At 45.3% G+C, this 576,716-nt stretch overlaps 2 protein-coding genes across 2 annotated transcripts; both read left to right on the top strand.

The window, feature by feature from the left end:
• Window positions 1–138,365: 138,365 nt before the first annotated feature.
• LOC126212759 (protein twist-like) lies at window positions 138,366–419,908 on the top strand. The gene is made up of 8 exons (XM_049940166.1): window positions 138,366–139,678; window positions 224,029–224,704; window positions 250,138–250,266; window positions 278,775–279,194; window positions 296,186–296,405; window positions 296,448–296,504; window positions 304,970–305,171; window positions 419,487–419,908. The coding sequence occupies exons 2-7, from the start codon at window positions 224,147–224,149 to the stop codon at window positions 305,149–305,151; spliced, it is 1,566 nt and encodes a 521-aa protein (XP_049796123.1). The 5' UTR covers window positions 138,366–139,678; window positions 224,029–224,146; the 3' UTR covers window positions 305,152–305,171; window positions 419,487–419,908.
• LOC126213234 (uncharacterized) lies at window positions 260,096–262,155 on the top strand. Its single transcript, XM_049940884.1, has 2 exons — window positions 260,096–260,480; window positions 261,213–262,155. Exons 1-2 carry the CDS (start codon window positions 260,185–260,187, stop codon window positions 262,072–262,074), a joined length of 1,158 nt encoding a protein of 385 aa, XP_049796841.1. The 5' UTR covers window positions 260,096–260,184; the 3' UTR covers window positions 262,075–262,155.
• Window positions 419,909–576,716: the final 156,808 nt, after the last annotated feature.

Below are 576,716 nucleotides of genomic sequence, written 5' to 3'. Positions count from 1 at the left end.
CTGGACCCGTGGATTCCCACACGAATGGTCCCCAGAGCGTAATGGAGCCTCTTTCAGCTTGTCTCTGTCTGCAGTACAGGTGTCAAGGAGCAGCTCCCCTGGAAGACCAGGGAGTCGTGCCATCATATCAGCACAATGAATAGGGTATCAGGATTCATCGGACCACGCAAAGCTCTGCCACTGTGCCAATGTCCAGTGCCGACGGTCACGTGTCCATTTCAGTCGTAGTTGCCGATGTCGCGGTGTTAAAATTGGCATACGCGAGGGGTGTTCGCTGCAGAGCTCACTGTTAGGAGTGTTCGGTGCACTGTGTGTTCCGATACACCTGTACTCTGCTTAGCATTAAAGTCTGATGTTATCGCCACCACATTTTGCTGCCTGTCCTGTTATACCAGCCTGCCCAGCCTCTGAGGTCTGACACCTGTGATCAACAGCAGTTTCGCCGTGTGTTGAAGATGCTCACCACAGCACTCCTCAAACACTCCACAAGTTGTGCAGTTTCTGAAATGCTCACGGCGAGCCTGTAGGCTGCTGTGCTAGTATTAATCTTAGTCGTAGGAAAGGGGAATTTTGTTAAAATTCAGTAAAGGCGTGGTTGGGTGATAAAGTCTGGGGCCGCTGGCAGTGTGTGGTAATGGTTGGCAGCCAGAGTAAACATGGCACAGAGCTGCAGCAGGATATTGCACGTACGATTTGTTTGGAGTGAAGCAACAGCGAGACAGGGAACTGCAGCATTGCTTTAAGTTGTTGCGAGGAAGTAGGCCAGAACTGGGAGTGGCGATGTGTAAGTGGCTGACGAATGGGAATTTACCCCTGTCACAGTTTTGGTCTCTCTCTGACACTACGTCAGAAGCGAGGGGAAAATGAATATAAATAGTCGGGCACTTTTAGCTCGAGGCGTGTGCCAGGTCAGTCGAGATTCAGGTCGGACCTGTGCTTGTTTACACTTATAGGGGCCAGTCTGGCAGTTATAAATATTCTGTGTAAACCTGTAGTTTGTTCTATGTACTTGTTCGGGCTGTATTCCACCTCCGGGGACACGACACCGGGGCGGGACAGAATGGCAGCCAGGCACTCGGAGATTGCACGGTCTGCCTGAAGGAGGACAGTGACAGCGATCTGCAGCAGGTCGAGGACGGGCCACATTCGCTTCCCACCTGGCGTACCGGGGTCCCGGCGAGGCGTACACTGCGGGAGGTGCAGCAGTGCTGTGCAGCACCGGGGACAGCGGCGGGTGTTGCCATCCGGCTAGCACCACCGGCAGCAAGTTGCGGCACCGCACCCAGGAGGTCGCGGGTTCGAGCTGGGAGCAGCAGTGGCTGAGGGCCACAGGTGACCAATACGACCACCTTCATCCCACAGTCGGACCGAGCAGGCCAAACGGGGCGGAGGGCGGTGGGGACTGGGGACTGTAACAGTCTCCGGAATCGCGGACAGCTACGCGACGCCAGACGCGACGCCTCGGCGGGCGGCGACTGGGGAGAGTGCGGCCGGCTTCCAGCTGAGCAGTCTCGATGACGGAGCAGCGGCGTCGGCATACCGGGAGTTGCCGAGCCGGCTGGACTTGCGGGACAATGCTGCAGGCGGCGTGCCGACACTGTGCCGCACCCGTCGAAGTACTGTAAATTATGTGAATAAAGGAATACTTCCGAATACCGCTGCATCACTCTACACTGCCCCTCGACACTATCGAACTTGTTCGGCCTCCTGGCGAAATACGGTGTGGTGGGTCCTGGCTTCAGCTCTGCCAACTGGAGTCCCGGGTTTGACCGTTGACACCCCCGCAACGAGGGCATCACGACCTGCCCTCGGTCAAACTCAGATAGATCGTGTGCCTTCGCCGTTCTACGCACGGACAGCATGCTCACTGGTACTAAACGCACCGTGTGTGTGTCTGACTAGCCAGGTGGCACTGCTATCGCCTGGATGGATTTATATTGATAGTAGGGCAGTGGTCATAATGTGATGGCTGATCACTGAGAGAGACAGAGAGAGAGAGAGAGAGAGAGAGAGAGAGAGAGAGAGAGAGAGACAGACAGAGAGAGAGAGAGAGAGAGAGAGAGAGAGAGGGGGGGGCAGAGAGAGAGAGTGTAACTGTATGTACAAACATATAAAACACAGATGTAGTAGATGTAGATGAACAATATTCACTACTGTCTGATCAGTCATTGGTTTGGTGTATAATAATCATCATGCCCAATGGTTAGATATGTAGCAACAATGGTGTGAGGCCTCTGTTATGTTTTTGAACTCATGTAGTCACTCTCCTTTCCACGCTGGTACAGTCCACAAGTACCCAACAGCAGATTTGAGTGACAAGTTTTCAGTTAAATGGTCAGTAGCAGTGACCTTTGAGTCGAGTCTCTGAGTGTACAGAGATGGCGAGTTCAGAAATAACACCATACGACCTGCGGTCTACTTTAAAGTGAGCAAGCAGAGCTTGGTTCTGTTCTCTAGTAGACACAGCGAAACTGTCAGACCGTGTCTGTGTCCTGCTAGCCTTCTTACCAACTGCCAATTCCCAAACAGTCCCCCCCCCCCCTACTGCATTCCTTCATCCTCATTATCTCTCTCCTAGCTGATCTAAATGTGCCTGGAGGACACGAATCTCCCTTTCCAGCTCCTCTAAATCTGTTCCTGCTGCATATTTTGCAGTTACAAGAGATGACCGCAGGGCTACCCGGAGTTCTCCTCAGTAAATTACCTACAGATAAACGATTTGCCAGACCTCCCACAATGCATCCTGCTGCTTTGTTATGACAACTCCCACAGTCTCCGCTCATGGTCAAATAAGGATCATTCCGTGTCAAATGGCCTAAATTTAAACAACGTCCCCACTTGACCCTCTCAAAGTTTGATGAAATTTGTACACAGTGTATGTATGAGTCTTACATGCAGCCATACCAAATTACAGCTTTGATAACTAGCATGATGGGGCCACTAGCTATGCTTTCCTAAAGGCCAGTTTTTCCTTATTGAGACAGATATGAATAAATCATCACTTTTGCTCTACTGTTACTCACAACCTACGCTGAAGCTTGGTGATTCTGCTGACCATTTTAGGTACAACGACCTAGCCGGTGAAAATCTGCTCAGTGTACAGGACAAATGTATCACAGTTTGCTGTCAAAATAGCTCATAAATCTTGTGACATCAAATTTGAATCACCTTTGGCGGCTTGTATCTTATGCCAGAACGACTTTCTGATGCTGAATTTCTCCTCATATGCAGCAAGCCCATATGTCATAAGGCTTTGCAAGTGGTGTCTTCATTACTGAGGTATCCAAGATTAAAATTGATCTAAAAAATTCATTCATCAGTTTTGTGTGATTTTCAAAAGGCTGTATCTCAAAAGGGTCCTCTCATATTTGAGTTTCCTTGCACAGTTGAAAAGAGCTACTTTTGGTTTGGCAGGAAAGGTTTGTTTAGTTTTTGGGACAAACCAAATCAAAGATAATAAAAAAATTCAAAATCATGGTTTGACTGCTATTACGAATCAAGAATGTGTGGCTGGTTGGTTTGTGGGGGTTGAAGGGACCAGACTGCAAAGGCCATTGGTCCAAGAGTGTGTGGCCCTTTTGAATGTGCATGTTTAAAAATTTTTTTTTTCCTAAATGAAAATTGGTTTGTTCACCTTTTGGATTTTAGTTTAACTGTTCATTTAGATTGTTTCTGTGCTATTTTAGAATTCACACAACACTTTTCACAATTTATGAACAAGCAACTTTTTGGGTGAAAATATCCAGCATTTGTACATTTCATAGTTGAAAACAAAGTCAAATGGAGCTACAATGGAAGTTACAACTAAACTGTAGCTTGATGGATGCTGAAGTCAACATTTCAGTGCAGTGAAGCATTGGTTTTGCAGATAATTCTGCATGTCACCTGACAACATTTGCATCTCAAAAAGATCTCAAAGAAATAAAAGAATTTTTAGCACAACAGCAACAACTGCTTAATTGAAGAAGTGAATTATGTCTTGCTGAATATACCCAAGTATGCTTTCATTGCAAAGCATTGCTTTTGGGTGATTACGAACTCCTACAGAAATTCTGTTGTAGTCCTTTCAGACCCCATAAAATATTTTGACGTGTGAAACTAAAGTAATAATATGATATGTATTACATTTACTTCACTGTGAAAAGAATATAAGCTTGAATAATGTGAACAAAGTTTTAATTTTGGCTCTTGAGTCAGATAAAACTATGCAACAGAATTCTGTTAGAATTGGTAATGCTATTCCAGTATGTCCACACAGTCATTTTATGCAGCTAACTTAGGGCACATCTACAGGTTTATTACATTTTATTTTAGCATTTCACCAGTGCACTGTAACTGTGAGTTTTTTTATGTACTACTTGCTGTTACCTGCAGCTGCATTCACATACCAGTAGTTTTGTTATGATGAGTGATGGTAAGTAAGTTGTTGTATGCACTATAACATCAGCTGAAATCATGTGTCTGCCTGCTCAGGGAAGCATAGATTGTGAAATGTGGCCCCGAACTGTCCCAAACCGTGACGATGCTGCACGCACAGCGCAGCTGCTGAATGATGCATTTGGAGGGCTGTGGGGATCTTCACATTTTGTGAAGTTTGTCATTATGCAACAAACTGAATAATTTTTTAACATGATTTATGTTTACTGATGTAGAAAAGATGTTCCATTCTTTACTTTACCCTCTTATGGGGTCAACCCTTCTCTCTCTCTCTCTCTCTCTCTCTCTGTCTCTCTCTCTCTCTCTCTCTCTCTCTCTCTCTCTCTCTCTCTCTATCTATCTCTCTCTCACGCCCCCTCCCCTTTCCCCTTTCCCCTTACCCTTCTAAAGTGGCCTGTTTTCTTCCTCAGCATCCAAGCTATCTCCATACCATCGAAATTGGTTCAGTGGTTTAGTTGTGAAAATGTAACGCACAGAGTTAATTCTGCATTTAATAATATTAGTATGAAGTATGGACTAAACATCTTGAGAAGTTTATAAGCACTGTATTCTGTTACTCCCAGCTGTGCTCGCATATCAGTAAAATGAAATTTGCATATGGCTCTATTGGCCAGGAGACCCTGTTTGGGATGTTCAGCTGCTTGGTGGATGCCTTTTTATTTGACACCACTTCAGCGTCTTGCACATTGATTATGATAAAATTATGGTGAGGGCGACACGCATACCCAGTCTGGACCAACCCGGCTGGGAATGGATCACGGGACCTCGGCACCGAGGGTCAGCAAAGCTAACCGCAAGATGACAACCTGCTGATACACCAGTAATTTTGTTATTTTGAATGATGACGACACTACTAAAATAAAATGTGAACTTTCTAACATTATTATATAGTGTTAAACTGATTAAGAAAGAAAATAAATAATCAGTTGTTCAATGCAGCGCAAATTTAATAATATTTTTATGTGTGATATTGTCAGCTGCCCAAACGTGTTTGTCTGTTACTCATGGCTGTACTTGTGTATCATAATGAAATGCAACCCCACAAAAAGCTTCCCATGTTCTACATGTAAAGGTATGGCATCTATTTCTGTTTGTTGTACAGCATTTAAATGATGGCATCATCATGAGTCTTCAAGCATCTCAGAAGCCATAAGAGACACATGACAGTCAGCTTGTGACTGCTATTAGTATGGCAATATAGATTAAACATGTTGAGAATTGTATATGCATTGTTTCATTACACTGAATGATGTACTATGTACTACTACTATGTCATAGTACATATGACATGTATGCATGTATGACATAGTATGTACTATGTCAAACATATCAAACAATAACAGCATTTTACTAAGTATTGTAAAGTTCACATTCAAAGAGGAAGTAGCTGTTTGAAAGAGTAATTATTGTTCCATATTTCATGTTATGTTCTTCAAACCAGTACATATCTTGTACTACGTTCTTCCTCCACATTCAAGCTATCTCCATACCAGATTTAATGAAAATTGTTTCAGTTGTTTAGTAGTGAAAGCATAACAGACAGAATTACTTTTGTATGTGTAATTTTAGCATGGACTGGGAGGATCAACATTTGTACAGAGAAATTCTTAACAGTTTTTGTTACAAAAGCTCAGTGTGTTTGCCTTAATCAATTCTACAGGTATTAAGATCCTTTCTCGTAACACATGTGGAAATACCAGGACTGTCAATGTTTTATAGCAATATTCTGTTCAATATACCACCACTATATCTTTTTTAAACCTACATAATTTATTTTTATCAATATTATGTGCCAATTTAGTACTGTAAGATCATTGTACAGCTACATATGATGTTTTAAAAAGTCATCAGTTTGATGACTACATGAAAAAATTGAAAATAAATGAAAAACAAAAACATATATTGTTTCTGTAATGACATCAGTCTCTCCGCTCCATGTGCCATGTACATGCCAATATACTGTTGTTGCAGACTCATCACTGATATGAAGAAATGTTTTGTCCTCATTTGTATTACTGAATTGTTGTCCTAGAATGTGTTACCAGTTGCATGTTGTGTACAATAAGGCTTCTGAATGAAACAAAAACGTGGTTTTCAGTATTTCAGAAATTATCAACTGCATTTACCAAATGAAAGCGTTGGTATGTTGATAGGAGACAATAAAAAAAAAAAAATTAAATTTGTGTGTCTGTGTGTGTTTGTGTGTTTTTGTCTCCTATCAACATACCAATGCTTTCATTTGGTAAGTAACAGCATCTTTTTTTTAGATGCAAAATTATATCATTGTACGACACTTAGTCCTGGAGATATGATTTTATAAACTATTTAGAATGATGAAGAAATAGTATTTGCTAGAAATGGCATGCAGTAAAACTTCAACATCAGGCATGAGATTTTATTTTAATTCTTCCTTACTACTTCCACTATTTGCAATCCATTGTGCAAATAGTATCTACATAGAATGAGATTTTCACTCTGCAGCAGAGTGTGCGCTGATATGAAACTTCCTGGCAGATTAAAACTGTGTGCCGGACCGAGACTCGAACTCGGGACCTTTGCCTTTCGCGGGCAAGTGCTCTACCAGCTGAGCTACCCAAGCACGACTCACGTCCCTTCCTCACAGCTTTACTTCTGCCAGTACCTCGTCTGCTACCTTCCAAACTTCAGCGCACACTCTGCTGCAGAGTAAAAACCTCATTCTGGAAACATCCCCCAGGCTGTGGCTAAGCCATGTCTCCACAATATCCTTTCTTTCAGGAGTGCTAGTCCTGCAAGGTTCGCAGAAGAGCTTCTGTAAAGTTTGGAAGGTAGAAGACGAGATACTGGCAGAAGTAAAGCTGTGAGGATGGGACGTGAGTTGTGCTTGGGTAGCTCAGATGGTAGAGCACTTGCCCGCAAAAAGCAAAGGTCCCGAGTTTGAGTCTCGGTCCGGCACACAGTTTTAATCTGCCAGGAAGTTTCAGTATCTAAGTATATCACTGAAATGTACCTGGAAAGTTAAATTACTGTACAACACGTAGTTCAGGAGATGTACGAGGGGTGTTCAAAAAATTCCGAAACATTCATAATTTCATGCCAGCGGTGTGTTGGAGCAAAATGTGTTTGGCATCCCCACAAATGCCTGTAATTAATGTGTAACTGCCAGAAGTTTCACTGTTGTATATCTGTTAGTATCAAATAGAATGTTGAGTCACACAGTTTGTGAATTTCAAGATGGCACAGTTAGAGGAGCATCATGTCTGCATTAAATTTTGTGTGAAACTCAAGAAAATCTTTACAGAGAAATACCAAATGATGCAGGAACTATTGAAAGTCTTGGCTGGTACATTACAAATTTGATTGTTGACAAGTTGAACCATGATGTGCCATGAGTTGTTCAAAATATCTCCCAAAGATTAATCAGCTAACAATTGTACACTTTGTCAACAATGAGCTGAAGGTGCTTTGTCGAAATGGATGAAAACCATGTGTTTCTGGCCTTCACAGATGCTGCTGCTTGTATGGTTGTGGCGTTTCAATTGCTTCAAGTATTCTACCTTTTCATGCTGCATGTCATTTGTGCAGCATATTGTATCAACTGTATAGCAGACTAAGTAATACTTGCATCCTCCAAGGTAAATAAATTATTCTCCACAGTAAAGATAGTTTTTGTTAAGGTACCATCAAGGATACAGGCATTCAAAGAACATGTTCAAAATGGCCCCTTGCCACTTGTTACTCAATAGGGCATTTAGTTAGCAACAGTGGAGTATTACGTTAAGCATCTTCCAGCAGTCCAGAAGGTAACTGAAAAATTAATAGAGGATGCTGCCTTGTAACTTCAGCAAAATAATTACTCAAAGATCCCTCAACTCTAACTTGTGGTTTACATTAGAGGCAACTACACATTTGTAGCAAGAATCATTTCTGAGAAGGCTCAGGGAGGCCTATCTATGAGAACATTTCTTTACTGGAGGAAGTTAGAACGGAAATTAATGAAGAGCCAAGTGAAGTTGGGGAAAAGGGGACGGCAAAAATGCAAAAGGTTTAGCAGAAGAACACCAGCCTGAAGTACTGGTGTGTAGCTCCCCTGATTGTAGCATTCCTGTCCAATATGTGCCAAAAGTGAAGTACACACTGTGACATCTGTTGATATAGAACATTCTTTTTCAGCTTATAAATTAATACTGACTGACTAGGGACATAGCGTTTTCTCTTAAAATAACATACCCATATGTTGAATCTGTGTATTTTACATTATATTTAGTTTTTCTGACTAATACTTTTTAGGCGGTCTACTTTAGATTTTATATAGCATAAATGACGTAGGGGCACCTAACCGGATCGAATCCGTCTGGCGGATTACCGATGAGGGCCGGTGTGCCAGCCAGCCTGGATGTGGTTTTTATGTGGTTTTCCACAGTCCACTAGGTGAATACTGGGCTGGTCCCCATGTCCCGCCTCAGTTACACGCCTCACAGACATTTGAATACGGTTCACGCTGTTTCACGGTTTACGCTAGACGCAGACAGTAGGGGTATGTTGTGGTGACAGGAAGGGCATCCGGCCACCCCGTAGAATTAACCGTGCCAAATCTGACCTTAACCGTGCTGACCCTGTGCAAAATGTGGGACAAAGGCACTCGCAAAACGAGAAGAGGTAGGGGCACCTAAATGCACTTTTTACGGTCTAATAATCTGCTGTCTAGTGACAAGTATTGTGAGATTTACTGGTGCCGGAAGACCCACAGACCAGCCATCAGTGATCTGGTAGGTGGCAACCGATGCAAAGTCTGCAACCACGAGTGGCAGGTCAAGGTGATTCACATGTTGCCACCTCAGTAACAGCAAGCAATAACATCTAACATACGATTGTCACCACACTGTAATGGTCAGTAAATCGAGTGCTTCAGTACTGACACCACGGGTCCTATTGACCGACTGCATTCAGAACTGGAGAACAGTGGTATTTATAGAGGTTGACAGGAGGTAATGACTTGAGGATCTGCTTATCGTCACTGAATGTGGACCACTTCTTTACTTGCTGTCAGCAGTCCTCTTTCCACTGTGTTTGCTTCAGAACTTGTTGCAGGGTCTTAACTACACTGTCAAGTTTCTGAAATGTTTTGTTGCTTCCAAGGTAATGCTTGTTGCTTCACATAACAAGAGCTAACAAGTCTCTTTCACTCTCTCTCTCTCTCTCTCTCTGCCCCTCTCTCTGTTAAAATTTTCCTGAATTTGCAACTTGTGCTTGGTGAATGGTATCTATTAGCAACATGTGGTCATGTACGTGACTGATTACATTTTTAATTGTTTCTTTTGTTGCATAGATGTGTCACCATCCTGCCTGGTGTCACCTGTGACTGTGCCATTGTAGCCTTGAGAAAAATGTAATGTCCTTCCCTTTTCTACTCTGTGGCATAACAATTCATTCTTAGTGTTCCGTAGATCCTATCAGGAAAGAAGACCTGTGAGGATGTGGTACGAGTGTAGGTACACATTCAGAAACATTATCTTATGCTGCATTGGCTATAAACCACCACTGTACTGCTTGATGCTGTTCATGCGTATGGTGTGCAAATTTAATCGACTATGTTAGAGAGGTGGAAGGAGTATATAGAGGGTCTGTACAAGGCCAAGGACAATATTATCGAAATGGAAGAGGATGTAGATGAAGATGAAATGGGAGATACGATACTGCGTGAAGAGTTTGACAGAGCACTGAAAGACCTGAGTCGAAACAAGGCCCCGGGAGTAGACAACATTCCATTACAACTACTGACAGCCTTGGGAGAGACAGTCCTGACAAAACTCTACCGTCTGGTGAGCAAGATGTATGAGACAGGCGAAATTCCCTCAGACTTCAAGAAGAAAGTAATAATTCCAATCCCAAAGAAAGCAGGTGTTGACAGATGTGAAAATTACCAAACTATCAGTTTAATAAGTCACAGCTGCAAAATACTAACGCGAATTCTCTACAGACGAATGGAAAAACTGGTAGAAGCGGACCTCGGGGAAGATCAGTTTGGATTCCGTAGAAATGTTGGAACACGTGAGGCAATACTAACCTTACGACTTATCTTAGAAGAAAGATTAAGGAAAGGCAAACCTACGTTTCTAGCATTTGTAGACTTAGAGAAAGCTTTTGACAATGTTGACTGGAATACTCTCTTTCAAATTCTAAAGGTGGCAGGGGTAAAATACAGGGAGCGAAAGGCTATTTACAATTTGTATAGAAACCAGATGGCAGTTATAAGAGTCGAGGGACATGAAAGGGAAGCAGTGGTTGGGAAGGGAGTAAGACAGGGTTGTAGCCTCTCCCCGATGTTGTTCAATCTGTATATTGAGCAAGCAGTAAAGGAAACAAAAGAAAAATTTGGAGTAGGTATTAAAATCCATGGAGAAGAAATAAAAACTTTGAGGTTCGCCGATGACATTGTAATTCTGTCAGAGACAGCAAAGGACTTGGAAGAGCAGTTGAACGGAATGGACAGTGTCTTGAAAGGAGGATATAAGATGAACATCAACAAAAGCAAAACAAGGATAATGGAATGTAGTCTAATTAAGTCGGGTGATGGTGAGGGAATTAGATTAGGAAATGAGACACTTAAAGTAGTAAAGGAGTTTTGCTATTTAGGGAGTAAAATAACTGATGATGGTCGAAGTAGAGAGGATATAAAATGTAGACTGGCAATGGCAAGGAAAGCGTTTCTCAAGAAGAGAAATTTGTTAACATCGAGTATAGATTTAAGTGTCAGGAAGTCGTTTCTGAAAGTATTTGTATGGAGTGTAGTCATGTATGGAAGTGAAACGTGGACGATAAACAGTTTAGACAAGAAGAGAATAGAAGCTTTCGAAATGTGGTGCTACAGAAGAATGCTGAAGATAAGGTGGGTAGATCACGTAACTAATGAGGAAGTATTGAATAGGATTGGGGAAAAGAGAAGTTTGTGGCACAACTTGACTAGAAGAAGGGATCGGTTGGTAGGACATGTTTTGAGGCATCAAGGGATCACAAATTTAGCATTGGAGGGCACCGTGGAGGGTAAAAATCGTAGAGGGAGACCAAGAGATCAATACACTAAGCAGATTCAGAAGGATGTAGGTTGCAGTAGGTACTGGGAAATGAAGAAGCTTGCACAGGATAGAGTAGCATGGAGAGCTGCATCAAACCAGTCTCTGGACTGAAGACCACAACAACACCATGTTAGAGAGAATCCTGCTATTCATAAAAAAGGCTGCTATGTATTCAGTTATTTATCTCATAGTGGTGGTGAAGTATCTTTGGCTGAGTGGTGCTGCCAAGGTAGTTAATGATGCGCTCATTTTGTATTAATCACTGTTTGTTTATTGACCAGGAATAAACTCGGTGCAGCTTTTGAGGATGAAGGTCGATACTTGAGCATATCTGAAATATCCTTCTGTAACAATACGTAATGGTGGTCACTACGACAAAGTCCACAATTGTCAGTAGTCGTGATGAGCTGAGGAAGCGGATCTTTCGGAGTGGCTGACAGAAAGCCAGCAGCTGTGATGCTGACGAAGGTGTGAGATGGCATTGTCGGACAGGTAGAAGCAGGCATTGTGTTGCGTAGTGTAGGCTTGAGGGTGACTGGCAATCACTCTGGTGCTCGGAGTTGTACTGGCTATTAAGGGACCGAGCAATGACGTAAGTACCATTCAGCGAAGGAATACAGGTATGATGTCACATGTGACTGCACAGATACAAATAGTTGCTGTCAATGTGGTGCTGTTTACTGTCACCTGCAGGCTACGTATCGATGTGGCCTCCACAACCAGATGCTGTGGTGGGTGCAGGGGGCTCGGCAGTAAACAGCTCAGAAACTCTTCTGTCAATAAACGACCTCCCGAGGTAAGGCAGGAGCCATAGCCGGCCCAGGAAGCATATACTACAGGTAGCTTAATGTGTACTTGATTGCATTGACACTTTGCAAAATAAAACGGTTACCTTAACCTGTCCACTACATATTACGAGGGCAGTTCAATAAGTAATGCAACACATTTTTTTTCTCGGCCAATTTTGGTTGAAAAAACCGGAAATTTCTTGTGGAATATTTTCAAACATTCCCGCTTCGTCTCGTATAGTTTCATTGACTTCCGACAGGTGGCAGCGCTGTACGGAGCTGTTAAAATGGCGTCTGTAACGAATGTGCGTTGCAAACAACGGGCAGTGATCGAGTTTCTTTTGACGGAAAACCAGGGCATCTCAGATATTCATAGGCGCTTGCAGAATGTCTACGGTGATCTGGCAGTGGACAAAAGCACGGTGAGTCGTTGGGCAAAGCGTGTGTCATCATCGCCGCAAGGTCAAGCAAGACTGTCTGATCTCCCGCGTGCGGGCCGGTCGTGCACAGCTGTGACTCCTGCAATGGCGGAGCGTGCGAACACACTCGTTCGAGGTGATCGACGGATCACCATCAAACAACTCAGTGCTCAACTTGACATCTCTGTTGGTAGTGCTGTCACAATTGTTCACCAGTTGGGATATTCAAAGGTTTGTTCCCGCTGGGTCCCTCGTTGTCTAACCGAACACCATAAAGGCAAAGGAGAACCATCTGTGCGGAATTGCTTGCTCGTCATGTGGCTGAGGGTGACAATTTCTTGTCAAAGATTGTTACAGGCGATGAAACATGGGTTCATCACTTCGAACCTGAAACAAACTGGCAATCAATGGAGTGGCGCCACACCCACTCCCCTACCAAGAAAAAGTTTAAAGCCATATCCTCAGCCGGTAAAGTCACGGTTACAGTCTTCTGGGACGCTGAAGGGGTTATTCTGTTCGATGTCCTTCCCCACGGTCAAACGATCAACTCTGAAGTGTATTGTGCTACTCTTCAGAAATTGAAGAAACGACTTCAGCGTGTTCGTAGGCACAAAAATCAGAACGAACTTCTCCTTCTTCATGACAACGCAAGACCTCACACAAGTCTTCGCACCCGAGAGGAGCTCACAAAACTTCAGTGGACTGTTCTTCCTCATGCACCCTACAGCCCCGATCTCGCACCGTCGGATTTCCATATGTTTGGCCCAATGAAGGACGCAATCCGTGGGACGCACTACGCGGATGATGTAGAAGTTATTGATGCAGTACGACGTTGGCTCCGACATCGACCAGTGGAATGGTACCGTGCAGGCATACAGGCCCTCATTTCAAGGTGGCGTAAGGCCGTAGCATTGAATGGAGATTACGTTGAAAAATAGTGTTGTGTAGCTAAAAGATTGGGGAATAACCTGGTGTATTTCAATGCTGAATAAAACAACCCCTGTTTCAGAAAAAAAAGTGTTGCATTACTTATTGAACTGCCCTCGTACTATGTACGGTACATTACTGCTTGTCAAGCAGCTATACTGAAGACACTGGTATTTTGCTGTGTAATTAATGAAGTATTCTTTTAAATTTCCTTTTAACTGGTTGGGATTCCCAGTGTCTTGCTTGCTGTTGGATGGGACCATGTTGAAAATCTTCCCACTACAGTACTACAAACAGGGGTTATTTTGAACACAACACTTTTTTTCAGAAAATGGTATTTAATATTAACTGTCGCTCTAGCTTTGATGGGGGTAAATTTCTTTTGCAGATATGTTTTCTGTGCTGCTTCAGGATATGTTCGTGAGCCTCACCTACGAATTTATTTGTTACGTACTTTCCGACTGGTTTTCAAAATGGCAGAATCTTTTTATTGAAATTAACAGCTGAGACAGCTTTACTATTTACAAATAGTGGAAACTTCATGTTGGAATCTCAACAATATAGGGAAAATACAGGGTGAGTCACTAACTATTGCCACCTAGAATAACTCCGAAAGTATGACAGTAGCTGAAACGTTTGTGGGACAAATGTTGCATGGGACAGCGGGGGCCATAATATGACGTTGGTTTTTTGTTGCTAGGCGGGGTCACTCCAGAGATATCAAGGTCAATTTTGTTGTTTTAAATGGGGTGCTATAGTTTGTTACTTATTTTCTGATAGCGGCTATCGAGACGAATCCAATGATGTGTAACAGTAAGGTCTTTGAAGGTCACAAAGGTGGCATGGATGTTCATTTACAGAAGGTGTTCGAAGAGATGACCATTGGTATGAGTGCAGTGCTACAATCTTCTAGTCATGGATTGAGTGGTATTCCTTATCACTGTGACACTTATCGAAGCACATGCTCTGACAATTCTCTCTCGTATATCGTGCAAATAGTAAATATTCGCCGAATACAGCATATCCATCTAACATGCCATTGACATATAAACACCATTCGACAGTTTTGCAATACGACACTAACAGGAACGGTGAGACTAGTATTGTTGAATCAAGTGAATGTAAGTGATGTATTCATTGGAAGAACAAGTCGATATGCTTTTTATTTATGGTGAATGCCAACGAAATTCAGTGAGAGCTAGAGACTTACATGCTGAAAGATATCGTCAACATACTCACCTTACATGTTGTACATGATAAATTGAGAAGAACTGGATCTTTAATGTATCAGAAACATACCCGGCAAAGGAAAGTTACTAATGAGGAAATGGTTCGAAATCCTTGTGTTAGTTCGTGTCAAATGGCAAGGGAATCTGGCATGACTCAGAGTAGTGTTGTTCGTGTCCTGCCTGCATCGCCATAAATACCATCCTTACCCTATCAGTCTCCACCAAGAATTAACTGGTACGGATTGTTTGCGTCGCATTGAATTCTGTCAATGGGCTCAACTTCAGATTCAGAGGGATGACACATTTATTTATTTGATTTTATTTACTGATGAGGCTACATTCACGAACCATGGAAATGTTAATTTGCATAACATGCAATATTGGACAACTTAAAATCCATGTTGGCTGCAGCAAGTAGCACACCAAAAACTGCGGTCAGTGAATGTGTGATGTGGGATTCTGGAGGACAGAATTATAGGCCCCTATTTCATCGAAGAAAATCTTAATGGTAGGAAGTAGACCACATCCCTGCTGTTATTGCAAGAAATACCTTTAGGAACAAGAAACAGAATGTGGTATCAATACTATGGGTGTACGGCACATTTTTCGCCGATGGCTGGAAATTAGTTGCAGAGACAGTTCCCAAATCCTTAGATCGGACATGGAGGAGATCTGTTGTGGCCAACTCATTCGCCAGACTTGACGCCTCTGGATTTTTTCTTGTGGGGATTTGTAAAAGACATTGTTTATAAAGACACTCCAACTACACATGAAGATATACGAGAGAGAATTGTCAGAGCATGTGCTTCGATAAGTGCTGAAGTGGTAAGGAATACCACTCAATACACGATAAGAAGACTGCAGCTCTGCATTGATACCAATGGTCATCACTTCCAACACCTTCTGTAAATGAACGTCCATGCTACCCTTGTGACCTTCGTTGACCTCCAAAGGCCTTAAGGGGCTCCGGAAAGGCTCAAAATCATGAAAAGTTCAATTTTTACTTTTTTGCGTTTTCTGAATCTGCAGACTATTACCTTTTAATAGATATATAATTTATGCAATTCCGAAGACTACAACTATTTTTAAATTTTTTTTGAAATGTGTTCTACATGGGCGTGCCCCACTGTGGCGCTGTTAAACTGCTGTCAAATGGTGTTATTATGCAATATTATGCAATAATGGAGGTGATAAAACCTATTTTCAGAGACTTAGCAGCACCTGAACTGTTGAAAAAGTATATTCACGGAAAAACTCAAAACCCCAATGAAAGTGTAAATAGTGTTATATGGTCGAGAATCCCCAAGACTGTATTTGTTGGAATAGAAACACTTCACTTTGGTGTGTATGATGCTGTTGCGACTTTCAATGATGGCAACATTGTAAGGTGCAAGGTATTTAGAAATATGGGAATGAAGGTAGGTTCTAACATGGTACGAGCGATGCTTGCTTTAGACAAGGAACGCCTTCGGTCTGCAGACAGGGCTGTAAAGAGTCTAGAAATACAAGCAAGAGTAAACAGGAGGAGGAACAAGAGGAAGCTGGAGGAGGAGTTTGCAGAAGATGAAGATAATCCATCCTATGGACCTGGAATGCACTAAAAAGTTAATCCAATCTTTGTCGCTCGATTCCCAAAACTTTTATTTTCTCATACTAATTACATGTTTTCTAAGGATCTTCCAAACATATTTGTTTCAAACTTTCAGTAAATGTTAGACAGTACCTTCTGCATAATTTAACACAGCCTTTTTCCAAAAAACTGTATATTTTTGAATATATAAATAAAAAATTGCAAAAAAATGTTGTGAATTTTCATTACAATTGAAAAAAAATCATCTTTAATAACTGAACAAAAATTTTGTAAAATCCCTGTGTTAAGTTGTAGCCCATATTCCAATAAATAATCTGTAAAAAGTTCAACTTCCTACCTCAAATACTTTGTGAGGAAAGATGTAATTTATAAGCGTTATTTTAACGTTGCAAGTATAGGGCGTTCCGGAGCCCCTTAATGTTACACATCACTGGATTCGTCTTGATAGCTGCTATCAGAAAATAAGTACCAAACTATAGCATCCCATTAAAAAAAAATCGAAGTTCGACCTTCATATCTCTGAAGCGACCCCACCTAGCAACAAGAAACCAATGTCATATTATGGACCCTGTTGTCCCATGCAACTTTTGTCCCACAGACTTAACAGTTAGTAACTCACCCAGTATATCAACAAAAACAATCAATTTTTGAAAATATAAGTAATTGGATAAATAAAAAATCTACTTACCGAGCAGTGGCAGGAGAACGTACATATAAAAAGATATAGTTTGCAAGCTATCAGAACCAGTGACGCCTTCCTCTGGCAGAAGGGTTGAAGGGGAAGGAAGAGGGGTGAAGGAAAAGACTGGTGAGGTTTAGGGAAAGGGGTAGAGTTCAGAAAAGTTGTCCAGAAGTGTCAGTCAGGGGAAACATCCAGTCTGGTAAGTCTCTTCTATGATTAAATTGTTGTTTATGATTCTGTGATACAAAGCTTTCCTTCTGTGGTCTGTACCTAATGGTTCAGAAAAATGCTCGACATTCTGAGTACTGGTTTTACTGCTGAATTACTGCATTAATTTTTTTAGACAACATAGTTGTGTGGAGATAAATAGCGATTAATTTACTTATAATCAATTATTCAAAATGACAGTCACAATCCCATTATTTATTTTGCTGCGAACCGGTTTCAACCTGTGATGGGGTCATCTTCAGCGCAATTCACACCATTTGGCTGCTCGCTGGAGTCGTTACCCTGCCTGTTACCAACCGTGCACAGGCAGGGTGATTCCAGCAAGCAACCAAATGGTGTGAATTGCCCTGAAGATGACCCCATCACAGGTTGAAACTGGTTCGCAGCAAAATAAATAATGTGATTGTGACTGTCATTTTGAATAATTGATTGTGAATTACTGCAGGTTTTTGGGTTGAAAAACATTGTCTGTAGCTGTTTCACTATGTCCTCCAGCTCATATAGGCAATTTTACTGTGGAAAATAATCCCAAGCTCGACAACAACAACTCTGGATGTCCCCATCTGCCAAAAAATTAGCGTAAAGCCTCAAAAAACAAGTAATGATTTTCCAAATATCATCAAGGCTAAGGGTGGGCCAACACCATATTGAATTCCAGCATTACCGATGGAGGGTGCCACGAACTTGTAAGTGATTTTCAGCCAGGTGTCGGATACTTTTGATCACATAGTGTACCTCGCACACTCCAATGAGACATTTGTTGTAGCTTTATATCAGCTTTCAAACACCCTCATCACAGAAGTCAGCCACCTGTGCTTTTCAACAATTCTCTACGCTGGTCTGCAGCTTGTCGCCTGTGTCAAAATGTTGCCTTCGTAGCAAGTGGTTCATGTGAACAGAGATGGAAACCAGAGGGAGTCAAGTCTGGGCTGTATGGTGAGTGATCGAACACTTCCTATCTAAAACGGCTCAGGAGCATCTTCATTATGCCTGCAGAGCGCGGCTGAGAATTCTCTCTAGCAAGAAATTACATGACAGTTATGCTGTGTGGGCGGCACGAAATCAGGCGAAATATCTCAAGGCCACTCATATTTGGCGGGAGACATTATTTTCTACGAGGGTTGTTTTTTAAGTAAGGGCCGTTCGCGCGTATAGTCCCGTAGTTCGCACGGACGCCGCAACAAGCCACCGCGCCACTTGCCGGCATCCTTCCCGTTCACATTGATGCAAGTTTCAGCTCTGTAGCTGACGTGTACGCATCGCTGTGCTACGTTATAATGTTTACGATTATTGAATCGCCCGCCGCGTGTGAGATACGGTCAGTAATACGTTTTTTGACAGCGAGAAGCCTATCAGCTGCAGAAATTCATCGTCAGTTAACAGAAGTTTACGGCTCGAATGCAATGAGTGAAGGTAAAGTGCGTCAATGGGTTAGAGAGTTTAAAAATGGCCGTCAAAACGTCTGTGACGAAGAACGCTCGGGCCGGCCCTCTGTGATCACTGATGATTTGGTGGCTGCAGTCGAAACAAAGATTCGTGAGGACAGAAGATTCACAATTTCCACTCTTTCTTTGGAATTTCCACAAGTTTCAAGATCGGTTTTGGACAAAATTGTGTCTGAAAACCTAAACTTTAAGAAACTGTGTTCGCGGTGGGTACCCAGACTCCTCACAGAGGACCACAAAGGGAAGAGATTTGCCACTTCATTGGACTTTTTGACTCGTTACGAGGAAGAAGGGGATAACATGTTGAGTCAAATTGTCACTGGAGATGAAACATGGGTATCCCATATTACTACCGAAAGCAAGCGACAATCGATGGAATGGCGACACACAACCTCACCCGTCAAGGTCAAAGTCAACCAGACGCTGTCAAAGTGCAAGATTATGGCAACTGTGTTCTGGGACCGGCGCGGTGTTTTGCTAGTGGACTTTATGCCACGAGGAACGACAATCAACTCAGATGCCTACTGTGCAGCTCTAAAGAAGTTCCGCAGAGCAATTCAAAACAAAAGGCGCGGCATGCTGGCAAAAGGAGTTTTGCTCCTGCACGATAACGCTAGGCCTCACACCTCTCAAAAGACTCGGGATTTGATTGATTCTTTTGGCTGGGAAGTTTTGGACCACGCACCATACAACCCCGACCTTGCTCCTAGCGATTTTCACCTTTTCCGGTACCTGAAACACCATCTTGGCGGGCAGCGCTTCAATGACGACGATGAAGTGAAAGCGGCCGTGAACTCTTGGCTGTCGGAGCAGGCGGCCGAATTCTTTGAAGAGGGAATTAAAAACTTAGTTGTACGGTATGACAAGTGCTTAAATAAACAAGGCAACTATGTAGAAAAATAGGTAAAAGTGTGTAGAATCAGAAAATAAAAGTTTTTTTACAAAAGTATTTGTATCTTTTTCAAAAAATAAAAATGGCCCAAATGTAAAAAACAACCCTCGTAGGTATCTTTACACGCACACTTCCCCCTGGTAGTAGGGGTGATCCACAATACTATCGTCCAATATCCTGGACATTGATTTGTTGTAGAATCTTAGAACATATTCTGAGCTCAAACATAACGAGACATCTTGAACAGAATCACCTTTTAAATGCCAAAACAGCATGGACTACGAAAGCATCGATCATGTGAAACCCAACTCGTACTTTTCTCACATAATATACTGAAAGCTTTGGATCAAGCCAACCAGGTGGATACAGTGTTTCTTGATTTCTGAAAAGCATTTGACTCAGTACCACACCTACGTTTACTGTCAAAAGTACGATCATTTGGGGTACGATATCAAGAGAAATTTGTGATGGTTCTGATGACTTCTTGGTAGGAAGAACACAGCATGTTATCTTGGATGGAGAGTCATTGTCATATGTAGTAGTAACTTCGACTGTGCCGCAGGGAAGTGTGTTGGGATCCTTACTATTCATATTATGTATTAATGACCTTGCAAAATGTTCAAATGTATGTGAAATCTTATGGGATGTAACTGCTAAGGTCATCAGTCCCTAAGCTTACACACTACTTAACCTAAATTATCCTAAGGACAAACACATACACTCATGCCCGAGGGAGGACTCGAACCCCCGCCGGGACCAGCCGCACAGTCCATGACTGCAGCGCCCGAGACCGCTCGGCTAATCCCGTGCGGCAATGACCTTGCAGACAATATTAATAGTAAAATCAGGCTCTTTGCGGATGATGCAGTTATGTGTAGTGAAGTACTATCTGAAAGAGGCTGCATAAATATACAGTCACATCTTGATAAGATTTCAACATGACACAGGGATTGACAACTTTCTCTAAACTTTCAGAAATGTAATATTTTGCGCTTCACAAAACGAAAAAACGTGTTGGAATCGGACAACTTATACAAATAACTGGGTGTGACACTTTCTACGGATATGACATGGAATGATGACATAGGTTCAGTCGTGGGTAAAACAGGAGGTAGGCCTCGGCTTATTGGTAGAATACCGTACTGGGGAAGTGCAATCAGTCTAGAAAAGATCGTGCTTACAAATCACCCGTGCGACAGGTTCTAGTATACTGCTCAAGTACCAGACAGGACTAACTGGGGATATTGAACATATAGAAAGCAGCGCAGCACGAATAGTCACAGGTTTAATCCATGGGAGAGTATCACAGAAATATTGAGGGATCTTAATTGGAAGACTCTCGAAGATAGACGTAAACTATCTCAGGAAAGTCTATTAACAAAGCTTCAAGAACGGGATTTAAATGATATAGATGCAAAGAACTGCAAAGTTTCATCGGATTTTCACTGTGGTTCCATTTCGCGACTGATTGTACCTTACGTTCCGAATAGCCCTCGTATTTTCAAAGAAACAAGGGTGACTGCGGTAACAAACCGAGTAAGTTACATTTACATTATTATTTTAGTGTGGACGAGACGCCAGAAACCTCGGGTCCCTCATACCACAATACTTCTCTTAGGAATAATGTTCAGTGTTCTTTCAATCAGATTATCTTTTGATTCTGCAGAGATAAATGTTTTAAAATGATTACAGTGAAAAAAAAGTTTTGTCAAACTGAAAATTTGTATTATCGAGAATAAACTTGACATTTCTTTAATTTTTCGTATTGTTTTTCGGCTTCCTTGAGTCAACTTTCTGGTAATAAGAGTCAAAATGATTGTAAACAGTTGTGTTTGTTTAAATGGGACCCATACATTACTCTCACGAACAAGTGGAGGTAAGGAATAATACAATGAATTTTAACGGAAACAGGGTAGCGATTGCTACGTTCAATTGAGAGGAAATTTTTCACTGACTTTTTTTTGTCATTTGGAGCAAAAGTGGTGGATAGGAGAAGAATAACTTTAAGAAAAGTAATTTTGCATAAAGGCACATTATATGCACTCCATAGTGCCAGGAGACTGGCGCGCCATCTCTCTTCCGTTTACCGTACTCGCCCAGAAGATCGTCCGACAGGTGCTGCCTCTTGCGGCACGGATCTAACTCCAGTTACTGTCTGTCGGCATAGTAACCAACGCTATTACCATCTTGCTGCCTGGGCCAGGGCGCTCTACCATCTGGTGGCCATTCTGCAAACTTTTTAGATGATGGCGTTTTGCGAACGGCGCTCTGGCACGGAGGTGCTGCCGCCTAGTGGCTCACATCGTTGCTCGGCTGCTTATGGCCGGTATGGCGTGCAGTTCCCTTACCGACCGCCTGGCGTGAAGCACGCAGTGACAGCAACTCTTTGTTTCCGATATCTAGACAAGTACCTTCCTCTAGAGTCTAGTTCATGGCCGTTACGAACTCTAAATTATTGGGGTGGGTGGGTGGGGAAGACGACTCAGTACATAGGGTATAGATCACAAGGTGATTTAAATGAGAGATCACCTTTAAAAAGATTGAAAAAATTAGGACCTAAAACCACTTTTTGGAGCAACGTGAATGTCTCAGACCATACATTTCAATGGCAATTGAAGCTCCTACTGCGTGCCAATTGAGATCTGGATTAAAAAGTATTTAGCGATTACCGAGTTTAAAGAAGTTATACAATATTAACAGTTAACTTTATTATTATTACTATTATGTATTGTGACCGAAACAACTGTGGTAACTTTTTCAAACTGAATAGTTTTTCAAACTAAATTCTGCTTGAGTTATTATTCATAGTCATATCAACACAATTCATTAAAACTTAGAAGATCATCTTCTTTGTGAATAATGGGAGTATAAGCGGATTTGATTTACTGGCACGTAAGTAAATCCTGCAGGCCACTAATCCTTTCTGTACAAGACCTTTTAGTGTGTGCAATTAGTTAAGCTTGGATATATCTGTCCAACAGTGCTATTTTTTGCCAACTAAGACTCAAAAAATTGAAACTGCTATTCAAAAATGTATTGGAGTGGGAGAGGGCATATCCCCCTATCTACCTCCCCCCCCCCAGGCCCACCAATGGTGACGCCCATGCTCTAGACAGTGCTATGTTGAGCACAAAGTACTTAAAATCTCAATAATGCACTTGGGCAACAATATTACCAACCTTATCATCCAGCTGTGACCAAATATATTTCATCAATAAGAAGTACTACCACCTTCGTGTTCAGCATGCATTTTTAGTGCATCCTATCCTGACGCATCCACGAACACCAACACCTATCCATTCCTGTCCATCAGTGTGGCTTTTGTCCCAACTTCTGGTTCAATGACTAACCCTTGTACCTTACTCATTTCCTATCCCATCAAATGAACAACTGCCAATTCTCCATTTTGTCTTCCTTGATCTCGACAAAGCATATGACCCTTCGTGGCATTCCAGTCTCTTCTTTCAGCTCCAGAACCATAAATTATACAGTGTATCTGACTCATCACCTCCATTCTCTCTAACTGCAAATCTTACGTCACCATCGACAACACCAATATCCCACTGCAGGTGTGGCCCCAAGATTCTGTTCTGTCATCCCTACACCTCTGATATGCCAAAGCCCCCTCCTCCTCTTCATTTCCTCCAGTATGCCAGTGACATTGCCTTCCTCACCGTCTACCCTACTCTCCAGAAACCCCACTAATCCCTCCAGCTCCATCTCCTGGTGCAACCGGTGGCTCCTCAGAACCAACCTTACCTTATAGGCCAAATCACCCACAGCTTCCACTCTGGCAACTTTTACCTTACCATTTAGAACCATCCTGTCCAGTCAACTAACACGTTAATACACGTTGGACTGACATTAGATCGCCAACCATTATGCAAACCCCAGTTACTAATCATTCAACAGAAAGGCCACAACAGCCTAAAATTACACTGCTGGCCATTAAAATTGCTACACCAATAAGAAATGCAGATGATAAACTGGTATAAACAAATATATTACACTAGAACTAACATGTGATTACATTTTCACGCAATTTGGTTACATAGATCCTCAGAAATCAGGACCCAGAACAACCACCACTGGCTGTAGTAACGGCCTTGATACCCCAGGGCATTGAGTCAAACAGAGCTTGGATGGTGTGTACAGGTACAGCTGCCCATGCAGCTTCAACACGATACCACAGTTCATCGAGAGTAGTGACTGGCGTATTGTGACGAGCCAGTTGCTCGGCCACCATTGACCAGACGTTTTCAGTTGGTGAGAGATCTGGAGAATGTGCTGGCCAAGGCAACAGTCGAACATTTTCTGTATCCAGAAAGGCCCGTACAGGACCTGCAACATGCGGTCGTGTATTGTCCTGCTGAAATGTAGGGTTTCGCAGTGATCGAATGAAGGGTAGAGCCACGGGTCGTAACACATCTGAAAGGTGATGTCCACTGTTCAAAGTGCCGTCAATGCGAACAAGAGGTGACCGACACGTGTAACCAATCGCACCCCATACCATCACGCCGGGCCGGCCGAAGTGGCCGTGCGGTTAAAGGCGCTGCAGTCTGGAACCGCAAGACCGCTACGGTCGCAGGTTCGAATCCTGCCTCGGGCATGGATGTTTGTGATGTCCTTAGGTTAGTTAGGTTTAACTAGTTCTAAGTTCTAGGGGACTAATGACCTCAGCAGTTGCGTCCCATAGTGCTCAGAGCCATTTTGAACCATCACGCCGGGTGATCCGCCAGTATGGCGATGACGAATTCACGCTTCCAATGTGTGTTCACCGCGATGTCGCCAAACACAGATGCGACCATCGCGATGCTGTAAACAGAACCTGGATTCATCCGAAAAAATGACGTTTTGCCATTCGTGCACCCAGGTTCGTCGTCGAGTACACCATCGCAGGCGTTCCTGTCTGTGATGCAGCGTCAAGGGTAACCGCAGCCACGGTCTCCGAGCTGATAGTCCGTGCTGCTGCAAACGTCGTCGAACTGTTCGTGCAGACGGTTGTTGTCTTGCAAACGTCCCCATCTGTTGACTCAGGGATCGAGACGTGGCTGCACGATCCGTTAGAGCCTTGCGGATAAGATGTCCGTCATCTCGACTGCTAGTGATACGAGGCCGTTGGGATCCAGCACGGCGTTCCGTATTACCCTCCTGAAGCCACCGATTCCATATTCTGCTAACAGTCATTGGATCTCGACCAACGCGAGCAGCAATGTCGCGATACGATAAACCGCAATGGCGATAGGCTACAATCCGACCTTTATCAAAGTCGGTAACGTGATGGTACGTATTGCTCCTCGCTACACGAGGCATCACAACAATGTTTCACCAGGCAACTCCGGTCAACTGCTGTTTGTGTGAGAAATCGGTTGGAAACTTTCCTCATGTCAGCACGTTGTAGGTGTCGCCACCGGCGCCAACCTTGTGTGAATGCTCTGAAAAGATAATCATTTGCACATCACAGCATCTTCTTCCTGTCGATTAAATTTCGCCGGCCGCGGTGGTCTCGCGGTTCTAGGCGCGCAGTCCGGAACCGTTCGACTGTTACGGCCGCAGGTTAGAATCCTGCCTCGGGCATGGATGTGTGTGATGTCCTTAGGTTAGTTAGGTTTAAGTAGTTCTAAGTTCTAGGGGACTGATGACCACAGCTGTTAAGTCCCATAGTGCTCAGAGTCATTTGAACCATTTGATTAAATTTCACGTCTGTAGCACGTCATCTTCGGAGTGTAGCAATTTTAATGGCCAGTAGTGTAGTAAAACTGCTAACCGGTCAAACATGGGATCACACCCTCCTACAATGCTCCACACCTATAAACTCCAGATGTGGACCATCCTCTGCTATGCAAATGCACCACGGATTTCTGTTTCTCCTTCTTGCAGTCATGCCCTACACATTCTAGAACGCCTCACACCCTACCTAATCTTTTGGACCCTCCTACTCTCCCCGACTCGAATCCTCTAACAACTTACAAAATTCCCCACTCTATTTTCCCATCTTAAACACCTTCGAACTTCCTATACAATTGCAAACTCGATAGTAAACATCCACTTGTTTCCCCACAGCTCTCTGATCATGACATTCTGTCACACCTCTACCACCAAATTCCCCCATCACCACACCTCCATACATTCCATGTCCTCTCCCATCGAAACTTTCATTGCCTTCCCTTACCGACCATGAAATTCGTCCTGATATACAGTGTGTTAAAAAAAAGTGTCAAATACTTTGTGAGGTGGTAGTCCCAATCCAAACAAGACAAATAAGTCCAGTAAACATAGGTCCAGAAACACATACTTACTGAAATAAACACTTGTCTACAGGAAGAGCACCGCGATGCTTGATTGCGGATACTAGCACAGTCGTTGCACTCATTCTACCTACCATTAGGTGGGCTACAGTCAGTTGCCACGTTGATCACCTCTTGTAAACGCATGTTTATCGCAGAAAGTATGAATTTCCAGACCTATGTTTATTGGACTTGTCTCAGAAAGTATGTCTTTCGGCACACACGTTTATTAGACTTATTTTTCTTGTATCGATGAGAATTATCACAAAGTATTCGACACTTCTTTTTGAACACCCTGCATACCCATCTTGCTAATCTAGAAGAACCCGCCCCTCCTCCCCTTGTTAGTGGTCTTTTCTCACCACTTCCCCCGTCCAAACACTTCAGAACTCTATCTCTCTTCACTCTCTCAAATCCTTCCACCAAATATCCATCCACGCAAAACCCCTTCCTCTGCCCTACCTCAAACGTTATAATCCCGAGATTCCTCCATCTCTGGCTGTCTACATACATTCACCACTACGTTTATCTGTGTGTATATTTTAATCAAACAACGACTAACTTTTTATGTTTTACCTTATGCAGCTCACCAACAATATTTTATAATGTGATAACATTCATTTTTCTAGTGCCTTCTCAAAAATTTACTATGTTTTTGATACAATCTATGGAAAAAAATACGCACCACTAAGGAATTATCCCAATGGGACAGAAATCGGTAGATGCGACGTAAACGTGCAGGCAAACAAATGATTACGATTTCAGAAAAATTGGGTGCTTTACTCAAGAAAAAAGAGCTTCATCTATGTCTACATCTACATCTACATGGATACTCTGCAAATCACATTCAAATGCCTGGCAGAGAGTTCATCGAACCATCTTCACAATTCTCTATTATTCCAATCTCGTATAGCGCGCGGAAAGAATGAACACCTATATCTTTCCGTACGATCTCTGATTTCCCTTATTTTATCGTGGTGATCGTTCCTCCATATGTAGGTCGGTGTCAACAAAATATTTTCGCATTCGGAGGAGAAAACCGAGCGAGGTGGCGCAGTGGTTAGCCCACTGGACTCGCATTCGGGAGGACGACGGTTCAATCCCGCGTCCGGCCATCCTGATTTAGGTTATCCGTGATTTCCCTAAATCGCTCCAGGCCAATGCTGGGATGGTTCCTTTGAAAGGGCACGGCCGACTTCCTTCCCCGTCCTTCCCTAATCCGACGAGACCGATGACCTCGCTATCTGGTCTCCTCCCCAAAACAACCCAACCCCCTCGAAGGAGAAAGTTGGTGATTGGAATTTCGTGAGAAGATTCCGTCGCAACGAAAAACGCCTTTCTTTTAATGATTTCTGTGACACTCTCTCCCATATTTCGCGATAATACAAAACGTGCTCCCTTTCTTTTAACTTTTTCGATGTAGTCCGTCAGTCCTATCTGGTAAGGATCCCACACCGCGCAGCAGTATTCTAGAAGAGGACGGACAAGCGTATTGTACGCAGTCTCCTTAGTAGGTCTGTTACATTTTCTAAGTGTCCTGCCAATAAACCGCAGTCTTTGGTTAGCCTTCCCCACAACATTTTCTGTGTGCTCCTTCCAATTTAAGTTGTTCGTAATTGCAATACCTAGGCATTTAGTTGAATTTACGGCTTTTAGTTTAGACTGATTTATCTTGTAACCGAAGATTAACGAGTTCCTTTCAGCACTCATGTGGATGACGTCAAACTTTTCGTTATTTAGGGTCAACTGCCACTTTTCGCATTAATCTTTTTGCAGTTTGTTTTGATCTTCTGATGACTTTATTCGTCGATAAACGACAGCGTCATCTCCAAACAACCGAAGACGGCTGCTTCATAAATTGAGCAAGTCAATAACGTGTTTGTCCACGTCTGGCCCGTATGCAAGCAGTTATTCAGCTCGGCACTGACTGATAGAGTTGTTGGCTGTCATCCTAAGGGATACCGTGCCAAATGCTGTCCAACTGGCGCGTTGGATCTTAAAAGTACCGACCTAGTTGGAGGGTCCTGCCCATAGTGCTCCAAACGTTCTCAACTGGAGAGAGATCCAGCAACCTTGCTGGCCGGGGCAGGGTTAGGCAAACACGGAGACAGGCAGCAGAAACTCTCGCTGTGTGCGGGCGAGCGTTATCTTGCTGGAATGTAATTCCAGCGCAGCTTGCCATGAAGGGCGTCAAAGCGGGATGTGGAATATCGTCGACGTACCGCTGTGTGGTGTAAGTGTGCTGCGGTTGACAATCAAAGGGGTCCCTCTAGTCTTCACTGAGCAATTCATTGTTTCCGGACGATCCAACATTCCATTAAAAAAGCGAACTGCCTTGTACAAAAGAGCTTCAGACTTCTGCTTGATTTACAAATGAATTAATGTGTTAATTATTTGACGTTCAATATGTAAGGGAGCGAAAGGTTGAAATTATGTTGGAAAATTATTGGAGGTCGCTAAGCACTCTCATTATGAATTACTGAATGATTAGAGCCTGGGTAATTTGTGCTCCATTTTAAGCAGTAGCAAGTTTACCACGCATCTCAATGACCATGAAGTCGTATACTTGAGCTATGCGTCGTATAGTGATGTAATTTTGCAGGTGCATTCGGTGATATATATTATGTGATCAAAAGTATCCGGACACCCCGTTGAAAATGAGTTACAAGTTCGTGGCGCGCTTCATCGGTAATGCTGGGATTCAATATGGTGTCGGCCCACCCTTAGCCTCGATGACAGCTTCCACTCTTTCAGTCAGGTGCTGGAAGGTTTCTTGGGGAATGGCAGCCCATTCTTCACGCAGTGCTGCACTGAGGAGAGGTGTCGATGTCGATCGGTGAGGCCTGGCACGAAGTCGGCGTTCCAAAACATCCCAAAAGTGTTCTCTAGGATTCAGGTCAGGACTCTGGCAGGCCAGTCCATTACAGGGATGTTATTGTCGGGTAACCACTCCGCCACAGGCCGTGCATTATGAAGGTGTGCTCGATCGTGTTGAAAGATGAAATCGCCATCCCCGATTTCCTCTACAAAAGTGGGAGGCAAGAAGGTGCTTAAAACAACAATGTAGGTCTGTGCTGTGATAGTGTCACGCAAAACAACAAGGGGTGCAAGCCCCCTCCATGAAAAGCACAACCACACCATAACACCACCGCCTCCGAATTTTACTGTTGGCACTGCACACTCTTGCATATGACGTTCACCAGGCATTCGCCATAAACTCACCCCGCCATCGGATCGCCACATTGTGTACCTTGATTCGTCACTCCACACAACGTTTTTCCACTGCTCAATCGTCCAATGTTTACGCTTCTTACACCAAGCGAGGCGTCGTTTCGCATTTATCGGTGTGATGTGTGGCTTATGAACAGCAGCTCGACCATAAAATCCAAGTTTTCTCACCTCCCGCCTGTGATAGTACTTTCAGTGGATCCTGATGCAGTTTGAAATTCCTGCGTGATGGTCTGGATAGATGTCTGCCTATTACACATTACGACCCTCTTCAACTGTCGGCGGCCTCTGTCAGTCAACAGACGAGGTCGGTCTGTGCGCTTTTGTGCTGTACGTGTCCCTTCACGTTTCCACTTCACTGTCACATCGGTAACAGTGGACCTAGGGATGTTTAGGAGTGTGGAGATCTCGCGTACAGACGTCTGACACAAGTGACACCCAGTCACCTGACCACGTTCGAAGTCCGTGAGTTCTGCGGAGCGCCCCCTTCTGCTCTCTCTCGATGTCTAATGACTACTGAGGTCTCTGATAATGGAGTACCTGGCAGTAGGTGGCAGCACAATGCACCTAATATGAAAAACGTATGTTTTTGGGGGTGTCCGGATACTTTTGATCACATAGTGTATGTACATACTGTCTGCGAAATACGAGGGCGGTTCAATAAGTAATGCAACACATTTTTTTTCTGAAACAGGGGTTGTTTTATTCAGCATTGAAATACCCCAGGTTATTCCCCAATCTTTTAGCTACACAACACTATTTTTCAACGTAATCTCCATTCAATGCTACGGCCTTACGCCACCTTGAAATGAGGGCCTGTATGCCTGCACGGTACCATTCCACTGGTCGATGTCGGAGCCAACGTCGTACTGCATCAATAACTTCTTCATCCGCGTAGTGCGTCCCACGGATTGCGTCCTTCATTGGGCCAAACATATGGAAATCCGACGGTGCGAGATCGGGGCTGTAGGGTGCATGAGGAAGAACAGTCCACTGAAGTTTTGTGAGCTCCTCTCGGGTGCGAAGACTTGTGTGAGGTCTTGCGTTGTCATGAAGGAGAAGTTCGTTCAGATTTTTGTGCCTACGAACACGCTGAAGTCGTTTCTTCAATTTCTGAAGAGTAGCACAATACTCTTCAGAGTTGATCGTTTGACCATGGGGAAGGACATCGAACAGAATAACCCCTTCAGCGTCCCAGAAGACTGTAACCGTGACTTTACCGGCTGAGGGTATGGCTTTAAACTTTTTCTCGGTAGGGAAGTGGGTGTGGCGCCACTCCATTGATTGACGTTTTGTTTCAGGTTCGAAGTGATGAACCCATGTTTCATCGCCTGTAACAATCTTTGACAAGAAATTGTCACCCTCAGCCACATGACGAGCAAGCAATTCCGCACAGATGGTTCTCCTTTGCTCTTTATGGTGTTCGGTTAGACAACGAGGGACCCAGCGGGAACAAACCTTTGAATATCCCAACTGGTGAACAATTGTGACAGCACTACCAACAGAGATGTCAAGTTGAGCACTGAGTTGTTTGACGGTGATCCGTCGATCATCTCGAACGAGTGTGTTCGCACGCTCCGCCATTGCAGGAGTCACAGCTGTGCACGGCCGGCCCGCACGCGGGAGATCAGACAGTCTCGCTTGACCTTGCGGCGATGATGACACACGCTTTGCCCAACGACTCACCGTGCTTTTGTCCACTGCCAGATCACCGTAGACATTCTGCAAGAGCCTATGAATATCTGAGATGCCCTGGTTTTCCGCCAAAAGAAACTCGATCACTGCTCGTTGTTTGCAACGCACATCCGTTACAGACGCCATTTTAACAGCTCCGTACAGCGCTGCCACCTGTCGGAAGTCAATGAAACTATACGAGACGAAGCGGGAATGTTTGAAAATATTCCACAAGAAATTTCCGGTTTTTTCAACCAAAATTGGCCGAGAAAAAAAATGTGTTGCATTACTTATTGAACTGCCCTCGTATGTTGCGAATAGCGTTTGTGGTAGAGAAGTAATAAATTAAAACGTCAGGCCCGGGTGCTGAAGTTTTACTGCAAGAACGGTGAAATTGTCAGCGATAAACTTTTTTCTTTTACTATTTTTAGGGGATCGACAGCGTCCCTGTCGACAAACTCGTAATAGTTACACGTTGTAAAGGAAACAGATGTGAACAGACTGATACAAGATTACTGAACACCATACGAGGATACAACTTCTGAATACCAGATGGCGTTAAAATAGTGACCGTGGCGCTCAACAGCGCCATTGTATGAAATTACGTATACTTGAAAATGGCGTAAGGCCGAAATTGTACAATCGTACAGAAAATAAAGAAAATGGGACGTGCTCCTAAAATAGTGTGAACACCTCGAACTAATTTATGAGCGTAACATGATGTCATAGGAGCAACTACGTATATGACATAATCTGTTACCAAAAAATCATCCATGAAATACTTGAAAAAGGCCTAAGGCCGAAATTGTACAATCGTACAGCAAATAAAGAAAATGGCAGCTGAAGGCTTCAAGAAATCATTCAAAAAACTTCCCAATAGCATTAGGCCAAGAGAAATCCAACAAAATGTACAATAAAAGTTTACAGAAGGTAAGTACACTCCTGGAAATTGAAATAAGAACACCGTGAATTCATTGTCCCAGGAAGGGGAAACTTTATTGACACATTCCCGGGGTCAGATACATCACATGATCACACTGACAGAACCACAGGCACATAGACACAGGCAACAGAGCATGCACAATGTCGGCACTAGTACAGTGTATATCCACCTTTCGCAGCAATGCAGGCTGCTATTCTCCCATGGAGACGATCGTAGAGATGCTGGATGTAGTCCTGTGGAACGGCTTGCCATGCCATTTCCACCTGGCGCCTCAGTTGGACCAGCGTTCGTGCTGGACGTGCAGACCGCGTGAGACGACGCTTCATCCAGTCCCAAACATGCTCAATGGGGGACAGATCCGGAGATCTTGCTGGCCAGGGTAGTTGACTTACACCTTCTAGAGCACGTTGGGTGGCACGGGATACATGCGGACGTGCATTGTACTGTTGGAACAGCAAGTTCCCTTGCCGGTCTAGGAATGGTAGAACGATGGGTTCGATGACGGTTTGGATGTACCGTGCACTATTCAGTGTCCCCTCGACGATCACCAGTGGTGTACGGCCAGTGTAGGAGATCGCTCCCCACACCACGATGCCGGGTGTTGGCCCTGTGTGCCTCGGTCGTATGCAGTCCTGATTGTGGCGCTCACCTGCACGGCGCCAAACACGCATACGACCATCATCGGCACCAAGGCAGGAGCGACTCTCATCGCTGAAGACGACACGTCTCCATTCGTCCCTCCATTCACGCCTGTCGCGACACCACTGGAGGCGGGCTGCACGATGTTGGGGCGTGAGCGGAAGACGGCCTAACGGTGTGCGGGACCGTAGCCCAGCTTCATGGAGACCGTTGCGAATGGTCCTCGCCGATACCCCAGGAGCAACAGTGTCCCTAATTTGCTGGGAAGTGGCGGTGCGGTCCCCTACAGCACTGCGTAGGATCCTACGGTCTTGGCGTGCATCCGTGCGTCGCTGCGGTCCGGTCCCAGGTCGACGGGCACATGCACCTTCCGCCGACCACTGGCGACAACATCGATGTACTGTGGAGACCTCACGCCCCACGTGTTGAGCAATTCGGCGGTACGTCCACCCGGCCTCCCGCATGCCCACTATACGCCCTCGCTCAAAGTCCGTCAACTGCACATACGGTTCACGTCCACGCTGTCGCGGCATGCTACCAGTGTTAAAGACTGCGATGGAGCTCCGTATGCCACGGCAAACTGGCTGACACTGACGGCGGCGGTGCACAAATGCTGCGCAGCTAGCGCCATTCGACGGCCAACACCGCGGTTCCTGGTGTGTCCGCTGTGCCGTGCGTGTGATCATTGCTTGTACAGCCCTCTCGCAGTGTCCGGAGCAAGTATGGTGGGTCTGACACACCGGTGTCAATGTGTTCTTTTTTTCCATTTCCAGGAGTGTATAAAGTAAAGAGAATTACGTCGTAACATTCACAGCATTTTCATTGCGACTATTGACGAGGGTTCAAGTGTTCGAAGCCAGGTTGCGTTGCGCATGCAACTATCACACTACGTAGTCACATAGTTGCAGTTGGTGGTGTATACACCGAAGAGGCAAAGAAACTGATACATTTACCTAATATCATGTAAGAACCCCGCGGGGACGCAGAAGTACTGCAACACGACGTGGCTTGGACCCGACTAATGTCTGAAGTAGTGCTGGAGGGAACTGACACCAAGAATCCTGCAGCGCTGTCCATAAATCCGTAAGAGTACGAGGGGTGGAGATCTATTCTCAACGCACATTGCAAGGCATCCCACATATAGTAAGTAATGTTCATTTCTGGGAGTTTGGCGGCCAGCGGAAGTGTTTAAACTCAGAAGAGTGTTCCTGGAGCCGCTCTGTAGCAATTGTGGACGTGTGGGGTGTCGCATTGTCCTGCTGGAATTGCCCAGGTCCGTCGGGCAGCACAAATGACATGAATGGATGCAGGTGATCAGACAGAATGCTTAGGTACGTATCACCTGTCTGAGTGTATCTAGACGTATCAGCTGTCCGATATCACTCCAACTGCACACGCTCCACACCATTACACAGCCTCCACCAGCTTGAACAGTTCCCTGCTGACATGCAGGGTCCATGGATTCATGAGGTTGTCTCCATACCTTTACACGTCCATCCGCTCGATAGAATTGGAAACGAGACTCTGTAACGTCCACGCTCGGGCGTACGTTAACTCTTTAAAGCCTGTACTACGGTAAGTTGACGGGCTTCACCTTATAAGAAAGGATTTTAGTAAATATGTTGACCGCGTGTACCTGAATGGAGGCAAAATCAGACTTACACCCACTCAGTAACAACAATGATACGTCAAGCAAGTCTAAAGTGCAACTACACGTTAGGACGGGCAAGAAACATACACAGCATATGCTACCAACTGTTAATAATACGGTCGCCAGCCTAATTAGGCATTAAGTGAGCTTTTTCCTTGTACAAGTGGATGTACGTACAAGCATAACAACACGTTGTAATACTGCATTATATGGTAAATTTTAGAACCAGAAAAATCTACTGAACTAAGATTTTCCTTTTCTGTACTAATTTGGACAAGCTATAAATACACAACATTACACTATAATGATTACTACAAACTGCGTTTTATCTATTGATCCGACTGAAATCGGGCATAGGTTACCCTAGAAATAGCACTTTTGAAACACACATACAATGTCAATTTTAATAAGGGTAAAACACTGATAAATTTAGGTTTTATATTGACTTTAACTTTGCTGGTCAAATCAGTTCAGTACACTTCAGAATTTAAATGAATAGAAAAGAAAAGAGTGGAGGGGGGACCCTGAAACTGTTATACTGTGTTGAAACTATTAACTATTGGAAGCATTTAGCACTCAAGATTTACAATATATGAGTTACCACTCTTTTTGTCTTATTAATTCCTCATTTAACTACCATTATTTTTGTCTCAAATTAATTAAGCTTCATTACTAAACCAATTCCAAAATTATCTTCCAACTTTGTCAGAGCTTTGTTCTTTGCTTATATTTTCATTAACAATAAAGCTCCTTAAAATTCATTCTAGCATAGATAGGTCTGCAGGTAATTCTTATTAACATAAACTTTAAATCTTCATTTCGGGACACTCGGATTGCACAACATGTGGAAAGGACCCTGTCTAGGTTAGTGATGAGGATAATTAATTGATAGGACAAATCTGGTAAAAGTTAAGTTGTTATTGAACAGTCAGGAACAAAATTAACACTGGTCCACACGAATACAATTCTAAAAATTCAACCTCTTCGTGTCGATGCGGCGGTTGGCGGGCGGCGAGATGGCGAGGTGCACAGCACACATACAATCACAGCTATGGCTCTTGGTGTATCGGCACTTTGCTTCTTCTTAGCGTCGCAATCCTTTTCCGTTTAGTGCCCATGGAATATAGCCATGCTGTGTAGTCGTCGGAAACGGCACATCCGAGGCTCAATGAAATCACGTTTTCCAGGAGAGCCTCCTCGATCCAGAGCGTGTTTCTCAGACCGATGCCCAACTCCGACTATTACTGCTGAGCCCGTTATGCCGTGCCGCGCCCGTGTGCATTTTCCCGCGCTCGCCTGCCATCCACCTTTTACCGCTCCCCTACAGACAGGGTATTCACCAAAGGTTTTGCATTACACATATCCTAATACATTGCCTACGTATGGACCAGGCGCACAATTACAATTTTAAACATGTTACACTCCTGGAAATTGAAATAAGAACACCGTGAATTCATTGTCCCAGGAAGGGGAAACTTTATTGACACATTCCTGGGGTCAGATACATCACATGATCACACTGACAGAACCACAGGCACATAGACACAGGCAACAGGGCATGCACAATGTCGGCACTAGTACAGTGTATATCCACCTTTCGCAGCAATGCAGGCTGCTATTCTCCCATGGAGACGATCGTAGAGATGCTGGATGTAGTCCTGTGGAACGGCTTGCCATGCCATTTCCACCTGGCGCCTCAGTTGGACCAGCGTTCGTGCTGGACGTGCAGACCGCGTGAGACGACGCTTCATCCAGTCCCAAACATGCTCAATGGGGGACAGATCCGGAGATCTTGCTGGCCAGGGTAGTTGACTTACACCTTCTAGAGCACGTTGGGTGGCACGGGATACATGCGGACGTGCATTGTACTGTTGGAACAGCAAGTTCCCTTGCCGGTCTAGGAATGGTAGAACGATGGGTTCGATGACGGTTTGGATGTACCGTGCACTATTCAGTGTCCCCTCGACGATCACCAGTGGTGTACGGCCAGTGTAGGAGATCGCTCCCCACACCACGATGCCGGGTGTTGGCCCTGTGTGCCTCGGTCGTATGCAGTCCTGATTGTGGCGCTCACCTGCACGGCGCCAAACACGCATACGACCATCATTGGCACCGAGGCAGAAGCGACTCTCATCGCTGAAGACGACACGTCTCCATTCGTCCCTCCATTCACGCCTGTCGCGACACCACTGGAGGCGGGCTGCACGATGTTGGGGCGTGAGCGGAAGACGGCCTAACGGTGTGCGGGACCGTAGCCCAGCTTCATGGAGACGGTTGCGAATGGTCCTCGCCGATACCCCAGGAGCAACAGTGTCCCTAATTTGCTGGGAAGTGGCGGTGCGGTCCCCTACGGCACTGCGTAGGATCCTACGGTCTTGGCGTGCATCCGTGCGTCGCTGCGGTCCGGTCCCAGGTCGACGGGCACGTGCACCTTCCGCCGACCGGCGACAACATCGATGTACTGTGGAGACCTCACGCCCCGCGTGTTGAGCAATTCGGCGGTACGTCCACCCGGCCTCCCGCATGCCCACTATACGCCCTCGCTCAAAGTCCGTCAACTGCACATACGGTTCACGTCCACGCTGTCGCGGCATGCTACCAGTGTTAAAGACTGCGATGGAGCTCCGTATGCCACGGCAAACTGGCTGACACTGACGGCGGCGGTGCACAAATGCTGCGCAGCTAGCGCCATTCGACGGCCAACACCGCGGTTCCTGGTGTGTCCGCTGTGCCGTGCGTGTGATCATTGCTTGTACAGCCCTCTCGCAGTGTCCGGAGCAAGTATGGTGGGTCTGACACACCGGTGTCAATGTGTTCTGTTTTCCATTTCCAGGAGTGTATAATAGATTCAACATGGGTTACACTTCAATTCTATTACAGCATTGCTTGAAATTTGACATAAATATTAATATTCACATCGAAAGTTGCTTACAGTTTCTTTAACATAATGACAGAAAAAGAAATGAAATCAAAACATTGCTTACACTAATTTATCGAAAATCAGAAGAAAAAATTATTATATGTACAGTTGTTGTTGTTACAACTCGTCCGACCAGACAGTTCAGTGTCGGTGCTGACGGGCCCAGGCGAGGCGTAACGCTTTGTGTCGTGCAGTCATCAAGGGTACACGAGTGGGCCTTCGGCTCCAAAAGCCCTTATCAGTGATGTCGAATGATTCGGACGCTGACACTTGTTGATGACCCACCATTGAAATCTGCAGCAGTTTGTGGAACGGCTGCACTTCGGCTCGGAAAGCCCATACCGATGATTTTTCGTTGAATCGTTCGCACGCTGAGACTTCTTGATGGCCCAGCATTGAAATCTGCAGCAATTTGCCGAAGAGTTGCACTCCTGTCACGTTGAACGATTCTCCTCAGTCGTCGTTGGTCCCGTTCTTGCAGGGTCGCAGCGATCTCTGAGGTATGATGTTTCACCGGATTCCTGATATTCACGAACTCTCGTGAAATGGACGTACAGGAAAATCCCCACTTCATCGCTACCTAGGAGATGCTGTGTCCCATTGCTCGTGCACCGACTATAACACCACGTTCAAAACTCACTTAAATCTTGATAACCTGCCATTGTAGCAGCAGTAACCGGTCTAGCAACTGCGCCAGACACTTGCCTTATATAGGTGTTGCCGACCGCAGCGCCGTGTTCCGCCTGTCTATCTACACTCCTGGAAATGGAAAAAAGAACACACTGACACCGGTGTGTCAGACCCACCATACTTGCTCCGGACACTGCGAGAGGGCTGTACAAGCAATGATCACACGCACGGCACAGCGGACACACCAGGAACCGCGGTGTTGGCCGTCGAATGGCGCTAGCTGCGCAGCATTTGTGCACCGCCGCCGTCAGTGTCAGCCAGTTTGCCGTGGCATACGGAGCTCCATCGCAGTCTTTAACACTGGTAGCATGCCGCGACAGCGTGGACGTGAACCGTATGTGCAGTTGACGGACTTTGAGGGAGGGCGTATAGTGGGCATGCGGGAGGCCGGGTGGACGTACCGCCGAATTGCTCAACACGTGGGGCGTGAGGTCTCCACAGTACATCGATGTTGTCGCCAGTGGTCGGCGGAAGGTGCACGTGCCCGTCGACCTGGGACCGGACCGCAGCGACGCACGGATGCACGCCAAGACCGTAGGATCCTACGCAGTGCCGTAGGGGACCGCACCGCCACTTCCCAGCAAATTAGGGACACTGTTGCTCCTGGGGTATCGGCGAGGACCATTCGCAACCGTCTCCATGAAGCTGGGCTACGGTCCCGCACACCGTTAGGCCGTCTTCCGCTCACGCCCCAACATCGTGCAGCCCGCCTCCAGTGGTGTCGCGACAGGCGTGAATGGAGGGACGAATGGAGACGTGTCGTCTTCAGCGATGAGAGTCGCTTCTGCCTCGGTGCCAATGATGGTCGTATGCGTGTTTGGCGCCGTGCAGGTGAACGCCACAATCAGGACTGCATACGACCGAGGCATACAGGACCAACGCCCGGCATCATGGTGTGGGGAGCGATCTCCTACACTGGCCGTACACCACTGGTGATCGTCGTGGGGACACTGAATAGTGCACGGTACATCCAAACCGTCATCGAACCCATCGTTCTACCATTCCTAGACCGGCAAGGGAACTTGCTGTTCCAACAGGACAATGCACGTCCGCATGTATCCCGTGCCACCCAACGTGCTCTAGAAGGTGTAAGTCAACTACCCTGGCCAGCAAGATCTCCGGATCTGTCCCCCATTGAGCATGTTTGGGACTGGATGAAGCGTCGTCTCACGCGGTCTGCACGTCCAGCACGAACGCTGGTCCAACTGAGGCGCCAGGTGGAAATGGCATGGCAAGCCGTTCCACAGGACTACATCCAGCATCTCTACGATCGTCTCCATGGGAGAATAGCAGCCTGCATTGCTGCGAAAGGTGGATATACACTGTACTAGTGCCGACATTGTGCATGCTCTGTTGCCTGTGTCTATGTGCCTGTGGTTCTGTCAGTGTGATCATGTGATGTATCTGACCCCAGGAATGTGTCAATAAAGTTTCCCCTTCCTGGGACAATGAATTCATGGTGTTCTTATTTCAATTTCCAGGAGTGTATCTCTGTATTTGAATGTGCATGCCTATACCAGTTTCTTTGGCGCTTCAGTGTATAAATATAGTACCTAGAAAACTGGCTACAGTCGCAATAAAAATAAGCTTGAGTGTAGATGTCAAGCGCTAAACAAATAACCTGATCAGTAGATTTCCCTGTCTGTTCCAAATGGAAAGTTTTACAGTTTGTAGATACATCTTTTAGGAACAATATTTTCATTTCTCCACGTAATTTCCATCCCTCTCTACTGCCTTATGCCATCTTGGAACCAGCGCCTGTATACCCGCACGGTAAAATTCTGGACCAACCTGTTGGAGCCACTGTTTGGCAGCGTGCACAATGGAGTCATCATCTTCCAACCTTGTTCCACGAAGAGAGTCTTTCAGTTTCCCAGAGAGATGACAGTCACACGGAGCCAGGTCAGGACTGTAAGGCGGGTGTTTCAGTGTTGTCCGTCCGAGTTTTGTGATCGCTTCCACGGCTTTTTGACTGACATGTGGCCGTACATTGTCGTGCAACAGCAAAACATCCTGTTTTTGCCGGTGTGGTCGGACATGACTCAGTCGAGCTTGAAGTTTCTTCAGTGTCGTCACATATGCATCAGAATTTATGGTCGTTCCACTTGGCACGATGTCCACAAGCAAGAGTCCTTCGGAATCGAAAAACACTGTAGCCATAACTTTTCCAGCAGAAGGTGTGGTTTTGATGCCACTCCACTGGTTGCCACTTCGTCTCTGGTGAAAAATGATGGAGCCACGTTTCATCACCTGTCACAATTCTTCCAAGAAATTCATCTCCACCATTCTCGTACTGTTCCAAAAGTTCGCTGCATACCGTTTTTCTTGTTTCTTTGTGAGCTCCTGTGAACATCCTGCGAACCCACGTGGCACAAACCTTTTTTAACGCCAACACTTTCAGTATTCTGCAAACACTTCCTTCCCCTATCCCAACGTAGCGTCACAATTCGTTCACTGTGATGCGTCTGTCAGCAGTCACCAATTCGTTAACTCTCTGCACATTGTCCGGAGTGTGTGCAGTACGAGTCCTGCCGCTGCGAGGACAATCCTCAATATTGCCGTGCCCGCTTTCATCACGTAACCTGCTTGCCCACCAACTAACTGTACTGCGATAGACAGCAGCATCTCCGTACACCTTTTTCAACCTCTTGTGGATGTTTCCCACTGTCTCGTTTACACAGTACAGGAATTCTATGACAGCACGTTGCTTCTGACGAACGTCAAGTGTAGCAGCCATCTTGAAGACATGCTGTGACGCCACCACTCACAGGAACAGGTTGAACTAAGTTTGAAAACGAGCTGGAAGGATGTATCTACACACTGTAAAACTTTCACACATGCAGAATGAAAACTATATTTTTACAAAAATAGTCAGCATTTCTTTTGGAGTGACCCTCGTATCTCAGTTTATCGTGACGGCGCACGTTTCGGAAACTGTAGGACTCATCAGGTGTTCAAGGAGTGGTGTAGTGAGTGCCGTGGCGAAACCACGTCCAGACGTCGCGGGTTTGGGCGGCCACGCCTCGTTACAGAAGTAGGACGTCGTACGCTGGTCACTCTGGTAAAACAGGACAGGTGGCGAACTGTGGCGGAACTAACATCGGGCTGTAATGCTGGGTAGAGTACAAGTGTGTCTGAATACACAGTGTACCGAACATTCCTAACTATGGGCCTAAACAGCTGAAGACCCAACCGTGTGCCAATGTTAACACCAGACATCGGCAACTACGACTGAAATGGGCACGCGACCATCAGCACTAGACGCTGGCGCAGTGACAGAGCGTTGCACGGCCTGATGAATCCCGATACCTTCTTCATGGTGCCAATGGGGAGAGCACGAGTCCGTCGTCTTTCCTTGACACGTGTACGGCGGGACTGAGACAAGCTAGCGGCGGCTCCATTATGCTCTGGGGGACATTCAAGTGGGCATCCATGGGTCCAGTGCAGATCATTCAAGTCATCATGACGGCCAAGGAGTAACGTACACTGGTTAGACACAAAGTACACTCCATCATGACGATCTTGTTTCCTGAAAGCAGTGCCATTTTTCAATAAGGTAACGCTCCCAGCAGCAGTCCATTTTTCAACTAGATAACGCACCGTGTCATGAGTCCAGGACTGGTTTGAGGAATGCAGTGACGAGTTCCAGTTATGCTCTGGGGGACATTCAAGTGGGCATCCTTCGGTCCAGTGCAGCTCATTCAAGTCATCATGGCGGCCAAGGAGTACCTTACACTGGTTACACACAAAGTACACTCCTTCCCGACGATCATGTTTCCCACCAGCAGTGCCATTATTCAACAGGATAACGCTCCCGACAGCAGTGCCACTTTCAATAAGATAACGCTCCTGGCAGCAGTGCCATTTTTCAATAAGATAACGCTCCCGACAGCAGTGCCATTCTTCAACAAGATAACGCTCCCGACAGCAGTGCCATTTTTAAACAAGATAACGCTCCCGACAGCAGTGCCACTTTTCAATAAAATAACGCTCCTGGCAGCAGTGCCATCTTCAACTAGATAACGCACCATGTCACGAGTCCAGGAGTGGTTTGAGGAACGCAGTGACGAGTTCCAGTTATGCTCTGGGGAACATTCAAGTGGGCATCCTTGGGTCCAGTACAGCACATTCAAGTCATCAGGGCGGCCAAGGAGTACCGTACACTGGTTACACAGAAAGTACACTCCTTCATGACTATCATGTTTCCAGACAGCAGTGCCATTTTTGAACAAGATAACGATCGCGACAGCAGTGCGATATTTCAACAAGATAAAGCTCCTGGCAGCAGTGCCATTTTTCAACAACAATATAACGCTTTGACAGCAGTGCCATTTTACAACAATATAACAATCCTGGGAACAGTGCCATTTTTCAACAGGATAACGCTCCTGAGAGCAGTGCCATTTTTCAACAAGATAACACTCCCGACAGCAGTGCCACTTTTCAACAAGAAAACGCTCCTTGCAGCAGTGCCATTTTTCAATAGGATAACGCTCCCAGCAGCAGTGCCAGTTATCAACTAGGGAACGCACCGTGTTACGAGTCTAGGAGTGGTTTGTGGAATGCAGTGACGAGTTCCAGTTATACTCTGGGGGACATTAAAGTGGTCATCCATGGGTCCAGTGCAGCTGATTCAAGTCATAATGATTGCCAAGGAGCACCGTACACTGGTTACTCACAAAGAACACTCCTTCATGACGATCATGTTTCCCGACAGCAGTGTCATTTTTCAACAAGAAAACGTTCCCGACCGCAGTGCCACTTTTCTGCAAGATAATGCTACCGACAGCAGTGCCATTTTTCAAGAAGATGACGCTCCCGACAGCAGTGCCACTTTTCAACAAGATAACGCTACTGGCAGCAGTGCCAATTTTCAACAAGATAACGTTCCCGACAGCAGCGTCATTTTTCAATTTGATAACACACCCAGCAACAGTGCCATTTTTAGACCAGATAACGCACCATGTCACGACTCCAGGAGTGGTTTGAGCAACGCAGTGACGAGTTCCAGTTATGCTCTGGGGGACATTCAAGTGGGCATCCATGGATCCAGTGCAAGTCATTCAAGTCATAATGATTGCCAAGGAGCACCGTACACTGGTTAGACACAAAGAACACTCCTTCATTTTGAGGGACTGATGACCATAGCTGTTAAGTCCCATAGTGCTCAGAGCCATTTGAAACATTTTTTAACCTTCATGATAATCATGGTTCCCCTCAGCAGTACCATTTTGAACAAGAAAACGTTCCCGACAGACGTGTCATTTTTCAACATCATAACGCTCATGACAGCAGTGCCATTTTCCAACAAGATAACGCTCCCGACAGCAGCGCCACTTTAGAATAAGATAACACTCCTGGCGGAAGAGCCATTTTTCAACAAGATAACGCTCCTGACAGCAGTTCCATTTATCAACAAGATAAAGCTCCCGACAGCAGTGCCACTTTTCAACAAGATAACGCTCCTGCCAGCGGTGCCATTTTTAAACAAGATAACGAACCCAACATCAGTGCTATTTTTCTACAGGATAAAGCTCGTGACAGCAATGTCATTTTTCAACAAGATAACACTCCCGACAGCATTGCTATTTTAAAATAGGATAATGCTACAAGCAGCAGTGCCAGTTTTCAACTAGGGAAAGCACCACGTCACAAGTCGAGGAGTGGTGTGAGGAATACAGTGATGAGTTCCTGTTATGCTCTGGAGGTCATTCAAGTGGGCATCCATGGGTCCAGTGCAGCTCATTCAAGTCATCATGGCGGCCAAGGAGTACTGTACACCGGTTACACACAAAGTACACTCCCTCATGACGATCATGTTTCGCGGCAGCAGTGCCATATTTCAACACGATAACGCTCCCGACAGCAGTGCTATTTTTCAACAAGGGAATGCTCCCGACAGCAGAGTCACTTTTCAGTAAGATAATGGTCCTCGCAGCAGTGCTATTTTCAACAAGATAATGCTCCTGACAGCAGTGCCATTTTTCAACAAGTTACTGCTCCTGGCAGCAGTGCCATTTTTCTACAGGATAACGCTCCCGACAGCTGTGCCACTTTTCAACAAGATAACGCTCCTGGCAGCAGTGCCATTTTTCAACAAGATACCGCTACCGACAGCTGTGCCATTTTTCAACAAGATAACGCTCCCGACAGCTGTGCCACTTTTCAACAAGATAACGCTCCTGGCAGCAGCGTCATTTTTCAACAAGATAACGCTCCCTACAGCAGTGACATTTTTCAACAAGATAACGCTCTGGGCAGCAGCGCCAATTTTCAACAAGATAACGCTCCCGACAGCGGTGACATTTTTCAATTTGATAACACACCCAGCAGCAGTGCCATTTTTCAACCAGATAACGCACAATGTCATGAGTCCAGGAGTGGTTAGAGGAACGTAGTGATGAGTTCCAGTTATGCTCTGGGGGACATTGAAGTGGGCATCCATGGGTCCATTGCAGCTCATTCTAGTCAAAATGACGGCCAAGGAGTACCGTACACTGGTTAGACACAAAGTACACTCCTTCATGATGAGGGAGTGATGACCATAGCTGTTAAGTCCCATAGTGCTCAGAGACATTTGAACCATTTTTGAACCTTCATGATACTTATGTTTCCCCACAGCAGTGCCATTTTTCAACAAGATAATGCTCCCGAAAGACATGTCATTTTTCAACAATATAACGCTTCCGACAGCAGTGCCATTTTCAACAAGGTAACGCCCCTGGCAGCACTACCATTTTTTAACAAGATAGTGCTCCCGACAGCAGCGCCATTTTTCAACAAGATAGCGCTCACAACAGCAGTGCCACTTTTCACCAAGATAACGCTCCTGACAGCAGTGCCATTTTTCAACCTTTATAACACTCCCGACAGCAGTGAAATTTTGCAACAAGAAAAAGCTCCCGGCAGCAGTGACATTTTTCAACAGGATAACGCTCCCGACAGCAGTGCCATTTTTCAACATGATAACGTTCACGATAGCAGTTCCATTTTTCAACAAGGTACTGCTCCCAACAGCTGTGCCACTTTTCAACAAATAACGCTCCTGGCAACAGTGCTATTTTCAACAAGATAACGCACCCGACAGCAGTGCCATTTTTCAATGAGATAACGCTCCTGGCAGCAAAGCCATTTTACAAAAAGATAATGGTCCAAACAGCAGTGCCACTTTTCAACAAGATAACACTCCTGGCAGCAGTGCCATTTTTCAACAAGATACCACTACCGACAGCAGTGCCATTTTTCAACAAGATAACGCGACCGACAGCAGTTCCATTCATCAAAAAGATAAAGCTCCTGACAGCAGTGCCACTTTTCAACAAGATAACGCTCCTGGCAGCTGTGCTATTTTTCAGCAATATAACACTCCCGACAGCAGTGCCATTTTTCAACAGCATAACGCTCCCGACAGCTGTGTCATTTTTCAACAAGATAACCCTCCCTACAGCAGTGCCATGTTTCAACAAGATTACGCTCCCAGCAACAGTGCCAGATTTCAACTAGGGAACGCACCGTGTCACAAGTCCAGGAGTGGTTTGAGGAATATAGTGACGAGTTCCAGTTATGCTCTGGGGGACATTCAAGTGGGCATCCATGGATCCAGTGCAGGTCATTCAAGTCATAATGATGGCCAAGGAGCACCGTACACTGGTTAGACACAATGTACACTCCTTCATGATGAGGGACTGATGACCAAAGCTGTTAAGTCCCATAGTGCTCAGAGCCATTAGAACCATTTTTGAACCTTCATGATAATCATGTTTCCATCATGTTTCCCCACAGACCATATTGAACAAGAAAACGCTCCCGACAGACGTATCATTTTTCAACATCATAACGCTCATGACAGCAGTGCCATTTTTCAACAAGATAACGCTCCCGAAAGCAGCGCCACTTTAGAGCAAGATAAGGCTCCTTGCGGAAGAGCCATTTCTCAAGATAACGCTCCCGACTGCAGTGCCACTTTTCTGCAAGATAATGCTCCCGACAGCAGTGCCAATTTTCAACATGATAACGCTCACGACAGCAGTGCCAATTTGAACAAGGTAACACTCCCGACAGCAGTGCCACTATTCAACAAGATAACGTTCCTGGCAGCAGTGCCATTTACAACAAGATAACGCTCCTGACAGCAGTGCCATTTTTCAATAAGATAACGCTCCTGGCAGCAGTGCCATTTTTCAACAAGATAACGGTCAAGACAGCTGTGCAACTTTTCAACAAGATAACGCTCCTGGCAGCAGTGCCATTTTTCAACAAGATAACGGTCAAGACAGCTGTGCTACTTTTCAACAAGATAACGCTCCTGGCAGCAATTCCATTTATCAACAAGATAAAGCTCTCGACAGCAGTGCCACTTTTCAACAAGATAACGCTCCTGGCAGCAGTGCCATTTTTAAACAAGATAACGAACCCAACAGCAGTGTCATTTTTCAACAAGATAACGCTCCCGAAAGCAGTGCCTATTTAAAATAGGATAACACTACTAGCAGCAGTGCCAGTTTTCAACTAGGGAAAGTACCACGTCACAAGTCGAGGAGTGGTTTGAGGAATGCAGTGACGAGTTCCTGTTATGCTCTGGAGGACATTCAAGTGGGCATTCATGGGTCCAGTGCAGCTCATTCAAGTCATCATGGCGGCCAAGGAGTACAGTACACCGGTTACACACAAAGTACACCTCTCATGACGATCATGTTTCGCGGCAGCAGTGCCATTTTTCAACACGATAACGCTCCCGGCAGCAGTGCCATTTTTAGCAGGATAAGGTTCCCGACAGCAGTGACATTTTTCAACAAGATAACGCTCCGGGCAGCAGCGCCAATTTTCAACAAGATAACGCTCCCGACAGCGGTGTCATTTTTCAATTTGATAACACACCCAGCAGCAGTGCCATTTTTCAACCAGATAACGCACCATGTCACGAGTCCAGGAGTGGTTAGAGGAACGTAGTGACGAGCTCCAGTTATGCTCTGGGGGACATTGAAGTGGGCATCCATGGGTCCAGTGCAGCTCATAGTAGTCAAAATGACGGCCAAGGAGTACCGTAAACTGGTTAGACACAAAGTACACTCCTTCATGATGAGGGAGTGATGACCATAGCTGTTAAGTCCTATAGTGCTCAGAACCATTTGAACCATTTTTGAACCTTCATGATACTTATGTTTCCCCACAGCAGTGCCCTTTTTCAACTAGATAATACTCCCGAAAGACGTGTCATTTTTCAACAATATAACGCTTCCGACAGCAATGCCATTTTCAACAAGGTAACGCCCCTGGCAGCACTACCATTTTTCAAGAAGATAATGCTCCCGACAGCTGCGCCATTTTTCAACAAGATAACACTCACAACAGCAGTGCCACTTTTCACCAAGATAACGCTCCTGACAGCAGTGCCATTTTTCAACCTTTGTAACACTCCCAACAGCAGTGAAATTTTGCAACAAGAAAATGCTCCCGGCAGCAGTGACATTTTTCAACAGGATAAAGCTCCCGACAGCAGTGCCATTTTTCAACATGATAACGTTCACGATAGCAGTGCCACTTTTCAACAAGGTACTGCTCCCAACAGCTGTGCCACTATTCAACAATATATCGCACCTGGCAGCAGTGTCATTTTTCAACAAGAAAACGCTCCCGACAGCAGTGCCATTTATCAACAATATAAAGCTCCCAATAGCAGTGCCACTATTCAACAATATATCGCACCTGGCAGAAGTGTCATTTTTCAACAAGAAAACGCTCCCGACAGCAGTGACATTTTTAAACAAGGTAACGCTCCCAACAGCAGTGCTACTTTTCAACAAGATAATGCTCCGGGCAGCAGCGCCAATTTTCAACAAGATAACGCACCTGACAGCGGTGTCATTTTTCAATTTGATAACACACCCAGCAGCAGTGCCATTTTTCAACCAGATAACGCACCATGTCACGAGTCCAAGAGTGGTTTGAGGAACGCAGTGACGAGTTCCAGTTATGCTATGGGGGACATTGAAGTGGGCATCCATGGGTCCAGTGCAGCTCATTCAAGTCATAATGACGGCCAAGGAGTACCGTACTCTGGTTGGACACAAAGTACACTCCTTCATGATGAGGGACTGATGACCATAGCTGTTAAGTCCCATAGTGCTCAGAGCCATTTGAACCATTTTTGAACCTTCATGATAATTATGTTTCCCCACAGCAGTGCCGTTTTTCAACAAGATAACGCTCCCGAAAGACGTGTCATTTTTCAACAATATAACGCTCCCGACAGCAGTGCCATTTTCAACAAGGTAACGCCCCTGGCAGCACTGCCATATTTCAATAAGATACTGCTCCCGATAGCAGCGCCATTTCTCAACAAGATTACGCTCCCGACAACAGTGCCATTTCTCAACAAGACAACGCTCACAACAGCAGTGCCACTTTTCCACAAGATAACACTCCTGGCAGCAGTGACATTTTTCAACAAGATAACACTCCCGACAGCAGTGCTATTTTTCAACAGGATAACGCTCCCGACAGATGTGCCATTTTTCAACAAGATGACGCGACCGACAGCAGTTCCATTTATCAAAAAGATAAAGCGCCTGACAGCAGTGCCACTTTTCAACAAGATAACGCTCCTGGCAGCAGTGCCATTTTTCAACAAGATAACACTCCCGACAGCAGTGCCATTTTTCAACAGCATAACGCTCCCGACATCTGTGCCATTTAACAACAAGATAACCCTCCCTACAGCAGTTCCATGTTTCAACAAGATTACGTTCCCAGCAACAGTGCCAGTTTTCAATTAGGGAACGCACCGTGTCACAAGTCGAGGAGTGGTTTGAGCAATGCAGTGACGAGTTCCAGTTATGCTCTGGGGGACATTCAAGTGGGCATCCATGGGTCCAGTGCAGCTCATTCAAGTCATCATGGTGGCCAAGGAATACTGTACACAGGTTACACACAAAGTACACTCCCTCATGACGATCATGTTTCACGGCAGCAGTGCTACTTTTCAACAAGATAACGCTCCTGGCAGCAGTGCCAATTTTCAACAACATAACACTTCCGACAGCAATGTCATTTGTCAATTTGATAACACACCCAGCAGTAGTGCTATTTTTCAACCAGATAACGCACCATGTCACGAGTCCAGGAGTGGTTTGAGGAACGCAGTGACAAGTTCCAATTATACTCTAGGGGACACTGAAGTGGGCATCCATAGGTCCAGTACAGCTCATTCAAGTCATAATGACGGCCAAGGAGTACCGTACACTGGTTAGACACAAAGTTCACTCCTTCGTGATGAGGGACTGATGACCATTGCTGTTAAGTCCCATAGTGCTCAGAGCCATTTGATCCATTTTTGAACCTTCATTATAATCATGTTGCCCCACAGCAGTGCCATTTTTCAACACTCCCGACAGAAGTGTCATTTTTCAACATTTCGCTCTCGACAGCTGGAGCCGATTTTCAACAGGGTAACGCTCTTGACAACGGTGCCATTTTTCAACAATATAACGCTCCCGACAGCAGTGCCATTTTTCAACAGGATAACACTCCCGGCAACAGTGCCATTTTCAACAAGGTAACGCCCTTTCAGCAGTGCCATTTTTCAACAAGATAATGCTCCCAACAGCAGCGCACATTTTTCAACAAGGTAACACACCTGACAACAGTGCCAGTTTTCAACAAGATAATGCTCACGAAAGCAGTGCCACTTTTCAACTAGATAACGCTACTGACAGCTGTGCCATTTTTCAACAAGATAACGCTCCCGACAGCAGTGAAATTTTTCAACACGTTAAGGCTCCAGGCTGCAGTGCCATTTTTCAGCAGGATAAGGCTCCCAACAGCAGTGCCATTTTTCAACATGATAACGCTGCCGACAGCAGTGCCATTTTTCAACATGGTAATGCTCCCAACAGCAGTGCCACTTTTCAACAAGATAATGCTCCTGGCAGCAGAGCCATTTTCAACAAGATAACGCTCCCGACAGCAGTGCTATTTTTCAATAAGATACCGCTCCTGGCAGCAGTGCCATTTTTCAACAGGATAACGCTCCCGACAGCTGTGCCACTTTTCAACAAGATAACGCTCGTGGCAGCACTGCCATTTTTCAACAAGATACCGCTACGAACAGCAGTGCCATTTTTCAATAAGATAACGCTTCCGACAGCAGTGCCATTTATCAACAAGATAAAGCTCCTGAGAGCAGTGCCACTTTTCAACAAGATAACGCTCCTGGCAGCAGTGCCATTTTTCAACAAGATAACGCTCCCAACAGCAGTGCCATTTTTCAACAGGATAATGCTCCCGACAGCTGTGCCATTTTTCAACAAGATAACGCTCCCGAAAGCAGTGCCATTTATCAACAATATAAAGCTCCCACTAGCAGAGCCACTTTTCAACAAGATAACTCTCTTGGCAGCAGTGCCATTTTTCCACAAGATAACGCACCTGACAGCAGTGCCATTTTTCATCAGGTTATCACTCCCGACCGCAGTACCATTTTTCAACAAGATAACGCTCCCGACAGCAGTGCCTTTTATCAACAAGATAAAGCTCCTGACAACAGTGCCACTTTTCAACAAGATGACGCTCCTGGCAGCAGTGCTATTTTTCAACAAGATAACGCTCCCATCAGCAGTGCCATTATTCAACAAGATAACGCTCACGACAGCAGTGCCACTTTTCAACAAGATAACGCTCCAGGCAGCAGCGCCAATTTTCAACAAGATAACGCTCCCGACAGCGGTGTCAGTTTTCAATTTGATAACACACCCAGCAGCAGTGCTATTTTTCAACCAGATAACGCACCATGTCACAAGTCCAGGAGTGGTTACAGGAACGCTGTGACGAGTTCCAGTTATGCTCTGGGGGACATTGAAGTGGGCATCCATGGGTCCAGTGCAGCTCATTCAAGTCATAATGACGGCCAAGGAGTACCGTACTCTGGTTGGACACAAAGTACACTCCTTCATGATGAGGGACTGATGACCATAGCTGTTAAGTCCCATAGTGCTCAGAGCCATTTGAACCATTTTTGAACCTTCATGATAATTATGTTTCCCACAGCAGTGCCATTTTTCAACAAGATAATGCCCCCGAAAGATGTGTCATTTTTCAACAATATAACGCTCCCGAAAGTAGTGCCATTTTCAACAAGGTAAGGCCCCTGGCAGCACTGCCATTTTTCAACAAGATAATGCTCCCGACAGCAGCGCCATTTTCAACAAGATAATGCTCCCGACAACAGTGCCAGTTTTCAACAAGGTAACGCTCCCAACAGCAGTGCCACTTTTCAACAAGATAACACTCCTGGCAGCAGTGCCATTTTTCAACAAGATACCGCTACCGACAGCAGTGCCATTTTTCAACAATATAACGCGACCGACAGCAGTTCCATTTATCAAAAAGATAAAGCTCCTGACAGGAGTGCCACTTTTCAACAAGATAACGCTCCTGGCAGCAGTGCCAATTTTCAACAACATAACGCTCCTGACAGCAATGTCATTTGTGAATTTGATAACACTCCCAGCAGCAGTGCTATTTTTCAACCAGATAACGCACCATGTCACGAGTCCAGGAGTGGTTTGAGGAGCGCAGTGACGAGTTCCAATTATACTCTGGGGGACATTCAAGTGGGCATCCATGGGTCCAGTGCACCTCATACAAGCCATAATGATGGCCAAGGAGTACCGTACACTGTTTAGACACAAAGTACACTCCTTCATGAGGAGGGACTGATGACCATTGCTGTTAAGTCCCATAGTGCTCAGAGCCATTTGATCCATTTTTGAACCTTCATGATAATCATGTTTCCCCACAGCAGTGCCATTTTTCAACAAGATAACGCTCCCGACAGAAGTGTCATTTTTCAACATTTCGCTCTCGACAGCTGGAGCCGATTTTCAACAGGGTAACGCTCCTGACAAAGGTGCCATTTTTCAACAAGATAACGCTCCCGACAGCAGTGCCATTTTTCAACAAGATAACGCTCCCAGCAACAGTGCCATTTTCAACAAGGTAACGCCCTTGCAGCAGTGCCATTTTTCAACAATATAACGCTCCCGACAGCAGTGAAATTTTTCAACACAATAACGCTCCCGGCATCATTGCCATTTTTCAGCAGGATAAGACTCCCAACAGCAGTGCCAGTTTTCAACAAGATAATGCTCCTCGCAGCAGTGTTATTTTCAACAAGATAATGTTCCCAACAGCAGTGCCATTTTTCAATAAGATACCGCTCCTGGCAGCAGTGCCATTTTTCAACAAGATAACGCTCCCGACAGCTGTGCCACTTTTCAACAAGATAACGCTCGTGGCAGCAGTGCCATTTTTCAACAAGATACCGCTACCGACAGCAGTGCCATGTTTCAACAAAATAACGCTCCCGACAGCAGTGCCATTTTTCAATAGGATAATGCTCCCAGCAACAGTGCCAGTTTTCAACTGGGAACGCATCATGTTACAAATCCAGGAGTGGTTTGAGGAATGCAGTGACGAGTTCCAGTTATGCTCGGGGGACATTCAAGTGGGCAACCCTGGGTCCAGTGCTGCTCATTCAAGTCATCATGGCGGCCAAGGAGTACCGTACACTGGTTACACACAAAGTACACTCCCTCATGACGATCATGTTTCCCGGCAGCAGTGCCTATTTTCAACAAGATAACGCATCCGACAGCAGTGCAATTTTTCAACGAGATTACGCTCCTGGCAGCAGTGCCATTTGTGAACAAGATAACGCTTCCGACAGCAGTGCAATTTTTCAACAAGATAACGCTCCCAGCAACAGTTCCATTTTTCATCAGGATAAAGCTCCCTACAGCAGTGCTATTTTTCAACAAGATAGCACACCCGACAGCAGTGCCATTTTTCAACAAGATAACGCTCCCGACAGCAGTGCCATTTTTCAACAAGGTGGCACTCCCAAGAGCAGTGCCATTTTTCAACAAGATAACGCTCCCGACAGCAGTGCCACTTTTCAACAAGATAACGCTCCCGGCAGCAGTGCTATTTTTCAACAAGATAACGCTCCTGACAGCAGTGCCATTTTTCAATAAGTTAACGCTCCCAGGAGCAGTGCCATTTGTCAACTAGATAACGCACCGTGTCACGAGTCCAGGAGTGGGTTGAGGAACGCAGTGACGAGTTCCAGTTATGCTTGGGGGGGATATTCAAGTTGTCATCCCTGGGTCAAGTACAGTTCATTCAAGTCATCATGGCGGCCAAGGAGTAACGTACACTGGTTACATACAAAGTACACTCCTTCATGACGATCATGTTTCCCGGCAGCAGTGCCATTTTTTAACAAGGTAACACTGCTGACAGCAGTGCCATTTTTCAATGAGGTAATGCTCCTGGCAGCAGTGCCACTTTTCAACAAGATAACGCTCCTGGCAGCAGTCCCATTTTCAACAAGATAACGCTCCCGACAGCAGTGCCATTTTTCAACAAGATAGCACTCCCAACAGTAGTGCCATTTTTCAACAATATAACGCTCCCGACAGCAGAGCCACTTTTCAACAAGATAACGCTCCCGACAGTAGTGCCACTTTTCTACAACATAACGCTCCCGATAGCTGTGCCATTATTCAACAAGATAACGCTCCCGACAGCAGTGCCACTTTTCAACAAGATAACACTCCCGACAGCAGTGTCATTTTTCAACAAGATAACGCTCCCGACATCAGGTGCCATTTTTCAACAGGATAACGCTCCTGACAGCAGTGCCATTTTTCAACAAGATGACGCTTTTTACAACAGTGCCATTTTTCAACAAGATAACGCTCCCGGCAGCAGTGCCATTTTTCAACAGGATAACGGTCCCGACAGCAGTGCCATTTTTCAACATGATAACGCTCGCGACGGCAGTGCCATTTTTCAACAAGATAACGCTCGCGACAGCAGTACCACTTTTCAACAAGATAACACTCCTGGCAGCAGTGCCATTTTTCAACAAGATATCGCTCCTGGCAGCAGTGCCATTTTTCAACAAGATAAAGCACCCGTCAGCTGTGCCTTTTTTCAACAAGATAACGCTCCCGACAGCAACGTCATTTTGAACAAGATAACGCTCCTGGCGGCAGTGCCATTTTTCAACAAGGTAACGCTCCCGACAGCAGTGCCATTGTTCAACAAGATTACGCTCCCGGCAGCAGCATGGTGAGTTAGCGATTTAGTGCGGCAGGGAGGTATAGAGAGGGGAAAGGGTAGAATCAAAGTGAAAGTGATGGCAGGGTGTGGGGTGGAGAAAGACAGGATGGTGCGGGAGAGAGAGGAAAGATGCAGGGGAGAGACCAAGAGTGTGAGATCGGGATGCGTGGGATCCAGTGGGGGGGGGGGGGGAAGGTAAGTGATATATACAACGAGTAAGAGAGAGAGAGAAGGTGGTGGTGGGGGGAGACAGGGAGAGAGAGAGCAGTTTTCTTAGAGAGTTCGAATAAGTATTTAAAACCTATAGAAATATTGTTTATAATCTAGTTTTGAGTCAAATGTTACAGTGAATTTGTGCTTTCATACAGTTATCTTGATTTCTATCTACATCAACACCGTGACAATTATTGAACTACATGAAGAAAAACATCATTTAGTTACAAGCTACGGCGTGCACGTACTCTATTCAACACGTAAATGTCACAACAGATATTCGGATTTAGGTTTGACATGTGCAATATGCTTGCCATCATTGGCGATGATTTGACGCAGACGAATAGCGAAATTCTGCATGACCCATTGAAGTATCGGAACATCGGTGCCGTCGATGACCTCTTGGATGGCTGTTTTCAGCTCAGCAATAGTTTTGGGGTTACTGGTGTACACACTGTCTTTAACGTAGCCCCACAAAAAGGAGTCGCATGTATTCAGATCCTGAGAATATGGCGGCCAGTCGAGGCCCATGCCAGTGGCCTCTGGGTACCCCAGAGCCAGAATGCGGTCCAAAAACTCCAGGACATCAAACACTCCCCTGCTTCTATGGGGTCGAGTTCCGTCTTGCATAAACCACATCTTGCCGAAATCAGGGTCACTTTGGATAATGGGGATGAAATCGTCTTCCAAAACCTTCACGTACCGTTTGGTAGTCACCGTGTGATCGAGGAATATTGCGCCGATTATCCCGTGACTGGACACTGCACACCACACAGTCACCTGTTGAGGGTGAAGAGACTTCTCGATCGCGAAATGCGGGATCTCAGCCCCCCAAATGCGCCGATGTTGCTTATTGACGAACCCATCCAGTTGAAAGTGGGCTTCGTCGCTTAACTGAACAACAATGCACGTACTGTGACTCTTGAAATTTTCCCGGCGTATCGAATATTCCATAAGATTTCGGGATTGCAGCCGGATCTCATCGACTTCTTTCCACGATATTTCGGCTGCCAACCTTACAGCCATCTTCAGGCGAGTGTTTGACACTGGAGATTGCTAGTGCAAGTCGCTCTATTTGTACTTAAAAGTGCCGCAGGCGCGCATGCGCAAGTTACCGTAGCATGCGCGCCACCTGTCGATTCCAAGGCCCTCTACAATATTACTGCATCTATGGAGCGCCAACGAATGCATGAAAAAAGTAAAACATGCACACAGATGTGTCCAAAACAATAAAAGGAAAATTTCAATATTAAATTTAAAATTACTTGTCGCTCGACATGTCAGAAGCCATAAAAAGTTTTCTTTTGGTTGAAATTAAAGAAACCAACGGGTCCCAGGCCTTATTCAATAACCGAGCGAGGTGGCGCAGTTGTTAGCACACTGGACTCGCATTCGGGAGGACGACGGTTCAATCCCGTCTCCGGCCATCCTGATTTAGGTTTTCCGTGATTTCCCTAAATCGTGTCAGGCAAATGGTTCCTTTGAAAGGGCACGGCCGATTTCCTTCCCAATCCTTCCCTAACCCGAGCTTGCGCTCCGTCTCTAATGACCTCGTTGTCGACGGGACGTTAAACACTAACTATCACCACCACCTTATTCAATAAAAAGCCGCCATCACGATTAATGAGATTTTCCGCTAAACGTATTTCAACGGATTCCTTCATAACTGAATCCCAGAAGGATCTCGATGGGGCCAAGATTTTCGTGGCCGAATAATCCATAGTATGTCCTGTGGAAATACAATGTTCGGCTATGGCTGACTTACTGGGCTGTAAAAGGCGAGTGTGGCGCTCATGTTCAACGCAGCGGTCGTGTACTGTGCGTGTGGTTTGACCAATGTAGGCTTTCCCACACTCGCAAGGTATTTTATAAATTCCAGCCTTCCGTAATCCCAGATCATCCTTGGCTGAGCCCAGAAGAGCACGAGTCTTTGTAGGTGGCCGGAAGATTGCTTTCACACGATGTTTCTTTAAAATTCTGCCTACTTTCGATGAAATGTTCCCGACATATGGGAGAAATGCTCTGGACTTAAACACCTCCTTATCCTCTTGATCTTGTGGGTGGTCACGATTTTTCCTCCTTAAAGCAGTACTGACCTGGTGTGCAGAATATCCATTATGTTGAAATACCGATTTCAAGTGCTCTAATTCGTCTGCAAGGCTGTCTTTATCAGACACGACATGTGCCCTATGCACCAACGTTCGAGGAACACCCGTAGTTTGTGACGGGTGATGACAGCTTGACGCCAGTAGGTACAGATCCGTATGCGTGAAAAGGATGGTTGCCTACCATTTCTGGACGTCATGGTTAAACGCAGGGTGGATGGGTCATTGGGGCATTCTGTCTATCGGAAACCCAGCCGAAATATCGTGGAAAGAAGTCGATGAGATCCGGCTGCAATCCCGAAATCTTATGGAATGCACGTACTAATTCCCATCTTGCCCTGCAGCTAACCGCGCAGTTTGAATGTCGTAAAGCAAACCGTTCAGAAGTTGTGACGCCTTTATTTCATATAGTTCAATAATTGTCACCCTGCACATCTACATGGCTACACTTCAAATCACACTGAAGTGCCTGGCAGAGGGTTGATCGAGCCACCTTCACAATAACTATCTGTTGATTTCTGTACTTATAGATTTGTACACAAATACACATAGTTCTTTGTTTGACCCTTTCATAATCTCTGTTCTGTTTTCACGAGTACATGGATTCGTGACTTCCTGTTAGAAAGGTCACAGTTCATAGTAATACACTCCTGGAAATGGAAAAAAGAACACATTGACACCGGTGTGTCAGACCCACCATACTTGCTCCGGACACTGCGAGAGGGCTGTACAAGCAATGATCACACGCACGGCACAGCGGACACACCAGGAACCGCGGTGTTGGCCGTCGAATGGCGCTAGCTGCGCAGCATTTGTGCACCGCCGCCGTCAGTGTCAGCCAGTTTGCCGTGACATACGGAGCTCCATCGCAGTCTTTAACACCGGTAGCATGCCGCGACAGCGTGGACGTGAACCGTATGTGCAGTTGACGGACTTTGAGCGAGGGCGTATAGTGGGCATGCGGGAGGCCGGGTGGACGTACCACCGAATTGCTCAACACGTGGGGCGTGAGGTCTCCACAGTACATCGATGTTGTCGCCAGTGGTCGGCGGAAGGTGCACGTGCCCGTCGACCTGGGACCGGACCGCAGCGACGCACGGATGCACGCCAAGACCGTAGGATCCTACGCAGTGCCGTAGGGGACCGCACCGCCACTTCCCAGCAAATTAGGGACACTGTTGCTCCTGGGGTATCGGCGAGGACCATTCGCAACGGTCTCCATGAAGCTGGGCTACGGTCCCGCACACCGTTAGGCCGTCTTCCGCTCACGCCCCAACATCGTGCAGCCCGCCTCCAGTGGTGTCGCGACAGGCGTGAATGGAGGGACGAATGGAGACGTGTCGTCTTCAGCGATGAGAGTCGCTTCTGCCTTGGTGCCAATGATGGTCGTATGCGTGTTTGGCGCCGTGCAGGTGAGCGCCACAATCAGGACTGCATACGACCGAGGCACACAGGGCCAACACCCGGCATCATGGTGTGGGGAGCGATCTCCTACACTGGCCGTACACCACTGGTGATCGTCGAGGGGACACTGAATAGTGCACGGTACATCCAAACCGTCATCGAACCCATCGTTCTACCATTCCTAGACCGGCAAGGGAACTTGCTGTTCCAACAGGACAATGCACGTCCGCATGTATCCCGTGCCACCCAACGTGCTCTAGAAGGTGTAAGTCAACTACCCTGGCCAGCAAGATCTCCGGATCTGTCCCCCATTGAGCATGTTTGGGACTGGATGAAGCGTCGTCTCACGCGGTCTGCACGTCCAGCACGAACGCTGGTCCAACTGAGGCGCCAGGTGGAAATGGCATGGCAAGCCGTTCCACAGGACTACATCCAGCATCTCTACGATCGTCTCCATGGGAGAATAGCAGCCTGCATTGCTGCGAAAGGTGGATATACACTGTACTAGTGCCGACATTGTGCATGCTCTGTTGCCTGTGTCTATGTGCCTGTGGTTCTGTCAGTGTGATCATGTGATGTATCTGACCCCAGGAACGTGTCAATAAAGTTTCCCCTTCCTGGGACAATGAATTCACGGTGTTCTTATTTCAATTTCCAGGAGTGTAGATAGAAAGTCATCGAGTAAAACAGAAGTAATATCCGGCGTTCCCCAAGGAAGTGTTATAGGCCCTCTGTTGTTCTTGATCTATATTAACGACATAGGAGACAATCTGAGTAGCCGTCTCAGATTGTTCGCAGATGATGCCGTCATTTACCGTCTTGTAAAGTCATCAGATGATCAAAACGACTTGCAAAATGATTTAGATAAGATATCTATATGGTGCGAAAAGTGGCAATTTACCCTGAATAAGGAAGAGTGTGAAATTATTCACATGAGTACTAAAAGAAATCAGCTAAATTTCGATTACGCGATAAATCACACAAATCTGAGGGCTGTAAATTCAACTAAATACTTAGGGATTACAATTACAAATAACCTAAATTGGAAGGATCACATAGATAATATTGTGGGTAGAGCAAACGAAAGACTGCGATTCATTGGCAGAACACTTATAAGGTCCAACAGGTCTACCAAAGACACTGCTTACACTACGCTTGTACGCCCTATTCTGGAGTATTGCTGTGCGGTGTGGGATCCGCATCAGGTGGGACTGACGGATGACATCGAAAATGTTCAAAGAAGGGCAGCTCGTTTTGTATTATCGCGAAATAGGGGAGATAGTGTCACAGACATGATACGTGAATTGGAGTGGCAATCATTAAAACAAAGGCGTTTTTCGTTGCCATGGGATCTTCTCATGAAATTTTAATCACCAGTTTTCTCCTCAGATTGCGAAAACATTCTGTTGGCACCCACCTACATAGGGAGAAATGATCATCACGATGAAATAAGAGAAATCAGGGCTCGCACAGAAACACTGTAAGTGCTCGTTTTTCCCGCGTGCCGTTCGAGAGTGCAACGGTAGAGAGAAGGTGGTTCATTGAACCCTCTGCCGGGCACTTTATTGTGAATAGCAGAGTAATCACGTAGATGTAGATGTAGATGTAGAATGATTTTCAATTTTATCCTGCAAAAATAGTTTATTTTTATTTTTGCGTTTGCGATAGAGAGTTGGAATATACGAGGCCTGTTCAGAAAGTAAGCTCCGATTGATTGCCAAATTGAAACCACAGTGAACATCAGAAATGTTTTACTTGTAACAATTAGCTACACCTTTCAGCTACTTCTCTACGTAGTCGCCGTTCTGACTTAGACTTTTGTCATAGCGTTGTACAAACTTTTCAATAGCCTCATCATAGAAGGCAGCCGCCAGTGCTTTCCGCCAATTCTCCACGCTGGCCTACACCTCGTTGTCTGTGTCAAAATGTTGTCTTCAAAGACAGCGGTTCATGTGACCAGAGATGGAACTCAGGGGGAGACAATTGCGGACTGTATTGTGGGTAATCTCACATTTCCATTTGAAAACGATGCAGGAGCATCTTCATTGCCCCTGCAGAATGCGGCTGAGAATTGTCTTGAAGAAGAAACAGCACGACAGTTATGTAATGTTAGCTGCATAGCTTCAGGCGAAATTTCTCACCAGGCCCTCGTACTTGGCGGCAGACACTATTTTCTAGACATCTTTACGCACTCACTGCGAGCTCAGAAATGTGAAGAGCGACGTGATGCTAAATGGGGTTATACTAGAGACACTACCCAACACATCTGTGCAAAGCTTTATCGGATTTTCATAGTCGTTTCCATTTCGCGACCGATCGGAGCTTACTTTCTGAACGCCCCTCGTATAAGAGCCCGGACAACGCCGGATTTCTTAACCTTGCTGAGTTTACCTGTAAGCGAGCTCTACTATTACACTTGCGACCGATAATAGCCGTGAGATACAGGGCGCAGCGGGGGTGGAAGTTCGGAAACTTCCGCTTCCGTAGCGTCGCCGAGAACCGCTTGGAAGGAGTTAGACCCTCTGCTGTGTCCTGGGAGACGTCATTAGCCCTCGCGGTCTCTCCCCAAGGCTTAATTAGGTCCCTGCGGTTCCCATTTAAGGGCCTTAATGAAGGGCGGGAGGGCGCAGGGATGGGAGCAAACACGTGTGGAGAGGTGAGGGGAACCCACACGGGGGCAGCCGGCCGTCTGGAGACTTTGTGGCTGCGTATAGTTTAAGACTCTGCTGCTTGTGACTTCACAAACCTGTGGCGGGGGGACTTGTAATGAGAATGGACACCTTCGTTCTTCCGCCCATACATAGCGGAAGTTCGCTGTTGGAATTACGAGAGCGGGCGTTCCTGAAACGCTCGACCGACTTGTTACCTCCTCCCACATACGTCTGGCTAAATGACCATGGCGCGAAAAGTAGCAGACATTAGAGCTCTTCCGGAGGAAAAAAAAAAAAAACTCTTAGATGACTATCAGTTTGACTTTAGGAAAAGGAAAGACGTAAGGCAGGCAGTTATGGAATTCTACATCTACATCTACATTTATCTACATCTACATTTATACTCCGCAAGCCACACAACGGTGTGTGGCGGAGGGCACTTTACGTGCCACTGTCATTACCTCCCTTTCCTGTTCCATTCGCGTATGGTTCGCGGGAAGAACGACTGCCGGAAGCCTCCGTGCGCGCTCGAATCTCTCAAATTTTACATTCGTGATCTCCTCGGGAGGTATAATTAGGGGCAAGCAATATATTCGATACCTCATCCAGAAACGCACCCTCTCGAAACCTGGCGAGCAAGCTACACCGCGTTGCAGAGCGCCTCTCTTACAGAGAGTGCCACGTGAGTTTGCTAAACTTCTCCGTAACGCTATCGCGGTTAGCAAATAACCCTGTGACGAAACGCGCCGCTCTTCTTTGGATCTTCTCTATCTCCTCCGTCAACCCGATCTGGTACGGATCCCACACTGATGAGCAATACTCAAGTATAGGTCGAACGAGTGTTTGCGCTTGGTAATGGAAGCACGACTGAAGAAAAATCAAGACACGCTCACAAATGGTTCAAATGGCTCTGACCACTATGGGACTTAACTACTAAGGTCATCAGTCCCCTAGAACTTAGAACTACTTAAACCTAACTAACCTAAGGACATCACACACATCCATGCCCGAGGCAGGATTCGAACCTGCGACCGTAGCGGTCGCGCGGTTCCAGACTGTAGCGCCTAGAACCGCTTGGCCACACCGGCCGGCGACACGCTCACACCTTTCGTCATATAAATTTACTTTCAAAATCTTTTCTTAAAGAATTTACTTTATTTACTAGCGATTCATCAAGAACATTAACGCACTTATGTGAGCGTGGACGTAGTTGCCAAGGAGCAACTGATGGAAACAAATTAAATTTCAACGACGGGAAATTTTATTCATAAAAGCCTTTTCGTAAACTGATTTAAAATTTATAAGTAAAAAAGCACCCTCGAAATATCAAGTTACAATTTAACAAATGTGAATTTTATTCCTAAAATCATTTTCAAAACAGTTTTAAAATTATAAGCAGAAAAACAGCCTCGAAATATCAAGTTACAATATTCAGAGGCAGAATCAAAAAAAATTTTTGTTACAGTAGGAGTCTTAGGGCTGAGAAGATTGCCGCTCCCTTTCAACACGGCCGTAGTCACGACAGGTCACAACGACCTCTGAAAAGCTACAGGTGTAAATCTGCAACACACCAGATTACTTTAAACTAAAAATTTTAACAACTCACACAAACACTTTAACTGTTCACCCCGTAAGAGGGATGGAAATGGTACAAACACTCACACTAAGAATTTATTTTCCACCAAAAGTGCAATTTGTTTTTTAAAAGGGCTCTTGCCGTGGAAGGGTGGCAAGCTTTATAAAAATGACTGTTTAAATAAAACCCATGAAATTCAGAGCTGCATAAAGTGTACAACATGCTCTACATTTAACACCGAATCCGACAAACATGACAGAGACAGCTACTAACGTACGGCAGACCGACAGACAGACAGACACTAACTGCCCAACAAATGCGGACGAGAGACAGACCAGCAAGCTGGGGACGAGAGACTGACCAACAAGTAGAATTTAACAAGTAACTGAAACAACATATCTGCAGTCAGTTAACTTCTAATAAACTGTGATTTCTCGAGAAGACCTGGCGCAGCATCCCCAACGCTCTCCCGAACCGTCCGCTGCCAGCCGCTTCAACGGACGCAGGAAGGCGCGCCGATCCCCCGCCTCACGGCGTCGCAGCTCGCACCGGCCAGCCCGATGTCGTGGGTCGACTCCTGTTGCTCTCGTGACGGCCGCGAAGCCACTACCCCTCGCTATACGGCGCGGCCCACTGGACTCACGTGGCGACCTCACACGCGCCGACGCTCAAGGCGGACAAGTCACCTCGTGTCCCAGTGCGCGACCGACCAACCGATCGATTCGACCGCCAATGATCATTGCCTGAGCAACTCGAGCAGACTGGCGGCCTAACACATACTGGCACTCCGGACGACAGACAGACACTAACAGACTCACACTGACCGACTGCGGACGACGCAGACGCACATGACGGAGGGTTGGACACTCTGCTGGGGCGCTTCTCCTTCTTACATGGTGTGAAGATGACATGGTGGTTATGATGGTTTTTTACTTGACTTTTGTGCTGGGTTTTTTTTTTTTTTTTGAAAGGAGAGTCAGAGGGATAGCAGAAGAGGTAGGAAAAACGAACGGCCAAATTGACTGGCCAGCGAGATTTTTAAATGAAATTTAATTTAATTGGCTAGCTGGGTGATTACAGCTAAATGACAGATTAAAGGAGAGGAGGAGGAACAGTAAAAGTTAAATGAAAGCGAAAGGCCATTATCATGGCCTCTTCTTCTTCGTGGCGGCGTCGGTGATGGTGCTGGCAGACGATGTTGTGGTGGAGTGGAGGGGGGGGGGGGAAGAGAAAGAAGTGACAGATGGAGAAGTGGAAAGAGGAAGGGCCTGTCATGATTAGGCCAGAATTGGGGAGGGTGTGGGGGTGATGGGGGTGGCGTGTTCGGTGGGGGGGGGGGTTGAATGCCATGGCATGGTGGGGAGATGGATCGATGATATGAGAAAGAGTGGCATGAAATGAGGTGGCTAGTGAATGTGGAGTCATGGGCGGTGGAAGAGAAGGTCAGGCCATCGAGTGGTGGCTAGACGTTGGACTCGGGTGCCCACGGAAAGGATTAAAGGATTGGGAGAGTGTCGGGTTTGTTGGTAAAAGGAAGTGACTGCGGAGAGGATGGGAGTTCGAAGGAGAGGCACCTCGGCCAGGATGTGGAGTTCTTGGGTAGGGAAGTCGAAGGGGAGGCGGAGGGCACGCCAGAGAGCCCGGTGGAGGTGGGTGGGGGCAGCATTGCCCCACACCACCACCGCGTATTCGAGGATGGGGCGAACAAGGGAGGTGTACAATCTGACAGCAAGGTGTGTAGGGAGTGGTTGGATTGATGAGGGGGTAGAGCAGGCATAGCCGCCCTATCGCCTTACGACGAATATGGGGGCGCCAGGTGAGGCGCTGATCCAGGGTAACGCCCAAGTACTTCGCAGCACGAGTCCAAGGGACTGGGGTAGCAAGGACCATCACCTGTGGGAGCCGAATGGGAATGTGGCGTCGGCAGATGATAAGGGCTTGGGTTTTGGAGGGATTAAATGCCAGACGCCTGGTCCTAGCCCAATCGGTTAGGGAATCTGTAGCCTCCTGGAGCCGCTGTTGGAGACCTGCCGGGCTCCGAGAACGAGAGACCGACTGAGGAGCTCATAGCGCCCCTTAAATGCACGTGAGCAGCCAACCTTTCCCGTTTCCCACCAGAGGGAGACACAAAAGCTGCGATTGCCACAGCGGCGCCACCGCCAGAAACGGAGGGCGACTGCTTCACACTACGCGCTGCGGCGCGCTTTTCAAAACAGCAATTTTTACCACGGGTCAAGAAAGAGCATAGGACAACGTAAAATGGAGCAAGATGTCCGAAATCCTGAGAAAAATATGAATAAGCTATAGGGAAAGTCGTGTAATATACAATATTTAAGGAAACGCAGGAGGAACAACACGACTGGAAGAGCAAGAACGACGTGGTCTGCTTAAGAATGTGGTAACTCAGGGATGCAGTCTTTTTCCCGTGTTGATCAATATAAACGTCGAAGAAGCAATGACGGAAATAAAAGAAAGATTGAAATGTGGGATTAAGATTTACGGATAGTGACGATAAGAATCGCTAATGATATTGATACGCTCAGTGACAGGGAAGAAGAATTACAGGATCTGTTGAACGGAATGAACAGTCTAATGAGTACAGAATATCAGGCTCGGATCTATGGGGGGGGGGGGGGGGGAAATTGGGGTATCTGCCCCGGGCGGAAATTTCAGGGGGCGCCAAATTCATATTCTTGAAGAAAATATACAATGGCGTTTTTCGTTGCGACGGAATCTTCTCACGAAATTCCAATCACCAACTATCTCGTCCAAATGCGAAAATATTTTGTTGACACCGACTTACATAGGGAGGAACGATCACCAAGACAAAATAAGGGACATTAGAGCTCGTACGGAAAGATATAGGTGTTCATTCTTCCCGCGCGCTATACGAGATTGGAATAATAGAGAATTCTAAGGTTCGATGAACCCTCTGCCAGGCATTTAAATGTGATTTGCAGAGTATCCATGTAGATGTAGATGTAGAAAAAAACACCTTGTTTCAGATAGCGCCTAGCATGCAGCGCACGCCGGTCTATCGATTATTCACATGGTTTTGATCGCATCTCAGTTTTCTGAACACATTCTAAGTTGATTTCCGAACGAATCATCAACTGATTTTCGAATGCGTGCATTGTTTACGTGATGTCTCTGTCAGGGAAATCCCCTTCGCATCTAGAAATTAAAAAAAATTTCCCCGCGGACAAAAGGGGACGGGGCTATACGAGCTGAGCCGAATAAACCCGAACGGATATATGGCAATCGCTGTTTGTTTATGTGGTTGTTTGGGTGTGGGAATGATCAGCGTTGTTATAATTACTAGCGAAATCCATAGAATCAGACTCCAGATTTGAAATAAACGACTTACAGAAATAAGAGGTAAGAAAGATTACATACTCTCAGTGTACCAAAGAAAATGAAATTTTTACATAAAAATTCTGCCAGTACACTACACTACTAAGGGCCAGTTTTAAAGTCCCCGGTTAGCTGCCACGTAAGTTCTATTCTCCGAATAGCCATGAAAACGCGTCGTACGAACGCGTAATAACGCATAACCGGAGAATGAAAGCGGAATGACTGTACAGCTGATTCTGGCAGGTTTAGTGAAATTAATCGGTGAATAAGTTTTGGCAATGGCAGGAATAGTTACAGAACTACATATGACAAGATTGTTTGTTAGAACGACGAAGGAGAAGCAACGGGGACATCATACAAATTATATGGAAGAATATGACGATTCCAAATTTATATAAAAATTTCGTACTACTTCTTTTCGGTCTCATGCTCGAGAAACTGGAGCGTATCAATGAAATGTGGAACTATTTCCTAACAAAACTTTTTGCTTTTAGGCCTAATAGGCGTTCGATATTGATATTTCGTGAATTGTATCCCGTCGTGCTATTTAGGTAAATGAGGTACATAAAAATGAACTTTTGTGCCGAATTATTCTCGTTTCAGTGTCGTTTGTTATAACTGTAGCAATGTTAGAAAGACCTATAGCGTTTTATCTAACAGACAGTGATAAAATAGACGTAATGGAGGAAGCACACCAGGCATGAGTGCTATTCGTACTGACAGCTTTTTCAGTATTAGACAACATTTTGATTTTTCATATAGCAAAACGTCTGACGAGCTTTGATGAGGCAATAGGTTCTGTTATGCCAGAGCCAAGGTAGCGCCTGAGGGCCGGCAACCCATATTACACCACAGAGGGCAGGGTTGTCTATGTCCAAGGCGTACCAAAAGCACCATGGTAAACACCGGCTATTTACACGCCAGATAATGGAAACAGACATTCCGAGCACTACTTCATGCAGGGGGAGCTCGAGCCACAACCTGACTGGCTGGAGACAGCTATTTAGGGGCAAGAACCAGCCCTGAAGTTCAGTAGTACACTTAGGATGCCGACCTTGTGGACTTCGACCGCTGAAAATTACGTCTTCGTCTCTGAATTGGACTGTTACTACCGTGTGTGTGTTACCACGAACCTTTGTGGAAAATTAGAAGTGAACTTTTGTTTGCCCCAATCAGGAGACTTTTACTGTCTTCGTTATTGTTACCATTCTTTTGTTGTTCAGTCATCAACCTTGTAAACTTACATAAATAAAAGTTCGTGAAAAATTGCGAATTGTCAGTCACAACAGGTTCTTTTGCAGGAAGGAAAGCACGCCGTGTAAAGCTGTAGCTAGATAAGAGAGAAAAAGATGCTGGGACCTAAGGACTGAAGAAATGTGTACTGTCTTGCTTGTCTCTTGTCTTTACTGGTTTTATGTTTCCTATATTTAATTTTATGTCACACAAAAGAGAAAGTTATTACCTAATAGGCAGTAAAGAGTGCAGATTTTCTGAAGAGTTGTTATTCTACCAGTTATTGATAATCCCACACTGTGTTAAATGTGAGACTTTTTAGGGAGGGGGTAGGATGTCAAACCGGCCGACTGAGAGCAGGAGATGCAGCACAGGACATTTTAATTTCCATTGTCCTGAATACAGGTTTGATGGCTTCCATTACAAAATATACTCGTTTGAATTCCAAAGACTGAAATAAGTCACGTGCGACAGAGGAATGGTGGGTGAAGAGGCGTGGCACTGCACTCTTGCACACTTAAGAGCAAGTAACATGTCTTACAGCTCCTTCAACATATGTGCTTTAGATACCGAACTCTTCAGAAAAATGTACGCTACAAAATGAAGATATTCGTGAAAAAATTGATTTCTTAAAAAAAAATTTTGACACCCAATCTCAAACGCTAGATCGGCGGGGGGGGGGGGGGGCACTATCAAGTTTATATCCCGATTCGGAAATATCGTAGATGCGGGTCAAAATATGGATGAGTAAATCGAAGAAAGAAGGAAGAAATGAGAAGTAGCAGAAATGGGAATGGGGAATATGTGGTGATCACGAAGTAGATGGCGTTAAGGAATTCTATTTAGGCAGCAAAATAACCCATGACGAACAGAGGAAGTAGGACATAAAGAGCAAACTAGCACTCGCAAAAAAAGGCAACTAATATCAAACATAAGCCTAAATTTGAGGAAGAAATTTCTGAGAATGTATGGTTCAAATGGCTCTGAGCACTATGGGACTCAACTGCTGAGGTCATTAGTCCCCTAGAACTTAGAACTAGTTAAACCTAACTAACCTAAGGACGTCACAAACATCCATGCCCGAGGCAGGATTCGAACCTGCGACCGTCGCGGTCTTGCGGTTCCAGACTGCAGCGCCTTTAACCGCACGGCCACTTCGGCCGGCGAGAATGTATGTTTGGAGGACAGCATTGTATGCTAGTGAATAAGGGACAAAGGAAAAGCCGGGTCAGAAGAGAATCGGGGCATTTGAGATGTGGTGCTACAGAAGAATGTTGAAAATTAGGTGGACGGGTAAGACATGGAATGAAGAGGTTCTGTGCAGAATCGGAGAGGAAAGGAATGTGTAGAAAACACCGACAGGAAGAAGCGACAGGATGATAAGACATGCGTTACGATATCAGGAAAGCGGATCGGTGTTGGAAGTCAGCAAGAAAGCTGCAGGCTGGTTAGCCTCGATGAGCTGATCGTAGTTATACTGAAAATAAATAATGGGTTTGTTTATGAATAACTTTCTGCTACCAGTCACGATTTTCTTTTATTTATGTTTTACAAAAAAATGGTTCAAATGGCTCTGAGCACTATGGGACTCAACATCTCAGGTCATCAGTCCCCTAGAACTTAGAACTACTTAAACCTAACTAACCTAAGGACGTCACACACATCCATGCCCGAGGCAGGATTCGAACCTGCGACCGTAGTGGTCGCGCGGTTCCAGACTGTAGCGCCTAGAACCGCTGGGCCACTCCGGCCGGCTATGTTTTACACGACGCGTTTCGGGAAATGATTCCCATTTAAAATATGTATTTCTTCCTACTATGCTATTTTTTTCGTATGTTTTCGGTGTGTGAGGTTCGGCTTTCTTTTGCTGACTTTACTGTAATGTATAAAACACGAACAATTTTAGGTAATTATCGTATTTTATACGTAGTTAGTGGCTAAATTTGGAATAACTTGTAGTTCCAGTTTTCCTATGGTTCATTTGCGCAGAGTCTCATACATGTTAAACGTCATTTATAAGTTTCAGTGCACAGTACACATTGAGCATAATCATACACTACTGACCATTAAAATTGCTACACCACGTAGATGACGTGCTACAGATGCGAAATTTAACCGACAGGAAGAAGATGCTGTGATATGCAAATGATTAGCTTTTCAGAGCATTCACACAAGGTTGGCGCCGGTGGCGACACCTACAGCGTGCTGACATGAGGAAAGTTTCCAACCGATTTCTCATACACACACAGCAGTTGACCGGCGTTGCCTGGTGAAACGTTGTTGTGATGCCTCGGGTAAGGAGGAGAAATGCGTACCATCACGTTTCCGACTTTTATAAAGGGCGGATTGTAGCCTATCGCGATTGCGGTTTATCGTATCGCAACATTGCTACTCGCGTTGGTCGAGATCCAATGACTGTTGCCAGAATATGGAATCGGTGTGTTCAGGAGGGTAATACGGAACGGCGTGCTGGATCCCAACGGCCTCGTATCACTAGCAGTCGAGATGACAGGCATCTTATCCGCATGGCTGTAACGGATCGTGCAGCCACGTCTCTATCCCTGAGTCAACAGTTGGTGGACGTTTGCAAGACAACAACCATCTGCACGAACAGTTCGACGACGTTTGTAGCAGCACGGACTATCATCTTGGAGACCGTGGCTGCGGTTACCCTTGACGCTGCATCACAGACAGGAGCGTCTGCGATGGTGTAGTCGACGACGAACCTGGGTGCACGAATGGCAAAACGTAAATTTTTCGGATGAATCCAGGTTCTGTTTACAGCATCGTGATGGTCGCATCCGTGTTTGGCGACATCGCGGTGAACGCACATTGGAAGCGTGTATTCGTTATCGCCATACTGGCGTATCACCCGGCGTGATGGTATGGGGTGCCATTGGTTACACGTCTCGGTCACCTCTTGTTGGCACTCGATCCCCGCGAAACCCTACATTTCAGCAGGATAATGCACGACCGCATGTTGCAGTTCTTGTACGGGCCTTTCTGGATACAGAAAATGTTCGACTGCTGCCCTGGCCAGCACATTCTCCAGATCTCTCACCAATTGAAAACGCCAGGTCAATGGTGGCCGATCAACTGGCTCGTCACAATACGCCCGTCACTACTCTTGATGAACTGTGGTATCGTGTTGAAGATGCATGGGCAGCTGTACCTGTACTCGCCATCCAAGCTCTGTTTGACTCAATGCCCAGGCGTATCGAGGCCGTTATTACGGCCAAAGGTGGTTGTTCTGGGAACTGATTTCTCAGGGTCTATGCACCCAAATTGCGTGAAAATGTAATAACATGTCAGTGCTAGTAGAATATATTTGTCCAATGAATACCTTTTTATCATCTGCATTTCTTCTTGGTGTAGCAATTTTAATGGCCAGAAGTGTATAAACAAACAGTTAGAGAGGCGTTTCCAGAGGTAATGTTAGAGATTCCTCCACAGCTGAAAACATCTTCCTATCTGTTTGTTTATGTAGGTTATGATCGATGTTGACAGTGCACTGGGAGTTGTTAAGTGGCGCTTAACGTGTGTGTGACTAGACACAATTGGCCATAAGAAAACCGTAAGTACAAGTTCTTGCAAATTTAGCCGCTAACTACAAAGGAAAATCGATAGCTAACTAAAATTGCGCATTTTTTTATAGATTGAAGTAAAGTCAACAAAACAAAGCAGAAACTCACACATCGAAAATATTACGAAAAGGTAACATAGCGCAAAGAAATACACACTCGAAAATGGGAATCATTTTCCGAAACGCGTCGTGTAAAACATAAATAAATGAAAATCGTGACTGGGGGCAGAAAGTCATTTATAAGCAAAGACACTTTCAAATAACTTCCGGGAATTCAGCCAGGTAACACTTTCAGCGACCGCCGATATTTCGGCGGGAGAACACCCCGCCATTTTCAAGGCAAACTGCAACGGACAGGCGGCGTACATGCAAATTTAATACCTCGGTTCTCCGACAGAAGCAGGAAAGATAACACACACACACACTGAACACTAGTGCCACCAAAGATGACCAAAGTCAGAGCTATCGATAGTGAGACCATGAATTCGCAGGTGAGGCAGCATTGACTCTGTTCCTCTGTTTTTTGACAAGGGAGAGAGCCGGATTCCAAACAGAGTTTAAACAGAAACCTCCATCCCTGTTAACGAGGTTTCTCGCTAATTTAATCTCAACTGCCTCCCTAATGACACTGTCCCAGTAGCTGGACGTGCATGCCAATATCTCGGTGTTATTATACACTCCTGGAAATGGAAAAAAGAACACATTGACACCGGTGTGTCAGACCCACCATACTTGCTCCGGACACTGCGAGAGGGCTGTACAAGCAATGATCACACGCACGGCACAGCGGACACACCAGGAACCGCGGTGTTGGCCGTCGAATGGCGCTAGCTGCGCAGCATTTGTGCACCGCCGCCGTCAGTGTCAGCCAGTTTGCCGTGGCATACGGAGCTCCATCGCAGTCTTTAACACTGGTAGCATGCCGCGACAGCGTGGACGTGAACCGTATGTGCAGTTGACGGACTTTGAGCGAGGGCGTATAGTGGGCATGCGGGAGGCCGGGTGGACGTACCGCCGAATTGCTCAACACGTGGGGCGTGAGGTCTCCACAGTACATCGATGTTGTCGCCAGTGGTCGGCGGAAGGTGCACGTGCCCGTCGACCTGGGACCGGACCGCAGCGACGCACGGATGCACGCCAAGACCGTAGGATCCTACGCAGTGCCGTAGGGGACCGCACCGCCACTTCCCAGCAAATTAGGGACACTGTTGCTCCTGGGGCATCGGCGAGGACCATTCGCAACCGTCTCCATGAAGCTGTGCTACGGTCCCGCACACCGTTAGGCCATCTTCCGCTCACACCCCAACATCGTGCAGCCCGCCTCCAGTGGTGTCGCGACAGGCGTGAATGGTAGGACGAATGGAGACGTGTCGTCTTCAGCGATGAGAGTCGCTTCTGCCTTGGTGCCAATGATGGTCGTATGCGTGTTTGGCGCCGTGCAGGTGAGCGCCACAATCAGGACTGCATACGACCGAGGCACACAGGGCCAACACCCGGCATCATGGTGTGGGGAGCGATCTCCTACACTGGCCGTACACCACTGGTGATCGTCGAGGGGACACTGAATAGTGCACGGTACATCCAAACCGTCATCGAACCCATCGTTCTACCATTCCTAGACCGGCAAGGGAACTTGCTGTTCCAACAGGACAATGCACGTCCGCATGTATCCCGTGCCACCCAACGTGCTCTAGAAGGTGTAAGTCAACTACCCTGGCCAGCAAGATCTCCGGATCTGTCCCCCATTGAGCATGTTTGGTACTGGATGAAGCGTCGTCTCACGCGGTCTGCACGTCCAGCACGAACGCTGGTCCAACTGAGGCGCCAGGTGGAAATGGCATGGCAAGCCGTTCCACAGGACTACATCCAGCATCTCTACGATCGTCTCCATGGGAGAATAGCAGCCTGCATTGCTGCGAAAGGTGGATATACACTGTACTAGTGCCGACATTGTGCATGCTCTGTTGCCTGTGTCTATGTGCCTGTGGTTCTGTCAGTGTGATCATGTGATGTATCTGACCCCAGCAATGTGTCAATAAAGTTTCCCCTTCCTGGGACAATGAATTCACGGTGTTCTTATTTCAATTTCCAGGAGTGTATAACATGGGGTGACCAGTATCCAAGCAATGTTCGGCAATTGCAGATCTATTTGGCTGCTGTGATCGTGTGTGCCGTTTATGCTCAGTACATCTGTCCTCCACGGTCCTGATAGTTTGACCAATATATGCTATGCCGCAGCTACAAGGAATACGATATACACCCGCCTTACGCAGTCCAAGATAATCCTTAACGGAACTCAAAAGTGCTCTAATTTTAGATGGAGGTCGGAAAACACATTTCACATCGTATTTCCGTAAAATACGACCGATCTTATTGGACGTGTTTCCTACGTAAGGCAAAAAGGCAGTAGACTTAGGTGTTGACTCAGAATTATCATCAATCACCCGATGTGCAGTTGGTCGATAGCGCAACGCACGTTCAATCTGTCTATCACTATAACCATTTTGACGAAATGTAACTTCAAGATGGGTCAGCTCAGCTGGCAAAGTCTCAGCGTCAGAAACGACATGTGCCCTGTTTTCACAGTCGCAGACTTTCAAAAAAACGATTTATAATGGACAAAATCAGATAAATAATGGGGATTTGATGCAATTTTTCTACTGAAACTGGCTGTTATTACCGTTATCTTGCGAGATAATGGTTTACTATGTAACATTATGTGATTGCCTTATCATTTTAAATCATTCACTAATCGAGCAGTCGCTCGGCAACAGCTACAGTTAGCAAATAATGTTGCGAGAATGTAAAAGGTGAACGACCGGTGACGTAATTGTCTATTGTCGAAGCGCCGTCAGAGATGCAGTGAGTTGTTGACTTTGAAAACCGCAGCGCGAAAAACGGGCAGAAGAACACTTTTAGACATTTTTTTTATGTACGAGATATTCTCGATGAACAGTTACTCATTCTTCTCTTGTCTCCTGTAACTTGTGTCGGACGCGCGTGTCTTGCCGCCGTATTATTATCGTTAAAAATAATATTATTTTAGTGTAAAGTAAATGTGCAATACTAAATGTGCAATACTGCGTAGCAGTAGATTAATTTTGCGACGTGTATGTGAAAACGTCAAAGGAATTATTTTCATTACGCGAAGAGAAGTGCCAGTCAAAACGGCATCCATGTTAAATCTTTCATTGCAGTGTAAGTTCATCTATTAATTGCCACAAATTCAGAGTTAAATGGAACTGGTGTATGGACTATTTATTTAATATAGAATCTATGTCTCACTCCTTCACGAAGTTTTTTAATTTTCTTTATGTTTCTGCCAAATAGATAGTTCACAGTCACGAATTCTTTCGTCGAAATCGGACGGAAGTTGCATGCGGCGAAATATTTTCTCCGCGCCATATTCTACTGGTAAATGCATGGTAAACTACGGTCCCTTAGGAAATTCATGTTGAGCTATCCAAAAATAATTATATTTCAATAGGCATTTACTCTCCTCTGCAATGCAACTGCCGACTGATCAGACGATCCAACAAGAAACAGCCGCACGCGGTCGGCGTTCGCAAATATATTTCCACCGCTGATTATACACTCCTGGAAATGGAAAAAAGAACACATTGACACCGGTGTGTCAGACCCACCATACTTGCTCCGGACACTGCGAGAGGGCTGTACAAGCAATGATCACACGCACGGCACAGCGGACACACCAGGAACCGCGGTGTTGGCCGTCGAATGGCGCTAGCTGCGCAGCATTTGTGCACCGCCGCCGTCAGTGTCAGCCAGTTTGCCGTGGCATACGGAGCTCCATCGCAGTCTTTAACACTGGTAGCATGCCGCGACAGCGTGGACGTGAACCGTATGTGCAGTTGACGGACTTTGAGCGAGGGCGTATAGTGGGCATGGGGGAGGCCGGGTGGACGTACCGCCGAATTGCTCAACACGTGGGGCGTGAGGTCTCCACAGTACATCGATGTTGTCGCCAGTGGTCGGCGGAAGGTGCACGTGCCCGTCGACCTGGGACCGGACCGCAGCGACGCACGGATGCACGCCAAGACCGTAGGATCCTACGCAGTGCCGTAGGGGACCGCACCGCCACTTCCCAGCAAATTAGGGACACTGTTGCTCCTGGGGTATCGGCGAGGACTATTCGCAACCGTCTCCATGAAGCTGGGCTACGGTCCCGCACACCGTTAGGCCGTCTTCCGCTCACGCCCCAACATCGTGCAGCCCGCCTCCAGTGGTGTCGCGACAGGCGTGAATGGAGGGACGAATGGAGACGTGTCGTCTTCAGCGATGAGAGTCGCTTCTGCCTTGGTGCCAATGATGGTCGTATGCGTGTTTGGCGCTGTGCAGGTGAGCGCCACAATCAGGACTGCATACGACCGAGGCACACAGGGCCAACACCCGGCATCATGGTGTGGGGAGCGATCTCCTACACTGGCCGTACACCACTGGTGATCGTCGAGGGGACACTGAATAGTGCACGGTACATCCAAACCGTCATCGAACCCATCGTTCTACCATTCCTAGACCGGCAAGGGAACTTGCTGTTCCAACAGGACAATGCACGTCCGCATGTATCCCGTGCCACCCAACGTGCTCTAGAAGGTGTAAGTCAACTACCCTGGCCAGCAAGATCTCCGGATCTGTCCCCCATTGAGCATGTTTGGGACTGGATGAAGCGTCGTCTCACGCGGTCTGCACGTCCAGCACGAACGCTGGTCCAACTGAGGCGCCAGGTGGAAATGGCATGGCAAGCCGTTCCACAGGACTACATCCAGCATCTCTACGATCGTCTCCATGGGAGAATAGCAGCCTGCATTGCTGCGAAAGGTGGATATACACTGTACTAGTGCCGACATTGCGCATGCTCTGTTGCCTGTGTCTATGTGCCTGTGGTTCTGTCAGTGTGATCATGTGATGTATCTGACCCCAGGAATGTGTCAATAAAGTTTCCCCTTCCTGGGACAATGAATTCACGGTGTTCTTATTTCAATTTCCAGGAGTGTATGTTACAGCACAAAAGTAAACATATTGTGTAAGTAGGCTGTTTAGGTTTTTTTATTGGTAACGCCACCTCTGTATGAAAATCACTGGCTGTGCTGTGTGCAGCCTGTGGCTGTTTTGCATTGTTGTAATACTCGCCATTGTAGTGTTAGGCAGCTGGCTGTGAACAGCGCGTAGCGTTGCGCAGTTGGAGGTGAGCCGCCAGCAGTGGTGGATGTGGGGAGAGAGATGGCGGAGTTTTGTAATTTGTCATGAACTGCTATATATATGATGATATCAAGGTAAATACATTGTTTGTTCTCTATTAATATCTTTCATTTGCTAACTATCCCTATCAGTAGTTAGTGCCTTCCATAGTTTGAATCTTTTATTTAGCTGGCAGTAGTGGCGCTCGCTGTATTGCAGTAGCTTGAGTAGCGAAGATTTTTGTGAGGTAAGTGATTTGTGAAAGGTATAGTTTAATGTTAGTCAGGGCCATTCTTTTGTAGGGAATTTTGAAAGTCAGATTGCGTTGCGCTAAAAAATATTGTGCGTCAGTTTAAGCACAGTCCTGTAAAATTGTTCAAAGGGGACGTTTCAATTGTTATAATTAGCGACTACGAACGGGGACATTTATAACTATATGTTTATGTATACACATTACGTAAACATATCGTTATAACTACCTGGGTCGCTCATGATGAAGGTTTTAACTACATACTGCCGTTCCTTTTTTGGTTCTTCATACCAATGCATGTCGTTGCAAGACTGCAGGTTCCGGAGGTATTTTTCAATGCCTGTTCACCGCGTTTTTAAGATTTGAACGACATGAAGATACTTGTAGAAAGCAACCAAAATGAGTCATCGTGCTTTACTTGTATACTGAAAATTGCTGTCTAGCTCTTTCAGCGCCAATCCCGTAGCTACACGACCGGCCGGGCTCCCTTCTAAAAGCGCCAAAGACTTGTCTTCTATGGGCCAGAATATTTTGTTGATTAAAAAGCACAGTGTGTTGTTTTCGCACCTCTGACTATCGATATACGTTGTTTATACTGTTATTTATTAGTTGTACGGATAGATGGCGTGAATGTGTGTCTTGTTTCCGAGGTATTTCGTTCGTTACGAGTAATTGTTTTCACCTGCGGATAGAGTACATTATTGGTATCCTGTGTAAGAGAAATGGCGCGCCCATGGTTTATCCGATGAAGAAATTGAGGATTTGCTCAGTTTTGGAGGCACTGGCGATGCTCTAGACACATTTGGATGATACAGGTGTCTTTCAAGGCGACTGCGGTACTATATGTTCAGGCACAGAACTGTAAAATGGTGGCGGAAACTTTTTTTCATTTGTTCTTACTAGGAGTATCGAATGCATTTTGGTTACACAGTTCGTTTCAGACCAAGAAATTGATAATAACCGATTTCTTTACCAATCTTGCCAACAGCTCTAAACAACCAAAACGGACCTATAAGGTGATTGACACATAGACATTTTCTGCTAGATTTACCACCCTCAAGCAAAAAGTATGCCTCCCCTGTTCGTTAAGTTCGTTCTTCAAAATCAAAGAAAGACAGTGGAAAAGCATCTCGCAAGAAAACACTTTATCAGTGCATGGCGTTGTGTGTGGAACCCTGTCTTAAAATACACTCCTGGAAATTGAAATAAGAACACCGTGAATTCATTGTCCCAGGAAGGGGAAACTTTATTGACACATTCCTGGGGTCAGATACATCACATGATCACACTGACAGAACCACAGGAACATAGACACAGGCAACAGAGCATGCACAATGTCGGCACTAGTACAGTGTATATCCACCTTTCGCAGCAATGCAGGCTGCTATTCTCCCATGGAGACGATCGTAGAGATGCTGGATGTAGTCCTGTGGAACGGCTTGCCATGCCATTTCCACCTGGCGCCTCAGTTGGACCAGCGTTCGTGCTGGACGTGCAGACCGCGTGAGACGACGCTTCATCCAGTCCCAAACATGCTCAATGGGGGACAGATCCGGAGATCTTGCTGGCCAGGGTAGTTGACTTACACCTTCTAGAGCACGTTAGGTGGCACGGGATACATGCGGACGTGCATTGTCCTGTTGGAACAGCAAGTTCCCTTGCCGGTCTAGGAATGGTAGAACGATGGGTTCGATGACGGTTTGGATGTACCGTGCACTATTCAGTGTCCCCTCGACGATCACCAGTGGTGTACGGCCAGTGTAGGAGATCGCTCCCCACACCATGATGCCGGGTGTTGGCCCTGTGTGCCTCGGTCGTATGCAGTCCTGATTGTGGCGCTCACCTGCACGGCGCCAAACACGCATACGACCATCATTGGCACCGAGGCAGAAGCGACTCTCATCGCTGAAGACGACACGTCTCCATTCGTCCCTCCATTCACGCCTGTCGCGACACCACTGGAGGCGGGCTGCACGATGTTGGGGCGTGAGCGGAAGACGGCCTAACGGTGTGCGGGACCGTAGCCCAGCTTCACGGAGACGGTTGCGAATGGTCCTCGCCGATACCCCAGGAGCAACAGTGTCCCTAATTTGCTGGGAAGTGGCGGTGCGGTCCCCTACGGCACTGCGTAGGATCCTACGGTCTCGGCGTGCATCCGTGCGTCGCTGCGGTCCGGTCCCAGGTCGACGGGCACGTGCACCTTCCGCCGACCACTGGCGACAACATCGATGTACTGTGGAGACATCACGCCCCACGTGTTGAGCAATTCGGCGGTACGTCCACCCGGCCTCCCGCATGCCCACTATACGCCCTCGCTCAAAGTCCGTCAACTGCACATACGGTTCACGTCCACGCTGTCGCGGCATGCTACCAGTGTTAAAGACTGCGATGGAGTTCCGTATGCCACGGCAAACTGGCTGACACTGACGGCGGCGGTGCACAAATGCTGCGCAGCTAGCGCCATTCGACGGCCAACACCGCGGGTCCTGGTGCGTCCGCTGTGCCGTGCGTGTGATCATTGCTTGTACAGCCCTCTCGCAGTGTCCGGAGCAAGTATGGTGGGTCTGACACACCGGTGTCAATGTGTTCTTTTTTCCATTTCCAGGAGTGTATGTTGCGAATAGCGTTTGTGGTAGAGAAGTAATAAATTAAAACGTCAGGCCCGGGTGCTGAAGTTTTACTGCAAGAACGGTGAAATTGTCAGCGATAAACTTTTTTCTTTTACTATTTTTAGGGGATCGACAGCGTCCCTGTCGACATAATAGTTACACGTTGTAAAGGACCCAGATATGAACAGACTGATACAAGATTACTGAACACCATACGAGGATACAACTTCTGAATACCAGATGGCCTTAAAATAGAGACCGTGGCGCTCAACAGCGTCATCGCATGAAATTACGTATACTTGAAAATGGCGTAAGGCCGAAATCGTACAATCGTACAGAAAATAAAGAAAATGGGACGTGCTCCTAAAATAGTGTGAACACCTCGAACTAATTTATGAGCGTAACATGATGTCATAGGAGCAACTACGTATATGACATAATCTGTTACCAAAAATCATCCATGAAATACTTGAAAAAGGGCTGAGGCCGAAATTGTACAATCGTACAGGAAATAAAGAAAATGGCAGCTGAAGGCTTCAAGAAATCATTCAAAAAATTTCCAATAGCATTAGGCCAAGAGAAATCCAACAAAATGTACAATAAAAGTTTACAGAAGGTAAGTATAAAGTAAAGAGAATTACGTCGTAACATTCACAGCATTTTCATTGCGACTATTGATGAGGGTGCAAGTGTTCGAAGCCAGGTTGCGTTGCGCATGCAACTATCACACTACGTAGTCACATAGTTGCAGTTGGTGGTATATACACCGAAGAGGCAAAGAAACATACATTTACCTAATATCATGTAAGAACCCCGCGGACACGCAGAAGTGCCGCAACACGACGTGGCATGAACTCGATTAATGTCTGAAGTAGTGAGGGAGGGAACTGACACCATGAATCCTACAGAGCTACCTATAAATCGGTAAGAGTACGAGGGGGTGGAGATCTCTTCTCAACGCACATTGTAAGCCATCCCACATATAGTCAGTAATGTTCATTTCTGGGAGATTGGCGGCCAGCGGAAGTGTTTAAACTCAGAAGAGTGTTCCTGGAGCCGCTCTGTAGCAATTCTGGACGTGTGGGGTGTCGCATTGTCCTGCTGGAATTGCTCAAGTCCGTCGGAATGCACAAATGACATGAATGGCTGCAGGTGATGAGACAGAATGCTTAGGTACATATCACCTGTCTGAGTGTATTGTAGCGGGACTTTGAATTTCGCCGCGCTATACTCGTTCCCGTTCCCTCAGATAAAAAATATCCCGTCGCAGCGGTATGAGCGCTCGACGGCAGAGAAAATACTAAAATTGTAACTTTTTTTGTTTTCTATCCGTTTCTTGTTTGTCTCTTGATAGCCGAAGCTTAAGGCAGACGTGATCTGATGAAGACGTAAAAAAAAATACTTATTAGCTAGTCTTGATCTGATTTTAATGTGTAGACATATTGTGGTAGTTGTTAAGAAATTCGCCGGCCGAAGTGGCCGTGCGGTTAAAGGCGCTGCAGTCTGGAACCGCAAGACCGCTACTGTCGCAGGTTCGAATCCTGCCTCGGGCATGGATGTTTGTGATGTCCTTAGGTTAGTTAGGTTTAACTAGTTCTAAGTTCTAGGGGACTAATGACCTCAACAGTTGAGTCCCATAGTGCTCAGAGCCATTTTGTTAAGAAATTCGGAGGATGGAAGTAGCAAAGTAAATTAAATTGCATACAGTATCAAGATGATTTTAATTGGTATAAATTAGTGATTCCTGGACGATTGCAAGATTTCGGAGCAGACTTTTCACGCCGAAATGAAGGAGATTTTTGAAGACCTGGACGCCGCACGAAAGGAGACAAGTTAACCTGGTAAAGGATGAACTCTTATCTACGCCACTTCCCCCTGTCAGTTACATTTTGTTATTCTCTGTTCTTTTTCAATACTTTTTGTAGTGGAAATTGGTTTAACTTTTGCTCAAAAACGCCACAAGGACCACCCCAACAATAGCTTTTCTGTAATACGAAGTCCGATTTGCTTTTCATTCTTTCCCTTTTTTCACGGTCAGTTACGATTTTAAAACCCCCTTTTTATTCACGATTTCTTCCCACATTTTCAACCTTTTCCTTTTCTTTTCTTCTCATTTTCTTTTTTTTATTAAACACTACAGTATCTAGACGTATCAGCTGTCCCATATCACTCCAACTGCACACTCCCCACACCATTACAGAGCCTCCACCAGCTTGAACAGTCTCCTGCTAACATGCAGGGTCCATGGATTCACGAGATTGTCTCCATACCCGTACACGTCCATCCGTTCGATATTATTTGAAACGGGACTTGTCCGACCAGGCAACATGTTTCCAGTCATCAATACTCCAATGTTGGTGTTGACGGGCCCAGGCGAGGCGTAAGGCTTTGTGTCGTGCAGTCATCAAGCGTACACGGGTGGGCCTTCGGTTCCGAAACCCATACCGATGATGTTCCATTGAATGGTTCGCACGCTGACACTTGTTGGTGGCCCAGCATTGAAATCTGGAGCAATTTGCGGAAGCGTTCCACTTCTGCCGCTTTGAACGACTCTCTTCATTCGTCGTCGGTCCCGTTCTTGCAGGGTCGCAGCGATCTCGGAGGTTTGATGTTTTGCCGGATTCATGATATTTACGATACTCTCTTGAAATGGTCGTACGGGAAAATCCCCACTTCATCGCTACCTGGGAGATGCTGTGTCCCATCACTCGTGGCGACTATAACACCACGTTCTAACTCAAATCTTGATAACCCGCCACTGCAGCACCAGTAAACGATCTAACAATTGCGCCAGACACTTGTATAGGCGTTGCAGTCCCCAGCGCCGTATTCTGCCTGTCTATCTCTGTATTTGAATACGCAAGCCTATACCAGTTTCTTTGGCGCTTCATTGTATAAATATAGTAGCTAAAAAACTGGCTACAGTCGCAATAAAAATAAGCTTGCGTGTAGATGTCAAGCGCTAAACAAATAACCTGATCAGTAGAGTTCCCTGTCTGTTCCAAATGGAAAGTAGCGTCCATAAGTTCTAAAACAGATACACGCATTGCATGGTTTAAATATGTACAGGGAATTACACTCTTAGTGCCGACATGTCAGCACGATGAAACACTACAAGCCTCTACCAGTTCTGAATGATGAGCTGCGTTTTCAGCGATCAGCCAGAACATTACGACCGCCGATCTGCTTCCGATACAAACTTGTCCAGGCGATAGCAGCGTCACGTGGTGAGGAATGACAGCTAGTCGGACACACGCACGGTGCCTGTAGTATCAGAGAGCGCGCTGTCCGTGTCCAGAATGGGGAAGGCACGCAATCTACGAGGGTCACTCCAAAAGAAATGCACACTATTTTTTTTTTAAATCCATCTTTTATTCTACATGTTTGAAAGTTTTACAGTGTGTAGATACATTCTTTAGGAACAATATTTTCATTTCTCCACATAATTTCCATCCCTCTCAACTGCCTTACGCCATCTTGGAGCCAGCGCCTGTGTACCCGCACGGTAAAACTCTGGACCAACCTGTTGGAGCCACTGTTTGGCAGCGTGCACGAGCGAGTCATCATCTTCAAACCTTGTCCCACGAAGAGAGTCCTTCAGTTTCCCAAAGAGATGATAGTCACATGGAGCCAGGTCAGGACTGTAAGGCGGGTGTTTCAGTGTTGTCCGTCCGAGTTTTGCGATCGCTTCCACGGTTTTTTTACTGACATGCGGCCGTGCATTGTCGTGCAACAGCAAAACATCCCGCTTTTGCCGAAGTGGTCGAACGTGACTCAGTCGAGCTCGAAGTTTCTTCAGTGTCGTCAGCTATGCATCAGAAGTTATGGTGGTTCCACTTGGCACGATGTCCACAAGAAAGAGTCCTTCGGAATCGAAAAACGCCGTAGCCATAACTTTTCCAGCAGAAGGTGTGCTTTTGATGCCACTCCACTGATTGCCTCTTCGTCTCTTGTGAAAAATGTTGGAGCCATGTTTCATCACCTGTCACAATTCTTCCAAGAAATTCATCTCCACCATTCTCGAACTGTTCCAAAAGTTCGCTGCATGTCGTTTTTCTTGTTTCTTTATGAGCCATTGTCAACATACTGGGAACCCACCTGGCACAAACCTTTTTTAACGCCAAGACTTTCAGTATTCTGAAAATCCTTCCCCTATCCCAACGTAGCGTGACAATTCGTCCACTCTGATGCGTCTGTCAGCAGTCACCAATTCGTTAACTCTCTGCACATTGTCTGGAGTGTGTGCAGTATGAGGCCTGCCTCTGCGAGGACAGTCCTCAATATTGCCGTGCCCACTTTCGTCGCGTAACCTGCTCGCCCACTGTACTGCGATCGACAGTAGCATCCCTGTACACCTTTTTCAACCTCTCGTGGATGTTTCCCACTGTCTCGTTTTCACAGCACAGGAATTCTGTGACAGCACGTCGCTTCTGACGAACGTCAAGGTAGCAGCCATCTTGAAGACACGCTGTGACGGCGCCACTCGCGGGAACAGGTTGAACCAAGTTTGAAAACAAGCGGGAAGGATGTATCTACGCACTGTAAAACTTTCACACATGCAGAATGAAAACTGTATTTTTACAAAAATAGTGTGCGTTTCTTTTGGAGTGACCCTCGTATCTCAGTTTATCGTGACGGCGCACATTTCGGAAACTGTAGGACTTATCAGGTGTTCAAGGAGTGCTGTGGTGAGTGCCGAGGCGAAACCACGTCCAGACGTCGCGGGTTTGGGCGGCCACACCTCGTTACAGAAGTCGTACGTCGTACGCTGGTCAGACTTGTAAAACAGGACAGGTGGCGAACTGTGGCGGAACTAACATCGGGCTTTAATGCTGGGTAGAGTACAAAAGTGTCTCAATACACAGTGTACCGAACATTCCTAACTATGGGCCTAAACAGCTGATGACCCATGCGTGTGCCAATGTTAAGACCAGACATCGGCAACTACTACTGAAATGGGCACGTGACCATCAGCACTGGACGTCGGCGCAGTGGCAGAGCATTGCACGCTCTGATGAATCCCGATACCTTCTTCATGGTGCCAATGGGGAGAGCACGAGTCTGTCTTTCCTTGACACGTGTACGGTGGGATGGAGACAACCTAGCGGCGGCTCCATTATGCTCTGGGGGACATTCAAGTGGGCATCCATGGGTCCAGTGCAGCTCATTCAAGACATCATGATGGCCAAAGAGTACCGTACACTGGTTAGACACAAAGTACACTCCTTCATGACGATCATGTTTCCCGACAGCAGTGTCATTTTTCAACAAGATAACGCTCCCGACAGCAGTGTCATTTTTCAACAAGATAACGCTCCCGACAGCAGTGCCATTTTTCAACAAGATAACGCTCCCGACAGCAGTGCCATTTTTCAACACGATAACGCTCCCGACAGCAGTGCCATTTTTCAACAAGATAACGCTCCTGGCGGCAGTGCCATTTTTCAACAAGATAACGCTCCCGACAGCAGTGCCATTTTTCAACAAGATAACGCTCCTGGCAGCAGTGCCATTTTTCAACAAGATAACGCTCCCAGCAGCAGTGCCATTTTTCAACTAGATAACGCACCGTGTCACGAGGCCAGGAGTGGTTTGAGGAACGCAGTGACGAGTTCCAGTTGATGTGCTGGCCCCCCACCTCGCCACATCTGAACCCAGTCGAACAAATGTGGGATGTGGTTGAACATGGCGGCAGAGCTCATCATCCCCATCCCCATAATTAGACGACTTGTGAGTGCAGCTGTAGCGCCAACTCCCTCCTGCGACCCACCAAGGCCTCACTGCTTGCACGCCATGACCCATCGCCACTGTCATCCGTACCAGAGGTGGACATACCAGCTGTTAGACAGGTGCTCACAATGTTTCGGCTGGTCATTGTATAAGCCCTATGATGCTGTGGGAATGGGTTGCAGAATTACAGAGGTACACGTACGAGGGGCGTTTGAAAAGTCCGTGAAAAGTCCAAGAGATGGCACCACCGGCGCGTATGGAGGTCTTGTTTTGTAAGTAACATCTTTGGAAAGAACGTACACCAAGTTTCAGCCATATTGGTCTATTTCTTTGTGTTTGGCAGTCGTGTGAATCAAGAAAGTCAAGTGATTGTCAAAAAATGGACGAAAAAGAGTTTCGTGTGGTGATTACTTTATGAAAGGCAAAACAGCCTCAGGAGACTAAAGAGAAACTTGATAAACATTACGGTGACTCTGCACCTTCGATTAGAACAGTTTATAAATGGTTTCTAAATTTTTGGAGTGGTCATATGGGCACAAGTGATGCTGAACGTTCTGGACGCCCTGTGGAGGTTACGACTCCAGAAATCATTGATAAAATCCGTGATATGGTGATGGATGTTAGAAGAGTTAAGGTGTGTGAGATTGCTAGTGCTGTGGGCATCTCGAATGAACTGGTACATAATATTTTGCATAAACAGTTGGACATGAGAAAGCTACCCGCAAGATGGGTTCCGCGATTGCTCACGCTTGACCGAAAACGGAATCGTGTGAAGTGTTGCAAGGATGGTTTGCAGCTGTTCAGGAAGAATCCGCAGGACTTTAAGCGTCGTTTCCTCAGTGTGGATGATACATGGATACATTACTATTCTCCTGAGGCCAAAAACAATCTAAACAATGGGTTACTAAGCGACAATCTGCACTAAAAAAGGTGAAGACCATTCCTTCGGCCGGAAAGGTTATAGCGACTGTCTTTTGTGATTCACAAGGGATAACCCTCATCGACTACCTGGAAAAGGGTAAAGCTTTTACAGGTGCATGTTATTCACCGTTATTGGACCGTTTGAAAACCGAGCTGTAAGAAAAACGCCGGCGATTGGACCGCAGATAATTCCTTTTCCACCACGACAACGCACCAGAACACACCTCAGCAGTTGTGGTCGCATAATTAAAGGAAATAGGATTCCAACTCATTTCACATCTCTCCCTCTTCTCCTTCAGACTACTATTTGTTCCCCAGTTTGAAGAAATGGCTGTCGGGACAAAGATTTTATTCAAACGAGGAGGTGATTGTAGCAACTAATAGCTATTTTGCAGACTTGGACAGTTCCTATTATTCAGAAGCGATCAAAAAATTAGAACAGCGTTGGACGAAGTGTATAAGTCCAAAAGGAGACTATGCCAAAAAATAAAAAAAGGTTTACCCCAAACACATAAGTAGTTTTTATTTTTGCACGGACTTTTCAAACGCCCCTCGTAAAAATAACACTTGCACTTGTTATACATATTGATTACCTCTATATACACTACTGGCCATTAAAATTGCTACACCATGAAGATGACGTGCTACACACGCGAAATTTAACCTACAGGAAGAAAATGCTGTGATATGTAAATGATTAGCTTTTCAGAGCATTCACACAAGATTGGCGCCGGTGGCGATACCTACAACGTGCTGACATGAGGAAAGTTTCCAACCGATTTCTCATACACAAACACCAGTTGACCGGCAGTTGCCTGTTGAAACGTTGTTGTGATGCCTCGTGTAAGGAGGAGAAATGCGTACCATCATGTATCCGACTTTGATAAAGGTCGGATTGTAGCCTATTGCCATTGCGGTTTATCGTATCGCGACATTGCTGCTCGCGTTAGTCGAGATCCAATGACTGTTAGCAGAATATGGAATCGGTGGTTTCAGGAGGGTAATACGGAACGCCGTGCTGGATCCCAACGGCCTCGCATCACTAGCAGTCGAGATGACAGGCATCTTATCCGCATGGCTGCTGGATCCCTGACTCAACAGATGGGGACGTTTGCAAGACAACAACCATCTGCACGAACAGTTCGACGACGTTTGCAGCAGCACGGATTATCAGCTCGGAGACCGTGGCTGCGATTACCCTTGACGCTGCATCACAGACAGGAGCGCCTGCAATGGTGTACTCGACGACGAACCTGGGTGCACGAATGGCAAAACGTTATTTTTTCGGATGAATTCAGCTTCTGTTTACAGCATCATGATGGTCGCATCCGTGTTTGGCGACATCGCGGTGAATGCACATTGGAAGCGTGTATTCGTCATCGCCATACTGGCGTATCACCCGGCGTGATGGTATGGGGTGCTATTGGTTACACGTCTCGGTCACCTCTTGTTCGCACTGACGGCACTTTGAACAGCGGACGTTGCATTTCAGATGTGATACGACCCCTGGCTCTACCCTTCATTCGATCCCTGCGAAACCCTACATTTCAGCAGGATAACGCACGACCGCATGTTGCAGGTCGTGTGCGGGTGTTTCTGGTTACTGAAAATGTTCGACTGCTGACCTAGCCAGCACGTTCTCCAGATCTCTCACCAACTGAAAAGTCTGGTCAATTGTGGCCGAGCAACTGGCTCGTCACAATACGCCAGTCACTACTCTTGATGAACTGTGGTATCGTGTTGAATCTGCATGAGCAGCTGTACTTGTACACGCCATCCAGGCTCTGTTTAACTCAATGCCCAGGCGTATCGAGGCCGTTATTACGGGCAGAGTTGGTTGTTCTGGGTACTGATTTCTCAGCATCTATGCACTCAAATTGCGTGAAAATGTAATCGCATGTCAGTTCTAGTATAATATATTTGTCCAATGAATACCCGCTTATCATCTGCATTTCTTCTTGGTGTAGCAATTTTAATGGCCAGTAGTGTATTTACTTTTTAATGTGTGAAAATGCCATACAACAAATTTATAAATATTATAAAAATGTAAGTATATATATTGTACACTTCCGCCACTGGACAGTTTCAATCAAACTTGGTACACATACCACTTGCTGTCTGGAAAGAAGCGCTGTGGAGGTAGGAATGACCTACTTATCAAAAAGAAATGGGGTGAAAGGGAAATGTAGCCCATGACGTGCGAAAACCGAGACTTTATTCGTCCAGTGTTTGAGGCTGAGAGCGTTCAATGACTTGCAATAAAATTTACACATAATTTCAAACTTTACGAATCTTTTTCTCGCTGGCAGCCTCCACAAAATGATGAAACGAAAAAAGTTTATTCCTTACTACATTGTCACTGTTCACACAGTAAACTGCTCCATCAGGCATGATGTTTTAATTGATTACTCCTTTACTACAACTATAATTTGAAACACTTTTGCAGACAGTATTCAGATACCCCCAGTGCGTGTATCTGCAAAATTATATTATTGTATGACATGTAGATCAGGAGATACAACATCATAAACAATTAGCTGCATGAAAAAGAACCTGCAAAGCAAAATTCGCGAGAGATTCAGGTGAAATATGTGAAATTGCATACATGTGTGAAGTTGCAATTGAATGTTGCTCCTAAACCCCTGAATGAATTTCGACCATTCTTGATATGCATACTACTATCTCAAAAGAAATCCTGTGGGTGTAAGAACGACCACCTACCAATTGGGTTGGAGATAAGGGTAATATTATGGTGATGGAGAGTGAAGGGGGTGGAGGAGATAGAGAGGGGGGGGGGGGGGAGAGAACGAGGTGGAAAGAAAGAGGGGCAAAGGGAAGATGGAGAGAGTGCAGGTGAAGGAAGGTGTGAGAGGAGTCACGTGGTATGTGGAGGGAAGAGGAAGGTGATAGGTTCTAGAAGGCAGGTATTAGTGGGACAGTGTGTAATGAAGAAGGGGGAAAGGGGAGGGAGAAATAAAGAGGTGAAGATAGACTAGGTGATAGATTTAAAAATGCCTTGATTATTTTGATGAAACAGAAGAGATCCAGGCATTCATGTGTGCAACATATGTGACAGAGGCAAAGTTGTGGGTAACACCAAGCTTGGTACACAGATCACTCACTATCTGGAAAGATACATAAAACTGTATTGCGAAAGTAAAAGAGAATGGGGGAAGGTGAGGATGAGGCAGAGAATGGGAGAGATGGGCAGGACATATAGAGAGATGGGAGAGAGATACGAGGGTTGGAACTTAAGTAGTGGCAACTATTTATTCACAACCGATACAAAAGAGTTACATGTTTGCACCTGTTTCTGTCCTTCAAAGTAGTCACCAGCGTTGTGTACAACCCTTTGCCAGCGATGTGGAAGGCGTAGTACACCGTTAGCAGAGCCTGTTCTGTTGATGGTGCGAATGGAGCGGTCTGCTGCCTGTCAAATTGCTGGAACAGTTCTGAAACGAATGCCACGAACTGGTTCCTCCATCTTCGGAATCAAATCAAAGTCACAAGGACTTAAGTCCGGGGAGTACGGTGGACGGTACAGTACTTCCCAGTCCCATAGACCGAACAGAGCAGCCACTGCTTGCGCTGTATGCGCCCGCGCATTGTCGTGCAAAATGATGCGTGGGTTGCGCAGAAAGTGTCGCCGTTTCTTTCGCAAAGCTGGCCGCAGGCGATGCTCCAAAAATGAACAGTAATACTGTGCATTGACGGTCTGCCTTGGAGGAACCTAATGCGTTAGGATAACACCATCATAGTCCTACACGAGAATCACCATAACTTTCACCATACTGGGGCTGTGACGCACTTTGGACTTTCGCGGCGACCCACAATGACACCATTCGTCAGATTGGCGTTTCAGTTTTGGCTCGTACGATGTGGCCCTCGTCTCACCCAGTGTCACGATACGGCGTAAGAAAGCCTCCCTTCGCGCTCATAGCGCTCCAAGTGCGTGTGAGCTGCGTCGTAACGCAGCCATTTCTGCATTTCCGTGAAGTTATGAGGAACCCATCGTGATGCAATTTTTCTCATGCTCAGGCGTTCCTTCAGGATGCGAAGCGCATTCGTATGCGCTAATCCGGTTTCGTGGGCGAGCTCACGAATCGTATGGCGTCGATCACTGTGCACTAACGCGGCAACAGCATGCACGTCTTCTTCAGAGACGCTAGGACGACCTGCTCGATGAATGCCTGCCACAGTTTGCCGACCTTCGTTGGAGGCTTTTACCCAACGTGTCACTGTTCTGAACGGCAAAACCGATTCCCCGCACGCCTCTTGAAGACCTTGATGACACTGTCGTGCTGTACGACCTCTGGCACATTCAATCTTGATCCAGCTCCGATGTTCCTTTTTCGAAAAGATAGTGACACCGTTACGTTAGACCGCTCGCTCACACATCACTGTGTTTCCCTCGATTGTGCGCACACCGGTGACGTGGGACGGGCGAGTTTATTTGCTCGGACGTAAGGTAGGTATGTCAACAACGTGTGCTACCAGCGACAACAGTGGATTCCATTGCATAGTGTCTCCACAGCAGTGTTGTCACTATTTTTCCAACCCTTGTATAAAGGAAAAGGTTGGATAGAGATATAGAGAAAAGACGCAGGGAAGGAGATATGAAAAGAGGCGATGAGGGGGGAAATAGAAAGAAGGAAGAGGAGGTAGGGAGATATAGAAAGAGGGCGGAGGGCGATGGCGAGGGAACACAGAGAGAGGGAGAAGGGAAAGGGAGAAATAGAAACATGGGGAGAGAGAGATTTAGAGCAGCAGGGAGGTATAGAGAGGGGAAAGGGTAGAATCAAAGTGAAAGAGATGGCGGGGTGTGTGGGTGGAGAAAGACAGGAGGGTGTGGGAGAGATAGAGGAAAGATGCAGGGGAGAGACCAAGAGTGAGAGATCGGGATGCGAGGGATCCAGTAGGGGAGGGGGAGGGGGGGGAAGGTAAGTGAGATATACAATGAGCAAGAGAGAGAGAGAGAGAGAGAGAGAGAGAGAGAGAGAGAAGATGGTGGGGTGGGGGGGAGACGGGGAGAGAGAGAGCAGTTTTCTTAGAGAGTTCGAATAAGTATTTAAAACCTATAGAAATATTGTTTATAATCAAGTTTTGAGTGAAATGTTACAGTGAATTTGTGCTTTCATACAGTTATCTTAATTTCTATCTACATCAACAGCGTAACAATTATTGAACTACATGAAGAAAAACATCATTTAGTTACAAGCTACGGCGTGCACATACTCTATTCAACACGTAAATGTCACAACAGATATTCGGATTTAGGTTTGACATGTGCAATATGCTTGCCATCATTGGCGATGATTTGACGGAGACGAATAGCGAAATTCTGCATGACCCATTGAAGTATCGGAACATCGGTGCCGTCGATGACCTCCTGGATGGCTGTTTTCAGCTCAGCAATAGTTTTGGGGTTACTGGCGTACACACTGTCTTTAACGTAGCCCCACAAAAAGGAGTCGCATGTATTCAGATCCTGAGAATATGGCGGCCAGTCGAGGCCCATGCCAGTGGCCTCTGGGTACCCCAGAGCCAGAATGCGGTCCAAAAACTCCAGGACATCAAACACTCCCCTGCTTCTATGGGGTCGAGTTCCGTCTTACATAAACCACATCTTGCCGAAATCAGGGTCACTTTGGATAATGGGGATGAAATCGTCTTCCAAAACCTTCACGTACAGTTCGGTAGTCACCGTGTGATCGAGGAATATTGCGCCGATTATCCCGTGACTGGACACTGCACACCACACAGTCACCTGTTGAGGGTGAAGAGACTTCTCGATCGCGAAATGCGGGATCTCAGCCCCCCAAATGCGCCGATTTTTCTTATTGACGAACCCATCCAGTTGAAAGTGGGCTTCGTCGCTTAACTGAACAACAATGCACGTACTGTGACTCTTGAAATTTTCCCGGCGTATCGAATATTCCATAAGATTTCGGGATTACAGCCGGATCTCATCGACTTCTTACCACGATATTTCGGCTGCCAACCTTACAGCCATCTTCAGGCGAGTGTTTGACACTGGAGATTGCTAGTGCAAGTCGCTCTATTTGTACTTTAAAGTGCCGCAGGCGCGCATGCGCAAGTTACCGTAGCATGCGCGCCACCTGTCGATTGCAAGGCCCTCTACAATATTACCGCATCTATGGAGCGCCAACGAATGCATGAAAAAAGTAAAACATACACACAGATGTGTCCAAAACAATAAAAGGAAAATTTCAATATTAAATTTAAAATTACTTGTCGCTCGACATGTCAGAAGCCATAAAAAGTTTTCTTTTGGTTGAAATTAAAGAAATCAACGGGTGCAAGGCCTTATTCAATAAAAAGCCGCCATCACGATTAATGAGATTTTCCGCTAAACGTATTTCAACGGATTCCTTCACAACTGAATCCCAGAAGGATCTCGATGGGGCCAAGATTTTCGTGGCCGAATAATCCATAGTATGCCCTGTGGAAATATAATGTTCGGCTATGGCCGACTTACTGGGCTGTAAAAGGCGAGTGTGGCGCTCATGTTCAACGCAGCGGTCGTGCACTGTGCGTGTGGTTTGACCAATGTAGGCTTTCCCACACTCGCAAGGTATTTTATAAATTCCAGCCTTCCGTAATCCCAGATCATCCTTGGCTGAGCCCAGAAGAGCACGAGTCTTTGTGGGTGGCCGGAAGATTGCTTTCACACGATGTTTCTTTAAAATTCTGTCTACTTTCGACGAAATGTTCCCGACATATGGGAGAAATGCTCTGGACTTAAACACCTCCTTATCCTCTTGATCTTGTGGGTGGTCACGATTTTTCCTCCTTAAAGCAGTACTGACCTGATGTGCAGAATATCCATTATGTTGAAATACCGATTTTAAGTGCTCTAATTCGTCTGCAAGGCTGTCTTTATCAGACACGACATGTGCCCTATGCACCAACGTTCGAAGAACACCCATAGTTTGTGACGGGTGATGACAGCTTGACGCCTGTAGGTACAGATGCGTATGCGTGAAAAGGATGGTTGCCTACCATTTCTGAACGTCATGGTTAAACGCAGGGTGGATGGGTCATTGGGGCATTCTGTCTATCGGAAACCCAGCCGAAATATCGTGGAAAGAAGTCGATGAGATCCGGCTGCAATCCCGAAATCTTATGGAATGCACGTACTAATTCCCATCTTGCCCTGCAGCTAACCGCGCAGTTTGAATGTCGTAAAGCAAACCGTTCAGAAGTTGTGACGCCTTCATTTCATGTAGTTCAATAATTGTCACCCTGCACATCTACATGGCTACACTTCAAATCACACTGAAGTGCCTGGCAGAGGGTTGATCGAGCCACCTTCACAATAACTATCTGTTGATTTCTGCACTTATAGATTTGTACGCAAATACACATAGTTCTTTGTTTGACCCTTTCATAATCTCTGTTCTGTTTTCACGAGTACATGGATTCGTGACTTCCTGTTAGAAAGGTCACAGTTCATAGTAATAGATAGAAAGTCATCGAGTAAAACAGAAGTAATATCTGGCGTTCCCCAAGGAAGTGTTATAGGCCCTCTATTGTTCCTGATCTATATTAACGACATAGGAGACAATCTGAGTAGCCGTCTTAGATTGTTCGCAGATGATGCCGTCATTTACCGTCTTGTAAAGTCATCAGATGATCAAAACGACTTGCAAAATGATTTAGATGGTGCGAAAAGTGGCAATTTACCCTGAATAAAGAAAAGTGCGAAATTATTCACATGAGTACTAAAAGAAATCAGCAAAATTTCGATTACGCGATAAATCACACAACTCTGAGGGCTGTAAATTCAACTAAATACTTAGGGATTACAATTACAAATAACCTAAATTGGAACGATCACATAGGTAATATTGTGGGTAGAGCAAACGAAAGACTGCGATTCATTGGCAGAACACTTATAAGGTCCAACAGGTCTACCAAAGACACTGCTTACACTACGCTTGTACGCCCTATTCTGGAGTATTGCTGTCCGGTGTGGGATCCGCATCAGGTGGGACTGACGGATGACATCGAAAAAGTACAAAGAGGGGCAGCTCGTTTTGTATTATCGCGAAGTAGGGGAGGTGGTGTCACAGACATGATACGTGAATTGGAGTGGCGGTCATTAAAACAAAGGCGTTTTTCGTTGCCATGGGATCTTCTCATGAAATTTTAATCACCAGTTTTCTCCTCAGATTGCGAAAACATTCTGTTGGCACCCACCTACATAGGGAGAAATGATCATCACGATGAAATAAGAGAAATCAGGGCTCGCACAGAAACACTGTAAGTGCTCGTTTTTCCCGCGTGCCGTTCGAGAGTGCAACGGTAGAGAGAAGGTGGTTCATTGAACCCTCTGCCGGGCACTTTATTGTGAATAGCAGAGTAATCACGTAGATGTAGATGTAGATGTAGAATGATTTTCAATTTTATCCTGCAAAAATAGTTTATTTTTATTTTTGCGTTTGCGATAGAGAGTTGGAATATACGAGGCCTGTTCAGAAAGTAAGCTCCGATTGATTGCCAAATTGAAACCACAGTGAACATCAGAAATGTTTTACTTGTAACAATTAGCTACACCTTTCAGCTACTTCTCTACGTAGTCGCCGTTCTGACTTAGACTTTTGTCATAGCGTTGTACAAACTTTTCAATAGCCTCATCATAGAAGGCAGCCGCCAGTGCTTTCCGCCAATTCTCCACGCTGGCCTACACCTCGTTGTCTGTCTCAAAATGTTGTCTTCAAAGACAGCGGTTCATGTGACCAGAGATGAAACTCAGGGGGAGACAATTGCGGACTGTATTGTGGGTAATCTCAAATTTCCATTTGAAAACGATGCAGGAGCATCTTCATTGCCCCTGCAGAATGCGGCTGAGAATTGTCTTGAAGAAGAAACAGCACGACAGTTATGTAATGTTAGCTGCATAGCTTCAGGCGAAATTTCTCACCAGGCCCTCGTACTTGGCGGCAGACACTATTTTCTAGACATCTTTACGCACTCACTGCGAGCTCAGAAATGAGAAGAGCGACGTGGTGCTAAATGGGGTTATACTAGAGACACTACCCAACACATCTGTGCAAAGCTTTATCGGATTTTCATAGTCGTTTCCATTTCGCGACCGATCGGAGCTTACTTTCTGAACGCCCCTCGTATAAGAGCCCGGACAACGCCGGATTTCTTAATCTTGCTGAGTTTCCCTGTAAGCGAGCTCTACTATTACACTTGCGACCGATAATACCCGTGAGATACAGGGCGCAGCGGGGGTGGAAGTTCGGAAACTTCCGCTTCCGCAGCGTCGCCGAGAACCGCTTGGAAGGAGTTAGACCCTCTGCTGTGTCCTCGGAGACGTCATTAGCCCTCGCGGTCTCTCCCCGGGGCTTAATTAGGTCCCTGCGGTTCCCTTTTAAGGGCCTTAATGAAGGGCGGGAGGGCGCAGGGATGGGAGCAAACACGTGTGGAGAGGTGAGGGGAATCCACACGGGGGCAGCCGGCCGTCTGGAGACTTTGTGGCTGCGTATAGTTTAAGACTCCGCTGCTTGTGACTTCACAAACCTGTGGCGGGGGGACTTGTAATGAGAATGGACACCGTCGTTCTTCCGCCCATACATAGCGGAAGTTCGCTGTTGGAATTACGAGAGCGGGCGTTCCTGAAACGCTCGACCGACTTGTTACCTCCTCCCACATACGTCTGGCTAAATGACCATGGCGCGAAAAGTAGCAGACATTAGAGCTCATCCGGAGGAAAAAAAAAACTGAGGATCTCTTAGATGACTATCAGTTTGACTTTAGGAAAAGGAAAGACGTAAGGCAGGCAGTTATGGAATTCTACATCTACATCTACATTTATCTACATCTACATTTATACTCCGCAAGCCACACAACGGTGTGTGGCGGAGGGCACTTTACGTGCCACTGTCATTACCTCCCTTTCCTGTTCCATTCGCGTATGGTTCGCGGGAAGAACGACTGTCTGAAAGCCTCCGTGCGCGCTCAAATCTCTCAAATTTTACATTCGTGATCTCCTCGGGAGGTATAAGTAGCGGCAAGCAATATATTCGATACCTCATCCAGAAACGCACCCTCTCGAAACCTGGCGAGCAAGCTACACCGCGTTGCAGAGCGCCTCTCTTACAGAGAGTGCCACGTGAGTTTGCTAAACTTCTCCGTAACGCTATCGCGGTTAGCAAATAACCCTGTGACGAAACGCGCCGCTCTTCTTTGGATCTTCTCTATCTCCTCCGTCAACCCGATCTGGTACGGATCCCACACTGATGAGCAATACTCAAGTATAGGTCGAACGAGTGTTTGCGCTTGGTAATGGAAGCACGACTGAAGAAAAATCAAGACACGCTCACAAATGGTTCAAATGGCTCTGAGCACTATGGGACTTAACTGCTGAGGTCATCGGTCCCCTAGAACTTAGAACTACTTAAACCTAACTAACCTAAGGACATCACACACATCCATGCCCGAGGCAGGATTCGAACCTGCGACCGTAGCGGTCGCGCGGTTCCAGACTGTAGCGCCTAGAACCGCTTGGCCACACCGGCCGGCGACACGCTCACACCTTTCGTCATATAAATTTACTTTCAAAATCTTTTCTTAAAGAATTTACTTTATTTACTAGCGATTCATCAAGAACATTAACCCACTTATGTGAGCGTGGACGTAGTTGCCGAAGAGCAACTGATAAATTAAATTTCAACGACGGGAAATTTTATTCATAAAAGCCTTTTCGTAAACTGATTTAAAATTTATAAGTAAAAAAGCACCCTCGAAATATCAAGTTACAATTTAACAAATGTGAATTTTATTCCTAAAATCCTTTTCAAAACAGTTTTAAAATTATAAGCAGAAAAACAGCCTCTAAATATCAAGTTACAATATTCAGAGGCAGAATCAAAAAAATTTTTTGTTACAGTAGGAGTCTTAGGGCTGAGAAGCTTGCCGCTCCCTTTCAACACGGCCGTAGTCACGACAGGTCACAACGACCTCTGAAAAGCTACAGGGGTAAATCTGCAACACACCAGATTACTTTAAACTAAAAATTTTAACAACTCACACAAACACTTTAACTGTTCACCCCGTAAGAGGGATGGAAATGGTACAAACACTCACACTAAGAATTTATTTTCCACCAAAAGTGCAATTTGTTTTTTAAAAGGGCTCTTGCCGTGGAAGGGTGGCAAGCTTTATAAAAATGACTGTTTAAATAAAACCCATGAAATTCAGAGCTGCATAAAGTGTACAACATGCTCTACATTTAACACCGAATCCGACAAACATGACAGAGGCAGCTACTAACGTACGGCAGACCGACAGACAGACAGACACTAACTGCCCAACAAATGCGGACGAGAGACAGAAGAGCAAGCTGGGGACGAGAGACTGACCAACAAGTAGAATTTAACAAGTAACTGAAACAACATATCTGCAGTCAGTTTGCGAGGTGCCGGGGCTAGCAGTGTATTTAACACTAAATTCTAGCATCTACATATGTAAATGATGCTCTAAGCCCCCCCTTTTTTTTAACTCCGACTTTTGCTGTTGCACAAGGATTAAAAGATATACGCGAACTGACTGTAATCAACCCTGCAAGTGGAGTAGAAAAGAGTTTGGCACCTGCAATAATTTAATTTGATAAATAAGTTAAATAAAGGAAGGTTTCATAAACATAGTGAGAAATGATGGGTTGCTCTACCGATTAACAGAATGAAAGTTCTGTCCAAAATAACAATATGATTTATTAAGACTAAACACAAAATAATAAACAAAAACACATGAATTCTAATTTATAATACATCAAATTGGCTCAAATTGGATACACATACAAACACTGTAAAGGTGAAGTTGTCCCTAAACTAGATCGTGAGGTTTAAGACGAAGTGGTATGTGGAGCCAATTCCTTGCCACTCAAATCTCAAGAGAGACACACAGCTAACCCAACAGTAATTGCTCCTACTCAAGACAGAACAAAGTTAGAAAAAGACGGACAGGCGCGCTCTGCTGAGCTCTGATTATCACCTAGGAAAATCCCTATCTGCCGGTGCTGCGGACATACATTACCAAACTGTCTTCTTAACTGCCCGAAACACGATCTGGCGTCCCGCAGGCGAGGGCTGGTTGCTTCGACGTCCTCGACCGAAAGGCGACTGCCGATTCCCCACAAGAGCACCCGTACAGGCCGAACACAGAACATTCCCGCCCCCACGACAGTGGCCGTGGTTAAACGTTCCAATCAGCAACTCGAAAACCGGCGGAAATTCCACTCCATTGCCGGAGCACTACCATTCCACCAATGGAGATTCTTGGCGCCAATTTCTGTGCTGATTTTGCTACGTCACGGCGCTATGCCCTGAGCAAACCAATCACCGTTACTATTTTGCAGAAAGTGCGGGAATTTTCCCGCCACAACTGCCAGGGTACACAAGTCATTCCCACGCCTCGCTGGTAGCCCGCCAGAAAGTGTTTTCGCTAAGTTTCTCCGAAGTAACGGAACCTCTAGCCCAGCCGCTACTTCACACCCCAGCGGGCGTGTCTCTTGACAATGTCGGCGTCTGCAAAACATTCACTCGACTGCCTCACACACGTCGGCTTAACCCGCCTGTCACCGGACCACCCGGGTGACGAGAGACGCTGCGTGGGAAGTCCGCGTGTGAAGGAATAGCAACTTCCCACCGCATGCAATTAGAGAGGAGAATCGTAAGATAGAAATATGAGAGGGGGCTCATGCCACCTCTCAAGTTAACTTCTAATAAACCGCGATTTCTCGAGAAGACCTGTCGCGGCACCCCCAAATCGCTCTCCCGAACCGTCCGCTGCCAGCCGCTTCAACGGACGCAGGAAGGCGCGCCAATCTCCCGCCTCACGGCGTCGCAGCTCGCACCGGCCAGACCGACGTCGTGGGTTGACTCCTGTTGCTCTCGTTTCGACCGCGAAGCCACTACCCCTCGCTATACGGCGCGGCCCACTGGACTCACGTGGCGACCTCACACGCGCCGACGCTCAAGGCGGACAAGTCATCTCGTGTCTCAGTGCGCGACCGACCAACCGACCGATCCAACCGCCAATGACCATTGCCTGAGCAAACTCGAGCAGACTGGCGGCCTAACACATTCTGGCACTCCGGACGACAGACAGACACTAACCGCCTCACCATCTCTGACCAACTGACCACACTCGCTCAGACTGACAGACTGCCCTGGCTGACCAACTGCCTCCGACTGACTGACTGACCAACTCAGACTGACAGACTCACACTGACCGACTGCGGACGACGCAGATGCACATGACGGAGGGTTGGACCCTCTGCTGGGGCGCTTCTCCTTCTTACATGGTGTGAAGATGACATGGTGGTTATGATCGTTTTTTACTTGACTTTTGTGCTGTTGTTTTTTTTTTATAGTTGAAAGGAGAGTCAGAGGGATAGCAGAAGAGGTAGGAAAAACGAACGGCAAATTGACTGGCCAGCGAGATTTTTAAATGAAATTTAATTTAATTGGCTAGCTGGGAATTACAGCTAAATGACAGATTAAAGGAGAGGAGGAGGAACAGTAAAAGTTAAATGAAAGCGAAAGGCCATTATCATGGCCTCTTCTTCTTCGTGGCGGCGTCGGTGATGGTGGTGGCAGACAATGTTGTGGTGGAGTGGAGGGGGGGGGGGAAGAGAAAGAAGTGACAGATGGAGAAGTGGAAAGAGGAAGGGCCTGTCATGATTAGGCCAGCATTGGGGAGGGTGTGGGGGTGATGGGGGTGGCGTGTTCGGGGGGGGGGCTAAATGGCTTGACGTGGTGGGGAGATGGATCGATGATATGAGAAAGAGTAATTGGCATGAAATGAGGTGGCTAGTGAATGTGGAGTCATGGGGGGCGGAAGAGAAGGTCAGGCCATCGAGTGGTGGCTAGACGGTGGACTCGGGTGCCCAGGGAAAGGATTAAAGGATTGGGAGAGTGTCGGGTTTGTTGGTAAAAGGAAGTGACTGCGGAGAGGATGGGGGTTCGAAGGAGAGGCACCTCGGCCAGGATGTGTTTTTGGGTAGGGAAGTCGAAGGGGAGGCGGAGGGCACGCCAGAGAGCCCGGTGGAGGTGGGTGGGGGCAGCATTGCCCCACACCACCACCGCGTATTCGAGGATGGGGCGAACAAGGGAGGTGTACAATCTGACAGCAAGGTGTGTAGGGAGTGAAGAGGTTGGATTGATGAGGGGGCAGAGCAGGCATAGTCGCCCTATCGCCTTACGACGCACATCGTCGATATGGGGGCGCCAGGTGAGGTGCTGATCCAGGTTAACGCCCAAGTACTTCGCAGTACGAGTCCAAGGGACTGGGGTAGCAAGGACCATCACCTGAGGGAGCCGAATGGGAATATGGCGTCGGCAGGTAGTAAGGGCTTGGGTTCTGGAGGGATTAAATGCCAGACGCCAGGTCCTATCCCAATCGGTTAGGGAATCTGTAGCCTCCTGGAGCCGCTGTTGGAGACCTGCCGCGCTCCGAGACCGACTGAGGAGCTCATAGCGCCCCTTAAATGCACGTGAGCAGCCAACCTTTCCCGTTTCCCACCAGAGGGAGACACAAAAGCTGCGATTGCCACAGCGGCGCCACCGCCAGAAACGGAGGGCGACTGTTTTACACTACGCGCTGCGGCGCGCTTTTCAAAACAGCAATTTTTACCACGGGTCAAGAAAGAGCATAGGACAACGTAAAATGGAGCAAGATGTCCGAAATCCTGAGAAAAATATGAATAAGCTATAGGGAAAGTCGTGTAATATACAATATTTAAGGAAACGCAGGAGGAACAACACGACTGGAACAGCAAGAACGACGTGGTCTGCTTAAGAATGTGGTAACTCAGGGATGCAGTCTTTTTCCCGTGTTGATCAATATAAACGAAGAAGCAATGACGGAAATAAAAGAAAGATTGAAATGTGGGATTAAGATTTACGGATAGTGACGATAAGAATCGCTAATGATATTGATACGCTCAGTGACAGGGAAGAAGAATTACAGGATCTGTTGAACGGAATGAACAGTCTAATGAGTACAGAATATCAGGCTCGGATCTATGGGGGGGGGGGGAGGGGAATTGGGGTATCTGCCCCGGGCGGAAATTTCAGGGGGCGCCAAATTCTTGAAGAAAATATACAATGGCGTTTTTCGTTGCGACGGAATCTTCTCACGAAATTCCAATCACCAACTATCTCCTCCAAATGCGAAAATATTTTGTTGACACCGACTTACATAGGGAGGAACGATCACCAAGACAAAATAAGGGACATTAGAGCTCGTACGGAAAGATATAGGTGTTCATTCTTCCCGCGCGCTATACGAGATTGGAATAATAGAGAATTCTAAGGTTCGATGAACCCTCTGCCAGGCATTTAAATGTGATTTGCAGAGTATCCATGTAGATGTAGATGTAGATGTAGAAAAAAACACCTTGTTTCAGATAGCGCCTAGCATGCAGCGCACGCCGGTCTATCGATTATTCACATGGTTTTGATCGCATCTCAGTTTTCTGAACACATTCTAAGTTGATTTCCGAACGAATCATCAACTGATTTTCGAATGCGTGCATTGTTTACGTGATGTCTCTGTCAGGGAAATCCCCTTCGCATCTAGAAATTAAAAAAAATTTCCCCGCGGACAAAAGGGGACGGGACTATACGAGCTGAGCCGAATAAACCCGAACGGATATATGCCAATCGCTGTTTGTTTATGTGGTTGTTTGGGTGTGCGAATGATCAGCGTTGTTATAATTACTAGCGAAATCCATAGAATCAGACTCCAGATTTGAAATAAACGACTTACAGAAATAAGAGGTAAGAAAGATTACATACTCTCAGTGTACCCAAGAAAATGAAATTTTTACATAAAAATTCTGCCAGTACACTACACTACTAAGGGCCAGTTTTAAAGTCCCCGGTTAGCTGCCACGTAAGTTCTATTCTCCGAATAGCCATGAAAACGCGTCGTACGAACGCGTAATAACGCATAACCGGAGAATGAAAGCGGAATGACTGTACAGCTGATTCTGGCAGGTTTAGTGAAATTAATCGGTGAATAAGTTTTGGCAATGGCAGGAATAGTTACAGAACTACATATGACAAGATTGTTTGTTAGAACGACGAAGGAGAAGCAACGGGGACATCATACAAATTATATGGAAGAATATGACGATTCCAAATTTATATAAAAATTTCGTACTACTTCTTTTCGGTCTCATGCTCGAGAAACTGGAGCGTATCAATGAAATGTGGAACTATTTCCTAACAAAACTTTTTGCTTTTAGGCCTAATAGGCGTTCGATATTGATATTTCGTGAATTGTATCCCGTCGTGCTATTTAGGTAAATGAGGTACATAAAAATGAACTTTTGTGCCGAATTATTCTCGTTTCAGTGTCGTTTGTTACAACTGTAGCAATGTTAGAAAGACCTATAGCGTTTTATCTAACAGACAGTGATAAAATAGACGTAATGGAGGAAGCACACCAGGCATGAGTGCTATTCGTACTGACAGCTTTTTCAGTATTAGACAACATTTTGATTTTTCATATAGCAAAACGTCTGACGAGCTTTGATGAGGCAATAGGTTCTGTTATGCCAGAGCCAAGGTAGCGCCTGAGGGCCGGCAACCCATATTACACCACAGAGGACAGGGTTGTCTATGTCCAAGGCGTACCAAATGCACCATGGTAAACACCGGCTATTTACACGCCAGATAATGGAAACAGACATTCCGAGCACTACTTCCTGCAGGGGGAGCTCGAGTCACGGTCTGCAGGAAGTATCACTACGCCAAAACGTGACTGGCTGGAGACAGCTATTTAGGGGCAAGAACCAGCCCTGAAGTTCAGTAGTACACTTCGGTTGCCGACCTCGTGGACTTCGACCGCTGAAAATTACGTCTTCGTCTCTGAATTGGACTGTTACTACCGTGTGTGTGTTACCACGAACCTTTGTGGAAAATTAGAAGTGAACTTTTGTTTGCCCCAATCAGGAGACTTTTACTCTCTTCGTTATTGTTACCATTCTTTTGTTGTTCAGTCATCAACCTTGTAAACTTACATAAATAAAAGTTCGTGAAAAATTGCGAATTGTCAGTCACAACAGGTTCTTTTGCAGGAAGGAAAGCACGCCGTGTAAAGCTGTAGCTAGATAAGAGAGAAAAAGATGCTGGGACCTAAGGACTGAAGAAATGTGTACTGTCTTGCTTGTCTCTTGTCTTTACTGGTTTTATGTTTCCTATATTTAATTTTATGTCACACAAAAGAGAAAGTTATTACCTAATAGGCAGTAAAGAGTGCAGATTTTCTGAAGAGTTGTTATTCTACCAGTTATTGATAATCCCACACTGTATTAAATGTGAGACTTTTTAGGGGGGGTAGGATGTCAGACCGGCCGACTGGGAGCAGGAGATGCAGCACAGGACATTTTAATTTCCATTGTCCTGAATACAGGTTTGATGGCTTCCATTACAAAATATACTCGTTTGAATTCCAAAGACTGAAATAAGTCACGTGCGACAGAAGAATGGTGGGTGAAGAGGCGTGGCACTGCACTCAGGCACACTGAAGAGCAAGTAACATGTCTTACAGCTCCTTCAACAATGTGCTTTAGATATCGAACTCTTCAGAAAAATGTACGCTACAAAATGAAGATATTCGTGAAAAAATTGATTTCTTAAAAAAAAATTTTGACACCCTATCTCAAACGCTAGATGGGCGGGGGGGGGGGGGGGGCACTATCAAGTTTCTATCCCGATTCGGAAATATCGTAGATGCGGGTCAAAATATGGATGAGTAAAGAAGGAAGAAATGAGAAGTAGCAGAAATGGGAATGGGGAATATGTAGTGATCACGAAGTAGATGGCGTTAAGGAATTCTACACTCCTGGAAATTGAAATAAGAACACCGTGAATTCATTGTCCCAGGAAGGGGAAACTTTATTGACACATTCCTGGGGTCAGATACATCACATGATCACACTGACAGAACCACAGGCACATAGACACAGGCAACAGAGCATGCACAATGTCGGCACTAGTACAGTGTATATCCACCTTTCGCAGCAATGCAGGCTGCTATTCTCCCATGGAGACGATCGTAGAGATGCTGGATGTAGTCCTGTGGAACGGCTTGCCATGCCATTTCCACCTGGCGCCTCAGTTGGACCAGCGTTCGTGCTGGACGTGCAGACCGCGTGAGACGACGCTTCATCCAGTCCCAAACATGCTCAATGGGGGACAGATCCGGAGATCTTGCTGGCCAGGGTAGTTGACTTATACCTTCTAGAGCACGTTGGGTGGCACGGGATACATGCGGACGTGCATTGTCCTGTTGGAACAGCAAGTTCCCTTGCCGGTCTAGGAATGGTAGAACGATGGGTTCGATGACGGTTTGGATGTACCGTGCACTATTCAGTGTCCCCTCGACGATCACCAGTGGTGTACGGCCAGTGTAGGAGATCGCTCCCCACACCATGATGCCGGGTGTTGGCCCTGTGTGCCTCGGTCGTATGCAGTCCTGATTGTGGCCCTCACCTGCACGGCGCCAAACACGCATACGACCATCATTGGCACCAAGGCAGAAGCGACTCTCATCGCTGAAGACGACACGTCTCCATTCGTCCCTCCATTCACGCCTGTCGCGACACCACTGGAGGCGGGCTGCACGATGTTGGGGCGCGAGCGTAAGACGGCCTAACGGTGTGGGGGACCGTAGCCCAGCTTCATGGAGACGGTTGCGAATGGTCCTCGCCGATACCCCAGGAGCAACAGTGTCCCTAATTTGCTGGGAAGTGGCGGTGCGGTCCCCTACGGCACTGCGTAGGATCCTACGGTCTTGGCGTGCATCCGTGCGTCGCTGCGGTCCGGTCCCAGGTCGACGGGCACGTGCACCTTCCGCCGACCATTGGCGACAACATCGATGTACTGTGGAGACCTCACGCCCCACGTGTTGAGCAATTCGGCGGTAGGTCCACCCGGCCTCCCGCATGCCCACTATACGCCCTCGCTCAAAGTCCGTCAACTGCACATACGGTTCACGTCCACGCTGTCGCGGCATGCTACCAGTGTTAAAGACTGCGATGGAGCTCCGTATGCCACGGCAAACTGGCTGACACTGACGGCGGCGGTGCACAAATGCTGCGCAGCTAGCGCCATTCGACGGCCAACACCGCGGTTCCTGGTGTGTCCGCTGTGCCGTGCGTGTGATCATTGTTTGTACAGCCCTCTCGCAGTGTCCGGAGCAAGTATGGTGGGTCTGACACACCGGTGTCAATGTGTTCTTTTTTCCATTTCCAGGAGTGTATTTAGGCAGCAAAATAACCCATGACGAACAGAGGAAGTAGGACATAAAGAGCAAACTAGCACTCGCAAAAAAAGGCAACTAATATCAAACATAAGCCTAAATTTGAGGAAGAAATATCTGAGAATGTATGGTTCAAATGGCTCTGAGCACTATGGGACTCAACTGCTGAGGTCATTAGTCCCCTAGAACTTAGAACTAGTTAAACCTAACTAACCTAAGGACGTCACAAACATCCATGCCCGAGGCAGGATTCGAACCTGCGACCGTCGCGGTCTTGCGGTTCCAGACTGCAGCGCCTTTAACCGCACGGCCACTTCGGCCGGCGAGAATGTATGTTTGGAGGACAGCGTTGTATGCTAGTGAATAAGGGACAAAGGAAAAGCCGGGTCAGAAGAGAATCGGGGCATTTGAGATGTGGTGCTACAGAAGAATGTTGAAAATTAGGTGGACGGGTAAGACATGGAATGAAGAGGTTCTGTGCAGAATCGGAGAGGAAAGGAATGTGTAGAAAACACCGACAGGAAGAAGCGACAGGATGATAAGACATGCGTTACGATATCAGGAAAGCGGATCGGTGTTGGAAGTCAGCAAGAAAGCTGCAGGCTGGTTAGCCTCGATGAGCTGATCGTAGTTATACTGAAAATAAATAATGGGTTTGTTTATGAATAACTTTCTGCTACCAGTCACGATTTTCTTTTATTTATGTTTTACAAAAAAATGGTTCAAATGGCTCTGAGCACTATGGGACTCAACATCTGAGGTCATCAGTCCCCTAGAACTTAGAACTACTTAAACCTAACTAACCTAAGGACGTCACACACATCCATGCCCGAGGCAGGATTCGAACCTGCGACCGTAGCGGTCGCGCGGTTCCAGACTGTAGCGCCTAGAACCGCTGGGCCACTCCGGCCGGCTACGTTTTACACGACGCGTTTCGGGAAATGATTCCCATTTAAAATATGTATTTCTTCCTACTATGCTATTTTTTTCGTATGTTTTCGGTGTGTGAGGTTCGGCTTTCTTTTGCTGACTTTACTGCAATGTATAAAACACGAACAATTTTAGGTAATTATCGTATTTTATACGTAGTTAGTGGCTAAATTTGGAATAACTTGTAGTTCCAGTTTTCCTATGGTTCATTTGCGCAGAGTCTCATACATGTTAAACGTCATTTATAAGTTTCAGGTGCACAGTACACATTGAGCATAATCATACACTACTGACCATTAAAATTGCTACACCACGTAGATGACGTGCTACAGATGCGAAATTTAACCGACAGGAAGAAGATCCTGTGATATGCAAATGATTAGCTTTTCAGAGCATTCACACAAGGTTGGCGCCGGTGGCGACACCTACAACGTGCTGACATGAGGAAAGTTTCCAACCGATTTCTCGTGCACACACAGCAGTTGACCGGCGTTGCCTGGTGAAACGTTGTTGTGATGCCTCGGGTAAGGAGGAGAAATGCGTACCATCACGTTTCCGACTTTTATAAAGGGCGGATTGTAGCCTATCGCGATTGCGGTTTATCGTATCGCAACATTGCTACTCACGTTGGTCGAGATCCAATGACTGTTGCCAGAATATGGAATCGGTGTGTTCAGGTGGGTAATACGGAACGGCGTGCTGGATCCCAACGGCCTCGTATCACTAGCAGTCGAGATGACAGGCATCTTATCCGCATGGCTGTAACGGATCGTGCAGCCACGTCTCTATCCCTGAGTCAACAGTTGGTGGACGTTTGCAAGACAACAACCATCTGCACGAACAGTTCGACGACGTTTGTAGCAGCACGGACTATCATCTTGGAGACCGTGGCTGCGGTTACCCTTGACGCTGCATCACAGACAGGAGCGTCTGCGATGGTGTACTCGACGACGAACCTGGGTGCACGAATGGCAAAACGTCATTTTTTCGGATGAATCCAGGTTCTGTTTACAGCATCGGGATGGTCGCATCCGTGTTTGGCGACATCGCGGTGAACGCACATTGGAAGTGTGTATTCGTTATCAAAAAAATGGTTCAAATGGCTCTGAGCACTATGGGACTCAACTGCTGAGGTCATTAGTCCCCTAGAACTTAGAACTAGTTAAACCGAACTAACCTAAGGACATCACAAACATCCATGCCCGAGGCAGGATTCGAACCTGCGACCGTAGCGGTCCTGCGGTTCCAGACTGCAGCGCCTTTAACCGCACGGCCACTTCGGCCGGCTATTCGTTATCGCGATACTGGCGTATCACCCGGCGTGATGGTATGGGGTGCCATTGGTTACACGTCTCGGTCACCTCTTGTTGGCACTGGCGGCACTTTGAACAATGGACGGTACATTTTAGATGTGTTACGACTCGTGGCTCTACCCTTCATTCGATCCCCGCGAAACCCTACATTTCAGCAAGATAATGCACGACCGCATGTTGTAATTCTTGTACGGGCCTTTCTGGATACAGAAAATGTTCGACTGCTGCCCTGGCCAGCACATTCTCCAGATCTCTCACCAATTGAAAACGCCAGGTCAATGGTGGCCGAGCAACTGGCTCGTCACAATACGCCCGTCACTACTCTTGATGAACTGTGATATCGTGTTGAAGCTGCATGGGCAGCTGTACCTGTACTCGCCATCCAAGCTCTGTTTGACTCAATGCCCAGGCGTATCGAGGCCGTTATTACGCCAAAGGTGGTTGTTCTGGGAACTGATTTCTCAGGGTCTATGCACCCAAATTGCGTGAAAATGTAGTAACATGTCAGTGCTAGTATAATATATTTGTCCAATGAATACCTTTTTATCATCTGCATTTCTTCTTGGTGTAGCAATTTTAATGGCCAGAAGTGTATAAACAAACAGTTAGAGAGGCGTTTCCAGAGGTAATGTTAGAGGTTCCTCCACAGATTTGTTTTTGTAATCCATATTGTTGAGATAAATACCTTCTCTACATAAGAATATCTGTGGAAGACTAACATTATCTCTGTCAACTACAGCTGAAAACATCTTTCTATCTGTTTGTTTATGTAGTTTATGATCGATGTTGACAGTGCACTGGGAGTTGTTAAGTGGCGCTTAACGTGTGTGTGACTAGACACAATTGGCCATAATAAAACCGTAAGTACAAGTTCTTGCAAATTTAGCCGCCAACTACAAAGGAAAATCGATAGCTAACTAAAATTGCGCGTTTTTTAATAGATTGCAGTAAAGTCAACAAAACAAAGCAGAAACTCACACATCGAAAATATTACGAAAAGGTAACATAGCGCAAAGAAATACACACTCGAAAATGGGAATCATTTTCCGAAACGCGTCGTGTAAAACATAAAGAAATGAAAATCGTGACTGGGGGCAGAAAGTTATTTATAAGCAAACACACTGTTTTCACAGTCGCAGACTTTCAAAAAAACGATTTATAATGGAAAAAATCAGATAAATAATGGGGATGTGATGCAATTTTTCTACTGAAACTGGCTGTTTTCAATATTTATTACCGTTATCTTGCGAGATAATGCTTTACTATGTAACATTATGTGATTGCCTTATCATTTTAAATCATTCACTAATCGAGCAGTCGCTCGGCAACAGCTACAGTTAGCAAATAATGTTGCGAGAATGTAAAAGGTGAACGACCTGTGACGTAATTGTCTATTGTCGAAGCGCCGTCAGAGATGCAGTGAGTTGTTGACTTTGAAAACCGCAGCGCGAAAAACGGGCAGAAGAACACTTTTAGACATTTTTTTTATGTACGAGATATTCTCGATGAACAGTTACTCATTCTTCTCTTGTCTCCTGTAACTTGTGTCGGACGCGCGTGTCTTGCCGCCGTATTATTATCGTTAAAAATAATATTATTTTAGTGTAAAGTAAATGTGCAATACTAAATGTGCAATACTGCGTAGCAGTAGATTAATTTTGCGACGTGTATGTGAAAACGTCAAAGGAATTATTTTCATTACGCGAAGAGAAGTGCCAGTCAAAACGGCATCCATGTTAAATCTTTCATTGCAGTGTAAGTTCATCTATTAATTGCCACAAATTCAGAGTTAAATGGAACTGGTGTATGGACTATTTATTTAATATAGAATCTATGTCTCACTCCTTCACGAAGTTATTTAATTTTCTTTATGTTTCTGCCAAATAGATAGTTCACAGTCACGAATTCTTTCGTCGAAATCGGACGGAAGTTGCATGCGGCGAAATATTTTCTCCGCGCCATATTCTACTGGTAAATGCATGGTAAACTACGGTCCCTTAGGAAATTCATGTTGAGCTATCCAAAAATAATTATATTTCAATAGGCATTTACTCTCCTCTGCAATGCAACTGCCGACTGATCAGACGATCCAACAAGAAACAGCCGCACGCGGTCGGCGTTCGCAAATATATTTCCACCGCTGATTATATGTTACAGCACAAAAGTAAACATATTGTGTAAGTAGGCTGTTTAGGTTTTTTTATTGGTAACGCCACCTCTGTATGAAAATCACTGGCTGTGCTGTGTGCAGCCTGTGGCTGTTTTGCATTGTTGTAATACTCGCCATTGTAGTGTTAGGCAGCTGGCTGTGAACAGCGCGTAGCGTTGCGCAGTTGGAGGTGAGCCGCCAGCAGTGGTGGATGTGGGGAGAGAGATGGCGGAGTTTTGTAATTTGTTATGAACTGCTATATATATGATGATATCAAGGTAAATACATTGTTTGTTCTCTATTAATATCTTTCATTTGCTAACTATCCCTATCAGTAGTTAGTGCCTTCCATAGTTTGAATCTTTTATTTAGCTGGCAGTAGTGGCGCTCGCTGTATTGCAGTAGCTTGAGTAGCGAAGATTTTTGTGAGGTAAGTGATTTGTGAAAGGTATAGTTTAATGTTAGTCAGGGCCATTCTTTTGTAGGGAATTTTGAAAGTCAGATTGCGTTGCGCTAAAAAATATTGTGCGTCAGTTTAAGCACAGTCCTGTAAAATTGTTCAAAGGGGGCGTTTCAATTGTTATAATTAGCGACTACGAACGGGGACATTTATAACTATATGTTTATGTATACACATTACGTAAACATATCGTTATAACTACCTGGGTCGCTCATGATGAAGGTTTTAACTACATACTGCCGTTCTTTTTTTGGTTCTTCATACGAATGCATGTCGTTGCAAGACTGCAGGTTCCGGAGGTATTTTTCAATGCCTGTTCACCGCGTTTTAAAGATTTGAACGACATGAACATACTTGTAGAAAGCAACCAAAATGAGTCATCGTGCTTTACTTGTATACTGAAAATTGCTGTCTAGCTCTTTCAGCGCCAATCCCGTAGCTACACGACGGGCCGGGCTCCCTTCTAAAAGCGCCAAAGACTTGTCTTCTATGGGCCAGAATATTTTGTTGATTAAAAAGCACAGTGTGTTGTTTTCGCACCTCTGACTATCGATATACGTTGTTTATACTGTTATTTATTAGTTGTACGGATAGATGGCGTGAATGTGTGTCTTGTTTCCGAGGTATTTCTTTCGTTACGAGTAACTGTTTTCACCTGCGGATAGAGTACATTATTGGTATCCTGTGTAAGAGAAATGGCGCGCCCATGGTTTATCCGATGAAGAAATTGAGGATTTGCTCAGCTTTGAAGGCACTGGCGATGCTCTAGACACATTTGGATGATACAGATGTCTTTCAAGGCGACTGCGGTACTATATGTTCAGGCACAGAACTGTAAAATGGTGGCGGAAACTTTTTTTCATTTGCTCTTACTAGGAGTATCGAATGCATTTTGGTTACACAGTTCGTTTCAGACCAAGAAATTGATAATAACCGATTTCTTTACCAATCTTGCCAACAGCTCTAAACAACCAAAACGGACCTATAAGGTGATTGACACATAGACATTTTCTGCTAGATTTACCACCCTCAAGCAAAAAGTATGCCTCCCCTGTTCGTTAAGTTCGTTCTTCAAAATCAAAGAAAGACAGTGGAAAAGCATCTCGCAAGAAAACACTTTATCAGTGCATGGCGTTGTGTGTGGAACCCTGTCTTAAAATACACTCCTGGAAATTGAAATAAGAACACCGTGAATTCATTGTCCCAGGAAGGGGAAACTTTATTGACACATTCCTGGGGTCAGATACATCACATGATCACACTGACAGAACCACAGGAACATAGACACAGGCAACAGAGCATACACAATGTCGGCACTAGTACAGTGTATATCCACCTTTCGCAGCAATGCAGGCTGCTATTCTCCCATGGAGACGATCGTAGAGATGCTGGATGTAGTCCTGTGGAACGGCTTGCCATGCCATTTCCACCTGGCGCCTCAGTTGGACCAGCGTTCGTGCTGGACGTGCAGACCGCGTGAGACGACGCTTCATCCAGTCCCAAACATGCTCAATGGGGGACAGATCCGGAGATCTTGCTGGCCAGGGTAGTTGACTTACACCTTCTAGAGCACGTTGGGTGGCACGGGATACATGCGGACGTGCATTGTCCTGTTGGAACAGCAAGTTCCCTTGCCGGTCTAGGAATGGTAGAACGATGGGTTCGATGACGGTTTGGATGTACCGTGCACTATTCAGTGTCCCCTCGACGATCACCAGTGGTGTACGGCCAGTGTAGGAGATCGCTCCCCACACCATGATGCCGGGTGTTGGCCCTGTGTGCCTCGGTCGTATGCAGTCCTGATTGTGGCGCTCACCTGCACGGCGCCAAACACGCATACGACCATCATTGGCACCGAGGCAGAAGCGACTCTCATCGCTGGAGACGATACGTCTCCATTCGTCCCTCCATTCACGCCTGTCGCGACACCACTGGAGGCGGGCTGCACGATGTTGGGGCGTGAGCGGAAGACGGCCTAACGGTGTGCGGGACCGTAGCCCAGCTTCATGGAGACGGTTGCGAATGGTCCTCGCCGATACCCCAGGAGCAACAGTGTCCCTAATTTGCTGGGAAGTGGCGGTGCGGTCCCCTACGGCACTGCGTAGGATCCTACGGTCTTGGCGTGCATCCGTGCGTCGCTGCGGTCCGGTCCCAGGTCGACGGGCACGTGCACCTTCCGCCGACCACTGGCGACAACATCGATGTACTGTGGAGACCTCACGCCCCACGTGTTGAGCAATTCGGCGGTACGTCCACCCGGCCTCCCGCATGCCCACTATACGCCCTCGCTCAAAGTCCGTCAACTGCACATACGGTTCACGTCCACGCTGTCGCGGCATGCTACCAGTGTTAAAGACTGCGATGGAGCTCCGTATGCCACGGCAAACTGGCTGACACTGACGGCGGCGGTGCACAAATGCTGCGCAGCTAGCGCCATTCGACGGCCAACACCGCGGTTCCTGGTGTGTCCGCTGTGCCGTGTGTGTGATCATTGCTTGTACAGCCCTCTCGCAGTGTCCGGAGCAAGTATGGTGGGTCTGACACACCGGTGTCAATGTGTTCTTTTTTCCATTTCCAGGAGTGTATTTCATGCGAAAACGCATTATAAATCCACGTAGAAAGTGCAGTTAAATACGGTATTCAGCATTGATCATTATGTACTTATGAACTCATTTACTGTAACCTTACGGATGTATGACATATTATGTTTTACGTGAACAATGTCATGTCCAGTATAATAATATAATCTGTCAATGTTATACCAAACAGGATTTTGTTCATGAGTTTCCTTTAATTTACGTCTATGGTCACAATCTTTTTTGTTTAACAGATTACCGGTTTCGGGTTTTAATGACCATCATCAGATCTGTTTCACAAAAACAAAGTCCTAATGCACTGCAGCCATATTTTGTTCATGGTTGCATAAAGAAGAAAACAATTGGGCTTAAAATAGTGTTAATTTTGTGTTTATATGTTCGGCATTCTGCGGGTTATAAATTTTTGAATACGGCTAAAATTGCCTGGATTCATTTTACATTAAAATTTTTTATTTAATAGCTTTCACTGAAACTCCGTGCACAATCGTTCTCTCTGGTTCTAGTGACACGGATATAATGGCAGCATGACAGAATGTGTCTCAGAGCTCCGAATAGCTGGGCCCACGGCTACGACGCGGTGGGTGTGGATTACGACTGCTGATATTTTTAAAAATATCAAGGATCCGATATGTGGATGTTTAAAAAAAGTATCTTAAACGGCCTTCGCTATATCGAAAGAAGAATTGATATATCGACAAAAAAAAACATGACGTACCTGCCTATAAAAATATCGACTTCTCATTGTAAATATACTGCCGGTTTCAGAGCTTTATACTTCAGTATCGATTTTTTTATTAAATTTTCTGTACATGAACAAGCTAGCAGCCTCCCCATCACCCACAGAGCAAGAATTGAAAGGAAAACGATGCACGTTCACGCTTGGCGAAAACCACTTTGATAGGAATGGTAACTACATGTAAGTGTTACTACAGGGTGTTACAAAAAGGTACGGCCAAGCTTTCAGGAAACATTCCTCACACACAAATAAAGAAAAGATGTTATGTGAACATGTGTCCGGAAACGCTTAATTTCCATGTTAGAGCTCATTTTAGTTTCGTCAGAATGTAGTATACTTCCTCGATTCACCGCCAGTTGGCCCAATTGAAGGAAGGTAATGCTGACTTCGGTGCTTGTGTTAACATGCGACTCATTGCTCTACAGTACTAGCATCAAGCACATCAGTACGTAGCATCAACAGGTTAGTGTTCATCACGAACGTGGTTTTGCAGTCAGTGCAATGTTTACAAATGCGGAGTTGGCAGATGCCCATTTGATGTACGGATTAGCACGGGGCAATAGCCGTGGCGCGGTACGTTTGTATCGAGACAGATTTCCAGAACGAAGGTGTCCCGACAGGAAGACGTTCGAAGCAATTGATCGGCGTCCTAGGGAGCACGTAACATTCCAGCCTATGACTCGCGACTGGGGAAGACCTAGAACGACGAGGACACCTGCAATGGACGAGGCAATTCTTCGTGCAGTTGACGATAACCCTAATGTCAGCGTCAGAGAAGTTGCTGCTGTACAAGGTAACGTTGACCACGTCACTGTACGGAGAGTGCTACGGGAGAACCAGTTGTTTCCGTACCATGTACAGCGTGTGCAGCCATTTTCAGCAGCTGACTGGCCTCCACGGTTACACTTCTGCGAATGGTTCATCCGACAATGTGTCGATCCTCATTTGAGTGCGAATGTTCTCTTTACGGATGAGGCTTCATTCCGACGTGATCAAATTGTAAATTTTCACAAGCAACATGTGTGGGCTGACGAGAATCCGCACGCAATTGTGCAATCACGTCATCAACACAGATTTTTTGTGGACGTTTGGGCAGGCATTGTCGGTGATGTCTCGATTGGGCCCCACGTTCTTCCACCTACGCTCAATGGAGCACGTTATCACGATTTCATACGGGATACTCTACCTGTGCTGCTAGAACAAGTGCCTTTACAAGTACGACACCACATGTGGTTCATGTACAATGGAGCTCCTGCACATTTCAGTCGAAGTGTTCGTACGCTTCTCAACAACAGATTCGGTGACCGACGGATTGGTAGAGGCGGACCAATTGCGTGGCCTCCACGCTCTCCTGACCTCAACCCTCTTGACTTTCATTTATGGGGGCATTTGAAAGCTCTTGTCTACGCAACACCGGTACCAAATGTAGAGACTCTTCGTGCTCGTATTGTGGACGGCTGTGATACAATACGCCATTCTCCAGGGCTTCATCAACGCATCAGGGATTCCATGCGGTGGAGGGTGGATGCATGTATCCTCGGTAACGGAGGACATTTTGAACATTTCCTGTAACAAAGTGTTTGAAGACACGCTGGTACGTTCTGTTGCTGTATGTTTCCATTCCACGATTAATGTGATTTGAAGAGAAGTAATAAAATGAGCTCTAACATGGAAATTAAGCGTTTCCGGACACATGTCCACGTAACATTTTCTTTCTTTGTGTGTGAGTAATGTTTCCTGAAAGTTTGGCGTGTCTTTTTGTAACACCCTGTATAAAAGATGTGAGACGGGTTCGTCGTTCGGGTTCCTCACATATCGGATATTCCCGGAAACATTCACGTCGACTTTCCTGAATTGCGTACTGAAGCTTCACGCTGCAGTTTCTGTTGGTAGCAAAGAGCGCCGATTAGGTCAGCATTTCCCCTCACAAGTCTCCGCCTTCATCATTTTCAGCAACTGTTTTTGAAGAATGCCGATGTGAAGAAATAGCATACTACGAGGGCAGTTCAATAAGTAATGCAACACATTTTTTTTCTGAAACAGGGGTTGTTTTATTCAGCATTGAAATAAACCAGGTTATTCCCCAATCTTTTAGCTACACAACACTATTTTTCAACGTAATCTCCATTCAATGCTACGGCCTTACACCACCTTGAAATGAGGGCCTGTATGCCTGCACGGTACCATTCCACTGGTCGATGTCGGAGCGAACGTCGTACTGCATCAATAACTTCTTCATCATCCACGTAGTGCGTCCCACGGATTGCGTCCTTCATTGGGCCAAACATATGGAAATCCGACGGTGCGAGATCGGGGCTGTAGGGTGCATGAGGAAGAACAGTCCACTGAAGTTTTGTGAGCTCCTCTCGGGTGCGAAGACTTGTGTGAGGTCTTGCGTTGTCATGAAGAAGGAGAAGTTCGTTCAGATTTTTGTGCCTACGAACACGCTGAAGTCGTTTCTTCAATTTCTGAAGAGTAGCACAATACACTTCAGAGTTGATCGTTTGACCGTGGGGAAGGACATCGAACAGAATAACCCATTCAGCGTCCCAGAAGACTGTAACCGTGACTTTACCGGCTGAGGGTATGGCTTTAAACTTTTTCTTGGTAGGGGAGTGGGTGTGGCGCCACTCCATTGATTACCGTTTTGTTTCAGGTTCGAAGTGATGAACCCATGTTTCATCGCCTGTAACAATCTTTGACAAGAAATTGTCACCCTCAGCCACATGACGAGCAAGCAATTCCGCACAGATGGTTCTCCTTTGCTCTTTATGGTGTTCGGTTAGACAACGAGGGACCCAGTGGGAACAAACCTTTGAATATCCCAACTGGTGAACAATTGTGACAGCACTACCAACAGAGATGTCAAGTTGAGCACTGAGTTGTTTGACGGTGATCCGTCGATCATCTCGAACGAGTGTGTTCGCACGCTCCGCCATTGCAGGAGTCACAGCTGTGCACGGCCGGCCCGCACACGGGAGATCAGACAGTCTCGCTTGACCTTGCGGCGATGATGACACACGCTTTGCCCAACGACTCACCGTCCTTTTGTCCACTGCCAGATCACCGTAGACATTCTGCAAGCGCCTATGAATATCTGAGATGCCCTGGTTTTCCGCCAAAAGAAACTCGATCACTGCCCGTTGTTTGCAACGCACATCCGTTACAGACGCCATTTTAACAGCTCCGTACAGCGCTGCCACCTGTCGGAAGTCAATGAAACTATACGAGACGAAGCGGGAATGTTTGAAAATATTCCACAAGAAATTTCCGGTTTTTTCAACCAAAATTGGCCGAGAAAAAAAATGTGTTGCATTACTTATTGAACTGCCCTCGTAGTTGCGTTAAATTAAGTTTTTAACTCAACTGGTGCGCTATTTCTTCATATCGGAAGTCTTGTTATTCCATTCACACCGCCCCCCCCCCCTCCATGCCAACCGGACTTCTTCTTTTGTGCCACATGTACTTGCTTCACACAGTCAAAAATGGAAATGAGTGTTTGGCGTCATTGGCCGGGATGCCCATTACGGGGCAGGTCCCGCCGCCTTGGTGCAGGTCTTATTACATTCGACGCTACTTTGGGCGACCTGCGCGCCGGATGGCGATGAAATGATGATGAAGGCAACACAACACCCAGCCAGGAATCGAATCCGGGCCTGTAGGACGGCAATCCATCACGCTGACCCTCAGCTATCAGGGCACACACATATCAAAATAGAAAGGTTGAATGTGATGAAAGCTCAAAGAGTAGTAATACACCTTCATGTAATGAAAGTAAATTATGTTCTACTACAACTTCAAAAGAACAACTTCAAATATTTACGAAAATTTGTGAAAAACATATAATATAAAATACAAGTATTGGCCCACGATATTGCCATTTTGACACCGAAATATCGGTAAACCGCTGTATAATGTCGCCGACACAAATCGATACGTTTCGAAAAATTATCGATATTTCGTAACGGTTTTTTATCAAGAGCCCTAGCAGTAAGGCAGCCCTGTGTCCGGCAGATAGGGCGCTCCCATATACCGCAGCGAGTGTCCCAAGCAGAGCGGGCTGCAGTTCCGTAGAAGCGCCTTACTGGGGCAGCAACCTGCAGCACTTTAGTGTGTGGTGTATAGCTGTAGCGGAAGGCGCCAACCGGATGCCACGGTTTAAGTTATTGCGGGTGCGATTATTCATCAATGTATCTGTCACAGAACACGTAATAAGGTAACGCTTTTTCGTTCACAAGCAGAGTGTTCGTTCTCCCTCACTAAATGCAGATCATTTCTCGCTGCACAGAAATGGAATATAATTTACATGAAATGCTTTACATTAGCTAGTTAAAGAGGACGTAGTAGTTAAAACGGGTTTTATTTCGTTTCCCATCCCACAAACAGTGGAGAAAGGGAGAGACGATCTTGGATCGAAGATAGTATTGTCATTTTCTGGGGATTAAGGACTCGATAGAGACGAAATGAGCTACCGAAGAGAGTGACATCTGTGAGAATACATACAGAGCGCTAGCGACTTTTTTCAAAACAGCGTTATATATATATATATATATATATATATATATATATATATATATATATATATATAAAAGCCGGCCGAAGTGGCCGTGCGGTTAAAGGCGCTGCAATCTGGAACCGCAAGACCGCTACGGTCGCAGGTTCGAATCCCGCCTCGGGCATGGATGTTTGTGATGTCCTTAGGTTAGTTAGGTTTAACTAGTTCTAAGTTCTAGGGGACTGATGACCTCAGCAGTTGAGTCCCATAGTGCTCAGAGCCATATATATAAAAGTAATATTCTTCGATATGGCGAATTCTTGAGAATTCTCTCGTTTTCTTGGATGGAGAAATGAAATGTGCTGTCTCATGTGAGATTATGGACACGAGAAACGTTTCGTTGTAAAATCTGGAGACGGAAAGAGCGTTAAGCACTGAAGAACTTAAGCGAAAATGTAAATAACGAATTTATGCTAATTAACTGGAATGTCGCTTTGATTTTATTAATCAGATTGCGGCGGATGCTATTTTTGTAAAACCTGAATTATAGCTCTCTAATTGTAAACATAAAGTAGTGCAAGAGAGCTTTGTGGGGATTTCAGTTAAGTTGCAATGGATCAGCTTCCCACTGGAGCCACATGGGACACATCATCTGTTTATTTCCAGAAAGAAGCGCAGATGAAGTGAAAAGTGTTTCATATTGTAGCAGTTGACGTAATATTTTCCCTGTATGATTGCAGCAGCGAGAAAGTGTACTAGGTAGATGATTGTAATTAGACTTATTCGCTCACTCTTTAGTATACAGAAAGTGACTCTCGCCTCCCATCGGATAACGCGGTAGTGCAAGAATGTTTTTTTCAGAGAACTGGTAAATATATACAGGACATTTAACAGAATATAGAGGATGCTCCACTGAACAATTTGAGGTAGGGAACCTGGGGTCGGCAAAGCCAGCTTAAGGAGATGGTTCAAATGGCTCTGAGCACTATGGGACTTAACATCTGAGGTCATTAGTCCTCTAGACATAGAACTACTTAAATATAACTAAGCTATCACACACACCCATGCCCGAGGCAGGTTTCGAACCTGCGACCATAGCAGCAGCGCGCTTCCAGACTGAAGCGCCTAGAACCGCTGGGCCACAGCGGCCGGCTCACAACATTTAATTTATATAAAGTGTTTACACGTCCCAACGGGACGAATGAGATGTGTGTATCATCACGGCCTTAAATACGATAAAAAATTGTTAGTTTGCACCATAAAAAAATTTTATAACTCGCAATGTGTTTCACGGCATTTTGACCAGCTATATTGTGACATAGATGGCATAATTACCACTATTTATGTATTTGACTTCTTGGTTACAATGTAATATTTTACCTAAATTAAGAACTTTACATCTCCTGACTCCCTGCGCCAGATGGCGGTTACTGTGTTATAACAAATTCTGTTATATTTAATGTCATGTTATATGTATATTTTTCTTCTTTACTAAAATGGCTCTGTGCACTACGGGACTTAAGATCTTAGGTCATCAGTCCCCTAGAACTTAGAACTACTTAAACCTAACTAACCTAAGGACATCACACACATCCATGCCCGAGGCAGGATTCGAACCTGCGACCGTAGCAGTCCCGCGGTTCCGGACTGCAGCGCCTAGAACCGCAAGACCACCGCGGCCGGCTTCTTCTTTACTAGTCCTGGAATCTGACACCATATAATTTTACCTGTTGATTTTTATTCTTACGTGTTTTTTTAAGTTGTTTGAAAATAACACGCCAGCGTATGTTGGCAAGGTGTGCATTTCCCCCTTTCCTTTTTGCTATGCGTTTTTTAATGAACAATTTTAAAATTGAAATATTCAATTAATGATTTGCAAGTGCAGTTTGGTATTTTGTGGTAATCTCTTGCCAAATAAAGTATTGTTAAGTCTTCAGGTGAGACACGCCACCTAGAGAGCGTTCGTGTCACACTGAGGTCTGCTGTATAGGTGGATATAAACAGCGGCTTCAGTTATTGTGATCGTTTCTCAGTTTTGGTTGGTGATAATAACTTGACACCAGTGCCTATGAGTTTAATGTGTACACCACAGGTATGCTCTTTCCAACAGTTGGTTTATATTCAGGTGTGTTTGTGGTTTTTGTTTTTTATTCACTGGTCGCTATATGAAATTTTTAACTTCCAGCACTTGTAAGTAGGCTGTTTAGGTTTTTTTATTGGTAACGCCACCTCTGTATGAAAATCACTGGCTGTGCTGTGTGCAGTCTGTGGGCAGTTTGCATTGTTGACTGCCATTGTAGTGTTAGGCAGCTGGCTGTGAACAGCGCGTAGCGTTGGGCAGTTGGAGGTGAGCCGCCAGCAGTGGTGGATGTGGGGAGAGAGATGGCGGAGTTTTGTAATTTGTCTTGAACTGCTCTATATATTATGACTAATAAGGTAAATACATTGTTTGTTCTCTATTAATATCTTTCATTTGCTATCCCTATCAGTAGTTAGTGCCTTCCGTAGTTTGAATCTTTTATTTAGCTGGCAGTAGTGGCGCTCGCTGTATTGCAGTAGTTCGAGTAATGAAGATTTTTGTGAGGTAAGTGATTTGTGAAAGGTATAGTTTAATGTTACTCAGGGCCATTCTTTTGCAGGGATCTTTGATAGTCAGATTGCGTTGCGCTAAAAATATTGTGTGTCAGTTTAAGCACAGTCTTGTATAATTGTTGAAAGGGGAAGTTTCACACTGAAGATGATCACGATGTGATTGAAAATCGATTTTGCTATTAATAAACCATCAATATTACGGCCAACGCTGACCTTCCTTTTAATTTAACATATATGGTCGCTGTGCACACAGCACTCCATGGAGTCGCCAGTCAATAAATCCAATCGTTATCTTGAACAGAACTTCTGTTCTGTAGTTATGTAGAGCAACCCTTTCGTCTGTCACGACATTAATTAAATTTTCCACTGTCAAATTAATTTTTATCAAATTAAATTATTGCAGGGTCAATTACAATCAGATCGCGTTTCCTCTTTAATCCATATGCAACTGCAAAGTCGGAGTTAGGAAAGGGGGGGCTTAGAGCATCATTTCCATATGCAAATTTTAGCTGAATTTAGTGCTAAACACACTGCTAGCCCCGGAACCTCGCAAGATCTCTAGTACTGACAATGATGGTAGGCGACATTTCTCATTAATGTATCCTGTTTGGTTATTATTCAAATATACGCACATTTACACTGTCTTTTGCAACACTCGACATAGCTTTCTTAATTGTATAGTAACTTTTCTATCCAACTTCCGAAATATGATACACATGTCCGGCTCTCTGGCACGCACTAGACAGAGTGAGTATTTCATATTCACATCTAAGTAACACGATACTGACATACGTGTCTGGTCCTCCAGAACGCCTGAAATAGAGTGACTTGCGCAGCCGAAGTACTTCGTCTCCCAGGCCCGCCGCGGAGCGGTTCTAGGCGCTACAGTCTGGAACCGGGCGACCGCTACGGTCGCAGGTTCGAACCCTGCCTCGGGCATGGGTGTCTGTGCGATGTCCTTAGGTTAGTTAGGTTTAAGTAGTTCTAAGTTCTAGGGGACTGATGACCTCAGAAGTTAAGTCCCATAGTGTTCAGAGCCATTTGAACCAGGCGCTCCAAAGCTAGCCGAAACTGTCCGAAGCACTTCGGTTGCAATATCGTTACTCTTGTGTTTCTCAAAAATGTTCAAATGTGTGTGAATTCCTAAGGGACCAAACTGCTGAGGTCATCGGTCCCTAGTCTTATACACTATTTAAACTAACTTATGCTAAGAACAACACACACACCCACGCCCGAGGGAGGAATCGAACCTCCTGGGGGAGGGGCCGCGCAGTCCGTGACATGACGCCTCAAACCGCGCGGCCACTCCGCGCGGCCTGTTTCTCGATACTAGTGAAATTTAATAAACAAACACGATAGAGTCATCATACTAAAAACCGGGTTAAATACCATGAAAAGTGTATAAATAATTAATAAGAGAGGTTAGGCGTTTTGGCGCCTAGCACCCGAACTTTCCGACCAATCAGAAGCAAGTTCAGTACAATTGGCGGACTCTCCCACGAGACCGGTACATACTGTACCATCTGTCGCTTGAACCTCACCCCATTTCTGTACCATATGCTACTTCACGTGTATCAAGCTGCATCAAGGCGAGCTTCTAGCAGAGTAAAATACTGGCAGCCACAGCCAGGAATATCACACCTGAATCACGACTTCCTAGTAATCAAGCTCGTCCTCCTTGTTTCCTTGCAGGAAAAAAAAGGTTCAAATTGCTCTGAGCACTATGGGACTTAACATCTGAGGTCATCAGTCCCCTAGAGCTTACAAGGGAACCTCCCCATCGCACCCCCCCCCCCCCCCCCCTCAGATTTAGGTATAAGTTGGCACAGTGGATAGGCCTTGAAAAACTGAACACAGATCAATCGAGAAAACAGGAAGAAGTTGTGTCGAACTATGAAAAAATAAGCAAAATATACAAACTGAGTAGTCCATGCGCAAGATAGGCAACATCAAGGACCGACAGAACACAGGAGCGCTGTGGTCCCGTGGTTAGCGTGAGCAGCTGCGGAACAAGAGGTTCTTGGTTCAAGTCTTCCTTCGAGGAAAAAGTTTAATTTTTTATTTTCAGTCAATTATCAAAGTTCAGGCACTGACACATAATCAACTTCGCTCTCCAAAATTCCAGGACATGTTCAGATTTGCTTGGACATATGCAGGATTTGACGGTATACACACGGAAAAATTTGAAAACGTAAAAAACATATGTTTCGCCTTCCCCACAACGTTATCTATGTGTTCTCTCCTATTTAAGTTGCTCGTAATTGTAATTCCTAGGTATTTAGTCGAATTGACAGTTCTTAGATTTGTGCGATTTATCGTATACCCAAAACTTATCGGATTTCTTTTAGTACCCATGTGGATGACCTCGCACTGTTCTATGTTTAGTGCCAATTGCTACTTTTCGCACCATACAGAAATTCTCTCTAGATCATTTTGTAATTGGAATTGATTGTCTGATAATTTTACTAGACGGTAAATTACAGTGTCATCTGCAATCAATCTAAGGGGGCTGATCAGATCATCACCTAGATCGTTTATGTAAATCAGGAACAGCAGAGGGGCTATGACACTACCTTGCGGAACACCAAATATCACTTCTGTTCTATTCGATGGTTTACCGTCTATCACTACGAACAGTGACCTCTCTGAGAGGAAACCAGGAATCCAGTCACACAACTGAGGCGATACTCCATATGCACGCGATTTGATTAATAGTCGCTTGTGAGGAACGGTATCAAAAGCCTTCTGGAAGAATAAAGAGCTAGCTGCGTTGCACAAGAACGATATTTTCTGAATCCGCGTTGCTTATGTATGAATAAGCCATTTTCTTCAAGGTGATTCAAATGTTCGAGTACATGCTGCAAAAAAATGGTTCAAATGGCTCATACAGTATTTTATATAAAAAAAAGAGGCTCTGGGCACTATGGGGCTTAACTGATGACGTCATCAGTCCTCTAGAACTTAGAACTACGTAAACCTAACTAACCTAAAGACATCACACACATCCATGCGCGAGGCAGGATTCGAACCTGCGACCGTAACGGTCGCGCAGTACATGCTACAAAATCCTGCTGCAAATTGAGGTCAGTGATATGGGTCTGTAATTCAATGGGTTACTCCTATTTCCTTTCTTGAATATTGGTGTGACCTGTGCTACTTTCCAGTCTTTAGGAACAGACCTTTCGTAAAGTGAGCGGTTGTATATGATTGGTAAGAAAGGCGCTATTGTGTCTGCATACTCTGAAAGGAACCTGATTAGTATATCGTCTGGACCGGATGACTTGTCTTTGTTAAGTGATTTGAATTGTTTCGCAACACCTAAGATATCTACTTTCATGTTAGTCATGCTAACAGCTGTTCTGGTTTCGAGTCCTGTAATATTTACTTCATCTTCTTTCGTGAAGGAATTACGGGAAACTGTATTTAGTAACTCCGCTTTAGTGGCACCATCATCGATAACATTTCTATCGCTATCGCGCAGTGACTGTATTGACTGTTTTTTTGCCACTGGTGTACTTTACATACGACCAGAATCTCTTTGGGTTTTCTACCTAAATTTCCAACTTCCATGAAACTTAGCCAGTCTTGGGAATTTTGCGTTCTTCTTATCATTATTTGTTAAGTGATTGTTATTCTCTTATGTAGGTTACTAAATTACAGACTCGACAGTTTTTTACTACGACACTTGGTTACAGATAATTACATTTATACACCATTTTGCACATGGAGAGCCCATTTGTTTTTGCAGCTGTTGCCCTGGCTAACAATGCCATACGGTCATTTAGGTTTCGGATTAGAGCAGAACGACCACGAAAACAAAATGGCAGACGTTGTTGAGTTCGACCGTGGCCGAAAAGGAGAGACAAAGTCAGGGGATGATATTCACTGCTTGTGAACGAACTGAGGCCCGAAGATCCGCAAGAATTTCGGAAAATCGTGAGGATGGACATAGCCTGTTTCGAGGAGCTACTGTCTGTGGTAGAAGATGGCAGTAGCAAGTGTGAAACAGTCACGAGGGAGGTTGTCTCACATTCTCGAAAGTAAGAATGAAATCATATGTTTACACGTTTTGTGATCTTACAAGCCTAGAGTAAGAATAAAATACCGGTAAATGCCGTCTTATGATGCATGCTGGCTGTAACATTACGTTTCCTGGCGACTGGGGAATTTTTTACGGGACTGGCTTTAAGACACAGACTAGCACAGCCCACCATTTCATATGTTGTATATATATCACGCCCATGACTGCCAGTTTCTCTTTTCTGGCGTGCTGAAAAAATGCAAGAGATGCAGTGAAATCAAACATGAACTTTCGTAAGCTAACGCATTACGATACAAGTCGAAAATCACCGTGAAACAGTGTACGCATGTTACTAAGAAAATAACGATTGCCGAATGGCAAAAAAAAAGTTTCTTTCCGCATTTATGAAAACCTACTTACTGAAGAAAATTCGGAAAATCTGCAACACGAAAATATGAAATTAGCCACTAGCCACCTAACAATAAGCAAATAACAAGCAGAACACACTGCCCAGACAGCTGAATGGTCAGCGTGACAGACTGCCGACCGAAGAGGACCGGGTTCGATTCCCGGCCGGGTCGGAGATTGTCTCCGGTCAGGGACTGTCTGTTGTGTTGTCTTCGTCATCATTTCATCCCCATCCGGCACGCAAGTCTCCCAATGTGGCGTCGAATCTAATCAGAGCTGCACCAAGGCGGCCGGATCTGCCCCGCAAGGGGCCTCCCGGCCAATGACGCCAAACTCTCTTCAACCCACCCTCTTGTGCGCATGCGGGAGGTATCGCTGCCTAGTGCACATCCTGAGAAATCAGTACCCAGAACAACCACCTCTGGCCGTAATAACGGCCTTGATACGCCTGGGCATTGAATCAAACAGAGCTTGGATGGCGTGTACAGGTACAGCAGTCGAACATTTTCTGTATCCAGAAAGGCCGGTACAGGACCTGCAACATGCGGTCGTGCATTATCCTGCTGAAATGCAGGGTTTCGCAGGGATCGAATGAAGGTTAGAGCCACGGGTCGTAACACATCTGAAATGTAACGTCCACTGTTCAAAGTGCCGTCAATGTGAACAGGAGGTGACCGAGACGTGTAACCAATGGCACCCCATACCATCACGCCGGGTGATATGCCAGTATGGCGATGACGAATAAGCGCTTCCAAAGTGCGTTCACAGCGATGTCGCCAAACACGGATGCGAACATCGTGATGCTGTAAACAGAGCCTGCATTCGTCCGATAAAATGACTTTTTGCCATTCGTGCACCCAGGTTCGTCGTCGACTACACCATCGCAGGCGCTCCTGTCTGTGATGCAACGTCAAGGCTAACCGCAGCGACGGTCTCCAAGCTGATAGTCCGTGCTGCTGCAGACGTCGTCGAACTGTTCGTGCAGATGGTTGTTGTCTTGCAAACGTCCCCATCTGTTGACTCAGGGATCGAGACGTGGCTGCACGATCCGTTACAGCCATGCGTATAAGATGCCTGTCATCTCGACTGCTAGTGATACGAGGTCGTTGGGATCCAGCACGGCGTTCCGTATTACCCTCCTGAACCCACCGATTCCATATTCTGCTAACAGTCATTGGATCTCGACCAACGCGAGCAGCAGTGTCGCGGTACGATAAACCGCAATCGTGATAGGCTACAATCCGACCTTTATCAAAGTCGGAAACGTGATGGCATGCATTTCTCCTCCTTACACGAGGCATCACAACAACGTTTCACCAGGCAACGCCTGCCAACTGCTGTTTGTGTATGAGAAATCGGTTGGAAACTTTCCTCATGTCAGCACGTTGTAGGTGTGGCCAGCGGCGCCAACCTTGTGTGAATGCCCTGAAAAGCTAATCATTTCCATATCATAATATCTGCTTCCTGTCAGTTAAATTTCGCGTCTGTAGCACGTCACCTTCGTGCTGTAGCAATTTTAATGGCCAGTAGTGTAGAATTAACCATCCCTGTATTGACCAACCAAGCTTAACAGGCGTGTTCGGAACTCCATCTCACAAACTGACATCCGGCACCTGTACAAAAATCATGCACGTTTGCAAGCTTGCGTTCAGAATTCTGGCGGTTGCATCGGCTAATAGTTTAGCACCATTTCACATGTGCATTGGCTTATCCGGCGCGTACTTTAACCTGTTGCCATGCAATGATAAGCACTTAAGTATGTTACCCGGACAAATTTATTCTCGAAATTTCTTCACTCTATATTAACTAATTTTTGGTGGTGTGATTTTTTTGCCGTCAGTGTACTTCCGCAGGCAGCCACAAACATTTTTTCCTATGCAGCCACTGACCATCGTGTCTCCAGAGAGGGATACGTGTAATAACACTTATGGCGATCAGTTACGAAATCTATCTATCTATCTACGAGGGCAGTTCAATAAGTAATGAAACACATTTTTTTCTGAAACAGGGGTTGTTTTATTCAGCATTGAAATACACCAGGTTATTCCCCAATCTTTTAGCTACACAACACTATTTTTCAACGTAATCTCCATTCAATGCTACGGCCTTACGCCACCTTGAAATGAGGGCCTGTATGCCTGCACGGTACCATTCCACTGGTCGATGTCGGAGCCAACGTCGTACTGCATCAATAACTTCTTCATCATCCGCGTAGTGCCTCCCACGGATTGCGTCCTTCATTGGGCCAAACATATGGAAATCCGACGGTGCGAGATCGGGGCTGTAGGGTGCACGAGGAAGAACAGTCCACTGAAGTTTTGTGAGCTCCTCTCGGGTGCGAAGACTTGTGTGAGGTCTTGCGTTGTCACGAAGAAGGAGAAGTTCGTTCAGATTTTTGTGCCTACGAACACGCTGAAGTCGTTTCTTCAATTTCTGAAGAGTAGCACAATACACTTCAGAGTTGATCGTTTGACCGTGGGGAAGGACATCGAACAGAATAACCCCTTCAGCGTCCCAGAAGACTGTAACCGTGACTTTACCGGCTGAGGGTATGGCTTTAAACTTTTTCTTGGTAGGGGAGTGGGTGTGGCGCCACTCCATTGATTGCCGTTTTGTTTCAGGTTCGAAGTGATGAACCCATGTTTCATCGCCTGTAACAATCTTTGACAAGAAATTGTCACCCTCAGCCACATGACGAGCAAGCAATTCCGCACAGATGGTTCTCCTTTGCTCTTTATGGTGTTCGGTTAGACAACGAGGGACCCAGCGGGAACAAACCTTTGAATATCCCAACTGGTGAACAATTGTGACAGCACTACCGACAGAGATGTCAAGTTGAGCACTGAGTTGTTTGACGGTGATCCGTCGATCATCTCGAACGAGTGTGTTCGCACGCTCCGCCATTGCAGGAGTCACAGCTGTGCACGGCCGGCCCGCACGCGGGAGATCAGACAGTCTCGCTTGACCTTGCGGCGATGATGACACACGCTTTGCCCGACGACTCACCGTGCTTTTGTCCACTGCCAGATCACCGTAGACATTCTGCAAGCGCCTATGAATATCTGAGATGCCCTGGTTTTCCGCCAAAAGAAACTCGATCACTGCCCATTGTTTGCAACGCACATCCGTTACAGACGCCATTTTAACAGCTCCGTACAGCGCTGCCACCTGTCGGAAGTCAATGAAACTATACGAGACGAAGCGGGAATTTTTGAAAATATTCCACAAGAAATTTCCGGTTTTTTCAACCAAAACTGGCCGAGAAAAAAAATGTGTTGCATTACTTATTGAACTGCCCTCGTATATCGGAATCCCGCTCCAGCTACTGCCGGGTCTGGGTGGTGACGAGTCCTCTCCATCTGGCTCGGTCCTCCCACCACTTTTCTTCCTCCACTTGCTGCCAGGTCACGCCTCTCCTTTCTACAGATATTCTCACTCCCATTTCCCACCGTGTTCTTGGGCGCCCTGTAGGTCTTTTCCCATCCATCTTTAGTTCTGCCATAATTTTGGGAGTATCTGCCCCTGCATCCTCTTAACATGCCCATACCATCTTAATCTCTTTCTTTCAATTTCTTCTCTCATACTTTTTTATTTGAGGTCCTTTCTAATCTCTACATTCCTTACTCTGTCCATTCTTGTTTTTCCCTTAACTGCTCTGAGAAATTTCATTTCCCCTGCTTCCAGTCTGCTCCAGTCCCTTTCTGTCACTGTCCATGTTTCTCAACCATAGGTGACAATACGGATGTAATAATTCTTATACATAAGGAGTTTTGCTGTTTCTGAAACTTCATTGTTCCAAATCAGATGTTTTATTGTTTGGTAGAAATTGCCTCCTGTAACCTCCTATTAATTTCGTTAGTTATTCTTCCATCCCTAGATATTTCACTCCCTAAATAAGTGAAACTTTCTACCGCTTTGAGGGGTTCTCCATTCAAGGTAATATTTCCGTTGATTCCTTTCTCCCTTCCAAATACCATTACTTCACTCTTATCTTTATTTATTTTTAATCCATACCTTTTCATTATTTCCTTCCACGCATCAAGCTGTAACTGTACATCTACCTCTTTATCACCCCATATTACCATATCATCTGCAAAAATTTACGAAATAATAAAGTATAATAAAGCATGAGATCGCTGAGAAGACAGGTCTACAAATATCGTATGAAAAGACAGAACTGATGATACAGGACAAAACAGACCCAACACAGACATTGCAAACTAAATATGGAATAATTAAGAGAGTTCATAAATTTAAGTATCTAGGGGAATGGATTACATCGACAGGGTTACCAAATGTTTCACTACAGGAAAGAGCAATAAAGATGGAAACGGCGTACCAGCTATGCCGAAATGTATACAATAAAAAGTCGATCTCCATCAATGCCAAGCTCAGGCACTACAATGCGGTAATAAAACCAGGAAGCTTGTATGCGATTGAATGCATCCCACTGAACAGAAAACGTCTGTTGGAGAAATTGGAAATAAAAGAGAGAAAAATACTGAGAAAGATCTTAGGACCTAAAAAGGATGGACAAGATTATAAATTGCGATCCAATAAAGAGTTATACGAGAAAATTGAAAAACTGACAACATCCTTTAAAAAGAGAAGACTGAGTTTCTATAGGCATGTCAAAAGAATGGGACCAGAAAGAACGGCAAAGAAAATCCTGGAATACATGGAAAGCAGAAAGACACAAATTAACTGGCTGAAAGAAGTAAAAGAAGACATTGCAGAAATGAACATTATACCAGAGACAGTTTACAACAGAATGGAATATAGGAATGCCATCAACAAAATACAGGGATTCAAAGACCGAACGCAATCAAAGAAGACGGGAACAACCTGGTCGCAAGAACGTAAAGAAGCCCACTCAGAAAAAATGAAGAAGTACTGGGAAGAACGCAAGAAAAAGCACAAGAAATGACTGATGCTTAGCGTAGTCCAAAGTTGACTGTAACGAATAATAATAATAATAATAATAATAAAGTTTACGTACTTTTTTCCATGTGTCTCGTTCTCATTTGAGTGCACCTTGTAATTACGCGTGAGAAAGCGCCTAGAATGAAATCTCTGTGTCTTACCTCGAAAAGCTGCAGATGATTTTGGTGTCAAATACGTAGATCTATAGCAGAGGCATTGATACATCGGAGTTACGTTTTTTTATATAGATAACGAAATAGATTGCTTTCTGTTCCAAGTGAAATAGCTCATGCTGAGAACTGAGACAACTTTCAACTTGGATATTTTGAAGATTTTTTTTTCAGTATATGCGCTAAGAGATGCTTTTCCAAACATCATAGCATTGGGAATATGTGAAGGGATGATTTCAATAGTGGTACAAGTCCATTACCTCCACTTCTCTGCCTATAATGCTTCTGAAATTAATGAAAGAAAGGTTCATCTCTAGCAACAAGCCATATGCTTGAATATTTCTGGTATCTCAACTGCAAATTTTTCAGCGCTCATTTAACTTTAGGGCACTGTATCTCAAAATGAACAAAAATGGACTTGTACCACTATTGAAATAAGCCCTCCATGTATAGCAATGCCAATGACCGCAACAGCTTGCGAACACAATTCACTCTTATTAAAGATGTTAAATAACTATTTAACGTCAACCATTAGTGAAAGCAATCAAACCTGGCTACCTTTTCGAATGAGCAGGAAATCGCTGCTTAAGTTCATTTCAGTAACATAATCATTGAGTTTTCTTCGTTCAAAGTAAGGAAATTAAAAGTAGGCTAAAATTACAATAAAACACAGCATCTGGAATGGGATTCTTTTATCAACTAGTAATTATAGCCTTTTTTCTCATTTACTGATCAACAACTTATGACATTCAAATAAAATTTGTTCTGTACCTTGTAACAGGACATCCTCTTCTAGCGATATTTTTCCTCAACAGTAGCTGTCGATACCAGTATTATTTCTCGAGTTTTGGACAGGTCAGTATTGTCTCAGTTGCTTTTCTGAAAACTTTCATATAATTTTATACACACTATATTACACTGCTGGAAATTGAAATAATAACACCGTGAATTCATTGTCCCAGGAAGGGGAAACTTTATTGACACATTCCTGGGGTCAGATACATCACATGATCACACTGACAGAACCACAGGCACATAGACACAGGCAACAGAGCATGCACAATGTCGGCACTAGTACAGTGTATATCCACCTTTCGCAGCAATGCAGGCTGCTATTCTCCCATGGAGGCGATCGTAGAGATGCTGGATGTAGTCCTGTGGAACGGCTTGCCATGCCATTTCCACCTGGCGCCTCAGTTGGACCAGCGTTCGTGCCGGACGTGCAGACCGCGTGAGACGACGCTTCATCCAGTCCCAAACATGCTCAATGGGGGACAGATCCGGAGATCTTGCTGGCCAGGGTAGTTGACTTACACCTTCTAGAGCACGTTGGGTGGCACGGGATACATGCGGACGTGCATTGTCCTGTTGGAACAGCAAGTTCCCTTGCCGGTCTAGGAATGGTAGAACGATGGGTTCGATGACGGTTTGGATGTACCGTGCACTATTCAGTGTCCCCTCGACGATCACCAGTGGTGTACGGCCAGTGTAGGAGATCGCTCCCCACACCATGATGCCGGGTGTTGGCCCTGTGTGCCTCGGTCGTATGCAGTCCTGATTGTGGCGCTCACCTGCACGGCGCCAAACACGCATACGACCATCATTGGCACCAAGGCAGAAGCGACTCTCATCGCTGAAGACGACACGTCTCCATTCGTCCCTCCATTCACGCCTGTCGCGACACCACTGGAGGCGGGCTGCACGATGTTGGGGCGTGAGCGGAAGACGGCCTAACGGTGTGCGGGACCGTAGCCCAGCTTCGTGGAGACGGTTGCGAATGGTCCTCGCCGATACCCCAGGAGCAACAGTGTCCCTAATTTGCTGGGAAGTGGCGGTGCGGTCCCCTACGGCACTGCGTAGGATCCTACGGTCTTGGCGTGCATCCGTGCGTCGCTGCGGTCCGGTCCCAGGTCGACGGGCACGTGCACCTTCCGCCGACCACTGGCGACAACATCGATGTACTGTGGCGACCTCACGCCCCACGTGTTGAGCAATTCGGCGGTACGTCCACCAGGTCTCCCGCATGCCCACTATACGCCCTCGCTCAAAGTCCGTCAACTGCACATACGGTTCACGTCCACGCTGTCGCGGCATGCTACCAGTGTTAAAGACTGCGATGGAGCTCCGTATGCCACGGCAAACTGGCTGACACTGACGGCGGCGGTGCACAAATGCTGCGCAGCTAGCGCCATTCGACGGCCAACACCGCGGTTCCTGGTGTGTCCGCTGTGCCGTGCGTGTGATCATTGCTTGTACAGCCCTCTCGCAGTGTCCGGAGCAAGTATGGTGGGTCTGACACACCGGTGTCAATGTGTTTTTTCCATTTCCAGGAGTGTATATTTCAAGGTAAAATTTATGAAGAGAAATTGCTGTATAAAATACTTTAGTTTTGATTATAAAATCGATAAGCACTAGTTCCGAATGAACAGTGACATTTATTGTTTTAGAAACATTTGAAATTACGAATTATTTGCACACCTAAAATTTCTATTATTAATTACGTAATCCTGTACCGTTTACTATATTAATTTCTGGATTCATTTACGAAATAATAATCGAAATGAATAATGTAACGAAAACTAGCAGGAATTCACTTGTTAAGAAAAATTGTAAAGTCTTTGGAATATTGTTATTTCTGCAGAGAGTGTGAGTCGTAAGCTTGCCTCTGATGTGATAGGACGTATTTTTTGCACACAACGTAACTTCAGCTTTGTGAATGTCAAAAGTCAAATTTCTGTATGATATACTAAAATGTGAGAAAATCAATGGAAAATATATTTACGTAAAAGAAACATCTGCAACAACAATGTTTATTTAGTTCAAACCAATCGTGAAGACCTGATGTTAGATTTTCAGTTTCAATAATGAGACCCCTAGACAAGAAGAACTGGAGCCATCTCAACATGGCTTGAAAGTTCATTGTTATCTTCGCTCCTCTCAAATCTTCATAAAAGACTTTAGCTTATTAATTACTTGGACTGAGCATTTTTTAATGTGGACAATAAATGGAAAAAGGAAGGAGGGGGGAAATTACAACCTCTAATTCGCCCCCATTCCCACCATTATCAGCCGCTGGATGAGTATAGTTTGAGTAATTTATTCTCCGTTTAGTAAAAGCTAGTTTTTCACACATCTCAGTTTTTACGACATCATATTTCCTGAGCTGTGTGTCGTACAGTGATACAATTTCGCGAGTACATTTGATGGTAGGGGCCTACATATGGATGAATTGTTCAAAATATATGGAGAGTGAAGTTGGCGGTAAAGAGGTAATAAATCAAAAACGTCGCGCTTGATACTCCTTTTTACTGCGCTGAGAGCGAAAATAGGGCAAGCGATACATTTTTTTCCTATAGGGTATTAATTTGTGGGTAGTATCAGTGAGAAAAAGTTTCGAAAATGTTTGAAAGCATGTGTAACGTTTATTGTAAGTCGATAAGAGGCGTCATTTTCACACACTGCATGAATACTGTCTGTGTTAAATTGCGGGCCGCGAGTTAACGATACCTAAGGACATACACACAGCTTAAACCATAAATGTAAGCTTTTAGAGGAACTCTTTCATATTTAAAAATTTTTGCAAAATGGAGAAACTTAATGAATCAGTTCTCAAACGTGTAAAATATCATCTTGTAATATAACCTTACGTAACTTACTTGAAAATCACTTAAAGCTGTATGCTACTTTTTTTTTTTACATTTTTCAAAGAAATGTTTGCATGTTTCTCGTTCTGCCCAACCCACGAGGATGAATAAGATAAGGCATATTTTGCGAAATTATTGCATTAACGTTGTACTCATTAGGAATACCATCTTAAAACTGACATAAAGCTCTTTGATGAACAGTTTAGACTAAAGAGTATGGAATCTTAAAAAATCGTTAACAATAAGAAAATATTTTTTAAATTTTGTTACTGCGATAGGCCATATGAGGTTCACGTTCCAATTTCAGTTCCTCTTTCTTTGTTCTTTTCTTTTCTTGAAGTGTGCTTTCATCTGTTCACTATGCTTCTTCTTTCTATCTTCAGACCGGTATGTACTAATCTTTATAGCTACCCTACCTTGTAATACATCCATGTTTTCCGAAAGGCTTACAGTTGTTTATATCTTCTGCTTTTACTCGTATATTGTTTACTTCTAAATTCTTTTTTACTTCGTTGACCCAGCTCGTTGTGCACTTCATATCCCACAAATAGTTGAAAATCTTATTCGTTAATCTACTGTCTTTCATTCGAAATAAATTTCCAAAAAACATGAGTCATCTTTTTTCTAATTACGTTTGAAATATTTTCCATATTTTGGTACCTTTAAGCATTACTTCGTAATTTCCAACCTTCTGCTGCTTCTTGTGGTCCTAATAATTTCGCCGGCCGCGGTGGCCGTGCGGTTCTGGCGCTGCAGTCCGGAACCGCGGGGCTGCTACGGTCGCAGGTTCGAGTCCTGCCTCGGGCATGGGTGTGTGTGATGTCCTTAGGTTAGTTAGGTTTAAGTAGTTCTAAGTTCTAGGGGACTTATGACCTAAGATGTTGAGTCCCATAGTGCTCAGAGCCATTTTTAATAATTTCCTTATAATTCGCCTTTCTAGTATTTCTAATTTGTCTAAATTATAGTTTAATAGTAGGCATTCGCTTGCATGTAGGCATTTTGGCTTCACTAATGTGTAATAATGTATTATTTTTGCAGTTTTGGGCAGGCACTTCTTATTATAGAGGTCTTTGGCCATACCATACGCTCTCCCCATTTTATGCAACCTATCCTCTAATGCAGATTTTTCAAAACATTTTTTTGGAATACCTCCCCTAGATATTTGAATTTTTTTACCCTATCTACTTGGCCAATATCTGTTTCCAGGAATTTTGGAGCATCCTTAACATTTGTTAAAAATTTTGCTTTTTACTGCAGAAATTCTTAAACCAGTCCTGCTGGCTATTTCTTGAGGAGATTCGCTCGTGCCACATTTTCGGAAAGTATAGCAAAATCTTCTGCAAGACAGTTGATTTCGATCTTTTTGCTTCCTCTTCCTTAGCTTATAGGCGAGATGTTGAGTTCAATAAGTTTTTCGTTCCAAATTCTTGCCGTTTTCTCCAGGGGACTGTTAAAAAGAATTGGGGATACGCCGTCACCTTGTCGTAGGCCTGCTTTTATTTTGAAAGACTGAAATTTCTCCCATAAATTTTATTTTATAGACCGTATCTTGAAGTGTTTCAGGGCAGCTTTTATCAGTTCAAACTTTACGCCAAATCAAAAACTTACTGCCAGATTAAAACTGTGTTTCTGACCGAAACTCGAACTCAGAATCCTTCTAAAATATTTTAATATTATTTTGAAAAATGTAGAATTCTCTTTCATCCTTAATACCAAGTTACTGTTACTGTTATTGCTATTTTTTTTTTGATCCCATCCCTCGTGCATCCGACCTATTTTCAGGATTGCAAATAAAAAACGTAGGATGCCTAGCAATAAATCCTATAACCCTGTCATGCCCAACCAGACAACTGTCTTTGTCAAATCTGTGCGGTAAGCTATTTCTTTCTGCTAGTTGACAGTTTAATCATCTGGCCATGTGACGTTTTATCGTCAGACTAGAGAATCTGCTCTCTATTGATTACAGGTACGCTACCAGCTCGTCCTCTTGACCAGCAGTCAACACATTTGTAAATTTTCCGTTTTATTTGTCAACTCTGTAGTCACGATTATTCTTAGCTTAGTGAACGTACCATTTCAACGTTCGTTTCACTCCTTAGTTGCTTTTAAAATTTCCATTTCAGAAAATAAAATGTTTGATACTGCCATTTCCATTTATTTAGTATCCCATTGTATCTATCAGTCTTTCTAAGGCATGTTTACACCACCTGTAAAAAATCGGGAAAAAAGAAATATATATTGCTTGAAATTTACTTGCACAAAAAGTGACAGGGCAGAGCTACCATTCTGCCTCGTACCGTTCGTCACCAAGAGCGTATTTTTTAACAACTTTTATGGAGCATATACAGGGTGTTACAAAAAGGTACGGCCAAACTTTCAGGAAACATTCCCCACACACAAAGAAAGAAAATATGTTACGTGGACATGTGTCCGGAAACGCTTGATTTCCATGTTAGAGCTCATTTTATTACTTCTCTTCAAATCGCATTAATCATGGAATGGAAACACACAGCAACAGAAGGTACCAGCGTGTCTTCAAACAATTTGTTACAGGAAATGTTCAAAATGTCCTCCGTTAGCGAGGCAACATGCATCCACCCTCCGTCGCACGGAATCCCTGATGCGCTGATGCAGCCCTGGAGCATGGCGTATTGTATTTAATGATATTCTCTTAAAATTGAATCGAGCTTCACGCTGGGTGCCATTTTAATGAAATTCCTGGAATGAATGATTTGAAATTTCGTAGAAATAAAAAAAGGGAATAATAATTTTATTTCTTGCTTAAAAGTTAATTTGCCTTAGTGCGAACTTTGTTGTAGAACCACTCTCTTCATTACGTGTGGTAATAAAAAAAAAACAAATTTTACTTTCTTAAGGATTACGTACATTTAAAGGAAATTATTACGTGCACTCATATTAATTGGATAGTACTATCTGGATAAGAACTGAGTCTCTTAAATCATTCGGCCTTGGCATACACTTTCCAGAATGCAGTGGGTTTTTCTTTTTGTGAAATATTTTTACTGACTTTTATCCCGGCACTAGCCATAGAACACAAGAATATTTTAATTAACAGAAAATGTCTTAATTATTGCCAAGCCGGCATTTATCACTGATCAAACCTACTACATTACGCATGTGATTTATAGATGACGTAGGCATGCTCATTTACATAAATAATTCACACTTTTAATGAATACTAATATATTTAGCCCAAACAACAAGTCAACTCACATTAATTCGTACGCTTTGATTAAAGGTGGCAAAGTCCCGACAGATACAAAAGAAGTACATCTTAACTCTGCTGGATAACCACGATGCATACACAACCTTTAGTGCCCACAATGCGGGTTAATGAATCAGGCGCGTCTAATGGGCGCGAGCGTAGCTGCACATCGCGTCTGCTAGAGCGATCAAGGATTAACACTTCCTCACTTCTTCCTCACTTCAGCTGCTCTGTCCACAACTGACCCTTCCTCACTCTAGCGGCTCTGTCCACACACTGACCCTTCCTCACTCTAGCGGCTCTGTCCACACAACTAGCTGCTCTGTCCACAACTGACCCTTCCTCACTCTAGCGGCTCTGTCTACACAACGACAGAGAGTCTCCACATGCCAAAGATAAACAACGGCACGACTATTACGATTATTAACATTTCTTTGTAAATCGATTTCTAGCAAATATCGCTGATACCGCAAATACTGACACTTTTACATTCACATAATAAATATAGAAATTTCCTATCCTAATACAGAGAAATGTTACAAAAAAATATAATAAAAATAACAAACATATTTCATACCACATTCAGTAATATTAAGATATATATATATATATATATATATATATATATATATATATATATATATATATATATATATAACTTGCCCAGATCGGCGTATATGTTACAAATAAATTGTGAAAATGCCAGGGAACGTTACATGTATCACAGCCGTCCACAATACGAGCACGAAGAGTCTCTACATTTGGTACCGGGGTTGCGTAGACAAGAGGTTTCAAATGCCCCCATAAATGAAAGTCAAGAGGGTTGAGGTCAGGAGAGCGTGGAGGCCACGGAATTGGTCCGCCTCTACCAATCCGTCGGTCACCGTATCTGTTGTTGAGAAGCGTACGAACACTTCGAGTGAAATGTGCAGGAGCTCCATCGTGCACGAACCACATTTTGTGTCGTACTTGTAAAGGCACTCGTTCTAGCAGCACAGGTAGAGTATTCCGTATGAAATCGTGATAACGTGGTCCATTGAGCGTAGGTGGAAGAACGTGGGGCCCAATCGAGACATCACCAACAATGCTTGCCCAAACGTTCACAGAAAATCTGTATTGATGACGTGATTGCACAATTGCGTGCGGATTCTCGTCAGCCCACACATGTTGATTGTGAAAATTTACAATTTGATCACGTTGGAATGACGAAACTAAAATGAGCTCTAACATGGAAATCAAGCGTTTCCGGACACATGTCCACATAACATCTTTCCTTTATTTGTGTGTGAGGAATGTTTCCTGAAAGTTTGGCCGTACCTTTTTGTAAAACCCTGTATAACTGACAGATTTAAAAGTACTATATAGCTAACGTACAACAATGGGATGCACTATACGATTATATGTCATTTAAGCGCATACATTTAACAATTAAAGGTTTATCCCGCGTTGAAATTCACCAAAAGTTACAAAAACACTACTTGAAACGAACAAAAACCGTTCACTTTCACGTCGCACTACAGAACAAGTTAAAATAGCTGTCGTATCTTTCCTTCCATTCACAGGCATGTCACTACAATATTTTGCAGCATTCTCCTCTGCACAAAACAGCACAATCCCGCTGTGCCATTCACAGACATGTCACTACGATATTTTTTAGCATTCTCCAATGCACGAAACAGCACAATCCCGCTGTGCCATGCCATTCCGTTTTGCCTCGAGTGCCCTTAACAGTTATCGAATGTATTACGACAGCGTTGTAAATGCTCCCGGAAACCGTTACATAAGCAAACTGCGACTGGGACTGTGCACCGTCTTGTAATATAGATTATACATTATACTACAATCAGTTTACAGCAGCTGCCATAAAGAATCACATATAGATTTTGTTTTGTGCAACATTTTGAATCAATATAGATTCTTTAAATAACATTTCTGAATAATGCTTCATTTTTATTCAACCTAAATTAATTTGGCAGTTCTTGTAGGGGCACAGTACCGCTTCCGTCTCTGAATGACAGGTTAGTGTATATGTTGTTAGAGTACAGTAAAAGATGAAGTGGGTATCAGCAATTTTCCTTAACTGCTTACTATAACCCAGAATTTCCTTATGGGTGAAACAAAAATAAATAAACAGTGTCTTGAATAAGGAGAAAATTCTATGCAGGATTTTTTTTTTTTGCGAGCACTGAAAGAAGATTGTTTAATTCCATACAATTTGTGCATTAATTTCCGACTTCGGCACGTCCGCAGGCCCCGGTTAAGAGACGCCAGAGATTATTTCTGGACTGCGAAACCGTTAGTAAAAAAACAGAAGACGGTTCGCACTTCTGGTGAATGGAGCGCTAGGAGTTGAAAGAGACTCATCGCCGCGGCGGAGGGGGAGGAGCTAAGAAAAAAACGAAAGAGCGTTACGCGACTGTTTGGTTGAGAACGAACGGACGCTTGCCTCCCGCGACGATATGAGCCGATGTCTCCGCAGAGCACGGTGGTGGGGGAAGCGGCGAGCTGTATGGCCGACTGGCGCCTCCGCCGGGGAGTGGTGGGGGCAGCGACCGGCCAATAGCAGACGAGCGACGCGGGCCCGCTCTCGTTGCGGGCGGTTGAATGGGGCAGCGCGGAAGCTGCGAGACGCGCGCGAGATGGGGCAATTCCGATGCTCTGGCGCGGGTGGGGGCAGAGGGGAGGGTGTAGGGGATGGAGGCAGGCGTTCGAGACGTCATTGCCGTCAAAAGCCCAGGCAGTGCGGGAAAACCGGCCCAGTTTCGCTGCCGATGACTCTTCCAATCTCGCGAGTTTCTTCGGCAAATTGAACACGACGCTTCGACAATGTGACCACGCGTTTGGCGCGGAAAATTTGTTATTATTATTTTTTTTAATTTTCCTTTGCTCTTTATTAAACGTTCTTCTCATAATACCCTCCCTGCTTCGTCGATTAGCTGTTTTTCGTTTTGCGGACTGCAAAGCAATTCAATTTTTTAATTTTTTTTTGTCAGTGTATATTTTCTTTAGTGCTTATTTTGCGCGGAGCTCAAGTGTAACTGTGTACAGAGATGTGTTTTGCTGGATGCCGTGTTCGATCCCTTCACTAGACTGTCTCTGAAACTGAACATCTGGTCAAACTATTACGACCCCAGTTGTACCTCCAGGTCAAAGAAAGTGTGATGCGAAGGCAACTGTGGTGCTTCGAGAATTATTACAGGGTGATCTTCAAGATGCAACGTAACACCTAGCGTGTGAAGGAACATTGCTCAGTGTGTAAATAGTCTGACATATTCGTGTGTTCCTCAGAGCTACGAGCATCAGCTGTGTGGTTAATAATTCTCTGGACCTGTTTTTCCATTACAATCTGTTGAGCGAATCTTCCAGCGTAGTTCAGCAAAACGCAAGGACTTCAGCATACTCTGGTGAAACGGATCTTTCTGGGTTACGTGCGTGATTTGCTTCCACGGAGGACATCTGTACCGATTTCTAGAGAACGTGCTGTGTTTCTAGAAGGCTGTGACTTACCTAGATATCTATATTTTGCTCTGAACTGTTGACACAACTGCTACGCTACAGTAACAGAATTTTTTTTTGAGGGACAATGAGGACCTGCCAACTAATTGTTCGAAAAAAGTGTCTTTTTTATATTTCCAGCTTTGCGTAGGTTTTCGACGTTTTTTCTCTTCGCCAAGAAGACAGTCAAAGCAAAAAATAATTGTAGTGTATTGTCACGCTAAAGTGTTAACCCTTGACAGTTAGCACAAGTAAAAAGTTTGAATATTTAGTGACCGAACATTGACGCCGATAGTTGATGTTGGTCTGTGAAAATCAACGATCTACATCCGTCGTCTACTGCTCGAACAGTAGCTGATTTTGATGTCTACCTCCTGTTAAGAAAAAGATATTTCAGCTCCGTCACGGAGGACAATACTTTTGCGGTGACACCATTGTTGGAGGAAGGCGACGTGAAGAATCGAGAAATCCCTTGGAAGCGGCTAAAAGACAAAGAACACAGATTTGGCAACTGCAGACAGAAGACAATTTTTTTGGTAAGTAAGAGAAAAGATTATATATTTTGTATTTATTTATTTTTTTTTTTAATTTTTGTTTTGAGTCGTCAGTCTTCTGGCTGGTTACTCTTGTGCCAACCTCTTCATCCCACAGTAGCGTTGGTACCCTATGTCTTCAGTTATTTTTCGGATGTATTCCAGTCTTTCTCTTCTCCGCCAGTTTTTACCTTCGGCACCTCCCTCTACTACCATGGAAGTTATTTCCTGATATCTTAACATATTTTACCTTATCACTATGTCGCTTCGTCTTGTCCATGTCTTCTAACCGTCCGTTTCTTCGCCGATTTTGCGGAGAACCTCCTAATTTCTTGCAAGTCCGCCTAATTGTCGATATCTTTCTGTAGCAGCGCGTGTCAAACTCCTCATGTTCTCTTCTACTCCAGTTTCTGGTTTTCCCACAATCCTTGATTAACTACCATACAGTTGTCCTCCAAATATGCTATAAGAAGTATCTTCCTCAGATTAAGGCCGATGTTGACTGTGCCAGTCCACTTTATGTGTCCTTCTTGGTTCTTATGTAGTGTGTTACTTTGCTGCTAAAGAAGTAGAATCCCTCCATTCGTCCACTTCAACGTTTCCAATTTTGATGTTATGTCCATCGCTAATCTCGTTCTGCCACTCCTCATTAGTTTGTACTTTCTTCGCTTTACTCTCATTCCATTTTCTGTGCACATTAGACACTTTATTGCGTTCAACACGTCCGGTGATTCTCTTTCACTTTCGGTGATGATAGTAATGATATCGTTTCACCCTGAATTTTAATTCCACTCTTGAACATTTCTTTTGTTTCTGTCATCGCTTTTTCAGTGTACAGACACAGTCTCTTACACCCTTCGTTCTTGATCTTGCACACTTAATGTTCCCTCTTGCTTTTTGTACGCATTGTGTATTTCTTGCTTTCCGTACACCTTTATCCTAATTTCCTCAAAATTACGATCATCACCGGTTTACTCTGTCTAACGCTTTTTCTACCTTTACAAATCCTATGAACGAGTCTTGATTTCCCTGTGAAGTCTTGCTTCCGATATCAGTCGCAAATTCAGAACTGCATGTCTGGTGCCCTTAATTTTCCGAAAGCCAAACATCGTCATATAACCTATCCTCACTTTTCCTGTCCTCTGAATATCATTTTTGTCAGAAACACGGACGCATGAGTCTTTAGGCTGATTGTGCGATAGTTCTGTGTTTTTGCGGTTTTTGATACTCTTTCGCTTCATCAGTAACGTGGTTACAATGCTAGACATTATCATTGTTCTGCATCTACGTATTTAATGCGCTTTTGACTGTAAAGTGCGTGAAGGAGGGAAGTTCGCACCAATTTTTTTTATAGCTTTAGTCCTATTCCAGACAAATGTTAGCATATACATCTACGTACCTAATGCGCTTTTGAGTGTAAAGTACGTGGAGGAGGGAACTTGGCAACAATTTTTTTTATGATCAGTTCTATTCCTCATAAATGATAGCTTGTACATCTCTAAGCACGCACGAGTCTCTCTTATCTTTTTGTAATGGCTTCTTTCCGGCGATGGAAGCACAATATTGTGGCAAAGTCTCTTTTCCTCCGGCACGAAATCGGCTTCAGTTCTGCCCGCCGAAGAAATTCGTGAGACAGACAGATCGACACATTGTACTCCACCCGTGACGCTTTTTCGGCTATTCGCCATTCTGTTGTTCACATTATTCTTACATCTACATCTACGTGATTACTCTGCTATTCACAATAATAGGGTTCAATGAACCACCTTCAACCTGTCTCTCTACCGTTCCACTCTCGAACGACACGCGGGAAAAACGAGCACTTAAATTTTTCTGTTCGAGCCCTGATTTCTCTTATTTTATCGTGATGATCATTTCTCTCTATGTAGTTGCGGGCCAACAGAATGTTTTCGCAGTCGGAGGAGAAAACTGGTGATTGAAATTTCGTGAGAGGATCCGTCGCAACGGAAAACGCCTTTGTTTTAATGATTGCCACTCCAATTCATGTATCATGTCTGTGACACTATCTCCCCTATTTCACGATAATACAAAACGAGCCGCCCTTCTTTGTACTTTTTAGATGTCATCCGTTAGTCCCACCTGATGCGGATTCCACACCGCACAGCAATACTCCAGAATAGGGCGGACAAGCGTGGTGTAAGCCGTCTCTTTAGTAGACCTGTTGCACCTTCTAAGTGTTCTGCCAATGAATCGCCGTCTTTGGTTTGCTCTACCCACAATATTATCTATTTGATCGTTCCAATTTAGGTTATTTGTAATTGTAATCCCTAAGTATTTAGTTGATTTTACAGGCTTCAGATTTGTGTGACTTATCGCGTAAACGGAATTTAGCGGATTTCTTTTAGTACTTATGTGAATAACATTTTTCTTTATTCAGGGTCAATTGCCACTTTTCGCACCATACAGATATCTAAATCATTTTGCAAGTTGTTTTGGCCATCTGATGACTTTACAAGAAGGTAAATGACAGAATAATCTGCAAACAATCTAAGACGGCTACTCAGATTGTCCCCCATGTCGTTAATATAGATCAGGAACAATAGAGGGCCTACAACACTTCCTTGGGGAACGCCGGATATTACTTCTGTTTTACTCGATGACTTTCCCTCTATTACCACGAACTGTGCTCTTTCTGACAGGAAATCACGAATCCAGTCGCACAACTGAGGCGATACTTCGTAGACACGCAGTTCGGTTAAAAGACGCTTGTGAGGAACGGTGTCGAATGCCTTCTGGAAGTCTAGAAATATGGAATTAATTTGACATTGCCTGTCAATAGCACTTGTTACTTCATGAGTATAAAGAGCTAGTTGTGTTTCACAAGAACGATATTTTCTGAATCAGTGCTGACTATGTGTCAATAAGTCGTTTTCTTCGAGGTACTTCATAATGTTAGAATACAGTATATGTTGCAAAACCCTACTGGAAATCGACTTTAATGATATAGGCCTTTAATTCAGCGGATTACTCCTACTTCCCTTTTTGGATATTGGTGTGACTTGAGCAATTTTCCATTCTTTAGGTACGGATTTTTTTGTGAGCGAGTGGTTCTATATAATTGCTACATACATCTACATCTACATTTATACTCCGCAAGCCACCCAACGGTGTGTGGCGGAGGGCACTTTACGTGCCACTGTCATTACCTCCCTTTCCTGTTCCAGTCGCGTATGGTTCGCGGGAAGAACGACTGCCGGAAAGCCTCCGTGCGCGCTCGAATCTCTCTAATTTCACATTCGTGATCTCCTCGGGAGGTATAAGTAGGGGGAAGCAATATATTCGATACCTCATCCAGAATCGCACCCTCTCGAAACCTGGCGAGCAAGCTACACCGCGATGCAGAGCGCCTCTCTTGCAGAGTCTGCCACTTGAGTATGCTAAACATCTCCGTAACGGTATCACGCTTACCAAATAACCGTGTGACGAAACGCGCTGCTCTTCTTTGGATCTTCTCTATCTCCTCTGTCAACCCGACCTGGTACGGATCCCACACTGATGAGCAATACTAAAGTATAGGTCGAACGAGTGTTTTGTAAGCCACCTCCTTTGTTGATGGACTACATTTTCTAAGGACTCTCCCAATTAATCTCAACCTGGTACCCGCCTTACCAACAATCAATTTTATATGATCATTCCACTTCAAATCGTTCCGCACGCATACTCCCAGATATTTTACAGAAGTAACTGCTACCAGTGTTTGTTCCGCTATCATATAATCATACAATAAAAGATCCTTCTTTCTATGTATTCGCAATACATTGCATTTGTCTATGTTAAGGGTCAGTTGCCACTCCCTGCACCAAGTGCCTATCCGCTGCAGATCTTCCTGCATTTCGCTACAATTTTCTAATGCTGCAACTTCTCTGTATACTACAGCATCATCCGCGAAAAGCCGCATGGAACTTCCGACACTATTTACTAGGTCATTTATATATATATTGTGAAAAGCAATGGTCCCATAACACTCCCCTGTGGCACGGCAGAGGTTACTTTAACGTCTGTAGACGTCTGTCCATTGATAACAACATGCTGTGTCCTGTTTGCTAAAAACTCTTCAATCCAGCCACACAGCTGGTCTGATATTCCGTAGGCTCTTTCTTTGTTTCTCAGGCGACAGTGCGGAAGTGCATCGAACGCCTTCTGGAGTCAAGGAAAATAGCATCTACCTGGGAGTCTGTATCTAATATTTTCTGGGTCTCATGAACAAATAAAGCGAGTTGGGTCTCACACGATCGCTGTTTCCGGAATCCATGTTGATTCGTACAGAGTAGATTCTGGGTTTTCAGAAATGACATGATTCGCGAGCAAAAAACATGTTCTAAAATTCTACAACAGATCGATATCAAAGATATAGGCCTATAGTTTTGCGCATCTGCTCGACGACCCTTCTTGAAGACTGGGACTACCTGTGCTCTTTTCCAACCATTTGGAACCTTCCGTTCCTCTAGAGACTTGCGGTACACGGCTGTTAGAAGGGGGGCAAGTTCTTCCGCGTACTATGTGTAGAATCGAACTGGTATCCCGTCAGGTCCAGTGGACTTTCCTCTGTTGAGTGATTTCAGTTGCTTTTCTATCCCTTGGACACTTATTTCGATGTCAGCCAGTTTTTCGTTCGTGCGAGGATTTAGAGAAGGAACTGCGGTGCGGTCTTCCTCTGTGAAACAGCTTTCGAAAAAGGTGTTTAGTATTTCAGCTTTACGCGTGACATCCTCTGTTTCAATGCCGTCATCATCCCAGAGCGTCTGGATATGCTGTGTCGATCCACTTACTGATTTAACGTAAGACCAGAACTTCCTAGGATTTTCTGTCAAGTCGGTACATAGAATTTTACTTTCGAATTCATTGAACGCTTCACACGTAGCCCTCCTTACGCTAACTTTGACATCGTTTAGCTTCTGTTTGTCTGAGAGGTTTTGGCTGTGAAGCTCTCTTTGCTTTCGCAGTAGCTATTTTACCAGCATACTCTGAGAGGAACCTGACTGGTATACAATCTGGACCGGACGCCTTGCCTTTATTAAGTGATTTAAGCTGCTTTGCTAAACTGAGGATATTTACTTCTATGTTTCTCATCTTGGCAATTCTTCTTGATTGGAATTCAGAAATACGAGGTGTGGCTAGAAAAAAACCGGACTAGTACTTGTGAAACAATAAAACGAATGCAATAAGGCTGAAAGCCGCGTGGTCTGTCACGTGACTCTCGCTCCGCCTACTGCTCGAGTTTCATCTGCCTCCTGCACTCAGTCTGCCCGTGGCGTCTGTTTTAAGTAGTTGACGTTTTGTCTGTGCGTCGGAAAATGTTGAGTGTACAGAAAGAACAGCGTGTTAACATCAAATTTTGTTTCAAACTAGGAAAATCTGCAAGTGAAACGTTTGTAATGTTACAACAAGTGTACGGCGATGATTGTTTATCGTGAACACAAGTGTTTGAGTGGTTTAAACGATTTAAAGATGGCCGCGAAGACACCAGTGATGACACTCGCACTGGCAGACCATTGTCAGCAAAAACTGATGCAAACATTGAAAAAATCGGTAAACTTGTTCGACAAGATCGCCGTTTAACAATCAGAGCAGTGTGTGACAAGGATGACCGATTTACCGATTTTTTCAATGTTTGCATCAGTTTTTGCTGACAATGGTCTGCCAGTGCGAGTGTCATCACTGGTGTCTTCGCGGCCATCTTTAAATCGTTTAAACCACTCAAACACTTGTGTTCGCGATAAACAATCATCGCCGTACACTTGCTGTAACATTACAAACGTTTCGCTTGCAGATTTTCCTACTTTGAAACAAAATTTGATGTTAACACGCTGTTCTTTCTGTACACTCAACATTTTCCGACGCACAGACAAAACGTCAACTACTTAAAACAGTCGCCACGGGCAGACTGAGTGCAGGAGGCAGATGAAACTCGAGCAGTAGGCGGAGCGAGAGTCACGTGACAGGCCACGCGGCTTTCAGCCTTATTGCATTCGTTTTATTGTTTCACCAGTACTAGTCCGGTTTTTTTCTAGCCACACCTCGTATTTACTACATCATCCTTGGTGAAGGAATTTCAGAAAACCTTGTTTAATAACTGTGCTTTAGTGGCACTGTCATCAGTGACTTCACCGTTGTTATCGCGCAGTGAAGGTATTGATTGCGTGTGCTTAATGTATGACCAGAATCTCTTTGGGTTTTCCGCCGGAGTTCGAGACAGAATTCTTATTTGACTTCTGTGTAATACAAACGATATGGACTAAATTCAAGCGATTTAAACTTCTAAACTTTTTATAATGTACAAGGAAATAATGGCTTAGTTTATTTAGTGTTATAAACCGTTTGTGGCTACGCGTGAGGATACATCGCGCGGTATTGACTTAGAGACTTCGCAGTGCGACGGACTGACATGACAAGGGGCCTGGATTCGATTCCCGCCTGGGTCGGAGATATTCTCGGCTCAGGTACGGGTGTTGTGTTGCCTTCATCCTCATCTCATCCCCATCGACACGCAAGTCGCCCAAGTGGCGTCGACTCAAAACCCTTGCACCAGGCGAAGGGGACGCCCTAACCGCACGGCATTTCGTTTCAGAGACTTCGTGACGAGTGCGTCAGTGAAAAGTCTCACTGTCAGAATTTGCAAAGTGTCGATTTCGCCGCTAGGAGCGAGTTAAGTCATTCCTCTATAAGCAGACTGACGATTTTTTGCCTCTCTGTTGAGTCTGAGGTATACTGAAGTGAGGTCTTTTTTTTTTGGAACGAACGGCTGAGCTGAGTTCCTGTACCTGGCTCATGAGCAAATAGAGATCTCGACTACTGTTCTACATCTACGTGGTTACTCTGCAATTCACACTTAAGTGCCTGGCAGAGGATTCATCGAACCATTTTCATGCTACGTCTCTACCATTCCACTCTCGAATGACGCGTGGGAAAAAGGAACACCTAAATCTTTCCGTTCGAGCTCTGATTTCTCTTATTTTATTATGATGATCATCTCCCCCTACGTAGGTGGATGTCAACAATATATTTTCGCATTCGGAAGAGAAAGTTGCTCATTGAAATATCGTAAATAGATCTCGCCGCAAAGGAAACCGCCTTTGTTTCATTGACTGCCACCCAAACACGCTTATCTTATCAGTGACACTCTCACCCCTATTGCGCGATAACACGAAACGGGCTGCCCTTCTTTGCACTTTTTCGATGTCCTCTGTCAATGCTACCTGGCAAGGATCCCACACAGCGCAGCAATATTCCAGCAGAGGACGGACAAGTGTAATGTAGGCTGTCTCTTTAGTGGGTCTGTCGCATCTTCTAAGTGTTCTGCCAACAAAGCGCATTCTTTGTTTCGCCTTCCCCACAATATTATCTATTTGGTCTTTCCAATTTAAGTTGCTCGTAATTGTAATTCCTAGGTGTTTAGTCGAATTGACAGCCCTTAGATTTGTGCGATTTATCGTATACCCAAAATTTATCGGATTTCTTTTACTACCCATATTGATGACCTCGCACTTTTCTTTGTTTAGTGCCAATTGCCACTTTTCGCACCATACAGAAATTCTCTCTAGATCATTTTGTAATTGGAATTGATCGTCTGATGATTTTGCTAGACGGTAAATTACAGCGTCATCTGCAAACAATCTAAGGGGGCTGCTCAGATTATCACCTAGAGCATTTATGTAAATCAGGAACAGCAGAGGGCCTATGACACTACCTTGCGGAACGCCAGATATCACTTCTGCTATACTCGATCATTTATCGTCTATCACTACGAACTGTGACCTCTCTGAGAGCAAATCACGAATCCACACAACTGAGACGATACTCCATATGCACGCAATCTGATTAATAGTCGCTTGTGAGGAACGGTATAAAAAGCCTTCTGGAAATCTAGCAATATGGAATCGATCTGAGATCCCTTGTCGACAGCACTCATTACTTCATGGGAATAAAGAGCTAGCTGTGTTGCACAAGAACGATATTTACTAAATCCGTGTTGGTTATGTATCAATAAGTCATTTTCTTCAACGTGATTCATAATGTTAGAGTACATGCTCCAAAATCCTACTGCAAATTGAGATCACTGATATAGGTCTGTAATTCAGGGGGTTATTCCCATTTCCTCTCTTGAATATTGGTGTGACCTGTGCTACTTTCCACTCTTTATGAGCAGACCTTTCGTCAAGTGAGCGGTTGTATATGATTGCTGAGAAAGGCGCTATTGTGTCTGCATACTCTGAAAGGAACGTGGTTAGCATAGCATCTGGACCGGAAGACTTGCCTTTCTTAAGTGATTTGAGTTGAGTTGTTTCGCAACACCTAAGATATCTACTTTTATGTCTCTCATGCTAACAACTGTTCTGGTTTCGAATTCTGGAATATTTACTTCGTCTCCTTTCGTGAAGGAATTACGGAAAACTGTGTTTAGTGACTCCGCTTTAGTGGCACCATCATCGATAACATTTCCATCACTATCGCGCAGTCACGGTATTGACTGTTTTTTGCCACTGGTGTACTTTACATACGACCAGAATCTCTCTGGGTTTTCTACCATATTTTGAGACAATATTTCATTGAGGAAACTATTAAAAGCATCTCGCATTGACGTCCGCACTAAATTTCGAGCTTCCGTGAAACCTAGCCAGTCTTGGCGATTTTGCGTTCTTCTTATTATCATTTGTTAAGTTATTGTTATTCTCTTATGTAGGTTACGAAATTACAGACTCGACAGTTTTTTATTACGACAGTCTGTCGTACTGAAGTAGTTTCAGCTCGAGGGGTCTGTAGACGGTGTATTACGTCCAGAGTGTAGACAGAACCCGGCGGGGTCAAGGATTTTCTCTGCCTCGTGATGACTGGGCGTTGTGTGCTGTCCTTAGGTTAGTTAGGTTTAAGTAGTTCTAAGTTCTAGGGGACTGATGACCATAGATGTTAAGTCCCATAGTGCTCCGAGCCATTTTTGTAGACAGAATTTGTACACTGAAGTGTTAAATGTCACGGGATAGCGATACGCACACATACAGATGGCGATAGTATGGCGTACTCGAGTCAGTATATTTGCAGAACTGTCATTTGCACTCAGATGATTCATGTGAAAAGCTTTCCGACGAGATTAGGGCCGCACATTAACAGACACTGAACGCGGAATAGACGCATGGGACATTCCATTTCGGAAATCGTTAGGGAATTCAACATTGCGATATCCACAGTATAAACAGTGTGCCGAGAATACTAAATTCGGGCGTTTCTTCTCACCACGGACAACCAGTGACCGGGGTTTCACTTAACGACCGAGAGCAGCGGCGTTTGCAATACTGCCTGAAATACACTCCTGGAAATTGAAATAAGAACACCGTGAATTCATTGTCCCAGGAAGGGGAAACTTTATTGACACATTCCTGGGGTCAGATACATCACATGATCACACTGACAGAACCACAGGCACATACACACAGGCAACAGAGCATGCACAATGTCGGCACTAGTACAGTGTATATCCACCTTTCGCAGCAATGCAGGCTGCTATTCTCCCATGGAGACGATCGTAGAGATGCTGGATGTAGTCCTGTGGAACGGCTTGCCATGCCATTTCCACCTGGCGCCTCAGTTGGACCAGCGTTCGTGCTGGACGTGCAGACCGCGTGAGACGACGCTTCATCCAGTCCCAAACATGCTCAATGGGGGACAGATCCGGAGATCTTGCTCGCCAGGGTAGTTGACTTACACCTTCTAGAGCACGTTGGGTGGCACGGGATACATGCGGACGTGCATTGTCCTGTTGGAACAGCAAGTTCCCTTGCCGGTCTAGGAATGGTAGAACGATGGGTTCGATGACGGTTTGGATGTACCGTGCACTATTCAGTGTCCCCTCGACGATCACCAGTGGTGTACGGCCAGTGTAGGAGATCGCTCCCCACACCATGATGCCGGGTGTTGGCCCTGTGTGCCTCGGTCGTATGCAGTCCTGATTGTGGCGCTCACCTGCACGGCGCCAAACACGCATACGACCATCATTGGCACCGAGGCAGAAGCGACTCTCATCGCTGAAGACGACACGTCTCCATTCGTCCCTCCATTCACGCCTGTCGCGACACCACTGGAGGCGGGCTGCACGATGTTGGGGCGTGAGCGGAAGACGGCCTAAGGTGTGCGGGACCGTAGCCCAGCTTCATGGAGACGGTTGCGAATGGTCCTCGCCGATACCCCAGGAGCAACAGTGTCCCTAATTTGCTGCGAAGTGGCGGTGCGGTCCCCTACGGCACTGCGTAGGATCCTACGGTCTCGGCGTGCATCCGTGCGTCGCTGCGGTCCGGTCCCAGGTCGACGGGCACGTGCACCTTCCGCCGACCACTGGCGACAACATCGATGTACTGTGGAGACCTCACGCCCCACGTGTTGAGCAATTCGGCGGTACGTCCACCCGGCCTCCCGCATGCCCACTATACGCCCTCGCTCAAAGTCCGTCAACTGCACATACGGTTCACGTCCACGCTGTCGCGGCATGCTACCAGTGTTAAAGACTGCGATGGAGCTCCGTATGCCACGGCAAACTGGCTGACACTGACGGCGGCGGTGCACAAATGCTGCGCAGCTAGCGCCATTCGACGGCCAACACCGCGGTTCCTGGTGTGTCCGCTGTGCCGTGCGTGTGATCATTGCTTGTACAGCCCTCTCGCAGTGTCCGGAGCAAGTATGGTGGGTCTGACACACCGGTGTCAATGTGTTCTTTTTTCCATTTCCAGGAGTGTAACTGCAGAAATCAGCGTGGGACGTACGACAAAGGTGTGTGGTAGGATAGTTGTTTTAATGGTCTGTGGCAGCAGACGACCGACTCGAGTGCCTTTGCTAACAGCACGACATCGCCTCCAGCGCCTCTCCTGGACTCTGTGACCATATCGGTTGGACCCTAGGCGACTGGAAAACCTTGGCCTGGTCACGTGAGTACGGATGTCAGTTAGTAGAGCTGATGGTAGGGTTGGAGTGTGGCGCAGACCTCACGAAGCCATGGACTCGAATTGTCACCAAGGCACTGTCTAATGGTGTGGACAGTGTTTACATCCAATGGACTGTGTCCACTGGTGCAACTGAACCTATCACTGACTGGAAATGGTTGTGTTCGACTACTTGGAGACCATTTGCAGCCATTCATAGAGTTCCCAAACAACGATGTACTGTTATAACGTTGTTGCTTTGATTTGTGGTGTAAGAGGAACTGATAGACAATAATAGCGGGTTAAAAGCTGTGAGCTGTCTGGGGAAGTTAACCTTGCATTACTCCGCAACTGTTTCACCAGGTATCCAGTCTAGCTTACCAAATTCCCAACCAGAGTAACATTAATTATAATCTTTTAATAGTCATACGACAACCGGTGATATATATATACACTCCTGGAAATGGAAAAAAGAACACATTGACACCGGTGTGTCAGACCCACCATACTTGCTCCGGACACTGCGAGAGGGCTGTACAAGCAATGATCACACGCACGGCACAGCGGACACACCAGGACCCGCGGTGTTGGCCGTCGAATGGCGCTAGCTGCGCAGCATTTGTGCACCGCCGCCGTCAGTGTCAGCCAGTTTGCCGTGGCATACGGAGCTCCATCGCAGTCTTTAACACTGGTAGCATGCCGCGACAGCGTGGACGTGAACCGTATGTGCAGTTGACGGACTTTGAGCGAGGGCGTATAGTGGGCATGCGGGAGGCCGGGTGGACGTACCGCCGAATTGCTCAACACGTGGGGCGTGAGGTCTCCACAGTACATCGATGTTGTCGTCAGTGCTCGGCGGAAGGTGCACGTGCCCGTCGACCGGGGACCGGACCGCAGCGACGCACGGATGTACGCCAAGACCGTAGGATCCTACGCAGTGCCGTAGCGGACCGCACCGCCACTTCCCAGCAAATTAGGGACACTGTTGCTCCTGGGGTATCGGCGAGGACCATTCGCAACCGTCTCCATGAAGCTGGGCTACGGTCCCGCACACCGTTAGGCCGTCTTCCGCTCACGCCCCAACATCGTGCAGCCCGCCTCCAGTGGTGTCGCGACAGGCGTGAATGGAGGGACGAATGGAGACGTGTCGTCTTCAGCGATGAGAGTCGCTTCTGCCTTGGTGCCAATTTTGGTCGTATGCGTGTTTGGCGCCGTGCAGCTGAGCGCCACAATCAGGACTGCATACGACCGAGGCACACAGGGCCAACACCCGGCATCATGGTGTGGGGAGCGATCTCCTACACTGGCCGTACACCACTGGTGATCGTCGAGGGGACACTGAATAGTGCACGGTACATCCAAACCGTCATCGAACCCATCGTTCTACCATTCCTAGACCGGCAAGGGAACTTGCTGTTCCAACAGGACAATGCACGTCCGCATGTATCCCGTGCCACCCAACGTGCTCTAGAAGGTGTAAGTCAACTACCCTGGCCAGCAAGATCTCCGGATCTGTCCCCCATTGAGCATATTTGGGACTGGATGAAGCGTCGTCTCACGCGGTCTGCACGTCCAGCACGAACGCTGGTCCAACTGAGGCGCCAGGTGGAAATGGCATGGCGAGCCGTTCCACAGGACTACATCCAGCATCTCTACGATCGTCTCCATGGGAGAATAGCAGCCTGCATTGCTGCGAAAGGTGGATATACACTGTACTAGTGCCGACATTGTGCATGCTCTGTTGCCTGTGTCTATGTGCCTGTGGTTCTGTCAGTGTGATCATGTGATGTATCTGACCCCAGGAATGTGTCAATAAAGTTTCCCATTCCTGGGACAATGAATTCACGGTGTTCTTATTTCAATTTCCAGGAGTGTATATAAAAGAGAATTTAAATAAAAAGAAATAAATCAGTTTATATTTGGAAATTTATTTTAACATTGATCATTGAAATTTCAGCATATTAAACTCGATTCATAACTAAGCTGGTGCCCTATTTAGGATTGTGAAAATGTGAGTTTGTAATCTTACGGAACGCATCAAATATGGAGCCAAGATTGGGAGACTGCATACAACACTGCATTCATAAAATAACACACGAAGAACGTTGAAACATATGCAAGAGGAAATTAACCTCAACCAACCGATTCAATTTTCAGCCAAAGAAGTTACGTTCGTAGCGCAATCCTGCCCGTCATAAATTATTACACACTGGTATACTAAATTCATACTAATTCTGTGTGAAATCTTCCCGAAAAGAATAGCTAAGGGCTACGTTGATTGTTACATTACATGCTTCACGTGGTCAGCTTGGTTTACACAAAGAGTGTAACTCCACAATAATTTTGATAATTTAAATAAATTACATCGAAACGCAATTTACAAAAGAAAAACCTCGAACTGGTTACTATCTCTTACTATTAACCTGATGGGTCAAACAATTGTATAAGCACGTGGTACTGGTCTCACAGAGTACACGTGGGTTGAACATAAAGAAAAGTTGCTATGTTGAAAAATATTGTCAAGACGAGACGTTATAATCACACGAGCATTCGCATTTTAGATTCATGATCTTAGTTAGAGTTACTGATCAACACGTGGTTCCACTTTACTCACAAAGTAGTGACAAAGCAACTACCGGAATATATTCTGAACTGTAGACTCGAACACTGCGTTGCAATTTAAGATAACATTAGATATTTTAGAACTAAACCTGAAAGAAAGGTGATTAAATTTTCAGTTAGGCTGAACTTAAGAAATCCATTGTCCTACGGACTTAGCAGACACGCGCTTAGCCGGAGATCTTACCACTTCAGACGCTCGCCACGGACAGACTGCCGTGGTCCCTTCCTGAGGGTGGCTCACAAACACAAACGGAAGTGGCCAGAGAGGCAGCTTCCTATACCAACATGACAACGGACGGGCAGGACCATACTAAGGATAGAAACCTCTTTGCTTTTAGAAAGCGTAGCTACCTGTTCCGACGTTGGTCCTACTGTTCTCTAGCAGACAGGCTTGTCTGCTACCCTCAAGCATGCAACTAGAAATACATTTGCTCATTCATCCTCTCACACAGAAAGGAAGGGGGATGACAGTATCTTATCACATACAGTATATAAAAGAAAGCGGATGTAGGTTCCGTATGAGACTGTGTGACATGAATTACATATAAACTGTGCTTTAAAGTGTAGTAGTGTGACAGATCGTTCTTGTTTACGTGTAAAAGTAACACGTTCCACTACTCAGTCTCCTCCCAGATAGTCAGAAACGCCGCAGTAAATTTAGAAGAGGAATTTATGCCGTAAATGACAACAGATTTAAGAAATTAAACATGAAAGGAATCCAACAGAGACCTTTCACTGTCGATGCTCGTTCGCGATTGGTTTGAAAAACATCCTGGACCGTTCGAGAGAATGATTTGGCCACCCTAACCGGCCGACATGAATCCCATCCAAAATTTATGGAACCTAATCGAGACGTCCGTTCATACATAACATCCTGCACGGGTAACACTTTCGCAGTTATGGACGGCTTTAGAGGTCCATGACACGTCGAGTTGGCGCACTACTCCGAGCAAAAGGAAGTCCGACACGATATTAGGAGGCATCACCTGACTTCTGTCACCTGGTGTAAGTACACAACTGCCATCCTCTGCACGGCTACTAGCGCTTCCCAACAGGTTGACGCCGCAGTACCACATATCCAAGCGCTTTACGTACACTACTGGCCATTAAAATTGCTAAACCAAGAAGAAATGCAGATGATAAACGGGTGTTCATTGGACAAATATATAATACTAGAATTGACATGTGATTACATTTTCACGCAATTTGGGTGCATAGATCCTGAGAAATCAGTACCCAGAACAACCACCTCTGGCCGTAATAACGGCCTCGATACGCCTGGGCATTGAGCCAAACAGAGTTTGGATGGCGTCTACAGGTACAGCTGCCCATGCAGCATCAACACGATACCACAGTTTATCAAGAGTAGTGACTGGCGTATTGTGACAAGCCACTTGCTCGGCCACTATTGACCAGATGTTTTTAATTGGTCAACGTGCTGGCCAGGGCAGCAGTCAAACATTTTCTGTATCCAGAAAGACCCGTACAGGACCTGCGACAAGCGATCGTGCACTATCCTGCTGAAATGTGGGGTTTCGCAGGGATCGAATGAAGGGTAGAGGCCGCGCGAGATTAGCCGAGCGGTCTGGGGCGCTGCAGTCATGGACTGTGCGGCTGGTCCCGGCAGAGGTTCGAATCCTCCCTCGGGCATGCGTGTGTGCGTTTGTCCTTAGGATAATTTAGCTTAAGTAGCCTGTAAGCTTAGGGACTGATGACCTTAGCAGTTAAGTCTCATAAGATTTCACACAAATTTGAACTTTTTTATTTTTTTCATTTATTTATTTATTTATTTTTTTTATTAAGGGTAGAGCCACGGGTCGTAACACATCTGAAATGTAACGTCCACTGTTCAAAGTGCCGTCAATGCGAACAAGAGGTGACCGAGACGTGTAACCAGTGGCACCCCACACCATCACGCCGGGTGATACGCCAGTATGGCGATGACGAATTCATGCTTCCAATGTGCGTTGACCGCTATATCGCCAAACGCGGATGCGACCATCGTGATGCTGTAAACAGAACCTGGATTCATCCGAAAAAGTGACGTTTTGCCATTCGTGCACCCAGGTTCGTCGTCGAGTACACCATCGCAGGCGTTACTGTCTGTGGTGCAGCGTCGAGGGTAACCGCAGCCGTGGTCCCCGAGCTGATAGACCATGCTGCAGCAAATGTCGTCGAATTGTTCGTGCAGATGGTCGTTGTCTTGCAAACGTCCCCATCTGTTGACTCAGGGATCGAGACGTGGCTGCACGATCCGTTACAGCCGTGCGGATAAGATTCCTGTCATCTCGACTGCTAGTGATACGACTCCGTTGGGATCCAGCACGGCGTTCCGTATTACCCTCCTGAACCCACCGATTCCATATTCTGCTAACAGTCAATGGATCTCGACCAACGCCAGGAGCAATGTCGCGATACGATAAACCGCAATCGCGATAGGCTACAATCCGACCTTTATCAAAGAAACGTGATGGTACGCATTTCTCCTCCTTACACGAGGCATCACAACAACGTTTCACCAGGCAACGCCGGTCAACCGCCGTTTGTGTATGAGAAATCGGTTGGAAACTTTCCTCATGTCACGTTGTATGTGTCGCCGCCGGCGCCAACCTCGTGTAAATGCTCTGAAAAGCTAATCATTTGCATATCACAGCATCTTCTTTTTGTTGGTTAAATTTTGCATCGTAGCACGGTATCGTCGTGGTGTAGCAATTTTAATGGCCAGTAGTGTAATAAGAGCTGCACCAAGGCGGCCGAACCTGCCCCGCAAGGGGCCTCCCGGCCAATGACGCCAAACGCTCGTTTCCATTTGATCTCCATATGTGGAAAGTTTGTGAATGAATATTGCCGTCACGGCATTTCCTCACTTTTTTAAATATGCGTCCACTGTTTGACCCATTTCAAGCAAGAGAGGTCGATAAATACGCAAAACTAAAAACTGAAATAAGTGTGTTGTACGTACTATTAAAGAAAACAATGTTGTGCCGGCCGTAATGGCCGAGCGGTTCTAGGCGCTGCAGTCTGCAACCGCGCGACCGCTACGGTCGCAGGTTCGAATCCTGCCTCGGGCATGGATGTGTGTGATGTCCTTACGTTAGTCAGGTTTAAGTAGTTCTAACTTCTAGCGGACTGATGACCACAGCAGTTAAGTCCCATAGTGCCCAGAGCCATTTAAAACCATTTTTGAAAACCACGTTGTAATCAAACGAACAAACAAAAAGGTTCAAATGGCTCTGAGCACTGTGGGACTTAACATCTGAGGCCATCAGTACCCTAGAACTTAGAACTACTTAAACCTAACTAACATAAGGAAATCACACACATCCATGCCCGAGGCAGGATTCGAACCTGCGACCGTAGCGGTCGCGCGGTTCCAGACTGAAGCGTCTAGAACCGCTCGGCCACACTGGCCGGCGGAACAAACAAAGATAATCTTTCTGACAGGCTTCTAGACTCATCTGCAGTTCGTTTCGATTGTGTGAACGAAAAGCTAACACACAAAAAATTTCCAGCGTAGAGAAGGTGTGAATGAGAGCACAGAAAGAGGGTGCGTGGCAGGTGCAGACCCCCAAACAAACTTTTTTTAAAACGTGTTTCTAGCCAGAATTCGATTATTAAACGTGGCGATGTTGTTGCTAAAGAATCAATCTAATAAATTACTCAAAAAAGAATTCGTATTTTACCGCAATTTTGCCCTACATATGCTCCTTTTTTTCACCAGTCTTCTTAATGGTTTGATTCCTCCCTTGTGCCGACCTCTTCATGTAAGAGTAGCACTTATTCACTTGTTATTTTTTCGCTGTATTAATATCCGTTTTCCAGTACTGTTCTTACCTCTGCAGCTGCCTCTAGTCCCATGGAAGTTGTTGCCTGATGTCTCAACAGATCTCTTACTAGCCTGCCCTTACTTCTCGTCAGTGTTTCTCATATATAGGGTGTTACAAAAAGGTACGACCAAACTTTCAGGAAACATTCCTCACACACAAAGAAAGAAAATATGTTATATGGACATGTGTCCGGAAACGCTTACTTTCCATGTTAGAGCTCATTTTATTACTTCTCTTCAAATCACATTAATCATGGAATGGAAACACACAGCAACAGAACGTACCAGAGTGTCTTCAAACACTTTGTTACAGGAAATGTTCAAAATGTCCTCCGTTAGCGAGGATACGTGCATCCACCCTCCGTCGCATGGATTCCCTGATGCACTGATGCAGGCCTGGAGAAAGGCGTATTGTATCACAGCCGTCCACAATACGAGCACGAAGAGTCTCTACATTTGGTATCAGGGTTGCGTAGGCAAGAACTCTACCAATCCATCGGTCACCGAATCTGTTGTTGAGAAGCGTACGAACACTTCGACTGAAATGTGCAGGAGCTCCATCGTGCATGAACCACATGTTGTGTCGTACTTGTAAAGGCACATGTTCTAGCAGCACAGGTAGAGTATCCCTATGAAATCATGATAACGTGCTCCATTGAGCGTAGGTCGAAGAACATGGGGCTCAATCGAGACGTCACCAACAATGCCTGCCCAAACGTTCACAGAAAGTCTGTGTCGATGACGTGATTGCACAATTGCGTGCGGATTCTCGTCAGCCCACATATGTCGATTGTGAAAATTTACAATTTGATCACGTTGGAATGAAGCCTCGTCCGTAATGAGAACATTTGCACTGAAATGAGGATTGACACATTGCTGGATGAACCATTCGCAGAAGCGTACCCGTGGAGACCAATCAGCTGCTGATAGTGCCTGCACACGCTGTACACGGTACGGAAACAACTGGTTCTCCCGTATCACTCTCCATACAGTGACGTGGTCAACGTTACCTTGTACAGCAGCAACTTCTCTGACGCTGACAATAGGGTTCTCGTCAACTGCACGAAGAATTGCCTCGTCCATTGCAGGTGTCCTCGTCGTTCTAGGTCTTCCCCAGTCGCGAGTCATAGGCTGGAATGTTCCGTGCTCCCTAAGACGCCGATCAATTGCTTCGAACGTCTTCCTGTCGGGACAACTTCGTTCTGGAAATCTGTCTCGATACAAACGTACCGCGCCACGGCTATTACCCCGTGCTAATCCGTACATCAAATGGGCATCTTCCAACTCCGCATTTGTAAACATTGCACTGACTGCAAAACCACGTTCGTGATGAACACTAACCTGTTGATGCTACGTACTGATGTGCTTGATGCTAGTACTGTAGAGCAATGAGTCGCATGTCAACACAAGCACCGAAGTCAACATTACCTTCCTTCAATTGGGCCAACTGGCGGTGAATCGAGGAAGTACAGTACATACTTAGGAAACTAAAATGAGCTCTAACATGGAAATTAAGCGTTTCCGGACACTTGTCCACATAACATGTTTTCTTTATTTGTGTGTGAGGAATATTTCCTGAAAGTTTGGCCGTACCTTTTTGTAACACCCTGTATTTCTTTCATCGGCAACTCTGCAGAGAATCTCCTTATTCCTTACCCTATCAATCCAACTAATTTTAAAAATCACTCTGTACCATCAAATCTTAAAAGCTTCGATTTTCTTCTGTACCGGTTTTTTCACACCCCTTTATTTATTATCAGGCAGCGCTGTGCTCCACGGATAATGTCTGAGAAATTTCTTCCTCAGCTTAAGGCCGGTTTCTGAATCCAGAACAATTCTACTGCACAGGGGTGCTTTTTTATATCCTCCTAGCTTCCTCTGTCATGTCTTATTTTGCTTCCAAATTAGGACAATTGCTTCACATCGTCTACTTCGTGGATCTCAAATTTGATGTTCATTTCTTCTACTCCGCATCACCTCCGCCTTTCTTCATTTTACTCTATGTCCATATTCTGTACTCAGTAGCCTGTTCATTTCATTCTGTATCCCCTGTTATTCTTCCTCGCTCCCACTGAAAACATCGGCGAGTCTTATCGTTTATATTCTTTCACTTTGCATTTTAATCCCTCTCTTTAACCTTTCTTTCATATCCGTCATTGGTTCTTCGATGAACAATAGGAACGAAAGATTACACCCCTGTCTTACACCCTTTTTAATCCGAGCGCTTCGTTCTTGGTCCTCGAGACTTATTTGTTGCTTCTTGCTTCTCATACATCCGACATGTACCCGTCTTTCCTTAAACCGAACTCCCATTTTCCTCAAAATTTCAAACATCTCGCATTATGTTACTCCGTCGAACGCTTTTCTTGTGTCGAAAAAATGCTATGAACTTGTCAATCAATTTTAAGTCTTGCTTCTATTATCAAGCGCAACGTCTGCTCGTTTCTTTCGCCTTCCCTAAAGTCAAATTGATCGTCATCTAACATATCCTGCTTTCTTTTCCATTCTTCCGTATATTATTCTTGCCGGCAGTTTTGATGCATGAGCTCTCAAGCTGGTTCTACGCTTTAGTCTTTCAAAGCTCTCGTACACTCTGACTGTGATTGATTGACTGATTGATTTTAACAGAAGAGCTAAAACAGCTTAGGTCCCATGGCCGGTCATCAGTCCAGTTCTACGCTTTAGTCTTTCAAAGCTCTCGTACACTCTGACTGTGATTGATTGACTGATTGATTTTAACAGAAGAGCTAAAAGAGCTTAGGTCCCATGGCCGGTCATCAGTCCAGTTCTACGCTTTAGTCTTTCAAAGCTCTCGTACACTCTGACTGTGATTGATTGACTGATTGATTTTAACAGAAGAGCTAAAACAGCTTAGGTCCCATGGCCGGTCATCAGTCCAGTCATGGGTTTGATCTCTTTCCTGTTCAATCCCAGGATTGCAGAGCTTCTTTTAAAACATGGCTTGGGCATCATTACCTTACCATGTTTTTGTTTATGGACCTCAGTCCAATATCCTACATGCTGTTTCCTAAGCCAGTTCAGTAGTTCTAATTTGATCATAGGTTCCGGTCCAATAAATGGAGTTGTTGTCCCCATCCTAGCCAATCTATCGGCTTGTTCTTTGCCACAGATCCCCGAGTGGCCACGGACCCACACTAGGTTCACCCTATTGCTTCCCCCTAGCTCCACCAGAGCCCTGTGGCAATCTGCAACAATCTTAGATCTTGTTGCAGGAGCTGCCAATGATTTCAGGGCTGCCTGGCTGAACAGATGTAGATACTACGGTCATTGTAGCACCTACTCATATTCTCCTCCACACATACCCTGATTGCAGTAATTTCAGCTTGGAATACAGAGGCCAGTTTTCCTAGAGAGATGCTGCTCTCCAGCCTTGGCTGAACCCCGTACAACCCTGCCCCAACGCCTCGGTCTGTTTTCGACACATCGGTGAACCAAACGATGCCCCCCGTACGGTGTCGAACTGTTTTCTCCCACTGCTCCCTACTTTATTATGTAAGGCTTGTCGAAGCAGTTGGGCGTTATTATATAGTCGGCAGGCATTTCCCCAGCCATACCTATATTCACCTCACTCACTATGTTAGTGTGTGAGTCTGGATATCCGAATGAGACCCAGTTTTGGCCAGTTTTAAGTCTGTATGCCCCAGCTGCTGCCTCCATCTTAACCCTAAGGTGAAGTGGAGGCATATCCGGCATGGCTTCCATTCCAGCGGTTGGTGTGCTGCTAATTCCGCCTGTTATGGGTAAGCAGGCAAATTTCTGCACCTCAGCAAGCTCTTTAGCAGCAACCCGCTGTTCTACCTTCTTCCACCGCACTAAGGCCCCATAGGAAATCCTAGGTCTAACCACTGTGGTGTATATCCAGTGCATACCCCTGGGGCTTAGGCCCCAGTTTTTGCCACAAGCCCTCCTAGGACTCACTACTACACATCACCTCCGCCTTTCTTCATTCTGTATCCCCTGTTATTCTTCCTCGCTCCCACTGAAAATAACAATGTCATCGGCGAGTCTTATCGTTTATACTTTTCGCCTTGGAGCTGATACTCTTAATATGAGGGGTCCAAGTTAGCTTCTCATCCAAGATTACTCCTAGATATTTCACTGTCCCCTTCACAGGTTCAGTTTGGATTCCGTAGAAATACTGGAACACGTGAGGCAATACTGACCTTACGACTTACCTTAGAAGAAAGATTAAGGAAAGGCAAACCTACGTTTCTAGCATTTGTAGACTTAGAGAAAGCTTTTGACAATGTTGACTGGAATGCTCTCTTTCAAATTCTAAAGGTGGCAGAGGTAAAATACAGGGAGCGAAAGGCTATTTACAATTTGTACAGAAACCAGATGGCAGTTATAAGAGTCGAGGGACATGAAAGGGAAGCAGCGGTTGGGAAGGGAGTAAGACAGGGTTGTAGCCTCTCCCCGATGTTATTCAATCTGTATATTGAGCAAGCAGTAAAGGAAACAAAAGAAAAATTCGGAGTAGGTATTAAAATCCATGGAGAAGAAATAAAAACTTTGAGGTTCGCCGATGACATTGTAATTCTGTCGGAGACAGCAAAGGACTTGGAAGAGCAGTTGAACGGAATGGATGGTGTCTTGAAGGGAGGATATAAGATGAACATCAACAAAAGCAAAACGAGGATAATGGAATGTAGTCGAATTAAGTCGGGTGATGTTGAGGGTATTAGATTAGGAAATGAGACACTTAAAGTAGTAAAGGAGTTTTGCTATTTGGGGAGCAAAATAACCGATGATGGTCGAAGTAGAGAGGATATAAAATGTAGACTGTCAATGGCAAGGAAAGCGTTTCTGAAGAAGAGAAATTTGTTAACATCGAGTATAGATTTAAATTTCAGGAAGTCATTTCTGAAAGTATTTGTATGGAGTGTAGCCATGTATGGAAGTGAAACGTGGACGGTAAATAGTTTGGACAAGAAGAGAATAGAAGCTTTCGAAATGTGGTGCTACAGAAGAATGCTGAAGATTAGATGGGTAGATCACATAACTAATGAGGAGGTACTGAATAGGATTGGGGAGAAGAGGAGTTTGTGGCACAACTTGACCAGAAGAAGGGATCGGTTGGTAGGACATGTTCTGAGGCATCAAGGGATCACCAATTTAGTATTGGAGGGCAACGTGGAGGGTAAAAATCGTAGGGGGAGACCACTAGATGAATACACTAAGCAGATTCAGAAGGATGTAGGTTGCAGTAGGTACTGGGAGATGAAGAAGCTTGCACAGGATAGAGTAGCATGGAGAGCTGCATCAAACCAGTCTCAGGACTGAAGACCACAACAACAACAACCACCTTCACAGGTAGAGTTTCATCTAAGAGCTTTAGATTCCAACTTGCATGCTGAATATGTCTCTTCGTAAATGGCATCACAACAGTCTTCTTAGGATTAACTCTCAGATCCAGTTTGATGCACCATTTTTGCACAATGTCCAACCCTCCTTGTGCCATATCCCTGACTGTGTCATTGAATTTGCCGAGTATTACTATGACAAGGTCATCTGCGTATCCTTGGCAGAAGCATTGTCTAGAATTTAGTTCCTCAATGAGTTCGTTCACCACTAGATTCCACATCTACATCTACATCTACGTGATTACTCTGCAATTCACATTTAAGTGCTTGGCAGAGGGTTCAGCGAACCACAATCATACTATCTCTCGACCATTCCACTCCCGAAAAGCGCGGGAAAAACGAACACCTAAACCTTTCTGTTGGAGCTCTGATTTCTCTTATTTTATTTTGATGATCGTTCCTACCTATGTAGGTTGGGCTCAACAAAATAGTTTCGCATTCGGAAGAGAAAGTTAGTGACTGAAATTTCGTAAATAGATTTCGCCGCGACGAAAAACGTCTTTGCTTTAATGACTTCCATCCCAACTCGCGTATCATATCTGCCACACTCTCTCCCCTATTACGTGGTGATACGAAACGAGCTGCCCTTTTTTGCACCCTTTCGATGTCCTCCGTCAATCCCACCTGATAAGGATCCCACATCGCGCAGCAATATTCTAACAGAGGACGAACGAGTGTAGTGTAAGCTGTCTCTTTAGTGGACTTGTTGCATCTTCCAAGTGTTCTGCCAATGAAACGCAACCTTTGGCTCGCCTTCCCCACAATATTATCTATGTGGTCTTTCCAACTGAAGTTGTTCGTAATTTTAACACCCAGGTACCTAGTTGAATTGAGAGCCTCGAGAATTGTACTATTTATCGACTAATCGGATTCCAACGGATTTCTTTTGGAACTCGTGTGGATCACCTCACACTTTTCCTTATTTAGCGTCAACTGCCACCTGCCACACTGTACAGCAATCTTTTCTAAATCGCTTTGCAACTGATACTGGTCTTCGGATGACCTTACTAGACGGTAAATTACAGCATCATCTGCGAACAACCTAAGAGAACTGCTCAGATTGTCACCCAGGTCATTTATATAGATCAGCAATAGCAGAGGTCCCAGGACGCGTCCCTGGGGAACACCTGATATCACTCCAGTTTTACTCGATGATTTGCCCCCTCCTTGTGGGCAGCTTCTAGTGGTCTTAATTACCATCCTTTCATTCATCATGGTAGCCTCTACCTTCCTTCCACTAAGCATGGCTCTGGTCTACATATATATAGTGGTCCTCAGGTCACGCACCTCCACTACCCTTACCAAGGAATCGAAGGTCGTGTTACTAAAGGCCCCCTCGATATCCAGGAAGATGCAGAGGGCTATTTCTTGGAAGTGAAGTGCTTTTTCCACCTTCCCAACGAGTTGGTAGAGAGCTGTCTCACATGATTTACCTGGTTGATACGCATGTTGGTTCAGATGTAGAGGGACCCAACTTAGCCTCCTCTCCCAACATATACATTAGCCAGTTTTTCCAATGTTTTGAGAATGAAGGAGCACAGACTGACTGGTCTCATATCCTTGGCCTTGGTATGATCAATTCTCCGTGGCTTAGGAATGAAGAGAACTTTCACTACCCTCCAAACATTGGGAATGGTTCCTACTGCTAAGCTAACCCTGAATAGCCTGCATAGGACTCATAAGCTTTCCTCCTGTCTGTTGCACGAGAGCTGGAAAAATTCCATCTGGGCCAGGTGACTTGAACGGCTGGAATGTTCCCACCGCCCACTGGATTTTGTTGAAGTTCACACACTCCTTGGCCGATTCCCAGTCCTCACTTCGAGTGCCTGACAACCTTTGTCTCTCTGGGGTCACATACTGGTCTGTGTTATCCGGCAGAGCATATTGAGGAAAGTGAGTTTTGAGGAGCAATTCCAGCGTCTCATGTGCTGTCTTTGTGTACTCCCCATCCTCCGTCCTCAACGTACCTCCTGGATTAGTTGGTACTCTAGTGAGAATCTTGTGAAGTCTGGCTTGTGCAGCGGTGCCTTCCACTTCCCCACAGAATGCCTTCCAGGATGCCTCCTTTGCTTGTCTTATTGCAAGATTGTAATTGACAAGGGCCTCACGATATTTAGCCCATTGTCCTTTACATCTCGCAGTATTAAACAGTCTCCATACCTATTTACTATTAAAAAGTCTTGATCACGATTTATTTATCAAGGTGACCGGTTTCGACCACTACTGTGGTCATCTTCAGACCATTGAGTAAGAACCTCTTTCTGTTGAAGAATTCAATGTTTTGGAGAATCTAGTAGTGATTCTCCAACAGAAAGAGGTTCCTACTCAATGGTCTGAAGATGACCACAGTAGTGGTCGAAACCGGTCACCTTGATAAATAAATCGTGATCAAGACTGTTTTTAATAGTAAATATTTGTAAGACATTGATCACTGCCTCTCCCATAATGTATTCAAAAGTAATTAAGTCTCCATACCTGTTTTATTTGCGTTTCCAATTTGTCATTTCACCAAGGAACACTCCTATTTGTGCACTTCCTGGTGATTGTGCAGTTGTCCTGATATGAGGTCACTATGGCAGAGATGACAACCTCTGCTACTTCCTCAAATTCTACTGGCTTCCTTATCGTGGTTTTAATTTCCTATAAGCCTAAGTGAAGGTCCCTCCTATATGTCTCCCAGTCTGTTTTCCTGGGATTTCTATAAGTCATGGTCTGTCTGATTCCCATTTCAACCTTGAATTTAATGTACACGTGGTCCGATGAGGATGGCTCCAACACCACATGCCATTGTTTGACATAGCTACCCACCGTCATGGAACCAAATGTTATGTCAATTACTTCTTCCCTTCTGCTATTCTTGAATGTAGGTTCATTGCCCCTATTCAAGACCTCTAAGTTGTTAGCTAAGAGGAATTCGAGAAGGTACTCATCTCTACTGTTGGTGTCCTTGCTGCCCCACACTAGGTTGTGGGCATTGGCGTCGCATGCCACCAGCAGTTGGCAAGTCTCTACCAGTCTCTTCATCTCCAAGGGAGGGGGAGAACTGTCTTCGTAAGGTATGCTGAGGCCAAAATAATTTCCCTCGTGATACCTTCGTCACATTGCTGCATTTGGATGGTCACTAACTCCCTAGAGTAGCTGACTGTGATACTGGACCACCTATGTTTTCCATATCGAGTCCTCGAAGACGGCTTCAATTTACTCATTCCATCTATTCATTCTCTCCTCTGCGTTTAACAGTGCAATTCCTCTTTCACTTTTAATCTTTACTCCTTTGCTTTTAGTATCACAGAAGGTTCCAGAATGAGATTTTCACTCTGCAGCGGAGTGTGCGCTGATATGAAACTTCCTGGCAGATTAAAACTGTGTGCCGGACCGAGACTCGAACTCGGGACCTTTGCCTTTCGCGGGCAAGTACCCAAGCACGACTCACGCCCAGTCCTCACAGGTTTACTTCTCCCAGTACCTCGTCTCTTACCTTCGAAACTTTACAGAAGCTTTCCTGTGAACCTTGCAGAACTAGCGCTCCTGAAAGAAAGGATATTGCGGAGACATGGCTTAGCCACAGCCTGGGGGATGCTTCCAGAATGAGATTTTCACTCTGCAGCGGAGTGTGCGCTGATATGAAACTTCCTGGCAGATTAAAAGTGTGTGCCGGACCGAGACGAGGTACTGGCAGACCACGGGGGCGTGAGTCGTGCTTGGGTACTTGCCCGCGAAAGGCAAGGTCCCGAGTTCGAGTCTCGGTCCGGCACACAGTTTTAATCTGCCAGGAAGTTTCACAGAACGTTGTTTTGAATTTTCTATTTTCAATCTGCCCTTCCGAATTTCATTGCTCTTTCTATTTGTTCACATTCTTCCTTCATTCATTTCGATTTAGCTTCTCTGTACTTCCAATTTATTCCATTGGTAAGTGACTTATATTGCTGTATCCTTGATATTCATTTCGGGTCTCCAGCCGGAAAATAACGTCGTCTTGAAATGACCGTCATATTCAGCTGGGTAAGCCGTCGCACTAACTCTGGGGAGCTCCTTTATACACCGCCTGTAGCTCTGCATCCCAATATTAAGTTCACGGTGGAAGTTTTAAAGGATGGAAAACTTCCGTTTCTAGTAGTCTTGGTCTACAGGAGGGAAAAACGGGTCAAATGGCTCTAAGAAGGGAACCTCCCCATCGCACCCCCCTCAGATTTAGTTATAAGTTGGCACAGTGGATAGGCCTTGAAAAACTGAACACAGATCAATCGAGAAAACAGGAAGGAGTTGTGTGGAACTATGAAAAAAGTTAGGAAAATATATAAACTAGTTCATGCGCAAGATAGGCAACATCAAGGAAAACGTGAGCTCAGGGGTGCCGTGGTCCCGTTCTTAGCGTGAGTAGCTACAGAACGAGAGGTCCTTGGTTCAAGTCTTCCCTCGAGTGAAAATTTTACTTTCTTTATTTTCGCATAGTTATTATCTGTCCGTTCGTTCATTGACGTCTCTGTTCACTGCAGTAAGTTTAGTGTCTGTGTTTCGCGACTGCACCGCAAAACCGTGCGTTTAGTAGATGAAAGGACGTGCCTCTCCGATGGGAACCGAAAACATTTGATCGCAAGGTCATAGGACAACCGATTCCTCCACGGGAAAACACGTCTGATGTATTCTATACGACACTGGTGACGGCATGTGCGTCACATGACAGGAATATGTTGTCGACCCACCTAACTTGTGCACTTGACGAATGGGTAAACAGATTCTTCTACCTTGCCCGATTTAGGTTTTCTTGTGGATGTGGTAATCACTCCCAAAAAAGTGAAGAAAACATAAGAGTTTGTCACATAAACTGAAAATAAAAAATTAAATTTTTCTGTCGAGGAGGACTTGAACCTAGGACCTCTCGTTCCGTTGCTGCTCTTGCAAACCATGGGACCACAGCACTCCTTGCCTGGCAGTGTCCTTGATGTTGCATATCTTCGCATGGACTACTCAGTTTGTATATTTTACTAATTTTTTTCATAGTTCCACATAACTTCTTCCTGTTTTCTCGATTGATCAGTGTTCAGTTTTTCAAGGCCTATCCACTGTGCCAACTTATAATTAAATCTGAGGGGGGTGCGATGGGGAGATTCCCTTGTAAGCACTATGGGACTTAACATCTGAGGTCACCAATCCCCTAGACTTAGAACTATTTAAACCTAACTAGCCTAAGGACATCACACACATCCATGCCCGAGGTAGGATTCGAACCTGCTACCGTAGCGGTCGCTCAATTCCAGACTGTAGCGCCTAGAACCGCTCGTTGAAACCAGCATCTAAGTCACGTGACTCGGGGTAGAAAGCAGAGTTCCCGTCAATCCACGCTGTGTGACAGCGGAGCTGACAGTTACAGCTTCTCTCATTTATAGCTGAAATCAAGCAATGATTTTGACAATTCCACGAACTGTAGTACAGCTCTTACACTCGTAGCAGTGCAGTCAACCTAATTTCTCCGAAATTCCTGATAATAAAGCAGAGGCTATAGTATTTACATGTGGTCCAGTTGAAACGTATTGACAGTTGTTCAACAAGCGACAGAATCACTGTTCTTTAGTGAAGAGTCTTTTTCTTTCACTGTGAATTCTTGTAGTTCACCGCTTCCACAGGACTGGAAGACAAAATAGCAATTTCGAACGCAGCATTAGTTTTCTAACGATTCCACAAGAATACGCGTAAAATGAATTAGTAAGCTTTTGTATGAAACGAAATTCGTTTATGTGCATAATGTCAGGTATTTACACAAAGTAAGGACATACGTTTTCTAACTTTTGCTTAATCCAGCTCAGTTACCGAAACGATATCAACATAGGAAGCATAATATGTTACAAAACATCGATTATACTGGTCTAGTGAGCTAGATATTAACGATACGTCGTCTCAAAATCTTACTCATTCACCAAGTTTTACGTCCAAGGACCAACATCCATCCTAACTAATGGAAATACCTCTGGAAGTATTTTACAGTAATTCACTTATACAATCGAGATTTCTGTCACTTTACTTAATCTGTAGGACACAAAAAAGACTTATCCGAGCATATGTCAAGGACTTTACTTCCGCATCTAGTAAAAAGCACAACAGCAGAACATTTGATAGAAAAAAGGTCATAAATTGTGCACTATAAATGCGTAATAACGTACTCGATTCGTGCCCCATGTGATTTAAATGTTGATTTCAGTTAAATGTCCTCTTGCGCAGTCTATTGTTAGACTGTGTTACGACTGCGAGAGAGATTATCTCTGACTTGTGATACAAAAACTCTGTGGATGTAGTGTACATTACGTGTACTACGGACTTACTTCTGATTTACCAATTGCGGAAAATATGATCGCAGCGGTATTGTAATTAGCGGCTCTGTATGTAATTTGATTATTTATGATAAGGTTTCATCTCATAGAAGAGGACGATGTGCTCTGAAATGTAGCTATGAAGATCATTTCTGAAAAAATGTAGTTTCATGAATGGAAAAGATACATTTAATTCTTTGGTTATTTTAACTTCACCCTTGACTCGTAGGGAAATATGTATGCTGAGAAATCAGTAAAGCCTGCGCCACGGTCGTTAACGCTCTGCTTTGAGAAATTAATTTCTGGACTTTTATCGAAATTGATACACAAGTTGGACACTGATTCCCATGTTGCGGAGTGAGTACCTCGTGACACCGAAGTCGGCTTCCCCACGGCGTACGATTTTGCCTCTGGGTATTTTAATAGTTTACGGAGTCGACGATCACCGGAATTCTGCAAAGCCACATAAATTTTATTCCAGGCGGCTGACTTCGACATCGGGAGGCAGACAGAGTATGATTACGATCTGTAAGTGTCTACTTATTTTGTTTTATACACTTGAGAATTCAAACTGGGAGTGTGGGAGGTATTTGTGTTAAAAATTTTGGGGAAGCGACTTCTCTCGCCAAAAAGTTTCCATTCAAGTAACTACACTATGTGATCAAAAGTATCCGGCCATCTCCAAAAACACACGTTCTTCATATTAGGTGCATTGTGCTGCCACCTACTGCCAGGTACTCCATATCAGCGACCTCAGTAGTCATTAGACATCGTGAGAGAGCAGAATGGGGCGCTCCGCGGAACTCACGGACTTCGAACGTGTTCAGGTGATTGGGTGTCACTTGTGTCATACGTCTGTACGCGAGTTTTCCACACTTCTAGATCCACTGTTTCCGATGCGATAGTGAAGTGGAAGCGTGGAGGGGGTACGTATAGCACAAACGCGTAAAAAAGTATCGAAGTACTTACCTATAAAAATATCGGCTGCACATCATAAAAATACTGTATATTTAACTGTGTTGTTGTGGTCTTCAGTCCTGAGAATGGTTTGATGCAGCTCCCCATGCTACTCTATCCTGTGCAAGCTTCTTCATCTCCCAGTACCTACCGCAACCTACAACCTTCTGAACCTCTTCAGTATATTCATGTCTTGGTCTCCCTCTACGATTTTTACCCTCCACGTTGCCCTCCAATACTAAATTGGTGATCCCTGGGTGCCTCAGAACTTGTCCTACCAACCGATGGCTTCTTCTAGTCAAGTTGTGCCCAAACTTCTCTTCTCCCCAATCCTATTCAATACCTCCTCATTAGTTATATGATCTACCCATCTAATCTTCAGCATTCTTCTGTAGCACCACATTTCGAAAGCTTATATTCTCTTCTTGTCCAAATTAGTTATCGTCCATGTTTCACTTCCATACATGGCTACACTCCATACAAATACTTTCAGAAACGACTTCCTGACACTTAAATCCATTTTCGATGTTAACAAATTTCTCTTCTTCAGAAACGCTTTCCTTGCCATTGCCAGTCTACATTTTATATCCTCTCTACTTCGACCATCATCAGTTATTTTGCTCCCCTGATAGCAAAACTCCTTAACTACTTAAAGTGTCTCATTTCCTAATCTAATTCCCTCAGCATCATCCGACTTAATTCGAGTACATTCCATTATCCTCGTTTTGCTTTTGTTGATGTTCATCTTATACCCTCCTTTCAAGACACTGTCCATTCCGTTCAACTGCTCTTCCAAGTCCTTTGATGTCTATGACAGAATTGCAATGTCATCGGCAAACCTCAAAGTTTTTATTTCTTCTCCATGGATTTTAATACCTACTCCTAATTTTTCTTTTGTTTCCTTCACTGCTTGCTCAATATACAGATTGAATAACATCGGGATTGGCTACAACCCTGTCTCACTCCCTTGCCAACCACTGCTTCGCTTTCATGTCCCTCAACTCTTATAACTGCCATCTGGTTTCTGTACAAATTGAAAATAGCCTTTCGCTCCCTGTATTTTACCCCTGCCAACTTCAGAATTTGAAAGAGAGTATTCCAGTCAACATTGTCAAAAGCTTTCTCTAAGTCTACAAATGCTCTAAAGGTAGGTTTGGCTTTCCTTAATCAAGCTTCTAAGACAAGTCGTAGGGTCAGTATTGCCTCACGTGTTCCAATATTTCTACGGAATCCAAACTGAGCTTCCCCGAGGTCGGCTTCTACCAGTTTTTCCATTCGTCTGTAAAGAATCCGCGTTAGTATTATGCATCCGTGACTTATTAAACTGATTGTTCGGTAATTTCACATCTGTCTATTGTTTAATAATAAATGTACGTCAATAAGCTAGCAGTCCGCGTATCCCCGTTAGAGCGAGAACTGAAGGGAGAACGATGCATGTTAACGCTTGGTGATAACCACTTTGCTAACAAAACTGCATATATGTGACACAATAAAAGGTGTCCGATGTGTGCGTCGTTCCGTTTCGTCACATATCGGATTTGATCGGAACACTTCACATCGAATCCCTGTCTTTTCATTTCTGCAAACGCCACCGACCTAGCAGCTGTACTGTTAAAACTGCGAGGTGAAGCTGAACGTTGCAGTTTGTGTTGGTGGCGCCGAGGGCCGATTACGTTATTTCCCCTCACAGCGTCTCCGCCCACAGCAACGACCAATCTCGTTAATTAGATTTTTGTTCATCATTTTCAGCAACTTCTCACGACTGCCGATGTGAAGACATAGTACGCTAGTTACGTTCAAATTCTTTTACAACGCAACTGGTGTGCTATTTCTCCGCATCGGTAATCTTGTTATTCCTTTCACACTGCAGGTGGTAAAATACAGGGAGCGAAAGGCTATTTACAATTTGTACAGAAAGCAGATGGCAGTTATAAGAGTAGAGGGACATGAAAGGGAAGCAGTGGTTGGGAAGGGAGTGAGACAGGGCTGTAGCCTCTCCCCGATGTTAATCTGTATATTGAGCAAGCAGTGAAGGAAACAAAAGAAAAATTAGGAGCAGGAATTAAAATCCATGTCATTGACAGCACAGGACTTGGAAGGGCAGTTGAACGGAATGGACAGTGTCTTTAAAGGAGGGTATAAGATGAACATCAACAAAAGCAAAACGAGGATAATGGAATGTAGTCGAATTAAGTCGGGTGATGCTGAGGGAATTAGATTAGGAAATGATACACTTAAAGTAGTAAAGGAGTTTTGCTATTTGTGGAGCAAAATAACTGATGATGGTCGAAGTAGAGAGGATATAAAATGTAGACTGGCAATGGCAAGGAAAGCGTTTCTGAAGAAGAGAAATTTGTTAACATCGAGTATAGATTTAAATGTCAGGAAGTCGTTTCTGAAAGTATTTGTATGGAGTGTAGCCATGTATGGAAGTGAAACGTGGACGATAAATAGTTTGGACAAGAAGAGAATAGAAACTTTCGAAATGTCGTGTTACAGAAGAATGCAGAAGATTGGATGGGTAGATCACGTAACTAATGAGGAGGTATTGACTAGGATTGGGGAGGATTTTGTGGCAGAACTTGACAAAAAGAAGGGACCGGTTAGTAGGACATGTTCTGAGGCATCAAGGGATCACAAATTTAGCATTGGAGGGCAGCGTGGAGGGTAAAAATCGTATAGGGAGACCAAGAGATGAATTACTAAGCAGATTCAGAAGGATGTAGGTTGCAGTAAGTACTGAGAGATGAAGAAGCTTGCATAGATTATGGTAGCATGGAGAGCTGCATCAAACCAGTCTCAAGACTGAAGACCACAGCAACAACAACTTCTCTATTCCATCTATATCTGCTTCACACAGTTAAGAGAGGGACTGGTCGTGGTGAAAGGTGAAAAAGTAACAAGACTCCTTCACATAGTGAAAGTAAAATTATGTCCTACTACAATTTCAAAAGAACAATTTCAAATATTACCGAAACGTTGGAAAAAAATGTAATATAAAATAAATATATCGGCACCTTATATTGCCATTTAGATAACGGTGTACCGATATATCGGAAAAGAATAAGTCGCCTTTATTTATCAATACTATTTGGAAAAATATCGATTTATCGATATTTTATCAACAGCCATTACTTCTATCCGTCCAGGAGCTGCAAATGTAAATGCCAACAAGTGCAGGTCATCCACTGAACCGGGTCTCGATATGATAACTATTCCACTGTTAGCAACAGCCATACAACCCGATTTCATGTGTATTACTAAGTGACTAAACCGGAATCCGTTACCATTTGCACGTTATCTACCTAACGACTTTCAGGGGCAAGAAAAACATGATTTTTTTCAGTATTTAGCGCCTTACTAGCCGAATTTAAAACGCTGTGTTGGTCTACCTTTTTTAGAGGTATAAAAAAAAACTCCGTTGGAACAGGCCTCGGAAGACTAAATCGCACCGACCGACCGCCGTGTCATCCTCAGCTGTTAGACGATAGTGGATGCGTATATGGAGAACGTATGGTACCGACCGACCGCCGTGTCATCCTCAGATGTTAGACGACAGTGGATGCGTATATGGAGAGCGTAAGGGACCGACCGACCGCCGTGTCATCCTCAGATGTTAGTGGATGCGTATATGGAGAGCGTGTGGTGCCGACCGACCGCCGTGTCATCCTCAGATGTTAGACGACAGTGGATGTGTATATGGAGAGCGTATGGGACCGACCGACCGCCGTGTCATCCTCAGCTGTTAGACGACAGTAGATGCGTATATGGAGAGTCGTTGTCAGCCTTCGTGAGCGGAGCCGCTACTTCTCAGTCAACTTGCTCCTCAGTTGGCCTCACAAGGGCTGAGTACACTCCGCCTGCCGACAGCGCTCGGCAGACCGGGACGGTCACCCATCGAAGTTGTAGCCGAACCCGACAGCGCTTAACTTCGGTGATCTTCCGGGAACCAGTGGTACCACTGCGGGAAGGCCATTGGATTTTAGAGGTACAATCCGATATTGAAAGTGTGACATAAGAAGACGGGTATTATACTTACTTAATGGGGCCACACCGTGGTTCAGGTCGAAAAAAATCGATTTTCGGTTTTCATCATATTTCCAAAGATCAAAGTTTTATTGAAGTACTCTGAAATGATTTTGCTGAAAAAAATTTTTTTCGAGCATTTAAAGAGCATTTTCCTACCACATGTGTTTGTGTGCCACGTCCAATTTTCTGTCACCCGCTTTTCTGTATGTATTTTAGATCTTTATATCCCTTAAATTGCACTTTAGGGATTTTATTTTACTCCCGAGTGTGTTGGCTATCCTTGGAATGCAACGGTCTGTATTCTTTTGTTTCTGTCGTTTGTAAACAACACGCTTTCAAACACGCGGTTAGTTTTGGTCAAGTGTGATTGCGAGTAGTTGTTATACTTACGTTTGCAGTGCTCTTTTACGTGTGTTTTGTTGTGTTTATTGAAGATGACGAAACGTAAAGGCATTTTCAAGAAACGACAATTTAGTGGAAACAAGTTTAGAAAGCTCTCTGTACAAGAGGTTATGTCGCCTGGCAACCATGTTTCTAATTCTAATTCTTCAACAAGTGCATCATCAAAGAAGCTCTCAGCATTTCAAGAGAGTTACAACGAATTTACTGTAAGTGACAAGAGGTGCAGCAACATTATTATAAATTTGAGAGTATTATCAGATGTAATTTCTAAATTTGTACAATGTAGACAGTGTGGTGAGTCACAGAGAGTGAAAATTTGTGAGAGTGCCAGTGGGAGAAAAGGCCTAGCAATTGCTTTGGATTTAATTTGCACTAAATGCTCAGCTGTGATTTCATTTATGAGTTCTTCAAGACCAGATGCAAGTGGCCCTTATGAAATCAATACTAGATTAGTTTACGCCTTACGATCCATTGGCAAGGGCAGGGATGCAGGGAGAACGTTCTGTTCAGTGATGAACTTACATCAACCACCAAATAAATTTGAAAAACTGACTCCAGTATTAGAGGAAGCTGTATGTGAGGTCAGTGAGGCAAGCAAGAAACTGGCTGCTAGGGAAGCAGTGGAAGAAAATGATGGATGTTCGGATATTGCAGTGGCACTTGATGGAAGTTGGCAGAAAAGAGGACGTACTTCTCTGAATGGAGTAGTGACTGCCACGAGTGTAGACACCGGCAAAGCGTTAGATGTGGAGATAATGTCTAAATATTGCAAATGTTGTAAAGTCAATGAACATAAAGAACACGACTGAGTGGCTAATTTTAGAAGAACAAGTGGTGGTATGGAATTTAATGGAGTACAAGACATATTTCATCACTCCGTAGAAAGAAGAGGTGTACGGTACACCAAATATTTGGGCAAAGGTGACAGTAAGGCATACAATGGTGAACTCTAAGCCATATGGAGGAAGGTGAAAAAGAAGCTGGAAGACCTGCTAGATGCCAAAAAGAGGGTCATCATATGGAGCAGGACAATTTTAATTAACTGTAAGTAACAAATTTCAAAAGTTTTTTCTTTAAAGTCAATTTCCCACAAACTAAAATTTTCAGCACATACGTCCCATTATAACAGAAACTATCATAGATAAATGAATGAAATTTTCAGAGACTCCGCATAACATAAAAAGCCACCTCTGGTACTACATTCATTAATACACTCCTGGAAATTGAAATAAGAACACCGTGAATTCATTGTCCCAGGAAGGGGAAACTTTATTGACACATTCCTGGGGTCAGATACATCACATGATCACACCGACAGAACCACAGGCACAAAGCCACAGGCAACAGAGCATGCACAATGTCGGCACTAGTACAGTGTATATCCACCTTTCGCAGCAATGCAGGTTTCTATTCTCCCATGGAGACGATCGTAGAGATGCCGGATGTAGTCCTGTGGAACGGCTTGCCATGCCATTTCCACCTGGCGCCTCAGTTGGACCAGCGTTCGTGCTGGACGTGCAGACCGCGTGAGACGACGCATCATCCAGTCACAAACATGCTCAATGGGGGACAGATCCGGAGATCTTGCTGGCCAGAGTAGTTGACTTACACCTTCTAGAGCACGTTGGGTGGCACGGGATACATGCGGACGTGCATTGTCCTGTTGGAACAGCAAGTTCCCTTGCCGGTCTAGGAATGGTAGAACGATGGGTTCGATGACGGTTTGGATGTACCGTGCACTATTCAGTGTCCCCTCGACGATCACCAGTGGTGTACGGCCAGTGTAGGAGATCGCTCCCCACACCGTGATGCCGGGTGTTGGCCCTGTGTGCCTCGGTCGTATGCAGTTCTGATTGTGGCGCTCACCTGCACGGCGCCAAACACGCATACGACCATCATTGGCACCAAGGCAGAAGCGACTCTCATCGCTGAAGACGACACGTCTCCATTCGTCCCTCCATTCACGCCTGTCGCGACACCACTGGAGGCGGGCTGCACGATTTTGGGGCGTGAGCGGAAGACGGCCTAACGGTGTGCGGGACCGTAGCCCAGCTTCATGGAGACGGTTGCGAATGGTCCTCGCCGATACCCCAGGAGCAACAGTGTCCCTAATTTGCTGGGAAGTGGCGGTGCGGTCCCCTACGGCACTGCGTAGGATCCTACGGTCTTGGCGTGCATCCGTGCGTCGCTGCGGTCCGGTCCCAGGTCGACGGGCACGTGCACCTTCCGCCGACCACTGGCGACAACATCGATGTACTGTGGAGACCTCACGCCCCACGTGTTGAGCAATTCGGCGGTACGTCCACCCGGCCTCCCGCATGCCCACTATACGCCGTCGCTCAAAGTCCGTCAACTGCACATACGGTTCACGTCCACGCTGTCGCGGCATGCTACCAGTGTTAAAGACTGCGATGGAGCTCCGTATGCCACGGCAAACTGGCTGACACTGACGGCGGCGGTGCACAAATGCTGCGCAGCTAGCGCCATTTGACGGCCAACACCGCGGTTCCTGGTGTGTCCGCTGTGCCGCGCGTGTGATCATTGCTTGTACAGCCCTCTCGCAGTGTCCGGAGCAAGTATGGTGGGTCTGACACACCGGTGTCAATGTGTTCTTTTTTCCATTTCCAGGAGTGTATTCCCCCATTAGAAAGTTCACAAAAAGTTCAGAAAAAACTTAATATTTTTTGTTAATAAATTTAAAAAAGTATTTCTTAATAACTATAAAATGGATAAAGTAGATTTTAGTGTGGTTGACTCTATTAGCATCGTGTAACATACAGTAAAAATATTAAGGTCCTGCATCAAATAGTTTTTTCATAAATGGATCAAATACCTGCCTACATTAACAGGGTCAGACAGGCAGGGTGTCGCCCCCTTAAGAAAGAGAGCACATAACCACTACCAACAAACTTTAAATACAATTTCAGAGCTTTACGAAACTTTTTTTTTTTCTCGGCAACAACCCCCCACAAAATACTGAAGCGGAGGAACCTCATCGCCTACTACATTTTCGCTGTAGATCTAATAGAACTTCAGCATGAGACGTGACGTTTTAATTTATTGCTCCTTTACTACCCACTCTATTCCCGACGTACTTTGCAGACAGTAGGACTATTCACGTCTACCACTGAATATAGAGCAAAATTATATCATACTACGATGCATCATTGTAGGAGATATGAAACACTGACATGCATGAAAAATTAGCTTTCACTTAAAATTGAATGCAAAATTATCTAGGCTATGTTCATACAGTATTCCAAAATAAGACCAATTAGCGACTTCAAACAAAGTTTAAATTTCCAACGTTTTCTAAATTTTGTCTCGTGTAAGTGCCTGACATATATTTAACACTTCCACTCACTAATACCTGTTGTTGTTGTTGTGGTCTTCAGTCCAGAGACTGGTTTGATGCAGCTCTCCATGCTACTCTATCCTGTGCAAGCTTCTTCATCTCCCAGCACTTACTGAAAGCTACATCCTTCTCAATCTGCTTAGTGTATTCATCTCTTGGTCCCACTCTACGCTTTTTTCTCTCCACGCTGCCCTCCAATACTAAATTGGTGATCCCTTGATGCCTGCCAACCGATCCTTTCTTCTAGTCAATTTGTGCCACAAATTTCTGTTCTCTCCAATTCTGTTCAATACCTTCTCATTAGTTATGTGATCTACCCATCTAATCTTCAGCATTCTTCTGTAACATCACATTTCGAAAGCTTCTATTCCCTTCTTGTCTAAACTATTCATCATCCACGTTTCACTTCCATACATGGCTACACTCCATACAAATACTTTCAGAAACGACTTCCTGACACATAAATCTATACTCGATGTTAACAAATTTCTCTTCTTCAGAAACGCTTTCCTTGCCATTGCCAGTCTACATTTTATATCCTCTCTACTTCGACCATAATCAGTTATTTTGATCCCCAGATAGCAAAACTACTTTACTACTTTAAGTGTCTTATTTCCTAATCTAATTCCCTCAGCATCACCCTACTTAATTCGACTACATTCCATCATCCTCGTTTTGCTTTTGTTGATGTTCATCTTATATCCTGCTCTCAAGACCATTCCGTTCAGCTGCTCTTCCAGGTCCTTTACTGTCTCTGACAGAATTACAATGTCATCGCCGAACCTCAAAGTTTTTATTTCTTCTCCATACCTAGGAATTATAATTACGAACAACTTAAGTTGGAGGGAACACATCGAAAATGTTGTGAGGAAGACAAACCAAAGGCTGCGTTTTGTTGTCAGAACTCTTAGAAAATATAACAGGTCTGCTAAAGGGACTGCCTACACTAAGCTTGTCCGTCCTCTTTTGGAATACTGCTGCTCAATGCGGGATCCTCACCAGAAAGGATTAATGGAGAACATCGAGAAAGTTCAAAGATGAGCAGCACGTTTTGTATTATCGAGAAATACGGGAGAAAGTGTTACGAACATGGTACAGAATTTGGCGTGGACAATATTAAAACAAAGACGTATTTTGTTGCTACGGAATCTTCCTCACGAAATTTCAACCACCAACTTTCTCCTCCAAAAAATTCGTTGACGCCGAGCTACATGGGCAAATCGGAGCTCGTGTGACGTGGTAAAATTTGCTGTTTAGAAGATCGCGCCGCAGCGCATAGTGTAAAGCAGTCGGCCTCCGTTTCTGGCGGTGGCGCCGCTGAGGCAATCGCAGCTTTGGTGTCTCCCTCTGGTGGTAAAGGGGAAAGGTTGCCTGTTCACGGGCATTTAAGGGGCGCTGTGAGCTCGGCAGGGGGGGAGTCACCTTCGTGAAGCTCCTGTCTCTTTCCTCTCCACCCTGGCCAGGCTCTACAATGTAGTCCTGTCCACCGGTTACTACCCCGACCTGTGGAAAACCTCCCGTATCCTCATGTTCCTTAAACCCGGCAAACCACCGTCCGCCGTCTCCTCCTACCGCCCCATCAGCCTTACCTCGGTCTTCAGCAAGGTCCTGGAATCTATCCTCACCCGACGCATCCACCAGCATCTCCGCCAGCACCGCCTCCTTCCCGTTACCCAGTGTGGCTTTCGGCCGTCCTTCTCTTCCGACGACCTTCTCCTTCACCTCATCTCCTTTGCGAACAGCTTAATTCCCGTCGCTCTGAAATCTTCCTCTCCCTGGACCTCGAACGTGCCTATGACCGCGTATGGCATTCCGGTCTCCTCTTCAAGCTCCAAACCTTCGCCCTTCCCATTAACTACGTCCGTCTGATCGGCTCCTTTCTCTCCCGCCGTCCTTCCTATGTCACCGTCCATAACACAGATTCCTACAGCTTTTTCCCCTCCGCCGGTGTGCCGCAAGGCTCCGTCCTCTCCCCCCTTCTGTACCTTTTGTACACGGCGGACATGCCGCCGCCGTCAGCCCCCGTCCACCTTCTCCAGTTTGCCGATGACACCGCCTTCCTTGCCCTTGCCCCCACCCTACAGCGCTCCCAACACCTTCTCCAATCCCATCTTGACCGGTTCACCGCTTGGTGCAATCAGTGGTTGCTCAAGGTCAATCCTTCCAAAACCCAGGCGATCATTGTAGGCAAAACCACCCCTTCCTTCCGCCTCCTTGATTTCTGTCTCACCATCTATGGCCGTCCCATCGCCCTCACTCCCACCCTTAAGTACCTTGGCGTCACCCTCGACCGTCGCCTCTCCTGGACTCCCCACCTCCGGACAATCCAAGCCAAGGCACGCTCCCGACTCAGTCTCCTCCTCTCTGGCCGTACGTGGGGTCTGGACCCCTCCACCATCCTCCAAACCTATAAGTCCCTCATCCGCCCTATCCTTTGTTATGCCCATCTGGCTTGGATCTCCGCCCCCCCCTCCCTTTTATAAATCCCTCCAAATCCTTGAACTTCATGCTCTCCGCCTCGCCTATCGCATCCGTCTCCCCTCCCCCACGCGGATCCTGTACAATCTCATCCCCTTCCCCCACCTCCTCCTTTTCCTTGAAAGGATACGGATCCTGTACACCTCCCGTAAACTCGATCCTCCTCACCCGCTCGTCTCCCCCGCCCGCTGCCGCGCCTGTATTCGCACGTCCCACCCGGTCTCCATCTCTCCACCCTCCTTACCCTCTCCCGAGGTGGCTACCGCCAGCTCCCCCTCCCTGATGATGTCCTCCTCCCCTCCATCTACCCCTATCAACTTTGACCCTGCCCCACCCCCCACTTCCGGTGTCCTTTCCTTTAGGCACCCTCCCTCCCTTCTCTTCCCTTCTCTTTCCTTTTCCCACGTCCCCTCCCTCCACCCCTCTTCCCCCGGGCTTCCCGTCCCCCTTCCTCCCTCCCCCCTTTCTCCCCTGCCCGTGGCATCTCTGCTCTCCCCTCTCCCTCTCCCACTCCCCTTCCTCCTCCTCCTCTCTTGGCAGGTCCCCGGACTCGCACACGCATAGTGAACATTCGCGCGCCGGAGATCATCGACATCAGTGTCTCGTGTGCGTGCTTCGTTTTGTGTTTCGTGCAGTTACGACTCCACTGTTCACATGTGCCATCGCCGTTCTCCGTGTTTTGTGCGCCGTGTCCACAAGTGTTAGTGTTTTTATCTTCCAACGTGAACGGCTTCATGTTTATTGTTTTTTTGTATCTGCATTTTTTGCCCGCCGTTTTTTGTGTTGTCTGTATCACCTCTATGGCATGTTCTTGTTCCACTTAAGGCTGAAGAGCAGCGCAATGTGCTGCTGCCAGCTCGCCTGTATAGGTGATGAAAATTACAATAAAGGAAAAAAAAAACTCGGCAGTGGGTCCGTCCAGGTCAGTCTCTCGTCCCCAGCTCGCTATTCTGTCTCTCGTCCGCATTTGTTAGGCAGTTAGTGTCTGTCTGTCGTTCGGAGTGCTGGTATGCCTGCAGCCGGCAAAATTTAAGTCTTTCCACTCCGCCAGTAAGAGAACTCAGCGAGTAGTCGCCCGGTCGGGGCTTAGTTCCTGCATCTGAGTCTGCGCGTTAGGCCGCCAGTCTGCTCCAGTTTGCTCAGGCAATGGGCAATGGCGGTTGGATCGATCGGTTGGTCGGTCGCGCAGTTGAGACACGAGATGACTTGTCCGCCTTGAGCGTCGGCGCATGTGAGGTCGCCACGTGAGTCCAGTGGGCCGCGCCGTATAGCGAGGGGTAGTGGCTTCGCGGCCGACACGAGAGCAGCAGGAGTCAACCCACGACATCGGTCTGGCCGGTGCGAGCTGCGACGCCTTGAGGCGGGAGATCGACGCACCTTCCTGCGTCCGTTGAAGCGGCTGGCAGCGGACGGTTCGGGAGAGCGTTGGGGGTGCTGCGCCAGGTCTTCGTGAGAAATCTCAGAAGGGAACCTCCCCATCGCACCCCCCTCAGATTTAGTTATAAGTCGGCACAGTGGATAGGCCTTGAAAAACTGAACACAGATCAATCGAGAAAACATGAAGAAGTTGTGTGGAACTATGAAAAAAATTAGTAAAATATGCAAACTGAGTAGTCCATGCGCAAGATAGACAACATCTAGGAGAATATGATATCAGGAGAGCCGTGGTCCCGTGGTTAGCGTGAGTAGCTGCAAATCGAGAGGTCCTTGGTTCAAGTCTTCCCTTGACTGAAAATTTTACTTTCTTTATCTTCGCAAAGTTATGATTTGTCCGTTCGTTCATTGACGTCTCTGTTTACTGTAATAAGTTTAGTGTCTGTCTATTGCGACCGCACCGCAAAACCGTGCGATTAGTAGACGAAAGGACGTGCCTCTCCAATGGGAACCGAAAACATTTGATCGCAAGGTCATAGGTCAACCTATTCCTCCACAGGAAAACACGTCTGATATATTATATACGACACTGGTGACGGCATGTGCGTCACATGACAGGAATATGTTGTCGACCCACCTAACTTGTACACTTAACGAATGGGTAAAAAGATTCTTCTACCTTTCCCGATTTAGGTTTTCTTGTGGATGTGATAATCACTCCCAAAAAAGTAATGAAAACATAAGAGTTTGTCACATAAACTGAAAAGAAATAATTAAACTTTTCACTCGAGGGAAGACTTGAACCCAGGACCTCTCGTTCCGTAACTGCTCTTGCTAACCACGGGACCACGGCGCTACTTGACTCCCATTGTCAAAAAAATGGTTCAAATGGCTCTGAGCACTATGGGACTCAACTGCTGAGGTCATTAGTCCCCTAGAACTTGGAACTAGTTAAACCTAACTAACCTAAGGACATCACAAACATCCATGCCCGAGGTAGGATTCGAACCTGCGACCGTAGCGGTCTTGCGGTTCCAGACTGCAGCGCCTTTAACCGCACGGCCACTTCGGCCGGCGTAACTCCCATTGTCCTTGATGTTGCCTATGTTGCACATGGACTACTCAGTTTGTATATTTTACTAATTTTTTTCACAGTTCCACACAACTTCTTCCTGTTTTCTCAATTGATCTGTGTTCAGTTTATCAAGGCCTATCCACTGTGCCAACTTATAACTAAATGTGAGGGGGGTGCGATGGGGAGGTTCCCTTGTCAGTTAAGTGATTGGAGATATGTTGTTTCATTTACTTGTTAACTTCTACTTGTTTTCTTGGTGAGGTCACCAGCCGCTTCGTTTTGGGGTCGTCCCACCATTCTTCTCCGTTTGCCCACCCGCGGGAAGGTGGTTATTTGTGAACTGGGTGGTCCGTTTTTCCCTTGTGGAGTTGGGGAGGGTTGTTCCGTAATCCCCCCGTCAATCTGCCATACGTTAATAGCTGCCTCTGTCCTACGTCTCCTACCATCTTTCAGGAGTGCTAGTTCTGCAAGGTTCGCAGGAGAGCTTCTGTTAAGTTTGGGAGGTAGGAGACGAGGTACTGGCGGAATTAAAGCTGTGAGGACGGGGCGTGAGCCGTGCTTGGGTAGCTCAGTCGGTAGAGCGCTTGCCCGCGAAAGGCAAAGGTCCCGAGTTCGAGTCTCGGTCCGGCACACAGTTTTAATCTGCCAGGAAGTTTCGTATCAGCGCACACTCCGCTGTAGAGTGAAAATTTCATTCTAGATGCCTCTGTCATGTTTGTCGGATTCGGTGTTAACGAATTTATAGAATTAAGATGTAAATGTCGAATTCCTGAAATATGTTCTTATCTTGCCTATCATCTTGCGAGGCGGTATATGTGTAATATAGAGCATTTAGTACACTTTATGTAAGTCCGAATTTCATGGGTTTTATTTAAATGGTCATTTTTATAAAGTTGCCACCCTTCCACCCTAAGAGTCCTTTTAAAAACAAATTGCACTTTCGGTGACAAATAATTTCTTAGTGTGAGTGTTTGTACCATTTCGATCCCTCTTACGGGGTGCATAGTTAATGTGTTTCTGTGAGTTGTTAAAATTTTTAGTTCAAACTAATCTGGTGTGTTGTAGATTTGCACCAGTATATTCAGAGGTCGTTGTGAGCGGTCGTGACTACGGCCGTGTTGAAAGGGAGCGGCAAGGTTCTCAGCCCGAAGGCTCATACTGTCAATATTGTTCTTTCTGCCTCTAAATAAAATTGTAACTTGGTATTTCGAGGGTGCTTTTCTGCCTATAAATTTTAAATTTGTTTTGAAAAGACTTTTATGAATAAAATTCCCATTTGTTGAAGGTAATTTAATTTTCATCAGTTACTCCCTGGCAACTAATTCCACGCTTAAATGTGTTAATAATGTTCTTGATGAATCGCTAGTAAATAAAGTATATTCTTTAAGAAAAGAGTTTGAAAGTAAATTCACGGTTCAGCTCGCACGGAAAGATATAGATGTTAGTTTCTTCCGCGCGCTGTTCGGGAGTAAAAGAATATAGAGAATTATTGTGAGGGTGAGTCGACGAACCCTATGCCAGACACTTAAGTGTGATTTGCAGAGTATCCATGTAGATGTAGACGTTGATGTAAAGTTATTAGAAATTTGAAGCTGTATTAAACATCGTTGTTAGATTCTTTAAGGAATCGGCGGTCTACCGATGTTTAACTATTTCAATCGCATGCTCGTACCTCAGGCCTCCTTTGCCAACGGTTTAGCAGCACTCCGGATGCGTAGTTCAACCTAACAGTGCAAACGACTCACTGTTTATATCTCGTAGCTTCCGCATTGACCATCTGCTACCGTTCAGAATGCGTACACCAGATGTTGATGAGCACAACGGCTGTGCGAGAGAAAAGGAATTCCTTGCAGATAAACCACCTGCTTGCATGGACATCAGGTTTGAGCGAGTATCGGTGAGGGTGTTGTTGTTGTTGTGGTCTTCAGTCCTGAGACTGGTTTGATGCAGCTCTCCATGCTACTCTATCCTGTGCAAGCTTCTTCATCTCCCAGTACCTACTGCAACCTACATTCTTCTGAATCTGATTAGTGTATTCATCTCTTCGTCTCCCTCTACGATTTTTACCCTCCACGCTGCCCTGCAATACTAAATTGGTGATCCCTTGATGCCTCAGAACATGTCCTATCAACCGATCCCTTCTTCTGGTCACGTTGTGCCACAAACTTCTCTTCTCCCCAATCCTATTCAATTCTTCCTCATTAGTTATGTGATCTACCCATTTAATCTTCAGCATTCTTCTGTAGCACCACATTTCGAAAGCTTCTATTCTCTTCTTGTCCAAACTAGTTATCGTCCATGTTTCACTTCCATTCATGGCTACACTCCATACAAATACTTTCAGAAATGAATTCCTGACAAATCTATACTCGATGTTAACAAATTTCGCTTCTTCAGAAACGCTTTCCTTGCCATTGCCAGTCTACATTTTATATCCTCTCTACTTCGACCATCATCAGTTATTTTGATCCCCAGATAGCAAAACTACTTTACTACTTTAAGTGTCTTATTTCCTAATCTAATTCGCTCAGCATCACCCGACTTAATTCGACTACATTCCATCATCCTCGTTTTGCTTTTGTTGATGTTCATCTTATATCCTGCTCTCAAGACACTGTCCATTCCGTTCAACTGCTCTTCCGAGTCCTTTGCTGTCTCTGACAGAATTTACTGCTTGCTCAATATACAGATTGAATAACATCGGGTGTGGTTGGGAGAGTTAAAACCAATAGAGGTTAAAGGCTTTATTGTAGGTACCAACCGACCAATCTACCATTTTATACTTTAACTTCTCTTCCCGATAAACTGATGTTACATTTTTGTGACTGAATAATATCTATACTATGTGATCAAAAATATCCGGACACCTGGCTGAAAATGACTTCTAAGTCCGTGGCGCCCTCCATCGGTCACGCTGGAATTCAGTATGATGTTGGCCCACCCTTACCCTTGATGGCAGCTTCCACTCTAGCAGCAAACGTCCAATCAGGAACTGGAAGGTTTCTTGGGGAATGTCAGACCATTCTTCGCGGAGAGCTGCACTGAGGAGAGGTATCGATGTCGGTCGGTGAGGCCTGGCAAGATGTCGGTGTTCTAAAACATCCCAAAGGTGTTCTGTAGGATTCTGTACAGGTCAGTCCATTACAGGGACGTTATTGTCGTGTAACCACTCTGCCAGAGGCCGTGCATTACGAACAGGTGCTCGATCGTGTTGAAAGATGTCATCGCCATCCCCGAATTGCTCTTCAACAGTGGGAAGCGAGAAGGTGCTTAAAACATCAATGTACGGCTGTGCTGTGATAGTGACGCGCAAAACAACAAGGGGTGCAAGCCCCCTCCATGAAAAACACGACCACGTCATAACACTACTGCCTCCGAATTTTACTGTAGGCACTAAACACGCTGGCCAATGACGTTCACCGGTCATTCGCTATACCCACACCCTGCCATCGGATCGCCACATTGTGTACCGCGACCTCTGCGGTCGCAGTTTCGAATCCTGTCTCGGGCATGGATGTGTGTGATGTCCTTAGGTTAGTTAGGTTTAAGTAGTTCTAAGTTCTAGGGGACTGTTGACCTCAGAAGTTAAGTCCCATAGTGCTCAGAAGCATTTGAACCATTTTTTTGTGTACCGCGATTCGTCATTTCACTGTTCAGTCTTCCAATGTCTACGCTCCTTACACCAAGCGAGGCGTCGTTTAGCATTTACTGGAGGGACGTGTGGCTTATGAGCAGCCGCTCGACCACGAAATCCAAGTTTTCTCACCTCCCGCCTAACAGTCATAGTGCTTGCTGTGGATCCTGATGCAGTTTGGAATTCCTGTGTGATGGTGTGGATAGATGTCTGCCTATTACACATTACGACCCTCTTCAACTGTCGGCGGTCTCTGCCAGTCAACAGACGAGGTCGGCCTGTACGCTTTTGCCCTGTACGTGTCCCTTCACGTTTCCACTTCACTATCACTTCGGAAACAGTGGACCTAGGGATGTTATGGAGTGTGGAAATCTCGCGTACAGGCGTGTGACAGAAGTGACACCCAATCACCTCACGATGTTCGAAGTTTCCGCGGACCGCCGCATTCTGCTCTCTCACGATGTCTAATGACTACTGACGTCGTTGATATGGAGTACCTGGCAGTAGGTGGCAGCACAATGCACCTAATATGAAAAACGTGTGTTTTTGGAGGTGTCCGGATACTTTTGATCACATAGTGTAGTTACTTGAATGGAAACTTTTTGGCGAAGAAGTCGCTTCCCGAAAAATTTTAACACAAATATCACCCACACTCCCAGGTTTAATTTAATGCCTGTTTGAATTCTCAAGTGTATAAAACAAAATTACAGACAGTTACAGTTCGTAATCTGTCTGCCTCTCGATGTTGAAGTCAGCCGCCTGGAATAAAATTTATGTGGCTTTGCAGAATTCCGGCGATCGTCGACACCGCAAATTATTAAAATACTCGGAGGCAAAATCTTACGCCGTGGGGAACCAGTCTTGGGTGCCAAGAAGTACTCACTCTGCAACATGGGAATCAGTGTCCAACTTGTGTATCAATTTCGATAAAAGTCCAGAAATTAATCTCTCAAATCAGAGCGTTAACGACCGTGGCGCAGGCTTTACTGATTTCTCGGGATACAAATTTCCCTACAAGTCAAGGGTGAAGTTAAAATAACCAAAGAATTAAATGTATCTTTTCCATTCATGAAACTACATTTTTTCAGAAATGATCTTCATAGCTACATTTCAGAGCACATCGTCCTCTTCTATGAGATGAAACCTTATCATAAATAATCAAATTACATACAATGTTGCTAATTACAGTTCCGCTGCGATCACATTCTCCGCAATTGGTAAATCAGAAGTAAGTCCATAGTACACGTAATGTTAAACACTGCATCCACAGAGTTTTTGTATCACGAGTCAGAGATAATGTATCTCTCTCGGAGTCGTAACTCAGTCTAGCAATAGACTGCGCAAGAGGACATTTAACTGAAATCAACATTTAAATCACATGACTCGGGGCACGAATCGAGTACGTCATTACGCATTTATGGTGCACAATTTATGACTTATTTTTTTGCAGATCAAATGTTCTGCTATTGTGCTTTATACTAGAGGCAGAAGTAAAAACCTTGACATATGCTCAGGTAAGTCCTTTCTGTATCCTACAGATTAAGTAAAGTGACGGAAATCTCAGCTGAATAAGTGAATTATTGTAAAATACTTCCAGAGGTATTTCCATTAGTTAGGATGGATGTTGGTCCTTGGACGTAAAAGTTCGTGAATGCGTAAGATTTTGAGACGACGTATCGTTAATATCTAGCTCACTAGACCAGTATAATCGATGTTTTGTGACATTATGCTTCCTATGTTGATATCAACATATGTTGGAGAGCTGCATCAAACCAGTCTCTGGACTGAAGACCACAACAACAACAACATGTTGATATCGTTTCGGTATCTGAGCTGGATTAAGCAAAAGTCAGAAAACGTATGTCCTTAGTTTGTGTAAATACCTGACATTATGCACAGAAACGAATTTCGTTTCATACAAAAGCGTACTAAAGCATTTTACGCGTATTCTTGTGGAATCGATAGAAAACTAATGCTGCGTTCGAAATTGCTATTTTGTCTTCCAGTCCTGTGGAAGCGGTGAACTACAAGAATTCACAGTGAAAAAAAATAAGACTATTCACTAAAGAACAGTGGTTCTGTCGCTTGTTAAAGAACTGTCAATACGTTTCAACTGGACCACATGTAAATACTATAGCCACTGCTTTATGATCAGGAATTTCAAAAATGGTTGAAATGGCTCTGGGCACTTCCTTTCATCGAATGTAAGTCTTGCGCCAGGCATGTTTACTCGGGCAACTAGGTGCAACTAAGAACAAAACACTATCTGGCGACTGTCAACTGACAAAACAAAACAACGCTACAGAACGCTTGTGTGGCAATTGGCGGGTCTACAAAGTATTGCACTACCGAAGATGAGACAACTCCGTCAATTAGTTTACCAGTTATGGACTTTTAAACAGTGGATACATTTTTTCGACCCCTCTGTATGTTCAAGAATTCTGCAGCAAACCGATATTAAGGGCATTGGACCGCAATGTTACGGGGCAGTTCTTTTACCCTTTTAATACAGGGTGAGTCACTAACTATTGCCACCAAGAATAACTTCGAAAGTATGACAGGAGCTGAAAAGTTTGTGGGACAAAAGTTGCATGGGACAACGGGGGCCATAATATACGTTGCTTTTTGTTGCTAGGTGGGGTCGTTTCAGAGATACGAAGGTCAACTTTGTTTTTGTAAATGGGATGCTGTGGTCCTTATTTCATGATAGCGGCTATCGAGACGAATCCAATGATGTGTAACAGTAAGGCCTTTGAAGGTTAACGAAGGTGAAAAGGTGGCACGGAAGTCTATTTACAGAAGGCGTTCGAAGTGATGACCACTGGTATCAGTGTACTGCAATTTTCTTGTCATGGATTGAGTGGTATTCCTTGTCACTTCAGAACTTATCGAAGCACATGCTCTGACAATTCTTTTTCCTTTTTTTTTTTTTTTTTTTTTTTTGTCATCAGTCTACTGACTGGTTTGATGCGGCCCGCCACGAATTCCTTTCCTGTGCTAACCTCTTCATCTCAGAGTAGCACTTGCAACCTACGTCCTCATTTACTTGCTTGACGTATTCCAATCTCTGTCTTCCTCTACGGTTTTTGCCCTCTACAGCTCCCTCTAGTACCATGGAAGTCATTCCCTCATGTCTTAGAAGATGTCCTATCATCCTGTCCCTTCTCCTTATCAGTGTTTTCCACATATTCCTTTCCTCTCCGATTCTGCGTAGAACCTCCTCATTCCTTACCTTATCAGTCCACCTAATTTTCAACATTCGTCTGTAGCACCACATCTCAAATGCTTTGATTCTCTTCTGTTCCGGCTTTCCCACAGTCCATGTTTCACTACCATACAATGCTGTACTCCAGACGTACATCCTCAGACATTTTCTTCCTCAAATTAAGGCCGGTATTTGATATTAGTAGACTTGTCTTGGCCAGAAATGCCTTTTTTGCCATAGCGAGTCTGCTTTTGATGTCCTCCTTGCTCCGTCCGTCATTGGTTATTTTACTGCCTAGGTAGCAGGATTCCTTAACTTCATTGACTTCGTGACCATCAATCCTGATGATTAATTTCTCGCTGTTCTCATTTCTACTACTTCTCATTACCTTCGTCTTTCTCCGATTTACTCTCAAACCATATTGTGTACTCATTAGACTGTTCATTCCGTTCAGCAGATCATTCAATTCTTCTTCACTTTCACTCAGGATGGCAATGTCATCAGCGAATCTTATCATTGATATCCTTTCACCTTGTATTTTAATTCCACTCCTGAACCTTTCTTTTATTACCATCATTGCTCCCTCGACGTACAGATTGAAGAGTAGGGGCGAAAGGCTACAGTCTTGTCTCACACCCTTCTTAATACGAGCACTTCGTTCTTGATCGTCCACTCTTATTATTCCCTCTTGGTTGTTGTACATATTGTATATGACCCGTCTCTCCCTATAGCTTACCCCTACTTTTTTTCAGAATCTCGAACAGCTTGCACCATTTTATATTGTCGAACGCTTCTTCCAGGTCGACAAATCCTATGAAAGTGTCTTGATTTTTCTTTAGCCTTGCTTCCATTATTAGCCGTAACGTCAGAATTGCCTCTCTCGTCCCTTTACTTTTCCTAAAGCCAAACTGATCTTCACCTAGCGCATTCTCGATTTTCTTTTCCATTCTTCTGTATATTATTCTTGTAAGCAGCTTCGATGCATGAGCTGTTAAGCTGAATGTGCGATAATTCTCGCACTTGTCAGCTCTTGCCGTCTTCGGAAATGTGTGGATGATGCTTTTCCGAAAGTCAGATGGTATATCGCCAGACTCATATATCTACACACCAACGTGAATAGTCGTTTTGTTGCCACTTCCCCCAATGATTTTAGAAATTCTGATGGAATGTTATCTATCCCTTCTGCCTTATTTGACCGTAAGTCCTCCAAAGCTCTTTTAAATTCCGATTCTAATAGTGGATCCCCTATCTCTTCTAAATCGACTCCTGTTTCTTCTTCTATCACATCAAACAAATCTTCACCCTCATAGAGGCATTCAATGTATTCTTTCCACCTATCTGCTCTCTCCTCTGCATTTAACAGTAGAATTCCCGTTGCACTCTTAATGTTACCACCGTTGCTTTTAATGTCACCAAAGATTGTTTTGACTTTCCTGTATGCTGAGTCTGTCCTTCCGACAATCATATCTTTTTCGATGTCTTCACATTTTTCTTGCAGCCATTTCGTCTTAGCTTCCCTGCACTTCCTATTTATTTCGTTCCTCAGCGACTTGTATTTCTGTATTCCTGATTTTCCCGGAACATGTTTGTACTTCCTCCTTTTATCAATCAACTGAAGTATTTCTTCTGTTACCCATGGTTTCTTCGCAGCTCTCTTCTTTGTACCTATGTTTTCCTTCCCTACTTCTGTGATGGTCCTTTTTAGAGATGTCCATTACTCTTCAACTGTACTGCCTTCTGCGCTGTTCCTTATTGCTGTACCTATAGCGTTAGAGAACTTCAAACGTATCTCGTCATTCCTTAGTACTTCCGTATCCCACTTCTTTGCGTATTGATTCTTCCTGACTAATGTCTTGAACTTCAGCCTACTCTTCATCACTACTATATTGTGATCTGAGTCTATATCTGCTCCTGGGTACGCCTTACAATCCAGTATCTGATTTCGGAATCTCTGTCTGACCATGATGTAATCTAATTGAAATCTTCCCGTATCTCCCGGCCTTTTCCAAGTATACCTCCTCCTCTTGTGATTCTTGAACAGGGTATTCGCTATTAGTAGCTGGAACTTGTTACAGAACTCAATTAGTCTTTCTCCTCTCTCAATCCTTGTCCCAAGCCCATATTCTCCTGTAACCTTTTCTTCTACTCCTTCCCCTACAACTGCATTCCAGTCGCCCATGACTATTAGATTTTCGTCCCCCTTTACATACTGCATTACCTTTTCAATATCCTCATACACTTTCTCTATCTGTGCATCTTCAGCTTGCGACGTCGGCATGTATACCTGAACTATCGTTGTCGGTGTTGGTCTGCTGTCGATTTTGATTAGAACAACCCGGTCACTGAACTGTTCACAGTAACACACCCTCTGCCCTACCTTCCTATTCATAACGAATCCTACACCTGTTATACCATTTTCTGCTGCTGTCGATATTACCCGATTCTCATATGACCAGAAATCCTTGTCTTCCTTCCACTTCACTTCACTGACCCCTACTATATCTAGATTGAGCCTCTGCATTTCCCTTTTCAGATTTTCTAGTTTCCCTACCACGTTCAAGCTTCTGACATTCCACGCCCCGACTCGTAGAACGTTATCCTTTCGTAGATTATTCAATGTTTTTCTCATGGTAACCTCCCCCTTGGCAGTCCCCTCCCGGAGATCCGAATGGGGGACTATTCCGGAATCTTTTGCCAATGGAGAGATCATCATGACACTTCTTCAATTACAGGCCACATGTCCTGTGAATACACGTTACGTGTCTTTAATGCAGTGGTTTCCATTGTCTTCTGCATCCTCATGTCGTTGATCATTGCTGATTCTTCCGCCTTTAGGGGCAATTTCCCACCCCTAGGACAAGAGTGCCCTGAACCTCTATCCGCTCCTCCGCCGTCTTTGACAAGGCCGTTGGCAGAATGAGGCTGACTTCTTATGCCGGAAGTCTTCGGCGTATCCATCTGATGTGCCATTGACACGTGAACACCATTCGACGGTTTCGCAATACAACACTAAAGTGCGCATCATTTACGACGGCAGCCGAGTTTAGGTTCGTTCTGCGCATCTGACGTCACAAAACACAGTCAGCCAATGAACAGAGAACGACGTTGCCAGAGCTCGACTGCAGTGCAGAGCACGGACGAGTGTCTTCAATTTCAGAAACGTTCAGTCATAAATAAAGTAAGTGAACAAAAGCAATGTCTTGATAGCAGACTTTCTTTTATAGAAAGTTTGGAAAAAGCATTCTTTATACCAATTGCTTCATATTCTATTAATTAATGAAACAAGCAATAAGCCTCCTAATTCAGGCGATAGCAAGGAAAGGTGTTTGTATCATTCTCTAACCGCTTTTTCGCAATAAAGAATAGCGGTAATTGTTTATTTCCTATTGTACTTCGACGAAACGTGCGTAATTCATAGTCATACCAACAGTGTTTGTCGGTATTTTGCGTGACTCTTTAAAGTCCTCCGGGAAATATATTGAATGACGAGCTGTGTTAGCGTAATGGTTGAAGTGTATGGCTGCTAAGGGAAAATTTCTGAGTTCAAACCTTGTTCAGTGCTTAATATTTTCTTTATTTAAAAGTAATATCGAAGTGTCTTACTTCATGAATTTTATTCGTTTGAATGCAATTTTTTGAAATTTCTAGTGGCAACTAAAATCGACCATACGGAAGGTATACGCTATGGACTTTTACCCCTGCAAACTCTTCAGAATTTCGTGCAGTGGTTTACTACATTTAATGCTGCAAAATAACTGCATTGAACATCGAAACAAAATTAAGTCATTTATGGGGGGACGGTATCAGTCAAGAAGATGTGTAAAAATCAAATTTTTGGTCCAAATAGTTCTTGTGAAATCGAATGATAAGTGTGTCAAAGCAGTCGGAACACCGTGTGTCTGCACAGGCGAGCAGTGCAGTGATGACAAAATCACGCACAGCGCGGAATGGGGGGAGCACGTGTCTGTAGCGGCGAAAGGGTTAATGCGGACGTGGTGGCTTCACTTCATGAACTGCGCGCTCCCCCCTAAACGTAAGTTTGCGAACTATACTGTACTACGTCGCTGCTTCTCTTGGCGCGTACAACTGGCAACGCAGCAATCTCCCGCGTCTGGGCGGGCATGCGCGATCCGCCAAGATAAAAGAATTGAACTATAATACGAACGGTAAGACTAGTATCGTCGAATCAAGCGAATGTGAATGATGTATTCCTTCAAAGAACAGGTCGAGATGGTTCTCATTTACGGAGAATGCCAACGAAATTCAGCGAGAGCGAGATAGTGGAAAAATTCAGCAGCATGCCATTCCGGGATAAAAGGCAGAGACGTCAGGGAAAGACGTGACTCAGACGGTACGATGATGGCCCATCCTCGTCTCCAAAGCTTCGCCAGCGTAGACGCGTGACGTCATTCACAGACTGTCAGTTTTTTTTGTTCCGAGCTGTGGTCTTGGCGACAGCCCCCCACTACCCCCCCCCCTCCCCACTCTCTCTCTCCTTTCTGTTTCCTTCAGCCAGGAACTGCCGACTCCTTTGCGCGTCGGAGACAGCAGAAAATCTCCGGGAAAGATGCTTACGCGTTGGTTCACGGAAGAAATGCTCCTAGCCACAAAGGAAAGAAAAACGGATAACGTCTGGATACCCATAGCACGTGTACAGATTCACCAGTTACGTGATCAACATGGCTACTGTGACATCTTAACTCTGACTATAGTCTGATTTAAAGTAGTTGTCACTTGAAGTTTGCGCTGCGAAGTTGCGGCGTTGTCACGTCAAGCATTGGCTGGAGGTAGCCGTCTCAGCGCATCGCTACCCCCGGCGATAGAAAGTCGTTTAAAGCCTGTATCTTCTACAAAATGTATGTAAAAAATTTCAAACCCACATATGATGTATATCTCTACAATGTCTCTCAAACTGTCAAATATCTATTCTTAATTTTAATTAGGACAAGAGTTACGTTAATTTGTTTGAAACCATTTGAATTCTCGATTTCGCAAACAGCTTCTAACTTATCACATCATTACTGAAACAGCAAAATATTTTTTTCCATTCATTACCAAAATAATGCACTCGGCAAAGAATCTTTAAAAGTTTTCGTAGAGCATTACGTTTCCCATATATAAATTTCTGAAGACAGCGTTTTTAAGCAACCCTATCAGTACTGAACTCGAAACAAGTATGACGTTTAAAATCTCTATCTCCTATAAATATTATGTAAATACTTTGAAATTTACGTACACTATCGTTCTCAGTGATATCTATAAGCAAATCAAATATCTTTTCTTAATTTTAATTAGGGCTGTTGTTACATTAACTGTTGAAGTGTGAGAAATTTTCGCGTCCGGAAAAGTTTTCTTCTTTAGATTGCAAATCTCGAAAACTATTACACACATTGAATAACATCTTGGTGTGTATACAAAATGAAATAGGATTAAAATTCAGTCTAGCTTACTGTAAGGAGATGACGAGAGGTGACCAAACAGTATTTCTTATTCTCACAACAAGAATAAGAATTAGTCGAAATAAAGTCACAAACACAATATTTGATGGCAGTAAGTACACTACACACTAATCAGACAATGTGAAATCACCGCTTAATTCAGACTCAGAGTCAGTGGAACTATCCGTGTCGCTGCTCGTATTGACAGATATAATCAAGTCTTCGACACTTTGTTGTAAGATACTTTCATTGTCCCATGCGTCCTGTATCACTCCTTTCACATGACGCACTACCTTCTGCCAGTCTTCCGATATCACAATTTCAACTGCCTCTTTCAAAAGGCGTTCCACTTCCACTTTGCAATACGCCGTTTAACCTGAGCCCAAATCAGCTCTATTGCTTTGAAATGGCAATGGTAAGGAGGCAATCTGAGCACTTTATGCCCGTATTTTTTTGCTACTTCATCCACAACGTAAGTCGGGTTCTTTGGCTTGTGTTGGGATACAAGTTCTAATAATTCTGCCCTTGTAAAATTACTGTCGAACTGCACCTTATGTTTCTGTAACCATCTAACAATGTCGTTTTTCCTCGTTGCCTTTGTGGGTGCTTTGTCTTGTATTACTGAATGATAAGGAGCGTTATCCATAACAATGACAGAGTTTCTTGTTAAGTTCTGGAGCACACAGTCTTCAAACCATTTCACAAAAGTATTGTGGTTCATCTCTTCGTGGTAGCGGAGGTCTTATTTGAACTGAATAGCAGCAGACAATTTGGAATGAAACCTCTTGAATTTCCGGCATGTGCTACAATTATTTTTTTTCCTTTGCCGATTGGAGCTGCCATACTACCGCTGATTGTACCGTCTGTCCAGCCTGTTTTTAAACTGTGTCCTGCATTCACCCACGTTTCATCAAGCCAAACGATATCACCAAAACTTGTCCCCACTAATTCTCTAAGAAAGCGGCATTGCCAGGCTGCAATATCTTTGCGTTCCATTAATAACTTTCTGCCAGAGATGGATTTATATCGGAATCCTAACATTTTCACGACTCGTAACAAAGACGATTTGCTACCCTGAAACAGATCAGCCGCTGTAAGGGTAGCATGTAGTTTTTTGAGTGTCAGATACTCCTTCGTCGAATAAAATGCGTGTATTTGATGACGAATGGCATCTTCCTGAAAAAGAGTCAAGTTTTGTGACCCTCTTCTCTAGTTGCCTCTTTTTCCCAGGTGTCTCCAGTTTAGATGATTCACTTGAGCCCTCTTTCGTGAATTTCTCCTTGTAGATTCTTACTACTGATCATTCGCTAACTTGCAGAGCAGCTGCAGTTCGCTCCACCACCCCATTCGAAAGGAACGAGAGGCCCTCCTGCCTCCCTCTCTCTCTCAAAATACTCCCTTAAGGAACACACGTATTCACGCGCCTGACTGCGTATAACGACGCCATGTCCGCCACTTTTTGGACTGCTTCCATCAGACATCGTAAACACGCGAAGCTACAAGTCACTCAAATCTCTCAACTGCACGTCTACAACGGCTCGCTGAGGACTGGCTGGCTGGCAACAATGCCTTGCCTAGTCAGCTCAGCAGAGCGAAGTGGCAACGCAGAGGCAGCCGACAGCGCCGGCTGCCATTGGTTTATTGGTGGCGGGAGCCCTGCAGCCCGTTGCCTGTCAAGTGACAACTACTTTAAATCAGACTATACATTTCGAACCGTATACGAAACAGTCAGTTCTCATTACGCCAAAATTGCACATAAAAAAACCACATGTTAGATCTACGTTTTTCTGTCGAGGATTGATGAAAGAAACATTTATCGGAGTGAAAAAGAACGAACGTACGTTAAAAAAGCTGTACAGGTGGAGTATGAACTACGAATTACGAAAAATTGAAGCTAATATCGTAAAATAAACTTTCGTCACGTAGCTCAAGTGAAGAAACCATATACAGTTAAGAATATACACTCCTGGAAATGGAAAAAAGAACACATTGACACCGGTGTGTCAGACCCACCATACTTGCTCCGGACACTGCGAGAGGGCTGTACAAGCAATGATCACACGCACGGCACAGCGGACACACCAGGAACCGCGGTGTTGGCCGTCAAATGGCGCTAGCTGCGCAGCATTTGTGCACCGCCGCCGTCAGTGTCAGCCAGTTTGCCGTGGCATACGGAGCTCCATCGCAGTCTTTAACACTGGTAGCATGCCGCGACAGCGTGGACGTGAACCGTATGTGCAGTTGACGGACTTTGAGCGAGGGCGTATAGTGGGCATGCGGGAGGCCGGGTGGACGTACCGCCGAATTGCTCAACACGTGGGGCGTGAGGTCTCCGCAGTACATCGATGTTGTCGCCAGTGGTCGGCGGAAGGTGCACGTGCCCGTCGACCTGGGACCGGACCGCAGCGACGCACGGATGCACGCCAAGACCGTAGGATCCTACGCAGTGCCGTAGGGGACCGCACCGCCACTTCCCAGCAAATTAGGGACACTGTTGCTCCCGGGGTATCGGCGAGGACCATTCGCAACCGTCTCCATGAAGCTGGGCTACGGTCCCGCACACCGTTAGGCCGTCTTCCGCTCACGCCCCAACATCGTGCAGCCCGCCTCCAGTGGTGTCGTGACAGGCGTGAATGGAGGGACGAATGGAGACGTGTCGTCTTCAGCGATGAGAGTCGCTTCTGCCTTGGTGCCAATGATGGTCGTATGCGTGTTTGGCGCCGTGCAGGTGAGCGCCACAATCAGGACTGCATACGACCGAGGCACACAGGGCCAACACCCGGCATCATGGTGTGGGGAGCGATCTCCTACACTGGCCGTACACCACTGGTGATCGTCGAGGGGACACTGAATAGTGCACGGTACATCCAAACCGTCATCGAACCCTTCGTTCTACCATTCCTAGACCGGCAAGGGAACTTGCTGTTCCAACAGGACAATGCACGTCCGCATGTATCCCGTGCCACCCAACGTGCTCTAGAAGGTGTAAGTCAACTACCCTGGCGAGCAAGATCTCCGGATCTGTCCCCCATTGAGCATGTTTGGGACTGGATGAAGCGTCGTCTCACGCGGTCTGCACGTCCAGCACGAACGCTGGTCCAACTGAGGCGCCAGGTGGAAATGGCATGGCAAGCCGTTCCACAGGACTACATCCAGCATCTCTACGATCGTCTGCATGGGAGAATAGCAGCCTGCATTGCTGCGAAAGGTGGATATACACTGTAGTAGTGCCGACATTGTGCATGCTCTGTTGCCTGTGTCTATGTGCCTGTGGTTCTGTCAGTGTGATCATGTGATTTATCTGACCCCAGGAATGTGTCAATAAATTTTCCCCTTCCTGGGACAATGAATTCACGGTGTTCTTATTTCAATTTCCAGGAGTGTATGTATCTCTCAGGATGGAATATACAACTGCCCATTGATAATGCAAACGCATAAAGTCGGCATGCAAGAAACGCTGGAACCAAGTGTGCCACATGCTTGGGTATGCAGATGATTAGCACTTCTTCGCAAACTCACACGGTAGGCAGGAGTAGAGGTCTATTTCTGAATGCTTGTTGCTACCGCGATAACACTGTGTGACAGGCTGTGGAGTACAATTCTTCGTCTTTTGACGTAAACGCAGTGGTCCATGTGTAAAAACAGTGTTGACATGCGTCCGGAAACGCACACAACTTTGCTACAGATTCAGAGACAACCTCTCTCAGCAGAATGGTAAGGCAGGGCGCAGACATCATACGTTGTAGCAAAATATCCTAGGCATTCTGTAGTGGAGCTACTTTGCTAAGTGTAATAAGGAATTTTCGATGCAGGGAGTAGTTACTACTACTGGGACAGCACTGCCGTACTTGAGTGACATACTGTGGAGCGCAGTTTTTCTTTTAATCGGTAAGATGTTGCATGAGTATAGAAACGGTGTTCAAATATCGCCACACACGGGACCCACCTGTGCTGCGGCTCTTGAGGCAGACCGTAGTAGTTGTAACTTGAAACTTCCTGGCGGATTAAAACTGTGTGTCGGACCGAGACTCGAACTCGGGATATTTGCCTATCGCAGGCAAGTGCTCTACCAACTGAGCTACCCAAGCACCACTCACGCCCCCTACTCACAGCCTTACTTCCGCCAGTACCTCGTCTCCTACCTTCCGAACTTCACAGAAGCTCTCCTGCGAACCATGCAGGACTAGCACTCCTGAAAGAAAGGATATTGCGGAGACATGGCTGAGCCACAGCCTAGGGGATGTTTCCAGAATGAGATCTCATTCTGTAGTAGTTGTTTTCTGGGTCATCATGTAGTGACCGTTACAACACTTTTCAAACATACTGTAGTAAACGATTTATGAACAGGGCGTGATTAAAAACTTCTGAGTCCGTTTTTTGTTTATTTAGTTTCAGACTAACTGAGAACCACGTCAAGATAACTTTTTATTTCTTCCTTCTGCAAATCTGTTTCATTTTCTCAGAATAAGCTCTTTTCCTCTCATCTGATCATTCCCGTTGTTCTTCTGTTTGTTTTATCTTACTGAAAATCTTCGAATTTCTTAACTTTTCGTCGGACTTTGTCTCTGCTATTCAATTTGCGTTTCTTCTGAGTCCTCTGTGGTCTTGCCACCCCACGCGTTTTCTTTGGCTGTTTTCCTAATTTGGAAGAACGTGTGGATCTTCTTTGTGGTCCGTCTTCCTCTTTCTCTCTAGACATCCACATCTTTTCCTAACCTCATCTATTGTTTTAGGTTAGAATCAGTACGTTTCTTTACTTGGTCGCAAAATCCAATTGCTATCTTTGTTATTGATTGCATGTAATATTTTTCGCAAATTTTTTTCTTTCTTTCACAAAACTTCTAATGCATTTTTGCTAAAAACATTCACTAGCCTTGATCATATAAATGTTTGTTTATTTAGGACATTTGGTTTCGACAGGTTTTGCTGACATCTTTAGGTCTTAAAAAAATTTTTTTGTGACAAACGTCCTCATTTTACAGTGGACCTCACGCCAAACTGCCATGTGGATATAAAAGTCAGCGCATTGTAAAAGACTTTTTATCGGCGTGACAACTTGGCGTGAGGTCCACCGTAAAATGAACACGTTTCACAACAAAAAGATTTTTAAGAGCTGAGGATGACAGCAAAGTCTGTCTAAACCGGTTGTCTTCAGTGAAGAAATATTTATGTGATCTAGGCTGTTGAATGTTTCTAGCAAGTAAAACAGATCGGTCCTTCGGTATTCACAAAATGAGAAAAGTCAAGCCGCGCGGGATTAGCTGAGCGGTCTAGGGCGCTGCAGTCATGGACTGTGCGGCTGGTCCCGGCGGAGGTTCGAGTCCTCCCTCGGGCATGGTTGTGTGTGTGTGTTTGTCCTTAGGATAATTTAGGTTAAGTAGTGTGTAAGCTTAGGGACTGATGACCTTAGCAGTTAAGTCCCATAAGATTTCACACACATTTGAACATTTGAAGAAAAGTCAATCAAACGCATTTTTGCGTCCAAGAAGAATTGGTGTTTCCGACCCATAGGCGACTTCAGGTTTTACAACTGTATTATACTGCCTTAGTTTAACATCTCTGCAAAACGGTGTTTACTGTACAGATTTCATACTTTCATGTCTGTGTTTTCATTCTTCAGTTCTGAGAAGAACTGCTTCTTTAGCGCGTATTATGTTTATATTTTCATCCAGATATTTGAAGTTGTCTGTTTTCTTGCTTTTTAAAATTTGCTGTGAGTTATTTTCGTTTGTCATGACCTCCCCCTGTTCAAAAGATGTTCGCAGACCTGCCTTTTCAGCTGTGTTTTCATATTTTCTAGTCTTTTCTTCGCAAACTCTGAGGTCCCACCAATTATTAGGAGATCGTCTGCAAAGGCCAAACAATTTATCGATTCTTTCGATCTACCCAGCTTTATGTAGTTATTGTTTTTTCTACTGTTTTCCGTTATCTCACAAATTTTTCCAGTACACAACTGAATGGTAGTGGGTCACCGACCCCTTGTCTGACTCCTGATCCCATTTGGAAGGTACTAGAAGTTGTCGCAAGAAATTTAACTTTAGATACCGTTGAGGTGTAGCGACGTATACCGATCCTGCCTTGGAGGCGGTTAAGTGCGAGATGTGTCTTACAAGGGAACCTCCCCATCGCACCCCCCTCAGATGTAGTTATAAGTTGGCACAGTGGACAGGCCTTGAAAAACTGAACACAGGTCAATCGAGAAAACAGGAAGAAGTTTTGTGGAACTATGAAAAAAATTAGTAAAATATACAAGCTGAGTAGTCCATCCGAAGATAGGCAACATCAAGGACACTGGAAGTCAAGCAGCGCTGTGGTCCCGTGGTTAGCGAGAGCAGCTACGGAACGAGAGGTCCTAGTTTCAAGTCTTCCATCGAGTGAAAAGTTTAATTTTTTATTTTCAGTTTATGTGACAAACTCTTATGTTTTCATCACTTTTTTGGGAGTGATTATCACATCCACAAGAAAACCTAAATCGGGCAAGGTAGAAGAGTGTTTTTACCCATTCGCTAAGTGTACAAGTTAGGTGGGCCGACAACATATTCCTCTAATGTGACGCACATGCCGTCACCAGTGTCGTATAGAATATATCAGACGTGTTTTCCTGTGGAAGAATCGGTTGACCTATGACCTTGCGATCAAATGTTTTCGGTTCCCATTGGAGAGGCACGTCTTTTCGTCTACTAATAGCACGGTTTTGCGGTGCGGTCGCAAAACACAGACACTAATCTTATTACAGTGAACAGAGACGTCAATGAACGAACGGACAGATCATAACTTTGCGAAAATAAAGAAGGTAAAATTTTCAGTCGAGGGAGGACTTGAACCAAGGACATCTCGTCCCGCAGCTACTCACGCTAACCACGGGACCACGACGCTCCGGAGCTCCCATGCTCCTTGATGTTCCTTATGTTCGGATGGACTACTCAGTTTGTATATTTTATTAATTTTTTCATAGTTCCACACAACTTCTTCCTGTTTTCGCGATTGATCTGTGTTCAGTTTTTCAAGGCCTGTCCACTGTGCCAACTTATAAGTAAATCTGAGGGTGGTGCGATGGGGAGGTTCCCTTGTCAGACCTGGACAGTGACAGATGGTGACGCGAGACTGGACGCTCACGTAGTTTATGTATCAGCCGATAGAGGACAATATTGGATAGGGGACTGACTTAGTTTCGATTGTGGCCACTAGAGTGCACTAAAGTAACAGAATGATTTTCATAAACTGTTCAAGTATTTTCATGAAGTGTTATTATGTCTTTTTGTGTAGGTAAAATGTTATAAATGTGTTTTAGCAGCATGAATGATGCGTGAGTGTGGTTTAAGGTTAATATGAAGATAATTGTTTAACGTGTTATGTATTGGGATTTAGTGTGGGAACATTTCGAGGAAGTATGGATGTGGACAAAGGGGATTTTTGTAGAATAGATTTGTAAAGTAAGTTTATGGTAAAGGGAAAGTTAATTCAGGTATAAATAACAATAGTAAATAACTTTATGCATAAACAAACCTTCCGCATATTAGATAATTACGTCGGTAAAAAGTGCATTCGTTAGGTTTACTATTTTGCGATTGGTTATTGATGAAAAGCGCAGACTGAAGCGGGAGAATGTTGTGTTTCTATTGGCTGTTGAGTAAACTGACCAATGGTAAAGCAATATTCTTCGCGCGCCTTTCTCTGCTGATAGAATACAGGGTGATTCAAAAAGAATACCACAACTTTAGGAATTTAAAACTCTGCAACGACAAAAGGCAGAGCTAAGCACTATCTGTCGGCGAATTAAGGGAGCTATAAAGTTTCATTTAGTTGTACATTTGTTCGCTTGAGGCGCTGTTGACTAGGCGTCAGCGTCAGTTGATGCTAAGATGGCGACCGCTCAACAGAAAGCTTTTTGTGTTATCGAGTACGGCAGAAGTGAATCGACGACAGTTGTTCAGCGTGCATTTCGAACGAAGTATGGTGTTAAACCTCCTGATAGGTGGTGTATTAAACGTTGGTATAAACAGTTTACAGAGAATGGGTGTTTGTGCAAAGTGAAAAGTTCTGGACGGCCGAGAACGAGTGATGAAAATGTAGCACACATCCAGCAAGCATTTGTTCGCAGCCCAGGAAAATCGACTCGCAGAGCTAGCAGAGAGCTGCAAATTCCACAATCAACTGTATGGAGAGTCCTACGAAAAAGGTTAGTTATGAAACCTTATCGTCTGAAATTGGTTCAAGCACTGTCTGCAGCTGATAAGATTAAAAGAATCGATTTCTGTGATTTTATCCTTGCTCAAATGGAAACAGGTGAATCTTTCGTTTCAAAGATTGTGTTTAGTGATGAAGCAACATTCCACACTAACGGGAAAGTCAACCGTCACAATGTCTGTATATGGGGCACTGAGAATCCGCGGGAAACAACTCAGTATGAACGTGACTCGCCTAAGGTGAACGTTTTCTGTGCCATTTCAGCCAATAAAGTTTTTGGTCCCTTTTTCTTCGAAGGTACTACTGTAACTGGACTACAGTATCTGGAGATGTTAGAGATTTGGCTGTTCCCTCAGCTCGAACAAGAAGCACAAAAATTCATATTTCAGCAGGATGGAGCGCCACCACATTGGCACTTATCTGTCCGTAACTACCTGAACGTCAACTACCCGAGGCGATGGATCGGCCGCCAGGCAGCCCGTGACAGAGCACTTCATCACTGGCCTCCAAGAAGCCCTGATCTTACCCCCTGCGATTTTTTCTTATGGGGGTATGTTAAGGATATGGTGTTTTGGCCACCTCTCCCAGCCACCATTGATGATTTGAAACGAGAAATAACAGCAGCTATCCAAACTGTTACGCCTGATATGATACAGAGAGTGCGGAACGAGTTGGAGTATCGGGTTGATATTGCTCGTGTGTCTGGAGGGGGCCATATTGAACATCTCTGAACTTGTTTTTGAGTGAAAAACAACCTTTTTAAATACTCTTTGTAATGATGTATAACAGAAGGTTATATTATGTTTCTTTCATTAATTACACATTTTTAAAGTTGTGGTATTCTTTTTGAATCACCCTGTATTCTAGAGAGGAGTCGGAGCCTAGCTATAAAACAGTTCGGACGTGTGTAGTAGTAGTTCTGATGGAAATGATAAGTTTGCCGGATCTGGCAGTGTTTCATACATCAAAGTGTGGTAAAGTGACGGCACAATTATTCCGATGGGTGTGTAGAAATTTCGGAATTTTTTAGTGAATTTTGTGACGAGAAAAGACATAAATTCCGCAAGGGGTATTGAGCAGGTTGGTGGCTGAAAACTGTGACTGCATTTGGTACCGCAGACTTAATATTTGGCGAGCATTCTCAATCGAAAACAATCCATATTTTTTGTAGCTGTTACGTTTTCGGGAAATGCAACACCATAAACTTGCTAACGTGAGTGAAAGGGATTGTGAGTGACTGTGTTAAGGCTAGCAGGGGCTTGGCAGTGATACTTGTTCACCCAAGTTTCAGAATATATTAATTAAGGAAAAAATTTCCAACCTTTCATTTCGTGTGAAAACTTTCTCCCGAAACGTAGATTTAGTGTAATTGCAGCCTGGTTCACGTTGAAGTACGATAGGTTTCGCGCTCGGCTTCCCTACTGATGATACGCTGAGATCATGTTCACAGGTAGGTGCAGGGTCGTCGTCGTAAAGGGACGGAAAGAACCGCGCCGCCTCACCGTGTTTTGCACGAGCTTGTTCAATTAAGGTAGAGCACTTTCCCGCGAAAGGCAAAGGTCCCGAGTTCGCGTCTCGGTCCGGAACACAGTTTTAATCTACCAGAAAGTTTCAAGAGAATCTGTGTTTATCCAAATGATAAGCCTTTTTAAAATCAACAAAAGTTACTTCTGTCTTTTCATTTGATTCTGCCACTCACCTAATTATGTAAGATTTAGAATTTGTAGTGGACCGGGTAGGGTTGATTGCTCCTGAATCCAGCTTGATATCCTCCAATTCAATTATCTAGCTGAGGAAGAGCTTTCGATAACATTTTGTATTCTAAGTGTAGCAATGAAGTTCCTCTCTAGATATTGATATCTGTTTCGCCCCTTTTTTTATGACGTGGGGGAATGAACACAACATTCCAGTTTTCTGGAATTGTTTCAGTGTCACAGATCGATGAGGACTGTAATATACAGTCTCTAAAATCTGTAGATGAACTGTATGTAAATGGTAGACGGCTTGGAAAAGTAGTTGTATATGGAAGAAAATACGGGCTTTTGGGGCAATGTGTGTTCTTTATGTTTTCGAGTAATGCTTTCTAGACATACTGGATGACACAGAAAAACGGAAACATTTCCACAATCCAATAAAACTGGAAGTGATGAAGAAAGAAATTGCATTCATAGCAATTGAAACCTTACAACTTTGCCATTTACGAAACACTGACGACAGTTACCATTTTTTTTAAAATTACGGCACCTTTAGATGGCGTCCTCCTGTACGAATACATTCGCGAAATCTGCTGTTGAGTTTCCTCATTGACCGCTGCAACATCTAAGCTGGGATACCGTGAATTGCATCCCGAATTCTCTGTTTTAACTCATCCAGGGTTTTTGGTCGAGTCGTGCAGACTTTGCTCTTGATGTAGCCCCACAAGAAAGAAATCACAAACGGATAAATCTAGCGATCAGGGGGCCAGGTAATGTTACCGAATCGTGCCATCACACGTTGCCAAACAATTCTCGCACAAATGCCGTTGACTGCCAGGCAGTGTGTGATGTTGCTCTGTCCTGTTGAAACCAGGCTTCTTGAAAGTTTGGAAAGCGCAGGTGTAACGAAAGTTCGTAACACCTCCACGTAACGATCCTCACTGACAGTTATTGGGTTTCCCTGTTGATTTGCAAAAAAATACGGTCCGATAATCACATGTGATCAAACACGACACCATACTGTCACTTTACTAGCGTGTAAAGGGCGCTCATGAGCGTCATTAGGATTTTATTAGCCCAGGTAACGGTAGTTCTGTTTATTCACATAAACTATGAGATGAAAATGTGCCTAAAAATGGTTCAAATGGCTCTGAGCACTATGGGACTTAATATCTGTCATCAGTCCCCAAGGACTTAGAACTACTTAAACCTAACTAACCTAAGGACATCACACACATCAATGCCCGAGGCAGGATTCGAACCTGCGACCATAGCGATAGCGCGGGTCCAGACTGAAGCGCCTAGAACCGCTCGGTCACACCGACCGGCAAAATGTGCCTCATCTGACATCCACAGCTTGTTTAGAAATTCATCGTCTTTGTTTATTTTTGTTGTCATTCGTTGACAGAATCCTAATCGTAACCGGTAATCGCTGTCCCTCAACTGTTGCACCATCTGTAGTTTGTACGGATGAAATTTTAAATCAAGATGAACAATTCTGCGAACACTGTCCCAGACATTCCAACCACCGCTGCTTACTCACGAATTGAAAGCCGTCAACTCCGTAAGACAGACTCGCATACAACATCAATGTTCGCTGGAGAGCGAACATTTCTTGGTCGTCCTGTCGGTTTCTTATTGACGGCAGATCCAGTCTCTTCAGCGTTATCAATCCAACATTTTACCGCGTGTTTCGACGGGGACGGCATCACGACGTCCTAGACTCATGCTCATAAATTAGGGATAACGCTGATACATGGTTAAACAACGAACTGGTATGACCCTACCACATACACACGGAATCTTGTATACACCACTTGCAGACAGAGGGGGACGTTTATCCTTAACGGAACGAAGTACTTGTCCTATTTTCTTAGTTGGTCTGAAAATCGGTCGAACATTGTGTTTCCTTAAAATCTTGCCGATTTGATCCGTTACTTTTTTGATGGAGGGTAGAGAAACCGTGTTCTTCCATCGCTGTATCCTATCGTTGTCCTTAAGCCTTGTCCGTGTACATGTGGTAGGGTGTACATTGGAACTACAAAGACAAGTGTGAATACACGGTTGAAGGAACATAAAAGTCTTTGCCGACTAGGGAAAGCAGACAAGTCAGCCGTGGCGGAACATGCACTTCAGTCAGGTGATCACGCAGTGAAATTTTCGAAAACTGAAGTTTTATGTGCTATGACGAACTATTATCCACGGCTATATAGAGGAGCCATCGGAATAAATAAACATGGGGATAATTTTAACAGGAAAGAAGAAGCTACTGTGGGGCAGCGAGTATTTAAAATATTATTGCTGTATAAATGTTTGAAGAATGTAAAATCAGTTCCTATTATTTAGAATGTTATTTATGCTGTCTTTCGCCGTTCTCAACACTGGCTCTCTAATTACACTTTAGCAACCAGAAAGTGATTAGCAAAACGTGAAGCCTGTAATTAGAATTCCTAGTGCCCACTTCATTTAAGAATACAATTATAGCTGCAGCTTATAGCTCTGAGGAATTAGGAGATTGTCCGGGATTTATAATCAAAAACGATATTCCAAAATAGTTGAGTATATTCTGAAAGTCACAGATGAAAAACACAAGTATCCATACAACCTAACTAACAGAGCAGTTCAGAGTCTAATGCGCTGATGCAACTATAAATGTCCGAATTAAATGTTAAAATGAATGCTCCCCATAATTTGATGATAATATTTCATCAAACGCCACGCTAAATAATTGGTAGAATGTCTGTCCCGCGACGACACGTGAAAATACGGCAATACGCAAACTGAAGCTAGATAATGAAAATCATCCCAGAATTAACACTTCACTTGAAAATGATTTCCTGGTTACGCGCATCTCGAGTAACTGAAAACGGCATCTGAGGCTGTTTGTAGCAGTGATACCGACGCGACGCGACGCGACTCCCGACACAGATGGCGTGTTATTCAGCGTCTGGAGAGAACTGGGGCCTTGCTTCCTCGCGCAGCGTTCTTATATATAAAGCCGCGGTGCGGACGGCTAAGGGAACACCTGATCAAATCGGCTCTCCCGACTAGCCGCTGGGCTAGTAATGAACCACATTAAGTTACCGAATAAATCATAGCTTCTCTTGCTGATGGCCGATGAAGCTCTTAATTTAAATGTGCATTCAGCACGCAGGTAAGTATTGATAATAAAATTTTGAAGTGCCTAAGTTAGACATTTTGGGCGAGAGAATTAATTTAATTACAGTGCACGCAGTAGATGAGCTCTGAACTGGCCCTTTGGGGATACGCTATCGCTATAATTTTATAGGTATTCAAATGAAACTTTTCACATCTTTATAGCTATAGCGGATCTCCAACCTATTTAAATATAAACATCCTAGCCTTATTTATTAGCCTACTTAATCTATCTTGCTTCCTTAAGTTTTGAGACGAAAACCAGAAAATCATGAATTTCCACTAAAATCTTAATTTGTGAAATCCAAAGTACTGTTTTTATTAAATTATTATGAAAGATGAATTTAAATATAAATTTTGAAGTCTCTAGCTCTTTTCTGTTGCGCCAATGATTTTTACAGAAAAACGTCCAAATTTCGAAAATGGCTTAAGTTATCGAACTGATATTCAACACACATTAATTTAGTATTACTCCTGACATGCTAGAAATGTTTTAGGTTATTTACTTGATCTTTAAAGTATTGCGCAACATTTATGACGTCAGAGCTAGTTACAGCAGACTGGCTGGCACACAATGGAAAGACTGATGTGAGTTTATAACGGCGTGAGTAGGCTGCTTCCCTACACTACGAAACTCTGCGATATATGGACAGTGGCGCTACAGAATCGATGAGAAGTTTCTATCTTTGACGTACTATGATCGACAGTTATATTTTATCCTTGACAAGGTTTATCTCTTGGAAGGAGAGACAGCATTGGTCGTATTTTTTTGTTTTATGTGATCGCTCGAAGCTTGTTGATACCAGTGCCTACCAATTTAAATTGTATATTACAGCACTGAGGATGGTCACTAAGTGACCAAAAATCGATTTTGCGGTTAATAAAAGAAAAAAATACGACCAATGCTGTCTCTCCTTCCAAGTATACCCATTATCTCGTCGTGGTGCACAGAACACTACATGGAGTCGCCAATCAAGAAGGTTTATCTCTGCTATCACTTGAAATCCAGACCACGCCTACCGAGCGAGGTGGCGCAGTGGTTAGCACACTGGACTCGCATTCGGGAGGACGACGGTTCAATCCCGCGTCCAGCCATCCTGATTTAGGTTTTCCGTGATTTCCCTAAATCGCTCCAGGCAAATGCCGGGATGGTTCTTCTGAAAGGGCACGGCCGACTTCCTTCCCTAATCCTATGAGACCGATGACCTCGCTGTTTGGTCTCCTCCCGCAAAAACCAACCAACCAGACCACGCCCACTTTTCCTGGCATTTAGGCCGTTCTTCGATGTCCGACTCGTCAGTCGGCAAGACTCACCACAACCAGAAGCACCTCCGAAGATGTCCAACGTAGCTTTGGACGAAACGTCAGGGATAGAAGAGTTGCATAGACCACGGCCATACAACAGGGAAGAATTCTCGGCAGTTGAGACTGGAGTTTTGAACCTCGTAGCGGAAGTAAACACTTCGTTCTTGAAACGGTATGAAGTCGACAGCCGTAAAGGTAGTTTGGGGAGTGCCGCAAGGACAGCTGCTGCTTACAATATACAGGATGGTCCATTGATCCTATCTCGAGGCATTCAAGGTGTTCTGTTTTTTATTTTTTTCTGAACGTGAGTTTATAAATGATCTAGTGGATAACAGTGCTGTGTCAGTTGTTGATGTTGATGTGTTCGCAGCTGGGCCAACACCTTGTAGTTAGAGGTGGCTTAAAGGGCACGCGAGACTAACGCAGATGGGCGCGAAGTACTGGAACAGGATACGTAATTAATGCTATGAAGAAAAGAACGGAGCTTCTCATATACTTAGCTTTAATGTCTTCTTGTGAACACAAGTGAGACTCTAATTACAATCACTGTCAGGCTAATGGCGCCTTGCTAGTTCGTAGCCATTAACTTAGCTGAAGGCTATTCTGTCTCTCGGCTAATGAGAGAGAAAGGCTTCGTACGTCTAGTCGCTAGCTCTGTCGTCCGTACAACTGGGGCAGAGTTCGAGTCAGTCTCTCGAGACCTGCCTTGTGGTGGCGCTAGGTTTGTGATCACACAGTGGCGACACGCGGGTCCGACATGTACTACAGGACCACGGCCGATTTAAGCTACCACCTAGGACTTGTGGTGTCTGGCTGTGACACCACATTCCTCCCCCGCAAATCGGCGAACGGTCGTGAGATAAGGCTCCCGCCCGCCGTGGGGAGGACCCCATGTTGACGTATGCGATGAGGTGGGGAGCCTAACAACAGGCGAGGCTGTGCCACCCGCACCCGGCCATTTGGTCCGAGGGGAGCTAGGAAACGCCTGAAAACCTAGTCCAGGGTGCACGTCAACATGCGGTGTATGCGCCCGTAAAGAGACAGGAGGGGCCGAAGGGTCGACGTCCATGTGGTCGGAGAATCCGACGCGCGATGACGACATCTGGTCCGGAGCAGGCAAGAGTTCCATGGCGGAGGACAGCTGGTCACGGGAAGCGAACGGCGGCGCGTGACCCAGGGAGGCGCGTGGCGGCTGCAGCGAAGCGTCCACTGCGGGCGGCGCCGGAGGCGGCTGCGGCGGCTGCGGCGGCTGCGGCGGCGGCGCGACGCCATGAGGCAAAATGGAAGGCAGCGTCGGTAACACCTGGGGATGAGGCGAGCCAGTAGATGGGTCCCCAGGGTGCTGACCTGACGGCTCCATCGCTGAAAGCAGACGGGGAGCGGCAGAACCCGGGCGACGACAGAGGCGCAGCTGATTGAGATGCCGACGCACCTCACCAGAGGCCCCCAAAACCAAATACATCGCGCGGCCGAGGCAGCGAAGAATGCGCCCTGCGAGCCAACGCCGTGAACCGCGATAGGTACGATAGAAGACAACGTCGCCGGGAGCAAAAGCAGGAGTCTGCCGCTGCACAGGAACCTGATGCGGCGGATGCAGCAAAGACATCAAGGTTCGATGAGAACGACCATGGAGCAACTCAGCCGGCGAGCGACCATCGCGGGGCTGAGAGCGATAAGAGGACAAAAAGAGCAATAATGCATCCTCCCGAGAATGCGACTCTTTCAATTTCAACATCTGTGACTTGAAAGTCCAGACCAATCGTTCCGCGGCACCGTTTGACTGAGGCGAAAACGGCGCGGACGTCATATGTTGAATACCATTGGCCTTGCAGAAGGACTGAAATTCTGCGGACATGAATTGTGGGCCATTGTCGGAAACAATAGTCTGCGGAAGACCTTCAATGCAAAAGATAGCAGACAAGGCTTGGATTGTGGCAGAAGACGTCGTGAAAGACATCCGGACAACAAAAGGAAAATTACTGAAAGCATCGACCACAACCAACCAACGAGCATTCCAGAATGGACCAGCAAAATCGATGTGCAAGCGTTGCCAAGGGGAAGTGGCTTTCGGCCATGCAAAGAATTTCCGCGGCGGTGCGGATTGTTGTTCGGCACACGCCACGCTAGAGGAGCACATATTCGTAATCGCAGCATCGATTCCGAACCAAGTACAGTGCTGACGAGCAAGTTGTTTCGTACGCACTATACCCCAATGTCCGTGGTGAAGAAGCTGTAAGACAGAGGACTGTAACGAACGTGGGACCACGACTCGGGACTGATCATTATCAGAACGCAACAACAAAACACCACGTCGTACAAAAAGTCTCTCCTTGTGAGCAAAAAATCGGCGAACCAGCGGATCCTCGATCCGTGACTTGGACAAGGGCCATTGCGTAGCAACAAAACGCAAAACAGTAGCAAGGACAGGGTCAGCAGCTGTGGCCGTAGCTACACGACGAAAATCAATCGGAAACGATGCGACCACGTCATCGGTTTCCGCATCAATGAACATGCAAGCAAGTTCGGAAGAATCGAATGCTTTATCCTGAGCAACAGGCAAACGGGACAACGCATCACCGTTTCCGTGCTTAGCAGTGGACCGATACAAGATATCGTAGCGGTACTGCGAGAGAAAAATAGACCAGCGAATGAATTTCTGCGCCGTACGCGGAGGTACAGGCTTGCTCGGATGAAAAAGCGATGTCAAAGGTTTGTGGTCCGTGATGATGGTAAAGTGACGACCATACAAGAAATCGTGAAACTTAGTAACACCAAACACGAGAGCTAAAGCCTCTTTCTCTATCTATGAATAATTTCTTTGCGCAGATGAGAGCAATTTTGACGCAAAGGCAATAGGGCGATCATGCGATCCATCTTTGTGCGCAAGCACAGCACCGATCCCGAAATCCGATGCATCTACCATCAACAAAAGGGGTTTCTGGGGATCGAATGGCGTAAGGCAAGTATTTGAAAGTAACGCCGATTTCAACTGGCGAAAGGCGCGTTCGCATTCCGTCGTCCAGACGAACGGAACACCTGTACGGCGTAAGCGATGAAGCGGAGCTGAAATGGAAGAAGCATTGCGCAGAAATTTATGATAATAATTTATTTTACCCAGCACACTCTGCAGCTGTTGCAAGTTCTGCGGTGACGGTAAATCCTGTATGGCACGGAGGTGCTCTGAACTCGGATGTATCCCTTGGGCATTGAGTACATGGCCCAGGTAGGGTAAGTCCCGAGCAAAAAACACACATTTGTCCTTCCTCAAGCGAAGACCATTTTGTCGCAAGACCTGAAATAATGTTCGGAGATTTTGCAAATGTTCGGCTTCTGTCTTTCCGGAGATCACAATATCGTCCAGATAGTTCGCAGCAGTAGGGACCGACGCACAAACAGTTTGTAAATATTGCTGAAACAATGCAGGTGCGGACGCACACCCAAAGGGCAGTCTTTTGAAGCGATACAAGCCAAGATGCGTGTTTACCACCAAGACGCGCTGGGATTCTTCGTCCACCGGTATTTGCAAGTACGCATCTGCTAGGTCCAACTTTGAAAAATATGTTCCCGGGCACAGTTTGTCAAAAAGATCTTCCGGGCGGGGCAAAGGAAAAGTAGCAGTCACTAGTTGTGGATTCACAGTTGCTTTGAAGTCCACGCAAAGTCTCAATTTTCCGGAAGGTTTTGGCAAAATTACTAAGGGTGAGGCCCAGAGAGAAGCCTGCACACGTTCAATTACACCTTGAGATTCTAAATCGTTTAATGTTCTTGCGACCTCATCACGCAATGCGTGGGGAACATTGCGCGCTCTGAAAAACTTCGGTTGCGCGTTTGCTTTCAGTTCCAAATGTGCTTCATAGTCCTTAGCGCAACCAAGGCCCGGTACAAAAATGTCTGCAAATTCTTCACATAGACTAGAAACACTGGCGGAAGGCACAGTCTGATTCACTGAGAGGACCTGATTTACGATAGACAAGTTAAACAACTGAAATAAATCCAAACCAAACAAGTTCACCGCCGTAGAAGAACGAAGAACGTAAAATGACACAAGTTTTGTTTGTCCCTTGTATGTTGCAAGAAGGCTGCACTGTCCTAACACAGGTATTTTCTGGCCGGAGTAACTATTGAGCTGAACATTTGCAGCACGCAACGGAGGTTTGCCCAGTTGGTTGTACGTGTCGTGATTGAGCAATGAAACTGCAGCTCCGGTATCGAGCTGGAATGGTATCACTTTGCCTGCAAAGTCTAAGTCGACAAAAAGTTTATTGTCCTGCTGACGACAAAAGCGACTGTTTTGTGCAACTGGAACAGACACTGGGACAGAATCACGTGCGACGTGACGGTACTTCCGTCGACGGCGACACACACTGTTTGTGGAACGAACACTGTCACCGGACGGGGTGGAATGAACTACATGAATATCCATGGGCGAAGGTTCACGAGCCTGAGTGTCCTTGGTTCGATTCCGGCGCGAAGCAAAGGGCCTGGAATTGGTGTGAGTGTCTGATCTGAGCTTTTTCTGGCAAACACTTTGGACATGTCCTTTCTTATGACAGTAAAAGCAAATAGCTTGGCGTGACGGGCAATTTTCACGCGAATATCTAGTTGCACACCGCGGGCATGATTTCACTGCATTAGCTTGCTTACGCGGCGCACGTGTTTGCGAGCTAGGCTGCCGCTGCGCTGACGGGCGCGAGGGCCGCTGAGCGTCCCGTGCAGTGGGCCCGGCGGGCCGGTTAATGTGACACACTGCCGGCGAAGTTGCAAATGAGTCCTGAGCAAAGTCAAGTGTGTCTTGCCTGTCCAATATGTCTATCACTTGTTGAAGGGAGGGATTAACTAGTTTCAAATTCTGTTCCCGTATGCGAACATCAGAAACGTTCTGTGCTATTGCATCACGCACCATAGTATCTGAATACGGAAGTCCACAGTCGCATTCAAACACACACTCCCTAGTAAGTCCTTGCAATGTCGCAACCCACTCCCTATTAGTCTGACCGGCCGTACGTTTTGTACGAAAGAACGTATACCTTTTTGCAACGACATTTACTGTTTCCTTGAAATAGGCATCTAAAGCAGACAAAATTTCTTCATAGGACAGAGTTGCTACGTCGCGCCGGGGAAACAACTTCACTATCACTCGGTAGGTGGACACACTGACACAAGAAAGCAAAAACGGCTGCCGCTCATTACCTTGAATTCTGTAGGCTGCTAGATGAAAGCTGAACTGGCGGGACCACTCCTGCCATGTCTCGTGGGTTGCATCAAAGGGTCTGAATTGAGGTGCAACAGCATGTGGTGGCTGCGGTAGCGAAGCGGCGGCGGCCGCATCGGTGTGCAGCGCACGTTGACTCTGGACGAGCTGTCCAAGAGCATCCAATAACGCTTGCGTCTGCTGATTCTGCAAGCGATAAAATTCGGACAGTACATCTGGAGATTGTGGCGAAGCCATGACACAAAGAATTTAGGGCAAAGTAAAACACAAGAGCCTTTGTAGACTGTGTCGGCAGCTGGGCCAACACCTTGTAGTTAGAGGTGGCTTAAAGGGCACGCGAGACTAACGCAGACGGGCGTGAAGTACTGGAACAGGATACGTAATTAATGCTATGAAGAAAAGAACGGAGCTTCTCATATACTTAGCTTTAATGTCTTCTTGTGAACACAAGTGAGACTCTAATTACAATCACTGTAAGGCTAATGGCGCCTTGCTAGTTCGTAGCCATTAACTTAGCTGAAGGCTATTCTGTCTCTCGGCTAATGAGAGAGAAAGGCTTCGTACGTCTAGTCGCTAGCTCTGTCGTCCGTACAACTGGGGCAGAGTTCGAGTCAGTCTCTCGAGACCTGCCTTGTGGTGGCGCTAGGTTTGTGATCACACAGTGGCGACACGCGGGTCCAACATGTACTACAGGACTGCGGCCGATTTAAGCTACCACCTAGGACGTGTGGTGTCAGGCTGTGACACCACAGATGTTGTGGTCTTCACTTCTAAGACTGGTTCGCTGCAGCTCTCCAGGCTACGCTAACCTGTGTAAACCTCGTCATCTCTGAATAACTACCGCATCCTACGTCCTTCTGGACCAGTTTGCGGTAGCCAAGACTCGCTGTTCCTCTTCCCCCTCCCCCTTTCCCCCACACTATCCCACACTTTCGAATTTTTAAGTCCGCAGCTCGTCGTCAGGTGGCTAGCGTTGTTGCCTCTGGATCACGGGGCCCTGGGTTGGATTCCCGGCCGGGTCGGGGATTTCCTCCGCCAGTGGACTGGGTGTTTGTGTTGTCCTCATCATGTCATAATCATTTCGGGAACTGGCGAGACTGGAAGTGGAAAGACTGGGAGGTGTGCAGGCGCTGATGACCACGATGTTGAGCGCTCCACAAACTATCATCATCATCATCAAATTTACAGTTCCTTGATGCCTCATCATGTGTTCTACCAACTGATAGCTTCTTCTAGTCAGGTCGTACCACAAATTTCCTTTCCGGGTTCGATTGCCGGCGGGGTCAGGGATTTTCACCTGCCTCGAGATAACTGGGTGTTTGTGTTGTCCTCATCATTTCATCATCATTCATGGAAGTGGCGAGATTGGGCTCAGCAAAGGTTGGGAATTTGTACGGGCGCTGATAACCGCGCAGTTGAGCCCCCCACAAACCAAACATCATCATCATCACAAATTTCTCTCCAATTCTGTTCAGTACCTCCTCATTAGTTACAATGTCTACCCATCTAATCTTCAGCGTTCTTCTGCAGTACCACATTTCAAAAGCGTCTATTCTCTTATTTTCTGAATTACTTTTGGTCCACATTTCACTTCGCTGCAACACTACACTCCAGAAAATACCTCGAGAAAAGGCTACCTAACACTTAAATTTTTTTTTGAAGTTAATAAGTTTCTGTTTCTCAGGAATGCTTTCCTTGCTGTAGCCAGCCTGCATACAACCTCTCTATTTCGTCCGTCATCAGTTTTTTCTCAAATACAAACAGGAAATCTCATTTACTACTTTCAGATCTTATTTCGTAACCTAATTCTGTCATGCATCGCTTGATGTCATTCGACTACGTTCCACTACTCTTACTTTACTTTTGATGATGCCAGTCTTTTAAACTCCTTTCACATTATCCATTCTGTTCAACTGCTCTTCGAAATCCTTCGCCGTCTGTGACAGTATTACCATGTCAACGACAAATCTGTAAGTTTTTATTTCTTCCCCATGACTTTAATTCTTTTTCCGAATTTTTCTTTGCTTTCCTGTAAGGCTTGCTCAGTCTACAGATTGAATAACATGGGGAATCGGCTACAACTCTGACTCACTCTCTTCCCAACTACTGCTGCCCTTTTTCATCCTCCTACTCTTACATCTGCAGTTTGGTTCCTGTACAAAATGTGCTCTGAGACAAAAAAAGAAAAAAAAATGAACGAGCTGTCCGAATGCAGTGGAATTCAGTAGATTTTTCTAAGCATTGCTGGTGAATTAAATAAAAAATTCAAATGAGTCTGAGCACTATGGGACTTAACATCTGAGGTCATCAGTCCCTTAGAACTTAGAACTACTTAAACCTAACCAACCTAAGGACATCACACACATCCATTCCCGAGGCAGGATTCGAACCTGCGACCGTAGCGGTAGCGCGGTTCCAGACTGAAGCGCCTTGAACCGCTCGGCCACACCGGCTGGCACGTAAAAGGCGTAGCCGCCCACAACCAAGTATCCATAAGCTTTGATTTTTAAAACGGCTGAAGGCCCACGATTTAAAACACAGCCACAACAAATTTTCAAAAGGCAGAAAGCGCAAGGTTTTATCCTTAAGCAATATTTCAAATGAGGCTGAAGGCCCAAACAAAGTAAGACTTAACAAGTAAGGAATTTAAATTTTAAGACGGCTGAAGGCCCATGATTGAAAAACACAACTACAATGATTTTTCAAAAGGCACAAAGGCCCAAAGCTTTATCCAAAATAAAATATTTTAAATGAGGCTGAAGGCCCAAACAATGGAAGACTTGACAAGTAAGGAACTTTCAATTTTAAAACGGCTGAAGGCCCATTCTTTAAAACCCAACTAAAAGCATACAAATTCAAACCATCGGCTATGAGCCATTAAAATACACAATCAGACACCAATAAGGAAAGGCAGTACAGCCAGCAGAGCTCAGACGTTTACGGGCGTCGGTCTGCACTTGAAATACTAACGTTCGCTTAGGGGAGACAGGTAGTCGGCCCAACTACATCCGCTCCGCCGGCAACCCAACCAAGAGACAGTCAACGGACCCACCGACAAGACGACTTGCTTTCCACCCGACCAGTACACGAGGAACTGCAAAGCCAAAACGCAAAAGGCGTAGCCGCCCACAACCAAGTATGCACAAGCTGTCAAAACTACACACGCGTGTCGGACAGCGACAACACGGAGGGGAAAGCGTGGTGTCACCGCCAGACACCACACTTGCTAGGTGGTAGCCTTTAAATCGGCCGCGGTCCGCTAGTATACGTCGGACCCGCGTGTCGCCACTGTCAGTGATTGCAGACCGAGCGCCGCCACACGGCAGGTCTAGAGAGACTTCCTAGCACTCGCCCCAGTTGTACAGCCGACTTTGCTAGCCATGGCTCACTGACAAATTACGCTCTCATTTGCCAAGACGATAGTTAGCATAGCCTTCAGCTACGTCATTTGCTACGACCTAGCAAGGCGCCATTATCATTTGCTATTCATCTTGTGATGCATGTACCGTCAGACCGATGTTCACCAATTATGGATTAAAGTTAAGTATTCCAACAGCTACGTACTTTATTTGCTAGACTCAAATCCTTTAACTGTTCCAGACCTCACGCCAGCCTGCGTGAGTTAAAACGCGTGCCTTTCGGCTTCACCTCCTAGTGGCTTGGCTGTCTTGCCAAGTCACAACAGAAAGGACGCTGCCTGAATTTTACGTCAGCGCTCAGGGCACGCAACCGGAACGCTAACGGCCACAAGGCATAAAATTCCGCTGGTGCACTTGGACTACAAATAACCAAAATAGAGTCAAACTCCACCGGATGGTGGCGAAACTTTCGCTGTTGCTCACGGGAATACCCCCAACAGCCAACCACGAAAACCAGTGGCGCAATGTGAACTGTCTGGCTTCAGTAATTAAATCACCACTCAACTTTGATGTCCTGGGTCGGTGAGCCACGAACCCGGTAGCAATCGGAACAGGTCCCACACACTCAGACACTGCGTAGAGACCGCCAGCGGGTCCGTCCCACTGCGCCGCGCGGAGATTTCCTGGCCGATCCACACCAGCCGACCGACTCCCACACATCAGCACGGAGACAGTACTAAAATACTTGAGCAGTCTACATCACAAGCTACACGCATTTTCACGAACACTTGGACGAAGGACCAGACACTACTAACGGTAGCGACTGTGCACTAACAAGGACGAATCACGAGTCGGCACACGCAGGGGTGTTATCAAGACGTTAGCGGACAGAGCTAGAAATACACTCCTGGAAATTGAAATAAGAACACCGTGAATTCATTGTCCCAGGAAGGGGAAACTTTATTGACACATTCCTGGGGTCAGATACATCACATGATCACACTGACAGAACCACAGGCACATAGACACAGGCAACAGAGTATGCACAATGTCGGCACTAGTACAGTGTATATCCACCTTTCGCAGCAATGCAGGCTGCTATTCTCCCATGGAGACGATCGTAGAGATGCTGGATGTAGTCCTGTGGAACGGCTTGCCATGTCATTTCCACCTGGCGCCTCAGTTGGACCAGCGTTCGTGCTGGACGTGCAGACCGCGTGAGACGACGCTTCATCCAGTTCCAAACATGCTCAATGGGGGACAGATCCGGAGATCTTGCTGGCCAGGGTAGTTGACTTACACCTTCTAGAGCACGTTGGGTGGCACGGGATACATGCGGACGTGCATTGTCCTGTTGGAACAGCAAGTTCCCTTGCCGGTCTAGGAATGGTAGAACGATGGGTTCGATGACGGTTTGGATGTACCGTGCACTATTCAGTGTCCCCTCGACGATCACCAGTGGTGTACGGCCAGTGTAGGAGATCGCTCCCCACACCATGATGCCGGGTGTTGGCCCTGTGTGCCTCGGTCGTATGCAGTCCTGATTGTGGCGCTCACCTGCACGGCGCCAAACACGCATATGACCATCATTGGCACCAAGGCAGAAGCGACTCTCATCGCTGAAGACGACACGTCTCCATTCGTCCCTCCATTCACGCCTGTCGCGACACCACTGGAGGCGGGCTGCACGATGTTGGGGCGTGAGCGGAAGACGGCCTAACGGTGTGCGGGACCGTAGCCCAGCTTCATGGTGACGGTTGCGAATGGTCCTCGCCGATACCCCAGGAGCAACAGTGTCCCTAATTTGCTGGGAAGTGGCGGTGCGGTCCCCTACGGCACTGCGTAGGATCCTACGGTGTTGGCGTGCATCCGTGCGTCGCTGCGGTCCGGTCCCAGGTCGACGGGCACGTGCACCTTCCGCCGACCACTGGCGACAACATCGATGTACTGTGGAGACCTCACGCCCCACGTGTTGAGCAATTCGGCGGTACGTCCACCCGGCCTCCCGCATGCCCACTATACGCCCTCGCTCAAAGTCCGTCAACTGCACATACGGTTCACGTCCACGCTGTCGCGGCATGCTACCAGTGTTAAAGACTGCGATGGAGCTCCGTATGCCACGGCAAACTGGCTGACACTGACGGCGGCGGTGCACAAATGCTGCGCAGCTAGCGCCATTCGACGGCCAACACCGCGGTTCCTGGTGTGTCCGCTGTGCCGTGCGTGTGATCATTACTTGTACAGCCCTCTCGCAGTGTCCGGAGCAAGTATGGTGGGTCTGACACACCGGTGTCAATGTGTTCTTTTTTCCATTTCCAGGAATATATATATATATATATATATATATATATATATATATATATATATATATATATATGTGTGTGTGTGTGTGTGTGTGTGTGTGTGTGTGTGTACATTTGAATTACAAGAAACAAAATAAAGTTTCATGGCACGAGATTCGATCCGGCGACCCTCGGATTACGAACCCGAGCGCTTACCGCTGCGCCACGACGCTGTAGAAAATTATTAATCGTAGAGAGTATTTCACCGCAACGGTTTCTTTTCACTGTCGATTTTCTCGACAACGGCTGAGAAGCGCTTCTTGGTGCTTTGCCACATTACACCTCTGGCCATGAGCTTTTATTATGCGCAGTATGAATCGAATCTGAATTTCACAATTGGCGGCCTCCCCTTGTAAGTCATAACACATGACAACCGTCAAGTAATAGCAGTCGGCAAAGGTAATACACCAGGGTTTATATAGGTATGTGCTGCTGCTGCCGCTCACGGGCAGTCAAGGTGGTAACTTAGTGACACCAGTAATTGAAATTAACATAACGAGTTGGTAGTACAGTAAAAACAGGATGTCAAATGAGATATGGCACGAACAAGAGCCACACAAGGCTCAGTAGTTTTAAAGAAAAAATACTCTTTTGTTTATCGAGGATGTCCTTAAATCCGTAACTTGAATTTCTTCCGTCTGGAAGCCCTATAGCTTGACGTGTTTGTGGAATAATGTAGACGACAAAACTGATTCATACGTAATTTTCATATTTAATAGTTCTAGATGACTTGCTGTCATAAATTTACAATGTTCTCTCAGTGAAATACCGGGTGATCAAAAAGACAGTATAAATCTGAAAACTTAATAAACCACGTAATAATGTAGAGACATAAAAGTTGACACATATGCTTGGAATGACATGGGGTTTTATTAGAACCAAAAAAAAAAAAAAACCATATTGCTAGACACGTGAAAGATCTCTTGCGCGCGTCGTTTGGTGAGGATCGTGTGCTCAGCCGCCACTTTCGTCACGCTTGGCCTCGCAGGTCCCCAGACCTGAGTCCGTGCGATTATTGGCTTTGGGGTTACCTGAAGTCGCGAGTGTATCGTGATCGACCGACATCTCTAGGGATGCTGAAAGACAACATCCGACACCAACGCCTCATCATAACTCCGGACATGCTTTACAGTGCTGTTCACAACATTATCCCTCGACTACAGCTGTTGTTGAGGAATGATGGCGGACATATTGAGCATTTCCTGTAAAGAACATCATCTTCACTTTGTCTTACTTTGTTATGCTAATTATTGCTATTCTGATCAGATGAAGCGCCATCTGTGGGACATTTTGTGAACTTTTGTATTTTTTTGGTTCTAATAAAACCCCTTGTCATTGCAAGCACGTGTGTCAATTCGTACCGCTCTTTCTACATTATTCCGTAATTTATTCGGTTTCCAAATTTATACTGACTGTTTGATCACCCGGTACAATCCATTTGTACGCAACTTCAGAAAACTTTACCCTTCTCCTTCCTTCCTTCCCTTCATACGCACATGCAAGCCAACCGCACCCCGTTCCAAAGTACATCAGTAAAGATATATTTTTACTAAGATCGAAACATAGAAAAAATCGAAAAAAAATTACAGAAAATGACGTTTACTCAAAAAGCAAAATACACTCCTGGAAATTGAAATAAGAACACCGTGAATTCATTGTCCCAGGAAGGGGAAACTTTATTGACGCATTCCTGGGGTCAGATACATCACATGATCACACTGACAGAACCACAGGCACATAGACACAGGCAACAGAGCATGCACAATGTCGGCACTAGTACAGTGTATATCCACCTTTCGCAGCAATGCAGGCTGCTATTCTCCCATGGAGACGATCGTAGAGATGCTGGATGTAGTCCTGTGGAACGGCTTGCCATGCCATTTCCACCTGGCGCCTCAGTTGGACCAGCGTTCGTGCTGGACGTGCAGACCGCGTGAGACGACGCTTCATCCAGTCCCAAACATGCTCAATGGGGGACAGATCCGGAGATCTTGCTGGCCAGGGTAGTTGACTTACACCTTCTAGAGCACGTTGGGTGGCACGGGATACGTGCGGACGTGCATTGTCCTGTTGGAACAGCAAGTTCCCTTGCCGGTCTAGGAATGGTAGAACGATGGGTTCGATGACGGTTTGGATGTACCGTGCACTATTCAGTGTCCCCTCGACGATCACCAGTGGTGTACGGCCAGTGTAGGAGATCGCTTCCCACACCATGATGCCGGGTGTTGGTCCTGTGTGCCTCGGTCGTATGCAGTCCTGACTGTGGCGCTCACCTGCACGGAGCCAAACACGCATACGACCATCATTGGCACCGAGGCAGAAGCGACTCTCATCGCTGAAGACGACACGTCTCCATTCGTCCCTCCATTCACGCCTGTCGCGACACCACTGGAGGCGGGCTGCACGATGTTGGGGCGTGAGCGGAAGACGGCCTAACGGTGTGCGGGACCGTAGCCCAGCTTCATGGAGACGGTTGCGAATGGTCCTCGCCGATACCCCAGGAGCAACGGTGTCCCTAATTTGCTGGGAAGTGGCGGTGCGGTCCCCTACGGCACTGCGCAGGATCCTACGGTGTTGGCGTGCATCCGTGCGTCGCTGCGGTCCGGTCCCAGGTCGACGGGCACGTGCACCTTCCGCCGACCACTGGCGACAACATCGATGTACTGTGGAGACCTCACGCCCCACGTGTTGAGCAATTCGGCGGTACGTCCACCCGGCCTCCCGCATGCCCACTATACGCCCTCGCTCAAAGTCCGTCAACTGCACATACGGTTCACGTCCACGCTGTCGCGGCATGCTACCAGTGTTAAAGACTGCGATGGAGCTCCGTATGCCACGGCAAACTGGCTGACACTGACGGCGGCGGTGCACAAATGCTGCGCAGCTAGCGCCATTCGACGGCCAACACCGCGATTCCTGGTGTGTCCGCTGTGCCGTGCGTGTGATCATTGCTTGTACAGCCCTCTCGCAGTGTCCGGAGCAAGTATGGTGGGTCTGACACACCGGTGTCAATGTGTTCTTTTTTCCATTTCCAGGAGTGTAGAACAAATATATTCACATAAATTCACATAAACAAAATATATCTTTTTGTAGTATAGTAATTTCATGAAATTCTATTTTTAAATCACAGAGGTTAATTGCGTTAGAACGACATATTATACAGTCGGAGTTTGAAACATTTCAAATAAGATCGGAATAAGGATAAAATCGAAAATTTGAGAATATACATGGTCCAGACGACTTACTGCACGTTATGCAACTCCCTATGGCAGTGGCACCACCTCGCATCTGTGCGTCTGCGGTGCATTCGCCCTGGCTGTGTGTTGTTCGGAAGACACAGCAAAAAATAAATGTTAATATTTTTATTAGAAAATTACTACTCAACATTTGTCAGTTAAAATTTCAAATCTGTAAGAAATGCAGATTGAAATAAAAGTAAAAAGAAGTTTGTGTATTGTGAGCCAAATCAGGGAGTTCACAGTCATAGGGCTAGAACGCTAGACAAAAAAAAAATGGCTCTGAGCACTGTGGGACTTAACATCTGAGGTCATCATTCCCATAGAACTTAGAACTAATTAAACCTAACCTAACCTAAGGACATCACACACATCCATGCCCGAGGCAGGATTAGAACCTGCGTAGCAGTCTCGTGGTCCCGGACTGAAGCGCCTAGAACCGCTCGGCCACCGCGGCCGGCGCTAGACAAACACACACAAGTTTCAGATAGTTGTCTTGTAAAGCTAGGAATCTCTTTTTTTCTTTAGCAGCACTCTTTAGTCTTCAGAGCCGATTTTTTTTTAGAGTGTGCTCCTGCTTTGGGGGACTGACATCTGTGCATTGACGTTCGAGTCCTGTAAGTCTGGAGAAAATCCAAGCTCTGCAGTCTATAACGTTTCCTTCTGAGGAAAACTACACGAGAAGAACTATTGTTGGACCACATCGAATGAGTGATACTGTTCCCCTTTCAATTAAACTGCGTACCTATAGTTTAAATAGTTGACATTTATAACACCACATTCTGTGGGTCACTCTTCATAGGTACTGTGATGGTTCGCAAAGAGTACATCATTATTTAAATTTTCTTTCCAGGTCGCCTCCACAGGCAAAGTACCGACGTTGTGTGCAAGCAGAGGTCATCTGTGCCATTTTCCAGGCTAGAGGACTATTTGTGCGGACTGGAGTTTGTAGGAGGAACCGACTCGCACCAATGCACCTGAAGGTGGAAGACGATTCTGAAGACAACAAACCTGACATCCCAGCGCGGTTTGGCGCGAAACACGACTCAGAGGACTCGTTTCCGGTGGACCAGCAGCACCATCTGGTGGCTGCAGGGTCGCCAGTCGGCGGCACCATGCCGGCTCCTACTGAGGACACCGCCAGTGGAGGAGGGATCACCACCAACCCCAACACCACTGCGGGTACGGTGTTGGCACCCCTGCCGGGTGTCCGCGGGTATTCCCCGCACCACCGTCCCCACCACCACTACCCCCACCACCACCACCACGGCAGCTACTCCGGGCAGCCGGTGCCGCTGTTCGGCGAGCTCCCTCGGGACCCGTGTGCGCCGGGTTCGTCCGCTCAGCGCGCGGTGGACGTCGGCGGTACGGACCTCCACACCGCGACGCTGATGCCGCCTCCACCGCCGCCGCCACTGGGGCACCACTACGGCTTTGGTCCGCACCATCAGCAACACCCTGACCTCCAGCACCAGCACCACAGCCGACCCACTCTGCACCAGCACCACCTGCACCTACACCACGGACAGGTAGGTCGCACCCACTAATTGTCATACGAAGATTTTACTCTTGTTTATACGGGGTGTTACAAAAAGGTACGGCCAATCTTTCAGGGAACATTCCTCACACACAAATAAAGAAAATATGTTATGTGGACATGCGTCCAAAAACGCTTACTTTCCATGTTATAGCTGATTTTAGTTTCGTCAGTATGTACTGTACTTCCTCGATTCACCGCCAGTTGGCCCAGTTGACGAGAATCCGCACGCAATTGTGCAATTACGTCATCAACACAGATTTTCTGTGAACGTTTGGGCAGACATTGTTGGTGATGTCTCGATTGGGCCCCATGTTCTTCCACCTACGCTCAATGGAGCACGTTATCACGATTTCATACGGGATACTCTACCTGTGCTGCTAGAACATGTGCCTTTACAAGTACGACACAACACGTGATTCATGTACGATGGAGCTCCTGCGCATTTCAGTCGAAGTGTTCGTACGCTTCTCAACAACAGATTCGGTGACCGACGGATTGGTAGAGGCGGACCAATTCCGTGGCCTCCACACTCTCCTGACCTCAACCCTCTTGACTTTCATTTATGGGGGCATTTGAAAGCTCTTGTCTACGCAACCCCGGTACCAAATGTAGAGACTCTTCGTGCTCGTATTGTGGACGGCTGTGATACAATACGCCATTCTCCAGGGCTGCATCAGCGCATCAGGGATTCCGTGCGACGGAGGGTGGATGCACGTATCCTCGCTAACGGAGGACATTTTGAACATTTCCTGTAACAAAGTGTTTGAAGTCACGCTGGTACGTTCTGTCGCTGTGTGTTTCCATTCCGTGATTAATGTGATTTGAAGAGAAGTAATAAAATGAGCTCTAACATGGAAAGTAAGCGTTTCCGGACACATATCCACATAACATATTTTCTTTCTTTGTGTATGAGGAATGTTTCCTGAAAGTTTGGCCGTACCTTTTTGTAACACCCTGTATATGTAAGCACTTGGGTTCTCTTTCAGGTGTTTAAATTTATCTGCATTCTAAATACACTACGTGTTGTGTACATAGTTCTGTGTAGTCAGCGCGTACACAACTTTCCGACTAGAGCGCGCCCCGCTAAGCACAACAGCGCAGGCGCAGCGCTCGTCCGTCTCCGCACTACGAGATGGCGCTGCCTTAGAGACAGACCAATTTCTGCTTCCGCCGATACACGTATTAATGTCACGCAGCCAATGAGATTGCTGCTAACGTAGAACCTTTTCTCCTCGCGGGTCACACTCGTGCAGTGATAGCTGAACGCGCGAGATATTGTAACGAGTGTACAGACCTCCGATTAGTGAGTCTGCATTTGTCTGTACCAGTCTGCATTTGTCTGCAATAGTCTGTACGAGTTCTACTGTACCAGTCTGTAGTCAAGTTCCAGTCTGCACCTAATAAGATTACCATATTCCTGTACATGGCCATGAAGATAAGTGTATAGACACTTTTGTCAAGTATCAGAGATATGTGAGAATAAGATTAACGTACCAATACCAAAGGAACTTCAGATTGTCAATTATAAATAGCATCCAGAACCAAGTTACGTAATTTTTATGCTTGTTATTATTGTAATAAATGTGTGTGAAAATTAATCAAGTTCTGTTTAAAGCTGGTCACCGTCAATCTGCTACTCTAAGCGTGCAAGTGGCGTTTCTATCGTCTGACCTAACAGCAGAAGATAAACACGCCACGATAAGACCACGAGACATATTGCTGACACTCGCCTACTTCGTTAGAGCGACAAGGCAAACAATCTGATGGTGTGTGTACTGAAGGTCTTACAGTACGCACACCACACTATGTGATCTGAAGTATCCGGACACCTGGCTGAAAATGACTTACAAGTTCGTGGCGCTGGAATTCAATATGGTGTTGGCCCACCCTTACCCTCAATGACAGCTTCCACACTCGCAGGGATACGTTCAATCAGGTGCTGGAAGGTTTCTTGGAGAATGGCAACCCATTCTTCATGGAGAGCTGCACCGAGGAGAGGTATCGATCTACATCTACATCTACATCCATGCGGTTACTCTGCAATTCACCCTTAAGTGCCTGGCAGAGGGTTCATCGAACCATTTTCATACTACTTCTCTACCATTCCACTCTCCGATGGCGCGTGGGAAATAGGAACACCTAAATCTTTCCGTTCGAGCTCTGATTTCTCTTATTTTATTATGATGATCATTTCTCCTTACGTAGGTCGGTGTCAACTAAATACTTTCGCATTCGGAAGAGAAATTTTGTAAATAGATCTCGCGGCAAAGAAAACCCCCTTCGTTTCAGTGACTGCCACCCCAACTCGCGTACCATATCAGTGACACTCTCAACCCTATTTAGCGATAACACGGAACGAGCTGCCCTTCTTTGCACTTATTCGATGTCCTCCGTCAATCCTACATGGTAAGGATCCCACAACGTGCAGCAGTATTCTGGCAGAGTACGGACAAGTGTAATGTAGGATGTCTGTTTAGTGGGTTTGTAGCATCTTATAAGTGTTCTGCCACCAAAGGGCAGTCTTTGTTTCGCCTTCCCTACAATATTATCTATGTGGTCTTTCCAATTTAAGCTGCTCGTAATTGTAATTCCTAGGTATTTAGTCGAAATGATAACCCTTAGATTTGTGCGATTTATCGTATACCCAACGTGTAGTAACCAAAACCAACTGTGGGAACGCCTTGGGCTGCGGATCGGAGCCGCCAGGCGGGGAAGCTGCCGGCGGTGGAGCACGCACCACCGGGTAAACACAGGACGAGTCGGACGACAGACCAACGACAACTGACAACAACCGACCACGACCGACTCTGAGCGACACAACAAGGAAGAGATACACAACGGAGGCTTGTGGAAACCACAACACCAAACACCAACAGTAAATCCACTCGGAACCAGAGCCAGGCAAATGTCAACAACGAGCAACGACCAGAACGCAGTACCGCCGAGATAGAAACTAAATCCAGAGCGAGTACCAGACTAGGTTTTTTTTTTTTCCTTTATTGTATTTCAATTCCCCATCGGGGCGGGCTGGCAGCAGCATAGGCGCTGCTCTTCAGCCGAAAGACATAGAACAAAACAGTAGAAGACAATTAAAAACAGCAAAGGAGAGAATAAGGTGAACATAGATATAAAAAAGGGGAACATAATGGAAGGCAATAGACAAAAAACGGGGTGACTAAAATGGAGATAAAAAACTGTTTAAAAGTAGCACACACAAAAAGCCACGCACTGCGACGGTTAAAAGAACACAAGGCACAGTATGACTGGAGCATAAATGTAGCGACGGATGGGATAGCACATAACGTAACACTGACGGCGGACCTCAAGGCAGGACCCAATTAAAAGCACACCTCTTGACGCACACGAGAAACAGCACTAAACAACACTGGTGTGGCACACTGATGAACAATACAGAGGATCTGCCAGGCGCTAGGAGATGAGGGAGACCTGAAGAAGGGAGGGAGGGGAAGAGATGGGGGCGGTGAGCGGGGGGAGCGCGGAAGAGGGACAGATAGGGAGGGATGTGGGAAGGAGAGAGGCAAGTATGGGGTGCAGGGTCTCAGGGGAGGGGGGGACGGAGGAAAATCCGCTCTGGGAGAAGGAGGAAAGAGGAAAAGGGGGCCCTGGGGAGAGGGGGGGGGGAACAAGGCCAGGTTATAGTTGGAAGGAAGGGTAGATGTCACGGCGAAGTTCGTCATCCGGGAGGGGGAGGCGTTGGAAATTGCCCCGATGAAGGAGATGGAGGGTGTGGAGGTGGAGAGAGGGAGGGATACAGCGATAGAGGCGCGGCAACGGGCGGGGGGTGGAGAGGAAGGAGGAAACCAGAGGGTGGGGGGGGGGATCAACCCTGCGAACAATGTAAAGGATGCGGAGATGTTGGAGGAACAGGAGGAGGTGGGGGAAGGGGATCAGTTCATACAGGAGCCGTGTGGGGGAAGGAAGGCGGATACGGAAGGCAAGGCGGAGTGCTTGGCGTTCAAGGATTTGGAGGGCCTAGTAAAAGCGGGTGGGGGCGGAGATCCAGGCAACGCTGGCATAACAGAGGATAGGACGGATGAGGGATTTGTAGGTGTGGAGGATGGTAGAAGGATGCAATCCCCATGTCCGGCCAGACAGGAGTTTCAGAAGGCGGAGGCGGGAATGGGCTTTCTGCTGGATGGTCAGGAGATGAGGGGTCCAGGTGAGGTGTCGGTCAAGGGTGAGGCCAAGGTATTTCAGGGTGGGGGTGAGTTGGATAGGAGGACCATAAAGGGTGAGGTAGAAATCATGGAGGCGAAAGGAGCTAGTGGTGCGGCCTATGATGATTGCCTGGGTTTTGGAGGGGTTGAGACGGAGGAACCACTGGTTACACCAAGTGGTGAACTGGTTAAGGTGGGTTTGGAGGGTACGTTGAGACCGTTGAAGGGTAGGATAGAGAGCCAGGAAGGCGGTGTCATCAGCATACTGGAGAAGGTGGACTGGTGGGGGTGGCTTGGGCATATCAGCTGTATACAAGAGATAAAGGAGAGGGGACAGAACCCTGGGGGACGCCAGCCGTGGGATAAAAGATACGGGAGTTGGTGTCGTGGAGGGTGACATAGGAAGGACGGTGCGAGAGGAAGGAAGCGACCAGACGGACAAAATTGATAGGCAGGGCGTAGGTTTGGAGTTTGCCAGACTAGGGCAGAGTGGGTCCCTATATACGAAACCGGAGGGAGCGGCTATTGGCCACTGTCTGCACGTGGCTTAGCGGTGGCGCCCTCGCTGCGCGGAATAGCCGCTGCGGAGGCGGAGCCCTCTATGGGCTGACCACGTCCATTTGTTCTGCCGCGTTTCGACTTCCGAGGCGGTAGTTACTAGACAACATTTATCAGATTTCTTTTAGTACCCATGTGAATAACCTCGCACTTTCCTTTGTTTAGTGCCAATTGCCACTTTTCGCACCATTCTCTCTAGATAATTTTGTAATTGGAATTGATCGTCTGATGATTTTACTAGACGGAAAATTACAGTGTCGTCTGCAAACAATCTAAAGGGCTTCTCAGATTATCACCAAGATAATTTATCAGAATGAGATATTCACTCTGCAGAGGAGTGTGCGCTGATATGAAACTTACTGGCAGATTAAAACTGTGTGCCCGACCGAGACTCGAACTCGGGACCTTTGCCTTTCGCGGGCAAGTGCTCCACCATCTGAGCTACCGAAGCACGACTCACGCCCGGTACTCACAGCTTTACTTCTGCCAGTACCTCGTCTCCTACCTTCCAAACTTTACAGAAGCTCTCCTGCGAACCTAGCAGAAGGTGTTATTGCATTATTCTTATCAATTAGAATCTTAATAATTTTACCATTTTATAATAAAACACCATTCCGAGGTATTCAATTCTATCCTATAAATCAGATTTTATTCTGAATCATAGTAGTTGTTGTATGCTTATTAACATGAATTGGAAAACGACCTGTAGGGTAGGAGACGAGGTACTGGCAGAAGTAAAGCTGTGAGTACCGGGCGTGAGTCGTGCTTCGGTAGCTCAGATGGTAGAGCACTTGCCCGCGAAAGGCAAAGGTCCCGAGTTCGAGTCTCGGTCGGGCACACAGTTTTAATCTGCCAGGAAGTTTCATATCTGCGCACACTCCGCTGCAGAGTGAATATCTCATTCTGGAAACATCCCCCAGGCTGTGGCTAAGCCATGTCTCCGCAATATCCTTTCTTTCAGGAGTGCTAGTTCTTCTAGGCTCGCAGGAGAGCTTCTGTAAAGTTTGGAAGGTAGGAGACGAGGTACTGGCAGATGTAAAGCTGTGAGGGCGGGTCGTGAGTCGTGCTTGGGTAGCTCAGTTGGTAGAGCACTTGCCCGCGAAAGGCAAAGGTCCCGAGTTCGAGTCTCGGTCGGGCACACAGTTTTAATCTGCCAGGAAGTTTCAAGATAATTTATGTAAAGCAAGAACAGCAGAGGGTCTATGACACTACCTTGCGGAACGCCAGATATCACTTCTGTTCTACTCGATGGTTTACTGTCTATCACTATGAACTGTGACCTCTCTGAGAGGAAATCCCGAATCCAGTCACGCAACAGAGACGATACTCCATATTCACGCAATTTGATTAATAGTCGTTTGTGGGGAACGGTATCCAAAGCCTTCTGGAAATCTAGGAATATAGAATTAATCTGAGATCCCTTGTAGACAGCACTCATTACTTAATGGGAATAAAGAGCTAGTTGCGTTGTACAAGAGTCGGTCGGTGAGACCTGGCACGAAGTCAGCGTTCCAAAAGATGTTCTGTAGCATTCACGTCAGAACTCTGTGCAGGCCAGTCCATTACAGGGACGTTATTCTCGTGTAACCACTCCGCCACAGGCCGTGCATTATGAACAGGTGCTCGAACGTGTTGAAAAGTGCAATTGCCATCCCCGAATTGCTCTTGAACATTGGGAAGCAAGAAGGTGCTTAAAACATCAATGTAGGCCTGTGCTGTGATGGTGCCACGCAAAACAACAAGGTGTGCGAGCTCCCTCCACACGACCACATCATAACACCACCACCTCCGAATTTTACTGTTGGCACCACACGCTGGTAGATGACGTCCACCAGGCATTCGCTATACCCACATCCGGCCACTGGATGGCCACATTGTGTACCGTGATTCGTCACTCTACACACGTTTTTCCACTGTTCAGTGGTCCAATGTTTGCGCTCCTTACACCAAGCGAGGCGTCGTTTGGCATTTACCGGCGTCATGTGTGGCTTACGAGCAGCCAATCGACCATGAAATCCGAGTTTTCCCACCTCCTGCCTAACTATCATAGTACCTGCAGTGGATCCTGGTGCAGCTTGGAATTCCTGTGTGATGGTCTGGATAGACGTCTGCCTATTACACATTACGACCCTCTTCCACTGTCGGCAGTCTCTGTCAGCCAACCGACGACGTCGGCCTGTAAGCTTTTGTGCTGTACGAGTCCCTTCACGTTTCCACTTCACTATCACATCGGAAACAGTGGTCCTAGGGACGTTTAGGAGTGTGGAAATCTCGCGTACAGACGTATGACACGAGTGACACCCAATCACCTGACCACGTTCGAAGTCAGTGAGTTCCGCGAAGCGCCCCATTCTGCTCTTTCACGTTGTCTAACGACTACTGAGGTCGCTGATATGCCGTACTTGGCAATAGGTGACAGCACAATCCACCTAATACGAAAAACATGTTTTTGGAGGTGTTCAAAAATGGCTCAAATGGCTCTGAGCACTATGGGACTCAACTGCTGAGGTTATTAGTCCCCTAGAACTTAGAAATAGTTAAACCTAACTAACCTAAGGACATCACAAACATCCATGCCCGAGGCAGGATTCGAACCTGCGACCGTAGCGGTCCTGCGGTTCCAGACTGCAGCGCCTTTAACCGCACGGCCACTTCGGCCGGCACTTTTTGGAGGTGTCCTGATACTTTTGACCACATAGTGTATCTACAGGCATTGTGCCTTACTCACTCCTTCCAGTCATCAATCTTCTAACTGGTTAGATGTGGCCCACAACGAATTCCTCTCCTGTGGCAACTTTTTTTTTTTTATCAAATCTATGTCCTCAGTTATTTGCAGAAGGTATACCAATTTCTGTCTTCCTCTACAATTTTTACCCTCTCCCGCTCGCTCTAGTATCATGGAGGTTATTCCCTGTTGTGTTAACAGCTACCATCCTGTATCTTCTTGTCAGTGCTTTCCATACATTCCTATCCTCACCAATTCTGTGGAGATCCTTCCCGTTCCTTACCTTATCAGTCCACCAAATTTTCAACATTCGTCGATAGCACCACATCTCAATTGCTTCTACACTCCTGGAAATGGAAAAAAGAACACATTGACACCGGTGTGTCAGACCCACCATACTTGCTCCGGACACTGCGAGAGGGCTGTACAAGCAATGATCACACGCACGGCACAGCGGACACACCAGGAACCGCGGTGTTGGCCGTCGAATGGCGCTAGCTGCGCAGCATTTGTGCACCGCCACCGTCAGTGTCAGCCAGTTTGCCGTGGCATACGGAGCTCCATCGCAGTCTTTAACACTGGTAGCATGCCGCGACAGCGTGGACGTGAACCGTATGTGCAGTTGACGGACTTTGAGCGAGGGCGTATAGTGGGCATGCGGGAGGCCGGGTGGACGTACCGCCGAATTGCTCAACACGTGGGGCGTGAGGTCTCCACAGTACATCGATGTTGTCGCCAGTGGTCGGCGGAAGGTGCACGTGCCCGTCGACCTAGGACCGGACCGCAGCGACGCACGGATGCACGCCAAGACCGTAGGATCCTACGCAGTGCCGTAGGGGACCGCACCGCCACTTCCCAGCAAATTAGGGACACTGTTGCTCCTGGGGTATCGGCGAGGACCATTCGCAACCGTCTCCATGAAGCTGGGCTACGGTCCCGCACACCGTTAGGCCGTCTCCCGCTCACGCCCCAACATCGTGCAGCCCGCCTCCAGTGGTGTCGCGACAGGCGTGAATGGAGGGACGAATGGAGACGTGTCGTCTTCAGCGATGAGAGTCGCTTCTGCCTTGGTGCCAATGATGGTCGTATGCGTGTTTGGCGCCGTGCAGGTGAGCGCCACAATCAGGACTGCATACGACCGAGGCACACAGGGCCAACACCCGGCATCATGGTGTGGGGAGCGATCTCCTACACTGGCCGTACACCACTGGTGATCGTCGAGGGGACACTGAATAGTGCACGGTACATCCAAACCGTCATCGAACCCATCGTTCTACCATTCCTAGACCGGCAAGGGAACTTGCTGTTCCAACAGGACAATGCACGTCCACATGTATCCCGTGCCACCCAACGTGCTCTAGAAGGTGTAAGTCAACTACCCTGGCCAGCAAGATCTTCGGATCTGTCCCCCATTGAGCATGTTTGGGACTGGATGAAGCGTCGTCTCACGCGGTCTGCACGTCCAGCACGAACGCTGGTCCAACTGAGGCGGCAGGTGGAAATGGCATGGCAAGCCGTTCCACAGGACTACATCCAGCATCTCTACGATCGTCTCCATGGGAGAATAGCAGCCTGCATTGCTGCGAAAGGTGGATATACACTGTACTAGTGCCGACATTGTGCATGCTCTGTTGCCTGTGTCTATGTGCCTGTGGTTCTGTCAGTGTGATCATGTGATGTATCTGACCCCAGGAATGTGTCAATAAAGTTTCCCCTTCCTGGGACAATGAATTCACGGTGTTCTTATTTCAATTTCCAGGAGTGTATATTCTCGTTTGCAGGTATCTCCACAGTCCCTGTTTCACCACCATGTGCTCCAAACGTACATCCTAAAAAATTTCTTCGTCATATTAAGACCTATGTTTACCAGTAGTAGACTACTTCTGGACAGAAATGCCCTTTTTGCCACCGCTAACCTGAGTTTTATGTCCCACTTGCTCCAACACCGTGGCTTATTTTGCTCCCTTGGTAGCAGAATTCCTTAACTTTGTCTGCTTCGCGATCCCCAATCCTGATGTTAAGTCTCTCGCTGTTCTCATTTTTACTACTTCTCATAACTTTCGTCTTTCTTCGATTTACTTTCGATCTGTATTTTGTACTCATTAGACTGTTCATTACATTCAGCGTAATATGTAATTCTTCTTCACTTGCACTCAGGATAGCAACGTCATCAGCGAATTGCATCACTGCTATCCTTCCGTCTTGAATTTTAATTTCACTCCTGAACGTTTCCTTTATTTCCATCATTGCTTCTTCTATGTACACATTGAACGGTAGGGGCTCCAAATTACATCCCTTTTTAATCCGAGCACTTCATTCTTGGTCTTCCACTCTTATTGTCCCCTCTTTGTTCTTGTACATATTGTCTTTCTCTGTTGCTTACCCCTGTTTTTCTCGGAACTTTGAACATTTTACACCATTTCACATCAAAAGAACGCTTTTTCTATGTAGACAAATCATATGAACGTGTCTTGATTTTACGAGGGTTGCCCAGAAAGTAATACAACGAATTTTTTTCTTCTACAATTCTTTATTGCACATAATGAGACTTACACACACGAAAGTATGGTATTTTATCTACACACCATATATTTCCACGTAATCTCCACCCCGTTCCATGGCCTTCCTGCAGCGCTAAACAAGTGCGTGCAGACCCTGTCGGCACCATTGCTACTGGATTCGTGATTTCCTGTCAGAAAGGTCACAGTTCGTTCGTAGTAATAAACGGAAAGTCGTCGAATAAAACAGAATTTAAACAGACGTAAAATCCCCAAGATTGGCGATCTTTTACAGAAACTGGAAATTTAGCGCGGACTTCAATGCGAGATGCCTATAACAGTTTCCACAACGAAATGTTGTCTCGAAACCAGACAGGAAATCCAAAGATATTCTGGTCGTATGGGAATTATGTTAGCGGCAAGAAACAATCAATGCCTTCTCTACGCGATAGCAATGGAGGAGATACTATCAAAGAAAGTGCTGCCAAAGCACAGTTACTAAACACAGCCTTCCGAAATGCCTTCACAAAAGAAGACGAAGTAAATATTCCAGAATTCGAATCGAGAACAGCTGCCAAGATGAGTAATGTAGAAGTGGCTCTGAGTACTATGGGACTCAACTGCTGTGGTCATTAGCCCCTAGAACTTAGAACTACTTAAACCTAACTAACCGAAGGACATCACACACATCCATGCCCGAGGCAGGATTCGAACCTGCGACCGTAGCAGTCGCACGGTTCCGGACTGCGCGCCTAGAACCGCGAGACCACCGCGGCCGGCTAACGTAGAAGTAAATATCCTCGGAGTAGAGAAGCAACTTAAATCACTTAATAAAAAAAAGTGGTTCAAATGGCTCTGAGGAATATGGGACTAAACTTCTGAGGTCATCAGTCGCCTAGAACATAAGGTTTTGAGATCGATTCCGTATTCCTGGATTTCCGGAAGGCTTTCGACACTCGTAGTGAAATTGCGTACTTGTGGAATATCCTCTCATTGATGTGACTGGATTTGTGATTTCCTGTCAGAGGGGTCACAGTTCGTAGTAATTGACGGAAAGTCAAAAAGTAAGAAGTGATTCCTGGCGTTCCCCAATGTAGTGTTATAGGCCCTTATCTGTACAAACAGATTTGGGAGACAATCTGAGCAGCCATCTTCGGTTGTTTGCAGATGGCCGGCCGTAGTGGCCGTGCAGTTCTAGGCGCTCCGAGCGACCGCTACGGTCGCAGGTTTGAATCCTGCCTCGGGCATGGATGTGTGTGATGTCCTTAGGTTAGTTAGGTTTAATTAGTTCTAAGTTCTAGGCGACTGATGACCTCAGAAGTTAAGTCGCATAGTGCTCAGAGCCATTTGAACCATTTGTTTGCAGATGACGCTGTCGTTTATCGAGTAATAAATACATCAGAAGATCGAAACAAACTGCAAAGCGATTTAGAAAAGATATCTGAATGGTGCGAAAATTGGCTCTTGACCCTAAATAACGAAAAGTGTGAGGTTATCCACACGAGTGCTAAAAGGAACTCGTTAAACTTCAGTTACACGATAAGTCGGTGTAATCTAAAAGCCGTAAATTCAAATAAATACCTAGGTATTACAAACACATAGAAAATGTTGTGGGGAAGGCTGCGTTTTATTGGCAGCACACTTAGAAAATGTAACAGACCTACTAAGGAGAGTGCCTACACCACGCTTGTCCGTCCTCTTTTAGAATAGTGGCGCGCCGTGTGGGATCCTTTGGGTACCGCGGGCCGCGGCATTTGAATCCGCGCCAGACGTCATGGACGTCGAAGACCCATAGAGGTCTCTGAACCAATGCGCTGTAAGCTGTGGCCTCGTGCGCCTCCTGGCCCACTTTTAGTGTGAGGGCCCCACAGTGGAACACGTGGTCCCAGCGGCCAATAGCGGCGTCCCCGAGAGCGTACTTACGCGCCAGCCCCTTGCTCAGCCAGCATGCCCCAAGGTTCTGTCCTTTCCCCTCTCCAGCGCCAGCCTCTCGCTCAGCCAGCATGCCCCAAGGTTCTGTCCCCTCTCCAGCGCCAGCCTCTCGCTCAGCCAGCATGCCCCAAGGTTCTGTCCTTTCCCCTCTCCTCTACCTCCCGTACACTGCTGATATGCCCAAACCTCCCCCACCTGTTCATCTTCTCCAGTTTGCTGATGACACCGCCTTCCTAGCCCTTTATCCTACCCTTCAACGGTCCAAACGTACCCTCCAAAGCCACCTCGACCAATTCACCACTTGGTGCAACCAGTGGTTCCTCCGTATCAATCCCTCCGAGACCCAGGCGATCATTGTAGGCCGCACCACCCGCTCCTTCCACCTCCATGATTTCTACCTCGTCGTTTATGGCCGTCCTATCCTTCTCACTCCTACCCTCAAATACCTTGGCCTCACACTCGACCGCCACCTCACCTGGACTCCCCATCTCCTTACCATCCAACACAAAGCACCCAACCGACTCCGCCTCCTGAAACTCCTGTCCAGCCGGATGTGGGGTCTGCATCCTTCCACCATCCTTCACACCTACAAATCCATGATCCGCCCCATCCTCTGTTATGCCAGCGTAGCTTCGATTTCCGCACCTCCCAGGTTCTATAAAGCCCTCCAAATCCTCGAACGCCACGTACTCCGCCTTGCCTTCCGCATCCGCCTTCCGTCCCCCACGCGCATCCTCTACGACCTCATCCCCTTCTCCCACTTTCTCCTTTTCCTTGAACACATCCGCACACTATATATTGTCCGCAGCCTCGATCCCCCTCACCCCCTGGTGTCTCCCTTCCTCTCCACCTCCCACTCATTGCCGTGCTTTTACCGTTGCGTCCCACCCTCTCTCCATCTCCACACCCTCCATCTCCTTTCCCGACACAACTTCCACCATCTACCCCTCCCGCAGGATGAGCTTCGCCCTGACATCTACCCTTCCTACCAACTCTAACCCCATCTTCCTGCTCCTCCTCAGGGCTCCCTCTTCTCCCCCTCCCTCCTCCGGCTTCCCCCTCCTACTCCCCGTCCCTCTCTTGTGCTCCCCTTCAGTGTCTCTGCACTCCCTCCTGCCCTGTCTTCCCTCTTCATCTCCCGCCCCACGTGTCTCCTGCCTCTCCGTGCACCCGCTGACACCCGTACTCTCTTCATACCGCCGCTTCCCCTGCTGCCCCTTGCTCTCCCCTACTTTTCCATCCTCTCTGACCTTTCCCACGGCAGGTCCCACCTGGCAGTTTTATTCTTCGTCGTGTGTGCTCCAAGCGGGTTTTAAGTGTGTTGTTCTGGAGTGTTTTTAATACTGTGGCCGACTTTTAACCCGTGCATATCCATTCCGTGTCTTCTCTGTGTTTTAAGAATCGCCAACTGTGTTTTTTTTGGTAACTTTCTAGTGCCTTTTTTAACTGTCCCCCCCCTCAACGTCTCCATGTCAGTCTCTTTTTACCTCCATTTTCTCTCATTACTCTGCTTAAGTTCCCCTTTTTCATCGCCTTATGTATGTAACATTTTATTCTTATTTTAAGTTGTCATGTCACTCGGCTGAAGAGCGGCGGATTGTGCCGCTGACAGCCCTTCCCTGCCCACATGGGGCAGGGCAATGAAATCACAATAAAGAAAAAAAAAACAGCTCAGTTTGCCAGTCTAATCTCGCGTACGTCGGTTTACACCTTGCTTCGCGCTAGACAGCTTGTTCTGTCTACGAAGACGTGTTTGTTTCCTTGTGCCTCCATTGTTCAAACTCGTTGTATTCGTTCTGTCCTTCGTGGATCATGTCCGTCCTCTCCTGTTGTGTTGTTGTTCGCAGGCCTTTCCGCAGGTCCCGTCACACTTTCTGTCATTGCTAACCAGCAACCGTCCTTGTCGCAGTTACAGCAATCCTTACCAGATAGGACTGACAGAGTACATCGGAATTCAAAGAAGGTCAGCACGTTTTGTATTATCGCGAAATATCAGACAGAGTGTCACAGAAATGATATAGGATTTGGGGCGGACATCATTAAAAGGAAGGCGTTTTTCGTTGCGACGGAATATTCTCACGAAATTCCAATCACCAACTTTGTCCTCCGAATGCGAAAATAATTTGTTGACACCGATCTACATAGGGAGGAACGATCACCAAGATAGAATAAGGGAAGTCAGAGCTCGTACGAAAAGATAAAAGTGTTCATTCTTTCCGCGCGCTATACGAGATTCGAATAATAGAGAATCGTGAAGGTGGTTCGATGAATCCTCTGCCAGTCACTTAAATGTGATTTGCAGAGTATACATGTAGATGTAGATTAACACTTTCAAGCGTACAGTACAGCCGATCGGGGTAGCCGCGCGGTCTAGTGCGCCTTGCCACGATTCACGCCCCCCCCCCCCCCCCCGCACCCTCCCACCACCACCTCCATCGGAGGTTCGAGTTCTCCCTCCGGCATGGGTGTGTCTGTTGTCCTTAGCGTAAGGTGGTTTAAGTAGTGTGTAAGCCGAAGGATCGATGACGTCAGGTATTTGGTCCCATAGAAACTTACCACCACCATGCAGTACATTTTACGCCGGTTTGACGGTGGTGCATGCCACTTTCATGGTGTTGCAACTTTATGGACATACGTGTACTGGGTGCCCTAAACTACCCCTTACAAACTTCTAGAACTTATAGAGGGATTCAGCAGGCAACCTGTTGAATAGGAACCCATGCCCGAAATCGTACCGATTCCGTTCTACAGCCGTTTGAAAACATGTTTGCTAAGTGGGTTTGCAAAAGGTAGTCATGGCGGGGGGGGGGGGGGGGGGGCTGACGTCGTTTGACGTTTGTCCTATCTCTCTGTCCGCAGCTCGTGGTCGTGCAGTAGCGTTCTCGCTTCCCGCGCCCGGGTTCCCGGGTTCGATTCCTCTACATCTACATCCATATTCCGCAAGCCACCCATGGCGGAGGGTACCTTGAGTACCTCTATCGGCTCTCCCTTCTATTCCAGTCTCGTATTGTTCGTGGAATGAAGGATTGCCGGTATGCTTCTGTGTGTGCTCTAATTTCTCTGACTTTATCCTCACGGTCTCTTCGGGGGATATACGTAGGAGGGAGCAATATACTGCTTGACTCTTCGGTGAAGGTATATTCTCGAAACTTCAACAAAAGCCCGTACCGAGCTACTGAGCGTCTCTCCTGCAGAGTCTTCCACTGGAGTTTATCTATCATCTCCGTAACGCTTTCGCGATTACTAAATGATCCTGTAACGAAGCGCGCTGCTCTCCGTTGGATCTTCTCTATCTCTTCTATCAACCCTATCTGGTACGGATCCCATACTCCTGAGCAGTATTCAAGCAGTGGGCGAACAAGCGTACTGTAACCTACTTCCTTTGTTTTCGGACTGCATTTCCTTTGTATTCTTCCAATGAATCTGTCTGGCATCTGCTTTACCAACGATCAACTTTATATGATCATTCCATTTTAAATCACTCCTAATCCGTAGTCCCAGATAATTTATGGAATTAACTGCTTCCAGTTGCTGACCGGCTATATTGTAGCTAAATGATAAGGGATCTATCTTTCTGTGTATTCGCAGCACATTACACTTGTCTACATTGAGATTCAGTTGCCATTCACAGCACCATGCGTCAATTCGCTGCAGATCCTCCTGCATTTCAGTACAATTTTCCATTGTCCCGGCGGGGTCAGGGATTTTCTCTGCCTCGTGATGACTGGGTGTTGTGTGATGTCCTTAGGGTAGTTAGGTTTAAGTAGTTCTAAGTTCTAGGGGACTGATGACCTCAGGTGTTGAGTCCCATAGTGCTCAGAGCCAGAGCCTACCTCTCTGACCTGGTCCGAGTCTTTCACGTGTCTGTGAGTGTCAGAGCACACGCTTACAAAATACACGGACATAATCCTTCCGAATGGCGAAGCTCATGCAATGGAAGAGCTGCTCGTGGCCATTATCGAGATCGCTGTCCACGAAGTGCGAATCCATCGCATAAATTTTTCGCCACAGTTATGCAACGGCTTCGAGAAAGGTGTACCTTCACTGTCGGCAGGTGTGACTATGGTGTTCCAAGGGGAAGCCGCACGCCCCAAGAAGCTGTACTGCATCACGCTGAAGAGAACCCGTCAACACACGAGCTGTTGGAGGAATTATAACACAAGTGATGTACTCCGTCACTCCTAATAAATTACATGTGAAGGAGGTCGCGTTAGGCCGATACTGCAAAAAATGTTCACATGTGTGTGAATTTGTAAGGGACCAAACTGCTTACGTCATCGGTGCCTAGACTTACGCCGGAGTAGCCGAGCGGTTCGAGGCGCCACAGTCTGGAGCCGCGCGGCCGCTACGGTCGCAGGTTCGAATCCTGCCTCGGGCATGGATGTGTGTGTTGTCCTTAGGTTAGTTAGATTTAAGTAGTTCTAAGTTATAGGGACCTTGCCGTTGGTGGTGAGGCTTGCGTGCCTCAGCGATACAGATGGCCGTACCGTAGGTGCAACCACAACGGAGGGGTATCTGTTGAGAGGCCAGACAAACGTGTGGTTCTTGAAGAGGGGCAGCAGCCTTTTCAGTAGTTGCAGGGGCAACAGTCTGGATGACTGACTGATCTGGCCTTGTAACCATAACCAAAACGGCCTTGCTGTGCTGGTACTGCGAACGGCTGAAAGCAAGGGGAAACTACAGCCGTAATTTTTCCCCAGGGCATTCAGCTTTACTGTACGATTAAATGATGATGGCGTCCTCTTGGGTAAAAGATTCCGGAGGTAAAATAGTCCCCCATTCGGATCTCCGGGCGGGGACTACTCAAGAGGATGTCATTATCAGGAGAAAGAAAACTGGCATTCTACGGATCGGAGCGTGGAATGTCAGATCCCTTAATCGGGCAGGTAGGTTAGAAAATTTAAAAAGGGAAATGGATAGGTTGAAGTTAGATATAGTGGGAATTAGTGAAGTTCGGTGGCAGCAGGAACAAGACTTCTGGTCAGGTGACTACAGGGTTATTAACACAAAGTCAAATAGGGATAATGCAGGCGTAGGTTTAATAATGAATAGGAAAATAGGAATGCGGGTAAGCTACTACAAACAGCATAGTGAACGCATTATTGTGGCCAAGATAGATACGAAGCCCACACCTACTACAGTAGTACAAGTTTATATGCCAACTAGCTCTGCAGATGACGGAGAAATTGAAGAAATGTATGATGAAATAAAAGAAATTATTCAGATAATGAAGGGAGACGAAAATTTAATAGTCATGGGTGACTGGAATTCGAGTGTACGAAAAGGGAGAGAAGGAAACGTAGTAGGTGAATATGGATTGGGGCTAAGAAATGAAAGAGGAAGCCGCCTTGTAGAATTTTGCACAGAGCACAACTTAATCATAGCTAACACTTGGTTTAAGAATCATGATAGAAGGTTGTATACATGGAAGAACCCTGGAGATACTAAAAGGTATCAGATAGATTATATAATGGTAAGACAGAGATTTAGGAACCAGGTTTTAAATTGTAAGACATTTCCAGGGGCGGATGTGGACTCTGACCGCAATCTATTGGTTATGACCTGTAGATTAAAACTGAAGAAACTGCAAAAAGGTGGGAATTTAAGGAGATGGGACCTGGATAAACTGAAAGAACCAGAGGTTGTACAGAGTTTCAGGGAGAGCATAAGGGAACAATTGAGAGGAATGGGGGAAAGAAATACAGTAGAAGAGGAATGGGTAGCTTTGAGGGATGAAGTAGTGAAGGCAGCAGAGGATCGAATAGGTAAAAAGACGAGGGCTAGTAGAAATCCTTGGGTAACAGAAGAAATATTGAATTTAATTGATGAAAGGAGAAAATATAAAAATGCAGTAAATGAAGCAGGCAAAAAGGAATACAAACGTCTCAAAAATGAGATCAACAGGAAGTGCAAAATGGCTAAGCAGGGATGGCTAGAGGACAAATGTAAGGATGTAGAGGCTTGTCTCACTAGGGGTAAGATAGATACTGCCTACATGAAAATTAAAGAGACCTTTGGAGATAAGAGAACCACTTGTATGAACATCAAGAGCTCAGATGGAAACCCAGTTCTAAGCAAAGAAGGGAAAGCAGAAAGGTGGATGGAGTATATAGAGGGTCTATACAGGGGCGATGTACTTGAGGACAATATTATGGAAATGGAAGAGGATGTAGATGAAGATGAAATGGGAGATACGATACTGCGTGAAGAGTTTGACAGAGCACTGAAAGACCTAGGTCGAAACAAGGCCCCCGGAGTAGACAACATTCCATTGGAACTACTGACGGCCTTGGGAGAGCCAGTCCTGACAAAACTCTACCATCTGGTCAGCAAGATGTATGAAACAGGTGAAATACCCTCAGACTTCAAAAAGAATATAATAATTCCTATCCCATAGAAAGCAGGTGTTGACAGATGTGAAAATTACCGGACAATCAGTTTAATAAGCCATAGCTGCAAAATACTAACACGAATTCTTTACAGACGAATGGAAAAACTAGTAGAAGCCGGCCTCGGGGAAGATCAGTTTGGATTCCGTAGTAATACTGGAACACGTGAGGCAATGATGACCTTACGACTTATCTTAGAAGAAAGATTAAGGAAAGGCAAACCTACGTTTCTAGCATTTGTAGACTTAGAGAAAGCTTTTGACAATGTTGACTGGAATACTATCTTTCAAATTCTAAAGGTGGCAGGGGTAAAATACAGGGAGCGAAAGACTATTTACAATTTGTACAGAAACCAGATGGCAGTTATAAGAGTCGAGGGGCATGAAAGGGAAGCAGTGGTTGGGAAGGGAGTGAGACAGGGTTGTAGCCTCTCCCCAACGTTATTCAATCTGTATATTGAGCAAGCAGTAAAGGAAATAAGAGAAAAGTTTGGAGTAGATATTAAAATCCATGGAGAAGAAATAAAAACTTTGAGGTTCACCAATGACATTGTAAATCTGTCTGAGATAGCAAAGGACTTGGAAGAGCAGCTGAACGGAATGTACAGTGTCTTGAAAGGAGGATATATGATGAACATCAACAAAAGCAAAACGAGGATCATGGAATGTAGTCGAATTAAGTCGGGTCATGCTGAGGGAATTAGATTAGGAAATGAGACACTTAAAGTAGTAAAGGAGTTTTGCTATTTGAGGAGCAAAATAACTGATGATGGTCGAAGTAGAGAGGATATAAAATGAAGACTGGCAATGGGAAGGAAAGCGTTTATGAAGAAGAGAAATGTGTTAACATCGAGTATAGACGTAAGCGTCAGGAAGTCGTTTCTGAAAGTATTTGTGTGGAGTGTAGCCATGTATGGAAGTGAAACGTGGACGATAAATAGTTTGGACAAGAAGAGAGTAGAAGCTTTCGAAATGTGGTGCTACAGAAGAATGCTGAAGATTAGATGGGTAGATCACATAACTAAAGAGGAGGTATTGAATAGAATTGGGGAGAAGAGGAGTTTGTGGCACAACTTGACAAGAAGAAGGGACCGGTTGGTAGGACGTGTTCTGAGGCATCAAGGGATCACCAATTTAGCATTGGAGTGCAGCGTGGAGGGTAAAAATCGCAGAGGGAGACAAAGAGATGAATACACTAAGCAGATTCAGAAGGATGTAGGCTGCAGTAGGTACTGGGAGATGAAGAAGCTTGCACAGGATAGAGTAGCATGGAGAGCTGCATCAAACCAGTCTCAGGACTGAAGACCACATCAATGACACTGTTAATTGTGTGTTCACGAGCAGGTGGGATATGCTGCAGGCGACGTCGTGTCTACAATCACAGCTACAGCCATCCACCTTTACATCCGGAAACATCCAGGCAGCTTTTCAGCAAGTCGGAACAGAGGATGTGGTCACACTCTAAAATCAAAAATTCTTTCTTAGCTTTCCATCCTAAGTCTACAACTTTGCTTCCGCCGTTTTCCTCGATGTTCGGGGCTTTATCGTGGAAAAACGTACAAAAAAAATGATTCATAGTATCGTCCATCGCTGGCCACTACATTCTCCCATTTTTCGGATAGCATACGAATCCCGTGGTGGGAGAACTGGGCGTCTTTTGTGGGAATCCTTGAATCGATTCAATGTTGCACTTGTTCTCAGCCATACTGTGCCACTGATCGGAAAAGGTGGTAGTCAGAGATAGCAACGTATGGAGATTACGGCGGGAGGGATAGGACTTCTCATTTCAACATTTGCGTGTGTATTTTAACGGGTTTTGCGACATGTGGTCGAGCACTGACCTGCTGAAAAATTACCTTTACGTGTCAATTGCTGTACTGCGGCCGTTTATGTTTCAGTGCTGTCGATAATGATGTCCTGAGACTGTCTTCGTCTGTTTCAGTAGCTACGAAAACGTTCTGTCTTGCACCGCCATGCCGGTCTTCGACATCAAAATCAGAGTTCTTAAGGGGCTCCGGAACGCCCTATGCTTGCAATGTTAAAATAACGCTTATAAATTACACCTTTCCTCACAAAGTATTTGAGGTAGGAAGTTGAACTTTTTACAGATTATTTATTGGAATATGGGCTACAACTTAACACAGGGATTTTACAAAATTTTAGTTCAGTTGTTAAAGATTTTTTATTTATATATACAAAAATATACAGTTTTTTGGAAAAAGGCTGTGTTAAATTATGCAGAAGGTACTGTGTAACATTTACTGAAAGTTTGAAACAAATATGTTTGGAAGATCCTTAGAAAACATGTAATTAGTATGAGAAAATAAAAGTTTTGGGAATCGAGCGACAAAGATTGGATTAACTTTTTAGTGCATTCCAGGTCCATAGGATGGATTATCTTCATCCTCTGCAAACTCCTCCTCCAGCTTCCTCTTGTTCCTCCTCCTGTTTACTCTTGCTTGTATTTCTAGACTCTTTACAGCCCTGTCTGCAGCCCGAAGGCGTTCCTTGTCTAAAGCAAGCATCGCTCGTACCATGTTAGAACCTATCTTCATTCCCATATTTCTAAATACCTTGCACCTTACAATGTTGCCATCATTGAAAGTCGCAACAGCATCGTACACACCAAAGTGAAGTGTTTCTATTCCAACAAATACAGTCTTGGAGATTTTCGACCATATAACACTATTTACACTTTCATTGGGGTTTTGAGTTTTTCCGTGAATACACTTTTTCAACAGTTCAGGTGCTGCTAAGTCTCTGAAAATAGGTTTTATCACCTCCATTATTGCATGAGGCAGACTATGCTTATGAGTGTACACTTCACCAGTTAGCAATCCTTTGTTATATTTACACCAACTGTCTTCTTCTTTGGGACACAAGCTATGTTGGGGATTTTGATCGTCTTTATTGTTTACAGTAATAACACATACCTTTGGCTTTCCAACATTTCTCCTTCTCTTAAAAGGCTTCAGAGGATTTCTAATAACTTTACTTTTACTCATTATTATACTTCAACAAAACAGAGACTCAAGAAACAGAATTAATTACGAATATTTTCGAGATAACGACAGAGTAAGTAAACATGAAACAATCGACAATCACACCAGCGATATATATTGAACGATCACAGGTTAGCCACAACACATACTTTATCTCACATCACTAAAATGTACCTGATGAACAAGGACGTTAATAATAACACCATTTGACAGCAGTTTAACAGCGCCACAGTGGGTCACGCCCATGTAGAACACATTTCAAAAAAATTTAAAAATAGTTGTAGTCTTCGGAATTGAATAAATTATTAAAAGGTAATAGTCTGCAGATTCAGGAAACGCAAAAAAGTAAAAATTGAACTTTTCATGATTTTGAGCCTTTCCGGAGCCCCTTAAGGCCTTGAAAACATTCTCTGCACGTTCTCCCACTAACAGTCCCATCACCATAGGTCTTACCCAGCATTTTAAGAGCCACAGCCGCAGATTTCTTCATATTAAAGAAGAAAATTAAAACTTCCCGCAAATAGCGAGAAATGCGTACGTAAGTTGACGTACTTAATCGAGAATAACGTTATGATGCCATTACAAATCGACTAATATTTTTATGGCATTATGTTTACAGATGCCTAAGCTTATTGTATTAAACCTGTGACCCACCACCCGAACTCCACTTGTCGCTACTGCCGTCTATTGCAAAACGGCGGAAGCAAAGTTGTAGACCTAATACTTTGTCTATTTTTGAACTCTGCATGGCACAAGTTAAAAAGCGCTTCATCTGTTTCGTACTTTGCATTAATTTTGTAGTTGTGGGAACACTAATTCCATTAATCAAAATATCCACGGGTGTACTGCCGGTCTACAGTGTCCAACGGGCACAATATTTCGGCGATCATACGTGTCGCCATCATCAGGTGAACTGACGGACTGAGCTCCTGTGAACGTGCCGGCACGGAGATCCGTACACTATGGCTGCTCAGTCGCGACGGCGGCCGATTTAAATACCCTCCGCCCGCCGAAATATTGTGCCCGTTGGACACTGTAGACCGGCAGTACACCCGTGGATATTTTGATTATCAAATACGCCGGGAGAAACTCAAGAATCAAATTCCATTAATTTAATTAATGGAATTTGATTCTTGAAACCTATAGCAACAGACATAATTGGAGAATACCAAGGAGGTTTCCAGGCAGGGCGATCAACCACGGACCAGATTTTTGTCCTAAAACAGGTCTGTGAAAAAATGGACGAATACGGACGAGAGTTACATCTCCTGTTTGTAGACTTCAAGAAGGCTTACGACAGTATACATAGACCTAGCCTGATTAGAACTATGACGGAGTTTGGTATACCAAAGAAGTTGGTCAAACTGGTAGAGGTATGCCTAAATGACACAAAACTTAAGGTTAAGGTAGGCAATCAAATGACAGAAAGCTTCCAAGTTGTAACAGGATTACGCCAAGGAGATGGGCTATCACCTGTCCTCTTCAACCTGGCACTTGAGAAGGTAATGCGGGATTTCAACAAAGAAAACATCAAGGGCATTCAAATTGGTAATGAACACATTACATATCTGGCCTATGCAGACGACATTGCACTATTAGCATGCACACAAGAAGATCTGAAGAGAAGTATCCAGACCTCGGAGTTATTGGCAGCTAGGATCGGTCTACAAATTAGCTCTGAAAAGACAGAGTATATGACCATAGGAAGAAAGATCCAGAACTCTCAAGATTTAATTATGAACAACACCAGCTATAAACATGTGGAAGAGTTCAAATACCTTGGATCATTTTTTACAGAAGTAACATCAACTGAAGCAGAGATAAAAGCACGACTGCAGGCGGGAAACAGATACTATCACTCTCTAGACCCTATATTAAAATGTAGAAGTGTCTCGCAACAACTAAAGCTACGGTTGTAAAAGGCATTAATAATGCCAGTAGTACTTTATGGTTCTCAAACCTGGAGCACTCGAAAACAAGACCTTAAGCGACTGATAACATTTGAAAGGAAAGTCCTCAGGAAAATATTTGGACCAGTCAGAGATCAGACTACTGGAGAATGGAGAAGACGCCATAACACTGAAGAGCTGTACAAGGAGCCTAACATCTTGGGAGTGATGAGAAGCAAAAGACTGCAGTGGGCTGGACATGTTGTTAGAATGGAGGCAACAAGATGGCCCAAAATCACAATGGACTGGATCCCGTCAGGCAGCAGACCAGTGGGAAGACCTAGAAAGAGGTGGATCGATGGAGTGAGAGGAGACCTGTTGCAGCTGGGAGTCACGGAAAACTGGAGACAGATAGCAGAAGACAGAGACGGATGGAGAGCTCTAACTGTGGTGGCGCGCGGTCCTCTGGGCCTGATCGCGTGAATGAATGATGATGATGAAAATTAAAAATAGTTCTTATTGCCCGTATAGTGTACTAAACATTTATTTACCTTCACATGTTCCCGCTTCACTGCTTTATAAATCGCTTCACACGTTTCTGGAATTATTTTGGTTGATGTGCAATGTGATATTCCAGTGCTGTGATGTAAACTAGAGTAGCTCTCTCACGTATCAAGAAATCGCAGTGTCAAAATTTGCCTGTCTTCTGCACATGTAGCATTTCTCAAACTTTTCTGTTTTGTGATATGAGAAGCCACTTTACTGAGCAAATACTAAAATACACTTTCATAGATTCTTAAGTAATTTATACCGTGTATCACGACTCGACTTCCTCCACTTGCAGCTCCCGTAACTAATTTTGCTGAATGTTTTTACTTCCACGACGTAATACGTACGGCTTCAGCCGAGTATGTTTCCTTTTTTCCGCTGCTTTTCTTCCAGATACACACACAATGCAACTGTGGTACTAGAAACTGCACCGTATAATAACAAGCTGTCGTCCACCTTCTTGAAATTTCACGAAAAATATGACGACAGTGTAATACTGCTGTTTAGCGCCACGTCAAAGATCTATGTCAAAGAAATTTGACGAATATTTGATCATATTTTTTTGTTAAAGAAATATGATCGTGTAATACCGGCCTTGGACCCGCCAGGTTATCTGAAAGCGCTAATGCGCTGCTTCCTGGACTCGGATAGCCTCGTCGGCCCCGGATCGACTCTGTTCGGCAGATAAACGACGAAGGACCAATGTGCCGGCCAGCCTGGATGTGGTTTTTATGCGGTTTTCCACATCCCACTAGGTGAATACAGGGCTGGTCCCCAAGTCCCGCTTCAGTTACACGACTTGCAGACATTTGATAAACGTTCGCACTATTCCACACTTTACACGAGATGCAGACAGCTTGGGTCCGCCGATTCCGTCCTGGAGGGGGGGGGGGGGGGGTATGGGGTGGCGGCAGGAAGGGCATCCGGCCATCCTCTGCAACTAACTTTGCCAAATTCGATACTGACAACCCAGACCTGGCGGTAGCTGGAGTGGGATCCAGATACAACAACAAAAACTACACCAGCCTTACCAATATGTCAATTGAAAGAAAAAATGGTTCAAATGGCTCTGAGCACTATGGGACTTAACATCTGTGGTCATTAGTCCCCTAGAACTTAGAACTACTTAAACCTAACTAACCTAAGGACATCACACACACCCATTCCCGAGGCAGGATTCGAACCTGCGACCGTAGCGGTCGCGCGGCTCCGGACTGAGCGCCTAGAACCGCTAGACCACCGCGGCCGGCTCAATTGAAAGAAAACAGCCCTCAGTCACTATTTTTTAACGAATTAACCGGGTTTCAACACTGCTAGGAGTGTCTTCCTCAGAATTTAAATCAAAGAAATTTAAATTCTGAGGAAGACACTCCTAGCAGTGTTGAAACCCAGTTAATTCGTAAACAAATAGTGACTGAGGGCTGTTTTCTTTCAATTGTAATTATTCACGGTCTCTGAACGTGCAGCCATGTACAAAATTTTACCAATACGTTTTTAAATGACTGTAGCATGGAAACGGTACATTTCCGGACATCAGTTCCAGCTCAAAATTTTATGTACTCAGCCTCCTCGACTAGTCCTATAGGTTTGTCAGGGGAAATTTAGAGCACGCTGTACACGTGTGGTGTATTACCACTCTGATGTCTGCCTCTTCACCAATACTGGTTCGTCTCCCAATGTCTGTGTATTTGTTGCCCCAGCAGATTGTGCACCAGCCGGGACCAGATGGTGACGAGGCTCACTTTGGCTCAGCGCATCACCAGCCTCAGGAGGTGCTCCATCACCAGCACCAGCAGCAGCCACCAGCCGGAGTTCAGCATTCCGAGGCCCAGGTGAGTGACGTCTGTCTAAGCAGTTGTTTACAGAACCGTGAAGATCCTAGGGGTAGGCAGCGTCAGAAGAAATTTTCATTACATATTGTTAGGCAATTGCTTAATCTCTGCATGAATCCATATCTGACGTCAGTTTTCCTGCCTGTCACAGTTTTCCCACAACGAGTGTTTCCAGTAGACTGGAAAATTAATGAAATTTATGTAATAGGTGGGAGGCAGGTTTGTAACCATTCCTGGTGTTATTCAATGCGTACGAGGTGCGGCTAGAAAAAAACCGGACTGATGCTGGAAAAAACATTTATTTACAATTTCATGTCATCTCCTTCAATGTACTCTCCTCCTCGGTCTCTACACCGCTCCATACGAATTTTCCACTGTTCATAGCAATGCTGCAGATCATTTTCGGTAAGTCCATACATTACTTCCGTCGCTTCTTCTTTTACTGCTGCAACAGTCTCAAATCTAGTTCCTTTCAAAGCTGACTTGACTTTAGGGAAAAGAAAAAAGTCACAGGGGGCCAAATCAGGTGAGTAGGGTGGATGATCTAAGATGGGAATGTTGTGTTTTGCCAAAAACGCCTTCACTGACAACGCACTGTGAGCTGGGGCATTGTCTCGGTGAAGGATCCGTGACTTTTTTCTCCACAAATCGTTCCGTTTTCTCCGTACTCGCTCACGTAGGGTAGCCAGGACGCTAATGCAGTAATACTGATTCACTGTTTGTCCCTCTGGTACCCAATCAATGTGCACAATCCCTTTGATGTCAAAAAAAAAAAAAACAATCATCATTGCCTTGAATTTCGATTTTGACATTCGTGCTTTTTTTTTGTCGTGGAGAACCAGGAGTTTTCCAATGCATCGATTGGCGTTTAGTTTCGGGATCGTAAGTAAAAAACCACGATTCATCGCAAGTAATAACATTTTGTAAGAAGGTGGGATCACTTTCAATGTTTTCCAGGATGTCAGAACAAATCATTCTTCGGCGTTCCTTCTGTTCAATTGTGAGACACTTTGGAACCATTTTTGAACACACTTTGTTCGTGTTGAAACTTTCGCGAAGAATCTGCCTAACACTTTCCTTGTCAACTCCTGTTAACTCAGATACTGCTCTGATTGTTAAACGGCGATCTTGTCGAACAAGTTTACCGATTTTTTCAATGGTTGCATCAGTTTTTGCTGACAATGGTCTGCCAGTGCGAGTGTCATCACTGGTGTCTTCGCGGCCATCTTTAAATCGTTTAAACCACTCACACTTGTGTTCGCGATAAACAATCATCGCCGTACACTTCTTGTAACATTACAAACGTTTCACTTGCAGATTTTCCTAGTTTGAAACAAAATTTGATGTTAAGACGCTGTTCTTTCTGTACACTCAACATTTTCCGACGCACAGACAAAACGTCAACTACTTAAAACAGACGCCACGGGCAGACTGAGTGCAGGAGGCAGATGAAACTCGAGCAGTAGGCGGAGCGAGAGTCACGTGACAGGCCACGCGACTTTCAGCCTTATTGCATTCGTTTTATTGTTTCACCAGTACTAGTCCGGTTTTTTTCTAGCCACACCTCGTACATTGAGCAAGTTGTCAGCGAAACGAAGCAGACATTTGGGAAGGGAACTAAAGATAAGAGAAAGCAAATAAAACTTTTGAGAAATGCCGAAAACATTGTAATTCGGTCAGAGCCAGGAAAGGTACTCGAAGAGTGTTTGAAAGACGTCATAAGATGAACATGAACAAAAATAGAAGACGGGTATTGGAACGTAGTTTGTGTTCAAAAATGGTTCAAATGGCTCTAAGCACTATGGGACTTAACTTCTGAGGTCATCAGTCCCCTAGACTTATAACTACTTAAACCTAACTAACGTAAGGACATCACACACGTCCATGGCAGAGGCAGGATTCGAACCTGCGACCGTAGCAGCAGCGCGGTTCCGGACTGAAGCGCCAAAACAGTGTACATAGTTCCGTGTAGTCAGCGCGTACACAACTTTCCCACTAGAGCGCGCCCCGCTAAGCACAACAGCGCAGGCGCAGCGCTCGTCCGTCTCAGCACTACGAGATGGCGCTGCCTTAGAGACGGACCAAATTCTGCTTCTGCCGATCCGTGTATTAATGTGTAACGCAGCCAATGAGATTGCTGCTAACGTAGAAGCTTTTCTCCTCACGGATCACACTTGCGCAGTGATACCTGAACGCACGAGGTATTATAACGAGTGTACAGACCTCCGATTAGTCAGTCTGCATTAGTCTGCATTTGTCTCTTCCAGTCTATAGTCAAGTTTCAGTCTGCGCCTAATAAGATTTTCATATTCCTGTACATAGCCATGAAGATAAATGAACAGACACTTTGTCAAGTATCAGAGATATGTGAGAATAAGATTAACGTACCAAGACCAAAGGAACTTCAGATTGTCAATTGTAAACAGCATCCAGAATCAAGTTACGCAATATCTATGCTTTTTATTATTTTAATAAGTGTGTGTGAAAATTAATCAAGTTCTGTTTAAAGTTGATCACCATCAATCTGCTACTCTAAGTGTGCAAGTGGCATCCTATCGTCTGACCATCGGCAGAAGATAAACACGCCACGATAAGACGACGAGACATATTGCTGACACTCGCCTACTTCGTTAGAGCGACAAGTCAAATAATCTGATGGTGTGTGTACCGAAGGTCTTACACTATGCACACCACAAACAGCTTTTGTTTTTTTTTTTACTAATCTCATTTTGTTCGTTTTTGTTCGTTGTATCTGCTCGACGCGGACGTCGCAAAACACTCGTTTCAGTTCGTCGTTGATCCAATAACTCAGTTTTTTTTATCACAGAGGGTAGCTAAACCCTCTGACCGAACACGCTCAGCGGATGCGCGAGCAGATGCGCAAAACTATAGGCCTATATCTCTGACGTCGATCTGTTGTAGAATTTTAGAACATGTTTTTTGCTCTCGTATCATGTCGTTTCTGGAAACCCAGAATCTACTCTGTAGGAATCAACATGGATTCCGGAAACAGCGATCGTGTGAGAACCAGCTCGCTTTATTTGTTCATGAGACCCAGAAAATATTAGATACAGGCTCCCAGGTAGATGCCATTCTCCTTGACTTCCGGAAGGCGTTCGATACAGTTCCGCACTGTCGCCTGATAAACAAAGTAAGAGCCTGCGGAATATCAGACCAGCTGTGTGGCTGGATTGAAGAGTTTTTAGCAAACAGAACACAGCATGTTGTTCTCAATGGAGAGACGTCAACACACGTTAAAGTAACCTCTGGCGTGCCACGGGGGAGTGTTATGGGACCATTGCTTTTCACTTAGTGCAGGGAGCAACTGACCCTTAATATAGACAAATGCAATGTATTGCGAATACATAGAATGAAGGATCCTTTATTGTATGATTATATGGTAGCGGAACAAACACTGGTAGCAGTTACTTCTGTAAAATATCTGGGAGTATGCGTACGGAACGATTTGAAGTGGAATGATCGTAGAAAATTAATTGTTGGTAAGGCTGGTGCCAGATTCATTGGAGAGTCCTTAGAAAATTTAGTCCATCAACAAAGGATGTGGCTTACAAAACACTCGTTCGACCTATACTTGAGTATTGCTCATCAGTTTGGGATCCATGCCAGGTCGGGTGGACGGAGGAGATAGAGAAGATCCAAAGAAGAGCGGCGCGTTTCGTCACAGGGTTATTTGGTAACCGTGATAGCGTTACGGAGATGTTTAGCAAACTCGAGTGGCAGACTGCAAGAGAGGCGCTCTGCATCGCGGTGTAGCTTGCTCGCCAGGCTTCGAGAGGATGCGTTTCTGGATGAGGTATCGAATATATTGCTTCCCCCTACTCATGCCTCCCGAGGAGATCACGAATGTAAAATTAGAGAGATTCGAGCGCGCACGGAGGCATTCCGGCTGTCGTTCTTCCCGCGAACCATACGCGACTGGAACAGGAAAGGTAGGTAATGATAGTGGCACGTAAAGTGCCCCCCGCCACACACCGTTGGGTGGCTTGCGGAGTATAAATTTAAATGTAGATGTAGCTACCGTGCCGGCCAACTGCTCGGCCACAGCGGCCGGCTGACATTAGAAAAAAAGATATCGACTCCTAAGGGGGAGATGTAGGGAAGGAAACATCATTTTTACATCAGTGAACATAAACGTCTTAAAAGAATATACTGGATCGCTACTAGAATATCACAGCCCATAGATGCGTGCTCCTCCCTACCCTTCACAGACAATGCGCAGAAGCAATGCTGCGCATGCCTCGTTGTCGTGCGCTGAGGCAAATGGGGGGGGGGGGGGGGGGGGGGGGGGGCGGCATTACAAGCTGTTCCTCCTTGGAGAGGATGACACGTGAGGGCAAGTGACGTAATTGCCTGTAGCCTATAGAATTTCTTTACTCTTTCGAATTATTGTGAGGAGTGGTTTCTCATAAACTGAGGTTAAATGTTCGTGTTCCAGGCCTCTTAATGTGAAATCTTGATGCAACCAGACTGTGAAATGGTACACGCCTACAAATTATAATTGGTAGTACAGCTAAAAGAGCAGCTGTTTTGATTCTATGAATCCCAATTACAGTCACAGATATGCCTCTTCAATTTAAAAGATTGTAATTCCGGGTCAAGTCTATTGTCCGATGCCACTTGTCGGCTCTCAGCAATGTCGTCATACCTAAGACAGAGATGGTACACAGGCACAATTTTTCAAAGCAATTGTTCATATTCGAAAAATAACGAATGTAGCAAACGATAAAATTCAATCACAGTTCATGTGATTAATTACTTAGTCACAAATTATATCGAGAAGAATTGAAGGTAACGAAAAAATACAAAAAGTGAAGACACCTGTCTGAAATAAATTATTATCGTAATTTACGCGAGTAAGAAAAGAACAGACAACCTTTAAACCATTACAGTACAGCGCATGATGAAGTCATAATATTGTGAAATAGTGTTAACTTTTAATTCTAATGGTTAAATCTAATGGTACTAGTACCCTATTATCGAAAATCCACAAAGAGTACTGAGTAACAAATACTGTAATCGGTAACCATAATTGACCTGCCGATTCCAACCATTCCACGGTTCGTTATTTAGACCGTTTTATCAAGTGTGCGGACTAAAGTGTTACAGGATTTTTCCTACATAGGTCAATTCTAGTTACCGATTCCAATATTTGTAACTTTTTTGCGTTAGTTGAGAGAGCAATTACATGTGGAGAAATCCTATTAGCCTACATTTTAATACACATATCTGCTAAAAAAACGATGTAATTAGTTATCGAATAGCTGGAATCTGTAACTAGAATTGACCTGCATAGGATAAAGATATGGAACCTATACCTACAATATTTGTTACTTTTTCGTACTAGTTCTGAGATCAATAAGAAACCTAGAAATCGTACAAAAACATAGTTCACAGATTGACTGAAAAATGTCCAAAATTATGAACCATTGAATATTTAGAATCGGTAACTAGAATTGACCTCTTATATAGGGCAGTCCTAGATACCGATTTCAACCATTCCATGGTTCATTCATTTTTTCTTTTTTTTTCTTTTTTTTTTAGCAGATGCTTGCATTAAAATGTAGGATAATAGAATTTCTGCACTTGTAATTGCTCTCTGAAATAGTGCAAAAAAGCTACACATATTGGAATCAGTATCTAGAATTGACCTATATAGGAGGTAAGTTCTAGTTACCGATTCCAATTTTTGTTGTACACCGCAGTTGTTCCAGACAGCAATTACAAATGTAGAAATGCCATTACATTTCAGTGCATACAACTCCTGCAAAAATAATTTACCGATGAATCATGGAGTGGTTGGAATGGGTAACTGGAATTTACGTATATAGGTCAATTATAGTTATCGATTCCAGTACTTGTTATTTTTTGTGGGTTTTAGTTAGTTACAGGGTGTTTCAAGAATGACCGGTATATTTGAAACGGCAATAAAAACTAAACGAGCAGCGATAGAAATACACCGTTTGTTGCAATATGCTTGGGACAACAGTACATTTTCAGGCGGACAAACTTTCGAAATTACAGTAGTTACAATTTTCAACAACAGATGGCGCTGCAAGTGATGTGAAAGATATAGAAGACAACGCAGTCTGTGGGTGCGCCATTCTGTACGTCGTCTTTCTGCTGTAAGCGTGTGCTGTTCACAACGTGCAAGTGTGCTGTGGACAACATGGTTTATTCCTTAGAACAGAGGATTTTTCTGGTGTTGGAATTCCACCGCCTAGAACACAGTGTTGTTGCATCATGACGAAGTTTGCAACGGAGGTTTAATGTAACCAAAGGACCGAAAAGCGATACAATAAAGGATCTGTTTGAAAAAGTTCAACGGACTGCGAACGTGACGGATGAACGTGCTGGAAAGGTAGGGCGACCGCGTACGGCAACCACAGAGGGCAATGCGCAGCTAGAGCAGCAGGTGATCCGACAGCGGCCTCGGGTTTCCGTTCGCCGTGTTGCAGCTGCGGTCCAAATGATTCCAACGTCCACATATCGTCTCATGCGCCAGAGTTTACACCTCTATCCATACAAAATTCAAACGCGGCAACCCCTCAGCGCCGCTACCATTGCTGCACGAGAGACATTCGCTAACGATATAGTGCACAGGATTGATGACGGCGATATGCATGTGGGCAGCATTTGGTTTACTGACGAAGCTTATTTTTACCTGGACGGCTTCGTCAATAAACAGAACTGGCGCATATGGGGAACCGAAAAGCCCCATGTTGCAGTCCCATCGTCCCTGCATCCTCAAAAAGTACTGGTCTGGGCCGCCATTTCTTCCAAAGGAATCATTGGCCCATTTTTCAGATCCGAAACGATTACTGCATCACGCTATCTGGACATTCTTCGTGAATTTGTGGCGGTACAAACTGCCTTAGACGACACTGCGAACACCTCGTGGTTTATGCAAGATGGTGCCCGGCCACATCGCACGGCCGACGTCTTTAATTTCCTGAATGAATATTTCGATGATCGTGTGATTGCTTTGGGCTATCCGAAACATACAGGAGGCGGCGTGGATTGGCCTCCCTATTCGCCCGACATGAACCCCTGTGACTTCTTTCTGTGGGGACACTTGAAAGACCAGGTGTACCGCCAGAATCCAGAAACAATTGAACAGCTGAAGCAGTACATCTCATCTGCATGCGAAACCATTCCGCCAGACACGTTGTCAAAGGTTTCGGGTAATTTCATTCAGAGACTACGCCATATTATTGCTACGCATGGTGGATATGTGGAAAATATCGTACCATAGTGTTTCCCAGACCGCAGCGCCATCTGTTGTTGAAAATTGTAACTACTGTAATTTCGAAAGTTTGTCTGCCTGAAAATGTACTGTTGTCCCAAGCATATTGCAACAAACGGTGTATTTCTATCGCTGCTCGTTTAGTTTTTATTGCCGTTTCAAATATACCGGTCATTTTTGAAACACCCTGTATGAGAACCCAGTAGCGGTATTGGGAAATCGGTTTACGAAATCCGGTTTTGGGAGCCCCATGTAAACGGCATGAATGTGTTTGTAATTTTATCTTACGCTGCATTCGTTTATCTACGAGTTGCGTTGCTTCCATAGGTTGCCTATAGTAGCGTCTCTACCTTAGGTATGACGTCACTGGTCAAAGCCGACGAAATCAATCGGACACAAGAATTTATCCACAATGCTTTTGGTACGATCGTAAGCGGAGGGAAAGGGCAAACAGTCAAAAGTTGCTGTTGTGCATTTAGAATAACCTAGCTTTTCTCGTGGACAACTCTATACGGCATGCTTACCTGTATTCAATGCACAAAATCCTTACGTCCTGGCAAAAGACGGCAAGAACAAAAATGTTTTTTACAGAAATGTCAGAACTGCGCATTAAATAATTGACAAGAAGGAAAAAATGTAGTTTTAATATATTTTAACTAAGATTCGACATATAGCAATAAGAAACTTCCTGGCAGATTAAAACTGTGTCCCGACCGAGACTCGAACTCGGGACCTTTGCCTTTCGCGGGCAAGTGCTCTACCATCTGAGCTACCGAAGCACGACTCACGTCCGGTACTGACAGCTTTACTTCTGCCAGTATCTCGTCTCCTACCTTCCAAACTTTACAGAAGCTCTCCTGCGAAACTTGCAGGACTAGCACTCCTGAAAGAGAGGATATTGCGGAGACATGGCTTAGCCACAGCCTGGGGGATGTTTCCAGAATGAGATTTTCACTCTGCAGCACTTGTCCGCGAAAGGCAAAGGTTCCGAGTTCGAGTCTCGGTCGGGCACACAGTTTTAATCTGCCAGGAAGTTTCATATCAGCGCACACTTCGCTGCAGAGTGAAAATCTCATTTTGGATATAGCATTAAACTAGAAACAAACATGATGTACATAAATACCAGCACTACATACATTGAAACATACACACAAACATATCTCAAAATGCTCAAATGTGTGTGAAATCTTATGGGACTTAACTGCTAAGGCCATCAGTCCCTAAGCTTACACACTACTTACCCTAAATTATCCTAAGGACAAACATACACACACCCATGCCCGAGGGAGGACTCGAACCTCCACAAATATATCTACACCAGTATATATGTCCAGATATTTATATATCACTAGCTTCCTTACTTAGCATCGCTCATCATAACAAAACTACTGTTATGCGAGCTCGGCCGCGGGTAACAGCTAGACAATTAGTAATGCCTGTTGTGAGTCAGGTTCATGCCGCTCCTCATTTCTGCTTTAATGGCTGTTACTATTTGGATTCCGTAGAAACACTGGAACACGTGAGGCAATACTAACCTTACGACTTATCTTAGAAGAAAGATTAAGGCTGCGTTCACACTGGCGGCCGGGCCGGGCTGACGCGTACTGTCTCGGCTCGTGCCTAGCCAGCTCAGGCCGACGTGTAGGGCATTCACACTGCGCGCCGCGCCGAGCCGGGTCTGCGGAATGGGGGAAAATCCACTTCTCCGATTTTCATGTTCTAAAATTTCTTAGAGGTATATAAGACTGCGCCACATCGTTTTATGAACTCATTTTTTCCTTAAAAGCGTTACTTACGTCGTGAAAAAAGAAAAAGTCTACTTTTCGTTTCGCGTGATTTCTTAGTTTCGTAACGCTTCCCAGCCGATTTTGAAGAAAGTATGCGGCTAAAAAATCTGATTTTTGTACACGTGCTAGTGTAACATCTTAGCTTCGTATTGAATCATTTATCTTTTCGTATTTCTTAACAGTCATTGTTAAATGATGCTATTTGTCAACGTTGTGCACTTGATTTACAGATCTTGTAGTGAAAAAGTTATGTAGCGGGTAGCTTACTGTTAGATCCGTTTTAGACCATACATTGTTGCGTATGAAATGTAGCTAAAAGTACCAAAAAGTTTTTGAAATGATAATGACACTGATATCTGTCTCTGGTCACAAGTAATGCGAGATATTCAGTGGCGTCTGTGCCGCGTCCGCAAGCCACGGAGTTCGAGCGGTTACAGCTTGGTTTAATGTAGTCATATAATGCAGGACAGAAAAAAACTAATTACTAGTGATCAGTGGTGTAAAACTAATCACAAAAACAAACTGGAGATTTGTGATACGTTTACTGCAGAAACTGAAGCGCAATTCTGTAGTCTCGTTGTCTACTTTGACAGAAAAAAAAAATAATGGAGAGTTAATGAAACTACTGTAGATCGACACAGACGTGCGTTTCATTGTTCTTCATTTTTTTTTCCTTCCTTGGCGGGCTGCGCTGCACCGTCAAGGTAATCCCTACTCTTTGGCTAAATGGCTGCTAGTTGCCGAAGGCCAAATAAATAAATTAAAAAAAATCCCCACCCTTCGACAGCTGACAAGCAAGTCACTAGAAAACGCAGCTGCAGTCAACAGTTGCTCGCCTTTGGCTAGTGTGTGCTGTCGTGTAGAACAATGTCTTCACTCTTTTATTGGTATTGTTTTGACTCTGCAGTTACTCGTCGAGTTTTGAAGTACAGAAGAACTAGGAGGTTATGGATTCATCCCATAAATAGCGACAGACATTTAGGAGAGTTTTTTTCTTTACATGAAGAACTTAAAAACTATCCTGAAAAATTTTATTCATATTACAGAATGAATCATAATACATTTCAGTATGTGCTGCAGAACATTCAAGACAAAATTTCGAAACAGAACACAAATTTTCGCAGAAGTATAACAGCAGAAGAAAAATTGTGTATAACGATAAGGTAAGATTCGTTAGTACACACTTTTTGGTTTGCAGTAGAACTTTGTGCAGCATTCACTACCTCCAATTAATTGTAGTCATGATTTTGTATTTTAAATTTCACAAACGCTTACCTCTGAGGGGAAGAGAGTTTATGGGACTCCTGAGAATCATCACTAAGTAATTAGCTTCGTCATTTTGGGTAATGTCTTGCTGTGCCTTCAACGAAGAATCGCAGATACACTCCTTCAGAATTTTCCAACTTTTTCTTCGTTTTTCTTCATGATGCAGCGCTTGGCAGTGGTGATGGTTCATCATGTGGAGCCACTGATGACCTCACAGAATTCTTTTCATTACCTTGTAAGATAGACAGACTGATATGCCCTTTGACTCAGTGGTTCTATTTCCACTGGTAAGGAACTGTGCATAGCTCTTGGAACTTAGGAAAATCATATGACAGAACAAAGCCCGAGTGGAATTGCATTTTAATATACTATTCCCTGGATCACATGACCTTATTTTGCCAAGTTATACAAGTTATTCTCTGTAACTGTCTCTCAGGTCTTTGCATTTCGATTTCATTATTTTAATTGAAAGAATATAGAAGGATGCAAGAAAATGTCTCTTTAATTATTTATTGTTGTATAACTATGAAATGACATTGACTAAGTAAATATCTACTGTGCAAACAAAACTGTAAAAACTTCGCCCAACACCACACTTGAGTAACACATTTTACGATTTTTTTTCTCAGGTATCTGTCCACTGGCATCTCCTTTCATGCACTAGCATCGTCATTCCGATTAGGAGTGTCCACCGTATCAGTGTTGGTGAAAGACGTTTGTATGGCCATATGGGAGTCACTTGCCCCCATTCATTTACCAACGCCAACTGTTTCTCGATTTAAAGAAATTGCCAGTGAAATGCATACGAGATGGGGATTTCCAAACTGTGTTGGATGTATAGACGGGAAGCACATACGTGTCCAATGTCCTAAACTTTCTGGCAGCATGTTTTACAATTACAAACAGTATTATTCGATTGTACTCCAAGCAGTTGCTGATGCAAATTACAAATTTATAGCTGTGGATGTTGGTGCCTACGGTAAACAGTCTGATGCAGGCGTGTTTAAAGAAAGTATGTTATATAAGAAACTTACAAATGGGGAGCTGTTATTACCGCCACCAACAAGACTTGAAGGAATGTGTCAGGAACTACCGTACGTCATTTTGGGAGATGAAGCTTACCCCTTATTAGAGAATTTGATGAGACCTTTTCCTCGCAGAAATTTGGACAACGAGAAGATTCTATACAATGATATGCATTCCAGAGCAAGAAAAGTTGTTGAATGTGCATTTGGTATAATGACCAATAAATGGAGACTACTGAGGAAGGAAATTGAAACATCCGTTGACGTAGCTGATCACATAGTCAAGTGCATTTGTCTACTTCATAATATTGTCATTGACAGAGAAGGATGCAATGTTGAAGCTGAAAAGTTTTGTAACAATGCTGATATGCAGACAGCTGGTGCCACATTCAACAGAAATTCCACATTACGTTCGAAAACTGTCAGGAACACTTTTGTTGAATATTTCGTTAAAAATGCAACTTAAAATAATTGAAAAACCTCTCAAATAAATTTTGGAATTGAAATTACTTTGCTATTTACTGTATTTTTTTGTATCTCATTTCACTGTAAATAAAACAAATAAAATTATAAAGGAAAATAATTTATATTTGTGCGTACTATCTGAAACACACTCCTTGGTTACTTCGTTCCATAATCTGGAAACTGCATCATTACTGTCATAGTAGCCGAAATTCTGATACCAAATTGATGGACACAAGTTAATGTCATGTATATGTTATTCTGCATCCATTAAAGTAAGAACATCGCAAAAAGATGTCACAGACAACAGCTTATATAGTAACGTGCCACAACATGACTTTACAATGCATTGTCATCTGGTAGGGACACATTTCCGTCCCTCAGTGACACTCATATCTGCCTCCGTTTACAAGTAAATGCGAACTATTCAGTGGCGGCAATGCCGCGAACGCTGGCAAGCTATTGTTGTAAATGCATGTAGATTAAATATATGAAATAAAAGTAATTTCGCATGTATCATTATAATAAACGTAATTTTTCCTCACTTATTGTGAAATGTGAGGTAACATCTTAAAATAAAAGACGTGTGCAGTCACACTTGTGATGAAAGCAGAAGGGAGACGTGTGATACGTGTACTGCAGAAGCAGTAGTGCTGCTCCACAGGCTCGCGCCTGCGGTCGGCTCGCGCCGGCAATATTAAACATTCGGAATGTCGTCGGCTCGGCTCCGGGAGGCTCACGCCGTGTCGGCGCGGCCCGGCCGCCAGTCTGAACACCGCAATTCAAAACCATGTGTCTGATAGCAAAGCGGGCGACGGCCCGGCCAGGCTCGGCTCGGCCCGGCCGGCAGTGTGAACGCTGCCTAAGGGAAGGCATACCTACGTTTCTAGCAGTTGTAGACATAGAGAAAGCTTTTGACAGTGTTGACTGGAATACTCTCTTTCGAATTCTAAAGGTGGCAGGGGTAAAATACAAGGAGCGAAAGGCTATTTACAATTTGTACAGAAACCAGATGGCAGTTATAAGAGTCGAGGGGCATGAAAGGGAAGCAGTGGTTGGGAAGGGACTGAGACAGGGTTATAGCCTATCCCCGATGTTATTCAATGTGCATATTGAGCAAGCAGTAAAGGAAACAAAAGAAAAATTCGGAGTAGGTATTAAAATCCATGGAGAAGAAATAAAAACTTTGAGGTTCGCCGATGACATTGTAATTCTGTCAGAGATAGCAAAGGACTTGGAAGAGCAGTTGAATGGAATGGACAGTGTCTTGAAAGGAGGATATAAGATGAACATCAACAACAGCAAAACGAGGATAATGGAATGTAGTCGAATTAAGTCAGGTGATGTTGAGGGAATTAGATTAGGAAATGAGACACTTAAAGTAGTAAAGGAGTTTTGCTATTTGGCGAGCAAAATAACTGATGATGGTCGAAGTAGAGAGGATATAAAATGTAGACTGGCAATGGCAAGGAAAGCGTTTCTGAAGAAGAGAACTTTGTTAACATCGAGTATAGATTTAAATGTCAGGGAGTCGTTTCTGAAAGTGTTTGTACGGAGTGTAGCCATGTATGGAGGTGAAGCATGGACGATAACTAGTTTGGACAAGAAGAGAATAGACGCTTTCGAAATGTGGTGCTACAGAAGAATGCTGAAGATTAGATGCGTACGTCACATAACTAATGAGGAAGTATTGAATAGGATTGGGGAGAAGAGGAGTTCGTGGGACAACTTGACTACAAGAAGGGATCGGTTGGTAGGACATGTTTTGAGGCATCGAGGGATCACCAGTTTAGTATTGGAGGGCAGCGTGGAGGGTAAAAATCGTAGAGGGAGACCAAGAGATGAATACACTAAGCAGATTCAGAAGGATGTAGGTTGCAGTAGGTACTGGGAGATGAACAAGCTTGCACAGGATAGAACAGCATGGAGAACTGCATCAAACCAGTCTCAGGACTGAAGACCACAACATCAACTATTGGGAGTCTACTCTCACACCTACGACTTGTAGCGAATGAAATTCTCGTCTTAAGGCATTTGCCGATAGTAACGGATACTGTAGAAGAGTCGGAGAGACAAGAATGCTGACAGCTGCCTTGTGCGTCTACCTCAACCCCGTTGCATAACACGATTTTGTGTTCGTATCCGTGGCAACGGTTCTGTACCGTCTCAGCTCAATAGGCGGGTTCGCCGACTCCGCTAAAGACGCTACCCATTCGATAAAACGGGATCAACCATTGTTTCGTCATATACCCATGTTACCACTGGGACAATACAATATGCGGTACAATACTGATGTGACTCGTGATACGACAAGCTGCAATCATAAGCCCTTCCGAAGAGGATGTTATTATGGCATATTATTTAAAGGTCAAAGCACTGGATCCGAAGTGATACCAGTCACCGTCGATGGTTTAGTACAGGATACTGAACTCTGTGTAGAGGTGTTGTGTTCGGAAAAAAAAAAAAGCTCATGATGTTGTGGGAAACCCGATGTGTCATCAACTTCGTCCAGATGCTCATTCGGGAGTAACAGGAATTTAGCTGTCAGATCTCTTTTATACCTGTCTCATGTTTTTGTTGTGGTCTTCAGTCCTGAGACTGGTTTGATGCAGCTCTCCATGCTGCTCTGTCCTGTGCAAGCTTCTTCATCTCCCAGCACCTACTGCAGCCTACATCCTTCTGAATCTGCTTAGTGTATTCATCTCTTGGCCTCCCTCTACGATTTTTACCCTCCACGCTGTCCTCCAATACTAAACTGGTGATCCTTCGATGTCTCAGAACATGTCCTACCAACCGATCCCTTCTTCTGGTCAAGTTGTGCTACAAACTCCACTTCTCCCCAATTCTATTCAATACCTCCACATTAGTTATGTGATCTGCCCATCTAATCTTCAGCGTTCTTCTGTAGCACCACATTTCGAAAGCTTCTATTCTCTTCTTGTCTAAACTATTTATCGTCCACGTTTCACTTCCATACTTGGCTACACTCCAAACAAATACTTTCAGAAACGACTTCCTGACATTTAAAGCTATACTCGATGTTAACAAATTTCTCTTTTTCAGAAATGCTTTCCTTGCCATTGCCAGTCTACATTTTTCTACTTCGACCTTCATCAGTTATTTTGTTCCCCAAATAGCAAAACTCCTTTACTACTTTGTCTCATTTCCTAATCTAATTCCCTGAGCATCACCCGACTTAATTCGACTACATTCCATTATCCTCGTTTTGCTTTTCTTGATGTTCATCTTATACCCTCCTTTGAAGACACTGTCCATTCCGTCCTCATAGTTTCCTGAAATCAAGGAGCGTTGACTGAAAATACATCCAGTCACCATTATCAGCTAATGACTCCAGTGTCTTTTCATTTGAGTAAGTTCTTCATTTCCAGCTTTGTCTTGTATTGCCAGCATATGAAAAAGAGAAACACGTGTCACTCCATACTCTGTACAGCAGGTGACAATAGCCTCGAATGTGGAGCATAGCTACCAAGCTCATCGCAAATAACTTTGCAGTATACCTCACGTACGCTATGTGATTAAAAGTGGCACCCCCAAAAATATACGTTTTTCATGTTAGGTGCACTGTGCTGCTAGCTACTGCCAGGTACTCCTTATCAGCGACCTCAGTAGCCATTAGACGTCGTGAGAGAGCAGAATGGGGCGCTCCGCGGAACTCACGGGCTTCGGACGTGGTCAGGTGACTGAGTATCACTTGTGCCATACGTCTGTACGTAAGATTTCCACACTCCTAAACATCCCTAGATCCACAGTTTGCGATGTGATAGTGAAGTGGAAACGTGAAGGGACACGTACAGCGCAAAAGCGTACAGGCCGATCTCGCCTGTTGACTGACAGAGACCGCTGACAGTCGAAGAGGGTCGTATTTAATAGGCAGACATCTATCCAGACCATCACACAGGTATTCCAAACTGCATCAGGATCCACTGCAAGTACTATGACAGACAGGCGGGAGGTGAGAAAACTTGGATTTCATGGTCGAGCGGCTGCTCATAAGCCACACATCACGCCGGTAAATGCCAAACGACGCCTCGCTCGGTGTAAGGAGCGTAAACAACGGTGAAGTCACTGATCACAGTGCCACGAAAGCAGAGTTATTTAACAAGATTTTCCGAAACTCCTTCACCAAAGAAGACGACGTAAATATTGCTGAATTCCAATCAAGAACAACTGACAAGATGAGAAACATAGTAGATATCCTCGGACTAACCAAACAGCTTAAATCACTTAATAAAGGCAGGGCCTCCGGTCCAGATTGTATACCAGTCAGGTTTCTCTCAGAGTATGCTGATAAAGTAGCTCCATATTTAGATCCGTACCTAAAGAATGGAAAATTGCACAAGTCACACGAATATCCAAAAAGGGAGGTAGGAGTAATCCGCTGAATTAGAGGCCTACATCACTACCGTCGATCTGCAGTAGTGTTTGGAACATATACTGTATTCGAACATCCGCGCGGGATTAGCCGAGCGGTCTGGGGCGCTGCAGTCATGGACTGTGCGGCTGGTCCCGGCGGAGGTTCGAGTCCTCCCTCGGGCATGGGTGTGTGTTTTTGTGCTTAGGATACTTTAGGTTAAGTAGTGTGTAAGCTTAGGGACTGATGACCTTACAAGGGAACCTCCCCATCGCACCCCTCTCAGATTTAGTTATAAGTTGGCACGGTGGATAGGCCTTGAAAAACTGAACACAGATCAATCGAGAAAACACGAAGAACTTGTGTGGAACTATGAAAAAAATAAGCAAAATATACAAACTGAGTACTTCATGCGGAAGATAGGCAACATCAAGGAGAGTCTGCTCACAGGAGCGCCGTGGTCCCGTGGTTAGCGTGAGCAGCTGCTGAACGAGAGGTCCTTGGTTCAAGTCTTCCCTCGAGTGAATAGTTTAATTTTTTTATTTTCCGAAAATTTATTATCTGTCGGTCCAAAGTAGCGAACAGTCAACTGCCAGCCAGGGAGCCTCGTTAGCAGGAATACTCTCTCTTCCGTGCTCTGTAGTCGACTGACGTCGTGTGTTTCGACGTTTGTTTAGGTGTAGCGTACCCATACTACGGCGCAGTTACCTCGCATCGGACGGACGGACGAACAGATAATAATTATGTAAAAATAAAAAATTAAAGTTTTTACTGGAGGGAAGACTAGAACCAAGGACCTCTCGCTCCACAGCTACTCACGCTAACCACGGGACCACGGCGCTTCTGGAGCAGACTGTCCATGATGTTGCCTATCTTCCGCATGGACTACTGAGTTTGTATATTTTGCTTATTTTTTTCATAGTTCCACACAACTTCTTCCTATTTTCTCGATTGATCTGTGTTCAATTTTTCAAGGCCTATCCACTGTGCCAACTTACAACTAAATCTGAGGGGGGTGCGATGGGGAGGTTCCCTTGTTAGCAGTTAAATCCCATAAGATTTCACACACATTTTTTTTTCTTTTTTGTATTCGAACAGTATGAAGTACCTCGAAGAAAACGATTTATCGACACATAGCACGGTTTCAGAAAATATCGTTCTTGTGAAAGACAACTAGCTCTTTATACTCATGAAGTAATAAGTGCTATCGAAAGGGGATGTCAAATAGATTCCATATTTTTAGATTTCCAGAAAGCTTTCGACACCGTTCCTCACAAGCGTCTTCTAACCAAACTGCGTGCCTACGGAGTATCGCCTCGGTTGTACGATTGGATTCGTGATTTGCTGTCAGAAAGTTCGTAGTAATAGACGGAAAGTCATCGAGTAAGACAGAAGTAATATCTGGCGTTCCCGAAGGAAGTGTTATAGACAATCTGAGTAGCCGTCTTAGATTGTTTGCAGATGATGCTGTCATTTACCGTCTTGTAAAGTCATCAGATGATCAAAACGACTTGCAAAATGATTTAGATAAGATATCTGTATGGTGCGAAAAGTGGCAATTGACCTTGAATAAAGAAAAGTGTGAAGTTATTCACATGAGTACTAAAAGAAATCAGCTAAATTTCGATTACGCGATAAGTCACACAAATCTGAAGACTGCAAATTCAACTAAATACTTACGGATTACAATTGCAAATAACCTAAATTGGAATGATCACATAGATAATACACCACGCTTGTCCGCCCTATTCTGGAGTACTGCTGTGCGGTGTGGGATTCGTATCAAGTGGGACTGACGGATAACATCGAAAACGTACAAAGAAGGGCAGCTCCTTTTTTGTATTATCGCGAAACAGGGGTATAGTGCCACACAGACATGATACGTGAATTGGAATGGCAATCATTAAAGGCGGTTTTCGTTGCGACGGGATCTTCTCACAAAATTTCAATCACCAGTTTTCTCCTCCGATTGCGAAAACATTCTGTTGGCACGCACCTACATAGGAAGAAATTCTCATCTCGATAAAATAAGAGAAATCAGGGCTCACACAGAAAAATTTAAGTGCTCGTTTTTCCCGCGTGCCGTTCGAGAGTGGAACGGTAGAGAGACAGCTTGAAGGTGGTTCATTGAACCCTCTGCCAGGCACCTTATTGTGAATAGCAGAGTAATCACGTAGATGTAGATGAAGATGTAGAAGATTGAACAGTGGAAAAACGTTGTGCGGAGTGACGAATCGCGGTACACAACGTCGCGATCCGATGGCAGGGTGTGGGTATGACGAATGCCCGGTGAATGTCATCTGCCAGCGTGTGTAGTGCCAACAGTAAAATTCGGAGGCGGTGGTGTTATGGTGTAGTCGTGTTTTTCATGGAGGCGGCTTGCACTCCTTGTTGTTCTGCGTGGTACTATCACACCACAGGCCTACTCTGATGCTTTGGCTCTAACCACTATGGGACTTAACATCTATGGTCATCAGTCCCCTAGAACTTAGAACTACTTAAACCTAACTAACCTAAGGACATCACACAACACCCAGTCATCACGAGGCAGAGAAAATCCCTGACCCCGCCGGGAATCGAACCCGGGAACCCGGGCGCGGGAAGCGAGAACGCTACCGCACGACCACGAGCTCCGGATTACTCTGATGTTTTAAGCACCTTATTTCTTCCCACTGTTGAAGAGCAATTCGGCGATGGCGGTTGCATCTTTCAACACGATCGAGCACCTGTTCATAATACACGGCCTGTGGCACGTCAATAACATCCCTGTAACGGATTGGCCTGCACAGAGACCTGACCTGAATCCTACAGAACAGCTTTGGGATGTTTTGTAACGCCGACTTCGTGCCAGGCCTCACCGACCGACATCGATGCCTCTCCTCAGTGCAGCAGTCCGTGAAGAATGGGCTGCAACTCACCAACGAACCTTCCAGCACCTGACTGAACGTATGCCTGTGAGAGTGGAAGCTGTCATCAAGGCTAAGGGTGGGCCAACACCGTACTGAATTCCAGCATTACCGATGGAGGGTGCCACGAATTTGTAAGCCATTTTCAGCCAGGTGTCCGGATACTTTTGATCACATAGTGTAACTTCCTTCGCGTTTCCATTTCACAGTCAAACCACCAGCAGTCTACGTGGGCAGCTCTAGTTGGTTAGAAATGTCCCTGATGGATCTGTTACTCGCGTGACAACCAAAGACAAGTCCACGTTGGAACTCACTTAGCTCTCCTGTCCAACCAATTTTGCCGTTCCTGCTTCTCCACTTCCAACACAACACTGCGTCACCTCCTTTTATATCCCATGAGGAGGGGCGCCAATTTTCGTAACACGAGTTTGCGCGCGACGCACTTTGTACACATGTATGCGCTAAATCACAGTTTAATTTTATTCAATAAAATTCTTCAGGGTATCAGACCGCATCGTCATAATTTAAAATGCGCCAACGTTTCGGCCAGCGTTGCAGCTAGCCTTCATCAGGGTCTTACGTTAACGTAAGGCCCTGATGAAGGCTAGCTGCAACGCTGGCCGAAACGTTGGCGCATTTTAAATTATGACGATGCGGTCTGATACCCTGAAGAATTTTATTGAAGAAGACAACGGCCGCGGAAGCCTACGCTTACAGTTTATTTTTAGTTTATTTAAGCAATACAAGAAACTTATATTACATCGACCGCCCGGTTAGCCGAGCGGTCTAACGCACGGCTTTCTGGAGTAGGGGAAGCGCCTGGTCCCCGGCACGAATCCGCCTGGTGGACTTGGGTCGAGGTCCGGTGAGCCGGCCAGTCCGTGGATGGTTTTTAGGCGGTTTTCCATCTGCCTCGGCGAATGCGGGCTGGTTCCCTATATTCCGCCTCAGCTACACTATGTCGACCATTGCTGCGCAAACGAGTTCTCCACGTATGCGTACACCACGATTACTCTACCAAGCAAACACAGGGGTTACAGTCGTCTGATGTGAGACGTTCCCTGGGCGGGGGCCGAACCGCACAGTAACCCTGGGTTCGATGTGGGGCGGCGGAGGGGTGAAGTGGACTGCGGTAGTCGTCGTGGGGTTGTGGACCACTGCGGCTGCGTCGGGGACGGAGCCTCTCCGTCGTTTCTAGGTCCCCAGTTAACATACAACATACGTACATACATCGCATATTACTTCACTAATTTACTATTTGATTAAACAAATAAAAAAATCCGTTCCGTGATCCGAGGCATGCTCCCTTTTTAAAAGCAGTTGATTTATCCACTACTGGCTTGCTAGGCCTATCGCAGCTTCACCAGAGCCCCGTTAGCCGTCACGTTTCAGGGTTCCCATAGGGCCTTCCCAGCTACCGTAGCGGTCCTGGGGCACACGAAGTCCCCGCTGTACATTGCCCCTATAGGCACTCCCCTACTTTGTGCCGTTGCCCATCTCCCACGACTTGGACGAGGGGTTGGACTTATGCACTGCTATGCCACTGTGGAAAAATCTATGAAAAGATCCTGGAGAAGAGAATAAGAAGCAGTATTGAAAGCAGACTGCAAGAGGAGCAGTACGGTTTCAGACCGGGAAGATCAACAACGGACCTCATATTTGCGGTAAGGCAACTGCAGGAAAGGCACTATGAGTACGGGAAGGACTTAATCGTGGCCTTTTAAGATATTGAGAAGGCGTATGACAGTATCTGTAGGGACAAGCTCTGGGATGTGCTGAACGCAAAAGGGATAGATGAAGAGATAACACGAAAAGTCAGAAAAATGTATGAGGGAAGTGAGAGTTGTGTGAAAGTGGGGAGGGAACGTACTGCATGGTTCAAGCTGGAAAATGGGCTGCGACAGGGAAGTGCACTTTCGCCTTTATTGTTTATTATTGTTATGGATAAAATCCTACAGCAAGTATCAGATGCAATTGGAGATCATAAAATGAAAGCAGTGCTTTTTGCCGATGACCTGATGTTATGGGGAAATTGCGAGAAGGAGGTGCAAGAGCAGTTAGATGCATGGGAGGCAACGGCAGCACAATATGGAATCCATTTCTCTGCAAAGAAAAATAATTATCACAACAAGGAAGAAGCATAGGCCAAATGTGGATATAACTTGTGGAGGGGAAAAACTACAAGTGGTAGAGAACTTCAAGTACCTGGGAAGCATGATTGAAAGTAAGGGGGGAAACGCAATGGAAATAAATGAAAGGTGCAGAAAAGCAGGGCATTTCTACAAATGCATTAGGGGGCTTATTTGGAGCAAGGAGGTGCCACAGAAATCCAAGGGAATTATATACCGAACCTACTTTGTCCCCATATTGGCATACGGAAGTGAGACATGGGTAATGCACAAAAGCGACAAAAGTAGAATACAGGCTAGTGAAATGAAGTTCCAGAGGAGCAGGTTGAGTGTAACAAGACGAGACAGATTGCGAAATGTGTATGTGAGGGAAAGACTAAAGGAGGAACCAGTACAGGACAGGATAGAAAAATCAAGACTGCAGTGGTATGGACACATGAAGAGAATGGATGAGGGAAGAATTCCAAAGAGGATGTTTGATCTGCAACTGGAGGGGAAGAGGCCCAGAGGAAGACCAAGAGATAGATGGGTGAAGGGAGTGAAGGAATGTGTGACGAGAAGAGGAGAGAACTGGACGAAGGTGGAAGAGGGGGAATGGTGGAAAGACAGAACACGATGGAGAGGCTTGTGTTCCCGACAGACCCAGCCAGTGGCTGGAAACTGTCCAAGATGATGATGATGATGATGATTAAACATATAAGAATCTTTCATATCACTTTATTCCCGCAGCTGACATATCAATCTACACTACTGGCCATTAAAATTGCTACACCACGAAGATGACGTGCTACAGACACGAAATTTAACAGACAGGAAGAAGATGCTGTGATATGCAAATGATTAGCTTTTCAGAACATTCACACTAGGTTGGCGCCGGTGGCGACACCTACAACTTGGTGACATGACGAAAGTATCCAACCGATTTCTCAAAAAAATGGTTCAAATGGCTCTGAGCACTATGGGACTTAACATCTACGGCCATCAGCCGCCTAGAACTTAGAACTACTTAAACCTAACTAACCTAAGGACATCACACAAGACCCAGTCATCACGAGGCAGAGAAAATCCCTGACCCCGCCGGGAATCGAACCCGGGAACCCGGGCGTGGGAAATGAGAACGCTACCGCACGACCACGAGCTGCGGACCCGATTTCTCATACATAAACAGCAGTTGACCGGCGTTGCCTGGTGAAACGTTGTTGTGATGCTTCGTGTGTGGAGGAGAAATGCGTACCATCACGTTTCCGACTTTGATAAAGGTCGGATTGTAGGCTATCGCGATTGCGATTTATCGTATCGCTACATTGCTGCTCGCGTCGGTTGAGATCCAATGACTGTTAGCAGAATATGGAATCGGTGGGTTCAGGATGGTAACACGGAACGCCGTGCTGGATCCCAACGACCTCGTATCACTAGCAGTCGAGATGACAGGCATCTTATCCGCACGGCTGTAACGGATCGTGCAGCCACGTCTCGATCCCTGAGTCAACAAATGGGGACGTTTGCAACACGACAACCATCTGCGCGAACAGTTCGACGACGTCTGCAGCAGCGTGGACGATCAGCTCGGAGACCACGGCTGCGGTTACCCTTGACGCTGCATCACAGACAGGAGCGCCTGTGATGGTGTACTCGTCGACAAACCTGGGTGCACGAATGGCAAAATGTCTTTTTTTCGGATGAATCCAGGTTCTGTTTACAGCATCACGATGGTCGCATCCGTGTTTGGCGACATCGCGGTGAACGCACATTGGAAGCGTGTATTCGTCATCGCCATACTGCTGCATCACCCGGCGTGATGGTGTGGGGTGCCATTGGTTACACGTCTCGGTCACCTCTTGTTCGCATTGACGGCACTTTGAACAGTGGACGTTACATTTCAGATGTGTTACGACCCGTGGCTCCATCCTTCATTCGATCCCTGTGAAACCCTACATTTCAGCAGGATAATGCACGATCGCATGTTGCAGGTCCTCTACGCGCCTTTCTGGTTACAGAAAATGTTCGACTGCTGCCCTGGCCAGCACATTCTCCATATTTCTCACCAATTGAAAACGTCTGGTCAATGGTGGCCCAGCAACTGGCTCGTCACAATACGCCAGTCACTACTCTTGATGAACTGTGGTTCGTGTTGAAGCTGCACGGGCAGCTGTACCTGTACACGCCATCCGAGGTCTGTTTGACTCAATGCCCAGGCGTATCGAGGCCGTTATTATGGCCAGAGGTGGTTGTTCTGGCTACTGATTTCTCGGGATCTATGCACCCAAATTGCTTGAAAATATAATCTCGTATCAGTTCTAGTATAATATATTTGTCAAACGAATACCCAAGTTCTAGGGGACTGATGACCAGAGATGTTAAGTCCCATAGTGCTCAGAGCTATTTGAACCATTTTGTGTCTCGGAGACCAGGACAGGGCCGGCCACGTGTGACGTCAGAAAGAGTGCACCGTTATTTGGCTGCAAGGGCGCGATGGTTCCGCCTTAGTACTGCAGGCAACTGCCATCTGACCTCGCAGCATCCCCTGGACGTGTTGTATCGAGGCAAACTGTGTACAGAAGGCTTCGGCAGAGTGGCCTTTATTGTCTGAAATCTACTGTCCGTTTACCTCTCGCGTGTCTCCACAAATGGGAATGTCTAGGATGGAGCCGTCAATATGCCACCTGGACATTGGAAAGGTGATCCAACGTTCTTTCCACAGATGAGTTCAGATTTGATCTGGAGAGTGATTCTCGACGGATTTGCATCTGGAGGACATGTGGAACACGATTTCGGGACCCAAACATTCTAGAAAGAGACCGATATCGAGGACGACCCCAATGGTGTGGACAGGGATTATCTTGGCCACTCGAACATCTCTTCATGAAACTGTATGGGTGGATCGGCAAGATTAAACTGCTGTCACGTGCCGCGCATGGGATCTCATGCGCGATTGCTGCGAGGTGCTGTGGGCCCAGACTTCGTACTGTTGTTGTTGTGGTCTTCAGTCCTGAGACTGGTTTGATGTAGCTCTCCATGCTACTCTATCCTGTGCAAGCTCTTCCATCTCCCAGTACCTACTGCAACCTACATAATTCTGAATCTGCTTAGTGTATTCATCTCTTGGACTCCCTCTACGATTTTTACCCTCCACGCTGCCCTCCAATACTAAATTGGTGATCCCTTGATGCCTCAGAACATGTCCTACCAACCGATCCCTTCTTCTGGTCAAGTTGTGCAACAAACTTTTCTTCTCCCCAATGCTATTCAATACTTCCTCATTAGTTATGTGATCTACCCATCTAATCTTCAGCATTCTTCTGTAGCACCACATTTCGAAAGCTTCTATTCTCTTCTTGTCCAGACTATTTATCGTCCATGTTTCACTTCCATACATGGCTACACTCCATACAAATACTTTCAGAAATGACTTCCTGACACTTAAATCTATACTCGATGTTAACAAATTTCTCTTCTTCAGAAACGCTTTCCTTCCCATTACCAGTCTACATTTTATATCCTCTCTACTTCGACCATCATCAGTTATTTTGCTCCCCAAATAGCAAAACTCCTTTACTACTTTAAGTGTCTCATTTCCTAATCTAATTCCCTCAGCATCACCCGACTTCGTACTGATTAACGATAATGCTTGACATCGTAGAGCAACACCGGTTAATACTTTATTGGAAGCGGAAAATACTGCACTCACGGTGTGGCCTGCTAGATCTCCCGATTTGACTTCCATAGATCACGCCTGGGATGCCCTAGGGAGACGGGCTGCATCGCGTCGGCATCCAGCAACCACTCTCCAAGACATGCGAGCAGCTCTGCAGGAAGAATGGGCGTTATCGCTTCAGCATGGGACTGATGACAGCATTCACAGCATGCCCCATCGTTGTTAGGCCTATGTTGGTGCCAGAGATGGTCACACCACATACTGAGTTCATTAACCAGTTGTCAGAGGGTGTGAGCAAATCCGAGAAGTTGGAAAAAAACGAAGAACATTTTTGTTTACCGTTATACATATTGAAGTTGATTACGTTCTGTATTATTTACATTGTTTCTACTCTACTGTCACCTGTTTATTCTGTTCTGTGGCAAAATAAACGCAACCTTGCAAAATTTCCGTTCGTTGCTTTAATTTCGGACGCCAGTGTCTATGTGTCCGTGCTATCTGGTGTCATTCCAGGTTGAACCAGTTAAGTTTAAATGGTTCAAATGGCTCTACGCGCTATGCGACTTTTCATCTGAGGTCATCAGTCCCCTACATTTCGAACTACGAGAGTAGTTCAATAAGTAATGCAACACATTTTTTTTCTGAAACAGGGGTTGTTTTATTCAGCATTGAAATACACCAGATTATTCCCCAATCTTTTAGCTACACAACACTATTTTTCAACGTAATCTCCATTCAATGCTACGGCCTTACGCCACCTTGAAATGAGGGCCTGTATGCCTGCACGGTACCATTCCACTGGTCGATGTCGGAGCCAACGTCGTACTGCATCAATAACTTCTTCATCATCCGCGTAGTGCCTCCCACGGATTGCGTCCTTCATTGGGCCAAACATATGGAAATCCGACGGTGCGAGATCGGGGCTGTAGGGTGCATGAGGAAGAAAAGTCCACTGAAGTTTTGTGAGCTCCTCTCGGGTGCGAAGACTTGTGTGAGGTCTTGCGTTGTCATGAAGAAGGAGAAGTTCGTTCTGATTTTTGTGCCTACGAACACGCTGAAGTCGTTTCTTCAATTTCTGAAGAGTAGCACAATACACTTCAGAGTTGATCGTTGGACCGTGGGGAAGGACATCGAACAGAATAACCCCTTCAGCGTCCCAGAAGACTGTAACCGTGACTTTACCGGCTGAGGGTATGGCTTTAAACTTTTTCTTGGTAGGGGAGTGGGTGTGGCGCCACTCCATTGATTGCCGTTTTGTTTCAGATTCGAAGTGATGAACCCATGTTTCATCGCCTGTAACAATCTTTGACAAGAAATTGTCACCCTCAGCCACATGACGAGCAAGCAATTCCCCACAGATGGTTCTCCTTTGCTCTTTATGGTGTTTGGTTAGACAACGAGGGACCCAGCGGGAAAAAACCTTTGAATATCCCAACTGGTGAACAATTGTGACAGCACTACCAACAGAGATGTCAAGTTGAGCACTGAGTTGTTTGACGGTGATCCGTCGATCATCTCGAACGAGTGTGTTCGCACGCTCCGCCATTGCAGGAGTCACAGCTGTGCACGGCCGGCCCGCACGCGGGAGATCAGACAGTCTCGCTTGACCTTGCGGCGATGATGACACACGCTTTGCCCAACGACTCACCGTGCTTTTGTCCACTTCCAGATCACCGTAGACATTCTGCAAGCGCCTATGAATATCTGAGATGCCCTGGTTTTCCGCCAAAAGAAACTCGATCACTGGCCGTTGTTTGCAACGCACATCCGTTAGACGCCATTTTAACAGCTCCGTACAGCGCTGCCACCTGTCGGAAGTCAATGAAACTATACGAGACGAAGCGGGAATGTTTGAAAATATTCCACAAGAAATTTCAGGTTTTGTCAACCAAAATTGGCCGAGAAAAAAAATGTGTTGCATTACTTATTGAACTGCCCTCGTACATAAACCTAACTAAGGACATCACACACATCCATGCCCGAGGCAGGATTCGAACCTGTGACCGTAGTTGCAGCGCGGACCGTCTGTGACGGTCGCTCGGTATCAGCTTTATGGTACAGACGGACTTGGTCTTCGCTCTGAGGAGAGTTCACAGTTAGAACAGTTAGGCACTGTACTGTTGCGAACCTATACGATTCTGGACTTAACCTCCGGGTTGGAAGTCGTCGTTGAGTACGCAGCGTTCAGTAATTGAGAGCACTTCCTCTGCCTATACTTACGTTGACACGTTTCTGAACTCCACCCTTGTGACTGGGAGTTCGCGTTTCTCGTCTGTAGAACACAGAGAGGAGAAGACAGCATTAGAGTATATTAGTCAGAGGAGCGCCTTCTGCCGTCCTAGTGTTTGAAAGAGTCCATTTGTGGCTGCAGTTCTTCCATCGTCGCAGAAGAGTACGAGGACCATCACATCGACGCACCGGACGCAGTACACACGGGTATATAGCAAACTGCTTCGGCTTATTAGGGCTATAAAAGCTAAACAAGTGATCATGTTAGTTTATTTCCACTGAGATTCCACACCACCGTAGATCATCTTTGAAAGTAGTGTCCTCTAGTGTTTGGTACATAGATGATGTCAGTCATTTCGCGTTAGAGATATTAGACTGCATAGTCATAATATTGGGCAGAGTTGGGCAATTGATCAATAATTTTAGTTAGGAAATATATACAATTGTACTTAAAGGGTTGATTTTAATCTATAATAAATATATATTGAACAACAACGTTTATCATTTACTAGTATTAGATGCCTACGTCATTCATTTATTTTTAGATTGTAATTTACATGTAAAAAAGAGCATTAAGAGAACCTAAGCTCTGCTTCAGAGCCAAATTATATATATCAAGAAAAGCGTTTCTGAAGAAGAGAAATTTGTTGACATCGTGTATAGATTTAAGTGTCAGGAAGTCGTTTCTGAAAGTATTTGTATGGAGTGTAGCCATGTATGGAACTGAAACATGGACGATAAATAGTTTGGACAAGAAGAGAATAGAAGCTTTCGAAATGTAGTGCTACAGAAGAATGCTCAAGATTAGATGGGTAGATCACATAACTAATGAGGAGGTATTGAATAGAATTGAGGAGAAGAGGAGTTTGTGGCACAACTTGACAAAAAGAAGGGACCAGTTAGTAGGACATGTTCTGAGGCATCAACGGCTCACAAATTTAGCATTGGAGGGCAGTGTGGAGGGTAAAAATCATAGAGGGAGACCAAGAGATGAATACACTAAGCAGATTCAGAAGGATGTAGGCTGCAGTAGGTACTGGGAGATGAAGAAGCTTGCACAGGATAGGGTAGCATGGAGAGCTGCATCAAACCAGTCTCAGGACTGAAGACCACAACAACAAAAATATAACCGTTTCAGTTTTTGCCCCTCCTGACAAACTAATTTTGCCCCCAATGGGTAAATAACTGTAGGCTGGGAGTCAGAGGAAGTAGGTAATGGTTAGTGAGAATCGCTAACCAGTCAGCTGAGACCATGTGATGAGCTTTGGAAATGAATTTACCTCACAACCTAGTAGGATGAGAGGCCCTCTGCCATGCGCCGTACGGTGTTTTGCAGAGTACGCATGTGGATGTTGACGTAGATGTAGAGGAAGTTAAGTCCAACCATACCAAAAGATCCATCTGTCTCTCCAGCAGGCTCTTCGGTCGACGAGGAAACGGAAGCTCGGGCCTGACTCGCCACCAGCGGACCTCCACCACCCCCACCTCCACGATCACGAACACCACCTGCACGATGAAGATCGTGACCAGCACCACCACGATCATGAGCACGACCACCACCACCAGCACCACGAGCACGAGCACGACCATGAGCAGCAAGCAGAGGGCGTGACGAGCCCTGGGTCCCCCTCTCAAGACCACGGAGTGGACTCCCCTGCTGGACTCCACGCGGCAGACCACGACATCCACCTGCAGCAGCAGGGCGTGGTGGGACTGCATCACCAGCACCACGACCACCACCACCACCACCACCACCACCATCACCAGCACCACCACCACCAGCAAAAGTCCTCGTCGGGTAGCAGGAGGTCCAAGTCGGCCCAGTCTCTGCAGGTAATTCTACGATTCTACAATAAGACCAGGCATTTTCTACTGGTGCCCAGTTCTGTTTTAGCATTCAGAAGGAATGCATTTCTGTTTGTATCGAAAGTAACAGGCACACCTTGTTATTAGAGCAGGTTTAACCAAACCGTCGGTGCAGTTTAATTTATTGCATTGGCCGTTAAGTCTACATTGGATTGCTCCCTTGTGTACAAGGTAACAGCTGCCAGTCTGCGATGTGGTGGAGTTGAACTTCCAGACAGCGATATAAGAGAAGGTATCAAAACCATTTAAAAGAACTGGAATATGTCGTCATGGTTCTGACGTTTATTCGATGGACGTATTCTGTTCCTTATCGTCTAATGGCAGGAAACGAAGATGCAGTTCAGATTACAGAGAGTGATAAAAAGATTGGACACAGTCGTCTACCAAAGTAGACTCAGCCAGAAATTTCTATGGCAGAGCTACACACATCACAAAAAGTTTTGCATCACCTCGGTTCCGAGAGTTCCGCAACCTGTACAAAAAATTGGGATATAGATCAACATCAACATCACTTCCGCCCATTTTATTGCTCGTGAAAACCACACATTGCATTCTGCGCCTCCATACAGCAAGAACTTCAGTTGTGGTGGTCCAGACTGCTGTACACACCAGTACCTCTAATACCCAGTAGCTCGTCCTCTTGCATTGTACAGAAAATTGGGATAGAGATCAACATCAACATCATTTTTTCATGAAAACCACACATTGCATGTTGTACCACCATACAGCAAGAACTTCAGCTGTGGTGGTCCAGACTGCTGTACACACCAGTACCTCTAATACCCAGTAGCTCGTCCTCTTGCATTGTACAGAAAATTGGGATAGAGATCAACATCAACATCATTTTTTCATGAAAACCACACATTGCATGTTGTACCACCATACAGCAAGAACTTCAGCTGTGGTGGTCCAGACTGCTGTACACACCAGTACCTCTAATACCCAGTAGCTCGTCCTCTTGCATTGTACAGAAAATTGGGATAGAGATCAACATCAACATCATTTTTTCATGAAAACCACACATTGCATGTTGTACCACCATACAGCAAGAACTTCAGCTGTGGTGGTCCAGACTGCTGTACACACCAGTACCTCTAATACCCAGTAGCTCGTCCTCTTGCATTGTACAGAAAATTGGGATAGAGATCAACATCAACATCATTTTTTCATGAAAACCACACATTGCATGTTGTACCACCATACAGCAAGAACTTCAGCTGTGGTGGTCCAGACTGCTGTACACACCAGTACCTCTAATACCCAGTAGCTCGTCCTCTTGCATTGTACAGAAAATTGGGATAGAGATCAACATCAACATCATTTTTTCATGAAAACCACACATTGCATGTTGTACCACCATACAGCAAGAACTTCAGTTGTGGTGGTCCAGACTGCTGTACACACCAGTACCTCTAATACCCAATAGCTCGTCCTCTTGCATTGATGCATGCCTGTATTCGTCGTGGCATACTATCCACACGTTCATCAAGGCACTGTTGGTCAAGATTGTTCCACTCCTGAACGGCGATTCTGCGTAGATCGCTCAGAGTGGTTGGTGGGCTGCGTCGTGCATAAACAGCCCTTTTCAATCCATCCCAGGCATGTTCGATAGGTCTGGAGAACATGCTGGCCACTGTAGTCGAGCGATGTCGTTATCCTGAAGGAAGTCATTCACAATATGTGCACGATGGAGGCGCGAATTGTCGTCCTTGAAGATGAATGCCTCGCCAAGATGCTGTCGATATGGTTGCACTATCGTTCAGAAGATGGCATTAACGTATCGTACAGCCGTTACACCGCCTTCCATGACCACCAGCGGCGTACGTCGGCCCCACACAATGCCACCGGAAAACAGCAGGGAACCTCCACCTTGCTGCACTCGCTGGACAGTGTGTCTAAGGCGTTCAGCCTGACCGGGTTGCCTCCAAACACGTCTCCGACGATTGTCTGTTTGAAAGCACGTGCGACACTCATCGGTGAAGAGAACGTGATGCCAATCCTGAGCGGTCCATTCGGCATGTTGTTGGGCCCCTCTGTACCGCGCTGCATGGTGTCGTGGTTGCTAACATGGACCTCGCAGTGGACATCGCGAGTGAAGTGGCGCATCGTTCAGCCTATTGCACTGAGTTTGAGTCGTAACACGACGACCTGTGGCTGCGCGAAAAGCATTATTCAACATGGTAGCGTTGCTGTCAGGGTTCCTCCGAGCCATGATCCGTAGGTAGCGGTCATCCACTACAGTAGTAGCCCTTGGACGGCCTGAGCGAGGCATGTCATCGACAGTTCCTGTCTCTCTGTATCCATGTCCGAACATCTTCGCTTTGGTTCACTTGGAGACGCCTGGACACTTCCCTTGTTGAGAGCCCTTCCTGGCACAAAGTAACAATGCGGACGCGTCGAACCGCGGTATTGACCGTCTAGGCATGGTTGAACTACAGACAACACGAGCCGTGTACCTCCTTCCTGGTGGAATGACTGCAACTGATCAGCTGTCGAACCCCCTCTGTCTAATAGGCGCTGCTCATGAATGGTTGTTTCATATTTGGGCTGGTTTAGTGACATCACTGAAGTCAAAGGGACTACGTCTGTGATGTAATATCCACAGTGAAGGTCTGTCTTCAGGAGTTCTGCAAACTGGGGTGATGCAAAAAAATTTTTGATGTGTGTAGAGATCACTACAGCAGTCGCGCTAGTGCATACGTCCGTTTCTGACATCTGCCCCCAGCTAGAATTGTCGCCAGTAGACAGAACGAAGTGTATGGACTAAAAATGGACTGGTGGACAGAGTTCTCGATCTGAAAGAGAAGAATAAGGAGAAGAAGGAAAACTGAAGACAGAGAGGGAAAGTAAACAGGATATTCTAGGTCACAGAAGAACCTCATTCTGTAAAAATGAATCTGCTCGTAGCTCTTCAGACAAAAATAAAAAAAAGAATGTGCCCAGAGTGTGGATATGATTTTGATGATGACTGGATACAGTACAGTAAATGTGAAAAAATGATGGGCTGGCATGTGGGCTCTGTGGATTATGAAGGGGTTGCATGTCATCTCTGTGACCGTTTCTGGAGAATTCCATGTACCAATACTTGTGTGACTCAATGCCCACTCCGATATGCCTGTGTAAGAGTACACAGTTAAAACATTTTCACCCTTGCCTCTATTTTATGTGGCTTAGGAATGAAAGTCTATTAATTTCAACTATAATGAATATGTAGGAGCTTAAGTGACAGGTTGGTGTATTAGCAGTTGCTGCTGTGGTCATCAGTCCAAAGACTCAGCTCTCCTGTGCACGCATTTCTGCAGCCTATGTCCACTAGGACCTGTTAACTGCACTGATCTTTTGGTCTTCTCAACAATTTTTCCTTCCGCTGCCAGCGGCCTTGGCGCTGTGGTAACACCGGTTCCCGCCAGATCACCGAAGTTAAGCGCTGTCGGGCTGGGCTAGCACTTGGATGGGTGACCATCCGATCTGCCGAGCGCTGTTGGCAAGCCGGGTGCACTCAGCCCTTGTGAGGCGAACTGAGGAGCTACATGAGTGAGAAGCAGCGGCTCCGGTCTCGTAAGCTGACATACGGCCAGGAGAGCGGTGTTCTGACCACATGCCCCCACGTATCTGCATCCAGTGACGCCTGTGGGCTGAGGATGACACGGCGGCCGGTCGGTGCCATTGGGCCTTCCAAGGGCTGTTCGGACGCAGTTTTTTTCACGTTCTTCCATCAACGAATTAGCCACTCCTTGATACATCAGCATGTGTCTACTTGTAACTCTTCCACTGCAATATTACGGACAGTGCTACATCTCTCCTCTCCAAATCCGATTCTCTATTATTATTCCCCAATCGGCAGATCATAAAGACTAGAGCGATTCAGTTTATCGATTTAGTCAAATAATGATCTACGTGTCCCTTTAGTAGCGAATTATGACTTTGAAAATAAGGTCTTTAAGGGGGAATGTAACGGAAAAGCGTAAACATTTATTTAAAAAATCATTACAGTCATATTTATTAATGTACAAATCTAAAATTTTGCATGTGTAAAGCAAAAGAGCTGTGTTGTAAGTGAAAAATACAATGAAATATGCAAGATTTACATTTTGCCAGAAGTTTGAATTTTTTATTTTTTATTGTCTTTTTTTATAAAGAGCCGTAACTCAAATTCTAATCATGCAATTAATCTGAAAATATTACTGTAGGGGCCTGAGAAGTTTACAAGACCACTGAACTGCAGTTATTAATTTATGGTGCAAATTATATCATTAACAGAGTTTTTAATTTTGCGCATCGAAAATGATTTTTTTTTCTACATACAATCATCTAAAAAACAGAATAATTGCAGGATCTCGTATTTTTTAGTTCCAGTGAGACAGCAACACGTTGCTAACAGTTCCTGAAAATTTTATAGCGTTAGCGCATATACTTTTTGAGAAAAGGCTTCTAATAACGTAAAAAATGTAAAACAGACAAAATGATGTTCAAAGATTTTCTTCTCATACTTGTACATGTAAAACGCTTAGCTCAATTTTAAAATCTTCCTTATCCTCCAGGTTTCTCTTCTCCCCTCTTTGAATATGCCTGGTCTGTATTTGCAGGTAAGACTGATCTGTTAGTTTTCTTGATCCTGGTCTCGTCGATGGTGTAAAATGCTGTTGTAAACACACCCAGCCTACATTCTCAGATAAGGACGTAGGGTCAGTTTTGCTTCGAGTGTTCAGAGACTCCTCTGGAACCCAAGCTGATATTACCCAAGATCCCTTCTACAACATTACAATGAACGATTAAAAGACGTCTATTATTTCTCATTAACTACGTAGTCTTACCATAACCTCCTGCTTGATGACAAAAAGAAACCTAGTGTGAATCGAATTCCGTCCGCGAAGTGAACTAAGTATTTTGTGTGCTGAATGTTTAAATTTGGTCGCCAGGACACTGGGCCAAAACGTGTATCCAAAGTAAATAAAGAGGGTTTCCTGCTATAACGATATTTTAGAGAAATTTAAGACCTAGATTTCACTGGACAGACGGTGTTTAGTTCTCAAATTCGCAGTGGCGCCGTTATAGCGTGACAGGCTGCAATCCATAGAGAGCAGATAAAATACACTCCTGGAAATTGAAATAAGAACACCGTGAATTCATTGTCCCAGGAAGGGGAAACTTTATTGACACATTCCTGGGGTCAGATAGATCACATGATCACACTGACAGAACCACAGGCACATAGACACAGACAACAGAGCATGCACAATGTCGGCACTAGTACAGTGTATATCCACCTTTCGCAGCAATGCAGGCTGCTATTCTCCCATGGAGACGATCGTAGAGACGCTGGATGTAGTCCTGTGGAACGGCTTGCCATGCCATTTCCACCTGGCGCCTCAGTTGGACCAGCGTTCGTGCTGGACGTGCAGACCGCGTGAGACGACGCTTCATCCGGTCCCAAACATGCTCAATGGGGGACAGATCCGGAGATCTTGCTGGCACGTTGGGTGGCACGGGATACATGCGGACGTGCATTGTCCTGTTGGAACAGCAAGTTCCCTTGCCGGTCTAGGAATGGTAGAACGATGGGTTCGATGACGGTTTGGATGTACCGTGCACTATTCAGTGCCCCCTCGACGATCACCAGTGGTGTACGGCCAGTGTAGGAGATCGCTCCCCACACCATGATGCCGGGTGTTGGCCCTGTGTGCCTCGGTCGTATGCAGTCCTGATTGTGGCGCTCACCTGCACGGCGCCAAACACGCATACGACCATCATTGGCACCAAGGCAGAAGCGACTCTCATCGCTGAAGACGACACGTCTCCATTCGTCCCTCCATTCACGCCTGTCGCGACACCACTGGAGGCGGGCTGCACGATGTTGGGGCGTGAGCGGAAGACTGCCTAACGGTGTGCGGGACCGTAGCCCAGCTTCATGGAGACGGTTGCGAATGGTCCTCGCCGATACCCCAGGAGCAACAGTGTCCCTAATTTGCTGGGAAGTGGCGGTGCGGTCCCCTACGGCACTGCGTAGGATCCTACGGTCTTGGCGTGCATCCGTGCGTCGCTGCGGTCCGGTCCCAGGTCGACGGGCACGTGCACCTTCCGCCGACCACTGGCGACAACATCGATGTACTGTGGAGACCTCACGCCCCACGTGTTGAGCAATTCGGCGGTACGTCCACCCGGCCTCCCGCATGCCCACTATACGCCCTCGCTCAAAGTCCGTCAACTGCACATACGGTTCACGTCCACGCTGTCGCGGCATGCTACCAGTGTTAAAGACTGCGATGGAGCTCCGTATGCCACGGCAAACTGGCTGACACTGACGGCGGCGGTGCACAAATGCTGCGCAGCTAGCGCCATTCGACGGCCAACACCGCGGTTCCTGGTGTGTCCGCTGTGCCGTGCGTGTGATCATTGCTTGTACAGCCCTCTCGCAGTGTCCGGAGCAAGTATGGTGGGTCTGACACACCGGTGTCAATGTGTTCTTTTTTCCATTTCCAGGAGTGTATGTGTCACAAATCTTTGAAAATGTGCTGCTGCAGTTCTCGTGTTATCTGCTGGGAGGCCAGAGTTCCTACATACATAAAGCAAAGAGTGCGGATATTTCTAATCGAAGTTATCCATCTGGCTCACTTCCTGATACCTGTAATCTTACAAGAAAAACGTACGCCAACTACTACAATATGAATTACTCTCTTGGTACGGCTTTTCAGTTTACTTACTCGGTAAATAGATGCTATATTACGCTTATTTCTGAAACTAAACACGTCATTGGCACCATATTTGTGCCATGTGGTCCGACTTGCTTACATCAACAGCAAAACTCTCTTGTATTGGTTTTCGTTCACCTAGAGGCTGCAAGTAAAATTTTAAAATAAAAGAAACAATCTATAATCTGATTAATGAAAGGAAAGAAATGTTGGCTTGCGTTATAACCTATTCTAACAGTCCAGTTAATTAGCGTATATACGTTATTTACAATCTCGCGAAACTTTTTCAACGCTCAAGGCTCTTTCTTCCTTAAAATCTCACAAGAAAACCCTTCATTGTGTCAATAATCTCACAGATCGTTTTCATTATTACTGTAGAAGGATACATCATATTTCCTTTCTCCATGCAAGAAGCAAGAACATTCGTAAGAGGAATAATCCAAATATCAGAGTTTCAACATACGAGGGGCGTTTGAAAAGTCCGTGCAAAGTCCGAGAGATGGCACCACCGGCGCGTATCGAGGTCATGTTTAGTTAGCAGCATCTTTGGAAAGAACGCACACCGAGTTTCAGCCATATTGGTCTATTTCTTTGTGTTTGGCATTCGTGTGAATCAAGGAAGTCGAGCGATTGTCAAAAAATGGATGAAAAACAATTTCGTGTGGTGATTAAACATTACTTTATGAAATGCAAAATGCCTCAGGAGACTAAAGAGAAGCTTAATAAACACTACGGTGACTCTGCACCTCAGATTAGAACAGTTTATAAGTGGTTTCAAAATTTTCGGAGTGGCCATACGGGCACGTAGGATTAAACATTTAACCGGTTGCACATTCTAGTCAAGAGCGTAGCTGCTCGTAAAATTATGTTGCTAAAACCCAATAGTCAGAATCTGCAGCAGCTGTGCTCGTGTCACAAGTAAAAAGGCTAGAGTGTTATATTTTTCTTTTGACAGGAGCACAGCTGCTTCAGATTCTATTGCTTTTTAGCAATGTAATTTTACGATTTAGCATCATTTATTGTGATGAAGACACCCACTGGCAGGGGCAGAAAAACCTAGGTCAATGTACCTTCCGTTTATGTGCAACTAGTTGGCTCCTTAATACTATGTTGAAACTAGTGTCCTGTTGCTGAATAACAGCCATGTTCAAAACTGAAAATATCAAAGAATAATTACCTTTTCATAATTGTATCTACGCTACTCACTTTAAAAAAAAAGTTCGCTGGCACACTTTAAGTTTTCTTACTTGCTCAAGGATGTCACTCTCATGGAAATTCCATATCCTCTCCATCCCAACAGATGATAATATTCTCGTCTGTCACACATCGTGTGTGTCTCTCTCTTTCCACCATTTGGAGTATGAAAGACGAAGTAAAAACCATTTTTGAGTACTACTTCTTCTTTCCCTAAACGGTTTACTTTCACCTACATCTACATGGATACTCTGCAAATCACATTTAAGTGCCTGGGAGAGGGTTCATCGAACCATCTTCACAATTCTCTATTATTCCAATCTCGTATAGTGCGCGGAAACAACGAACTCCTATATCTTTCCGTACGAGCTCTGATTCCCCTTATTTTTATCAAGGTGATCGTTCCTCCCTACGTGGGTCGGTGTCACCAAAATATTTTCGCATTCGGACAAGAAAGATGGTGATTGAAATTTCGTGAGAAGATTCCGTCGCAACGAAAAACGCCTTTCTTTTAATGATGTCCAGTCCAAATCCTGTATCATTTCAGTGACACTCTCTCGCATATTTCGCGATAATACAAAACGTGCTCCCCTTCTCAGAACATTTTCGATGTACTCCGTCAGTCCTATCTCATAAGGATCCCACACTGCGCAGCAGTATTCTAAAAGTGGACGGACAAGCGTAGTGTAGGCAGTCTCCTTAGTAGATCTGTTGCATTTTCTAAGTGTCCAGCCAATAAAACGCAGTCTTTGGTTAGCCTTCCCCATAACATGTTCTATGTGTTGCTTCCAATTTAAGTTGTTCCTACTTGTAATTCCTTGGTATTTAGTTGAATTTACGGCCTTTAGATTTGACTCATTTATCGTGTAACCGAAGTTTAACGAGTTCCTTTTAGCACTCACGTGGATAACCTCACACTTTTCGTTATTTAGGGTCAACTGCCACTTTTCGCACCATTCCGATACCTTTTCTAAATCATTTTGCAATTTGTTTTGATCTTCTGATGAATTTATTAGTCGAAAAACGGCAGCGTCCTTTGCAAACAACATAAGACGGCTGCTCAGATTGTCTCCCTAACCGTTTGTATAGATAAGGAACAGCAAAGGGCCTATAACACTTCCTTGGGGAACGCCAGAAATCACTTCTGTTTTACTCGATGACTTTCCGTCAGTTACTACGAACTGTGACCTCTCTGACAGGAAATCACAAATCCAGTCACATAACTGAGACGACATTCCATAAGCACGATATTTCACTACGAGCCGCTTGTGTGGTACAGTGTGAAAAGCCTTCCGGAAATCCAGAAATACAGAATCGATCTGAAATCCCTTGTCAATAGCACTCAACACTTCATGTGAATAAGGAGCTCGTTGTTTCACAGGTACGATGTTTTCTAAACCCATGTTGACTGTGTGTCAATAGACAGTTTTCTTCGAGGTAATTCATAATGTTCGATCACAATGTATGTTCAAAAATCTTGCTGAATATCAAAAATGGTTCAAATGGCTCTGAGCACTATGGGACTCAACTGCTGTGGTCATAAGTCCCCTAGAACTTAGAACTACTTAAACCTAACTAACCTAAGGACAGCACACAACACCCAGCCATCACGAGGCAGAGAAAATCCCTGACCCCGCCGGGAATCGAACCCGGGAACCCGGGCCTGGGAAGCGAGAACGCTACCGCACGACCACGAGATGCGGGCATGCTGAATATCGACATTAAAGATATGGACCTGTAATTTAGTGGATTACTCCTATTACCTTTCTTGAATATTGGTGTGACCTGTGGAACTTTCCAGTCTTTGGGTACGGATCTTTCGTCGAGCGAACGGTTTTATATGATTGTTAAGTATGGAGCTAATGCATCAGCATATTCCGAAAGGAACCTGATTGGTATACAGTCTGGACCAGAAGAGTTGCTTTTATTAAGTGATTTGAGTTGCTTCACTACTCCGAGGATATTTACTTCTACGTTACTCATGTTGGCAGCTGTTCTCGATTCGAATTCTGGAATATTTACTTCGTCTTCTTTTGTGAAGGCATTTCGGAAGGCTGTGTTTAGTAACTCTGCTTTGGCTGCACTGTCTTTGATAGTACCTCCATTGCTATCGTGCAGAGAAGGCACTGATTGTTTCTTGCCTCTAACATCCTTCACATACGACCAGAATCTCTTTGGATTTTCTGCCAGGTTTCGCGACAAAGTTTCGTTGTGGAAACTATTCTAAGCATCTAGCACTGACGTCAACGCAAAATTTCGAGCTTCTGTAAAAGATCAGCAATGTTGGGGATTTTCCGTCTGTTTAAATTTACCATGCTTGTTTCGTTGTTTCTGCAATAGTGTTCTAACCCGTTTTGTGTACCAAGGAGGATAAAAAAAATGCGGGCAAGGGAGGATCAGCTCCGCCGTTTGTTAATTTATTTGGTGCAAATCTCTCAATTGCTGCCGATACTACTTCTGTGAATTCAAGGAAATTAATTTGGAAGGAGTGGAATTTGCCCCCCCCCCCCCCCCACAGGAATTCGTCACTCAGTGACTTTTTGTGCCCGCATCTCGTGGTCGTGCGGTAGCGTTCTCGCTTCCCACGCCCGGGTTCCCGGGTTCGATTCCCGGCGGGGTCAGGGATTTTCTCTGCCTCGTGATGGCTGGGTGTTGTGTGATGTCCTTAGGTTAGTTAGGTTTAAGTAGTTCTAAGTTCTAGGGGACTGATGACCATAGATGTTAAGTTCCATAGTGCTCAGAGCCATTTGAACCATTTTGAATTTTTGTCCCCTTTTTTGAAGAGGTATATTTTTCCTTTTGTTTTTGTAGGATTTGGGGATTACAATATTTAATCTCACTACGACAACCCTGTCTTCACTAATGCGTGTATCCGTTTTGATGTTCGTTATTAACTCAGGATTAAAAATGGCTCTGAGCACTATGCGACTTAACTTCTGAGGTCATCAGTCGCCTAGAACTTAGAATTAATTAAACCTAACTAACCTAAGGACAGCACACACATCCATGCGCGAGGCAGGATTCGAACCTGCGACCGTAGCGGTCACTCGATTCCAGACTGTAGCGCCTAGAACCGCTCGGCCACTCCGGCCGGCATTAGCCAAGCGGTCTCAGGCGCTGCAGTCATGGACTGTACGGCTGGTCCCGGCGGAGGTTCGAGTCCTCCCTCGGGCATGGGTGTGTGTGTTTGTCCTTAGGATAATTTAGGTTAAGTAGTGTGTAAGCTTAGGGACTGATGACCTTAGCAGTTAAGTCCCATAAGATTTCACACACATTTGAACATTTGATTCTGCACAGTAATGGCAGCCGACGGGAAATGGCTCTTGAATGGGAACCGCAAACGTTTGATGACAAGGCGACAAGTCAACCGAATCGTCTACCGGAAAACACGTCTGGTGAGTCATACACGGTATTAGTGACAGTACGTGTGTCACATGATAGGAATGTCTTGCCTGGGCACCTACTTTGTACGACTGGTAAGTGAGTGAGATGTGCCTGTTTGACCGATGTACGTATTCGTATGAATGTAGTAAGTAGGCTGTTTAGGTTTTCTTATTGGTAACGCCACGTAGCGCTCTGAATGAAAATCACTGGCTGTGTTGTGTGCAGTCTGTGGCTAGTTTGCATTGTAGTCTGCCATTGTAGTGTTAGGCAGCTGGCTGTGAACAGCGCGTAGCGTTGCGCAGTTGGAGGTGAGCTGCCAGCAGTGGTGGATGTGGGGAGAGAGATGGCGGAGTTTTGAAATTTGTTAAGACTGGGTGTCATGAACTGCTATATATATTATGACTATTAAGGTAAATACATTGTTTGTTCTCTATCAAAATCTTTCATTTGCTAACTATGCCTATCAGTAGTTACTGTCTTCCGTAGTTTGAATCTTCTATTTAGCTGGCAGTAGTGGCGCTCGCTGTATTGCAGTAGTTCGAGTAACGACGATTTTTGTGAGGTAACTGATTTGTGCAAACGTATAGGTTAATGTTAGTCAGGGCCATTCTTTTGTAGGGATTTTTGAAAGTCAGATTGCGTTGCGCTAAAAATATTGTGTGTCAGTTTAAGGACAGTCATGTAAAATTTTTCTAAGGGGACGTTTCATAATGTGAATCAGATTACTCCAAAGAAAATTATGAAAACGTAATAGTAGGTCACATAAGCTCCAATAAATGAACGCAGCAGTTTCAGAATCACACACTTTCTCTGTGCTCTGTCTAAACATTTGTTTTTAACTTTTTTGAAGTTCCGTTCCCTTTTGGAAATCTTGACTCTTGAATGCCTTCGTTGTAACGTAGTTCACACCCGTTTATTTGTTGTTTTCATCTCTGCGAGCCATCTGTGTGGTAATAATAATAATAATAATAATAATAATAACGGCGGGTGGCGAGGGCCTCCCGTCGGGTAGACCGTTCGCCTGGTGCAAGTCTTTCGAGTTGACGCCACTTCGGCGACTTGCGCGTCGATGATGATGAAATGATGATGATGATTAGGACAACACCCATTCCCTCAGCGGAGAAAATCTCCGACCCAGCCGGGCATCGAACCCGGGCCCTTAGGATTGACATTCTGTCACGCTGGCGACTCAGCTACCGGGGGCGGACATCTGTGTGGTATCTCGCCTGCTCTCACTATTCATCACATGTACTTGCGACGGTAACGGAGTCTTACCGCGTGAGTCGTATTCTACACTCAAGAGCGAAAGAAACTGGTACACCTGCCTAACATCGTGCAGGCTTACGCGAGCACGTAGAAGTGCCGCAACACGACGTGGCATGGACTCGACTAATGTCTGAAGTAGTGCTGGAGGGAACTGACACCATGAATCTTACAGGGATGTACATAATTCCGTAAGAGTACGAGGGGGTGGAGGTCTCTTCTGAACAGCACGTTGCAAGGCATCCCAGATATGCTCAATAATGTTCATGTCTGGGGAGTTTGGTGGCCAGCGGAAAAGTTTAAACACAGACGAGTGTTTGTGGAGCCACTCTGTAGCAATTCTGGACGTGTGGGGTATCGCATTGTCCTGCTGGAATTGCCCAAATCTATCAGAATGCACAGTGGACATGAATGGTTGCAGGTGATCAGACACGATGCTTGCATACGTCTCACCTGTCAGTCTTATCTCATTTGCTTTCGACGGTAATGTATTCTTACCACATGGCTTATATTCTCTAAGTAGCGAGTAGTGTGACAACTGCCAAGACTACAGAACTAAACTGTACACTGTCCGAACAGGCCATGAACGTTCAACGGTACCTACCGGCCACCATGTCATCCCCAGCCCACAGACGTCACTGGATGCTGGTACGAAGGGTCATGTGGTCAGCACACCGCTCTCCTGGCCGTACGTCAGTTTACGAGACTGGAGCCTCTACTTCTCACTCAAGCAGCTCATCAGTTTGCCTCACAAGATTGATTGCACCCCGCTTGCCAACAGCGCCCGGCAGACCGGATAGACACCCATCCAAGTGCTAGCCCCGCCCGACAGCGCTTATCTTTGTCCTGCTGGGCTGGCACTTGGATGGGTGAGCATCCAGTCTGCCAAGCGCGAGAGAGTTTCGAACACGGCTGACCATCACCAATTACCCACGACGGCACTGCTATTTTGACTGCTCTTTATTTCACTTCTTGTTGTTGGAACGGTCACTGTTTCTATTTTGCTTTTTTTTCTGTTCAGTGCACCTTCTTCCTGTTTTCATCCTTGATCTGTGTTTTTGACGGACTATATGCTGGGCCATCTTACCTCTGAATCTGAGGGGAATGCGATGGTGTGGCGGTAAAGCAGCCCTTGCAGAGGGCCACCCTCAGAATGATTGTTCAGTATGCTGTTCTTCTTCTTCTTCTTCTTCTTCTCCTTCTTCTTCTACATGATCAGGTCCAGTGGACCGCACGCTGCTACGTTTCCTCCTCCATTGTATTCTGTCCATTGCTGCTACCCGCCATTCATCCACATCTATTAACACTTGGTTTAAATCTTCATGGAGACCATCCCTCCAACACTTCTTCGGTCTCCCTGGGGGTCTCTTTCCTGTAGGTGTGAAACCCAAGAGCTTCCGTGGCCATCTGTGATCTTCCATTCACATGGCCAGCCCACTGGATTCATTTGGCTTTGACAGTTCCTGCTATGTTGGGATGCTGGTATAGTTCCTCATGCTCCTCACCTTGTGTCTGATCCTCCATTCCCTTGTGTCCAAAGATCTTCGGAAGCACTTTCCTCTCAAACATGCGGAGCTTATGTAAGTTCTGTTTCCAGATACTCCATGTTTCACATAGAGCAACAGGCTCGATCAGAGTTTTGTATAGTCGAATCTTGAACTGTCTGGAGAGATATATGGACCGAAGCAATTGTGCTAGGCCGTGGTAAGATCGGTTTCCTGCTTGAATTCTGGCATTGATCTCTGCTTCACATGATGAGTTCTCAGTGAAAAGTGCCCCTAGGTATTTGAATTCGTGCATTCTCTTGTAGGACTGGCCTCCCACCTGCAGTGATTGCAGATGATCAGCGGCCTGACCTTGACCACGCGTCATAACGAGGTACTCTTTCCTGGCTTCGTTTATGTTTAGCCCAAATTTGCTGACAGCCTCCTTTAGTACTCTCGTCATTTGCTCCAACTTCTCTTCAGACGTAGAGAGTAAACAGATGTCGTCTGCATTGGCTAAGTACGCCAGTCTCTTTCCTTCGATTTCAATCCCTTATTTCTCTTGGAAAGTCTCGCGCACGATCTTCTCGAAGGCAAAGTTGAGCTTGTTTGAGTCCTGTCACAATTTCAAATTCCTCATCTTCACCTTTGCACGTGTTTCGCTCAGACAGATTGATAAGTTTCTCTGCCGTGCCAAACTCCCTTCAACAGCTGAGCAGGCTCTTGCGATGTATAGAATCACAGGCCTTCTTAAAATCAACAAATAAAATATGCAAATCTTTACCATATTCACCCAGCGTCTCAGTGAGCTGCCGGAGATTGAAGATGTGATCTACAGTTGACCGCCCTGGCCGGAAACCTCCCTGGTACTCCGCAATCACCGATTCTGCCACTGGCTGAATTCTAAGTATGACGTAATACTGTTCCTGGAGAAGATATTGAAGAGGCACTACGTGTATAGAGGGTGGTCCATTGATCGTGACCGGGCCAAATATCTCACGAAATAAGCATCAAACGAAAAAACTACAAAGAACGAAGTCAAGCTTGAAGAGGGGAAACCAGATGGCGCTATGGTTGGCCCGCTAGATGGCGCTGCCATAGGTCAAACGGATATCAACTGCCGTTTTTTAAATAGGAACCCCCATTTTTATTACATATACCTGTAGTACGTAAAGAAATATGAATGTTTTAGATGGACCACTTTTTCCGCTTTGTGATAGATGGCGCTGTAATAGTCACAAACGTATAAGTACGTGGTATCACGTAACATTCCGCCAGTGCGAACGGTATTTGCTTCGTGATACATTACCCGTGTTAAAATGGACGGTTTACCAACTGCGGAAAAAGTTGATATCGTGTTGATGTATGGCTGTTGTGATCAAAATGCCCAACGGGCGTGTGCTATGTATGCTGCTCGGTATCCTGGACGACATCGTCCAAGTCTCCGGACCGTTCGCCGGATAGTTACGTTATTTAAGGAAACAGGGAGTGTTCAGCAACATGTGAAACGTCAACGACGACCTGCAACAAATGATGAGGCCCAAGTAGGTGCTTTAGCTGCTGTCGCGGCTAATCCGCACATCAGTAGCAGACAAATTGCCGAGGATCGGGAATCTCAAAAACGTCGGTGTTGAGAATGCTACATCAACATCGATTGTACTCGTACCATATTTCTATGCACCAGAAATTGCAGGGCGACGACTTTGAACGTCGTGTACACTTCTGCCACTGGGCACAAGAGAAATTACGGGACGATGACAGATTTTTTGCACGCGTTCTATTTAGCGACGAAGCGTCATTCACCAACAGCGGTAACGTAAACCGGCATAATATGCACTATTGAGCAACGGAAAATCCACGATGGCTGAGACAAGTGGAACATCAGCGACCTTGGGGGGCTAATGTATGGTGCGGCATTATGGGAGGAAGGATAATTGGCCCCCATTTTATCGATGGCAATCTAAATGGTGCAATGTATGCTGATTTCCTACGTAATGTTCTAGCGATGTTACTACAAGATGTTTCACTTCATGACAGAATGGCGATACTTCCAACATGACGGATGTCCGGCACATAGCTCGAGTGCGGTTGAAGCGGTATTGAATAGGATATTTCATGACAGGTGAATTGGTCGCCCGCACGTTCACCGGATCTGACATCCCCGGATTTCTTTCTGTGGGGAAAGTTGGAGAATATTTGCTATCGTGATCCACCGACAACGCCTGACAACATGCGTCAGCGCATTGTCAATGTATGTGCGAACATTACGGAAGGCGAACTACTCGCTGTTGAGAGGAATGTCGTTACACGTATTGCCAAACGCACTGAGATTGACGGACATCATGTTGAGCATTTATTGCATTAATATGATATTTACAGGTAATTATAATGTAACAGCATGCGTTCTCAGAAATGATAAGTTCACAAAGGTACATGTATCACATTGGAACAACCGAAATACAATCTTCAAACGTACCTACGTTTTGTATTTTAATTTAAAAAACCTACTGTTACCAGTTGTTCGTCTAAACTTGTGACTATCACAGCTCCATCTATCACAAAGTAGTGGTCCAACTAAAACATTGGTATTTCTTTACGTACTGCACGAATATGTAATAAAAAATGGCGGTTCCTATTTTAAAAAACGCAGTTGATATGCGTTCGACCTATGGCAGTGCCATCTAGTGGGCCAACAATAGCGCCATCTGGTTTCCCCCTTCAAGCTAGACGAGTTTCGTTCTTTGTAGTTTTATCGTTTGATGCTTATTTCGTGAGATATTTGCCCCGGTCGCGATCAATGGACCACCCTGAACATGCTCACGTCTTCAAAAGCTGTTGCAAAATTGTGCTAAAACGGAGGAGCCAGGGGAGTCCCTCCCTTTACAGAACACCGGTACGGATACGAGATGCTTCTGAAATGTCTTCTACGTGTATTTTTTTGCAGGAGCTGCAGCAGCAGCGAGTGATGGCGAACGTGCGCGAGCGCCAGCGCACGCAGAGCCTGAACGAGGCGTTCGCGGCCCTGCGCAAGATCATCCCCACGCTGCCGTCGGACAAGCTGAGCAAGATCCAGACGCTCAAGCTGGCCGCCAGGTACATCGACTTCCTGTACCAGGTGCTGCAGCAGGCCGAGCACGACAGCGCCGGCGGGGGCGGCGGCGGGGGCGGCAGCGGGGGCGGCGTCGGCGGCGTCGGCGGGGGCGGGCCGGGGCTCGCCTGCCACCACGACGGCCCGCAGCTCTGCGACCCGGCCGTGGATAGCGGTGAGTACTCTCCGCCACGCACCGCAACGGCACAGCCCGTCCGCCCCTTGGGCGACAGCCCCTTGTAATCCGCCGCCCCACACGTCATACCTTTCACATCGGGGCCCACGAGACATACGGGCTCCGCAACGACCTAGTTGCCACGCCCAACATACACTACTGGCCATTAAAATTGCTACATCACGAAGATGACGTGCTACAGACGCGACATTTAACCGACAGCAAGAAGATGCATCATGATGGTCGCATCCGTGTTTGGCGACATCGCGGTGAACGCACATTGGAAGCGTGTATTCGTCATCGCCATACTGGCGTATCACCTGGCGTGATGGTATGGGGAGCCATTGGTTACACGTCTCGGTCACCTCTTGTTCGCATTGACGGCACTTTGAACAGCGGACGTTACATTTCAGATGTGTTACGACCCGTGGCTCTACCCTTCATTCGATCCCTGCGAAACCCTACATTTCAGCAGGATAATGCACGACCGCATGTTGCAGGTCCTGTACGGGCCTTTCTGGATACAGAAAATGTTCGACTGCTGCCCTGGCCAGCACATTCTCCAGATCTCTCATCAACTGAAAGCGTCTGGTCAATGGTGGCCGATCAACTGGCTCGTCACAATACGCCAGTCACTACTCTTGATGAACTGTGGTATCGTGTTGAAGCTGCATGGGCAGCTGTACCTGTACACGCCACCAAAGCTCTGTTTGACCCAATGCCCAGGCGTATCGAGGCCGTTATTGCGGCCAGAGGTGGTTGTTCTGGGTACTGATTTCTCAGGATCTATGCGCCCAAATTGCGTGAAAATGTAATCACATGTCAGTTCTAGTATAATATATTTGTCCAATGAATACCCATTTATCATATGCATTTCTGCTTCGTGTAGCAATTTTAATGGCCCGGTGTATATATACAGGGTGTTACTAAAAGGTACGGCCAAACTTTCAGGAAGCATTCCTCACACACAAATAAAGAAAAGATGTTATGTGGACATGTGTCCGGAAACGCTTAATTTCCATGTTAGAGCTCATTTTAGTTTCGTTCTTGCGCCTACGCTCAATGGAGCACGTTATCACGGTTTCATACGGGATACTCTACCTGTGCTGCTAGAACATGTGCCTTTACAAGTACGACACAACATGTGGTTCATGCACGATGGAGCTCCTGCACATTTCAGTCGAAGTGTTCGTACGCTTCTCGACAACAGATTCGGTAACCGACTGATTGGTAGAGGCGGACCAATTCCGTGGCCTCCACGCTCTCCTGACCTCAGTCCTCTTGACTTTCATTTATGGGGGCATTTGAAAGCTCTTGTCTACGCAACCCCGGTACCAAATGTAAAGACTCTTCGTGCTCGTATTATGGACGGCTGTGAAACAATACGCCATTCTTGAGGGCTGCATTCGCGCATCAGGGATTCCATGCGACGGAGGGTGGATGCATGTATCCTCGCTAACGGAGGCCATTTTGAACATTTCCTGTAACAAAGTGAAGTCACGCTGGTACGTTCTGTTGTTGTGTGTTTCCATTCCATGACTAATGCGATTCGAAGAGAAGTAATAAAATGAGCTCTAACATGGAAAGTAAGTGTTTCCGGACACATGTCCACATAACATATTTTCTTTTTTTGCGTGTGAGGAATGTTTCCTGAAAGTTTGGCCGTACCTTTTTGTAACTATATATATACAGGGTGAGTCACCTAACGTTACCGCTGGATATATTTCGTAAACCACTTCAAATACTGACGAATCGATTCCACAGACCGAACGTGAGGAGAGGGGCTAGTGTAATTGTTTAATACAAACCATTAAAAATGCACGGAAGTATGTTTTTTAACACAAATCTACGTTTTTTTTAATGGAACCACGTTAGTTTTGTTAGCACATCTGAACATATAAACAAATACGTAATCAGTGCCATTTGTTGCATTGTAAAATGTTAATTACATGCGGAGATATTGTAACGTACAGTTGACGCTTGAGTACCACTCCTCCGCTGTTCGATCGTGTGTATCGGAGAGCACCGAATTACGTAGGGACCCAAAGGGAACGGTGATGGACCTTAGGTACAGAAGAGACTGGAACAGCACATTATATATATATATATATATATATATATATATATATATATATATATATATATATATTGACCTGTACCTAATGTCATATTGGAAAGAAAGAAGTTTTTTGGAGGTTAACTGTCGCCGTAAGGTGTTGTGGACGGTGCACCTTCCTGATATTCATCTCGATGTTCTAGTCAACGTATAAACGTGCTAATTATTTTGTCTTTACGTGGGCTGTGCCTGACTTGATGTTATAAGTGTTTGATAACCAATCTTTTAACGCGCCTACGCGCACATTTAAATTTATGGGAAAACTTAGTGTGTTTCCCTGCCTATTGAACTCTAAGTATTGTGCAAAAAACTAAATCATGTGTTTGTTATTGTTCTAGTGCTATTATCTGTCGAGTGTAACACGCGACATTTTCTTGCTGTTTCATCAAGTGTTACAATAAATGCAAATTGCAGTGAACCTATGAGCTATTTCAGTTGTTCCCCTGATTTCCTATCTCCGCATTTGTTAATCTAAACTCATAGTATTTAATTGTTCAAATATTGGATGGAGGTGCGTGCGTTCCACTACAGTTCTTCCCGAGTCAGCGTTTACAACGAACATCATCTGCAAATGCTATCCGTCCGCTCAAGTTACCGCTGTAGTGTAACTTCTGTACTATGGACTCCAGTGTATAATGACCCTGTCGGTATTCCCTCCAGGCCCGCTATGTTAGGTAGCAGTCTCTCCTTACTTTTCAAACCAACATTCCGTAGAAACAATCTCATTAAATAATTCCCCCAGGGATATTATGATGACTGGTTCAAGTGAGAATATCGATTTCTTAGGGGTCACAAATTATAATTTCTTCTAACACTCAGTAAACACTAGCACTTTTGATAACATTCAGTATTTCAGTCTACATGCCACGGTTTGCTACCGATTACTTCCACGACTTAAGGAACGGCCGATCGCTGCACGGACACGCTATAAAAGCATTAAGACGGCTGCCGAGCAGTGCCGAATATTCAAGCTCGCATCAAGATAGTAACTGTTCTCGAAAGAACGGATACCATTGATGACCGTCCAGCATCCTAGAATAAATGATAATTAATTGAAACCCTCAGCTGCCGACAGGTGTTGTTGATATACCTCGATGGGGACAGCTGAAAATATGTGCCCTAACCGGGACACGAATCCAGGACCTCCAGCTTACATGACAGACGCTCTGTCCACCTTTCTTTTTTTCTTCTTCTTCTTTTTTTTTTTTTTTTGATCGATGTGTTTGATCGTTGCGGACGTCACGTGACATCCGGTCAAGTTCGTTTTGTTGACCCTTCCACTCATTTTTTATTACAGAGGCCAACCAGCTCTCTAACCGAACACGCTGAGCTACCGTGCCGGCAGCCCAACTGAGCCACCGAGGACACAGATCAATAGCGCGGCTGCAGGAACTTATCCCTTGCATGCTTTCCATGAGACCCACATTCCCAACTGTCCACAACCTACATACGTAATGTATATGATACTGCGCAAAGAGTTTGACAGAGCACTGAAAGACCTGAGTCGGAACAAGGCCCCGGCAGTAGACAACATTCCATTGGAACTACTGACGACCTTGGGGGAGCCAACCCCGACAAAACTCTACCATCTGGTGAACAAGATGTATGAGACAGGCGAAATACCCTCAGACTCAAGAAGAATATAATAATTACAATCCCAAAGAAAGCAGGTGTTAACAGGTGTGAAAATTACCAAACTATCAGTTTAATAAGTCACAGCTGCAAAATATTAACGCGAATTCTTTACAGACGAATGGAAAAACTGGTAGAAGCCGACCTCGGGGAAGATCAGTTTGGATTCCGTAGAAATGTTGGAACACGTGAGGCAATACTGATCTTACAACTTATCTTAGAAGAAAGATTAAGGAAAGGCAAACTTACGTTTGTAGCATTTGTAGACTTAGAGAAAGCTTTTGACACTGTTGACTGGAATACTTTCTTCCAAATTCTGAAGGTGGCAGGGGCAAAATACAGGGAGAGCGAAAGGCTATTTACAATTTGTACAGAAATCAGATAGCAGTTATAAGAGTCGAGGGGCATGAAAGGGAAGCAGTGGTTGGGAAAGGAGTGAGACAGGGTTGTAGCCTCTCCCTGTACGCCCCTGGTAGCTGAGTGGTCAGGGCGACGGAATGTCCTACCTAACAGTGCGGGTTCGATTCCCGGCTGGGTCGGAGATTTTCTCCGTTCAGGGACTGGGTATCGTGTTCTCCTTATCATCGTCGTTTCATCCTCATCGACACGCAAGTCGCCAAAGTGGCGTCGACTCAAAAGACTTGCACCAGGCGAACGGTTTACCCGACGGGAGGCCCTAGCCACACGACATTATTATTATAGCCTATCCCTGATGTTATTCAATCTGTATATTGAGCAAGCAGTAAAGGAAACAAAAGAAAAATTCGGAGTAGGAATTAAAATCCATGGAGAAGAAATAAAAACTTTGAGGTTTGCCGATGACATTGTAATTCTGTCAGAGACGGCAAAGGGGTTGGAAGAGCAGTTGAACGGAATGGATAATGTCTTGAAAGGAGGATATAAGATTAACATCAACAAAATTAAAACGAGGATAATGGAATGTAGTCGAATTAAGTCGGGTGATGCTGAGGGAATTGGATTAGGAAATGAGACACTTAAAGTAGTAAAGGAGTTTTGCTATTTGGGGAGCAAAATAACTGATGATGGTCGAAGTAGAGAGGATATAAAATGTAGACTGGCAATGGCAAGGAAAGCGTTTCTGAAGAAGAGAAATTTGTTAACATCGAGTATAGATTTAAGTGTCAGGAAGTCGTTTCTGAAAGTATTTGTATGGAGTGTAGCCATGTATGGAAGTGAAACATGGACGATAAATAGTTTTGACAAGAAGAGAACAGAGGTGTTGGAGGGCAGTGTGGAGGGTAGGAATCGTAGAGGGAGACCAAGAGATGAATACACTAAGCAGATTCAGAAGGATGTAGGTTGCAGTAGGTACTGGGAGATGAAGAAGCTTGCACAGGATAGAGTAGCATGGAGAGCTGCATCAAACCAGTCTCTAGACTGAAGACCACAACAAGAGCATCAGTATGACAATGCACGCTTTTTATCAGACAGCAGCGTCTGCGAGGCAATGTTCTGTGGACAATGACACTCCTGAAATGGCCCAGACTGCCCAGAGCCCCAACATGAACGAAGTGAAACACCTTTAGGATGAGTTAGAAAGTCGACTTCGCTCTAGACCTCTGCATCCAACATCATTGTTTTCTCTCGTATCGCCTCTTGAAAAAGAATGAATCGACAGACATTTGGACACTTCACTGAACGTGATCCCAGCAGAATTCAAGGCGTCAGTTTAAAAGGCGGTCGGCGGACACACCACATATAAATGTCATCTAATATGTGTTCAAAATGGTTCAAATGGCTCTAAGCACCATGGGACTTAACATCTGAGGTCATCAGTCCCCTCGACTTAGAACTACTTAAACCTAACTAACCTAAGGACATCACACACATCCATGCCCCAGGCAGGATTCGGACCTGAGTCCGTAGCAGAAGGGCGGGTCTACACTGAAGCGCCTAGAACCGCTCGGTCACAGCGGCCGGAAACTAACATGTGTCCCACTACATCTGATCAGATAATGTACTTCTTGTTTGCGAAGTTTCTAATTTCACCCACCCAACAATTCATTTTCGACGGCACATGCAGGAAACTATGCCCCAAAGACAGGAGGCATGCCAAGGTGGGTTTTTCTATTTAATATGTCACAGAACTGTTGTCCCAACACCGGCGAGTTTTCTCTGGATACAGGATGTTTCCACACCCTGTCCTATAATTCGTTCTCTACAGGATGTCTCGGAAATGAGGCTCCAACATAGTAACACAGTAGACCCAATAGCGCCAAATACACATTGGCTCGAAAGTTCCCGACAACTGCTGCCTGACAATTCCTTATGACTAGGAATCAGTTGCAGGATCACTGCACCCAGCCGACGAAGTTGCTGCTACAGGCTGCCTAACAAGTTGTGACCCATGAGTGGCAGCCCGCATCTCGTGGTCGTGCGGTAGCGTTCTCGCTTCACACGCCCGGGTTCCCGGGTTCGATTCCCGGCGGGGTCAGGGATTTTCTCTGCCTCGTGATGGCTGGGTGTTGTGTGCTGTCCTTAGGTTAGTTAGGTTTAAGTAGTTCTAAGTTCTAGGGGACTTATGACCACAGCAGTTGAGTCCCATAGTGCTCAGAGCCATTTGAACCATTTGAACCATGAGTGGCGAGTTGTCATTATTCTTGCTGCACATAGAGGACAGTCTATGAATTAAAAAAGGAATAGTGCTCCGTAGGCTGTCGCACAAGTGTGGTCCCAAAAGTGCCAATTACACTCTGTCTCAAAAGTTCCTAACTACATCCTGTACAGTATTTCTAGGAAGTGTTGATCATTTGTAAAATGACTACAGCCAGGGTCCCTAACAAGTTGTGACCTGTGTGTGGCATCTTGTCAACGCCCTTGGTGAACACAAAGCATAGCCAGTGCGTTAAAAAAAAAGAATAGTCCCAAAATTTCCAAATACACCCTGCCTCGATGGGCCCTAACTACACACTACCTAAAAAATTCTTCTCTACAGGGTGTGTAGGAAGTATTGCTCATTCATAAGATGTCTACACCCTGACCAGATAGTTTGCTGCTATAGACAGGCACTTCAGTCTGGAACAGCGCTGCTGCTACGGTCGCAGGTTCGAATCCTGCCTCAGGCATGGATGTGTGTGATGTCCTTAGGTTAGTTAGGTTTAAGTAGTTCTAAGTTCTAGGGGACTCGTGACCTCAGATGTGTAGTCTCATAGTGCTTAGAGCCTTCTTGTCTTTTCTATAGCCAGTCTAACAAATCGTGACCTGTTCTGGATGTCAACATTCGTATTCCATCAAAAGCAGAGACAGCTCATTAAAAACAAATAAAATAAAATAAAGTAAAATAAAAAAGTATTCCACAGCGCGACACAGAAGTATGGTCCCAAAAGTGACAATTACACTGTGTCTCGAAAGTTCCTAACTACACCCTGCCTCACAATTCCTACTCTACAGTACTTCTAGGAAGTACAAAAAAAAAAAATGGTTCAAATGGCTCTGAGCACTATGGGACTGGAGGTCATAAGTCCCCTAGAACTTAGAACTACTTAAACCTAACTAACCTAAGGACATCGCACACATCCATGCCAGAGGCAGGATTCGAAACTGTGACCTTAGCAGTAGCGCAGTACCGGATTGAAGCGCCTAGAACAGCTCGGCCACCGCGGCCGGCTGTAGGAAGTACAGATCATCTGTAGCCGGCCGGTGTGGCCGTGCGGTCTAGGCGCTTCAGTCTGGAACCGCGTGACCGCTCCGGTCGCAGGTTCGAATCCTGCCTCGGGCATGGATGTGTGTGATGTCCTTAGGTTAGTTAGGTTTAATTAGTTCTAAGTTCTAGGCGACTGATGACCTCAGAAGTTAAGTCGCATAGTGCTCAGAGCCATTTACAGATCATCTGTAAAATGAGTACACCCTGCGGTTGGCTTTTACATGGTCCCTAAGAAGTTCTGACCTATGTGTGGTAGCACATCAACAATCGTGTTGAAGACAAAGCATAGTAAATACACTTAAAAAAAAAAAAAGAAAGTAAGTGTACCTCGCAGCTCGGTACCAAAGAATAGTCCCAAAGTGCCAAATACATCCCGTCTCAAAGGGGCCTAACTACACCCTGCTTAAAAAATTCTCCACTACAGGGTGTGTAGGAAGTATTGCTCATTTATGATGAAAATGGTTCAAATGGCTCTAAGCACTATGGGACTTAACATCTGAGGTCATCAGTCCCCCACAACTTAGAACTACTTAAACATAACTAACCTAAGGACATCACACACATCCATGCTAGAGGCAGGATTCGAAGCTGTGACCGTAGCAGTTGTGCGGTTCCGGACTGAAGCGTCTAGAGCCGCTCGTCCGCTGCGGCCGGCGCTCATTTATGAGACGACTACACTGAGACCAGATATGTTGCTGCAAAATTCTGTCTAACAAATTGTGACCTATTTCTGGATGTCAACATTCGTGTTGCACGCAAAGCAGAGACTGCTTATTAAAAAATAAAAATAAAAATAAATTAAAAAAGCTTTACTCTACAGTACGATCCATAAGTATAGTACCAAAAGTGCAAACTACACCCTGTCTCGAAAGTTCCTAATTACAGCCTATATAACAATTGCTACTCTACAGTGTGTCTAGGAAGTAGTTGGTCATTAGTGATACGACTACACCCTGCCCACAAAGTCTGCTGCTTACAGGCTGCCCAACAAGCGGCGCCCGCTGGCTGGAGGTGTGTCAACATGTTGTGTTTTGTGCCGCTGTCGGTGCACAGGGGGCGCTGGCGGCGGCAGCTCGGGCAGCAGCAGCGGCGGCGGCGGCAGCGGGGCGTGTTCTCCCGGCGCGCGGCTGGCGCTCATGTCGGCCGGCTCGCCCTGCTCCTACATGGCGCACGAGCGGCTCAGCTACGCGTTCAGTGTCTGGCGGATGGAGGGCGACTGGTCGCAGCACGTGTAGCGCCGCCCCAGGCCAGCCAGGTGGGTGCCGCGCCGCGCGTCCCCACTAGAGATGGGGGATCCACTCCTGAACTGATTCATAGAGTTGAATCTTTCAAAGGAGTGAACAATCAGTGATTCAGAAAAAGAACGGTAGCTCCAAACGTTTCCCCACAGCAGAGAGCAGAGAGAAGAGAGAGAGAGAGAGAGAGAGAGAGAGAGAGAGAGAGAGAGAGAGAGAAGAGAGAGAGACGGAGCATATCAGCGGGGCCTCTGCTGGTCAGAGCACACTGCACGCCACACAACACAGCCAGCGCCGGCCTCTGCCCTGCTTCTGCCTTGGCTGCCTGCATTGTGCAGTGCCCCATTGGATTTTGTGTTTCACATATGCCGTGCCATCTCTGTGCTTCCTCTGTCGCGTGCAGTGTCTGGAGCAGCTTAACTTAGCACCACACTACGCCGGCGATCGTTTCAGTCGCACGTCCTGCCCTCTGGGCAGTTGATGCGAGCAACAGGACAGAGAGCCTCCTAGCGGATAACATAAGAACTACTTGCAACAACCTGCTCGCAAGAGAATGGACGATTTGTCTCGGAGCGGGTGAGTGGTGGCCGCTCACCGCTCCCCCCACCCTCGGAACTCGCCCGCTCAACGCTCATCCCACCGTCTCGACTCTAGCCAGAGCGTTGAGCAAAGCAACTCAGGTGTCACTCTGGTCTCTGCGGTCTTAGCTCACGCAGCAATACAGCTCGTGGCTCGACCTGCTTGACTCAGCGCCTCTGCATCGGAGTTCGTCTATTCTGGATATTGTTCTTCATAGTAATACCGCTATGTATATTACGTTATTATGTTATGTATACATCATTTGATTTTATTTTATTTTTATTTGTTTAAACTGATCAGATTAGGTTCCTGACGACTCCTCTTACTATAGGATTTTTATTACAGACACTCGAATTTACGCTTTAATTACGAGCGAACCGATAAACGTATCGCAAAATGTGATACACAAATATTTTCCTTGTTTTATTCTGCGTAAGGCTATATGCAACACTTCGGTCTTACAGTCAAATTTATATTCTTTTTCTAATTGTAGTACGGATTTTGCGATTTCGGGCGTCTTCGGAAGGAAACGTTCACTTTAAAAATATATGGCTTGGGATGTATTTGTACGAGGTTAATGAAATTTTAATACATTATAGCCAAATACATTGTTAATGTAAATCTCAAGTTACAACATTTTCCGATCACCCAAAAAACCACGATAGTGCAAAATAAATCGATAATCAAAAACTTTGTCATATCGTGGATATTTCAATAAACAATACAAAATTCTTACTCATTATCTGTGTTATTTCAAAATAGGATCAAATAAGATCAAAATACAGGTATAGTACTGGAATAAACCAAGTTTAAAGGGCAATATGCCTTCCATTTATTTTCTATTGTGAATGAGTGGTGAGTCATGAAAAAGACCTAGTTCATTTCAGGGAGTGAGCAGTTCTGATCCGATCTCTGAAAAGAACAGTTTTGCCCATCTCTAGTCCCCACCCAGTCACAGTCTCTTGTCACGGGGGCGAGTCGCGTGGAAACCAGCGATACACACTCCAGACACGCCTGTGTAATGTGGAAAGGGCAACTAGATGGCACGGGAGGCAGGCTCGCCAGTATAAAAGGGGGTGGGGTCATTGTCAGTAGAGAAGCAGTGACATCACAATGGTTCAGTCCAGAGAACTCAGTGACTGAATGTGCCGTGGTCATTAGATCTGACCTGAGAAAGAAATTCTTTAGGGGGATCATACGTAAATTGAAGCTGTAGAGTAGAAGAAATAGACGGAAAGGGAGGGCATCGTTGCAGTTAGCTGCATCGGGATATCAGTGGCGATCAGCAGTAATGTGTACTGGACCGGGTTTCGAACGCGGGACCTCCTCCTTACAGGGGAACCTCCCCATCGCGCCCCCCTCACATTTAGTTATAAGTTGGTACAGTGGATAGGCCTTGAAAAACTGAACACAGATCAATCGAGAAAATAGGAAGAAGTTGTGTGGAACTATGAAAAAAATTAGCAAAATATACAAACTGAGTAGTCCATGTGCAGGATACGTAACATCTAGGGAAGTATCAACCCAAGAGCGCCGTGGTCCCGTGGTTAGCGTGTCCGGCTGCGGAACGAAATGTCCTTGGTTCAAGTCCTCCCTTGAGTGAAAAGTTTAATTTTTTATTTTCAGACGATTATCAGGCAATCACACATAATCAACTTCGCTCTCCAAAATTCCAGGACATGTTCAGATTTGCTTGAACATATGCAGGATTTGACGGTCTACACACGGAAAAATTTGGAAACTTTAAAAACACATGTTTTGACAGAGCACAGGGAAAACTGTGCGACTGTGAAACCGTTGCATTCATTTGTTGCAGTTTATGTGACAAACTCTTATGTTTTCATCACTTTTTTGGGGGTGATTATCACATCCACAAGAAAAAAAAAATCGGGCGAGGTAGAAGAATCTTTTTACCCATTCGCCAAGTGTACAAGTTAGGTGGGCCGACAACATATTCCTGTCATGTGACGCACATGCCGTCACCGGTGTCGTATAGAATAAATCAGACGTGTTTTCCTGTGGAGGAATCGGTTGACCTATGACCCTGCGATCAAATGTTTTCGTTTCCAATTGGAGAGGCACGTCCTTTCGTCTACTAATCGCACGGTTTTGCAGTGCGGTCGCAAAACACAGGCGCTAAACTTATTACAGTGAACAGAGGCGTCAATGAACGAACGGACAGATCATAACTTTGCGAAAATAAAGAAAGTAAACCTTTCACTCGAGGGAAGTCTTGAACCAAGGAACTGTTGTCCACCCACCTAAGTTGTACACTTGGCGAATGGGTAAAAAGATTCTTCTACATTACCCGATTTAGGTTATCTTGCGGATGTGATAAACACTCCCAAAAAAGTGAAAACATAAGAGTTTGTCACATAAACCGAAAAAATAAATTTTCAAGCGAGGGAAGCTGCTCACGCTAACCACGGGACCACGGCACTCCAGAGCTCAGACTACCCTTGACCTTGCCTATCTTGCACGTGGCCTACTCAGTTTGTATATTTTGCTTATATTTTTCCACACAACTTCTTCCTGTTTTCTCGATTGATCTGTGTTCAGTTTTTCAAGGCCTATCCAACTTGCCAACTTATAACTAAATGTGAGGGGGGTGCGATGGGGAGGTTCCCTTGTTAGTAGGCAGGTCTGTTAATCACTGCACCAGCCGGGACGCAGCATTATCACAACTACGCGCACTATCTTGACACGCCTCACAACCAATTCACACTTCGCTCCAGACTCCAGCATCCGACATCACACTGTTTATTTTGAAAAGTATTGTTCCCTGTAAATGCTGTAGATAAAACGAAACAAAACTGTAAACAGATGAAAAACGAAAATTGTAATATGTACGACCTGTTTTAAAACATCACGTAACAGGTGTATAATTTGGTATAATGAAATGAAATGATCGGATGGCATTGTTGGCTGGGAGGCTCCATGCGGGGAAGTTCGGCCGCCGTATTGCAAGTCCTTTTTTTAGTTGACGCCACTTCGGCGACTTGCGAGCCAATGATGATGAAGAACACACAACACCCAGTCATCACGAGGCAGAGAAAATCCCTGACCCCGCCGGGAATCGAACCCGGGACTCCGTGCGCGGGAAGCGAGAACGCTACCGCACGACCACGAGCTGCAGACATTTGGTATAATAAATAAATATATCACAGTATCTTGTCTGGTTTGGGCTCTCGAGGACGAATTAGCTGTCATTTCAGATACCAAATTGAGAGTGCCCTCGTCAGAATTCAAGCCTTGATGACGTAGAGGGTGGACACACTCCATATTGATATCCACTAATGTGTGTGTCTGGATAGTTTTCTCGTAAAAGTAAAGAAAAAGAAATGGAAGAGGTCGCCTTAGCGACTGAACCTCGTGAAAAGCCGAAAGCCAGTTCAGAAGGAAATATGAAGTAAACGTTGTTGTGGAACTTCAGTTTTTGATACATCATTTTAATAAATTGCAGACGATCTTGTCGGTCCATGGTCGTACCTGTATGTACCATGACTGTCCTAAGAAAACTGCTGTGTGATCTGTCGACTAAGAAAGTGTTCACTTGTTCCAAGGATTAGCGCAGCGTTTGTCGAACACCGTGTTGCGACTAGAGATGGGGGATCCGCTCCTGAACTGTTTTATAGAGTTGAATCTTTCAAACGAGTGAACAATCAGTGATTCAGAAAAAGAACGGTAGCTCCAAACGTTTCCCCACAGCAGAGAGCAGAGAGAAGAGAGAGAGAGAGAGAGAGAGAGAGAGAGAGAGAAAGAGAGAGAGACGGAGCATATCAGCGGGGCCTCTGCTGGTCAGAGCACACTGCACGCCACACAACACAGCCAGCGCCGGCCTCTGCCCTGCTTCTGCCTTGGCTGCCTGCATTGTGCAGTGCCCCATTGGATTTTGTGTTTCACATATGCCGTGCCGTCTCTGTGCTTCCTCTGCCGCGTGCAGTCTCTGGCGCAGCTTAACTTAGCATCGCACTCCGTCGGCGATCGTTTCAGTCGCACGTCCTGCCCTCTGGGCAGTTGATGCGAGCAACAGGACAGAGAGCCTCCTAGCGGAGAACATAAGAACTACTTGCAACAACCTGCTCGCAAGAGAACGGACGATTTGTCTCGGAACAGGTGACTGGTGGCCGTTCACCGCTCCCCCCACCCTCGGAACTCGCCCGCTCAACGCTCACCCCACCGTTCTCGACTCTAGCCAGAGCGTTGAGCAAAGCAACTCAGGTGCCACTCTGGTCTCTGGGGTCTTAGCTCACGCAGTAATACAGCTCACCGCTCGACCAGCTTGACTCAGCGCCTCTGCATCGGAGTTCGTCTATTCTGGATATTGTTCTTCGTACTAATATCAATATGTATATTACATAATTATGTTACGTATACATCATTTGTTTTTATTTTATTTTTATTTGTTTAAACTGATCAGATGAGGTTCCTGACGACTCCTCTTACTATAGGATTTTTTATTATGGACACTCGAATTTACACTTTAATTACAAGCGAACCAATAAACGTATCGCAAAATGTGATACACCAATATTTTCCTTGTTTTATTCTGCGTAAGGCTATATACAGCACTTTGGTCTTACAGTCAAATTTATATTTTTTTTCTAATTGTAGTACGGATTTTGCGATTTTGGGCGTCTTCAGAAGGAAATGTTCACTTTAAAAATATATGGCTTGGGATGTATTTGTACGAGGTTAATGAAATTTTAATACATTATAGCCAAATACATTGTTAATGTAAATCTCAAGTTACAACGTTTTCCGATCACCCAAAAAACCACGATAGTGCAAAATAAATCGATAATCAAAAACTTTGTCATATCGTGGAAATTTCAATAAACAATACAAAATTCTTACTCATTATCTGTGTTACTTCAAAATAGGATCAAATAAGATCAAAATACAGGTATAGTACTGGAATAAACCAAGTTTAAAGGGCAATGTGCCTTCCATTTATTTTCTATTGTGAATGAGTGGTGAGTCATGAAAAAGACCTAGTTCATTTCAGGGAGTGAACAGTTCGGATCCGATCTCTGAAAAGAACAGTTTTGCCCATCTCTAGTTGCGACACGCTGGTGTGTCGCGAACATGTGTCAGCTGAATCGCGATATTTGTAATGTCTTGTAATCTTCCACAGATAAAATATGCAGAATTCGACAAATTCTTTCCTCTTCAACATTGTTACGTAATAAATTTGTAAGGTTCGTATCTGATAGTCGTTCGGTAATTTAAAAAGAAAAAACATGTTTATGGACTTTATGCTTTTTTGACATCTAGGGAAAAAAATAAGATGTATTTCCTTTCCTGTTCCACTCGCAAACAGAGCAAGAGAAAAATTGAAACATTCCCTTAGAAAAATTAAAAATGACAGTGCTGGTAAACCTCTTACGTTATTTGATTTTCAAACAGCTGAGCAAAACGGAACGTGCTCAGACATTTCTCTCTTTACTTATTCTGATCAACACCAATGTGTGTGTCTGGATAGTTTTCTCGTAAGCAGCATATTTATCTGCCGTTTTGTTCTGAATTCGGATTTGGCGGATATGATGCACGTGTAAATAATGTTATTGTTTTTGAGGAATTCGAGTGGTCTAGGTGGAGGCAGTATGCTTCTACTTTGAAGCGTATTGTTGAAGGAAGACCTGTTACTGTTAATGAAAAAAATAAACCTGTTATGGTTATACAGCATCGTGGTTTGGTGATATTTGTATCAAACGAGTTTAATATCGGTGACGAAGCTCTTATTTCACGTTTGAATGTTATTCACGCTGACTGTCACATTTTGCATTGTCGTTCTTTGAAGGCGGAACTGGATGCGTCGGATGTGGAAACCCCGGAGGAGGTCGTTTGCATATCGTCGGATGAGGATGATACGGAAGTTTCGCGCTGCACGCCCCAGGCGTTGGATACGCCGACGGACGAATCTCACAAGGGAACCTCCCCATCGCACCCCCTTCAGATTTAGTTATAAGTTGGCAAAGTGGATAGGCCTTGAAAAACTGAACACAGATCAATCGAGAAAACAGGAAGAAGTTGTGTGGAACTATGAAAAAAATAAACAAAATATACGAACTGAGAAGTCCATAAGCAAGATAAGCAACATCCAGGGTTACGTGAGCGCTGGAGCGTCGTGGTCCCGTGGTTAGCGTGAGCAACTGCAGAACGAGAGGTCCTTGGTTCAAGACTTCCCTCGAGTGAAAATTTTATTTTCGCAAAGTTATGATCTTTCCGTTCGTTCATTGACGTCTCTGCTCACTGTAATAAGTTCAGTGTCTGTGTTTTGCGACCGCACCGCAAAACCGTGCGATTAGTAGATGAAAGGACGTGCCTCACCAATGGGAACCGAAAACATTTCATCGTAAGGTCATAGGTTAACCGATTCCTCCACAAGAAAACACGTCTGATATATTCTATACGACACTGGTGACGGCATGTGCGTCACATGACAGGAAAATATTGTCGACCCACTTAACTTGTACACTTGGCGAATGGGTAAAAAGATTCTTCTACCTCGCCCGATTTTTTTTTTCTTGTGGATGTGATAATCACCCCCAAAAAAGTGATGAAAACATAACAGTTTGTCGCATAAACTGCAACAAATGAATGCAACAGTTTCACAATCGTACAGTTTTCCCTGTGCTCTGTCAAAACATATGTTTTTAACGTATTCAAATTTTTCCATGTGTAGACCGTCAAATCCTGCATATGTCCAAGCAAATCTGAACATGTCCTGAAATTTTGGAGAACGAAGTTGATTATGTGTAAGTGCCTAAACTTTGATAATTGTCTGAAAATAAAAAATTAAAATTTTCACCCGAGGGAAGTCTTGAACGTTGGACCTCTCGTTCCGCAGCCGCTCACTCTAACCACGGGACCACGGCGCTCCTGATCTCATATGTTCCTTGACGTTGGCTATATTGCGCATTGACTACTCAGTTTGTATATTTTGCTTATTTTTTCATAGTTCCACACAACTTCTTCCTGTTTTCTCGATTGATCTGTGTTCAGTTTTTCAAGGCCTATCCACTGTGCCAACTTATAACTAAATCTGAGGGGGGTGCGATGGGGAGGTTCCCTTGTCAGTAGACCTTATATTTTTTTTTAGCGCAATGCAATCTGACTTTCAATAATCCCTACAAAAGAATGGCCCTGACTTAGAATAACCTGTACCTTTGCACGAATCACTTACCTCACAAAAATCTTCGTTACTGGAACTACTGCAATACAGCGAGCGCCAGTACTGCCAGCTAAATAAAAGATTGTAACTACTGAAGGCACTAACTACTGATAGGCATAGTTAGCAAATGAAAGATTTTGATAGAGAACAAGCAATGTATTTACCTTAATAGTGTTCAAAAGTCATAATATATACACTCCTGGAAATGGAAAAAAGAGCACATTGACACCGGTGTGTCAGACCCACCATACTTGCTGCGGACACTGCGAGAGGGCTGTACAAGCAATGATCACACGCACGGCACAGCGGACACACCAGGAACCGCGGTGTTGGCCGTCGAATGGCGCTAGCTGTGCAGCATTTGTGCACCGCCGCCGTCAGTGTCAGCCAGTTTGCCGTGGCATACGGAGCTCCATCGCAGTCTTTAACACTGGTAGCATGCCGCGACAGCGTGGACGTGAACCGTATATGCAGTTGACGGACTTTGAGCGAGGGCGTATAGTGGGCATGCGGGAGGCCGGGTGGACGTACCGCCGAATTGCTCAACACGTGGGGCGTGAGGTCTCCACAGTACATCGATGTTGTCGCCAGTGGTCGGCGGAAGGTGCACGTGCCCGTCGACCTGGGACCGGACCGCAGCGACGCACGGATGCACGCCAAGACCGTAGGATCCTACGCAGTGCCGTAGGGGACCGCACCGCCACTTCCCAGCAAATTAGGGACACTGTTGCTCCTGGGGTATCGGCGAGGACCATTCGCAACCGTCTCCATGAAGCTGGGCTACGGTCCCGCACACCGTTAGGCCGTCTTCCGCTCACGCCCCAACATCGTGCAGCCCGCCTCCAGTGGTGTCGCGACAGGCGTGAATGGAGGGACGAATGGAGACGTGTCGTCTTCAGCGATGAGAGTCGCTTCTGCCTCGGTGCCAATGATGGTCGTATGCGTGTTTGGCGCCGTGCAGGTGAGCGCCACAATCAGGACTGCATACGACCGAGGCACACAGGGCCAACACCCGGCATCACGGTGTGGGGAGCGATCTCCTACACTGGCCGTACACCACTGGTGATCGTCGAGGGGACACTGAATAGTGCACGGTACATCCAAACCGTCATCGAACCCATCGTTCTACCATTCCTAGACCGGCGAGGGAACTTGCTGTTCCAACAGGACAATGCACGTCCGCATGTATCCCGTGCCACCCGACGTGCTCTAGAAGGTGTAAGTCAACTACCCTGGCCAGCAAGATCTCCGGATCTGTCCCCCATTGAGCATGTTTGGGACTGGATGAAGCGTCGTCTCACGCGGTCTGCACGTCCAGCACGAACGCTGGTCCAACTGAGGCGCCAGGTGGAAATGGCATGGCAAGCCGTTCCACAGGACTACATCCAGCATCTGTACGATCGTCTCCATGGGAGAATAGCAGCCTGCATTGCTGCGAAAGGTGGATATACACTGTACTAGTGCCGACATTGTGCATGCTCTGTTGCCTGTGTCTATGTGCCTGTGGTTCTGTCAGTGTGATCATGTGATGTATCTGACTCCAGGAATGTGTCAATAAAGTTTCCCCTTCCTGGGACAATGAATTCACGGTGTTCTTGTTTAAATTTCCAGGAGTGTATATATCAGTTCATGACATCCAGTCTTACAAATTTCCTCTTTCTGACGAACACACGTCCAGATCGTCCGCTCTCAAAACTCCGCCATCTCTCTCCACACATCCACCACTGCTGGCGGCTCACCTCCAACTGCACAACACTACGCGCTGTTCACATCCAGATGCCCAACACTACACAAGCGAATATTCCAACAGTGAGTCCAACCAGCCACAGGCTGCACACAGCGCAGTCAGCGATTTTCATACAGAGCGCTACATGGCGTTTTACCAACATAAAAACCTAAGCAGCCTACTTACAAAATGACTATCTATGTGCCTCAGCGTTAGCTATAATTTCCCGTACCTTATCTGGGTGGTCCTTACGTGCAGTGTATGCTGTCGGCAGTAGAATCCTTCCGCTGTCAGATTCAAATGCCGATTCTCCAAAATCCGTCAATCTTTCTCGAAAAGAAAGTCGCCTTAGCTCCAGGGATTCCCCATTTAAGTTGTAAGTAGGCTGTAACTCTTCAGTAACTGACAGACTGCCAGGAGCACCAGACCGAAGATGGAACACCCAGAAGTGGGACTGGTGGGCGCGGACCGCAGACGGAACATCCAGAGCCGCAGTGGACGAAAAACGGAGCGGCAACGCTCCAGCAGGTCGTGGTGAGCGGGCGCGGACCGCAGGGGGAACGCTCGGTACCCCAGACCGTAGATGAAACCCCCAGGAGCGGGGTTGGTGGGCGCGGACCGCAGAGGGAACACCTAGAACCGCAGCGGACGGAAAACGGAGCAGCAACGCTCCAGCAGGTCGCAGGGAATGGGCGCGGACCACAGAGGAAGCGCCTGCAGCCGTGGTGGAGGGGGAAGGCCATAGGCATAAATACTGGACCAGGTCCACTCGAGGAGCAGTCTCAGGTCGCACCTGACGAAGGTTACGAGCTACGTGACCGAAATATCGTGCAAGTACGACGCTGATATCCGGCAGAACACCCGACAACCCAAGATGTCTTGTAAGTAGGCTGTTTAGGGTTTTTTATTGGTAACGCCATGTAGGGCTCTGTATGAAAATCACTGACTGCTGTGTGCAGTCTGAGGCTGGTTTGCATTGTTGTCTGCCATTGTAGTGTTGGGCAGCGGCAGTTGGATGTGAACAGCGCGTAGCGTTGCGCAGTTGGAGGTGAGCCGCCAGCAGTGGTGGATGTGGGGAGAGAGATGGCGGAGTTTTGAGAGCGGATGATCTGGACGTGTGTTCGTCAGAGAGAGTAAATTTGTAAGACTGGATGTCATCAACTGATATATATATTATGACTTTTGAACACTATTAAGGTAAATACATTGTTTGTTCTCCATCAAAATCTTTCATTTGCTAACTATGCCTATCAGTAGTTAGTCCCTTCAGCAGTCAGAACCTTTTATTTAGTCGGCAGTATTGGCGCTCGCTGTATTGCAATAGTTCGAGTAACGAAGATTTTTGTGAGGTATGTGATTCATGAAAGGTATAGGTTATTGTTAGTGAGGGCCATTCTTTTGTAGGGATTATTGAAAGTCAGATTGCGTTGCGCTAAAAATATTGTGTGTCAGTTTAGTGATGATCAGAATAAGTAAAGAGAGAAATGTCTGAGTACGTTCAGTTCTGCTCAGCTGTTTGAAAATCAAATAACGTAAGGGGTTTACCAGCACAGTAATTCACTAATTTTTCTAAGCGGACGTTTCATAAAGTTCCTAAAGCATCCGGTATCAAACCTAGCAGCCAGCTGCCCGCATCTCGTGGTCGTGCGGTAGCGTTCTCGCTTCCCACGCCCGGGTTCCCGGGTTCGATTCCCGGCGGGGTCAGGGATTTTCTCTGCCTCGTGATGGCTGGGTGTTGTGTGCTGTCCTTAGGTTAGTTAGGTTTAAGTAGTTCTAAGTTCTAGGGGACTGATGACCACAGCAGTTGAGTCCCATAGTGCTCAGAGCCATTTGAACCATTTTAGCAGCCAGCCCCTGAACTTCTTCGATATCTTCCTTCGATCCGACCTGGTGCGGTTCCCAAACACTCGAACAGTACTCGACAATAGGTCGCTACAGCATTCTACATCCGTTTTCGGTTACAGGTGAACGTTTCTTTCCCACAATTGTGCCAATAAACCAAAGTCTATCATTCGCCTTCCCTCCCAAAGTTCTCGCTTGCTGGTTCCATTTCATATCGCTTTGCAACGTGACGTCGAGGTATTTAAACAACGTGACTGTGTGAAGTAGGACACTACGCGAATATTTCCCTACTCATCTGCATTATGTTACATGCTTCCATATTCAGTGCTAGCTGCCACTTATCACACAAAGTAGAAACTTTGTGTAAATCGTGTTGTAACGCAGCACCGTCAGCAAACAACCCCAGATTGCTGCCCACCCCCGCCGCCAAATGATTCTTGTATACAGAGAACACCAGCGGTCCTCTCCCACTTCCCTGGGCACTCCTGACCACACCCTTGTCTCTGGTGAACACTCGCCGCCGAGGAATACACACTGGATTCTCTTACTTAAGAACTCTTCGAGACACTGACATACAGGGTTATTACAAATGATTATTACACTTCTGGAAATGGAAAAAAGAACACATTGACACCGATGTGTCAGACCCACCATACTTGCTCCGGACACTGCGAGAGGGCTGTACAAGCAATGATCACACGCACGGCACAGCGGACACACCAGGAACCGCGGTGTTGGCCGTCGAATGGCGCTAGCTGCGCAGCATTTGTGCACCGCCGCCGTCAGTGTCAGCCAGTTTGCCGTGGCATACGGAGCTCCATCGCAGTCTTTAACACTGGTAGCATGCCGCGACAGCGTGGACGTGAACCGTATGTGCAGTTGACGGACTTTGAGCGAGGGCGTATAGTGGGCATGCGGGAGGCCGGGTGGACGTACCGCCGAATTGCTCAACACGTGGGGCGTGAGGTCTCCACAGTACATCGATGTTGTCGCCAGTGGTCGGCGGAAGGTGCACGTGCCCGTCGACCTGGGACCGGACCGCAGCGACGCACGGATGCACGCCAAGACCGTAGGATCCTACGCAGTGCCGTAGGGGACCGCACCGCCACTTCCCAGCAAATTAGGGACACTGTTGCTCCTGGGGTATCGGCGAGGACCATTCGCAACCGTCTCCATGAAGCTGGGCTACGGTCCCGCACACCGTTAGGCCGTCTTCCGCTCACGCCCCAACATCGTGCAGCCCGCCTCCAGTGGTGTCGCGACAGGCGTGAATGGAGGGACGAATGGAGACGTGTCGTCTTCAGCGATGAGAGTCGCTTCTGCCTCGGTGCCAATGATGGTCGTATGCGTGTTTGGCGCCGTGCAGGTGAGCGCCACAATCACGACTGCATACGACCGAGGCACACAGGGCCAGCACCCGGCATCATGGTGTGGGGAGCGATCTCCTACACTGGCCGTACACCACTGGTGATCGTCGAGGGGACACTGAATAGTGCACGGTACATCCAAACCGTCATCGAACCCATCGTTCTACCATTCCTAGACCGGCAAGGGAACTTGCTGTTCCAACAGGACAATGCACGTCCGCATGTATCCCGTGCCACCCAACGTTCTCTAGAAGGTGTAAGTCAACTACCCTGGCCAGCAAGATCTCCGGATCTGTCCCCCATTGAGCATGTTTGGGACTGGATGAAGCGTCGTCTCACGCGGTCTGCACGTCCAGCACGAACGCTGGTCCAACTGAGGCGCCAGGTGGAAATGGCATGGCAAGCCGTTCCACAGGACTACATCCAGCATCTCTACGATCGTCTCCATGGGAGAATAGCAGCCTGCATTGCTGCGAAAGGTGGATATACACTGTACTAGTGCCGACATTGTGCATGCTCTGTTGCCTGTGTCTATGTGCCTGTGGTTCTGTCGGTGTGATCATGTGATGTATCTGACCCCAGGAATGTGTCAATAAAGTTTCCCCTTCCTGGGACAATGAATTCACGGTGTTCTTATTTCAATTTCCAGGAGTGTATTTGAGATATTTTCACAATGCTTTGCACACACATACAAAAACTCAAAAAGTTTTTTTAGGCATTCACAAATGTTCGATATGTGCCCCTTTAGTCATTCGGCAGACATCAAGCCGATAATCAAGTTCCTCCCACACTCGGCGCAGCATGTCCCCATCGATGAGTTCGAAAGCATCGTTGATGCGAGCTCGCAGTTCTGGCACGTTTCTTGGTAGAGGAGGTTTAAACACTGAATCTTCCACATAACCCCACAGGAAGAAATCGCATGGGGTTTAGTCGGGAGAGCGTGGAGGCCATAACACGAATTGCTGATCACGATCTCCACCACGACCGATCCATCGGTTTTCCAATCTCCTGTTTAAGAAATGCCGAACATCACGATGGAAGTGCGGTGGAGCACCATCCTGTTGAAAGATGAAGTCGGCGCTGTCGGTCTCCAGTTGTGGCGTGAGCCAATTTTCCAGCATATCCAGATACACGTGTCCTGTAACGTTTTTTTCGCAGAAGAAAAAGGGGCCGTAAGCTTTAAACCGTGAGATTGCACAAACACGTTAACTTTTGGTGAATTGCGAATTTGCTGCACGAATGCGTGAGGATTCTGTACTGCCCAGATTCGCACATTGTGTCTGTTCACTTCACCATTAAGAAAAAATGTTGCTTCATCACTGAAAACAAGTTTCGCACTGAACGCATCCTCTTCCACGAGCTGTTGCAACCGCGCCGAAAATTCAAAGCGTTTGACTTTGTCATCGGGTGTCAGGGCTTGTAGCAACTGTAAACGGTAAGGCTTCTGCTTTAGCCTTTTCCGTAAGATTTTCCAAACCGTCGGCTGTGGTACGTTTAGCTCCCGGCTTGCTTTATTCGTCGACTTCCGCGGGCTACGCGTGAAACTTGCCCGCACGCGTTCAACCGTTTCTTCGCTCACTGCAAGCCGACCCGTCGATTTCCCCTTACAGAGGCATCCAGAAGCTTTAAACTGCGCATATCATCGCCGAATGGAGTTAGCAGTTGGTGGATCTTTGTTGAACTTCGTCCTGAAGTGTCGTTGCACTGTTATGACTGACTGATGTGAGTGCATTTCAAGCACGACATACGCTTTCTCGGCTCCTGTCGCCATTTTGTCTCACTGCGCTCTCGAGCGCTCTGGCGGCAGAAACCTGAAGTGCGGCTTCAGCCGAACAAAACTTTATGAGTTTTTCTACGTATCTGTAGTGTGTCGTGACCATATGTCAATGAATGGAGCTACAGTGAATTTATGAAATCGCTTCAATCATTTGTAATAGCCCTGTATTTGGAATTTCTTCCAATAGCCTCTTCGTTTTTGTGGCGGACGATCTGGATGTGTGTCCGTCACAAAAACGAAATTTGTAAGACCTTAATAGCCTGCAATGGAGCACCGCGTCAAGTGCTTTCCGGAAATCTAGAAACATGGAATCTGCCTGTTGCCCTTCATCCATTGTTCGCAGTGTATCACGTGACAAAAGGACACGCTGAGTTTCGCACGAGCGATGCTTTCTAGAACAATGCTTCTCAAGAAAGTTTAATACATACGATCTGAGAATGTGTGCAAGAGCTCTGCAGCAAACAGATTCAAAATGGTTCAAATGGCTGTAAGCACTATGGGACTTAACTTCAAGGTCATCATTCCCCTAGAACTTAGAACTACTTAAACCTAACTAACCTAAGGACATCACACACATCCATGCCCGAGGCAGGATTCGAATCTGCGCTTGTAGTAGTCGCGCGGTTCCCGACTGAAGCGCCTAGAACAGCTCGGCCACAGCGGCCGGCACAGGAAACATAAGTTAGGTATCCAGAATGAGATTTTCACTCTGCAGCGGAGTGTGCGCTGATACGGGACTTCCTGGCAGATTAAAACTATGTGCCGGGCCGAGACTCGAACTCGGGACCTTTGCCTTTCGCGGGCAAGTGGTCTACCATCTGAGCTACCCAAGCACGACTCACGCCCCGTCCTCACAGCTTCACTTCTTCCAGTACCTCGTCTCCTACTTTCCAGACTTTACAGAAGCTGTCCTTCGAACCTTGCAGAACTTGCCCGCGAAAGGCAATGGTCCCGAGTTCGAGTCTCGGTCCGGCACACAGTTTTAATCTGCCAAGAAGCTGCGATATTGGCCTGTAATTTTGCGGGTCCGTTCTTTTCCCCTTCTTAGACACTCGAGTCACGTGTGCTTCGGAGTTTATGCTAGGCGATAGATTCACGATAAATGCTATCCAGGTAAGGGGCCATTGCCGTAGAGTACTGTTTGTAAACCCGAACTGGTATTCCATTCGGACCTGGTGGTTTATTTCCTTTCGGGTCTTTTAGCTGTTTCTCTTCGCGAGGGGTACTTATTACTACTGTACGTCTCCCATACGGGATTTTTGGACAACATAGTTGTAGATATGAAGCAGCGATTAGCATGATTAATCAATTATTCAAAAAGCAGTCTTAGTCGATTTTATTATTACTACACCGCCAACCGGTTTCCAGTCGGCGTAGGGGTCATCTTCTGGGCGTTTACATTGTGAAATTATCCGTCAGAAAGCCTCCATTGTACAACGGCTAAAATTTCGTAAATTTAAAATACACTCCTGGAAATGGAAAAAAGAACACATTCACACCGGTGTGTCAGACCCACCATACTTGCTCCGGACACTGCGAGAGGGCTGTACAAGCAATGATCACACGCACGGCACAGCGGACACACCAGGAACCGCGGTGTTGGCCGTCGAATGGCGCTAGCTGCGCAGCATTTGTGCACCGCCGCCGTCAGTGTCAGCCAGTTTGCCGTGGCATACGGAGCTCCATCGCAGTCTTTAACACTGGTAGCATGCCGCGACAGCGTGGACGTGAACCGTATGTGCAGTTGACGGACTTTGAGCGAGGGCGTATAGTGGGCATGCGGGAGGCCGGGTGGACGTACCGCCGAATTGCTCAACACGTGGGGCGTGAGGTCTCCACAGTACATCGATGTTGTCGCCAGTGGTCGGCGGAAGGTGCACGTGCCCGTCGACCTGGGACCGGACCGCAGCGACGCACGGATGCACGCCAAGACCGTAGGATCCTACGCAGTGCCGTAGGGGACCGCACCGCCACTTCCCAGCAAATTAGGGACACTGTTGCTCCTGGGGTATCGGCGAGGACCATTCGCAACCGTCTCCATGAAGCTGGGCTACGGTCCCGCACACCGTTAGGCCGTCTTCCGCTCACGCCCCAACATCGTGCAGCCCGCCTCCAGTGGTGTCGCGACAGGCGTGAATGGAGGGACGAATGGAGACGTCTTCAGCGATGAGACTCGCTTCTGCCTCGGTGCCAATGATGGTCGTATGCGTGTTTGGCGCCGTGCAGGTGAGCGCCACAATCAGGACTGCATACGACCGAGGCACACAGGGCCAACACCCGGCATCATGGTGTGGGGAGCGATCTCCTACACTGGCCGTACACCACTGGTGATCGTCGAGGGGACACTGAATAGTGCACGGTACATCCAAACCGTCATCGAACCCATCGTTCTACCATTCCTAGACCGGCAAGGGAACTTGCTGTTCCAACAGGACAATGCACGTCCGCATGTATCCCGTGCCACCCAACGTGCTCTAGAAGGTGTAAGTCAACTACCCTGGCCAGCAAGATCTCCGGATCTGTCCCCCATTGAGCATGTTTGGGACTGGATGAAGCGTCGTCTCACGCGGTCTGCACGTCCAGCACGAACGCTGGTCCAACTGAGGCGTCAGGTGGAAATGGCATGGCAAGCCGTTCCACAGGACTACATCCAGCATCTCTACGATCGTCTCCATGGGAGAATAGCAGCCTGCATTGCTGCGAAAGGTGGATATACACTGTACTAGTGCCGACATTGTGCATGCTCTGTTGCCTGTGTCTATGTGCCTGTGGTTCTGTCAGTGTGATCATGTGATGTATCTGACCCCAGGAATGTGTCAATAAAGTTTCCCCTTCCTGGGACAATGAATTCACGGTGTTCTTATTTCAATTTCCAGGAGTGTATATCTATTCGTACATTTACGTAGAAAACATTTGAGTCAGTTTACTAACACGGCTAATATGGCAGGACTCCAATGTCCTTGTGGTGAGGACGCAGTTGCCATGGTTTATAAAGCGTATATCAGGCGCCCTCTAGTTGTGTAGCGAGGACGCCGTCGTCATGGTAGCAGCTGGTGTGTTTGTATGGTGTTATCTTTGCCCTTGCCATCTATTCACGTGATCTCAGCACGCTATTTATGCCCATACGAAGGGTCAGTCTCGCATAGTTTCCAGCACAGGCAATCATCATAGGCCGCACCGCTCGCTCCTTTCGCCTCCATGCTCACCCTCCATGGTCGTCCCATCCAGCTCACCCCACCCTGAGATACCTCGGCCTCACCCTCGACCGACACCTCACCTGGACCCCTCATCTCCAGACCTTCCAGCAGAAAGCCCATTCCCGCCTCCGTCTTCTGAAACTCCTGTCTGGCCGGACATGGGGATTGCATCTTTCTACCATCCTTCACACCTACAAATCCCTCATCCGTGCTATCCTCTGTTACGCCAGCGTTGCCCGGATCTCCGCCCCCACCCGCTTTTACGAGGCCCTCCAAATCCCCGAACGCCACGCACTCCGCCTTGCCTTCCGTATCCGCCTTCCTTCCCCCACACGGCTCCTGTATGAACTGATCCCCTTCCCCCACCTCCTCCTGTTCCTCCAACACCTCCGCATCCTTTACATTGTCCGAGGGCTCGCTCCCCCCCACCGTCTGGTTTCCTCCTTCCTCTCCACCACCCGCCCGTTGCTGCACCTCTATCGCTGTATCCCTCCCTCTCTCCACCCCCACACCCTCCACCAGGGCAATTTCGAGCGCCTCCCCCTCCCGGATGCTGAACTTCACCGTGACATCTGCCCTTCCTTCCAACTATAACCTGGCCTTGTTCCCCCCCCCCCCCCACTCCCCATGGCCCCCTTTTTCCTCTCCCCTCCTCCCAGAGCGGATTTTCCTCCCCTGAGACCCTGAACCCCACACTTGCCTCTTTCCCTCCCACATCCCTCCCTACCTGACCCTCTTCAGCGCGCCCCCCGCCCATCTCCCGCCCTCTCTTCCCTTCCCTCCCTTCTTCCAGTCTCCCTCGTCTCCTTTCGCCTGGTAGATCCTCCGTTTTGATCACCATCAGTGTTCCACGTCAGTGTTGTGTTTAGTGCTGTTTCTCCTGTGCGTTGAGAGGTGTGCTTTTAATTGTGTACTGCCTTGAGGTTCGCCATCAGTGTTTGTTATGTGCTACGCCATCCGTCAGTGTCAATACTTTTTATGCTCCGGTCATACTGTGCCTCGTGTTCTTTTAATTGTCGCAGTGTGTGGCTTTTTGTGTGCGCTACTTTTTTACAGCTTTTTATCTCCATTTTACAGTCGCCCTTTTTTTGTCTATTACCTTCCCCCTTTTTTATATCTATGTTCACCATATCCTCTCTGTTGTGTACATAGTTCTGCGTAGTCAGTGCGTACACAACTTTCCCACTAGAGCGCGCCCCGCTAAGCACAACAGCGCAGGTGCAGCGCTCGTCCGTCTCTGCACTACGAGATGGCGCTGCCTTAGAGACGGACCAAATTCTGCTTCCGCCGATCCGCGTATTAATATGTAACGCAGCCAGGGAGATTGCTGCTAACGTAGAACCTTTTCACCTCGCGGATCACACTCGCGGAGTGATACCTGAACGCTCGAGGTATTATAACGAGTGTACAGACTTCCGATTAGTCAGTCTGCATTAGTCTGCATTTGTGTGTACCAGTCTATAGTCAAGTTTCAGTCTGCACCTAATAATATTATCATATTCCTGTACTTAGCCATGAAAATAAATGTATAGGCACTTTCTCAAGTATCAGAGACATGTGAGAATAAGATTAACGTACCAAGACCAAAGGAACTTCAGATTGTCAATTGTAAACAGCATCCAGAATCAAGTTACGTAATATCTATCTTTTTTATTATTTTAATAAACGTTTGTGAAAATTAATCAAGTTCTGTTTAAAGTTGGTCACCGTCAATCTGCTACTCTAAGCGTGCAAGTGGCATTTCTATCGTCTGACCTAACGGCAGAAGATAAACACGCCACGATAAGACCACGAGACATATTGCTGACACTCGTCTACTTTGTTAGAGCGACAAGTCAAACAATCTGATGGTGTGTGTCCCGAAGGTCTTACAGTACACACACCACACTCTCCTTTGTATATTTTTCACTGTCTTCTATTGTCTGTTCTACGTCTCTCGACTGAAGAGCAGCGCATATGCTGCTGCCAGCCCACCCCGATGGAGAATTGAAATACAATAAAGGAAAAAAAGAAAAAAATTCCAGCAGTCGACCAATGGTGTAAACGCCCAGAAGATGACCCCTACGTCGGGTTGAAACCGGTTGGCGGTATAATAATAATTAATGCGATTAAGAGTGTTTTTGAATAATTGATTGGCCCATACGGGAGTGTGCCCGATGGTCCAATGACGGTACGATTGGTCTGCCCCAGAGGAAGCGAGAGGTCAGTTTGTGGTGTAGCGGCGCGGTCACTGCACGCTGCCTGTAGCTTCTGCTAGCCGTGTCGCCCTATCGCGACCGTGTGGGGCGTGTGTGGCGTCTGGTGAGCGTATCCGGTGTCCGGCGGACGGCGCTTATCAGCTGCGCTCCCTGTGGACAGCCGGCGGGCGCGGTGACCACTGCCGCTCTGGGGAGAACCACCGAGTCTGCACTCCCCTGGACTCACACTCGCCTGCCTCCGTCTCTCTGCACGTCCACTAGCCTCAGCGCTTTCAACCACACACACACACACACACACACACACACACACACATACATATATATATATATATCCTGTGGAAGCTTCTTCATCTCCCAGTCCCTACTGCACCCTACAACCTTCTGAATCTGCTTAGTGTATTCATCTCTTGGTCTCCCTCTACGATTTTTACCCTCCACGCTGCCCTCCAATACTAAATTGGTGATCCCTTGATGCCTCGGAACGTGTCCTACCAACCGATCCCTTCTTCTTGACAAGTTGTGCCACAAATTCCTGTTCTCCCCAATTCTATTCAATACCTCCTAATTAGTTACGTGATCTACCCATCTGATCTTCAGCATTCTTCTGTAGCACCACATTTCGAAAGCTTCTATTCTCTTCTTGTCCAAACTGGTTATCGTCCATGTTTCACTTCCATACATGGCTACACTACATACAAATACTTTCAGAAACGACTTACTGACACTTAAATCTATACTCGATGTTAACAAATTTCTCTTCTTCAGAAATGCTTTCATGCCATTGCCAGTCTACATTTTATATCCTCTCTACTTCGACCATCATCAGTTATTTTGCTCCCCAAATAGCAAAACTCCTTCACTACTTTAAGTGTCTCATTTCCTAATCTAATTCCCTCAGCATCACCCGAATTAATTCGACTACATTCCATTATTCCCGTTTTGCTTTTGTTATGTTCATCTTGTACCCACCTTTCAAGACACTGTCCATTCCATTCAACTGCTCTTCCAAGTCTTTTGTTGTCTCTGACAGAATTACAATGTCATCGGCGAAACTCAAAGTTTTTATTTCTTCTCCCTGGATTTTAATACCTACTCCGAACTTTTCTTTTGTTTCCTTTACTGCTTGCTCAATATTCAGATTGAATAACATCGGGGAGAGTCTACAACCCTGTCTCACTCCCTTCCCAACCACTGCTTCCCTTTCATTTCCCTCGACTCTTATAACTGCCATCTGGTTTCTGTACAAATTGTAAATAGCCTTTCGCCCCCTGTACTTTAACCCTGCCACCTTCAGAATTCGAAAGAGAGTATTCCAGTCAACATTGTCAAAAGCTTTCTCTAAGTCTACAAACGCTAGAAACCTACGTTTGCCTTTCCTTAATCTTTCTTCTAAGATAAGTCGTAGGGTCAGTATTGCCTCACGTGTTCCAACATTTCTACGGAATCCAAACTGATCTTCGCCGAGGTCGGCTTCTACCAGTTTTTTCCATTCGTCTGTAAAGAATTCGCTTTAGTATTAGGCAGCAGTGACTTATTAAACTGATAGTTCGGTAATTTTCACATCTATCGACACCTGCATTCTTTGGGATTGGAATTATTATATTGTTCTTGAAGTCTGAGGGAATTTCGCCTGTCTGATACATCTTGCTCACCAGATGGTAGAGTTTTCTCAGGACTGGGTCTCGCAAGGCTCTAAGTAATGGTCAGAAAATGTGTGAAATGCTTGTGGGGATGTTACAGGGCAGGTTGTACTGAGACATAAACGTTAAGAAAGAAATTCGATACGTTGCTGCGGTTCCGAGTTATTTAGCATAGAATTTAGCCAAATGGGGCGTCGCGCGCTCACAGAATGCCGGCCTGTCAGGGGCGGTGTTTGCCCAACGAGTGCTTTGTCTCCTTAGCTGGGACTTGTAGTTACGCGCGCTACGATCTGATTGGCTAACTGCAATGCTAAATAACTCTGAAAAGGCGCAACGTATCGAATTTCTTTCTTAACATTTACGTCCCAGTACAACCTGCCCTGTTACATCCCTACAAGCATTTCACACATTTTCTGACCATTTTATATATATATATATATATATATATATATATATATATATATATATATATATATATATATGTGTGTGTGTGTGTGTGTGTGTGTGTGTGTGTGTGTGTGTGTGTGTGTGTGTGTGTGTGTGTGTGGGTCGAACGCTATATACAGGGTGTTACAAAAAGGTACGGCCAAACTTTCAGGAAACATTCCTCACACACAAAGAAAGAAAATATGTTATGTGGACACGTGTCCGGAAACGCTTACTTTCCATGTTAGAGCTCATTTTATTACTTCTCCTCAAATCACATTAATCATGGAATGGAAACACACAGCAACAGAACGTACCAGCGTGACTTCAAACACTTTGTTACAGGAAATGTTCAAAATGTCCTCCGTTAGCGAGGGTACATGAATCCACCCTCCGTTGCACGGAATCCCTGATGCGCGGATGCAGCCCTGGAGAATGGCGTATTGTATCACAGCCGTCTACAATACGAGCACGAAGAGTCTCTACATTTGGTATCGGGGTTGCGTAGACAAGAGCTTTCAAATGCCCCCATAAATGAAAGTCAAGAGGGTTGAGGTCAGAAGAGCGTGGAGGCCACGGAATTGGTCCGCCTCTACCAATACATCGGTCACCGAATCTGTTGTTGAGAAGCGCACGAACACTTCGACTGAAATGTTCAGGAGCTCCATCGTGCATGAACCACATGTTGTGTCGTACTTGTAAAGGCACATGTTCTAGCAGCACAAGGTAGAATATCCCGTATGAAATCATGGCGGTGAATCGAGGAAGTACAGTACATACTGACGAAACTGAAATGAGCTCTAACATGGAAATTAAGCGTTTTCGGACACATGTCCACATAACATCTTTTCTTTATTTGTGTGTGAGGAATGTTTCCTGAAAGTTTGGCCGTACCTTTTTGTAACACCCTGTATATATATATAGGGTGGTGCGGCCGGCCCGTGTGGCCGAGCGGTTCTAGGCGCTTCAGTGTGGATCCGCGCGACCGCTACGGTCGCAGGTTCGAATCCTGCCTCGGGCATGGACGTGTGTGATGTCCTTAGGTTAGTTACGTTTAAGTAGTTCTAAGTTCTAGGGGACTGATGACCTCAGATGTTAGGTCCCATAGTGCTCAGAGCCATTTGAACCATATATAGGGTGGTGCATTGATAGTGACCGGGCCAAATATCTCAGGAAATAAGCGTCAAAAGAAAACTACAAAGTACGAAACTCATCTAGGTTGAAGGGGGAAACCAGATCGCGCTATGGTTGGCCCGCTAGATGGCGCTGCCATAGGTAAAACGGATATCAACTGTGTTTCTTTTAAGATAGGAACCTCCATTTTTTATTACAAATTCGTATAGTAAGTAAAGAAATATGAATGTTTTAGTTGGACCACTTTTTTCGCTATGTGATAGATGGCGCTGTAATAGTCACAAACGTATGGCTTTCCGGATCAAACCAGCCAGCGATCGTGTGAGACCCAACTCGCGTTATTTGTTCATGAGACCCAGAAAATATTAGATACAGGCTCCCAGGTAGATGCTATTTCTCTTGACTTCCGGAAGGCGTTCGATACAGTTCCGCACTGTCGCCTGATAAACAAAGTAAGAGCCTACGGAATATCAGACCAGCTGTGTGGCTGGATTGAAGATTTTTTAGCAAACAGAACACAGCATGTTGTTATCAATGGAGAGACGTCTACAGACGTTAAAGTAACCTCTGGCGTGCCACAGGGGAGTGTTATGGGACCATTGCTTTTCACAATATATATAAATGACCTAGTAGATAGTGTCGGAAGTTCCGTGCGGCTTTTCGCGGATGATGCTGTAGTATACAGAGAAGTTGCAGCATTAGAAAATTGTAGCGAAATGCAGGAAGATCTGCAGCGGATAGGCACTTGGTGCAGGGAGTGGCAACTGTCCCTTAACATAGACAAATGTAATGTATTGCGAATACATAGAAAGAAGGATCCTTTACTGTATGATTATATGATAGCGGAACAAACACTGGTAGCAGTTACTTCTGTAAAATATCTGGGAGTATGCGTGCGGAACGATTTGAAGTGGAATGATCATATAAAATTAATTGTTGGTAAGGCGGGTACCAGGTTGAGATTCATTGGGAGAGTGCTTAGAAAATGTAGTCCATCAACAAAGGAGGTGGCTTACAAAACACTCGTTCGACCTATACTTGAGTATTGCTCATCAGTGTGGGATCCGTACCAGATCGGGTTGACGGAGGAGATAGAGAAGATCCAAAGAAGAGCGGCGCGTTTCGTCACAGGGTTATTTGGTAACCGTGATAGCGTTACGGAGATGTTTAATAAACTCAAGTGGCAGACTCTGCAAGAGAGGCGCTCTGCATCGCGGTGTAGCTTGCTGTCCAGGATTCGAGAGGGTGCGTTTCTGGATGAGGTATCGAATATATTGCTTCCCCCTACTTATACCTCCCGAGGAGATCACGAGTGTAAAATTAGAGAGATTAGAGCGCGCACGGAGGCTTTCAGACAGTCGTTCTTCCCGCGAACCATACGCGACTGGAACAGGAAAGGGAGGTAATGACAGTGGCACGTAAAGTGCCCTCCGCCGCACACCGTTGGGTGGCTTGCGGAGTATGAATGTAGATGTAGATGTAGCCAGAAGACTGATGACCCCCTGAAAAAAAGTCGAATGTAAGGAACGGTGCAGAGTCTTAAAACCGCGACACTCGTTTTGAAACAGTGGGAATTTATATTCAGCCTCCAGCAGCGGTTCCGCCATCTCGTTACGTATCTGCTCTGACTGCGGAGTGCTTTTCAGGAAGCGGCACTTTGCGATCCCCCCTGAGAGCGCATACTGGCGGTTGTGTGTGTGTGAGGCGGCAAAGGCCAGGGGGCGGAGGCGATAGGCGGTCCCGCTGGAGAGAGGCAGGCCGGCTCTGGACAAGTTCCAGCGCGCTCCCTATCTGGGACTCGCGGTCGCCGCCGCCGCCGCCGCCGCCGTTACGTCTCCAGCGCATTCCAGATTCCAGGAACCCCCCGAGACTGAGCGTGTGATCAGCGCCGGAGATCTCCCACTGCTGAATCAACGGCAGTCCATGTCGCGCAATGCTTGCCGCACCCCGTTTCCGTACAGCCTGGTTCACACTAGGACTGTCGATGTTTTTAAAAATATCGGGAAACCGATATACCGATATTTAAAATGTATCACTATCGGCACTCGATATATCGACGCAAGTATCGATACGTCTATAGTTAGAAAACTATTACGGAAGCAAAGGGAACATTATGTTTGCTGCAAACATAGCCAAAGCCTTGCAGACAAACAAAAATTACGCGAAGCGAAATGTAGTGTAAAGTAAACTTCTGTGTGCTGACTTGGCAGAAAACCGTAAGAAATTTTGGTCTTATGTCAAAGCGGTAGGTGGATCAAAACAAAATGTCCAGACACTCTGTGACCAAAATGGTACTGCAACAGAGGATGACAGACTAAAGGCCGAAATACCAAATGTCTTTTACCAAAGCTGTTTCACAGAGGAAGACTGCACTGTAGTTCCTTCTCTAGATTGTCGCACAGTTGACAAAATGGTAGATATCGAAATAGACGACAGAGGGCTAGAAAAACAAAATCGCTCAAAAGAGGAAAGGCCGCTGGACCTGATGGGATACCAGTTCGATTTTACACAGAGTACTCGAAGGAACTTGCCCCCCTTCTTGCAGCGGTGTACCGTAGGTCTCTAGAAGAGCGTAGCGTTCCAAAGGTTTGGAAAAGGGCACAGGTCATCCCCGTTTTCAAGAAGGGACTTCGAACAGATGTGCAGAACTATAGACTTATATATCTCTAACGTCGATCAGTTGTAGAATTTTGGAACACGTATTACGTTCGAGTATAATCACTTTTCTGGAGACTAGAAATCTACTCTGTAGGAATCAGCACGTGTTTCGAAAAAGACGATCGTGTGAAACCCAGTTCGCGCCATTCGCCCACGAGACTCAGAGGGCCATAGACACGGGTTCCCAGGTAGATGCCGTGTTTCTTGACTTCCGCAAGGCGTTCGATAGAGTTCCCCACAGTCGTTTAATGAACAAAGTAAGAGCATATGGACTATCAGACCAATTGTGTGGTTGGATTGAAGAGTTCCTAGATAACAGGACGCAGCATGGCATTCTCAACGGAGAGAAGTCTTCCGAAGTAAGAGTGATTTCAGGCGTGCCGCAGGGGAGTGCCGTAGGACCGTTGCTATTCACAATATACATAAATGACCTTGTGGATGACATCGGAAGTTCACTGAGGCTTTTTGTGGACGATGCTGTAGTACATCGAGAGGTTGTAACAATGGAAAACTGTACTGAAATGCAGGAGGCTCTGCAACGAATTGACGCATGGTGCAGGGAATGGCAATTGAATCTTAATGTAGACAAGTGTAATGTGCTGCGAATACATAGAAAGAAAGATCCTTTATCATTTAGCAACAATATAGCAGGTCAGCAACTGGAAGCAGTTAATTCCATAAATTAACTGGGAGTACGCATTAGGGCTACCCCCATGAACCATGGACCTTGCCGTTGGTGGGGAGGCTTGCGTGCCTCAGCGATACAGACAGCCGTACCGTAGGTGCAACCACAACGGAGGGGTATCTGTTGAGAGGCCAGAAAAACATGTGGTTCCTGAAGAGGGGCAGCAGCCTTTTCAGTAGTTGCAGGGGCAACAGTCTGGATGATTGACTGATCTGGCCTTGTAACACTAACCAAAACGGCCTTGCTGTGCTGGTACTGCGAACGGCTGAAAGCAAGGGGAAACTACAGCCGTAATTTTTCCCGAGGGCATGCAGCTTTACTGTATGGATAAATGATGATGGCGTCCTCTTGGGTAAAATATTACGGAGGTAAAATAGTCCCCCATTCGGATCTCCGGGCGGGGACTACTCAAGAGGACGTCGTTATCAGGAGAAAGAAAACTGGCGTTCTACGGATCGGAGCGTGGATTGTCAGATCCCTTAATCGGGCAGGTAGGTTAGAAAATTTAAAAAGGGAAATGGATAGGTTGAAGTTAGATATAGTGGGAATTAGTGAAGTTCGGTGGCAGGAGGAACAAGACTTTTGGTCAGGTGAATACAGGGTTATAAATACAAAATCAAATAGGGGTAATGCTGCAGTAGGTTTAATAATGAATAAAAAAATAGGAGTGCGGGTAAGCTACTACCAGCAGCATAGTGAACGCATTATTGTGGCCAAGATAGACACGAAGCCAACGCCTACTACAGTGGTACAAGTTTATATGCCAACTAGCTCTGCACATGATGAAGAAATTGATCAAATGTATGATGAGATAAAGGAAATTATTCAGGTAGTGAAGGGAGACGAAAATTTAATAGTCATGGGTGTCTGGAATTCGAGAGTAGGAAAAGGGAGAGAAGGAAACATAGTGGGTGAATATGGATTGGGGGATAGAAGTGAAAGAGGAAGCCGTCTGGTAGAATTTTGCACAGAGCATAACTTAATCATAGCTAACACTTGGATCAAGAATCATGAAAGAAGGTTGTATATATGGCAGAACCCTGGAGATATTAGAAGGTATCAGATAGATTATATAATGGTAAGACAGAGATTTAGGAACCAGGTTTTAAATTGTAAGACATTTCCAGGGGCACATGTGGATTCTGACCACAATCTATTGGTTATGAACTGTAGATTAAAACTGAAGAAACTGCAAAAAGGTTGGAATTTAAGGAGATGGGACCTGCATAAACTGACTAAACCAGAGGTTACACAGAGTTTCAGGGAGAGCATAAGGGAACAATTGACAAGAATGGGGGAAAGAAATACAGTAGAAGAAGAATGGGTAGCTTTGAGGGATGAAGTAATGAAGGCAGAAAAGGATCAAATAGGTAAAAAGGCGAGGGCTAGTAGAAATCCTTGGGTGACAAAAGAAATATTGAATTTATTTGATGAAAGGAGAAAATATAAAAACGCAGTAATTGAAGCAGGCAAAAAGGAATACAAACGTCTCAAAAAAGAGATCGACAGGAAGTGCAAAATGGCTTAGCAGGGGTGGCTAGAGGACAAATGTAAGGATGTAGAGGCTTATCTCACTAGGGGTAAGATAGATACTGCCTACAGGAAAATTAAGGAGACCTTTGGAGAAAAGCGAGCCACTTCTATGAATATCAAGAGCTCAGATGGAAACCCCGTTCTAAGCAAAGAAGGGAAAGTAGAAAGGTGGAAGGAGTATATAGATGATCTATACAAGGGCTATGTCCTTGAGGACAATATTATGGAAATGGAAGAGAATGTAGATGAAGATGAAATGGGAGATACGATACTGCGTGAAGAGTTTGACAGAGCACTGAAAGACCTGAGTCGAAACAAGGCCCAGGGAGTAGACAACATTCCATTAGAACTACTAACAGCCTTGGGAGAGCCAGCACTGACAAAACTCTACCATCTGGTGAGCAAGATGTATGAGACAGGCGAAATACCCTCAGACTTCAAGAAGAATATAATAATTCCAATCCCAAAGAAAGCAGGTGTTGACAGAGGTGAAAATTACCGCACTATCAGTATAATAAGTCACAGCTGCAAAATGCTAACGCGAATTCTTTACAGACGAATGGAAAAACTGGTAAAAGCCGACCTCGGCGAAGATCAGTTTGGATTCCGCAGAAATATTGGAACACGTGAGGCAAAACTGACTCTACGACTTATCTTAGAAAATAGATTAAGGAAAGGCAAACCTACGTTTCTAGCATTTGTAAACTTAGAGAAAACTTTTGACAATGTTGACTGGAATACTCTCTTTCAAATTCTAAAGGTGGCAGAGGTAAAATACAGGGAGCTAAAGGCTATTTACAATTTGTACAGAAACCAGATGGCAGTTATAAGAGTCGAGGGGCATGAAAGGGAAGCATTGGTTGGGAAGGGAGTGAGACAAGGTTGTAGCCTGTCCCCGATGTTATTCAATCTGTATATTGAGCAAACAGTAAAGGAAACAAAAGAAAAATTCAGAGCAGGTATTAAAGTCCATGGAGAAGAAATAAAAACGTTCAGGTTCGCCGATGACATTGCAATTCTGTCAGAGACAGCAAAGGACTTGGAAAAACAGTTGAACGGAATGGACAGTGTCTTGAAAGGAGGGTATAAGATGAACATCAACGAAAGCAAAATGAGGATAATGGAATGTAGTCTAATTAAGTCGGGTGATGCTGAGGGAATTAGATTAGGAAATGAGACACTTAAAGTAGTAAAGGAGTTTTGCTATTTGGCGAGCAAAATAACTGATGATGGTCGAAGTAGAGAGGATATAAAATGTAGACCGGCAATGGCAGGGAAAGCGTTTCTGAAGAAGAGAAATTTGTTAACATCGAGTATAGATTTAAGTGTCAGGAAGTCGTTTCTGAAAGTATTTTTGTGGAATGTAGCCATGTATGGAAGTGAAACATGGACGATAAATAGTTTGGACAAGAAGAGAATAGAAGCTTTCGAAATGTGGTGCTACAGAAGAATGCTGATTAGGTGGGTAGATCACATAACTAATGAAGAGGTATTGGATAGAATTGGGGAGAAGAGGAGTTTGTGGCACAACTTGACAAGAAGAAGGGACCGGTTGGTAGGACATGATGAATACACTAAGCAGATTCAGAAGGATGTAGGTTGCAGTAGGTACTGGGAGATGAAGAAGCTTGCACAGGATAGAGCAGCATGGAGAGCTGCATCAGACCAGTCTCAGGACTGAAGACAACAACAACAAGAGGCATTAGGAGTGATTTAAAATTGAATGACCATATAAAATTAATCGTCGGTAAAGCAGATGCCAGACTGAGATTGATTGGAAGAATCCTAAGGAAATGCAATCCGAAAACAAAGGAAGTAGGTTACAGTACACTTGTTCGCCCACTTCTGGAATAGTGCTCACTGGTGTGGGATCCGTACCAGATAGGGTTGATAGAAGAGATGGAGAAGATCCAACGGGGAGCAGCGCACTTCGTTACAGGATCATTTAGTAATCGCGAAAGCGTTACGGAGATGGTAGATAAATTTCAGTGGAAGACTCTGCAGGAGAGACGCTCAGTAGCTCGGTACGGGCTTTTGTTGAAGTTTCGAGAACATACCTTCACCCAGGAGTCGAGCAGTATATTGCTCGCTCCTACGTATATCTCGCGAAGAGACCATGAGGATAAAATCAGTGAGATAAGAGTTCATACAGAGGCATACCGACAATCCTTCTTTCCACGAACAATACGAGACTGGAATAGAAGGGAGAACCGATAGAGGTACTCAAGGTACCCTCCGCCACACACCGTCAGGTGGCTTGCCGAGTATGGATGTAGATGTAGATGTAGATATAGGCGATAAAATATCGATGGAGCTGCCTATAAAAATATCGGCTGCAAGTTGTAAATATGCTGCCGGTTTTAGAGCCGCATATTTAAGTATTGATTCGTTATTGCATATTCTATACAGCGACAATCTGGCTGAATGTTTGTCTCCGTCAGAACAAGAACTGAAAGAAACACGATGCACGTTCATGCTTGGCGATAACCACTTTGCTAAAAATGGTAACTGCATCTAAGCGGCGCAACAAAAGGTGCCCGATGGGACCGTCGTTCGGTTTCGTCACATATCGGGTGTGTCCGGAACACTTCGTGCCGATATCTCTCTTTTGTCATTTCTGCCAACGCCAGCGACGTAGTAGCTGTAGTGTCAAAATTGTGTGGCGAAGTTAAACGTTCCAGTTTCTGTTGGTAGCGCCGAGCGCCGATTACGTCATCATTTCCCCTCACACCGTCTCCGCCCACCAGAAAGACTACGCTTGTCATTCAGATTTTTTGTTCTTCATTTTCACCAGCTGTTTTTGAAGAATGCCGATGTGAAGAAATAGCACACTAGATGCGTTAAAAATGGTTTTTTAACGCAGCTGGTGTACCGTCTGTACACATCGGAAATCTTGTTATTCTATTCACACGGCCAATCCCCTCGCCTAGTGTAATCGGACTTCTTTGTGTCACCTTGGTTCACACAATCAAAGATAAAGACTGGACGTGATAAAAAGAAGGTAGACTCCTTCACACAGTGAAAGTAAAGTTATGTTCTCAAAAAATGGTTCAAATGGCTCGGAGCACTATGGGACTCAACATCTTAGGTCATAAGTCCCCTAGAACTTAGAACTACTTAAACCTAACTAACCTAAGGACATCACACACACCCATGCCCGAGGCAGGATTCGAACCTGTGACCGTAGCAGTCCCGCGGTTCCGGACTGCAGCGCCAGAACCGCTAGACCACCGCGGCCGGCGTTATATTCTCCTAGAGTCTCAAAGACCTGAGTCGAAACAAGGCCCTGGGAGTAGAAAACATTCCATTAGAACTACTGACAGCCTTGGGAGAGCCAGTCCTGACAAAACTCTACCATCTGGTGAGCAATATGTATCAGACAGGCGAAATTCCCTCAGACTTCAAGAACAATATAATAATTCCAATCCCAAAGAAAGCAGGTCTTGACAGATGTGAAAATTACCGAAGTATCAGTTTAATAAGTCACGACTGCAAAATACTAACGCGAATTCTTTACAGACGAATGGAAAACTGGTAGAAGACGACCTTGTGGAAGATCAGTTTGGATTCCGTAGAAATGTTGGAACACGTGAGGCAATACTGACCCTACGGCTTATCTTAGAAGCTAGATTAAGAAAAGGCTAACCTACGTTTCTAGCATTTGTACACTTAGAGAAAGCTTTTGACAACATTAACTGGAATGCTCTTTTTCAAATTCTGAAGGTGGCAGGGGTAAAATACAGGGAGCGAAAGGCTATTTACAATTTGTACAGAAACCAGAGGGCAGTTATAAGAGTCGAGGGACATGAAAGGGAAGCAGTGGTTGGGAAGCGAGTGAGACAGGGTTGTAGCCTATCCCCCATGTTATTCAATTTGTATATTAAGCAAGCACTAAAGAAAACAAAACAAAAATTCGGAGCAGGAAATAAAATCCATGCAGAAGAAATAAAAACTTTGAGGATCACCGATGACATTGTAATTCTGTCAGAGACAGCAAAGGACCTGGAAGAGCAGCTGAACGGAATGGACAGTGTCTTAAAAGGAGGATATGAACATCAATAAAAGCAAAACGAGGATAATGGACTGTAGTCGGATTAAATCGGGTGATCCAGAGGGTATTAGATTACGAAATGTAAATGAATTTTGCTATTTGGGGAGCAAAATAACTGATGATGGTCGTAGTAGAGAGGATATAAAATGTAGACTGGCAATGGCAAGGAAAGCGTTTCTGAAGAAGAGAAATTTGTTAACATCGAGTATAGATTTAAGTGTAAGGAAATCGTTTCTGAAAGTATTTGTATGGAGTATGGCCATGTATGGAAGTGAAACATGGATGATAAATAGTTTGGACAAAAAGAGACTAGAAGATTTCGAAATGTGATGTTACAGAAGAATGCTGAAGATTAGATGGGTAGACACATAACTAATGAGGAGGTATTGAATAGAATTGAGGAGAAGAGGAGTTTGTGGCACAACTTGATTAGAAGAAGGGATCCTTTGGTAGGACATGTTCTGAGGCATCAAGGGATTACCAATGTAGGATTGGAGGGCTGAGTGGAGAGTAAAAATCATAGAGAGAGAGAGAGACCAAGAGATGAATACACTAAGCAGATTCAGAGGGATGTAGGTTCAGTAGGTACTAGGAGATTAAGAAGCTTGCACAGGATAGAGTAGCATGGAGAGCTGCATCAGTCGAGTCTCAGGACTGAAGACCACAACAACAACAACGAAGAACGAAATGCTTCGGTAGAAAGGGTGTAAGTCATGGATGTAGTCTTTCGCCCTTACTGTTCGACCTGTACATCGAAGAAGCATTGATGGAAATAAGATGCAGGAGTGGAATTAAAATTCAAGGTGAAAGGATATCAGTGATACGATTCGCTGATGACATTGTTATCTGGAGTGAAAGTGAAGAATTACATGATCTGCTGAATGGTATGAACATTGTAATGAATACAGAATATGGAGCGAGAGTAAATCGAAGAAAGATGACAGCAATGAGAAGTAGCAGAAATGAGAATAGCCAGAAACATCAAGATTGATTGTGATGAAGCAGAGGAAGTTAAGGAATTCTGCTACCTAGGCATCATAATAACCAATGACGGCCGGGCAAGCGGGACATCTAAAGCAGGCTACTACTGGCAAAAAGGGCATTCCTAGCCAAGAGAAGTCTACTAGTATCAAACATAGGCCTGAATTTGAGGAAGAAATTTCTGAGAATAGACGTTTGGGGCACAGCAGTGTATGGTAGTGAAACATGGACTGTAGGAAAATCGGAAGAGAAGAAAAGCGAAGCATTTGAGATGTGGTGCTACCGGCGAATGTTGAAAATTAGGTGAACCGGTAAGGTAAGTAATGAGGAGGTTCTGCGCAGAATCGGAGAGGAAAGGAATATATGGAAAACACTGATAAGGAGAAGGGACAGTATGGGAAGAAATCTGTTATGACATCTACAGCTACATGGTTACTCTGCAATTCACACTTAAGTGCCTGGCAGAGGGTTCATCGAACCATTTTCGTACTACTTCTCTACCATTCCAATCTCGAATGGAGTGTGGGGAAAAAGGAACACCTAAATCTTTCCGTTCGATCTCTGATTTCTCTTATTTTATTATGATGATCATTTCTCACTACGTAGGTGGGTGTCAACAAAAATATTTTCGCATCCGGAAGAGAAAGTAGGTGATTGAAATTTCGTAAATATATCTCGCCGCAAAGAAAACCGCCTTTGTTTCAGTGACTGCCACCCCAACTCGCGTATCATATCAGTGACACTCTCACCCCTATTGCGCGATTACACGAAACGAGCTGCCCTTCTTTGCACTTTTTCGATGTCCTCTGTCAATCCCACCTGGTAAGGATCCCACACCACTCAGCAATATTCCAGCAGAGGAATGTAGGCTGTCTCTTTAGTGGGTTTGTCGCATCTCCTAAGTGTTCTGCCAACAAAGCGCATTGTTTCGCCTTCCCCACAACGTTATCTATGTGTTCTCGCCTATTTAAGTTGCTCGTAATTGTAATTCATAGATATTTAGTCGAATTGACAGCCCTTAGGCCGGCCGTGGTGGCCAAGCGGTTAAAGGCGCTACAGTCTGGAACCGCGCGACCGCTACGGTCGCAGGTTCGAATCCTGCCTCGGGCATTGATGTGTGTGATGTCCTTAGGTTAGTTAGGTTTAAGTAGTTCTAAGTTCTAGGGGACTGATGACCTTAGAAGTTAAGTCCCATAGTGCTCAGAGCCATTTGAACCATTTTTTGAACAGCCCTTAGATTTGTGCGCTTTATCGTATACCCAAAATTTATCGGATTTCTTTTAGTACCCATGTGCATGACCTTCGCAATTTTCTTTGTTTAGTGCCAATTGCCACGTTTCGCACCATACAGAAACTCTCTCTAGATCATTTTGTAATTGGAATTGATCGTCTAATGATTTTACTAGACGGTAAATTACAGCGTCATCTGCAAACAATCTAAGGGGGCTGCTCTGATTACCACCTAGATCATTTATGTAAATCAGGAACAGCAGAGGGCCCATGTCACTACCCTGCGGAGCGACAGATATCACTTCTACTCGATGATTTACCGTCTATGACTACGAACTGTGACCTCTCTGAGAGGAAATCACGAATCCAGTCACACAACTGAGGCGATACTCCATATGCACGCGATTTGATTAATAGTCGCTTGTGAGGAACGGTATCAAAAGCCTTCCGGAAATCTAGGAATATGGAATCGATCTGAGATCCCTTGTCGACATCACTCATTACTTCGTGGGAATAAAGAGCTAGCTGCGTTGCACATGATCGATATTTTCTGAATTCATGTTGGTTATGTATCAATAAGTCATTTTCTTCAAGGTGATTCATAATGTTCGTGTACAGTATATGCTCCAAAATCCTGCTGCACTGATACGGGTCTGTAATTCAGTGGGTTACGCCTATTTCCTTTCTTGAACATTGATGTGACCTGTGCTAATTTCCAGTCTTTAGGAACAGACCTTTCATCAAGTGAGCGGTTGTATACGATTGCTAAGAAAGGTGCTATTGTGTCTGCATACTCTGAAAGGAACCTTCCTGGTGTGTTGGACCGGAAGACTTGCCTTACTGAAGTGGTTTGTTTCGTAATACCTAAGATATCTCCTTTAATGTCACTCATGCTAACAGCTGTTCTGGTTTCGAATTCTGTAATATTTAATTCGTCGTCTTTGGTGAAGGAATCACGGGAAACTGTATTTAGTAACTCCGCTTTAGTGGCACCATCAGAGAATTACTTCCACGGTAGAGGGAGCTGTGGAGGGCAAAAATTTTAGAGGAAGTCGGAGATTGGAATCCAGCCAACAGATTATTGGGAACGCAGGTTGGAAGTGCTACTCTGAGATGAAGAGGTTGGCACAGGAGAGGAATTCGTGGCCAGTCAGGAAACTGATGACACAAAATAATAATAATAATAATAATAATAATCATATGTAGCAAAAATAATACATCAACAACTTGCCATACAGCATAAACTAATAAAACAATACGTTCCCACATACAAGTATGCACCACAAAATGTACTGGAGAATGATGAATACAAATTATACTGGAACAGAACCATTACAACAGATAAAACAACACCACATAACAAACCTGACATCATACTCACCAATAAAAAGAAGAAATTAACACAACTAATCGAAATATCCATACCCAATACAACAAATATACGGAAGAAAACAGGAGAAAAAACTGAAAAATACATCCAACTGGCTGAGGAAGTCAAAGACATGTGGCATCAGGATAAAGTTGACATTATACCATTTATACTATCAACTACAGGAGTCATACCACACAATATCTACCAGTACATCAACGCAATACAGCTACATCCAAACTTATACATACAACTACAGAAATCTGTAATTATTGATACATGTTCAATTACCCGAAAGTTCCTAAATGCAATGTAACATATACCGTACAGTTAAACGGAAGTCACGCTTGCTCAAGGTCCGCGTCACTTTCCATTTTTAACCAGACCTAAGGTCTGAAACAGGAAAGAGCAATAATAATAATACTAAGCTATTCGTACGCTGCTGCCGTTACCTTCGAAATGAAAGTTGACTCCGGCATACCGACCACGACGAAACGGACGAGTGCGCTCTTGTCGCTGTGTCTGCAACCAGTTTCGTGAAAACTGGTTTCACGAGGCGACTTTCGCAACCTCGTGTCCTACTGCAAAGTACCCTTTAGATACGCGTGGCTGGTCTGTGTCGCCGTGTGATACTTCAGGGCAGCTACTGCAGTAGCCAGCCGCCTATCTGCTGTGACGTGGCGTATACAACACACGAGACAGCAGCCAGTGGCCATGTAAGCCAGTGTGTGTGTGTGATGTGCTCTGGGGCAGCCTCGAGGCGTTCCAGACCTCCGCTTCTGTGTGTCGCCCTGCTGTGGGAATGTTTACATCCACGGCCGCCTGCGTGTCCCTGCGCTGCGACGCGTACGTACGCACCTCACGCAACGCGTTGAGCGGTGCCGTGCTCTGGATTACGGCGCGTCTACCGCCACCTCCCCCCCCTTCCCCCCTCCCCGTCATCTGCTAGACGCTACTTCCTCCCCCTCCTCCCCCACTTTTTCTTCCTCTATGTCACCGTTGGCGCTTCTGCAAAATTTCCCTGCGACCCCATCAGTTCCGCTTGCACCACAGACAATTCAGACCGCGCGCAGCTCATTGTATTGAAACCAGCATCTCGATCTGGCGAGTTGTACACTACTGGCCATTAAAATTGCTACACCAAGAAGAAATGCAGATGATAAACGGGTCTCCATTGGACAAATACATTATCCTAGAACTGACATGTGATTACATTTTCACGCAATTTGGGTGCGTAGATCCTGAGAAATCAGTACCCAGAACAACCACCTCTGGCCGTAATAACGACCTTGATACGCCTGGGCATTGAGTCAAATAGAGGTCGGATGGCGTGTACAGGTACAGCTGCCCATGCAGCTTCAACATGATACCACAGTTCATCGAGAGTAGTGACTGGCGTATTGTGACGAACCAGTTGTTCGGCCACCATTGACTAGACGTTTTCAGTTAGAGAGAGATCTGGAGAATGGGCTGGCCAGGGCAGAAGTCGAACATTTTCTGTATCCAGAAAAGTCCGTACACGACCTGCAACATGCGGTCGTGCATTATCCTGCTGAAATGTAGGGTTTTGCAGGGATCGAATGAAGGGTAGAGTCATGGGTGGATTCGTCGTTGAAGCACCATACCGTGGCCCACACGTTCACCGGATCTGACGTCCCCAGATTTCTTTCTGTGGGGAAAGTTGAAGGATTTCTTCACTTAAAACTTCCGGGCTGATAGACCGTGGTCGAAGTATAAAACTGTCTCCTAACGTTTCGTCTCCGACTGCGGGAGACATCATCGGAGGTTGAAGGATATTTGCTACCGTGATCCACCGACAACGCCTGACAACATGCGTCAGCGCATTGTCGATGCATCTGCGAACACTACGGAAGGTGAACTAGCCGCTGTTGAGAGGAATGTCGTTACACGTATTGCCAAATGCATTGAGGTTGACGGACATCATTTTGAGCATTTATTGCATTAATGTGCTATTTACAGGTAATCAGGCTGTAACAACATGCGTTCTTACAAATGATAAGCTCAGAAAGGTACATGTATCACATTGGAAGAGCCGAAATAACATGTTCAAACGTACCTACGTTCTGTATTTTAATTTAAAAAACCTACCTGCTACCAACTGTTCGTCTAAAATTGTGAGCCATATGTTTGTGACTATTACAGCGCCATCTATCACAAAACGAAAAAAGTGGTGCAACTAAAACATTCGTATTTCTTTACGTACTACACGAATATGTAATAAAAATGGGGGTTCCTATTTTAAAAAACGCAGTTGACATCCGTTTGACCTATGGCAGCGCCATCTAGCGGGCCTACCATACCGCCATCTGGTTTCCCCCTTCGAGCTAGACGAGTTTCGAACTTTGTAGTTTTTTTCGTTTGTCGCTTATTTCGTGAGATATTTCGCCCGGTCACGATCAATGGACCACCCTGTATACTACCGGTTACTTGGTGGCTTACCTACAGAGAAGAAAAGCTGTATGCTTTACAAATCATACTGTAGCAATATATCGAAATACCCAGATTGCTGCGACAGCAGCATTATAATACTTGTTTGAATAGAATACGACATCAGCATATACGGTGCAGTATGTTTGTGGCTGCGTGCCGTTTTAAGACTATCGCGGCCCGTTCATGTGGCCAGAGGACGGCCATGAGAGGGAAAGGAGGGGGAGGAGGTAGAGAGAGGGACAAGGGTGGTGCTGGGTGCCGGCTACTGTCACCGCAGGAGTAAACTTTCCCACAGGCTTCTGGAATCTGTCGCCCGCGTTAAAACGACGCGCCGAGGCGGCTGCGTAAGCGGTGGACAGCGCGCATGCGCAGTAGCCAGCAAAAGGCGCGCACGCGCAGTGACGCATAGTAGCGGCTAGGGACACGGAAAAAGTACCAGTACTGTTGGATTCTGTAGAAATGTTGGAACACGTGAGGCAATACTGACCTTACGACTTATCTTAGAAGAAAGATAAAGGAAAGGCAAACCTACATTTCTAGCGTTTGTAGACTTGGAGAAAGCTTTTGACAATGTTGACTGGAGTACTCTCTTTCAAATTCTAAAGGTGGCAGGGGTAAAATACAGGGAGCGCAAGGCTATTTATAATTTGTACAGAAAGCAGATGGCAATTATAAGAGTCGAGGGACATGAAAGGGAAGCAGTGGTTGGGAAGGGAGTGAGACAGGGTTGTAGCCTCTCCCCGATGTTATTCAATCTGTATATAGAGCACGTAGTAAAGGAAACAAAAGAAAAATTTGGTGTAGATATTAAAACGCATGGAGAAGAAATAAAAACTTTGAGGTTTGCTGATGACATTGTAATTCTGTCAGAGACAGCAAAGGACTTGCAAGAGCAGTTGAACGGAATGGAAAGTGTCTTGAAAGGAGGGTATAAGATGAACATCAACAAAAGCAAAACGAGGATAATGGAATGTAGTCGAATTAAGTCGGGTGATGCTGAGGGAATTAGATTAGGAAATGAGACACTTAAAGTAGTAAAGGAGTTTTGCTATTTGGGGAGCAAAATATCTGATGAAGGTCGAAGTAGAGAGGATATAAAATGTAGACTGGCAATGACAAGGAAAGCGTTTCTGAAGAAGAGAAATTTGTCAACATCGAGTATAGATATAAGTGTCAGGAAGTCGTTTCTGAAAGTATTTGTATGGAGTGTAGCCATGTATGGAAGTGAAACATGGACGATAAATAGTTTGGACAAGAAGAGAATAGAAGCTTTCGAAATGTGGTGCTACAGAAGGATGTTGAGGATTAGGTGGGTAGACTACATAACTAATGAGGAGGTATTGAATAGAATTGGGGAGAAGAGGAGCTTGTGGCACAACTAGATTAGAAGAAGGGATCGGTTGGTAGGACATGTTCTGAGACATCGAGGGATCACCAATTTAGTATTGGAGGGCAGCGTGGAGGGTAAAATCGTAGAGGGAGACCAAGAGATGAATACACTAAACAGATACAGAAGTATGCTGCAGTAGGTACTGGGAGATGAAGAGGCTTGCACAGGATAGAGTAGCATGGAGAGCTGCATCAAACCAGTGTCAGGACTGAAGACCAAAACAACAACAACTCTTGAAATCGACTACATTCATCGCGATACGAACACTGTTTTACTCCATACTCTTCAACCTATATTTTTACTCGTATCAATACCTTATGGAAGGTATCGTATCGAAACACCTTTTCGTTCTCGTCAACATTATTCTGACTGGTTCGATGTGGCCCGCTACAAATATTCCTCTCCTGTGTCAGCAACACCCAGCGCTCTGGTAGATATTCTATCGGGTGGCTGCAATTAAAATGCAGCTTCTCACAGAGGTACGGTGTTGGCTGCAATTATCGTATGGTAGCGAAATTTGGTAGATACGCTAATGGATTAGTCGAACCGACTTACCCTCGAAAATAATACAAATGGTTCAAATGGCTCTGAGCACTATGGGACTTAACTTCTGAGGTCATCAGTCGCCTAGACTTAGAACTACTTAAACCTAACTAACCTAAGGACCGAGGCAGGATTCGAACCTGGGACCGTAGCAACTGCGCGGTTCCAGACTGAAGCGCCTAGAACCTCTCGGGCACTCAAAAAGTTTTAGTTCCAAGTTTGGCCACCAGGTGCAAGTCTGGCGTTGTGACTGCAAGGAAAACGTTTAACAGTATTTCCGTATTTAACAGATTACGAACGAGATCTGGATAAAAACATATACATGTACAGGTACACAATGTCTCCGCAGTTCACAATTAAGGGCCTGGCACAGAGTTCATAGAAGCACCTTTAAGCTACTTCTCTACCGTTTCACTCTCCAACAAATAAGGCATAAAGTTGATTTTATTATTTGCTGCCACTGAGACAATTTTGTTCAATTTAAGCATCAGAGACGTCGACAAGGCGCTGTGCAGTGCCAGATTTGCAACTGGTGGCCAAATTTGCAACTATTTTTTTTCCGTCGTAAATCGTCCCACATTAAAGCGTCAGAATAACTACCAAGTTTCGCTGCATACGATAATTAAAGCCCACAATGGACCTACGTGAGCCGGCCGGTGTGGACGAGCGGTTCTAGGCGCTTCAGTGTGGAACCGCGCGACCGCTACGGCCGCAGGTTCGAATCCTGCCTCGGGCATGGCTGTGTGTGTTGTCCTTACGTTAGTTAGGTTTAAGTAGTTCTAAGTTCTAGGGGACTGATGACCTCGGATGTTAAGTCGCATAGTGCTCAGAGCCATTTAAACCATTTTTTTGACCTACGTGGATAGCTGCTCTTTTAACTGTAACCATCCGGTAGCTGAGAACTGCAACTCTAATGATTTACAGACATGTCCTCGGAGGATGGCTTCCGCAGTCGAAGACGAAAAGTCAGGGGAGAGTCTTATGTATGGACCACGGCATCTCAGCCCGGAAGGGTTAAGTGATGACAATAGTTAGTCCTGCTTTTTCTGTGAGGATTATTCCATAGGAATCCCCAAAAAACAGTGGTCATCATTTTACCAGCTGGCAAAATGGTCTTTCCTCCTTCGGTGCTCTTTCACTAGCCTCTGTGCATTGTTTTGAGTGCCGTTTTGACTCTGGTGTCTAATAACGGACCCAGATTTCATCAGCAGTCACAAATCGTTGCAAGAAGTCTTGCGGACTGCGCTTAAACATTGCCAGACATTGTGTTGAAATGCGCCGGATATGCTTCCGGTCGACCCACCTGGCACACAGCTTCTACATAGCAAGTTATCCATGCAGGATATTATGCACACGCTCACTTGAGATCCCTACAGTCTCAGCAATATCACAAATTTTTGTTCGGTCGTCTTCAATAGCCGGATCATGGATTTTGTCAATGGTGCATATGGAGTATCGTTTCAGTTGTGTGACAGGATTCGCGATTTCCTCTCAGAGAGCTCACAGTTGGTAGTGATGGACGGTAAATCATCGAGTAGAACAGAAGTGATATCTGGCGTTCCGCAAGGCACTGTCATAGGCCCTCTGCTGTTCCTGATTTACATAAATCATCTAGGTGATAATCTGAGCAGCCCCCTTAGATTGTTTGCAGATGACGCTATAGTTTACCGTCTAGGTAAACTGTCAGATGATCAATTCCAATTACAAAATGATCTAGAGAGAATTTCTGTATGGTGCGAAAAGTGGCAATTGGCACTAAACGCCGGCCGGGGTGGCCGAGCAGTTCTAGGCGCTGCAGTCTGGAGCCGCACGACCGCTACGGTCGCAGGTTCGAATCCTGCCCTGGGCATGGATGTGTGTGGTGTCCTTAGGTTAGTTAGGTTTAAGTAGCTCTAAGTTCTAGGGGACTGATGACCTCAGATGTTAAGTCCCATAGTGCTCAGAGCCATTTGAACCGTTTTTGGCACTAAATAAAGGAAAGTGCGACCTCATCCACATGGGTACTAAAAGAAATCCGATAAATTTTGGGTATGCGATAAATCGGACAAATCTAAGGGCTGTCAATTCGACTCCATACCTAGGAATTACCGTTACGAGCAACTTAAATAGGAAAGACCACATAGATAATAGTGTGGGGAACGCGAAACAAAGACTGCGCTTTGTTGGCAGAACACTTAGAAGATGCGACAAACCCACTAAAGCCGGCCGTGGTGGCCTAGCGGTTCTACGCACTTTAGTCCGGAACCGCGCGGCTGCTACGGTCGCAGGTTCGAATCCTGCCTCGGGCATGGATGTGTGCGATGTCCTTAGGTTAGTTAGATTTAAGTAGTTCTAAGTTCTAGGGGACTGATGACCTCAGATGTTAAGTCCCATAGTGCTCAGAGCCATTTGAACCGTTTTTGGCACTAAACAAAGGAAAGTGCGACCTCATTCACATGGGTACTAAAAGAAATCCGATAAATTTTGGGTATACGATAAATCGGACAAATCTAAGGGCTGTCAATTCGACTACATACCTAGGAATTACCGTTACGAGCAACTTAAATAGGAAAGACCACATAGATAATAGTGTGGGGAACGCGAAACAAAGACTGCGCTTTGTTGGCAGAACACTTAGAAGATGCGACAAACCCACTAAAGCCGGCCGTGGTGGCCTAGCGGTTCTACGCACTTTAGTCCGGAACCGCGCGGCTGCTACGGTCGCAGGTTCGAATCCTGCCTCGGGCATGGATGTGTGCGATGTCCTTAGGTTAGTTAGGTTTAAGTAGTTCTAAGTTCTAGGGGACTGATGACCTCAGATGTTAAGTCCCATAGTGCTCAGAGCCATTTGAACCGTTTTTGGCACTAAACAAAGGAAAGTGCGACCTCATTCACATGGGTACTAAAAGAAATCCGATAAATTTTGGGTATACGATAAATCGGACAAATCTAAGGGCTGTCAATTCGACTACATACCTAGGAATTACCGTTACGAGCAACTTAAATAGGAAAGACCACATAGATAATAGTGTGGGGAACGCGAAACAAAGACTGCGCTTTGTTGGCAGAACACTTAGAAGATGCGACAAACCCACTAAAGCCGGCCGTGGTGGCCTAGCGGTTCTACGCACTTTAGTCCGGAACCGCGCGGCTGCTACGGTCGCAGGTTCGAATCCTGCCTCGGGCATGGATGTGTGCGATGTCCTTAGGTTAGTTAGGTTTAAGTAGTTATAAGTTCTAGGGGACTGATGACCTCAGATGTTAAGTCCCATAGTGCTCAGAGCCATTTGAACCGTTTTTGGCACTAAACAAAGGGAAGTGCGACATCATTCACATGGGTACTAAAAGAAATCCGATAAATTTTGGGTATACGATAAATCGGACAAATCTAAGGGCTGTCAATTCGACTACATACCTAGGAATTACCGTTACGAGCAACTTAAATAGGAAAGACCACATAGATAATAGTGTGGGGAACGCGAAACAAAGACTGCGCTTTGTTGGCAGAACACTTAGAAGATGCGACAAACCCACTAAAGCCGGCCGTGGTGGCCTAGCGGTTCTACGCACTTTAGTCCGGAACCGCGCGGCTGCTACGGTCGCAGGTTCGAATCCTGCCTCGGGCATGGATGTGTGCGATGTCCTTAGGTTAGTTAGGTTTAAGTAGTTCTAAGTTCTAGGGGACTGATGACCTCAGATGTTAAGTCCCATAGTGCTCAGAGCCATTTGAACCGTTTTTGGCACTAAACAAAGGGAAGTGCGACCTCATTCACATGGGTACTAAAAGAAATCCGATAAATTTTGGGTATGCGATAAATCGGACAATTCTAAGGGCTGTCAATTCGACTACATACCTAGGAATTACCGTTACGAGCAACTTAAATAGGAAAGACCACATAGATAATAGTGTGGGGAACGCGAAACAAAGACTGCGCTTTGTTGGCAGAACACTTAGAAGATGCGACAAACCCACTAAAGCCGGCCGTGGTGGCCTAGCGGTTCTACGCACTTTAGTCCGGAACCGCGCGGCTGCTACGGTCGCAGGTTCGAATCCTGCCTCGGGCATGGATGTGTGCGATGTCCTTAGGTTAGTTAGGTTTAAGTAGTTCTAAGTTCTAGGGGACTGATGACCTCAGATGTTAAGTCCCATAGTGCTCAGAGCCATTTGAACCGTTTTTGGCACTAAACAAAGGGAAGTGCGACCTCATTCACATGGGTACTAAAAGAAATCCGATAAATTTTGGGTATACGATAAATCGGACAAATCTAAGGGCTGTCAATTCGACTACATACCTAGGAATTACGGTTACGAGCAACTTAAATAGGAAAGACCACATAGATAATAGTGTGGGGAACGCGAAACAAAGACTGCGCTTTGTTGGCAGAACACTTAGAAGATGCGACAAACCCACTAAAGCCGGCCGTGGTGGCCTAGCGGTTCTACGCACTTTAGTCCGGAACCGCGCGGCTGCTACGGTCGCAGGTTCGAATCCTGCCTCGGGCATGGATGTGTGCGATGTCCTTAGGTTAGTTAGATTTAAGTAGTTCTAAGTTCTAGGGGACTGATGACCTCAGATGTTAAGTCCCATAGTGCTCAGAGCCATTTGAACCGTTTTTGGCACTAAACAAAGGGAAGTGCGACCTCATTCACATGGGTACTAAAAGAAATCCGATAAATTTTGGGTATACGATAAATCGGACAAATCTAAGGGCTGTCAATTCGACTACATACCTAGGAATTACCGTTACGAGCAACTTAAATAGGAAAGACCACATAGATAATAGTGTGGGGAACGCGAAACAAAGACTGCGCTTTGTTGGCAGAACACTTAGAAGATGCGACAAACCCACTAAAGCCGGCCGTGGTGGCCTAGCGGTTCTACGCACTTTAGTCCGGAACCGCGCGGCTGCTACGGTCGCAGGTTCGAATCCTGCCTCGGGCATGGATGTGTGCGATGTCCTTAGGTTAGTTAGGTTTAAGTAGTTATAAGTTCTAGGGGACTGATGACCTCAGATGTTAAGTCCCATAGTGCTCAGAGCCATTTGAACCGTTTTTGGCACTAAACAAAGGGAAGTGCGACATCATTCACATGGGTACTAAAAGAAATCCGATAAATTTTGGGTATACGATAAATCGGACAAATCTAAGGGCTGTCAATTCGACTACATACCTAGGAATTACCGTTACGAGCAACTTAAATAGGAAAGACCACATAGATAATAGTGTGGGGAACGCGAAACAAAGACTGCGCTTTGTTGGCAGAACACTTAGAAGATGCGACAAACCCACTAAAGCCGGCCGTGGTGGCCTAGCGGTTCTACGCACTTTAGTCCGGAACCGCGCGGCTGCTACGGTCGCAGGTTCGAATCCTGCATCGGGCATGGATGTGTGCGATGTCCTTAGGTTAGTTAGGTTTAAGTAGTTCTAAGTTCTAGGGGACTCATGACCTCAGATGTTAAGTCCCATAGTGCTCAGAACCATTTGAACCATTTGAAACCCGCTAAAGAGACAGCCTACATTGCACTTGTCCGTCCTCTGCTGGAATATTGCTGCGTGGTGTGGGATCCTTACCAGGTAGGATTGTCGGAGGACATCGAAAAAGTGCAAAGAAGGGCAGCTCGTTTCGTGTTGTCGCGCAATAGGGGTGAGAGTGTCACTGATATGATACGCGAGTTGGGGTGGCAGTCACTGAAACAAAGGCGGTTTTCTTTGCGGCGAGATCTATTTACGAAATTTCAATCAGCAACTTTCTCTTCGGGATGCGAAAATATTTTGTTGACACCCACCTACGTAGGGAGAAATGATCATCATAACAAGAGAAATCAGAGCTCGAACGGAAAGATGTAGGTGTTCCTTATTGCCCACACTCCATTCGAGAGTGGAATGGTAGAGAAGTAGTATGAAAATGGTTCGATGAATCCTCTGCCAGGCAATTAAGTGTGAATTGCAGAGTAACCATGTACATGTAGATGTAGTGACATTAATTGGACAGTGGAGTGTGCTTTGTCTTAGATGTACATGTAGATGTAGTGACCTCAATTGGACAGTGGAGTGTGCTTTGTCTTAGATGCCTGTTCGGCCACGTTTAAATTCATGAATCCAAAAGTGAACGGTCTTCAAAAAATGGTTCAAATGGCTCTGAGCACTATGGGACTTAACATCTTAGGTCATCAGTCTCCTAGAACTTAGAACTACTTAAACCTAACTAAGGACATCACACAACACCCAGCCATCACGAGGCAGAGAAAATCCCTGACCCCGCCGGGAATCGAACCCGGGAACCCGGGCGTGGGAAGCGAGAACGCTACCGCACGACCACGAGATGCGGGCTGAACGGTCTTCAATGATGATGTACAGCCTGAGTTAACTTCATTCAGTTCCGTTTCGATTTGTGGCGCATAAAAAAACTTTTCAGATGAAAATGTTTACACTGCGGTGACAAAAATCATGGAGCGTTTCCCAATATCGCGTCGGACATGCTTCAGCGCGGCGTAGTGCAGGAACTTGATGTGACATGGACTGAACAAGTGGTTGCAAGTCACCTGCAGAAATGTTGACCGTCTATAACGGTCCGTAGTTGTGAACATGTGGGCGGTGGAGGATTTTGTGCACGAGCCCGTAAATGTTCGATGGGATTCATGTTGGGTCATCTGGTGGCCAGAAATATTCGCTCGACTTGTGCGGAAGGTTGTTCAAACACGGCCGCCTGTATTAGAGGCCGGAGTCGTCAAGCTGACAACGTCGTGTCGTGTGACGTCAGCAGGCCGGCTAGCGTGACCAGCTAGTCCGAGACTGAAGTTTAGATTTCGTCGAATGCAGGCGACGTGTCAGATATAAATACGGAATCACTTTCTTTTTTTTTGTAGATTAGGTCCCTATAAATAACACAGTAACCTAGAAAAGCTAATTTCTCGCAGTATTACGCCGACTTTATGTCGGAATTACGCATTTTATTCTCGTTTCCTTGCAACGATGAACTTTTCAATAACTCACACGTGCTTCATAGCAGTATATTATGACGTTTCTTACCCGAGATTTGGAGATACAAGTTCAGCAAACAATTTTGTCAGGTGCCTACTAACATTATTTGCAGACTTGCAATTATTTCAGTCTGTTATTTGAAATGTATTATCATGTTCCTTCCTATATAAATGACAAACTAATATAAAAGTTTCTGACAGCTGCAACATATCTTTCACACCTTTATATATGAGGGTGGCATAATAATAATAATTTTTAACGAATGTTTTTTGTGTATTGTTCATTAGTATGTTAGATTTTTTTTTAATCACAGGTCTTCAGAAAAATCTATAGTATAAAAGAATATCTTATTCTCTTTAACACTAACACTCCACTTTCCTACACTGTTTATTCTATCCTGGTAGTCAGCACACAAACACTGAAAATTTGCAATAATGTCCTCATTTAGCATGGCTTCATCCTTCTCTTCATGGTGTGCACGCTTCCTTCTTATTTCTGGGTCACACCTCTCTGGAGGCTGCACCTTACTTAAATACGATGGTAACCCAGGGAATATTTTTGGCACAGCTTCTGGTAAAAGCAATGGCCTTTGAAGAGGAAACTCGTGACAGTTCCCTTCAGAGTCCTCGTAAATTTCCACTCTTGATACATCACATTCTTCAAAATGTTTAATGCAAACAACACTTCTATTTGATGGAGTCCAGTCCTTTCTGGGGATATTTCTTGTCCATCGTTTTCTGTTTTCCTCTTCAGTAGGGAATCTGAACATTGAGAAGTAACCCTCTTCCTTGCTGGATTTGTAGTTGCTATTTCAACCAGGAACACAACATTTTTCTGGCATCTGCAGATAGAATGATGCATTAATTGCTAACATCTTAAATCAAAATACTATTATGTAAGGGATCACAAATTTAGCATTGGAGGGCAGTGTGGAGGGTAAAAATCGTAGAGGGAGACCAAGAGATCAATACACTTTGCAGATTCAGAAGGATGTAGGTTGCAGTAGGTACTGGGAGATGAAGAAGCTTGCACAGGATAGAGTAGCATGGAGAGCTGCATCAAACCAGTCTCAGGACTGAAGACCACAACAACAACACATTATGTAAAAATAGTAAATGAGAATTTGAGGGGAATGGTTTTTTTCTACTGCTTGGACATCACGAAACACAAGTCTACAAATAGAATCAAATGTGTAGAAATATTCGTAATATTAACACAAAATCACTTAGGAGAAGATTCTGATACTAAACTTATGAATTCAAAACTTTGTTTTCAAATTGTATCTAGAATATAGTAGAACTTTTTTTGCAATTGTGTAGACGAAAGTCGTTCACGTAGCACACTTGCACATATACATGTAAAAACACTACAAACTTCACAGGATTGTATACTTACATTGTGTTATATCTTCGACTGTAGTCACGACTAGTTGCCACAATTTTTGCAGAGTCCATTGTAGCATAATTACACTGTAATGTCGGATAAAACAGACACCGCGAAAGTACGTAAACAAATGCTTCCGTTCGCTACTTTATAGCCACAGCCATGCGGTGGGCCTTAACGTAACGTTGCCACATTTCAGTCCTCCGGCCTCTAATACAGGCGGCCGTGGTTCAAATCAAACGCGAACAATGGTCGACCAGTGGCATAGTGCATTGTCATCCACAAAAACTCCATAGTTGAAACTTCCCCCTGGCAGATAAAAACTGTGTGCCGGACCGAGACTCGAACTCGGGACCTTTGCCTTTCGCGGGAAATGCTCTACCAACCGAGCTACCCAAGCACGACTCACGCCCCGTCCTCACAGCTTTAATTCTGCCAGTACCTCGTCTCCTACCTTCCAAACTTTACAGAAGCTGTCCTGTAAACCCGGCAGAACTAGCAGTCCTGAAAGAAAGGATATTTCGTAGACATGACGTAGCCACAACCTGGGAAACAGCCTGTTTCCAAACCGCTATGGAATTCCAGAATGAGATTTTCCCTCTGCAGCGGAGTGTGCGGTGATATGAAACTTGCTGGCAGATTAAAACTGTGTGCCGGACCGAGACCCGAACTGGGGACCTAATCTGCCAGGAAGTTTCATATCAGCGCTCACATGAAAATCTCATTCTGGAAAGATCCTCCAGGCTGTGGCTAGGCAATGTCTCCGCAATATCCTTTCTTTCAGGAGTGCTAGTTCTGTAAGGTTCGCAGGAGAGCTTCTGTAAAGTTTGGAAGGTAGGAGACGAGATACTGGCAGAAGTAAAGCTGTGAGTACCGGGCGTGAGTCGTGCTTGGGTGGCCCAGTTGGTAGAGCACTTGCCCGCGAAAGGCAAAGATCCCGAGTTCGAGTCTCGGTCCGGCACACAGTTTTAATCTGCCAGTAAGTTTCATATCAAATGGCTCTGAGCACTATGGGAACAGCTGTGGTCATCAGTCCCCTAGAACTTAGAACTACTTAAACCTAACTAACCCAAGGACATCACACACATCCATGCCCGAGGCAGGATTCGAACCTGCGACCGTAGCAGCCGCGCGGCTCCGGACTGAGCGCCTAGAACCGCTAGACCACCGCGGCCGGCCAAGTTTCATATCAGCGCACACTCTGCTGCAGAGTGAAAACCTCATTCTGGAATTCCATAGCGGTTTGGAAACGTGAACACCACGAATGGCTGCAAGTGCTCTACAAGTAGCCGGATGTAACCATTTGGAGTGAGTTGTCGGTTCAGCTGGACCGGAGCACCCAGTCCATTGGATGTAAACGCAGCCCTCAATACCAGCTTTGCACAGAGCCTTGTTGACAGCTTGGGTCCATGGCTTCGAGGGTCTGCGCCACATTCACATCCTACCATCACCTTTCACGTCCTCTGTTGGAACGGAAAGTCATCTGCTGCCACCTACATGTGGGGTGTTTACTGCGGAATTGATGGCAATTTCCCGGGCCCTTACCTTTATTAAACAATCCCAACAAAACCGCGTTTTGTTATGTACGGACTCGATGAGTGGCCTTCTTGCTATTGACCGGTGTTTTTCGCGCCATCCCTTGGTCTCTGCCATCCGTGACCATCTCGCTGATATTCACCGTGCTGCTTGTTCCATTGACTTCCTATGGGTCCCTGGCCATGTGGGTATCCCGGGAAATGAGCTCGCTGATCGTTTGGCTGGGGGAGCAGTTACTTACCCCCCGTTTCCTGTAACCCCTCCTGCAGCGGATTTACGGCTTCACATCAAATCCCACTTCGCGCAGTCATGGGCCAATTCTTGGGAGGCTACTCCCCTGTCTAATAAACTTCGTGCAATTAAGGTGACACCAGGCCCATGGCGTTCTTCCTTTCGCCTCTCCCGAAAGGACCACACTGTGTCGTCTCCGCATTGGCCATACCAGGCTGACCCGTGGTTTTCTTTTGCGTGATGAGCCACCCCCGCTATGTGGTTGTGGAGCCTTCCAGTCAGTGGACCACATTTTGGTTGAATGCCCCCTTCTTTTGGCTCTGCGTGCTAAGTACAGACTCCCCCACACTTTACCTTTGATGTTGGCTGACGATTCCCGGATGGTCTCTCTGGTTCTCGGTTTCCTCTGGGAGAGTGGTTTTTATTCTCAGTTTTAAGGTTTTTAATCTCTCTCTGGTGTTGGGGCAGGGCGGTGAGTGTTTGGGTGTCTCCCACTGCAGGCAGTGTTCAGAGATTCCCGATTCACCTCCCTGACCGGAATCCTCTTTTCTTCCCCTTTTACTCTTTTTTTAACCCTTTTTTTAAAGGCTTGGTTAGTCTTTCTATTCCCATACGTACTTTCTGCATTATAGCAGTTGTACCTTTTAAGTCACAGGTGGTCTTGCCTATGCTGCTTCAGCATAGTGTTGGGTTCGTTCTCTTGCCGACTTCCCTCATTTGTTTTTTACCAATGACAACGTGACTGCCCTTTTAAGTTTTTCCCTTTTTCCGTTTTATTGTTCTGACTTTTCTGGGATGTCCCGTCAGCAGAATGGAGTATACACTCCTGGAAATGGAAAAAAGAACACATTGACACCGGTGTGTCAGACCCACCATACTTGCTCCGGACACTGCGAGAGGGCTGTACAAGCAATGATCACACGCACGGCACAGCGGACACACCAGGAACCGCGGTGTTGGCCGTCGAATGACGCTAGCTGCGCAGCATTTGTGCACCGCCGCCGTCAGTGTCAGCCAGTTTGCCGTGGCATACGGAGCTCCATCGCAGTCTTTAACACTGGTAGCATGCCGCGACAGCGTGGACGTGAACCGTATGTGCAGTTGACGGACTTTGAGCGAGGGCGTATAGTGGGCATGCGGGAGGCCGGGTGGACGTACCGCCGAATTGCTCAACACGTGGGGCGTGAGGTCTCCACGGTACATCGATGTTGTCGCTAGTGGTCGGCGGAAGGTGCACGTGCCCGTCGACCTGGGACCGGACCGCAGCGACGCACGGATGCACGCCAAGACCGTAGGATCCTACGCAGTGCCGTAGGGGACCGCACCGCCACTTCCCAGCAAATTAGGGACACTGTTGCTCCTGGGGTATCGGCGAGGACCATTCGCAACCGTCTCCATGAAGCTGGGCTACGGTCCCGCACACCGTTAGGCCGTCTTCCGCTCACGCCCCAACATCGTGCGGCCCGCCTCCAGTGGTGTCGCGACAGGCGTGAATGGAGGGACGAATGGAGACGTGTCGTCTTCAGCGATGAGAGTCGCTTCTGCCTTGGTGCCAATGATGGTCGTATGCGTGTTTGGCGCCGTGCAGGTGAGCGCCACATTCAGGACTGCATACGACCGAGGCACACAGGGCCAACACCCGGCATCATGGTGTGGGGAGCGATCTCCTACACTGGCCGTACACCACTGGTGATCGTCGAGGGGACACTGAATAGTGCACGGTACATCCAAACCGTCATCGAACCCATCGTTCTACCATTCCTAGACCGGCAAGGGAACTTGCTGTTCCAACAGGACAATGCACGTCCGCATGTATCCCGTGCCACCCAACGTGCTCTAGAAGGTGTAAGTCAACTACCCTGGCCAGCAAGATCTCCGGATCTGTCCCCCATTGAGCATGTTTGGGACTGGATGAAGCGTCGTCTCACGCGGTCTGCACGTCCAGCACGAACGCTGGTCCAACTGAGGCGCCAGGTGGAAATGGCATGGCAAGCCGTTCCACAGGACTACATCCAGCCTCTCTACGATCGTCTCCATGGGAGAATAGCAGCCTGCATTGCTGCGAAAGGTGGATATACACTGTACTAGTGCCGACATTGTGCATGCTCTGTTGCCTGTGTCTATGTGCCTGTGGTTCTGTCAGTGTGATCATGTGATGTATCTGACCCCAGGAATGTGTCAATAAAGTTTCCCCTTCCTGGGACAATGAATTCACGGTGTTCTTATTTCAATTTCCAGGAGTGTATTTGAAACAAGGGACTGATGACCTTGCTGTTTGGTCCCTTAAACCTCAAACAACCAACCAACCAGCCTACCATCAGCTCCTACCAACTGACCACGCCATGGTTTCCTAGGGTCAAACTGATATGATGATCCCAGGAGAGGCGTTCCTGGCAATGTCGGGCTCTTATCAAAGGCACTCAGGTCGGTCGTACGCTCCCGTAGCCCATTGACGCCACATTACGCCGCACTGTCCTAACGCATACTTTCGTCGTACGCCCCACGTTGACTTCTACGGCTATTCCACGCAGTGTTGCTTGTCTGTTAGCACTGACAACTCCACAGAAACGCCGCGCTGCTCACGGTCGTTAAGTGAAGGCCGTAGGCCACTGTGTTGTCCGTGGTTGAGAGGTAATGACTGAAATATGGTATTCTCGCCATACTCCTGACACTGTGGGTCTCGGAATATTGAGTTCCGTCAAAAATTTCCGGAATGGTTGTCCCATACGTCTAGCTCTAACAAGGAGACAGCACCACCTTGGCGTCAGGGATTTGTCCGAAATTTTGTGTTGTGAAGGAGGACCTCTAACACCACACGTGCTTAAAATATTAGGACGCACTACCCGGAAAATCCCGAGAAAAATCGATCCAAAGTTTCTTAGGTGCCGTATGAGTATAAAATGCTAGTCCATTGCCGAGCCGCCGATTGGCCTGCATGGTTAGCGCTCGGACCGTTACGCCAGAGGTCTCGGGTTCGGTTCCTTCTCCGGTACTTTCTTCTTTTTTTTCTTCTGTTGCTTGCAAAATTGCAGTGCATTGTTACAGGAGAATCGTGAAATTAATTCCCGGGAAGATTGTATAAAAGTTCATTCTATAATTCACCATCAATTATCGTCAGCAATATTCCGAGACATCATTCAATATTCCCGGTTTGCCTCAAAATTATCAGAAACTCGAGACATTTTCGTAAATGTTAATGGGGCATGTTTTTGTACAGATTTATTGCAAACGCCCTGTGATTGTAAAAAATACGTTTTTATATGTTGCGCAAGATGTCGCAGAAATTATTGCTTTGTTTGTTTTTGCGATAATTACCACTGTGGTTCTTGTTTATAATTATTATATGTATAAAAATTGAATGTTTCACAATCGACTTTGTTATTCTGATTAAAAACCCAATGTTTTTTCCTCATATACTTTACAATGAAAAATGGAAAACCCACCGCTATGAATTGTGTTGTTGCACAAAAATAAAATAATTTTTATTCAATAATGTAACTAATTTGTTAAAGATAATGTAGGTTTGGGAAACTTTCTGAATAATTGGTGGAATAACAAAAGAAAATGAAAAAGAAGGGAAAAAAAGTGTCTTGAGGAGGAATCGAACCCGAGACCTCTGGCGTAAAATTCCGAGCCCTAAACATCTAGGACAGACGGCGTCTCGGCAATGCGCTAACATTTTCTACTCATAAGGCACCTAAGAAACTTTGGATCGATTTTTCGCTGGATTTTCCGGGTAGTGCGTCCTAATATTTTAACCACGTGAGGTGTTAGGGTTCTTCTTTCACCACACAATATTTCGGACAAATCCCCGACCCCACGGACGTGCCGTCTCCTTGTAAGTGCCATTCCGCGTTCAGAATCTGTCAATTCGCGTCCTGCGACCAGAATCACGTCGAAAATCTTTTCACACGAAGCACCTGAATACAAGTAACAGCTCTGCCAACACACTGTCTTTTGATACCTTTTGTACACGATACTACAGCCATTGGCCCTTTTATACACTACTAGCCATTAAACTTGCTACACCACAAAGATGACGTGCTACAGACGGGAAATTTAACCGACAGGAGGAAGATGCTGTGATATGCAAATGATCAGCTCTTCAGAGCATTCACACAAAGTTGGCGCCGGTGGCGACACCTACAACGTGCTGACATGAGGAAAGTTTACAACCGATTTCTCATACACAAACAAAAGTTCTCCGACGTTGCCTGGTGAAACGTTGTTGTGATGCCTCGTGTAAGGAGGAGAAATGCGTACCGTCACGTTTCCGACTTTGATAAAGGTCGGATTGTAGCCTATCGCGATTGCGGTTTATCGTATCGCGACATAGCTGCTCGCGTTGGTCGAGATGCAATGATTGTTAGCATAATATGGAATCAGTGAGTTCAGGAGGGTAATGCGGAACGCCGTGCTGGATCCCAACGGACTCGTATCACTAGCAGTCGAGATGACAGGCATCTTATCCGCACGGCTGTAACGGATCGTGCAGCCACGTCTCGATCCCAGAGTCAACAGATGGGGACGTTTGCAAGACAACAACCATCTGCAACAACAGTTCGACGACGTTTGCAGTAGCACGGACTATCAGCTCGGAGACCATGGCTCCGGTTACCCTCCACGCTGCATCACAGACAGGAGCGCCTGCGATGGTGTACTCGACGACGAACCTGGGTGCACGAATGGCAAAACGTCATTTCTTCGGATCAATCCAGGTTCTGTTTACAACATCGTGATGGTCGCATCCGTGTTTGGCGACATCGCGCTTAACGCACGTTGGAAGCGTGTATTCGTCATCGCCATACTGGCGTATCACCCGGCGTGATAGTATGACGTGCCATTGGTTACACGTCTCGGTCACCTCTTGTTCGCATTGACGGCACTTTGAACAGTGGACGTTACATTTCAGATGTGTTACGACCCGTGGCTCTACCCTTCATTCAATCCCTGCAAAATCCTATCTTTCAGCAGAATAATGCGCGACCGCATGTTGCAGGTCCTGTACGGGCCTTTCTGGATACAGAAAATGTACGACTGCTGCCCTGGCCAGCACATTCTCCAGATCTCTCACCAATTTAAAACGTCTGGTCAATGGTGACCGAGCAACTGGCTCGTCACAATACGCCAGTCACTACTCTTGATGAACTGTGGTATCGTGTTGAAGCTGCACGGGCAGCTGTACCTGTACACGCCATCCAAGCTGTGTTTGGCTCATTGCCCAGGCGTATCAAGGCCGTTATTACGGCCAAAGGTGGTTGTTCTTGGTACTGATTTCTCAGGATCTATGCACCCAAACTGCGTGAAAATGTAATCACATGTCAGTTCTAGTATAAGTTATTTGTCCAGTGAATACCCGTCTATCATGTGCATTTCTTCTTGGTGTAGCAATTTTAATGGCCAGCAGTATATCTGGTGTACGAGACAATACCGCCGCCTGTATATCTGCGTATTGCTGTCCCATGACTTTCACCTCAGCGTAATTACAGCATGAAACTGTCTTTCCTCCATTTTCAGTCGCTGTCGACACACCGCCCAATTGACAGACGGATGTCAACAATCCACTGTACGCTGTACATGGTTGAAATCCTTTTACGATCCTTGGTTTAATCAACCTTACCAACTTTAAAGGGTTAACGGACATGTTCCATTCTTTCATCGAAATTTGCCCGACTTATCAAACCAGCCTTGTACATCAGCAGCGAAGTGTGACGGTGCCACAAGATTGACTTGCCGCATTTTCAGAACGACCTACCGTCCGTGAAACATACAGGGTGTTTCAAAAATGACCGGTATATTTGAAACGGCAATAAAAACTAAACGAGCAGCGATAGAAATACACCGTTTGTTGCAATATGCTTGGGACAACAGTACATTTTCAGGCAGACAAACTTTCGAAATTACAGTATTTCAATTTTCAACAACAGATGGCGCTGCGGTCTGGGAAACTCTATAGTACGATATTTTCCACATATCCACCATGCGTAGCAATAATATGGCGTAGTCTCTGAATGAAATTACCCGACACCTTTGACATCGTGTCTGGCGGAATGGCTTCACATGCAGATGAGATGTACTGCTTCAGCTGTTCAATTGTTTCTGGTTCTGGCGGTACACCTGGTCTTTCAAGTGTCCCCACAGAAAGAAGTCACAGGGGTTCATGTCTGGCGAATAGGGAGGCCAATCCACGCCGCCTCCTGTATGTTTCGGATAGCCCAAAGCAATCACACGATCATCGAAATATTCATTCAGGAAATTAAAGACGTCGGCCGTGCGATGTGGCCGGGCACCATCTTGCATAAACCACGAGGTGTTCGCAGTGTCGTCTAAGGCAGTTTGTACCGCCACAAATTCACGAAGAATGTCCAGATAGCGTGATGCAGTAATCGTTTCGGATCTGAAAAATGGGCCAATGATTCCTTTGGAAGAAATGGCGGCCCAGACCAGTACTTTTTGAGGATGCAGGGACGATGGGACTGCAACATGGGGCTTTTCGGTTCCCCATATGCGCCAGTTCTGTTTATCGACGAAGCCGTCCAGGTAAAAATAAGCTTCGTCAGTAAACCAAATGCTGCCCACACGCATATCGCCGTCATAAATCCTGTGCACTATATCGTTAGCGAATGTCTCTCGTGCAGCAATGGTAGCGGCGCTGAGGGGTTGCCGCGTTTGAATTTTGTACGGATAGAGGTGTAAACTCTGGCGCATGAGACGATACGTGGACGTTGGCGTCATTTGGACCGATCCTGCAACACGGCGAACGGAAACCAGAGGCCGCTGTCGGATCACCTGCTGCACTAGCTGCGCGTTGCCCTCTGTGGTTGCCGTACGCGGTCGCCCTACCTTTCCAGCACGTTCATCCGTCACGTTCCCAGTCCGTTGAAATTTTTCAAACAGGTCCTTTATTGTATCGCTTTTCGGTCCTTTGGTTACATTAAACCTCCGTTGAAAACTTCGTCTTGTTGCAACAACACTGTGTTCTAGGCGGTGGAATTCCAACACCAGAAAAATCCTCTGTTCTAAGGAATAAACCATGTTGTCCACAGCACACTTGCACGTTGTGAACAGCACACGCTTACAGCAGAAAGACGACGTACAGAATAGCGCACCCACAGACTGCGTTGTCTTCTATATCTTTCACATCACTTGCAGCGCCATCTGTTGTTGAAAATTGTAACTACTGTAATTTCGAAAGTTTGTCCGCCTGAAAATGTACTGTTGTCCCAAGCATATTGCAACAAACGGTGTATTTCTATCGCTGCTCGTTTAGTTTTTATTGCCGTTTCAAATATACCGGTCATTTTTGAAACACCCTGTAAGTGAAATTAGATGGGGAAATCAATCGAAAAATTCGCTTTTCAAGTTGATTTGTGGTAAGTAGGACACTGAAGTGAGTGGTGGCTGGTAAATAATGATTTTACGCGACGCGAAATGTTGTGTGAGGAGGGCTATGCGAGAGACGTTCAATGAATTCTAAAGTAAAGTTCTGTGTAGTGACTTGGCAGAAAGTCCTAAGAAATTTTGGTCTTATGTCAAAGTGGTAGGTGGATCAAAACAAAATGTCCAGACACTCTGTGACCAAAATGGTACTGAAACGGAGGATGGCAGACTAAAGGCCGAAATACTAAATGTCTTTTTCCAGAGCTGTTTCACAGAGTAAGACTGCACTGTAGTTCTCCTCTAGATTGTCGCACAGACGACAAAATGGTAGATATCGAAATAGACGACAGAGGGATAGAGAAACAATTAAAATCGCTCAAAAGAGGAAAGGCCGCTGGACCTGATGAGATACGAGTTCGATTTTACACAGAGTACGCGAAGGAACTTGCCCCCCTTCTTGCAGCAGTGTACCGTAGGTCTCTAGAAGAGCGTAGCGTTCCAAAGGATTGGAAAAGGGCACAGGTCATCCCCGTTTTCAAGAAGGGACGTCGAACAGATGTGCACAACTATAGACCTATATGTCTAACGTCGATCAGATGTAGAATTTTGGAACGCGTATTATGTTCCAGTATAATGACTTTTCTGGACACTAGAAATCTACTCAGTAGGAATCAGCATGGCTTTCGAAAAAGACGGTCGTGTGAAACCCAGCTCGCGCTATTCGTCCACGAGACTCAGAGGGCCATAGACACGGGTTCCCAGGTAGATGCCGTGTTTCTTGACTTCCAGAAGGCGTTTGATACAGTTTCCCACAGTCGTTTAATGAACAAAGTAAGAGCATATGGACCATCAGACCAATTGTGCGTGTCCGCAGCTCGTGGTCGTGCGGTAGCGTTCTCGCTTCTCACGCCCGGGTTCCCGGGTTCGATTCCCGGCGGGGTCAGGGATTTTCTCTGCCTTGTGATGACTGGGTGTTGTGTGATGTCATTAGGTTAGTTCGGTTTAAGTAGTTCTAAGTTCTAGGGGACTGATGACCATAGATGTTAAGTCCCATAGTGCTCAGAGCCATTTGAACTATTTTTGAACCAATTGTGTGATTGGATTGAAGAATTCATAGATAACAGAACGCAGCATGTCATTCTTAGTGGAGAGAAGTCTTCCGAAGTAAGAGTGATTTCAGGTGTGCCTCAGGGGAGTGTCGTAGGACCGTTGCTATTCACAACATATATAAATGACCTTGTGGATAACATCGGAAGTTCACTGAGGCTTTTTGCGGATGATGCTGTAGTATATCGAGAGGTTGTAACAATGGAAAATTGTACTTTAGTGTAGGAGGATCTGCAAAGAACTGACGCATGGTGCAGGGAATGGCAACTGTATCTCAACGTAGACAAGTGTAATGTGCTGCGAATACACAGACAGAAAGATCCCTTATCATTTAGCTACAATATAGCAGGTCAGCAACTGGAAGCAGTTAATTCCATAAATTATCTGCGAGTAGGCATTAGGAGTGTTTTAAATGGAATGGCCATATAAAGTTGATCGTCGGTAAAGCAGACGCCAGACTGAGATTCATTGGAAGAATCCTAAGGAAATGCAACCCAATAACAAAGGAAGTAGGTTACAGTACACTTGTTCACCCACTGCTTCGATACTGCTCACCGGTGTGGGATTCGTACTAGGTGGGGTTGATAGAAGAGACAGAGAAGATCCAACGGAGAGCAGCGCGCTTCGTTACAGGATCATTTAGTAATCGCGAAAGCGTTACGGAGATGATAGATAAACTCTGCAGGAGAGACGCTCAGTATCTCGGTGCGGGCTTTTGTTGAAGTTTCGTGAACATAACTTCACCGAGGAGTCAAGCAGTATATTGCTCCCTCCTACGTATATCTCGCGAAAATACCATGAGGATAAAATCAGAGCCGGCAAAGAGACATACCGACATTCTTCCTTTCCACGAACAATACAAGACTGGAATAGAAGGGAGAACCGATAGAGGTACTCAAGGTACCCTCCGCCACACACCGTGAGGTGGCTTGCGGAGTATGGACGTAGATGTTGATTTGCATTCGTGTAAACAGCTCAGGTTTCGTGGGGCGTTTTCGCTTGTGTTGGCGCTTTCTTTCGACCTCGTCAGTTTTCGCTGTTGTAGTTATGACAGAGCGTGTGTGCGAGTATCGAGACAGTGGGATGTGTCTCGGGCGAGCCGTGTGTGAGGCGCTGACGCCTGGACCAGGAGAAGACGACGAGGCAAGGCAACAGCGCCGGGGCTTTTCTGCATCTGCCGTTGTCACTCAACCCGGCGAGGCGCGCGAGCGACGCCCACACATGTGTGGGTGGGGGAGGGGGGGGGGAGGCAAGGCGCCGCTGGGGGCCGCCACCCCGCCCCCCCTCCAGGGCTCCCTCCAGACACACGCACACACACACACACACAGATGGGGCCGCTCTAATAGCTACACTGTTCTGGTCCTCACCCAAGCCGCTACCGCGTTCTGAGGACTGAAACATATCGACTTTTACACGAGCCATAAAAATCTGTACATCTAATGACGGAAATAGGACGGCTGTTCGGTAGGTAATGTCCGATCAGTCGCGAAATGGAAACCATAGTGAAAATAAAAAAAATGTTTCATGTAAGTCTATAGGATTTCATGGCTATTGTCACTGAAGTTAAAATGTTCTGGGTTATTAGGCCGCGTCATGTGTCTTCTAAAATGATCGACGTTTCGACCCCTCTGCTGGGATCTTCTTCAAGATCTTCTGGTGTCCACTACTGCTAGAGTGTTCTAGGCCGCGCCGTGTTTCTTCTAAAATGATCGACGTTTCGACCCCTCTGCTGGGATCTTCGTCAGGATCTTCTGGTGTCCACTACTGCTAGAGTGTTCTAGGCCGCGTCGTGTTTCTTCTAAAATGATCGACGTTTCGACACCTCTGCTGGGATCTTCATCAGGATCTTCTGGTGACCACTACTGCTAGAGTGTTCTAGGCCGCGTCGTGTTTCTTCTAAAATGATCGACGTTTCGACCCCTCTGCTGGGATCTTCCTCAGGATCTTCTGGTGTCCACTACTGTTACAATGTTCTAGGCCACGTCATGTTTCTTCTAAAATGATCGACGTTTCGACCCCTGTGCTGCGATCTTCCTCAGGATCTTCTGGTGTCCACTACTGTTACAATGTTCTAGGCCGCGTCATGTTTCTTCTAAAATGATCGACGTTTCGATCCCTGTGCTGGGATCTTGCTAAGTATCTTCTGGTGTCCACTACTGTTACAATGTTCTAGGCCACGTCATGTTTCTTCTAAAATGATCGACGTTTCGACCCCTCTGCTGGGATCTCCCTCAGGAACTTCTGGTGTCCACTACTGCGAGAGTGTTCTAGCAGTAGTGGACACCAGAAGATCCTGAGGAAGATCCCAGCAGAGGGGTCGAAACGTCGATCATTTTAGAATATACATAACGTGGCCTAATAACCCAGAAGATTTTAACTTGAAAAAATTGTTTATTTGCAACAATTAGTCACACCTTCCAGCTACCTCTCTTAACAGTCGCCGCTCCGACTTAGACATTTCTCGTGGCGTTGTACAAACTTTCCAACACCCTCGTCACAGAAAGTAGCCGCCTGTGCTTTCCGCCAATTCTCTTCGCTGGTCTGCAGCCCGTTGTATCTGCCACAATGTTGTCTTCGTAGCCAGTGGTTCGTGTGAGCAGAAATGAACAACGGAGGGAGCCAGTTAAGACCTGTACTGAAGGTGATCAAACACTTCCCGTCGGAACTTCCTGGCAGATTAGAACTGTGTGTTGCGCCGACACTCGAACTCGGGACCTTTACTTTTCGCGGGCAAGTGCTCTACCATGTGAGCTACCCAAGCACGACTCACGCCCCGTCCTCACAGCTTCACTTCTGCCAGTACCTCGTCCCCTGCCTTCCAGGCTTCACAGAAGCTCTCCTGCTAACCTTGCAGAACTAGCACTTCTGAAATAAAGGTTATTGTAGAGACATGCCTTAGGCACATCCTGGGGGATGATTCCAGAATGAGAAATACTGCAGGAGCGTCTTCATTGCCCCTGCAGAATGCGGCTGAAAATTGTCTTGTAGAAAGAAACGCATAACATTTGAGTTTATATGGGCTGCGTAGCTTCAGGCGAAATCGCTCATTTTCTCTGGCTCGTGATGACTGGGTGTTGTGTGATGTCCTTAGGTTAGTTAGGTTTAAGTAGTTCTAAGTTCTAGGGGACTGATGACCACAGGTGTTAAGTCCCATACTGCTTACAGCCACTTGAACCCAACACATCTGTGCGAACTTCCATCAGATTTTCACTGCGGTTTACCTTTTCGCCTCCAATCGGACATACTTTCCGACTGCGCCTCGTAAAAGTAAGGTTCAGAAGTGGGATTAAATATGGTTCAAATGGCTCTGAGCACTATGGGACTTAACATCTTAGGTCATCAGTCCCCTAGAACTTAGAACTACTTAAACCTAACTAAACTAAGCGCATCACACACAGCCATGCCCGAGGCAGGATTCGAACCTGCGACCGTAGCAGTCGCGCGGTTCCGGACTGACGCGCCTATAACCGCCCGGCCACCACGGCCGGCAGAAGTGGAATTAAAATTCAAGGTGAAAGGTTATCAGTGATGAGATTCGCTGATGACATTGCTCTCCTGAGTGAAGGTGAAGAAGGATTACATGATTTGCTGAATGGAATGAACAGTCTAATGAGTACAAAATATGGATGAGAGTAAACTGAAGAAAGACGAAAGTAATGAGAAGTAGCAGAAGTGACAACAGCGAGAAACTTAACATCAGGATTGTTGGTCTCGAAGTGGATGTTGTTGTTGTGGTCTTCAGTCCAGAGACTTGTTTGATGCAGCTCTCCATGCTACTCGATCCTGTGCATGTTTCTTCATCTCCCAGTACCGACTGCAACCTACATCCTTCTGAATGTGCTTAGTGTATTCATCTCTTGGTCTCCCTCTAAGATTTTTACTCTCCACGCTGCCCTCCAGTACTAAACTGGTGATCCCTTGATACCTCAGAACATGTCCTACCAACCGATCCCTTCTTCTAGTCAAGTTGTGCCAAAAATTTCTCTTCTCCCCAATTCTATTCAATACCTCCTCATTAGTTATCTACCCATCTAATCTTCAGCATTCTTCTATAGCAGCACAATTCGAAATCTTCTATTCTCTTCTCGTCCAAACTATTTATCGTCCATGTTTTACTTCCATACGTGGCTACACTCCAGATACTTTCAGAAACGACTTCCAGACATTTTAATCTATACCCGATGTTCACAAATTTCTCTTCTTCAGAAATGCTTTCCTTGCCATTGCCAGTCTACATTTTACAGGGTGATTCAAAAAGAATACCACAACTTTAAAAATGTGTATTTAATGAAAGAAACATAATATAACCTTCTGTTATACATCATTACAAAGAGTATTTAAAAAGGTTTTTTTTCACTCAAAAACAAGTTCAGAGATGTTCAGTATGGCCCCCTCCAGACACTCGAGCAATATCAACCCGATACTCCAACTCGTTCCACACTCTCTGTAGCATATCAGGCGTAACAGTTTGGATAGCTGCTGTTATTTCTCGTTTCAAATCATCAATGGTGGCTGGGAGAGGTGGCCGAAACACCATATCCTTAACATACCCCCATAAGAAAAAATCGCAGGGGTAAGATCAGGGCTTCTTGGAGGCCAGTGATGAAGTGCTCTGTCACGGGCTGCCTGGCGGCCGATCCATCGCCTCGGGTAGTTGACGTTCAGACGATAAGGTTTCATAACTAACCTTTTTCGTAGGACTCTCCATACAGTTGATTGTGGAATTTGCAGCTCTCTGCTAGCTCTGCGAGTCGATTTTCCTGGGCTGCGAACAAATGCTTGCTGGATGCGTGCTACATTTTCATCACTCGTTCTCGGCCGTCCAGAACTTTTCCCTTTGCACAAACACCCATTCTCTGTAAACTGTTTATACCAACGTTTAATACACCACCTATCAGGAGGTTTAACACCATACTTCGTTCGAAATGCACGCTGAACAACTGTCGTCGATTCACTTCTGCCGTACTCAATAACACAAAAAGCTTTCTGTTGAGCGGTCGCCATCTTAGCATCAACTGACGCTGACGCCTAGTCAACAGCGCCTCAAGCGAACAAATGTACAACTAAATGAAACTTTATAGCTCCCTTAATTCGCCGACAGATAGTGCTTAGCTCTGCCTTTTGTCGTTGCAGAGTTTTAAATTCCTAAAGTTGTGGTATTCTTTTTGAATCACCCTGTATATCCTCTCTACTTCGACCATCATCAGTTATTTTGCTCCCCAAACAGCAAAATTCATTTACTACTTTAAGTGTCTCATTTCCTCATCTAATTCCCTCAGCATCACCTGATTTAATTCGAAGTCGATGCAGTTAAGCAATTCTACTACCCAGGCAGTAAAATAACCAATGACGGACGGAGCAAGGTGGACATCAAAAGCAGACTAGCACTGGCGAAAAGGGCATTCCTGGGCAAGAGAGGTCTATTAGTATCAAACATAGGGCTGAATTTGAGGAAGAAATTTCTGAGAATGTACGTCTGGAGTACAGCATTGTATGGTAGTGAAACATGGACTGCGGGAAAACGGGAAGAGGAGAGTGTCGAAGCATTTGAGATGTAGTACTACAGACGAATGTGGAAAATTAGGTGGACTGATACGGTAAGGAATGAGAAGGTTCTGCGCAGAATCGGAGAGGAAAGGAATATGTGGAAAACACTGATAAGGAGAAGGGACAGGATGATAGGACATCTGCTAAGACATGAGGGAATGACTTCCATGGTACTAGAGGGAGCTGTAGAGGGTAAAAACTGTAGAGGAAGACAGAGATTGGAATACGTCAAGCAAATAATTGAGGACGTAGGTTGCAAGTGCAACTCTAAGGTGAAGAAGTTGGCACAGGAGAGGAATTCGTTGCGAGCCTATCAAACCCGTCATAATAGTGATAAAAAACAAATTCCATGTTGCCAGCAATAAAGCGCGACAATGTTGACCGTTGACAACGCCGGTGGAAAAGATCGCAGCAGTACTTTTTACTGTTGATCGAAAAAGTATTTGCTTGGAATGTGTAATTTAAATATTCTTTGCAGAAAACTGAAAAGGCTGATCTCGTTTAAATGAAAATAAAAATGTTGCTTAACAGCCCAGAAGTCATTCAGTATCACAGCTACGCTTTTGTCAAAAGTACGATCATATGGGGTATCAAGTGAAACTTGTCACTGTATTGAGAAATTTTTGCTATAGAGGACGCACCATGTTTCTTACAAGGGAACATCCCCATCGCAGCCCCCTCAGATTTAGTTATAAGTTGGCACAGTGGATAGGCCTTGAAAAACTGAACACAGATCAATCGAGAAAACAGGAAGAAGTTGTGTGGAACTATCAAAAAATAAACAAAATATACAAACTGAGTAGTCCATGCGCAAGATAGGCAATATTAAGGACATTGTGAGCGCAGGGGCGCCGTGGTCCCGTGGTTAGCGTGAGCAGCTGCGGAACAAGAAGTATTTAGTTCAAATCTTCCCTCAACTGAAAATTTTACTTTCTTTATTTTCGCAAAGTTATGATCTGTCCGTTCATTCATTGACTTTCTGTTCACTGTAATAAGTTTAGCGTCTGTGTTTTGCGACCGCACCGCAAAACCGTGCGATTAGTTGACGAAAGGACGTACTTCTCCAATGGGAACCGAAAACATTTGATCGCAAGGTCGTAGGTCAACCGATTCCTCCACAGGAAAACACATCTGATATATTCTATACGACACTGGTGACAGCATATGCGTTGAATATGTTGTCGACCCACCTAACTAGTACACTTGGCGAATGGGTAAAGATTCTTCTACCTTGCCCGATTTAGGTTTTCTTGTGGATGTGATAATCACTACCAAAAATGTTATGAAAACATAAGAGTTTGTCACATAAACTGAAAATAAAAAGTTAAACTTTTCACTCAAGGGAAGACTTGAACCGAGGACCTCTCGTTCTGCGGCTGCCCACGCTAACCACGGGACCACGGCGCACCTAACCTCACATTCTCCTTAATATTGCCTATCTTGCGCATGGACTACTCAGTTTGTACATTTTGCTTATTTTTTCATGGTTCCACACAACTTCTTTCTGTTTTCTCGATCGATCTGTGTTCAGTTTTTCAAGGCCTATCCACTGTGCCAACTTATAACTAAATCTGAGGGGGGTGCGATGGGAAGGTTCCCTTGTTAGATGGGGAGCCATCGTCAGAAATAGAAGTAATTTCGGGTGTGCCCTAGGGAAGTGTTTTGCGACCCTTGCTGTTCATGTTGGATATGAATGACCTTGCACACAATATTAATAGCAAAATCAGGCTTTTTGCCTATGATGCAGAGATATCTATTATGAAGTACTATCTGAGAGAAGCTGCATAAATATTCATTCAGATCTTGATAAGACTTCAACGTGGTGTAGAGATTGGTAACTTGCGCTAAATGTTCAGAAATGTAAAATTTTGCACTTCACACAATGAAATAACATAATATTCTATGACTGTAATATCAGTGAGTCGCTATTGTAATCGGCCAACTCAGACAAATAAAATGGCTCTGAGCACTATGGGACTTAACATCTATGGTCATCAGTCCCCTAGAACTCAGAACTACTTAAACCTAACTAACCTAAGGACATCACACAACACCCAGTCATCACGAGGCAGAGAAAATCCCTGACCCCGCCGGGAATCGAACCCGAGAACCCGGGCTCAGACAAATACCTGGGTGTAACACTTTGTAGGAATATGACACTGAATGATCACATAGGTTCAGTTGTGGGTAAAGCAGGTGGAAGACTTCGGTTTATTGGTAGAATACTGGGGGAAGTGCAATCAGCCTGCAAAAGAGATTGCGTGCAAATCATTCGTTGCGACCAGTTCTAGAATACTGCTCAAGTGTGTGGGACCCCTACCAGATAGGACTAACAGCGGATACTGAACGTATACGGAGAAGGGCAGCACGAATGTTCACAGGTTTGTTTAATCCGTGGGAGAGATGCTGAAGGAACTGAACTGGAAGACTCTTGAAGATAGACGTAAACGACCCTGAGAATATCTGCTAACGAATTTTGAAGAACCGGCTTTAAATGATGAATCTAGGAATATACTGCAACATCCTACGTGTCGCTCACGTAGGGATCATGAGGATAAGCTTAGTATAATTACTGCACGGACAGAAGTACTCAATCATTCTTCCCGCGCTCCATACGTGAATGGAACGGGAAATAATCCTAATAACTGGTGCAACGGTACGTACCCTCTGCCATGCATCTCGCGATGGTTTGCAGAATATAGATGTAGATGTAGAATGTTATTACTATTTATCTGACCCAAAGAAAAGAGCGTAAGTTATCTAAACCCTTTCTATAGCAAAATTATAATACTTGAATGTCGCAGTCGCCGTAGATTCGCAGAGGTAAAAGCAAAAAATTTGTGGAACTCGAAGATTCTCTTCTGCCATCGTTGCTGTTAAAATCCGTAGGTATCTGTTACTTAAGGTCCTGTTATTCAAGATTTTCGGTAGACAAGCCGGAGACGGCGGTAAGATAGGTGCAATGAAGTGCCCTCCCGGGAATAGCTAATGGTGACTGCTCTTTAAAGACAGTTCCGTTGGAATCGGATATAATTAATTGTAACTTACAGGCTCGAATCGGCAATCAGTCGTCACAGGAGCCAACTGTTAATGCGCGTACGTATAAATTCCTACTCACTCCAACAGTCGTCAGAAACATGACAAGTTTTCTCACCCTTTAATACATGTTGTTTATTTTAGCCTTTCACTATCACGCGTGAACACGAAACAGAGAGAGGTTGCAGTGTGGTTAGCACACTGGACGCGCATTCGGGAGGACGACGGCTCAAACCCACGTCCGGCCATCCTGTTTTAGGTTTTCCCTGAATTTCCTAAATCGGTCCAGGCAAATGCCGGGATGGTTCCTTTGAAAGGCTACGGTCCATTTCCTTTCGCATCCTTGCCACAATCCGCGCTTGTGCTCCAGTCTCTGATGATCTTGATGTCGACGGGACGTTAAACCAAAACTTCTCTCCTTCTTTTGAACATGAGCTTTCATTTTCTTTTTTCCAATTTACGCCGTAACGTCTAAATAAACTTCTAGCCGTAAATAATTCAGTAATTTCTCCACGTGAGACATGAAGTCAAAGAATAACTTCGCGCGCCACATAGTTTATACAATCGGGTACGTTTAAATCAATGTTATTTTCATTGTTACTGCGCGCGAAACGCTGGATGTCTTCCAAATGAATAAAACATCAGTTGCCGCATGTATGAAAAGATCATCACTTGATAACGGCTCGACCGATTTGGATGATTTTTTTGGTTGTTGTGTTCGTAATTATGAGGATAAGGTTTGTATGAAAAAAAAAATGTTGAAAAAACCATCAGAATAGTCGGAAATTACAATGGTATTTTTGTATGAAAATCTCAATGAAAGAAATGTGACGTTCGGTTTGACACTTCTACTGTCAATTGTTTTCATGTTGTTGTTTTGGTCTTCAGTCCTGAGACTGGTTTGATGCAGCTCTCCATGCTACTCTATCCTGTGCAAGCTTTTTCATCTCGCAGTACCTACTGCAACCTACATCCTTCTGAATCTGCTTACTGTATTCGCCTCTTGGTCTCCCTCTACGATTTTTATCCTCCACGCAGCCATCCAAAACCAAATTGATGATCCCTCGATGCCTCAGAAAGTATCCTTTCTTCTAGTCAAGTTGTGCCACAAATTTCTCTTCTTCCCAATTGTGATCAATACCTCCTCATTAGTTATGAGATCTACCCACCTTAACTTCAGCATTCTTGTGTAACACCACATTTCGAAAGCTTCTATTCTCTTCTTGTCTAAACTATTTATCGTCCACGTTTCACTTCCATACATGGCTACACTCCATACAAATACTTTCAGAAACGACTTCCTGACACTTAAATTTATACTCGATTTTAACAAATTTCTCTTATTCAGAAACGTTTCCTTGCCATTGCCAGTCTACATTTTATATCCTCTCTACTTCTACCATCATCAGTTATTTTGCTCCCCAAATAGCAAAACTTCTACTTTAAGCGTCTCATTTCCTAATTTTCATAACAAAAAGAAAAAGTGGCTTAGAGTTTGACAATTCTGCTGTCGCATGTTTTCATAACAACAACAAAATTCCAGACTGAATATTGATACATTACGAAAAAGAATGGAATAATAACGCCGGTCGGAGTGGCCGAGCGGTTCTAGGCGCTTCAGTCTGGAACTGCACGACCGCTACGGTCGCAGGTTCGAATCCTGCCTCTGGCATGGATGTGTGCGATGTCCTTAGGTTAGTTATGTTTAAGTATTTCTAAGTTCGAGGGGACTGATGACCTCAGATGTTAAGTCCAATAGTGCTCAGAGCCATTTGAAATTTTTTTTTTTCAATACGAGGTGTGGCTAGAAAAAAACCGGACTAGTACTGGTGAAACAATAAAACGAATGCAATAAGGCTGAAAGTCGCGTGGCCTGTCACGTGACTCTCGCTCCGCCTACTGCTCGAGTTTCATCTGCCTCCTGCACTCAGTCTGCCCGTGGCGTCTGTTTTAGGTAGTTGACGTTTTGTCTGTGCGTCGGAAAATGTTGAGTACAGAAAGAACAGCGTGTGAACAATAAATTTTGTTTCAAACTAGGAAAATCTGCAAGTGAAACGTTTGTAATGTTACAACAAGTGTACGGCGATGATTGTTTATCGCGAACACAAGTGTTTGAGTGGTTTAAACGATTTAAAGATGGCCGCGAAGACACCAGTGATGACACTCGCACTGGCAGACCATTGTCAGCAAAAACTGATGCAAACATTGAAAAAATCGGTAAACTTGTTCGACACTTTCCTTGTCAATTCCTGTTAACTCAGACACTGCTCTGATTGTTAAACGGCGATCTTGTCGAACAAGTTTACCGATTTTTTCAATGTTTGCATCAGTTTTTGCTGACAATGCGAGTGTCATCACTGGTGTCTTCGCGGCCATCTTTAAATCGTTTAAACCACTCAAACACTTGTGTTCGCGATAAACAATCATCGCCGTACACTCGTTGTAACATTACAAACGTTTCACTTGTAGATTTTCCTAGTTTGAAACAAAATTTGATGTTAACACGCTGTTCTTTCTGTACACTCGACATTTTCCGACGCACAGACAAAACGTCAACTACCTAAAACAGACGCCACGGGCAGACTGAGTGCAGGAGGCAGATGAAACTCGAGCAGTAGGCGGAGCGAGAGTCACGTGACAGGCCACGCGACTTTCAGCCTTATTGCATTCGTTTTATTGTTTCACCAGTACTAGTCCGGTTTTTTTCTAGCCACACCTCGTAATAACGATATTTCAGAGAGTTATCTGTGGTGATGATATCTTTGGTGCATTGCAAAGATTGAATTGACGTCGTTTCGTGGTAATTTGGTGTATTGCAAACATTTAACTGATTGCAGTTCGTGGTTTATTTCCTTCGAAAAAATGTGACCACCGAGGCGTCGAAATGTATGTCGGCGTACGTTCAGCGCAGGGCGACTGCGCGATCGGCGAAGCAATGAAGCTGATATAGAGCGTGGACGGCACTTCGGAGGCAAGTCGAATAACAACGGCGTATTTAATCCTACTGGCTCAATTGCAGCTTAGTCTCAAAATGTTTGGAAGTGTTGCGAATGCGGGCGGCCAATATGTAGTAATTCGGACTGAGGACTTGACGTTCGGGTACGATACAACAGCCAATTCTTCCGTGAATGTATTCATAGATTGATTTAGAAAACACGGCTTACATATTTGAGACATAGACATGTTATAAACACTTCCTGTTAAACCGGCTGCGAGAAAGAACGTGCTAATCATTCAATAATTAAAGAGACAAATTGGTCTGCAGAAAAAAAAGCGTTTATTTTTACAAAACAATACTTTTTCTACTTTTCAACATCAGCTGCAAAATACTAACGCCAATTCTTTACAGACGAATGGAAAAACTGGAAGAAGCCGACCTCGGGGAAGATCAGTTTGGAATCCGTAGAAATGTTGGAACACGTGAGGCAATACTGACCCTACGACTTATCTTAGAAGAAAGATTAAGGAAAGGCAAACCTACGTTTCTAGCATTTGTAGACTTGGGGAAAGCTTTTGACAATGTTGACTAGAATACTCTCTTTCAAATTCTGAAGGTGGCAGAGGTAAAATACAGGGAGCGAAAGGCTATTTACAATTTGTACAGAAACCAGATGGCAGTTATAAGAGTCGAGGGACATGAAAGGGAAGCAGTGGTTGGGAAGGGAGTGAGACAGGGTTGTAGCCTCTCCCCGATGCTATTCAGAAAAGTTCGGAGTAGGTATTAAAATCGATGGAGAAGAAATAAAAACTTTGAGGTTCGCCGATGACATTGTAGTTTTGTCAGATACAGCAAAGGACTTGGAAGAGCAGTTGAACGGAATGGACAGTGTCCTGAAAGGAGGGTATAAGATGAACATCAACAAAAGCAAAACGAGGATAATGGAATGTAGTCGAATTAAGTCGAGTGATGCTACGGGAATTAGATTAGGAAATGAGACACTTAAAGTAGTAAAGGAGTTGTGCTATTTGGGGAGGAAAATAACTGATGATGGTCGAAGTAGAGAGGATATAAAATGTAGACTGGCAATGGCAAGGAATGCCTTTCTGAAGAAGAGAAATTTGTTAACATCGAGTATTGATTTAAGTGTCAGGAAGTCGTTTCTGAAAGTATTTGTATGGAGTGTAGCCATGTATGGAAGTGAAACGTGGACGATAAATAGTTTAGACAAGAAGAGAATAGAAGCTTTGGAAATGTGGTGCTACAGAAGAATGCTGAAGATTAGATGGATAGATCACATAACTAATGAGGAGGTATTGAATAGAATTGGGGAGAAGAGAAGTTTGTGGCACAACTTGACTAGAGGAAGGGATCGGTTGGTAGGACATGTTCTGAGGCATCAAGGGATCACCTATTTAGTACTGGCGGGCAGCATGGAGGGTAAAAATCGTAGAGGGAGTCCAAGAGATGAATACACTGAGCAGATTCAGAAGGATGTAGGTTGCAGTAGGTACTGGGAGATGAAGAAGCTTGCACAGGATAGAGTAGCATGGAGAGCTGCATCAAACCAGTCTTCGGACTGAAGACCACAACAACACTTTTCAACATAATCCCCTTGAACATTTATGCACTTGTTTCAACAGGGCTACAAGCTTTTTTATTCAGGCTGCAAAGAACTCTTTATCAATGAGGCGATTTCCTACAAACTTTTTCACGCCCTCGTTGTCTTGGAACCTCTTCTCACGTAATGCCTGCTTCAGTGTACCAAACAAATCAGGACTGTAAGGGCGATGAAGCAGTATTTCCCAGCCGTTTTGTCGATGGTTTCACGGGTTATTTGAGCAATATGGGGACGTGCGTTGTCTTGCTGGAGAATCACACCTCTCCTCCGAGATCCATGACGTCTCTCTCCCGTGGCTGGCTTCACCTTGTTTAAAAGCAAATCCGAGTAGATAGGTGCAATGAAGTGCCCTCCCGGGAATAGCTAATGGTGACTGCTCTTTAAAGACAGTTCCGTTGGAATCGGATATAATTAATTGTAACTTACAGGCTCGAATCGGCAATCAGTCGTCACAGGAGCCAACTGTTAATGCGCGTACGTATAAATTCCTACTCACTCCAACAGTCGTCAGAAACATGACAAGTTCTCTCACCCTTTAATACATGTTGTTTATTTTAGCCTTTCACTATCACGCGTGAACACGAAACAGAGAGAGGTTGCGGTGTGGTCAGCACACTGGACTCGCATTCGGGAGGACGACGGTTCAAACCCACGTCCGGCCATCCTGTTTTAGGTTTCCCTGAATTTCCTAAATCGGTCCAGGCAAATGCCGGGATGGTTCCTTTGAAAGGCTACGGTCTATTTCCTTTCGCATCCTTGCCACAATCCGCGCTTGTGCTCCAGTATTGGCTGTTCATAGTACGCTGCTCTTCAAGATAACCACAAAAAACCTGGACCTTCAGCATCCCACAACACCGTCAGCATGGCTTTCCCTGCTGATGCCTGGGTTCTGAACTTTTCCCGACAGGTGACTTGGTGTGCTTCCACTCCAAGCTTCGTCTTTTTGATTCTGGCTCATATTAGTGAACCCAAGTTCCATCACAAGTTAAAATTTTGTTGAGAAAGTGCTCACCTTCTCTTTCATAACGTTCCTTTAGCTCCGAGCACACTGTCAACCTTGTTTCCTTGTGTAGCCGCGTCAACTCCTTTGGGACCCATCTGGCACATGTTTCACGGTGCTTCAGCTTGTTACAGATAATGCTATAAACTGTACCAGTACTAACTTGAACCTTATCAGCTACCATTTCCACAGTCACACGGAGGTCAGCGCGAATAATGTCATCAATTGGACTTTCAAGCGAGGGAGTTGAAACTGCAACTGGTCGGCCAGAACGGCGTTCGTCAGTCACTGAGTCACGACCATTTTGGAACTGCTCTGCCCACTTGTAAAAATTTTCACGATTCGTAAAACCTTCACCATAAACTTTAGACGTTCTACAGTATATATTCACTGGTTTCTCGCCTTCAGCAAGTAAAAAGCGAATAACAGAACGTTGTTCAACCAGTGTGGAGGTTTCAAGCGGACTCGCCCTCTTGAAATGTATTTTTGAAGTTATAAACAAAAAAATGTTGATACATCACCTGATCACGGTTCATCCCAGTGATACCAACCTAAAACCATAAAAATACCAAATTTTTCCTACTAACTATTTTGCCATACACCAGTTTATCTCTTCAGTTTTGAATGACCTTCATATTTGGTGAAAATGAGCGATTTTGTTTCGCTTTTCGCAGTCAAAAATGGTTCAAATGGCTCTGACAAGGGGAGGTCGCCAATTGTGAAATTCAGATTCGATTCATACTGTGCATAATAAAAGCTCATGGCCAGAGGTGTAATGTGGCAAAGCACCAAGATGCACTTCTCAGCCGTTGTCGAGAAAATCGACAGTTAAAAGAAACCGTTGCGGTGAAATACTCTCTACGATTAACAATTTTCAACAGCGTAGTGGAGCAGCGGTAAGCGCTCGGATTCATAATGAGAAGGTCGCCGGATCGAATCTCGCACCATGCAATTTTTGTTTTTATTATTAGTTTTTTGTAATTCAAATATATGTATACTATTAATGAATTGCTTATGCATGTTGGTGAAGGCGGATCGCTCTCCAATTGTACCGCCTCCATTTTTCCGTTTGTTTAACAGGTGGTACCAAAGTTTTCACGTCTGCACTGATTTTCGACGATGTTATAAGTTGCGCTAGGGACCGCACCTACCTTCTTTCGAAGTTAGCAGGCAACTACGCTGTTATGCGGCGGCTCGTTTCGGCCCATTCAACATCTGTCCTTCAAGTGTAACGAGCGAGTAACCGAGTTTATATTTCATACCTGCCACAGCAAGTTTGTGTTCGTGGGGTCTCTATTCTAATTCGAACGTTTGACTTACGCTATACGTATTCGTTTCGGAATATCGTTTCTACGTCTTCCGTTAACTATACGTGGTTAACATTATGAAGACAATAAATAACATTTGTGAAATACAACTTTGTTTGCGGAAAACATAATGATGTTCGAAGTAGTCAGTTTTTCCACAACAAACGACTCGCCGGATCGAATCTCGCGTTATGCAACTTTTTTTTTAGTATTTGTTTTTTATAATTCGAATATATATATATATATATATATATATATATATATATATATATATATATATATATATATATATATATATATATTCGAATTATAAAAAACAAATACTAAAAAAAAAGTTGCATAACGCGAGATTCGATCCGGCGACCTTCGGATTACGAACCAGAACGCTTACCGCTGCGCCACGACGCTGTAGAGAATTATTAATCGTAGAGAGTATTTCACCGCAACGGTTTCTTTTAACTGTCGATTTTCTCGACAACGGCTGAGAAGTGCATCTTGGTGCTTTGCCACATTACACTTCTGGCCATGAGCTTTTATTATGCGCAGTATGAATCACATCCGAATTTCACAATTGGCGGCCTCCCCTTGTGAGCACTATGGGACTTAATATCTTAGGTCATCAGTCCCCTAGAACTTAGAACTACTTAAACCTAACTAACCTAAGGACATCGCACACAGCCATGTCCGAGGGAGGATTCGAACCTGCGATCGTAGCAGTCCCACGGTTCCGGACTGAACCGCCTAGAACCGCACGGCCACTGCAGCCGGCGCAGTCATTTTTAACAGAAAACAATACAATTGTGTCTGTGGCTAACTTTATAACGCGACCTTTTTTGTAGGTTAAAACCATGCGAAATACTCTAATTACTGCTTAGCCGAGCGGTCTAGGGCGCTGCGGTCATGGACTGTGCGGCTGGTCCCGGCGGAGGTTCGAGTCCTCCCTTGGGCATGGGTGTGTGTGTGTTTTTTGTCCTTAGGATAATTTAGGTTATGTAGTGTGTAAGCTTAGGGACTGATGACCTTAGCAGTTAAGTCCCATAAGATTTCACACACATTTGAACATTTTTGTAATTACAGCTACTATCCTCACAGATCCAACAGCTGGGAAGACTGTACACTAGTGATTCCAAACGATTTACCAACTCATTTTTACTTCTATTCCCAATCGAGGTTCCGTTAGTAATAACAATAAATGTCAGATAGAGAAGGGGAGGAGGAGGTGCAATATAATAGCACTTCTGTCCGGAACCGCGCGGCTACTACGGTCGCAGGTTCGAATCCTGCCTCGGGCATGGATGTGTGTGATGTCCTTACGTTAGTTAGGTTTAAGTAGTTCTGACTCTAGGGGACTGATGACCTGAGGTGTTAAGTCCCACAGTGCTTAGAGCCATTTTTGGAAAAAGCAGGGGAAGTAAATGCATATAAAGACTGGAAAGGGGGACAGATAAATGAGATAGGAGGAAATATAGACAGAGTGTGAGGTAAGAGATGTACAGGGAGTGGGGGAAGGTGATGGACAGGGATAGGCGGAGGATGGAGGAGGAGGAGGAGGAGGAGGAGGAGGAGGAGGAGGTGATGGACAAAGGAAGGACTGCGGTCGCAAGTTCGAATCCTGCCTCGGGCATGGATGTGTGTGATGTCCTTAGGTTAGTTAGGTTTAAGTAGTTCTAAGTTCTAGGGGACTAATGACCAAAGATGTTAAGTCCCATAGTGCTCAGAGCCATTTTTTTTGACAAAGGAAGGGAGAAGCAGGAGAGGGATAGAGACGGAGAGGGGGAAAGAAGGAAATTAGAACGTATATCCAATTCCCATACACATTTAGCGATTGTGAAGCACTGACAGGTTCTCTAATTGCTATAAATCGGGCTAGCCGCGCTGTCTAACGCGCCGCTTCCCGAGCTGGAAGGCGTGCCGGTTCCCGGCACGAATCCGCCCGGCGGGTTAGTGTCGAGGTGTGGTGTGCCAGCCAGCCCGTAGATGGCTTTTAGGCGGTTTTCCATCTGCCTCGGCGAATGCGGGCCGGTTCCCCTTATTCCGCCTCTGTTACACTATGTCGGCGATTACTGCGCAAACACTGTCTCCAAGTACGCGTACACCGTGATTACTCCACCGCGCAAACATTTGGGGTTACACTCGTGTGGTGTGAGACGTTCCCGTGGGGGGGTCCACTGGGGGGCCGAACCGCACAATAACCCTGGGTTCGGTGTGGGGCGGCGGTGGGGTGGGTGGACTGCTGTGTCCTGTTGTGGGGTTCTGAACCACTACGATGGGACGAACCCTCTCCGTCGTTTCTAGATCTCACACACACAGGTAATGGTGCAGGATGTTCGGCAATACATCTCCGGGCCAGCAGTGTTTACATGGCTGTCAACTGGACGAAAGCGAGCTACTGGGACTCTGAGCAGCTATGCTGCATTTGCGTTCCACAAAGGAGAAAGCTAGCAACGGAATCCAAAAGGGGGCTTCGTGGATGCGTTCTTAACCAAGTACAGTAGAACCTCGCTAATCCATTCCCTAAGAGATCGGGAATATGGCCGAAGAGCAAAAAACGTCGAATTATGAGAGAAGCTCGTTTATTGGCCCATAACATCACAAGATGATACAGTACAACTTTAATTTTCAGCTAGAAATACTGTCTCAAATAATGTTCCATACTGAATCAGGAACAAAACGAAAAGAAAATATTCACACACTATAAAATCTTACATGGCTGTAATGTACGGTAGTGCATACACTGTAAAATACGTTTGTGTGGTACGGACATATATTGTTACTGTGAGCGGAAGTTTAACATCCGTACATACCAAGTGTCACTATCATGCTGCTGCTTCAAATCCAAAGTGTTGTCTTGCTGAAAATTGATTTATTGAGTGTCGAAGTAGACATGTTGTTAAGAAGATTGGTCCAATAATTACGTGGAGACCATGGAACCCTGGTGCAACATCAATGTTGATCCATATACTGCGTCTGCAATAGTGAAAGCTGCTTCTCAATATTCATACAGGGTGTTTCAAAAATGACCGGTATATTTGAAACGGCAATAAATAAACGAGCAGCGATAGAAATACACCGTTTGTTGCAATATGCTTGGGACAACAGTACATTTTCAGGCGGACCAACTTTCGAAATTACAGTAGTTACAATTTTCAACAACAGATGGCGCTGCGGTCTGGGAAACTCTATAGTACGATATTTTCCACATATCCTCCATGCGTAGCAATAATATGGCGTAGTCTCTGAATGAAATTACCCGACACCTTTGACAACGTGTCTGGCGGAATGGCTTCACATGCAGATGAGATGTACTGCTTCAGCTGTTCAATTGTTTCTGGATTCTGGCGGTACACCTCGTCTTTCAAGTGTCCCCACAGAAAGGAGTCACAGGGGTTCATGTCTGGCGAATAGGGAGGCTAATCCACGCCGCCTCCTGTATGTTTCGGATAGCCCAAAGCAATCACACGATCATCGAAATATTCATTCAGGAAATTAAAGACGTCGGCCGTGCGATGTGGCCGGGCACCATCTTGCATAAACCACGAGGTGTTCGCAGTGTCGTCTAAGGCAGTTTGTACCGCCACAAATTCACGAAGAATGTCCAGATAGCGTGATGCAGTAATCGTTTCGGATCTGAAAAATGGGCCAATGATTCCTTTGGAAGAAATGGCGGCCCAGACCAGTACTTTTTGAGGATGCAGGGACGATGGGACTGCAACATGGGGCTTTTCGGTTCCCCATATGCGCCAGTTCTATTTATTGACGAAGCCGTCCAGGTAAAAATAAGCTTCGTCAGTAAACCAAATGCTGCCCACATGCATATCGCCGTCATCAATCCTGTGCACTATATCGTTAGCGAATGTCTCTCGTGCAGCAACGGTAGCGGCGCTGAGGGGTTGCCGCGTTTGAATTTTGTACGGATAGAGGTGTAAACTCTGGCGCACGAGACGATACGTGGACGTTGGCGTCATTTGGACCGCAGCTGCAACACGGCGAACGGAAACCCGAGGCCGCTGTCGGATCACCTGCTGCACTAGCTGCGCGTTGCCCTCTGTGGTTGCCGTACGCGGTCGCCCTACCTTTCCGGCACGTTCATCCGTCACGTTCCCAGTCCGTTGAAATTTTTCAAACAGATCCTTTATTGTATCGCTTTTCGGTCCTTTGGTTACATTAAACCACCGTTGAAAACTTCGTCTTGTTGCAACAACACTGTGTTCTAGGCGGTGGAATTTCAACACCAGAAAAATCCTCTGTTCTAAGGAATAAACCATGTTGTCTACAGCACACTTGCACGTTGTGAACAGCACACGCTTACAGCAGAAAGACGACGTACAGAATGGCGCACCCACAGACTGCGTTGTCTTCTATATCTTTCACATCACTTGCAGCGCCATCTGTTGTTGAAAATTGTAACTACTGTAATTTCGAAAGTTTGTCCGCCTGAAAATGTACTGTTGTCCCAAGCATATTGCAACAAACGGTGTATTTCTATCGCTGCTCGTTTAGTTTTTATTGCCGTTTCAAATATACCGGTCATTTTTGAAACACCCTGTATGTTCATGTAATCAAATGTACCCGGGCACATGCCTGAAAATGACTTAAAAGTTCGTGGCGCCCTCCATCGGTGATGCTGGAATTCAGTTTGGTGTTGGCCCACCCTCAGCCTTGATGACAGCTTCCACTCTCGCAGCCACAGGTTCAATCAGGTGCTGGAAGGTTTCTCGGGGAATGGCAGCCCCATTCTTCACGGAGTGCTGCACTGAGGAGAGGTATCGATGTGGGTCGGTGAGGCCTGGCACGAAGTCGGCGTTCCAAAACACCCCAAAGGTGTTCTGTAGGATTCAGGTCAAGACTCTGTGCAGGCGGGTCCATTACAGGGATGTTATTGTCGTGTAACCACTCCGCCACAGGCCGTGCATTATGAACAGGTGCTCGATCGTGTTGAAAGATGCAATCGCCATCCCCGAATCCAGCTACTTGGGCATCATCATTTGTTGCAGGTCGTGGTTAACGTTTTACACGTGGCTGAACACTTCCTGTTTCCTTAAATGACGTAACTATGCGGCGAACGGTCCGGACACTTGGATGATGTTGTCCAGGATACCGAGCAGCGTACTTAGCACACTCCCGTTGGGCATTTTGATCACAATAGCCATACATAAACACGATATCGACCTTTTCCGCAATTGGTAAACGGTCCATTTTAACACGGGTAATGTATCACGAAGCAAATACCGTCCCCACTGGCGGAATGTTACGTCATACCACGTACTTACACGTTTGTGACTATTACAGTGCCATCTATCACAAACAGAAGAAAGTGGTCCAACTAAAACATTCATATTTCTTTACATACTACACGAATATGTAATTAAAGTGGGGGTTCCTATTTTTAAAAAACGCAGTTGGTATCCGTTTGACCTATGGCAGCGCCATCTAGCGGGCCAACCATAGCGCCATCTGGTTTCCCCCTTCAAGCTAGACGAGTTTCGTTCTTTGTAGTTTTTTCGTTTGATGCTTATTTCGTGAGATGTTTGGCCCGGTAACTATCAATGGACTACTCTGTATAGTGTTCTGCGTCGTGCGAACTGGCTTTCACGGAAGGTTCGGCCTGTGGCCGGTGCTTTAGAAGTCTCCAGTGCTTCGTGTCGGAGCTCTACACGGTGAGGACCGAGCGGCAGTGCTGGGGACTTGACGTGTAGTGTGAGAGTGGCGGGGGGGGGGGGGGGGGGGGGGGGGAGCTGGCAAGTGTGCGGGAGATATATGTGAGCGCTGTCGGCTAGGCAGTTTACGCTTCGTATCGCTGCCAAGCCAGCCGTATAGGGCGGACAGTAGCCGCCTTGTGTGTCGCCGTAGTAGCGTACAGCGCCCACGCACGCACTTACACACACGCGTACACACACACACACACACACACACACACACACACACACACACACACACACACACACACTTGCCATAAGGATGACGCCTATACACTGAGGCGTCTAGTGGCATACACAAGGTGTAAATTCCGCAAGGCGTTCGATACAGTTCCCCACAGTCGTTTAATGAACAAAGTAAGAGCATATGGACTATCAGACCAATTATGTGATTGGATTGAAGAGTTCCTAGATAACAGAACGCAGCATGGAGAGAAGTCTTCCGAAGTAAGAGTAATTTCAGGTGGGCCGCAGGGGTGTGTCGTAGGACCGTTGCTATTCACAATATACATAAATGACCTTGTGGATGACATCGGAAGTTCACTGAGGCTCTTTGCGGATGATGCTGTGGTATATGGAGAGGTTGTAACAATGGAAAATTGTACTTAAATGCAGGAGGATCTGCAGCGAATTGACGCACGGTGCAGGGAATGGCAATTGAATCTCAATGTAGACAAGTGTAATGTGCTGCGAATACATAGAAAGAAAGATCCCTTATCATTTAGGTACAAAATAGCAGGTCAGCAACTGGGAGTACGCATTAGGAGTGATTTAACATGGAATGATCATATAAAGTTAATCGTTGGTAAAGCAGATGGCAGACTGAGATTCATTGGAAGAATGCTAAGGAAATGCAATCCGAAAACAAAGGAAGTAGGTTACAGTACGCTTGTTCGCCCACTGCTTGAATGCTGCTCAGCAGTGTGGGATCCGTACCAGATAGGGTTGATAGAAGAGAGAGAGAAGATCCAACGGGGAGCAGCGCGCTTCGTTACAGGATCATTTAGTAATCGCGAAAGCGTTACGGAGATGATAAACTCAAGTAGAAGACTCTGCAGGAGAGACGCTCAGTAGCTCGGTACGGGGTTTTGTTAAAGTTTCGAGAACATACCTTCGCCGAAGAGTCAAGCAGTATATTGCTCCCTCCTACGTATATCTCGCGAAGAGACCATGAGGATAAAATGAGAGGGATTAGAGCCCACACAGAGGCATACCGACAATCCTCCTTTCCACGAACAATACGAGACTCGAATAGAAGGGAGAACCGATATACTCATGGTACCCTCCGCCACACACCGTCAGGTAGCTTACGGAGTATGGATGTAGATGTAGATGTATCGAGTGTCGAAACAGACAGTTGTTTAAACAGCGATGTATCGGATTTCCAATAATATTAAAAACATCGATAGTCCTACTGCGTTTCATCGAAGAACACAGTGCGTCGCAGTTCAACAGCGGTCCATTATTCCCGCTACCGGCACCACTCCAGATACATGCGTTTGTGTTGCGGTGTTAACGGCATGTTAATGCATGAGACAGTGGTTCTGCAGCCTGTTCGCCGCTAGTCCTTGACCAGTGATACGGGAGTGCTCAGAATGTTGTTCATGGTCCACTACTTGTTCTGGGATGTCAGGCGCAGATGCGAAGGAATTACAGTGTACTTGGTACAGAGCACCGTGTTCCTACCCGGTGGTTGTCGGGCATGGTCGACCGGAATCTTGGCGACATGTATGCCTCCCAAATCTATCCCATGCAATGCAACATTCGTCCACTGTTACGCCAGAATGCCGCTCAAATGTGGATACTACATGATTCCTCCAGCCGGCCAAATTGAGACCCACCACGACCCATTTCAGTCAGGTGCTGATGAAGCTGTCTCACACCAATACGCGCCATCTACGTGGCTTCTGAATGATCAGTCAACATTTGGCGCTGCTCACGCCTCTTATAAAGCCTACCAGGCCCGGTCACAGCACCAAACAAGAATGCACTCTGGTGGCCATTCTGCCTCTCACACAGAATTGCCACTCTATAATCATTTACACTCCCCTGATCCCCTCCTTATATAGCCTACCAAGCCTGGTCACAGCACCAAACAAGAACAACACTAATGCACTCTGGTGGCCGTTCTGCCTCTCACACAGAATTGCTACTCTATAATCATTTACACTCCCCTGATCCCCTCCTTATATAGCCTACCAAGCCTGGTCACAGCACCAAACAAGAACAACACTAATGCACTCTGGTGGCCGTTCTGCCTCTCACACAGAATTGCTAATCATTTACACTCCCCTGATCCCCTCCTTATATAGCCTACCAAGCCTGGTCACAGCACCAAACAAGAACAACACTAATGCACTCTGGTGGCCATTCTGCCTCTCACACAGAATTGCTACGCTATAATCATTTACACTCCCCTGATCCCCTCCTTATATAGCCTACCAAGCCTGATCACAGCACCAAACAAGAACAACACTAATGCACTCTGGTGGCCGTTCTGCCTCTCACACAAAATTGCTACTCTATAATCATTTACACTCCCCTGATCCCCTCCTTATATAGCCTACCAAGCCTGGTCACAGCACCAAACAAGAACAACACTAATGCACTCTGGTGGCCATTCTGCCTCTCACACAGAATTGCTACGCTATAATCATTTACACTCCCCTGATCCCCTCCTTATATAGCCTACCAAGCCTGATCACAGCACCAAACAAGAACAACACTAATGCACTCTGGTGGCCGTTCTGCCTCTCACACAAAATTGCTACTCTATAATCATTTACACTCCCCTGATCCCCTCCTTATATAGCCTACCAAGCCTGATCACAGCACCAAACAAGAACAACACTAATGCACTCGGGTGGCCGTTCTGCCTCTCACACAGAATTGCTACTCTATAATCATTTACACTCCCCTGATCCCCTCCTTATATAGCCTACCAAGCCTGGTCACAGCACCAAACATGAACAACACTAATGCACTCTGGTGGCCTTTCTGCCTCTCACACAGAATTGCTACTCTATAATCATTTTCACTCCCCTGATCCCCTCCTTATATAGCCTACCAAGCCTGGTCACAGCACCAAACAAGAACAACACTAATGCACTCTGGTGGCCGTTCTGCCTCTCACACAAAATTGCTACTCTATAATCATTTACACTCCCCTGATCCCCTCCTTATATAGCCTACCAAGCCTGATCACAGCACCAAACAAGAACAACACTAATGCACTCTGGTGGCCGTTCTGCCTGTCACACAGAATTGCTACTCTATAATCATTTACACTCCCCTGATCCCCTCCTTATATAGCCTACCAAGCCTGGTCACAGCACCAAACATGAACAACACTAATGCACTCTGGTGGCCTTTCTGCCTCTCACACAGAATTGCTACTCTATAATCATTTACACTCCCCTGATCCCCTCCTTATATAGCCTACCAAGCCTGGTCACAGCACCAAACAAGAACAACACTAATGCACTCTGGTGGCCGTTCTGCCTCTCACACAGAATTGCTACTCTATAATCATTTAGACTCCGCTGATCCCCTCCTTATATAGCCTACCAAGCCTGGTCACAGCACCAAACGAGAACAACACTAATGCACTCTGGTGGCCTTTCTGCCTCTCACACAGAATTGCTACTCTATAATCATTTACACTCCCCTAATCCCCTCCTTATATAGCCTACCAAGCCTGGTCACAGCACCAAACAAGAACAACACTAATGCAATCTGGTGGCCGTTCTGCCTCTCACACAGAATTGCTAATCATTTACACTCCCCTGATCCCCTCCTTATATAGCCTACCAAGCCTGGTCACAGCACCAAACAAGAACAACACTAATGCACTCTGGTGTCCATTCTGCCTCTCACACAGAATTGCTACGCTATAATCATTTACACTCCCCTGATCCCCTCCTTATATAGCCTACCAAGCCTGATCACAGCACCAAACAAGAACAACACTAATGCACTCTGGTGGCCGTTCTGCCTCTCACACAAAATTGCTACTCTATAATCATTTACACTCCCCTGATCCCCTCCTTATATAGCCTACCAAGCCTGGTCACAGCACCAAACAAGAACAACACTAATGCACTTGGTGGCCATTCTGCCTCTCACACAGAATTGCTACGCTATTATCATTTTCACTCCCCTGATCCCCTCCTTAAATAGCCTACCAAGCCTGATCACAGCACCAAACAAGAACAACACTAATGCACTCTGGTGGCCGTTCTGCCTCTCACACAAAATTGCTACTCTATAATCATTTACACTCCCCTGATCCCCTCCTTATATAGCCTACCAAGCCTGATCACAGCACCAAACAAGAACAACACTAATGCACTCTGGTGGCCGTTCTGCCTCTCACACAGAATTGCTACTCTATAATCATTTACACTCCCCTGATCCCCTCCTTATATAGCCTACCAAGCCTGGTCACAGCACCAAACAAGAACAACACTAATGCACTCTGGTGGCCGTTCTGCCTCTCACACAGAATTGCTACTCTATAATCATTTACACTCCCCTGATCCCCTCCTTATATAGCCTACCAAGCCTGGTCACAGCACCAAACAAGAACAACACTAATGCAATCTGGTGGCCATTCTGCCTCTCACACAAAATTGCTACTCTATAATCATTTACACTCCCCTGATCCCCTCCTTATATAGCCTACCAAGCCTGGTCACAGCACCAAACAAGAACAACACTAATGCACTCTGGTGGCCGTTCTGCCTCTCACACAGAATTGCTAATCATTTACACTCCCCTGATCCCCTCCTTATATAGCCTACCAAGCCTGGTCACAGCACCAAACATGAACAACACTAATGCACTCTGGTGGCCATTCTGCCTCTCACACAGAATTGCTACGCTATAATCATTTACACTCCCCTGATCCCCTCCTTATATAGCCTACCAAGCCTGATCACAGCACCAAACAAGAACAACACTAATGCACTCTGGTGGCCGTTCTGCCTCTCACACAAAATTGCTACTCTATAATCATTTACACTCCCCTGATCCCCTCCTTATATAGCCTACCAAGCCTGGTCACAGCACCAAACAAGAACAACACTAATGCACTCTGGTGGCCATTCTGCCTCTCACACAGAATTGCTACGCTATAATCATTTACACTCCCCTGATCCCCTCCTTATATAGCCTACCAAGCCTGATCACAGCACCAAACAAGAACAACACTAATGCACTCTGGTGGCCGTTCTGCCTCTCACACAAAATTGCTACTCTATAATCATTTACACTCCCCTGATCCCCTCCTTATATAGCCTACCAAGCCTGATCACAGCACCAAACAAGAACAACACTAATGCAGTCTGGTGGCCGTTCTGCCTCTCACACAGAATTGCTACTCTATAATCATTTACACTCCCCTGATCCCCTCCTTATATAGCCTACCAAGCCTGGTCACAGCACCAAACATGAACAACACTAATGCACTCTGGTGGCCTTTCTGCCTCTCACACAGAATTGCTACTCTATAATCATTTTCACTCCCCTGATCCCCTCCTTATATAGCCTACCAAGCCTGGTCACAGCACCAAACAAGAACAACACTAATGCACTCTGGTGGCCGTTCTGCCTCTCACACAAAATTGCTACTCTATAATCATTTACACTCCCCTGATCCCCTCCTTATATAGCCTACCAAGCCTGATCACAGCACCAAACAAGAACAACACTAATGCACTCTGGTGGCCGTTCTGCCTCTCACACAAAATTGCTACTCTATAATCATTTACACTCCCCTGATCCCCTCCTTATATAGCCTACCAAGCCTGATCACAGCACCAAACAAGAACAACACTAATGCAGTCTGGTGGCCGTTCTGCCTCTCACACAGAATTGCTACTCTATAATCATTTAGACTCCGCTGATCCCCTCCTTATATAGCCTACCAAGCCTGGTCACAGCACCAAACGAGAACAACACTAATGCACTCTGGTGGCCTTTCTGCCTCTCACACAGAATTGCTACTCTATAATCATTTACACTCCCCTAATCCCCTCCTTATATAGCCTACCAAGCCTGGTCACAGCACCAAACAAGAACAACACTAATGCAATCTGGTGGCCGTTCTGCCTCTCACACAGAATTGCTAATCATTTACACTCCCCTGATCCCTCCTTATATAGCCTACCAAGCCTGGTCACAGCACCAAACAAGAACAACACTAATGCACTCTGGTGTCCATTCTCCCTCTCACACAGAATTGCTACGCTATAATCATTTACACTCCCCTGATCCCCTCCTTATATAGCCTACCAAGCCTGATCACAGCACCAAACAAGAACAACACTAATGCACTCTGGTGGCCGTTCTGCCTCTCACACAAAATTGCTACTCTATAATCATTTACACTCCCCTGATCCCCTCCTTATATAGCCTACCAAGCCTGGTCACAGCACCAAACAAGAACAACACTAATGCACTTGGTGGCCATTCTGCCTCTCACACAGAATTGCTACGCTATTATCATTTTCACTCCCCTGATCCCCTCCTTAAATAGCCTACCAAGCCTGATCACAGCACCAAACAAGAACAACACTAATGCACTCTGGTGGCCGTTCTGCCTCTCACACAAAATTGCTACTCTATAATCATTTACACTCCCCTGATCCCCTCCTTATATAGCCTACCAAGCCTGATCACAGCACCAAACAAGAACAACACTAATGCACTCTGGTGGCCGTTCTGCCTCTCACACAGAATTGCTACTCTATAATCATTTACACTCCCCTGATCCCCTCCTTATATAGCCTACCAAGCCTGGTCACAGCACCAAACAAGAACAACACTAATGCACTCTGGTGGCCGTTCTGCCTCTCACACAGAATTGCTACTCTATAATCATTTACACTCCCCTGATCCCCTCCTTATATAGCCTACCAAGCCTGGTCACAGCACCAAACAAGAACAACACTAATGCAATCTGGTGGCCATTCTGCCTCTCACACAAAATTGCTACTCTATAATCATTTACACTCCCCTGATCCCCTCCTTATATAGCCTACCAAGCCTGGTCACAGCACCAAACAAGAACAACACTAATGCACTCTGGTGGCCGTTCTGCCTCTCACACAGAATTGCTAATCATTTACACTCCCCTGATCCCCTCCTTATATAGCCTACCAAGCCTGGTCACAGCACCAAACATGAACAACACTAATGCACTCTGGTGGCCATTCTGCCTCTCACACAGAATTGCTACGCTATAATCATTTACACTCCCCTGATCCCCTCCTTATATAGCCTACCAAGCCTGATCACAGCACCAAACAAGAACAACACTAATGCACTCTGGTGGCCGTTCTGCCTCTCACACAAAATTGCTACTCTATAATCATTTACACTCCCCTGATCCCCTCCTTATATAGCCTACCAAGCCTGGTCACAGCACCAAACAAGAACAACACTAATGCACTCTGGTGGCCATTCTGCCTCTCACACAGAATTGCTACGCTATAATCATTTACACTCCCCTGATCCCCTTCTTATATAGCCTACCAAGCCTGATCACAGCACCAAACAAGAACAACACTAATGCACTCTGGTGGCCGTTCTGCCTCTCACACAAAATTGCTACTCTATAATCATTTACACTCCCCTGATCCCCTCCTTATATAGCCTACCAAGCCTGATCACAGCACCAAACAAGAACAACACTAATGCAGTCTGGTGGCCGTTCTGCCTCTCACACAGAATTGCTACTCTATAATCATTTACACTCCCCTGATCCCCTCCTTATATAGCCTACCAAGCCTGGTCACAGCACCAAACATGAACAACACTAATGCACTCTGGTGGCCTTTCTGCCTCTCACACAGAATTGCTACTCTATAATCATTTTCACTCCCCTGATCCCCTCCTTATATAGCCTACCAAGCCTGGTCACAGCACCAAACAAGAACAACACTAATGCACTCTGGTGGCCGTTCTGCCTCTCACACAAAATTGCTACTCTATAATCATTTACACTCCCCTGATCCCCTCCTTATATAGCCTACCAAGCCTGATCACAGCACCAAACAAGAACAACACTAATGCACTCTGGTGGCCGTTCTGCCTGTCACACAGAATTGCTACTCTATAATCATTTACACTCCCCTGATCCCCTCCTTATATAGCCTACCAAGCCTGGTCACAGCACCAAACATGAACAACACTAATGCACTCTGGTGGCCTTTCTGCCTCTCACACAGAATTGCTACTCTATAATCATTTACACTCCCCTGATCCCCTCCTTATATAGCCTACCAAGCCTGGTCACAGCACCAAACAAGAACAACACTAATGCACTCTGGTGGCCGTTCTGCCTCTCACACAGAATTGCTACTCTATAATCATTTAGACTCCGCTGATCCCCTCCTTATATAGCCTACCAAGCCTGGTCACAGCACCAAACAAGAACAACACTAATGCACTCTGGTGGCCTTTCTGCCTCTCACACAGAATTGCTACTCTATAATCATTTACACTCCCCTAATCCACTCCTTATATAGCCTACCAAGCCTGGTCACAGCACCAAACAAGAACAACACTAATGCAATCTGGTGGCCGTTCTGCCTCTCACACAGAATTGCTAATCATTTACATTCCCCTGATCCCCTCCTTATATAGCCTACCAAGCCTGGTCACAGCACCAAACAAGAACAACACTAATGCACTCTGGTGGCCATTCTGCCTCTCACAGAGAATTGCTACGCTATAATCATTTACACTCCCCTGATCCCCTCCTTATATAGCCTACCAAGCCTGATCACAGCACCAAACAAGAACAACACTAATGCACTCTGGTGGCCGTTCTGCCTCTCACACAAAATTGCTACTCTATAATCATTTACACTCCCCTGATCCCCTCCTTATATAGCCTACCAAGCCTGATCACAGCACCAAACAAGAACAACACTAATGCACTCTGGTGGCCATTCTGCCTCTCACACAGAATTGCTACGCTATTATCATTTTCACTCCCCTGATCCCCTCCTTAAATAGCCTACCAAGCCTGATCACAGCACCAAACAAGAACAACACTAATGCACTCTGGTGGCCGTTCTGCCTCTCACACAAAATTGCTACTCTATAATCATTTACACTCCCCTGATCCCCTCCTTATACAGCCTACCAAGCCTGATCACAGCACCAAACAAGAACAACACTAATGCACTCTGGTGGCCGTTCTGCCTCTCACACAGAATTGCTACTCTATAATCATTTACACTCCCCTGATCCCCTCCTTATATAGCCTACCAAGCCTGGTCACAGCACCAAACATGAACAACACTAATGCACTCTGGTGGCCTTTCTGCCTCTCACACAGAATTGCTACTCTATAATCATTTTCACTCCCCTGATCCCCTCCTTATATAGCCTACCAAGCCTGGTCACAGCACCAAACAAGAACAACACTAATGCACTCTGGTGGCCGTTCTGCCTCTCACACAGAATTGCTACTCTATAATCATTTACACTCCGCTGATCCCCTCCTTATATAGCCTACCAAGCCTGGTCACAGCACCAAACAAGAACAACACTAATGCAATCTTGTGGCCATTCTACCTCTCACACAGAATTACTACTCTATAATCATTTACACTCCCCTGATCCCCTCTTTATATAGCCTACCAAGCCTGGTCACAGCACCAAACAAGAACAACACTAATGCACTCTGGTGGCCGTTCTGCCTCTCGCACAGAATTGCTACTCTATAATCATTTACACTCCCCTGATCCCCTCCTTATATAGCCTACCAAGCCTGGTCACAGCACCAAACAAGAACAACACTAATCCACTCTGGTGACCATTCTGCCTCTCACACAGAATTGCTACTCTATAATCATTTACACTCCCCTGATCCCCTCCTTATATAGCCTACCAAGCCTGGTCACAGCACCAAACAAGAACAACACTAATGCAATCTGGTCGCCGTTCTGCCTCTCACACAGAATTGCTACTCTATAATCATTTACACTGCCCCTGATCCCCTGATGGTGTGTACGTCTACTAAATTATACTTTGACATACGAGATCTATTTTAAAAATTCCGGAACTTTGTTCAAAAAATTTTTCTCCACTTAACTTTTACTCTTTGCGCATACTCTCCTTCGAAAGATCCACCACAATTGATACACGGTTCTCAACGCCGTTTTCACAACCGGAAGCAGTCTTGGTACGCCTCTTGCTGGATTGCACGAAGCGCCGTCTGCGTTTTATCTCGTCTACCGTTACAAAGCTTCGTCCTTTCAGCTGCGTTTTCAACTTCGGAAATTAAAAAGAGTCGGCAGGGTCCAGGTCTGGAGAGTAGCGAGAATGAGGCTGCACAGTGAAAAAAATGGTTCAAATGGCTGTGAGCACAATGGGACTTTCCATGTGAGGTCATTAGTGCCCTAGAACTGAGAACTACTTAAACCTAATTAACCTAAGGACATCACACACATCCGTGCCCGAGGCAGGATTCGAACCTGCGACCGTAGCAGCTGCACGGTTCCAGACTGAAGCGCCTACAGCCGCTCGGCCACAGCGGACGGCGCTGCAGAGTCATTTTTGTGCAATAGTCACGCACCAACAGGGATGTGCGGGTGCGTTATCATGACGCAAATGCCACGATTTGTCTCGCTACATTACAGGCCGCTTCCTTCTTACATTTTCTCAAAGGCGTCGCAACGGTGTCCCGACAGTACCGCTGATTAACAGTTTGTCCCTGAGGCACGAATCCATATTGAGCTAATCTTTCAAAGAAAACTATCAGCATGGGCTTGACATTTGACCTGACCTGACGAGCTTTCTTTGGTCTCGGAAAACCTTTCGCGACCCACTGCGAACACTGAACCATAGTCTCAACATCATAATCGTTGACCCACGTCTCATCACCAGTTACGATTCTCTCAAGGGGCTCCGGAACGCCCTATACTTGCAATGTTAAAATAACGCTTATAAATTACATCTTTCCTCACAAAGTATTTGAGGTAGGAAGTTGAACTTTTTACAGATTATTTATTGGAATATGGGCTACAACTTAACACAGGGATTTTACAAAATTTTAGTTCAGTTGTTAAAGATGATTTTTTTTCAATTGTAATGAAAATTCACAACATTTTTTTGCAATTTTTTATTTATATATTCAAACATATACAGTTTATTGGAAAAAGGTTGTGTTAAATTATGCAGAAGGTACTGTGTAACATTTACTGAAAGTTTGAAACAAATATGTTTGGAAGATCCTTAGAAAACATGTAATTCGTATGAGAAAATAAAAGTTTTGGGAATCGAGCGACAAAGATTGGATTAACTTTTTAGTGCATTCCAGGTCCATAGGATGGATTATCTTCATCCTCTGCAAACTCCTCCTCCAGTTTCCTCTTGTTCCTCCTCCTCTTTACTCTTGCTTGTATTTCTAGACTCTTTACAGCCCTGTCTGCAGCCCGAAGGCGTTCCTTGTCTAAAGCAAGCATCGCTCGTACCATGTTAGAACCTATCTTCATTCCCATATTTCTAAATACCTTTGGCTTTCCAACATTTCTCCTTTTCTTAAAAGCCTTCAGAGGATTTCTAATAACTTTACTTTTACTCATTATTATACTTCAACAAAACAGAGACTCAAGAAACAGAATTAATTACGAATATTTTCGAGATAACGACAGAGTAAATAAACATGAAACAATCGACAATCACACCAGCGATATATATTGAACCATCACAGGTTAGCCACAACACATACTTTATCTCACATCACTAAAATGTATCTGATGAACACGGACGTTAATAATAACACCATTTGACAGCAGTTTAACAGCGCCACAGTGGGTGACGCCCATGTAGAACACATTTCAAAAAAAAAAATTAAAAATAGTTGTAGTCTCCGGAATTGAATAAGTTATATATCTATTAAAAGGTAATAGTCTGCAGATTCAGAAAACGCATAAAAGTAAAAATTGATTTTTTCATGATTTTGAGCCTTTCCGGAGCCCCTTATGGAACATCTCGTTCTGATTTGCGCGGTCCAAAAGCTCTCGACAGATTCCGAGGCGAAGGTCTTTCTGGTCTCGACTCACGAGCCGTGGGACGAACTTGGCGGCAACACGATCGATGCATTCCAGGGTGCTGTGTCAGGATCGTGACACGATCCCACTGAAATGTTACGTGCTTCTGCAATCTCTCGCACAGTCAGTCTTAGATTGGTTCGCAGGATTTCGTTCACATTCCTGACTCAACCGTCGTCGGCAGACGTCGAAGGGCGTCCTGAACGAGGGTCACCTTCAACTTCCGGCCATTTTTTAAACCATGTGAACCATTCACAACACCGCGTACGGATTAAGCACTCATCACCGTGTGTCTCTGTAAAGGTTTTCTCGACTTTCACGCAAAATCTAGTGCAGACGCGTTGCTTCGCTCACCCTGACATGTCGAAATTCGTTGCGACAAAACGCTCTACTCACTACACACACTGAACAATAACTAACAGAGATACAATGCAACTTTCGGCAGATACACATTAAACACAGGGGTGCGCAGGGATGCCAACCGCATTTTGGTCCAGCACACCACTGGCGCGAAATTACGAACGTTCCGCAATTTTTTTGAACAGACCTCATATGACCATGTCTGCTCTTTCTTTGCTAGGCAAACGCTGACGCCCCACAGACACTACCTCCTATACGGGCGCATCAAGTACACTACTGGCCATTAAAATTGCTAAATTAAGAAGAAATGCAGATGCAAAACGGGAATTCATTGGACAAATATATTATACTAGAACTGACATGTGATTACATTTTCACGCAATTTGGGTGCATAGATCCTAAGAAATCAGTACCCAGAACAACATTGAGTCAAACAGAGCTTGGATGGCTTGTACAGCTACAGCTGCCCACGCAGCTTCAACACGATACCACAGTTCATCAAGAGTAGTGACTGGCGTATTGTGACGAGCCAGTTGCTCGGCCACCACTGACCAGACGTTTCCAATTGGTAAGAGATCTGGAGAATGTACTGGCCAGGGCAGCAGTCGAACATTTTCTGTATCCAGAAAGGCCCGTACAGGACCTGCAACGTGCGGTCGTGCATTATCTTGCTGAAATGTAAGGTTTCGCAGGGATCGAATGAAGGGTAGTGCCACGGGTCGCAACACATCTGAAATGTGACGTCCACTGTTCAAAGTGCCGTCATTGCGATCAAGAGGTGACCGAGACGTGTAACCAATGGCACCCCATACCATCACGTCGGGTGATACGCCAGTATGGCGATCACGAATACACGCTTTCAATGTGTGTTCACCGCGATGTCGCCAAACACGGATGCGACCATCATGATGCTGTAAACAGAACCTGGATTCATCCGAAAAAATGACGTTTTGCCATTCGTGCACCCAGGTTCGTCGTCGAGTACACCATCGCAGGCGCTCCTGTCTGCGATGCAGCGTCAAGGGTAACCGCAGCCACAGCCTCCGAGCTGATAGTCCGTGCTGCTGCAAACGTCGTCGAACTGTTGTTGCAGATGGTTGTTGTCTTGCAAACGTCCCCATCTGTTGACTCGGGGATCGAGACGTGGCTGCACGATCCGTTACAGCCGTGCGGATAAGGTGCCTGTCATCTCGACTGCTAGTGATACGAGGCCGTTGGGATCCAGCACGGAGTTCCGTATTACCCTCCTGAACCCACCGATTCCATATTCTGCTAACAGTCATTGGATCTCGACCAACACGAGTAGCAATGTCGCGATACGATAAACCGCAATCGCGATAGACTACAATCCGACCTTTATCAAAGTCGGAAACGTGATGGCACGCATTTCTCCTCCTTACACGAGGCATCACAACAACGTTTCACCGGGGAACGCCGGTCAACTGCTGTTTGTGTATGAGAAATCGGTTGGAAACTTTCATGTCAGCACGTTTTAGGTGTCGCCACCGGCGCCAACCTTGTGTGAATCCTCTGAAAAGCTAATCATTTGCATATCAGAGCATCTTCTTCCTGTCGGTTAAATTTCGCGTCTGTAGCACGTCATCTTTGTGGTGTAGCAATTTTTATGGCCAGTAGTGTATATCTGTCTTTCACTCCCCTCTTTGATCCCTCTCCCCCCTCTCTCTCGCTCTCCCTTTTTCTGTCTCTCTCTCTCTCTCTCTTTTTCTCTGCCTCTCACTATCCATCTGCTCGACTGTCAGCCCTTTGCCTTTCTTAGTTCAAAGGCCGTCGATAACCAACGCTTCTGATCACGCCCAGCAAATTCTGCGGACGTTTCAACGCCGGCTAACTGGAGTGTGTCGATCAAACCAGTCTCAGGACTGAAGACCACAACAACAAACAACAACAACAGTACGTCATCTTCGTGGTGTAGCAATTTCAATGGCCAGTAGTGTAGTTGCATGCAGTTGGTGCCAAAAGACTCGTGCGTGCTTATGACAAGCTCTAGGTTGGAAATATGGGCACACACACATGGCCAGCCACTAGAGGTCGCTGATGACGCACACACAAGGCCCTTTGTCCACTATCGAATCATCGTTGATCCTCTTCGCCGGCTTCTCCGTTTTCCCCCGAACGAGCCTGAGTTTCTCGCGAGCACTAGGTCAGCGGCTGAAGGCTTATCCTTTCCTGCGTCAGGATTTGTAGAAAAATGAGCGGGCGTTTCTGCCGGAGTGACGCATCATCACGATACGGCCCGGCAGCATGCCGCTAGCGTGACGTCAGCGGCTGGCTGGGAAACTAGATCCGCGTCTCTCACATTCCACGCACTCGTAAGTGCGAGATATTTACATTAGCCTCCTTGATATTCAAAACATTATTGAGGCCGCTCGAAATGACAAAATTCGAAGAAGGTTCAGGAAACATATTGTTGCATTCTCGGTACAGACAAGAGCGCGGGGCTGTCGACAACATTCTAAAATAACAGTCGCGGCACTGCATTTCATCTTTGTTCCCCACTGCGACAGCAGCGCGCCAAGCGACCAGCAAGTGATACTTCTCAATACGATATCAGACGAGTGCCAATACTATTGTTTATACAGGAGGATATAAGATGAACATCAACAAAAGCAAAACGAGGATAATGTAAAGTGGTCTAATTAAGTCGGTTGATGTTGAGGGTATTAGATTAGGAAATGAGACACTTAAAGTAGTAAAGGAGTTTTGCTATTTAGGGAGTAAAATAACTGATGATGGTCGAAGTAGAGAGGATATAAAATGTAGACTGGCAATGGCAAGGAAATCGTTTCTGAAGGAGAGAAATTTGTTAACATCGAGTATAGATTTAAGTGTCAGGAAGTCGTTTCTGAAAATATTTGTATGGAGTGTAGCCATGTATGGAAGTGAAACATGGACGATAACCAGTTTGGACAAGAAGAGAATAGAAGCTTTCGAAATGTGGTGCTACAGAAGAATGCTGAAGATAAGGTGGGTAGATCACGTAACTAATGAGGAGGTATTGAATAGGATTGGGGAGAAGTTTGTGGCACAACTTGACTAGAAGAAGGGATCGGTTGGTGGGACAGGTTTTGAGGCATCAAGGGATCACAAATTTAGCATTGGAGGGTAGCGTGGAGGGTAAAAATTGTAGAGGGAGACCAAGAGATGAATACACTAAGCAGATTCAGAAGGATGTAGGTTGAAGTAGGTACTGGGAGATGAAGAAGCTTGCACAGGATAGAGTAGCATGGAGAGCTGCATCAAACCAGTCTCAGGACTGAAGACCACAACAACAACAACAATACTGATCTATAACATAGTGTTTACAATAGATAGCGTATGAAGTGCCACAAAAATCAGCAGTAACTAAAAACTGAATTTGTCATTCTTTAGGTTCTTAAGCTCCCTGAAAGGTATGGAACTGTAGATTAGAGTACTGTTTCTTTGCGGTTCTCTTGTAACGCACACTATGTGATCAAAAGTATCCGGACACCTGGCTGAAAATGTTCGTGGCGCCCTCCATCGGTAATCCTGGAATTCAGTATAGTGTTGGCCCATCCTTAGCCTCTCGCAGGTATACGTTCAATCAGGCCCTGGAAGATTTATTGGGGAATGGCAGCCCATTCTTCACAGCGTGCTGCACTGAGGAGAGATGTCAGTCGGTGAGGCCTGGCACGAAGTCTGCGTTCCGAAACATCCCAAAGAAGGTCTATAGGACTCAGGTCAGGACTCTGTGCAGGCCAGTCCATTACAGGGATGTTATTGTCGTGTAACCACTCCGCCACAGGCCGTGCATTATGAACAGGTGCTCGGTCGAGTTGAAAGATGCACTGCTCTGCGACAGTGGGAAGCAAGAAGGTGCTTAAAACAACAATGTAGGCCTGTGCTGTGATAGTGCCACGCAAAACAACAAGGGGTGCAAGCCCCCTCCATGAAAAACACGACCACACCGTAACACCACCGCCTCCGAATTTCACTGCTGGCACTACACACGCTGGCAGATGACGTTCACCGGGCATTCGCCATACCCACACCCTGCCATCTGATCGCCACATTCTGTACCGTGATTCGTCACTCCACACAACGTTTTTCCACTGTTCAATCGTCCAATGTTTACGCTGTTTACACCGAGCGAAGCGTCGTTTGGCATTTACCGGCGTGATGTGTGGCTTATGAGCAGCCGCTCGACCATGGAATCCAAGTTTTCTCACCTCCCGCCTAACTGTCATAGTACTTGCAGTGCATCCTGATGCAGTTTGGAATTCCTGTGTGATGTTCCGGATAGATGTCTGCCTATTACACATTACGACCCTCTTCAACTGTCGGCGGTCTCTGTGAGTCAACAGACTAGGTCGGCCTGTACACTTTTGTGCTGTACGTGTCCCTTCACGTTTCCACTTCAGTATCACATCGGAAACAGCGGACCTAGGGATGTTTAGGAGTGTGGAAATATCGGGTACAGACGTATAATGCAAGTGATACCCAATCACCTGACCACGTTCGAAGTCCGTGAATTCTGCGGAGCGCCCCATTCTGCTCTCTGACAGTGTGTGATGACTACTGAGGTCGCTGATATGGAGTACCTGGCAGTAGGTGGCAGCACAATGCACCTAATATGAAAGACGTATGTTTTTGGGGGTTGACCGGATACTTTTGATCACAGAGTGTAACTAAAAAATGACATCTCGTTTCTCATTCTTTAGTTTCTTAAGCACCCTGGGAGGTATGAAACTATAGATTGCAGGACTGTTTCTTTACGGTTCTCTTGAAACGAACGTATACTTATCGAAGAATGTCATTCTGCTTCAATAACAAAAAATTGCCAGTAAACAACTGAAGGCCCGACCTTTTACGAAAAGACTTCTTAGATCTGCACAACAATCCAAAGTTTTGTTCGCTACACTTACAGCCAAATCTGCGAATGTGGAACGTAGTAAACTGGTGTGGAAGGTAATACTTATATTATTTAGCGTACCAAATAAGCCACTGGACGTGTAGCTGAAGGAAATACCTCACAAATGTCAGAATAAAACGTCGAAAAATGATTCGCAGCAGGGACGAAACCAATTCCACTGTTGGTGCTACATTTGAGGCGCAAACGGGACGAATTTTCAACATACTCGCGTTCGAAGCAAAAGTAATTACATTTACAAAAGTATTTGTGTGTGAGAAAGTGGAATCGAGTCACCATAAAATATTTTTACGTGTCAACAGAAATGCCTATCGCAATAAGAACAGAGAGCAACAGAAATGTATGCTTCTTGTCCGTGAAGTATGTATTTATATTTTCTTGTTGTCGGCGAAGTAAGCTGCAATTATTCACAAATGCTAAGCTATTTCTTCGTGTACAAGTTGCAAAAAAATGGTTCAAATGGCTCTGAGCACTATGGGACTCAACAGCTGTGGTCATAAGTCCCCTAGAACTTAGAACTACTTAAACCTAACTAACCTAAGGACAGCACACAACACCCAGCCATCACGAGGCAGAGAAAATCCCTGACCCCGCCGGGAATCGAACCCGGGAACGCGGGCGTGGGAAGCGAGAACGCTACCGCACGACCACGAAATGCGGGCGTACAAGTTGCAGCTTATGGCATTGAATCAGTGAAATTCGGCTCTTTTTAGAGTTATTTCAGTATAATTCATGTCCTTTGGTAATTTAGTAATGGGTGTGACGCTAAATAGAACTATTATATCGCTCCAGAATCAAATTTTCACTCTGCAGCGGAGTGTGCGTTCATATGAAACTTCCTGGCGGATTAAAACTGTGTGCCAGACTGAAACACCAACTCGGGATCCCTGTCTTTCATGGGCACGTGCTCTACCGACTGAGCTACCCAAGCATGATTCACGACCCGTCCTCACAGCTTTTCTGAAATTATTTCGTTACTTAATCATAAAAACAAATAAAACATAGCCTTCTACACGTGTGACTGTCTGCTTTCTCACCGCTTGGAGCGCTACTGTCGGTCCAGCAGTCAAACGGTAACAAGTTTCACAGTAGAGAGTGTCGCGATTGTATTTGTTAGACTGTGATGTTGACAGGAAAAAGTTAGTAGAAATTCGTGCGTCTATAAAATGCTAGATGCGCCAACCATACAACTTCTACCATCATACATGGCCTATTCCCAAAGAAAGGTTCGATCGGTCACGAAATGCAAAACACAGTGAAAAAAAAAAAATCATAAAGATTTGTTTGCAGCAGTTAGCTACACCTTCCAGGTATCTCTCTACATAGTCGCCACTATGACGTAGACATTTGTCCTAGTAGTGTACTTTGCAGCTTGCCGTCTGTGCCAAAATGTTGACTCCATAGACAGTGGTTCACGTGAGCAGAGATAAAATCAAAGGGAACCAAGTCTGAGCTGTATGGCGGGCGATCAAATACTTCCCATCAAAAACCCTGCAGGAGCCTCACCAATGGCCCTATAGTGTGCGGCCGAGAACTGTCACGAGGAAGGGAATGCATGACAGGTACATTATGGGGGGTTGTACGAAATCAGGCGAAATCTCTCGGCAGGTGCACATATCATGCGTGATACACTGTTTCCTAGGCATCTTTATGTGTTCACTGTGCGCTCAGAACTAAAAGAGAGACGTGACAGGAGTGGCAGTCGTACGAGAGACATTGCCCAACACACCCATGCTAAGCTATATACACTCCTGGAAATGGAAAAAAGAACACATTGACACCGGTGTGTCAGACCCACCATACTTGCTCCGGACACTGCGAGAGGGCTGTACAAGCAATGATCACACGCACGGCACAGCGGACACACCAGGAACCGCGGTGTTGGCCGTCGAATGGCGCTAGCTGCGCAGCATTTGTGCACCGCCGCCGTCAGTGTCAGCCAGTTTGCCGTGGCATACGGAGCTCCATCGCAGTCTTTAACACTGGTAGCATGCCGCGACAGCGTGGACGTGAACCGTATGTGCAGTTGACGGACTTTGAGCGAGGGCGTATAGTGGGCATGCGGGAGGCCGGGTGGACGTACCGCCGAATTGCTCAACACGTGGGGCGTGAGGTCTGCACAGTACATCGATGTTGTCGCCAGTGGTCGGCGGAAGGTGCACGTGCCCGTCGACCTGGGACCGGACCGCGGCGACGCACGGATGCACGCCAAGACCGTAGGATCCTACGCAGTGCCGTAGGGGACCGCACCGCCACTTCCCAGCAAATTAGGGACACTGTTGCTCCTGGGGTATCGGCGAGGACCATTCGCAACCGTCTCCACGAAGCTGGGCTACGGTCCGCACACCGTTAGGCCGTCTTCCGCTCACGCCCCAACATCGTGCAGCCCGCCTCCAGTGGTGTCGCGACAGGCGTGAATGGAGGGACGAATGGAGACGTGTCGTCTTCAGCGATGAGAGTCGCTTCTGCCTCGGTGCCAATGATGGTCGTATGCGTGTTTGGCGCCGTGCAGGTGAGCGCCACAATCAGGACTGCATACGACCGAGGCACACAGGGCCAACACCCGGCATCATGGTGTGGGGAGCGATCTCCTACACTGGCCGTACACCACTGGTGATCGTCGAGGGGACACTGAATAGTGCACGGTACATCCAAACCGTCATCGAACCCATCGTTCTACCATTCCTAGACCGGCAAGGGAACTTGCTGTTCCAACAGGACAATGCACGTCCGCATGTATCCCGTGCCACCCGACGTGCTCTAGAAGGTGTAAGTGAACTACCCTGGCCAGCAAGATCTCCGGATCTGTCCCCCATTGAGCATGTTTGGGGCTGGATGAAGCGTCGTCTTGCGCGGTCTGCACGTCCAGCACGAACGCTGGTCCAACTGAGGCGCCAGGTGGAAATGGCGTGGCAAGCCGTTCCACAGGACTACATCCAGCATCTCTACGATCGTCTCCATGGGAGAATAGCAGCCTGCATTGCTGCGAAAGGTGGATATACACTGTACTAGTGCCGACATTGTGCATGCTCTGTTGCCTGTGTCTATGTGCCTGTGGTTCTGTCAGTGTGATCATGTGATGTATCTGACCCCAGGAATGTGTCAATAAAGTTTCCCCTTCCTGGGACAATGAATTCACGGTGTTCTTATTTCAATTTCCAGGAGTGTAGTATTTTCACTGTGGTTTCAATTTCGTTTTTGATACTTCTGAATATTTTCCGAACAGCCCTTGTACCTTAGTGAAAGACTAGGTGGAGAACCCGGTCATAAAAAGCTATGCAGTTCAAAGGCTTCTGTTCGTCACTCGTCGGCGAGTCTGGTGTGACTATGGAAGACTGCAAAATGAAAGTTGAAGTTTTAAAATTCGCGCTTAAGAAAAAGATTCAAGCAAAGTATCATACAGACATAGCGTTGTGTGACTGTCGCACAATCTGTGGTGTGGAGGACACAGAAATGAGTTGCCCTGGCGCTAAAAAGAAACTGAAAAAGATTGAATCAAGTAAGTCCCCAGATGGAAACCCACTTCGGTTTTGTATTTTCTGTTTGCAGCATTGGCTCCTTGCTTAGCTTACTTTTATCGCGAACCTCTCCCTCAGTGCAAAGCTCCAGGAGACTGGAAAAACGTCCAGGTTACTGCTGTATAAGGGTAAAATAAAGAACCCGCAGAATTACGGACCAAAATTGTCAATTTGGTTTGCTATAGAATTCTTGAGCATATTCTAAATTCGAACACGAAAAATTTCCTCGAGACAGGAGAGCTTCTGTCCAAAAATCATCACGGATTTAGGAAGCATCGCTCATGCGAAACTCAGCTTGCCCTCTTCTCACACAATAACCTGCGAATCACGGATACAGGTTCAAAAATGGTTCAAATGGCTCTGAGCACTAAGGGACTTAACATTTGTGGTCATCAGTCCCCTAGAACTTAGAACTACTTAAACCTAACTAACCTAAGGACATCACACACATCCATGCCCGAGGCAGGATTCGAACCTGCGACCGTAGCGGTCGCGCGGTTGCAGACTGTAGCGCCTAGAGCCGCTCGGCCACTCCGGCCGGCTACGGATACAGGTCAACAGGTACACTCCATAGTCCGCAGCTCGTGGTCGTGCGGTAGCATTCTTGCTTCCCACGCCCGGGTTCCCGGGTTCGATTCCCGGCGGGGTCAGGGATTTTCTCTGCCTCGTGATGACTGGGTGTTGTGTGATGTCCTTAGGTTAGTTAGGCTTAAGTAGTTCTACTAGGGGATTGATGACCATAGATGTTAAGTCCCATAGTGCTCAGAGCCATTTGAACCATTTTTGAGCCATTTGATTGGTACATTCCATACTCCTAGATTCCCCGAACGCATTTGACACAGTGCCCCACTGGAAACTGTCAACGAAGCCGAGCGTACGGAATAGGTTACTACATATGGCAGTGAGTATAAGTCTTCATAAATAGTAATGGGAAGTAGCAGAAATGAGAACAGCGAGAATCATAACATCAGGATTGATGGTCTACATCTACATCTACATTTATACTCCGCAAGCCATCCAACGGTGTGTGGCGGAGGGCACTTTACGTGCCACTGTCATTACCTCCCTTTCCTGTTCCAGTCGCGTATGGTTCGCGGGAAGAACGACTGTCTGAAAGCCTCCGTGCGCGCTCGAATCTCTCTAATTTTACATTCGTGATCTCCTCGGGAGGTATAAGTAGGGGGAAGCAATATATTCGATACCTCATCCAGAAACGCACCCTCTCGAAACCTGGCGAGCAAGCTACACCGCGATGCAGAGCGCCTCTCTTGCAGAGTCTGCCACTCGAGTTTGCTAAACATCTCCGTAACGCTATCACGGTTACCAAATAACCCTGTGACGAAACGCGCCGCTCTTCTCTGGATCTTCTCTATCTCCTACGTCAACCCGATCTGGTACGGATCCCACACTGATGAGCAATACTCGAGTATAGGTCGAACGAGTGTTTTGTAAGCCACCTCCTTTGTTGATGGACTACATTTTCTAAGGACTCTCCCAATGAATCTCAACCTGGTACCCGCCTTACCAACAATTAATTTTATACGATCATTCCACTTCAAATCGTTCCGCACGCATACTCCCAGATATTTTACAGAAGCAACTGCTACCAGTGTTTGTTCCGCTATCATATAATCATACAATAAAGGATCCTTCTTTCTATGTATTCGCAATACATTACATTTGTCTATGTTAAGGGACAGTTGCCACTCCCTGCACCAAGTGCCTATCCGCTGCAGATCTTCCTGCATTTCGCTACAATTTTCTAATGCTGCAACTTCTCTGTATACTACAGCATCATCCGCGAAAAGCCGCATGGAACTTCCGACACTATCTACTATGTCATTTATATATATTGTGAAAAGCAATGGTCCCATAACACTCCCCTGTGGCACGGCAGAGGTTACTTTAACGTCTGTAGACGTCTCTCCATTGATAACAACATGCTGTGTTCTGTTTGCTAAAAACTCTTCAATCCAGCCACACAGCTGGTCTGATATTCCGTAGGCTCTTACTTTGTTTATCAGGCGACAGTGCGGAACTGTATCGAACGCCTTCCGGAAGTCAAGAAAAATAGCATCTACCTGGGAGCCTGTATGTAATATTTTCTGGGTCTCATGAACAAATAAAGCGAGTTGGGTCTCACACGATCGCTGTTTCTGGAATCCATGTTGATTCCTACATAGTAGATTCTGGGTTTCCAAAAACGACATGATACTCGAGAAAAAAACATGTTCTAAAATTCTACAACAGATTGACGTCAGAGATATAGGTCTATAGTTTTGCGCATCTGCTCGACGACCCTTCTTGAAGACTGGGACTACCTGTGCTCTTTTCCAATCATTTGGAACCCTCCGTTCCTCTAGAGACTTGCGGTACACGGCTGTCAGAAGGGGGGCAAGTTCTTTCGCGTACTCTGTGTAGAATCGAATTGGTATCCCGTCAGGTCCAGTGGACTTTCCTCTGTTGAGTGATTCCAGTTGCTTTTCTATTCCTTGGACACTTATTTCGATGTCAGCCATTTTTCGTTTGTGCGAGGATTTAGAGAAGGAACTGCAGTGCGGTCTTCCTCTGTGAAACAGCTTTGGAAAAAGGTGTTTAGTATTTCAGCTTTACGCGTGTCATCCTCTGTTTCAATGCCATCATCATCCCGGAGTGTCTGGATATGCTGTTTCGAGCCACTTACTGATTTAACGTAAGACCAGAACTTCCTAGGATTTTCTGTCAAGTCGGTATATAGAATTTTACTTCACGAAGTAGATGAAGTTTGGGGAATTCTGCTACCTAGGCAGTAAAATAACCAATGACGGACGGAGCAAGGAGGACATCAAAAGTAGACTAGCACTAGCGAAAAGAGCATTCCTGGCCAAGAGAAGTGCACTAGTGTCATACATAGACCTTAATTTCAGGAAGAAATTTCTGAGAATGTATGTGTGGAGCACAGCATTGTATGTTAGTGAAACATGGACTATGGGAAAACCGAAACAGAAGAGAACTAAAGCAACTGAGATGTGGTGCTACGGACTAATGTTGAAAATGAGGTGGACTCATAAGGTAAGGAATGAGGAGGTTCTGCGCAAAATTGGAGAGGAATGGAATATGTGCGAAACACTGACAAGGACAAAGGACAGGGTGATAGGACATCTGTTAAGACATCGGGGAATGACTTCCTCGGTAGTAGAGGGAGCTGTAGAGGGCAAAAACTGCAGAGACTGTAGAGAAAGGCAGAGACTAGAATACAACCAGCAAATAATTGAGGATGTAGACTGCAAGTGCTATTGCGAGATGAATAGGTTAGCACAGTAGAGAAATTCGTAGCGGGTCGCATCAGCCCCGTCGAAAGACTGACTATTGAGAGACAAGGGTGTCGTCAGGAGTGTCCTAGGGACGTGTCATAGGGTGCTGTTGTTCTCTTTATACACTCCTGGAAATTGAAATAAGAACACCGTGAATTTATTGTCCCAGGAAGGGGAAACTTTATTGACACATTCCTGGGGTCAGATACATCACATGATCCCACTGACAGAACCACAGGCACATAGACACAGGCAACAGAGCATGCACAATGTCGGCACTAGTACAGTGTATATATCCACCTTTCGCAGCAATGCAGGCTGCTATTCTCCCATGGAGACGATCGTAGAGATGCTGGATGTAGTCCTGTGGAACGGCTTGCCATGCCATTTCCACCTGGCGCCTCAGTTGGACCAGCGTTCGTGCTGGACGTGCAGACCGCGTGAGACGACGCTTCATCCAGTCCCAAACATGCTCAATGGGGGACAGATCCGGAGATCTTGCTGGCCAGGGTAGTTGACTTACACCTTCTAGAGCACGTTGGGTGGCACGGGATACATGCGGACGTGCATTGTCCTGTTGGAACAGCAAGTTCCCTTGCCGGTCTAGGAATGGTAGAACGATGGGTTCGATGACGGTTTGGATGTACCGTGCACTATTCAGTGTCCCCTCGACGATCACCAGTGGTGTACGGCCAGTGTAGGAGATCGCTCCCCACACCATGATGCCGGGTGTTGGCCCTGTGTGCCTCGGTCGTATGCAGTCCTGATTGTGGCGCTCACCTGCACGGCGCCAAACACGCATACGACCATCATTGGCACCAAGGCAGACGCGACTCTCATCGCTGAAGACGACACGTCTCCATTCGTCCCCCCATTCACGCCTGTCGCGACACCACTGGAGGCGGGCTGCACGATGTTGGGGCGTGAGCGGAAGACGGCCTAACGGTGTGCGGGACCGTAGCCCAGCTTCATGGAGACGGTTGCGAATGGTCCTCCCCGATACCCCAGGAGCAACAGTGTCCCTAATTTGCTGGGAAGTGGCGGTGCGGTCCCCTACGGCACTGCATAGGATCCCACGGTCTTGGCGTGCATCCGTGCGTCGCTGCGGTCCGGTCCCAGGTCGACGGGCACGTGCACCTTCTGCCGACCACTGGCGACAACATCGATGTACTGTGGAGACCTCACGCCCCACGTTTTGAGCAATTCGGCGGTACGTCCACCCGGCCTCCCGCATGCCCACTATACGCCCTCGCTCAAAGTCCGTCAACTGCACATACGGTTCACGTCCACGCTGTCGCGGCATGCTACCAGTGTTAAAGACTGCGATGGAGCTCCGTATGCCACGGCAAACTGGCTGACACTGACGGCGGCGGTGCACAAATGCTGCGCAGCTAGCGCCATTCGACGGCCAACACCGCGGTTCCTGGTGTGTCCGCTGTGCCGTGCGTGTGATCATTGCTTGTACAGCCCTCTCGCAGTGTCCGGACCAAGTATGGTGGGTCTGACACACCGGTGTCAATGTGTTCTTTTTTCCATTTCCAGGAGTGTATATAAATGATTTGCCGGCACGCTGGGCAGCAATCTGAGGCTGTTTGCTGCTGACGTAGTTATGTAGGAAAGTGACTTTAGCAGGTGTCTGGTAGAATTTCTGTTTGCTGTGTGATGAATGGCATCTCGCTTTAAATGTAAGTTAATGCACAGAAGTAAGAAAAACAATCCTTTAAGGGATTTCAACAAATTGATTCCGTATTTCTAGATTTCCAGGAGGCTTTTAGCATTGTGTCACACAAGCGGCTTGCACTGGAACTGCGTGCTTATGGAATATCGTGTCAGCTGTGTGACTGGATCCGTAATGTCCTGTCAGAGAGGTCACAGTTCGTAGTAATTGATGGAAAGTCATCGAGCAAAAGTGATTTCTAATGTTCCCCAACGTATTATTGTAGGCCTTCTGCTGTTCCGTATTTATATAAACGATTTAGGAGACAATTTGAGCAGCCATCTTAGGTTGTTTGCAGATGTAATTTATCGTCTAGTCAAGTCATCAGAAATGTCCGCCCCCCGGTAGCTGAGTCGTCAGCGCGACAAAATGTTAATCCTGAGGCCCCGAGTTCGATTCCCGGCGGGGGGTCGAAGAATTTCTCCGCTCAGGGACCGGGTGTTGTGTCGTCCTTATCATCATCATTTCATCCCCATCGCCGAAGTGGCGTCAAATCGAAAGACTTGCACTCGGCGAACGATCTACCCGACGGGAGGCCCTAGTTACACGACATTTCCATTTTTTACATCAGAAATAAAGTGCAAAAATTCAGAAAGGTATCTGTATGGTGTGAAAATTGGCAATTGACCCTAAATAATGAAAAGTGTGGGGTCAACCGCATGAGTGCTACAAGGAATCCGTTAAACGTCCGTTACACGATGAATCAGTCAAATGTAAATGCCGTAAATGTAACTAATTACCTAGGAATTACAATTACGAACAACTTAAATTGGAGAAATGGCTCTGAGCACTATCCGACTTAACTTCTGAGGTCATCAGTCGCCTAGAACTTAGAACTAATTAAACCTAACTAACCTAAGGACATCACACACATGCATGCCCGAGGCAGGATTCGAACCTGAGACCGTAGCGGTCGCTCGGCTCCAGACTGTAGGGCCTAGAAGCGCGCGGCCACTCCGGCCAGCTTAAATTGGAAACAAGACAAAAAAATTTGTGGAGAAAGCGTACCAAAGACTGCGATTCACTCGCAGAACATATAGAAGATGCAACAAATCCCCTAAAGAAACTGTCTGCGCTATGCTTGTCCGTCCGCTGCTGTAGTATAGCTATACGGTATGGGATCCGCATGAGACATGAGTGACGGAGGACATCAAAGAAGGGCAAATAATGGAGAGAGTGTCACGAATATGATGCGCAAGTTGGGTTGGGATCATTAAAACAAAGGCCTTTTTCGTTGCGGGGAGAGCTTGTCACGAAATTTCAATCACTAACTTTCTCCTCCGAATGTGAAAATATTCTCTTTATGCACACCTAGATGGGAATAAACAATCATCATAATAAAATAAGAGAAATAGGACCTCGCGCGGAAACAGTGTTCGTCCCCCGCCTGCCCCCCCCCCCCCCTGCGTAGTTCAGGAGTGGAACGGTAGAACCATACAGACAGCGTGAAAGTGATTAGATGAACCCCTTGCCAGGCACTTAAGTGTGAGTTGCGGAGTAGTCATGTAGAAGTAGAAGCAAGTGTTGAAATTACCTTTATTTCTCTGAGTCATACTGACGCTTCTTTGCAGCAGGTCCCAAAACCTACTGGGAACACGGAGAAACGAAGAGAAGTGGCACGCTAAAAACATGTGACATACGCCACAATCAGGCACAGAATGTTTAGTTAATTCTCAGAGCTAAATACGAGGGTCAGTCAAAAAGTAATGCCTCCTATTTTTTTTTCTACGTTTAATTGTCAGGAAATTTAAATGCAATTACATAGGTTGAAAACCACAACATTGAGGATCATTTTGTCATTTTTCAATGTAATCTCCGCCCATCTCTACAGTTTTGGTCCATCTTTGAACAAGGGCATGTATCCCAGCACGGTAAAAATCACAGCTCTGCTTCCTAAGCCATTGACGCACGGATGTTTTGACGGCCTCCTCATCTTCAAAATGAATCCCACGATGAGCTTCTTTTAGTGGCCCGAACAGATGGAAGTCTGATGGTGCCAGGTCAGGGCTGTATGGGGGATGACGCAAAACTTCCCATCCAATTTTGACAATCTCGTCAGAGGTGTGACGACTGGTGTGTGGTCTTGCATTGTCATGCAAAAGAAGAACATCTGCCATTGATTTTGTTGGGCGAACTCGCTGAAGACGTGCTTTAAGTTTTTTGAGGGTTGTGACGTATTGAACAGAATTTATTGTGCATCCCTGCTCCAAAAAATCAACCAGAATCACACCCTCTGTATCCCAGAAAACTGTTGCCATAACTCTCCCTGCCGATCGCACAGTTTTGAATTTTTTCTTCCTCGGCGAGCTTGTGTGACGCCACTCCATTGACTGCCTCTTTGATTCGGGTTCAAAAAAATGCACCCATGTTTCGTCCCCGGTCACAATTTTTTTCAGAAACTCATCTCCCTCCAAACGGAAGCAAGTGTTGGAAGGCTATTGTTTTCCTTGCCTCTTTATTCTGATCGGTTAACATTCTTGGAACCCACCGTGCACAAACTTTTGAGTACCCCAATTGTTTAATAATCGTGATCACACTGCCTTTACTAAGAGAAATAATGCGACACACTTCATCTGCAGTCACCCGACGGTCACCACGAATGATGTCATCAACTTGCTGAATGTTGTGTGGAGTCACTGCACTCACCGGCCTGCCGCTCCGCTTTTCGTCAGTCAACGGTGTTTGCCCTTCAGCTTCCTTACAACGACGAACCCATCGTCTAACAGTGCTGGCATCCACTGTCACAACACCATACACCTTCTTCAGTCTTTCATGAATGCGTATGGGCGTTTCACCTTCTGCATTCAAGAATTCAATCACACAACGCTGTCTCAAACGAACATCGATGTCGGCCATCTTACAAACTTCTGCTGTGCTGCCACCTGTTGACACAGAAAGTTACTACTGCAGTGGATTGCAGAAGAAGGTTTGAGGAATGGCGCCAAATTCAAATTTTTCACTTAATTTCTTTAAGTAGAAAAAAAATGGGAGGCATTACTTTTTGACCGACCCTCGTAAAAAGTTAGAGGTGGCATATAGGCTGCGTAAGGACAACACAGAATTTGCAACGTAGTTCGCCAGAATCGAGACGATTTAAGCTTTAATGTTTCTCTCGTTCCGTATATGCTCGCTAGATCAGGGAAACACCATTGCGAGTGTATGTGTGTGATCACGTGGGTGTGTGGGAGTGTCCCGTTTCCAGACAGCCCGAGGCGGAACTCTTTCATGTCGGCAGTGTTTCTACGTCTTCTGCCCTCTGTTCCGTCTCTGCGTGCTCAAATTTCCCCTCCTCTCGTTTCCCTGCTGTGTCTTCTGTGGAACTGACTTCCCTCACGGCGGTCTACGCTCGCACCGTGCAACCTCGCTTCTCCCCCCCCCCTCTCCACCTCTCACTCTCTCTCTCTCTCTCTCTCTCTCTCACACACACACACACACACATACACACACACACACAGAAGCACACACAGTCTCTCCCAGTCACGGGTTAATCCTCGGCTTTTGAATGGCAATTTCGACAAAACTCCACGTTACAACGTCATAACTCGAAACTGATGAGGCACTACCTGATCAAAAGTTTCTGGACAGCGCTACGTAATGCGAAATTGACCACCAGATGTCACTAGAGGCGGACCAGCCAGTGTAAAAGGCGGCGGAGACAACGGTGTTGTCAGCACAGAAGCATCGACAGCAGGATGGGTTGGACAGGAGAACGTTGACTTTTTGAATCTAAATTTGATTTATTGTTCATTTATAGACCTTCTGCCTTACATTTTATAACACGCCGTTCATTTTACAGTTTATCTTGTAGATTACTAAACGTTTTCCATATTACAAACAGCAATTACTGTTGTCAACAATTACAATGGAAGTAATGGTACATTAAAAGTATATTAGAAATTAAAAGAAAAACACAAAACAGTTTCAAATTTTAGGAAGATATGATAAAAGATCATAGGAAAGACTTGGACAGAAAGAGAGAGAGAGAAATGTTACTCTATCTGAACCAGCGTGGTCTGAAAGCCACGGAACTACTTTGAATCTTGCAGTCCCGGTTCACTGCAGTTCAATTTACACATTAATACAGGGCTATTACCAATGATTGAAGCGATTTCATAAATTCACTGTAGCTCCATTCATTGACATGTGGTCACAACACACTACAGATACGTAGGAAAACTCATAAAGTTTTGTTCGGCTGAAGCCGCACTTCAGTTTTCTGCCGCCAGAGCGCTCGAGAGCGCAGTGAGACAAAATGGCGACAGGAGCCGAGAAAGCGTACGTCGTGCTCGAAATGCACTCACATCACAGTCATAACAGTGCAACGACACTTCAGGACGAAGTTCAACAAAGATCCACCAACTGCTAACTCCATTCGGCGATGGTATGCGCAGTTTAAAGCTTCTGGATGCCTCTGTAAGGGGAAATCGACGGGTCGGCCTGCAGTGAGCGAAGAAACGGTTGAACGCGTGCGGGCAAGTTTCACGCGTAGCCCGCGGAAGTCGACGAATAAAGCGAGCAGGGAGCTAAACGTACCACAGCCGACGGTTTGGAAAATCTTACGGAAAAGGCTAAAGCAGAAGCATTTCTTAAACAGGAGATTGGAAAACCGATGGATCGGTCGTGGTGGAGATTATGATCAACAATTCGTGTCATGGCCTCCACGCTCTCCCGACTTAACCCCATGCGATTTCTTTCTGTGGGGTTATGTGAGAGATTCAGTATTTAAACCTCCTCTACCAAGAAACGTGCCAGAACTGCGAGCTCGCATCAACGATGCTTTCGAACTCACTGATGGGGACATGCTGTGCCGAGTGTGGGAGGAACTTGATTATCGGCTTGATGTCTGCCGAATCAGTAAAGGGGCACATATCGAACATTTGTGAATGCCTAAAAAAACTTTTTGAGTTTTTGTATGTGTGTGCAAAGCATTGTCAAAATATCTCAAATAATAAAGTTATTGTAGAGCTGTGAAATCGCTTCAATCATTTGTAATAACACTGTATTTCTAAACACTGTTTGCAAAAATGGTTCAAATGGCTCTAAGCACTATGGGACTTAACATCTGAGGTCATCAGTCCCCTAGACTTACAACCACTTAATCCTAACTAACCAAAGGACATCACACACATCCACGCCCGAGGCAGGATTCGAACCTGCGACCGTAGCAGCAGCGCGGTTCCGAACTGAAGCGCCTAGAACCGCTCGGCCACAGTGGTCGGCCACTATTTACAGAAACACTATAATTATTACGTGCATTGCGGAAAGCGCAGTGGTGTGTGAGTGTAAGGTATGTTATTTCTTGGGATCATCAATTAACCTTCTGTTCGCATATTGTGTGTCTTGAATTTTACCTGTTACGTTCCTTCTATACTGAGTGTTCAGCCACTGATGTTACATCCCAACAGCAGTATAATGAGCAGGGGTGGATAAGCCTGCTCTTCATATTTACGCTAGAGAAGAAAATATAAAAATGCAGTAAATGAAGCAGGCAAAAAGGAATACAGACGTCTCAAAAATGAGATCGACAGAAAGTGCAAAATGGCTAAGCAGGGATGGCTAGAGGACAAATGTAAGGATGTAGAGGCTTATCTCACTAGGGGTAAGATAGATACTGCCTACAGGAAAATTAAAGAGACCTTTGGAGAAAAGAGAACCACTTGTATGAATATCAAGAAGTCAGATGGAAACCCAGTTCTAAGCAACGAAAGGAAAGCAGAAAGGTGGAAGGAGTATATAGAGGGTCTATACAAGGGCGATGTACTTGAGGACAATATTATGGAAATGGGATGTAGATGAAGATGAAATGGGAGAGACGATACTGCGTGAAGAGTTTGACAGAGCACTGAAAGACCTGAGTCGAAACAAGGGCCCGGGAGTAGACAACATTGCATTAGAACTACTGATGGCCTTGGGAGAGCCAGTCCTGACAAAACTCTACCATCTGGTGAGCAAGATGTATGAGACAGGCGAAATACCCTCAGACTTCAAGAAGAATATAATAATTCCAATCCCAAAGAAAGCAAGTGTTGACAGATGTGAAAATTACCGAACTATTAGTTTAATAAGTCACAGCTGCAAAATACTAACGCGAATTCTTTACAGACGAATGGAAAAACTGGTAGAAGCCGACCTCGGGGAAGATCAGTTTGGATTCCGTAGAAATATTGGAACACGTGAGGCAATACTGACCCGACGACTTATCGTAGAAGAAAGATTAAGGAAAGGCAAACCTACGTTTCTAGCATTTGTAGACTTAGAGAAAGCTTTTGACATTGTTGACTGGAATACCCTGTTTCAAATTGTAAAGGTGGCAGGGGTAAAATACAGGGAGCGAAAGGCTATTTACAATTTGTACAGAAAGCAGATGGCAGTTATAAGAGTCGAGGGGCATGAAAGGGAAGCAGTGGTTGGGAAGGGAGTGAGACAGGGTTGTAGCCTCTCCCCGATGTTATTCAATCTGTATATTGAGCAAGCAGTAAAGGAAACAAAAGAAAAATTCGGAGTAGGTATTAAAATCCATGGAGAAGAAATAAAAACTTTGAGATTCGCCCATGACATTGTAATTCTGTCAGAGACAGCAAAGGACTTGGAAGAGCAGTTGAACGGAATGGACAGTGTCTTGAAAGGAGGGTATAAGATGAACATCAACAAAAACAAAACGAGAATAATGGAATGTAGTCGAATTAAGTCGGGTGATGCTGAGGGAATTAGATTAGGAAATGAGACACTTAAAGTAGTAAAGGAGTTTTGCTATTTGGGGAGCAAAATAACTGATGATGGTCGAAGTAGAGAAGATATAAAATGTAGACTGGCAATGGCAAGGAAAGCGTTTCTGAAGAAGAGAAATTTGTTAACATCGAGTATAGATTTAAGTGTCAGGAAGTCGTTTCAGAAAGTATTTGTATGGAGTGTAGCCATGTATGGAAGTGAAACATGGACGATAAATAGTTTGGACAAGAAGAGAATAGAAGCTTTCGAAATGTGGTGCTACAGAAGAATGTTGAAGATTAGATGGGTAGATCACATAACTAATGATGAAGTATTGAATAGAATTGGGGAGAAGAGGAGTTTGTGGCACAATTTGACAAAAAGAAGGGACCGGTTGGTAGGACATGTTCTGAGGCATCAAGGGATCACAAATTTAGCATTGGAGGGCAGCGTAGAGGGTAAAAATCGTAGAGGGAGACCAAGAGATGAATACATTAAGCAGATTCAGAAGGATGTGGGTTGCAGTAAGTACTGGGAGATGAAGAAGCTTGCACAGGATATGGTAGCATGGAGAGCTGCATCAAACCAGTCTCAGGACTGAAGACCACAACAACAACAACAGAGAAGATTGACAGGGTTGAATGCATACACTGTTTATTTTGATACAGTTTAATTATTCTGGGTGGCTTGTACGGTTGTCTGCGGTGGGTATTGGTGAAAGTGTTCGCTGGTTGAGTGTGTCGCTACTGCTGTCTGTTGTAATCTCCCCCCTCCTTACTAATTCCAGGAGCGAAAATTACAATAAACTTTCTAGTTTACATAGCTTTTCGTGTAGCGTTGGTTGCATTTCTTGTTGTCTAGGTGTCTGAGCCACCCGCTGTGACCGAGCGTTTCTAGGCGCTTCATTCTGGAACCGCGCTGCTGCTATGGTCGCAGGTTCGAATCCTGCCTCGGGCATGGATGTGTGTGATGTCCTTAGGTTAGTTAGGTTCAAGTAGTCCTAAGTATAGGGGACTGATGACCTCAGATGTGAAGTCCCATAGTGCTCAGAGCCATTTGAACCACTATTTTAGGGGTCTGTTTCTTGACGCTGAGATTCTCACGTTTTACGTCTTCATGGTTGAACTGATCTAAATAAATTTGAAGATTGTTGTTGCAGAATTTTTGTTGTTACTTTAATATATATTGTATACTATAGTATACCATACGGTCTTTTGAATTTCCAGATTAACAAAGCCGAAATTACATTGTTCGTCCAAAATATAAAAATACGTCCGATCACGTCAGAGGCATGCTCATTACTCTTTCACTCAGCGGAAATAATAATATTCCAAAGGGTTTACAATTTTTCATGATAAATGAATTTATATTAGGTTCGATTATTATTTCACAAATGAATCCAGAAATAAACATAATAAACAGTACTAGATTGCGTAATTAATAATACAAATTTTAAGCGTGCCAGATAATTCGTAATTTCACGTGTTTCTGAAAAAAACGATCTTAAGTGTACATTCAGAGCTCGGACAAAACGATTGTAACATCGAAAATAAAGTAATTCCTTTTCTTGAATTTTTGCTCGAAATATAACATATTGTCTCCAGCATTAGATTTTCACTCTGCAGCGGAGTGTGCGCTGATATGAAACTTCCTGGCAGATTAAAAATGTGTGCCGGACCGAGACTCGAACTCGGGACCTTCGCCTTTCGCGGGCAAGTGCTCTACCAACCGAGCTACCCAAGCACGACTCACGCCCCGTCCTCACAGCTGTACTTCTGCCAGTATCTCGTCTGCTACTTTCCAAACTTCACAGAAGCTCTCCTGCAACTTCTGTAGACTGTATTAAAACACCACAAAAAATTAATAATTTAAACTAATTATCTGTTTCTATGTACTCAATTTTTTCTGTTAATAGTAGATGCCCTTGCAAAAGCATAAATGTAACTAGATAACGTAAAGTTGCAATAGTTGATAAACTAATTATTGCAGTGTCTCATAAGGAACTACGGTTCACTGAAAGTTATACAATAATTGTAACAAATATTTCTGTTTTCTTCTGTTTCAGAACGGTCCGGCGTATTCGCATCGCAGCTCGCTCCATCTGGTTGCGGACATCCAAAGCGCTTTCCAATCGTACTTACGTGATATCACTTTTATTAGAGGCTATATACATATACATAAATATATTTTTACACAACATTTATTTTTATAAGGAATAATTTGAAAGAGTGTCCTCTGTAGGGACATCTTGCCATAGTATTCATGTGAGAACAGTACTTATGATCAAACGTTTCTGTACTTAATTTCTTGTATCGTATACGGAGATGAGCAACAATTACTTGTAACGCTCTTAGTGTTACTTAGAGAGTAATATACGAGAGAATTCCATGTAGCGAGTAAGACATGATTTATGAACTTGTGATCTGTTATTTCTTCTGTAATTTTGTAGACCATCAGCTGTGTCTGACAATAAAATGTGACGGAATAGTGGTAGCCCTTTCTTGAATTTTTTTTTTTCCAATTGCCTTTCTTCCTCTTCTGTTCCTCTACATCAGGGCTTCACAACATACGTGCTCGCGGAGCAAGCTGTGAGCAGCAAGGCGCGAGCACTGAGCAGCGCGAGCACGCTACCCCCACTACCGGACCAGAGCGGAGAGTGGGGAGATTCACGTGGGGGGCACACAACAGCTGCCGCCAGTCGATGTAAATCCGCGGCCACCTGCAGGGATATCACTCACGAATTATTACTGCGACAAATAAAACAAATAAAGGAGAATGTACACGTGCCACAATTTTATTAGCTTAGTGTATGCCTCTACCATCTGTAGATAATGAAACTAAGAATTCCATGACAATCCTATATTTTCAACACTTTCTTCAACACTACTTAAAATATCACCTCCGGTTGTAGTGTTCTTCATGGCTACTACATCGAGGAGCTCCTCCCTCACCTGAAGATCTCTATTAACACCTCTAATAAATATGGCAAGCTGCGCTGTTCCAGTGATATCAACACTTTCGTCCAGAGCTAGAGAATACGCCATAAAATCTTTACAGATATTTGCAAGCTGGCTCTGGACGTCGTCTGCCATGTCCTGTATGTGACGCATAATGGTCATGTTAGATAATGGCACAATCCGAAACTGTTCAACTTGAGATGGACACAAATGTTCCGCTGCAACTACCAAACATTCTTTTATTAAATCGCCATCAGTTAAGGGGCGCAGGGATTTTGCTAAAAGCAAAGCAATTTTGTAACCCACTCTGAGAGCTGCCTCAGTTGATTTTTCTTCGTCGTCCAGATCTTCTTCAGATAGCTTCCTTTTAAGTTTAATAACTTCCTGTGCACGATCTGGTCAATCACATTTTCCACGTCCGTAGTCTTTCGCGTAGTACGACATATAATGTCGCTGCAAATTAAATTTCGTAAAAGAATTCAGCGTTTTGTGACATCCTAAACATTTTGCAACACCATCTTTTTCTGTAAACAGATACAATTCCCCCCAATGGGGGTTGAACTGCGAAAGCATGGTTGGCGTTACACAACGGCGACTTCACATGATTCTTAACCAGCGAAGTGACTGTTAAGAGCTGATCGTAGTACTTTAAACGTTACACAGTCGGCGCGAATTCAATAGGCACGCTGCGGCCCTATTCAAACGTGCGCGCGCTTTTCCCCTCCCTCCCCTCCCTCCCTACTCCGCGACCTTGCAGCTGCTCGCGAGCACATGCCTGAGCAGACGCGAGTACTCGCGCTCAAAACCGGCCAGTTGTTAAGCCCTGCACTACATAGAGTACCTGCTCAAAAGAATCCAGACATCTATTTAAAAAAGACAAATACCATTTGAAGATGTCTTGAAGGCCCAAAGGCACCGACCGACCGCCATCTCATCCTGAGCCCTTAGACGACACTGAGGGACGTGTCGTCAGCACACCACTCTCCCAGCTGTTGTTACTCTACGTGACAGGAGCCGCTGCTTCTCAGTGAAGTAGCTCCTCAGTTTGCCGCACAAGGGCTGAGTGCACCCAGCTTGGTGACAGTACTGAGCAGACCTGGATGGTCTCCCATCCAAGTGCTAGCCCAGCCCGACAGGGAGTAACTTCGGTGATTTGACGGGAACTGGTGTTACCACTGTGGCAAGCCCGTTGGCCCAGACGCTCATTAGTGGACAGTAATATAGGCTGTGTCGGCCTTTCGCCTTTATGATGGCTTCAGCTATGCTGGCGACACTTTCAGTAAATGTCAGACACTCATTAGTGGACAGTAATATAGGCTGTGTCGGCCTTTCGCCTTTATGATGGCTTCAGCTATGCTGGCGACACTTTCAGTAAATGTCAGACACTCATTAGTGGACAGTAATATAGGCTGTGTCGGCCTTTCGCCTTTATGATGGCTTCAGCTATGCTGGCGACACTTTCAGTACTCATTAGTGGACAGTAATATAGGCTGTGTCGGCCTCTCGCCTTTATGATGGCTTCAGCTATGCTGGCGACACTTTCAGTAAATGTCAGACACTCATTAGTGGACAGTAATATAGGCTGTGTCGGCCTTTCGCCTTTATGATGGCTTCAGCTATGCTGGCGACACTTTCAGTACTCATTAGTGGACAGTAATATAGGCTGTGTCGGCCTCTCGCCTTTATGATGGCTTCAGCTATGCTGGCGACACTTTCAGTAAATGTCAGACACTCATTAGTGGACAGTAATATAGGCTGTGTCGGCCTTTCGCCTTTATGATGGCTTCAGCTATGCTGGCGACACTTTCAGTACTCATTAGTGGACAGTAATATAGGCTGTGTCGGCCTTTCGCCTTTATGATGGCTTCAGCTATGCTGGCGACACTTTCAGTAAATTTCAGACACTCATTAGTGGACAGTAATATAGGCTGTGTCGGCCTTTCGCCTTTATGATGGCTTCAGCTATGCTGGCGACACTTTCAGTACTCATTAGTGGACAGTAATATAGGCTGTGTCGGCCTCTCGCCTTTATGATGGCTTCAGCTATGCTGGCGACACTTTCAGTAAATGTCAGACACTCATTAGTGGACAGTAATATAGGCTGTGTCGGCCTTTCGCCTTTATGATGGCTTCAGCTATGCTGGCGACACTTTCAGTACTCATTAGTGGACAGTAATATAGGCTGTGTCGGCCTCTCGCCTTTATGATGGCTTCAGCTATGCTGGCGACACTTTCAGTAAATGTCAGACACTCATTAGTGGACAGTAATATAGGCTGTGTCGGCCTTTCGCCTTTATGATGGCTTCAGCTATGCTGGCGACACTTTCAGTACTCATTAGTGGACAGTAATATAGGCTGTGTCGGCCTTTCGCCTTTATGATGGCTTCAGCTATGCTGGCGACACTTTCAGTAAATTTCAGACACTCATTAGTGGACAGTAATATAGGCTGTGTCGGCCTTTCGCCTTTATGATGGCTTCAGCTATGCTGGCGACACTTTCAGTACTCATTAGTGGACAGTAATATAGGCTGTGTCGGCCTCTCGCCTTTATGATGGCTTCAGCTATGCTGGCGACACTTTCAGTAAATGTCAGACACTCATTAGTGGACAGTAATATAGGCTGTGTCGGCCTTTCGCCTTTATGATGGCTTCAGCTATGCTGGCGACACTTTCAGTACTCATTAGTGGACAGTAATATAGGCTGTGTCGGCCTCTCGCCTTTATGATGGCTTCAGCTATGCTGGCGACACTTTCAGTAAATGTCAGACACTCATTAGTGGACAGTAATATAGGCTGTGTCGGCCTTTCGCCTTTATGATGGCTTCAGCTATGCTGGCGACACTTTCAGTACTCATTAGTGGACAGTAATATAGGCTGTGTCGGCCTTTCGCCTTTATGATGGCTTCAGCTATGCTGGCGACACTTTCAGTAAATTTCAGACACTCATTAGTGGACAGTAATATAGGCTGTGTCGGCCTTTCGCCTTTATGATGGCTTCAGCTATGCTGGCGACACTTTCAGTACTCATTAGTGGACAGTAATATAGGCTGTGTCGGCCTCTCGCCTTTATGATGGCTTCAGCTATGCTGGCGACACTTTCAGTAAATGTCAGACACTCATTAGTGGACAGTAATATAGGCTGTGTCGGCCTTTCGCCTTTATGATGGCTTCAGCTATGCTGGCGACACTTTCAGTAAATGTCAGACACTCATTAGTGGACAGTAATATAGGCTGTGTCGGCCTTTCGCCTTTATGATGGCTTCAGCTATGCTGGCGACACTTTCAGTAAATTTCAGACACTCATTAGTGGACAGTAATATAGGCTGTGTCGGCCTTTCGCCTTTATGATGGCTTCAGCTATGCTGGCGACACTTTCAGTACTCATTAGTGGACAGTAATATAGGCTGTGTCGGCCTCTCGCCTTTATGATGGCTTCAGCTATGCTGGCGACACTTTCAGTAAATGTCAGACACTCATTAGTGGACAGTAATATAGGCTGTGTCGGCCTTTCGCCTTTATGATGGCTTCAGCTATGCTGGCGACACTTTCAGTAAATGTCAGACACTCATTAGTGGACAGTAATATAGGCTGTGTCGGCCTTTCGCCTTTATGACGGCTTCAGCTATGCTGGGGACACTTTCAGTAAATGTTTGTCGAGGAATGGCAGCCTATTCTTCCTTACAGCCGAAACCAGACAAGGCAGTGATGTTGGACGCTAGGGCTTAAGGCGGAATCCACGTTTCAACTCAACGCAACGGTACTACGATGGAATCAGGTTGGGCCATGTACTGCGCCACCCTTCAGACGCCACTAACGCGTAGGAGATATACTGTATGAACAGGCTCTTAACAGCACTGCAGTACGTAAGCGAAAATCAACTTCGGATAATGTAGCTCACTCTCGTAATACTAGAATAAGTTGTACTGAGAAGACCTTGCCCACACTCAACGACGTACGCAACTGGTCATTAAAATTGTTACACCAAGAAGAAATGCGGATGGTAAACGGGTATTCATTGGACAAATATATTATACTAGAACTGACATGTGATTACATTTTCACGCAATCAGTACGCAAAACAACCACCTCTGGCCGTAATAACGGCCTTGATACGCCGCGGCATTGAGTCAGAGCTTGGATGGCGTGTGCAGGTACAGCTGCCCTTGCAGCTTCAACACGATACCACAGTTCATCAAGAGTAGTGACTGGCGTATTGTGATGAGCCAGTTGCTCGGCCACCATTGACCAGACGTTTTCATTTGGTGAGAGATCTGGAGAATGTGCTGGCCAGGGCAGCAGTCGAACATTTTCTGTATCCAGAAAGGCCCGTACAGGACCTGCAACATGCGGTCGTGCATTATCCTGCTGAAATGTAGGGTCTCGCAGGGATCGAATGAAGGGTAGAGCCACGGGTCGTAACACATCTGAAATGTAACGTCCACTGTTCAAAGTGCCGTCAATGCGAACAAGAGGTGACCGAGACGTGTAACCGATGGCACCCCATACCATCACGCTAGGTGATACGGCAGTATGACGAATACACGCTTCCAATGTGCGTTCACCGCGATGTCACCAAACACGGATGCGACCATCGTGATGCTGTAAACAGAACCTGGATTCATCCGAAAAAATGACGTTTCGCCATTCTTGCACCCAGGTTCGTCGTCGAGTACACCATCGCAGGCGCTCCTGTCTGTGATGCATCGTCAAGGGTAACCGCAACCGTGGTCTCCGAACTGATAGTCCGTGCTGCTGCAAACGTCGTCGAACTGTTCGTGCAGATGGTTGTTGTCTTGCAAACGTCCCCATCTGTTGACTCAGGGATCGAGACGTGGCTGCACGATCCGTTACAGCCATGCTGTCATCTCGCCTGCTAGTGATACGAGGCCGTTGGGATCCAGCACGGCGTTCAGTATTATCCTCCTCAACCCACCGATTCCATATTCTGCTAACAGTCATTGGATCTCGACCAACGCGAGCAGCAATGTCGCGATACGATAAACTGCAATCGCGATAGGCTACAATCCGACCTTTATCAAAGTCGGAAACGTGATGGTACGCATTTCTCCTCCTTACACGAGGTATCACAACAACGTTTCACGAGGCAACGCCGGTCAACTGCTGTTTGTGTATGAGAAATCGGTTGTAAACTTTCGTCATGTCAGCACATTGTAGGTGTCGCCACCGGCTCCAACCTTGTGTGAATGCTCTGAAAAGCTAATCATTTGCATATCACAGCAACTTCTTCCTGTCGAATAAATTTCGCGTGTAGCACGTCATCTTCGTGGTGTAGCAATTTTAATGGCCTGTACTGTATTCTGTGTGACTTAAAATAATCGACTGTACTAACACAACGACGGCACGTAAGATTTGATATTCAGCATATGGCGCTATAAATCACACTACAGCTCGCTATAACATTCCTATGTACAAAAGGGTAGACACAATAACAGTTTACGTGATATAGTAAATCAGTGGTAGCTATCTGGATATTACAAAAACGGATCTGACCATCAGGGTTCACTAGGCTCGAAAGATAAACTATCATCAAAGCTACTATCAGTCCAGAAAAATCCTACGGGGAGTAGGAGAGATATACTTACTTCGCCAATAACAGCAAGCTTTAGCGAAGCTTACTCTGTGTACTTATCATCAAATTAGGAACCAGAAACGACAGATTTCGTTAATAACTGATGAATACGTCATACAGATCCTTTGCCTCTTGTAATTGCTCGTCTTGCAAAGCTTTAGCGAATAATCGTATACGGGGTGTTACAAAAAGGTACGGCCAAACTTTCAGGAAACATTCCTCACACACAAAGAAAGAAAATACGCTATGTGGACATGTTTCCGGAAACGCTTATTTTCCATGTTAGAGCTCATTTTATTACTTCTCTTCAAGTCACATTAATCTTGGAATGGAAACACACAGCAACAGAACGTACCAGCGTGACTTCAAACACTTTGTTGCAGGAAATGTTCAAAGTGTCCTCCGTTAGCGAGGATACGTGCATCCACCCTCCGTCGCACGGAATCCCTGATGCGCTGATGCAGCCCTGGAGAATGGCATATTGTATCACAGCCGTCCACAATACGAGCACGAAGAGTCTCTACATTTGGTACCGGGGTTGCGTAGACAAGAGCTTTCAAATGCCCCCATAAATGAAAGTCAAGCGGGTTGAGGTCAGGAGAGCGTGGAGGCCATGGAATTGGTCCGCCTCTACCAATCCGTCGGTCACCGAATCTGTTGTTGAGAAGCGTACGAACACTTCGACTGAAATGTGCAGGAGTTCCATCGTGAATGAACCACATGTTGTGTCGTACTTGTAAAGGCACATGTTCTAGCAGCATAGCAGCACAGGTAGAGTATCCCGTATGAAATAGTGATAACGTGCTCCATTGAGCGTAGGTGGAAGAACATGGGGCCCAATCGAGACATCACCAACAATGCCTAGCCAAACGTTCACAGAAAATCTGTGTTGATGACGTGATTGCACAATTGCGTGCGAATTCTCGTCAGCCCACACATGTTGATTGTGAAAATTTACAATTTTATCACGTTGGAATGAAGCCTCATTCGTAAAGAGAACATTTGCACTGAAATGAGGATTGACACATTGTTGGATGAACCATTCGCAGAAGTGTACCCGTGGAGGCCAATCAGCTGCTGATAGTGCCTGCACACGCTGTACACGGTACGGAAACAACTGGTTCTCCCGTAGCACTCTCCATACAGTGACGAGGTCAACGTTACCTTGTACAGCAGCAACTTCTCTGACGCTGACATTAGGGTTATCGTCAACTGCACGAAGAATTGCCTCGTCCATTGCAGGTGTCCTCGTCGTTCTAGGTCTTCCCCAGTCGCGAGTCATAGGCTGGAATGTTCCGTGCTCCCTAAGACGCCGATCAATTGCTTCGAACGTCTTCCTGTCGGGACACCTCCGTTCTGGAAATATGTCTCGAATCAAACGTACCGCGCCACGGCTATTGCCCCGTGCTAATCCGTACATCAAATTGGCATCTGCCAACTCCGCATTTGTAAACATTGCACTGACTGCAAAACCACGTTCGTGATGAACACTAACCTGTTGATGCTACGTACTGATGTGCTTGATGCTAGTACTGTAGAGCAATGAGTCGCATGTCAACACAAGCACCGAAGTCAACATTACCTTCCTTCAATTGGGCCAACTGGCGGTGAATCGAGGAAGTACAGTACATACTGACGAAACTAAAATGAGCTCTAACATGGAAATTAAGCGTTTCCGGACACATGTCCACATAACATCTTTTCTTTATTTGTGTGTGCGGAATGTTTCCTGAAAGTTTGGCCGTACGTTTTTGTAACACCCTGTATACAAGGAATCAGTGTAAACGTTACAAAATTTTCACGTACAGTATATTGGAGAAGACGTTCAGAGGGCAAAGATATAATGTAATATTGTTTATCTTCCGTTGTCAATCAACGATAACCTCTCTGTAAGCAGCGTCTTGCTACAACAATATCCTTGACTCTATAAAAATTTTATTGTAATTAACTATTTCGTCAGTCACAGCCTTTCATAATTAAATGGAGTAACTCTTCATTCGTAATTAAGCACTTATTATTATTTTTCTTTTAATTGCAAGTTATTAACTGAAGAAAGCTGCTCCTTCTCTTTAGGATTTAATTTGTCTAAACTTTGATTTTACCAATATGCCGGTCTTTTACTTTATTTGCCACTGTATTTACTTTCACACGCAAAGATATATTCGAGACATTAGTCTACTGTGAAATAAACTTTTCAATATTTTTATTGTAATAGTTTTGGAATTAATGACAAGTTGGGTACTGATTTTTCAGTTTAAGAGAGGTAATTGCTTATTTCTTGCCATTACTTGGTTTACTTCTGACAGTCAGCGATTAACTTTACGAGTGCTTGTTCTCTCTTCAAAATGCTACTAAGAGGAAATGTAATAGAAAAGAAAAAAACAAGAAACCTGATTGTCACCGCTACTTTTCAGCTATATGAACTTTAAATAATCAAACATAGCTCAGCGACTTCAGGCGTTGACTTCCTCGAACCACTAATATTTAAAACTCAAAACCCCGCACTCTATGACCTCTTTTAGAGAGAAATAGCGTGTCCTCTAATAAATGGTTCATGATTTGTCGTTTGGGGACAAGGGGAAAAGCTATCAAATTTCCAGTAAACTTCAGAATGTTTCTCAATAAATAACGATTACGTCGGACACCGTTCTCTTTAATATAGACCACACATTCAGTGCATGCAACGAGATTTCCAGAATTTACTACACACATAAAAAAAAGAATTTGCATCACTCCAGTTCCCAGAACTCCTGAAGATAGACGCTGACTGTGGATATTTTTTCACAGACACAGTCCCTTTGACTGTTTAGAGATGTCACTAAACTCGGCCAAAGATGTAAACAACCATGCATGAGCAGCGCCATTGAAATTGCTACACCACGAAGATGACGTGCTACAGACGCGAAATTTAACAGACAGGAAGAAGATGCTGTGATATGCAAATGATTATCTTTTCAGAGCATTCACACAAGGGTGGCGCCGGTGGCGACACCTACAACGTGCTGACATGAGGAAAGTTTCCAACCGATTTCTCACATACAAACACCAGTTGACCGGCGTTGCCTGGTGAAACCTCTGTTGTGATGCCTCCTGTAAGGAGGAGAAATGCGTACCATCACGTTTCCGACTTTGATAAAGGTCAGATTGTAGCCTATCGCGATTGCAGTTTATCGTATCGCGACATTGCTGCTCGCGTTGGTCGAGATCCAATGACTGTTAGCAGAATATGGAATCGGTGGGCTCAGGAGGGTGATACGGAACGCCGTGCTGGATCCCAACGGCCTGGTATCACTAGCAGTCGAGATGACAGGCATCTTATCCGCATGGCTGTAACGGATCGTGCAGCCACGTCTCGATCCCTGAGTCAACAGATGGGGACGTTTGCAAGACAACAACCATCTCCACAAACAGTTCAAAAAATGGTTCAAATGGCTCTGAGCACTATGGGACTCAACTGCTGTGGTCATAAGTCCCCTAGAACTTAGAACTACTTAAACCTAACTAACCTAAGGACAGCACACAACACCCAGCCATCACGAGGCAGAGAAAATCCCTGACCCCGCCGGGAATCGAACCCGGGAACCCGGGCGTGGGAAGCGAGAACGCTACCGCACGACCACGAGATGCGGGCTCCACAAACAGTTCGACGACGTTTGCAGCAGCATGGACTAAGCTCGGAGACCGTGGCTGCGGTTATCCATGACGCTGCATCACAGACAGGAGCGCCTGCTATGGTGTACTCGACGACGAACCTGGTTGCACGAATGGCAAAACGTCATTTTTTCGGATGAATCTAGGTTCTGTTTACAGCATCGTGATGGTCGCATCCGTGTTTGGCGACATGGCAGTGAACGCACATTGGAAGCGTGTATTCGTCATCGCCATACTGGCGTATCACCCGGCGTGTTGGTATGGGGTGACATTGGTTACACGTCTCGGTCACCTCTTGTTCGCATTGACGGCACTTTGAACAGTGGACGTTACATTTCAGATGTGTTACGCCCCGTGGCTCTACCATTCATTCGATCCCTGCGAAACCCTACATTTCAGCAGGATAATGCACGACCGCATGTTGCAGGTCCTGTACGGGCCTTTCTGGATACAGAAAATGTTCGACTGCTGACCTGGCCAGCACCTTCACCAGATGTGTCACCAATTGAAGACGTCTGGTCAATGGTGGCCAAGCAACTGGCTCGTAACAATACGCCTGTCACTACTCTCGATGAACTGTGGTATCATGTTGAAACTGCATGGGCAGCTGTACCTGTACACGCAATCCAAGCTCTGTTTGACTCAATGCCCACGCGTATCAAGGCCGTTATTACGGCCAGAGGTTTTTGTTCTAAGTACTGATTTCTCAGGGTCTATGCACCAAAATTACGTGAAAATGTAATCACATGTCAGTGCTAGTATAATATATGTGTCCAATGAATACCCGTTTATCATCTGCAATTCTTCTTGGTGTAGCAATTTTAATGGCCAGCAGTGTAGGTGGAACATCGCTCTAGAGGCCACGTCTCAGCATCGATCGAGGACGAGTGTCACACTGGCGGCGAACATTCCCAGCAGGTAGGCTGGCAACGCAAGACAGGTGGTGAGAAGATTTCTGGAGAGCTTCTGATTGAGGTGCTGTAGCAGCGGTCGGCGTAATTGGCCAGACAGGTCGTCCGTGGTGAGACCTTGTTTTGAGGACATGCAACAGGGATCTGGACATTGATCATCAATCTGCCCAAAAGATGTGTGAGATGAGCTGCTACCCTATCTGGGTGACCTTGGAAAAAATAGTGCTATGCTTGTGATGGCGTGAACGCTGAGTGGGGGAGGGGGGGGGGGGTCAGAATAGTGGTGGGATGGGTTACAGATAATTTTGATCAATGCTGTTGACGATGGAGTTTTTTACCTAGACTGATTCCATCCTGTGGAGGGGAGCAAGAGGAGGTGAAAAATAAGGTGAGTATTCCATTTAGATAATAATGTTGGTGTAACCTCACCAGCTGAGTTTTATAAAAGTGTGACTGAAGTGCTCTACCATTCTGTTGGATACAGGATAGAGTACCATATGAACCGAAGCTATGCCATTCTCTGAACAGAACCTGCGAAATTCTGCTGATTTAAACTCAGGGCTGCTATCCACGACAACAGTTTCTAGGAGCCCTTCGGTTGAGGTGATATGAGATAAAGCAAGGATGGTTTTTGTTGAGGGTTCAAATGGTTCAAATGGCTCTGAGCACTATGGGACTCAACTGCTGTGGTTATCAGTCCCCTAGAACTTAGAACTACTTAAACCTAACTAACCTAGGGACATCACACACATCCATGCCCGAGGCAGGATTCGAACCTGCGACCATAGCAGTCGCACGGTTCCGGACTGCGCGCCTAGAACCGCGAGACCACCGCGGCCGGTTTTTGTTGAGGGCTTGAATACATATACGAAATTTACAGAAAACTTCTGCTGGTATCTATGACGATGAACCTAGAGTAGTCCCGAAAGGGACTTGAAAAATCAAGATGAATGCGAGACCACAGGGATGTTACTTCATACCAAGGGAAATACTTGCAGGCTCGTACTGTCTGCTTGCTTTGACACACTGTGTAAGGCACAACCATGTGTTCTAAATCTTCGTCGATGCTCCTCCAGAAGATATGTTGACAGGCTAGTCATTTGGTGAGAACTATACCCCCAATGACCTTCATGAAGTAATATCAGCACATGGGTTGGAGAGCTCAGGGAACTATCACTCTGGTATCGCCATTATCTTCTTGAAGCAAGAAGATGTCATTGAGAGTGCAAAACTCACACTGCAGTAGCAACAAGACTGAACATCCGGATGTTCAACAAACTTACGATCTGCAGGCCAACAATTCTTCATCAGTCTCATGACTTCTCAGAGGACCAGATCCTCCAGTGGCTGGCAGGTGATGACTGGGGTGTCAATGGGTAAGCTGACCACGACTGCTTCAGTTACTGCATTAGAAGATTAAATTTCAGATGCCACATCAAATTTAATATGTTGTCCCACTGGGAGATGTGAGAGGAAATACTCGTTGGCATGTTGTACTGTACACTGATGCAGGATGACATAGTGGTGTCCCAAGGGGAACAGTAACCATCTCTACAGGCATTAGGCAGTCTTACAATATTATCGTGAACATTTGCTTGTGGTAACAGAGTATTATGGTATTTTATCAGGATAAACCGACATCCATACACATAATCTTCAATGCAGAAATGCTATCTAAGGCTTCCTTATCGATTTGTCTCTAATTTTCCTGTGCTTGTGTTAACATCTTGGAAAGAAATACAATCGGCTGTTCAGCTCCATCAACTTTGTGAGACTCCAAGCTGTAGTCAGATGCCTCTACCACTACCATCAGGGTCTTGGAAAAGGTCATATGCCAGGAGGCACATTGTGCAGGGTGGAGCCTATTTGAGGTCTCGAAAAGCCTTGTTCCAAGGGAACAGGTGCCTGTGCAGCAGTTTGACTAATCTGCCACATAAGGACGAATTTTCTGTAGTAGTTCAGTTAACGTAACACTGATTTGAGTTTCTAGACACTGCTAGGAGTGCGGTGTATGCCTGATATCTTGGAGACATGGCCCAGATATTCCACTTTTGGCACAAAGAAACAACATTTATCCTTACTGAATTTCAAACTAGCCCTTTGGAATCCGCCAAACAAGGACTCCACATTGGTTGTTAAGCCCTGTGCATTTTTTCCGATGACATTGCTTCTGTCCAAGTTATTTGCAGTCTGCAGAACATCAAATGTGATGTGTTCCAAGCACCATAGGAATATGGCTGGGTGCTGGCGATGCCGAAGAGCAGACGATTATACCGAAAAAGACCAAATGGCATGTCCAGAATCTTTCTGAGGCTTCATCCAATGGTAGCTGCAAATAAGCATCCTGTCGGTCAATTTTTGCAGAAATTTTACCCCTGGCAGGACACGCCATGTTATCCTCCTCTTTAGGAATAGTGTATGCATCGATGATGGACTGTGAATTGATGGAGATCTCAAACTCCCATAAATTCTTAATGATTCACTTGATCTTTCCATGATCACAGCAGGTGTGGCGCACAAACTCTTTGTAATGGGGCTCTGAATTCCTTCTTCCTGTAGTCAACGCAGTTCAAGATGAAGTTTTGATGAGGAGATCAAAGGGAACATTAAGTGTCTTGAAAAACTTGAGCATCACCGAAGACAGTAAAGAGATGTTTGCTCCAAAGTCAGTGTCGCTAGTTTCTAGATGTGAGAAAACAGTAGAATTTGGAGCAAATATCCAACCCTAAAATATTTGTGGCCTCCATTGCATTGACCATGACGATGCAGACTGACAGATACACTGCCTAGTACTGAACCCAAGTACTGAACTGATTCTCTATCTCGGTGATGTTGTTTCTCTTGTTTTTCAACTGCTTTGAAAAAGGCTGTAGTGTAGAAGAGCTCAGGTGGTGATATGTGTCCTGGTTCACAACACTGGTTGGAGAGTCAGTGTCAATTTGTAAAATCTCTAGGACAGCACTGATGGGCACTTCCAGCGTTTTCATCATATTGGAGACAAGGAGGGTGACCTGGACATGGAGGACATCAAGACCATAGACGCATTCAGCATCGTCCAGATCAGGACCCCATGAGTCCAGTTCAGCACACTCGACAGTCATTCTCATGGGAGATTGGCACACATCAGCTTTGCATCCATTTTTTCCCCACAGGTTGTCCATTTTGCCCTATGGGAGTAGCACTACTGGCGTTGATGCATTACAAAATAATTACTGCATGAAGGTAATTGCTGGATGTGCCATCAATCTGCAGCATCTTTCCCAAGTCAGAGCTTGGTCAGTGAAGCAGGTCAGCTTGGGGGATGGAACTGAGGCAGGATCTGGCGACTTGGATGGATGGCAAACACCTGCCATAGGTTCTGCAGAGCTGCTGAAGACCTTACGGACTGGTGAAACCCCTGGATGAGGGGAAGGTGCGCAGCTAAAGATGGGTCGTTGAGCTTTAAGAGGTCATCTGGTGTGTGCATAAGAACCATTAGCCCTATCCAGTGATTCCATGTCATCCTTTGAGCTAAGGTATAGAAGATTGGAAAGTCCTTGCAGCTGAGGCATCCTCTCGGTGTACGACTTCCCACTTTGTTTATGGTACTTGAAAACCTTATCCTGAGTGGCTGCCTCATGCACTTGGGCATCAAAAATTTTCACCAGCAAGGAGTTTACACTTTCATAAGGTGAAGCCTGAGGCTCGCCCTCAGGATTGAGCTGCTGCGAAAATTCTCCTCCCACACAGGCCAGAATAAAAGCGCGATGCTGGACATCAACTGAAACCACATGGACGATGAAGCGCTGTTCAAGGTAGGTCTAATGGATGGCACATGGCTCTACTGGCTCTACCTTTTTATCGAACGCCTGCAAGTGGATCCCTTTGCCAATGAGTCAAGGCGAGACAATCGTGTGGAGATTTCCAATGTCTACATCTACATCTACATCCATACTCCGCAAGCCACTTGACGGTGCGTGGCGGAGGGTACCTTGAGTACCTCTCTCGGTTCTCCCTTCTATTCCAGTCTCGTATTGTTCGTGGAAAGAAAGATTGTCGGTATGCCTCTGTGTGGGCTCTAATCTCTCTGATTTTATCCTCATGGTCTCTTCGCGAGATATACGTAGGAGGGTGCAACATGCTGCTTGACTCCTCGGTGAAGGTATGTTCTCGAAACTTTAACAAAAGCCCGTACCGAGCTACTGAGCGTCTCTCCTACAAAGTCTTCCACTGCAGTTTATCTATCGTCTCCGTAACGCTTTCGCGATTCCTAAATGATCCTGTAACGAAGCGCGCTGCTCTCCGTTGGATCTTCTCTATCTCTTCTATCAACCCTATCTGGTACGGATCCCACACTGCTGAGCAGTATTCAAGCAGTGGGCGAACAAGCGTACTGTAACCTACTGTTGTGGTTAAGGCAGCCACCTTGTTTAACACCAACTCCTGAACCTATTGTACGTTTTGGAGAAGCAGTAAGACTTGAGCAGTCATGTCTATAGGTGTATACGCACCAGAATGAATAAGAAAAGTTAGTCTGCCAGAAACTTGGACAATACACAAAGACACACTGGAAAATTATGAATTACTGTGCTGGTAAACTTCTACATTATTTGATACAGAGACAGCTGAGTAAAATTGAGCGTACTCAGATATTTTTCTCTTTACTTATTCTGATCATCACTAAAGTAACATACAATATTTTTACCGCAACGCAATCTGACTTTCAATAATCCCTACAAAAGAATGGCGCTGACTAACAATAATCTTTCATGAATCACTTACCTCACAAAAATCTTCGTTACTCGAACTATTGCAATACAGCGAGCGCCAATATCAATTCATGACATCCATCTTTACAAATTTCCTTTTTCTGGAGGACACTTATACACTCCTGGAAATGGAAAAAAGAACACATTGACACCGGTGTGTCAGACCCACCATACTTGCTCCGGACACTGCGAGAGGGCTGCACAAGCAATGATCACACGCACGGCACAGCGGACACACCAGGAACCGCGGTGTTGGCCGTCGAATGGCGCTAGCTGCGCAGCATTTGTGCACCGCCGCCGTCAGTGTCAGCCAGTTTGCCGTGGCATACGGAGCTCCATCGCAGTCTTTAACACTGGTAGCATGCCGCGACAGCGTGGACGTGAACCGTATGTGCAGTTGACGGACTTTGAGCGAGGGCGTATAGTGGGCATGCGGGAGGCCGGGTGGACGTACCGCCGAATTGCTCAACACGTGGGGCGTGAGGTCTCCACAGTAGATCGATGTTGTCGCCAGTGGTCGGCGGAAGGTGCACGTGCCCGTCGACCTGGGACCGGACCGCAGCGACGCACGGATGCACGCCAAGACCGTAGGATCCTACGCAGTGCCGTAGGGGACCGCACCGCCACTTCCCAGCAAATTAGGGACACTGTTGCTCCTGGGGTATCGGCGAGGACCATTCGCAACCGTCTCCATGAAGCTGGGCTACGGTCCCGCACACCGTTAGGCCGTCTTCCGCTCACGCCCCAACATCGTGCAGCCCGCCTCCAGTGGTGTCGCGACAGGCGTGAATGGAGGGACGAATGGAGACGTGTCGTCTTCAGCGATGAGAGTCGCTTCTGCCTTGGTGCCAATGATGGTCGTATGCGTGTTTGGCGCCGTGCAGGTGAGCGCCACAATCAGGACTGCATACGACCGAGGCACAGAGGGCCAACACCCGGCATCGTGGTGTGGGGAGCGATCTCCTACACTGGCCGTACACCACTGGTGATCGTCGAGGGGACACTGAATAGTGCACGGTACATCCAAACCGTCATCGAACCCATCGTTCTACCATTCCTAGACCGGCAAGGGAACTTGCTGTTCCAACAGGACAATGCACGTCCGCATGTATCCCGTGCCACCCAACGTGCTCTAGAAGGTGTAAGTCAACTACCCTGGCCAGCAAGATCTCCGGATCTGTCCCCCATTGAGCATGTTTGGGATTGGATGAAGCGTCGTCTCACGCGATCTGCACGTCCGGCACGAACGCTGGTCCAACTGAGGCGCCAGGTGGAAATGGCATGGCAAGCCGTTCCACAGGACTACATCCAGCATCTCTACGATCGTCTCCATGGGAGAATAGCAGCCTGCATTGCTGCGAAAGGTGGATATACACTGTACTAGTGCCGACATTGTGCATGCTCTGTTGCCGGTGTCTATGTGCCTGTGGTTCTGTCAGTGTGATCATGTGATGTATCTGACCCCAGGAATGTGTCAATAAAGTTTCCCCTTCCTGCGACAATGAATTCACGGTGTTCTTATTTCAATTTCCAGGAGTGTAGTAACCTCTCAAAACTCCGCCATCTCTCTCCCCACATCCACCACTGCTGGCGGCTCACCTCCAACTGCCCTACGCTATGCGCTGTTCACATCCGACTGCCCAGCACTACAGTAGCAAATATTCCAACAATTCAAACCAGCCACAGACTGCACACAGCACAGTCAGCGATATTCGTACAGAGAACTACGTGGCGTTACCAACATAAAAACCTAAACAGCCTACTTACAGCAGACAGTCAATATCATCATTCGTAGAAGGATAAAGTCATGGTATGTTACGGGGCTCCGGAAAGGCTCAAAATCATGAAAAGTTCAATTTTTACTTTTTTGCGTTTTCTGAATCTGCAGACTATTACCTTTTAATAGATATATAAAAATTCCGAAGACTACAACTATTTTTAAATATTTTTTGAAATGTGTTCTACATGGGCGTGACCCACTGTGGCGCTGTTAAACTGCTGTCAAATGGTGTTATTATTAACGTCCGTGTTCATCAGGTACATTTTAGTGATGTGAGGTAAAGTATGTGTTGTGGCTAACCTGTGATGGTTCAATATATATCGCTGGTGTGATTGTCGATTGTTTCATGTTTATTTAGTCTGTCGTTATCTCGAAAATATTCGTAATTAATTCTGTTTCTTGAGTCTCTGTTTTGTTGAAGTATGATAATGAGTAAAAGTAAAGTTATTAGAAATCCTCTGAAAGCTTTTAAGAAAAGGAGAAATGTTGGAAAGCCAAAGGTATGTGTTATTACTGTAAACAATAAAGACGATGAAAATCCCCAACATAGCTTGTGTCCCAAAGAAGAAGACAGTTGGTGTAAATATAACAAAGGATTGCTAACTGGTGAAGTGTACACTCATAAGCATAGTCTGCCTCATGCAATAATGGAGGTGATAAAACCTATTTTCAGAGACTTAGCAGCACCTGAACTGTTGTAAAAGTGTATTCACGGAAAAACTCAAAACCCCAATGAAAGTGTAAATAGTGTTATACGGTCGAGAATCCCCAAGACTGTATTTGTTGGAATAGAAACACTTCACTTTGGTGTGTATGATGCTGTTGCGACTTTCAATGATGGCAACATTGTAAGGTGCAAGGTATTTAGAAATATGGGAATGAAGATGGGTTCTAACATGGTACGAGCGATGCTTGCTTTAGACAAGGAACGCCTTCGGGCTGCAGACAGGGCTGTAAAGAGTCTAGAAATACAAGCAAGAGTAAACAGGAGGAGGAACAAGAGGAAGCTGGAGGAGGAGTTTGCAGAGGATGAAGATAATCCATCCTATGGACCTGGAATGCACTAAAAAGTTAATCCAATCTTTGTCGCTCGATTCCCAAAACTTTTATTTTCTCATACTAATTACATGTTTTCTAAGGATCTTCCAAACATATTTGTTTCAAACTTTCAGTAAATGTTACACAGTACCTTCTGCATAATGTAACACAGTCTTTTTCCAAAAAACTGTATATTTTTGAATATATAAATAAAAAATTGCAAAAAAATGTTGTGAATTTTCATTACAATTGAAAAAAAATCATCTTTAATAACTGAACTAAAATTTTGTAAAATCCCTGTGTTAAGTTGTAGCCCATATTCCAATAAATGATCTGTAAAAAGTTCAACTTCCTACCTCAAATACTTTGTGAGGAAAGATGTAATTTATAAGCGTTATTTTAACATTGCAAGTATAGGGCGTTCCGGAGCCCCTTAAGAAATTTACACATTGTATGTGATTTATTTAAATACACTATTTGTCAATTTAGAATAACTGAATCACTCCTGTGTATATCTTGCGCTCGCAGCAACGAGCATGAATAAAATCCTATATAGACAATATTACCAGTAAGTTTATATATGTATTCCATGGCCTGCGACATCACCTCACCTGAATCCTGTCGACTGTTTCCTACGAGAATATCGATAGTCACTTGTGTATGAGACCCCACTGGATACGGAGATGTAATTAGTTGCCAGAATTGTAACTGCCTGTGATGTGATTCGACATGCACCAGGGATATTCGCCAGGCCGCATGTAAAATCAGTAAGTGGGTCAAAATCATCTGCTCATGCACTCAGTGCCCGTACTGGCACCGAAACATAACAGAGAGATGGACGAAATACTGAATCCGGTCTTCCGAAATTGGTTCACTTCGGAAGGTCGTAACATGATCCCTCCTTTCAACCGTCGTACGAACGTCGAAATGGCAGATATTGGGATAACCGATCGCGGAACACAAAAACTACAATCGCTTAGTAGTGGAAAGGCGTCAGGGACAGGTGACATACGAGGTGCGGCTAGAAAAAAACCGGACTGATGCTGGAAAAAAAAACATTTATTTACAATTATTTACAATTTCATGTTATCTCCTTCAATGGACTCTCCTCCTCGGTCTCTACACCGCTCCATACGAATTTTCCACTGTTCATAGCAATGCTGCCGATCATTTTCGGTAAGTCCATACATTACTTCCGTCGCTTTTTCTTTTACTGCTTCAACAGTCTCAAATCTAGTTCCTTTCAAAGCTGACTTGACTTTAGGGAAAAGAAAAAAGTCACAGGGGGCCAAATCAGGTGAGTAGGGTGGGTGATCTAAGATGGGAATGTTGTGTTTTGCCAAAAACGTCTTCACTGACAACGCACTGTGAGCTGGGGCATTGTCTTGGTGAAGGATCCCTGACTTTTTTCTCCACAAATCGTTCCGTTTTCTCCGTACTCGCTCACGTAGGGTAGCCAGGACGCTAATGTAGTAATGCTGATTCACTGTTTGTCCCTCTGGTACCCAATCAATATGCACAATCCCTTTGATGTCAAAAAAAAAAAAAAAAACAATCATCATTGCCTTGAATTTCGATTTTGACATTCGTGCTTTTTTTTGTCGTGGAGAACCAGGAGTTTTCCAATGCATCGATTGGCGTTTAGTTTCGGGATCGTAAGTAAAAAACCACGATTCATCGCAAGTAATAACATTTTGTAAGAAGGTGGGATCACTTTCAATGTTTTCCAGGATGTCAGAACAAATCATTCTTCGGCGTTCCTTCTGTTCAATTGTGAGACATTTTGGAACCATTATTGAACACACTTTGTTCATGTTGAAACTTTCATGAAGAATCTTCCTAACACTTTCCTTGTCAACTCCTGTTAACTCAGACACTGCTCTGATTGTTAAACGGCGATCTTGTCGAACAAGTTTACCGATTTTTTCAATGTTTGCATCAGTTTTTGCTGACAATGGTCTGCCAGTGCGAGTGTCATCACTGGTGTCTTCGCGGCCATCTTTAAATCGTTTAAACCACTCAAACACTTGTGTTCGCGATAAACAATCATCGCCGTACACTTGTTGTAACATTACAAACGTTTCACTTGCAGATTTTCCTAGTTTGAAACAAAATTTGATGTCAACACGCTGTTCTTTCTGTACACTCAACATTTTCCGACGCACAGACAAAACGTCAACTACTTAAAACAGACGCCACGGGCAGACTGAGTGCAGGAGGCAGATGAAACTCGAGCAGTAGGCGGAGCGAGAGTCACGTGACAGGCCACGCGACTTTCAGCCTTATTGCATTCGTTTTATTGTTTCACCAGTACTAGTCCGGTTTTTTTCTAGCCACACCTTGTACATATAAGACTCTACGAAGATTATGCGACAGAACTTGCTCGCATTCTCGCAGTAGTTTATCATGGAGCACTTGAGCAACGAAGGGTACCTAGCGACTGGAAGACAGCGCAGGTCATTCCCGTTTTTGAGAAGAGCCGTAAGGCAGATTCACACAATTACTGACCTCTACCGTTGACGTCAATCTGTTGTAGAATTATGGTAAATGTTTTATGCTCAAGCATTATGACGTTCTTGGTGAAGGAAAATCTCGTCCATAAAATTCAACATGGATTCCTCAAACAGATATCTTGCGAAACTCAGCTCGCTCTGTTCCTCCGTGAGATCCACAGAGCAGTGGACAACGGCGGTCCGGCTGGTGCCGTCTTCCTTGACCCCAGTAAGGCATCTGACACCGTACCGCACTGACGTTTAGCGGAAAGAATACGATCTTATTGAGCAGATTTGCGACTAAATTCAACATTTCCTTGCAGACAGAACTCAACATGTCGCTCTTAACGGAACAAAATAGACAAATGTAAGTGTGTAAGTAGCCTGTTTAGGTTTTTATATTGGTAACGCCACCGCCACGTAGCGCTCTGTATGAAAATCACTGGCTGTGCTGTGTGCAGTCTGTGGCTGGTTTGCATTGTTGTCTGCCATTGTAGTGTTGGGCAGTTGGATGTGAAGAGCGCGTAGCGTTGCCCAGTTGGAGGTGAGCGGCCAGCAGTGGTGGATGCGGGGAAGTGAGATGGGGGAGTTTCGAGAGCAGATGATCTGGACGTGTGTCCATCACAGACAGTACATTTGTAAGACTGGATGTCATGAACTCCTATATATATTATGACTTTTGAACACTATTAAGGTAAATACATTGTTTGTTCTGTATCAAAATCTTTCATTTGCTAACTATGCCTATCAGTAGTTAGTGCCTTCAGCAGTCAGAACCTTTTATTTAGCTGGCAGTACTGGCGCTCGCTGTATTGCAGTAGTTTGAGTAACGAAGATTTTTGTCAGGTAAGTGATTTGTGAAAAGTATAGGTTAATGGTAGTCTGGGCCATTCTTTTGTAGGGATTATTGAAAGTCAGATTGCGTTGCGCTAAAAAATATTGTGTGTCAGTTTAGTGTTGATCAGAATAAGTAAAAAGAGTAATGTCTGAATATGTTCAGTTTTGCTCAGCTGTTTGAAAGTCAAATAATGTAAGAGGTTTATCAACACAGTAATTCATTAAGTTTTCTAAAGCGACGTATCAAATGTAATTTCCAGAGTACGAAAAGGAATCATGATAGGCCCGATACTATTTACAAAATATATAAATGATATAGTGGAAAGCGTCGGATACTCTCTAAGGCTGTTCGCAGATGATGCAGTTGTCTATGACAAAGTAGCAAGGCCAGAAGACAGTAACGATTTGCAGAAAGACATGCAGTGAATTGACGAACGGTGCAGGCTTTGGCAGTTGAGCCTGAATGTAAATATATGTAGCATATTGCGCATACATGGGAAAAAATCCACTACTGTGTAGGTACACTGTTGATGACAAAATGGCCCTGAGCACTATGGGATTTAACTTCTGAGGTCATCAGTCACCTAGAACTTAGAACTACTTAAACCTAACTAACCTAAGGACATCACACACATCCATGCCCGACGCAGGATTCGAACCTGCGACTGTAGCGGTCGCGCGGTCCCAGACTGTAGCGCCTAGAACCACTCGGCCACTCCGGCCGGCGGTTTGTCATCAACGCCGGCCGGGGTGGCCGAGCGGTTCTAGGCGCTAGAGTCCGGAACCTCGCGACCGCTACGGTCGCAGTTTCGAATGCTGCCTCGGGCATGGATGTGTGTGATGTCCTTAGGTTAGTTAGATTTAAGTAGCTCTAACAAGGGAACCTCCCCATCGCACCCCCCTCAGATTTAGTTATAAGTTGGCACAGTGGATAGTCCTTGAAAAACTGAACGCAGATCAATCGAGAAAACAGGAAGAAGTTGTGTGGAACTATGAAAAAATAAGCAAAATATACAAACTGAGTAGTCCATACGTAACATAGACAACATTAAGTACGATTTGAGCTCAGGAGCGCCGGGGTCCCGTAGTTAGCGTGAGCAGCTGCCGAACCAGAGGTCCTCGGTTCAAGTCTTCCCTGGAGTGAAAAGATTATTTTCGCAAATTTATGATCTGTCCGTTCGTTCATTGACGTCTCTGTTCACTGTAATAAGTTTAGTGTCTGTGTTTTGCGACCGCACCGCAAAACCGTGCGTTTAGTAGATGAAAGGACGTGCCTCTCCAATGGGAACCGAAAACATTTGATCGCAAGGTCATAGGTCAACCGATTCCTCCACAGGAAAACACGTCTGATATATTCTATACGACACTGGTGACGGCATGTGCGTCACATGACAGGAATATGTTGTCGACCCACCTAACTTGTACACTTGGCGAATGGGTAAAAAGATTCTTCTACGTTGCCCGATTTAGGTTTTCTTGTGGATGTGATAATTACTCCCAAAAAAGTGATGAAAACATAAGAGTTTGTCACATAAACTGCAACAAATGAATCCAAAGGTCTCACACTCGCACACTTTTCCCTGTGCTCTGTCAAAACGTATGTTTTTAACGTTTTCAAATTTTTCCGTGTGTAGACCGTCAAATCCTGCATATGCCCAAGCAATTCTGAACATGTCCTGGAATTTTGGAGAGCGAACTTTGATAACTGTCTGAAAATAAAAATTAAACTTTTCACTCCGGGGAAGACTTGAACCAAAGAACTGTCGTTCCGCAGCTGCTCACGCTAACCACGGGACCACGGCGCTCCTGAGCTGAAATCGTACTTAATGTTGTCTATGTTACGTATGGACTACTCTGTTTGTATATTTTGCTTATTTTTTCATAGTTCCACACAATTTCTTCCTGTTTTCTCGATTGATATGTGTTTAGTTTTTCAAGGCCTATCCACTGTGCCAACTTATAACTAAATCTGAGGGGGGTGCGATGGGGAGGTTCCCTTGTAAGTTACTAGGGGACTGATGACCTCAGAAGTTAAGTCCCATAGTGCTCAGAGCCATTTTAACCACTGGAAACGGTATCTGCCGTAAAATATTTAGGCGTAAGTATACTTTTGTCTTGGCAGAAGAGCCAACACCGTGTTAGTAGAGGAGGCCGAAATGTACGCATTTTAGCTCACGCAGGCTGGCGTGAGGAGGGTAGAACTATACTGACGTGAGGTCTGGAACATGACAAGGAATGAGAATTCAGAAAGCGGACGTAATTAGTTTGATCCTTAACTTTAATCTATTAATGATGAACGTCGCTCTTGACGGTACATGAGTCACAATATTATCTGTTCAGAATAGTAAGTGAATATGGCGCCTTGCTACGTCGGAGCAAATGACGTAGCTGAAGGCTATGCTAAACTGTCGTCTCTGCAAATGAGAGCGTATGTAGACAGTGAACCATCGCTAGCAAAGTCGGCTGTACAACTGGGGCGAGTGCTAGGAAGTCTCTCTAGACCTGCCGTGTGGCCGCGCTCGGTCTGCAATCACTGACAGTGGCGACACGCGGGTCCGACGTATACTAACGGACCGCGGCCGATTTAAAGGCTACCACCTAGCAAGTGTGGTGTCTGGCTGTCACACCACATATACAAAGCAACCTTAAGCGGAATGACCGTATAAAATAGTGGGAGATGCCGATGCCAGACTCACATTCATAGGATTACCCTTCAGAAAATGTAACTCATCCACGAAGACTCATAGGAAGATTCATAGGAAGAATCTTCACGAAATGCAGCTCAGCCACGAAGGAAGTGGCTTATAAGGCGCTTGAGTACATCTATATGGGATCCCTACCAGGTACAACAGATAGCAGAGATAGAGAAAATCCAACGAAGACCTGCACGTTTCGTCACGGGACCGTTTAGTCGGCACGAGAGCGTTACGGATATGCTCAACAGACTCCATTGGCAGACGTTACAGGAGAGGAATTGTACATGACGGAGAAATGTACTACTGAAATTTCGAGACAGAGATATGTCTCGCGTAATGACCGCGAGAAGAAAATTCGAGAAATTAGAGCTAATACAGAGGCTTACCAACGACCACTCTTCCCACGCGATATTCGCCTTTGGAACAGGGTTGGAGGTCTCATTTAGTGGTACAAAAAGTACGTTCCGGTACACACCATAAGGTGGGTTGCGGAGTATGATGCACATCTACATCTACATGATTACTCTGCAATTCACATTTAAGTGCTTGGCAGAGGGTTCATCGAACCACAATCATACTATTTCTCTACCATTCCACTCCCGAACTGCACGCGGGAAAAACGAACACCTAAACCTTTCCGTTTGAGCTCTGATTTCTCTTATTTTATTTAGATGATCATTCCTACCTATGTAGGTTGGGCTCAACAAAATATTTTCGCATTCGGAAGAGAAAGTTGGTGACTGAAATTTCGTAAATAGATCTCGCCGCGATGAAAAACGCCTTTGCTTTAATGACTTCCATCCCAACTTGCGTATCATATCTGCCACACTCTCTCCCCTATTACGTGATAATACAAAACGAGCTGCCCTTTTTGCACCCTTTCGATGTCCTCCGTCAATCCCACCCCGTAAGGATCCCACACCGCGCAGCAATATTCTAACAGAGGACGAACGAGTGTAGTGTAAGCTGTCTCTTTAGTGGACTTGTTGCATCTTCCAAGTGTCCTGCCAATGAAACGCAACCTTTGGCTCACCTTCCCCACAATATTATCTATGTGGTCTTTCCAACTGAAGTTGTTCGTAATTTTAACACCCAAGTACTTAGTTGAATTGATAGCCTTGAGAATTGTACTATTTATCGAGTAATCGAATTCCAACGGATTTCTTTTGGAACTCGTGTGGATCACCTCACACTTTTCGTTATTTAGCGTCAACTGCCACCTGCCACACCATACAGCAATCTTTTCTAAATCGCTTTGCAACTGATACTGGTCTTCGGATGACCTTACTAGACGGTAAATTACAGCATCATCTGCGAACAACCTAAGAGAACTGCTCAGATTGTCACCCAGGTCATTTATATAGATCAGGAACAGCAGAGGACCCAGGACGCTTCCCTGGGGAACACCTGATATCACTTCAGTTTTACTCGACGATTTGCCGTCTATTACTACAAACTGCGACCTTCCTGACAGGAAATCACGAATCCAGTCGCACAACTGAGACGATACCCCATAGGCCCGCAGCTTGATTAGAAGTCGCTTGTGAGGAACGGTGTCAAAAGCTTTCCGGAAATCTAGAAATACGGAATCAACTTGAGATTCCCTGTCGATAGCGGCCATTACTTCGTGCGAATGAACTGCTGTGGTCACCAGTCCCCTAGAACTTAGAACTACTTAAACCTAACTAACCTAAGGACATCACACACATCCATGCCCGAGGCAGGATTCGAACCTGCGACCGTAGCGGTCGCGCGGTTACAGACTGTAGCGCCTACAACAGCTCGGCCATTCCGCCTGGCTACAGTTTACATCACTTCTCGTTAACTCCACAAGTCAGAGAGTAAACACCATTTTCGTTTAGCTTCGTAAGGTATATAAATTTCCATTGAGAAAAAAAAACGCTATTTTTGATCTTCAAGCACAAAAAAAAAAAAAAGTGTGTGAAATCTTACGGGACTTAACTGCTAAGGTCATCAGTCCCTAAGCTTGCACACTACTTAACCTAAATCATCCTAAGGACAAACACACACACCCATGCCCGAGGGAGGACTCGAACCTCCGCCGGGACCAGCCGCACAGTCCATGACTTCTTCACGCACAACTCACTGTAAATAAACTGGAATCACCATTCTCCAAAGTAATTAATTCTTTTTTTCTTTTTAGAAGACACAAACATTTTATTTCGTAACAACATCCAAAGATGGTTGCTACAGAAGTATCTCAATGTACATCTGCAAGCAACCGTGGTTCTTACAAAACACCAAATATTGAACCTAGTCACCTAGGACTAAAGTTACAACATTACATTTTCGTTCGCGAAACGTAATTTCATATTTAAAAAAAAAATGAGAAGTCAGGCAGGGCGACGGCGTCCCGCCATTGCTGTTCAACATAGTACTGGACAAAATAGGGAAGGAATGGGAAAAGACACAGAAAGGAGTCCTGTTAGAAAAAGTAAGAGTCGAGTGCCTAGCGATCGTAGACGATTTAGCCACCGTAACGGTACGAGAAACAGAACCAATAAGAGCCATAGAGGAGCTACACGAAATCGCAGCCAAGACCGGACCGATGTCATACGAGAAAACACAGTTCATGAGACCCAGAAATACCCACCACTACGCAGAAAATATGAGGCAATAGACAGAACAGAAAATTTCAAGCACCCAAAAACACTCATCACTACACACAAAAGGTGGGACAATACACAGTGTGGTGTCACCGCCAGACACCACACTTGCTAGGTGGTAGCCTTTAAATCGGCCGCGGTCCGTTAGTATACGTCGGACCCGGGTGTCGCCACTGTCAGTGATTGCAGACCGAGCGCCGCCACACGGCAGGTCTAGACAGACGTCCTAGCACTCGCCCCAGTTGGACAGCCGACTTTGCTAGGAAAGGTTCACTGACAAATACGCTCTCATTTGCCGAGACGATAGCATAGCCTTCAGCTACGTCATGTGCTACGACCTAGCAAGGCGCCATTACCAGTTTATATTGAGATTGTAATTATGTATCATGAAGAGCGATGTTCACCAATTATGGATTAAAGTTAAGTATTCCAGAAGCTATGTACTATTTTTGGCTACTATAATTACTTTACCTTGTTCCAGACCTCACACCAGTCTGTGTGAGTTTAAACGGGTGCATTTCGGCCTCCTCTAGCAACACAGTGTTGGCTCTTCTGCCAACACATCACACAGAACAGAAAATTTCAAGTACCTAGGAGGAACAACACAGACTATACACTCCTGGAAATTGAAATAAGAACACCGTGAATTCATTGTCCCAGGAAGGGGAAACTTTATTGACACATTCCTGGGGTCAGATACATCACATGATCACACTGACAGAACCACAGGCACATAGACACAGGCAACAGAGCATGCACAATGTCGGCACTAGTACAGTGTATATCCACCTTTCGCAGCAATGCAGGCTGCTATTCTCCCATGGAGACGATCGTAGAGATGCTGGATGTAGTCCTGTCGAATGGCAAGATGCCATTTCCACCTGGCGCCTCAGTTGGACCAGCGTTCGTGCTGGACGTGCAGACCGCGTGAGACGACGCTTCATCCAGTCCCAAACACGCTCAATGGGGGACAGATCCGGAGATCTTGCTGGCCATGGTAGTTGACTTACACCTTCTAGAGCACGTTGGGTGGCACGGGATACATGCGGACGTGCATTGTCCTGTTGGAACAGCAAGTTCCCTTGCCGGTCTAGGAATGGTAGAACGATGGGTTCGATGACGGTTTGGATGTACCGTGCACTATTCAGTGTCCCCTCGACGATCACCAGTGGTGTACGGCCAGTGTAGGAGATCGCTCCCCACACCATGATGCCGGGTGTTGGCCCTGTGTGCCTCGGTCGTATGCAGTCCTGATTGTGGCGCTCACCTGCACGGCGCCAAACACGCATACGACCATCATTGGCACCAAGGCAGAAGCGACTCTCATCGCTGAAGACGACACGTCTCCATTCGTCCCTCCATTCACGCCTGTCGCGACACCACTGGAGGCGGGCTGCACGATGTTGGGGCGTGAGCGGAAGACGGCCTAACGGTGTGCGGGACCGTAGCCCAGCTTCATGGAGACGGTTGCGAATGGTCCTCGCCGATACCCCAGGAGCAACAGTGTCCCTAATTTGCTGGGAAGTGGCGGTGCGGTCCCCTACGGCACTGCGTAGGATCCTACGGTCTTGGCGTGCATCCGTGCGTCGCTGCGGTCCGGTCCCAGGTCGACGGGCACGTGCACCTTCCGCCGACCACTGGCGACAACATCGATGTACTGTGGAGACCTCACGCCCCACGTGTTGAGCAATTCGGCGGTACGTCCACCCGGCCTCCCGCATGCCCACTATACGCCCTCGCTCAAAGTCCGTCAACTGCACATACGGTTCACGTCCACGCTGTCGCGGCATGCTACCAGTGTTAAAGACTGCGATGGAGCTCCGTATGCCACGGCAAACTGGCTGACACTGACGGCGGCGGTGCACAAATGGTGCGCAGCTAGCGCCATTCGACGGCCAACACCGCGGTTCCTGGTGTGTCCGCTGTGCCGTGCGTGTGATCATTGCTTGTACAGCCCTCTCGCAGTGTCCGGAGCAAGTGTGGTGGATCTGACACACCGGTGTCAATGTGTTCTTTTTTCCATTTCCAGGACTGTAGGAAGAAACAAGGTATTTAATGAAGACAGAAGAGCGAAACTAGAGAAGGCCTACAAACTGACTCCGAATCACTACAATAAGAAAGCTACGACACTACGAGACGGTGGTGCTACCAGAAGCGTTATACACGGCCCAGACCACAGTACTACAGGGACAGACACGAGTCAGACAGACAGAGAAGACGGAACGAAAAATACTCAGGAAAATATTCGGGGCGACGCAAAAAGACAGGGTATGGAATACGAACACACAGAGAAAATAACAGACCAAATTAGGAAACGAAGCGTACAGTTTTACGGACACCTCAGCAGAATGGCACCACATAGTATAACGAGACATATTTTGGACTGGATTAGCACAACGGAAAACAACAAATGGATGAATGAAGTAAGAAATGACACCACCCAGGAAACAATACAAAATAAAACACTCCTTAGGAACCTGATCAGAAGAAACAAACTACAAGACACGCCACACAACAAACCAACACAATGGACCGAACAGAAATGACAAGAACACAGATAACAGGGAAATGGACACGAAGTTTAGCTAAATGCGCTCTTTGAAGGGCATAACACAAATTCTCTCTCTCTCTATCTCTCTCTCTCTCTCTCTCTCTCTCTCTCTCTCTCTCTCTATATATATATATATATATATATATATATATATATATATATATATATATATATATATATACTCCTGGAAATGGAAAAAAGAACACATTGACACCGGTGTGTCAGACCCACCATACTTGCTCCGGACACTGCGAGAGGGCTGTACAAGCAATGATCACACGCACGGCACAGCGGACACACCAAGAACCGCGGTGTTGGCCGTCGAATGGCGCTAGCTGCGCAGCATTTGTGCACCGCCGCCGTCAGTGTCAGCCAGTTTGCCGTGGCATACGGAGCTCCATCGCAGTCTTTAACACTGGTAGCATGCCGCGACAGCGTGGACGTGAACCGTATGTGCAGTTGACGGACTTTGAGCGAGGGCGTATAGTGGGCATGCGGGAGGCCGGGTGGACGTACCGCCGAATTGCTCAACACGTGGGGCGTGAGGTCTCCACAGTACATCGATGTTGTCGCCAGTGGTCGGCGGAAGGTGCACGTGCCCGTCGACCTGGGACCGAACCGCAGCGACGCACGGATGCACGCCAAGACCGTAGGATCCTACGCAGTGCCGTAGGGGACCGCACCGCCACTTCCCAGCAAATTAGGGACACTGTTGCTCCTGGGGTATCGGCGAGGACCATTCGCAACCGTCTCCATGAAGCTGGGCTACGGTCCCGCACACCGTTAGGCCGTCTTCCGCTCACGCCCCAACATCGTGCAGCCCGCCTCCAGTGGTGTCGCGACAGGCGTGAATGGAGGGACGAATGGAGACGTGTCGTCTTCAGCGATGAGAGTCGCTTCTGCCTTGGTGCCAATGATGGTCGTATGCGTGTTTGGCGCCGTGCAGGTGAGCGCCACAATCAGGACTGCATACGACCGAGGCACACAGGGCCAACACCCGGCATCATGGTGTGGGGAGCGATCTCCTACACTGGCCGTACACCACTGGTGATCGTCGAGGGGACACTGAATAGTGCACGGTACATCCAAACCGTCATCGAACCCATCGTTCTACCATTCCTAGACCGGCCAGGGAACTTGCTCTTCCAACAGGACAATGCACGTCCGCATGTATCCCGTGCCACCCAACGTGCTCTAGAAGGTGTAAGTCAACTACCCTGGCCAGCAAGATCTCCGGATCTGTCCCCCATTGAGCATGTTTGGGACTGGATGAAGCGTCGTCTCACGCGGTCTGCACGTCCAGCACGAACGCTGGTCCAACTGAGGCGCCAGGTGGAAATGGCATGGCAAGCCGTTCCACAGGACTACATCCAGCATCTCTACGATCGTCTCCATGGGAGAATAGCAGCCTGCATTGCTGCGAAAGGTGGATATACACTGTACTAGTGCCGACATTGTGCATGCTCTGTTGCCTGTGTCTATGTGCCTGTGGTTCTGTCAGTGTGATCATGTGATGTATCTGACCCCAGGAATGTGTCAATAAAGTTTCCCCTTCCTGGGACAATGAATTCACGGTGTTCTTATTTCAATTTCCAGGAGTATATATATATATATATATATATATATATATATATATATATATATATATATATATATATATATATATATATATATGAGGTGGAACAATAAAGTAAAGAGACTGATTTTCTTTGCGAGATGTGGCACCCCTGCAGGCTTGCGTAGGCACAATATCTTTGACCTCGGTCTATAAGCTGCTTCTAGTCCAAGGGGCACATCGATGCAACAGCTGAGTCCCGAGTTGTGCTGTAGTAAGTTAACACGTGTTTGTGTCTCTCGTCACGGAAATAGAACCAGATAATATTGCGCAACGGTATGCCGTTTCTTTTTGCGTTAAACTGGGTGAATCAGCGACGACAACTTATGGTAACGTTCAGAAGGCTTTTGGAGAGGAGGTAATGTCAAGAGCTCAAGTTTTTCGTTGGCATAAAATGTTTAGTGAAGGCAGAACGATTGTTGAAGACCGCAGTGGACGACCATCAATCTCACGGACGGATGTCAACTTGGCCAGGGTGCGTGAACTCGTACGATCTGATCGAAGACTATCAGTGAAAATGATTGCAGAAGCACTGAACATCAACCGAGTAACGGTTCCTCTAATAATAACTGAAGATCTTGGTATTAGAAAGATTTGTGCAAAAATGGTCCCCAAAAATCTCACACCACAACAGCGAGAAACAGGGGAAAATGTGGCATCCCATCTGTTAGAGCAAACGGAAAACAATCCAGAATTGTTGAGCTGTGTTATCACTGGCAATGAAAGTTGGTTTTTCTCAGTACGATGCAGAGATAAAACGCCAAAGTTCGCAATGGTGCTCAAAGGGATCACCCAGACCAAAAAAAGCTCGCATGTCAAAGTCAAAAGTGAAATGCATGCTTTCGTGATTCTTTGATTCCAAGGGAATTGTTGATAAAGAGTGGGTGCCTCCTGGACAAACAGTTAACCAATATTACTACAAAGAAATTTTAGAAAGACTTCCTAAAAAGAGTTCTTCATGTCCGTGTCAACATAGCTGATAATTGGATTCTGCATCAGGATAATGCGCCATCCCATACTGCTCTGTCAGTAACGCTATTTTTAACCTCAAAATAAATTTCAGTTCTACCACAGCCACCTTATTCAGCAGATATCGCTCTGTGCGACTCTTTTCTATGTCCAAGAGTCAAAATGGCGGTCAAGGGACACCATTTTCGAACAACACAAGATGTCGAAAAAGCTGTGACGAGGGTCTTGGAGGATATTACAGAAGATGAGTTCCAGAAATGTTACCATCAATGGCAGAATCGCTGGAAAAAGTGTGTGCAGGCAGAAGGGAACTACTTTGAAGGAAGCAACACTAAACTTGACTAAAACGGTGAGCAACATTTTTTTTCATATCGGTCCCATTACTTTATTGTCCCACCTCATATATATATTTCCTAAAAAAAAGTTTGAGGGTACTCTGATATTGGATATAATGCAGCGAAAATTTCTTATAACTGAGGCTTGGGATACCACCCGTCTGGCCGGCCGGAGTGGCCGAGCTGTTCTAGGCGCTACAGTCTGGAACCGCGCGACTGCTACGGTCCCAGGTTCGAATCCTGCCTCGGGCATGGATGTGTGTGATGTCCTTAGGTTAGTTAGGTTTAAGTAGTTCTAAGTTCTAGGGGACTGATGACCTGAGAAGTTAGGTCCCATAGTGCGCAGAGCCATTTGAACCATTTTGAACCACCCGTCTGGTTTTAGCCATGACATCATCAACATCATCATGATCATGGTAGTGGGACCGTATAGACATCGATCGGTAGCTCGGCGTTTGAGAGTACTCACATCCGTTTAGCACTACTATCACCCACTGTTAGCGGGCGAGGGGACTACATACTTGTCGAACTTGCTGCCAGCGATTCAGTTGTTGCCGCAGCTTCGAAATGCTTGAAACAGTCAATGACCCACCAAAAACTGCACTGGTATCGTTCGTATTGCAATTATCGACATGAAAAAATGAAATAAAATAATTTACGTCCGTGAAATGAATCTTCGTCTCTCTTCCAAGTTGTCAACATCGTAAAAAAATTGCTTTGTCGACGAAAAAGTTTAGGGGTACGCACCCCACAGCGTTCCCCAGAAAAACAGCAATATATATATATATATATATATATATATATATATATATATATATATATATACATATATATAGGGTGTTACAAAAAGGTACGGCCAAACTTTCAGGAAACATTCCTCACACACAAATAAAGAAAACATGTTATGTGGACATGTGTCCGGAAACGCTTAATTTCCATGTTAGAGCTCATTTAGGTTCCTTCTTCCACCTACGCTCAATGGAGCACGTTATCATGATTTCATACGGGATACTCTACCTGTGCTGCTAGAACATGTGCATTTACAAGTACGACACAAGATGTGGTTCATGCACGATGGAGCTCCTGCACATTTCAGTCGAAGTGTTCGTACGCTTCTGAACAACAGATTCGGTGACCGACGGATTGGTAGAGGCGGACCAATTCCGTGGCCTCCACGCTCTCCTGACCTCAACCCTCTCGACTTTCATTTATGGGGGCATTTGAAAGCTCTCGTCTACGCAACCCCGGTACCAAATGTAGAGACTCTTCGTGCTCGTATTGTGGACGGCTGTGATACAATACGCCATTCTCCAGGGCTGCATCAGCGCATCAGGGATTCCGTGCGACGGAGGACATTTTGAACATTTCCTGTAACAAAGTGTTTGAAGTCACGCTGGTACGTTCTGCTGCTGTGTGTTTCCATTCCATGATTAACGTGATTTGAAGAGAAGTAATAAAATGAGCTCTAACATGGAAAGTAAGTGTGTCCGGACACATGTCCACATAACATATTTTCTTTCTTTGTGTGTGAGGAATGTTTCCTGAAAGTTTGGCCGTATCTTTTTGTAACACCCTATATATATATATATATATATATATATATATATATATATATATATATATATATATATTGTTGTTGTGGTCTTCAGTCCTGAGACTGGTTTGATGCAGCTCTCCATGCTACCCTATCCTGTGCAAGCTTCTTCATCTCCCAGTACCTACTGCAACCTACATCCTTCTGAATCTGCGTAGTGTATTGATCTCTTGGTCTCCCTCTACGATTTTTACCCTCCACGCTGCCCTCCAATGCTAAATTGGTGATCCCTTGATGCCTCAAAACATGTCCTACCAACCGATCCCTTCTTCTAGTCAAGTTGTGCCACAAACTTCTCTTCTCCCCAATCCTATTCAATAACTCCTCATTAGTTACGTGATCTACCCACCTTATCTTCAGCATTCTTCTGTAGCACCACATTTCGAAAGCTTTTATTCTCTTCTTGTCCAAACTGGTTATCGTCCATGTTTCACTTCCATACATGGCTACACTCCATACAAATACTTTCAGAAACGACTTCCTGACACTTAAATCTATACTCGACGTTAACAAATTTCTCTTCTTCAGAAACGATTTCCTTGCTATTGCCAGTCTACATTTTATATCCTCTCTACTTCGACCATCATCAGTTATTTTACTCCCTAAATAGCAAAACTCCTTTACTACTTTAAGTGTCTCATTTCCTAATCTAATCCCCTCAGCATCACCCGATTTAATTTGACTACATTCCATTATCCTCGTTTTGCTTTTCTTGATGTTCATCTTATATCCTCCTTTCAAGACACTGTCCATTCCGTTCAACTGCTCTTCCAAGTCCTTTGCTGTCTCTGACAGAATTACAATGTCATCGGCGAACCTCAAAGTTTTTACTTCTTCTCCATGAATTTTAATACCTACTCTGAATTTTTCTTTTGTTTCCTTTACTGCTTGCTCAATATACAGATTGAATAACATCGGGGAGAGGCTACAACCCTGTCTCACTCGTTTCCCAACCACTGCTTCCCTTTCATGCCCCTCGACTCTTATAACTGCCATCTGGTTTCTGTACAAATTGTAAATAGCCTTTCGCTCCTTGTATTTTACCCCTGCCACCTTCAGAATTTGAAAGAGAGTATTCCAGTTAACGTTGTCAAAAGCTTTCTCTAAGTCTACAAATGCTAGAAACGTAGGTTTGCCTTTTCTTAATCTTTCTTCTAAGATAAGTCGTAAGGTTAGTATTGCCTCACGTGTTCCAACATTTCTACGGAATCCAAACTGATCTTCCCCGAGGTCCGCTTCTACCAGTTTTTCCATTCGTCTGTAAAGAATTCGCGTTAGTATTTTTCAGCTGTGACTTATTAAACTGATAGTTCGGTAATTTTCACATCTGTCAACACTTGCTTTCTTTGGGATTGGAATTATTATATTCTTCTTGAAGTCTGTGGGTGTTTCGCCTGTCTCATACATCTTGCTCACAAGATGGTGGAGTTTTGTCAGGACTGGCTCTCCCAAGGCTGTCAGTAGATCTAATTGAATGTTGTCTACTTCTGGGGCCTTTTTCGACTTAGGTCTTTCAGTGCTCTGTGAAACTCTTCACGCAGTATCATATCTCCCATTTCATCTTCATCTACATCCTCTTCCATTTCCATAATATTGTCCTCAAGTACATCGCCCTTGTATAAACCCTCTATATACTCCTTCCACCTTTCTGCCTTCCCTTCTTTGCTTAGAACTGGGTTGCCATCTGAGCTCTTGATATTCATACAAGTGGTTCTCTTCTCTCCAAAGGTCTCTTTAATTTTCCTGTAGGCAGTATCTATCTTACCCCTAGTGAGACAAGCCTCTATATCCTTACATTTGTCCTCTAGCCATCCCTGCTTAGCCATTTTGCAATTCCTGTCGATCTCATTTTTGAGACGTTTGTATTCCTTTTTGCCTGCTTCATTTACTGCATTTTTATATTTTCTCCTTTCATCAATTAAATTCCATATTTCTTCTGTTACCCAAGGATTTCTATTAGCCCTCGTCTTTTTACCTACTTGATCCTCCTGCCTTCACTACTTCATCCCTCAGAGCTACCCATTCTTCTTCTACTGTATTTCTTTCCCCCATTCCTGTCAATTGTTCCCTTATGCTCTCCCTGAAACTCTCTACAACCTCTGGTTCTTTCAGTTTATCCAGGTCCCATCTCCTTAAATTCCCACCTTTTTGCAGTTTCTTCAGTTTCAATCTGCAGTTCATAACCAATAGATTGTGGTCAGAATCCACATCTGCCCCTGGAAATGTCTTACAATTTAAAACCTGGTTCCTAAATCTCTGTCTTACCATTATATAATCTATCTGATACCTTTTAGTATCTCCAGGATTCTTCCACGTATACAACCTTCTTTTATGATTCTTGAACCAAGTGTTAGCTAGTGTTAGCTATGATTAAGTTATGCTCTGTGCAAAATTCTACAAGGCGGCTTCCTCTTTCATTTCTTCCCCCCAATCCATATTCACCTACTATGTTTCCTTCTCTCCCTTTTCCTACTGACGAATTCCAGTCACCCATGACTATTAAATTTTCGTCTCCCTTCACTACCTGAATAATTTCTTTTATCTCGTCATACATTTCATCAATTTCTTCATCATCTGCAGAGCTAGTTGGCATATAAACTTGTACTACTGTAGTAGGCATAGGCTTTGTGTCTGTCTTGGCCACAATAATGCGTTCACTATGCTGTTTGTAGTAGCTAACCCGCACTCCTATTTTTTTATTCATTATTAAACCTACTCCTGCATTACCCCTATTTGATTTATAACCCTGTAATCACCTGACCAAAAGTCTTATTCCTCCTGCCACCGAACTTTACTAATTCCCACTATATCTAACTTCAACCTACCTGCCCGATTAAGGGATCTGACATTCCAGGCTCCGATCCGTAGAATATATATATATAGAGAGACAGACAAGGGGAGGGAGGGGTTGAAATCCAAAAGAGAAGAGATACGACCGCCAGCAAAAGTTAATACTGTTGCCACGCGCGTCTATTATTACTTTTTTCTCTTTACGACCAGTGCAGTTGGCAGCGGCTTTTCAAAACAGGGGCCTAACTCTACGCCGAGATACGACTGTGGCGCGAGAGCCAAGGTGCGGAATCAAAGGAATGTCTCGCAGCGCCGGGAGCAAATAAAATGTCCGTTCCCCCCCCCCCCCCCCCCACTCCGCCAAACTCACCAAGCAACACACACACACACACACACACACGGGGACTAACACGGTAGCTGGGAGAAGGAATGTTGCGAACCAGAAAGGCACGGGCTGTGGTGGGGAGGGGCGGTGCTGGAGATAAAATATGACGACCCCCCCATCCTGAGCTCTCGCTACTGTGGCAGCGGTCCAGAGGCGCCGGATTATCCACGGCGCGGCCCGGACAGGTTTGACGGCTACGGCGCCATTTCTCGCGCCGCACCGAAATACGCCCCGTATATCTGCCGCGCGGTACCGCCGGCGGTCATATCTCCGTGTTTACGGCGCTGCCCGATACCTCCGACCTCCCTCGCCGGCGTAAAAATAGCCCCGAATAGGCGGACCGCGCGACGGAAGACGCGTCCAATATCATAAAGGCTTTCGTCGGCGGCGCGGCGCGCTTCGAGACCCCACTGTTATATTCTCGTCGCTGCGGACGTCCTATAGTGGGACCTGGACGAGACATGCGCGGCCCGTCCCAATAGCGGCTGGAGAGCGCTCGCGGACGATCAGTCGCAACGTGATAGTCACCGTATCGGCATTCTTGGCGGCAGAACACCGCGGCACACTTTAGAATTCAAATAATGATTCAATTGTTGTCCATTCAACTTGGATATTTAGGTTAAAGGGCGTTCTGAGGAAGAACTGAATTGACTGGAGGAACAGAAGGCTGATTTAAGGCCAGTTCACACCGCCCGCCACGTCACATCACGTCACGTCCCATCACGTCAAAACATTCTGAAATGCATTTCAAATGGCGGCATCCACAATGACCGTCCCGTCACGTCAAGTCACGTCACGTCACATTACGTCACGTCACACCCCATATCATCAAAATATAGTGCAATGTATTTCAAATGGCAGCATCCACAAAGGGCCGTCCCATCAAGTCAAATCACGTTATGTCATGTCACGTCGCATCACATCAAAACATTCCGCATTGCAGTTCAAATGGTAGTATCCACAATTGCCGTCCCATCACGTCACGTCACGTCACGTCACGTCACGCCATGTCCCATCACATCAAAACATTCTGCAATGCATTTCAAATGGCGGCATCCACAATGACCGTCCCGTCACGTCAAGTCACGTCACGTCACATTACGTCACGTCACACCCCATATCATCAAAACATAGTGCAATGTATTTCAAATGGCAGCATCCACAAAGGGCCGTCCCATCAAGTCAAATCACGTTATGTCATGTCACGTCCCATCACATCAAAACATTCCGCATTGCAGTTCAAATGGTAGTATCCACAATTGCCGTCCCATCACGTCATGTCACGTCACATCACGTCACGCCATGTCCCATCACATCAAAACATTCTGCAATGCATTTCAAATGGCGGCGTCCACAATGACCGTCCCGTCACGTCAAGTCACGTCACGTCACATTACGTCACGTCGCACCCCATATCATCAAAACATACTGCAATGTATTTCAAATGGCAGCATTCACAAAGGGCCGTCCCATCAAGTCAAATCACGTTATGTCATGTCACGTCCCATCACATCAAAACATTCCGCATTGCAGTTCAAATGGTAGTATCCACAATTGCCGTCCCATCACGTCATGTCACGTCACATCACGTCACGCCATGTCCCATCACATCAAAACATTCTGCAATGCATTTCAAATGGCGGCATCCACAATGACCGTCCCGTCCCGTCAAGTCACGTCACGTCACATTACGTCACGTCGCACCCCATATCATCAAAACATACTGCAATGTATTTCAAATGGCAGCATTCACAAAGGGCCGTCCCATCAAGTCAAATCACGTTATGTCATGTCACGTCCCATCACATCAAAACATTCCGCATTGCAGTTCAAATGGTAGTATCCACAATTGCCGTCCCATCACGTCATGTCACGTCACATCACGTCACGCCATGTCCCATCACATCAAAACATTCTGCAATGCATTTCAAATGGCGGCATCCACAATGACCGTCCCGTCACGTCAAGTCACGTCACGTCACATTACGTCACGTCGCACCCCATATCATCAAAACATACTGCAATGTATTTCAAATGGCAGCATTCACAAAGGGCCGTCCCATCAAGTCAAATCACGTTATGTCATGTCACGTCCCATCACATCAAAACATTCCGCATTGCAGTTCAAATGGTAGTATCCACAATTGCCGTCCCATCACGTCACGTCACGTCACGTCACGTCACGCCATGTCCCATCACATCAAAACATTCTGAAATGCATTTCAAATGGCGGCATCCACAATGACTGTCCCATCAAGTCAAGCCACATCACATCACATCCCATCACGTCACATCCCATCATGTCGAAGCATTCTGCAATGCATTTCAAATCCACAATGGCCGTCCTCTGTGAAGTCAAGTCACGTGACATCACTTCACGTCCCATCACGTCAAAACATTCTGCAATGCATTTCAAATGGCGGCATCCAGAATGGCCATCTCATCACATCAAGTCACGTCACATCACGCTATGTCACTTCACATCCAAAAATGGCTCTGAGCACTATGGGACTAAACATCTATGGTCATCAGTCCCCTAGAACTTAGAACCTAACTAACCTAAGGACAGCACACAACACCCAGCCATCACGAGGCAGAGAAAATCCCTGACCCCGCCGGGAATCGAACCCGGGAACCCGAGCGTGGGAAGCGAGAACGCTACCACACGACCACGAGATGCGGGCACTTCACATCCCATCACATCAAAACATTCTGCAATGCATTTCAAATGGCGGCGTCCACAATGGCCATCCCATCAAGTCAAGTCACGTCCTGTCATGTCATGTCACGTCCCATGACATCAAAACATTCTGCAATGCATTTCAAATGGCCGCATCCACAATGGCCAGCCTCTCAAGTCAAGTCATGAGAGGTCACAGATTGTTGTAATTGACAGAAAGTCATCGAGTAAAACAGAAGTGATTTCTGGCGTTCCCCAAGGTAGTGTTATAGGCCCTTTGCTCTTTCGTTATCTATATAAACGATTTGGGAGACAATCTGAGCAGTCGTGTTCGGTTGTTTGCAAATGACGCTGTCGTTTATCGACTAATAAAGTCATCATAAGATCAAAACAAACTTCAAAACGATTTAGAAGAAATATCTGAATGGTGCGAAAAGTGACAGTTGATCTTAAATAACGAAAACTGTGAGGTCATCCACATGAGTGCTAAGAGGAACGCGTTAAACTTCCGTTACATGGTAAATCAGTCTAATCTAAAGGCCGTAAATTCAACTAAATACCTGCGTATTACAATTACGAACAATTTAAATTCGAAAGAACACATAGAAAATGTTGTGGGTAAGGTTAACCAAAGACTGCGTTTTATTGGCAGGAGACTTAGAAAATGTAACAGACCTACTAAGGAGACTGCCTACACTACACTTTTCCGTCCACTTTTAGAATACTGTTGTGCGGTGTGGGATCTTTACCAGGTAGGACTGACTGAGTACATCGAAAAAGTTCAAAGAAAGGCAGCACGTTTTGTATTATCGCGAAATGTGGGAGAGAGAGTCACAGAAATGATACAGCATTTGGGATGGACATCATCAAAAGAAAGGCGTTTTCGTTGCGACGGAATCTTCTCACGCAATTCCAATCACCAACTTTCTCCTCCGATTGCGAAAATATTTTGTTGACGCCGACTTACATAGGGAGGAACGATCACCAAGATAAAATAAGGGCAATCAGAGCTCATACGGAAATATATAGGTGTTCATTCTTTCCGCGCGCTATACGAGATTGGAATAATAGAGACTTGTGAAGGTGGTTCGATGAACCCTCTGTCAGACACTTAAATGTGAATTGCAGATGTAGATGTAGATGTAGATGTCACGTCATGTCATGTTACGTCACGTCACGTCACGTCCCATCACATCAAAACGTTCTGCGACGCATTTCAAATGAAGGCATCTACACTCCTGGAAATTGAAATAAGAACACCGTAAATTCATTGTCCCAGGAAGGGGAAACTTTATTGACACATTCCTGGGGTCAGATACATCACATGATCACACTGACAGAACCACAGGCACATAGACACAGGCAACAGAGCATGCACAATGTCGGCACTAGTACAGTGTATATCCACCTTTCGCAGCAATGCAGGCTGCTATTCTCCCATGGAGACGATCGTAGAGATGCTGGATGTAGTCCTGTGGAACGGCTTGCCATGCCATTTCCACCTGGCGCCTCAGTTGGACCAGCGTTCGTGCTGGACGTGCAGACCGCGTGAGACGACGCTTCATCCAGTCCCAAACATGCTCAATGGGGGACAGATCCGGAGATCTTGCTGGCCAGGGTAGTTGGCTTACACCTTCTAGAGCACGTTGGGTGGCACGGGATACATGCGGACGTGCATTGTCCTGTTGGAACAGCAAGTTCCCTTGCCGGTCTAGGAATGGTAGAACGATGCGTTCGATGACGGTTTGGATGTACCGTGCACTATTCAGTGTCCCCGCGACGATCACCAGTGGTGTACGGCCAGTGTAGGAGATCGCTCCCTACACCATGATGCCGGGTGTTGGCCCTGTGTGCCTCGGTCGTATGCAGTCCTGATTGTGGCGCTCACCTGCACGGCGCCAAACACGCATACGACCATCATTGGCACCAAGGCAGAAGCGACTCTCATCGCTGAAGACGACACGTCTCCATTCGTCCCTCCATTCACGCCTGTCGCGACACCACTGGAGGCGGGCTGCACGATGTTGGGGCGTGAGCGGAAGACGGCCTAACGGTGTGCGGGACCGTAGCCCAGCTTCATGGAGACGGTTGCGAATGGTCCTCGCCGATACCCCAGGAGCAACAGTGTCCCTAATTTGCTGGGAAGTGGCGGTGCGGTCCCCTACGGCACTGCGTAGGATCCTACGGTCTTGGCGTGCATCCGTGCGTCGCTGCGGTGCGGTCCCAGGTCGACGGGCACGTGCACCTTCCGCCGACCACTGGCGACAACATCGCTGTACTGTGGAGACCTCACGCCCCACGTGTTGAGCAATTCGGCGGTACGTCCACCCGGCCTCCCGCATGCCCACTATACGCCCTCGCTCAAAGTCCGTCAGCTGCACATACGGTTCACGTCCACGCTGTCGCGGCATGCTACCAGTGTTAAAGACTGCGATGGAGCTCCGTATGCCACGGCAAACTGGCTGACACTGACGGCGGCGGTGCACAAATGCTGCGCAGCTAGCGCCATTCGACGGCCAACACCGCGGTTCCTGGTGTGTCCGCTGTGCCGTGCGTGTGATCATTGCTTGTACAGCCCTCTCGCAGTGTCCGGAGCAAGTATGGTGGGTCTGACACACCGGCGTCAATGTGTTCATTTTTCCATTTCCAGGAGTGTACAATGGCCGTCCCGTTACGTCAAGTCACGTCACGTCACGTTCGATCACGTCAAAACATTCTGCAACGCATTTCAAACTATGGCATCCACAATGGCCGTTCTGTCACGTCAAGTCACGTCACGTCAGGGCACCGTTGGGATTTCTCTGGAGGGAAGTTTTGACAGCTGACGCCATCTGTCCATTGGCTCACCACGTGACCAACAAGCTCATTTCCTGCCGATACACGGCCACGTTCAGATCTCCAAATTTCATTCTGTCGTGCTTTTCGTGGTTGATACTAGTTTTTTTTTATTTTTATGCTGAAAATTGTTTCACTTCGTTATTTCTTTTGTTAAAACAAATAAGTAATAAATGACGACAGATTAAGTGAATCAGTGAGACAGCAGTCTGAATTGTACGACATGAGCGTGAATTGCTTTCCCTCTGCTTCATTTATAAAGTGGATTTTTGTAGATACCGGTACAATGTATTTTATGTTTTACAATGGAATGGATTGTAAAATTGCTGCATTATGAAGTGAAGAAGGTACTGTGGGTAGCATCAGATTGATTAGTAGGTGAAATTTATTTGTATGTTGTCAGGCATTTGCAAATGCCCTGAAGCCTTCAGACACCGCAATTTGTTTGTTTAAATATGTATTTGTGGCAGTAGCTCTCTGAATTGTCTGTGAAACGGTGGTCAATATTTATTTGGTTTCACTAGATAACCACAGAACAAATAAGGCGCTTGAACTATTAAAAGCCAAATACGACAAAGAAACAAAACCTGTATATCTTGAAGGGAAAGATATTCAGGGAGATTACGACCACTGCAAAAAAAAATTTACACTGGACTAGCAATGGAATAGCAGCTAAAAAATTTTCTTTGCCTCTGCTTACTGACGTACCCACTGAGGTACCCTCATCTGAAAACGTTCTTTTTGTGAAGTTCTCGTTCTCTGCTTGTCTATCCGAGACCCACTGAGCAGATCGACGTCTCTTTCCGTGATCTGCAGCCTTCAACTCTCGTGTAACTTGAAACTTGTACGCATGTATTTTCAACTGTTTTGAAAGGATTTCATGCAGTGAACTTAGTGATAAATTCAGTTGTTGAGCTCGTAGGCGAACCGATTCTCTAGGGCTTACGGTCACATTGTCACACACGACTGCAATGTTTTCTTGTACTCCAACAGAACGCGGTCGTCCTGTTTTCCTATCGTTTGAAACAAAACCCGTTGTCTCAAACTTCCGAATCAACTTCCGAACTGATGATTCGGTTGCAGCAGCATTACCTCACAAACGGCTGCCGTGGGACTTCCACTGTGAGCGGTCTAAGGCGCTGCAGTCATAGACTGTGCGGCTGGTCCCGGCGGAGGTTCGAGTCCTCCCTCGGGCATGGGTGTGTGTGTGTTTGTCCTCAGGATAATTTAGGTTAAGTAGTGTGTAAGCTTAGGGACCGATGACCTTAGCAGTTGAGTCCCATAAGATTTCACACACATTTGAACATTTTTGAACTTCCACTGTTTCTGTAATAGTCAGTTGGATACGTAGCTCAGTTGTCATGGGGCCTATGACGAAAATAAACATCAAAGAAAATGCTCACCACACAAAAGCTATCAGGCTATCAATGGGAAAGACCGCAGGTAACAAACATGAAAAGGAAACTACGGCTGCCAACCGTCATACGACAAAATGGCGCAAAATTCAAATTCGTTCTTTCTTCCCGGACACCCGGTTTATGACGCTATGAATCTGTCACCGATGTGATCCTGATACATCACCTCCATAATCCTGGAGGATTTGCATCTGCCTACAGGTTCATATTGTAATAATTTACTTGCTGTCTCTTGTGTATGACGTGGCACTAAGCCATTTTCTATGGATCGTGCGAGTGTACATTACCGCAAGGTTTGATGGGCTACAGGTTGGTTGAAGAGTAACATGGCTTCCCCGTTCACCGGACTTGGTTTCGCTCTGTATTTCCGGCTGAGGGGCATTTAAAGGTACAGGGTGTTTCAAAAATGACCGGTATATTTGAAACGGCAATAAAAACTAAACGAGCAGCGATAGAAATACACCGTTTGTTGCAATATGCTTGGGACAACAGTACATTTTCAGGCGGACAAACTTTCGAAATTACAGTAGTTATAATTTTCAACAACAGATGGCGCTGCAAGTGATGTGAAAGATATAGAAGACAACGCAGTCTGTGGGTGCGCCATTCTGTACGTCGTCTTTCTGCTGTAAGCGTGTGCTGTTCACAACGTGCAAGTGTGCTGTGGACAACATGGTTTATTCCTTAGAACAGAGGATTTTTCTGGTGTTGGAATTCCACCGCCTAGAACACAGTGTTGTTGCAACAAGACGAAGTTTTCAACGGAGGTTTAATGTAACCAAAGGACCGAAAAGCGATACAATAAAGGATCTGTTTGAAAAATTTCAACGGACTGGGAACGTGACGGATGAACGTGCTGGAAAGGTAGGGCGACCGCGTACGGCAACCACAGAGGGCAACGCGCAGCTAGTGCAGCAGGTGATCCGACAGTGGCCTCGGGTTTCCGTTCGCCGTGTTGCAGCTGCGGTCCAAATGACGGCAACGTCCACGTATCGTCTCGTGCGCCAGAGTTTACACCTCTATCCGTACAAAATTCAAACGCGGCAACCCCTCAGCGCCGCTACCATTGCTGCACGAGAGACATTCGCTAACGATATAGTGCACAGGATTGATGACGGCGATATGCATGTGGGCAGCATTTGGTTTACTGACGAAGCTTATTTTTACCTGGACGGCTTCGTCAATAAACAGAACTGGCGCATATGGGCAACCGAAAAGCCCCATATTGCAGTCCCATCGTCCCTGCATCCTCAAAAAGTACTGGTCTGGGCCGCCATTTCTTCCAAAGGAAACATTGGCCCATTTTTCAGATCCGAAACGATTACTGCATCACGCTATCTGGACATTCTTCGTGAATTTGTGGCGGTACAAACTGCCTTAGACGACACTGCGAACACCTCGTGGTTTATGCAAGATGGTGCCCGGCCACATCGCACGGCCGACGTCTTTAATTTCCTGAATGAATATTTCGATGATCGTGTGATTGCTTTGGGCTATCCGAAACATACAGGAGGCGGCGTGGATTGGCCTCCCTATTCGCCAGACATGAACCCCTGTGACTTCTTTCTGTGTGTACCGCCAGAATGCAGAAACAATTGAACAGCTGAATCAGTACATCTCATCTGCATGTGAAGCCATTCCGCCAGACACGTTGTCAAAGGTTTCGGGTAATTTCATTCAGAGACTACGCCATATTATTGCTACGCATGGTGGATATGTGGAAAATATCGTACTATAGAGTTTCCCAGATCGCAGCGCCATCTGTTGTTGAAAATTGTAACTACTGTAATTTCGAAAGTTTGTCTGCCTGAAAATGTACTGTTGTCCCAAGCATATTGCAACAAACGGTGTATTTCTATCGCTGCTCGTTTAGTTTGTATTGCCGTTTCAAATATACCGGTCATTTTTGAAACACCCTGTATCTGTTGCATGGGGGCTCAATTAAAAAGGGAAAAGGGACTAATATTAATGAATAAATGCAATACTTTTAGTAGCTGTGTGTCCGGTTACGAAGTCTCGTAACCGGCTGGCCCTGACTAGTATTAGCACGCAATCTGACTGCATAAAATAAAAATAAAGAATGACAAGAAATTTCCGTTAACACAATTGATTAATCAAGTCCCCTGCAACTATAAAAGCTACGAAACAACACAGCACAAGTGTGTTCTGTGTGAGGTAGTATGACTCAACGTACATGTATCTGGCTCGTTTCTTCCTCAATACGACAAAATATTTTAAACCCCATTTACAGTGAACTAACTGAAAAACCAGAAATACTATAATTGCACATAGAAACCAGAATTACAAGTCTAATACATGAACACGAGCCAGATGCTTTGTTGTCTGTACCTGTGCCCGCATCTCGTGGTCGTGCGGTAGCGTTCTCGCTTCCCACGCCCGGGTTCCCGGGTTCGATTCCCGGCGGGGTCAGGGATTTTCTCTGCCTCGTGATGGCTGGGTGTTGTGTGCTGTCCTTAGGTTAGTTAGGTTTAAGTAGTTCTAAGTTCTAGGGGACTTATGACCACAGCAGTTGAGTCCCATAGTGCTCAGAGCCATTTGAACCATTTTTTGTCTCTACCTGTGAGCAAGAGGGATTGTTCAAAAAATGGTTCAAATGGCTCTGAGCACTATGCGACTTAACTTCTGAGGTCATCAGTCGCCTAGAACTTAGAACTAATTAAACCTAACTAACCTAAGGACATCACACACATCCATGCCCGAGGCAGGATTCGAACCTGCTACCGTAGCGGTCGCTCGGTTGCAGACTGTAGCGCCTAGAACCGCACGGCCACTACGGCCGGGTAAGAGGGATTGTCATTAAAGAAAACTGTAATACCTTCTCACCTCATTATATACAGACGAAAATATTCCATTACACTAGCATCATAAATCAAAACCCCATCTCCTTTCTCAAATATATTCTGACAATTACAACATCTTCCATCTATACATTACACCAACCGAACAGCGTCTACTCTCTCGCCCAACAGAACAACAACTTCCCTCGACATCCTCTGAACTACTACTGCCCAGTTGAGGCGGCGGAATAATAATCTTTGGCGCAATCTCTGGCGCTGTGACACCTTTCACTGTGCATGACCAACCCATCGACAATGTACAGATACTACATGAGCTTGTCACCAATGCAACCCTAATGTAGGCAGGTGTATCTGGAAGAGTGAGGGTTCTACTGCAAAGAAGGGCTGAAGGTTGCGTCAGGATGCGTGGTAACCACATGCACAGGTGACTGTAGAGTCCAAATGGCTCTGAGCACTATGGGGCTTAACTGCTGAGGTCACCAGTCCCCTAGAACTTAGCACTACTTAAACCTAACTAAGGATGTCACACACATCCATGCCCGAGGCAGGATTCGAACCTGCGACCGTAGCGGTAGCACGGTTCCAGACTGTAGCGCCTAGAACCGCTCGGCCACCCCGGCCGGCACTGTCGAGTCCAATTCTTCCGCACAGGTATCGATATCCTGCTCAACCTGCATGGCTCGCGTTTATCCCATTTTTTGTTGTCATCTTCAATTACGGTACTGCCGCCTCGTTTTCTTATTCCATTTACTGTCGTCACCAACTTCCTGCCTTATTTGCCCGTGAGCGGCATCAGCAGCACGTGTCGATAAGTGCAGTGTCGTACCATCTCTGGAGAGACCGAGAGTGTTTCCGGGTCGTTGTGTGTCTGGCAGTCAGTTGGATCAGCAGTGAAGTCGGGACTCAGCAGCAGTGAAGTCGGGGACGGAGCGCCGGTGAGGCGCCGACAGCTAGTGCTCGCCGACTGCTGGCGACACACACGAAGTGTCCGATGTTTTTTTTTTTTTTTTTTTCTTTATTGAATTTCAATTCCCCCCGAAGGGGGCGGGCTGGCTGCAGCTTACTACGCCGCTCTTCAGCCTACAGAATTTGTGTTAAAAAGATGAAGATAAGAAAAAAAAACAACAGTTGGCGAGAAAATCGGTGACTTAAAGGTAAAATGGCAGAAAATTCTAGAACTTAAAACATAAAACACAGGGTTGATGATACAAGAAGCAGAAAAATAGCAGACAGACAGTTAAAAAACACGGCGACAGTCTGGTTTCTGTTCGCAAAATATAAAATGCACACCCAGCGACAGCATGATTTCTGTTCGCATCACTGTGGAAAGACGCACAACACCGAACACTCACTTAAACACGGCACTAAAAAGTGGGCACAAACATGACATACCACAGCCGAGAGCGGGTGGGGGGGGAAACAGGACAGAAGACGGAGAAATAAAAAAAGGGGGGGAAGGAGAGGAAAAGGGAAGGGTGGGAGGGGGGAAAGAAGCCAGTGGAGAATGAGGACCCATAAGAGGGGTGGGGGGTGCTGAGCAGACGGGCCAGGGAGTGGGGAAGGCAGAGGAGGGGAATGCAAAAGGACTCGGGGGGGGGGAGAAGGGACCTAGGGGGAGGATGGGCGGGGAGAAAACACAGGAGGGAAGGGGGGGAGGAAGAGGGAGCCCAGGGAAATGACGGAGGAAAGGAGGGGGAGTGAGGATCAGAGTTGATAGGAAGGATAAATGGAGGGAGAGAGGGCATCATCCGGGAGGGGGAGTTGACGGAAGCCACCTTGGGAAAGGAGATGGAGGGTGTAGAGATGGAGGGTAGGGGGGACACAACGGTGAAGACGTGGCAGGGGTCGGGGATGGGAGAGGAGAGGAGCAACCAGGGGGTGAGGGGGTTCAAGACGGCGGGAGGTGTAGAGGATGCGGATATGTTCGAGGGTGTCCGATGGAGAGAGATTGGAGGGATGACCGTTGGTTGGTCGTTCGGTTGGTCGTCTCATCGGCCGACGTATATTTGGTCCTTTCACCGTTTCCGAGCCTGGGCAGTTGGCCGGTTGGCGTGGAGCAGCGAGGAAACGGCGCACGCCTGGCCGGGGCGGCTGGCGGTTCTACGCGGTGCTGGAGTGTGTGGCGCTGTTCCCATTGCTACGAGCTCCGTGGCTCACCGACCCCGGACACGAAAGTTGAGTCTTTACTTTACCTACCAGCCACCCCCAACTGTTCACACTGTGTCGTTTGGATTTCGTTGTGCGCCGTTAGGACATTCCCGTGAGCAACAACGTGTGTTTTCAAGTTGTCGAAATTCCAGCCGCCCTCCTGTCGAGTTTAACTTAACTTGATTGTTTTTGAACTGAAGTGCACCAGCGGAATCTTCTGCCTTGTGGCCATTAACGTTCCATATGAAACTTCCTGGCAGATTAAAACTGTGTGCCCGACCGAGACTCGAACTCGGGACCTTCGCCTTTCGCGGGCAAGTGCTCTACCAACTGAGCTACCGAAGCACGACTCACGCCCGGTACTCACAGCTTTACTTCTGCCAGTACCTCGTCTCCTACCTTCCAAACTTTACAGAAGCTCTCCTGCGAACCTTGCAGAACTAGCACTCCTATCAGCGCACACTCCGCTGCAGAGTGAAAATCTCATTCTGGAAACATCCCCCAGGCTGTGGCTAAGCCATGTCTCCGCCATATCCTTTCTTTCAGGAGTGCTAGTTCTGCAAGGTTCGCAGGAGAGCTTCTGTAAAGTTTGGAAGGTAGGAGACGAGGTACTGGCAGAAGTAAAGCTTGCCTTTCGCGGGCAAGTGCTCTACCAGCTGAGCTGAGTCGTGTTTCGGTAGCTCAGTTGGTAGAGCACTTGCCCGCGAAAGGCAAAGGTCCCGTGTTCGAGTCTCGGTCGGGCACACAGTTTTAATCTGCCAGGAAGTTCCATATCAGCGCACACTCCGCTGCAGAGTGAAAATCTCATTCTGGAAACATCCCCCAGGCTGTGGCTAAGCCATGTCTCCGCCATATCCTTTCTTTCAGGAGTGCTAGTTCTGCAAGGTTCGCAGGAGAGCTTCTGTAAAGTTTGGAAGGTAGGAGACGAGGTACTGGCAGAAGTAAAGCTGTGAGTACCGTGCGTGAGTCGTGTTTCGGTAGCTCAGTTGGTAGAGCACTTGCCCGCGAAAGGCGAAGGTCCCGAGTTCGAGTCTCGGTCGGGCACACAGTTTTAATCTGCCAGGAAGTTCCATATCAGCGCACACTCCGCTGCAGAGTGAAAATCTCATTCTGGAAACATCCCCCAGGCTGTGGCTAAGCCATGTCTCCGCCATATCCTTTCTTTCAGGAGTGCTAGTTCTGCAAGGTTCGCAGGAGAGCTTCTGTAAAGTTTGGAAGGTAGGAGACGAGGTACTGGCAGAAGTAAAGCTGTGAGTACCGTGCGTGAGTCGTGTTTCGGTAGCTCAGTTGGTAGAGCACTTGCCCGCGAAAGGCAAAGGTCCCATGTTCGAGTCTCGGTCGGGCACACAGTTTTAATCTGCCAGGAAGTTCCATATCAGCGCACACTCCGCTGCAGAGTGAAAATCTCATTCTGGAAACATCCCCCAGGCTGTGGCTAAGCCATGTCTCCGCCATATCCTTTCTTTCAGGAGTGCTAGTTCTGCAAGGTTCGCAGGAGAGCTTCTGTAAAGTTTGGAAGGTAGGAGACGAGGTACTGGCAGAAGTAAAGCTGTGAGTACCGTGCGTGAGTCGTGTTTCGGTAGCTCAGTTGGTAGAGCACTTGCCCGCGAAAGGCGAAGGTCCCGAGTTCGAGTCTCGGTCGGGCACACAGTTTTAATCTGCCAGGAAGTTCCATATCAGCGCACACTCCGCTGCAGAGTGAAAATCTCATTCTGGAAACATCCCCCAGGCTGTGGCTAAGCCATGTCTCCGCCATATCCTTTCTTTCAGGAGTGCTAGTTCTGCAAGGTTCGCAGGAGAGCTTCTGTAAAGTTTGGAAGGTAGGAGACGAGGCACTGGCAGAAGTAAAGCTGTGAGTACCGTGCGTGAGTCGTGTTTCGGTAGCTCAGTTGGTAGAGCACTTGCCCGCGAAAGGCAAAGGTCCCGTGTTCGAGTCTCGGTCGGGCACACAGTTTTAATCTGCCAGGAAGTTCCATATCAGCGCACACTCCGCTGCAGAGTGAAAATCTCATTCTGGAAACATCCCCCAGGCTGTGGCTAAGCCATGTCTCCGCCATATCCTTTCTTTCAGGAGTGCTAGTTCTGCAAGGTTCGCAGGAGAGCTTCTGTAAAGTTTGGAAGGTAGGAGACGAGGTACTGGCAGAAGTAAAGCTGTGAGTACCGTGCGTGAGTCGTGTTTCGGTAGCTCAGTTGGTAGAGCACTTGCCCGCGAAAGGCGAAGGTCCCGAGTTCGAGTCTCGGTCGGGCACACAGTTTTAATCTGCCAGGAAGTTTCATATCAGCGCACACTCCGCTGCAGAGTGAAAATCTCATTCTGGATTAACGTTCCAGTTAACCTGCCCTGGCTGTTGACGTAAATTCAGGCAGTCTATTTTTCTCGTCGTGTTGTGGCTGTCCAGCACGGTGTGTAGTTTGACAGATGAATGTGCAATTCGTTGTGGGCACCGATACCTTCACCATTGAACTCCCTGTTGTGAGCTGGAGCCGAAGTTATCCTGTCGCTTGGTTCGTTGGCTGTCTGCCGGTTGGGTAGCCGTCGGATTGAGAATTGTTGGGCCGACTGCCTGTCTTGCTGTGACGGTACGTCACATAAATATTGACATTTTTAGCGGTTGTAAATCGTAGTTAACGTATTTTATGAATATAATTAGTGTAAAAGATATAGTTAATGTTATTGAAACAACTGATATGCAGCGATAGCAGCTTTATTTAAGGTCTATGAAAATAAAAAAGGATCAAAGGAGACGCGATTGTACGGCCGAGGAGGAGGGACGTATTTTGTGGTACAGACACACTGTTTTGTTTCGCTATTCGGAAGGCAGTCATTGAGCGGCTACTAATATTTTATGTAAGTTATTCGTATTTCTGCTTAAATAAACTTGTTATTATTATTAGAAAATGAATTTCTTTGTAATAGTTGTCACCTCAAATGCTCGCAGTGGCTTATAATTTTTAATATGCATTTTTTCAGTAATTTACGCTGCGAGAAGCTCATCTTCCGATGCAGCCTCTGGGCGGCCATTACGCGCCGAACTATTAATTTATTTATCAAAGTGTTAACAGTAAATGTACATGCGAGAGATTTCGCTATAAGAACCTTTTTAAATTGCAACAAATAATTAATTTACGTTAAAGTTCATGTTTTTACACTATACAGATTCCATGAGATCAGTAAGTTTTATCTTGGCCGCTCCACGGCAACAATCGAAATTCTCTCAAGCCTTGCTTTGCAATCAATAAATAGAAATTAACAAAATTACATTAAATTCAGTTAACGACAACTATATTTTAGTCATCACGTTCAAAATCTAAAGTTGGTACACGAATAACAGCGGCCCTTCAAGAACCCGTTTCATATTTACTTCTGCACGTAAGTAAAAGTGGTAAGAAAAGACAATATCCCTGAGAGAAAGAATCATGGTGATAAATTAAAAATAAAAATATATAAAATATATATGTAATAAATTTTTTGTGTGTGACGTAACGAATACCAACGGACGTCACATCACCTAAGCGAGCTTTAATGTTAGTATTCCAGGCTGACCCTTGGAAAATTCTGAGCCCCGTTTGATGTGCTGCCTTTCCTTATTTGTCCTTGTCGTTTGTTTATGTATGGCTTCTAGCCGATTTTAAATTAAAGTTGTTTTGCCCTTAAGAGGTCAGATTGTTTGGGCTTTCAGCCTAATTTAGAGAAATGTTTTAAGATGAGGCCTTCTGCCTTTCAAAATTCCAGTTCTTGTTTTGGAGTCTTAAGTGATTGGCCTTCCCGCAGGTTTTAAATTAAAGTTGTTTTGCCCTTGTGGCGTGAGATTGAATGGCGTATTTTGCGCCGGAATTAAGTTCTAAAATTAATGTTCGGCTTGCTCCGTTTTAATGTTTTCTTCACTCTTGTAATGTTTGTCAAATGAATAAAGTAGTATGTTCGAGTGCAACTGACACCCACTCATTTTGGCCTCCTTCCACAAATTAAACTATCTGTCCTGTCCTGTGGGTATAGCAGGGGATCTCAGAACCCGTGTATTAACTTTTCTTCTAGTTTTGCCCAATTGGCATACATGCGATAGCATCCTTACCAGTATCTTCCAAAACGCAGCGCATAAAATCAGTAAATTTCCGCCGCTCTTAAATTGGTTTCTGTCGCTCAAAGAAAGGTAGCGTCTAGCGTTTTGTGTAGTCCCTTGGACTACGGACTATTCCTGTACCGAACAGAAGGATCGTCTACGGTAGAGGGGCAAAGTATGAATATTACACACTTTACCCAGCTAAGGAAAATGGAGCAGATGCTTTAGTTCTCTTTTCCATTAGATGTTCTCTGCTGTGGACCTACAGCGGCTTGTGGGGGCATCATTAGTTTAGGAGCGCTTTCCTAGAGAACCTGGAAAAAAAAGCGTTTTACGATTCTTTTCGCAACAAAAGGTGGATTCCGAGACGGCTATGCACAGAAAATCGAAGACACTAATGCAAAGCAAATGGAAAAAACTTTTACTATGTATCACAAACTTTCTGATCTCGAACAAACTTGAAAATGTTGCTGATACCTTTATAGAAAAAAATTCAAATGCCTCTAAGCACTATGGGACTTAACATTTGAGGTCATCAGTCCCCTAGACTTTATTGTTGTTGTTGTGGTCTTTAGTCCTGAGACTGGTTTGATGCAGCTCTCCATGCTACTCTATCCTGTGCAAGCTTCTTCATCTCCCAGTACCTACTGCAACATACATCCTTCTCAATCTGCTTAGTGTATTCATCTCTTGGTCTCCCCCTACGATTTTTACCCTCCACGATGCCCTACAATACTGAATTGGTGATCCCTTGATGCCTCAGAACATGTCCTACCAACCGATCCCTTCTTCTAGTCAAGTTGTGCCACAAACTCCTCTTCTCCCCAATCCTATTCAGTACCTCCTCATTAGTTATGTGATCTACCCATCTAATCTTCAGCATTCTTCTGTAGCACCACATTTCGAAAGCTTCTATTCTCTTCTTGTCCAAACTACTCGTATTTACCGTCCATGTTTCACATCCATACATGGCTACACTCCATACAAATACTTTCAGAAATGACTTCCTGACACTTAAATCTATACTCCATGTTAACAAATTTCTCTTATTCAGAAACGCTTTCCTTGCCATTGCCAGTCTACATTTCATATCCTTTATACTTCGACCATCATCGGTTATTTTGCTCCCCAAATAACAAAACTCCTTTACTACTTAAGTGTCTCATTTCCTAATCTAATACCCTCAACATCACCCGACTTAATTCGACTACATTCCATTATCCTCGTTTTGCTTTTGTTGATGTTCATCTTATATCCTCCCTTCAAGACACAATCCATTCCGTTCAACTGCTCTTCCAAGTCCTTTGCTGTCTCTGACAGAATTACAATGTCATCGGCGAACCTCAAAGTTTTTATTCCTTCTCCATGGATTTTAATACCTTCTCCGAATTTTTCTTCTGTTTCCTTTACTGCTTGCTCAATATACAGATTGAATAACATCGGGGAGAGGCTACAACCCTGTCTTACTCCCTTCCCAACCGCTGCTTCCCTTTCATGTCCCTCGACTCTTATAACTGCCATCTGGTTTCTGTACAAATTGTAAATAGCCTTTCGCTCCCTGTATTTTACCCCTGTCACCTTTAGAATTTGAAAGAGAGTATTCCAGTCAACATTGTCAAAAGCTTTCTCTAAGTCTACAAATGCTAGAAACGTAGGTTTGCCTTTCTTCTAAGGTAAGTCGTAAGGTCAGTATTGCCTCACGTGTTCCAATATTTCTACGGAATCCAAACTGATCTTCCCCGAGGCCGGCTTCTACTAGTTTTTCCATTCGTCTGTAAAGAATTCGTGTTAGTATTTTGCAGCTGTGACTTATTAAACTGATAGTTCGGAAATTTTCACATCTGTCAACACCTGCTTTCTTTGGTATTGGAATTATTATATTCTTCTTGAAGTCTGAGGGTATTTCTCCTGTCTCATACATCTTGCTCACCAGATGGTAGAGTTTTGTCATGACTGGCTCTCCCAAGGCCATCAGTAGTTCTAATGGAATGTTGTCTACTCCGGGGGCCTTGTTTCGACTCAGGTCTTTCAGTGCTCTGTCAAACTCTTCACGCAGTATCGTATCTCCCATTTCATCTTCATCTACATCCTCTTCCATTTCCATAATATTGTCCTCAAGTACATCGCCCTTGTATAGACCCTCTATATACTCTTTCCACCTTTCTGCTTTCCCTTCTTTGCTTAGAACTGGGTTTCCATCTGAGCTCTTGATGTTCATACAAGTGGTTCTCTTATCTCCAAAGGTCTCTTTAATTTTCCTGTAGGCAGTATCTATCTTACCCCCAGTGAGAAAAGCCTCTACATCCTTACATTTGTCCTCTAGCCGTCCCTGCTTAGCCATTTTGCACTTGCTGTCGATCTCATTTTTGAGACGTTTGTAGTCCTTTTTGCCTGCTTCATTTATTGCATTTTTATATTTTCTCCTTTCATCAATTAAATTCACAATTTCTTCTACTGTATTTCTTTCCCCCATACCTGTCAATTGTTCCCTTATGCTCTCCCTGAAACTCTCTACAACCTCTCGTTCTTTCAGTTTATCCAGGTCCCATCTCCTTAAATTCCCACCTTTTTGCAGTTTCTTCAGTTTTAATCTACAGGTCATAACCAATAGATTGTGGTCAGAGTCCACATCTGCCCCTGGAAATGTCTTACAATTTAAAACCTGGTTCCTAAATCTCTGTCTTACCATTATATAATCTATCTGATACCTTTTCGTATCTCCAGGGTTCTTCCATGTATACAACCTTCTATCATGATTCTTAAACCAAGTGTTACCTATGATTAAGTTATGCTCTGTGCAAAATTCTACCAGACGGCTTCCTCTTTCATTTCTCAGCCCCAATCCATATTCATCTACTACGTTTCCTTCTCTCCCTTTTCCTACACTCGAATTCCAGTCACCCATGACTATTAAATTTTCGTCTCCCTTCACTATCTGAATAATTTCTTTTATTTCATCATACATTTCTTCAATTTATTCGTCATCTGCAGAGCTAGTTGGCATATAAACTTGTACTACTGTAGTAGGTGTGGGCTTCGTATCTATCTTGGCCACAATAATGCGTTCACTATGCTGTTTGTAGTAGCTTACCCGCATTCCTATTTTCCTGTTCATTATTAAACCTACTCCTGCATTACCCCTATTTGACTTTGTGTTGATAACCCTGTAGTCACCTGACCAGAAGTCTTGTTCCTCCTGCCACCTAACTTCACTAATTCCCACTATATCTAACTTTAACCTATCCATTTCCCTTTTTAAATTTTCTAACCTACCTGCCCGATTAAGGGATCTGACATTCCACGCTCCGATCCGTAGAATGCCAGTTTTCTTTCTCCTGATAACGACATCCTCTTGAGTAGTCCCCGCCCGGAGATCCGAATGGGGGACTATTTTACCTCCGGAATATTTTACCCAAGAGGACGCCATCATTTAATCATACAATAAAGCTGCATGCCCTCGGGAAAAATTACGGCCGTAGTTTCCCCTTGCTTTCAGCCGTTTGCAGTACCAGCACAGCAAGGCCGTTTTGGTTATTGTTACAAGGCCAGATCAGTCAATCATCCAGACTGTTGCCCTTGCAACTACTGAAAAGGCTGCTGCCCCTCTTCAGGAACCACACGTTTGTCTGGCCTCTCAACAGATACCCCTCCGTTGTGGTTGCACCTACGGTACGGCTATTTGTATCGCTGAGGCACGCAAGCCTCCCCACCAACGGCAAGGTCCATGGTTCATGGGGGGGCCCCTAGACTTAGAACTACTTAAACCTAACTGAAGACATCACACACATCCATGCCCGAGGCAGGAATCGATCTAACGACCGTAGCAGCAGCACGGTTCCGGACTGAAGCCCCTAGAACCGCTCGGCCAAAGCGGCAGGCTTGCCTTTATCAGTTTCCGAGATACAGAGCTTCAAAGTTACCATACTTATATACGTAAAATACACACGGAAAATCCGGTGTGAGGTGCAAACGTTGTTTATAAAGTGAAGTAGCACGGTGAAATACGCTGTAAAAGTGTGTTCGTTACCACCATAAGGGTTTGGGAACTAAATCTCATTGTTCTGAAACAACTGCTACATTTTTTGTGCTCGTAAAATCTTTTCTCAGGTATAAAATTAGTTTTGCGTTACTTCAGTTCACATACAGTTTGTAATTAAAAGTATACGGACACCTGACTGAAAATAACTCCCAAGTTCGCCGGCCGCTGTGGCCGAGTGGTTCTAGCGCTTCAGTCCGGAACCACGCGGCTGCTTCGGTCCCAGGTTCGAATCCTGCCTCGGGCATGGATGTTGAAACGTCCCCTTTTATGAACAGTTATACACGACTGTGCTTAACCTGACGCACAATATTTTTAGCGCAACGCAATCTGACTTTCAAGATTCCCTACAAAAGAATGGCCCTGACTAACATTAAACTATACCTTTCACAAATCACTTACCTCACAAAAATCTTCGCTGCTCAAGCTACTGCAATACAGCGAGCGCCACTACTGCCAGCTAAATAAAAGATACAAACTATGGAAGGCACTAACTACTGATAGGGATAGTTAGCAAATGAAAGATATTAATAGAGAACAAACAATGTATTTACCTTGATATCATCATATATATAGCAGTTCATGACAAATTACAGAACTCCGCCATCTCTCTCCCCACATCCACCACTGCTGGCGGCTCACCTCCAACTGCGCAACGCTACGCGCTGTTCACAGCCAGCTGCCTAACACTACAATGGCGAGTATTACAACAATGCAAAGCAGCCACAGCCTGCACACAGCACAGCCAGTGATTTTCATACAGAGGTGGCGTTACCAATAAAAAAACCTAAACAGCCTACTTACAATGTGTCTGATATAGTTAGGTTTACATAGTTCTAAGTCTAGGGGACTGATGACCTCAGATATTAAGTACCATAGAGCCATTTCAACCATTTCTTGACTTACAAGTTCGTGGCGCCCTCCATCGGTAATGCTGGAATTCAGTATAGTGTTGGCCCACCATTAGCCTTGATGACAGCTTCCACTCTCGCAGGGATAAGTGCAACCAAGTGCTGGAAGGTTTCTTGGGGAATGGCAGCCCATCCTTCACGGAGTGCTGCACTGAGGAGAGGTGTCGATGTCGGTCGGTGAGGCCTGGCACGAAGTCGGCGTTCCAAAACATCCCAAAGGTGTTGTATAGGATTCAGGTCAGGACTCTGTGCAGGCGACTCCATTACAGAGATGTTATTGTCGTGTAACCACTCCGCCACAGGCCGTGCCTTATGAACAGGTGCTCGATCGTGTTGAAAGATGCTACGACATTCCCGAATTGCTCTTCAACAGTGGGAAGCAAGAAGGTGCTTAAAACATCAATGTAGGCCTGTCCTGTGATAGTGCCAGGCAAAACAACAAGGAGTGCAAGCCCCCTCCATGAAAAACACGCCCACACCATGACACCACCGCCTCCGAATTTTACTGTTGGCACTACACACGCTGGCAGATGACGTTCACCGGACATTTGCCATACCCACACCCTGCCATCGGATAGCCACATTGTGTACCGTGATTCGTCACTCCACACAAAGTTTTTCCACTGTTCAATCGTGCAATGTTTACGCTCATACACCAAGCGAGGCGTCGTTTGGCATTTACCGGCGTGATCTGTGGCTTATGAGGCCGCTCGACCATTAAATCCAAGTTTCCCCACCTCCCGCCTGACTGTCATAGTACTTGCAGAGGATCCTGATGCAGTTTGTAATTCCTGTGTGATGTTATGGATAGATGTCTGCCGATTACACATTTACGACTCTCTTCAACTGTCGACGGTGTCTGTCAGTCAACAGACGAGGTCGGCCTGTACGCTTTTGTGCTGTACGTGTCCCTTCACGTTTCCACTTGAGTATCACATCGGAAACAGTGGACCTAGGGATGTTTAGGAGTGTGGTAATCTCTCGTACAGACGTATGACACCAGTGACACCCAATCACCTGACCAGGTTCAAAGTCCTTGAGATCCTGCTCTCTCACGATGTCTAGTGACTGCTGAGGTCGCTGATATGGAGCACCTGGCAGTAGGTGGCAGCACAATGCACCTAATATGAAAAACCTATGTTTTTGGGAGTGTGCGGATACTTTTGGTCACATAGTTAAATTTCATGCCACCACTTCAGCTGACTCCATCCCAGCATTAAAATTACCATGGAGGTTGAAAGTGATGAGCTGGTTGCATTTTGGGACGTGATGGTCTACAAAAGACCAGATGGTACTCTGGGACATAGTGTTCACGGAAAACCGACGCACACGGATTGGTATCTGCATGTTAAGAGCTGCCATCCGTTATACCAACGCAGTGGCGACCTTAGGACCCTGGTACGCAGAGCATTTGCCATTTTCGATGCGGACAGTTTAACCCAAGAACCTGGACATTTCATGCCTGTTTTTAAGGAAATTGGATACTCTGAGTGGCAGATTCGTCGGGCTATGGAGTTTAGACCATCCCTGAAAGTGCACGAAGGGCCTAGCTTAGATATGTGGCCTTTATTCCTTATGCTCGGGGCATATCGTTTAAGGGGCTCCGGAACGGCCTATACTTGCAATGTTAAAATAACGCTTATAAATTACATCTTTCCTCACAAAGTATTTGAGGTAGGAAGTTGAACTTTTTACAGATTATTTATTGGAATATGGGCTACAACTTAACACAGAGATTTTACAAAATTTTAGTTCAGTTATTAAAGATGATTTTTTTTCAATTGTAATGAAAATTCACAACATTTTTTGCAATTTTTTATTTATATATTCAAAAATATACAGTTTTTTGGAAAAAGGCTGTGTTAAATTATGCAGAAGGTACTGTGTAACATTTACTGAAAGTTTGAAACAAATATGTTTGTAAGATCCTTAGAAAACATGTAATTAGTATGAGAAAATAAAAGTTTTGGGAATCGAGCGACAAAGATTGGATTAACTTTTTAGTGCATTCCAGGTCCATAGGATGGATTATCTTCATCCTCTGCAAACTCCTCCTCCAGCTTCCTCTTGTTCCTCCTCCTGTTTACTCTTGCTTGTATTTCTAGACTCTTTACAGCCCTGTCTGCAGCCCGAAGGCGTTCCTTGTCTAAAGCAAGCATCGCTCGTACCATGTTAGAACCTATCTTCATTCCCATATTTCTAAATACCTTTGGCTTTCCAACATTTCTCCTTTTCTTAAAAGCCTTCAGAGGATTTCTAATAACTTTACTTTTACTCATTATTATACTTCAACAAAACAGAGACTCAAGAAACAGAATTAATTACGAATATTTTCGAGATAACGACAGAGTAAATAAACATGAAACAATCGACAATCACACCAGCGATATATATTGAACCATCACAGGTTAGCCACAACACATACTTTATCTCACATCACTAAAATGTACCTGATGAAGACGGACGTTAATAATAACACCATTTGACAGCAGTTTAACAGCGCCACAGTGGGTCACGCCCATGTAGAACACATTTCAAAAAAATTTTAAAAATAGTTGTAGTCTTCGGAATTGAATAAATTATATATCTATTAAAAGGTAATATTCTGCAGATTCAGAATACGCAAAAAAGTAAAAATTGAACTTTTCATGATTTTGAGCCTTTCCGGAGATCCTTAAGATTGGAAGAATTTTAAGGAGTGTAATTTTTTTCTGTTTTTCGTCTTTCCCTTAATTGCTGTAAATTCGTGTAGGTATGTACCGTCTATTCAACTAAATGAAGGCAGTTTGTTTGTTGCTATACGCGTTTAGCTTCTTCTACTTGGGAAACATCATCGGGGCCTGTAATACATGTGCCCTTATATACACTCAATAAACGTATTATGTGGTAGATATAATACGCTGCTATATTACATTTTGTCGTGTTTTTCTCTTTTTTTTACGTTAGAAGCAACTTTTGAAGCACAAGTTCCGTGTTGTGAATGTATCGTTCGGTGTTGCTCACGATTTCCAGGGCTGTTAACTCATATGTGTGGTCCTGGAGGTGTATTTGTTAGTTTCCATATTCCAACTGGTCGGTTTCTGGCGTTCTTTCACCCACATTTGCCACATCACATACATCACTTGCACTTTCCATTTTGTGATCAACATATGTGTGTTTTCGGCGTGTAGTGTTCCCAATCCCAACTGTTGTTTGTTTGTGCCGTGTTGTGGTTTGATATTTTTCATTTGTTGTGTGTGTGTGTGTGCATGCGTTTGTGCGTGTATTATTCTGATTTTTTAAAAATATGAGTTTATGTGTGTGTGTGTGTGTGTGTGTGTGTGTTTGTGTGTGTGATTTGTCTTCATTTGTTTATTTTTTATTTAAATATGAGTTTATGTGTGTGAGGGCAGGGGGGAGGGGAGAGAGAGAGAGAGAAGAGGGAAAGGAGATTGGAAAATTTTTGAAATTTATGGTAAGGTCTTATGGGACCAAACTGCTGAGGTCATCGGCACCTAAGCATACGCACCACTTAATCTAATTAAACTAACTTACGTCCGCAGCTCGTGGTCGTGCGGTAGCGTTCTCGCTTCCCGCGCCCGGGTTCCCGGGTTTGATTCCCGGCGGGGTCAGGGATTTTCTCTGCCTAGTGATGACTGGGTGTTGTGTGATGTCCTTAGATTAGTTAGGTTTAAGTAGTTCTAAGTTCTAGGGGACTGATGACCATAGCTGTTAAGTCCCATAGTGCTCAGAGCCTAACTAACTTACGCTAAGGACGACACGCACACCTATGGCCGAGAGAGGATTCGAACCTCGGACGTGGGGAGCCGCCCGTACCGTGACAAGGCGCCCGAGACCTCGCAGTTACCCAGGGTGCCGGAAAGGAGATTCATTGGTTGTTTATCCCGGTTCCATTTCGGCTTGTTATTCTTCTGATGGCTAGCATGATCAGAGAATTATTGATCCAGAATGAGATTTTCACTCTGCAGCGGAGTGTGCGCTGATATGAAACTTCCTGGCAGATTAAAACTGTGTGCCCGACCGAGACTCGAACTCGGGACCTTTGCCTTTCGCGGGCAAGTGCTCTACCATCTGAGCTACCGAAGCACGACTCACGCCCGGTCCTCACAGCTTTACTTCTGCCAGTATCTCGTCTCCTACCTTCCAAACTTTACGGAAGCTCTCCTTTGGAAGGTAGGAGACGAGATACTGGCAGAAGTAAAGCTGTGAGTACCGGGCGTGAGTCGTGCTTCGGTAGCTCAGATGGTAGAGCACTTGCCCGCGAAAGGCAAAGGTCCCGAGTTCGAGTCTCGGTCGGGAACGCAGTTTTAATCTGCCAGGAAGTTTCAATTATTGCTTACGTCGATTTGGTCGTTGAGTAACTTCTTTTCGATTGCAGTAGCTCTTTGTATGTACAGGAGCTTTTTGTTGTGAATATTCACTGTCATGTCACATTCCATGTTGGATGGTTCATGTCCTTTTTTTATCAGGTCTTTGGCGAAGGTAGAATGCCGTTTTTCATATTTCCAACTTCTTATATGTTCTTTGTATCTAGTTTTGAAGTTCCTGCTTGTCATCCTCAGATATACTGATTTACATTTTTGACACTCTAGCTGGTATATACCTGCTACTTGGTATTTATATGGTTTGTCTGCTGTTTGTAAATGTGATTGGAGTGTGCTTGTTGTTCTGTAAGCTATGTGTAAACCCTGTTTCTTTAGAATGTTTGCTATCTTGTGTGTTCCTTTGTGTTTGTATGTAAGAGTGTACTATTTTTTTCTGTTATTCGTGTCATGAGTGTTATTGTTTTGTGTTTCAGCGTATGTTGTAGTGTCTGTGGGGTTATTTGGTGTTTGTGTTCCCTGCTTGTTCTGATTTTTCTTTAGTTGTGTTTTAATTTTTTGGCTTAGTTTTTGTACTCTACATAGTTTTCTTTGCTGAGTGGGATGTTATTTAGTCTGTGTAACATGCGTCGTAGGACCGCTAAGTTTTTATGTCCCTGGTGTTGGATGAAGCATGTATAATTATGTCTGTGACTTTCGGCTTTGTGAAGATGTCAAATGTGTGTTTATTGTTGTCTCTCTATAGTGTTATATCCAAGAAATGTAACTTCTTTTGTGTTTCTTTTTCTATGGTGAACTGAATATTTTTATATTTGTTTTTTATATCTGTATGACGTTTATCAATTTTTTCTGTTGGTTCATCTACCATAAAGGTTATGTCGTCCAGATATCTGTAGCAGTAAACAGTTTTGTATCCTTTCTTTGTGATGACTGTATCAAAGGCTGTGTTTTCTATTGGTTGATGAATATGTTTGGCAGTGTTCCTGAAAGTGGGGACCCCATTGGAAGCCCATCTTCTTGTAAGTAAAATTCCTTTTCAAATTGGAAGTAATTTTGGGATGTGATTGCTTTGAAGGTTTTAATAATTTCATTAATATTGTCTGCAGGTATTTTCTTGTCCATTATAATTATCCGGGCTGTTATGCCGTGGTCGGTTGATGAATTCTGAGGTGATTCCCAACGTTTCGTCTCCGACTGCGGGAGACATCTTCAAGGGAGTCCGTATCTCGATGGAAGGTCCGACACACCCACTGGCTCGCTACTGACTGCCGCTAAATTCCGTGTCCGCGCGCTCCCGCGCCGCGGCGTGACGTCACGTGTTTTGTAAACGTCAGTGCAATTGGCCGCTGTCCGTCGCCGTCGATCGCCGTTGCCATCACCCAGTAGTGGACGAGTGGTACACATCTTCGTTAACACCGGCATCCATATACCGTTTAATTTGACGCCCTCCTCCTTTCGGTTGAAATTATTTGGGTGTTTAGCGATTTCGATTGCCTCCCTGTAGAGCCTTTCGTAGTATCCGCTCGTGGCCGCTAGTACTTGCGTCTCCTCGAAACGAATATTGTGGTTCCCTGGCTGGAAAGCATGCTCCGCAACAGCTGATCGTTCCGTTTCTCCTCTTCTACAATTTCCCTTGTGCTCTTCCAAACGTTTAGAAACAGTTCTTTTAGTGGTACCCACATAAACATCACCACAGCTGCATGGGATCCTATACACTCCAGATTTTTCCAATGGTTTGCGAGCGTCCTTGGCAGGCCTAAGGTATTCCTGTATCTTCCTGGTGGGATTGTAAATTACGGTAATATTCCGCTTCGTCAAGATCCTCCCTATTCTTTCCGTGACGTCACGCCGCGGCGCGGGGGCGCGCGGACACGGAATTTAGCGGCAGTCAGTAGCGAGCCAGGGGGTGTGTTGGACCTTCCATCAAGCTACGGACCCCCTTGAAGATGTCTCCCGCAGTCGGAGACGAAACGTTGGGAATCACCTCAGAATTCATCAACCGACCACGGCATAAAAGCCCGGATAATTATAATGGACATGATATTTCCGGCCGTGAAAGTCTACATTTTAGGTATTTTCTTGTATGTCAGTAAGTTTTCTTCAAATGGTTCAAATGGCTCTGAGCACTATGGGACTTAACTTCTGAGGTCATCAGTCCCCTATAACTTAGAACTACTTAAACCTAACTAACCTAAGGACAACACATACATCCATGACCGAGACAGGAATCGAAGTTGCGACTGTAGCGGTCGCGCGGCTCCAGATTGTAGCGCCTAGAACCGCTCGGCCACTCTTCAATTAGTTTTATTGTGTCTCCGGTGGGTATTGAGGTGCACATCTTCTCTATGCCAAACGAGACGAGTGATGCTGTTTGTGGGATGTGTAAGTCTTTTATTTGTGTTATGTTTATCACTGTTCTGCTGATTTTTATTTCATTATGCTGCCGTTCGCCTGAAGACGAAGAACACTTGTAACGCCGAAATAATGAATCGAGTTGATTTTAGGATACGGCAGAAAATCCGAAGAGACTTTCAACACTTATTACGCCGGGAGAGCCTTCGAAGTTACATGTACCTCACTTCATTCCAACTTCACGTTTCGACGATGTTGCAGTTCGAATGGCCGACAGATAAAGAGGACAGTTGGCATCAATGTTGCGGATTTATTGAGGCTGAAGACACTGGATGAGACTGCTCTGCAAGTCGTTACTGCTTTCCCTCTGAAACGAGGAAGAGGCGACTGTGGCTGAGAGACGTTTACACACTACTGGCGACAGCTCTTTCTGCGGCGTACACAACTTTAGAACGCCTCCGCTCCCCTCGAGGTAACTACACAGTATATTCCCACCCGGGGCCCGGGTCGTAATGTGTGGAGAAGCGCCGTGTGTGGGCGGAAGCTAGGCGCGTATATCGGCCGCTGTTTGGCATTCCACACGTCACAACAGAACTCGCTCACACCGACCGATGTGGTGTATAGGTGCGGGCACAGTTCTATCTCTCCCCCTCTCACCAAGCAGCTCCGGTATTCGGGAGGGGATGACCCTAAAATACTCACCTTGTGCCCCAAAACGAAGCAATCAAACGTCATGAAACGTCACAGGTTTACGCTTCATTTAACTAACAAATTAATTTCTACATCATCATCATCATCATCATCATTTAAGACTGATTATGCCTTTCAGCGTTCAGTCTGGAGCATAGCCCCCCTTATAAAATTCCTCCAAGATCCCCTATTCAGTGCTAACATTGGTGCCTCTTCTGATGTTAAGCCTATTACTTCAAAATCATTCTTAACCGAATCCAGGTACCTTCTGCTTGGTCTACGCCGACTCCTCCTACCCTCTACTGCTGAACCCACGAGTCTCTTGGGTAACCTTGCTTCTCCCATGCGTGTAACATGACCCCACCATCTAAGCCTGTTCGCCCTGACTGCTACATCTGTAGAGTTCATTCCCAGTTTTTCTTTGATTTGCTCATTGTGGTCACCCTCCTGCCATTGTTCCCATCTACTAGTACCTGCAATCATCCTAGCTACTTTCATATCCGTAACCTCAGCCTTATTGATAAGGTAACCTGAATCCACCCACCTTTCGCTCCCATACAACAAATTTGGTGGAAAGATTGAACGGTGCACAGATAGTCTTGGTACTGACTTCCTTCTTGCAGAAGAGAGTAGATCGTAGCTGAGCGCTCACTGCATTAGCTTTGCTACACCTCGCTTCCAGTTCTTTCACTATGTTGCCATCCTGTGAGAATATGCATCCTAAGTACTTGAAACCGTCCACCTGTTCTAACTTTGTTGCTCCTATTTGGCACTCAATCCGTTTATATCTCTTTCCCACTGACATTACTTTCGTTTTGGAGATGCTAATCTTTATACCATAGTCCTTGCATTTCTGATCTAGCTCTGAAATATTACTTTGCAAACTTTCAGTCGAATCTGCCATCACATCTAAGTCATCCGCACATGCAAGACTGCTTATTTTGTGTTCACATATCTTAATCTCACCCAGCCAATCTACTGTTTTCAACATATGAAATGGCTCTGAGCACTATGGGACTCAACTGCTGAGGTCATTAGTCCCCTAGAACTTAGAACTAGTTAAACCTAACTAACCTAAGGACATCACACACATCCATGCCCGAGGCAGGATTCGAACCTGCGACCGTAGCGGTCTCGCGGTTCCAGACTGCAGCGCCAGAACCGCGCGGCCACTTCGGCCGGCTTCCAACATATGACCCATAAATAATATGAACAACAGTGGAGACAGGTTGCAGCCTTGTCTCACCCCTGAAACTACTCTAAACCATGAACTCAATTTACCGTCAACTCTAACTGCTGCCTGACTATCCATGTAAAGACCTTCAATTGCTTGCAATTAATTTCTACGTGTTTAATAATTCATTTTACGCCGAGAGCGTCCTTTCAATGTTTCGCCTAGTTAATTAACCTCTGGATTCAAGAATGCTTCCGTGTATATTTTTTCTTCTGTTGGTATCACACCTCCTTTGATCCCGTGATGTATGCGGATCGATAATCGTAATTATGCATGGAATATATAATAATGTGGGTTAGTCAAAGACGGTAGCAGTAGGGTACTTTAGCAGCAACATAACAACGTGAGCAGATTCGGCAGAGAGTTCGTGATTCCAAATATAGTGAGGATTAGCAGGGCAGAGTTTGTGAGGTTGGTTCTCACTGAGGTCCTACACCCACAACCAGTTATTATGAACGATTGGCGGTTGGTCCTGGAACGCGCCATGTTAGGACACTCTGGGGCCGCCGATTGAACGAGACGGACGCAGGGGTGCGGCGCTCGTCATGGATGGTGAGAAAAGTTAAAATGGTTCAAATGGCTCTGAGCACTATGGGACTTAACATCTATGGTCATCAGTCCCCTAGAACTTACAACTACTTAAACCTAACTAACCTAAGGACATCACACAACACCCAGTGATCAGGAGGCAGAGAAAATCCCTGACCCCGCCGGGAATCGAACCCGGGAACCCGGGCGTGGGAAGCGAGAACGCTACCGCACGACCACGAGCTGCTGACGAGAAAAGTTATTCATAATGTAGGTCTTTTGGGGTAACATTGATTATGAAACATGTTCAGGTGTGAATTAATACCGGGAAACGTTCAGCGATATTGCATTTGTAGAAATTTTTCAGATTAATGTTTTTCAACTAGCGGACTTGGGCGTGAGGTGATTGAGGGCATGAACCAACGGTTCTTGTTCTTAGGTCAATAGCAGATAGGTTCATTAATGTTTCATTTGTTGCATAGTTTAGTTCCAGATACAACCAATATAAATTTTCCATGATTCAACGATTTATTTTACTCGTTTCTTTGTTGTCGAACTTGGCCACGTGTTGCCAGTATTCATAACGGTAGTCACTAGATTTGCCTTTCGTTAATCATAGCATGAATAATGTGGAGTCATGAAGCCTGGGCTGGTTTGCTCACGTTGCATAATACGCGGTTTCAACATGAGCTTATCCGCATGGTACTGCATGTGAAGTAACACAAGTAATGTTTGAGAGAGTGAAAGGTGGTATCCTTCCCTTCTCCGCGCGTTAAATAGGTGTGACAATAACTAAATGGTGTTAAGAGGCCACCATTCAGTAACATTCATTTTTACCCATTTTAATCATTGTTGTTGTTGTCTTCAGTCCTGAGACTGGTTTGATGCAGCTCTCCATGCTACTCTATCCCGTGCAAGCTTCTTCACCTCCCAGTACCTACTGCAACCTACATCCTTCTGAATCTGCTTGGTGCATTCATCTCTCGGTCTCCCTCTACGATTTTTACCCTCCACGCTGCCCTCCAATACTAAATTGGTGATCCCTTGATGCCTCAGAACATGTCCTACCAACCGATCCCTTCTTCTAGTCAAGTTGTGCCACAAACTTCTCCCCAATCCTATTCAACACCTCCTCATTAGTTATCTGATCTACCCATCTAATCTTCAGCATTCTTCTGTAGCATCACAATTCGAAAGCTTCTATTCTCTCCTTGTCTAAACTATTTATCATCCATGTTTCACTTCCATACATGGCTACACTCCATACAAATACTTTCAGAAACGACTTCCTGACACTTAAATCTATACTCGATGTTAACAAATTTCTCTTCTTCAGAAACGCTTTCCTTGCCATTGCCAGTCTACCTTTTATATCCTCTCTACTTCGACCATCATCAGTTATCTTGCTCCCCAAATAGCAAAACTCCTTTACTACTTTAAGTGTCTCATTTCCTAATCTAATACCCTCAACATCACCCGACTTAATTAGACTACATTCCATTATCCTCGTTTTGCTTTTGTTGATGTTCATCTTATATCCTCCTTTCAAGACACTATCCATTCCGTTCAAGTGCTCTTGCAAGTCCTTTGCTGTCTCTGACAGAATTACAATGTCATCGGCAAACCTCAAGGTTTTATTTCTTCTCCATGGATTTTAATACCTACTCCGAATTTTTCTTTTGTTTCCTTCACTGCTTGCTCAATATACAGATTGAATAACATCGGGGAGAGGTTACAACCCTGTCTCACTCCCTTCCCAACCGCTGCTTCCCTTTCATGCCCCTCGACTCTTATAACTGCCATCTGGTTTCTGTACAAATTGAAATTAGCCTTTCGCTCCCTATATTTTACCCCTGCCACCTTCAGAATTTGAAAGAGACTATTCCAGTCAACATTGTCAAAAGCTTTCTGTAAGTCTACAAATGCTAGAAACGTAGGTTTGCCTTTCCTTAATCTTTCTTCTAAGATAAGTCGTAGGGTCAGTATTGCCTCACGTGTTCCAATATTTCTACGGAATCCAAACTGATCTTCCCCAAGGTCGCCTTCTACTAGTTTTTACATTCGTCTGTAAAGAATTCGCTTTAGTATTTTGGAGCCGTGACTTATTAAACTGATAGTTCGGTAATTTTCACATCTGTCAACACCTGCTTTCTTTGGGATTGGAATTAGTATATTCTTCTTGAAGTCTGAGGGTATTTCGCCTGTCTCATACATCTTGCTCACCAGATGGTAGAGTTTTGTCAGGACTGGCTCTCCCAAGGCCGTCAGTAGTTCTAATGGAATGTTGTCTACTCCCGGGGCCTTGTTTCGACTTAGGTCTTTCAGTGCTCTGTCAAAGTCTTCAGGCAGTATCATATCTCCCATTTCATCTTCATCTACATCCTCTTCCATTTCCATAATATTGTCTTCAAGTACATCGCCCTTGTATAGACCCTCTATATACACCTTGCATATTTCTGGTTTCCCTTCTTTGCTTAGAACTGGGTTTCCATCTGAGCTCTTGATATTCATACAAGTGGTTCTCTTTTCTCCAAAGGTTTCTTTACTTTTCCTGTAGGCAGTATCTATCTTACCCCTGGTGAGATAAGCCTCTACATCCTTACATTTATCCTCTAGCCATCCCTGCTTAGCCATTTTGCACTTCCTGTCGATCTCATTTTTGAGACTTAGTGGATGTAATTGACAACGAAGTGTTGTCTATGTTTCCGGTACGACGAGATGCAAGAGATAGTGAGTGCTTCAAGAAGGTTTTGTCACTGAGAGTGGTAGTTTTCTTAAATATAATAGACTTCATGTATGTTTTGTCACAGAGAGTAATAGTTTTATTAAATATTATCGGAATAAATCAGAATGATAGTTGAAATTCTCTCTTAGAGTTATTTAGTATCCTTCATCCATACCACTGAGGTAATGACCATATTCTATGAATTTGCAGTCCAGGCATATCCATTGTATGCATTATGCACTTCATGCTGCTAACTGAATCCATAGTATCAAAAAAAAGAGTCTTACACTACCTAAAGTGCACGTATTGTTCCATGGCAATTCACCGTTGTTGCGTTATCCGTTGCTTCATTTTTAAATTAGAATACTATCTTTCCTAGCGGGTTTGATTACCCACATCTCTATTTATCGGGTCTAATTGAAAGAATTAGACACATAGCGGTAGGAATGGGAACCATGGAGTACTGTGTTCGCTTGTATTAAAGGGAGATACTTCTCACATGAAAATTAATAAACCAGGGCTAAACTTTCAGTCATTTGCCATTTTTGTTCTCATTTTTTGACGTGGAAACGGCTATTCATTCGTACGTCGAACTTGCTTGTGTAACAAAATACCATCACATTCGAATGGCCAATAATAACAGTAAAAGACGCACCGCGAAGGATCTATCCGAATGGGACAGAAATCGGTTGATGTGGTGTTCACGCAATATCGTCTCAGAAATGTGACTGGATTCGTGATTTCCTGTCAGAAAGATCAGAGTTCGAACTAACTGAAGGAAACTCACCAAGTAAAAGCAGAAGTGACATCTGGCTTTCCCCATGGTAGTGTTATAGGCCCTCTGCGTTTGTTATGTTTATAAACGATTTAGGAGACAATCTGAGCAGCGCTATTGGATTATTTACAGACGATGCTGTCGTTTATCGTCTGGTAAAGTCATCAGAAAATACAAACAATTTGCAAAACTATTTAGAAAGATATCTGTATGGTGCGAAAATTGGCAATTGACCGTAAATAATGAAAAGCGTGAGGCCATCCAGACGACTGCTAAAAGGAATCCGTTGAACTTCGGTTACACGATGAATCACCGAAACCTAAGGGCCGTACATTAAGCTAGATACATAGGAACTCGACCGGAGTGGCCGAGCGGTTCTAGGCGCTTCAGTCTGGAACTGCGCGATCGCTACGGTCGCAGGTTCGAATCCTGCCTCGGGCATGGATGTGTGGGATGTCCTTAGGTTAGTTAGGTTTAAGTACTTCTAAGTTCTAGGGGACTGATGACCTCAGAAGTTAAGTCCCGTGGTGCTCAGAGCCATTTGAACCATTTTGAACCTAGGAACTTAAGAACTACTTAAACTGGAAAGAACACACAGAGAATGTTGTGGGGAAGGCGAAACATAAACTGCTTTTGATTGGCAGGACACTTAGAAAATGTAATACATCTGCTAAGGAGACAGTCTCCACTACGCTTGTCCGTCCTCTTTTGGAGTACTGCTGCGCAGTGTGGGATCCTTACCAGATAGGATTAACGGAGTGCATCGAGAAAGTTCAAAGAAGAGCAGCACGTTTTGTATTATCACGAAGTAGGGTAGAGAAGGTCACTGATGGGATATGCGATTTGGGGTGGACATCATTAAAACAAAGACGTTTCTCGTTGCGTTGGGGTCTTCTCACGAAATTTCCATCACCAACTTTCTCCTCCGAATCCGGAAATATTTTGTTGACGTCGATCTACAAGGGAGAAACGACCATCATAATAAAGTAAGGGAAATCAGAGCATGCACGGAAAGATATACGTGTTCGTCTTCTCCCGGCACTGTTCGAGATTGGAATAAGAGAGAATAATAGAATTATTTTGAAGGTGGTTCGATGTACCATGCGCCAGGTGCTTGAGTGTGATTCGCAGAGTACCCATGTAGATGTAGATGTACAAACAAATGATTACAAAGCTTCCTGCCAGATTAAAACTGTGTGCCGGACCGAGACTCGAAACCTGAACCTTTGCCTTTCGCGGGCAAGTGCTCTACCAACTGAGCTACCCAAGCACGACTCACGACCTGCCCTCACAGATTTAATTCAGCCAGTACCTCGTCCCCTACCTTACAAACTTCACAGAACCTCTCCTGGGAAACTTGCAGAACTAGCGCTCCTGGAAGAAAGGTCCCGAGTTCGAGTCTCGGTCCGGCACACAGTTTTAATCTGCCAGGAAGTTTCATATCAGCGCACACACTGCTGTTGAGTCAGAATCTCATTCTGGAAATGATTACAGTTTCTGAAAAATTGGATGACAACGCATTGGCCCACCTCTGGCGCTTAAAGAAGCATTTGGCCCCTACGCAAGCAGTTATTCGGTTTGGCCTTGATTGACAGAGATGTTCCATGTCCTCCTAAGGAATATCGTGCCAAATTCCGTTCAACTGGCGCATTAGATAGTCAAAATCCCGAGCTGGCTGGAGGGCCGTTTTCAGTGAACTACAAGCTAGAGAAGCTGGAAACAGATAGGATGGAAGACGTTAGAGATGAATAGAGTGAGTCGCAACACGTGACTGTTGGCTAATGACGCTTTGTTGTGCGGGAATATGTCGTTGTTGGGTGACTGTAATAGTATACTAGGTGACCTGGATAGGATTCGTAGTTTATGTCGTGAATGACAGTTTGTTCTAAATGTAGAAAAATGTAAATTAAACAGATGAGGAGAAACAACCCTGTAATATTCGAATATGGCATTAGTAGTGTACTGTCTGACAAAATCACATGGACCAACTATCTAGACGTAACGCTGAAATGAGATATGAGATGGGAGGAAGACGTGAGGGCGGTAGTAGAAGGCGAATGGTCGACTACGGTTCGCTGGGAGAACTTTTAAAAAAGTGTGGCTGATGTATAAAGGAGCTCGCGTATGAAACACGTTTGCGACCCATTGTTGAGTACTGTTCGAGTGTTTGGGATCTCCAGCACGTCGCCTTAAAGGAAGACGTCGAAGGTATTCAGAGGCGGGCTGCTACATTTGTTCTCGGTAAGTTCGAACAACAAGCAAGTGTTACGGAGATGCTTCGCTATCTCACATGGGATATCCCATGGAGGGAAGGCGTTGTTCCTTTGGGAAAGCTCTGTAGGGGAATTTAGAGAACCCGCACTTGAAGCAGATGGAAGAACTGCTGCCAACATACGGGGTGTTGGAAAAAGTCTCTCCGCAGTGCCGTATGATTGTTCGCCTGCCTGGGTTGCTCCCCTTCAAGTGGACTCTCCCAACATTCCACTGTTCCGTTTATCTCAGCCAGCGTCAGTAGTACCGTTGGTCTGTGTGTCGTCACGTGTTGACGTCAACGTTTAAGTTCAGTTCCTTTGTTCGTTTGTTTCGTTTTTGTCACTGTTAAAAATACTAACCACTGAAGAACGTGTGATTTTAGTCGAACAAGTGTTCAAAGCTGGCTGTAAATACACAGTTTCAGTTCGTCAAACATTTAATTCAGTTTTCCCGGAGACAACACTCCCACATCGCGATACTGTGCGAGGTTTGATTAACAAATTTCGAAGTACGGGTTCAGTGACAGATGCACCGAGAAGTGGTCGTCCTAGCGTTTTGTCTGAGGATAAACTACTCGATACGAGGTGCGGCTAGAAAAAAACCGGACTGATGCTGGAAAAAACATTTATTTACAATTATTTACAATTTCATGTTATCTCCTTCAATGTACTCTCCTCCTCGGTCTCTACACCGCTCCATACGAATTTTCCACTGTTCATAGCAATGCTGCAGATCATTTTCGGTAAGTCCATACACTACTTCCGTCGCTTTTTCTTTTACTGCTTCAACAGTCTCAAATCTAGTTCCTTTCAAAGCTGACTTGACTTTAGGGAAAAGAAAAAAGTCACAGGGGGCCAAATCAGGTGAGTAGGGTGGATGATCTAAGATGGGAATGTTGTGTTTTGCCAAAAACGTCTTCACTGACAACGCACTGTGAGCTGGGGCATTGTCTTGGTGAAGGATCCATGACTTTTTTCTCCACAAATCGTTCCGTTTTCTCCGTACTCGCTCACGTAGGGTAGCCAGGACGCTAATGTAGTAATGCTGATTCACTGTTTGTCCCTCTGGTACCCAATCAATGTGCACAATCCCTTTGATGTCAAAAAAAAACAATCATCATTGCCTTGAATTTCGATTTTGACATTCGTGCTTTTTTTTTGTCGTGGAGAACCAGGTGTTTTCCAATGCATCGATTGGCGTTTAGTTTCGGGATCGTAAGTAAAAAACCACGACTCATCGCAAGTAATAACATTTTGTAAGAAGGTGGGATCACTTTCAATGTTTTCCAGGATGTCAGAACAAATCATTCTTCGGCTTTCCTTCTGTTCAATTGTGAGACACTTTGGAACCATTTTTGAACACACTTTGTTCGTGTTGAAACTTTCATGAAGAATCTGCCTAACACTTTCCTTGTCAACTCCTGTTAACTCAGACACTGCTCTGATTGTTAAACGACGATCTTGTCGAACAAGTTTACCGATTTTTTCAATGTTTGCATCAGTTTTTGCTGACAATGGTCTGCCAGTGCGAGTGTCATCACTGGTGTCTTCGCGGCCATCTTTAAATCGTTTAAACCACTCAAACACTTGTGTTCGCGATAAACAATCATCGCCGTACACTTGTTGTAACATTACAAACGTTTCACTTGCAGATTTTCCTAGTTTGAAACAAAATTTGATGTTAACACGCTGTTCTTTCTGTACACTCAACATTTTCCGACGCACAGACAAAACGTCAACTACTTAAAACAGACGCCACGGGCAGACTGAGTGCAGGAGGCAGATGAAACTCGAGCAGTAGGCGGAGCGAGAGTCACGTGACAGGCCACGCGACTTTCAGCCTTATTGCATTCCTTTTATTGTTTCACCAGTACTAGTCCGGTTTTTTTCTAGCCACACCTCGTATTTCCGATAAAATGTCCAGGAGTCCGAACAAGTCAGTAACAAAACTCGCCAAGGAAATCGATTTTAGTGTCGGAACGGCCCACACAGCTGTAAGGAAGAAATTAGAACTTTTCGCATACAGTCGTGCAAGAACTGAAATACTGATCATGGCAAGAGACTGCATTATTGTCAATGGTGCAATAATTTCGTTCGACAAAATGGGACTACAAGGTCCGAAGAACATATGCACCATTATAGCGTCCGTAGGAAGGAGTACTGGTAACAGGCGAAACTCCGCACAAAGATGATAAAATTTCTTGGTTCAATATTCGTTCTATTGCTTATCAAAATACACGCCTTTAAAATTTATACACTCTCTCATGCGTTTGTACCAAATCTGGATGAAACTTCCTCACTCTAATATTGGTTCCCAAAAAATGTGGTTTTGAAACGATACAGCATCTTTCTCAGTTGGCAAAAGTCACTGTTCCCATACGTTTTATTATCACAGAATGTGGTAAAAAGAATCGTTATGCAGTAAATCAAGCCAATACTTGCAAAGAGACATTCGTTCGAGGCTTTTCTCCATCAAATAATAACTTGTTTGGCGTGTTTCTTGACCATTGGCATTGTGACGAAATAGTGGTGCACAGTTTTCGGTTGTCATTTTCCACACACCGGTTGAAATCAAGGATACGCTAGGGTCACTGAAAGACCAACTAGGGCTACGGAAAACCTGCGTCTCAACTGTGCATTAACAATAGTAAAAGATAATTTTCGAAACCTTCCCGTCGAATAAATAGACGAAAAAGTGATTGAACTTAATACGTTTAGACGATAACCTTCCCGTCTAGAATAAAATAATTTAACTTACTTTCCGTCTAATGAAAGACAGAAAGAGAACTGAACTTTTTGTGACTTGAAGCTTTCCTGTCTGGACATGCTTTGACAACGTGTCTGATGTGATAGTCTTTAGCGTACACAATGTTGTACGCCTTGTGCCTTTGTTGCTAACAATATTAATGTGACTGATCAAAAGAAGATTATTTCGACGTGAACACACAAGCTTACGCCGTGGTCCTTAGTGCTGGTTGTCTATGCAGTGAAACTGAAAACATACGTATATATTTTCCCTACCTTTTAGTTTACTGGGTCGCCTCTGGATAACGTCATCTGACTGCATGTCTGGATATACTCGCTCTGATCTATTATTGTTCATAATTATTTGGGTTGGCATTCATTTACTGGGATTGCAAATATGTGAGCTAAAACTGTACTCATTATTCATTTGCTTTTTTTTTTTTTGATTGAAGTTACTGGTGAAAAATTCAGTGACATTATTAAATAAAAAAAATTGAGAAACTCAACAAATCTGTGGTTTCTGGGTTCAATGAAAAATAATAAGATATTGACTGAGATAAACTCATCTATTCTGAAAATGATTTAATATAAATTTTAATGATTCAGTTTATAAAGCTTTAGTTTGGGGATCGTTTACATAAAACAGATAAAACATGTAACAACTAACTTACAATATGCACTTAGCGCTTAAATACCTTTGATGTCATCATCAACTCGATTTTTAATAATATCCGAATAATTACCAGTTATATATTTATAGTATTCTTCAAGTAATATATAGCTGGTGGCGAACAGGTACCACACTCTGTCTCTACACACAACTTCACTGTACATAATTTGTATATATGTATAATATAACTTTTGTATACAGGGTGTTACAAAAAGGTACGGCCAAACTTTCAGGAAACATTCCTCACACACAAAGAAAGAAAATATGTTATGTGGATATGTGTCCGGAAACGCTTACTTTCCATGTTAGAGCTCATTTTATTACTTCTCTTCAAATCACATTAATCATGGAATGGAAACACACAGCAACAGAACGTACCAGCGTGACTTCAAACACTTTGTTACACGAAATGTTCAAAATGTCCTCCGTTAGCGAGGATACGTGCATCCACCCTCCGTCGCACGGATGCGCTGATGCAGCCCTGGAGATTGGCGTATTGTATCACAGCCGTCCACAATACGAGCACGAGGAGTCTCTACATTTCGTACCGGGGTTGCGTAGACAAGAGCTTTCAAATGCCCCCATAAATGAAAGTCAAGAGGGTTGAGGTCAGGAGAGCGTGGAGGCCACGGAATTGGTCCGCCTCTACCAATCCGTCGGTCACCGAATCTGTTGTTGAGAAGCGTACGAACACTTCGACTGATATGTGCAGGAGCTCCATCGTACATGAATCACGTGTTGTGTCGTACTTGTAAAGGCACATGTTGTAGCAGCACAGGTAGAGTATCCCGTATGAAATCGTGATAACGTGCTCCATTGAGCGTAGGTGGAAGAACATGGGGCCCAATCGAGACATCACCAACAATGCCTGCCCAAACGTTCACAGAAAATCTGTGTTGATGACGTAATTGCACAATTTCGTGCGGATTCTCGTCAGCCCACACATGTTGATTGTGAAAATATACAGTTTGATCACGTCGGAATGAAGCCTCATCCGTAAAGAGAACATTTGCACTGAAATGAAGATTGACACATTGTCGGATGAACCATTCGCAGAAGTGTACCCGTGGAGGCCAATCAGCTGCTGATAGTGCCTGCACACGCTGTACACGGTACGGAAACAACTGGTTCTCCCGTAGCACTCTCCATACAGTGACGTGGTCAACGTTACCTTGTACAGCAGCAACTGACGCTGACATTAGGGTTATCGTCAACTGCACGAAGAATTGCCTCGTCCATTGCAGGTGTCCTCGTCGTTCTAGGTCTTCCCCAGTCGCGAGTCATAGGCTGGAATGTTCCGTGCTCCCTAAGACGCCGATCAATTGCTTCGAACGTCTTACTATCGGGACACCTTCGTTCTGGAAATCTGTCTCGATACAAACGTACCGCGCCACGGCTATTGCCCCGTGCTAATCCGTACATCAAATGGGCATCTGCCAACTCCGCATTTGTAAACATTGCACTGACTGCAAAACCACGTCCGTGGTGAACACTAACCTGTTGATGCTACGTACTGATGTGCTCGATGCTAGTACTGTAGAGTAATGAGTCGCATGTCAGCACAAGCACCGAAGTCAACATTACCTTCCTTCAATTGGGCCAACTGGCGGTGAATCGAGGAAGTACAGCACATACTGACGAAACTAAAATGAGCTCTAACATGGAAATTAAGCGTTTCCGGACACATGTCCACATAACATCTTTTCTTTATTTGTGTGTGAGGAACGTTTCCTGAAACTTTGGCCGTACCTTTTTGTAACACCCTGTATAAGTACAATATAATTCCTGCACCATTTCAGTGCAATAATGTGTTCATTTTAAATGTGTGTGTGTGTGTGTGTGTGTGTGTGTCTGTGTGTACAATCTAACTTCAGCATTATTTCAGTGCAGTAATGTGTTCATTGTAAGTAAGTATTGTAGTAGTTCTATTACATGTTTACTACCTCGTAAATAAAAATGACTTTTTTATTTTAAATTTAGTGCATTACTGTTCGTAATATGATTCTTTCAATTAGTGTTCATTAAAAAAAATGACGACAATTCCACTTGGGATCTGTAGAAGCTACATTAGCTTATTCGATTCAGTTGTAAATATCGGTCATGTTTTATTGTTTTTCTGACATGTTCTACACTCCTGGAAATTGAAATAAGAACACCGTGAATTCATTGTCCCAGGAAGGGGAAACTTTATTGACACATTCCTGGGGTCAGATACATCACATGATCACACTGACAGAACCACAGGCACATAGACACAGGCAACAGAGCATGCACAATGTCGGCACTAGTACAGTGTATATCCACCTTTCGCAGCAATGCAGGCTGCTATTCTCCCATGGAGACGATCGTAGAGATGCTGGATGTAGTCCTGTGGAACGGCTTGCCATGCCATTTCCACCTGGCGCCTCAATTGGACCAGCGTTCGTGCTGGACGTGCAGACCGCGTGAGACGACGCTTCATCCAGTCCCAAACATGCTCAATGGGGGACAGATCCGGAGATCTTGCTGGCCAGGGTAGTTGACGTACACCTTCTAGAGCACGTTGGGTGGCACGGGATACATGCGAACGTGCATTGTCCTGTTGGAACAGCAAGTTCCCTTGCCGGTCTAGGAATGGTAGAACGATGGGTTCGATGACGGTTTGGATGTACCGTGCACTATTCAGTGTCCCCTCGACGATCACCAGTGGTGTACGGCCAGTGTAGGAGATCGCTCCCTACACCATGATGCCGGGTGTTGGCCCTGTGTGCCTCGGTCGTATGCAGTCCTGATTGTGGCGCTCACCTGCACGGCGCCAAACACGCATACGACCATCATTGGCACCGAGGCAGAAGCGACTCTCATCGCTGAAGACGACACGTCTCCATTCGTCCCTCCATTCACGCCTGTCGCGACACCACTGGAGGCGGGCTGCACGATGTTGGGGCGTGAGCGGAAGACGGCCTAACGGTGTGCAGGACCGTAGCCCAGCTTCATGGAGACGGTTGCGAATGGTCCTCGCCGATACCCCAGGAGCAACAGTGTCCCTAATTTGCTGGGAAGTGGCGGTGCGGTCCCCTACGGCACTGCGTAGGATCCTACGGTCTTGGCGTGCATCCGTGCGTCGCTGCGGTGCGGTCCCAGGTCGACGGGTCGACGGGCACGTGCACCTTCCGCCGACCACTGGCGACAACATCGATGTACTGTGGAGACCTCACGCCCCACGTGTTGAGCAATTCGGCGGTACGTCCACCCGGCCTCCCGCATGCCCACTATACGCCCTCGCTCAAAGTCCGTCAACTGCACATACGGTTCACGTCCACGCTGTCGCGGCATGCTACCAGTGTTAAAGACTGCGATGGAGCTCCGTATGCCACGGCAAACTGGCTGACACTGACGGCGGCGGTGCACAAATGCTGCGCAGCTAGCGCCATTCGACGGCCAACACCGCGGTTCCTGGTGTGTCCGCTGTGCCGTGCGTGTGATCATTGCTTGTACAGCCCTCTCGCAGTGTCCGGAGCAAGTATGGTGGGTCTGACACACCGGTGTCAATGTGTTCTTTTTTCCATTTCCAGGAGTGTACATCCTGGAGGGTCTCCTGACTCAAGAGTGTTCTATCGACAATGCTGCTCGCTTCTCGCCGCGCCCCCTATGTATCAATGCGCGGGCTTTCCCGCCAACAAAGCGCTTGGTGCGGATACTTCACTGTCACCAGCGATATGGAAAGAACTTAAATAAATTTTACAAGGCACTTTTCTTAACATTATTCTTACACACTACAAATGTTATTTACATATTTCTTAGCTTATAAATATTTTTCATCAGTTTATTGCTGACATATTTCACTTTTTTTAAAAGCGTTACAGCCGAGTTTCAGTAGCGCTTTCTAGCGGACATGAGTTTCAAACTTAAAACAACGATCCCAGTTCAGCTTTCGCAACAGCGAGTCAGGAAGCCGAGCAGTAGGCTGCTAGACAAGCCAGAAGCGATGACACGTTGCATGCGCGTCACTGGCTACAAACACACACAACGCATTGGAAAGTTATGGCCATCGTAAAGCTCTGATGAGCTGCAACACTGTAAACAACTGGCGAGTCCAGATTCCTTCCCAGTAATGACCAGCACCACCGCCGCGTACCTCTCGTTCTCGATACTATACAGTGAAAGAAGTCTACTGTGGTACACTTACAAGTGGCGCCCGAATATTGTAATGATACTAACGTAAACTAAAATGAAACCATTAGGGGAAGGCTGGGCAAGATGGGGAAGCTAACGTTAAACCGTTACAAAAGGGACAAAAATAAACAAATTCAAGTAGGTTTGATTATCATTTATTTACTTAACCATTGAATTACAATAGCATGCAAGGAAACCTGCCAACTTGTTACATTTAGTTAGAAATATCTCGATGTGAAACATTGTTGTTGATGTGGTCTTCAGTCCTGAGACTGGTTTGATGCAGCTCTCCATGCTACTCTATTCTGTGCAAGTTTCTTCATCTCCCAGTACCTACTCCAACCTACATCCTTCTGAATCTGCTTAGTGCATTGATCTCTTGGTCTTCCTCTACGATATTTTACCCTCCACGCTGCCCTCCAATGCTAAATTTGTGATCCCTTGATGCCTCAGAACATGTCCTTGCAGGGGCAACAGTCTGGATGACTGACTGATCTGGCCTTGCAACAATAACCAAAACGGCCTTGCTGTGCTGGTACTGCGAACGGCTGAAAGCAAGGGGAAACTACAGCCGTAATTTTTCCCGAGGGCATGCAGCTTTAACAGAATGGACAGTGTCTTGAAAGGAGGATGTAAGATGAACATCAACAAAAGCAAAACGAGGATAATGGAATGCAGTCGAATTAAGTCGGGTGATGCTGAGGGAATTAGATTAGGAAATGAGACACTTAAAGTAGTAAAGGAGTTTTGCTATTTGGTGAGCAAAATAACTGATGATGGTCGAAGTAGAGAGGATATAAAATGTAGATTGGGAATGGCAAGGAAAGCGTTTCTGAAGAAGAGAAAATTGTTAACATCGACTATAGATTTATGTGTCAGGAAGTCGTTTCAGAAAGTATTTGTATGGAGTGTAGCCATGTATGCAAGTGAAAGATGGACGATAAATAGTTTGGACAAGAAGAGAATAGAAGCTTTCGAAATGTGCTATGTGAAACATAAACTACCAATTCCCCGTCTTGCCCCATATGCGGGGTAAGATGGGGAACTAGTATGAATTCATCTCTAAAGCTTAAATAAGGACTGGAATAATGAAATCATGTGACGATAAGGTTTCGAAACATGGTTCTGCTAATTCTAGAATCAGGCATTACGTTTTGTTCAGGCCTCTTACTGTCACATAGTACACAAGTGTGGACAGCCTCGTCTGCATCACTTTCTGTCCCTGCACAAGTGTCGCGGGCCCAGCGTCCGCAGCTAATACACCGTATCCAGCCTCCTTCAGAGGCTATTTACTATTGTATTCAACGTATAATGTACGTGTTCAAAAGCCGCAGAAGGTAAGCACATGAGACTATAAGAACGTAATGGCTGGACAAATAGTAGGGGCCCCACCCCGTCTTGCCCCCTACCATGCTGTCAGGTTATGTTACGCCTACATGAACATTATTTAGTGAACATTGACTACTGACACAGCAGTTTACTGTTAATAAGACGTACTATTCAGTGCTATATACAGGGTGAGTCACCTAACGTTACCGCTGGATAAATTTCGTAAACCCCATCAAATACTGACGAATCGATTCCACAGACCGAACGTGAGGAGAGGGGCTAGTGTAATTGGTTAATACAAACCATAAAAAAATGCACGGAAGTATGTTTTTTAACACAAACCTACGTTTTTTTAAATGGAACCCAGTTAGTTTTGTTAGCACATCTGAACATATAAACAAATACGTAATCAGTGCCGTTTGCTGCATTGTAAAATGTTAATTACATCCGGAGATATTGTAACCTAAAGTTGACGCTTGAGTACCACTCCTCCGCTGTTCGATCGTGTGTATCGGAGAGCACCGAATTACGTAGGGATCCAAAGGGCGTTTCATAGGACGTGGAGGACGCATAAATTGGCCAGCCTGTTCTCCTGATCTTACACCTCTGGACTTCTTTCTGTGGTGTACGTTAAAGGAGAATGTGTACCGTGATGTGCCTACAACCCCAGAGGATATGAAACAACGTATTGTGGCTGCCTGCGGCGACATTACACCAGATGTACTGCGGCGTGTACGACATTCGTTACGCCAGAGATTGCAATTGTGTGCAGCAAATGATGCGCACCACATTGAACATCTATTGGCCTGACATGTCGGGACACACTCTACTCCACTCCGTAATTTAAAACGGAAACCACGTGTGTACGTGTACCTCACCCCTCATGGTAATGTACATGTGCGTCAGTGAAAAAGACCAATAAAAAGGTGTTAGCATGTGGACGTAATGTGTTGTTCCAGTCTCTTCTGTACCTAAGGTCCATCACCGTTCCCTTTCGATCCCTACGTAATTCGGTGCTCTCCGATACACACGATCGAACAGCGGAGGAGTGGTACTCAAGCGTCAACTTTAGGTTACAATATCTCCGGATGTAATTAACATTTTACAATGCAACAAACGGCACTGATTACGTATTTGTTTATATGTTCAGATGTGCTAACAAAACTAACGGGGTTCGTTCCATTTAAAAAAAACGTAGGTTTGTATTAAAAAACATACTTCCGTGCATTTTTTTATGGTTTGTATTAACCAATTACACTAGCCCCTCTCCTCACGTTCGTCAGTATTTGATGCGGTTTACTAAATACACTCCTGGAAATGGAAAAAAGAACACATTGACACCGGTGTGTCAGACCCACCATACTTGCTCCGGACACTGCGAGAGGGCTGTACAAGCAATGATCACACGCACGGCACAGCGGACACACCAGGAACCGCGGTGTTGGCCGTCGAATGGCGCTAGCTGCGCAGCATTTGTGCACCGCCGCCGTCAGTGTCAGCCAGTTTGCCGTGGCATACGGAGCTCCATCGCAGTCTTTAACACTGGTAGCATGCCGCGACAGCGTGGACGTGAACCGTATGTGCAGTTGACGGACTTTGAGCGAGGGCGTATAGTGGGCATGCGGGAGGCCGGGTGGACGTACCGCCGAATTGCTCAACACGTGGGGCGTGAGGTCTCCACAGTACATCGATGTTGTCGCCAGTGGTCGGCGGAAGGTGCACGTGCCCGTCGACCTGGGACCGGACCGCAGCGACGCACGGATGCACGCCAAGACCGTAGGATCCTACGCAGTGCCGTAGGGGACCGCACCGCCACTTCCCAGCAAATTAGGGACACTGTTGCTCCTGGGGTATCGGCGAGGACCATTCGCAACCGTCTCCACGAAGCTGGGCTACGGTCCCGCACACCGTTAGGCCGTCTTCCGCTCACGCCCCAACATCGTGCAGCCCGCCTCCAGTGGTGTCGCGACAGGCGTGAATGGAGGGACGAATGGAGACGTGTCGTCTTCAGCGATGAGAGTCGCTTCTGCCTTGGTGCCAATGATGGTCGTATGCGTGTTTGGCGCCGTGCAGGTGAGCGCCACAATAAGGACTGCATACGACCGAGGCACACAGGGCCAACACCCGGCATCATGGTGTGGGGAGCGATCTCCTACACTGGCCGTACACCACTGGTGATCGTCGAGGGGACACTGAATAGTGCACAGTACATCCAAACCGTCATCGAACCCATCGTTCTACCATTCCTAGACCGGCAAGGGAACTTGCTGTTCCAACAGGACAATGCACGTCCGCATGTATCCCGTGCCACCCAACGTGCTCTAGAAGGTGTAAGTCAACTACCCTGCCCAGCAAGATCTCCGGATCTGTCCCCCATTGAGCATGTTTGGGGCTGGATGAAGCGTCGTCTCACGCGGTCTGCACGTCCAGCACGAACGCTGGTCCAACTGAGGCGCCAGGTGGAAATGGCATGGCAAGCCGTTCCACAAGACTACATCCAGCATCTCTACGATCGTCTCCATGGGAGAATAGCAGCCTGCATTGCTGCGAAAGGTGGATATACACTGTACTAGTGCCGACATTGTGCATGCTCTGTTGCCTGTGTCTATGTGCCTGTGGTTCTGTCAGTGTGCTCATGTGATGTATCTGACCCCAGGAATGTGTCAATAAAGTTTCCCCTTCCTGGGACAATGAATTCACGGTGTTCTTATTTCAATTTCCAGGAGTGTATATCCAGCGGTAATGTTAGGTGACTCACCATGTATACAGTCTGTGCAAATGTTCACGAAACACATGTTTTAGGACCTCGAAAGGTGTAAAACATTGCAAATCAGTACAACAATTGTACGTACCTTGCAAAGCTCACAGAAACCGCCGCGAAACTATGGTTCAGCAATGTCAACACACTGGGACCTGTGTATTGATGATGTTGACGTAGCTGTCCACAGATGGCACCACTCTAACTGTAGCTTACAGCCCTTCCCCGTCTTACCCCGCCAACCCCTATATTGTAAACGATGCATGTCTCTGATGGGCTCTACAAAGCGGATCGCTGACTTTGCGCGACCGCAGAGCCAAAGATATTGCATCTGGTCTGAGATTGTAGTGTTGGAGTAAGAGAACGCTTGGTGCACAGCAGTGAGTTTGTAACAGTGTGTGAGCGAAAGAGGCCCTAGTAGGCAGTTTTTGGTGGTGTGCTCTGTGAAGCCACCAAGTGTTAGATTATAATACAGGAAACTCATACCAATATTTTGTGTTAGACCGCACGTAAAATACACTATGTGATCAAAAGTATCCGGACACCTGGCTGAAAATTACAAGTTCGTGGCGTCCTCCATCGGCAATGCTGGAATTCAGTATGGGTTTGGCCCACTCTAAGGCTTGATGACAGCTTCCACTCTCGAAGCCATACGTTCAATCAGGTGCTCAAAGGTTTCTTCGGGAATGGCAGCCCGTTCTTCACTGAGTGCTGCACTGAGGAGAGGTATCGATGTCGGTCGGTGAGGCCTGGCACGAAGTCGGCGTTCCGAAACATCCCAAAGCATTCAGCTCAGGACTCTGTGCAGACCGTTCATTACAGGGATGTTATTGTCGTGTAACCACTCCGCCACAGGCCGTGCATTATGAACAGGTGCTCGATCGTGTTGGAAGATGCAATCGCCATCCCTGAAATGCCTTTTAACAGTGGGAAGCAAGAGACTGCTTAAAACATCAATGTAGGCCTGTGCTGTGATAGTGCCACGCGAAACAACAAGGGGTACAAGCCCCCTCCATGGAAAACACGACCACACCATAACACCACCGCCTCCGAATTTTACTGTTGGCACTACACACGCTGGCAGATGACGTTCACCGGGCATCCGCCATACCCACACCCTGCCATCGGATCTCCACATTGTGTACCGTGATTCGTCACTCCACACGACGTTTTGCCACTGTTCAGTCGTCCAATGTTTACGCTCCTTACACTAAGCGAGGCGTCGTTTGGCATTTACCGGCGTGACGTGTGGCTATGTGCAGCCGCTCGACCACGAAATCCAAGTTTTCTCACCTCCCGCCTAACTGTCATAGGACTTGCAGTGGATCCTGATGCAGTTTGGAATTCCTGTGTGATGGTCTGTATACATGTCTGCCTATTACACATTAAGACCCTCTTCAACTGTCGGCGGTCTCTGTCAATCAACAGACGAGGTCGACCTTTATGCTTCTGTGCTGTACGTCCAGCTTCACATTTCCACTTGACTATCACATCGGAAACAGGGGACCTAGGGATGTTTACGAGTGTGGAAATCTCGCGTAGAGACGTGTGACACGAGTGACACCCAATCACTTGACCAGGTTCGATGTCCGTGAGCGCCCCATTCTGCCCTCTCACGACGTGTTATGGCTACTGTGGTCGTTGATACGGACTACCTGGCAGTAGGTGTTAGCACAATGCACGTAATACGATAAACGTTTGTTTTTGGGGGAGTCCGGATACTTTTGATCACATAGTGTATGCAGTTAAAAATGATGAGTGATTTTATAATAGAATGTAAATTTGAATGTTGAAAGTAAAATTTAATTGTGACAAGAAAGGATTGGCTCAAATGGTTCTGAGCACTATGGGACTTCTAAGGTCATCAGTCCCCTAGAACTTAGAACCGTAGCGGTCGCGCGGTTCCAGACTGTAGCGCCTTTAACCGCTTGGCCACCCCGGCCGGCGAAAGGATTAATGGACTGATATTACAAAGAAGGTTTACGAGTACATGTAATTGGAAAAAAGTCTTCTAGCAGTTAAATTCCTTTCCTCTCCGATTCTGAACATGTTTGAAACTTTTAGAATCACCGTCACCAAGGTAATTAACATATCGCACTTTATCACACGCCTCAGAACGCTGGAATATACTGGCAACACCAGCCACTTCCATTCCTCCACTACTGCCACTATAGTTAGCTTTGCAATTATTTTCATGTGTACCTTTATATTTTTGTGGACATCTACAATACTTTGATATTACTGCTACATCTAAAACTTTCCCTGTATACATACTGGTGGCAGATACTACACCATGAAGAGATGTGTGTCCCCGTTTATGCCAGGTACCATCGAACGCTGCAGTCAAATACCTGTTACCATTATTTTCCATTACTGCCTCTTCCACAGCGTTCTTCATAGATTCTATACAGACATCTTCTACTTTAGACCCTATTAATTTATTATAGGTCGTAAACTTGTTTGGGGGATTTGGAAGATTCGTGATGCCACAGAAAATTGCACCTGCAGTAGCACCCTTACCAACTGAACGCAAGGAATAAACAAATATAATATTGTGTTCGTAGATTTTGCTACCATTTTCTTCAGTTGCAGTTACTGCAACACTGTTCCAAAAGGTGGTCATGTATGAACACTTATCACATTTCAGTTGTATTTCACTAGCATGTCCTACGTGCTTTATTATGGAGAGTTCCAGACCAACTTCACTACAATGAATACATCTTACACAGTTTGAAAAAATTCCTTTGAGAACCGACATATCAAATATTTCATTCACATCCGATTCGCCCATAAAACATTCATAGTTTTCACTCATTGAACCAAGCTTCTTCTGTGAAGTATTTTCTTTCCCACTTTGACTGCTAAGGGCAGGTGTACTTGAGAGGTTAGGTTCACTCACTTGGTTATCGTCTTTATTGTTTACAGTAATAACACATACCTTTGGCTTTCCAACATTTCTCCTTTTCTTAAAAGCCTTCAGAGGATTTCTAATACCTTTACTTTTACTCATTATTATACTTCAACAAAACAGAGACTCAAGAAACAGAATTAATTACGAATATTTTCGAGATAACGACAGAGTAAATAAACATGAAACAATCGACAATCACACCAGCGATATATATTGAACCATCACAGGTTAGCCACAACACATACTTTATCTCACATCACTAAAATGTACCTGATGAACACGGACGTTAATAATAACACCATTTGACAGCAGTTTAACAGCGCCACAGTGGGTCACGCCCTTGTAGAACACATTTCAAAAAAAATTTAAAAATAGTTGTAGTCTTCGGAATTGAATAAATTATATATCTATTAAAAGGTAATAGTCTGGAGATTCAGAAAACGCAAAAAAGTAAAAATTGAACTTTTCATGATTTTGAGCCTTTCCGGAGCCCCTTAATCGAAAACCAGTCTGACTGAAGTACGGAACTGGGAAAAAAAAGAAGACTGCGTTGTGTTCCGCTGTCACACCGGAATGACCTGCCTTCGCCTGCGGCTGCAGCCTCAGCAGACACTCGACTATAGCACACAGCGGGGAAGCGACGCCCCCTTGCGATAACGCTGCTCTCCGAATTCAGCGGCCAGCGCGAATCGCCAGCGAGACGGATTTCCCGCGCACGGAGGGACAGGGATGCCTCCTTCCGGCAAATGGCACCCCTCAGGCAGTGCGCGGTCCGTGCCCGCACACCGCCGCAACGGCTCCTGCGGGACACCCCAGCCACCCTCCCACTCCACCCCCTCAAACCGCCACCCCCGGCTCGGTCCAGCTGCCCGCTGCGGAATGTATTCCTCTACACACGCGCCTCCCGTCGCCGGACACGTGCTCGTCTCTTCGACGACTCTTCCCTGTCTCGAGACCTCTCCATAACGGGCGCGGCGTCGACGTAAACATTTCCTGCCTATGCGCGGCATCACGCGAAAGCCTGCTGAAACGTCCCCTTTGGAAAATTATAAATGACTGTGCTGGTAAACCTCTTACGTTATTTCACTTTCAAACAGCTGAGCCTAAACTGAACGTACTCAGACATTTCTCTCTTTACTTACTCTGATCAACACTAAACTGACACACAATATTATTATTATTATTATTATTATTAGCTTCTTTTTTTTTTTGTGCCACACAGTCTGACTTCCTACAATCCCTACAAAAGAATGGCGCTGACTAACAATAACCTACACCTTTCATGAATCACTTACCTCACAAAAATCTTCGTTACTCGAACTACTGCAATACAGCGAGCGCCAATACTGCGAGCTAAATAAAAGATTCAAACTACTGAAGGCACTAACTACTGATAGGCATAGTTAGCAAAAGAAAGATTTTGATAGAGAACAAACAATGTATTTACCTTAACAGTGTTCAAAAGTCATAATATATATATATATATCAGTTCATGACATCCATCTTTAAAAATTCCCTTTTTTCTCACGGACACACGTCCAGATCGTCCGCTCTCAAAATTCTGCCATATCTCTCCTCACATCCACCATTGCTGGCGGCTCACCTCCCATGTAAGTAGGCTGTTTAGGTTTTCATATTGGTAACGCTATTTAGAGCTCTGTGTGAAAATCACTGACTGTGCTGTGTGCAGTCTGTGCATGGTTTGCATTGTTGTAATATTTGCTATTGTAGTGTTGGGCAGCTGGATGTGAACAGCGCGTAGCGTTGCGCAGTTGGAGGTGAGCCGCCAGCAGTGGTGGATGTAGGGAGAGAGAGGGCAGAGTTTTGAGAGCGGACGATCTGGACGTGGGTCTGTCAGAAAGAGTAAATTTGTAATACTGGGTATCATGGACATATATATATATATATATATATATATATATATATATATATATATATATATATATATATATATACAGAGCGGACGATCTGGACGTGGGTCTGTCAGAAAGAGTAAATTTGTAATACTGGGTATCATGGACTGATATATATATCCAGCTGCCAAACATTGTATTTAGCTTAATAGTGTTCAAAAGCCATAATATATATATATATATATATATATATATATATATATATATATATATATATTATGGCTTTTGAACACTATTAAGCTAAATACAATGTTTGTTCTCCATCAAAATCTTTCATTTGCTAACTATGCCTATCAGTAGTTAGTGCCTTCAGTAGTTTGAATCTTTTATTTAGCTGGCAGTATTGGCGCTCTCTGTATTGCAGTAGGTCGAGTAACGAAGATTTTTGTAAGGTAAGTGATTCATGAAAGGTATAGTTTATTGTTAGTCAGGGCCATTCTTTTGTAGGGATCATTGAAAAGTCAAAGTGCGTTGCGCTAAAAAAAATATTGTGTGTCAGTTAAGTGTTGATCAGAATATGTAAACGGAGAAATGTCTGGGTACGTTCACTTTAGGCTCAGCTGTTTGAAAATCGTATAACGTAAGAGGTTTACCAGCACATTCATATAAAGTTTTCAAAGGGGAAGTTTCACCGCTTACAAAGTTTCAAGAGCCAGCATTCAGTGACAGCCTCTGGCGATACACTACCAACTTTCTACAGTATGTGTCGCTCCCGTAGCGACCGCGAACAAGAGGATTATGCTAACTACAGCACGGACAGGGCTATTTAACGGCGAACGGCGGGGTGATGGTCGAAAAACACGAAATTTTATTACGTAACTCGAACGTGTATACGAGGTGTGTTCAAAAGAAAACATATGCTTTGAAATAGCGCGCCTACCAGCAATGACAGCGCGCTGCAGCTACTGAACGCACCTGTTGTTGTTGTTGTGGTCTTCAGTCCTGAGACTGGTTTGATGCAGCTCTCCATGCTACTCTATCCTGTGCAAGCTTCTTCATCTCCCAGTACTTGCTGCAACCTACATTCTTCTGAATCTGCTTAGTGTATTCATCTCTTGGTCTCCCTCTACGATTTTTACCCTCCACCGTTCCCTCCAGTACTAAATTGCTGATCCCTTGATGCCTCAGAACATGTCCTACAACCGGGTCCCTTCTTCTTGTCAAGTTGTGCCACAAACTCCTCTTCTCCCCAATTCTATTCAATACTGCATCATTAGTTATGTGATCTACCCATCTAATCTTCAGCATTCTTCTGTAGCACCACATTTCGAAAGCTTCTATTCTCTTCTTGTCCAAACTATTTATCGTCCATGTTTCACTTCCATACAAGGCTACACTCCGTACAAATACTTTCATAAACGACTTCGTGACATTTAAATCTATACTTGATGTTAACAAATTTCTCTTCTTCAGAAACGATTTCCTTGTCATTGCCAGTGTACATTTTATATCCTCTCTACTTCGACCATCATCGGTTATTTTGCTCCCCAAATAGCAAAACTCCTTTACTGCTTTAAGTGTCTCATTTCCTAATCTAATTCCCTCAGCACCTGATTTAATTCGACTACATTCCTTTATCTGCGTCTTGCTTTTGTTGATGTTAATCTTATATCCTCCTTTCAAGATACTGTCCATTCCGTTCAACTGCTCTTCCACGTCCTTTGCTGTCTCTGACAGAATTACAATGTCATCGGCGAACCTCAAAGTTTTTATTTCTTCTCCATGGATTTTAATACCTAATCCGAACTTTCCTTTTGCTTCCTTTATTGCTTGCTCAATATACAGATTGAATAACATCGGGGAGAGGCTACAACCCTGTCTCACTCCCTTCCCAACCACTGCTTCCCTTTCGTGTCCCTCGACTCTTATAACTGCCATCTCGTTTCTGTACAAATTGTAAATAGCCTTTCGCTCCCTGTATTTTACCCCTGATACCTTCAGAATTTGAAAGAGAGTAATCCAGTCAACATTGTCAAAAGCTTTCTCTAAGTCTACAAATGCTAGAAACGTAGCTTTGCCTTTCCTTGATCTATCTTCTAAGATAAGTCGTAAGGTTAGTATTGCCTCACGTGTTCCAACATTTCTACGGAATCCAAACTGATCTTCCCCGAGTTCGGCTTCTACCACTTTTTCCATTCGTCTATAAAGAATTCGCGTTAGTATTTTTGAGCTGTGGCTTATTAAACTGATAGTTCCGCAATTTTCACATTTGTCAACACCTGCTTTCGTTGGGATTGGAATTATTATATTCTTCTTGAAGTCTGTGGGTATTTCGCCTGTTTCATACGTCTTGCTCATCAGATGGTAGAGTTTTCTCAGGACTGGCTCTCCCAAGGCTGTCAGTAGTTATAATGGAATGTTGTCTACGTCTGGGGCCTTTTTTCGACTCAGGTCTTTCAGTGCTCTGTGAAACTCTTCACGCAGTATCTTATCTCCCATTTCATCTTCATCTACATCGTCTTCCATTTCCATATTATTGTCATCGAGTACATCGCCCTTGTATAAACTCTCTATGTACTCCTTCCACCTTTCTGCCTTCCCTTCTTTGCTTAGAACTGGGTTGCCATCTGAGCTCTTGATATTCATACAAGTGGTTCTCTTATCTCCAAAGGTCTCTTTAATTTTCCTGTAGGCAGTATCAATCTTACCCCTAGTGAGATAAGCCTCTACATCCTTACATTTGTCCTCTAGCCATCCCTGCTTAGCCATTTTGCACTTCCTGTCGATCTCATTTATGAGACGTTTGTATTCGTTTTTGCCTGCTTCATTTACTGCATTTTTATATTTTCTCCTTTCATCAATTAAATTCAATATTTCTTCTGTTACCCAAGGTTTCTACTAGCCGTCGTCTTTTTACCTACTTGATCCTCTGCTGCCTTCACTACTTCATTCCTCAGAGCTACCCATTCTTCTTCTACTGTACTTCTTCCCCCATTCCTGTCAATTGTTCCTTTATGCTCTCCCTGAAACTCTGTACAACCTCTGGTTTAGTCAGTTTATCCAGGTCACATCTCCTTAAATTCCCACCTTTTTGCAGTTTCTTCAGTTTTAATCTACAGTTCATAAACCAATAGATTGTGATCATAGTCCACATCTGCCCCTGGAAATGTCTTACAATTTAAAACCTGGTTCCTAAATCTCTGTCTTACCATTATATAATCTATCTGATACCTTCTAGTGTCTCCAGGCTTCTTCCATGTATACAACCTTCTTTCATGATTCTTGAAACTAGCGGAAGGTTAAGACAACAAACTGCCATTTGCCTCGTGTCGCTCGTCATAAGAATAAACCTGATGCAAACATTACGCCACATATTCTTCCCGCGTTTGCTTGAATCTCATTGGATTTCGTTTCACGTGGAGCGAATGCCAACCTGTGAGCAGTACAGTCAAGAACGATCGTAAGGATACGATTTTGTGCTGTGTTACACGCACACAGACTGAGCTACAATGCGGCACAAAAGCTTTACCGCCGCATTAAACTTGGTTAGCAATGGCCAGCCGGCGGTCGAACTAAGCTTGGAATGTCATTTAATTTTTAGAGAGAATTAAATAATATTCGGCAAAACTCCTGCGCTACCGCACGCTTCTCAGCTGACCAGACGGAAAGCATAAAATGCTCTCGTCCTCACCTGATATACACTCCTGGAAATGGAAAAAAGAACACATTGACACCGGTGTGTCAGACCCACCATACTTGCTCCGGACACTGCGAGAGGGCTGTACAAGCAATGATCACACGCACGGCACAGCGGACACACCAGGAACCGCGGTGTTGGCCGTCGAATGGCGCTAGCTGCGCAGCATTTGTGCACCGCCGCCGTCAGTGTCAGCCAGTTTGCCGTGGCATACGGAGCTCCATCGCAGTCTTTAACACTGGTAGCATGCCGCGACAGCGTGGACGTGAACCGTATGTGCAGTTGACGGACTTTGAGCGAGGGCGTATAGTGGGCATGCGGGAGGCCGGGTGGACGTACCGCCGAATTGCTCAACACGTGGGGCGTGAGGTCTCCACAGTACATCGATGTTGTCGCCAGTGGTCGGCGGAAGGTGCACGTGCCCGTCGACCTGGGACCGGACCGCAGCGACGCACGGATGCACGCCAAGACCGTAGGATCCTACGCAGTGCCGTAGGGGACCGCACCGCCACTTCCCAGCAAATTAGGGACACTGTTGCTCCTGGGGTATCGGCGAGGACCATTCGCAACCGTCTCCATGAAGCTGGGCTACGGTCCCGCACACCGTTAGGCCGTCTTCCGCTCACGCCCCAACATCGTGCAGCCCGCCTCCAGTGGTGTCGCGACAGGCGTGAATGGAGGGACGAATGGAGACGTGTCGTCTTCAGCGATGAGAGTCGCTTCTGCCTTGGTGCCAATGATGGTCGTATGCGTGTTTGGCGCCGTGCAGGTGAGCGCCACAATCAGGACTGCATACGACCGAGGCACACAGGGCCAACACCCGGCATCGTGGTGTGGGGAGCGATCTCCTACACTGGCCGTACACCACTGGTGATCGTCGAGGGGACACTGAATAGTGCACGGTACATCCAAACCGTCATCGAACCCATCGTTCTACCATTCCTAGACCGGCAAGGGAACTTGCTGTTCCAACAGGACAATGCACGTCCGCATGTATCCCGTGCCACCCAACGTGCTCTAGAAGGTGTAAGTCAACTACCCTGGCCAGCAAGATCTCCGGATCTGTCCCCCATTGAGCATGTTTGGGACTGGATGAAGCGTCGTCTCACGCGGTCTGCACGTCCAGCACGAACGCTGGTCCAACTGAGGCGCCAGGTGGAAATGGCATGGCAAGCCGTTCCACAGGACTACATCCAGCATCTCTACGATCGTCTCCATGGGAGAATAGCAGCCTGCATTGCTGCGAAGGGTGGATATACACTGTACTAGTGCCGACATTGTGCATGCTCTGTTGCCTGTGTCTATGTGCCTGTGGTTCTGTCAGTGTGATCATGTGATGTATCTGACCCCAGGAATGTGTCAATAAAGTTTCCCCTTCCTGGGACAATGAATTCACGGTGTTCTTATTTCAATTTCCAGGAGTGTAGTATTCTAATTACAAACAAAAGTTATGAAAATGTCTAACTTAAACGAATAACTTATTTTTCACAAATTCAGATTTCAGTACTTTTGCATTCTTCACCTGTAGACGTGTGCATCTGTGTTGAGAACTCCATGAGATCTTGCCTTCAGCCAAAAAAATAGTTGCCAAAATTTTTATTGGTACTGATGACGTTTTCATACTACATCTTCTCATTAGTTTTATGTAATATTTTTTAAATCACCGGAAGTAGCCTATGGTTATGTCCCTACATCAACAACAATCAAATTTTACCAGTACCGATTTCATCATCTATTGTTGGCACAAGATACTAAGACAAATCTTGTGTGATTGTTGTCTAATCTTTCATTAGTAGTGGCAGTTTAATCAGAAAAGAGAGCATGGACTGAAATGAAGAAGGTAACAAGACGAAAGGGATACGGCTTTACGATAAATAAAAACACATCATAATAAAGAAGGCTAGAGTATGAGGAGAAGCGTACATTAGCTACAAAGGACAATACATTGCACCAACTGGTATGTTTAAAAAAAATCAGTGTTTTCCTATCCGGGGGCACTCTTTTCTACGTTGTGATGGGTGTTCGGAGGTACAAAAGAAAGATACGTCAAACTGATAAGAGTTTACACTGTGAAAGAATGTATTGCACTTATTCTTCATTCTGCCAATAAAAAGAACTCATTCATTGTCAACTACCTTGAGGATAACAACATTGTTAAGAACTATAAGGACTGGTGGCCAGATCTTTTTAAATGCAATTCCCAGAATTTAGAAACAATGGGAGAAGAGAGTTCAATGACAGCCAACGTCCGTGTTTCACAGTACAATATGTCTGAGTATGACAGCCTCAACCCAGGAGTATTGGTAGCCCAATCATTCATTGATGGACTGACTCAAAACTCTTTCACACTTTTAAAACCCGTAGCAAATATGAGACCCCCAACAACCTTAGCACCCCGAGCGAAATGTCCTATAAGCTAAGTTAACATAAAAGATATGAAAAAACTGGAACAGTACATGCCAGAGGAGCACAAAAACTTTTATGTCGATCTATTCACTTGGCCTACAACAGGTGAAGGAGATGAAAATGTATGAAACCTATAGAAAATGTTGCAACAATGCTTATCTGTAATGATGCTTATGTTAAAATACTATTTCTAATTTGTGTTTATTAATAAATTCTCAAAATTCTATAGTTCTACTATTATATATTTTAATTTGGTTCAAAAAGGTCGCCAGTTCGAGATGAAAAAAATTAATTTGAAGAACGTGAAAATAAAAGTTGATGAGTTGAAGATGTAGATTCAGTAGTTTCTAGGTACACCAGAGTATAAAAGTCCAAGTACCTAATATCTTCTACCATTGAAGCATAAAACAGTTTTCTTTGAATATCTCAATCATGTTTTATGGACTTATGACCTTTTCATAATAACTGATTCAAACATAGGGTAATTTTTCAGAGCGAGGTATGTGTGATGCAAAAGCATACTGCAGGGATACCATCGTAATGTTGAATACTGAAGCCACTTACGGTAACACACTACTGACCATTAAAATTGCTACACCACGAAGATGACGTGGTACACACGCGAAATTTAGCCGACAGGAAGAAGATGCTGTGATATGCAAATGATTAGCTTTTCAGAGCATTCACACAAGGTTGGCGCCGGTGGCGACACCTACAACGTGCTGACATGAGGAAAGTTTCCAACCGATTCGTCATACACAAACAGCAGTTGACCGGCGTTGCCTGGTGAAACGTTGTTGTGATGCCTCGTGTAAGGAGGAGAAATGCGCACCATCACGTTTCCGACTTTGATAAAGGTCGGATTGTAGTCTGTCGCGATTGCGGTTTATCGTATCGCGACATTGCTGCTCGCGTTGGTCGACATCCAATGACTGTTACCAGAATACGGAATCGGTGGATTCAGGAGGGTAATACGCAACGCCGTGCTGGATCCCAACGGCCTCGTATCACTAGCATTCGAGATGACAGGCATCTTATCCACAGGACTGTAACGGATCGTGCAGCCACGTCTCGATCCCTGAGTCAACAGATGGGGACGTTTGCAAGACAACGACCATCTGCACGAACAGTTCGACGACGTTTGCAGCAGCACGGACAATCAGCTCGGAGACCGTGGCTGCGGTTACCCTTGACGCTGCATCACAGACAGGAGCGGCGGCGATGGTGTTGTACTCGACGACGAACCTGGGTGCACGAATGGCAAAACGTCATTTTTTCGGATGAATCCAGGTTCTGTTTACAGCATCATGAGGGTCGCATCCGTGTTTGGCGACATCGCGGTGAACGCACAATGGAAGCGTGTGTTCGTCATCGCCGTACTGGCGTATCACCCGGCGTGATGATACGGGGTGCCATTGGTTACACGTCTTGGTCACCTCTTGTACGCATTGACGGCACTTCGGGCAGTGGACGATACATTTCAGATGTGTTACGACCCGTGTCTCTACCGTTCAATCGATCCCTGCGAAACCCTACATTTCAGCAGGATAATGCACGATCGCATGTTGCAGGTCATGTACGGGCCTTTCTGGATACAGAAAATGTTCGACTGCTGCCCTGGCCAGCACATTCTCCAGATCTCTCACCAACTGAAAACGTCTGGTCAATGGTGGCCGAGCAACTGACTCGTCACAATACGCCAGTCACTACTCTTGATGAACTGTGGTATCGTGTTGAAGCTGCACGGGCAGCTGTACCTGTACACGCCATCCAAGCTCTGTTTGACTCAATGCCCAGGCGTATCAAGGCCGTTATTAGGGCCAGAGGTGGTTGTTCTGGGTACTGATTTCTCAGGATCCATGCACCCAAATTGCGTGAAAATGTAATCACATGTCAGTTCTAGTATAATATATTTGTCCAATGAATACCCGTTTATCATCTGCATTTCTACATGGTGTAGCAATTTTAGTGGCCAGTAGTGTAATTAGAGTCAGTCGTCTGATAATCTGGTAGCTCCTTCCTCATCCGAATCCGAAAAATACGTTTCAGTTCGGGAAGTGTTATCTGCTACGTTGATAACAGGTCGGTCAACAACAGAATCCACGAAGCTAATCGGGCGCCGTATTTTCTCCTCTTCTTTTATGAACTGCCCTTCTATATCCCGCCAGCGTTCGGCAGTGACGTGCGAGAAAGCTGCGTGGGTTAGTTCCAGTACGTCTGGCACCTTAACAGTCTTTGTTACTTCTCGGGCCAAATCCCATAGCTTGCCTCCAGATTAATTCTGTAGGGTTCATATTGTAATGGTACATTGGCAAATGTAAAACTGCAGCGCTTGTACGGTGTGCTCGATGCTGTGAAAATGATTGTTTTTCATGTTTCTACGACACTTTACCGAGCGAGGTGGCGCAGTGGTTAGCACACTGGACTCGCATTCGGGAGGACGACGGTTCAATCCCGTCTCCGGCCATCCTGATTTAGGTTTTCCGTGATTTCCCTAAATCGTTTCAGGCAAATGCCGGGATGGTTCCTTTGAAAGGGCACGGCCGATTTCCTTCCCAATCCTTCCCTAACCCGAGCTTGCGCTCCGTCTCTAATGACCTCGTTGTCGACGGGACGTTAAACACTAACCACCACCACCACCACGACACTTATCTACTTCTGTGGCATAGAACGATGGACATAGTCCAAATAAAGAGTATCTGATTTTTAATTTTTCCCTTAAAATGAAATTGTGTTTCCTTAATAAAAGCAACTTTTATTGACAGTCGTTCACAAAATATCGATAATTAAGAATTTATGTTTGAAATAAAAACAGGAATTTCGGGTGCAATATGTAATTACAAAAAGAAGATTTGCATTATTCATAAAAAGTGAGGATGAATTTTACAATTACCAGATGAGGGTGTTTCAAATTGAACGAGAAAAAACAATGACTAAAAAGGTGATTTGAAGAAATGAGCCATGAACTGCAATACCCTTTACAGCCTATTACGCTTCCGATTTCGCTATACGTCCAAAGCGTAACGACGTCTTAACTATAAGGATTGCAGTAACTCGGGAAACTTCAAAGCTGATTACCTCTGTAATTTATGACAAACATTAAGAACAACCTACTTCTCGGCACTTCTTAACCGTGTTCCACTACGGAACAGCAAGCAGGCTCGGCCATTTTCATACTGCGCGGTAAGAGCGCGACAATCAGAGCACAACGCTGCAGAGGCTGTGACTCTATATGATTTTTTAAATAAAAACTACGTAGCTAAAGCGTGATCAAGAAAAACGTTGAAGGCTGTTAATACATGTAACTTAATAATAATGCACACATCAAAAAAAGTTTTGCATGACTCCGGTTCCCAAACTCCTGAACGCAGACGTTAAAAGTGGGCATTGTAGCAGTATTCATGCATTACCATGCATTCTTAAACAGTACGTAGTTTAAAAACACCGGTGTGGGCAGTCCAGGTGTTGACGTGCCGAAGGAATTTAGACTAGAAATCTTAAAAAGCTTATCTCTACATCCAAATGAATTTTAAAATTACAACGATTGATAGGTGTCATGTATAATTTTGGTATATGAATTTTTGGTATCTGAATCGATTGTGACGAGCTGCGATGTTGTAAGCTGTACCGCAGAAGCTAAGCGAGTATCTTTGAGCTGCACCAGGGTGCAGTGGAGCAGACAATTTTTAGCTTTCGTGGAGAGTAGAATTGAAATTCAACTGTGTTAGAGATAGGCTGGTAATGGGAAACAGCTTTAGTGAGGAAGCTATGGCAATATTATGATTCAAATTTAATGTCTCAATTTATCATTTTGTTCAATCGACATGATCATGGAACTGATTTGTGAAGGAACATTGGGTAGAAACAATAATGATGTCACCTTTTTTCACTATTGCTGAGCCATCGAACTATCTTGGTTATTGTACTGAAACTTGCTAGATTTGAGAGATAGGAAAGTGTTTTGTTTGGATGTTGAGAAGTTCATTAAAATTTAAAATCTGCCTCGAACACTTTTCCTCAATATACAAAAAAAAAAAAAAAAAAAAAAAACACATAGTGTTGTCATTTCTGCGCATATTTCGTTTTCTTACCAACCTTTCTCTTACAATTCTTTTTAATGGATCATCCATCCAGGTGCGTTCGAAAAAGAGTTCCATTTGCAATTGACAGAGAACTCATTGCACCTTTCGAGTGTCTCTGTGTAGATACAGCAATTTGCAGCTTTAGCATAGCGGCGCGCATGTCAGAGCAGTATTGCAAAGCGTCATCCAGATTTGCGCAGATTACAGGTAAGGATGAAAGACTATGATTTTTTTTTAATTTATTCATTCAAGGCCAACTTATTCAGACACAGTTTTTGTGATCAAATTTTGCAAAGTCAATTACTCTAGGTTTCATCTGCAAGTTAATTGCTCAGACAGTTTATACTGTTCAATATTCTTGCATTCAGATGAAAGACTTCCCTTTTCATTGTGACGATTCATTACTTTTACAGTGCAGGTTGGCTTTCACATTACGACAGCACAAGTTTCATTACGACAGTTCATTTATAATCACAGCGTTGGATTACAATCTGAAACAGAGTACTTCAGACATATTTTTATTTATTCAGGTAACTTTCAAGATAAAGTTAAAATTGTAAGTCAGAGATTTGCATTACACCGACAACTGGCAAAATGCCGTTTGTAGCAGGCAAAACCTTTACGTAATTGGCATTAATTCAAGAACAAAATCCAAGAAGATTGTGCCTACGGCCAACTAACTTTATAAAATCATAAAAATAACATAGGAACGAAATTGAAAACTGCTAGATAAGGGAGCTGTCTTATGTGGCTAACTGGCGACGTGGCATATGTAAAAGACAGATCATACGTGAGAGTCAAATGACAAAAACATCAGAGTAAAGCGTAGCGCTAAAAACGTGCCGGCCGAGCGGTTCTAGGCGCTTCAGTCAGGAACCGCGCGACCGCTACGGTCGTAGGTTCGAATCCTGCTTCGGGCATGGATGTGTGTGATGTCCTTAGGTTAGGTAGGTTTAAGTAGTTCTAACTTCTAGGGGACTGATGACCTCAGATGTTAAGTCCCATAGTGCTCAGAGCCATTTGAACCACTGGAGCTAAAAACAGGGAATAACATACCGTAATCTTTCAAGACGACGGTAATATAGGAAACAATCCAGTCGCATGAGTAAAAGTTGCATCAAATGCTCACTATTTACAATAGTATAGCAGGTATTGTTAGGTAGAGGCACCAGGCAGGCAATTCTGACATTGCGGTTGATAATGGAAGCAAGACTAATGAAAAATCAAGACATGTTTATACGATTTGTCGACCTGGAAAAACTGTTCTGCTATGGAAAATGATGCAAGATGCTAAAAATTCTAAGTTGTAGAGAGGAACGGGTAATAAACAGTATGTAGAGGGATTAATAAGAGTGGACGACCAGACCGAAGTGCTCGGATTAAAGAGAGTGTAAGACAGTGATGTAGCCTTTCGCCTATACTGTTCAATATGTACATCGAAGAAGGAATGATGGAAATGAAAGAAAGGTCCAGAAGTGGAATTAAATTTCAAGGTGAAAGGACATCAATGATACGATTCGTTGATAACATTACTGTTCTGAGTGAAAGTGAAGGACAATTACGTGATCTGCTGAATGGAATGAACAGTCTAATGAGTACAGAATATGAACTGTGAGAAAATCGGAGAAAGACGAAAGCAATGTGAAGTAGCAGAAATGAGAAAAGCGAGAAACTTAACAGCAGGATTGATGGTCACGAAATTGATGAAGTTAAGCAATTCTGCTACCTAGGCAGCAAAATAACGAATGACGGCGGAGCAAGGAGGACATCAAAAGCAGACCAGCCATGGCAAAAATGGCGTTCCTGGCCATGAGAAGTATACTACGCCGACAATGAGAAGGAACAGGATGATAGGACATCTGTTAAGACAACAGGGAATGGCTTCCATCGTACTGGAGCTGTAGAGGGTAAAGACTGTAGATTATGATGAGGTCCCATACTCCGAGGAGCGTAGGGGACGATGCGGGATATCCGCACCACAGTACTAGTCAATGTCTTAGCGGTGGTGGATTGCCGTTGCCTCCCCCCGACCGTAATGGGGATGAATGATGATGATGAAGACGACACAACAACAGTCATCTCCCTGACCCCGCCGGGAATCGAACCCGGGACCCTGTGCGCGGGAAGCGAGAACGCTACCGCACGACCACGACCTGCGGAAGACAGAGATTGGAATACATCAAGCAAATAATTGAGGACGTAGGTTGCAAGTGCTTCTCCGAGATGAAGAGGTTGGTACAGGAGATGAACTCTTGGCAGGCAGCATCTACATCTACATCCACATCCATACTCCGCAAGCCACCTGACGGTGTGTGGCGGAGCGTACTTCGAGTACCTCTATCGGTTCTCCCTTCTGTTCCAGTCTCGTATTGCTCGTGGAAAGAAAGATTGTCGGTATGCCTCCGTGTTGGCTCTAATCTCTCTGATTTTATCCTCACGGTCTCTTCGCGAGATATACGTAGGAGGGAGCAATATACTGCTCGACTCCTCGGTGAAGTTATGTCCTCGGAACTTCAACAAAAGCCCGTAGCGAGTTACTGAGCGTCTCTCCTGCAGAGTCTTCCACTGGAGTTTATCTATCATCTCCGTAACGCTTTCGCAATTACTAAGTGATCCTATAATGAAGAGCGCTGCACTCCGTTGGATCTTCTCCATCTCTTCTATCAACGCTGTCTGGTACGGATCCCACACCGGTGAGCAATATTCAAGCAGTGGGCGAACAAGTGTACTGTAACCTACTTCCTTTGTTTTTGGATTGCATTTCCTTAGGATTCTTCCAATGAATCTCAATCTGGCAGCTGCTTTACCGACGATCAACTTTATATTATCATTCCATTTTAAATCACTCCTAATGCATACTCCCAGATGATTTATGGAATTAACTGCTTCCAGTTGCTGACCTGCTATATTGTAACTAAATGATAAAGGATCTTTCTTTGTATGTATTCGCAGCACATTACACTTGTCTACATTGAGATTCAGTTGCCATTCCCTGCACCATGCGTCAATTCGTTGCAGATCCTCCTGCATTTCAGTACAATTTTCCATTGTTACAACCTCTCGATATACCACAGCATCATCCACAAAAGGCTCAGTGAACTTCCGATGTCATCCACAAGATCATTTATGTATATCGCGAATAGCAACGGTCCTACGACACTCCCCTGCGGCACACCTGAAATTGTTTCACCAGTACTTGTCCGGTTTTTTTCTAGCCACACCTCGTATGCCTATGCTATTAGCACGTTTTGTGTAGTGCCACGTTGTGTGGCACCACATTCTGCAATTGTGCTTAATTTATTAGCATGAGTGTAGAATTAGTCCGCTGAAGAAATGAGCGTGAAGTTGTACATGTGTAAGTCTCCAAGACATATTGTTGAAAGAACTAATGCCAGAAGAAAGATTGAAATCTTTCTGAGAGTGTCGTAAGCGAGTTTTGAACATGTGCTCTCTAGTATGCAGTCAAATATTTAAACACACGATACATATATGTAGCAAGCTGTATCACCAAGAGATTGCCTTTTAATTACTCATCGATTTACGTCAATAATTTTTACTTCTTTTATTATTATTATAATCGCTGTTCCCCTTTAGGGGAGCCATTGAACTCGAATTCATAATTTTCTTTTTTTTTTTTTTTGCTTCCCCAAACCTCTTCATCCTCTCAGAATGCTACTTCTTCCGTTCTTCTGTCCATTTTTTGACAGGCTGGCCCGATGTTCTTTCCTCAAACTTCACACTTGTGATTTTTTTCCAGCAGTCAGTGCTGTCTCCCAGATTTTTTTTCTGTTCATCTGCTGCAAGATCCCTCTGCACTTCATTCAGCCATTCTGTGCCGCATTTACTCTTTGTTATAATACTGAAAATTTTCCTTGCTGTTCTGGAGTCTTCCGTCCTGTAGATACGTGTATAATAATTTGGCTCGGCGTTTTCTGATTTTGTCTGTCACTGTGTTGGTCTTTATATAGAGCTCGTTTTGTGGTGTCTTCATCCAAATGCGGTTTTTGTTGATCGCCCCATAAATCTTCGTGAGAATTTTTCTTCCTTGCTTTTCTATTTCCCTAATTTTTGAATGACCATCGGTCACCATTGATTGTTTCAGCTGCGTAGATTGCTTCTGGAAGAATCACTGTCCTATGTTCTTGTTGTTGTGGTCTTCAGTCCAAAGACTGGTTTGATGCAGCTCTCCATGCTACTCTATCCCGTGCAAGCTTCTTCATGTCCCAGTACGTACTGCAACCTACATCCTTCTGAATCTGCTTAGTGTATTCATCTCTTGGTCTCCCTCTACGATTTTTACCCTCCACGCTGCCCTCCAATGCTAAATTTGTGATCCCCTGATGCCTCAGAACATGTCCTACCAATCGGTCCCTTCTTCTAGTCAAGTTGTGCCACTAACTCCTCTTCTCCCCAATTCTGTTCAATACCTCCTCATTAGTTATGTGATCTACCTATCTAATCATTCAGCATTCTTCTGTAGCACCACATTTCAAAAGCTTCTATTCTCTTCTTGTCTAAACTATTTATCGTCTACGTTTCACTTCCATGCATGGCTACACTCCATACGAATACTTTCAGAAACGACTTAAGTCTATACCGGATGTTAACAAATTTCTCTTCTTCCGAAACGCATTCGTTGCCATTCCCAGTCTACATTTTATATCTTCTCTACTTCGACCATCACTGTTCTATAGTGCCTTAATTTTGCGTCTGTCGAAATGCACTTCTCGTTGTAATCCATCCATGTTAGCTTGTAGGCCTTCTGGAGCCTGGTGATTCTTTGTTCATTGGCGATTCGGCTTAATCCTGAGGAGTGTATAGTTTCTCCGAGGTATTTAAACTGGTAGACTTGTTCAGTTTTACCATGTTTTGTGATTAAAGGAGATTTATTTTCTGGTTGTCTTTCCATATATTTGGTTTTTTCGTAAGATATCTTTAGTCCAGTTTTTTGTGAAATTTCATGTAGTTTTTCCACTGCGTGAATCGCTTCTGTTCTGTTATTGGTGATAATTGCACGAACTTTACTTTAATTAGGTTCTCTTTTTTGACACCAATTTTGATGCCCTTTATATGAGATTCCCATTCCCTGATAATCTTCTCTAGAACAGTATTGAAAAGCATATGGGGCAGTCCATCTCCCTATTGGACTCCAATTTTGATTTCGACGGGTTTTTATTTCTTTTGTTATAAATGTAACGCATTTATGATTACGCTAACATTAAAGTAACAACTAAAAATATAAAGCGTCTGTACTGACGTTGTACGTCCCGTTGGAGGTGACACAAAGTAATCGCTGAACTCATTCCAACTTTCCTTGGCTGCTGTGCACACGTTGTCCCAAAAGTAATGGTCACTATTGAGGGGAATGACAGGAATTATCATTCAGAGCAAAAATGACCTGTTATCGTGGAATCTAAAGCGCATACTTTAAGGGCTATGAGTACTTGTTCACCTTCGCTACTGTGCAACGTATTTCCTCTACTGAAGAAGGGCTCATGTCTCTTAAGGTATGCACTTAGGGCCCTTGTTTAATGTACATTTTATCTTGTTCAACTCCATAATATCTCCTCCCAAGTATGGAAAGCAAAAGACTAGCATTAGAAAACGTTTTTTTTTTCACAATTTCGAAGATTAGGAAGAGCTCATAGCTTCCAACAAGGGGAGACAACGACGCTCCGACCACGGACTTTCTTCAAACTTCGTACACCTTTAGTGGGCCATCAAAACCACACAATACGCAAGAAGTAAGATGCACTACTCCGGTAATTACTAGAAAATCGCAAGAGATACGCGTCTACTGATCTATCTGTGTGTAGGTGCCTGACGTTAAAGTTTTATGGTGGTCGAACAGTTAGCGTTCGAGGTTCAGAAAACAAACCTGTATGAGGCGAGTCGGCAACGTGTTAGTGTGACGTCACGTGTGCTGGACTGCTGTTGAAACTGATCGTCAATATTGTATAAAGTTTTAGTCTTCAGTTACTTATTTTAAAGTTTATTTGCGTTAATATTTGCTCTAAAAGTGATTTATTAGAGGCTTTTCATTAATCTCAGTCGTCGTTCCTGTGTTATTCACTCGAATGGTCTGTTATTCGTGAGTGTGCTTACGTCGTTCGTCGAAGCCTCGCGCCTCAGTAGTTTGTTTACATTTCGCGGCGTGCGGTTGCAGCTGTAACGGTTACAAAGGTAAGTACTGAGAAAGTTATACAGTTTTTAAATTTGTTTTCAGCGGTGTTTCGTGCTGTTTGTGGCGAAACAGTGATTTAATAAACTTTTGGAAACGTTCGCTCGCTGTGTTTTTTAAAGTTTTCTGTGCGTTGAAGTCGTTTAGTAAATTTCGTGCTCTAGTTTTCAGCTGAAGTTTCTTATTGTCTCTAGTGAAATATCTGAGTAAAATTTTCGTTCGTAGTTTTAACTTCGTTGAGTGTTCCAGTGGCCGCTTCAATTTTTAGTTTTAGCAAATAATTTTTGTGAAGTTTTGTTAGTACTCGTATTAGCTGTGGTGTAGTACTGTTAATACAAGTGGTAAACAGATGATTTCGAGACCGCTATTGTTAGTTCTATAAATAGTTCTACTGGTTTATCTGAACTTAGGTAACGTAGACGGATAGTTTTTTTTCAATAACTATAAAATTTTACTGTGAGTGAGAAGTGTGGGCTCTGCCGTAGGTTTGTGAGTAGTGGATTACGGTGTGGGATTTGTTCATAGTATTTTCATTGGGGGGGGGGGGGGGGGAGAGTCAGTGGGCATTCTAGCGAGATCCTTTCCTGGCAATGCAGAATCTGTAGTAGAAACTAGTTAATAGAGGAGCAGGAGCGTAAGATCTGTGCCCTTCAGGTGCAGTTACAATGTTCAAAGGAGGAACTAGATAGGTTGAGGAGGGTGAAGGGTGGTGGGGAATGGGAAATGGCAGGAAGGCAGCTAGGAGTTGGAGGTATTCACACAGTTACACGTAGCGCATATGCAACAGATTTGACCAACTATCAGATTCAGTTGAGAGGAGCCTTGTGTAGCTGTAGATGTAGGGAACATGCAGCAGTCCTCACAAGGGAACCTCCCCATCGCACCCCCTCAGATTTAGTTACAAGTTGGCACAGTGGATAGGCCTTGAAAAACTGAACACAGATCAATCGAGAAAACAGGAAGAAGTTGTGTGGAACTATGAAAAAATAAGCAAAATATACAAACTCAGTAGTCCACGCGAAGATATGCAACATCATGGACTTTCCAAAGTAAGGAGCGCCGTGGTCCCGTGGTTAGCGTGAGCAGCTGCGGAACGAAAGGTCACCGGTTCAAGTCTCGCCTCAAACGAAAAATTTTTCTTTATTTTAGCAAAGTTATGATCTATCCATTCGTTCATTGACGTCTCTGTTCACTGTAATAACTTTAGTGTCTGTGTTTTGCGGCCGCACCGCAAAACCGTGCGATTAGTAGACGAAAGGACGTGCCTCTCCAATGGGAACCGAAAATTTTTTATCGCAAGGTCATAGGTCAACCGATTCCTCCACAGGAAAACACGTCTGATATATTCTATACGACACTGGTGACGGCATGTGCGTCACATGACAGGAATATGTTGTCGACCCACCTAACTTGTACACTTGGCGAATGGGTAAAAAGATTCTTCTACGTTGCCCGATTTAGGTTTTCTTGTGGATGTGATAATTACTCCCAAAAAAGTGATGAAAACATAAGAGTTTGTCACATAAACTCCAACAAATGAATCCAAAAGTCTCACACTCGCACACTTTTCGCTGTGCTCTTGACAGAGCACAGCGAAAAGTTTTTTTACGTTTTCAAATTTTTCCGTGTGTATACCGTCAAATCCTGCATATGTCGAAGCAAATCTGAACATGTCCTGGAATTTTGGAGAGCGAAGTTGATTATGTGTTAGTGCCTGAACTTTGATAATTGACTGAAAATAAAAAATTAAATTTTTTCCTCGAAGGAAGACTTGAACCAAGAACCTCTTGTTCCGCAGCTGCTCACGCTAACCACGGGACCACAGCGCTCCTGTGTTCTGTCGGTCCTTGATATTGCCTATCTTGCGCATGGACTACTCAGTTTGTATATTTTGCTTATTTTTTTCATAGTTCCACACAACTTCTTCCTGTTTTCTCGATTGATCTGTGTTCAGTTTTTCAAGGTCTATCCACTGTGGCAACTTATAACTAAATCTGAGGGGGTGCGATGGGGAGGTTCCCTTGTCAGCAGTTAGGGGGCCTAGGTCAGATGCAAAGTCTAACAGAAAGGAGAAGGTTCTGCTGCTAGGTAGTTCCCACGGTAGAGGTGTGGGCCAGCAGTTGCAGGAAGTGTTGGGGAGTGAGTACCAGGTCACCAGCATTGTGAAGCCCAATGCAGGGTTGGCTCAGGTGACTGAAAGCATAGGGGAGTTAAGTAGGAATTTTACGGAGGAGCATCAGGTAGTGATAGTGGGTGGAGCAGGGAACGGCCTTGATAGGGACGGGGAATATGACGTAGGTGGTGACCTGGTAAAGATAGCAACTCAAACGTGGCACTAATCTACAAATCGTGCAGTTGTTTCAGCGTCATAATCGGCCTCATTTAATTGCGGCTGTTAGACGCGTTAACGTGGGGCTGGGGAGGGCGCTGATGGCACAGGGCACATCTCGGTGATGCCAGTTGGGTCTATCAGTAGATCGGGCTTCCCTAGGCATGGCCTGCACCTCAATAGGTATGGGAAGGGGAGGCTGGCTAAGCTTATAGGTGACAGGGTAGTGGGTAGTGGGTAGTGGGTGGTGGTGGTGGTGGTGGTAGTAGTAGTGGTATCACTGATGGAAAAATTCCTGTAGTAGTTGGTGTTAGAGCTGCACCTCTTTTGGACTGAGGTCAGCTGATAGGTATACCTGCTTGACGGAAGTCCCTCTAAGGAATCACCTTCAGAGGAGGTCATGTTTGCAGGCAGAGAAGGAATTAGCGTGTTTTATCAAAGTATAAGAGGCATTAGAGATAAAGTTAGCGAATTACTTATAGATGTTGACTCTGAAATTATTGGTATATCGGAGCACCACTCAAAAAATTTGAGAATTCAGAGGTTTCCTGGGTCGACAGAAGCGTCCGATCCCACGCGTCGGCTTTGACCCGTGACGTAAGTGTGTTGTCGTGTGTGACGTCATGACGGCGCGGAGTTTGGTTTGAGTGTGGCTGTCTCCAGTTCTGTTTTATCTTATTTTGTTCACTTTTCTGATCTGTTCGTTCTATCTCGTGAGATTTTTTTTTAAATTTAAAAACGCTTATTACTTATTTTAATTATGTTTCCTCCAATTTCTGTTTTAGTTTATTATATTTTTCTGATCTGTTCGTTCTATCCCGTGAGATTTTTTTTAAAAAAAAGACAAAAAACACTAATCAGCTACTGAAGCATCTTTAGCTTCTATGGGTTGCAGGGGTTACGATCCCTGGGGAGGTGGGTGGGTATTCATGCATGACTGTCTTCACTTACACGTTGTAGCTACGCAAGGCGTCTAAATTTGTTTATATTTAGTTTGCCCCCCCCCCCCCCACCCAAAACCCCCTATTTCCCGCGCTTGTCCCGTTAGTGTCATTAGGTTTCTTGTGGAAAGTGTTTGTTTTTGTTTCCGCCATATTTGTGACGTCATGGGTCAAAGCAGACGGGCGGGATCGGACGCTTCCGTATTTCCGGTTTCCTTTACCAGGACACATATTAGGTGGCTGTTCTTAAAAGAGTTCCTTGTGGGGTGGGTGAGTGGCCATGTACGTAAAAACAGAATTCCATTTGAGTCCATAGACGTATTACGGCACTGCACTGAACAGAAATTTGAATGTTGTGCAGAGGCTGTTGTATTTAGTGAAACTAAACTTCTACTTGTTGTTGTTGTTTATAGGTCCCCTAGGTCTGAGTTCAGAGCATTTCAACTCAAGCTAGACAGGGTTCTTGATTCAGTTTGTAGGAAGTACCAGAAATTAGTTGCATGTGGCGACTCCAATGTAAATTTTGTCTAGGATGTTGGTAGCTCTCCTAAATTCATACGATCTGAAGCAGACTGTGTTTTTTACAAGTAGGGTGCAGGGGAACAGTAGCACAGCCATAGACAATGTTTTTATTCATTCTTCATTACTGGATGGGCATTGTGTTAACAAAATGGTGAATGGCCTTTCAGACCACGAGGCAAAAATTTTAACACTAAAAGGCTGTTGTACTCAAACAAATGTCACATATACAGGGTGTTACAAAAGGGTACGGCCAAACTTTCAGGAAACATTCCTCACACACAAATAAAGAAAAGATGTTATGTGGACATGTGTCCGGAAACGCTTAATTTCCATGTTAGAGCTCATTTTGGTTTCGTCAGTATGTACTGTACTTCCTCGATTCACCGCCATGATTTCATACGGGATACACTACCTGTGCTGCTAGAGCATGTGCCTTTACAAGTAAGACACATGTGGTTCATGCACGATGGAGCTGCTGCACATTTCAGTCGGAGTGTTGGTACGGTTCTCAACAGTAGATTCGGTGACCGATGGATTGGTAGAGGCGGACCAATTCCGTGGCCTCCACGCTCACCTGACCTCAACCCTATTGACTTTCATTTATGGGGGCATTTGAAAGCTCTCGTCTACGCAACCCCGGTACCAAATGTAGAGACTCTTCGTGCTCGTATTGTGGACGGCTGTGATGCAATACGCCATTCCCCAGGGCTGCAGCAGCGCATCAGGGATTCCGTGTGACGGAGGGTGGGTGCACGTATCCTCGCTAACAGAGGACATTTCGAACGTTTCCTGTATTAAAGTGTTTGAAGTCATGCTGGTACGTTCTGTTGCTGTGTGTTTCCATTCCATGATTAATGTGATTTGAAGAGAAGTAATAAAATGAGCTCTAACATGGATAGTAAGCGTTTCCGGACACATGTCCACATAACATCTTTTCTTTCTTTGTGTGTGAGGAACGTTTCCTGAAAGTTTGGCCGTACCTTTTTGTAACACCCTGTAATTACAAACTAAGCAGGAAAGTTAATCCAATAGTTTTTTAAACTTTATCAGCGAACGAGTGGCAGGATGTTTATGGTGCCGATAACATAGATTACAAATATAATGCTTTCCTGAACACATTTCTCACGCTCTTTGAGAGCTGCTTTCCATTAGAACGTTCTAAACTGGGTATTACCAGTAATAGGCAGCCCGGGTGGCTGACCAGTGGAATAAGGATATCATGTAGAACAAAGCAGGAATTACTGTATATCATGATGTTATAAGAGTCACAATCAAGCTACAGTAGCCCATTACAAACAGTATTTTAAGGTGCTTAAAAAATTTTATTAGGAAGGCAAAGAGTATGTGGTATGCTAACAGAATAGGTGATTCACAGAATAAAATTAAAGCAGTATGGTCAGTTGTGAAGGAAGTGTCTGGTCAGCAGCACAAGGTCGATGATACAAAAGTCAGTTTCCAGTAAAAATATTTCCGTTACTGATAAAATCAGATTTATGTTCAGTATTTAACAAACATTTTCTACGTATTTCTGGTGTGTTAAATAAAAATTTAGTTTCTACAGGAAATCATAACTTTCTTGTCAAATGCCCTTCTGAGGTTGTCTGAAATATTCCTCTGTGACACAGACAAGGGGGAGATTGAGTCGATAATTAAATCACTGAAGACTAAGGACTCTCGCGGATATGATAGTGCCTAGCAGAATATTAAAGTACTGTGCTGCGCATGTTAGCCCTGTATTTAGCCATATTTGTAATTTTTCCTTTAGGAATGGTCAGTTTCCTGAACGATTAAAGTACTCAGTAGTAAAGCCGCTTTATAAAAAAGGGAGAAGAGACAATTTTAAACTTATTTCTATGCCATCGGTGTTTGCTAAAGTTATTGAAAAGACCTTGTATGTAAGGATAATTGTTCATTTTATGTCACACGATTTGCTATGAAATGTACAGTTCGGCTTTAGAAGTCGTTTAACAACTGAAAATGCTGTCTTCTCTTTTCTCTGTGAGGTTCTGGATGGATTAAACAAAAGGCTTCCAACGCTACGCATATTTTTTGATTTTACTAAGGCATTTGATTGTGTTGATCACAAAATATTGCTACAGAAGTTGGACCATTACGGAATAAGGGGAGTAGCTCACAATTGGTTCACCTCTTACTTTAGCAACAGGCAGAAAAAGGTCATTATTCACAATGTTGTGAATGGCTGTGATGTGCGTCTGAGTGGGGTACAGTCACAAATGATGTTCTCTTAGTATTACGGTTAACTCTAAAATGTTTCTGTTTGCTGATGACACTAGGATGTTGTGTACAACATTGGCTCGGTTTCAAATAGTGCAGTTCATGACCTAAGTTCAGGGCTTGTAGGAAACAAACTAACGCTAAATCACAGTAAGACTCAGTTTTTACAGTTTCTAACCCACAATTGAACAAAATCTGACGTTTTAATTCCACAGAATGGGCATATGATTAGTGGAACAGAACAGTTCAAATTTCTAGGTGTTCAGATAGATAGTACTCGTAAACTGTCGTGGAATGCCCACGTTCAGGATCCTGATCAAAGATTTAATGTTGGCATTTTCACTATTCGAACGGTATCTGAAGTGAGTGATCGTTCTACACGAAAATTACTTTATTTTCATTCACTTATGTCGTATGGCGTTATATTTTGTGGTAGCTTTTCCCATTCTGAAAGGATATTTTTGGCTCAGAAACGGATGGTTCGGGCAATAAGTGGGGTAAGTTCACGAACCTCTTGTCGACCTCTGTTCACGAGTCTCGCTATTCTGACGTTGACCTCTCAATATTTATATTCCTTAGTGTCACTTCTTTTTAACAACATTAGCTTCTTCCCAAGAAAAGCAGCTGTCACTCAGGTAATATTCGGCAGAAATCCGACCTGCATTTGGATCGGACTTCCTTAACTCTTGTGCACAAAGGTGTGCAGTATACTGCTGCATCCATTTTGAAAAAGCTGTCACTCGAATTCAAATATCTCAGCAGTTATCCACGCACTTTGAAATCGAAACTGAAGAGTTTCCTCATGGGTCACTCCTTCTAATCTGTCGCGGAGTTCCTTGAAAAATTAAGCTGATTCTTGTTGCACTGTTGATTGCTTTCACTTAATCTTATCGATTGACTTTTTCGGGTTCATAGACATTTTATTTTTAACTGTTATTGTTTTCATGTTGTGAGATGTCTCATGACGTTGGAGATTTGCTCCTCAATTTGGTCCTACGGAACTTGACGTGTAAATTAATAGATAAACGGTAGCTCAGCGTCTTCAGTCACAGGGTTAGCTACGCTGTGTAACAAAAAATTGAGTGAACAGATCAACGAAGAAATTGAACGGGTGTCATGGACGTCCGCCCCGAACAAATACAACGAACAATATTGAACAAAATGAGATTTTTTTTTTTTTTAAAAAAGCGAAGTTTCGACGCCCCCTCAAACCTTCATTTTTGCAGTACCAGCGTAAATTCTGTGACTTTCAAAAAATTTGCACCTGTGCTATTCGTTCTTGCGAGATCAGCAACGCCTCACCGTTATGCAGATTAATTGCCCCTGTGTCTGCAGCTCGAAGCGTGAAGGTGCTAAGTAGTTCCGGGTACCTTACCAGACTGCATGTATAAGGAATTTCGCAAATCACGATAGGTATCCATTTTCAGGAAAACTCTATCCGCTTCTTCATTTACTTGTCGAGAGTTATAAATGTTTGTTCTAATAATTAAATTCAATTAAAAGCAGTAAGTAGTCAAATAACATGAAATACACTAAAACTTCACTCAAACCAGCGATGAAAAAATATAGATTGAAAATTGTTTCGGAACGTCGCCTTGTATATGTTTGATTCGCGAAGCTCGGACGCTAACCGCTTGGTCATCGTGAATTCTAAGCTCTAGCCTATACGCGCACATACACACGCCACATAATAGACGCGTAAAACTTCTCTTGCGATTATCTCGGAATTGCAAGAGTAGTGCACTTTACTTCTTGGACATAGTGTTGTTTTAATGCCCTACTTTTTTTTTGGTCATCAGTCTACTGACTGGTTTGATGCGGCCCGCCACGAATTCCTTCCCTGTGCTAACCTCTTCATCTCAGAGTAGCACTTGCAACCTACGTCCTCAATTATTTGCTTGACGTATACCAATCTCTGTCTTCCTCTACAGTTTTTGCCCTCTACAGCTCCCTCCAGTACCATGGAAGTCATTCCCTCATGTCTTAGCAGATGTCCTATCATCCTGTCCCTTCTCCTTATCAGTGTTTTCCACATATTCCTTTCCTCTCCGATTCTGCGTAGAACTTCCTCATTTCTTACCTTATCAGTCCACCTAATTTTCAACATTCGTCTATAGCACCACATCTCAAATGCTTCGATTCTCTTCTGTTCCGGTTTTCCCACAGTCCATGTCTCACTACCATACAATGCTGTACTCCAGACGTACATCCTCAGAAATTTCTTCCTCAAATTAAGGCCGGTATTTGATATTAGTAGACTTCTCTTGGCCAGAAATGCCTTTTTTGCCATAGCGACTCTGCTTTTGATGTCCTCCTTGCTCCGTCCGTCATTGGTTATTTTACTGCCTAGGTAGCAGAATTCCCTAACTTCATTGACTTCGTGACCATCAATCCTGATGTTACGTTTCTCGCTGTTCTCATTTCTACTACCTCTCATTACCTTCTCCGATTTACTCTCAAACCGTACTGTGTACTCATTAGACTGTTCATTCCGTTAAGCAAATCATTTAATTGTTCTTCACTTTCACTCAGGATAGCAATGTCATCAGCCAATCGTATCATTGATATCCTTTCACCTTGTATTTTAATTCCACTCCTGAACCTTTCTTTTATTTCCATCATTGCTTCCTCGATGTACAGATTGAAGAGTAGGGGCGAAAGGCTACAGCCTTGTCTTACACCCTTCTTAATACGAGCACTTCGTTCTTGATCGTCCACTCTTCTTATTCCCTCTTGGTTGTTGTACATATTGTATATGACCTGTCTCTCCCTGTAGCTTACCCCTAATTTTTTCAAAATCTCGAACAGCTTGCACCATTTTATATTGTCGAACGCTTTTTCCAGGTCGACAAATCCTATGAAAGTGTCTTGATTTTTCTTTAGCCTTGCTTCCATTATTAGCCGTAACGTCAGAATTGCCTCTCTCGTCCCTTTAATTTTCCTAAAGCCAAACTGATCGTCACCTAGCGCATTCTCAATTTTCTTTTCCATTCTTCTGTATATTATTCTTGTAAGCAGCTTCGATGCATGAGCTGTTAAGCTGATTGTGTGATAATTCTCGCACTTGTCAGCTCTTGCCGTCTTCGGAATTGTGTGGATGATGCTTTTCCGAAAGTCAGATGGTATATCGCCAGACTCATATTCTACACACCAACGTGAATAGTCGTTTTGTTGCCACTTCCCCAATGATTTTAGAAATTCTGATGAAATGTTATCTATCCCTTCTGCCTTATTTGACCGTAAGTCCTCCAAAGCTCTTTTAAATTCCAATACTGGATCCCCTATCTCTTCTAAATCGACTCCTGTTTCTTCTTCTATCACATCCGCCAAATCTTCACCCTCATAGAGGCTTTCAATGTATTCTTTCCACCTATCTGCTCTCTCCTCTGCATTTAACAGTGGAATTCCCGTTGCACTCTTAATGTTACCACCGTTGCTTTTAATGTCACCAAAGGTTGTTTTGACTTTCCTGTATGCTGAGTCTGTCCTTCCGACAATCATATCTTTTTCGATGTCTTCACATTTTTCTTTCCTGCAGCCATTTCGTCTTAGCTTCCCTGCACTTCCTATTTATTTCATTCCTCAGCGACTTGTGTTTCTGTATTCCTGATTTTCCCGGAACATGTTTGTACTTCCTCCTTTCATCAATCAATGCCCTACTATAGATGTGCAAAGCTTGAAGTAAATCCGCGATCCTAACGTCATGACCTCCCCTTGTAAGATACGCATTTCAGAGTACATGTTTATTAGATCTTTTTGCTTCATTTAAGTTATACTCTCGAATACATAGTATTCGTCCTCGAACATCGTGTATACGTTTAGCAGTTTCGAAGGTACATACCTTTTGGCCCTTCGATCTTCGCGGCGTTCTCCTTTACGACACTGACATTTTCGTACCGATACTGAACACACAAAACTGTCTCCTTCTCCCAACCACGGCGGTTCATCTCCCGCATCGGCGGCCCGGGTCAGGGCTTAGATTGCGGTTCGCGTCCGCTCCCTTCTGTCTCAACTGGAGTCCTTCCCATTACCACCTCTCCTCGAGATCCATTCACGTACACCTCCTAGGCCGCAGATTCTTCTGGACCTTTCGCGTGGCCCTAAGGATTCCGTTAACCCTGCGGCTCTCCGCTATCACTTCCTCTGGATTCTCGACATGTATCGGGGCCATGAATAGGTTTACAGCGCCGGCTCGATGGCTGACGGTCACGTAGGCTTTGCGTATGTTCACGGAGGACATACTGAACAGCACTCCTTGCCGGATGGCTGCGGTGTCTTCACTGCAGAGCTGGCGACCATATGTCGTGCTCTTCAGCACATCCGCTCAGGCCCTGGCGAGTTATTTCTCCTGTGTACTGACTCATTGATTAGCCTACAAGCTATCGACCAGTGCTGCCCTCGCCATTCTCTACCCCCCCCCCCCCCTGATCACTCCGTCTTCAGGCCACAAGTGGCCCATCGGGACCATCCGACCGCCGTGTCATCCTCAACTTAGGATGCAGATAGGAGGGGCGTGTGGTCAGCACACCGCTCTCCCGGCCGTTATGATGGTTTTCTGTGACCGGAGCCGCTACTATTCGGTCTAGTAGCTCCTCAATTGGCTTCACGAGGCTGAGTGCACCCCGAGAAATGGCAACAGCGCATGGCGGTCCGGACGGTCACCCATCCTAGTGCCGTCCACGGCCGGCAGCACTTAACTTTGGTCATCTGACAGGAGCCGGTGTATCCACTGCGGCAAGGCCGTTGCCTCGCCATCCTCTGGTAGCATCCATTCAGCAGTCCATCTCTGCCCTGGAACGGTTCCGTCGTTCAGTGGTATTTGTGTGGACCCCAGGACATGTCGGAATCCCAGGATGTGAACTTCCTGACAGATGGGCATCTACGAAACTGACCTGCGTTCTGACTTACGCCGCAGGCTTTGGGAGACAGAATGGCATAACAGCACGCACTGTGTGTCATTAAGGAGATTGCGAATGTGTGGAAGTCTTCCATGCGGTCCTCTCGCAGGGAATCAGTTGTCCTCTGCCAGCTCCGCATTGGCCGTACGTGGCTCACACATGGTCACCTCCTCCGTCGCGAGGACACACTTCGGTGTCGCTGCGACTCACAAAAGACGGTCGTCCACCTCTTGCTGGACTGCCCACTTTCAGGCGCCCTGCGCCGAACTTTTAACTTTACCAGCTCTCTACCTCCGGCGTTTGGCGACAATGCCTCAGCAGCAGCTTTAGTTTTACGTTTTATTCGTGAGGGTGGGTTTTTGTCATTTGATCTAAGTTTTAGCACATGTCCTTTGTCCCTCTGTGTCGTCCACCGCAGTGCCTTTTAGGGTGGAGGTTTTAATGTGTTGCAGAGTGGCTGGCTTCTCCTTTTAATTCTCACGGTCAGCCAGCCATGGTAATCTGCTCTTTTCTTTGGTCTGCACTGTAGTTCCTTCTCTAGATTGTCGCACAGCTAACAAAATGCTAGATAACGAAATAGATGACAGAGGGATGGAAGAACCATTAAAATCGCTCAAAAGAGGAAAGGCCGCTGGACCTGATGGGATACCAGTTTGATTTTACACAGAGTACGCGAAGCAACTTGCCCGCCCCCCCCCCCCCCCCCCCCCCCTTGCAGCGGTGTACTGTAGGTCTCTAGAAGAGCGTAGCGTTCCAAAGGGTTGGAAAAGGGCACAGGCCATCCCCGTTTTCCAGAAGGGACGTCGAACAGATATGCACAACTATAGACCTATATCTCTAAAGTCGATCAGATGCACAATTTTGGAACACGTATTATGTTACAGTATAATGACTTCCGGAGAATAGAAATCTACTCTGTAGGAAACAGCACGGGTTTCGAAAAAGACGATCGTGTGAAACCCAGCTCGAGCTATTCGTCCACGAGACTCAGAGGGCCATAGACACGGGTTCCCAGGTAGATGCCGTGTTTCTTGACTTCCGCAAGGCGTTTGACACAGTTCCCCGTTTAATGAACAAAGTAAGAGCATATGGACTATCAGACCAATTGTGTGATTGGATTGAAGAGTTCCTAGATAACAGAACGCAGCATGTCATTCTCAATTGAGAGAAGTCTTCCGTAGTAATAGTATTTCAGGTGTGCCGCAGTGGAGTATCGTAGGCCCGTTGCTATTCATAATATATATAAATGACCTTGTGGATAACACCGGAAGTTGACGGAGGCTTTTTGCGGATGATGCTAAGAGGTTGTAACAGTGGAAAATTGTACTGAAATGCAGGAGGATCTGCAGCGAAATGACGCATGGTGCAGGGAATGGCAATTGAATCTTAGTGTAGACAAATGTAATGTGCTGCGAATACATAGAAAGAAAGATCCCTTATCATTTAGCTACAAAATAGGAGGTCAGCAACTGGAATCAGTTAATTCCATAAATTATTTGGGAGTACGCATTAGGAGTGATTTAAAATGGAATGATCATATAAAATTAATCGTCGGTAAATCAGACGCCAGAGTGATATTCATTGGAAGAGTCCTAAGGAAATGCAGTCCGAAAACAAAGGAAGTAGGATACAGTACACTTGTTCGCCCACTGCTTGAATACTGCTCACCAGTGTGGGATCCGTACCAGATGGGGTTGACAGAAGAGATAGAGAAGATCCAACGGAGAGCAGCGCGCTTCGTTACAGGATCATTTAGTAATCGCGAAAGCGTTACGGAGATGATAAACTCCAGTGGAAGACTCTGCAGGAGATACATTCAGTAGCTCGGTACTGCGAGGTGGCGCAGTGGTTAGCACACTGGACTCGCATTCGGGAGGACGACGGTTCAATCCCGTCTCCGGCCATCCTGATTTAGGTTTTCCGTGATTTCCCTAAATCGTTTCAGGCAAATGCTGGGATGGTTCCTTCGAAAGGGCACGGCCGATTTCCTTCCCAATCCTTCCCTAATCTGAGCTTGCGCTCCGTCTCTAATGACCTCGATCTCGACGGGACGTTAAACACTAACCACCACCACCACCGCTTTTGTTGAAGTTTCGAGAACATACCTTCACCGAGGAGTCGAGCAGTATATTGCTCCCTCCTACGTATATCTCGCGAAGAGACCATGAGGATAAAATCAGAGAGATTAGAGCCGACACAGAAGCATACCGCCAATCCTTCTTTCCACGAACAATACGAGACTGGAACAGAAGGGAGAACCGATATACTCAAGGTACCCCCCGCCATACACCGTCGGGTGGCTTGCGGAGTATGGATGCAGATGTAGATCTCTTCTCCATGTTGCTTCCGGCTCTCTGTGGTTTTCTTGTCCGATTTTGTCCATTTTAGTGTTTGTTGCCCTTCTGTTATCCTTGTGCTTTTCTCCTTTCTTGCAGCTGTTTTTTGTATGTCTCGATTATTTTACTTCCTCCCTTGTGGAATTATTTCAATCGGAACGAGGGACCGATGACGTAGCAGTTTGGTCGTCTCCCCCCCCCCCCCCTTTTTTAACCCAACAAACCACGTAACTCCTGCTAGTCTGAGAAACACTTGCAGCAAGCGGCAAGTTTGCCGACTAATTACATCAAGATGTAAGAATGCTTGTCCACTAACTTGCGATACCTACTTCCGGAAATCTACGAAACTTGTGGAAGTCTACCTGCTGTGGCTGTTTAGACGTCGAAGAAATTGCAGAAGTACCTTCTACAAGCAACTTGCGGTAGTTTACTTGCTAGTGGACACATGCCTTAAGGAGGTACTGCTCCTTGAAAATTTAAAAGAGAAAAAAAAAAACAAGATTTCTTCTTGACTTAAAATGTTCTCTGGGATGCATACTTTGTTGAAGCATTCATCCCAAGTCAGCCAGAACGTCTGTTATCGAGTTACAAGGCAGTCTGTGGAAAAGTTTCTCCGAAAAGTCCACAGCGCGTAAAAAATAGTAGGATGTAATGTCGACATCGGCCTAACAGGCATTTTTGGAAGTTATATGACTTCTGCGCTATTGTGTGCAAGAATAGTATGGAGTTTCCGGACAGTTTCCGGACAGTTTCCGGACAGTTTCCGGACAGTTTCCGGACAGTTTCCGGACAGTTTCCGGACAGTTTCCGGACAGTTTCCGGACAAGCTTTCACCATCCTTTTAGTGAGTTTTCAGAATCAATAATGGCTGATCTGTACTGTGTCTTTCCATGCCGACAACACACTGATCTGCAAAACAAAAGCACAGCATCAATGTCACTGATCACTGATGATGAAACATGTAATAACGTCGTTACCAACAACAATAAACAGAAATAATGGGGTTTTCAAATTCGGCTTTCTTTTTGAGGCACCAAATGTATCTGGTGCAGCGACTAGGAGGATGAGGCGAGAGACATTAGGAGGCATACAGACAACACATTGACTGCCATTTGTCCGTAGGTCGATGCGCGAATACAAAATGAAACCAAAAACATTCTGTAACATTGGTAACAAGTACCCTATCCCATTCACTGCGCAGCGGCTTCTGGTACATACACTGACTGATAAAAAATAACCACACAGAGGAGTTTTGCGACACAGACGGAAGTTGGTAGGTGTGTTTCTACAGTCGCAAATGAAGATGGAAATCAGGATTCCTTTAATATATTCTGTAACGATCGTAAGCGTTAGTTTACCTTTCAGATTGGACCTGATGGGTTGACGTTAGTCAAGAATGCCTTTAAGGCGACAAAAACGCTGTTGTCAACACTTCACTGAGTTTGAACGAGGTCCTGTAACAGGACTGCGAGAAGCTGAGTGTTCCTTCTGCGATATTGTAGGACGAGTTGGCAGGAATGTAGCCACTGTAGATGACCCCTGGCAGCGGTAGTCACGGGAATGTACGGTCGCAAGAAGGCCGGGCTCGGGCAGCCACATGGCACTGCCGAGAGGGAAGACCACCGTGTTCGGCGTATGGCTGTGGCGCATCGTACTGCACCTGGAACAGCAATCTGAGCAGCAGTTAGCACCACAGTAACACAGCAAACTGGTACAAACCGGTTACTTCAGGGACAGCTTCGAGTCATATGCCGTGCAGCGTGCATTCCATTGATCCCGAGCCATTGCCATTTACGACTTCTGTGACTGCAAGCGAGAACTCACTGGAGGTCACGGTGGAGGTCTGCTGTGTTTTCTGATGAAAGCTGGTTCTGCTTCGTTGCCAGTGACGGGTGTGTGTTGGTTATAAGAGGCCTGCTGAGGCAGCACCCTACCTGTCTGTGTGCTAGACTCACTACACCTGTACCTCGAGTTATGGTCTGGGGTGCGATTCCGTTCAACAGCAGGAGCACTCAAATGGTTATCCCGCGCACCCTGACTGCGAATTTGTTCGGCAGTCTGGTGATCCGGCCTCTTGCACTGCCTTTCATGAACAGCATTCCAGGGGGTGTTCTCCAACAGGATAACGCTCGCCTACATACCGCTGTTGTAACCATCATGCTCTATAGAATGTTGTGCTGCCTTTCATGAACAGCATTCCATGGGGTGTTTTCCAACAGGATAACGCTCGCCTACATACCGCTGTTGTAACCATCATGCTCTATAGAATGTATTGCTGCCTTTCATGAACAGCATTCCAGGGAGTGTTTTCCAGCAGGATAACACTCGCCTACATACTGCAGTTGTAGCCATCATGCTCTACAGAATGTTGTGCTGCGTTTCATGAACAGCAATCCATGGGGTGTTTTCCAACAGGATAACGCTCGGCTACATACCACTGTTGTAACCACCATGCTCTATAGAATGTCAACATGTCGCCTTGGTCTACTCGATCACCAGATCTCTCTGCAATCGAGCATGTATTGGACACAGGCATGCAACAGCTGCAGCATCATCCACAAACAGCATTAAATGTCCCTGCATTGACGGACCAAGTGCAACAGGCGTGGAACTCCATCAGACGAATTGACATCCGGCACCTGTACACGCATGGTTGCATACTTGGATTCTACATTCTGTCGGTTACACTGGTTATTAATGTTCCAGCATTTCGCATTTGCAATGGGTTTTCTCACGCTTCCATTAACCTGTCATCTTGCAATGTTAATCTCTGAAATTTTAACTGTATAAATTTATTCACGAAATTTCATTACTGTACATTATTTTTTGGCGTTGCGATTTTTTTTTCCATCAGTGTATTTTCCTTAGGGGCTATGTGTAGATGCAGTATATTATAGAATGCAGACTGAAGAAAAGCAAGATATAATTTCATTAATCATACTGGATGTTTTTGGAAGGTTGGCAACTGCATCGGTAACGATTTAAACAATAAAACGTTGCACTATTCACATGTTTTCATGTGTCGCAGCCGACGGTTAGATTTATCAGCATTATCATGAACGAATAGTTAAATGGGAATTTTATGTGATGTTTCTGACTGCGTATTTCTGTCTCTCTTACCCTGCAATTGTCTTTCTGTTGTTTCACTGCAAGCGGAAAATCAAAGTACAAATCTTGTGATCTCTTTTACGTGCTAATGTTGCAGAATGGTATATTTTGTCCGCCTGTTTACAGGTGCTGTGCCACCTTCACTGTGCAGAAATGCACACAGACGTAAACAAGCACTTACGTTTTTTGAGAGTAAAACCAAAATATGGTTCAAAGATATTATGCGAGTGTGGCTTCCCAAACAGTTTTTGATACAGATGCGTTACATATATCGTGGGTTACGTTATTTTCATCAAGTCGTCACTTGTAACTTCTATCTTACTATTACTGATTATTATAGACCTTTAAATTATCGATTATGTTTTATATTATATTTTATGTTTTGTTGCAAATACTGGAGTGTACGAAGGAACAAACATATTTATGTATTTACTATATTTATTATTTAGAGCAAGAACATTTGAAGAAATTAACCGATCCACAACCGACTTTGTTACTCATAATTTTTGTCGTTGATGTTTGAGGTATATAAATATTACCAGCTCCTCCATTACGTCTGTTGTATTTGATGTATGAAAGTGTTGGAGTTCAAAATGGCTCTGAGCAGTATGGGACTTAACTTCTAAGGTCATCAGTCCCATAGGACTTAGAACTACTTGAACCTAACTAACCTAAGAACATCATACACATCCATGCCCGAGGCAGGATTCGAACCTGCGACCGTAGCGGTCGCGCGGTCCCAGACTGAAGCGCCTAGAACCGCTCGACCACCAACGGCGGGTAAGTGATGGAGTACCTTAAGATATGTTTCTAAGTATGTGTGTGGGTGTCCATTGTTTGTAGTGTCTTTGCTATGGCTGATTTTCTGAACTGGTTATGAGTGTAACAATTGATGTTTTCATATGGCAGCTCCGGTTAGGCTATGCTATATAGTAGTTTGAGGAAGATTTTGTACATTCTTCAGTGTAAGAATTTCACTTCTGTCGAATGAGATGTGAATTGATTTGTTGTAATGTCGTTTGTGGAGGGTTATCTTTACTTCGACCTAAGTAAGTCTGCTACTTCTTTTATTTTTCGGAATGTTATGTACATAGGGTATACTGGGGACACACATGACAGTATTACTATTTCCCCCAAAAGAGCCGAAATTTCTTTCTTTTTTCCTATATATTTCTGCATTTTGTCTGTCATTGAGCTCAGGAAGTCATTATTCAATGAATTTACTTACTTACGTCTAATTTCTTCTGCCTGTCATCTTCATTAAAAAGAATTTCGCTTGCATGTAGCCTTCTTGTCCATATCTGGCTCAGAGGATGCAGCGGCGATTGTGGTGGCGAAGGTTTGCATTTTTCCTGTATCCTCAACATCTCGCACACAGTTCAGTGAAACATTGAAACTTCTTTATTAAATATCTTATTTAAACTGGTGAGTGAAAGTGAATGCAAGTGAACCTACTTCCTCTTTAATTATTCTTATCAAGTCACAATATTGTAGCGCAACACAATCTGACTGCTCAAAAAAAGGATAAGCTGACTTCAAATAATTAATTCAAAAGAATGGCTGTGACTAAAAAGAAATCTTAACAATAACCTATACATTTCATTAAGCACTTCTCTCAGAAATCTTCATTACGCGAACTACTGCAATACAGCGAGCGTCAATACTGCCAGCTAAATAAAAGATTCAAACTACTGAAGGCACTAACTACTGATAGGCATTGTTAGCAAATGAAAGATTTTGTTGCAAACCGAATAATGTATTTTATACCTTAATAATGTGACATCCAGTTCAGACACAAACATGAATCATCATTGACATGTAGTACAAAGATATACAGGGTGTTTCAAAAATGACCGGTATATTTGAAACGGCAATAAAAACTAAACGAGCAGCGATAGAAATACACCGTTTGTTGCAATATGCTTGGGACAACAGTACATTTTCAGGCGGACAAACTTTCGAAATTACAGTAGTTACAATTTTCAACAACAGATGGCGCTGCAAGTGATGTGAAAGATATAGAAGGCAACGCAGTCTGTGGGTGCGCCATTCTGTACGTCGTCTTTCTGCTGTAAGCGTGTGCTGTTCACAACGTGCAAGTGTGCTGTAGACAACACGGTTTATTCCTTAGAACAGAGGATTTTTCTGGTGTTGGAATTCCACCGCCTAGAACACAGTGTTGTTGCAACAAGACGAAGTTTTCAACGGAGGTTTAATGTAACCAAAGGACCGAAAAGCGATACAATAAAGGATCTGTTTGAAAAATTTCAACGGACTGGGAACGTGACGGATGAACGTGCCGGAAAGGTAGGGCGACCGCGTACGGCAACCACAGAGGGCAACGCGCAGCCAGTGCAGCAGGTGATCCGACAGCGGCCTCGGGTTTCCGTTCGCCGTGTTGCAGCTGCGGTCCAAATGACGCCAACGTCCACGTATCGTCTCCTGCGCCAGAGTTTACACCTCTATCCGTACAAAATTCAAACGCGGCAACCCCTCAGCGCCGCTACCATTGCTGCACGAGAGACATTCGCTAACGATATAGTGCACAGGATTGATGACGGCGATATGCATGTGGGCAGCATTTGGTTTACTGACGAAGCTTATTTTTACCTGGACGGCTTCGTCAATAAACAGAACTGGCGCATATGGGGAACCGAAAAGCCCCATGTTGCAGTCCCATCGTCCCTGCATCCTCAAAAAGTACTGGTCTGGGCCGCCATGTCTTCCAAAGGAATCATTGGCCCATTTTTCAGATCCGAAACGATTACTGCATCACGCTATCTGGACATTCTTCGTGAATTTGTGGCGGTACAAACTGCCTTAGACGACACTGCGAACACCTCGTGGTTTATGCAAGATGGTGCCCGGCCACATCGCACGGCCGACGTCTTTAATTTCCTGAATGAATATTTCGATGATCGTGTGATTGCTTTGGGCTATCCGAAACATACAGGAGGCGGCGTGGATTGGCCTCCCTATTCGCCAGACATGAACCCCTGTGACTTCTTTCTGTGGGGACACTTGAAAGACCAGGTGTACCGCCAGAATCCAGAAACAATTGAACAGCTGAAGCAGTACATCTCATCTGCATGTGAAGCCATTCCGCCAGACACGTTGTCAAAGGTTTCGGGTAATTTCATTCAGAGACTACGCCATATTATTGCTACGCATGGTCGATATGTGGAAAATATCGTACTATAGAGTTTCCCAGACCGCAGCGCCATCTGTTGTTGAAAATTGTAACTACTGTAATTTCGAAAGTTTGTCCGCCTGAAAATGTACTGTTGTCCCAAGCATATTGCAACAAACGGTGTATTTCTATCGCTGCTCGTTTAGTTTTTATTGCCGTTTCAAATATACCGGTCATTTTTGAAACACCCTGTATAATCATGAACAATATTCAAACATGTACAGATTGTTAGCCTACGCTAACACTTCAGACCTCTACCCTCCATCAATGCTAACTTCCCCCATCTAACATCCATCACTGCTGGCTGTTCACCTCCAACTGCCCAACACTACTTCCAAATCACTGCTGGCGACTAACTTCCAACTGCCCAACACTACTGGCTCTTAACTTCCAACAACGAGTCCAACCAGCCACAGAGTCTCTTACAAAGAAAGCGCAGTCAGAGATCCAATGTCTAGCGCTACACAGCCCTACCAACACAGCAGCAACCCACTTAACAACATGTGCAGTATGTGCACGAGCATTGTCCTGCGAAAAAATGGCTCTACTGTATTGTGGCATCGCAAGTAAAACATCAGCACACAACATGTCCATGAAGTTCCTTTGTGGCACGAGAATAGTGCAGAAGCACGACACGCCACTGAACACTGTGCGAGGCTATTCATTAGCAGATGCTTCCCAGTCACAGCACCACTCAAAATGCAGCCGTCTGTGTTGTGGTGTTGCACTTACTCACTGGTCATTTATTTATTTATTTATTCCCCCCCCCCCCCCCCCCCTCAGTCTACTGACTGGTTTGATGCGGCCCGCCACGAATTCCTTTCCTGTGCTAACCTCTTCATCTCAGAGTAGCACTTGCAACCTACGTCCTCAATTATTTGCTTGACGTATTCCAATCTCTGTCTTCCACTACAGTTTTTGCCCTCTACAGCTCCCTCTAGTACCATGGAAGTCATTCCCTCATGTCTTAGCAGTTGTCCTATCATCCTGTCCCTTCTCCTTATCAGTGTTTTCCACATATTCCTTTCCTCTCCGACTCTGCGTAGAACCTCCTCATTTCTTACCTTATCAGTCCACCTAATTTTCAACATTCGTCTATAGCACCACATCTCAAATGCTTCGATTCTCTTCTGTTCCGGTTTTCCCGCAGTCCATGTTTCACTACCATACAATGCTGTACTCCAGACGTACATCCTCAGAAATTTCTTCCTCAAATTAAGGCTGGTATTTGATATTAGTAGACTTCTCTTGGCCAGAAATGCCTTTTTTGCCATAGCAGGTCTGCTTTTGATCTCCTTGCTCCGTCCGTCATTGGTTATTTTACTGCCTAGGTAGCAGGATTCCTTCATTGACTTCGTGACCATCAATCCTGATGTTTAATTTCTCGCTGTTCTCATTTCTACTACTTCTCATTACCTTCGTCTTTCTCCGATCTACTCTCAAACCGTACTGTGTACTCATTAGACTGTTCATTCCGTTCAGCAGATCATTTAATTCTTCTTCACTTTCACTTAGGATAGCAATGTCATCAGCGAATCGTATCATCGATATCCTTTCACCTTGTATTTTAATTCCACTCCTGAACCTTTCTTTTATTTCCATCATTGCTTACTCGATGTACAGATTGAAGAGTAGGGGCGAAAGGCTACAGCCTTGTCTTACACCCTTCTTAATAAGAGCACTTCGTTCTTGATCGTCCACTCTTATTATTCCCTCTTGGTTGTTGTACATATTGTATACGACCCGTCTCTCCCTATAGCTTACCCCTACTTTTTTTAGAATCTCGAACAGCTTGCACCATTTTATATTGTCGAACGCTTTTTCCAGGTCGACAAATGCTATGAAAGTGTCTTGATTTTTCTTTAGCTTTGCTTCCATTATTAGCCGTAACGTCAGAATTGCCTCTCTCGTCCGTTTACTTTTCATAAAGCCAAACTGATCGTGACCTAGCGCATTCTCAAATTTCTTTTCCATTCTTCTGCATATTATTCTTGTAAGCAGCTTCGATGCATGAGCTGTTAAGCTGATCGTGCGATAATTCTCGCACTAGTCAACTCTTGCCGTCTTCGGAATTGTGTGGACGATGCTTTTCCGAAAGTCAGATGGTATATCGCCAGACTTATCTATTCTACACACGAACGTGAATAGTCGTTTTGTTGCCACTTCCCCCAATGATTTTAGAAATTCTGATGGAATGTTATCTATCCCTTCTGCCTTATTTGACCGTAAGTCCTCCAAAGTTCTTTTAAATTCCGATTCTAATACTGGATCCCCTATCTCTTCTAAATCGACTCCTGTTTCTTCTTCTATCACATCAGACAAATCTTCACCTTCATAGAGGCTTTCAATGTATTCTTTCCACCTATCTGCTCTCTCCTCTGCATTTAACAGTGGAATTCCCGTTGCACTCTTAATGTTACCACCGTTGCTTTTAATGTCACCAAAGGTTGTTTTGACTTTCCTGTATGCTGAGTCTGTCCTTCCGACAATCATGTCTTTTTCGATGTCTTCACATTTTTCCTGCAGCCATTTCGTCTTAGCTTCCCTGCACTTCTTATTTATTTCATTCCTCAGCGACTTGTATTTCTGTATTCCTGATTTTCCCAGAACATGTTTGTACTTCCTCCTTTCATCAATCAACTGAAGTATTTCTTCTGTTACCCATGGTTTCTTCGCAGCTACCTTCTTAGTACCTATGTTTTCCTTCCCAACTTCTGTGATGGCCCTTTTTAGAGATGTCCATTCCTCTTCAACTGTACTGCCGACTGCGCTATTCCTTATTGCTGTATCTATAGCGTTAGAGAACTTCAAACGTATCTCGTCATTCCTTAGTACTTCCGTATCCCACTTCTTTGCGTATTGATTCTTCCTGACTAATGTCTTGAACTTCAGCCTACTCTTCATCACTACTATATTGTGATCTGAGTCTATATCTGCTCCTGGGTACGCCTTACAATCCAGTATCTGATTTCGGAATCTCTGTCTGACCATGATGTAATCTAATTGAAATCTTCCCGTATCTCCCGGCCTTTTCCAAGTATACCTCCTCCTCTTGTGATTCATACGGGCTCGAGAGCCCATTACCGCAGCAACGTATTTTCGCCATCTGTCCCTGTCTTGGGCTATTTCTTTCCATTCCCCTTCAATACCTAGGCTCCTCAAATCAGCCTTGATATTGTCCTCCCACCTACGCCTCGGTCTCCCCACAGGACGTTTTCCCTCTAAGGGCCCTACCAGTACTCTGCGCGCTGCCCTGCCCTCATCCATTCGAGCTACGTGACCCGCCCATCGCAGCCTACGTGATTTAACAGTACTGATTATGCCAGGGCTCGAATAGACTTTGTGAACCTCTTCCTTATGCAGTTTTCGCCATTCTCCGCTAATGTCATCCCTTTTTGCTCTGAAAATGTTCCTCGAAATTTTGTTTTCAAATACTCGAAACCGCTTTTCATTTTGCACAGCGAGAGACCAAGTCTCACAGCCATACAGCATAACTGGTAGAATAATAGTTTTGTGTATTGTAATTTTTAAATTCCTAGACAATATCTGCGGTGAAAGTAACCTGTTCAGTGAGAAGTAGCACGCATTTCCCGTCCGTAATCTTGTGGTGTCACCGCTAGACACCACACTTGCTAGGTGGTAGCTTTAAATCGGCCGCGGTCCATTAGTACATGTCGGACCCGCGTGTCGCCACTGTGTGATCGCAGACCGAGCGCCACCACATGGCAGGTCTAGAGAGACGTACTAGCACTCGCCCCAGTTGTACGACGACGTTGCTAGCGACTACACTGACGAAGCCTTCCTCTCATTTGCCGAGAGACAGTTAGAATAGCCTTCCGCTAAGTTAATGGCTACGACCTAGCAAGGCGCCATTTGTACCATTGCATGTATCTCAAGATAGTCTCACTTGTATCATCCAGATTGCTGTATACCAAAGGACGATATAAAAGTTAAGTGTTCTAGTAGCTACGTTCTTTTCTTTATCACATTCATCACGTATCCTGTTCCAGACTTCGCGCCAGTCGGCGTGTGTGTACGTGTGCCTATCGGCTACCCGTCACTGTGGACTGGCTGCCTTGTCAGTCCACTACAAATCTCTTCTTCAGTTCGGATTCACTCTCATTTCTCGAAGTGATGTCCACGCCTAGATACTTAAATGTGTTCACTTTTTCAAGGTGCACGTCTCCAACTCTTAACATTTCCTGATCTACTGCTGTTGGCATTCTAGTAGTAACCAGGTATTTAGTTTTGTCTTCACTTATCCTTAGCCCTACATCTTCACTAGCCTCGATTAACGCATTCGCATTTGCTGTTAGATTCTTTCCTATCGCTAATGATGTTTGGATCATCTGCATACCCTAATATCTTAATATTTCCATTTAACTCCACACCCTCTGAATTATCTACTGCCATTCGTACAATATATTCTAGGACTAAATTAAAAAGTAGCGCAGACAGGGCATCTCCCTGCTTAACTCCGTTCTTTATTACAAATTAGTCTGGCTCCATTTTCCCCACGCGTACTCTACCTTTTGTGTTTTTCAAACTCACTTCTATAAGTCTAACATACTTCTTTGGTATTCCAAAGAATTCTGTACAATTTTGATTGCAATACTGAATCATATGCTTTTGTAAATTCTATGAAAAGATCATGCACTGGTTTATTGTATTCCCATTTCTTTTCCAAACTTTGACGCAGGGTGAATATTTGGTCTATAGTTGATCTGTTCCTCCGAAAGCCGGCTTGGTAATCCCCCACAATTTCATCTGCATATGGTGTAAGCCTGCTTAGCAGAATATTCGAGAAAATTTTGGAACGTACTGGTAACAGCGATATGCCTCTATAATTACTACAATCGATTTTGTCACCTTTCTTAAAAATTGGGATCAGAATCGACACCTGCCACTCTCCGAGTTCCATACGTAAGTTATCATACGGGACAGTAATTCCCAACAACAGCTGCTGCTAGTCTCTGACCAGCACAGAGTCCACTACTTGTTCTGGGATGGCAGGTGCAGGTGTGAGGTGGTTATGGTGTACTCATTGCTCAATAAGGCGATCCTCCCATGTGGGTGGTCAGACGTGGTTGACCGGAGTTTTGAGGAGTAGTGTGCCTGTCCTCACAATCCCAAGTGGTCCGGTCCAGAACCAGGCCACTGTCACATCCCCTGCTCTTAACCCCCCCCCCCACACACACACTCCTTTGTGGTTGTGGAGCCTTCTAGTCAGTAGCCCACATTGTGGTTGAATGCCCCCTTCTTTTGGCTCTGCGTGCTAAGTACAGACTCCCGCACACTTTACCTTTGATGTTGGCTGACGATTCCCGGTTGGTCTCTCTGGTTCTCGGTTTCCTCCGGGAAAGTGGTTTTTATTCTCAGTTTTAAGGTTTTTAATCTCTCTCTGGTGTTGGGGCAGGGCGGTGAGTGTTTGGATGTCCCCCACTGCACGCCGTGTTCGGAGATTCCCGATTCACCTCCCTGACCGAGATCCTCTTTTCTTCCCCTTTTACTCTGTTTTTACCCTTTTTTTTAAGGATTGGTTACTCTCCTTTTCCCATACGTACTTCTACATTCTAGCGGTTGCACCTTTTAAGTCACAGGTGGTCTTGCCTATGCTGCTTCAGCATAGCGTTGGGTTCGTTCTCTTGCTGACTTCCCTCATTTTGTTTTTACCATTGACAACATGACTGCCCTTTTACGTTTTTAGCTTTTTCCCTTTTATTGTTCTGACTTTCTTGAGATGTCCCATTAGCGGAATGGACCATATTTGAAACAAGGGACTGATGACCTTGCTGTTTGGTCCCTTAAACCTCAAACAACCAACCAACCAACCACACACTCTCTACCTCCAGCCATCAATTTTTAACGCAAGTAGTATGCTATTTCTTAAGATCGGCATTCTTCCAAAACAATTGCTGAAATTCATGAACAAAAATCTAAATGACAAGACTGGTCTTTGGGGTGGGCGCAGACGTGTGAGGGCAGATGGTGACGTAATCGGCGCTCGGCGCTACCAACACAAACTGCGACGTTTAGCTTCACCTCGGAATTTTGACACTATGACTGCTAGGCCGTTAGCATTTGTAGAAATCATAAAAACAGGTAAGTCGGCATAAAGTGTTAGAGACAAATCCGATATGTGACTAAACCGAGCGACGGATCCATCGGACACCTCTCACTGTGCCGCTTACATGCAGTCACCATTGTTAGCAAAGTGAATATGGCCAGGCGTGAACACGAATCGTTTTTCCTTCCAATACTTGCTGTAAGGGGGATACGCAGGCTGCTAGCCTGTTGATGTACAGAACATTTAATAATAAGTCAGTGCTTAAATACACCATGTGACCAAAAGTATCCGGACGACCGCAGAAACACACGTTTTTCATATTAGGTGCATTGTGCTGCCACTTTCTGACAGGTACTCCATAACAGCGACCTCACTGTTCATTAGATACTACGAGAGAGCTGAATGGGGCACCACACGGAATCGCAGACTTCGAACGTGGTCAGGTGATTGGGTGACACTTGTCATACGTCTGTACGCGAGGTTTCCACACTCCTGAACATCCCTAGGTGCACTGTTTCCGATGTGATAGTGAAGTGGAAACGTGAAGGGACACGTACAGCACAAAAGCGTACAGGCCGACCTCGTCTGTTGACTGACAGACTGCGGAGAGTCGAAGAGGGTCGTAAAGTGTACTAGGCAGACGTCTGTCCAGACCATCACACAGGAATTCCAAACTGCATCAGGATCCACTGCAAGTACTATGACAGGCGGGAGGTGAGAAAACTGGGATTTCATCGTCGAGCCACACATCACGCCGGTAAATGCCAAACGACGCCTCACTCGGTGTAAGGAGCGTCAACATTGGACGACTGAACAGTGGAGAAACGTTGTATGGAGTGACGAATCACGGTACACAATGTGGCGATGCGATGGCAGGGTGTGGGTATGGCGAATGCCCGGTGAACGTCATCTGCCACCGTGTGTAGTGCCAACAGTAAAATTTGGAGGCGTTGGTGTTATGGTGTGGTCGTGTTTTTCATGGAGGGGGCTTGCACCCCTTGTCGTTTTCCATGGCACTATCACAGCACGGGCCTACATTGATGTTTTAAGCACCTTCTTGCCCCCCCACTGTCGAAGAGCAATTCGGAAATGGCGATTGCATCTTTCAACACGATCTAGCACCTGTTGATAATGCACGGCCTGTGGCGGAGTGGTTACACGACAATAACATCCCTGTAATGAACTGGCCTGCACAGTGTCCTGATCTGAATCCTATAGAACACCTTTGGGATGTTTTGGAACACCGACTTTGTGCCAGATCTCACCGATCGACGTCGATACCTCTCCTCAGTGCAGCACTCCGTGAAGAATGGGCTGCCAGTCCCCAAGAAACCTTCCAGCACCTGATTGAAAGTATGCCTGCGAGAATGGAAGCTGTCATCAAGGGTAATGGTGGATCAACACCATATTGAATTCTAGCATTACTGATGGAGGGCGCCACGAACTTGTAAGTCATTTTCAGCCAGGTGTACGGATACTTCTGATCACATAGTGTAGATATCAATATATCGGATTCCAGATATTTTTAAAAAATATCAACAGTTCTTGTCTAATATACAGGGAGTTTCAAAAATGACCGGTATATTTGAAACGGCAATAAAAACTAAACGAGCAGCGATAGAAATACACCGTTTGTTGCAATATGCTTGGGACAACAGTACATTTTCAGGCGGACAAACTTTCGAAATTACAGTAGTTACAATTTTCAACAACAGATAGCGCTGCACGTGATGTGAAAGATATAGAAGACAACGCAGTCTGTGGGTGCGCCATTCTGTACGTCGTCTTTCTGCTGTAAGCGTGTGCTGTTCACAACGTGCAAGTGTGCTGTAGACAACACGGTTTATTCCTTAGAACAGAGGATTTTTCTGGTGTTGGAATTCCACCGCCTAGAACACAGTGTTGTTGCAACAAGACGAAGTTTCAATGGAGGTTTAATGTAACCAAAGGACCGAAAAGCGATACAATAAAGGATCTGTTGGAAAAATTTCAACGGACTGGGAATGTGACGGATGAACGTGCTGGAAAGGTAGGGCGACCGCGTACGGCAACCACAGAGGGCAACGCGCAGCTAGTGCAGCAGGTGATCCGACAGCGGCCTCGGGTTTCCGTTCGCCGTGTTGCAGCTGCGGTCCAAATGACGCAAACGTCCACGTATCGTCTCGTGCGCCAGAGTTTACACCTCTATCCATACAAAATTCAAACGCGGCAACCCCTCAGCGCCGCTACCATTGCTGCACGAGAGACATTCGCTAACGATATAGTGCACAGGTTTGATGATGGCGATATGCATGTGGGCAGCATTTGGTTTACTGACGAAGCTTATTTTTACCTGGACGGCTTCGTCAATAAACAGAACTGGCGCATATGGGGAACCGAAAAGCCCCATGTTGCAGTCCCATCGTCCCTGCATCCTCAAAAAGTACTGGTCTGGGCCGCCATTTCTTCCAAAGGAATCATTGGCCCATTTTTCAGATCCGAAACGATTACTGCATCACGCTATCTGGACATTCTTCGTGAATTTGTGGCGGTACAAACTGCCTTAGACGACACTGCGAACACCTCGTGGTTTATGCAAGATGGTGCCCGGCCACATCGCACGGCCGACGTCTTTAATTTCCTGAATGAATATTTCGATGATCGTGTGATTGCTTTGGGCTATCCGAAACATACAGGAGGCGGCGTGGATTGGCCTCCCTATTCGCCAGACATGAACCCCTGTGACTTCTTTCTGTGGGGACACTTGAAAGACCAGGTGTACCGCCAGAATCCAGAAACAATTGAACAGCTGAAGCAGTACATCTCATCTGCATGTGAAGCCATTCCGCCAGACACGTTGTCAAAGGTTTCGGGTAATTTCATTCAGAGACTACGCCATATTATTGCTACGCATGGTGGATATGTGGAAAATATCGTACTATAGAGTTTCCCAGACCGCAGCGCCATCTGTTGTTGAAAATTGTAACTACTGTAATTTCGAAAGTTTGTCCGCCTGAAAATGTACTGTTGTCCCAAGCATATTGCAACAAACGGTGTATTTCTATCGCTGCTCGTTTAGTTTTTATTGCCGTTTCAAATATACCGGTCATTTTTGAAACACCCTGTATATAATATATAGACGTATGAATGTGTATATGTTCCACATCTGCTCCTAAACTACTGGAGTGATTTCTACCTAAATTCACATATCAGACGAGAATCATTCTCGGGATAAGAACCACCTACCTATCAGAGTTCAGCAGATGTGATGTCAAACACTGAGAGGTGTGAAAGATGCCGCATGAGAATTCTTTCTCACTTGGTGTATTTGAATTGTCTGTAGTCGTTTCCACGTAGCCTCACGTGGAGATATAAGTTTAGACTTCACTGGGCAGATCTGAGAAGACACAGTCGTGAGTGGGTTTTCAGTTTTTGTGGCCAGTTGCCGCCGTTGTGGCAGACTAAATTGTCCCGTGAGCGACTCTAGCCGGCGACATCCGAAATAACGAGTCAGTATTTCACCATCAAATTATAGCAAGGGCAGGGCTGCCAGCGGAGAGAAGCTCGCAATAAAACCGGCGAGCGCCGCACAGTGCTACCAACATACCGTTGTGGTTGCTTGAGTCAAGTGCCTCCGTCATTTTGCAATGTTGCAGAGTTGAAAGCCGCGGTTCAACAGTGCTGTTAAGTTGGAAGCGGCAAGTGGCCATCTAGAGAGGCAGTTGACTTCTGTGAGTGTGGGAGTAGGGGAAAGGAGGTGGAAGGGAAGAAATGTTAGTACGAGGTGCATTCAAGTTCTAAGGCCTCCGATTTTTTTTCTCCGGACTGGAAAGAGATAGAAACATGCGCATTGTTTTAAAATGAGGCTGCGTTCATTGTCAACACGTCCCAGAGATGGCAGCACTGTACGGCAGATGGAATTTTACCGCCAGCGGCGAGAATGAGAACTGTTTTAAATACTTAAAATGGCGACATTTTCCTTACTTGAACAGCGTGCAATCATTCGTTTTCTGAATTTGCGTGGTGTGAAACCATTCGAAATTCATCGACAGTCGAAGGAGACTTGTGGTGACGGAGTTACGGATGTGTCGAAAGTGCGTTCGTGGGTGCGACAGTTTAATGAAGGCAGAACATCGTGTGACAACAAACTGAAACAACCTCGGGCTCGCACGAGCCGGTCTGACGACACGATCGAGAAAGTGGAGAGAATTGTTTTGGGGGATCGCCGAATGACTGTTGAACAGACCGCTTCCAGAGTTGGCATTTCTGTGGGTTCTGTGCACACAATCCTGCATGACGACCTGAAAATGCGGAAAGTGTCATCCAGGTGGGTGCCACGAATGCTGACGGACGACCACACGGCTGCCAGTGTGGCACGTTGCCGAGCAATGTTGACGCTCAACGACAGCACGAATGGGACTTTCTTTTCGTCGGTTGTGACAATGGATGAGACGTGGATGCCATTTCAATCCAGAAACAAAGCGCCAGTCAGCTCAATGGAAGCACACAGATTCACCGCCACCAAAAAAATTTCGGGTGACCACCAGTGCTGAAAAAATGATGGTGTTCATGTTCTGGGACAGCGAGGGCGTAATCCTTACCCATTGCGTCCCAAAGGGCACTACGGTAACAGGCGCATCCTACGAAAATGTTTTGAACAAATTCCTTCCTGCACTGCAACAAAAACGTCCGGGAAGGGCTGCACGTGTGCTGTTTCACCGAGACAACGCACCCGCACATCGAGCTAACGTTACGCAACAGTTTCTTCGTGATAACAACTTTGAAGTGATTCCTCATGCTCCCTACTCACCTGACCTGGCTCCTAGTGACTTTTGGCTTTTTCCAACAATGAAAGACACTCTCCGTGGCCGCACATTCACCAGCCGTGCTGCTATTGCCTCGGCGATTTTCCAGTGGTCAAAACAGACTCCTAAAGAAGCCTTCGCCGCTGCCGTGGAATCATGGCGTCAGCGTTGTGAAAAATGTGTATGTCTGCAGGGCGATTACGTCGAGAAGTAACGCCAGTTTCATCGATTTCGGGTGAGTAGCTAATTAGGAAAAAAGAAATCGGACGCCTTAGAACTTAAATGCACCTCTTAGTACTCAGGGAGAAGGGCTGTCGGGTGGGAAGAGGCGGGATCCGCAGGCGAGAAGAAGGTTCAGTTTATGACGCCCCACACACTTCCACAATGAATTTTCACTCCGCAGCGGAATCCGCGTGCTGATTTTGTGACTTCCTGGCAGATTAAAACCGTATGCCGGACCGCTAGTCAAACCTGCAAGTCTTGCCTTTCGCAGGCACTCTTCCCCATTAGGCAGACTTCCCACGGTAGAGTACCAGTCCTCCACAAAGTTTTAACCTACCAGCAAGTTTAACCGCAGTTGTTGCCTGTTAGAGCCTCCATGCCACAAGCGAAAATATTTCTATTTCTACGTCTGCCTTAATGCAAAATACTTTTCTAATGACTCAGTTAATAATCACCGGTTCCGTTTTTCACTCTCTATCGGTCTCTTCAAATATACATGGTGTTTTCGTAAAACCATGCAAAAAAATTTAACTGGACATGGAGGATGCTTCACAGAACAATTTAAGATAGGAAAATTGGGGTCGGAGACGCCAGCTTAAAGAGATAATGGGAATAAAATCACATTGTCGTGTACATCTTTATTTGCAGTAATTATAGTTAGCTGCAGATACCATCACTGACACATTGAACGTACGAACCATTTCTACTGTATCTTACAAAATGCGCTGAAACTGACCGCCATCAACCTCAATGCAAGAATGACATCGGCAAACAAAATTCTGATGCACCCTGACATATATCCCTGGTGTATGCCGAATCACATCACAGGCAATTACAATACTGACAACTAATTCCAACTCTGTATCCACTGGGGTCCCATACACAAGTGACTTTCTAGCCGGCCGCTGTGGCCGAGCCGTTCTAGGCGCTTCAGTATATATATATATATATATATATATATATATAGATATATATAGATATATAGGGTGAGTCACCTAATGTTACCGCTGGATATATTTCGTAAACCACATCTGTTGTGACTTGGCAAGACAGCCAAGCCACTAGGAGGTGAAGCCGAAAGGCACGCGTTTAAGCTCACGCAGGCTGGCGTGAGGTCTGGAACAGTTAAGGGAATTAATAGTAGCAAATAAAGTACGTAGTTGATGTAATACTTAACTTTAATCCATAATTGGTGTACATCGCTCTTGTTGATACATCAATAATAATCTCAATACAAACTGGTAATGGCGCCTTGCTAGGTCGTAGCAAATGACGTAGCTGAAGGCTATGCTAACTATCGTCTCGGCAAATGAGAGCGTATTTGTCAGTGAACCTTTCCTAGCAAAGTCGGCTGTACCACTGGGGCGAGTGCTAGGACGTCTCTCTAGACCTGCCGTGTGGCGGCGCTCGGTCTGCAATCACTGATAGTGGCGACACGCGGGTCCGACGAATACTAACGGACCGCGGCCGATTTAAAGGCTACCACCTAGCAAGTGTGGTGTCTGGCGGTGACACCACAACATCAAATACTGACGAACCGATTCCACAGACCGAACGTGAGGAGAGGGGCTAGTGTAATTGGTTAATACAAAGCATTAAAAAATACACGGAAGTATGTTTTTTTAACACAAACCTACGTTTTTTTTAAAACGGAACCACGTTAGTTTTGTTAGCACATCTGAACATATAAACAAATACGTAATCAGTGCCGTTTGTTGCATTGTAAAATGTTAATTACATCCGGAGATATTGCAACCTAAAGTTGACGCTTGAGTACCACTCCTCCGCTGTTCGATCGTGTGTATCGGAGAGCACCGAATTACGTAGGGATCCAAAGGGAACGGTGATGGACCTTAGGTACAGAAGAGACTGGAACAGCACATTACGTCCACATGCTAACACCTTTTTATTGGTCTTTTTCACTGACGCACATGTACATCACCATGAGGGGTGAGGTACACGTACACACGTGGTTTCCGTTTTCAATTACGGAGTGGAATAGAGTGTGTCCCGACATGTCAGGCCAATAGATGTTCAATGTGGTGGCCATCATTTGCTGCACACAATTGCAATCTCTGGCGTAATGAATGTCGTACACGCCGCAGTACATCTGGTGTAATGTCGCCGCAGGCTGCCACAATACGTTGTTTCATATCCTCTGGGGTTGTAGGCACATCACGGTACACATTCTCCTTTAACGTACCCCACAGAAAGAAGTCCGGAGGTGTAAGATCAGGGGAACGGGCTGGCCAATTTATGCGTCCTCCACGCCCTATGAAACGCCCGTCGAACATCCTGTCAAGGGTCAGCCTAGTGTTAATTGCGGAATGTGCAGGTGCACCATCATGCTGATACCACATACGTCGACGCGTTTCCAGTGGGACATTTTCGAGCAACGTTGGCAGATCACTCTGTAGAAACGCGATGTATGTTGCAGCTGTTTGTTACAACACGCAACTGAACGTCGGAGGTTTCAAGCGTCAACTTTAGGTTACAATATCTCCGGATGTAATTAACATTTTACAATGCAACAAACGGCATTGATTACGTATTTGTTTATATGTTCAGATGTGCTGACAAAACTAACGTGGTTCCATTTAAAAAAAACGTAAGTTTGTGTTAAAAAACATACTTCCGTGCATTTTTGTATGGTTTGTATTAACCAATTACACTAGCCCCTCTCCTCACGTTCGGTCTGTGGAATCGGTTCGTCAGTATTTGATGTGGTTTACGAAATATATCCAGCGGTAACGTTAGGTGACTCACCCTATATATATATATATATATATATATAATACTTATGGCACTTACAAATGCCTTGATATGTTACGTTATCTCTCGTTATTGTCTTGTTTTTATGTTAAAAACAACGCTAATGGCACAAGGTGAAGGCGTAAAGTTCAAGTTTGTGTTGGGGAGGCCAGTGGACTAGAGTAGTGTGTGCAGGTTGGTCATACTGCTACTGTGATGTAATGACTGGCACATCTGCGTAGTAAGCAGGGCACTGGGGGTCAACTCATTTCTTGAGCTTCTATCATTACCGAACATAGTTGAAAACGATGTGTCTCTAGAAAAATGTAACACTATACAACGATTTATTATGTACGTCAAGCAATCGTGTATTCGAGCTCACTGATATCCTTCAAAAGTAAAAGAAACGAAACGCGTATGCCAAAAACCGGCTGTCTTACAGTTAGTTGCGAAGGCGGAATACACCAGCATGAATTTCGAAGCCATATACAGGGTGGTCCATTGATAGTGACCGGGCAAATTATCTCATGAAATAAGCGTCAAACGAAAAAACTACAAAGAACGAAATTTGTCTAGCTTGGAGGGGGAAACCAGATGGAGCTATGGTTGGCCCGCTAGATGGCGCTGCCATAGATCAAACGCATATGAACTGCGTTTTTTTAAAAATAGGAACCCCCATTTTTATTACATATTCGTGTAGCACGTAAAGAAATATGAATGCTTTAAGAATGAGATTTTCAGTCTGCAGCGGAGTGTGCGCTGATATGAAACTTCCTGGCAGATTAAAACTGTGTGCCCGACCGAGACTCGAACTCGGGACCTTTGCCTTTCGCGGGCAAGTGCTCTACCAACTGAGCTACCGAAGCACGACTCACGCCCGGTACTCACAGCTTTACTTCTGCCAGTACCTCGTCTCCTACCTTCCAAACTTTACAGAAGCTCTCCTGCGAACCTTGCAGAAATAGCATTCCTGAAAGAAAGGATATTGCGGAGACATGGCTTAGCCACAGCCTGGTTCGCAAGAGAGCTTCTGTAAAGTTTGGAAGGTAGGAGACGAGATACTGGCAGAAGTAAAGCTGTGAGACCGGGCGTGAGTCGTGCTTCGGTAGCTCAGTTGGTAGAGCGCTTGCCCGCGAAAGGCAAAGGTCCCGAGTTCGAGTCTCGGTCCGGCACACAGTTTCAATCTGCCAGGAAGTTTCGTGAATGTTTTAGTTGGACCACTTTTATCGCTTTGTGATAGATGGCGGTGTAATAGTCACAAACGTCGAAGTACTTGCTATCACGTAACACTCCGCCAGTGCGGACGGTATTTGCTTCGTGATACATTACCCGTGTTAAAATCGGCCGTTTATCAATTGCGGAAAAGGTCGATATCGTGTTGATGTATGGCTATTGTGATCAAAATGCCCAACAGGCGTGTGCTATGTATGCTGCTCGGTATCCTGGACATCATCCAAGTGTCGGGACCATTCGGCGGATAGTTACATTATGTAAAGAAACAGGAAGTGTTGAGAAACGTGTGAAACGTCAACCACAACCTGCAACAAATGATAATGCCTAAGTAGGTGTTCTTGCTGCTGTCGCGCCAAATCCGCAGATCAGTGGCAGACAAATTTCGCGAGAATCGGGAATCTCAAAAACGTCGGCGTTGAGAATCCTACATCAACATCGATTGCACCCGTACCATATTTGTATGCACCAGGAATTGCATGGCGACGACTTTGAACGTCGTGTACAGTTCTGCCACTGGGCACAAGAGAAATTACGGGACGATGACAGATTTTTTGCACGCGTTCTATTTAGTGACGAAGCGTCATTCACCAACAGCGGCAACGTAAACCGGCATAATACGCAGTATTGGGCAACGGAAAATCCACGATGGCTGCGACAAGTGGAACATCAGCGACCTTGGCGGGTTAATGTATGGTGCGGCGTTATGGAAGAAAGGATAATTGGCTCCCATTTTATCGATGGCAATATAAATAGTGCAATGTATGCTGATTTCCTAAGTAATGTTCTACCGATGTTACTACGAGATGTTTCACTGCATGACAGAATGGCAATGTACTTCCAATATGATGGGTGTCCGGCACGTAGCTCGCGTTCGGTTGAAGCGGTAATGAATAGCGTATTTCGTGACAGGTGGATTGGTCGTCGAAGCACCATACCGTGGCCCACACGTTCACCGGATCTGACGTCGCCGGATTTCTTTCTGTGGGGAAAGTTGAAGGACATTTGCTATCGTGATCCACCGACAACGCCTGTCAACATGCGCCAGCGCATTGTCAATGCATGTGCGAACATTACGGAAAGCGAACTACTCGCTGTTGAGAGGAATGTCGTTACACGTATTGCCAAATGCACTGAGGTTGACGGACGTCATTTTGAGCATTTATTGCATTAATGTGGTATTTAGAGGTAATCAGACTGTAACAGCATGCTTCCTCAGAAATAAGGTCACAAAGGTACATGTATCACATTGGAACAACCGAAATAAAATGTTCAAACGTACCTACGTTCTGTATTTTAATTTAAAAAACCTACCTGTTACTGTTCGTCTGAAATTGTGAGCCATATGTTTGTGACTATTACAGCGCCATCTATCACAAAGCGAAAAAGGTGGTCCAACTGAAAAATTTATATTTCTTTAGGTACTACACGAATATGTAAAAAACTGGGGGTTCCTATAAAAAAAACGCAGTTGATATCCGTTTGACCTATGGCAGCGCCATCTAGCGGGCCAACCATGGCGCCATCTGGTTTCCCCCTTCAAGCTAGACAAGTTTCTTGCTTTGTAGTTTCTTCGTTTGACGCTTATTTCGTGAGATATTTGGCTCAGTCACGACCAATGGACAACCCTGTATATATAACTTCTTGGTAATATTTTTATATAGGCTTTTATTCATGCTGGTTGCTGCTAGCACAAGACATACACAGTTGTGATTCAGTAGCCGTAAACTGACAAATAGTGTTTAAAAAAATGACATACAACGTGTAACTTTCTGAACATACCATGGCGTTATCCTTCTACGAAGATATTGACTGTCTGCTATACTAAGTAAGTTTCTGTAATATACTTTTTATACTCCACATTAATGTATAGCCAAGGTCTAAATATTTAGAATATCTATAATTTTGTAGGCTACCGAAGATAATTTGTCGAAACCGATAAATCATAAAAAATTTATTTGCTAGTGATGACTGAAATTTGTATGGAGAAAAATCTATATAAAGTGTTAAGTAAATTTCTGAATTTTCTGGACCTGGTGTCTGAGATCACAAGCTACTTACTACATTTTTAACAGCAAGCTCGAATGAGCTCAACCCCGCGACTCAAATGATTGCCGATACTCATTGCACTAACTGAACAATCTGAGTCCCCCTGGTATTGATCGTACTCTGGAATGATGGCTTTTCCCTTTTTGCTAATTTCTGTCTTTGTGGATTCCCTGTGTATGTGCATGGCTATAAATCCACTATAAACTAGGTCATTGTCACAAATGTATAAATAGCCTTTTCGTGCTGAATTCCCACTCAAATCGATGACATCGACGCCAGTTGTGGACTAGGCCCGTCTTTGAGGCCCAGGGCGACAACACAGTATGCTTTTAAACTGATACACGAGGGCTGTCAATAAGGAATGATCATAATTTTTTTTGACAACGTAACTTTACTCATCCTCATAATTTTGATGGTCCTTCTCAAAGTAGTCTCCGATGAATGTGACACACTTGTCTCAACGTTCCTGCCAGTCTTCAAATACAATGTTGGAAACCATTTTTTGAGAGGCTCTTCGAAATCGCCCGCGCAGCCTTCACCACTGCTTCTGATCATTGATAACGCCTGCCACGAAGGAGTTTCTTCATGTTAGGGAACAGAAAAAAAGTCACGTGGGGCTGAATCCGGTCTATAGGGAGGGTGAGGGATGCACTCCACATTGATTTTTTGCAAGATATTCAGCAACAAGATTGGCAATATGCGGCCGCGCTTTATGGTGGTGCAGCATCCAGCCTGCTTCACGGAAATTTTTGCGCCTGATATGGACTTGCAATATTAACATCAGGATTGATGGTCACGAAGTCAATGAAGTTAAGGAATTCTGGTACCTAGGCAGTAAAATAACCAATGACGGACGGAGCAAGGAGGACATCAAAAGCAGACTCGCTATGGCAAAAAAGGCATTTCTGGCCGAGAGAAGTCTACTAATATCAAATACCGGCCTTAATTTGAGGAAGAGATTTCTGAGGATGTACGTCTGGAGTACAGCATTGTATGGTAGTGAAACATGGACTGTGGGAAAACCGGAACAGAAGAGAATCGAAGCATTTGAGATGTGGTGCTATAGACGAATGTTGAAAATTAGGTGGACTGATAAGGTAAGGAATGAGGAGGTTCTATGTAGAATCAGAGAGGAAAGGAATATGTGGAAAACACTGATAAGGAGAAGGGACAGGATGATAGGACATCTGCTAAGACACGAGGGAATGACTTCCATGGTACTAGAGGGAGCTGTAGAGGGCAAAAACTGTAGAGGAAGACAGAGATTGGAATACGTCAAGCAAATAATTGAGGACGTAGGATGCAAGTGCTACCCTGAGATGAAGAGGTTAGCACAGGAAAGGAATTCGTGGCGGGCCGCATCAAACCAGTCAGTAGACTGATGACAAAAAAAAAAAAAAAAAAAAAAAAAAAAAAAAAAAAAAAATGGACTTGCAACGTTCTCAGGACATCCCGGTAGTATTGTCCAGTTACTGATGTGTTTGCAGGTACAACATGTTGATAAACCATTCCTGAATATGAAACAATGAGATGACCATGACTTTCCCAGCAGAAGCAACCACTTTTGCTTTTTTGGGGGTTGGTGATGGAGTTTTCCACACTGAGTCTTGGCTGTTGGCTCTCAGGATCAAACTGATGTAGCCAAGTTTCACCAGCAGTCATTACATTCGAAACAAACTCCGGATCTGCCTCTAACACAAACCTTAACCTACATGCAGACTTGCACGCGAATGTCCTTTTGTTCGGGAATCGACAGTCTTGGAACCCATCACGCACAAACACGTGTCATGCGTATTTTTTCTGCCACCATCCTGCGGATGGCACCCAATGAAATGTAGAGTATTTCAGAAAGTGATCTTAAGGTAATTCGTTGATCCTCTCTCGCAACGACAGCAGCAGTGTTGATGTTTTCTTCCGGAAGAGCAGTAACTGGAGCACCGGGTCCACCTTCCTTTGAAATTGATTGTCTCGCCTCTTTAAACATTTTAAACCACCTTCAAGCTGTGCTGTAGCAAAGAACAGAGTCTGTAACACTGTACAGGCCTCAGCTGAAGATTTCTTGAGACGAAAGCAGAATTTCAAAGCCTTATATTGTTCCTAGCGAGTTACCTCCATTGCAGCGGTAGGCGATACTCGATATGGCTGACCTTGCCTGCCTCTCATTCGCGGGAACCAGGAGTCCCAACAATGAAACTGCTTCGGCGTGTTTGTTGCGCATTCATCATCATCATCAGCCAATTCAATCATTAAATGATGTGGCCTCTTCGAGTCGTGGATTCAGGTAGGCTTTCAGCAGTCTTCTCCAAGTGGGACGGTCTTGGGCAGTTCTCTGCCAGGTGTTACCAGCGATCTTCTTGATGTCTTTGTCCCATCTGTCTGGTGGTCTTCCTCTAGGCCTCCGGTGCTCCCTCGGACTCCACTCCAGTACTAGCTTCGCCCATCTGTTGTCTTTTCTTCTTGCGATGTGGCCAGTCCACTGCCATTTCAAGGAACCTACTGTCTCTAAGATGTCATTAACCTTCGTCACAGACCGGATGTCATCTGCCCTTTTCCTGTCCTTTCTTGTATAGCCCATGGCTCTCTGTGCTGTCCTAAGTTTCCCTTTTGTAAATGAGTTCAGTGTCCATGTCTCGCAGCCATACGTCATCACAGGAAGAATGCATTGATCAAATACTGCTTTCTTCAAATTTACTGGCATTTTTGATCTGAATACTTTTGAATTCTTCCCAAATGCTTGCCAGCCAAGCTTGATGCGTCGATAGATTTCTGGCCTTATGTCTCCATATTTATAATCTGGTCAAGGTAGACATATTCACTGATCTCTTCTAGCAGACTGTCCTTGACCTTCACATCTCCAGCTGGGACCCATTTGTTGGACATTACTTTTGTTTTGGAAAGGTTCATGTTCAAGCCAACCAGTTGACATTGCGATGCAAGATCTGTAACTAAGTTTTGGAGCTCTGCGAAGTCTTTGGCCAGTAAGGCAATATCATCAGCAAATCTCAAGTTGGTAAGCCTTCTTCCATTAATTCTAATTCCCTTACCTTCCCACCTCAACTTTGACATAGCCATTTCCAATAAAGCAGAGAACAGTTTTGGGGAGATGGGATCGCCTTGCTTGACACCCCTCATGATGCGGAATTCGCATTAAGCGAACAGAATATCATAAGATTAACTTTCAGCGCGAGAAATTATGACCATAAAAAATTGTAATCATTGTTTATTGAACAGCCCCGTATATGTAGTGTACATATTGTCTGAGGCATCTTTTTTTAAGTGCGTGTCGTTTTGCAATAAAAATAACACATCTAAACTTCTCAATGAAACTTTATTTTTACATGAAAGACTTTATTTTCATCTATTTCTCCATATAATTCCCACCAACATTAAGGTACTTATCGTGTGGTACAACCAGTTATGCATACTATCCTCCTAGAAATCTATGGACGGAGCATAACTTTCGATAATTAAAACGTTCTGTAATAACTGCATCTATCACACTTCTTGATACTTGGAGATTCATCACATAACGTCGAAACCCTGAGCTTTTGTTGCCTCTCACATTATCAACTTTCTACGCCAAATTCTCAGTAATGGCTGAAGATCACCCACTTCGTTCCACATCTTGCGCATTCATACGGCCATGCCTAACAGTCATTGCTCTTTTCTTCCGTCTTCAGACTGGTTTGTTGCGGCCGGCGACGAATTCTTCTCCTATGCTAACCTCTTCATCTCAGAGTAACACTTGCAACCTACGTCCTCAATTATTAGCTAAATGTATACCAAATGTTCTGTTCTTCTACACTTTCTGCCCCCATGCAAGCCATTCCCTCATGTCTTAAAAGATGTCCTACCATGCTGTCCCTTCTTCTTTTCGGTGTTTTCCACATATTCCTTTCCTCTCCGATTCTGCGCAGAACCTCCTCATTCCTTACCTTATCAGTCCACCTAATTTTCAACAATCGCCTGTAGCACCAAATCTCAAAGGCTTCAATTCTGTTACTGTTTTCGCACAGTCCATGTTTCACTACCATACAATGCTGTGCTCCAAACGTACATTCTCAGAAACTTTTTCCTCAAATTAAGGCCCATATTAGACATTAATAGACTTCTGTTGGTGAGGGATGCTCTTTTCGTCAGTGCTAGCCAGCTTTTTATGTTCTATTCTGCTACCTAGGTAGCAGAATTCCTTACCTTCATTTACTTCGAGACCATCAATCATGAGATTAAGTTTCTCGCTGTTCTCATCTCTGCAAGTGCAAGTTTTCAGTAAAAATAAAATTGCTAAGAAAATCTACTTGTTGTATTTTTTATTGCAAAACGTCTCTTTTTTCGATTTACTCTCAATCCATATTCTGTACTCATTACCCTGTTCATTCCATTCAGCAGATGCAATTGTTAAGAACGTTTAAATTTGTCTCAAGTTATGCTCAAGCGGCTGATTTATACGAGGATGGTATTCAAATCTGATCGTAAGATACCATAAGTGCCTTAATATTGGCAGGAATTACGTAGAAAATTAGCTTGAAGTGCAGGTTTTCTGTAGAAATAAAATTGCTAAGAAAACCTACTTATTGTATTTTTATTGCAAAACTTACAAGACACGCCTTTCAAAATATGATCAATACAGGTGCCATGGCTCGCAAGAAAATAAAGTATTTACAATGTGTGTACTCTACGCCGTAGAGAACTTTATATTCATACATAAAGATATGAGTGAGAAACTTGGAATACAAATCAGCATTTAGCACAACTACCATTAGATAGAGTGCAAAGAAATAATGGCGAACAGAATAAGAAAATGATCTTTTCCTTTATATGTCTGTAAAAATAACTTGTACAATTATAATAAGCGTTAGTTTTGCAACGTTAGTATGAGATAGTAGTTATTATTGTTATTATTCTAGTAAATGTTTGCGTGCCTTTGTTTTACTAAAATTAACAATAACGTCGTTGAAATGTATTCCATTTCGATTGATGAAATGGACAGATTGGCTAGTGGTTCTTGGTTCATCGTATTCACGCCGGAGGTTCGAGTCATTCTTCGGGTATGGGCGTGTCTATTTTGTTCTTAGTTTAAGAAGTGTGTAAGTGTAGGGCCCGATGACCTCTACAGTCTGGTCCCTTAGGAATTCACACACATTTGAACATTTTTGAGTCGTCGTAGAGTGGAGATAATTAGGGTTACGTACGTCAGCCGGTAAAAACGGAACTCTTTTTGGATCGCTTTGTTATTCGCTCGTCTGTCTGATTTTTCAAAACTCATTCTCAGGTATGGGTACACGTGTATCAGGTTGAAATTAATGTCACGTACTAAGGTCTATTGTCACTTGACGGTGTAGTTAATGTAAGCTTCTAGGTCAAACGGAACCAAAAGGTACGGCCAGTTTACGTCACATATTTTCACACTCGCAAACTCACTCGTCAAAACCTCCAGGGCACTTGCCATTCACCTAGAATCGCGAAATTTGCCAAGAAGCAAGGTTTCACACAACAACCAAAAGAACAAATCTGAAAATTGTTAATAGGTAATTACACCACACGAAAAAATGTTACTTTTGTCACTTGTTACACAATTTCAAAATCGAAATTAAAAAAAAAAAATGTTCTCGAGTCCTGAAATGCGTGCATTAAGAAGACGTGAACGTTGTGGCCTGTAGTTTTTACGTGTATTTTGAAATTTGGTAACTGGAAAACCGAATGAAACTATAACCAAATTGTTAGTATATTGTGACCTCTGTGTCAAAATATTTAAAAACTGTGGAATAAATAGTGGGATGAATAATGACTTTATCTTACGTACTGAATTACGTATAGTTTTTGTTTTAGGTACACTGTACGTCAGGGCTATTCAAAACAAATCGTCAAAACAAATTTTGAAACTTCCTGGCAGATTAAAACTGTGTGCCCGACCGATACTCGAACTCGGCACCTTTGCCTTTCGCGGGCAAGTGCTCTACCATCTGAGCTACCGAAGCACGACTCACGCCCGGTACTCACTGCTTTACTTCTGCCAGTAACTGGCAGAGGTCCCGAGTTCGCGTCTCGGTCGGGCACACAGTTTTAATCTGCCAGGAAGTTTCATATCAGCGCACACTCCGCTGCAGAGTGAAAATCTCATTCTGGAAACATCCCCCAGGCTGTGGCTAAGCCATGTCTCCGCAATATCCTTTCTTTCAGGAGTGCTAGTTCTGCAAGGTTCGCAGGAGAGCTTCTGTAAAGTTTGGAAGGTAGGAGACGGGGTACTGGCAGAAGTAAAGCTGTGAGTACCGGGCGTGAGTCGTGCTTCGGCAGCTCAGATGGTAGAGCACTTGCCCGCGAAAGGCAAAGGTCCCGAGTTCGTAAACAGGACGGTACCAACAAACGAAAAATTAGCCCGGATCAAACTGAGAGATTCAGATAAATGTGAAGCATGCAACTGTGTCGACACATTAGAGCACCGGTTCACATGTAAAAACGGGGTCAGCATATGGGAAACGTGGCAGAGAATGGTGGCAAAAATAAATAGAACGGACCAGCGAGCTATAACAACGACAGTCATCACTGCGCCCGACATCAAACCATTTCCCAGGCCGAAAAGGCTGGCAACCCTGTGGATCCTCGGCATGACAGGCCACGCCATCGTGACGAAGCGGCAGACGGACGTCGACTTCCTGATGGACCTCTGGGAGGAACATAAGGAAGCCCAGCAGCACAGGCGGTACGACGAGAACTTGCAGAACTTCCTCCGGATACCCCTGCAGGCAGCCATCGACGACGTCTTCCCCGGCGGCACGTGAACAGCAGCGAGCTTCCCCACAGCACCACAGCCATCTCCAAAGTGCAGTGCAGTGATAAAAGTGAAATAGTACAAATCCAAAAAGAAAGTGAAAGTAGAAGTGCGCCAGTGTTTTAAGAAATGCAGCAAAAAGAAAAAGTGTTTTATCTGTGTGAACACCCTAGGGTGTAGTGTTTCAGTGCTACAACCTCCCAATCACCACCGGAATAACAAGTACATATTAAAGTGTTCTTTTCCCTTCCTAAGTGCCACAAAGTCGTAAGATGTACTAATAAACCTTTGCACTCATCTCTACTTTCACCTTCGTCCTTCAACTGTCAGATCTGTCTTTCCATGTAAATAATATGTGATGCATGCTTAAACGCCGAACTAAAACCGGACCTCCTTTGTTTCTACCATCCTTTCATGCCTTAAATGCAATATGTAATTTAAATGTATATAACTTAATGTAATCAGTATCTAGGTAACTATGCTCATTTTTGTTTTGTTTGTATGCACATTGCAAGTGAATAAGTCTGTGACATCAGAGAAATGCCAGTCGTGTCATTATTTGCCACAACAAACTTGGACATAACCATATAGCAATGAAAATGGACTACGCTCAGTAACGAATATAGGAAAAACTTATCGAAGTGCTTAAAAACGAAAAGAATGAAAGGAAAATTAGCAAATGGACAGCATGTCCTACAAAATAAATAAGAGTAACAAATACCATAAACAGATGAACAAAATTAATATGAAATCGTGTAATTCACAACCATAGAGCTGATTTATTTGTTGATTCTTACTTTTTTCTGAAATAAATATTTTGGTTCAAAAAAAAAGTGTCTCGGTCGGGCGCACAGTTTTAATCTGCCAGGAAGTTTCATATCAGCCCACACTCCGCTGCAGAGTGAAAATCTCATTCTGAAAACAAATTTTGTATTTAAGAAACGAAGTTTTTTTAGAAGTCTTTTTTTCTCCTACTAATTTAAGAACATATGAACCGCCTCAGCTTTAAACATTTATTACTTGTTGAATGATGTGGTTCTCACTGTAGGTATGCAATATTATTATTCATGCAAAATTTTATTTTTGTAGCTTTAATGTTGGATGAGATAATGATACCTAAGTATGCAAAAACGTTAGTTACAGGAGATACAAACTAAATATTTGCATGTCATTTTCTTCTTAATGGTAACATTACAGTTACACAATCTTGTTAATTCTAAGTGTTCTTTTTATCGCCCCTCATGCTTTCACCAGCTTTGTGAGATTCTGCCTGTCTACTCATAGTACCCAACTTTCCATGTAGTCCCCAGTTTTGATGCCTAGTCTGCTCATGGTTTTTAATCTGCCTCCTACTCCGTCAGTGAAACACTTTGTGCCGTCCATCACTCCAATCTGAAAAGCTGTCATGCTAATAAAGACGTAATTAAACTCGAGTACGCTACATGAACCGACAGGAAAGATCGGTTGCAATAAATACCTGCTCATACTACAGTCGATATGTTCTTCAATGATACTACACAAACGAGTTGCTATGGAAATAGCGGCGCAAAAATTACGTAACGAGACACTGTAGGCAAGGTTTTGTGTTTGACAATAGTGTGACAGCAAAGCATTTATGTGCGGCGTCAGTGTTGGAAAGGCATTTAAACACGAAAATGATGAAGTACTGTACGAAAAGTATATCGTCTGAGAATCGCGATGAGCCACATAATTTTATTAAATAAAAAAATCCCTTTTTTTTTGGCTCTCATGACGTTAAGGTCCCTTTCATATCGATAACAGGCAGAAATCGTAAATACTGTCGATACCCGGAATATGATTTATCTTTATCCACCGGCCCGATTCTCGCATGATGCGACTGACACGCAAGTGGCTCAGAAGTATAGGGTTGTAAGTAGTGTAAAGGGTGGTGATTTAGTGAGGTCCCGATTATTAACAAACTGAAGGATTCCTTGGACTGTTAATCTACCAGGAACGCCCACACTTCAATCAGTTGAACGTGAAACTTTCTATTTCTCACAGCATCTGGTCCTTATCAAAGTCATCGTAGACTGCTATCACATTCTCCAGTACTGCACTACTTTCACATATAATAACTGGTTATCATTTTACCGTTTTTATGTTTCATGTTTTCAAAAATTCTAAAAATTCTCAACAGACCCACTGACAATTCCCGTGGCATGATAGAAGGTGAATACGTACCTGTGTTTATATTTTGCATACGTACGAGGGTAAGTCAATTATTATCCGCAAAGTAGTTATAAAATTTTACTGTAATCAAATAGGAAACTTACAAGAACATCATTTTTCGACATAGCCTCCTTGCGTTTCAACGCACTTGGTCCATCGTTGTACAAGCTTGCTGATGCCCTCATAAAAGAAGGTTCTCGGTTGAGCTGCGAGCTAGGAATGCACCGTTTCTTTCACTGCTTCGTCCGAGGCAAATCGACGGCCCCTTAATGCCTGTTCCAGTGGACCAAACAAGTGATAGAAGTGGCAAGATGGGGACCATATGGAGGATGATCCAGCATTTCAAATCTGAATTTCTGGAGCGTTTCAGCAGTGTGGGCAGCAGTATGCGGACGGGCATTGTCGTGCAACAACACAACACCTTCTGACGGAAATCCTCGGCCTTTGCTTAGAATTGCAGGCTTTAGCCTGGCAGTAAGCATCTCACTGTAACGTACACTGTTTATTGTTGTGGCCCTTTCCCCATAACGTTCCAGTACTGGACCTTGTGCGTCCCAAAAAACCATAAGCATCTGTTTTCCTGTGGACGGTTGCGTCTTGCAACTTTTTCTTGCACGGCGACTTTGGATATTTCCATTCCATACTCTGCCGTTTACTCTCCGCTCGTAATGATGGATCCGTGTTTCGTCACCAGTAATGATCCTGTCTGAGAAGTTGTCCCCTTCCAAAAGCTTTTTTTTGCGGATGTCCAAGCGCGTTTGTTTATGCAACCGTATGAGTTGTTTTGAGACCCATGTTGCACAAAGTTTATGAAACCCAAGTCTGTTGTGGATGATTTCGTAGGCAGAACCGTGATTAATTTGCAGACGATCTGCCACTTCGTCAATAGTTAACCAACTATCTAAGAGAATCGTTTCACGTGAACGCAGAATGGCGTCTTCATTTGTGGTGGTAAACGGCCGTCCGGCTCCTTCATCGTACATGACATTTGTGCGACCATTTTGGAATTTTTCAACCCATTCGTAGACACTCCGTTGTGGCAAAACACTGTACCCGTACTGTACCGAAAGTCTTCGATGAATTTCAGCAGCTGAAACGCCTTCCGACCACAAAAAACGGATGACTGAACGTCGCTCTTCTTTGGTGCAAATAGACAGCGGAGCAGCCATGATTCACAGCACGGCAGCGATACCGAAACTAACCTAGCAGCTTGAAAATTACAGAGATATAACAACAAATAAACAAAGCATGCACCGTCAACGTAAAACGACAGTACTACCAAAATAAATAAAAATATAATAAAATTTCGGATAATAATTGACTTACCCTCGTACTTCAAACTGCCTCTTCTTTACACTCTAAGGCAAAAAAAAAAAAAATATATATATATCATTACAGAATTTCTTGATGCAATAACTTACCAACAGCTGTATGTATTATAGAAATGTATTTTATGAACTTCTTATGTGGTGCCAGTTTCGGTATTGCATTGATGCCATCTTCAGGCCCCATACATCATAGCTGTAAAATCTGTGTCGCCTGGCCACCAAGAGCTGTTACATAACGATCTGATTCACGGATCCAGTTATATGCCTCCTTCCGTAGCACATGAAAAACAAAAGGTTAAAATTTCAGATAAACGGAATGATTTTTCAAGAGAAACAGCTTCACAATTTGAGCAATCGTTAACACGTTGTTCCACCTCTGGCCCTAATGCAAGCAGTTATTCAGCTTGGCAGTGACAGAGTTTTTGGGTGTCCTCCTTAGGGATATCGTGCCAATTTCTGTCCAATTGCCGCGTTAGATTGTCAAAACACCCCAAGATGGTTGGACGGGCCTGCCCCCAACATTCCAGACCTTCTCGATTGGACAGAGATCCGGCGGCGTTGCTGACCAGTGTTGGGTTTGGCAAGGTCGGAGACAAACAGTAGAAACCCTCGCCGTGCGTGGGCGAGTGTTATCTTGTTGAAATGTAAGGGTGCCGCGAATGGCAACCAAAGGGGTCCTGCTATGGAAAGGTCAGCATAGAACAGCACCAGTCCTGGTCGTCGGCTCGTGTGACGGGTGACAGATTGGTACCGCACCTCTGTCCAGTTCGTCTCTAGTCACGACTTCTGCCTGGAATCTCACTGACTGGAGAAGAATTTTCCTCAGTGATGAGCCCCGCCTCGAACTGAGCCCCGATGACCAGTGAAGACGTATCTGGACCTGACAGCAGTGGGAAACCAACGCCACTGTCGCCATCCAAACGGCCCGAAGTCAAGGAGTGATGCTCCGGAATGTTTTTGACCTTATTTGGGATTTGATTAAAAATTGTCTGGTTCTGCAGAATCTCAAAATGTCGAGTCCCTCGAAATTTGGAGGCCCCGGGCGGCCTGCACCTTCCGATTTCCGCAGGTTCTATTCCCGCACAGCTGATCCACTCCTACCTTGGTGTGTACATAAGAGTCTAAAGTAATGTTTTTCCTTATATTCCATCTGATATTAAGCTTTGAAATAAATAATCACATTTCTGAAAGCGGGTTTGAGCCATCTATTGTTTAATATCTTGATTTTGCCGTACAGCTGCCTCGTCATTTTAATTTCAGTTACTGGTGTCACTGAATTGCTGCCTTGCCTGTCCGTGAGTGGCAGCAACAGCAGCACGTATCGATATTAGCCCTGTCGTATTATCTTTGCTGGACGGCTATTACTTTCCGGTCGTCGTGCGTCGTGGAGGGAGATCGGACCTGGAGTTGGAATGTGGCAGAAGTGCAGTGGGGACGTAGCAGCAGCCGGGGACGGAGCGCTAGGGAGGGCGGACACCCTGCAGAATTTGGGCTACCGAAAATCCTAGAACTGGCGTGGAAACTCCATTGCACGATGATAAAGTCACGGTATGGGTTGGATTTACCACATCTACCGTTATCGGGCATTTTTTCTTCGAGGAAATGCGTGATTCTGGTTTTGTAACTGCTACCGTGACGGGTGAGAGGTACGCCGATGTTACAGAATCGCATCATCCCCAGCCTGGCTGATAAACACCTGCTGGAACGTACGATGTTTATGCAGGATGGCGCTCCACCCCATATTGCTAGACGCGTGAAAGATCTCTTGCGCGCGTCATTTGGTGATGATCGTGTGCTCAGCCGCCACTTTCGTCACGCTTTGCCTCCCAGGTCCCCAGACCTCAGTCCGTGCGATTATTGCCTTTGGGGTTACCTGAAGTCGCAAGTGTATCGTGATCGACCGACATTTCTAGGGATGCTGAAAGACAACATCCGACACAAATGCCTCACCATAACTCCGGACATGCTTTACAGTGCTGTTCACAACATTATTCCTCGACTACAGCTATTGTTGAGGAATGATGGTGGACATATTGAGCATTTCCTGTAAAGAACATCATCTTTGCTTTGTCTTACTTTGTTATGCAAATTACTGCTATTCTGATCAGATGAAGCGGCATCTGTAGGACATTTTTTGGACGTTTGAATTTTTTTGGTTCTAATAAACCCCCATGTCATTCCAAACATGTGTGTCAATTTGTACCTCTCTATCTACATTACTCCGTGATTTATTCAGTTTCCAAATTTATACTGACTTTTTGATCACCCGGTATATTACCGAGCCGTGCGTGGCTCATGTACGTGCCATCTATTGTTTAACATCTTGTTTTTACCGTACGGCCGCCTCGTCATTTTAATTTCAATTACTGCTGTGTGTGAATTGCTCTCTTCCCTGCCCGTGAGCGGCAGCAGCAGCAGCGCGTATCGGGAAGTGAACTGTCGTACCATTTGTGGAGTGACCGATAGTATTTCCGCGTCGTCGTGTGGCTGGCAGTCAGGGAGATCCGACCTGGAGCGGCTGGAGTTGGAACGCGGCAGAAGTGCAGTCGGGGACGGAGCCAGTACTCGAAGACCGCTGCGACACTGGATGAACCGTCCGGCGGACGGAGATGGCAGCGGGATCGACCGTTGGTCGGTCGTTCAGTTGGTCACCTCGTTCGGCGACCGTTTCTGGGGCTCCTCATTGGGTCATCTGGCTGGACGTGGCTCGGTTCCTACCTGTGCGGAGACGTCGTGGCCAGTGGGCAATAGTTACCTCTGCACGATTGGGTCGGAGCCAGTGTGCCCGGATCACCGTATCTCCCAGTTCGCGATGGACAGCGGACGCTCACGGTTTGAGTGCCAACGACCTTGTTTGGTTGTTGTTCGGTCGTCTGGTCAGACGACGTGTGTCTCGCCACCGACAGTCCTTCGGGTTTGTGTGCGCCGGTGATTTGTTCCAGTTGTTCATCAGTGATTCGTTTTGCGAGTTTCTTGTGGCAGTGTTTCGTGTAACTCTGTGTACCCCGTGTCAGTTCGACTGAGCGATGCTTTAAATGCTGTAATGCTGTCTACAGGGCGTTTCAAAAATGACTGGTATATTTGAAACGGCAATAAAAACTAAACGAGCAGCGATAGAAATACACCGTTTGTTGCAATATGCTTGGGACAACAGTACATTTTCAGGCAGACAAACTTTCGAAATTACACTAGTTACAATTTTCAACAACAGATGGCGCTGCAGTCTGGGAAACTCTATAGTACGATATTTTCCACGTATCCACCATGCGTAGCAATAATATGGCGTAGTCTCTGAATGAAATTACCCGAAACCTTTGACAACGTGTCTGGCGGAATGGCTTCACATGCAGATGAGATGTACTGCTTCAGCTGTTCAATTGTTTCTGGATTCTGGCGGTACACCTGGTCTTTCAAGTGTCCCCACAGAAAGAAGTCACAGGGGTTCATGTCTGGCGAATAGGGAGGCCAATCCACGCCGTCTCCTGTATGTTTCGGATAGCCCAAAGCAATCACACGATCATCGAAATATTCATTCAGGAAATTAAAGACGTCGGCCGTGCGATGTGGCCGGGCACCATCTTGCATAAACCACGAGGTGTTCGCAGTGTCGTCTAAGGCAGTTTGTACCCCCACAAATTCACGAATGTCCAGATAGCGTGATGCAGTAATCGTTTCGGATCTGAAAAATGGGCCAATGATTCCTTTGGAAGAAATGGCGGCCCAGACCAGTACTTTTTGAGGATGCAGGGACGATGGGACTGCAACATGGGTCTTTTCGGTTCCCCATATGCGCCAGTTCTGTTTATTGACGAAGCCGTCCACGTAAAAATAAGCTTCGTCAGTAAACCAAATGCTGCCCACGTGCATATCGACGTCATCAATCCTGTGCACTATATCGTTAGCGAATGTCTCTCGTGCAGCAACGGTAGCGGCGCTGAGGGGTTGCCGCGTTTGAATTTTGTACGGATAGAGGTGTAAACTCTGGCGCATGAGACGATACGTGGACGTTGGCGTTATTTGGACCGCAGCTGCAACACGGCGAACGGAAACCCGAGGCCGCTGTCGGATCACCTGCTGCACTAGCTGCGCGTTGCCCTCTGTGGTTGCCGTACGCGGTCGCCCTACCTTTCCAGCACGTTCATCCGTCACGTTCCCAGTCCGTTGAAATTTTGCAAACAGATTCTTTGTTGTATCGCTTTTCGGTCCTTCG

This window comes from Schistocerca nitens, chromosome 11 (genome assembly GCF_023898315.1).
Source record: "Schistocerca nitens isolate TAMUIC-IGC-003100 chromosome 11, iqSchNite1.1, whole genome shotgun sequence".
In the NCBI taxonomy this organism is placed as follows: Eukaryota; Metazoa; Arthropoda; class Insecta; order Orthoptera; family Acrididae; genus Schistocerca; species Schistocerca nitens.
This window is presented reverse-complemented; position numbering and strand designations above follow the sequence as displayed.

Bases quoted from the DNA above. Each gene is read 5' to 3' on its own strand.
- LOC126212759 (XM_049940166.1), top strand. From the start codon at position 224,147: ATGCACCTGAAGGTGGAAGACGATTCTGAAGACAACAAACCTGACATC. The intron at 224,705-250,137 runs GTAGGTCGCACC...TTGCCCCAGCAG, and splicing joins TGCACCTACACCACGGACAG to ATTGTGCACCAGCCGGGACC. The intron at 296,406-296,447 runs GCGGCAGCGGGG...GCGGGGGCGGGC, and splicing joins CGGCGGGGGCGGCGGCGGGG to CGGGGCTCGCCTGCCACCAC.
- LOC126213234 (XM_049940884.1), top strand. From the start codon at position 260,185: ATGTCTTCACTCTTTTATTGGTATTGTTTTGACTCTGCAGTTACTCGT. The intron at 260,481-261,212 runs GTAAGATTCGTT...TTTTTTTCTCAG, and splicing joins AAATTGTGTATAACGATAAG to GTATCTGTCCACTGGCATCT.